Raw genomic sequence first — 519,726 nt, 5'->3', positions numbered from 1 at the left:
TTGTTGGGTGAGAAATGAACTATACAGGGAGTACAGGCTGCTGTGGGTGCACAGAGCAGGAACCACTCTCAGGGAGGGGAGGGTTCCCGGAACACACGAGGTCTGACCTAGACGAGAAATATGCCCTTCAAGGGGGACCTTTCGGTTTTGTCAGCCCAGCATCTCCCTAGAGGAATCCCCAACATCCTCCTCGAGGCGGTTGGGTGGGGCTTCCCCATCTCTGACCAGCACACGACCCAGGTCTGACCAATCAGAGCTCCCCAGCCCTCTGGCTGCAGTGATTGGCTCAGGCATAGGCACGTGGCCTATCCAGCCTAACAAGGCCTGTCCAGAAGTTTTTCTGGAACTCTCAGAAAAGAGAGTGTCTTTCTGAAGTCAGGAACTGAGGACTGGTAAAGCCTAGAGCCTCCAGGCCAGGTGCCCAGGGCTGGAAACTGAAGGAGGCGCTTGGCTCGGGCTCTCTGGCGCGCAGTGTGGGCCCTCCAGTGCGGGCCCTGCTTCGGGAAGCCCTCCGCACCCCGACAGTCTGTGGAGAAAGGAGGGTTGAGTTGAACTCTCCCGCTCCCCACGCCCCATAAGCCAGGTCTCAAATCCTGGCCTTTTAAATTGAGCAGTTTGAGTTTCTGTTACAACTCAATCCTGAATAATACAAATGATTAGGCATTAGCCTGGTGCAAAACAAGGAAGAAAATATGCGCGCAGAGGAAATAACACCTTTTTGTCTCCTGTGAAAGGCTTAAGAATAACGGCTAACATCTTCAGGGGGTAATGGTGCGCCTGGTTCTGCTCTCTGTTGGAATCGGAGGCTCTTGTAATCCGCCCAGTAATCCCATCAAGGGAACACGGTTATGACGGGCTCCTCCAGGCCTTGTAGGTAAGGAAACTGAGGCATCTGGCGGCGAAGTAGTCTGCGTGAAGCACAGCCCGCACACTCAGTGACAGAGCTCTGCTGCCAGCTGCCTCGCCGGGGACCTAGGAAGGCTGGGAGGCAAGGGGAGAGGATGTGCGCAGGACGCCTTGTCTGATTCTACACGGAGTGTTTATAATTTTTATCGCTATTTTTTTTAGTTTTAGTATTGTTAGATAGCTCGTTAGAAAATTCTGCTAGGCAAGGAATAGTTTCCCCAAGGCTGGAGCCAGGCAAAGGGCAGGGTGTGCCTGGGGCACGAGGCTGGCGGGAAAACAGCCCTGAAGCCAATCCTAGGAGGGTTCAAACCCCCAAAACACTTTTCAGAAACTGAGAGTTCGGCAGGAATTTTAGCCATCCCAGGAGTTCTTAACCTGCAATCTGTGGATAGAATTCAGGGAACTATGAACATGGCAGGGTAATTACAGCTTTATTTAAATGAACCTTTAACTGAATCTAGCATTTTCTTCAATTATGAATCTAGGCATTATTAGCAAGGGCTGTGACTCTGCCACCCATAGAAATCATAATACTGTCTCATCACACGCAGTTGTTGGAGACATCTCAGAACAGTGTGTACACTCATCTCGAAAATCACAGAAGATAGACCTGCCGCCAGCGTTTGTTACTTAATGTGTTAGTCACTCAACAAATAACTCAAAATGGATCGTAGACCTAACTGTAAGAGCTAGAACTGTAAGACTCTTGGAGAAAACAAAGGAGTAAATCTTCATGACCTTGAGTTAAGCAAAGATTTCTTAAATACAATTCCAAAGGCATAAGGAACAAAAGAGAAAAATAGATAAATTGGACTTCATCAAAATTAAAAACTTTTATGTTGAAAACAATACCATCAAGAAAGTGAAGAAAGACAGTCCACACTGTGGAAGACGATGTTTGCAAATCATGCCTGGTAAAACGCACTTTAGCTAAAATATATACAGAACTGTCACAACTCAACAATAAAAAATGAATAACCCAATTTTAAAATGAATAAAGTCTATGAATAAACATTTCTCCAAAGAAGATACACAAATGGCAGATAAGCGTGTGAAACAATGTTCAACATTAGCCTTCAGGGAAATGAAAATCAAAATTACAATGCGATGCCACTTCATGTACACTAGGATGGCTAGAATAAAAAAGAGATAGGGCCAGCCCGGTGGCCCAGCGGTTAAGTGCACACGCTCCGCTTCGGCAGCACGGGGTTCGCCGGTTCGGATCCCGGGTGCGGACATGGCACCGCTTGGCTAAGCCATGCTGTGGTAGGCATCCCACATATAGAGTAGAGGAAGATGGGCACGGATGTTAACTCCGGGGCAGCCTTCCTCAGCAAAAAGAGGAGAATTGGCAGCAGATGTTAGCTGAGGGCTGATCTTCTTAAAAAAAAAAAAAAAGAGAGATAATAACAAGCATTGATGAGGATGTGGAGAAATTGGAACCTCACACTGCTGGTGGGAATATGAAATGGTGCAGCTGCTTTGGAAAACAGTCTGGCAGTTCTTCAAAAAGTTAAACATACAGTTGCCATAAGACCCAGCAGTCCCACTCTTAGATATATAACCAAAATTATCGAAAATATATGTCCACACAAAAACTTGTACACAAATGTTCACAGCAGTATTATTCACAATAGCTAAAAAGAAACAACTTAAATGTTCATCAACTGATGAATGGATAAACAAGATATGGTCTATCCATACGATGGAATACTATTCAGTCAGGAAAAGAAATGAAGTAGGGGCCAGCCTGATGGCACAGCTGTTAAGTGCACACATTCCGCTTCAGCGGCCCAGGGTTTGCCAGTTCAGATCCCGGGTGTGGACATGGCACTGCTTGGCATGCCATGCTGTGGTAGGCATCCCATGTATAAAGTAGAGGAAGATGGGCACGGATGTTAGCTCAGGGCCAGTCTTCTTCAGCAAAAAGAGGAGGATTGGCAGCAGTTAGCTCAGGGCTAATCTTCCTCAAAAAAAAAAAAAAAAAGAAACAAAGTATTAATACAGGCTACAACATGGATGAACCTTGAAAACATAATGTTATGTGAAAGAGGCCAGTCACAAAAGACCACATATCATTCCATTTATATGAAATATCCAGAACAGGCAAATGTATAGAGACAGGAAGTAGATTGGTTGCCAGGGGCTGGGGGAAGGGAGGAGTAGGGAGTGACTGCTAATGGGTGTGGGGTTTCTTTCTGAGGTGATGAAATATTCTAAAATTGATCGTGGGGATGATTGCACAACTCTGTGACTATACTAAAAACCATTGAATTGTACACTTTAAGTGGGCAAATTAAATGATGTATGAATTCTATCCCAATAAAGCTGCTTGAAAAATAGAGATGATTAAATAGCAAAGAAGGAGGAGGGAGACACGCAGAAGACTACGTCACACATGAGCTTTGTATTTCTATAGGTTCCGGGTGTTCTGCATCACTCGTGCCCAACGTTGGGGGAGCCAGCCTCCCTGCCGTCTTTGAGATCTCCTGTCCGGCTCTCCACGCCAGCCTCTTTGAGCGCTGCTGCTGAAGTTCTCACTTCAATAGGATGCCAGGGCGAGCGCGGTGACCACACGAAGGCCACCATGAGGCTCCTTGTCCCACAGCTCCCTGTCTGGTCAAGTCTCCGTTGTGTAGTTGTGTCAGCCTCACCTTGAGTCTTGCAGCTGCGACCTTCACTATACAGATGAGAGACTGGAGGCTGAGCCCGAGCTGTCCTCGTGGGAGGACATGGGAGGGAGGTACGAGGCCAGGCCCTCTCCTGCCCAGTTCACCCCACTCGTTATTTAAATACCTTCTGGAATGTTTTACTTTCTTTAAGAAGCATCCTCAAGAGGACTTGGGAGATGTCTGCAGGCCTGGGGAAGTTTGGGGCCTCCTAGGGTGACTCCCTCAAGGGACCAACGGAGACAGATCCAGCCCCAGGCCCAAGGCCCAGGCTGAGGGAAGTCTCCACACTGGAGACCATGGTCCTCCAGCCCCAGGTCTGTCTCAAGATTCCCCAGTTCCAGGTGACCTCTCCCTTCCCAGGGGAAGCTGCTCTCACCAGGCCCCACGGCCCAAATTGTGCTCCCTCCCCATCTTTCATGTCACAGCTCACTGTCACCCCCTCCAGGGAGCCCTTCTTACCTCCCTGACCACCTGAGTCCCCTGTCCTAGCCCAGGTGCCCTTTCTGGCACCAGCCATGATTGTAACGCCCTATGTGTGCCACCGTCTGTCTTTCTCCTGCTGGAAAATAAGCTCCATGAGGCCGGGCCTGCTCCAGCGTGTCTGGGATCCCCGGCCAGCGCCGATCCTCAGACAGCACTGGCTCCTTAAATCCCACTGCTGACTTTGTCGTGGGGTCAAGCTGGGACATTTCAACAAGATCCGAGTCAGAGCGTAAACATATCGCCCAGAAATAAATGCTGAGCATCACTCTGGCTTCCCAGGTAGCCCCGTGGCTGGCAGATGCCATCTTTCAGGCTGCACCCAGACATTTAGACCCTCAGAGAGAGGAGTGCTCCTTTCCTCACAGAGAAACCGCCATCCAGCGTGTGGTTTCCTGTCTGATGACCCACCCGTTATCCACAGGCGTGACCGTGGGAGTGACAACCCCCCGCCTTTACCCCCACAGGACACTGGATCAGAAAAAGGCAGGCCAGCTGAACTCTCCCTGAGACAGACAGAGAGACAGAGACTGATGGCCCTCGAGGCTGGGGGTGAGAGTGCAGAGAGGTCTGTTAACATTCAGTCCTGGGGACAAGCCACCCCAACAGGTCAGGCCAGGCCCAGCTGGATGAGCTCACCCGAAGATGCCCAGGCTCAGGAGACCCACGAGGGGCCTTCCCCAGGGCAGCAGGGCAAGCACAGTGGATACCTGGGCTGTCCCCCAACCATCCCACTGTGGGTGTGGAGACACCCTCCCAAGGCTCTGTCCCCTCTCCACAGGATGGACGGAGATCAGGTCCTTCCCAGTTTTCAACTCCCCAGGGGCTTCCTGCTGCCCTGAGGATAAAATTCAAAGCCCCCCAAAGCTGGCTCTAGGCTTCCAACCCCGGGATGGGGCCCACCTCCCACCCTGACCTCCACTCCCTGCCTCTCCCTCAACTCCTGCCTCGGGGACTTTGCAGAGGCTGTTCCTTGGCTGGAACACCTTTCCCTGGATCTTCACAGGCTGCCTCCACCTTATTCAGATGTCACCTCCTCAGGGAGCTCTCTGACCACCCCACCTCCGGCAGCCCCCCGTGGCCTCCTCCCTGCTGTGCCCCATTCTCAGCCTTATCTCAATGACAGTTAGGGCATCCTACTGTTCTTGTCTGTTATCACTCCCTCACTAGCCTCCACCCTGGCACCAGGGCCTGTCTGTCTGTCTGTTCTGCTCACAGTGTGCTCCACCTTGAGCCAGTGCCTGGCCTGGAGGAGAGTACATCTCAGGTCCTCCTTGCAGTGCCCATGAGGGGGGCTGCTGGGGTGATGCAGGAGAAGGCTGCTGTGGCCACTTGTGCAAGAAGCACTGTCATGGCCCAAGCCGCAGCGCTCCCACCACCTCGCCGGCCTCCCTCCCTTACAGCCCTGGTATCTGACTTGCTGACGTCTGTTCCCCACTGGCCTAGCACACAGTGGGCCTTGGTAAAAGTTTGGGGTTCTCGATGGGTGGACCAGGAGGGAGGCACCCTTTTAGGTGCAAGGACAACACAAATAACATTGGAGCCCTTTTACCAAATGCCCAGCATTTTCAGAGCTGATGGAGGAGTCAGACAGACCCGGGCAGCCTGTGTCCTCTGCTGAGTGTGGCCCTCCACACGCTCAGGCCTCCCTGTCCCTCCCTGCTTCCCCTCTGAGGAGGGGGTAAAGCCTGTCCCAAAGGGCTGCTTCAGAAATCTCAGAAATTCTTAGAAGGAATGGAGGAAAGACAGCGGGTGGAGCCCATCCATTTACCTTTGGTCCTGCCCCAAGCCCTGCCAAAATGGAAACAGAGGGACTAAGACAACAGAAGGATGGACAACAGCAACAAAACCTTGGAAGTCATAAGTCAGATGGGTTAGTGGTCACCAACTTTGCCAACTGGTAGAGCTGGTTTCAAATCTGGCAGTGGGGAGAGCAGAGAAGCAATTCCTGACTGCCAGACCCCCAAAGTACCCAGCTCACTTCTTTTGATTACACAGTGGGTGCCAGCCCTGCCCCCTTGGCCCAGTGACACATGGACTCAGCACTTCCTGGTGTATTAGGCGTCCTCATGACAACCGGATGAAGTAGGGTAGGAGACTGTGTGACTCGAGGTCACAGAGCTGGCCGCAAATGGAGGGACGAAGCCATAGAAAGGAATGAACTATGTATGGACATACACTACAATGTGGATGAACTTTGAAAACATGATGCTGAGTGAAAGAAACCAGCCACAAAAGGTCACATAGTGTATGATTTCATTTATACGAAATGTCCAGAATAGGCAAATCCCTAGAGAAAGAAAGATTTGCAGTTGTCAGGTGCTGCTGGGGAGGGAGGAGGAGAGACTGTTTAATGGGTACGGGGTTTCCTGGTGAGGTAATGAAAAAGTTCTCCCGGGGCCGGCCCGGCGGCGCAGCAGTTAAGCGCGCATGTTCTGCTTCTCAGCGGCTTGGGGTTTGCCGGTTTGGATCCTGGGTGCGGACATGGCACTGTTTGGCAAGCTATGCTGTGGTAGGCGTCCCACATAGAAAGTAGAGGAAGATGGGCACAGATGTTAGCTCAGGGCTAATCTTCCTCGGAAAATAAAAAAAGAAAAAGTTCTGCAACTACATAGTCAGAAGGTTGCACAACATTGTGAATGTCCTTATTGCCACTGAATTGTACATTTCATTATGGTTAAAATAATAAATGTTATGTTATATTATTTCACCACACACACACACACACAAGAATTGAGGGGCCAAAGTTGGAGCCCAACCTTCAAATTCAAGGCCAGGGCTCACCTATAGGACCAGAGGGGACAGTGGGGCAGGTGATGGCTGTTTAGGGTGACCCTGCGTCTAGACAGAGCCTTACACCCTGTACTCTGTACTCTGTCCCAGCTCTTGTCTAATGGACAAGCCCAGGATTCCCGGGCTATGACCCAAGGTCCCAGAGGAGAAACTAGTCTGTGATGGAGAGGCCTGAGCGTCGGGCATGACAGTTATAATAATAGTGAAATAACCACCCACAGGTACCAGACCCTGCGCTCAGAGCATCACGGCTGCCCCGCGTGGGAGCTGCTGCTATTATTGTCTCAGCCCCGGGCCTCCTCTCTCGCTCACCCCTTGCTGAGCTCAGGCAGGCTCATGGCTTTAAATAACCTCTCTACTCCAATCACTCCCAAATCTGTGTCTCTAGCTGGGACTCGCCCCTCAGCTCCAGCCACCTGCTCCAGTCTGCCCAGCATTGTCCAATGGGCACCACACATGTCACAACACTGAGCCTCACCCCCGGCGCCCCTTCTCCCCTGTGCTTAAGTCAAAACTTTGGAGGCACCTTGCTCCCCTCCTCCTTAAACTCCATATCCAACATCTGGCGTGCCTCCAGATACATGCAGAATGCAGCCCTGGTGCGGCCCCATCACTCTTGCTTGGATTGTTGCAGCTGGCGTCTCTGCTTCTGCCATTGACCCATGGATACCAGAGGAATATAGTTAAGAGCCAGCCCTGATGGCCTAGTGGTTAAAGTTCGGTGCACTCCACTTCAGCAGCCCAGGTTTGATTCCCTGGTGTGGAACCACACCACTTGTCTGTCAGTAGTCATGCTGTGGCAGTGGCTCACACAGAAGAACTGGAAGGACTTACAACTGGAATACACAACTATGTACTGGGGCTTTGGGGGGCGGGGGAGGGAGAAAGATTGGCAACAGATGTTAGCATAGGGCAAATCTTCTCCTGCAAAAAAAAAAAGGAATATGGTTAAAACAGAAACCAGATCATGTCATTCCCCTGCTGTAAACCCTCCATTGGCTCCCACCTTACTCAGAATGAAAACAAAGGCTTTCCAGTGGTTTACAAGGTCCAACACAAGCAGGCCCCCCAGTGACCTCTTGGACCTTGTCTTGTCATCTTGCCTTCTTGCCTTCTCTGTGTCACCACCCGGCTCTAGCCCCATTGACCTTCCTGCTGATCTTCTAACAAACCTAGCACACCCAGACCTCAGGGCTTTTGCACCTGCTGTTCTCTGTGCCAAGAATGCTCTTTCCCAGAGATCCCCTTGGCTCACTCCTCACCTCCTTCAGTCCTGACTCAGCTCTCACCTTTTCAGTGAGCCATCCCTGACCACCCTCTTGAAAAAGGCCACCCACCCCATGCAACATGGTTTATCTCCTCCTTTGCCCATGTCACCAGCCTGCATTCCTGATTGATTTGTGCTGTCTGGTTCCCCTGTAGGATGGCAGCCCCTTGAGGGCGGGAATTCCTGCCTATCTTGTTCACTGTTGCTGCTCCAGAGCCTAGAGCCATGCATGGCACACAGTGGGCTTCCATAGGTACCTGAAAAATGAGTGGGCCATTTCAGGGTAGGACACCGAGGCCCCAGGAGCAGAGTGATGTGTCTGTGGCTGGCAGTACCAGGGTTTCCTCCAGGCCTGTCTCCCGAGCTCCCAGATCCTTCCAGCTCACAGTGCTTGTTATTTTTGTTAGTGTCCACCCGTATGGAAGACAGCATGTTCTCACAGCATCTTCTTGCTGAGAAGGCAAATATTCGAAAATACTTTGACAATGACATTCTCCAATTCCCCGAGGCTGTGTGAGATGCCAAGAATGACGTAACTAATTAGCAGCACCGACTCCCCACACAGCCTGGCATCTGTGTCTCCTGGGGAGAGGGCATGGCCAAGACTCTCCGGGCACTGCAGGGGGGTGTCCGGGTGGGACCCCCAGGGGTGAGGGCAGTGAAGCCTCAAGCCTGGGCCGCGACTGACTCCGCCTCTGGCTGCTGAGAGCCTGTCCCTGGACCTCTCTGGCCTCAGTTTCTCCATTTGTAAAATGAGAGGGCTTCCTCCTCACCTTCAGGTCCGGATGTTCTCTGCTGCAGGAAGCTTCGACGCCCAGGTCGTGGAGAGCAGGGCTGACGTGGCACGTGTACGTGCTGCTGTGGTTTGATGGGCTCTTTTGGAACAATCTGAGACCTGAGCCACTTTCATCCAGACCGCTCTCAGGCCTCCTGCATTCTTCACGTCAGCTCCACACAACTTGCGTGCCCACGTTGGGCCAGGCGCTGGGAACGCGGCCACAGGATTTCGCATCAAGGTCAGCTCCCTGCTAGTCACAGTCCCTTTGAGACCAGGCTGTATTTGACCCTCAGAGAAACCCAGGTGGCCCCCAGTGCATGGGGTTATTGCTCCCATTTGACAGATGTGGAAATTGAGGCCCTGAGAGGGGTAGTGACTTGTTCAAGACCCCACAGGAAGTTAGATGGGCAGAACCAGAACATGAACATGGACCTTCTGACTTCTGGTTCAGGGCTCATCTGGACCCCTCCGAGGAGCACCAGGATGGAACCTCGAAAGCTGGGAAGGGTCCTCTATTTTCAGTCACAGACAGGTGGACCCAAGCCCAATTCATAGACTCCACTAGGCTCAGGCTCAGTGGAGAATGGCCAGAAGGGCTGGACCTGGCCAGGACAGAGGTGGGAGCTAGGTCCCCCCAAGAGATCTCACTGCAAACATCAATCTCATTAAGCCGCTCCTCTGCTCAAGACCCCCCCATGGCTCGCTACTGCTGAACTACACCAAGTCTACCTTCACGAGCATCACCCTAAAACCTGTGTTCTCGTGTCACCCTCCAACCCAGCTGCAGCAGACTGCTTTCCAGCTCCCTCCAGCATTCCAAACTCATCTCCACCTCGGTACCATCCCCAAGGGGGGCAGTCCTGGTGAGGAGCACCCCTCCTACCTAGTCCCATTTCCTTCACTCTTCAGCAGCCTTCCTCCATGCCAGGTCTCCCTCCCTTCAGCCTGGAGATCAGAATTTGGGAGGACAAAGTCCCCACCCTCCAGAAGATCATGGCCTAGTTGGGGAAAAACAAATACATTGATAAAAAATCAGAATATGATGAATATAACGAAGCAAGGGCATCTTTGGAGTGAAGGAGCCAATAGTGATGGAAGCCTCTGATTCTACCCAGGTCAAGAGAGGCCTCAGTTTCCCAAACTGAGAAGAGCTGGAAGGACATTCTCAGCAGGAGGAACAGCCTGTGCAAAGGCCCTGGGAGTGAAAGAATGTGGTTTGTTCCTGGAAAACCATCCACCATGGCCCAAGCCCGGGCTCTGTGTGGGGTTATGGGGGTGGATGAAGCCCGGGAACATGAAGGAGCTTGAATGCCAGGCGAAGGTGTCAGGGCTTTACCCTACAGAAGAGGGGTAGGCAAACCACCATCCACCAGCCAAGTCTGGCCCAACACCAGTTTTTTTACAGCCCATGAGCTAAGAATGGTTTTACAGTTTTAAATGTTGAAAAAAAAATCAAAAGAAGAAGCCTATTTTGTGACACAGGAAAATTGCACGGAATTCAAGCTTCAGTGTCTACACAGAACACGGCCATGCCCGCTTGTTTACGTGTTACGTGCGGCTGCTTCGGCGCTACAGCAGCAGAGTCCAGCAGTTGGTTCTCATGGCTCACAAAGCCTGAAATATTTACTATCTGGCATTTTCCAAAAAGTTGGCCCCCCCCTGCTCTAGGAAGTGGCCACCAGCCAAGGTAGTGGTTCCCAAAGGGGACTCCAGGGAACACTCATTCCATGAGATGCTCTAGGAGAAAAGGATTCCTCAGTCGAGTAAGTCTGAGCTCCCGCATCCCACTCCCTTCAGAGAGGGACAGCGGACAATAGTGTAATAAACGCACTGAGAAGTCCTGCAGGGAAGAACCTTATTTAACTCCTGTGAGTCATTAGGAGTGTCATAAACAGTCAGATCCTCTCCTTCCAGGCACCTGGGAGAACTGCATATCTGCATATCTCCTTGGAGTTAGGCATGGCTGGGTGACTCACTTTGCCACCAAAATGTGAGTGCAAGTAACGTGTATCATCTCTGGTGGAAGTTTAAGAGCCAGTGGGTGACTTAACACTTCTTCCTCTTTCCCCACCATGGCCACCAGTGAGGTTCCATCAGCCCGGGTCCTGGAATGAGGACACTTGGAGCAGAGACCCTGCCAGCCCTTGATGGACATGAAGCAAGAGCAAGAAAATGTTGTGCCATTAAAAAAATGGACAGGAGGGCCAGACCGGTGGGGCAGCGGTTAAATTCGCACATTCCACTTCAGCAGCCCGGGGTTCACCAGTTTGGATCCTGGGTGCGGACATGGCACCGCTTGGCAAGCCATGCTGTGGTAGGTGTCCCACATAGAAAGTAGCGGAAGATGGGCACGGGTGTCAGCTCAGGGCCAGTCTTCCTCAGCAAAAAGAGGAGGATTGGCAGCAGATGTTAGCTCAAGACTAATCTTCCTCAAAAAAAAAGGGGGGGGACGAGGGTCAGGGTGGGGAGGATATAGGAAATCACTACCTGTCACTCAATTTTGTTGTAAATCTAAAAAATAAAGTCTATTTTTTAAAAAATGGGCAGAGGATCTGAATAGACATTTCTCCAAAGAAGATATGTAAATGGCCCATCAACACATCAAAAGATGCTCACCATCATTAGTCATGAGGGAAATGCAAAGCAAAACCACGGGGAGATACCACTTCACACCCCGTAGGATGGCTGTAATCAAAAAGACAGACAATAACAAGTGTTGGCAAGGATGCAGAGACACTGGAACACTCACACGCTGCTGGTGGGAATGCAAAATGTCGGCACCACTTTGAAAGGCATTCTGGCAATTCCTAAAAAGTTAAACATAGAGTTACCATAAAACCCAGAAATCCCACTTCTAGGTATACACCCAAGAGAAATGAAAACATGTGTCCAGACAAAAACTTGTAAACAAATGATCATAACGGCATTATTCATAATAGCTAAAAAGAAGAAACAACTTAATGCCCATCAAGTAATGAATGAATAAACCAAATGTGGTCTATCCATATGGTGGAATATTATTCAGCCGTAAAAAGGAATGGAGTATAACAAGGATGAACCCTGAAAACGTTATGCTCAGTAAGAGAAGTTAATCACAAAAGGCCACATGTTATGATTCCATTTATGTGAAATATCCAGAACAGACATATCTATAGAGACAGAAAATTAGTGTTTGCCAGGGGCTGACAGAAGTGGGGAGATAGTGATTTACAAAGGGTAAAAGGTTTCTTTTGGGGGTGATGAAAATGTCCTAAAATTGCGATGGTTGTACAACTCTGTGACTATACTAACAGCCACTGAACTGTACATTTTAAATGGGTGAATTTTATGGTATATGAATTATATTTCAATAAAGCAGTTATATATATATTAAAAAAAAAATCCTGAAGCAATAAAAAGAACAAGCTTCTGGGGTTGTTTGTTCTCGCACATATCCTAGCCCATCCTGTATGATATAACCCAGAAAGAGGAAGTGACTTGCCCAGACCTCACAGCCAGCGGCAGCAGGGCTGGCTGCCTGCACTGGCCTCAGTCCCCCACGCCGGGGTGTGGGGACTCGGCCCTTGGTGGGTCCCAGGCCCTGGGCCACCTGGTGGCCTGAGAGAGATCTTGAGTGAGTGCAGGTGCGGCTCCCTCTGCTGCACCGCCCCCTCCTCCCCCCTCCCCCCCCCTCACCCCACCCCGTCCCACACAGGAGGACACCTGAGGCTTCCCAGAGAGACTGCCCAGCCACTGCTGTGCAGGGGGCAGCTGAGTCCCCAAATACAATTGCAGCCACAACAGAACCTCGATGATTTTCCCAGTTCAGCCAAGGACACAGCGCCGCCCTGCTCTCAGGCTCGGCCTGGGGCTGAGGGAGTCACTGCTGTGTGCAGAGCCCTTCCAAGGCAGTTTCAGGACACGTGGGCCCACCTCTTGGGCGGCTCCACTCCCAAGCACACACCTCCTTCCTTCCTTCATTCATTAGTCAAGGGCCTGCGCCGTGCAGTCCTGAGCCAGGTGCTGGGGCCGGCACTGCATCAACCCAACACCCACCCTCGCCCTGGAGGCCACTGCACCACTCACTCACCTTCTGCCAGACCCTCCAGTGGAGCCCCCAAGTTATGTGACCACGGCCCATCCCAGCTCCAAGTCTTCAATGACTCCCAGCTGCTTCCAGCCAAAAGGCAAGCCCCTCAGCCTGGTATTGGAGGCCCTTTGTGGTTTCGTGCTGGCGGGCCACTCCCACCACGTGCGTGCCTAGGGCTCCTGAAAAAGGAACCTGACCCCAACTTGTTCCCAGAACGTCCCACGGGGTCGTTCCCCATCCCTCCCCATCCCTCCTCTGGTTCACTGCATTCCCTCACCAGGAATGCCTTCTCCAGCTTGTCTAGTTGGTCCCAGCCCCTGCAGCTGGACCACGGGCAGGAGGAGGCGACGGGGCAGAGGACCACGGGGCAGAGGACCCTGGCTCTACCTCTGGCTTAGGGAGGGTGTGAGGTCAAGGAGGTGGCAACCAAGGCTCTGCCAGCCAGAGTTAACCCAACTGAGCACTTGCAAGTGCTTCCATGGATTAACCCAATGACTCCCAGGGAGCCATCATCCTGTCATTGTCCCCTTCTTGCACAGAAGTAATCTGAAGCCCAGAGGGAGGAGTGACCTGCTCAGGGTCACAGGGCGAGAAAGTGGCAGAGAGGAACAAGAACCCAAGGAGCCAGACCCTAGAGCTGCCTTCTCAATCTCAGTGCCACTTTCCGCACCTGAGGGAGCCGCTCTGGCTGCAGGGCCAGCTCTGGCTCCACGGGCAGCCTGAGGCCCCATCATTTACCATTGCAGGGCCTCAGTTTCCCCATCTGCATGACGGGGATGATGAACCTAAGGTCCTTTCCTACTCAGAGGACACTGTATTAGATCATTCCACAAACACGCCAGGTCCGGCTCGCCCAGTGCCAGCCCAGCCTGAGTGTTGGGACCTAGAGGGACAGAGACATTGTCCCCACCTGAGGAGTGTCTTTCCCGGGCTGTTGGAGGACATGCACCAGTAAAGGGACAGTACCAGCAGGATGTGGTAAGGGTGCTGTCCGGGTCAGCACGGGGGCTGGAGGAGGGGACCTGTGAACAGAGAGGTGAAGAACAATGAGAGGTTTGTCGGCAGACAAAGGTGGGCAGGGCATTCCGGGCATCGGAAAGAGCATGTGCAAAGGCCGGGGAGGGCCCAGTGTGCGCACAGCCTCTGCCCTCCGGCACCCTGCAGTATGGAGATGCAAGCCCACTCCCACTCCTCCAGGGACCAACTCGGGGAGCAGGGGCGGGGGTGCGATGGGAGCCAGGGTGAGGCTCTACGACCGCTTTCTTGATGACCTGCCACTGGGGTCCTGAGCGCCTGAGACCCGGAACAGCAGAGGTGAGGTGGCCTTGGACCAGAGGCCCACAGAGGGCAGGACACCCCAGGATCACACAGCAGGCAGGGCTCCAAGGGTGCCTGCCCAGCTCACAGCTGTTTCTGGTCTGTTCCCAGAGGCCCTCCCAGGGAAAACATCTGCTGCCCGAGGTTTGGGGTATAAATTCATTGGAGAGCTTCTTTCTGGAAATAAGTTTGGGTCTCCTAACTGCCTGATATGCTCCCCTTGATCAAATCATGAAGTTCCTTTGGCCCATTCTCATTCCCTTTATGCCTTGCCTGCTAGGAAACTCATAGCTATGTTTGATGCCCAATTACCCATCATTAATGCCCTGGAATTGGGTAAATGCGTGTCTCCTCACATTCTTGATTGTTCAATGGTATCTATTCCTATTGTTGTGAGTTGATTGTTTCTGACTTTCTGTAGGCTGTTGCTAATTCTTTCTAGAAGACTGAGTGGTATGAATTACAAATTACACATAAGGAAAACCCAGCATATACATTTGACCCCTGTGAACCAAGTCTGGGACTGGTGGCTGAGGGGGCAGGAGGGGTTGCTAGAGAGGCCCCCACCATTCCCACCACTCTGCTGTTGGCTGGAGGTTGAGTCCTGCAGCCTCAGGCCTGGCTGTACCAACTAGATGGGCAGGCCCATCTCTCTGCTGCTGCCAACAGGTCAGGGCAGCTTTGCCCAGGCTGTACCGCTTGCCTGAATGCTCTTCCTGTTCCTTCTAATCTTTCTCAGTCTAGGATTCAGGCTCAGCTGGAAGGCCCTCTTGGACACAGAGCCCACCCTGACCACGCAGGCCTGGCTGACCCGGGCTGCTCTCTCCATTACAGTGTGAGTGGGGTGGGCAGGGCCATGTCGTGGGCATTTCCTGAGTCTCCATAGAAGTGATGCCACGGTGAGCTCTTCCTCTCTGCAGCTGGAACCAGAGCACTTAGAGATATTATACTCGGGGAGGCTGGCCTTACCGGTGGAGTGGAGAATGGGGGCCCAGGGCTGCCCTCAATGTGGGGAGAGGTTGGCTGGAGGACAGGGCAGGGCCCTCCCATCTCTGCATCTGTGTGGCCCTCCCTGCCTCCCCACATTCACCACATGTGCTGGCAGATGCTGCAGCTTGTTGATTGGCTGACTGATCCCTGGCAGGGCTGCCACCAAGGCCCCCCGCAAGACTCCTGTCCCTGGGCTGGGCAGGGACTGCTGGGCCCACAGGGGCCCCCATGATATCACAGGAAGCTCCTCAGCAGCTCCAAGCAGGGTTCAGGGGGCCAGGGAGTGAAGGAAAAATGGGATGGCAGGCCTGGGGACCAGGATCCTGGCGGCCTGAGGGCTGTTGGGGGTGAGGAGGACACTCACTGTCGGACACAATTTATCTACACCATGGGCTGCTACAGTCAGCCAGCTCCTGCTTCCTAGTGAGAGAACACAGGCAGGACTTGCCTCAGGTCACCAGCAGGGATGATGTCACACCTGGCAGAAGGTCCTGACGCCCTCAGTGGGCCCATCCATCCCCTGTGGATGGGCTGGACCACCAGGGCTGGCTGGGCCTCTTTGATGACCCCCCAGAGTGACCTGTCACTCTTCCTTGCCCCATTAGGAAGGCCCTTTCCATTCCATCCTCATCCCCACTGGTCAAAATCACCCCCGAGTGTCGGATGAGGAAATCGAGCCTGGAGCCCCACAGGTGCTGAGGAGCTCGGCGACTCCGAACCTTGCCTTCTCTGCCTGGTCCTGGGTCCATGGGCTCTGTGGGGCAGGGACCAGGCCCAGCCCTGACTAGCCTGGCCCCTGACTTAGAGCCTAGCACAAGGGGCTGGGATTGGAAGGAGACCACCTGCTACCTGCAGGTGCTCCCCAGGTGCCCAGGGTGGCATACACAGCCCAGAGTCTCAGACCAGCTGACAGCAACTGGAACAAGGCCTTGGAGATCCTAGACCTGTGAGAGGCTGGAGCCTAAACCTCCGCTCATCCCCTTTTACAGATGGGGAAACTGAGGCTGAGCTTGGGGCAAAGGAGATAACTAGCATCCCCCAGCATGACTGCAGCCTAGCAGGGCTCTTGGGAAGGAGCCCGGGGGCCTGGGAGGGCCTTGCCCACCCACCAGGAGGGCACAGTGTCCTGGAAGTGGAGTGACTGGGGCTTCTGCCACCAGGGCAATAGTGCCTCGTGCCATCAGGCCCCTTGGGTTGTGGCAGGTGCTGAGGAAGGGCCAGGCCAAGAGAGGTGGATCACGCGTTTCACTCCCCTGGGCACACACCCTGGCCCCAAGCTGGTAGGGGCAGCCCTGGGCCTCAACAGGTGCTGTGACCCTCCCCTCCCCACTGCCAGGCCTAGTCTCCCCCTCTTACGATGGAGGGCAGAGGCTGGGCCCCTCAGAACTCAGCACACACCCTCCCTAGGCCTCCCTTAGGAGGACCTTCCAGATTTATTCATTTTCGCCGAGAAGGAGCCGAAAGGAAAGAAAAGAATAGCCAAACTCAGCGGGAAGGTGGAGGAGCTGCTGGGACCCAGCCCCCGTTGTCCAGATAAGGAAACTGAGGCCCAGAGAGAGTGAGACAGGCCCAAGGCCACCCAAAGGCCAGGGCTCCAGGACCACGAGGCCTCCGTGGGGGGCTCCGCGAGGCTGCAGCTCCTCTCGCCGCCCCCATCGCCTGGCGCCGCCGGTTCTTTGTCTCCGCGGTCACCATGACTACGGTTCCCGGCTGTCCGGGCCGCGCCTCCTCCTCCGGCCGCCGGCGGGATTTCTCCGCCGCGTGGGCGGCGAGGCCCCGGCCGAGGCTGGGCAGCTGGTGGGAAGCGGCCCGGCGGTGGCCTCGGAGCCGCCATCGGAGCGCGGGACGGGTGAGCGGGGCGCCGCCCGGGCCAGGCTGCTCGGTCCCGTCCCGGAGGGCACCCGCGGCCCCCGGCGCTCCAGGGGCTCAGACTGGCCCAGTCACTGCAGGCCAGGCCTCAGTCTCCCCACTAGGCAAATGGGCGTATTGGAGAACAGCCCTGCCGGCGCGTCTGAAGCCTGAGACCCTGATTTTTCTCCTGGGGGCGGGGATGAGGGCAGGACCTGAAAGCCCCTCAGGTCCCCACCCTGTGCCCACGGCCCCTGCGGTCCCCGCGTGCCCGCTGGCTGTGTCCGTGGGCGGGTCCCTCGCCTTTCGGCGCCCCTTCCCGCTCATGTCACATGGGTGCCATTCCATGTGTTCGCGGAAAGGCCACAGGAGCCTTGGGACACAGCAGGTGCCGGCTACTTGGTGGCGATTGTCATTCTGAATCAAATGTGGTAATTTGGGTTGAGTTGACTCATTCATCTAAAGCCTTAGGAGCAGTGTATGGGCAGGCCCGGGCTGGTGCTGGCAGCGCAGGACAAGACCGAGTGGCCCCACCCAAGCTGAGCAGCCTACACTGACTACTCCATTCTGGATTAAGTAGCGCTGACCCGGGATCTGAAGATGTAGGAAACTCCTGGGAAGGGCATTTCATGCTGAGGGAACAGCATAGACAAAGTCCCAGAGGCCAGAAGTCTGGGGCCCTTCACCAAAGTGAAAGAAAGTCGGGTCACAGGAGGACCCTGGAAGAGCAGCCCCGGAGGGGGATGGGGCTAGGGCCTGGGGAAGGCCTGCCGCTTTGGCTGGGCCCTGGGACCCAAGGGGTCTTCCACCCAGAAGAGAACCACGTCTAGTTTAATGCTTTGCTGCTGTCATCTTAAAATGCTTAATTTTTGAACAAGGAGCCCCACAGTTTCATTTTACACTGGGCCCTGCAAATTATGTGGCTGGTCCTGCCGTGGGAGGAATGCAGAGCCAAGGGACCCTTTGTTGTTTATTTTTTTTAATTGTGGTAAAAATGATATGTAAAATTTACCATTTTAAAGTGTGCAGTTCAGTGGCATTAAATAATACACATTGTTGTGTAACCATCACCCCCACCCATACAGAACTCTTCTGTCCTGCAAAACTAAACTCTATACCCGTGAACAAAAATCCCCATTTCCCCTTCCTCAGCCCCTGGCACCCACCATTCTACTTTCTGTCTCCAAGAATTTAACTACTCTAGGTGCCTCACATGAGAAGGACCACAGAAGATTTGTCCTTTTGTGACTGGTTTCACGTAGCATGATGTTCTCAGGGTTCATCCATGCTGTAGCATCAGTCAGAATTCCCTTCCTTTTTAAGGCTGAGTATATTCCTTTGTATGAATATACCACATGTGTTTGTCCATTCATCTATCAATGGACATTTGGTTTTTGCCCACGTTTTTACTGTTGTGAATAATGCTGCTAGGAACACGAGTGTGCAAATACCTGTTTGTGCCCCTGCTTTCAGTTCTTTTGGGTGTATATCTAGAAGTGGAATTCCTGAATCATATGGTATTTCTAACCTAGGGAGGGTTTCCAGCAGAGACAGTTGTGGTCAGATGGGGCAGTCAGGACACTCATTGGCTGAGTGGCAGATCGATGGTAGGAGGCTGGTAGCCCAGTGGTTGGAGCAGGGACTGGGGACCGGAGTCTAGGTGTGACTCCAGCCCTGCCTCGTGGTGACACGTGACTGAGCAGTCCTCACTCCATACTCCGTGTCCTCGCGGGTAAACTGGGGTGACTGTACTAGAACCTGCTGTGTTAGAGGATTAAATGAGTTACTGTGCGCCCAGTCTTAGAGCAGTGCACAGCGCAGGTGCAATCGTCACTATTATTCCTGGAGAGGGGCCTTTGGGAGAGAGAAGCTGGAGCCTTGAGGAGCTGGAGGAAGAGGGAAAGCAGCGGCTGCTGGGTGCGTCCTCAGGAGGGGTCTGGGCACAGCCGCAGGTCTCCACACAGCGGGAGGGTCGAGGCCTCCCCCACCCCCAGGATCACCTGGCACAGTGCCGACTTGGAGGAGCTCTCTCTCTGACTTATGTGGGCGCCCAGTGTTCAAAACTGGGGATACCTGAGAGCAACTCCCACTCCGGGGCCAGAGTCGGGAGAGAAAAACTGCTGGAGATACGGCTAATGCAAAAGCAGGTGGCACAGCGCAGGTCCATCTTGCAGAACCAGAAAGCAAAGCTGTGGGCGCAGAGTAACAGGCGCTGGGGCGGGGGTGGGGGGGGGTGGGGGGGATGGAGGGGGTGGGCAGGAGGATGCCATGCTCAAAGCTGGGCTGGTGAGTTTTATTTTTTAAAATTTTTTTAAAGATTGGCACCTGAGCTAACAACTATTGCCAATCTTTTTTTTTTCTTTTTTCTGCTTTATCTCCCCAACCCCCCACCCCCACCCCCCGTACATAGTTGTATCTTAGTTGTGGGTCCTTCTAGTTGTGACATGTGGGACACCGCCTCAACGTGACCTGACCAGTGGTGCCATGTCCGCGACCAGGATCTGAACCCTGGGCCGCTGCAGCGGACTGCGCGAACATAACCACTCGGCCACGGGGCTGGCCCCTGGTGAGTTTTATTTGCTTCACTCTGCTGGCTGTATGTGGAGGACCTCACAGCGTTTTACAACGTCCACTCCACTTAAGGTGGGTAGCAGCAGGAGAAGGCAGCTGCAGAAGTGGAGGTTGGAGGAAACCCAGCTCTAGGGTGGGCGGGTCTTCACCGAATTAATCAGGAACCACATCTCAGCCAATCAGGGTAAGGCATTTCCGAGCACGTGATTGGATCAGGAGGAGCACGTGACTGCCCAGAGCTCCTCTAGAGCAGCTGGGGTCCTGCCAGGCTCGGGGAGGAGCGTGCCCAGCTCCCTGGGAATAACGCTAGTGTACTCCCAGTGGGCTTGAGCCTTTCAGAGTCTCGCCAGCCCAGCCCCAGCCTCACCTGACACTACCCTCCCTCATTCTCAGTATTCATTCTCTCATTCGTTCATTCAGTGAAAATCCACTACCTGTCAGGCACTTGGGGTACATCACAGGACACGATGGACAAAGACTCCACCTCCGGAGGCACTCAGGCCGCAAGGGTCCCCAGTTATCCCTGACTGCTGCATCACCCTCCCACCTCAGGGTCCTCCTGCACCTCCCCTGTCTGCACCCATCTCTCCCCTCACCTCTTTAGATTAACTTCTCATGCTCCCCTCAAACTTCCTTTCTGAAAGCAATCTCTCCACTTCGCCAGTGTGGTTGGGTCCCCTTCGTACACATCTGTGTTTTCCTGCCCCTCTGCTCCACAGGTGTCAGCACAGTCTGAATGGTGGGCCACTGATTCCTAAGTGGGTGCTGAAATCAACTTATAGAACAACCAGCATTTTCTTCCTTCTATACATAATTGTCGTACAGTGCAATGCACTCCTTTTTAGTATCTGGTTCTGTAAGTTTTGACCAATGTACACATCAGTCATGATATAGGACGTTTCCATCACTCCAAAATGTTCCGTACTGCCCTTTCCCCACCAATCTCCCCGCCCTGGGCCACCACTGATCCACCTCCTGTCACCATGGATTAACTTTGCCTGTTCTGGAACTTCCCATAAATGGAATCCTACAGTGTATACTTACTCATTGTACGAGGATTCTTTTACTCACTGTAATGTCTGTGAAATTCATCCACAGTGTCATGTGTGTTGGTAGCTTGTTCATTTTCACTGCAAAGCAGCATTCCTTTTTACAAATAGACCACATTTGTTTATCCATTCACCAGTCGATGGATAATTGGGTTGTTTCCCGTTTGGAACAATTATGAATAAAAAAACAAGCATTTTTTAAAAATGAACTAAGATAGATTAGACCATAGTATTTTGTAACGGTAAGCTCTGGTCCATAAGTTTTGTTTCAGTTCTGTAATTGAAGATTGCATACAGGGTGGTGGATAGAATATAATTCTTCCTGCAGCTGCAGTGGAGCAGCCAGCTCAGGGGTACGTGCTCTCGGAGGCCTGGAGCACTGGGTGTCCCTGGTCCAGGGCTGCTGGGGTCCACATTAGAACTCAGCAGGCCTTGCTCTGGGCAAGGCTAGGAGTAGGGAGGGTGGTCCGTGCCTAAAGAAAGAGACATCCACCTTGCTCTCGAGACCTGGGACCGGGAAAGTGGGACCCCCAAAGGTCCCTGGGGGGGTGCCTGTGCTGTCACTGCTCCCAGGCCCCCACATTCCCTCAGACCCCGCCCACCTTCTAGGACCAAGGAGAGTCTGGTGGTCAGCCTGGCCTTTGCTGTTCAGCAGCCCTTCCTCCAGGAACCGCGGCCCCTTTGGAAATACAGCTGTGCCAAAATCAGGCTCCCCAACAGAACAGCAAGTGGGACTCGGGCAGACCGTCCCCAGGAAGAGGAGAGGGCAGCTTGGCTTGGCCCATCCCAGAGCTGCAGGGGCTCCTCAGTGTGTGGGCTGGGAAAAGGTCAAGTTACTAGCTGACAACTGTGACCCTCCAAGGCAGGGGCTGCCATGCCCATTATTTGGTTGAGGAAGCTGAGGCTTGGAGGCCAGGTGTGCCGGCCCCGTCACAGGAGGGGCTGGAGCCACAGGGGCAGGCAGTTCAGACTAAGATTCTGACCCCCTTCCAGTTTGGTCCATGTGGACTTTCCTTCACAGCCCTCCCCTGCGAGGGCCCCCAACTCTTCTCTCTGCCCTCCCCAGCTGTCTCCTGCCTCCTCTCCTATGACAGGTGTGTTGTCGTCATCGCCATTTTACAGATGAGGCCCAGAGAGGTTAAGCAAATTGTCCAAGACCACTTTAAAGTACATGCAGGGAGTAAGTGGTGAAGCCAGAGTAGCTGTCAGACCACTCTGCTCCAGGCAGAGAGCGTCTCAGCCAGTGCCCAGACCCACGGTGGCAGCTGGGCAGCCCCAGATATGGCCCTGTGTCCTTAGTGGTTGCCAGGCACTGAGGCAGCCCCAGAAATCCCTTTCTCCCCCTGCCACTCACCACCATTCCTCTCCCGCCACCTCCTTTCCAACAAACCATCCTCACATGCCTGGGCCACACTGCTGCTGGGCCTGGGACTCCTGCCTGTGACAAGTGTTCCCGGACAGACCCAGACTCCAGGGCAGGTTTCTCCCTCAGGCGGGGTGGGGGAGGGAAGGCCTGGCAGGGTGTGCAGAGGTGTCCCATCTGCAGCTGAGTTAATAAGAGCAAAATCCTTCCTTCAACCTGAACACCCACCACTGGGGACTGGGTGCACAGGTGGGGGTCCCCAGCTCAGGGGCCTGGAAAAGGAGGAGGATGGCTCTCGCTGGGGGTCTGGATGCTGAAAGAGCGCCTAGACGGGCAGGTAAGTGAGTAGAGTCGAGTGTGGACCGTGGTGCGGGGTGAGAGAGACAACTGTGCTGGGGAGAGAGATTGACATCAGCAGGAACAGGAATGACATTTGGTACACCACACAGCCTAACAGTGGTTGCCACTGTCCGGCGGTGCTTTTCCAAGACGTCATGCGCCTTCCCAATGTTTTTACAAAAGCATTTATTACTTAGGTGAAAACAAATTATACAAAATCTCCTGAATTAAAGACAAAATAAAACCTCATGGGAACCTTCAGAATCTTCCCAAGAAATGTCTATGGAGAGGGGGCTCCCTGGGGGGGGGGGGTGCATCTGGAGCTGGGCCTGTGGCTCCTCACCCATCCTATGGGAGGGACCCTGTTTCTCCTACCCCCATCTTCCCAAATCCTCCCAGCCCCTCACTCCGGGCTTCCCAGTCCCCGTATTCTTCCTGTGGGAGCTCTGGTTACCATATTCCCTCGTGTAGGCGTCAGGCAAGTGTCCCCTGGGCACCACTCCTTTGGGCCTCTCCCCCCAGGGTAAGGAGACGCTGAGATTGTTCTGGATCCCTGGGGACTTCACTGTTTATTCCTGGGGATGTTTCTCCTCCCCTTATCTCTTTCTCTATTAATTAATGTGTATTTTTATCCAAGTACTACAACAGTCTAAAGTATACACACACAATATGCACAGCATTTAAAAAGATAAGTAGGCCTCTGATGAAAGGCAGCGGCCCCTCCCCAACAGCCCCACCCCCCCCCATCCTCCCCAGAAACAGCCACATTCAACTCTTTTGGCTTCTTCTTCTGGATTTTATCTCCATGTTTATAAATAACATGCTTGTGCTGCTATTACTTGATTTACCAATTGGAGCCATTATCTATTGACTTCCTGTCACGGAAAATGAGGGTTAGCTTTCTCACACCCCTCCCCACAGCACACCCACACAACATACTGTCCCTGTGTCACCTCTCATACCAAGAGGTAACAATTTTTGGTTAAACCAATATGCAGTTGTTTTGCCGTAATGATCCTATAAACATTGTTTGCTACTGAGCCAAGTAATGCACCATAGTTACATTTCCTTTCTGGTTTAATTTCTGGTTTTTCATGAAGTTAATAACTGGCTTTGTTTAGGCTGCTTCAAAAATAGTCCCCAAAGATCCCACCGCCTGGTGTTCATGCCCTTTGTATGCAGGCATGCATACTTGAGTGCAGGCATGACCAGCAACTCGCTCTAAGCAATAGAACGTGGCACAGGGTGTATGTGATTTGAGATATACGATTGCAGCGCCCATCTTGCTGGAGTCTCTTGCTCCCCTATTGGCTTGGAAGAAGCAAGCTGCCATGTTAATGGGTTTCCTCTGGTGGGAGGCCCACATGACAAGGAACTACATATAGCCTCTAGGAGCTGAGGGCAGCCACTGGTCAGCAGCCAGCAAGAAAACAAAGCCCTCGGTACTACGCAGCAAGGAACTGGATGCCAACAACAACTTCAACAAGCTTGGAGGTGCGTCCTTCCCCACTCGAGCCTCAGATGAGACTGCAGTCCCAGCAGGTACCTTGAGTGCAGCCTTGTGAGATCCAAAGCAGAGGACCCGGTGAAGTCAAGCCCAGACTCCTGACCCGTGGAGACTGTAAGACAAGCTTGTGGCAATTTGTTATGCAGCAAGAGACAACTTATAGCTTAGCTCTCTTTGTGTCCATCTCTAAATCTTCTCAAGGTTCCAGCAATCTCTTGATACTATTTCCTACTCATCCCAGAGTCTGTCCTCACCACTGCCCGGCAACTTCCCTCCCAGAAGCCCCGCCCTGCAACATTCCATGCTCCCTGGGCCGCCAGCACAGCTCTTGTTGTCCCGGTTTCCCCTTTGTCTCTCGCTTGTTGGATCCCTGTTTCCTGGATCCCATGTCTTTCTCTTTCTTGGTTTCCTCCCCAATTTTATTAGAAAACATCCTCCAGCAGCTTCCTGAGAAAAGATGCACGGGAGATAACAATAGTATAATCCTTGTACGTCTCATGCTCGATTATCGCTAGGTAGATATAGAATTTCAAGTTGAAAACCATTTCCACCAGCATTTCGAAGGCATCTCTCCACTGCCTTCCAGCTTCCAGTGCCACAGTGGAGAAGCCCACAGCCTTGCTGACCCTCATTCCGTACGTGAGACTTGCTTTTCCTCTCTGGACGTGTTTAGGATCTTGGATTCACCCCTGCAGCTCTGGAAAAGACTCCATCAGAACATAATGCTGTGCCTGGAGGGGGTCTTTCTGAGATTGCTGTGCTGGCACGGTGGGCCCCTGCACCCTGGGGACTCAGTCCTTCATGCCTCTCCTGAACTCTTAGACTTGGAGTTTAGCGCTCCTGGGCTCATCCTCTAATTTTGTCATTTTTTTCCTTTCCTATTTTCTATTTCTTTGTCGTTTAGGTCTATTATTTAGGAGATTTCCCTAACTTTTTCTCCCACCCTTTATTTTGACTATTATCTTTTAAATTTCCACAAGCTCTTTGCTCCATTAAAACAAATAACATCATTTTGGCTTAATATCCTCTCTGAGGAGTTAGGATTTATTGTGACATTTTCTTCTGCTCCCTGAATCATCTCTTTTCATCCCAGTTCGTTTTCTTCCTTTGTTTTAGTCTCTGTCCTTCCTATAGGAGGTTTTTCTCTAATGTCTGGCAATCCTTGGCTGCCACTCACACTACAGTGGAGCACAGACAAGTCAGTTGGAATCTCTGTGTGTGGAAGAATTCCCCATTGGGTACCAGGCATCAAGACAGCTAGTCTGTTGGGTGTATCAGTCAGCTTTGCTAGCTTATGCTGCAGTAACAAACAACCCCCAAATCTCAGGCATACAACAGCAAAGGTTTATTTCTTACTCACAGTGACTAGTTTCTGCAGGTCGCTGCAGCTCTGCTCCGTGTGTCCTTTCCATTCTGGGACCTAGGCTGAAGCAGCTGCCTCCATCTAAGGCATGCTCCTCTGTGTCAGAGGGAAGCGAGCAATGGTGGGACGATGGGATGACTCTCCAAGTCTTCACTCAGAAAGTGCAACATGTCACTTTCACTCTGTTTTCATTCACCAAAGCCATCACATGGCCTTTACAGCAAGGGGCAGTGAGTGATGGGGAATCTTCCAGTGGTGGTCCCCAGAGAAGACCCCTCCCTTCTTCTGCCCAGGGACACATGCTTGGTTCCAGGCATTCTAGGAGCAGGGCAGGAAAGGGCTGGGAAGCTTCAGTCACTCAAGCACCTTTTTCAGCCCCATACTCATCCCTGCCTCTGCCATGCCTGATGCCCGGGACTCTGGAGTCTCTCTAGAGATTGTGCATCTTGTCTCCTGCAGGGCAGTGGGTGGAAACAGGGAAGTGGATGAACCAGCTGTGGGAGGACTTGGGAGGGTATTACTTTTCTATGCTGTGTAGCAAATTGCCACAGACTTAACAGCTTAATACAACACACATTTATTATTTCACAGTTTCCAGGGCTTAGAAGTCTGGCTGAGCTGGTCCTCTGCTCAGGGTCTCGCACGGCTGCGGTCAAGGTGTCGCCTGCTGCATGCTCATCTGGAGCGTCATGTGGGGAAAATATCTGCCTCCGAGCTCGTTTGGTTGCTGGAGGATTTATGTCCTTGGCTGCTTGACCAAGGGCCTTGGCTTCTTGCTGGCTGTCGGCTGGTGCCCACATGGCCTCCCTTGTGTCCCTTACCGCATGGGCTTCCTCAACATAGCTGCTTACTTCATCCAGCCCCCAAGGAGAATCTCTGCCTCCAGTCTGCTTAGTTGGAGGCGTGATACCCCATCCCCTGTGCTGTATTCTATAGGACAGAAGCAAGTTACAGGTCCCACCTGCACTCAAGGATTAAGTAGAGCGCGAGCATCAGGGGCAGGAAATCATCAAGGTCACCTAGGGTCTGACCGCCACAGGGGCTGTCATCTGGCCCCACCCCTGCCTCCCACAGTTCCCCAGCCCCACCAGTTTCTGCTGGTAGATGGGTGTTTTTCTCAGGCACCCCAGGGAGGCACATCGGCAGCCGCTCCCTCTTCTCTGCTGAGTGCCGTCAGTTTCTATCTTTCCAAAATATGTTGGACCCCTCATCCACAGTCATCTCCTCTCTCATGTTTATGCCTTTTTTAATTCTTTGCTATTATTTTTATGAAGTTTCCAGAGGAAGCCCAGATAAGCACAAGGTTTATTCTCCATTTTTAACCTTTCTGCCTCTGTCCACCAGCAAACCCTCCCCCATCTGACCAGCCTTAGCTTTGATGTGGTCCTCCCTGCCCCCTCCCCTGCCCATCCTCCACCACTCACCTCCTGCAACCACCAAGCTCACCAAACACAGGGGCCTCTCTCTGCTCCTTGCCTGCACCTTAGCAGTCTCAGAGGAAGACACTGACAGATGGGCAGACAGACTCCAAATTCTACACTCAAATTCTGATTCAAGAGTTTCCTGGCTGCACTGTGTTCTTTGCTGCCTCTGTGCCTTTGCACATGCTCTTCCCTCTCTCTGGAATTCCTCCACCCACTCCCCCAACCCCCCCAACTCCTACCCCACCCCCACCTCCTGGCTTCTGTCCCTGTGATTCCTTATCATCTGCAGCCTGGGGGCCCTCGCCTGGGAAGCCTTCCCTAAATGGTACAGGCAGAATTGGTGCTCTTTGTCCCGTCCAGCCCATCACAGCCAGAATCCTACTGCAATCCATGAAGACCTGCAAAGCGGGCGTCGGTCACACCTGTCTCCTTTGTCCTCCCACAAAGCCACACCAGGGTGAGGGGGGGTCATTGAAGTGCTGCATGATGAAGCAAGGAATTCTTTTCTTTCCAAGCTGGCAAAGCCCAGGGAAGTCACTGAGGCCAGGGGAATTCATTAAAATCCTAATGGCCGCACTACGGCCCTGCTTAAAACCCATCCCTGGCTCCCCGGTGCTGCCTGGCTAAAATCCAACAGTGTGCGTGTGGCCCAAAATGCTCTGCAGGGCCCAGGTCTCTGCTCCCCCACGGTCACCTCCTTGTTCTTTCAAGGGAGCCCAGGGGTTCTTTCCAGTCTCAGGGCCGATTTCTTGGAGCACTTTCTTGCCCTCCACCTCCAGCCCCTTTCTAGTCATGTCCAAACTCACTCTGCAGGTCTCTCAGTGTCTCCTCCTCAGGGACCTCCAGGTCCCCACCCTGTGCTATCCCCCGTCCCCATAGTTCTGGGGCATAGGTCACCCTTGTAACACACTCACTTGGGTGTGTCCCCGGACAGTAAGCCCCCTGGGCAGGGCTGTGTCTGGGTCACTCAGGACACGCCCCCAGGCTAGCTCAGAGGGTATGTGCTGAGTGAATGAAGGGATGGAACACGAACAGCAATCCTCACTTTGTCCGCTTAGGGTAAACAGATAAACCCGGTCCAGAGGGTAGTCAGAGTGCGGGGGGGCCTTGAAGACTTGAAGCGAAAAGCCAACCAGCCCAGTGTGGACCCAGCCTCCAACCCTGCTGAGCCCAGGGCTCTGTGGCACAGGGACTGTGCTCTTTGCCTCTCCTCCCTGCCTTTCCTCCCCCTTGGATGAGTCCTCACCTGAGGTGGCCCTGGCAGCACCAGGTCACCAGCCCCCCACCCCACTTGCTAGGCTGAGTGCCCCTCTCCACACCAGTGGGGGAGTATGCTGATGGCCAGGCCCAGAGCTGGGAGGGTGGGGTTCTACCCATCAACCCACATGCCTGTAGGGTGGCTGGGTGGGGATCCCCCTGGAAAACCAGGGTGCTCTTATCTAGAGAAGGAGGCAGTGGAAGCTGGGCAGAGGACCCCTCAGGGCAAACCCAGAGGACTGGGAACGGCCCTCAGGCCCCAGGAGGTCCGGCTGGGGAGGGCTCTCAGGGGTCACTAAGCCCAGTGCCTTGTGTGCAGGCAGGGAAATTGAGGCAGCAGGATGGCCCTGCTCCAGGCCCCATAGTGGTCCAGCCCAGGCAGCAGGGCTGAGGAGTGGCAGAAAGAAGTAGTCACATGTGTGCCCTCCCCAGCCTGTGCCCAGTGCGCTGAACAAAGACCCACTCCCGGCTGGGTGGTGAGTCACTAAGTGGAGCGGAGGTTTCCGGGATACGGTGGGCCTCCGGGGCTGGGACTCCAAGGGAGGGGTGTCCACATACACAGGAAAGAGCACCGGAAGACTCAGGCACCTGGTCAAGGCACTGCCCGACCCCATTTGTCGCTTGTAAAATGGGTCAACAATCCCCCTCCCCACAAGACCATGGGGCGGTTGGAGGGAAGAGATGGAGACCTGCCCGAGGCGGGCGGGCGGGCAGCGCGGCTGCGGGGGCAGTTTGCAACGTGAAGCCAGGATTTGAAAAGCAATCGGATTAATTCTCCCGGATCAGGGCTCGGGGACGGAGTTCAAAGTTCCCACTTAATCTCCTCGGCTGGGAGGAGGAGGGGCGCACGCGCAATGGGCTGGGGGAGCAGCTACCCCGCCGGTCCCGCAGGCGCGGGGCCTCAGGTCCACAGCCTGGGCGCCCACACACGACACCCCCACCCACAAGCCCCGGGGGAGTAGAAACCGGCTGCTCGGTCCCCCGGCTGTGCTGCGGCGCGCGGTGTCGTTCCCCAGGCCGAGCTGGGGCAGGGGTCGCGGTGCTGGTGCGTCCGTAACGAGGAACAGGGCACGGCCTTTGATGGCGCCGGGGCTGAACGACCGTCAGGTCTGGGTTCAAATCTCGACTACTCTCCACCCTCTTGAGACCTTGGAGGCCACTGAGCCCCTCTGTGCCTCCCTTTCCTCACCTGAACGTGGGATAATATTGACATCTGCCTCCGAGGTCGCAGGCAGGATTCCACGCCCCGCGCCCAGCCCTGCGCTCCCCAGTAGGCTCCGGGGAGCTGCCAGGTCGTCTCTGGGATTGGAGTCCAGAAATCTGGGTGGGGTTTTTTTTTGTATTTTCTGAGTTTTGTCCAGTGACTGTGAGTTAGTCCTGGACAACAAAGCGTCCCCTCCGAGGCCCGCAGGAGCGGCACGGCTCGGAGGCAGCGCCCTCGCCCCGTTTTACAGACGCGGAAGCCGAGGCTCGGGCGGGGGGTGGGGCCGGGTCCTCCCCGGGACCAGACGTCGCGGGGCGGTGGACCCCTGGGCTGAGCGGTCAGCGACAGTCACCCTTGCCCAGCCCCGAGACAGGCTGTGCGCGCCTCTTCTCCGCCTGCCCGCTGCGGGGGGGGCGGGGGGGGGGGACCCGGCCCTCTCGGATTTCATCCCTCCCCCTGTTCCCAGCAGCGCCGCACAGATGTTCTCCCGCGGGGCCTCGCGGGCCGCGCGTTTCAGGGGCCCTCGGCTGGTTCCGAGGGAGGCGCCGTCAGCACCTGGCAAGGCTTAGCCAGCGCCTGGCCGGGATGAGGAGGAGCGGGCCTGGCGGATGGGCCCCAGGCAGGGCGGCCAGGCTCGGGGCCCCCGGTGTGGCCGGCGCCTTACGGGCCGAGCCTTCTTCCCTCCTCCCGTTACAGTCGGGGAAACTGAGGCCCAGAGAGATTAGGTCGCTTTTTCAAACTCAGTAAGCAGGCTTTGAGTTGAGCCTTGAAGGCTGGGAAAGATCTAGACATTTGGAGAAGGGAGGGTTGCATGTTAGGCAAGGGAACAGCTTGGGCAAAGGCGTGGAGGTGGGCCGGGAGGCAGGGGGCTACGAAGGGAAGTGGAGGCCAGCAGCGAGCAAGGGCGGGCCAGATGGCCGGGCCTCAGCACACTGGATTCCATCTGCCTGAGGGTCAGTGGAGGCTTAGCTGGCATCTGGGGAGCTGGGCGGTCAGATGGAATCAAAGCGAGCAGTGAGAGGTTGTCCAGTGTTTGCTTGGAGAGATTTTAAGGCTGGCCGGGAGGGCTGGGAGAGCCACTGGGCAGGACAGGCCTTGCAGGGTCTGTGGCACCTGGCGAGTGCTGGGAAGCTGGTTCTGCATTTATTGGGGCAGGGGGTTTGGAGTCTTGCAACCCACTGCACAGATCCTTCATCTGCACCCTCAAAAGATCTAGGAGTGGTTGGGAGGTGTGGTGGGTTCCCCGGAGGAGGAGGGGGGGCACCTGACAGCTTCGCAGCCTGGTCTGAGGGGGCGGGTTGTTCTGTGAAAGGCAGGAGCTCCCAGGGCAGCAGGGGCAGCAGAGGCTGAGGGCAGAGGACAGCCAGAAGGGGTTGGGCAAACGGGTTGGACCGGCTGGGGAGGGGGCACAGCCCCGGGGTGGGGCACCCGTGACACGCTCCTGGCTCGCGGCTTCGGGGTTGGCGACCTGGGAGGCCACATCCGGGGCGTCAGCCTGGGCGGGGTCTGGGCCAGTACGGCCCTGCTGAGAGCACAGAGGGTGTGGCCACAGTCAGGACCAGGGCCCCACCCCCCACCTCCACCCCAAACAGAAACCTTAACCCCCTCCTCAGCCCTTGTCCCCACACCCCCTCAACAACTGTCCTGTCCCCTGTGACTTTCCACAGCCAGGCTGCTCCTTAGAGGTGCCCCACCCCCACCCCACTGCAACCTCCCTTGGTGGCCTCCCGCGGCCTTCTGCCCCGCCCCCCCTTCCCCACTGTTCCTATGAGGCAAAGGCCACAGCGGCCGCTTCCTCAGCCTTCCTTGGCCGCCCTTGGATACAGAGCCCTCTTCTGTCCTGTCTGCACCCACTCTTCCTGGGGGTGAGCGCCCCTCCCTGGGATTCATCACCCCCCACCCCCGGCTAAGGGCGCCCACACTGCCAGTTCCGACCCCGCCTCTTCCTGAACTTCAGACCCAAATACCGGCTCCCCCGGGGGTGGGGAGCGGGGTGGGGGGTGGATAGGCCCCTGTCTTGCAGGCTCCGCAGAGCCCATGCCCAAACCAACTTCCTCCTTGGGTTCAAACTCGTGAGGAGTCGAATCCCAGTCGGCTCCACCCCTGAGTGGCTGTGGGATTTGCGAACAGGCAGAATGGGGATAATAACGCCGACCTCATAGAGTGCGAGCGAGGGTCAATGCAAAGTTCTTGGGACAGCGCCTGGCACAGAGAGGGTGTTCGGTTAGAAGTGTGTTTGATTCTAAGAGGATCCGCTCGGTCGGGAGTCGTGAGAGATCGAGGTGGGCTGCCTCCAGGAAGGCCCCCAGGAGGCGGTGTTCTGGCCGGCGTAATCCCCGCCCCTCGAGTGTGGAGGTGGGGGTGGGACGCAACGACTGCTCCTAGTGAATAGAAAGGAGCAGAAGTGATGGGACTGTCACTTCTGAGACTAGGTTATAAAGAGACGGACTTCTGTTTGGGGCTCGCTCTCCTTATCTTCCTCTCCGGCAGCTGCGGTGCCCCGAGCAGCTGGTGCCGAGGCCACGTGGCCAGGACCCGAGGCGCCGGCGCCAGGAGGGTGAGCTTGGAAGCAGACCCGTGCTCAGGATCTTCTAGGATCTTGCTCTGGTCTTTACAATTGTCTCGTCTATACCTGATTCAATAGCAGTTTTTAAAATTAAATTACTTTTGAGAAGTCTTTCCAAATCATCAACTTAGTGTTCATAGACACAGTGACTGTTTTTTGCACTTATATTTTGGTCGTTTGTGTACTAGCCGGTTAAAGAATTCACATTCCTGTTGGATGGGTATAAAGAGGTTGGAGAAGGAGGCTGTGACTCTCAGTGCGGGGGGTGGGAAGGTGGAGGGGTGGGGCGGGGGGTGGAGGGGGGTGGGGCAGAAGCTCGGGCCGGGGAGGAGCAGCCCCTCTCAGAGCTTCCTAACTTGGGCTGGGCGGGGAGGACGGGCTTGAAGGTCCCAGGAGCTCCTTGAAAGGTACCCATTTTCTTTCTTTTTTTTTTTTAATAAAGATTTTATTTTTTTCCTTTTTTTCTCCCCAAAGCCCCCCCCCCCCGGTGTATAGTTGTATAGTCTTCGTTGTGGGTCCTTCTAGTTGTGGCATGTGGGACGCTGCCTCAGCGTGGTTTGATGAGCAGTGCCATGTCCCCGCCCAGGACTCGAACCAATGAAACACTGGGCCGCCTGCAGCTGAGCGCGCGAACTTAACCACTAGGCCACGGGGCCAGCCTCGGTACCCATTTTCTTGGCGTGGGTTTTGGAAAGGGTCAGCGGAGGCGGTCAGCTTTTTGCCCATGTGCTCTACAGAGGGTGCCGAGTGACTCAATGCAGTGAGCCGGTTCAATGCAACTGGGTTAAGAAAGCTTCCGCTGCTGTTGTTTAATCACCTACAGGTGCTATGGTCTTCCCAGCTTCTGGGACCTCTAAAGGCTTAAATCTAGAGGCCATCTCTGTCAACCCCCCATTTACCTCCATATCCCATCAGTCACCACATCTCGGTAGTTGTGCCTCCCAGATACCTCCTGGGGCCCCATTTCTCCCTCCCAGTGACTCTCCCCCCTCCACCCTAGTTCATCTCCTTCCAGAAGGCCGCAGGGGGCTCTTCCCCCTCCCTTCTCTGCCTTCACCCTCCAGCCGCTCCTCTTCATCTGCCCCCTGCCCCTCCCCCACTGCTCCCCCCTGCCCTTTGAGCTCCAACCTTCCCTCCTGACCTGGGGCTTCGCTCTCCAGGCAGGTTCCCCAGACCTGCTCCCCTTGACTGCAGACAGAGGATGAGCAAAGAGCCCAGAGCTCTGGTCCTGCCAGCTGAGACCACTTACTGTCCTGCGTGTCCTAGTTGTCCCAGCGGTGAGATAGGGGTAACAATGGCTGCCCTTGCCCTTCCCTGGCTTGTTGGGGGGATCAGATAACAGAGGTGAAGGGGCTTGAAAAGTGTCAAGGGCTGTGTGAAGGGCTATCATTATTATTACCGTTGTTGTCGTAAGAATTCAGAGACAAGACTTCAAAGTTATAGGATGAGTACTAAGAAATGCCTAAAATCAGCAAAAATTCACCTGGCTCTTCAGAGTGGCAGGTGGGCTGGAGGGGGTGGGGTGCGGAAGACCGAGTTCAAGGTCAGTCAGTTGGCTTCCAAAGGGAGGAGCCTGCCCAGCAGATTCCCTCCTCAGATGCAGGGGACACGGTGCCTGGGGCCACCAGACTTTGAGGGACCCATGAAATGTTTCAGTTTTCTTTAAAATCAGAAAGAAAAAACTTTTAGGGGGCCGGCCAGTGGTGTAGAGGTTAGGTTTGCAGGCTCTGCTTCGGCGGTGGCCCAGGGCTCCCGGGTTCGGATCTGGAGCTTGTCAGGCCACGCTATGGTGACATCCCACATAAAACAGAGGAAGATTGGCACAGATCTTAGCTCAGCGACAATCTTCCTCCCCCTCCAAAAAAAAGAAACTTTTAGGGTGAAGAAAATGTTTTCATATATATTATGAGTATATTCGTCTTTATACCAATGCAGACATAAAACAGAACTTTCATATTATTTATGGAGGAAGAAGCCGGGAAGGCGAAGTGCCTTAGGTGCATGGAAGTCAAATGGGGGCCCTGGGGCGGTGTGCACCTCGTGAGCCTCAGTCTCCTTCCCCTCTGGAGTGGGTGTGACTGTGTGAGCCACTGAGAAGGAAGGAGCCATGCAGGCTGGGTGCTGGGCTCCTCAACCCCCGCCACCCATCCGTGGGGATCTCCGATTGCTGCTCTCACATTTGGGACACAGCTTCTGGGAGGCAGACAACATCCAGGCCAGGGCAGTTTGAAGGGATTCAGATTAAGACAGCACAAAAGGAAAGACAGGAACCGAGAACTGAATGAACCAGACACGAGGAGACCTTTGGAGAGGACAAAGCGTGGCTGAAGAAACCCTTCTCCTCCTCCAGATGGTAAAACAGAGGCACAGGGAGCTGGCGCCGTGGACAGAGCTCCACCGTCCCCTGCCGGGGAGGGCACCTGGCCAGGCAGGTGCTTGAGAGCTGGCGCCACGCCTCCCAAGGAAAGAGCAGAGCAGGGAGAGATGGGAGCCTCCCAAATCATAGCGACAGCTCCAGCATCCTGGGACCGGCTGGCACTGAATCCCTGTGCGGCTGGGGTGGAGCAGAGAACTCACCTGCCCTTCGGGTGAGGAAGCTGCCACTCAGAGAGGTTTTGCAGAGGACATGGGGCTCTGTCCAGGGAGCTGTTTTCCAGGCTCGGGCCCGGCCCCTCCATCTTAGGGAATGCGTTGCTCTACCCAGAGGATGCTCAAATGGAGAAATTTCAGACAAGCTAGTGGAGGGGCAGGGGGATGTTTGGGACAGGAAGTCTGCCCTGGATATCCCAATGATCAAGTGTGAGTGTGCGACAGAGATTATCACCTGGGGGAACATCTCCAGCCCACACCCATCCCCCACCCCATACACACAAATATGCCTCTATGCAGTTGTCACTCAACCCACATGGACTGTGCAGTGATACGCACACTCGACCCGTGGGTAAATCCATAGCAGGCGGGACAAAATGCTCCAGCCCTCTCATTTTTGGCCTCCTCCATTCTGAATGCAGACGCCGCCCTGCCGAGCACCCTGGGACAAAGCCGCAGGGGCAGTGCTCGCCCTTCCTGAGAGGCACCGCTTGGCTCCGCCCCAGCCCTGAGTTCCACTGTGACTCTCCTCTGTGCACCCTGGGAGTGTGTGGGCCCTGCGGCCCCGCTGGGCCCCAGGGCCCCTCCTAGCCTGCTGGGCAGCCTGCTGGGAGAATCCTGAGTGTGGAGGGGAGGCTGAGGAGTGGGGTGAGGGGGCATCAGGAGGGAGCACCAGAGGGGCCCTGGTCTCTCTCCCAGCCAGGCCTCCTGCCGGGACCCCTGCCAACTCCCCCTTTTGAAGCCCCGCCGCCTCCCCCCTGCCCCATGGCTCCAGGCCCGGGAGCCTCCCCTTCACCACTGTCATGGTTGAAAAGAAGTTGGGGAGGAGACCCCACTGAAGCACAGTCTTCAAAGTGTGTCTGGGAACTCCTGCGGGCCCTTGGGGCCTGGGGAGGCACCCTGAATCCCCCTGGGCCTCAGTTTCTCTCCAGAAGACAGGCCCAGAACCAAGAGGAACCTTTGAGGATGGGGGTGGGGTGAGGCATGTGCGGGCTCCCCCACCCTGCCTGGCAGGCCGTGGGCGTCCTTGGCAGGAGCCAACCAGTCCGGGCTCTGGAGGAGGAGACCGGATGGGGGTGGGAAGCAGCCAGCTCTGGGAGAAGGAGCAGAACAGCCTCTGGCTCCCTGGGAAGGGCCTCCATCCTCCCCACCCAGAGAGGCTGCACTCCGATGGGCAGTGGCCTCCTGTGAGGAGCCACACTCGCCTCTGATGGAGGAGGGGAGGAGGCTGTCTTGGGTCATGGGTGGTCGTCTCCCAAGCCCCCGGCCCACAGGCGCTCTGGTACAGATCCCTGGCGCTCTCCAAAGGCCTGGGCCTCAGTCCCCACGTCTGACAGCTGAGGGGCGTCTGGTTCCCACCTGCTGGCTGCCTGGGCAGGGTCGGGGCTCTGAGTGCTTGGGTTCACGGGGCTTCAGAGGCTGCCCTTGCCCCCCCAACTTTCACCTCCTTCCCAGGTGGCTAGAGGGGCTGTGGACCCCAGACACTGGAACCCAGGACCTCAAAACCCAGTTCCTGGCATCCCAGACTTCAGAACCCCAGAGCAGGGAACCCTGGACCCAGAACGTCCGCCAGAGCTGGGCCGCTGGGTGTCACGTGAGCTCTTTCACTGTCTGGCCCTCGGCTTGGATGCTTTCTTTCAGTCTCCCAGGACGTGGCCCAAGGAGCAAGGCCCGCTGGAATGGAGCACCTTCCCACAGAATCTTGGGCTTCTTCTCTGGAATCTCCCAGTCTCCACCTCTGGGTGAGTGAATCTGCCGCCTGTAGGGGCTGAACCCCATCCCAGAGGCTCGGTTCATTGCCCTGCAGGGTCACCGGGAGGGAGCAATGTCCTCACTTATGGATGAGGAAACTGGGGTCCCACGGAGCTCACCCACCCACCCACCCAGCCTTCTCAGAACAGGGCTGTGGTCTCCTCGAGGATGCCTTGCTGGCCCTGGCCCAAGCGTCTGCTCAGGGCCGAGGGCAGAGGGGACCCTGGCGCCCCAGTGCGGGGGAGGGGTGCCCTTCGAGCCACAAAGTGTCTGCTGTTCCCAAATTGCTCTCCTTCCCGGGGCTCTCGGCCTCAGTGGCTGCTGAGGGCTGACATAAGGAGACACAGCGCTGTGTGAGAAGCCAGGCCAGGGGTCCCGGACACCCCTGCTTGGGCAGCCAGGTTGCGGGCTGGCGTTTAAACATCTGGAACCTTGTACAAAACACAGGTCCACTGGAGGGGCGGGCGTTTGGGACCCAGCCCTCCCACCCCCAGTCTTGGAAGGCCGGGCGGGCACTGCCGGCCACTGGAGGGTGATGGTTGGATTCATGCAGATTCTGCCCGTGGCCAGTTTCTCTGTAGGTATCCCCGGGTGGTGCGGGGGCCAGGGGGCCTGGAGGTCTGCCTCAACCCCTGACCACCAAGCTGCCCTTCCCCACAGCTCCTCCTGCAGACGGCATCTCCCTCCCAGCCCAGGCCCCTCCTGTCTCCCCCACTGTCCTGCACACTGCCTGTCACCCTGACTCACACCTCATGCCTTTGTTTACGCTGTGCCCCCTACCAGCAAGGCTCTTCCTTCCTCCCCCATCTGTCCATCCTGCAGATATTTCTTCCCGTACCTCCTCTGTTAGAATTAACGTCCCCCCTCCCGTGTTGTCAAGCTCCTGGCATTTATATCAACTAGATCTGAGGGCCCTGACTGCCTGTTTACCTGCCGTCTCCCCCACTGAAGCAAGCACCTCCAAGCCAGGGCCCTGCATCTCCCTCTCTGGGGGCCAAGGACAGAGGGCTGAATGGACACAAACAAACAAATCAACACATGCCATTCACAGCCTCACAAGAATTTCACGTTATCTGCATTTTACTGATGAAATGGGCTCAGAGAGGTTAAGTGACTTGCCTGAAGCTACACAGCCTGGAAGTGGCAGAGCTGATTTGAAGCCAGGTCAGTGGGCCTTGAGCACTGGACCTTTCTCTGGGCCTCTTGGGACCCTGACAGGACGCAGGTGGAGATTGTGGCCCTCACAGCCAGGGTGACAGACACAGGAACAGAGAGACTCCAGGTCTTGCCCTGGGAGGGTGGGGAGCTGGTCCTGCGTCCTCACCTACCTGAGGAGGAAGGCTGTCCGCTTCAGGGACCCATGGAGAGAGGGGCTCAGCTACCGAGAGAGCAGGGTTGTCCTGAGCCTGGGGCTGCCAGGGCCATGGAGGCCCCCCGAGGGCTGTGGTCAGGGGGCCTGGCTGGGGCAGATGGGGTGGCTGGTCCCAGGCCTTGCAGCCCTCAGGGGAGGACTATGTTGGGATCCCTGATGCTCATGTCCAGCACGCTGAGGGGCCTGTTGTTTACTCCAGGCCTCCTGGGAGGTCACCTCTCCACAGCAGTTGAGCTTTAAGGGATCAGGGGACCCCAGAAACCCCCAGAGTTTCTGTGCAGAAATTGCCCAGGAGCTTGTTACAACGGACAGTGCAGGGGGCTCCGCTGGGCGTGGGCAGCAGGAAGCCAGCATCTGCCTGTAAGCGAGCCTCCCCTCCACGCGCTCGCTGTCTGCCCCTCCAGAGAAGCGGGTGGGCCGTCTGCGCTGGCCTGCGAGGCTGCGGTGTGGCTGGGGCCCTCAGCTCCTGTCGGGGCCGGGTCAGGGGCCATACGACAACATGGCGTGTCCCAACACTGTCGCTGATCATACTCAATACTGATCGTTCTAATAGCTTTTACTAAGCCCCTTCTTAGGCTGCTCCGAGGACTGTGATAGAGGATCTCACTTAACCTCACAACTCCTGATTTTGCAAATGAGGAAAGTGAGGCACAGAGAAGTTATGTAACTTGCCCAGGGTCACACAGCTGGTGTGTGTAGGACTCGGGATTTGAACCCAAGTAGTCTGGCCCAGAACCCTTGCTCTTAACCACCAAGATCACATGTCTTTTGCATTAAACAGCTTGAGCCCCCATCTTGAAACAGAGAGAATGTCCTTCTTGCCTCCCCAGGCCCCCTTGCCCCATCCCACAGTAAGTTCAGGCCCTTCTGGGGCTTGCCCAGGCCTAGAGGAAGCCTAGGAAATCTGCCGTGTCCCAGGCACACGGTTCCCTGCTGCCTGGCTACTGGGCCACCCCATGGAGGTGGGTGCCAAGGGGACAGGAAGGGAGGAGGGAGGCGCCGATCCAAGTGCCCGGCTGCCGGGTAAGGCCCTCTGGTTACACACACCTCGCACGCCACTACCCCAGGCCTGGCTCATAGCCAGACCCCCTACAGTTCCCGACAGCAGGCCCCTTCCTGCCAGCCCACCCCAGTGTCGCCTTCCAGCCCCTCAGAGGCGTGAGAACAGCAACAGGCGTCTCCGGGAGCCCGGCTCTGTTCCCTCCCCAGGGCAGCTTGGCTCCCTGATTCCGGCAGGCCAGACGACTTCTCACGACTCCAGGCTTTTAGAGCTCTTTAGTATCTGTAACCCATGGAACGGGGTTCGGACAAAAGAAAGCCGCAGAAGGGCTTGTGAGGGAAAGTCTCCCTGGCCCCGTCCCCAGAGAGCCCTCTGGGCTGCTGGTGGTGACCTCCTCTCCCTGCCCACTGTCCCTCTTCCCCAGGCCCCCACGTCCCTCCCTGGTGGCATCCATCCTGAGTTTGGGTCCTCTCTCCCCACCACCTCTGTGACCCTAAGAGAGATGCCCAGCCGTCATGTCTGTCTCCTCAGCTCCCTCCTGTCTCTGTAGGACCTGGGCTGCCTCCCAGGCCCCCTCCCACCCCATCCTCCTCCAGCCTTCACCCTCTGTCTGTCTCCAGAACTCGTTTTATTTTTGAGGAAGATTAGCCCTGAGCTAACATCTGCCACCAATTCTCCTCTTTTCCTGAGGAAGACTGGCCCTCAGCTAACATCCATGCCCATCTTCCTCTACTTTATATGTGGGATGCTGCCACAGCATGGCTTGCCAAGTGGTTGATGGGGTTCAGGGCAGGCTGCCCCAAGATGCACCACTCTGGTATGTGGACTATTTCGAGCTGAAGACAATAAAGGCTCAGACTCAGCAGGAACATTCGACCTTTCCCCCCAACTGCCTAAAAGAAATTTACAATAAAGGCCTGTCCCCAGGACAGGCCATCACCATAGATAACTGTGGGTTCTGGTAGACTGGGAGGATCCTTGCTAAGCCCACTCTTATCAAAGTTCTATGTACTAAACATTTGCTTTTCCATTTCCACGTGGGTTGCCTTCCTCCCCTTTGAAGCCCCAAACCACTGCCCCAATGTCCTCCTTGTCTGCAGCTGAAGATACTTAAACAGGCAGCCTCGGCCAGTTGGCTGAGTTGCTCAGGTTGCCTGAGCCTCTCTCATGTGTAGACGTTATAAAGCTTTGTTTAATCTTCTCCTGTTATTCTGGCTCATGTGAATTTAATTCGTCGTCTGGCCAGAAGGACCCAGAGCGGGTAGAGGAAGTGTCTTCCTCCCCTACACAGTGCATAGGTCCGCACCTGGGATCTGAACCGGCAAACCCCGGGCCACCAAAGTGGAGCGCATGAACTTAACCACTGTGCCACTGGGCCAGCCCTCCAGGACTGTTGCTCTTCCACATTGGGTAGGTCCCAGGCACATTGCAGCTCACCCCCCTATCAGTCTTCCAGGCTGCGTTAATCAGTTTGCAGGTTGAAAATAAATCATCAAGTTTTATGCTCTTGCGAATCTATAAACCTTGGAACAGGAAAGCTTTACACAGGAGCAGTTTCTGTCCTTGGTTTCACCTCCCTGGGCTCCCTGCTTCAGGGTCACGAAATGCCAGGGCAGGGAGGGGCCTTGGAGACAGTCTTCCCATACCTGCATTTCACAGACAGGAGCTCAGAGCGGTGAAGGGGCTTGCCCAAGGGCACACAGCTTGTCAGTGGTTAGAGCAGAGACCATCGGATCCTTCAGGTTCCCCACCCCCACCACCTCCAGCGATCCACAGGAGGAGAACCCCTGATAGTTTATTTGGGCATTTGCTGCCTGGAATTAAGACGCTTCTCAACCTCCTTTAAACGTAGGTGTGGCCATGCGACTGAGTTTGGGCCTAGATGTAAATAGAGTGTTTAATTTCAGGAAGAGTCCTTAAGGGGAAAGGCACACCCTCCTCCCCTTTCTCCTTCCTACTGCCTGAATGCAGATATAATGGCAGGAGCTTCAACAGCCATCTTGGGCCACCAGGTGATCTTGGAAATGAAAACTATGCATGGCAGAGCCACAGTATGGAAGGAACCCAGGTTCCTGACACTGTGACGCCACTTACCAAACAAGCCCCAGCCACCTCTAAACATCTCGAGTATGAGAGAAAACTCAATTTCCATCTTGTTGAAGCCACTGTTATTGTGGCTTTTCTGCTGGGTCTGTGTGACACGGTCCAGTCCTCTTCTCACTCTCCCACAGTGTCTTCTCTATGGAGGCCCAACCAGGAACAGCCAGGCCTTGTGCAGAGTAGGCCCTGGGGTTTGTGCCTGGATGCCTCAGGGCCTGCAGGGGCCCCAAATGTCGGTTAGTAGCTTGACCCCTCTGCACTGGGAATCTCGCTCAGAAGCCCAACAACAGCAGCAGTAACAAAATCCCTTCTCAAAGTGGAGAAGCTCCAGCAGAAAGGAAGTGGATGGGACCCCCACCCCCACCCCCCACTCAGCCTCCCCTCATGGGTCCCCAACCCCCTGAGTACACAGAGCCTCTCCAAGGGCTACATTCTCAGAAGCACCTTCCTTGCCCCCTTGTCCCAGGGTGGCTGGGCGCAGGCCCCTGGGTATCAGACAGACTGAAGGAAGGCCACAGTGACTCAGCCTGGGAGGCCCAAACAGCCATTACCTGCTGGGTCCAGGGCAGTGGCTCTGTCACCTCCTGGGTATCCCAGGGTCCAGGGTCTCAGGGTGGAGCTGCAGCCCTCTCCGAGCCCTCCTCACCCCGCAGGGACAGGTGAGGGAAGCAGCAGTCCCCACCTCTCTCCAAGACGCTGCCTGGCAGTGGCCAGGCAGCTGGAATCAGGATCAAGCCCAGAGGAGCACGAGGGGCTGGGGCCACGGCCCCCAGCCAGGCACCTCTCCGCCTCTTGGCCTCTTGGCCTTTCCTCCTGTGCTGTCTGGGCCCCTGGCCTCTCTGGGCTGCAGTTCTCTCCTCTGTCAATCGGGCACAGGGCGCCCTGCTCTGCCTGCCTCCCTCCCACACTGCTCTGTGATTCAGAAGTAACAGATGAGCAGGAGTCTGGAGCGAGGGGCTGGCATGCGGGCTGCCAGCCTGGGGGGCTGGGGGGCAGCCACAAACGACGTGCCTGCTGAGCCTTTCCAGGGGACCCATCCACCCTTGGGTGGGACATCACGAGGCAGATCATGAGACAGGGAGGTGCTTCCTCCCAAAGTGGCAGATGAAATGCAGCGTTCTTGAACTTATCCACCAATGGCTGCTTTTTTTTTTTTCAAGATTGGCACCTGAGCTAACATCTGTTGCCAGTCTTTTTTTTTCTTCTCCTCAAAGCCCCCCAGTACATAGTTGTATATTCTAGTTGTGGGTCCTTCTAGTTGTGGCATGTGGGATGCTGCCTCAGCATGGCCTGACCAGCGGTGCCATGTCCGTGCCCAGGATCCGAACCAGTGAAACCCTGGGCTGCTGAAGCGGAGTGCGAGAACTTAACCACTCGGCCACGGGGTGGCCCCCACTGTTTTCTTAATTGTGGAGGCCAGTGAACCGAGATGGTGGACCTGCCGCTAGCGCAAAATCCCTTGATTCATCAAAAACCCTTGTGGGTGTTGTGCTCTGCCCCTTTAATGTGAGAATGCTTGAGTAACCCAAAAGTTAGGTTTTACACAGCCACTCAATTCCCCATGTCCCACCCCAAGTGTCTGAGTAAACCTGATGCTCTGGAAGCTGATCTTGTCCATGCTGTGGCCCTCCCCAGCCCCCGCCCAGCATTCCCCCCTCCACCGCTCACACGAGGTACTCACGCTCCCAGTTGAGAAGCAAAGTTTAGGAGTGTGCAAGTTTTGCAGTCAGAGTGACTGGTTTCCCGCTGTGGCTCTGATGCTACCGGCCGTGTGACCCTGGCCTCTGAGCCTCCATTTCCTTTCTGCTTTCACTCTCCAGTGAGGCCAGTGTGGCATGGGGGCCAGGTGGCAGTCAGGACGCTGTTTTCCTCCCTGGCACAGAGCAGGCAGCCAAGAACTTTAAAGAGGACCTGTTGGCGGGCTCCACTCTGTGCGGGAGACCGTGTCCTTCAGGAGCTGTCTTGGGCAGACTTGGGAGACTGGAAAAGCAGTCACTGAGGCCAGCGTGAGCAGGGCCACCCTCCACCACTGCTTCCAGGAAGAGGAGCCTCAGTGAGGCCACTGGGAGGGTCTCCTGCCCTGCTGTGAGGCTTCTCTGCAGGCGGCCACGTGCAGCAGATCCAGCTGACCCCCGGAATATTCGGGTCCTTTCCCCACCACCTGTTGCTCTGACTTCCAGGCTCCTAAGGCCCTCTGCTTAGGACTGACGGGGCTGGCAGCAGAGCTGGCCTGCCACTCGGATCTCGAGTTTTCCCACTGACCACTGTGATGCCTCCTTGCAGATGAGCCAAGTGCCCAGGTTTCACGCAGCGTCTCAAGGCCTGGCTGGGTGAGGCATTCTGACTTGGTACCTCGGCCCTGGCCAGGTCCACGGCCAGCCTGGCAAGGAGGCAAAGGCTTCTGCTTGCACAGTGCAGAGGCCCTCCAGGCTGGCTCTGTGCGTGGACCGTGGATCTCAGGGCAGGGTGAGCTCTTGGGTGCGTGGAGGACTTTCATTTTGTAAAACTGTGGTCAAATACACATAATATATAATTTTCTATCTTAGCCTTTTTTTTTTTTTTTGGATGGCTAGCCCTGAGCTAACATCTGCCACCTATCCTCCTCTTTTTGTTGAAGAAGACTGGCCCTGAGCTAACATCCGTGCCCATCTTCCTCTATTTTATGTGGGTCGCCTGCCACAGCATGGCACGACAAGCGATGTGCAGGTCTGCGCCCAGGATCTGAACCGGCGAACCCCGGGCCACCAAAGCAGAACGTGTGAACTTAACCGTGCCACCGGGCCAGCCCGTCTTAGCCATTTTTAAGCGTACAATTCAGTGGTATTAAGTACATTCACATTGTTACGCAACCATCACCACCAACCGTCTCCAGAACGTTTTTCATTTTGCAAAACTGAAACTCTGTTCCCTTTAAACAACAGCTTCCCTCTCCCTCCCTCCAGCCTCTGGACCACCGTTCTACTCTCTGTCTCTGTGAATTTGGCTACACCAGGTCCCTAAAATAAGCGGAATCATGTATGTATTTGTCCTTTTGTGACTGGCTTATTTCACTTAGCATAATGTCCTCGAGGTTCCTCCATGATGCAGCATGTGACAGAATTTCCTTCCTTTTTAAGGCTGAATAATACTCCACTGTATGGATATACCACCTGTCATTTATCCTTTCACCCACCCGTGGACACTTGGGTTTTTTCACCCTTTGGCTGCTGTGAATAACGCTGCTGTGAACATAAGGCACAAACGAGGAAGCTTTTTTGATGGTAGGGAATTCACTTTAACCCACATCGGAGCAAACGAGTGCACCACACGCCCAGCACGAAGACCTGGAGCCGCCGAAGCTAGACGGGTGATATAACCACAAACTCTGGAGGCTGACGGTGGAGACGGTGTGCTATCAGGTGGAAGTCAGCCCCCGCTGCGGGCACGGCTTGGGTTTGAGAAAGTGTGAGCTGGTTAAGCGGAGGCGAGCCTGGGCCTCTCTTCCTGCCTCTCCCTCTCCCATGCCCTCAGCCTCCGGCCCTGCTTGCTCTCCTCTCTCTCCTCACCTTAACCCCGACTTAGTGCACCCGGATGCCACCCAAGGCCCCACATGTCCCTCTCCGACCGTTTTGGTGCCAGATCCCAGGGAGGCATCTGATTGGCTCTGCTCTCACCAGGCTACCCCTGATAGGTCACTGGCCAGCCTATGGATGGGCTCTCCTTGGTCAAGTGTCCATTCCTGGTCCAATCACCCGGGGAGAGCAGTCTCACATGTGTGGGGGGTGGGCTGCAGTTCTCCCAGTGGTCCGCTCTCAGATTCCCCGCTGCTGTGGCTGGCATAGGGGGTGGCGTGGGCAGGGCATGTTCAGGTTTAACAGCGCCCTTGGTAGTCTGAGGGGGGCTGCAAGGAGCGGATGTGGAGGACCCTAGGCAGGCCAGAGGGTCTGAGCTGACTGCCCTGTGAACCCCAAGCCTGACAATAACCAAGGGAGGGGGCGGAGCCGGGGAGCAGTCCTGCCCCTGGGCCGAGACTCGCCTGCGCCCCTTCTCTTAAGGAGGCACCTGGGTCTTGGTGTTTGGAGAGTTGGTTGGTGCAGGGTGTGTGTGTGGCGGGGGGAGCCAGTGCCCCTTTCTCACTCAGGGAGCCCCACAGTGCGGGCTTCAGCTCCTGAGCTTTTCCTGACCTTGTCTTAAGCCCCAGGGTGTCCTGTCTGGAGTCTGGGACCCTCTGCGCCGGTTCTTCAGCGAGTCTCTGAGCACGGGGGTCTGCAGGTACCTTTTGGGTTCAGGCTCAAGTCAGTGCAACCCTGTCCCCACAGGACGCGGGGGACAGGGGTTGGCGTGTGTGTGCTGCTCTCCCCGCCAGGCACACACTCGATCTACTTCTCCCAAGGGATCTTCCCTCCCAGAAACGTCTGCCAGGGGGCCAGGCCCCCCACCCCAACACAGCAGCGTCCCTAATTGCCCCGTATTAATTGCCCGCTTCACCCGTGCAGCTGGGCGGGGCCTCCCCTGGGCCCGGAGCGCGTTATTGGAAGGAAACTGATTTCCCCAGTTTGGGAGAATTCAGACTCGGGGGTTAACTTCTTGTGGTTTTCGAGCATTTATCATTCAAAACAGGTTTCATTCCCTCCCGGAGGGTTTTCTGTAAACAACTCAGAAGTCACCCCACAGCACCCGGGCTCCTGCCCAGCTGGGGTTCCTGACCTAGGGGACACCGCAGCACTACACAGGCCCCAAGGGTTCGGGGCCTGAAACCTGGAGGGCTCAGGCTGCCCCGCGCCGCGGCTCTCGCGGAGCGCAGCCCGTCCGAAGGCCTCGCCCTCGCTACTTTCCTTTTGTTTTTGAGTTTTATTGATGCATAATTTATATGCCGTAAAATTCCCCCAGTTGTAAGGACATAATGATTTTTTAGAAAATTTACAGAGCTGTGCAACCATCACCACAATCCAGTTTTAGGTCATTTTCATCGCCGCCTCCTCCCCGCCCCGCCCCGCCCCGGCCATGTTCCTGGTGCCTCTGTGCGGTCAGTGCCAGCTCCCACCCCAGCCCCAGGCAACCGCCGACCTGCTCTCTTCCTCGGAGACCTGCTCTCCTTATCTCTAGATCTGCCTTTTCTACACACGTCAGGTAAATGGAATCACACGATATGTAGTTTTCTGTTTATTTCTCTATTTTTATTTTTATTATTTTTTTTAAAGATTTTATTTTTCCTTTTTCTCCCCAAAGTCCCCCGGTACACAGTTGTATATCTTTTTTAGTTGTGGGTCCTTCCAGTCGTAGCACCCGGGACGCGGTCCCAGCACGGCCCGACGAGCGGCGCCACCTCTGCGCCCAGGACCCGAACCAGGGAAACCCTGGGCCGCCGAAGAGGAGCGTGCGAACCCAACCACTCCGCCACGGGGCCGGCCCTCTTTCTCTATTTTTAAGAGATCTAGCATTTTAACACAATTTTAAGTGTAAATACATTCTTGTTGATGACAGATGTTTGGTTTGTTTTACTTCGCATCATGTTTTTTAAGTTCCTCCTGTTGTAGCTTGTGTCAGTAGTCAATTCCTTTTTATTGCTGAATAATTTCCATTGCGTGGACATGCTACAATTTGGTGATCTATTCACCCGTTAAAGGGCCACGTGGACCTGTGTTTCCATTTTCTCACTATCATGAAGAACGCTGCTGTGAATGTTCAAGTCCAGATCTTTATGTGGATGTGTTTTCATTTCTCTTAGGCACATGCCTAGGCGTGCAACTGCTGGGTCATGCAGCAAGTGTAAGAAACTGCCCAACTGTTTTCCAAAGTGGCCACACCATTTTACGTTCTCACCCGCAATGTGCAAGAGTTCCAGATGCTCCACACGCTTGTCAACAGTTGGCATGGTCAGTCTTTTTAATTCTAGATATTCTAATAGGCGTGTAGTGGTATCTCATTGGGGCTTTAATTTGCATTTCCCTAATGACTAATGATGTTAAACGTCTTGTCATGTGCTTATCTGTATATCTTCTCCCGTGAAGGGTCTGTTCAAATCTTTTGCCTCTTTTAAAAACTGGGTTGTGTGTCTTATGATTAAGTTCTAAGAATTCTTGATATATATCGATATATTCTGGGTATATGATTTGAAAACATTTTATCTCAACCTGTGGCTTACTTTTCATTTTATTTGAAGTGAAAATGTTTTTAATTTTGACAAAATACAATTTATCAATTTTTTTCTTTTATAGAAAAAATATCTAAGACCTCTTTGTCTAACCCAACATCATGAAGATTACCTCCCATGCTGATTCTAGAATTCACCTTCTTTTGCTCACCCCCTATTTCCTATGCCTGACAGTCCCTCCTCCTCCATTCTTTCTCCTTCTATTCAGGCACCCCACTTTTGTCCCCTTTCAGCAGTGTTTTTTTTTTTCTTTTTGAATTCCCAAATCAGATCGCACTCCACGAGGGCAGGGCTGTTTCTGTGTTTGGTTCACTGATGAGTCCCAAGTGCCTGGAACACTGGCTGGCACGCAGTAGACGGTCAGTAGAAATAAGTGAGATTCCGTCATATTGTTCTTGGGTGGCACCGCATTGCACTTGGAGAAAAGTCCAACCTCATTGTCCAGGCCTATAAGATCCAGCCTGATCTGGCCCTGCCCAGCCTTCCCCCTTGCCTACTCCTCGCCTGCCACCCTTGTCTTCTCTCCAATCCACAAAACTGCCAAGCTCATTCCCATACGAGGGGCTTTGCTTTATCTGTTCCCACTGCCTGGAATTCACTTCCCCCAGCACTCCTCAAGCCTGACTCCTTCTGTTGGTCAGAGCTCAACCTAAACATCACCTCTTCTGAGAAGGCTTCCATGATTATCTCATCTCAAGCCGCCGCCCCATCCCGTATGTCCCAGCACACTGTCACATCACCCTATTTTCATTGTCCACAGAGCACTTAGCTCCAATCAGACGTTTTCACAGTTTATGTCTTCATTTAGTGGCTGGTTGCCTTCCTGCCTCCATGGGCCCCAGGACGGGAGCAGGGAGGAGAATGGAGCTGTTGGCCCTCTATGGCCAAGCCCGTCCTCCTTCAGGAGCTGTCCGTGGTTATTCTGGCCCCTGAGGGTCTACTGTCCCCTGTCCCCCTGCATTCTTTTCCCGCTGTGGTAACCTGTAACGTTGGTGGCCCCCAATAAACCATTTGCTTCCTGGTGTTCATGCCCTTGTGAGGTCTCAGTCCACAGTGACTCTGGGCTTGGCCACATCACTTGTTCTGGCCAATGAAATATTAGCAAGAGTGATGGAAATAGAGGTTTGATAAGCTCTTGCCCATTGGCCTAGCTGCCATGCTGTGAGGAAGCCCAAGTCAGACATGTGGAGAGGACAAGTAGAGGAGAACCAAAGTCCCTGGGATGACGGCCCAAGTTGGCAGCCCGCTGAGCCCCAGCTGCCAGCCAACAGGAACCACAGCCACATGGGGAAGCCGCCTTGGGGTTTCACCCCAGCTGAGCCTCCAGCCAACTGCAGCTGTATAATTGATGTCAGCTGACACAACACAGAGCACAAGAACTGTCCAGTCAATCCAGAGAGTTCTGAGAAATAAAAAATCATTGCCGTTCAAGCTATTGTTGCGGGTTGTTTGTTACACAGCAGTAGACAGCTGATACACAGGTGGAAGTCTCATTTCTCTCTCAGGGTTCATTGGCATAGTAACTGCACCCCATCCACCATTCCCCCCTCCCTCCCCCCTTCCTGTCCACTGCTCTCGGTGGCAGGCAGTTATCCCAATTGCCCCCCTCCTTGGGGCCAGGAAGCCCCTCTCAGCCCTTATTGATCTGTCTCCTCACCAATCCAGGCCTGTGCTGCCTCCACAGTGGGCATCCAGGAAAGCTTAGGACTTTAGTGACACCTGGCAGGGCCCTCCCTGCCCCTCCAGGACCTCAGCGCCCTATTGGACAAAGGGTGGCAGAAGAAGGGGTGGCTCCTGGGGATTCCTGATCCCCCATCTGGACAGCACTGGACCCTCAGTGGGCTCTGCCAGCAGTGTCCTGGGGGATCCCTGGAGTGAGAGCAGGGGACAGGCTTGCAGCCCAGTGACAGAGGGATGGGCCAGCAGCAGGTCACAATGGACGGCTAGGTTCCCACCCCATCACCTCCCAGCTGAGTGCCCTGTGTCTGGCTGTTCAGACCACTCTGGTCTCAGTATCTGCATCTGTGAAATGGGCTGGGGTACGTTGAACACTCGGCCGGGCAGGCGCTTGGGAGCCTCATCAACCTGCATCTGGGAAGGCTGAGGGAAGGGGCGGGTGAGAGCGGTCAAGGAAGCCTCTGGGGAGGGAGGTACAATTAGGCCACTTACACGAGCATGCTCAGCTGGGTGGACTGCATTCCAGGCGGAGGGAACAGCTAGTGAGAAGGTCTGTTCCCTGGGGGAGAGGTGGGGTTGGGCAGAGGGCTCTGGCAGTGCGAGTCACCAGGGATCCCTGCGGCCTGCAGGCCGAGTTAGGGGCCTTGGGGCTGTCTCTCGATGGGGGCAGAGGGGCAGCCATCGTCCCTACTTCGAAGACGGGGAAACTGAAGCGCCCCTCGCCTGCCTCTTCCGCGCCGGGAGAGCTGCCCTCCGCACCCTGCGATCTGTCCGGGTCCGAGGACTCTCGGCAGAGGGAGGCGCGGGGAGGGGAACCTCGGCGGGGCCCAACTGCCCGCTGCTCCTGCCCTCCCCGTCGGGCAATCGGTCCCTCCCCGCCACGCCCCAGGACTTCTGATTGGTCGATCGGGGCAGCGCTGGCCAGGTCCCCGCCCACGAGGAGAGAGAGGGGGTGCTAACCCCGGGGGCGGAGTGTGGGGGCAGAAAGCCGGCAGGAGGAGGCAGAGGGGGCGCCCGAGTGGCCCCAGGCGTGGTGTGGGCAGGATTGTGGCTATTTGACGGCGGAGATGAGACCCAGAGTGGGAAGGGCCTGGCTGCGGAGGCCATACGGCGGTGGCGAGCGTGCAGGATGTTCCGGGGTGGAGACCTAAGCCCGCGGACCCCGCCGCTGGGGCGAGGGCTCTCAAACGTCCCCTGGCCCCTGGCGACCTGGGCATCCTGGCTCCGCACCCTCGCTGGGCCCCGTGACCGGCCGCGGGCTGCGATGACGCGCTTGGCCGCCAGGGGGCGGTGTCGGCCCGCGCAGGGCGGTGGGGGTACCGGTCCGGGCCCGCCTCGACACCGCTTCCCGCTCTGGTCTCCTACGCCGATGGGGAAACTGAGGCCGGGCTCACAGTCGCCCCCTCCTCCCCATGGCCCTGCGGCGGGTCCGATAAGGGGACCCCCTCTCCAAGCCCTGAGCCCGGCAGGCCCAAGAAGTCGAGTCCACGTGCCTGCCCCTCCCTCCCCCTGTTCCGGGCCTTTGCCAAGTGGCTCCGGTTCCTCGAACCTCAGTTTCCCCTCGCGTCACCTAAAAGAAAGTGATTTTGAGGATGGAGGGATCCAGGCCCCTTGGGCACAGGGGTCTCCGGAAGGGGGAGTGTTCCTGCGTGCGGCTGACGCCCTGGGGCTGACGCCCTGGGGCCGCTGATGTCATTAGGGCTCCTCTGAGCTGTGTGACCTGGGCCAGGCCCAGCTCTCCGGGCTCAGTTTCCCTTTCTGACTCACTTCACTGCAAACCACAACCATTTACTGATGAGAGGGTGGGAAATAAGTGGGAGGCGCAGACGAAGTGGGGGCTGCCCTTGGCCCGCCCATCTGGGCTGTGCTGTCCCACGGCCCTGGGTGTTCCTCGTCCCGAGGCCTGAGCGCGGAGGGCCTGCACCTGGCGAGACCAGCACAGCCGGGCTCCAAAAGATGGCTCCTGGCCCTGAGAGGGCAGCACGCGCCCAAAGTCACAGAGCCACGCAGGAGTTCAGGCCTGAAGTGCTAGGAGGGTCAGGGAGAGCACGGGGCATCTTCCTCGCTCTGCTTCCTACTCCCGCCCACTTCCCGCCCCAGGTGGCCGGAGCTGGCCTCCGCCCAGAGGAGCCAGGCCTGTGTCCCGCAGACTCCTGCGCTGCTGCCGCCCGACCTGGGCTGCGCCTCGGCTGAGTCTCTGCCTGGTGCTCAGGGCTCCCTAGTGGCCGCGACTCTGGTGCAGCTGGGATGAATCATGTGCTTCCTGTTCCCAGCCCTCCCCAGCATCGGAACCGTCCCCACTCCCCATGGGCTGATCAGGCCTGCCTGGCTCCCATTGCTGCCTGCTCCCCGACCCCAGCACGCCCTGACTCCACCCGGCCAGCCTGATTAACTCCTTCTTCACTTAGTCATCAGCTTTTATGGGGCACTTACTAGGGTCCTGCAGGGACAGGAAGGCCCCGCCCTGTGAGCTGACAGAGGAGAAACCCCCAGAAGTGCAGGACACTGTGTTAGAAGGCTAGAGTGGCTAGGGGAGCTCCTTTAGCCAGGTGACACCTGAAATGAGGCCATGCAGACTTCTGGAGACTGGAGGTCCAGGCAGAGGGAATAGCATGTGCAAGGGCCCTGAGGCTCTGAGGGCTGAAGGCCTAGGTTTCCAGTGGAACGGAAGGAGTCTGGCCTTGAGGCAGAGCAGGGATTTTAGTCTGAGATGGGCAGCTAGGGAGAGCTCTGAGCAGAAGAGGGGCTGAGCTGACTTGGTTTTGACAGGATCCCTCAGGCTGCAGGAGGCTGGGGCTGAAGCTGGGTCTGGGAGAGTCCAGGCAGTCTGGAGCAGGGAGGCCTAAGTAGTGAGGAGGGGTGTTTGCACACAGCCCTCAGGACTTGATTGATGGTGTGGGTGGCAGGTGACTCCTTCTCCAGAAAGCCTCTCCTGCCCACTGGCCTTCAGAACAGGCTCCAAGGGCCTGTTAGTTGAATAAAGTGATGAGAGAAGCTGCTTAGAAGTGCTGGCTGATGACCTGAGCCCCCTGGCCAGGGGTGGAGGGGCCCCAGCCCACCCTCCCAGCTGCATCTGAGGCTCCTCCCCTCTTGTGAGTGGGAGAAACTTCCAGGGGGAGGGGCCACAGCTTCCATCAGCTTTCAGGAAGGAGTCTGACACGGCAAGGGGGTTAGGAACTCATGAAACCAAAGCCTTCCCTTCTGGGGACACGATGAAACTTAGACGCTCCCCCTCTGGGCAAGGCCCCGTGCCTCCTCTGAGCCTCAGACTCCCTGCGTGTAAAGGGGGCCAACAATCCGACCTAGCTCACTGCGCAAGTCAGCGACACAATGGCCATGAGATGGCATTTTGCCAGTGGGAACTGCCTCCTTAAAACTTGCCTTAATTACACAAACAATATTTGAATATGTACCCCTTGTGAATGACTCAAACCACACGGAAGGTACAGAGAATACACTGACAGGGTTCCCTCCACCTTGCTGGTTCTCTCCCCAGGGGGCACTGCTGTCAACAGATCCGTGTGCGGCTTCTAGTATTTTTAAAACAAAACATATGCTTTTTCTTTTAACATTTTATATCGAAATATTTAAAAATTAACCCTAGCAGCTCAGTTATCGAGGCTGGCCCCGTGCCAGGCACGGCTGCATCCTGTGTGGGGTCTCGTTCTCATCTCCACTCTCAGGTGAGGACGCTCAGGCACTTGGTCCCTGCCTGTGTGTGCACTGGTTATGGGACAGGCATATGAGTCACCTTCTACTCCAGACGCTAGTATAATTATGCTTCGATGACAGGGACTGTCCCAGACAAAATCACGCATTATGGTAACTTCAGGAAGGTCCCTGGGTGGTCACTGAGTTGTTTCTAGTTTTTCATTATTAAAACCGCAGCAGCAGGGACCGGCCCTGTGGCGCAGCGGTTAAGTTCCTGTGCTCCGCTTCTGCAGCCCCGGGTTTGCAGGTTTGGATCCTGGGTATGGACCTATGCACCCCTTGTCAAGCCATGCTGTGGCAGGTGTCCCACATATAAAGTAGAAGAAGATGGGCAGGGATGTTAGCTCAGGGCCAGTCTTCCTCAGCAAAAAAGAGGAGGATTGGCAGTGGTTGTTAGCTCAGGGCTAATCTTCCTCAAAAAAAACAAAACAAAAAACACAGCAGTGACCTGGCCTCCTGGGTACTTGGTAGTCACCTGTATTCTCTTCAAAGGTTTAACGATGAAATAGTTGGAAATAAAATATAAAATTAAGCCTGAATTCTTTTATAAAACTTTAAAGAATTAAACAAGTGAACAAATCCCACAGCAGTGGGCATTGTATGTGGGACTTGGCATGAGGGCAAGTATTTATCTGGGATAAGATGCCTACCTGGGAGAGTGCTGGACCCAAGGGCATGAGCGTTCTCCCTGCTAGAGGGGCCTGTCGAGGTGCCCTCCCCTCCTCTTTGGGAGAGCGACCTGACCTTGCTGTGCTGGCTGTTATGGGTCTCGTTGGTTTTTGCCAACAGGTAATACAAGAGAGTGTCCATTTGCTGATTTTGTACAAAGCCGAGTATCTTCATGTGTCTATTGGCCAACGTGTGACTTGCCTGTTCATGCCCCTTGCCCGTTTTCCTCCTGGATTAATCTTTCTAACTGGCTTGCAGGAGCTCTGTACACATTCTCTCTCTTTTTTTTAAAGATTTTATTTTTCCTTTTTCGCCCAAAATCCCCGGGTACATAGCTGTGTATTTTTAGTTGTGGGTCCTTCTAGTTGTGGCATGTGGGATGCTGCCTCAGCATGGCCTGATGTTCCATGTCCGCGCCCAGGATCCGAACTGGCGAAACCCTGGGCCGCCGCAGTGGAGTGCGCGAACTTAACCACTCGGCCACGGGGCCGGCCCTGTACACATTCTCAATGTCACTCCCTTGCCATGTATGTTGGACTCTGGCTCCCAGGACGTCACTTGTCTTCACCTCGTTTTACCTGTACTGGCATCTCGAGCTGAGCCTTGAAGGACTGGTTGGATGGGCTGGAGAGTTTGGTGGGGAAGCCTGAGCCTGAGGGCAGGTGGGGACAAGCCCAGCCCTCCAGGAGGAGAAGGCAGAGGAAGGGAGGAGCCAGCGCCCGTGGTGCGGACCCTTGAAGGCCAGGTGGGCTTGGCCTGGTCCAGCCAGGAGGTGGAAGGGCAGGAGCCAGGTGAGCTGGGGAGGGTGGTGGGATGTCCCCACCCTCTCTCCTGGTCCTGGCCATTTCCCATCCTGACTATGGCCAATCCTGGCCCTGAAACTCCTTCCTTTGAGATCTGAAGATCCACCTGACTCATTTCACAGTCAAGAGACTGGAGCTCAGGCAGGTGGAGTCAGCCGGAGTTCCACAGCTGTGAGTCGCTGATTAGGACCCAGCACGTCCGGCACCAGCCTCCTCTCAGAGGAAGCTCCCCCCCCACCACCTCGGAGGATGGGCTCTGCAGGCCGTGCTGGGGGCAGCTGGGGCCCAGGTCAGGGAGCATGTCCATGTGGTAAGTCAACACACAGTGCACAGACGCACACACACTCGCCTGTGCACACGTACACATGTGTTATTCCCACTCCTTCATTCTTTAACCCACCTGCCCTCCAGCTCCCCCTCTCCCCTGCTCTAGTCCCTGTCCCCACTCTCTCCAGATAGGCTGCTCCTGCCACTCCATGGCCTCTTGTAAAGGTTCCCTGACCCACAAGAAGCCATATCCTCTTGACCTGCTGGTGACACTTGTCCCAGCTGACCACTCCCTCCTCCTTGGGACACTTGAATTCCAGGAACCCTGTGTCTTTTTGACTTCCCAGGGCCTGTCGCCTCCTCCTGGCTCCGTCGTCCTCCTCTTCCTCACCCCTAGGAGCTGGCAGTCCTGGCTCTGGCCTCCGCACCCTCATTTCTCTCAAGTGTCTTCTTTCTACCATGCCCCCCAGTTGTTTATCACCAGCCGGAGCTTCCTCTCAACCTCCAGTTGCCAAGGACGCTCCACCATCGCTGACAGGCTTCATGAACGTCCACTCGCTGCGCCTCCCCATCCTTCCAGGGCTCAGCCTAACCTGGGAGGCATTTTGGACTGTTCTCTCCCTCTCACACCCACCCTAGTTGGTCAGAATCTAGACAGAATTCAACTGCTTCTCTCCAGTGAACTCCATGCCTCCCCTTGGCCCCACCACCCCTTCTCAGGCCAGCAGGCTACTGGTGGGCTTCCACCCTCTCCCCTTGCACTTCTCAGCAGCCAGAGGGAGGGAGAAAATCTACGGCAGCCCGGGCGGCTCCTCTGCGCAGAGTCCTCCCCATCTTGCTGACCTCGCTGACTACACCTCCCTGCCTGGGCACACACGATGCCTGCCCTGGTGGGACAAGCTCTCCCAGGAGGGGAGTACGTCTTCAGTCGGGTCCCAGAGGGAGCACGACAGGGTCAAAGGTCAAACCCATACCCATGGGTGAGCAGGCCCTGCCCATGTGGCATCAGGGCCTGGGCAGGGCAGTCCCCAGGCCTCCTTACTTTTTCTGGGACTTGAGCCATCCTCCCCATCCTCTGCCCACAGCCCTTCATGTCCCCCCAGGTCCATCCTCCCTCCCAAGGGAAGCTGTCCCTTCCCTCCCTGCTCACACTGTCCCCGGAGCAGCCTCAGAGGGCAGCACCCAGGCATATGAAGCCACAGTGGAGGGGCACGCCCCACGCCAGCACTGCCCCTCCTCCCCCTGCACAGAAGCCCGATGGCCCCCAAGGGGGCAGGGACGTTCACAGCAGCACTGGGAGACCACACACGCTGTGCCGGCCACCAGCAGAGACGACGCTGTGCCGGCCACCAGCAGAGACGACGCGTGACCCAGCACAGCACGTGCCCCAGGGGATGAGTCTAAAAGTGACCTTGGGAGAAAAAGGCAGGCCGCTGAGCGTGAGGGCCGACTGGTGCCATGATGGAGAGTGTTACAAGGTCAGCTGCCACCGTGGGAAAGGCCTAGGGCTGGTTAGGGGGCAGGACAGACACATAGGCCTTCAGATTTCTCCACGTATTATTTCTCCAACTGGATCGTGGGCTCCCAGGCATTCATGATTATTATAATTTTTTTGTATGCCTTAAATACAATAATTTACTAACTTCCAAACCTCCTCCACCTCTACCTCCAGGTCCTCAGGACAAACCCAAGGTCCTTACCTCAGCATTCAAGGCCCTGTGTGACCTGGCCCTCCCGGCTGGCCTCTGCACCTCCCTCTGCTACTTCCAGACCTTTGCTCCAGCTGTGCCCCAGCCAGGAATGCCTTTCTCCTGCCCCACCTGGTCTTTCTGGCTAAGTCCGTGTCCACAGGAAGCTTCCAAGCAGTGGAGAAACAGGGTTAGACTTGACTGTTAGAAAGAGGCCTTCGGGAAATCCAGCGAGGAGGGAGGAGGGCGTGGAGGGGTGGAGAGAGACCGCCAGCCCTGGCACCTACAGTCGATGCCCTTTCGCCCGCATTCCACTGGTAGCTACGGAGATGGTGTGAGGTCTCGACTCCAGCTCTTGAGCAGAAGGGGACAAGAGAACAGGGTGGCTAGAGCCTTGAGCCACAGTTGGTTCACCTGGGGCACTACCTTCCCAGGATGTCACCCAGGGTCTGGGGGCTCCCAAAGGCCAAATATCAACCCCAGGACCTACATTCACTTGGCCCCCCGTCATACTCAAAGACGTCCAGAACAGGAAAACTGGGAGAAACTGTGGGGAAACTGAGGCCTAGAGAGGGCAGGAGAAGAAAGCTGAGGTGGGCAGAGGTGGAGCCAGGATCCCAAGCCCAGCGTTCCCTGTACCCCCACCCAGGGTATCCACAGTGTGTAAATGTGCTGGTCTCCAGCAGCCCCCCTGAGGGGTGGTATGGGCCTGCAAGGCCACCCTGCCTGAGGTGGGGTCTCAGCGTAACCTCTGGAGCTTGCACGTGTGGCACCCCAAACTTTGCACCCCTTGTGGGGAGGCTGGGGACCAGTCCACCACAAATGCCTGAAGAAAAGCAGCGGAAGCACTTGCCTCCCTCCTGGCTGCTCCTCACTTGGAGGCCAGCTCCCTGCGAGCCCTGATTTCCCGGTCGGTGAATTGGGGGGGTCACAATTCCCACCACTTCGGGTTGAGAAGATGAAGTGAAATCAAGTATGTTTAGCACGGAGATTGGCACACAGTAGGCGCCCATAAACAGCTGTCTGCATCCGTTCATCTATTCCCCGGGAAAGGCAGCCTAGGGCACCCCGAACCCTGGCGGGGCAGAACGCTGCCGCGACCCGTACGGGTTCACAGCTCATACCCCATGACCCCTCCACGAACAGACGGGAAACCAGTCCCGGAGGTCTTCCCCAAGGTCACAGAGGGTCAGCGCAAAGGGGACCCGAAATATGACTCGTGGGGTGACGAGGAAAGTCCGCTCGGCGGAGCCCGGACTCCCACTGGCGGCGGCGCCGACCCCCTCCCGGCCCGGGCCCCCGCCGCCCGCCGCCCGCCGCCCGCCGCCTCGAGCCGCGAGCCATTCCCGGCCGGCGGCTCGGGTTTCCGGGAGCCCCGCCCCCCGCGCGCCCTCAAGTTTCTCCCAACTTTTCCGCGGGTCTGGCCGGGCGCCCCGCCCCCCGGCTGGTGACGTAACAATGGTGCAGCGCGACAGCCAATGGGCAGCGGCGGGGACCGGCAGCGCGGGCCAATGGCGGCGGCGGACGCTCCCGCTGTCCTGCCCGGCCTCGGCCGCACTGCGCCGCCCGCCGCCCGCCCGCCGGCCGCCGGCGCCGGCACCGCCGCCCAGCGATCGGGCCGCGGCGGCTCAGAGCGCGGCTGCGGCGGGCGCGGGCGGCAGCAACTCCCTCCCGTCCGTCCGCCTTGGGACCTTCGCCTGCGCGCCTACCCGCGGGGCACGGCGCGCGCTCCGGCCCGCAGCGGGGGCGGGGACACCAGGCCCGCGGCCGCGCCGCCCCCCACGGTGAGTCCTCCCGGCTCGGACCGCTCCGCGCAGGCCCCGCCCCGGGCGCTGCCCCCCCGGCCGCCGCCCCCCTCGGGCCCCCTGGGCGCCCGCACAGGCAGGTGCAGCCGTCGCTGCGCCGGCCACCGGCCGGCAGACACCCGGGCCTCGCCTCCCGTGACCCGCGGCCGCCCGAGGTCCCGCTGTGCCGCCGGGAGAGGAGCGGGGAGCTGGCGGGCGGCCCCGGGCGCGCGGCCCTGCCCTCGGTGGTCCAACCCCCATTCACTGAGTCGCGGCTGTGACTTGCTGCCCAGTGACGTGGGGCGTCCCAACTTTACGTAACCCGCCCGGTGCCCCACGGGTGTCCACACAGGGTACAGCTGGGGCGCGGAGGCCCAGGCGTGCGGGTTGGCTCCAGCCATGGTGCCCCGCAAAAGGGCGCTGTGGCTGCAGCCCACCCCCGCCGCACCCATCTCTCTAACTTAGTTACCAGCGTGTGTGGACGCAGCCTGTCCGCTGACCTAGGCCTCTTGTGACCAAGTGCTTACCCTTGAGAGAACGCTGTGGGGAGCTTGGGCCCGGGCCAGGGGTCAGAGGCCAGGGCTCAGGTAGGGGCTGGGGGCTCAGAGGGCAAGGTCAGGGCTCAGCTGGGCTCCCTGTGGGTTGGGGATCCACCCACATCTGGAACGAGCCCCAAACAGGAGGCAGGAGATCCGGGTCCTGGGCCTGGCCCTACCATGACTTGCTGACTGACCTTGGACAAGCTTGTCCCTTGCTGAAAAATGGGATGACCTGCTTCATCTAATAGTTGGGAAGATCAAGAGAGGGAGCAGACCTGAGGGGATCTGCAGAGTGTAAAGTGTTGTACACACCAGTCTCTAGGTTGACTCCTGCCTCCTCCCAGCTAGGGGTGCTGACTTCCAGCAAACGCCATGTATGGCTGGAAGGCTAGAGCCCCACTCCAAACTCGCCCTGCTGGGGCTCACAGCTTGCACCCCCTGCCTTCTCTTACAGATGAGGAAGCCCAGGCACAGAGAAGGAAAGTGATACACCCGTATCTGCAGAACCAGGTGATCGCGGTGCAGGAACCAGGTAGGTCTGAGTCTGGAGCTCTGCCCCTGCCCAGCCTGGGGGGAGGCTCTAGGGACCCCACCCGTGGTCGGGGGTCAGAGGACATGGTCAAGGTTAGGTGGCGCTGGGAACAGGGAGTTGGGCTACAGAGACGATTTGGCTTGGCTTGAGATGGGGGGTAGAGCTTTCCTACGTGCCTCCCTGGCCTCTTCTTTATTTGGGGTTCCATATACCTGCCTCATGTAGTCCCTCGGCTGGAGTGGGTGGGAGGTGGGGTTTCAGTGTGGCCTTGACGGTAGGTGGAGCTGTGAGGGCAGAGGTGTTAGAGAACAAGACAGTTTCAGGGAAGGAGATCAGGTGCAGCTAGATCAAGGATATGGGAGGTGTTTCAGGGCCTGGGAGAGAAGTGAGCTGTGAGCAGTGACTGGAAGGGCCACTGGGAGGCTGGAGGCTGGAGGCTGGAGGCTGGAGGTAGGTACGACCATCCCAGGCGGGTGGGGTTGGGTGGGGGTGACGGCAGTCCCCTCTCCGGGCCTCCGTTTCCCAGGTTGAGCCCGGCAAGGGGCGGGGCCGAGGCCTCACTGGGATCCCCTCCGCCCGCAGGTGGTCGGCCAGCATGCCGTGGGACGCGCGGCGGCCCGGGGGCGGCGCGGACGGCGGGTCCGAGGGCGCGGGCGCGGCGCGCTCGCGGGCGCAGAAGCAGTGCCGCAAGTCGTCGTTCGCCTTCTACCAGGCCGTGCGGGACCTGCTGCCCGTGTGGCTGCTCGAGGACATGCGCGCCAGCGAGGCCTTCCACTGGGACGAGCGCGGGCGCGCCGCCGCCTACTCGCCGTCCGAGGCGCTGCTCTACGCGCTCGTGCACGACCACCAGGCGTACGCGCACTACCTGCTGGCCACGTTCCCGCGGCGCGCGCTCGCGCCGCCCAGCGCCGGCTTCCGCTGCTGCGCGGCGCCGGGGCCGCACGTGGCGCTGGCCGTGCGCTACAACCGCGTGGGCATCCTGCGCCGCATCCTGCGCACCGTGCGCGACTTCCCGGCCGAGGAGCGCGCGCGCGTGCTGGACCGGCGCGGCTGCAGCCGCGTGGAGGGCGGCGGCACGTCGCTGCACGTGGCCTGCGAGCTGGCGCGCCCCGAGTGCCTCTTCCTGCTGCTCGGCCACGGCGCCTCGCCCGGCCTGCGCGACGGCGGCGGCCTCACGCCGCTCGAGCTGCTGCTGCGCCAGCTGGGCCGCGACGCCGGGGCCACCCCCGCCGCCGCCGGGGCGCCCTCGGAGCCGCGCCAGCGCCGCCTGCTGCTGCTCGACCTGCTGGCGCTGTACACGCCCGCGGGCGCCGCCGGCCCGGCCCGCCGCGAGCTGCTGGGCGACCGGCCGCGCTGGCAGCGGCTGCTGGGCGAGGACAAGTTCCAGTGGCTGGCGGGCCTGGCGCCACCCTCGCTCTTCGCGCGCGCCATGCAGGTGCTGGTCACCGCCATCTCTCCCGGCCGCTTCCCCGAGGCCCTGGACGAGCTGCCGCTGCCGCCCTTCCTGCAGCCGCTGGACCTCACGGGCAAGGGCTAGACCGCGGGGACACCCTGGGCGCTGGATTTTTGGAGAATACTATTTTTCAGAGCGTTGTACCCGGCACTTTACATATATTGATCTCTGCACGGCGGAATCTGCCTCGTCTGTCGCCTGCATTGGGGGCTGCGCCAGGGCGGGCAGGTGGGCCCCACGCTGCAGGTTTTCTGGGCCCGGCTGCGCTCAGCGCCCCACCTCCCTGCGCCGAGCGGGCTTGACAGTCATCCGACTCCTGAGAGCCAGGCCGTGCCCCCAGCTCGCTGCCCAGCCCTTGAGGGGAGTGACGACCGCCTCCCACCTTACTCTAAAGCTTCCGGGAAGGTGTCCCCGAGGAAGTGACAGCTAAGCAGAAGGAGTTGGGCCGCCACGGGGGTGTGGACTGTCGAGTTCAAGCAGAGGGACGGCATGTGCAAAGGCTTGGAGGCCAAGAGAACGCTCCCTGTGAGGTTCTAGGAGGATCCTGTGTGCAGTCAGCGTGTGGGGCCGTGTCAACTGCCCTGCTGGGTTTGGACTCGATCCTGAGGGCCTAGGAGAGCAGGAAGGCCTGCTGTGCTGGAGTGAGGTGGCCTGACCCAGGCTGTGCCTTCTCATCCGCCCCCAACCTCCCCCACTGCAAACTGGCCACCCACCCCTCCTTAGGTATCACTGTGACTCCCCCCACCAAAGCTAGTCTGCACTTGTATCTGTCGCCCCTTTTGCTCTTCCCTCTCGATTAGCAGGGTCTGGTCTGCGGCTCCTGTTCTCTCACCTGTGCCATTGCAGTTGCTGCTGCCTCAGGCCCCTGGTCCCCACCCCGACCCGCTCCTCAGGTGGGGATAGATGTACCTTCCTCCAGGCCTGCCCTCTGTCCAGCCCCAGGAGTGGGTTCCCACGTGTGCCCTGGCCCAGCCCCCGGTGGGTGTTAGGTGGTGCCTGTGGGTGATAGAGCAGCCGCATCACCCCATAGGCGAGCCCCTTGCCCCAGCCAGGAGAGCTGGTTTCAGCAGGAAGGTTCTGAAGACGGAGACTTGTTAATGATGCACCACGACCCTTCAAGACAAGGGAAGGCCGGCTGAAAAGCTGGGTCCCTGCCCTGAGGAGCCTTGGGAGGACTGCCAGGCTGCCCCGCCCCGGAATTCTGCAGGGCCGTGAAATTCAACCCTCGCAGGCACAGGGAGCAGGGCCACGATGTCCTGCCAGGAGCAGAGGGCTAAAGGTCTGCCTGATGAAGAGTGACTAGCTTGGCTGGGTGCACCTGCTGCCCACCTTGCCCCTAGTGTCTCTGAGGGGAGCATGCCTGGGGGCCAAAAAGGCTTTAGCCATAGTCCAGGGTGGTGGGCCATAGGAGGGAGGGGAGTGCAGGGGCTGGGCAGCAGGAGGGTCTTGCCTGGGGGGCCTGGTTCTGGCCTTCACCTGCTACCCACTTGTGGGGTGACCTTGGACTTCAGTGTTCCTGCCTGTTTTGAAGGGGTTTTGGACCATCTCTTAACTCCATACCTGCCCTGAAAAGGATGTGACCCCTGTTTCTGGGGAGTGTGAGGTGGGTGGGCACACAGCCCCGGTGGGGAGGAGGGGAGAAGAGGGGTGCCCAGTGACCAATTCTAGATTCCAGGCAGGAGTGAGGGCTCTGCTTTTCTCCTGTGTGTCCTGGGCCAATTAATAGCCTGTCTGAACCTTATCCACTTGGGGGCAGTGGATACTAACATCTCTCCTAGCTCAAAACCTGGGGCATCAGGAGCCCCCGGGTTCTCATACCAAGGATGCCATTGTGGGGAGAAGGTACATCTCCTTTGGAGGAGATGAAAAGTGGAAACTAGCGTGGTCCTGGGGGTTGGGCTGGGGGGGCGTTGGGGAACCCCTGGGGCCCAGATGCCCCAGCAGCTTCTGCCTGGAAAGCCTGGGCACCTAATGGGGGACCTGGGCATGTGGTTCCCCTCATGTCTCCCCTGCCCCAGCTCTGTCCTCCCTGTGGGGTCAGCCCTCCTGGCACCAGGGCCCCCTTCACTTCCCGTCTAGACCTACAGCTGCCCCACTGGTGACAGAAGCACCTTTGAGCCCCCTGGACTTGAGATGGGGTGATGCAGAGGTGGGGGAGCTGCCCTGCCTTGGGGCTCCCTGGGAGGCTCTGGAAGGGGGAGCCCAAATAACCTCTTGTCAGACAAGCAGGAGGAATTCTGGGCACCCCAGCAAGAGGGTCCAGCCTGAGCAAGAGTTCAGGGGAAGGGCCGGGGCCAAGTGGGTGGTTGGTTTCGGGGGTGACTAGGAAGCTGCTCTCAGTGGAACTGAGCTGAAGCTGTAGGGACTATTGCATCATTCACTGGGTGACTTTGGGGCCCATCTGGAGGCCCCCTTGGCCCCTGTGCCTTGGAGGGGTGGGAATGCAGGAGGGGGACAGCTGGGGCATTAGCCCCTGATGTCCTCGCTGTGGCTGGGTGGGACAGGGTGAGGGAGGGTAATGGAGTTCACAGTGTGGAGCTGCAGGGAAGGCTGAGGAAGCCGAGGCCAGCGTCAGCCCTATGGCAGCAGAGCAGGCCCTGATTCTTGGCACAACTCCCACTGAGTCTGAGGATGCCTGGCTGAGGGCTCCCCAAGATTCAGTGAGGCAGAGGAGACACACAACCCATGCAGGGTGGCTAAGCTGATCCTCTGTTATCTGGCAGCCGCTGCCAGCCAGAGGGAGGGTGGGCCCCCAAGTTTGTCTTATCATCCCCTGGGCCCTCCAGCCCCAGGAAGGGCAGTGAGGATGTGGGGCAGCCCCGTCACCATCGTCACCCTGGCAATGAGCATGGAGAACTGGGGAGGGCCAGAGCCAGCCACACCCAGCCTAGGCATCCCCATCCCTCTGCAGACAGCAAGCGACTCAACTCTGGGCTCTTGGCCAGTGGCCTCGATGGCTTCTCAAAGGCAGCCGTTCTGCCCAGAGGAAGGCCCACTTTTTTCCGGGGTGAAGTGTGTTGGTTCATTTGTTCAGTTCATTCATTCCACCAATCTGTTTCTAAGGAAAACCTGACTGTGGCCAGTGCTGCCCGCCCCCCCTGCCATGCCCACCCAGGGGCTCAGTGAACCCCAACCTGTTAGAGCTCCAGAGCCAGAATCTCTGTAGCCTTGATGCCTGTTGGGGACAGTCAGGGCTGGGCCACTCCTCCCCAGGGTATTGTGACCTAGTGCCTGGAGCCTGAGAGGGACACTATAGGACAGCACATGCCATCAGGGTGGCTTGGGGAAGTTGGCCCTGAGGGTAGGGGAGCAAGGCCCCCACTCTGCCCCTCTCTGGCTGTGGTGACATGACCCTGTGCCAGCCTCACTGGCCTCCTTGCGTGCTAACCTCATCCCAGTGGTACCTCGGTTTCCTTGCTGATTTTCCCTGTCCTCGCGATTTCTTTACCAACTTCAAAATACTGTACAGGGAGCAGTTTTCTAAGTAACCCCAAATCATGCTCAGAACAAGGATGCTTCCCGGAAGCGGGAAGCCTGTGCAATACTGAGCCTCTGCTCCGAGCGAGCACTTCCCATGGAGCCCTGCCCCAAGGGGGCTGGTTTGGGCCTGCGACATTTGAAAGTTGAGGCGTAACTGACATACAATAAATGCACAGGCTTTAACTGTGTAGTTTGAGGAGTTATGACAAATGTCTACACACATGTAACCACCACCTCAGTCAAGACAGAGCTGAAACAGATTTCTGTCTGCAATGATTTTTAAAAGAATTTCTGTCTACAGAATCCATGGTCATCGGAGAACCCTCAGACTGTGCAGGGAAAGCCAGGGCAGGTGGGCAGGCCCCCGCCACGGACACCCTGACCATCCTGCCCACCCCCACGTGTGGCTCCCAAATGAGGGGCCAGCTGCCTGCCGTCACCCTGCCACCCAGACAACCACTGCCAGCATTTTGCTGTGTTTTCCTCCTGTTTTTTCTCTGCACATACGTATATTAAAATTTTTTCCTATTCACATTTCTAACATACATGAAGTCAAATCACTTACACAATTTAGTATTTTTAAACTTACTGTAGTGTTAGCATTTTTCTACGTTGTAAAACACTTTGTAAATATGGTTTTTAAGAAGTCTTCGGTGTTTATTTTGATTTAGCTAGTGTTGATACCGTAAAGAATTAATATTAGGACTGAGTTTTTAAAATGTGAATTTTATTTATTTTTGGAATAAATAGTACATTTACATGGCTCAAAATTCAAAAGATACAAAAAGGTATGTACAACAGGCAACCACTGCGACCAGCTGCTTGTGTAGGGAACTGGTTCCTGCTCCTCCTGTGCCCCCTGGAATTAGGGAAAGTTTCAAACCCTCCAAAAGAGAGGAGTACAGTGACTATGTTTACATTGCCGTCCTCTCCCTTCTCTCTCATGTACATGTGTATATGTGATCTCACCAAACCACACCATCATTACCACACCCAGGAACTTCCCCACTGACACAATACGACGACGCAACGGACGGCCCACAGCGCGCTTCCTCGCAGGGCACACATGCTTTTTAACAGCTGCATACTGTTTCATCAGAGGAGTGTCCCCAGATGGCAGTTGTGTTTAGTGTTTCACAATTATAAACAAGGTTTCCCCCAGTTTAGGATTTGTTCTTGAGGACAGGCCTCCAGAAGTGGAGCTCATGGGTCTGAAGGCTTTAAGGCTGCTGATGGGCTGCCATTGGCTTTCCCAGAAGGGCTGTGCCAACGGGGCTCCCCCAACTTGCTGCGTCAGCACTCTGCCCTGGGTGCTGGGCATTCACTGCGGGGTGCCCTTTCATCTCCGCTGTCTATACATGTGTCTCAGGTGTCCCTCCTCCTGGTGTGCACATGTTCTAAGGTGTAGATTCACCATCAGTGTCGTATTTGTTGCAATTATTACCTCTTTTAATTTTACATGGGGTTTTTAATTGACAGTACTTTTACATTTTGGAGAAATCAAATCCATACACTTACTTTCCTCGGTGACTTTTCTTACCACTTTTGAGTTCAGCAAGCCCTTACCGTCCAGAAATCATACTGTTCTCCCCCAGGTTAAGATCTTTAATCCATTTAATATTGATTTTGCCCAAACAGCCAGGCAGTCCTCCACGTCAGTTGTGAAGTCACCCTCCCGTCCCCTCGTCTGCGATGCCGCCTTCATGCTGCCTCCCTGTGGGCCTTGTTGGGCTGGCTGATGTCACTGGCCCTTCTACCCATGCCACACTTCCTTTGCTGGCCTGCCATCACTCTTTGGCAGTTCTTACCTGTTTCTTCTTCCCAGGACAGTGAGGTGGCATCAAACAGCATAGGTCTGAAGCTCCAAAGAGCTGGGTTTCAATCCTGGTACTCCCTGTGCGACCTTGAGCAAGTTACTTAACTTCTCTGAGTCTCATTGGGGCTCAGGGTATTCACCGTGAGAGGCCCTAATGAGGAGGTGAAGCTCTTCATGTGAGACCCTGGGAGCACATCCGGCACAGTCAAGGGGGCGTTCATGGCATGGACATTATTTTGTGAATTCCTCCCTGCCTCCCCCCAACAAGAAATTCCCAGTGGGGATTTTGACAAACTGAGTTAAACCCATAAATTCCTTTAGAAGGGACGGGTGTCTATACCCTGTACTGAGCCTTCCATCAGGAATGTCGAACATGTGTTCCTTGACTCAACTTTCCTTTGATGTCTTCTCTAAAGCTGGGCCACTTCTTGACATGAGTCCGATGTCTCTTGTTCAGGTCGCTTAGTGGCACATGGCAGGTCCTGCTGCCGTGACAAACGCAGCCTCTTCCCGCGGGCTCAGCAGCACTCTTCTGGGCGTTGTTCTTGGATGGAGACGTGGACTCAGGCGCTGAGCCCTCCACAGCCTGCCCTCAGGGCCTCACGTTCCGTGTCCTTCCTTGGGCTACTGGGGGTCCGTCTACCTCTGAAGTGACCGTCATTCCCCCAGGACAGCCACCCTGGGCAAGCTGGTGCGTATTTGCACACCGAGCAGGTCATAAGTCATGGCCCCTGCTCTATCCTGGCGGTGGGCTGGGCTGGCAAACAGCGTCAGCAGTTTTTCCTGCCACCGGTGGGCACGTCAGCCTCCACCAGGGCCCCCCAAGGGCACCTTCTCACGGTCAAACATCAGACTCGACTAGGTTTGGAAAAGTCTAGTTTATTGCACTGTCTCAAAGCACAACTGAAAATTAAAACCAGAAAGAAAACTACAAAGCACTGAAGCTACAAGTCGTTGAAAAGTAGCAAACGAGACTTGGGTTGAATTGCACTGAAGTCCCATGGGATTAGGAGAGCGTTCCACCGAGAGGAGCTGGACAAGGCACACCAGACGCGGAAGAGGAGCTGCAGCCAGCCTGGGGCGGCCTCTGCTGCCACCAAACATTTAAAAAGAAGATTCTATAAAAGTGAAGTGTGAAGTAAGATCTGGGATTTCAGCATCTCGTCCTCATTTACACCCGGAAAACCTCCATCTTCATGGCTGGCTGGGTCCTGTCAGAGAACATATTTTATTGGTCTTCACCTGTGGCCCCAGGGCTCCCAGACACTCACTCAGTAGAAAAGAGGCCTCCAGGGATGACCCGGGGCCAAAGGAGGCTAAAAAAAGCCGCGGGGCTGCAGTCCCGCCTCCTGCTGCCTCCAGGAGGGTGGGGCGGGCTCAGGGCTGGATGCGGGCTGGGCTGCCCACTCCTATAGCTCAGATGCCAGCAAGGAGAGTGGGCACTGCAGGCTGACCCCAAGGACCGACGGCTGACGTGGCCACAGCAACTGACCACTGCAGGCACCAGGTTCAACCTTCTGGGGGTGTCAACCCAAACACCCTGCTGACAGTGCCGGGCTCCCACTTGGAGCCAGCCGCAGGTCTCATGACTGCCCTGCACGTCGAGGACACACAGGGGGCTGCCCACCCTTCCTGAAAAGCTGTAGCCGAAGACAGTGCAGGCTCAGGACGAACCATGGGAAGGAATGAAAGGCCTTCCACTGGTTTTGGAAAATACACTTCTCTTCTAAATTGGTAAGATTTGATTTCAAATGAGGTATCTTATGCAGGTTTGTATTACAACAAACAAAAAAGGCAATAATTAGTAGATTCATCCTCTGAGGATGCTTCTGGTTTTTCTGACGTCCGCCAGCAGCATTAGTTCAATATCACTCCCAAGACGCATCTCGGTTAGTTAGCTACTAGGGCTAAGCTCCCCCTGCCCACGTCCAACTGCCTCCCCGTGCCATCCCTGCCTTGGACATGCGTGTGCTTCCAGAGCCTTCCATTCACTGGCGTGTATTGTTTGGGCTGATGTGTGCAGCCAGCAGGCCCTGGCCTGTGAGTGGGCAGGGAGGGCGCGGCGTGGCCTGTGTGTCGTCTGCGTGTGTGTTCTCCGTCCTGGCACAGCCCAGCACCCCACCTCTCAAACAGCCTCGGTTTCTCATCTGGGGTGTCTAGCGTGGAATGTGTGCTGGAACTTGCGTCTCAGAGAGGAGGTGGAGGGACGTGTGATGGAGACAAAGCCGTCACAGGAACACCTTCAGTGGCTGGAGAGCAATGACCTCCGGCTCTGTTTAGCCCAGGGGCTACTAACAGGGCTGCCTGCAGGGGCTCACAGGCATGTCCCCGAGCTGGCTCTGATTCGTCCTGCCCACGGGAAGCTCCCGCGTCATCCCCCACAACAGGACCTGCAGGGGTCAGTGATGAGAACGTGAGCGCAGCACAGGGCTAACTGTAGTGCATGCAACTGGCAGCAGCCATGGCCCACTCGGAGATGACCTCACGAGAGTTCAGAGGCACTGCTGCTACAGCGACGGATCCCTCGGCTGAGGCTGTGGGTTCTGGAATGAGATGGAAACAAATATGGATGAAAGCAAGTGTGGGTGTCCGACCTGGCCAGACGTGTCTGGACAAGAGTTGATGAGGCGTGTCTAAGAATGAGTGACTCAGAAACCGACTGTGTCCACCACACGAGTCTCAGCTTCCTCCTTCCTGAGCGACTCGCCCTAAGAGCTCCTTCAGATGACCTCCCACTCGTCCTCCAGGTCCTCAGGGTGGGGGGAGGTGGCGTGGCCGCTCTGGGCACTGTGCGAGTGGCTGAAAGTCCTTGTCAGCCGCTGGAGGAGGTAGCCAGGGGGGCCCACTGCCCACAGCTCGTCTGACGAGGTCACTGTAGGGACAAGAGCCAGCCACACACTTGTGAATCACTCAGCCCAGGGAGGGGCACAGATGGAGTCAGGAGCCTGGGTCCACATCTAGACAAGGCACTTTCTAGCTGGGGGGCCCTGGACATACCACCCCCAATCTGTGCCTCAGCCTCTTCTGCTTTAAAGTGGGCTCCCCAGCGCCCTGTCTTCTTCCTGGGAGACCCTGGCCCCGTCCAGGTGCTGGGACCCCGCCCTCGGGTGTGACCCTGGGATGGCTCCTCCAGGGAGGGCCCTGCCCTCAGCTCTCATTTGGGCGAGGGGGCCCAGTGGGGACAGCCTCTTGTGACAGCCCCTTTACCTCACCCACAGGAGCCCTGAGAATCCCAAGGACAACCTGCAGCCTCAACCCCCTCAGAACCCTGGCACCTGCCTGTGACACACGTCACATGTCCGGGAATTTTCTTCCAGTAGTCTCCAGCAGGGTTTTTGTCAGTGACGCCATACCGTCGTGCGAGATCACCGTTGGGGCAGCGGGCCCACACAGTCCTGGTGCTCAGTGCCAGCTGGCAGGCCTGCAACCCTGCAGGCAAACAGGGCATCCATCTGTCCTCAAATCCCGGCTGCGGACAGGACAGACCACCCCTCCCCGCAAGCCTGCTCTCTACTGACAGTGTGTTGTCAACCAGAGCGCCCCGCGGGGACAGTGCCCTACTGTACTTGGAGTGGGAGCTGAGGGAAAAGATGCCCCATTGGCAGGCCCAGCCGAGAGCCCAAGGCCAAAGAACAGGAGGATCCAGGCAGTCTGGAAACGATCATCCCATAGACCCCGAGGACACAGGCTGGCTGAGCTCTACAGTCCAGGGTCCCTCAAACGAGGAACGCTTAGACACGCGCTTGTCAGCTGCCTAGGAGAGCAGCAGATACAAAGAGCCCCAGTGGGAAAGCCATGGCTGCCGCGTGGGGGACAGGCTGCTCGGCAGGCAGACAGGGTGCCCCTGTGATCACAGCGCCCAGCCAGGCCGTGCAGGGGGATGGCCACGATGTGCTGGCTCCTTTCTACCTGGCACATGCTCCCAGTCGGTCCCCACTGGCATCTCCTCGGTGATTCCAGTTCGGACGTGCACATTCCACCTGCTGTCGAGCGCCCATAGCATCTGGTCATTGGGGCTGGAATGGACGCTGACCAAGGTGACCCCGGCGGGCTGGAAGCAGAGAGGGACTTTGCTCAGGCAAGGTGGCAGGGGGTGGGCATTATTTTTGGAGAGAGAGGATGGGAGGCTTGGAGAACTGAGGTGTGGCAGGTGCAGGGACCCGGGGGAAGCTGTGGGAGTGCAGTCTCACAGGGAGAAAGACGCCGTCAGACCATCCCACAGCGGCAGGCAAACCCACACCGAGGGATCTCCCCGAAACGAGGAGCCTTGACTCTTCAGCAGCCACATGTCCTGGGGGACAGAGGCAGAGATGGGCCAGGTTACAGGAGAAGGGAGGGACTGGGGAGAAGTGTGGGCTGCTGTAAAGGGCATCGCCATCCATGTCCCGCTCACAGCAGCAGCTCAGGAAGGAAGGCCGGCTCTGGGGCAACAATGGCCGAAGGATCCAGGGCAGAGGGTCTGGCCTCCAAGGGTCTCACAGTATAAACGCAGGCAGGTGCTCACAATGCGCAAATCTAGGGGAAGGGTCTGTGGGAGTTTACTGAAAAATGCCTGCAAGTTTTTAAAGTTTTTTCAAATAAAAAGTTTAATTTTGACAATTACAAAAATAAAACCCACAAAAATTGCTGTTGCTATCGTGAGCGTTGTGACAGAGGGAGTGGGGGAGAAGGCACATGGACCTGCTGGGAGCTCAGTCAGAGGAGGGTGGGTGGCAAAGGCCCATCCAAAGGCCCAGGGAGGGAGCGAGGCGAGAGTGGTCACTCTGCTGCTCTAAAACGGGAGGATGACGCCCCCTCTCTGCGTCCCTCAGAGGTCACACTAGATCCTAGGGTCGATAGACGGACACAAGCCTGGCCCTAGGTGGCCGCATGACCAACATGAGCTACTGAGAATAAGGGCATCATTTAGCTCCTGTGATGTCCTCGTCCCTTGTAAGCCCCATGCTTGTGAAGGGAACATCCGGAGGCACCCACCTAGCCTGGCCCAGGCCCACCCCTGGGCCCTGACACCCAACAGGAGGACTCCTCCTGCTCAAGCTGTCCTCCTGTCTGTCCCCTTGTGCAGGTGATGTCCCCTGCTGAGTTGGTCTCCCATCCTTGTGTGGGGCTAACACTAGCTGCCTGGGCCGTGTGAGAGTCAAATGAGGAAAGCTAGGCCAAAGCCAGCCTTGCTGGGGTGGGCACAATGCTGGCTCGCCCTGCCCTACTCCTTGCTCAGCCCTTGTCCACACTCGACATCTCCTGGTCCCCGGGCCACTTTTCATAGGACAAGAGTAAGCCCCTTCAATGTCCTATTTGCCATCCACTGACCGGCTCTGGTTTGTTCCCAGGCTGCTGCCCCACAGCCAGACGAGGCCTCTGTGCCTGCAGGGCAGAGCTGTCGGGAGGGTCTGAGCCTCTGGTCACCGACGGTGCTGACGAGCAACCAAAACCCTAGGGTCTGGCTGGCTGCTCCCTACTGACCACTGCTACCCATTTTTCTGAACCTCATAGTGGCCCCTGTTACACTTCCTGGTCTCGGGGCCCTGCCTTCCTGGTCTGCCTCAACTGGACCCCAAGTCAGTTACCCAGTGGACACTGGTTGGCTCCCTCACAGCTGACATGCCTCTCCTGCTCTGTGTTTCCCTCTTCCTGGCTGTGGCGAACATGGTTACACTATAGCCTCATCCCCAAGCCTCATCCACGTGGTGAGCTTCCTGTTACGATGCTAACCTCACACACCTGTGGGGTCCAGCCACCAGCCACTTTCGGGGCACCTTGGGCAGAGGGGGCTCACCTTGCTCCCCCCGCCCCATCAGAGTGGTCAGGGGGCTCCAGGCCTCCCCCAGCACTCACCACCCTGCCCACACTTCTCATCCACCAGCTGCTCTGGGCAGGGGCTTGCTAACTGTTGGCTAAATTAATGGATGAAACACCCTCCTAGGAGGGAGGGGGCACCAAGGCCCTGGCACCGCAGCTCGAGGCTAATCAATCAGATGCTCTCAGCTGATGGGAGTGCAGGGAACACGGAGGATAGCAAGGAGCCAGGTGCAGCAGCCACTCTCGAGAGCGTGGTCACCAGCTGGTTATCACCACTGGGAGCCCCAGACCAGCGTCTGCCTCGTCTAAATAACATCCAATGCTTTCAGAGTTGGAGATATGTGACACTGCCGCTGACATGCTTCTACGGACGGGGAACTTACTGCCTCTCCTCCCAACCCGGGCCTGACTCTGGCTGCTAGAAAATTCTCTTACACTGAGCTCACAGTGCAGTTAGAGCAGCCACATGCTCTTGGCCTTGCAGCAGGAGCCCTCTGTCCATTTGTAATGTTTCAAGAGAGAGAAGAGGCGTCACTCAAAAGCCCCATTAGCAGTGAAGGGCTCTCTCCTCAGCCACATGTGAGGGAACCCTGGCTCCGCTCACCAGGCCTGCGGCCACCCAGCCACAGACACCAGGCACAGGGGAATCTCGGGGAGCAGGACAGGTGAGGCCTGACTCCTGCAGCATTGTTGTGGGGAGCTGGGCAGGAAATGCAAAGCTTTTGAAGGATAGTTTAGGATAATCACAGGTGCTATCAAGAAATAAGATGTGGGGCCGGCCCGGTGGCACAACGGTTAAGTTTGCACGTTCCACTTTGGTGGCCCGGGGTTCACCAGTTCGGGTCCCAGGTGCGGACATGGCACCACTTGGCAAGCCATGTTGCGGTAGGCGTCCCACATATAAAGTAGAGGAAGATGGGCACAGATGTTAGCTCAGGGCCAGTATTCCTCAGCAAAAAGAGGAGGATTGGTAGCAGATATTAGCTCAGGGCTAATCTTCCTCAAAAAAAGAAAAAAAAAAGAAAGAAGACGAATGTTCATTGCAGCACTATTCACAATAGCCAAGACTTGGAAGCAACCTAAGTGCCCATCGACTGATGACTGGATGAAGATGTGGTATATATACAATGGAATACTACTCAGCCATTAAAAAGGACAAAATCATGCCATTTGTGACAGCATGGATGGACCTGGACGGTATTATGTTAAGTGAAATAAGTCAGATGGAGAAAGATAATACTGTATGACTTCACTCATATGTAGAAGATAAACAAACAAATAAACACGGAAACGAGAAGAGACTGATGGTTACCAGAGGGGAAGGGCGTGGAGGGAGGGCAAAAGGGGTAAAGGGGCACATGTGTACGGTGACAGATGGCAACTAGACTTTTGGTGGTGAACATGATGCAGCCTATACAGAATTCAAAATATAATGATGTACACCTGAAATTCATAGAATGTTATAAACCAAATGTTATCTCAATAAAAAAATTATAAATATATATATTTAAAATAATAAACAAACAAGATGAGCAACCATGATAGGGGAGGTGGGTAGTGAGGTGTCTGAGTGACAGCAGACGGTCAGTTGAGGAGGTGGCACTAGGCTCAAGGCCTGAAGGACACCGGGCAGCTGAGGTGAGCGGCCTGCATGCATGAGGCTCAGCAGGAAGTGAGTGTGCTAGGGGTGGGGGTGGGTACATGGAAATCATTCTGCGAGTTCTTAGTGGCCATGTTGTCAAACCAGTCCCTGCAGAGGGTCAGGTACCCGAGATGCTGCTGAGGCTTGGCACAACCCCAGACAACGGTCACAGGCATAAATCAGAGCAGCATTTGAAACCCCAAGTTACCTCCAAGTGTCAACCCCCAGATGTGCAGGGGAGCTCACAGACAGCACCACAGCCCTGCCCATTCCACCATCGCCTGGGTGGCCAGTGGGTGGCAGCAGGGCTGTGGGTGGGCAGTGTACTCTGGAGGGCATGGCTGGCCAGGGGCCAAATCCCCAAGGACCACACACAGAGAGTACCCAGGCCCGCCCCCACTCCTGGCTCTGACGGTGCGGGATGTACTAGAATCCAACGTGTTTGGGCATTTATATTTACCCCATTCCCCTCTGGGCAGTAAACACACCTGTTTAATTTAATCTGTACTTACTTGGCACGGAACTCCCTTTTTATGTATTACAACTATTTCCATCCCATGGACCAGGGGTTCCGAGGTACACATTTTGGGAAGTGCTGCTCTAGGCCAAGTGGAGAGGACAGGACTGTGTCCTGAGAGCATTCGGAGAGGTACTGCATGTCCCCATGCACGCCTGGGCCCAACCGTGTGGGCACCATGCCTGGGCAGTGTGGTGTACGCTTGCGAGATGCAGTTAGAACTCAGGGGCTCTCAGAATGAAGGAGCATCCTAAATCCTTTCCAAGTAAGAACACAGATACTAAAAGCACCCTTGCTCTCAAAGGACTGGGGTGAATTCTTCGGCCCCTCTGAGACACGGGGTCTGTGGCCCTCCCCTGGAATCTGGCCTGCGACTTCTTTCACCAACAGAACGTGGCAGAAGCAAGTGGCTGGCAGGGCCGAGCCTGGTCTTCAGGAGTACCGGCTCATAGCCTGAGCTGTGTGAGAAGTCTGCAGGTGGGAGGCCACATGGAGTGGAGAGGTGTGCATGCGCCCGCTGAGGCCCCAGACGGGAGAGCAGAGAGGAGCCGTCCATGCTGGACTCTGCCCGCATTCCTGACCCAGAGTCCTGACATGTAACACTAATAAACTGCTGTTTGGAGCCACTAACTTTTGGGGCAGTGTGTTGTGGACAAGCAGAACAATGGAAAGATAAAGAATGTTGTAATGGGGCTGGAGGACAGGGAAGAAAGAAGTGGAGACCACGACAGGGAGAGAGCAAGAGACAGAGGGTGGAGGAACCTTGGGAGGAAGGGGCGGGCAGGGGAGGAGGGCGAGGAGGAAGAGAACAGCCCACGGCCAGGGCAGGAGGCGGGTACTGCGCCTTCTCTCTCCTCTCCATCCTTGGGCTTCCATGATCTCCTAGATGCCTCTGAACTTAGGACACTTTCGGCTCCCCTGCGCCACTGCCAGGTTTGGGCCTGTCCCAGCCTGCCGACAGCTTGCCCTCCACCAGTCTCTGCCCCTGTCATCAGCCTTTCTGAGGAGGAGGTGGGACCCACCTTCCTGCTTGCAAGGCTCTTACATCTCCCTATTGCCAAGGGAATATATGGAAATTCCTCAGTGTGGCCCCACTCAGCCCTGGGGTCCGTGTCTCCTCTGTTCCTTGGCCCACCATTCCCTTCCTGACATGCACCCCTTCTGCATGCCCTCGCTCACCTGGCAAGCTCTGACCCAGCCTGCATGACCCTACTCATGTCACCTCCCGACAAAGCTCCTGGCCAGCCGGGTGAGGGCCCCGGAGCCTGGGTGCACTTGCCTGGTCTGAGTTCCCTGAAGCCACGTCTGTTCATTTCTGGGGAAGTTGGGAAGCGCTGGGAGGATGAACACGCGGCTCCTGCTTCCTCTGACATGTTGCCCCAGCCCAGCTCTTCGCTTGCTCTCGTCCAATAAAAGGACAACTTTTTATTGAAGGATCACATACTTTCAAAATGGTTCCCAGACCCTAAGTGCACGGCTGGCTGGGTTCTCGTAATCTGCGCACACGTGTGACTGCACCCAGATCAGGAAGCAGAACACGGGCAGCAGCCCAGGCCCTCCTGTGCACCCCGTTATCAGCCATCCCTGCTCTCCAGACCCTACACTCGAGATGCAATGTCTGGACTTGAACGTCCCTCGGATGGAGAACGTGGCACAGAGGCTTCACTCTGAAAGAGGAAGTGGCACTCCCCACCTGGAGTGCTCCCCTGAGGCTGGAGGCCTGTCTGCAGGGCGGCCCAGGGAAGGCCAAGGGAAGAGGTGGACGAAAGCAAGCTCTCAAAAAACAGGAGATCAGAAGTGGTCAGAATAAAAGCACAAAGGGACATCAATAACTGCACATCCTTATGGACATATCTTACCAAGTATATCATCCTGCCGCATTTCCCAGACTGGGTTCCTCAGAACACTACGCCACCCCCACTGGCAGTGCTCTCGCCAAGCTCTCAGATCAGCTGCCTCCTGGACACCTCCATCTGGAGCCTTGAAATCATTTGTTCAACAAACACTGAGCACCTTCCATGTCCCAGGCCCTGTGCTGGGTGTGGGGGACTCCAACTGCACACAAACCACGCATCTCCCCTCAGGAGTGCCCATGCCACTGGGAAGGTGGGCCAGGCACACACACACCAATGTCGGATGCTGTAACAGGGAGAGGGGCCAGGGGAACACTGGGGCATGAGGGCCAGGGGGACGGGTGGGATCCCTGGCCCTGACACCCAGGGAAGGCATGCCAGGCAGGCCCAGCAAGTGCAGAGCCTGGAGGCTGGTGCAGGTTTGGGAGCAGCAGGAGGCGGGAGCCCAGTGAGCGGCTGGGTGAGGTCAGAGGGCCGCAGGGCCATGGCGCTGCTGCAGGCTAAGGTCAGAAGTGAGATTTCATGCGGAGTGAGGTGGGAAGCCACTAGAAAGTTTTGAAAACAGGAAGCTGGTGCAGTAATCCAGGGGAGACGGTGGGGTGGGGGACCTAAGAGGAGGCTTTGCACGGGAGCCCACGGGATCCGCTGGAGCATCGGCAGTCTGGCTGCGGCAGGGCTGCTCTGCTCGACTCTGGATCCCTTCAGTGAGGGCGCCAGGCCTTGGGAGTGTGCAGCACACTTTAGTTGATAAATGCAAACATGAGCACCAGGAGCAACTGAACCAGAGAGGGAAGCCAGGGATATGCCTCGGGTGAAAGAAACTGATGTTCTTTTTGAGAGAAAAACTAATGCTTGAAAAGCTGGTGAAATGGGGGTTTGCACAGCTAAGTGCCCTCTCAGCTGAGTGCGGGGCACAGAGAGGCCTGGTCTGCTCTGGCCCTGCCTGCGGGGTCTGGGCATGCCACGTGAGGCTCACGAGAGATGCCTGCAGACACGGACAGACCAGGCAGGGCTGGACATCCGCCAGTGATTATTTTTCATTAGGTCAGAAACAACAAAAATCATTGGAAATAAAAGCAAATGACTTCATCCTCTTTCTCTGGAGAAGGCGGCTTCTCACAGGTCTCGGTGACTCCCAGTAGGAAGGGGTACAGGATCCTGGGAGCAGGGAGTCCTGCTCTGCATGTTTACTTAAAAGGAGCACTAACAGGTCCTGCTGTGGCTGGCCCACTCCATCTTGTCGCCGTGACTCAGTCCATTAGCAGCCTCCCTGGACCTGCGCTGTATTTATTTTATGAACTGAGGCTTTTTTGTAACTGCCACCTTTGGATTTGCTCTTTTGTTCACTGACTACTGTTTACTTTTTTGCAAAGCACTGATGTAAGTACAGATGCCTCCGCTAGGACAGTTAGAGTACATTCTTCTCGCGCCTTCTTCTAAAGGCAAAGGAGAGCTTCTGACTGAGCCTGGGGCCCTGTGAGAGGCCGGTGCTCAGCTCCCGGGTGGCACCAGAAGCTGGGGGCTGACCATGCCCTCATTAAATGACAAAACCTGCACCCAGGGCTTTCAGACAGAGTGGGCATCGCATGGGTCCCAGCAACCTGCTGGTGACCTAACGAGCACCCCACCCAAACGCCCTGCCTTTCCACAGGCTCGCCCAGGAAACGCGAAACCCAAAAAGTATAAAGGAACGGTAAAAAGTAACTTTAAGGGCACTTACTGTTAATACTTTTATTTATTTCTGCCTTTCTTCCTATGTAAACTTCTTTATTTAAAAACATCTGGCTAATATCATTTTGTGCTCTGCCTTTGGCTCAGTTCACACCAGCCCATCACAGCTGTGATTCCCACACTGGCTGCTCGTGCCAATCACCCGGACGGCTTTGAAAAATAAAGATCCGGGGCGTGTCAGGTGTTCTCATGAGGGCCCAGGCTGCTGATGTACAGTCATGCATGGGGGGGGGGGTCTTTGAAAACATTTTTAACTGACCAGATAATAAGAGAGAGAAGTCGTGAGCAGGATGACTGGGCAGTGGTATCAAATGTTACTCAGAGGTCAGGAAGAACACAAAAGGAGGTCATTAGCACTCCCTGGAGACCTGGAGAGGGGAGGGGACAGTTGGGGCCATGGAAATCGGAGTGCAAAGGGCTAAGAGGTGAGAAGAGAACAAAGCTGCTGTGGGTCTACTTTGACAAGCGGGCTGGCTCCCAGAGAGGAACAGGATGACACAGGAGGAAGCAGAAGGCCAGGGCAAGGGTTATTACATCTCCAAGAGAGGAAGAGGGACAAGTGATATCCTGGTGCCACTGGGGAGAGGACAGGGAGGGGAGCGGAGGCCTCAAGGCCTGGGCCCAGTTCCACCTAAAAGAGTAGAAGCCTTCTCTCTTGTCACAGGAAGGGGAAGAGATAGCACAGAGGAGTTGTTAGGCACCCCCTCCCCACCAGCCCCACAGGCTCCCACCATCCTCTGGGACATTGGGATCATGGCCCTGACGATAGCACTGTGTCTCCTCCAGGTGTTTTAGTCACCCTTGTTTCCTGAAGGACAATCAAACAGGAGGCCCCAAGGAATGTTTGTTGGTTGAAGTGGAAAAGGAAGATCCAGAAACTCTCACTGATTGGTGCTTGCCAGCCTGCCAGCCAGCCACCTAGCAGCCTACCCATTCATTCATCCATCATTCACCTATCATCACTCATCCCAGCCACCCAGCATCTACTCATCACCCATCCACACATCATTCACCCACCCACCTACCCTCTCATGCCTCCACTATCCTTCTATCAACCACCGACCCACCATCCACCTACCCACTAATCCATCCAACAGATATTTACTTGAGCATCTACTATATGCCAGGTACTGTGTCAGGTGCTAGGAATCAATTTTGGTGACTCCTGGATTATAAAGTGGTGAGAGAGGGGCCGTCCCCATGGCCGAGTGGTTAAGTTCACCTGCTCTGCTGCAGCGGCCCAGGGAATCACTGGTTTAGATCCCGGGCACAGACATGGCACCATTTGTTGGGCCACGTTGAGGCGGTATCCCACACGCCACAACTATAAGGACCCACAACTAAAATATACAACAATGGGGGCCGGCCCCATCGCCAAGTGGTTAAGTTCACGCGCTCTGCTTTGGTGGCCCAGGGTTTCGCTGGTTTGGATCCTGGGTGCAGACATGGCACTGCTCATCAGGCCATGCTGAGGTGGCGTCCCACATGCCACAAGTGGAAGGACCCACAACTAAAAATACACAACCATGTACTGGGGGCTTCGGGAGAAAAAGGACAAATAAAATCTTAAAGTGGTGAGAGACAAGATGTTAATAAAATAGTCACACAAAGAAATAAAAGACTCAACAGGTAAGAGCTACAAAGGTGAAAAACGAGGTGCGCTGAGAGCACATAACTGGGAGATCAGACCAGAAGGTCAGGGAAGGCTGTCCTAGGAATTGACGGCTAAACAGAGACCAAAGAATACCCAGGAACGAACCAGGAGGAGATGGCAGGGAAGAGTGCGCCAGGTAGAGTAGCAGCACATGCAAAGGAGGGAGCGTGGTGGCATGAGGGGATGGCAGGAGGCCAAGTGGCTGGAGTGGGAAAGGCAGGGCCGTGCTACACAATGTTTGTCTCCTCAGCAGATCGCAGGAAGGTCTGCTGGGCTGCATGGCTCTGAGACGAAAGGTGTTCAGAGAGAGAATTTTGGAAAGGTACCCAAGGGCAGATGGTAAGAAACAAAATGCAATGTACAAAAGGCTTCCCAGCTGAACTGAGGACTCAGTGGAGGTCAGATGGGCACACCATCTGGCCTCTGGGAGAAAAGGGGTTAAGCAGGAGGCAGGAAAAGAGAGGCACCTGCGTAGGGTGATAAGGCAGCAAAGGGTTCCACAGATGTCACCCACCCTCTGCCACCCACCCTGAGAGCTCCTGAACATGGCCCAAGAAACACTGTGTCACAAATGTCAACTGGAACAAGTCCTGGTGACCTTACTGCCAGTGGTCAAGCAGGGCCATGATGCCAAGGGGGGCTAAACAGGAAGGGGTCCATGAAGATGCTCCGCACATGCATAGGCCATTTTCAAACTAGGAAACCTGCTCTTGCTGAACCAAGTCCTTCCAGAGGGAAGGTGAGTAAGACCAGGTCCCGTGGTTCTTAAACCTTAGACTCTGCAGGATTCATGATGTGGAGGACTTGCTAAAATAGCACATTCCTAGGCTTGGGGCCAGCCCTTCTGCATCAGACTTCCGGGCTGGGGCCCATAAATGACCTTCTAAACAAGCACCCCAGGTGATTCTGATTCAGGAGGTCTGTGGGCTGCCTTCTGAGAAACAATGCTCTACTCTTCTGCCAAGCAGCAGGCAAGGCAATACTACCCAAAGGAGTCCACAGATTTCAATGCAATCTCTATCAAAATCCCAGCTGGTATTTTTGCAGGGATGGAAAACCCAATCCTAAAATCCATACGGAATTGCAAGGGACCATGAATGGCCAAAACAATCTTGAGAAAGAACAGGTTTGGAAGACCCACACTTCCTGATTTCAAAATCATTATGAAGCTACAGTGTGATATTGGCATAAGGATAGACACATACATCAATGGAACAGAATTGAGAGTCCAGAAATAAATCCATACAGTCAAGTGATCTTCAACAAGGTTGCCAAGATCATTCAATGAGAAAAGAGCAGCCTTTCACTTTTCAACAAATGGTGCTGGAAAAACTGGATAGCACACATGCAAGAGAATGAGGTTGGCCCCTTACCTTACACCATATACAAAATTAACTCGAAATGGATTGAAAATAAATGCAAGAGCTAAATCTGGCAGTGGTTTCTTAGATATGACTCCAAAGGCACAAGCAACAAAAAGAGAAAAGATAAGCTGAATTTCAGTAAAATCAAAAACTTTTGTACATCAAAGGACACCATGAAGAAATTAAAAAAAACAACCCATGGGAGAAAATATTTGCAGATCACATATCTGATAAGGGTCTGGTATCTAGAATAAATAAAGAACTCTTACAACCCAATTAAAAAACAGGCAAAGGACTTGAATAGACATTTCTCCAAAGAAGATACACAAATGGCCAACAGGCACATGGAAAGATGCTCAACATTAATAGTTATTAGGGAAATGCAAATCAAAACTATAATGCAATACCACTTCACTAGGATGACTACAAAAAAGAAAATGGAAAACAACAAGTAATTGGAGAGGATGTAGAGAAACAGGAACTCTCACACACTGCTGAGGGGAATGTAAAATGGGGCAGCCATTGTGGAAAACAGTTTGGCAGTTCCCAAAAGGTGAGACACAGAATTACCATAGGACTCAGAAATCCTACTCCTAGATGTATACCAAAAGAACTGGAACAGGTTTTCAAACAAAACTACACGAATGTTCATAGCAACACTCTTCACAATTGCCAAAAGGTGGAAATAACCCAAATGTGCATCAACTGATGAAAGGATAAACAAAATGTGGTCTATTCATACAATGGAGTATCATTAAAACGGATAAAAAGGGGGCTGGCCCCCTGGCCAAGTGGTTAAGTTCACGTGCGCTTTGTTGGCTTGGGGTTTCACCGGTTCAAATCCCGGGCGCGGACATGGCACCACTCATGAGATCACATTGAGGCGGCATCCCACATGCCACAACTAGAAGGACACACAACTAAAATATACAACTACATACTGGGGGGATTTGGGGAGAAAAAGCAGAAAAAAAAGAAGATTGGCAACAGTTGTTAGTTCAGGTGCCAATCTTTAAAAAAAAAAAAAGGATAAAAAGGAAAGAAATACTGATACTGAAACAACATGGATGAACCTTGAAAACATGATGCTAAGTGAAAGAAGCCAGTCACAAAAGGCCACATATTGTATGATTCCATTTATATGAAATATCCAGAAGAGGACAATTCACACAGTGGTTGCCAGGGGCTGGGGGAAGGAGGAACGGAGAGTGACTGCTCCTGGGTACAGAGTTTCCTTAAAAACTGATGAAAATGTTCTGGAAGGAGACAGTGATGAAGGTTGCACAACCCTGTGAATGTACTAAATGCCACTAATGGTAAATTTTTTGTATATTTTACCGCAATTTTTTTTAAAAGAAAAAATTGACAAGCCTTGGTTGTGATAGTGCTCAGTTGTTTTGCAAGATGTTATCACTGGGGGAAACTCGGCAAAGGGTACACAGGATCTCTATTATTTCTTACAAATGCATATGAATCTGCAATTATCTCAATAAACATTTCAACTAAAAAAAGTAGACAGCCCAAAAATTTGGCTTATCCATACTTAAAACCATAAAAATGAAAAAAAAAAAGAAGTTTGCAACTGTAAAAGGGAATAAGTAAGGAATTTAGGATTTAAAAGTCATTTAGAAATGCTAAAAATTATGTATAGTCTTGGTGTGCCGCCAAAGATTGCGTGCGCGTGTGCACATGCACACCTGCTCCTGCTTATTTTATTTTTTTTTGAGGAAGTTTAGCTCTGAGCTAACTGCTGCCAATCCTCCTCTTTTTTCTGAGGAAGATTGGCCCTGAGCTGACATCCGTGCCCATCTTCCTCTACTTTCTATGTGGGACGCCTGCCACAGCATGGCCTGTCAAGCGGTGCCATGTCCACAACCGGGATCCAAACTGGCAAACCCCGGGCCACCGAAGTGGAAGGTGCGCACTTAACTGCTGAGCCACTGAGCGAGCCCCTCCTGCTTATTTTTAAGTGTCCTTTAAAGTTGAGTTACAAGGCAGGTGATGGGGAGGAAGCCACACCCTCTTTCTGGAAGTACCCAGTGATTTAATTACAGACATCACCATGCTTTGATATTTATAAATCAAAGGGGCTGCTCAGGGCTGTAAAGTTTTCCTTAAACAAGACCTCAAGGGAGGAAAATACCAAGCTGCTATCCCATGTTCTCAACAGACGAACACTCAGTACTAATTATTGTGAACAAGTAAGGCTGCATAAATAAATATTACAGAATAAACCATTACTCTTTCTCATCAATCAAGAGATTCTCCAGACAGAATTTATTTTATGCACTGAGATCTTGACTAGACATAACAAAGTTCAAGTTAAGGAGTGACATTTTCACGTGATGGACATTCCAAACTGCTACTGCAAAGGCCCTGCTGCTGGGCCGCCCCTGCCCACCCGGGGCCCACAGCGACGGTCCTCAGGTTAAGGGGTTCATCTGACTTGTCAGGCGTAGTAAAAAGGCTGTCTAGCTTAGATAACATGAGCCAGAAATGTGACAGGTTCTGGGTTTCCTGGAATCAAAACAAGCTTGTTTCTGAGTTATATACAATACTTGTTCACTCTGGCTTCAATTTTCTCATCTAGTGTATTTCCCCAAAAAGTTGGACTACAGCCACGAGGTAAGTTGTGCTAAGAACACACACTCCTAGGAGAAAGGATTCTGGTAACTACAGACAATGGAAAGCCTGCAGCTGATGGTTCCGGCTGCCTGTTACCCGCACCTCCACTGGTGGAAGCCACAGGCAGAGAAAGTGTGCAACCCAGAAGTTGTCCACCCCTCACCCAGCGATTTTCACCAGAGTCTGTTTCTGATTTGGCTTTACGAGACCGCATGCTCCACGAGGGCAGGACTGTGCCTGGGTTGTCCAATGCCTCACACAGTGCCTGGTGCACAGTACGCTCTTTGTGTCTCGTCGTTTAGTGTGCGAAGGCATGAATGTCAGAACTCAGCCACTTGTAGTGTGCTACCTAGATCACTTCAGGGGGCTCCTAACTGTCTCCCCACAGGCAAACCATCCTACCCGGGGCTGCAGAATAATCTGTGCCAGGCACGTGACTGCCTTGCACGGTCAGCCGCAGTCCTCCTTGTCTGCAGGGTAGCCCCCGCCCCTGTAGCACTCCACCCTCCACTAGCGGGCATTACCCTCTGTTTCTGGACTCATGGTTGGCTTGGTCCCACAGCACTGGGCTTGGGCTCTAAGCAAAGAGGGCTCTCACCTCACCTGCCCAGCTTATTTACACTCCTCTGCCTGGACTTCCCCCGGCGAGACTGCTGATAAAACCCTCCCTGTGCTGCAAAGCCCAGCACATGAACTGCTTTCTTCCTTAGCCTTCTGAAGGACCCCCTGGCCCCATACACCAGCCTGAAGGGGCCCCTATCCAGGACCATCCCAGTGCGCCCCCCACACCTCACTCCCTTCTAGCCTGGGCAGACTTGGAGGAAATTGGAAATGCTTTTCATTTTCACAAGCTGTAGAGCTCCAAGTGTGACAGGATTTCACAGAGCCCCTGCTCAAGAAATGTTCGTGAAATTGGCATTCCAGGGGACAGCAAGGCCCAGGTAACCCCAAACAATAATTTGGAGTGGGGGCAGCACAACTAACTCCAGGCGCAAGAGAAAATAATGCCTCCTATGAACAAAAACATGGCTTTTCTGTTTCAAAGGCTCTCCAAAAATGATTTTGGGCTGAAAGGGATCCTGGAGACCAGCTAAGCCCAATGCCCTTACCTTCTGGGTGAGCAAACCGACACTGAGAAGTGAGGGGACCTGCCCCTTGCAGAGCTGAAACTGAAACTGAGGTGTCCGGGAGCTCGACCAGACTTCTCCAAACTTATAGGAGGCCAAGCCTTTACACTAAGGAATAAACACACGCATACACACACGCACACATGCACACACCCACACACACTTCCCTAAGCCAGAATGTGAACAAATCCAGGCTAAAAGAAAAAAAAAAGAAAATTTCACAGCCAAAGGACATGTTTATCTAGACAGATCATTTTGGAATGGACCTTACGTGAACTTGGATAAAATTCAGCAGGAACATTGCAGCAGCACCGAGGTGGATTAATCAGAAAGGCTGCAAAGCAGCACAAACCACACTGGAAAGACGCCTTCTGGAAACAAGCCCTCACCCAGAGGCGCTGTGGCCATCAAAGTGGGCAGCCGCGCTTTCTAGATGCCTTTCCTCCCCTTCCAGGTTGTCTCCCTCCCCCAGCCCTGCAGTTTAATTAACCTTTAATCCACCCGACATCGTGAGACATCGTGAACTGCATTTGCTCTCGAGGATTCGGCGTGTGCACCGCGCCCCCGATGCTGCTCCAGCGACGCTCGCAGGGGCCATGAGGCAGCAGGTTGTTCGGTCCTTTGTCACACGGCCCCCGTGGCGGTACTTTCTGACTGGCGTTTGGTCTTTTCAGTTCTTCTGTATTTTCCCCTATAGCAGATCCCCTTCCTGCTTCTGGTCTACTCCTCCTAACTTCAGATAAGCTTGCAGACCAGACACCAGTGTTAACAGGCCTGTATGTAAAGCACCAGCAGGTTCTCAGGCGAGTGTGGGCCGAGGAGTCTGGAGGCCTGGACACTGCCATCTTTTGCCTCCAACTCAGCATGTGCCCTGGGGCAGATCCCCTCCCCCTGGGGCTCTGTGTCCTCAGCTGGAGGGTGAGCCAGATGACCTTGAGGCCCCTCTGACTGGGTTTGCACACTCTGACTGTGGGACACGGCAGGTTCTGGCGGCCCTGGGGCCGGCTGTGCCAAGTCCTGGGTCCTCACTGCCTGACAGACTAACAGTCATCTGAGGCCCGGGGAGCCCTGGCTCTGCAAGCTGCCCTGGGACTCCTGCGGAAGGCATCGGGCAGTTTCACAGGAGCAGCTCTACTGTTATCTGTCAAACACATTTGCCTTAAGTACAAGATTTTATTTGAAGAATGAGTAGTACTACTAAAAATGTTTGAAAACTGCTAACCTGGCTGAGTGAAGCCACCGAATCCTGGGTTCTGGACAAGAGGAAAGTTCCTCTGCTGCTTCCTTCTTCTAGTCAGTGACTGCAAAGCCAGAGGTCTTCTCCCCTAGTGAGTCCTGCACAGCTCCAGCAATTTCCTAGACCTCCACCTCTGGTATGAACTGTGACTTCAGAACCAGCAAGATACAGCATCGGCTAATTGCAGGGGGATGTTCTAAAGAAAAATGCTCAGAAACAGGTTTCCTGGGCAGCTGTCATGTTCTGTTCTTCCTAAGCAAGATGTGGCAAAGCCGAATGTGGCTACTCTTTCCGTCCACCACTCGAGACCCTGTCACTCATCAGCCTGGACGACTGTGCCCAGCTGTGGCCAGGGTTGCTGTGACACGGGAAGACTGCAGACACCTTATCCCAGCTGCACTGGCCCCTAGTGTCTCGGACAGCTCATCATACCCGGCAGCTGCTCAAACCGATGCCCCAGCGCTGGGCCCTGCTCACGGGCTGCTGCATAGGCGGTTTCTGGGACTGCCTCTGCGGAGGAGTGAAGCCCAGACAGTGAAAGTCCCCAAAGGTGACCTTTTGGCTTGTTCCTCCAAGATCACATGCAGACCCCTCCTGGTGCTCACAGTTCTTTTGGGACACATACACGTCAGCTGGGACAGGGTCCCTCGGTCTTTGTTTCGACAGGGTCATCCGGATGTTCGAGACTGACAAGGGGTTTGCTGCGGGCTTAGGTAGCCCACCTGTACCCTGGAGGGCCTTCACTGGGAATCACAGCATTCCAGAGCAAGAAGTTAGGGCCAAACATCCCAGAGAAGGGCTATATTTCTTAGGAACAGAGTTTGAGGAAAGAAAGCTCAAAAATAACAGGTGTTCAAATGGAGCTACAGGAAAAAAGGGAACATGGGAAAAAAAATCAAGGAAGTGGCAAAAAACCATTTAATTTTCCTCAAAATGGGCTGTTACATCCAACAAGAGCATTAGACACCATTTTTGGAGTCCCATCCTTTCACTTGTGGGCAGCACAGCCGTGTTCATCAAACACCTCAGTGTAACAGGGAGCCCAAGCAACACCTCCCCACCACTCAGAGATGTTCTTAAGAGTCAAGGGGAACGGCCAGGAGGAAGTGGACACCCTCTGAGGATTTGTAACACGAGAGGCGTGAGCTGGAAGGGATGACTGACACCACCCATGGTCCTCAGCATTAGGAGCGGCAGAACCACCCGCCGGGGCTCCGGAACCCCAGAGCCTCCTGAGCAACGACAACAGAAGGATCACACATGTCTACCTCTGCACTCCCTTCTGGGATGACACTACAGTGAGAGAGAGAGAGTTTAAAAAAAAGTTCAAATCTCACAAGGAAAGGGAGAGTGACAAGAGAAAACAGCCATACGCCTCTGGAAGCTGGAAAGTGGCGGGTGAGTGGTAAAGGACTTGGAGGGCCTGCAACGCTGAAAGCCAGTGACCGCAGGAACTCCCCAGCCAATAGCCACAGCCCAGCAGATCACCGTGCAGGAGCCGCAGTCGACAAGCTCCACGCATGCTCTCAGGGCTTCCAATCAGCCTTCTGTGCCCCACTCTTACTACCACGATCGTCAACATCTAAGGAAAGCCTCTACCATGGAGAAGACAAGAGAGAAAACAGACAACTCAGGGACGTGGAGACAGTGCAGGAGAAGAAACTTCAAACATCCTTGGGGACAAAAGATTTGACAACCGTGAAACAAGAGGAACTTCCAGAAATTAAACTGTGATCACAAAATAATCCAACAGAAAGTTTCTAGGATAATGCTGAGAACGTCTTCTAGATAGTAGGATAAAAGCTTAAAGAGATAGAAAACAGGAGAGAAAAGGTGAGAAAAGTGGAGGGCAGCTTAGGAAGTCCCTGGTAAGACCCCGAGAAGCAGAAAAGAGGGAAACAGGAGAGGAGAGGCAGGAGAGGATGGCCAGCAGGGTAACAGGACGCATCCCAGAACAAAGGCCATAGGCTCCAGGCTGAAAGGGATCGCTACACAAAGGACAAATAGGCCCTCCCCCAGGCACATCACTGTCTATCTGTTCTCAGGACACTGGGAACAAAGAGATCTTACAAACTTCCAGAGAGAAAACAGGTCAAATATCAAGGATCAGGCATCAGAAAGGCTTCAGACTTCTCAACAGCAATACTGATGCCAGGAGATGATGGAGGAAAACCTTCAAACTTCTAAAGGAAAATGATTTCCAACCTACACTGCTGGACCCAGCCAAGGTTCCAAGGATTAAGGTGGGCAAGACTTTTCAGACATGCAATGTCTCCAAGTTATCTACCATGAACCTTTCTCAGGAACTGGAGGATAAACTCCACCCAAAAGAAGAAAGAAGACCTGGGATCCAGGAGAGAGGGGATCTAACACGCTAGGGAGGCAAAGGGCGATCCCAGGTAGACAGGATGACCAGGCCTGACCGGAGGCAGCCAAAGCATCCGGGAGCAATGTCTCCAAGAGGATGAACTGGGTAGAAGCTGATGTGTCCAAGTGTATGGAGAGGAAATTGAAACAACTGGCAAATTTGGGGTTGAATGTGTAAAACCATATAGAAAATTAGATGGAAAAACAAGACAATTATCAAGTCCAGGGAAAACAGAGCTGTACAGATAAGAAAATGTAGCGTCGTGTACTCCCTGGTCCAGCTGTGAAGAGTATGTACCCCATCACAGTACTGCAAACGCTGAGCAGAGCTGTGGCTATGGGAGGATGGAGGCGCATGCTGGGGGGTCAAGGTGATGAAGGAGCTCCGCATCCTTCTCTTCTAGCAGGAAGTCAACTGAAAACACCTAGAGCTAGAAGAATCGAGAAATATCTCCTGTTAAAAAGAAACAACAGGCCCAAAATGGAGTCACTTGTGCTAAGTCTGCGTCAGCAAACCAAGACTTAATACCTAACCCTAACCGCAGTTTCAACCTCTCCCAGGAACGTGACCTTTAACCAGTCAATCAGGAATTACCTGATCAGCACTAGTAAGGTAACCTGCCTGACAGGCCTCTGCCCTTCCCCCAAAGGAAAGTGACCTTGCCTGAAATAATCCTTTCTTTTGTTTATGACTTCTTTGTCCCATCCCCTTTCTGCCTTTAAAAATCTTCCATTTTGTACAGTGCCTCAGAGCTCCTCTCTATTTGCTAAACGGATGCTGCCCAATTAATGAATCTTCTCCAATTAGATCTCCAAATTTACTCACATGAATTTTGTTTTTCAACACTCCCTAAGCACTTACTCAGGGATATGAAGCTAAAAGAGAGTAGTTCTCCGGAGAGGGGGAAATGGGTGGGGAGACTTGTTTCTTGTAGCACACCTTGTAGAACTAGCTGACATGTTAACCTAGGTACTTACATATGTGACCTTGATTAAAATAAAACCCAACCAACCAAGAGGTCCAAGCCCCACTCCAGACCTGCTGGCTTTATGTCCAGGGGAGGGACCAATGCCAGGACATGCCTCAGATGGTCCTCAGGTGGATCTGATCCTTCACTTTAATGGTCGGGAAATGAAGGGCCAGTGAGTCTGGGTAACTTTCCCAATGTCACTTGCTCTCATATGGAAAAAAAGAAGTATTAGTTCAGGTTCTTTTGACTTCAAGTGACAGATTCTGCCACTGGAGGGGATAGTCGTGGCTGGCAGGGCTCCAGCGTGCTGCTACCTCCCCGAGCACTGTACCCCACTGCGGAGAGGGGAGGCTCTCGCCGCTCCTGGGGGAATGCCAACAGGCCGCCTTCCCGCTGAGATTTCAGAGGGGGAAGAAACACGATCATGCTCCACCAAATCAGGTCCCATGAGTCCCCGATCTTGGAGGTAAGTTTTCCCTCCATTTCATATGGACAAAAAGTATTTCTGAAGGAGTATTTTAGCTTTTTTGCTATGCCGAATCTGTTGGAAAGTAGAGGAGGTGAATTAACGTTTACTACGAGTTTTCCTTGTGCCAGGTAGTTTATATACATTATTGAATTTCCCCCCAAATTTTATTATGAAGAATTTGAAACAGACCAAAAAGTTGGAAGAATTCTACAGAGAATACCCATACACCCACTACCAATAACATTTTACTATACTTGCTTTTTCATATATATCCATGTGACTGTCTATCTGCCCATCAATCCATCTTATTTTTGGATGCACCTCAAGTAAGTTGCAGACATCAGTACGGTTTCCCCTAAATACTTCAACATGCCCCACCACGGTGCAGGGCCTGGCGGTGCAGGGCAGTCCCATCCAGGGAACGCTCTTGACTACTACAGTGACACACACACAAACTGACTCTTAAAGCAGAAATTCCAGCCCTGTGCTTACAGAGCGGTGGGAGTAAGCTGGGGAGGGAAGTGTGGCCAGGGTCTCGACGTGGTCAGAAGGCTCTCACAGAGGCAGTATTGGTCAAGCATGGAAAGGCAAGCAGGAATGTGGCAGGCAGACAGGACGGAAGGGTGTCTCAAGCCAAGGGACTGTGACACAGGAGCAATGACCAGAGAGGCATCATTATGTCAGAGCAGAGGGTGGCTCACGGGCAGGCTGGGCCAGGGCAGCTTGTCCCCAGTGCAGGGCCACTGCAAAGCCTGAAGCCGGGCTGAGCGGCCTGGTCAGACTGTTTTAGGAACGAGCCTGCTTGGAGGATGTGACACAATCCCCTAATTATAAAAAAGACTTCCTATCCATTATAGGACAATACAAAAAATAGAGATAATATTATAATCACTTATAATCCCTTGATCAAAATAATAATCTTTGTTGCAGTTTCTTTGAGGTATTTAGTGGGATTTTATCATTTTTTGTTTTTGTTTTTTTTACAAATTTGGAACCACACCATATACAGCATTTCAGAGTACACTGGGAGCTCAATAAGAACCATTAACCGGGTGAGTGCAGGGGGCCCTGGGCGTTGCACACACGTGGTCCTTCATCCCGGCGGGAGCTGGGAGAGACAGATGGCCCTCAGGCCCCGCAGAGGAGGCCACGTAACATTTCCAGTAAGTGGCAAAGGCCAACTCCAAAGCCCTAAAGCCCCCATTCCACTTGGAACAACTCTCCTCATCAACGCTCGCCAGCACACGACTGTCAACGGCCTTTCAAAGCAGATCCTTAATTATTTACAGTAACTGTCACGGTAGTAACTGGCTAAGTGGACTCTCCACCACAAGGGCAGTGCCACATCTGCTTCATCCCCTCACACAACTTCACCACATGAAAGGAACACAGTCAAGTTTTCACTCTTATAAATGTACTGTGAGCATCTGCCCGGGGGAATAAGAACTCTTCTGGGAGGTAAGGTGTAAGAGTTGTAGCGGATTTCACTGTTTAAATACATCCTACTTTAACTCAGCCCCTTCACGACAAATCCTTGGTAACATCTCCCTTAAGGAGCAGAGACCTCCCGGACACTAACCATGTAACTAGCAATGTTTCTTTTTTCTCTTGTTAGAAAACAGGGACTCTTGAATGTGATTCTGTCTACTCTCTGGCACGCTGTGCTCTGTGCTCCCTGTCCCAGAAGACGGCCACTCCCACTGCTCAGGAAGGATGTGCTGTGCTGGGGACACCATCCAGAGAAGAGGGGACTTGCTGTGGAATGCCGTCCATTAGGATGAGGAGAAGGATTTAACTCTCGGTGTCCCAAATGAGGAAAGAGGGCTCTCCTTTAATATTCACAAGGATAACTGCATTTTTATTTCAGCAGGAATATGAATCATCAGAACACCCCAAAACTCTCAGAAGCAGGCACTCAGTTGTACCCACAGAGCTTGGCTTTGGGGTGTGAGTGCCCCCTTCCTGCTGCCATCTCAGTCTCCTGGTATGGGTGACCGATGCCAGATCAGTGGGTGACAGCAGAGGGTGGAAGGAGTAAAAGTGACATCGAAGGTTGCTTAGCTCTGCCTCAGGTCAGGAGTAAAGAGAACAAATAGTCCTCTCACTGCTCTGTCCTGGTGTCCTGAAATGAGGGCCATTTTCATGATTCAGTGGCGGGCCCAGTTCAGGCAGGGGTCTCCTCCATTACTAACACGTCTCTGACGAAAGCCTTCCTGTGGTTAGGCATGAACTTTTCTACAGATCTCGATGTGCAAGTTACAGCAAGTTCTGCTTCCATCGGCAGCACGTGGGAGCACGCATTCTCCCAGGTATCGTCTATTATCACATCACGTTTGTATATTTATTGTATGTTTGTTTTGTTCATATAACTAAAAATACCTAAAGCAGCTGAATTTCTTTATCTTCTTTTATTTTAACAGCTTTCTTGAGATTTAATTCAAATACCATACAACTCACTCATTTAAAGTGTACAATTCAATGGCTTTTAGCATATTCAGAGTAGCACAACCATTACCACAGTCTGTTTTAGAACATTTTCGTCACTCCATAAAGAAAGCAGTCACATCCCATTCCTCCCTCCCCTCAGCCCCCAGTAACCACTACTCTACTTTCTGTCTCTTTACATTCTATTCTGGACAGTTCACATAAATGGAATCAGACAATATGTGGCCCTTTGTGACCGGCTTCTTTCACTTAGCATGTTTCTAGGGTTCATCCAAGTTGGAGCATGTGTCAGTTCTTCGTACCTTTTAATTGCTGAGTAATATATCATTGTATGGATATACCATATTTTGTTTATCCATTCATTAGTTGATGGACATTTTGGTTGTTTTCACTTTTTGACTATTATGAATAATGCTGCTATGAACATTCGTGTACAAGTTTCTGTGTGGACATGTTTTCATTTCTTTGGGGTTATAACTAGGAGTGGAATTGCTGGGTCACATGGTAACTCTGTGCCTTCTGTGGTACTGCTTCACTGCTGTCCAAAGCAACTGTACCATTTTACATTCCCACTGGAAGCGCATGAGGGTTCCAACTTCTTCACATCCTTGCCAACACTTTGTATTAGTTGTCTTTTTTACTATATAAAGCAGCTGAATTTAATCTTTAAAATGTTAGTTTGGCCATTTGTCAGTCATATTAGTCTTGGTTTTCCAGGCAAAGCTGTAACCCAGGCAGAGTAAACGACGGAGAACGGATGCAGGCAGCCCACGTAAGAAGAGTTGGCTAGAGGAGCCGGCCCCGTGGCCAAGTGGTTAAGTTCACGTGCTCTGCTTCGGTGGCCCAGGGTTTTGACAGTTCGAATCCTAAGCGCAGACATGGCATCAGGCCATGCTGAGGCAGCGTCCCACATGCCACAACCAGAAGGACCCACAACTAAAAATACACAACTATGTACCGGGGGGCTTTGGGAGAAAAAGGAAAAATAAAAAAATTCTTAAAAAAAAAAAGAAGAGTGGGCTAGAGCCTCCCACCACGTGAGGTGAGGGCATGGGGTTTAGGAAAGAGCAGGGTCTGCTCAGGAGGCAGAGGGGAGTGTATGGGTGGCAGAGAAGATGGGTGTGAAAGAAGAGGTGGTGCCAAGCTGGGGTGGGGCGGCCACACCACCCTCTCCTTTCACTCACACATGGCGCCCACAGTGCCATGAAACAGCACATCATCAACCGTGCTTGCTTAGAGCCACCTCTCATCTGGACAAAAAATTCTCTAACTGAAGAAGCAAACTCCAAAAAACAGATGCTAAACACAACTATAAATATTTTCTCCAAATCCTTCCAAATGTTAGCAAGTCTGAAAAGTGAGTCATTTGTTTTGAGTACTTTGTTAAAACTTCACCTCAAAACTACTACAGGAGGGAGGTTTTACCAGAGAAGAGAACAGGAAACAGAAATAGAGAAACTCTTGCTAATTTTAAGCTTCTGTTGCTTCATTTCATTGTGCCCTTTAGCATCTATTACCTGCTTCCATTTGTTTCAACTGCAAACACATCCTATGTGCACACCAAGAAGCTCAAGTTGAAGAATAAATAAAAGGAAGTGGAAAGAAGTCGATTATGCTCAAAACATGTAAACCCCATTTACATTCTAAAACTTGGAACCAACCAAACCCTCCTGACTTTCTAAAACCTTTTAAGGAAGCTGCGTCTCCCCTCCCACTTCTGGACTCACCTTGTCAGGACTCTGCAATTCTAAGACACGGCTAGGCTTCGTCCTAAAACACCACGTGTGAGGTCACTGCGCCTGTGGCGGCTGCCATGACACAGTGCTCCGTCATGGCTCCTGCAGTCAGAGTCCTGGCCCAGGCCCTGGTCCTCAGCACCAGGGTTGGGGTGACACACACCTGGACTCCAGCTCTGACACCTGCTAGCTATGAGGCCTCTGGCAACTTCTTGATCCTCCCTGAGCTGGGGTTTTCTCAGATGGGGACAGGAATAATCACCTACTGGGATGTTGTGAGGGCTGGATGGAAAGACGAGCAAAAGCCCTTAGCCTGGCACAGGTGAGGGCCCAGCAACAGTACCCGTGGTCACTTCTGATCTCAGCAACTAAGTGATCAGTCCCAGCTGCCCAGGAAAACCAGACCCCACTGCAGACCAGGCTAAGATGGCGGGCCTGGGTCCCAGTCTAGGCTCTGTCACTCACTAGGGTTGTGGTGCCAGACAGTCTCTCAACTGTCCTGAGTAACGTGCTTCCTCTGTCAGCAGGGAGAACCACTCCTGATTCCTCCTTTGGGGTAAACTCAGGGTTGGGGAGAGCACAGTGCATGGAAAAGCATAGTATAAAAGGCCCGTGCAAGTGTAGAACCAGGTTTTTTTGTCACAGAAACCAATTTGAAAAGCATTCGTTATCTACAAATTCCACGGCAAAGTGCATTTCTTCCACAGCACGCTAAAGCTAACTGAATAAGAAAATGGGGTTCTATTCAGCGGAACTACTTGAAATGGTTAATGTTTAACAGCCCATTCAGCAATCACTACTTTATTCAGAGCACAGCTTTGAGGCTCTTTCATGTGAATTTGTTCTATTTTGGCCATTTTCCCGGGCAAAGCCGTTGATCACTATAGTCAATAGAGCACTCCAAGTAAAGCTTTCTTCCCCCAATTTTAGCTTTGCTTCCTAGAGGTTATTCTAGAATCTAAATGGAGAAAGGAAGAGGAATCTGCGGTTTCATGCAGTCCTCGATGTAACTCTGGCTGGGTCACAACTCAGCCAGGGGCCCAAGTGGCCCCACGGCTGCAGAGGCACAAGCAGAGGCAAGGCTGGCTGCCGCCCGGCCCACTCCTGCATACCTGGCCTCTGGCTCGGGAAAAGGCAGCTCCAACCCGCTCAGCAACCACCAGCCCGCAGACCTTCCACTTGGCAGCCCTTACCGAGTCGGGTGTGGCTCCGTGCTGGGACCCTGCAAACCTCTGCAGCCCGAGGTTCTTCTCGGCCTCCCACAGGTGCATGACAAACGTGACAAATACTGCAGGGAGCTTTCAGAGGAATATTACTAGCAAGCAAAGCAGTGTGCACAAGATGTGTGGCAGAATAAAGAATAGAGTGGAAACAGAATAACTAGAGAATAGAAAAATAGAGAAAAACCAACAAAACCAAAAGATAGTTTTTGAAAAACATCAACAAAATTGACAAGCCTTTAGCTAGATTAACTAAGAGAAAAAGAGAGAAGACTCAAATTACTAAAATCAGAATTGAAAGAGGGGACACAACCGCCACGCTTACAGAAGTGAAAAGGACTATAAAGGAGCACTAGCAACAACGGGATGCTGATAAAGTAGAAACAGATGAAATGAATAAACTCCTAGAAAGATATAAACCACTCATCAGTAACCAAACAACATCCCACGAAGAAAAATTCAGGCTACACAGAGGAATTCTAACAAATGCTTAAAGAACAATTAACACCGATCCCTCAGCAACTCTTCCAAAAAATATAAACGAAGAAAACACTTTGCAACCCATCTAAAAGGCCAGCATTACCCTGACACCAAAATAAACACACGGCAAGAAAATCAAAGACCAATCTCCCTCATGAATATGGACACAAAAATCCTCAACAAAATACTAGTAAACCAAACCCAGCAATATACACAAAGGATTACACATCATGACCACGTAGGATCTATCCCAGAAATAAAAGGTGGTTCCAACATACGAGTCAATCAATATAATACATATTAAGAAAGGAAAAAACCACATGATCATCTCAATAGAAGTAAAAAAAGCACTCGACAAAAGCCAACACCCTTTCACGATAAAAACACTCAACAAACTCGGACTAGAAGGGCACTTTCTCAGTCTGAACAAGGGCACCCACAAAAGGCACCACAGCTAACAGCAGTATTGAATGGGGAAAGACTGGATGCTTTCTCCTAAGGTGAGGAACGAGACAAGGACAGCCACTCTCGCTGCTCCTATTCCACACTGTACAGGAGGTTCAAGCCAAGGCAATTAGGCAAGACAACGAAACAAAAGACATCCAGACAGGAAAGGAAGAAGTAAAATTACATCTATTTGTAGATGATATGATCTTGTATAAATCCTACAGAATCTATAAAAAAAAGTTATTAGAACTAATAAACAGTTTAGCAAGGTTTCCAGATACAAGATCAATATACAAAAACTTACACTAGCAATGAACAATCTGAAAATAGAATTAAGAAAACAATTCCATTTATAATAGCATCAAGAAGAATAAAAGGCAGGAATAAATTTAACAAAAGTAGTATAAAACATATACTCTCAAAACTATAAAACTGTTTAAAGAAATTACAGAACATCTGAATCAATGCAAAGATATCCCACGTTCAAGAACTGGAAGATTGAATACTATTAAGATGGCAGCGTTTCCCCTAGTGACCTACAGATTCAACAGAATTCCCATCAGAATCCCAGCTGACATTTTTTGTAGAAATTGACAAATTGATCCTAAAATTCATATAAATATGTGAAGGGGACAGAGCAGCCAAAAACATCTTGAAAAAGAAAAACCATTTCCTGATTTCAAAATTTACAACAAAGCTACATAATCAGGACCGTCTAGAACTGGCCTAATGATAGACACACAGATCACTGGAACAGAGCTGAGAGTCCAGTAATAAATCCTTACACTCATGATCAATTGATTTTGACAAGGCTGTTAAAGACAATTTAATGGAGAAAGAATAGTCTTTCCAATAAACGGAGCTGGTATTACTGGACATCCACATATATAAAAGAATGAATTTAGACACCTTCCTCAGACCATACACAAAAATTAGCTCAAAATAAATCAAACACCTAAATGTAAGAATTAAAACTATAAAACTTCTAGAAGAAAACATAGGTATAAATCTTACTGACTTTAGATTAGGTAATGGTTCTTAGATAGGACACCAAAAGCACAAGTAACTAAAGAAAAACTTAGATAAACTAGACTTCATCAAAATAAAAAATTTTGTGCATCAAAAGACACCATAAAGAAAGCGAAAAGACAACCCAGAGAATGGGAGAAATATTTGTAAATCATATATCTGATAAGCGCCTAGTATCCAGAATACATAAAGAAGCTTCATAACTCAACAATACAAAGACAAATAACCCAATTAAAAAATGAACAGGGGCCGGCCCAGTGGCACAGTGGTTAAGTACACACATTCCGCTTTGGTGGCCCAGGGTTTGCCGGTTCGGATCCCGGATGCGGACATGGCACCGCCTGGCTAAGCCATGCTGTGGTAGGCGTTCCACATATAAAGTAGAGGAAGATGGGCATGGATGTTAGCACAGGGCCAGTCTTCCTCGGCAAAAAGAGGAGGATTGGCAGCAGTTAGCTCAAGGCTAATCTTCCTCAAAAAAAAAAAAAAAAAAACACGAACAAAGCATTCGAATATACAGTTCTCCAAAGAAGATATACAAATGACCAATAAGCACATGAAAAGATGCTCAACATCATTAGTCATTAGGGAAATGCAAATAAAAACCACAATGACATGAGGATGTAATATACAGCATGGTGATTATAATTAATAATACTATATTGCATATTTGAAAGTTGTCAAGAAGGTAGATCTTAAAAGTTCTCATCACAAGAAAAAAATTTGTAACTACGTATCATGACAGATGTTAACTAGATTTATTGTGGTGATCATTTCGCAACATATACAAATATCAAATCATTATGCTGTACACCTGAAACTAATATAATGTTATATGTCAATTATATCTCAATTCAAAAAAATTGAATTATAACAAAAAGTACCAATCTTGATCAGATCAGCTTTCCTTTATTTATAGAACTATTCTAGTATAAATTGGAACTTTCAGTAACCCACACAATATAAAGTAATCTTCTCTGTTTCAATAAACTTTTTACCCTGTAAGAAAAAAAACCTACAATGCCATACCACTTTACACTTATTAGGATGGCTAGAATAAAAAAATTGGTCAAGAAAAATTTTGGGGTGAGGATGTGGAGAAACTGGAAGCCTTATACATTGCTGGTGGGAATGTAAAACGATGCAGCCCCTGTGCAGAACAGTTTGGCAGTTGGTTAAAAAGTTAAACATACAATCATCATAAGATCTCGCAACTCCACTTAAAGTTATATACCCAATAGAACCGAAAACACATGGCCACACAAAGACTTGTCCACGAAGGTTCACAGAGGCATTATTCATAGCCAAAAGGTAGGAACAGCCCCAATGTCCACCAACTGATGAATGGACAAACAAAATGTGGTCTAGCCATACAATGGAATATTACAGTCACACAAAGAAATGAAGTGCTAATACAAGCTACAACCTGGACGAACTTTGAAAACACGATGCTAAGTGAAAGACGGCAGACAAAAAAGGCCACATATTGTATGATTCCATTGATATGAAATAGGCAAATGTATAGAAACAGAAAGTAGGTTAGTGGCTGCCAAGGGCTGAGGGGAGTGGAGGGTCCAGGAGAAAAGGGAGTGGCTACTAATGGGAACAGGCTTCTTTCTGCGGTCATGAAAAAGTTCCAGAATTGGAGAGTAATGACTGCTGCACAACTTTGTGAATACACTAAAAACCACCGAGCTGTATACTGTGAAAGGGTGAATTAGAACTCTTGAAAGAAACAATATAAAGCCGTTAGAAGTAAAAACAAAAAGACGGTGTTGACAACGATGCACCAAAGCGGCCAGGCCACAAGAAGCTGCCTGGTCTGAAGAGAATTAGGAATAGCAGTGAAACTAACCGCAAGGCAGCTTGCCTCTCACTGTCACTGTGCACCAGCAGCACTCGGCGATGCAGTGACGAAACAGTGCGTCTGCCGGGTGGACTGCTCCCACTGTGCTGCTGTCAGCCACCACCATGTGCAGAGGAAAAGTGAGCATGCGTTATCACTCATTACACGTGACCTCATGTTTGCACAGTGCTTTCTAATTCCAAAGTGTCGTCACAGACACCGTTCTACTCACTCTCCCCAAAACCTGTAACGGAGGAAGAGCCATACGGAGCCTCCCTAGGGCCATGACCACTAACCAGGGGCCCGAAAGAACCCTGGATCTGACTCCTGTTCGACTGTAGGGTCTCCCAGCACATGCCCCATGTCTGATGGGCAGGACTGTGGGTCTTCATGACCAGCCCTGCACCTTGCCCCTTCACCTCTGCCGCCCCATCCCTTGGGGGTCACGATACCCAAAATGTAGACAGTCATGAACACAGGCATGTACCCAACCCTTGGTTTCCTTCCTGTCTCCATGTAAGCATTTTTTCTTCAAGAACGATCCTATCCACTCCTGCCCTGCCGCTGCCTCTGCATGTGGCAACTTCATGTTTTTTCCAACAAAGTCACAAAATGGGGACTAGCAGGAGTTAGAGCAAATAACACTTACTGAATCACAGGCCCTGAATTATAAATTTTAACAGAAATATACTTAGCATAGCAACCAGGCCCATTAGATACTTCAGAGTAACTACACAGTGCACCAGACTCAGACTTCTGCTTTTGACTTGAGTGGTGGAACAGTCAAGAGAAAAAGAACACTCGGAATACACTGTAGGCTGAAATACGGCGGGCGCAGGGGAGGGGTGGGGCAGATGGGAAAGAGAATTTCTTCAACAAACAAGAAAAGGCACTCACAAAACGCTGATAACAGATTATCTCCACAAGATTTTGAGTAACTTTTACTTTCTTTTCTACACTTCTGGGTATGGTTTGATTTTTTTTTCTTTTAATAATGCTTATTTTGTAAAAAGTTAGAAACAAAATATTTTTATTTTGAGAAAAGAAAAAACTTCATCTTGGCTCAGATAGTCTTTAACAACTGTTCAGCTCTAAACCCCATAAATACCAAATTCCACAATTAGGATGCCAATGAATGAGTATGTGTTGATATGGGGGCACGCCCTGTTCCCTGGGCACACACCTCTGCCCCCACTTGCCAGGAGGCCTACATAAGCAGGCGTGGTCCTTTTCCCATCAACAGCATCCCGAGAGCTTCGTCTTGCTGAGGAGCAAGTTGGTATCAGTCAATTTTTGCTTACCTGCACAGGTGGCTCAATCATTATCCAGGCTGGAAGCATCAGACTGGGATTCAGAGGCTGGGTGCCTACACGGAAGTAAACTCCACCCCTGGAATCGCAGGCCCAAACGTGCTGATTTCCACACGCCAAGCTCGTCAGTTTTATAGCTCCTGTAGACAAATAAAGTCCGCACACTAATTACTTTTGTAAAATGACTAGTCTTTATTTAATCTATGAACTTTGATTTTATACTTCAAAGGAAGAGATAAGGCTGCACATGCAGTTGAACTCTGCTGCTTGAGGACAACACAGCACAGGAGAGTCGCTCAGGCCTCGGGCTGCCCTGCCGCCTGCGAGGCGCCACGCCACAGCCCTTCTATGCCACGGGTCAAGACGTGTCAGCGCTGGCCCTGAGTCACCAAGCACAAGGATTAAACCTCAACGTGGTCCCATCATTAGCTTCATCAGATACGTGACTTACCAGCAAATTCTGGATTTAGGGAGAGGGAACTTATCTTTACAGGTAACTTGATCTTAATTAGAATTAAGATTAACAAACTAAGTCTCCCAGAATCTTCACTGTTCTTTTTGCATTTCTCCTTGTTGATTAAACCGATTTTAAGAGGAAAGGAAATGGGAGGAGCCTTTAAAGAGAAATTACATTTGACTATTAGTCTATCTGGCAAAAAGAGCAACAGCCAATGGTTACTGAACAGCTGCTGCAGGACAGGCTCTCAGCTAAGTCTTTTAAATCCTCATTTTAAACCTCGCAACAATGAGGCTTGTTATTATTATCCCCATTCACACATGAGGCCATCAGGACTCAGGCATGAAGAGACTTGCCCAAGATCCCACGGTGAGAACGTGGTTAAGCCAGGAGGCAAAGGGTGGACTAAGGCTTGCACCCAGGCCAGCCTGACTCCTCCACATCAGCTACCTCTGACCTCTGAACGCCAGTCAGCACACAGATCTTACATGATTAGTTAATCAGTTTTGACAAAGAAATATACCCGGGTAACCCACCTCCTATTGAGTTATGGAACATTTTCATCACCCAAGAAAGTCCCCTCAGGCCCCTTTCCGGTCACTCCCCTCTGCCCCAAGGCAAGCACTCTTCTGATTTCTATCACCGTAGACAGTTCAGTGTGGTCTAGACTTCCGCAGAAACAGAATCACAGGTACGCACTCCCTGGGCTCTGGCTTCTTCAGTGTAACATACGTGAGATTCATCAGAGTGCCTCTTCTTTTCATCGCTGAGGATCAATACAAGGCATGCAAACGCCACAGTTAGTTTATCCATTCACCTGTTGAGGGACATGTGGGCCACTTCCACTTTGTGCTACTAGAGTAAAGCTGCTGTAACACTCTCATAGAAGACCCTTTTGTGAACGTGTCTTGTTTTTCTTGACTAATGCCTAGGCGTGGAACTGCGGGGCTACAGGGTAGATGTTCGTTTAACTTTGCAAGAAACTGCTAGTTTACCCCTTTTCCATTTTACACGCCCACCAGCAGTGTATGCTGGTTGCCCACACCCTGCCCAGCATTCAGTTCCGGCACCTTTTTCATGTCGACCATTCTAGTGGGTGTGACGTGGTATCTTGTCATGATTTCAATTTGCATTTTCCAGATAACTATTGATGTCGAGAATCTTTTAATGTGCTTACGGGGCATTTCTATATCCTCTTTGGTAAAGTGTCTGTTCCTTTTGCCCATTTTTCCAATTGAATGGTTTGTCTTCTGATGACTAAGTAAGAGGATGGGTCATTTTGACTTTAAAGCGGGGAAAAAGGGGATGCAGCTACATTCACTGGTGGTGCTGCTCTCGGCCACCTCACACAGTTGTCACTGGCATCAGATGACAGCTCATGTGTCTGCACCAAAACACACAGACACAGATCCTGCTGGGTGGCTATCTAGTCATGTGCCTTTAGTGTGACACCAAGTTAAACGCATTAACTCACCACTACACAAAAAACTCTCCGTATTCCTTTGTGCATTTCCTAAAGAGGTTGATTCCTCTTACACTGAAACTAACTGTATTTTCTCCTTCCTTAATCTTTTATAGAATGTCTTACCAGAGAGTTCAAACAGACTCTGTAGGGCTCTAACACTACATATTAAAAGATTTATACCAATCAAAATAAAGTACCTTCAACAGTAAATTCCAGAAACAGCTGAGAAACAGATGCTAATTTTAAAATATTAATTGAAAATTAATTTTACATTGGAGTCTTCAACCTGCCTTAATAGGAACTACAGGCAGTAGCCGATCATGAGAAGAGTCACATGGTGACAAAAACGCACTGGGCCAGCATCTCACAGTTAGCAGTGAATTAACAACACTGCCAATAGAACATGGAGTTCACATTACAAGGAGAACATTCTATTAGAACAAATATAAAAGGTGGCTAGACTATACACTTTAGTGTATAAACAACCTTATTCTGAATTGAAGAGACAGGTCCAAATGAAAACATTTAACCGAGGGCTTTTGTGCAGCTTCCTACCTCGCAGAAGGGTCTCCCAGGCCGCCTGAACGCAGCTTTATGAGTCTGCTCCACAGAGATGACAGTCAAGACAGGTGGCAGAGACAACTGCCCTCCCTAAACAGTCCACAGCTCCTCCCAGTCCCTCAGAGTTGGGGGGGCCTCGTCACCAGTGCTGCACAGTGGGCTGGGAGCAAAAGTGATCTGTCACTTCTGAACTGAAGCAAAAAAGAGCTGGCAGGGGACCTTTCAGCTGTCCCCGGCTGCAGTGACCAAGACAGTGGAGTCACAGAGCACTGCAGCAGGATCAGTAAGCTGCCACCCAGGGGACAACGACCCTGAAAGACTAACAGGTGGAGACCAACTTGGTGGGAGCAAGAAAGCAACACCCATGGCCTTAAGTCGCTGACATCTGGGGCCTGTTACGGCAGCGTCACCAGGATGACTGACACAGACAGTGCAATTCTCCGGCCTCTCCCCACTTTGCTTTTCCCTCCCATCTAAAAAAAAGTTTTACTTTATTCCACAGAACAGACATTTTCCCTTTAGGATTACTTTTAAAACATACATTTTAAAACAAAAAGTCACATTTATTTGGCGTTTTACTATTTAAAAAACACTCCTGCATAAATTACTGCATAATACAACCCTATTTGTTACCTGAAGGCATGAACTGACGCTGAATATTTCTTCATTAAATGCTGTGACCTGACGAATAATATTACAAATTGCATTAGTTTGCTAAATATTCCAGTGCCTGACATATGCATTTGTATGTGTACTGGGAAATAAAATGTTATGAGCATCTTAAATATCTGCTAAATGATGCAAATTTTCTTCCAAAAACTGGGATTGTAATAAATCACAAAATTCCATACTGTCTCTATAACTGGGTTCAGTAGCCAGACATTTAATTAAAGAACTCTCTCAATTTAATCTCAGAGCAGCAAATGATTTGGCAATTTGTATGGGGCAGAAAAGAGAGGGACGCTACATCTTAAAGAATAAATTAAAAGTAGAAATCATGTGCATGACTTGATACTTTGCAGAAGTCATCTTTGAAATTGAAATTTCTGTTTGCAATGTGAGAAAGACTGGTGACATTCCAGACTTTACAATGACCTGGTGCTGCCCAAGGTCAATGCTGGCACGAGGTAGCCCAGATCACGTCGTCAGCACTGGGAAGAAGGGCTTCCACTTTCTATGCTTTCAGCGTCGGAACACTCGTAAAGAAAAGGCTAGGGCTGAAGAGAAGAACTCAGGTAAACCCCATCTCTGAACAGCTTTTATAAAGCCAACACCTCCTGCCTCACGTCCTGGGCACGCTGATGGCAACTGGGAGCTGGGCGAATCAACTATGTGCGATGACATCTTCTGCCTCCACGTTAGGCAGTTTTATTTGTGATTATCAGGAACAAGGAATGAAAACTGCTATCTCAGAATTATCTAGAAATGGGGTTTCAAATAATAACAACTTTCCCTGACAGTTTAATTTCCTGCTGAGCATGGACATGGTCAAGCACGTGGTCCCTGTCCGCAAAGTCCCCTTACCCTCCGTGTGTAAATGCGTCATGAGTCAGACTGAAATGACTGTTGGGACAGAGCAAGAGCAGATGCTCAGGGAACACAGTGGGAAAAGTGTCCTGATGGAGATACTGACTGAAGAGAGCTGAGGGGATGGGACACTCTCAGCTGAGGTCTGAAGGAAGAAGAGCTGAAGGGAAAAGAAGGGAGGGCACTCCAGGCCATGGCAAGAGAAGTGAACACCAGGCATGGAAGGGGTGGGCATACTGGGGAAGGGCAGTGGGTGGTGGCTGAACCCCCACTGCAGGAGGCCCGTGAAAGGCAGGCCGGGTCAAGCTGTGAGGGCCCTGTGCCACCCTGAAGGCTGGAACTCGATTCTAGGGGCAACATGGAGCCATTTAACACTGAGGGCACGCCCCTGGAGCTGTGTTGTAGGAAGACAGCTCAGGAGCCCACGGGGCGGGGAGGCACAGCTGGCGCCGTGGGCAGTAGCGCAGGTGCATGGGAGACCTAACTCTGGCAGTGGCAGGAAGCAGAGGTAAGACAGCCAAGGAGGCCTTCTGGGTTAGACGGAAGAGACAGCACCAACCCCACTAGCCAGCAGAGAAGCACAAACAGCCAGAGAGGATTCTGCCCTTCCCAGAAGAAGTCAGCAGGAGCAGAGGAATGAAGTCAGGAAAAAGAGTACTTTTGGGAAAGAGAAGTTTGAAATTGAACAAAATCCTTACACGCAGAGTCACAGTCCTGACAGGCTGTGCTTCCTTTCCTTGCTGTGAGTGCCCGCCATGGCCAACTTTAAATGAAGAGTGAAGGATCCCCGTTAACCCAGGTAAGCAATGTAGGGCAGCATTAACGCCACCTAGAGCACCACACTTTCTATTCACTGCTATCCAGGGCACGCAGCCTGAGACAGCCTGCCATGGACACTCACACGTGGGGTTTCTGGGCAGGGAGCACACACCTGAACTCAAAATCTGCATCCCCTAATTTGAACAATAACTTAAAAAATCCCTTGATTCACCTGTTCGTCCCACAGGCCACACAGACCATAGTTGGAGAGAGGCCAATGACAGAACATCTGGTGGCCCTGGCCTGCCTTTCGCTGTCCCTCACCCTGGCACAGCAGAAGGCCAGCACCCCCTCACTGCACCATGCCCACTTCCCCTGCCCTAACACAAAACCTACCAGCTCTGGACTTGCTGCATTCTCCCAGGATGTTCAAAAAATGGCAAAAGGAGTCTCTATCCATTATTTCTCTATCAGCCAGCAACCCAAATAAATAAACAAAATCTAGAGCTCAGCACAGGATAAAGACTAAGAAAGGCAGTGCTTCCTGTAATGACCCCACACTGTGCACATCGTTAAACCCAAGTGAGCACTCCCCCACCAGCCTGAGGAGTCGAGCTAGTGATGGCTTGAGAGTGAACCCAAGCAGCATGTGCCACGCTTTTAGGATGCCACACCTGCCCGAGACAGTTTACATGTATACAGGATGCTTACTTGCATCATCTCTCTGGGGTGGGGACTGCTGTCCCCATTAGAAAGGTGATAAATTGAGGTTTAAAGGTAACCCAACACTCACCCAGGGTGCTACAGCCTGCTCAGGGCCCAGCTCACTCAATTCCACCAAAGCTGAGATCCTCCCCTGGAAAGAAGGGCCACCACCTCAGCAAAGGCCAAATGGGCATCACGGAGACCTCCAACACTAGCCAGCTAGCCAGTGCCAGGACTAGACTGAACTAGAAGGGAGGCATGAGCTGTGGGCTGGAGCCTGGAGGCCCTGGGCAGAGCTGGTTCCAGCAGTGTGGAGCCTGGCACAACACGCATTTGCTCTGCACCCACCGCAGTGCGATGGCCTCCTCTGAGGGACTGGGAGGGCGTGGTGCTAGGGAAACAGCTCTGCTTCGGCCCCAGATCAGCAAATGAGCACGGCCTCCCATAGTTCTCAAGATTCAGTAGTGGACAGGACACAAACCATGCCCTGGCCTTTTTACCTCTGGAAGGAACTAGCTACATCTCCCATGCTGGTGTGGCTGGGGGCTGTTGGAGAAAAGCTGAGGCCAGTAGGATCTCGGAATAAATCAAAGGCTTCCCGGGACAGGCAGGAGGGTCACCCAGCACCAGCATTCAGGGCCACTACCAGCCACAGCCTTGTCTGGTCAGTCACTGTCAGTAATGGTGGCTGGCAAATGCTCTCAAAAGCTGGAAGATGACCAGCTCTCGTGCTGGGATTAGGTTCAAAAGACAGGGTGTGATGGGGCTGACCCAGTGGCGCAGCAGTTAAGTGCGCACGCTCTGCTTTGGCAGCCCGGGGTTCGCCAGTTCAGATCCCGGGTGTGGACATGGCACTGCTTGGCAAGCCATGCTGTAGTAGGCATCCAACATATAAAGTGGAGGAAGATGGGCAAAGATGTTAGCCCAGGGCCAGTTTTCCTCAGCAAAAAAGAGGACTGGTAGCAGATGTTAGCTCAGGGCTACTCTTCCTTAAAAAAAAAAAGACAGGGGTGCAAGGTCAAAAGCATAAAGAATCAAAATGACCCTGGAAAACAGAGCTTGCTTCTTTAGTTGAGAACCGACCGGGTCTTAAGTTAAGCTGGATATGTTTGGGGCCTTGTTGGACAAACGAATGACAGTATCTCTACACAGCAGCTGGTAGGAGCCACACGGGCTGAGACCAGCTGTGTGGGATGGTGAGAGGCCCCCGTCAGCTGGAAATGCTGCCAAAGGCTGCTGGGGAGGGAGGCAGACAACGAGCCCTCCCTCTCTTTTTTCTTGCTTTCTTTCTCCTCCTTTTTTTTTCTTAAACGAGTACACGTGGTTGAAATGAGTACATGTACTCTCAAACATTAAATGCTTCCACAGCTCAGTTCTACCACCTAACAAACAATATACTGGCTGTCAGTTTACCAAAGTGGGAAACCGTACAGCAGGGAAGTATTCCTAAGGCTCACATGGACCCTCTGGAGGCACCTGGTGCAGCTTCTGCCTTCAGACAAGCTACATCTAAGCTGCTGGTTGATCAAGAATTTGCCAGGGGGGCCAGTAGGTTGGTGCAGCGGGTAAGTTCGCATGTTCTGCTTCCGCAGCCCAGGGTTCACTGGTTCGGATCGCGGGTGCGGACCTATGCACTGCTTGTCAAGCCATGCTGTGGAAGGCATCCCACATATAAAGTACAGGAAGATGGGCACGGATGTTAGCTCAGGGCCAGTCTTCCTCAGCAAAAAGAGGAGGATTGGTGGTGGATGTTAGCTCTGGTCTTATCTCCCTCAAAACAAAACAAAACAAAAAATTTGCCTGGAGAATAACCCAATGCTGTGGGCTCATTCTATTATTTCTTGGAATACGAATCTATTATTTACAAACGGCATCATGCTCCCCCGCCTGCTCTGGAACACCCCCGGGAGATTCAGAGAAGAGCAGCAGTTAGGAGACGTACATCCTCTCAGTCTGGTCAGCGATCGACACCTGCTGTTGAGCAGCTATTTGTTTTTTAAAGATTGGCACCTGAGCTGACATCTGCTGTCAATCTTCTTTTTCTTCTTCTTCTTCTCCCGAAAGCCCCCTGATGCATAGTTGTATACTCTAGTTGTGAGTGCCTCTGGTTGAGCCATGGGGGACGCCGCCTCAGCAAGGCTTGATGAGCGGTGCCATGTCCGCGCCCAGGATCGTAACTAGCGAAACCCTGGGCCACCAAAGCAGAGTGCGTGAACTTAACTGCTCGGCCATGGGGCCAGCCCCTAAGCAGCTCTTCTCTGTGGGGCACTCTAGCTGTGGGGTGACAGGTAAATGTGCTGCTGGTCCTGGAGTGGGGCGCTCTCATTCTTCCGGATTTAAAGGGCACAAAGCAATGTGCCATATCCAGGTAGACCGGCGGAAGCAGCTGCATCAACAGTATTATTTCGAACAGTTTTTAGTGGCAACTTTCTCTGACTGCATGCTCCTCCTGGGTTCTGAAAACCTCACCAACTGTAAGGGGCGGGGAGTAAAGCTCCTTACAAAATTAAGAGGGCCATTTACTCTGTAGGAGCAGCTAATCAATCTCCTGAAATCCAGCATCTTACAAAACGTCATAGAAAAATGCACCCAAGTTAAGCACAGGCCCCAGGAACTTGCGTCAGACGTCACATTCTGACGCGGCGGTAAGGCAGAGCCCTGGCGCCAGCGAGCACACTCCCGAGGAGGCAGTACCTAGCTGAGAGAGGTCCAGCCTGGTCCAGTGCATGCCTGCGGGGCAGCTCTTGGAGAGCGTCCTGATGAACACCTGGCCGAGGCTGTCCAGGGCCCACAGAGCGTCCTGGCAGGCGGCGTACGCCCTCATCTCGGCGTCGGGAGGCAGCTGCACTGTGGAGGGGCGCGACTGAGCATTCTGGGCACTCACGCTGCACAGGTCCTTGCTGCTCTGGCACAGCCACAAGGAGCTTCCTGTGGAAAAGGTTCACGTTTGCCACTGACAAAACGCACAAGGCAGCCTTTGCCTTCGGGCTGCCGGCACCTGACAGCTCCTGCTCCCACACTCCTTTCTCACTGCCGCACAGCAGGGGCACTCAGTGTGCTGGGAGTCAGAAGTCAGAGGGAAACACTGTGACCAGCCAGTGAATAAGAAATAAGCCCAAGATATTTTAAAGAAATCAAAGAAAGTAGCGCTCATGACATTTTATGAAGGCTACAGCGTTGGCTTAGCAGCTCTGAGTTTGGACATTTTGTAATGGGCTGTGGAGTCTTTAACTTGGTGTGTTTAATCAGTGCTCTGGAGGGAGTAAGGTCAGCAGATCCTCAGAAGCATGGCAGCAAGGTACTTCCCCTGTCCTTCTGGTGATGGGGCGAGGGGTGGGCTGGCAGGGTGGGGAGGCACTGGAGAAGGCGTGGAAAGCTGGAAAGCCACTTCTTCCCCTCCTCACCTCAAAATTAGATCTTTTCACTCCCTCGACCATTTTTAGTCCTTCAGGTTGAATAGATTCAGTTTAAAATGCAAATAACCCTCAGGGAAATTAAAACTTCAGTCACAATATATTATCTAAAGTATTATCTAAAACTTGTGGCCCAATACATTTTAGAGTTCAAAATTTTTTGGATTTTGAAAACCTAAAGTAACAGGTATGCCACATTTAAGTGATGCCCCGGGGAGCCAGGCAGCACCCCCAGTGAAGTGCAATAACGTTCCTGCAACGAAATGTGTGCACAGCCACAATCGACAGGATAAACAGAGACTGTAAGTAGCCTCAGCAGTTCAGGCCAGGTTCTGCTGCCAAATGAATTTGTGCCAAACTCAGTAAAAAACCTACAGTTGTCAGAGCTTACTGATTTCAGAATTGTATTCGGAGCAGTCTGGGGAGAAAGTGTTTTATTGTACCGACCAAGTAATCCACATCCTAGTGGGACTAACGGCTTGAACTAACCAACTGCTTCATCCGAACCATCAGCTTCACAGTGTCCTCTCATCTGACCCTCTGCCATCCTGGGAGGAGGCTTCGGCTGCTTCCCAGAGGGGCGCCTAACTGCCCAGGCTCCCAGTCACTGGCAGCTGCACCGCCTCTCCCGGCTCCACACCCTGTGCTCTGGGAAGGGCTGTCGTTCTGACTGGAGTCTGGAGGAGGCCTGCCCCTGCAGGGAAGGTCTGCCCTAACAGGCAGTGGGACTCGGCCAGGCAGAGGCTGCTAGCCAGACAGAAGGAGGCTGCTAGGAAGTGACAGCAGAATTCACAAGGGGAAATGGAAAGGCACCCAAAGAAGCCTAGAGCCTACTGGCCATTGCGCAACAGCCCCGTGACATGTTGCTGGAAGTCACTGGCCGCTGGCCACAGTATGTTCCCCTCCTTCAGAAGGACACTTTGCCTTTAGACTCACTCAGCTTCATGACGGTAGCCCCTTCTTTCTGGGGCCCAGCTTCAGGGCCCTCAGCTCAGCCAACATGGACTACTCGCCCGTGACACCACATTTCGTCTCTGAGGTCTACAGAGCCACACTCCCCTGCCAACTAGGCCACAGTCGAACTGCCAACCTGTGCACTGCATTTCTCAACCAACCTTCCTTTGTGGGAGCAGTGGAAGCCAACACAAAGGCCCATTTTGTTGCAGAAGCTGTCCCACGGGGAACAACATTATTCCAGTAAGTGCCTAGAAAGAATAAACAGGAAGAGTGTGTTAAACAAAGAAGACGATGAAAAAAACTTTAGAGCTTCAGTTCTAGACTACAACTCGTCTTCAAAACCTCTTACAGCTAATTCTAGAATGTCTTTAAATTAGGAGGTCCAAGCCAGCACTGCGAGAGCTAACCACTGGTTTCTCTCTGAACACCGAGAAGCAAAGCCATGATCTTCCCCAGGGTCAGGGGGAGGCCACGCAGGAGGAGGTAAGCTGGAGAAAATTCACCAAGCAGGAGTTCACTCACAGAAATGAAGACCCAGCTGGTACATGTGGATTTAAACCTACAGGTACAGCTCTGGCCAGAGCGTGGCATTTTCAACAGTGCAGTAAGTTTCCCACTAGGAAATGGACTATTCTCTCCTACTAGGCTCTTAGGTTTGGGTGGATTTTTTCATTTAATGTGAAATAATTGACATGAAAATGAGCTCCCAGTGGACACTGATCACACACCATCCAGACAGTGGTATCCAAGTTGTGGGAATGACAGATTAAAAAAAAAGAAGCTGATACAAAGCATAAAGAATGCCTCCATTAAAACACTTCATACCACTGGCACCGAATTATCTTCTCAAGTTGAGATCTTAAAGCTTGTCTCTAAATGCTGGCTTTAAAGTGAAGCTGCCTATCAAGCCAATGTGAAAATAAAGTAATACACCCACCGATGAGACTTCCTTTAGCGACATGGAATTCATTCTTGCCTGAGGATATCCAGATGCCACTGTTGTTGACCCCTAGAAGGCTCGGCTGGCACTGAAGCTGCTGAGACCAAAATGCCATGCGCAGTTTATCTGCCACCTTTTCGACGGGGACTTGAGCTGCTGTGGCCACTGAATGCGTGGCGTGGATGATGGTCTGGAATAAGCTGCACTGGTCGAACACCACATAGTCTGTGATGCTCACCTGGAGGGGGAGACGGGCAGATACCCTGCTCTCAGTGCAGTTACAAGTGCCTTCTGTATGGTCACTGCCTGAGAGGTAAGGTTCTGGCCCATGTCCATCAAACACCCAAACACACACGCACATGTGCATTTGCAGAAGGACCAAAAAAGAGTCGAGCAGGACATCACTACCAAACTGCCAACTATAATTATTTCTGGGGATTGAACTTGGAGGATGGAAGAAAATGTTCACCTTTCATTTTATACACTTTTATATGACAAGGATCTGTTACAGAAGCAGGTATTATTTTTGTGATCAAATATTACCCCCTCGCACCCCAGAACACTTTTATTCTAATCAGTGAGAAAGGATACTCTTGTTTTTAAATTTAGGTATTTCCAATGGACAACAGTGTCAGTATTTAGAATGATAACATGGGTTTAAAAGGTATTATAAGTAGGGCGATGAAGTAATTTATGATCTAAACTGGAACTGTTCATAATTATGCCAGGCCAACAGCAAACCCAGGACTGTCCTGGACATGCAGAGTGGGCCCTGGCTCGATGCACGACCGCTTCTCTAACGTCCTGAAAGAGACATTTCTCCAGGCCACCTCCCTCCGAGGAAGGCCTCTCGTTTCTTGGCCAGCTCCGGTTGTTAGGAAGTTCTCAGATAGGTCAGAATCTGATCCTGCATGACTCTCACGCATATTTCTGCTCTCTCGGGTCTGCTTATGGAGAATGCCACCGCCATACTCCTTAGGACAGCTCCCTGCAGGCCACATTCCCAGGCCACGCACAATGAAATGTTGAGTGAAAGTGACATCATTTATTATAGGCAGCTTAATTTATAGGAAACAATAAGAAAATTATGGTAAAAATCGGTACTTTATGACATGTAGAAACACTGCCTGTTCTCTGTGAAAGGACTCGCTTGCGCTGACCGTGAGCTGCTGCGCTAACTGTGGGGTAAGCGGGTAGCTTCCCCACTCAGGACCCTGCTGCCCTGCTGCAGAGCCCAGAGCCCCGTCTCTCAGCCCCAGGGAGTGCTCCACAGCCTGGCTGGGCACCTCCAATGGAGCCCACAGAGCGCCGGGCAATGAGCTCCTGGGACTCATGCGCGGGCTGCGGTGTGCACGCTCAGGGAGCTCTGCCCTTCCTTGCGGGGGCGTACAACACTAAGGCCATACAGAAAGCCTAAGACAGACTCAGCCCTAGCACCCAAAATCTGTGGATAAGCAGGACACAAATTAAAAAAACAAGAGAAAGGTTTAGCAATCAAACATAACTGGCTCTAGCACTACAAAGAAATCAATCCTGGGGCCGGCCCCTTGGCCGAGTGGTTAATTCACGTGGTCCACTTCGATGGCCCAGGGTTTCACCGGTTCAGATCCTGGGCGCGGACATGGCACCGCTCAAGCCATGTTGAGGCAGCATCCCACATGCCACAACTAGAAGGACCCACTACTGAAAATACACAACTATGTACTGGAGGGATTTTGGGGAGAAAAAAAAAAAAAAAGAAATCAATCTTATAATAATTAAAATAACTCTGCTTCCAAATACCTCAAAGATGATTCTGTCAAGTTTAAAAATTTCTCTAAAGATAATGTTCTGAATATTATGACAAAATGGTATCCAGTTTTCTCTAGGCTACTTAAAAACAGAATTTAGTACATATACACATGAGAGTGTGTACATGTGTATAAAACCATACAATATTGCTACGAGAACAGAGGTACTCTAAAATCATCAGTATAACCTTTCAAATAGTACCTGGCATATCAAATCAGAGACATACATACACACATATGTATTTATCAAAGAGTAAACACAACGTAGTTTCCACATTCTCATCTGAGAGACCTAAGAGTAGCCAATGGAAGACCTGCCTTCAACAAGCCACGTCTGAGGCAACAATGAGGCCTGAACCAACGGAGCCATGATCCTGAAGATGCTGTCCATCCACAGCCGCCAAGCATCGTACAGCCTCGCCACCACAAAGGGGGACTGTGGGAGCGACACGCACACTCAACAGTACCAACGAGGGCAGTAGATGCTCCTTTGAAAACATGTTCTAGTCCACACTGGGACCAAGTCACAAATAATTAGCTTGATCATACCCTCTTATTTCTTAAAGCGTTTCCTTTTCTGGGAGTATGTGGGAAAATCCTCCTTTCTTTGTTGAAATACCATTTACTTAGAGGCCTTTGGAACAAACAGAGATGGATGAATTTTAATTGTGGGTTCAGTTTTTCAAACCTATTGTCTAGTTTCTTTTCTGAGCACATTTGTTCAGAATTAAACATCATTAATTACCTAGATCCTCAAACGGATGTCACTGGTTTTACTTAGCATATAATGATAAATTTCCAAATAACACCAAAATAAAAAATAAATAAATAGAGCCTGCATATCTAAGGAAAGAGAGCTTTAAAGTTACCTCCTATGACGAAAAGTCCTTGATGTTTCTAATGTGCTCAAACACAGCAAAGTCTAACTCATCGAATAGTAAAAGTGAATACTGTTAACTTAATCCAACCTCCTCAATCTCTCTAAGGAAAAGAGAGGGGTTATAAAAACCCCAACTCAAGGAGACACCCTGGCACACAGCTCTGGAGCTGAACACCTACTTGCCACCAATGGTCATCATCTCCTTGGGGCTTCTTGGAAACGATGCCAGTTCTGAACCACAGGTTTCCTCGGATGTCCAGGGCCCACAAGGTCTGCTGGTCCCCGAGAGTTATACAGACAGGTTCTAGAGCTTGCCTTTCACTGAAAACAAGGAAGAATCATCAACGTGGGAGTGACCACTCATTCAATGCACCCAAGCGTGTCTACGATTGCCAGCATCAAGTGTCTCCTGTGTGGGTTTAGCCTGGGAGAAGAGACATGCCCCACCCACAAGTTCCAGGGAAGGAAGCTTGAGTTTTGAGTTGAATTACTGAGCAATATATATTGTTAAAATGTGTGGTAGCTTCTGAAACACATGCTGAAGACCCAGAATGGCAGGGAAAGAAAAAAGTGAGTAGGCACATATGGAATTCAAGGCCCTGAGTACCTACCTCCATCTCCCCACTCCCTCCTTCACTCATTGAGCAATGGAAATTCCTCCCCCATGTACCAGGCTGTGTTGCACAGCTGCAGCTGAGCAGACGCTGCCCTCTTTGTGGGCAATGCCCTTCCCCCTCCCGCCTGTCTGGCGGTCTTTCTCAACTTCAAGGCTTAGCTGCGGGTCCACTCTGCACAGTGCCTTCCCTACCTCTCCGGGTGGAACTCGGGCTCCCTCAGTGCTGCGGGCTCCCCTCTCTGATTTAGGATCATCTACACTAACTGGCCTCGGTCAGTTTACGCGGCTCTACCAGACTAGGAGCTCTGTGACGGCAAGGCTGTGGTTCAGTTATCTTTGCACACCCAACCCAGCACAGTTATAGCTCACAACAGGTACCTGCTCAAGTCTACTGGGTTGCTAAATTCAAACCAAGAATATCCTAATCTAATTTTTCCAAGGACTATTAATAATTTCACACTAGCAAAATGATTTGATGGCAATTCTGTATTCAAATTTTGAATAGTATAAAGTAACCAAATAAATTATAATTCAGAGATCAATTTCAATTGACTAGGATCATAATAAAGAAAAACATTTGGCCCTAAACCATCTGAAATTCTAAAGAGAAACCACCCGACACTGGACAGTCCTGAATAGAGGCTGTTAGGAGAGACTCATGACCACATGATGCTCAAGGTTACACAAGAGGGCAGCAGCATTTTTAGGAACTGAGCTCTGACCCAATGTCCAGTATGCTGGTCAGAGGTAGGCACAGGGCATCTCCAAGGTCAGGCTGCTGAAATTGGCTCTGACAATTCCAGAAGCACTATTGCCATGGAAACCTTCAGGGAACCAGCCTTGTTCAAGAAAGGCTCACAAACGTGCCTTAACAGGAGTCAAGCTGACACAGAAAGGAGGGTGGGACAAACAAGACACGGAAGATGTCTGCTCCACCCCACTGGTACCTGACGATGTCACATTTCCACTGCTCCCCTTCTGGACAGAAGCTGCTCACGCCCTCGCGGTACAAGAGGGCTCTCTGTTCTGTCAGCACCCACACCACGCTGTTTCGGGCTGTGACCTGGGACAGTGGGTAAGGACAGTCGACCTTCACGGCTCTAGCACAGGGACGATCCACGCTGAGACCTGCCAGGGAGATGGACAGGAAACCCCCGGAGACACATAATCAGGATTTCATACCTCATTTTTATTCTGTTGTTTGTTTACTTTTCTTTCTTGGTATTTCGCTATATTCTTTTGTAATAAGTGCTTTTTCTTTTTAAGGTCTAGTCAACACAAAATGGTTAAATTGTGCTTAAATATAATATCTATCTAAAGTGTTTTCAGACACTCCTTGAAAACTGAAGGAATAACAATTTAGAATCCTCTAGTATCCCAAAGTAGCTTGAGACGTTCTGAAAGCCCAGAGCAGGAGGGCAGCCGTACCTCGAGACAAGACAGCCCAGGGCGAGAGCAGCGTGCGTCAGAGATGACGTGCTGCCCTGGACACTGGACGGCTGGGCCCCTCGGGGCCTCCGCTGTGGGAGCCAGCAGGGACCCGAGGCCTCTGGCCATCCTCTGCAGAGGAGTTGCAACAAAGCAGCTCCTGTCTCCCTGCTTTTTCCGGGGGTGGGGGTGGGGGGAGGGGGTTCCGCCCTAAAATGAAAACCTCGAATCCCCTAGATGAAAAGCAAGGTCCATCACCCTGCAAAGCTGTTCCTGACTCCAGTCCAAGGCTTTCTCCCACCTCCTTGCAGGCTGTCTAATGAGCTTGAAGGCCACTCCCTGGGGCACTGGAAAAACAGCTGTTACCTAAAACCCCAGATTCAGCGGCCTCAGCCTACCATTAGGTCTCAGTACTCAGATGTGCTCCCCGACTAATCACAAAAGCACCTGATGGTACCACAGTCCATAGGTTATACTTGCTCGCACTCAACTGGGTGGGAACCACGCGCGTGACTTCTTATACAACAAGCCCTCGGGCCAACCGCAGACACCCCAACCCAGGAGGTCTGGGCGGGATCTGGCTTGTCTGAAACCACGGCCCTGGTGATTCCTAAGACATTACGGGTCAAGAGGTCACCCACTCCTCACCCCAGGGCAGGAGCACCCCATTTTCCCCCAGGAACAAAACTCCAATGCCCCTGGAAGACGGGTGTGCGCACGCCTTTCTGGGGCTGTTTTCACTTGAAAGGAGACAGAGGAACTGGGCTGGAGAGACCAGGGCTGGCACATGACCCAGAAGCTGGCACACTGCCCCCCAGGGCCCAGGCAGGAGCTTCCAGGACACACCAGCTCTCCCACATCTGAGAGGGAGCCAGATGTGCAAGGGTTTTCAATCTCAGTGAGACATCCCTAGCTGACAGTTCATAACAGAGATGAAAACATTCTCTCGGAATCAGCAATATTAAATGATTAGAAGATTGATCTTTACACAAATCCAATATGGCCTCTTGACAACCAAAAAAGAGTTCCTGCCCAATAATCCTTCCAGATACTGATAAATCACATTGCTTTTGGAAACTCATATCCTATTTTGCTGACAGTACATAAAGACTGACTCTCATTACAGTTTATTTTTAATAAGCAAGTCCCACTGTGTCTCTTCCAGCAGCTAAAGGTTCCCCTCAGGACAGTTTCCTAAGACAAGGTGAACTGCTATTTAGAGCAAAAATTACTTCCAGTTTTTTCCTGACCCATGCGTAACTAAGTGTATAGAGGCAGGCCTTTGATCTGGCTTAAAAAATCGAGCCATAAGCTACAGGAAAAAATGATTTTAATGCCATTTCTCAGTTATTCTTTCCTCTTGAGATCAGATATTGCAAAATAAGTGATGGGCAATGTTAGCCATAAGGAGAACAAGATCCTGTTTTTGTACCTCAATAAATAATCTTATTAATTCTTGCCCTAATTTTGTTTCGGGTTGACTTTGAGTCGGTAGCAGGAAACTGCTAATATATTCCAATGGCAAATACTCTTTCTACAAGTGTTTTAATTTAAATTGATTTTCAGCCTCTTAGTCATTATGATTGTTCTAAGTGTGTCACTAACAAAGCAAGGGACAGTGAGAAGCAGTTATACCAGAACCGAGGGCACCTGAGCACCACCTTCAGTTACCTGTCTGCAGGTACAGATCTCCATTTGTCCTGATGATCCAGGCTGTGTCATCGCTCAGGGCCACAAACACGGCCTGCGGCAGAGCTTCGTACCAGTGCCGCCTCCCCTTGATAGTCACTTTTCCACAAGCGAAAGCTCGGTTAGATTTCTGTTCAATCTTCCAGAGAAGGGCTCCTGTGGAAATGAACATTCTACTCACTGTCCAATAAATATTGAGAACTAGTTACACAAGAAAATTCATTCTGGGTGCTGTGGGGGAGAGAAATTTCTAAAACCCCCTCACCCTTTGCTTCTACCCCAACTGGGAAAGAGCCCACAGCAACAAGGTTTGAACCCTCGGCCACCACCCACCAGCTGTGTATCACTTCACGTCTCCAACCCTCATTTCCTCATCTGTGAACTGGGTACCATCTCTCCCCTACAGGGCTGCGAGCAAGAATGGACGTGAGGACGTATCAACGACACAGCACTCAGAGTTGGACATGTCACAGGCATTGTGGCAAGGAACAGGAGCAGTGCCGACACTGCTAGGTCTGCCGAGATGAGCACCCAAGTTAACATCACGAAGTCCAATTAGTGTCCTAAGAGAGGCCGAAAAGTCCCACCAGGACTCAAAGGGAGCGGGTCCCTCCTGGACCAGCAAAATGGATAAGATGCATGAAAAAGTAGCACTTGAGCTGGGCGGTCCTTTTTTCACTGAGAAAGGGATTCTGATAAAGAGAGATGAAGAAGGGGAGGGAAGGAGGAAGGGAGACAGGAAGGCACTCTGTGCAGATGGAGGGTGTGGCACAGGCCAGGTGGCCAAGTGTAAGAAACCACCAGAGTCACCAAGAGCACAGACAGCTGGACCAGGGGATCTGCATGAGGGGCTGAAGGAAGAGAGGAAAAGCAAAACAGACGGCCAAGCTGCTGCCCAACCCTGAATGCCCTGGGGCACAGGGGCTCAGGTGCCCACCGAACACATGGCCCTCAAGGCCATCTCAGCCGAGATCTCCAATCTGTGGTGACAGAGTTCAACCAGCACAACAAGGGACTGACTGGTTGGGAAACACAAAGCAATTAATATAATCAGGAAAGAACCAAAGTTTCTAAATGGCTGGGGAGATGAACCCAAAGGTAAATGGCAAAAAAGAATTAAAATGCACAATTATATAATGCCAGTTAAGTGGGGAAGTTACTATCTCAGTCAGCCGGTAGGGAAAAATAGTTTTCAAACAAACAAAGAGATAAAACAAAGCAACCCTGAACAAACCAGTATTTCAAAAAGTGACAGAGACTGGGAGAGCTGAGGGAAGCCATCTCAAAGCACAGCAGCCACAGGGGACCAGGCTGCGGCCACAGTCTCAGTTTTGTCTGACTTCTATTCCAGTGTCCTAACAACAAAACAGTTACTACAAGGCAAAAACACATAAATTCTTCTGTTCTACCTACCCACCCCTCCAAACAGGAAAAGCGGCCGACAGTATGACAAACAGACGAGCAAGTGACCCCATACAGACAAGGGAGGTATTGCAGCCTGGCAGAACCTCGTTCAGGAAATGTCTGCTACAATTCACTAAAAATGGCCTAACTGTGGCATGAAAGAATGAATATCCTCATGGGCCATCCAAATGGTCACAGACGAGGACCATTTTCTTTTTACAGTCAGGGAGTAGATTATTCACTCAAAGCAGACATATAGCTCATTAAAAAACAGTTTCTAAAAAGGAACCAAGTAATCTGAACATATCCAAAATATCCACGGGCCTATCTTTGTTAATTCAGTTGCCTTAAAGCAACATAAGAAATATAGAAACACATTTTAGTTTTATAAGGAGTTAGTACATTAATATCTCTCAAAAATAAAAACCCTCAAAATTCAAGCTATTTGTATAGCTTACAAAAATATGTTCACATGTTACCACTGCAATTAATAAAAAACCAACAACTCAAACTGAACATCCATTTACACAATTTGTTAACTGATGTCAACTGAAATAGTTCATGTTCTTTGCTTCTCCAACCTGCTGGAAAAGGCAAATCTGTTGAATGGATGGAGTTGCCACAGGGCTGCTGTGAGCCAAGATGTCTACACTGGGGTAGGAGGCAGGGAGTCGGGGAGGCGAACCTGAGGGTGAGACTGCCACCTGCTGGACGGCATCTTCAAACTTCTGCCAGCGCAGCCCAGCGCCAGGCAGCGCACTGCAGAACAGGCCACCTTTGTAGTCCAGGCACCAAATGTATTTCTCGGAGACCGCCAGGCTGAGTATGCCGTAGCCGGGACCAGAGTAGCCCATCCAGCTTTCTGCAAACTAACAAGGACAGAGCCTGGTGAGTTCTGTGGCAGGGGACACAGCTACATTTGTTGTACCGCTGTCAACAAGAAAGGCACGCAGGAGATCATGAACGTCATAGAGCTGAAAGGATCTTAGAGAAGCCATGCAGGGACCTGCCCCTGCTATCTCTGGACCACGCTCTAAGAAGCATTCTGAAATGGAAGCTGTTGTCCTCCCATAAAGACCCCAAAACACCCCCAGAAAACACTTGGTCATATTGTAACATCTTCCTAATGAAGTCCTTCCATTAAAAGGATCTAGTTTTATTCTAGAGGTATACCTCACTTTACACAAAGAGGAGTGTTCTTGAATACTTGCAGGCAAATCGATGTTGTGTACATCCAAGCATTAGAGATGCATTAGGAGAAGCAGCACTACCACTATCTTTATTTTTTCACTAGATTTTTTTCAAGCACTGTTCCAGTCATCGGACACGTGGCACACCATGTGGTGATGGAAATGTGTCCAAGACACTCTGCCTGCCTGAATTTTGTAGACTAAGGTTGAGTTGCCAGGATTCTTTAAAAAAATCAAAGCTAGGGACCAGCCCTGCGGCATAGTGGTTAAGTTCGGTGTGCTCCACTTCGGCAGCCTGGGTTCACAGGTTCGGATCCTCCCCAAACCCAGACTTCAAAACATATGGCCTATGGGTTTCGCATAGGAATAGAATTTCTTTCCATAAAAAGGCAAATAATCTGTTTGCCAGTGATTTCCTTCAAGAAAGACGCCCACATACCTGATCTGACTTCAGCAGCCCAGTGTCATCTGTGCCTGGCTGGTTTAGGTCCTGCAGGGAGCGACTACTTCTGAGCTCTGTCACACTTGTCTCCGAGCATGAAGAGGGCAGTCCGTGTGCGTAGATGTCCTCCTCGTCACTGGACGTCAACACCTGGTCCCGTGAAGGCTGCTCAAGGCGAGGCTCATGGACGCTGGCTGCCAAAGTAGAGACTGGGGGAGTGAGTCGTCCTCCTACCTCCCCCAAGTCACATTCAGAAGTGGCCATCACCCTCTGGCCTGTGTCATCAGCAATGACAGCATGCCAGGGATTTGAGCTGAGGTGGTCAGGGGCCTCTGCATGTGTTAGGAAGCCCTGCTCTTCGCTGAGCTCCTCAGGGCTGCCTTCGTCAGCTCTGGTCCCCAGCAGCCACTCCTCAGCACTAGGGGCCCAGCTGAGGCTGGAAGGCACTGGGGGTGAGGCCAGGATGGGGGCTTCAGAAAAAGTGCTTTGGGGGTCATCAGGCTCCATGTCTCCCACCTGCTGGGCCTCAGCAGAGCTGTACTGTTCTCGGCAGGGTAACTGTCTGCTACTCTGTCCATCGTGCCCAGGACAAGGCTCCTCTTCGAGTTCTGTGACATCACTTCCTTCCACATCTTCCCTGGGTTGCAACAGTGAACTCAACACTCCATTGTGCGGCTCCATCTCGCCTGCTTGGTTACATTGTGGGATTTCAGTTCTACTGTCATTTTCTTCCTTCAGTAAGTCAGGGACTGGTTCAGCCACCTCCAGGACACTAAATGCTTCAGGGTCATGATTTTCTTGCAGGACACCATTCACCTCTCCAATGAGGTTGCTCTCCTGGTCAGGAGACTCTGTGCTTAACCGATCCATGATGCTGCCCAAACTTGAGGTCATGGACAGCAGGTCTGCATTCAAGGACTGGGGACTGTCACCAGGAAACTCACAGCAGGGAGTCGATTCAAGGGAACTGTGGCAGGTGCTCCTGCTTCCGCCTTCTAATTTAAAATAAGAATGCTTAAGATGAGGTATGAGTCTATATAAAGAGGAAGACATTAATTACAAAGCAAAATTTTTGCTTAAGAAAAAATACATTTTAAATGAAGCATTTTTAATTGGTGAAGAATAAATAAATCTCTTAAGTACAAATCATCCCAATGCAGGGATGTTTTTAATGGATGCAAATATCATACACACCAATGGGCGCTGAGGCCTCACTCCAGAAATGTTAACTAAGAAAAACAAAGGAACAAATGGATCATAGACCAATTTTTAAAAAGTATTAAAAGGGGCCAGCACCATGGCCGAGTGGTTAAGTTTGCGTGCTCCACTTCGGCGGCCCAAGATTTCGCCAGTTCGAATCCTGGGTGCGGACATGGCCCCGCACATCAAGCCATGCTGAGGCAGCGTCCCACATGCCACAACTAGAAGGACCCACAACTGAAAATATACAACTATGTACCGGGGGGGCTTTGGGGAGAAAAACGAAAAGTAAAATCTTAAAAAAAAACAAATTATTAAAAAGCTTAGGACTCTGATAACATTGTCCTTTAATACTGTAGTGATCTTTAGTTAGAGAGGCTTAATAGGCATCAAGGAGTAAAAAGTTAAAAAAAATTCACTGTTAAATCTCATGATCCATCCAGATACCAGTGTAAACCTTCTACTTCTATGACTTCCCATCCAGATTCATAGAATCTCTGGTCTAATAAATGGTGTATGTGAATAAACCAACATTTCTATTTATAAATTGAAAAGTATAAAACCCAGACTCGTTAAGCAGGGCAGTAAGTACACAGGTGTATGTTATACTATTATTTAAACCTTACACAGATGTTTACATGTGCATGTATAAGGTATAAAATAGTTCACAGTAGAACTCCTCTGCGGGAGGAACACACGTGTTTTCTGAAGACCTCCTCTGCTTTTCAATGAATAGGCAAGTGCTCATTCAGTGAGAAGCAGCACTCCCAACAAGTTTGGTAAAACTGACCCCACGTGAGCAGAAGGAGTCGGTGGCACTTGCTGCAGACGGTACCTGTCGTCTTCTTCTTCCTCTTCTTCTTTTTCACTTTGAGAGGCTGCACAACAAGCTCCTGGTCAAAGTCTTCCGAGCTAATCACACTGAATCTCTGTGAGGTGGGCTGGCTGCCCTTGCCCAGCTCTGGGGCTGCCTGGAGCCCGGAGCCACTGTCAGTGGAGTTGAGTGAGCTGCTCCTGCTCCTCGGCTCGCTGGCCATGGAACTGGCCGCGGAAGAGCCTCTGAGCCTCGTCTCAGAAACTGCGGCTCCCGATGGTTTCTCCACACGCTGCACATGGACTTGCTCTGTACATCCTGATGTCTCCAGAGCGTCTCGCACTGAGAAAGAAGAACTCGGTTTTACTACTGATTATCCAAGAGAAAGTGGACATGCTCTTGTTCAGATGTGCTGGCCCTTAACTACCAGCCTGCTAAATTCAGAGAAACTGGCAGAACTAAGAGAATTACACAAAAGAGTTCAACAAATGGTTTTTTGTTCTCCAGGAAGCTCAGTAAAATAATTCACCACAGCTGTCTTTTCAAATAACTCAAGAGTAAGGGACTACCACTAAGCATAGAGTATTTCTCACTTCAGTTCACAAATAATTTATAAAGGAGAGATGCCTAATAAAAAAGGGCTTAGTGACATCTCCTATTTATCCTACACCTTGAATATATTTTAGTATTACTCAAAGGGCATTTGAAAAAGGTATGTGTTCCTGAGCCATAAAAAAGAAGAAAATCGTCCCATTTGCAACAACATGGATGGACCTTGAGGGAATTATGTTAAGTGAAATAAGCCAGATAGAGAAGGACAATCTCTGTATGACTCCACTCACGTGAGGAATTTAAACATGTGGACAAAGAGAACAGATTAGTGGCTACCAGGGGAAAGGTGGGGTGGGGGGTGGGCACAAAGGGTGAAGGGGTGCACCTACAACACGACTGACAGACAATAATGTACAACTGAAATTTCACAAGATTGTAACCTATCGTTAACTCAATAAAAAATAAAAAAGAAAGAAAGAAAAAAGAAAAATGTATGTGTTCCTATAATTAAATTTTTGAAATTCAAGGAAGGAAAGGTAATTTTTCACTAGAACAAACTCCAGACAGAGAAGCTCACTGAAGCAGTCAGCGCCCGATGCAAGCAGAAAGCAGACTGTGGACGGCGCAGGGGAATGCTGAGTCCCGCGCTCTGTCTCCATGGGCTCGTCTTTCTCTCAATATGACACCAGAAGGTCACCAGGGCCAGAATGGTTCCAGCCACAGTGCCCTCAACACAAGACTGTAGACCCTTTTGATCCATTCGGCCATCCTTTTGTTACTGGTACCTACTGTGTGCCAGACACCGTTCTAGGTGCTGAGAGACGGAAGGCGGGAATTCCTGCTCTCTCCTAGGGGTGGTCAGGGGCAGACTGTAGGCTCTGGAGCACACACAGGGACCCAGAAGAGCAGGACTCTGCTCTGAGTGAATCCCAGGGCAGAGAAGGGACTTGTCGAAGACTATACAAGCTAATGGCAGATCTCGGTCTAGAGGTGCGCTGTCCAATACTGTAGCCACTAACCATGTAGCTATTTAAATTCAGATGAATTACAATGAAACACAATTTAAAATTCAGTTCCTCAGTTGTACTCGCCACATTTCGAGCACTCAGCAGCCACCCGTGGACAGTGGCCACCTCCCGGACAGTGCAGATACAGAGCATTTTCATCACTGCAGAAAGTTCTACCAGACAGCCGTGGTCTGGAGCCGAGCCTTGTGGCTCCATGTCAGTTCTCTTCCGTAAGCTGCAGTGCCCCTTGATGACACTGGTAAGGCCCCCGCTCATAAACGCAAGAGTCAGAGCTTATTCCCTTTCTATAAAAATTACGATTTTGGAATGATATTCATCCCAACTTGCCCTCTGTGACTTAAGAGGTAATTCACTCCTTTTTCTCTCCATCTCTTAAGAGATTATAAATTTTGGATCAAGACAGCTCTTATTACATATTTATCATTTCAAGTGCTAAAAATCTGGCTAATATGAGTCTTTTTTATATTTTCCTGTTAGCTACACTTTGTATTCTAACATTACAAAAAGACAAAAAGCCATAGTGAGTCTCATGCAGCCGTGTCTGCGGATCAGCATGGGTGTCCAGCGGCTAGCGCTCTGCCCTGTGCTCAAGGGCAGGGTACTCCCCTTCTCTGCCTCAGTCCCAGCTCTCAGCGGGCCTGAGGTTTCCTGTCCAGGATCCCTGCTCCCTTTCCTGCAGTTACTCAGACACTAGCTAACGCTGATCAGAGTAGACATAGTGAAGATGCCCCCGTGGCCAGGAGACCCCAGGGAACTAGGAGTGTGCTAACAGCTATGGCAAAGGGTTCCCTTGTGACTAATTTACTGAGGCAGAAGTATCAGCTGGAGCAGAAATCTGAATGGTGATTTGGGGTGTGTCACTCACTACCCCATCCTCAGTTTCCCAATCTGTAAGACGAGGCTGCCAGTGATTAACAAACTCGTACTGAGGGTCTTCTACAGACCACACGCTGCTGGGGTCACACAGGTGAGTCACAAGATCCTTGAAACCAAAAAATGTATTCTTCTGTGAGGATAAGGTAAATGGTAAGAAAATGACTCTGCAGTCAAAATAGCAGTAGGAAAAAAGGCCCCCAGGAACTCAGTGAAGAGAAGGAGAGACTGACTTAACTAAGGGACTCGGGGAAAAGTATCAAAAATGCAGTGATACCTGAATTGGGTCTTGAATGATGAGTGGGAAGGGTTGCAAAGGAGGAGGGAGGCACGGGGGCAGTGGGCACCGCCCCGACAAAGGCAGGCCACGTGTGGGAGCAGCCACACGTGTGGTGTCTGGACACGTCTAGTGCACTGGGGCGAGTGGGTGAAATGAGAGCTGAGACAGGGCAGCTGGCAGCAGTGGACTGGAGGAGCCCTGCACAACGCCTCATAAATGGTGGCCACAGGAGCACAGTGAGCAAGGAAGGGACAAGGCCACTCCAACCCCAGGGAGGAAAGCAGCCTAGATGGGGAAAGGCGGTGGCAGGGAGACCCACAGGTCACGTTCATGTTTCCCATAGCTTTGTCACAAGAGTCAAACAGGACACCTGTGAAACTGCTCTGTGAACTTCAGAGGCCACACAAATGCAGGGGCTCTGGGGCCAGACAGAAGCATTGCAGCGGTTGTGTCTGTGGGCGAGTCACTGCACCATGCTAAGCCTGTTTCCTCATCTATAGGATCAGTACCTTCCATAAAGGGTTGTTCTAAAGATTTTATAAGATCATGTCTCTAGAACATAGTGAGCACAAAGTTAGTGACACGAGGAGGGGGAGAGGGATGCGGGGAGAGACAGTGTGGGAGGGGCCCACACAGCCGTTGTTGTCACCATCAGGAACAAGTTCACTCATGTGCCTCAAATATATAAAGTACTGTGGGTGTGTGCACGAGAATACATATGAAGATTCTTTGCTCATGAGAATTGGGGTTTACATAAATTACAAAACAATGTCAAAAGCACAGAGAATAATCAATACTACAAGGAAGAACTACGTTAAGGGTAAAAGATACATCACAGATGACAGATTTAAATGTTCCAAAATCTTACGCGAATCTATGTCTCTTGAGGCATTAATCCCCCACGCTGTCCCAGAGTGTCAGAGATCAGTCAAGAGGGTGCTGAGTCCTCCCTCCTACTCACCCAACCTCTGCACCCTCCAGACCCCGGAAGCAACTCTACCAATGTGAGACCCTGCCTGACGTAAGCCTTAAAGAAGGTAACCTTCAAGAAAATTATCGTAAACAACATTTTAAGAATCACAAGAAATTCTCCATATATCTTCTTGTTTAGATAAAGTTACAATCATTTAGCAAAATAATGATAAGTTTTATAAATTATAAATTGCAATTACATACATAGAGTACATTTTATAACAGATACAAACCTATTGACGCTAGTCCTTCAGGCCTGCTTGAAATTCTTATAATGTTCCTATCTCCCTTTAAGAAAAATATTTCATTTTCTGTGCAGGAAACAGACACGATATCACCGGATCCTTCCAAACCAGCAATTGTGGCCTGTCCAAAAAAAAACCCACAAAATGAGGCAACAGTAGTAAGTTAAACACATACACACATGTGCAGGAACCCAAAGGAGTCCAATGACAATTGCACTTTGTTTTGACAACTTTCTGAAACTTGTTAGAGTAAGTCAATCCAAAGTTAGGTAATATCTGACAGATATGTGACTTGGGAGTCCAACGATTTGCCAGTAAATTTACACGACTGAGCAAGCAGTTCCCCCCAACCCAGGCCACTCTCTGCACCATGGCCCCCCCTGCTCCCCACTCCCTGTGGATGGAGCTCATACTCCCTTGTAGGACCTGCCGGTTAGCCTCACACCACTGCCTTCCTCTGTGCTCCAGCTGCATCGAATGACCAGTCCAAACCCCAGCCCTGTTCCTCTGTGATGTCATGCCCGCTGCTTGAATTCTTTTCCTGTCCCTTGCTCGCTGGGAGACTTCCAAATTGATTTGGATGCCACCTCCTTGGGAAGTGTCCCCTGATGAGCTCGCCCTCCTTGGCGATGCCCAGGACTCCTCATAGCTCACAGCACTGTATACAAACCCCTGTTTGGCACGTCACCCCTAGGCTGGAATAACATGCCGACAGGTCTAGATCCCCCACTGTGTGTACTCCTGCGGGAGAGACTAGTGTGCACTGCAACTCCTGGTTTTGAAGGAGCAAATGAAGGGACTGAGGATTCCCTTAACGTCATCTGAAAGCAGACAGCAACCAAAACACAGGACATCCTAAGCCCACACTGATTTTTAAAAAATTCTTGCTTTTCAGTCAACAGTGCAAATAAGAGACCGGTTCACTATAGAAGAGAAGAAGGGACTAAGTTCTTTGTTAACTCTTAAACAATTCTGATGAACAGCCAGAAACATGACATTAGTTTGAAAGCTGCCAATTGTGTTGCCCTGTTCAGACTCTGACGGCGGCCTCAACGTCTGCTCATGGGCAGCCCCTCTGTCTCCATTTCTCCACCTATAAAATGAAGTTAATTATAACTACTGAAGAAAGCCCTGGGTAAGTGCTCAGAAGAGAGGGACTGATATACAATTACAAAGTAGCTTGACCCCACTAATTAATAAATGTGCATTAAGTTCAAAGAGTACCCAGAGAAAAAAGACAAGTTAAATTCTCTGTAATTGGGGAAGAATACAAAAACGTCTTTCAAAATGTTCCTTAAGAAACAGAGAGCTAAAAGGCACCTTGGTGACCACCCGACTCCACCCCATGTTCCAGGTGAGGAGGCCAGGGGGGGCAACGGGAGACTCTGGTGAGAGGCAGAAGCAGGTGAGAATCTTCCAGGAAGAAGAAGGTCTAGCCTGGCTCTGCCTTTTCGGGTCAGTTTTCTTTCTACGAAACCAGTATGACCAGGCACGGCTGATAATAATAGTTAAGAAGGCTTCAAAGAGGTGCAGATGAATCTCACTTTCTGGTGACACACACCAAATCAGAAAGCCCTTTAATGTCTGCAATGAAGCTCTGCTTAGGAAAGAAAAGGGTGTCTGTCAGAGGGCTGCTAGCCTCCAGAAGGGAGTGGGGGTGGGGATGGGAGGCGAGGAGGTTATGTACCAAAAAGCAAAGCTCACTCCCGAGACAGCGAGAAGCTGAAGCTGTACCAGACTCTCATGGTAGTCATCTGCTATCACTCTGATTATTAGAAGCAGAAGTTGTCTCCTACCATGATTTAATGATGCTGGAAAGCTGTCCAACATACATCATTGAGTGGAAGAAAAACAAATGGCAAAATAACGTGGCTCCATTTGGGTGGTGGAAACCAGGGAAAAAAACAGAGACCCCAGTGCCGCGCAGCGCCATCCTGGGTGGGCCTTGGGGAGCAACTCCCTGGGTCACGGTTTCCATCATGTTTGAGTTTTCATCTATTACGCTCACACTAATTTGGTCAGAAAAAACATGACCCAAACAGACTACAAAGAACAAGTTTAATTTTGTGCTTAAATACAAAAAAACCCCACATAATTTCCTGGCAGGGGAAAGGACTATGAAGATTTAAACCAAATATTTTTTCAAATCTACAAAAATAACCAAAGCTTCATTTGATTTCCTTGAGCAGCCCAATGGAGAAAGTGAAGCATCAGAATCAATACTGTTCCTTCGATCACCCCGAGAGAACTGAGCAGAAGAGTCCGTAAACATTCTCCTCACTGTAGAAACCAAAGATGTGGTACAACCACTTCACTCACCTGGTTGATGGTGTCTAGAAGGTAGATACTATATTCATTCCAGCTCAAGACCCAGCCTTCTTGAAAGAAACATGAAACAAGGCCCAGGTGTTTCTCGGGTAAGCTGCAACTGCCCCTGTCAGAGGACTCCAGACGCGGGTACAGTTCGAAAGGCTTGACTCCTCCAGTAAAGACATCCTTTAAGATAAATGTGGCTTGAACAGTCCCATGGATGTCAGCCTTCCATAGCCGGAGCCCAGGCCGTGATGCATATAGGGTTAGATCACTTTGCTTACAAAGTCCTGGTATAAAACAAGCCCCAAATTTGCCAGTGCTGAAATTAGAGGAAGAAAAGAAAGAAAAAGAAAAAACCAAGCACGGAATGACTTAACATGATATTGTTGTCAACTTCTGATATTAACTATAACAAAATTTTTTGGCTGAGCCTAAACAAGACTGATTTATTTTCAAACCCTCTTCTACAGCTTTTTTGTTGTTAATTGAACCACACTATCATCCCTGTGCCCACAGGGCACAAGGGCACTGTCAACACTTCCTACAACACCCTCAGAAGTGTGTAACCACCACACACATGTCATAATTAAAGTGGTGTTGGTGGTTAAAGTTCCGGGCTCTCTGCTTCAGTGGCTGAGGGTTCGCAGGTTCAGATCCCGGGTGTGGACCCACTCCACTCATCAGCCAAGCTGGGGAGACATCCTACATACAAAGTAGAGGAAGAGTGGTACAGATGTGGGCTTAGGGCTAATCTTTCTCCAAGCAAAGAAAAAGAGGAAGATTGGCAACAGATGTTAGCTTAGGGTGAATCTTCCTCCCTTAAAAAAAAAAAAAAAAAAAGATAAGCATATTTCAAAAGTGAAACTGTTAGATTGTTGGGTAATTGCTGGGTTGTTGAGTAAGAGCATATTCAAGTTTGGAAGACAATTTCAAACTTTTTTCAATGTCATTACACCAATTTCTACTGCCATCAGCAATTTATGCATACTCATGGTTCCACATCTTTGCCAATTCTCAGACTTCTACCCGAGTTCAAATTTTAAGAGTTTCAGTTCAACCCTAAGACCTGCTGATTCTCTCTCTAAAATGTTCCTCTAATTATGAACAGTGGAAAGAGTACCAGCTTCAGATGGAGACCTCAGCTGGATGTTCAGCTCTGCCATTGAATAGCCATGCGGTGCGTAACCTTTCCAAGACCTCAGTTTCCTAATTTGTAAACCAGGGGCAGCAATTCCCACCTCAAAGGCTGAAGTGAGGATTAAATAAGGTAATATGTGAAGGCACAAAAGGCAATAACTGTGACACTGAAAGTCCCCACAAATGCTTGACTGCCATGCACCAGGCTGCAGGTGCTCACAGCTGGGAGCTGCCTCGAATTCTGCCCGTGTCACCATCGCATGTTCTCAAGTGTGCTGTGCCTCCCTCCTCACCCTCACTGCACACACTTGACCCCCTGAGGGGCTGTCCCCACGGCTCATCCCACACAGTCACACAGATAAAGCTGTTTGGGCACCTCTCTGCACGTTGGTATCATACTGGGTCCCTCTGGCTCCTCAGTAACTAAATCCCTCTGCATAGGGTCCAAAGAGGATATCGTGTATCAAATTCAGCTTTGAAACAAAGATTGTTAGACTAACCAAGAATGTTCTGACACTGTGGATCCTTCATGGACAACTCTGTAATCAGCATGATGTTTAATTACTGCCTTTGGAGGATTTGTTCTGGAAAGGTTCTCTAAATAAAGCCAAAGGAACTCTAGCTGGGCAGCCCATAACCTCTTCCTCCTGCCTTTCCTGTCAGATCAATTTCTACGTGGTGACGCAATTTTTAAATTTGTTTTCCTTCTATTTATGGAGCCTCTTAAAAATCTCTTGTCACTTCCATTTTGATTTGCCCAGCTTAGGTAACTAAAGCAGTCATTGTAATGAACATTTTGGGAATTCCTACACTATGTAAGACACTGTCTGGTGCTGTGGCAACATAAAAGATAAACCCTGGCCCTGTCTTACAGCACACTGCAGCGGACATTGCATGGACAGTTACACAGCAGCTGGGAGGTGCTACATCTGAGGCTCACAGAGCTGCCTGAGGAGTACAGACCAAGGGCACATGCTTTGACTGGGCACAGAAGGCTAGAGCTTGGACACTGAGTGGACTATTACCAGGTTGAGAAAAGGCGTACGGGCATTCCGGGGAAAGGAAGGTGCAGAGCAGGGTCCTGGCAGGTGGTTCCAAGGAACTGCTGGAACCTGTAGCTCCTGGGTCAGGGGAAGGCTGTCACACCGGGAGAACCAGCTGGAGCCAGGTGCAAGTCATCCTAAACCCCCGACTCAGCCACAGACCTGAAATGCTGAGGGCTGACAGGGAGCCCAAACGGGACAATGGAAGTCTAATAAGCCAAAGCAGCCTTGACAAGAATCTCAACGGCCAAATGCCCACGGCCATCAAACAGGCGTGACGGTGACACAGGTCCAGAACTCGAGGCTGGCTCTGACTGGGTGCAGGCCCCACACCTCCACAGCCAGCACGGACTGCAACACGCAGGTGCTGCCGGCACAGGACGTCCTTGACGACTAGACTGCAGGAGATGTGGTGGGAGGTATGGAGAAGGTTCTGACACGTAAAATAATACAACATAAACACAGAGCAGAACGAAGCTGTAACATGCGTTTGGGGATGGCTGGGGTCTGAGATCTTCTGGGAGTATCATATATGTTTTGTCCACCTGAGGAGGTTCACAGACTTGATCAGAAGACGACCTCATCTTCTACTGCTGAGTCTCCCCACCTGTACCTGTGCTCGGCTTCCCATGGAGAGAACATCCCCAGCCCTCTTCAGCCCAACCTGGCCTCTGATGTCACCCACTAGAGGCCTCCATGCATGCAAAGACCTGCACCGCCATTTTGTCCTCTCTGCTGGCCCACGCCATCCACCCAAGGTGCTGCCACACTGTCCATCTTTAGAAAACTCGCACCAGACCACACATCCCCTCTAGGCAGCCCCTAGTCCCGTGTTCCCTTCTACAAAAAAGTCCTCCAAAAAGTTGTCTACACTCACTGTCCTCTCCCTTCTCTGCTTCACGATGACACCCAGGGGCCAGCCTCCATGCCCACTCCTGGCACTCCTGCAGTCACCTCCGCAGCGGCCCCCTCCTGCCCGTCTCCAATTAAGTCTCCACATGGAACCAGGGTGAGCTCTAAAACGTTGCTCAGATTGTTATTCTCCTGCCTAAAGCCCTTCCATGGCTCCCCTGGCACCTAGAATGGCTCGGGCCTTCCTTTCCAACCTCATTTCACACCAGTGCACCCAACCCACTTCTCCACAGCCACCTCGGCCCCCTTCCGGCTTCTTGAACTTTCCAAAGCCCAGCCAGATCTGGGGCCTTGGTGTTTGCTGTTCCCTGAGACCAAAATGCTCTTCCACCAGCTCTTCTCACGTGGAGGCCCTTCCTGACCTTCCATCTAAGAGAAGCATCGGCCCCTAGCCCAGCAACTCTCCAGTGCTTCACCTGATTGTTCCTCCCAGCATTTACTGCCGCCCACACACGGATCTCGCTTGAGGGCAGAGACCTGCCCCCTTGCTCGCTGTGTGCCGCTGTGTGCTGCCCCATCCAGCACTCACCAAATACTAGTTGAATGAAGCACCTCCTCCAGGGGTGGACACGGCTGGGGCCCTTTTCTAACTATAGTCTCAAACAGCACACAACAGACAGACAAGCCTTCAGGACACAGAAGGTTAACAACCTTTCCATTTATTCTGTTATCCCCCATTTCTCTAAGGCTCAATAAAATGCACCTCCCTTGGAAAAAGGGGAGACATTCACTTGTGTCTGCATCCTGGAACAGTGCCTGGTACAGACTACGCTTTTAATCAATGCTGCCAAAAATACTGACTACAGAAAATGCACCAGAAGAGGTTCACAGAAAGTTGCTGAGGTTTCCACAGAAGAGGTCAAAAGGCAAGGTTTTAAGAGAGAGACTGTAGGGTATGTGGTCCACGTGAAAAGTAATTGGTTTTTAAATCTCTTTCTTTACAGTCCACCTTCCTTCCAAAAAGACACCATGCCGTAAGACACTGACAACCACCCAGGACAAAAGGTCAGGGAGAAGAGTGGGATACTCCGGAGGGAAAGTCAAGACCAAGTTCTGCAGAGCCACTACGCCCAAGCTACAAATTCGCTGACTTTTCCAGGGGCCAAGAGGGAGACTACTGTTATAAAAAGGCCAAATTGTTGGTGGAATTAAGGGAGTATTCAGCATGGAAAATAGAAGCTGAAGGGGAGGCAGGGCAGTGTCTTCTACTAACTAAGGGCTGCCATGCAGAAAGAGAATAAACTTGCACTGTGTTGCTGCAAAGCACAGGACACAGAATAAGGGCCGCAGACAGGAGCAGAGGCTGGCTCCTCCCATCTGACCTCACCCGCCCCCCTCCCGTGACCCGGCACCACCAGCACCGCCAGCCTCAGCGGGCCCTCATCAAGGCCTGCCAACCCCACTGTGTTTCCAAGCCGGCCTGCTCTCCACTGTCCACAACGCCACCCAAACCCTCGCTGTGTTCCCCGAGCCCATCTGCCACCCTGCCCCTCTGGTGCTCTGTAGGAGCTGGGAACTCCTCCAACTCCTGTCGCCCAACCCACAACCTGCAGGCACTGATGCCCATCCTCTCTTCCTCCCCCTGTCTTGGCTCCCTGTTCCCCTCCTTCTCTTCTCAGGATAAGGAAGGGTTAACTCCCCCACTCCACCTCCCCCACCCCTCCTCACTTACTCCACCCCCACACAAATGGATGCAGAGTCCTTTCTACAAGCATGCTTTCCAGGCGGGGCAGGGACTATGAACTGTAGGTCACCCACCCGCTCCCCAAGGCTGGTAGGGGTGGACTTGGCCTACCCTTCACTGTTTTTCTTCCAGGTATCAGGTCAAAAGAGGGACCATGTCTCAGCCTGGAACCCTTCACCCTTACAGACCCTCCTCTTCACTACTTCCACCGCTCCCTCCAGCCCCAGCCCTTCAGGAAGTCTTTCCTCCCCCGCAGGCTGGGCTGGAAGCCTGTTTCAACTCGAGCAGCACCCTGCACAGTGCTCCGTAGCACGTAACACAGTGGTAACCACTTGTCTGCTGAGTTTATGAAGTTTCCACGACACAGGCTCACATCTGCCTTGTCTACTGGTTACCCCAAGCCTGCCACAGGCTGCACAGTGCACAGACGACAGAGGCGCTCGGCAAACGCTGGCTGATGGAGGCGAGAGCTCCACGTCCTTGACCCCTCACTAGAGCTGTGGTGGAGGGGTGGCCACACAAGGAGTGGACAGAGAACAGACCACCCCAGAGGCTTCTCCAGACCTCGACACTCGAGGCAGAGTGGCCTGCACATGCAGGAGGATGCACTCTTCCCCTGCCTGACGCAAGGACAAGGCGTCCTGGGCAGGCTGGGGACCCACCAGGAACCCCAGGCTTAGAGCTGCTGTGGGCTTGCATACGGAGAACAGGAAACCCAGGAAAACTAAAAGGCCCTTCTGTAACCAGCCAGCTGGAGCACTTGGGAAGCTTACCTTTTCCTTGGTTGTGTTCCAATTTGCTTGACAGACTTCTCTTCAGTGTAAAAAAGCAGACTTCTTTGTAAAGTAGAGACAAGCAGCACCTTCTGGCTATAGTCCAGCTGCACAATTGAAGACGGCTCTTCCAGCACCAAATGGGAGTTACAGATGCCCTGTCAGAGAGTCCAGTTACACCCAGCTCAACGTGGGCACACAGCACCCGACTTCCGCGATGACTGGGAAGCACCCTTCCTGTTATTTGTTAATTCCTGCTATTAGGTGTATTTATACCTTAAAATGTATGTGTTAATTCTTGTCAGATTCAGTATCAACCCAGTGCAGTGAAATTATTTGGAAAAATCCTTACTAATGAGAAAACAGTCAATGTTAACATCTATCTCAGGCGACATCGTTTGACAAGAAATATTTAAAAATTCCATATAATTTATTTTAAAATGTTCTCAGTAGATATTCAAAGAATCCATAAAAATCTAAGCAGAACTATGTTGCACAGTGCATATATTTATTCTAACACAACATAATGGGACTTTCTATAAAATTATTGTGATAACAAAGTTCATATTACACTCTTCTCCCACACAGAGCTCAAACCAATTTGGGGGACATTGTATCCTTGCCCACAGAAAGGGTCAGAGGAAACAGGTTAGAAAGAAATTAAAATGATATTAAATATATTAAAGAACAAAGTAAAATTCTAGAAGGCATTTTACTGCTAACACAAACTAAATTCCTTGGCGTCAAAAATCTGCTTCAGGGACTGGCCCTGTGGCCGAGTGGTTAAGTTCACGCGCTCCACTGCAGGCGGCCCAGTGTTTCGTTGGTTCAAATCCTGGGTGCGGACACGGCACTGCTCATCAGGCCATGCTGAGGCAGCGTCCCACATGCCACAACTAGAAGGACCCACATCGAAGAATATACAACTATGTACTGGGGGGCTTTGGGGAGAAAAAGGAAAAAATAAAATCTTAAAAAAAAAATTCTGCTTCACTCCAGGGGCCAGCAAAAAGAGGAGGACTGGCGTAGTTAGCTCAGGACTAATCTTCCTCAAAAAGACAAAAAACAAAAATCTGCTTCACTCCTCTCCTGTACTAGTGTCTTCAATTATTTAAGAAATGTTGGGCTGGCCCGGTGGCGCAGCAGTTAAGTTCACACGTTCTGCTTCTCAGCAGCCTGGGGTTCACCAGTTTAGATCCCAGGTGCAGGCATGGCATCCCTTGGCAGAAGCCATCCTGTGGTAGGCATCCCACGTATAAAATAGAGGAAGATGGGCATGGATGTTAGCTCAGGGCCAGTCTAACTCAGCAAAAAGAGGAAGATTGGCAGTAGTTAGCTCAGGGCTAATCTTCCTCAAAAAAAAAAAAAAAAGAAATGATGCAATATCATAGACTTTTTTTGGGGGGAAAGAGGGAACTGTGATCAGATTTATTGGTAAAATTTACATATAGTAAAATTCACCCTTTTTAGATATGCAATTCTATAAATTTTGACAAAAGTATACAGTCATGTAACCACCAACACAATCAAGACAGAGAAATTCCCATTACCCCAAAAACACTGAGCACTTTTAAGACAGATTTTCTTCCCACATTTGCAGTTATGCACACTGTAGCTTTTCAGTTTTTGACTTAGCTTGTAATTAAATTAAATTTTTTGTACTTTATTTCTGCAAAAATATGCAATCTCCCATGCCTTTTTTTGCAAATCTCACGAAATACTTGTGTCTTTTAAAAAAATTATCAGAGGGCCAGCCCTATGGCTGAGCGGTTAAGTTTAGTGTGTGCCACTTCGGCAGCCCAGGTTCAGTTCCTGGGCACAGACCTACACCACTCATCAGCAGCCAGGCTGTGGTGGCGACCCACATACAAACTAGAGGAAGACTGGCACAGATGTTAGCTCAGGGCAAACCTTCCTCAGGAAAAAAAAAAATTATTGGAGCCTCAATAAAGCTGGGGGAAAAAACGATCAGAGTGCTAACTAAGAACAATGTTTTTCTGCATGTGATTTTCTCTCCAGTTCCTAAGCTGGTGCATGAGGAGTGTTTTCTCTGTGCCTGGAGGAGTGGCAGCAGGAAAGTATAAATACAGTGGACCCTTAACAAACTTAACAGAACATTTCCTGCAGAGCAGCAAGCAGTCCTCAAAGCGTGGTCCATAGTCCCTGAGGGTCTCTAAGACCCTTTTCAAGGGGTCTGCAAGGTCAAAACCATTTTTATTATAATTCTAGGTCATCTGCAATTTTCACTGAGCTGACATTTGCACTGATGGTATAAAAGCCATGCTGGGTAGAGCTGCCGGAACCTTGAGTCACCTGAATGGAGCAGGGCACCAAACTCCACTAGTCATGCTATCACTCACCACCACACACTCGCAGGAAAAACAAGTTTCACTTCAGAATGTCTCTGATGCAGAAAAATTATAATTTCATTAAATCTTGACCCTGGGGTAGACACAGCTTTGCATTTGTGGGACCAAATGGCAGGGGCGGGAGGGGCACACACAGCCCTTCTGCCACACACTGAAGTACCTGAAGTACTCTGGTCCTCTCAAGGGAAAACACTTGTGCGACTGTCAGAGCTGTGAGCTGAGCCAGCTCCTTTTTTCATAGAACACCATTTTTACTTGAAATACTGTAATTATTCAAACTTGGGTATTTGGCAGACATTTTTCTCAAAAAGAACAAAGGAAGCCTGTCACTTCAAGGAAAACAAGTGATAGTATTTGTTGCTGATGATAACATTCAAGTCTCGAAGTGATGATTAGAATTGAAAACTTGTATCCGCCTTTGTGAACGTGACAGATTCCCAATAGCTAGACTTTTCTGATCAGAATGATGGTGATATTAACAAAGGTTCTTTGTTTGGTATTATAAGTAAACTTGTTAACATTTGGAAGATCTGCATTACTTAGTGGATCAATATTTTCCAAGTGACCAATGATGATGTTATAAAATCATGCAGGGAGGGGTCAAAGAGCCATTCAAAGTGCAAGAGAGACCGACGGGTTTCACTGTAACAAGGACGCACATTTTACTCATATGGTTTCAGATTCCATACTGTAACTAACCTTTAAAAAAACTACCATTAGTCGATTTGGGGATATGATTTAAAAAGAATGTCCAAAATTCTCTGAAAAGCCTGTTTTTAAACTCTTCCCATTTCTAACGACATGTCTGCGTGAGGCCAGATTTTCCTTCTATCCTCCAACCAAAACAATGTATTGCAGCAGACTGAGCGCAGAATCCAACCATCCTCGATCAAGCCAGACAGCAGAGATTTACAGAAACGTAAAGCAATGCTACACTTCTCACTTGCTTTGAAAATAGCTATTTTCACAAAAAATATGTTATTTATGTTAATGTATAATGGGCTTATTATTTTAAAATAAAATTTATAAATATTTTTAAATTTCTCAGTTTTAATTTCTAACACAGTGCACTCAGTAGATATAACCCATACAAACAAAAGCTCTTTGGGGTCCTCTTTTTAAGAGTGTAAAGGGGTCCTGAGACCAAAAAGGTTGAGAATTATTGATAGAGAATATTTGTAATAGACAGGTCAGTCTTGGATCAGAGGGACTAAAACTCACTCGGCTAGTAACTGCTGAACTCCTACTACATGCCAGGAATGAAAGCTACAAACAAGAAAACAAAAGGATTGTGCCACCAAGGAGTTCAGTCTGGCTGGGTAGATGAATGACAAAACAGATAAAGCTCAGGCAGGCACAGAGCCACATGGGCAGTAGAAAAGGTGCAGGCCTTGGAGTAAAAACCCCGGTTTAGAGCTGAGCTCTGCCAGATATTAGCCTGTGATCCTGGGCTAGGGACTGGATGTCTCGAAGCCTTGGTTTCCTCATCTATTGATTGGAAATGAGAACACATAGCTCCGACCACTGTTGTGAGGATTCCATAACATAATGAATGTGAGGGTGGGGCCTGGGCACCGTGCTGCCACCAAACCTCCTCCTCTGCCCTCTCCCACTCCTACATGAGGCCACCGCACACAGGCAAAGTTTGCCTAGGGGTAAGCTCTCCACCCACTGAAAGACTGACCTCTGTCCATAGTGAAGATTATGAGATGCTTCACATCAGCCCCACAAAGGAATCACCCTTCAAAGAATGAGGAAGGATAGTGGCTTCTTTTCCAAGTAGTAGCAATAGACAACAGTGGAACGAAATAAGTGAATGTTCCAGCAGAAACAAAGGTCAACTTTTCAGTCACAGAAGTAGAGGCTTATAAAACAGAAAAGTCTTTGACAGAAAATGTTACAAGTAACAACTGAGATTATAAAGGAACAATGATCGAGAATACAAGCTGACTAAAAATACAATTATGAATAAATTTCTCCAAATATAAGAAGGCCAACAAAATTTCTGGAAATCAGGGGCTGGCCCCGTGGCCGAGTGGTTAAGTTTGCGGGCTCCGCTGCAGGCGGCCCAGTGTTTCGTTGGTTTGAATCTTGGGCGTGGACATGGCACTGCTCATCAAACCACGCTGAGGCAGCGTCCCACATGCCACAACTAGAAGGACCCACAACGAAGAATATACAACTATGTACCAGGGGGCTTTGGGGAGAAAAAGGAAAAAAATAAAATCTTTAAAAAATAAAAATTTCTGGAAATCAGTTTACCTGGTCTAGATCCAGAGAAGAATATACAATTTTCCCTTTGTCATCTCCAGAGAACAATTTCATTCCATTGGGGCTCCAGGCCAGAGCTGTTATGCTATTTTTGTGAATACCGCTGACATCAAATCTCCGAAGCTATGAATAAACGATAAAAATACACACAAGAAAAAAGAAAGGAGAAGCACTGTGAGCTGGGCCATGTGGACAAGGTGTCACAAGCCCTCCTGTTTATGGAGGAACTGGTTTTCTCCACCTTGCTTTCCATGCAGAACCCTGCACAAGGTTCCATCCGTCTATTTACCTTCAGAACTGACAAAGAACAGCAGAGAATATTAAGGAAAATTTAAATTACCCATATGTGTTTTTTGCCAAGTGTCTTCCCAGTAAAAAAAAACGTTTTCTGATTATAAAGAACACAGCGTTCAGCTTTTCTGAGCATATATTTTCTAGGCAGATGAGGATTTCTCATTTTAAAATCCATGAGGAGGGGCCGGCCCCATGGCCAAATGGTTGGGTTCGAGCGCTCCATTTCAGTGGCCCAAGGTTTCACCAATTCGAATCCTGGGCGCGGACATGGCACCACTCATCAGGCCATACTGAGGCGGCATCCCACATGCCACAACTAGAAAGACCCACACCTAAAAATACACAACTATGTACTGGGGGGGGCGGGGCTTTGGGAGAAAAAGGAAAAATAAAATCTTAAAAACAAAAAATCCATGCGGAATTTGCCAAGAAGTTAAGAAATGCTGAAATGATTAGTACTTACCTGTTTATTTCTCCCTGGCAATGAAGACACAAGTTGAAAAACTGCAACTCTCCCAGAGGCTGTGCCAGCAGCCACGAGGTCATCGAAGCAGCTCAGGAGCTTCACCACCGTGATGGATTCCGTCTTCCCCTAAGAGGGAACATTCAAAACCAGACTGACCTGTAACCAGGCCAGCTTTTAACATGTAAAACAAAGACGACATTATCGATGGGGTAAAAAACTTCGACGAGCTGCATCCTACACATATTCCTGATTGGAAATGAATACAACTCGGAAAGATAACGAAATCTGTTAAAAAACCTCTTTTTCCTTTCTAGGTTTTTAATATTTGAAATGACAAAATAAAAAGACTTATTTCTGATGAAGGAAATGCTGACCAATCGAGTATGAGTATACTGAGCTCTTGTCAAAAGAGTACTAAGGAGATTGGAGAAGAGAGGTATTTACCCTAAAAATCAGGAGTCTGGAGCAAGGAGAGCTACTCCAGATCTAGGCTCTGCTTTTCTCTCTCAACGCGGACAAGTCATTCAACCACTGTCGTCCATGGTCTACCTGTCACACAGGCTTGCTGCGGGGATCAATGAGCCAACACACCTGGAAGTGCTTTATAAACTGATGGTTTGGTTCTTAGATCAATAATCATATTAAATAACATTAACTCGCGCTTAATACATTGGTTTATTAAAAAGACGTGTACAAGCACTGCATAAAGATACTCAGGCTTCCAGTGCATCTCAGTGACCATTCCGAAACCATTCATTCAGAAAAATAACACGACCGTTTTGACCTTGCTAAGACATGGCAAGATCTCCAATAAACCATTCTGATCCCTGATGTAGTAATTTAGATGGTAATCAATCTGTCAAACGTATACGAATGCCTTCCACATTCAGGGTACTGAGAGAGCTGCCATGGCAATATTAACTAAAGTAGGTCGCAGGCCCGCCCTCCTAAAGCTGAGCTGTAGCAATGAGACAGCACATGAAAGCCGCCCACAGCGAGTGGAGGTGGTATTGACGGAGCTCACTTTCATCTGGTACTTTACAACTTTCAGGGTATTCTCATGTAAATACATCTGGAGCCAGATCGTGATACAGAGTAAGGCATTTGGATTTTCAGCTATAAAAAAGAAAAGGGGAACCCTTGAAGATTCCTGATTTTGCCAGTGTATCAGTCCAAGCTGTTTCTGATAACCCCCGATTAGGAGCAGGACGGAAGGAGGGAGTGGGGCCAGGCAGGAAGACCAGCTGGGAGCCTTTTGCAATAGTTCAGGCCAGAGGTAGTATGGGCCTAGCGCAGAGAAGTGGCAAATAGAACAGGCATGAAGGCAGTAAACATCTGGTTACAACGATGACAGCAGCAATGAAAGCACAGCAACTCTCCTTTATTGAGCGTTTCCCTGCACCAGGCATCTTGTTAATCACTTTACGTGCACTGTCTCCTGGAATCCTCAGACAACAATGAAGGCAGGTGCGCGGTTACTCTCATTTTACAAAGGTTAAGTGATTTATCTAAGGACACGCAGCTACAGGGAATCAAGAGACAGGATTCACATTCAAGTGTGACTCTCTCCAGAGGCCCTGCTCTGCCTCGCTGCTCTGTGCTCTGCCTCGCTGCTCTGTGCATTCTCTTCTGAGTGAATCACAGGCGTGTAGATGGAAGGCTTGGTAGGCTTGTAGAGAGGAAGGAGAATAAAAGGACTTTATCGTCTGGAGTGTGGGTAACATGAAAGTGATGGTTTCATTAGCAGGATCCATGGGTGCTGCTTTGAGGGAAGAAAGTGACATCACATGTTTTAGATACGTATAGTCTTGAACTTGGGGGCAGGATGTTGAAAAGAGAACAGTTGGGGAAGGCCTGGTGACACAGCAGTTAAGTGCGCACGTTCCACTTCAGCGGCCCGGGGTTCGCCAGTTCAGATCCCAGGTGTGGACATGGCACTGCTTGGCAAGCCATGATGTGGTGGGCATCCCACATACAGGGTAGAAGAAGATGGGCACGGATGTTAGCTCAGGGCCAGTTTTCCTCAGGAAAAAGAGGAGGATTGACAGCAGTTAGCTCAGGGCTAATCTTCCTCAAAAAAAAAAAAAAAAACAGAGAACATTTTCCCTGGGAAACTGTAATATAAAAACCACCACCACATCAAGAATCAAAATCATTTCTGGGAGATCTTGCCATGTCATGGCATAAACTTAAAATGGCTGTGTAATTTTTCTGAACGAATGGTTGCAAGACAAAAATCACTCAGATGAGCTGTAAGTCTGAATATCTGTGTGGAGTGCTGGTACACACACTTTTTAATAAACCAATGTACTGGGCTTGAGTTACTGTTATTTCATATGATTATTAACAAATTTTATGGCTCTTGACTTAAGAACCAAAACATCCCAAGAACTGGATTATCAACACTTAACTAGACTTCAGATAGAAACAAAACATGAGGCTTCAGCTTCCAACAGTATGATAGTCTAGCCATTCTGAAAAACATTCCTCTCCAAACACCCAGAAATGCTGAGTAAGATACATTAAACATCCTTTTAAATGCACAGCTGATCTTTAGAAAGTAAAGAAAATCTACAGGAGCAAAAAAACAAAAAGAATGTTGCCAAACTGGAATAAAGCCAGCCCTGGAGCTACAGGCTACCTTGGGACTATGTGACCAACACCTGGAACCTTGGTTTATGAGCTGAGCAGAGTTAACGAGAACAAGACTCCAGGCCAGATGAGGTGGGAAGCTGGAGCTGATATCCCCTGCCAAAGTCAGAGCCCCTGAAGACCTAACCCTCAGTGCAAGTACAAACTAAGGAAAAATCGATCTACTGGCAAATGGAACTTTGTCTTATCTCACACACTGATTGGAGAGAATAAAAAGGAAGAATCTTTCCTAAGAAATTGTAATCACAAGCCTGCCCTCTTCAGCATGAGAGTGTGAATTTATTCTTCCCTTCCACTCAAAAGAAAGCTCCACGCCAGGCAGTTTATCTGAAGTGCTTCCATGTTAGCAGCACTCCAAGGTGCCTGGCAGACTGACCATAAACCCCATCTGTAGCACAGTCTCACCCAGGTCCCTTAGCATTCACATATATTAGGATCAGCCACATAGCTCATAATTAGAAATCGGATATTACAGGAAAATAAGTCCCATGAAAAAGAATCAACTAAAAAAAGCAATAATAGAATTGGACAACCCCTCACTCCCACCCAAGTATTTCATTTAGATTGAAGAGACCCAGAACGTAAAAGAAATATGCTTAAAATTTTTAAAGAAATATAAAAGGAAACAAACATAAGAGCAAGCTACTATCAGAAATGAAAAAGAATCAAAAGAATTTCAAATCTCAGTGGGTGGATTAAACAGGTTAGTCACAGCTGAAAGAAAATTATTGAACTAGATGACAGATCTGTGCAACAAAGAGAGATGAAAAGATAAAAAATATGAAAGAGAAGTTGAGTCATCGAAGTTAATAGAAAATGAAGGTCCAACCTACAACTAATTGGGATTCCAGAAGGAAAGAAGAGAGGATAAGGGACGGCAATATCTTCATAGGGTAGGGCTTAAAGTTATCCAAAACTGATGAAAGACCTGTATCCTCAGGAGCACAAGCTTTGCACAAGATTAATGAAAAGAGATACAACACACATACACCTTGTAGTGAAACAGTAAAACCTCAAAGACAATGAGAAGATATTAATATGTCAGAGAAAAAAGTCAAGTAACCAAATATGAACAACCTTTAAAAAACAGACTTTTCAACAGCAACCATGGAGTCCAGAAGACAGTGGAATATCATCTTCCAAGTGCTAAGAGAAAAACATTGTTAGCCCTGAATAGTATGCTTGTCCAAACAATTCAAAGACAGAGAGACAGTCAAACAAACAAAAAAGAGGGTACTTAACACCAAAAGACCTCAACACAAGTACTAAAGGATGTACTCCAGAAAGAAGTAAGATAGTGACAAAGGGAAGAACTGAGAAATGACAAGGAATAGTGGGTGAAGAAGTTGGTAAAAACGTGAGGAAATCTAAACAATGACTGTAAAATACCATAATAATAATGTCCAATTTGAGTAGTTAAAGAGAGAAGACTTCACTTGTGACACTCCTGAATGTGTGGGAGTTTTCCCCGAAGACACGCAAGTTTCTGACACAAGCTAGGTGTCCTACAATTTAACTCAATTCTGACACTATCTACCCGAAGACAACGTCAGATCCTACAGGTAAGGGCTCAGTCGCACAAGTCTGCCACCTACACCCCCACTTCAGACACCAGTTATCCCTGTGCTTCTGATCACCCAGCTATAGATCGGAAGTTCCAATGACCCCCTCCTTGGGTTCGATTAATTTGCTAGAGTAGCTCATAGAACTCAAGGAAACACTGACTTGCACTGACCAGTTTATTAAATGACAAAGGATACAGATGAACAGCCAGAAGAAGAGATGCATAGGGTGAGGTTTGGGAGGGTCTCGAGAGCAGGAGCTTCTGTCCTTATGGAGATGGGGTACATCACCCTCCCAGTGTGGATGTGTTCGCCAATCTGGAAGCTCCCCAAACCCTGTGCTACTGGGGTTTCATGGAAGCTTCCTCATGTAGGCATGATCAATTATTAACTCCATTTCCAGCCCCTCTCGCCTCTATGGAGAAGTTGGGAAGGTGGGGGTCTGAAAATTCCAAGCTTCTAATCATGGCTTGGTCTTTCTGGTAACCAACCCCCATCTATGAGCCCACTCAGAGTTGCCTCATTAGAACAAAAGATGCTCCTAGTGCTCTTATCACTTAGGAATTTACAAGGGTTTCAGGAGCCCTGTGTCAGGGATAGGTCAAAGACAAATATGAGAACAAGAGATGCTCCTGGTGTTATTACTTAGGAAATTATAAGAGTTTTAGGAGCTCCGTGCCGGGAACCGAGGGCAGAAATCAATATATATATTTCTTCTTATTATATTATTATTATTATTTTATATTATTATATTATTATTATTATCTCACAACTGAGATAAGTTAAAGGACACATATTGCAAACCCTAGAAAAACTACTAAAAAGATAAAACAGGTAGAGCCTAATAAGCCATAGTACACATAAAATAGAAATATGAAAAAATAATCTAAAAGGCAGTAGGAAAAGAAAAAAAACAAGGTATAAATAGATGGGATGAGTAAAAAACAGTCACCAAGACGGTAGGCTTAACCAATGGTTACTAACTGGGGGCAATTTTGCCCACCCCCTACAGTGGGACATTTGGCAACGTCTGGAGGTTGCTACAACTGGGGAAATACTACAAGCCAGGGATGCTGGTAAACATCCTACAATACACAGGACAGCACCCCAAGACCAAAATGTCAATAGTGTCAAGGTTGAGAAACCTTGACTTAAACCCAACCATATCAATAATTACATCAAATATAAATGGTCTAAATATGCCAATTAGAAGACAGAGATTGTCATACTGGCTAAAAAAGAACTCAACTCTCAAATTCAAGCTATCTATTTTATATATATAAAGAAATGTACTTTAGCTATAAAGGCACAGATAAACTAAAAGTAAGAATGGAGAAAGATATACCATGCAAATTCTAGTTATAAGAAAGCAGGAGTAGCTATATTAATACCACACAAAGGAATATTAACAGAGATAAAAGGACATTTTATAGCGATAAAAAGATCAATTCGGGAGCCGGCCCCATGGCATAGTGGTTAAGCCCGGCTCACTCCACTTCAGTGGCCTGGGTTTGGATCCTGAGCACAGACCTACACCACTCGTCAAGTCATGTTGTGGCAGTAACCCACATACAAAGTAGAGGAAGATTGGCACAGATGTTAGCTCAGGGATAATCTTCCTCAAGCAAAAAAAAATAGAGGAAGATTGGCAACAGATGTTAGCTCAGAGCAAATCTTCCTCACACACAAAAAAATCAGTTTAACAAGACGACATAACAATCCTAAATGTAAAGGTACCTACTAATAGAGCTTTAAATTGCAAGAAGCAACACAACAGCATGCATGTACGTAATGCCACTGAACTCTACACTTAAAAATGGTTAAAATGGTAAATTTTATGTTATGTATATTTCACCACAATAAAAAAAGAATACATGAAGCAAAAACTGACAGAATTGAAATGAGAAAAATAAATGAACGATTTCAACTGGAGATTTCAACACTCCTCACAGTAATTGACAAAACAAGTAGATAAAAATTCAGGAAGGCTATAGCAGTCTTGAAAGACTGAAGTATATTATTGCATTAGCTTGTGTCCACCGAAAAGCAGTCCCCAAAGATGGAATTAGACACGTGAGGCATTTATTTGGGGAAATACTTGTGAAGGAAAAGGGGAAGCAGGAGGAGGAGGCAGGAAGAATTGTCTGATCACAATGCAGGTCTGCAACCTGGGAAGGAGAGAGGGAAGGAAGGAGGGTTGGAGAGGTAAATCTCAGCCTGCAGTGCAGTTTAAGAAAGTTTTGGCCAAGCCAACAGGGACACGCCAAGGCAAAGTCACCTGTCAGAGGAGTCACCTATATCACAGGAATAAGCCTGCCTGAGCGTCCCACCTGCACACAGTCGCTGGCTGGGAGCAGCCAGTAGGAAGCATGGCCTTGGAAGGAGCACAGGGGTGGATTCAGAAGGCCCGTGACTACGCCCCCCACAGCAGGAGACAATCATTGAGATTAGGTTATTACTAACTGACATGCAGGGTAAGAAGACACTGACAAAAACTCCGTTTTATTTAAAAAGACAAAATATTTGAGGGTTATTTTTTATGACTGAATCAGGATACAGAAAACCTCTTTTAGGATACCCAAACACTCAAGGTTCAAATCCACTACTACTATCTTTGTTAGCAGTATTTCTTTGTCCTTTATTTTTTTTTTGCTTTTTCTCCCCAAATCCCCCAAGTACACAGTTGTATATTTTTTTTAGTTGTGGGTCCTTCTAGTTGTGGCATGTGGGACGCCGCCTCAGCATGGTTTGATGAGCGATGCCACGTCTGCAACCAGGATCCAAACCAGCAAAACCCTGGGCCCCCGAAGCGGAGCATGTGAACTTAACCACCTGGCCACAGGGCCAGCCCCCATGTAAGCAGTATTTCTATTTCATAAAACCAATTCTCCATTTAATATATTATTTAAAATGAGATCTTACTGCACCAACTTCATTAAAATACCAATCTAGTACCATTTTTCATATAAGTCTACAAATAGAGACAGACCTTAATAATATCAAATTGCCTATTTAAAAGAATTGTTAGTTTCATGGGGCCAGCCCGGTGGCACAGCACTTAAGTGCGCACGTTCCGCTTTGGCGGCCCAGGGTTTGCCGGTTCGGATCCCGGTGCAGACATGGCACCGCTTGGCAAGCCACGCTGTGGTAGGCATCCCACATATAAAACAGAGGAAGATGGGCACGGATGTTAGCTCAGGGCCAGTCTTCCTCGGCAAAAAGAGGAGGATTGGCAGCAGATGTTAGCTCAGGGCTAATCTTCCTCAAAAAAAAAAAAAAAAGAACGGCTAGTTTCAAATGAGATGGACACTGAAGTAGGGTTAAGCAGTTAAGTGTTTACTGACGGCTTCACTGTGCTTGTTGTGGGGGACACAAACAAAAGTGCCACTTTCAGGGGTCTCACGGTCTGGGAAAAGGAGCAAGACTCATCCACAAATTTAGAAACAAGCACTGTCAGCACTGCATACACGTACAGGTGGGTCACTGGAAGGACAGTCAGCTCTGACGGGTACACGAGAGGAGAGGGCAGGCCGGGCTGCCGCCTCAGGACGCCAGGTAGCTGTGTATCAAGTGCCACATTGCATATTCTGTGTTTTTCATGTTTTAAAATAACGAAATAAGATCATACATGCGTGATCATATCCCACCGCTTAAAGAGTTATTACAGGGATTAATTCTTCCCTTGCTTCTCACACAGCTTTACCACATGTACACGACCTTACACAATGAGACTACCCTGAAATTGGGATAGTCCCTTGTTTTATTCATAGCTTTACCACATGCACATGACTTTACACACGAAAGTGTGTAGTTGTGCCTAACACACAGATTCACACTGATGAATTAGGGTGTGGCCCTTAACCTTCCTGACCCAGATTCTCAAGCTTTTTAGTATCTTGTTGTCGATCAGCCCAGACAGGTTGTCTGATGATCATCTAATGCACAAGAAGTGGAAGTTTAATCCAAAAAGCCAATTTATTATTTTACAATGAATTAATGGTTATACAAACCAGAGTGCTCATGTAAATACGACCAGTATATTCTTCCTCCACTGGCCCATGTACATGGGCAGCATGTTTTAGTTCAAAAGCCGTCTGGCAAGCATGGAGCAATTTATGAGCAAACCACTGTGAGCACCAGAGCCAGCCAGACCAAGGGGATCGTAGTTCTCAAAGGGATTCTCCCGCAGCTGCACAGGTAATTCGGCCTGACTTTTCATTTTCACAAGTTACACAGCAGACTGTACATGCTCATCCTTCTGTTGCATTCTCTTTTCTTTTGATATGGGGACAGTTCAATCTTATTCTGGCCTGGGAGCCACTCTTCTGTCTCTTTAAGGAGATTCTGTCCATCTCAGACCTCATCTACTGTGTGTTTAACTCTTATACTTCCCTGATTTCCAACTTCCTGGGGGCACTTCTTGTTGCCTTGTTGAAGCAATGTGACTTCCTCAAATAGAAACCCAGCAATCAAAAAATTTAAAGACAAAAAGTTTTATTTGAAAGATGCTAGCAACAGCTTTCTGGACAAACACTTCACCATTAGGACAGCACCCAGCCAGCCTTCTGAGGCTCCGTGGCAGGCAGGTCTCCCTCAGACACAGACAAACCACACCAGGGGAAAAGCGCTCTTTGTGAGCAGGTTTGTGGGAACTGTGCAGTCTGACAAGGCGTTCCTTATGAGCTTTTGTTGATATGCCAAAGCTGAACCTTCAGTCGAAACTGCTAGCATATCAAATAACCAATAGATCTGAACTATTTAGAAATATTGGAGAAGACTCAATAAGATATGAATTCATTCAATTCTTAAGAATTGTTCCACTATTTTCCTTCTTTTACTAACAAAGAACCACCGTTTAAAGTTTGAATATTTATACAACTTTTTAAAGATCTAAAAGTTGCACAAAGGCATCTGCTTTTCTAGCATAATTTCTGTAACTCCATACAGCAAACTGAAGTAGGGGCCGTTCGCTGGACTTGAAGGAAGTCCCTAGGGCCTGGGACTCTGTCACTAGAGAAAATTGTAAAGAGAGAGACTAAGCAGATTACCTATAAAGGAAACAGTTAGACCGCCAGCAGAAGTCTCGGCAGTCAAGAGACATGGTAAAATACCTAGAAGGCGCTGAGACAAAATAACCTGAAGTGAGGGAGGGATCAAGTCTCATTTTGTCTCCATATGCATACCCAACTGTCTCACACCACTTATTGGAAAAGCTTTGTAGTGCCACCTTTGCAATAACTCAAGTGTTCATAAACTTGTGAGGTTTCTGATTTCTCTCTTCCGTTTCAATGATTTACTTATCTATTCTTGGGCTAATACCACACTGCCTTAATTACAGAAGCTTTATGATATCCTGTTACCCAGTAGAGCAGCTTCTCCCATCTTGTTCTTCTTTTTCCACTAGTATTTTGACTATTATTGACCCTTTACAATTTCATATACATTTTAAAATTGGCCTGTCAATTGCCATTAAAAAAAAAAAAACCTGTCAGAATTAAATTGAACGTAGGTCAATTTAGGGAGAATGAACATCTGGTAAGATATTTTTTCACTGTGAGTCTGTGTAACCAATATTTGAAAGCTAGATTCCCAGCAACTAATGAACTGAAGCGACCATGCTGAGTAGGACATCAGTGAAACCCTATATTGTAATGCTACTGACATACCAGAATCTAGATAACAGGATCCTAATCAATAGATCAAAGAGTTACTTCCATAGGGAAAGACAAGAAAAGGCATTAGGCAAACGCGCCTTTGGCTGATACAGTAAGAGAAAAACTCTCAGTTCTGCATCACTTTTAAAAATATACCAGGTAGAAGTCAATGAAACATTCACAACATTCTGAAGCAGGAGTTTCCTAACTGGAAAAGATCCCAGACGTGTCCCTGTGATCAGGTCTCTCCTCCCTTCCGCCTGGTGTACTCCACCTCAGCTATATCAGCATGGCGTGCTGTCCACTCTCTTTAGGTCCCTGTTCAACTGTCACCTGCTCAGTCAGACCTTCCCTGAACTTGCTATTTAAAAGCGCAACCATCCCTACTGGCGCTCCTCATCCCCATCTCTGGGTTACTTTCCCCTCAGAAACTTCTCCCCAATGGTTTATGCGTGCATGTCTCTTATCCATTTTCCTGGCTCTCCCCAGTAGACTCTAAGCTCCCTGAGGGCAGGGACTTTGCCTGCTGTGTTCTCTGCTACATCTTCAGGACCTAGAACGGGCCTTGAGAAACACTCACTGAATGAGCTCACTGGGAGAGAAAGTGTGGGAAAGTTGCAGAAATGAGAACTAGCATTGCCGCAGTCAGTGCAAAGACAAATCCATGATATTTCTTTCCGTTTTTTTGTTTTTGTGAGGAAGACTGTCCCTGAACTAACATCTGTCACCAGTCTTTCTCTTTTCGCCTTGAGAAAGATTGTCACTGAGCTAATATCTGTGCCAATCTTCCTCTATTTTATGTGGGATGCTGCCACAGCATGGCCCTACAAGCAGTGCCAGGTCCACACTAGGGATCCGAACCCGCAAACCCTAGGTCACAGAAGTGGAACATGAGAACTCAACCACTATGCCGCCGGGCTGGCCCCTAAATCCATGAAATTTCAACAACTTGCTGAATGCTAAGAGAGAGCTCTTACATTTAATTTCAAAACAAAATTAGGAACTCAGATCAAGTTATGTTTCTGGTCTATTCTTACATACGTCATATCCATATATTTAACAAGTTTGTAACATTTTTGTTCTTGTTATTAGCTCCTCACAACATTTTCTTAGTGCTTTTGGCACTAGCTAGGAAGAATTCCTTGTGTCTCCATCTGCCTTCTCCCACAAACTTGTATAGAAATGAAGCATTATTCTTGAAAACCCATGCCAGGCTATATTTACCACGTAAAAGGTCTGCTTTCTTCTTTAGGAACATAACTTCATTTGAAAACATGATCTTTCAGCCACGCCCTACATGGGCTTATTAGAGGGTAAACTAACTTTTATTTTTATTTACCTTCCCATAAAATCTTAGATTTTTCCCAAAATTAAACCAGTTGATGCATCTCTCAATTTTCACTGTGAAATTCCAAAGAGATCCTGGATCTGGTTTGTATTGTCCTCTAAATCCAGACTTTTGTGGAAGCTCTGCCTTTTATCGTAAAGAAATGAGCACGATGGTTAGACAACCAGCTAGGTCACCTACACTGGGAATCTTACTGTTTCTTATCTGTAAAACATGGGGACGTAGCAAACAATTCTAAGACCCAGCCAGCCCAAAAGATGAAAATGACAATGACGACATAAATATTCAATTCATCTCTAGGATCACAAAGCTAATGACTGACAGCCAAAGCTCAAAACAAATCTTTGTTTGTGTCGTTGTGTTTATATAAGTAATATATGAACACATTCTTTATTTCATTTTATTTTTTTTTGAGGAAGACTAGCCCTGAGCTAACATCTGCTGCCAATCCTCTTTTTTTTTTTTCCTGAGGAAGACTGGCCCCGAGCTAACATCCATGCCCATCTTCCTCCACTTTATACGTGGGACGCCTACCACAGTATGGCTTGCCAAGCGGTGCCATGTCCACACCCGGGATCCGAACTGGTGAACCCCGGGCCGCCAAAGCAGAATGTGCGAACGTAACCACTGCACCATCGGGCTGGCCCCTGAATACATTCGTATTACCAAAAAACTCTAATAATTCTACAGTATTTAAAGTTTTAAAAAGAAACCTTTTCCTCCTCAACAAGGTGGCTGAGTGGAAGCAGAGATGCAGATCTTTGTGAAGACCCTGACGGGCAAGACCATCACCTTCGAGGTCGAGGCCAGTGACACCACTGAGAACGTTAAAGCTAAAATCCAAGACAACGAGGGCATCTTGCCTGACCAGCAGCGTCTGGTTTGTGCGGGCAGATAGCTGGAGGATGACGGCGCTCCCTCAGACTACAATACCCAGGAAGGCTCCACCCTGTGCTTGGAGCTTCACCCACGGAGCGACATCACTGAGCCTTCCCTCCCGCCAGCTTGCCCAGGAACACAAGTGCCACAGGATGATCTGCCGCCAGAGCTGTGCTCATCTGCACCCGTGCTGCCAACTGCCGCAAGAAGTGCAGCCACTCCAACAACCTGTGCCCCAAGAAGAAGGTCGAACAAGGCCCCTCCTCTGGCTCCTCTTCTGCCCGAAGGGCAGACTCCTACCTGAGCCCCATGGCCCTGGGGCCTCAATAAAGTTTCTCTTCCAGTGACCGGAGCAGTAAAAACAACCTCCCCTTCACACCCACTCCCTCACCCCATCCCATTCTCAGTCCCACCTAGAGTTAGGTGACCATCAGGAATAGTTTGGGGGTATTCCTCCAGATCTTTCCTATGTGTTTTACAGACAGATATTTCAATTGTTTTCAAACCCTAATATTCTAAAGTGAAATTCTGTGTTCTTTCCAAACAGAATTTTTATTTTCTACTTCCTTTGTGATTCTCTACAATTACGTTTGTATTCCATACCGTATGGGTGCTCAAAAATGCTACTGACACTCAGGGCTGCCAAGTGGGGATTTGGGCCCCAGTAAAATCCATTTTTTTACAGTCCCTCCGTAAGGGAGAGCCAGTAACAGTATAGACATGGGTTTCGCGGAGTCCCCTTCTAGGCTGCTGAGGCCAGTCATTTGTCCTAGACCCCCCCAAGCTCTGGCTGTCCCTGTGGAGGCTGTCCTAGCACATCACATTTCTCCAAAGCCCACAGGCTCATCATATGATAAACAGAAAACCAATTCTAGGTAAAACTATAAAACTGGCAGTCAGCTGTAATTTGTAGTTTCATTCTGGGGAGCTCCAAACTCCGTTTCTTTAACTTAAGCTTTTTTGAGTTTGGTGGCTGAGATTTTAAAAACAGTTACACAGTTTTAAAGAAAAAGGACAATAAAATGGTGATCAATGAAATGCGTGTTTTATAAAAGAGAACTGGGTTGCAATTACAACCTGAGTAAAGGGTCCAAATTCCACTAATGCATACTAACCTTAATGCCAAAGGTTACCCAAGACAGAATTAAAACCCAAGGGGCCAGAAAAACTACTGCGTGGTGTTAGAAGTCAGAAGAGTAGGGACCGTGGGGAGGAGTGCTGACCGGGAGGGGGCACGAAGGAGTCTACTGCGCTGTTGGAAGTGCTCCATGTCTTGATCTGGGTGATTCCACGGATGTACACACACATATAAATTCATGAAATTGTACACTTGAGATCTGTACCCTTTATGTAAATCATACTCAATTAAAAAGTGAAAAAACAAAATGACATAAGACACAAGGGCCTGAAAAGCCTGGTCTAATTTAAATTTGCTGCAGTGTGTTTTATGAGCCAGAATATGGTCTATCTCAGTGAGTGTTCCATGTACACTCGTGAAGAATGTGTATTCAGCTGTTGTTGGGTAGAGTGTTCTGTCAACGTCGACTAGATTACATTGGCTGATAGTGTTTAACCCGTTCTTTCATATCCTTGTTGATTTTCTGTCTACTACTTCTATTACTGACACAGGGCTGTTGAAGTGTCCGTCTATAATTGTGGGTTTCTGTTTCTTCTTTCATTTATGTCAGTTTTTGCTTCACGTATTGTGAAGCTCTGTTGTTAATGTGCATACAAATTTAGGACTGCCATGTCTTCTTGGTGAACTGACCCTTTTATCATTATGTAATATCTGTATTTATCCCTGGTTATTCCTTTGTTCAGAAGACTACTTTGAAATTAATAACAGCCACTCCAACTTAATTTTGTTTAGCGTTTACACAGCATCTTTTTCTATCCTCTTACCTTTTACTTACTTATATCATTATACTTGAATTGAGTTTTTTATAGACAATACATAGTTGGTTCATTATTTTTTTCTCCATTTGGATCATTTCTGTCTTTTAATTGATATGTGTAGATCATTTCCATTTAATATAATTATTGGTATGTTTTGATTTAGGTCTATCATTTTATTGGTTTTCTGTCTGTTCCTTCTGGTTTTCCTTCTTCTGTTTCCACCTTCCTGCTTTCCTGTGAGTTGTCTGAACATTTTTAAAAATTGCATTTTGATTTGTCTACAGTGATTTTTCCTATACCACGTTTTACAGTTATTTTTAGTGGTTGCTCTTAACTTTTCAAAATCTATTCAGACTCCCTATTTTACCTCTTCAAGCAGAATGAGAACCATTACCACGATAGAGGTCCCTTACTCTCCCCTCTTACGTTAGAGTTGTCTTATGTATTACACCCTGAAAACTCAGTTATAATTTTTGCTGTCAAATATATTTTAAAGAATTCAAGAGGAGAATAATAGTCTAATGTATTTGCCCAGGTATTTATACCTATTCTTCCTTCATTCCTGATGTTCCAAGTTTCCCTCTGGTATCATTTCCTTTTTGTCTGAAGAACTTCCTGAAGCAATTATTTTAAAGCAGGTCTGGGGACAATGAATCCTCTTAGTTTTCCTTCATCTGAGAATTTTTTTTTTTTTTAGATTTTATTTTTCTTTTTTCTCCCCAAACCCCCCCAGTACATAGTTGTGTATTTTCAGCTGTGGGTCCTTCTAGTTGTGGCATGTGGGATGCTGCCTCAGCATGGCTTGATGAGCGGTGCCATGTTCACGCCCAGGATTCGAACTGGTGAAACCCTGGGCCACTGAAGTGGAGCTCGTGAACTTAACCATTTGGCCATGGGGCTGGCCCCTCATCTGACAATATTTTTATTTCACCTTCTTTCCTGATAGATATTTTCACTGAGCAAAGAATTCTGAGCTGACAAGTCTTTTCTTTCAGTACTTTAAAAATGTGGTACCACTGTCTTCTAGCCTCCATGGCTTCTGAGGAGAAATCTGCGGTCACGCAAATCATTGTTCCCTACAGGTAACGTGTAATTTTTCTCTGGCGACTTTTCTTTGTCTTTAGTTTTAGCAGTTGATTATGATGTGTCTGGCCATGGATTTCTTTGGTTTACCCTGTTAGAGGTTTGCTGTTAGAATCATGTCTTCCTTGTTAGGTATTTGAAGTATTTGAGAGATTTCAGATATATTAATTCATAATTATAGTTTCAAAGATTAACCGTGTAATAGTCTTAAATGTTTGGGGAATTTGATCAGTCAAACCCATGAGCTATTAATGAAAGAAAAGAAATAGCAATAATTCTAACTTTTATACAAAAATATTAATATAAACTCGAGAGCCAATCTGCCCAAGTTCAGACAATGGTGCCACCATTTACTAACTGCTTCACCTTGAACAAATCATGTAATCTCTTTGTGCCTCAGCTGTCTCCCTGGCAAAATGGGGATGATGATAATAACATCTCCCTCAGAGTTTCTGTGAGGATGAAACGAGATAATATATGTAAGGTTTAGAATAACGTCTGGTACATAGTAAGTGCTATATGCATGCTAACCATTTTTGTTATTTTAAACTGAGCACAGAGACTTAAGAAAAAGTAACTATTAAATTAAAACTTTAACGAGTTGAATACTCATTAAAATACAGATATTCATAAATATTTCTCTTAAACACAATAGCCTCGTCTTAGTCCGTAAAAGCCCACTAACCACAGACAGAGCAGAGCCCCACGAGGCCATGAGGTAGGAGCCATAACTCAGTCACCTTTGAGTCTCTCACAAAAGCCATGTACTCAATAAACCACAGACAGTGACTAAATGGGTTTCAAAGATCGTCCGTCAATACTTGGTGCCCACAAACATCTACAATACACAGACATGCCCAAGTGAACCAACACAGGACAGAGGTAGGTCAGGAATCCAATGGCAGTGTTCTCCAAAAGTGATTTTACTTAAGATGTACATGCTCTGGCAGCTAGCCAATAATGATATAATCTTTTTTTTAAATAACAATTTCAACAGAATAACTAGAGATTATTCAAGTAAGCTAGTCAAGGTACTTTGAGAAACAAGAAACTTAAAAAAAATACGTTACTTCCAAAGTTTTCTATCAAGCGTTAAACACTAAAGTGTTCTCTTTTAAAGAGATGCTAGGGCCGGCCCGGTGGCACAGCGGTTAAGTTCGCACGTTCCGCTTCTCGGTGGCCCTGAGTTCGCCAGTTCGGATCCCAGGTTCGGACATGGCACTGCTTGGCAAAAGCCATGCTGTGCTAGGCGTCCCACATATAAAGTAGAGGAAGATGGGCACAGATGTTAGCTCAGGGCCAGGCTTCCTCAGCAAAAAGAGGAGGATTGGCAGTAGTTAGCTCAGGGCTAATCTTCCTCAAAAAAAAAAAAAAAAAAGCGATGCTAGATTTCTGGAGCCAGGAAAAAAGTTAAAAACACCAACTTTTCTAGTTATACTCCACCCAATTAAAGATGGTTTTAAAATATTGTTTGGATGAGGTACTAGGGCCATATTCTAGCAAATCAGAGGTAAATTATCCCACCCTAGAAGTCACAACCATGTTAAAAGTGAGCCACGGCTCATGCATGCTAAGATGTAAAGAAGGTATAAAGACTCACCTCAAAGTTGTATTTTTTCATCTGGTTGAAGTGCCGGCAGTACAGATAGAGCATGCCGATGCTGCTGCCCACAGCAATGTAGTCCCCATTGGTGTCAAGGGCCGTAAGGTAGACCACAATAGAGCGGAAACCCTTCTGGATCTTTGTGGGAATGGCATTGAGGAGATAGTACAAAGGGCAGAACTCTCTGAAGGTAACAGGCTCTGATGTGGACGCCATGGCCAAGGTTTCCACAGATGACCTTCAGGCAGGAAAAGGAATGTTTATTGGCATCGAAGAAACCTGGGGGCTAGAAAAATGAAATAATTATAATTCTTTCAATGCCTAGTCAAAGACAAGTCATGTTTAATTGTGGGAACAAGGAACTTTCAGGTGAAAATTATAGCTGGAGCTTCATCAAACAGAGAAAGTAAACCAGTTATCATTAAGATCACTTTTGAGCATTTTAATTCAAAATGTACTTCAATATGCACTGGCCCCTGTAAGTTATATTGTGATAAATACTATGGAGGGGTGGAAAGAATATTAAAAACAGTTCTTACCCTCAAATAGCTTATGATCTAGCCAGGGAGGCAAAAGAAACAGTAAAGAGACACAAAACCACATATGATTAGGCGCGAATCAGTGGGTCTCAACGAGAAGAGGGAGAGAGTACTGTGGATTCGAGTGTGGAAAAGCCTTCACTGGAAACATCCTGAACTCTGAAGCCCATCAGAATGGACGGAATGTGGAAAAAAGAACCTAGTAAAGACAGTCTTTACTAGGAGAACACCAAACCAATCTCAGACACAGAAACACACTCACTGTGTTGAGACGGTGGAGAAACAGATACCCTGGCCAGGTGCCCCCAGCCTCCTCAGCACTCGGAGCCACAGACACACAGCGCCTCTCATCTGTTCCATACTGAGACCCACACCTGTCGGCACTTTGGAGTCAAAGCTTCCCTAGATAAAAATACTCAATCCTGGGGGCCGGCCTGGTGGTGCGGCTGTTAAGTTCACACGTTCTGCTTCTCGGCAGCCAGGGTTCGCCAGTTTGGATCCCGGGTGTGGACACGGGACCGCGTGGCAAAAGCCATGCTGTGGTAGGCGTCCCACGTATAAAGTGGAGGAAGATGGGCACGGATGTTAGCTCAGGGCCAGTCTTCCTCAGCAAAAAGAGGAGGATTGGCAGTAGTTAGCTCAGGGCTAATCTTCCTCAAAAAAAAAAAAAACAACTCAATCCTTACACAGCACATTATAATTTGTGAAGTGCTCACTCACTCATTTAAAGATAGGTGACACCATCCCCCACTTTTAGATGAAGGTACTGAGGGCCACAGGACCACACAGGTGAGACTTGACTCTGGGTTTTCTCCCACCAAGTCCTGGGCCCTTGCCAATATCATGGTTGCAGCTCTGACAGGCCATCGACAGGTGGCCTGCAGATGGATGCTCTGTACCTGATTAGACCTGGAGGGATAGTCTAGCCCATTAGGTCTATGGAGACTTTCAAGTCCCTAGAACAGAAACTCCTTGGGATGCTGGATTTACAGTCTGTTTGAACTGTGGGCTTCCTATTTCTGTAGAGCTGACTAGCCGACTTCCAAGCCCTCTTCCATTGAAATACACCCAACTCCTCTTCACCCAGAGGCCCTTCTGCCCGCAATGCTCATTCTCCAGATGTCACTCAGCCTTTGCTTCTTCTCAACATGCAGGTCTCTGCTAAAATGTCCCCTCCTCACAAGGCCTTACCTGCCCACCTCCCCAAAGTGGCCTCCTTGCCCCCACTGAGAACTCTGTCACATCCCCTCCCCTGCTTTACTCTCTCCACACATCCTCTTTCTTTGCTCTTGACTGGCCATCTCTGCCTGACCCCCTCCACCACCACTGGTCTGTAAGCCCCACCAGAGCAGAGCCCACATCTGCCTCACTTACTCCTCTAGCCCCCGGCACCCAGGAAAAGGTCAGGCACACTGGAGGCGCTCACTAAGTATTTACTGAATAAACGAATGAGTTATGAAAAAGAAAAATTTGCAAGGAAGGAATGAGTGACAAGAATGGAAGAGCAGCAAAATCCCATCTTTTCAATGTGGCCCCAAATCAACGCTGGAATAATAATCCCCTACGTCAGTACAACAGCTCCAGTTTCCCAAGCATCTTCAGATTCCTATGTCATTTGATAGTCACAGTAGCCAACACAGTGAAGTCAGTAGGGTAACTTACGAGAACTTCCCTAAGTTAAGCAAATAATAATAATCATATCCCTCTGTGATGGGTGAGAACACTGACTAATATACCCTCTTTTAGCAGAAGTTGAAGCTCTGGAAAGTCCAGAAATTTGCCCAAGGTCACACAGTTTTAAGTGCCTAGTGCAACCGAAATCTGGATGGTGAACACTGGCCCCATGCCTACAGTGGCACAGTTCATAAATTTACAACTTTTTAGGGGTGAGACTGCCTTGACTAAGAGAGATCCATGCTCCCCAATCCTTGGTTCGTGCAAGTGCTCCGGAAAGGTGGGCAAGACACATGAGAATCCAACGAGAATGAAATGGCTATGAGGCAAGCTCAAGAAAGAATGGCCGCTGGCAGACGCCTTGGGCAAGCATGTAGATCATTTTAAGGGCAAGGGACACTAAAGCCGAAATAACAACAACAAATAGCAATAACGGTAACAGCTAACACTATTACTTAATAGAAACTGTTCTTAGCACACTAACTCATTAAATCCTCACAAAAAAACTATGAGGTAGGCACCATTGTTCTCTCCACTTTACAGATGAGGAAAGCGTCCCCATTTCAACAATCTTCTTTCCAGCCTCAAGCATAATGGCAGCACAGGAGCAGTAAACGGTTTGTTTCTTTGATGTGTGTGTGCACATGAACAGACTGATGCTCCATAACTTATGTAATGTTTTTAAAATAAAATTTTCTTTTTATAACAGTTATAAATGTTCACTATCAAAAATTCTGAAATACAGAAAAGTACAACGAAATAAATAAAAGCCACTCACAATCCTATCATATAGGGATACACTGTATCTATAGATAGCTATAGATACATGTGTGTGGGCACACACAGTTTTTCACTTAATAAATAATGAGCATTTGCATGTCATTAATATTCCCTAGAACATCATTTTTAATGACTATATAGAAAAACTGCAGAGAACACACTGTATGCGTAAACCAAAATTTCCTTGGCCAAAATGTTTTAATTTCTGCTTTTGGCTGATGAGATCTCCTGGTAAGCTAGTAGAAGTATAAAACACTTCACGAATGACAGCTAGTGTTATTTCCTCCTTTGAAAAGATTTTTCCTCAAAGTAGATGTCAAAGTATGACATTAAGATTTCAAAAATTCATTCACTTGACGTGATCCTCTTCACCAACAGTGCCATGATCTCCACACAAGAGGGGCTTTGAGCCTGTAGTCTGGTTAGGAGAGGGCCAGAGGATGCGAAGAGCAGCCACACTGTTCTAACTCAGATTATATGTTTATTTGAGGTGGCTTAGGAGGTGCTCATTGATATTATGGATGGTCAGAGTCCCTGGAACTATCTCCTTGGCACAACTAATGCTAATACTACCAAAAGCAACTTCAAAATGTCTAAGGAGGGAGTGTAGGGCTCACTTCTCAGGCTCTAGCAGGGATTAAAAATTATCACAATTCTGTGGCAGGTAACAGACAGCATAATCAAATTTTGAATCAAAATTGTTTAAGCTGAAATCCTAGCATTCACCCCTTTTCTCTCCCTCTCCCTCACCCCTAACAACATCCCTCACCTTGTTCCATCAGCTCTATCTCCTCACCTGTCTCACACCCGACTCCTTCTCACCAACTCTGTGGCCATGCCTGGGATGAAGCCATCACACCTCTCACCTGGACCACTGCAATGTTCTAATGACTGCTCTCCTGCTTCCACACCTGCCCCCTAGAATCCATGCTCAGACACAGCAGTCAGAATGAGCTCTCGGACTTTATCGAAATTAAAAACTTTTGTGCTCCAAAGGACACCATCAAGAAAGTCAAAAGATAAGTCAAGGAGAAAATATTTGCTAATCATATATCTACTAAAGGACTTGTATCTAGAATATATAAAGAACTCTCAAAACTAAGTAATAAAAAGACAATTTTTAAATGGGCTAAGGATGTGAATAGACATTTTTCCAAAGAAGATATACAAATAGCCAATAAGCAGATGAAAAGATGCTCACCATCATTAATCATCAGGGAAATGCAAAATAAAACCACAATGATATCACCTCACACTCACTAGGATGGCTATAATCAAAAAGTCAGGTGTTAAGGAGGATATGGAGAAAGTGGAACTCTCATACATTCCTGGTAGAAAATAAAATGATATAGCCACTGTGGAAAAGTCTGGCAGTTCCTAAAAAGGTTAAACATAGAGTTAACATATCACCCAGCAATTCTACTCCTAGGTATATATCCAAGAGAAATGAAAACATATGTCTACACAAAAACTTGTACACAAATGTTCATATTACTGTTCATAACAGCCAAAAAGTAAAAACAACCAAACTGTTCATCAACTGATGAATGGCTAAACAAAATATGGTATACCCAAACAATGGAATATTATTCAGTAATAAAAAGGAATGAAGTACTGATATATGCTACAACATGATAAACCTTGAAAACATTATGCTAAGTGAAAGAAGCCAAACACAAAAGACCACATATTGAATAATCCCATTTACATGAAATGCACAGAATAAGTAAACATGAAGAGACAGAAACTAGATCAGTGATTTCCTAGGGCTAGGAGAAAGGAGTGGGAGTGGGGGTAGGGTGACTGCTAAAGGGTACAGAGTTTCTTTTTTAGGGTGATGAGAAAGTTCTAAAATCGATTGTAGTGATGGTTGCATAACTCTGTGAGAATACTAAAAAGCACTGAATTGTATACTACAAATGGGTAAATTATATGGTATGTGAATTATTATATCTCAAGAAAGCATTACCAATAAGGAGGAGGAGGAGGTGGAAGAAAAGAATCAGCTCTCTAACACCCATTTATGACCAAAAAAACTTCAGTAAACTAGGAATAGAGGGGAACTTCCTCAACTTGATAAGGAATATCCACCAAAAAACCCAACAGCTAACATCATACTTAATGGTGAAAAACTCAAAGCTTCTCCCACTAAGATCAGGTACAAGGCAACCCTCCTTTTCAACATCATACTGGAAGTTCTAGATAATACAATAAGACAAGAAAAAGGAAATAAAAGGTATAAAGTTTGGGAAGGAAGAAATAAAACAATCTTTGATTGCAGATGACATGATCATCTATGTAGAAAATCCAAAAGACTCAACAAAAAAATCCTGAAACTAATAAGCAATTATAGAAAGGTTGCAAGATACAAGATTAATATACAAAAGTCAACTACATTGCTATATGCCAGCTATGAACAAGTGGAATTTGAAATTAAAAACACAATACCATTTACATTAGCATCCCCCAAATGAAACAATTAGGTATAAATATAACAAAATACATACAAGATCTATATGAGGAAAACTACAAAACTCAAAGAACTAAAAAAAATCAAAACTAAATCAAAATCAAATCAAAAATCAAAGAACTAAATAAATGGAGAGATATCCCATGTTCATAGATAGGAAGATGCAATATTGTCAAATTGTCAATTCTTCCCAACTTGATCTACAGATACAACGGAATTCCAATCAAAATTCCAGCAAGTTATTTTGTGGATATCAACAAAATGATTCTAAAGTTTATATGGAGAGGCAAAAGACCCAGAATAGCCAACACAATATTGCAGGAAAAGAACAAAGTCAGAAGATTCATACTATCCGACTGCAAAACTTACTACAAAGCTACAGTAATCAAGACAGTGTGGCACTGGCAAAAGGCCAGACAAATATATCCATAGAAGAAAACAGAGAGTCCAGAAATAGACCCACATAAATACAGTCAACTGATCTTTGACAAAGGAGCAAAGGTAATACAATGGAGCAAAGACAGTCTTTTCAACAAATGGTGCTGGGACAACTGGACATCCACAGGTGGAAAAAAAAAAATGAATCTAGACACAGACTTCACACTCTTCACAAAAATAAATGCAAAATGGATCACAGACCTAAATGTAAAATGCAAAACTATAAAACTCCTAGAAGATAACATAGGAGAAAACCTAGATGATCTTCTAATGACATTTGAGATATGACACCAAAGGCATGATCCAGGAAAGAAAAATTGATAAGCTAGAGTTCACTAAAATTAAAAACTTCTGGGCCGGCCTGGTGGCGTAGTGGTTACGTTCGGTGCACTCCACCTGGACGGCCTGGGTTCGCGGGTTTGGATCCTGGGCGCAGACCTACACTTCTCATCAAGCCATGCTGTGGCGGCAACCCATATACAAAATGGAGGAAGATGGGCACAGATGTTAGCTCAGGGCCACTCTTCCTCAAGCAAAAAGAGGAAGATTGGCAATAGGTGTTAACTCAGGGCCAATCTTCCTCATCAAAAAGAAAAAAAATTAAAAACATCTGCTCTGCAAAAGACAATGTCAGGAAAGAAGACAAGCCATAGGTTGGGAGAAAATATTTTCAAAACACATATCTGATAAAAGGCTATTATCCAAAACGTACAAAGAACTCTTAAAACTGAACAATTAGAAAATAAACAATCCAATTAAAACATGGACCAAAGACCTTAATAGATGCCTCACCAAAGAAGACATACAGACAGCAGATAAGCATATGAAAAGATGCTCCACATCATCTGTCATCAGGCAAATGCAAATTAAAACAACGAGACAGCACTATACATCTATTAGAATGGTCAAAATCTGGAACACTGACACCAAATGTTGACGAGGACGTGGAGAAACAGGAACTCATTCATTGCTGGTGGGGATGCAAAATGGTACAACTACTTTGGAGACAATTTGATGGTTTCCTACAAAACTAAACATAATCTTACCATATGATCCACCAATTGCACTCCTCGGTTTTTACCTGAAAAAGTTGAAAACTTATGTCCAAACAAAAACCTTCACCTGGATGTTTACAGCAGCTTTATTCATAATTGCCAAAACTTGGAAGTAACTAAGGTGTCCTTTAGTAGGTAGAAACTGTAGTACATCCTGATGATGAAACATTATTCAGCACTAAAAAGAAATGGGCTGTTAAGACACGAAAAGACATGGAAGAACCTTAAATGCATATTACTAAGTCAAAGAAGTCACTCTGAAAAAATTGCATATTGTATAATTCCAACTATGTAACATTCTGGAAAAAGCAAAACCATGGAGATGGTAAAAAAGATCAGGGGTTGCCAGGGTTTGGGGATTTTTAGAGTAGTGAAAATAGTCTGATACCATAATGACAGGTACATGTCATTATACATTTGTCTAAACTCATAGAACATACAGCACCAAAAGGGAACCCCAAGGTAAGCTATGGACTCTGGGTAATCATGATGTGTCAGCATAGGTTCATCACTTGCAACAAATGTCCCACTCTAGTGGGGGATGTTGATGATGGGGGGGGGATATGTAGGCGTGCAGGTAGGGAAGACGTGGGAAATTTCTCCACCTTCCCCTCAATTTTGCTATGAACCTGAAAACTGCTCTGGAAAAAGTCTTAAAAAAAAAAGAGCTCTTTGAAAGAGAAATGGGTGGGTCTCATACAACCCACCCTATTCAAAATTCTTCAGTGGCTCCCCTGCACTCTGAGAATAACCAAATGCCTTTCTGTGGCCTAGGAGATCCCGTGTGGTCTGACCCCTTCCTGGCTGCCCCATCTGACTCCTTCCTGGCTCCATATCTCCCTCTCCACTTGTCCTCCAAGCTCTAGCTCCACTGACCCACTCTTTCCCTCCTCAGCCTTCATAACTGATACTCTCCCTACTCCAAGTAATCTTTCATCTCACTCCATTATACCTGGCTTCTTCTCAACTCCAGGATCTCAGCTTAAATACTACCACCATAGAAAGGCCTTCCCTGACCAGATCACTTACAGCATCCATCAGTCCTCCCTTCCCTCTATCATATCACCTTCATAATTCTCATCACAACCTTTAATTACTTTATTTGCTAAACAGTTTGATGATCATCTCTCACGAGAATGTAGGCAACACAAATTCTCTCTTGCTTACCAATGTGAACCCTAGTACCTGACAATATCTTTGACACAGAGTAGATGTTCATTAAAGATTTGTTGAATGAATATATAAAATGTGAACTTCAGGTCTTATTGAAAAAGAATATTCTCAATCCAGTCTTTAAAATCAATAATGCTTCCTTTAATTCTGTTAAAAATACAAAACACCACTCTGCAACATTCTTCAAGTCAGGATGCTTCCCTCCCCACTTAATACCACAACCCCATACATCTGGAAGGTGGCAGGGACCTTCATGCTGATTGATGGCACCCAAATGCCTACTGGGCAGTTTTTCCAAACTGGAGCTAGGACTAATAACATACAGTCTAAATCATCCACTTAGCAGTACAATGATCTTAAGTTGCCAGAGCACTCTGACAACTCTAATGGTTTAAGGATTCTCTCAAAAACCCCCAGGAAGCATCAGTTAGTAACCCTGCTGTACAATCTATTTTTAAAGTTTGGCTACAACATCTATTATTCTTGTAAGTGTTAAAATCTTATGGCTGAACATAATGAGACTGAGACTGTCATTTATCTTCCAGATGAAATTTTGTCACTCCCCTGATCCTATGCCTGCTGGCTAGCCAGTGCTCACAGGCTAAAGCCTGATGAAAGCATGCAAGCTGAACATTTCAACAAACCGGTCTGTGTCTAGCTTCATCTCAGGCCACTGTTCCCTCTTCACCCTCTCCACTGCAGCCACAGTGAGCCTTCCACCACAGTCCCTAACACACCACGATCTGTGTGTTTCTGCAACGCCCCTTTCCTCCCTTCCACATTCCCCCATACACACCTTGTCAGAACCAGGGCTCCACCAAGAAGCCTTCACAGACTCCCTCTGACACTTAGTTCTGCTATAACAGAACGCTCTGAGGGCAGTTATCACACAGCACCATCACTGTGTTTTCTATCTCCTTTAATGGATTCTTTCGATTCCTTCTAGTCTTTGCCTACATCCTTCCAGCCTACATACTTTGTGGTGCTTCAAAAGGCCAATAGAGAGTGTGGTACAATCAACACTTGACACACATTTGTTGAATTAGTCTCTCTCTCAAAACACTGTGCCAGGATGCCCCAAGTATGACAGCCCAAAATATAAGACCAGGCTACCTCAGTTACATCTGTCATTATGCAAAAATTCACTGGTTGGTCTCTTACGTCAGGTCCAAAGAATACATTCATTTAAAACTGAACACACACTCTGTACAATAGCTCACTTCTACCTCAGCAGTTCACAGAGCCATCAACTACCCCCTCCTGATTCTACCAAGCTCCTTGTGGTCCACTATATCTAGAAATCTCTCCATGCTTGACGCAAAGCTTGTTTTCATTATGTGTATAACTGTTTTCTGATCTGTTCTTCACTTTTCCAAGTTCAATCAACTGCTCTGCCTGATGCCTGTTCCCTTCCTTTTTTCCCCACTAAGTTCCAGTAGCCATTTTGTCCAAATTACACAAACACTAATATGAAATGAGATCTCCCTCAAATGTGAAGTGTAACTCCTCTAAGAGAAAAGAAAACAAATCCAGTAGCAGCCAATCTTCTATTGAAAAAGACAATGTAGCTACAAAATAACTTAAAGCTAACAAAAGCTACTTACTAGTCACTCCTTCAGAAGAGGACAATCCTTATGCCATGTTTCCCACCACCAGTCGTAAAGTCAGTCCTGAAAACTCAGGTAGAGAATCCCCCATACCTTACCTGCTGGCTCTCGGGTTAAAAAGCTCCCTGAGAGCAGGGACTGGGTCTGTCTGGCCCACCACAGCAACCCTAGAGCCTGGTATGGCACCTGGCATACAATGAACCCCAAATAACTTTCTGCTGAATCAACAAACATGGCATATAAGCTGGGTTACCCAAAAAAGCAAGGCCAGAGGCTTATCAAGGTGTACTGCAGCTGGGTGTGAGAAAGCACAAAAAGCCTTGCAGCTTAGGAGACCAGCAGTCACTGGTGACAAGGGGCCACAGTGGCCTTATTCCCAGATTCCGCCCATGCTAGGATCTGGATTACGGGATTTCCTACAACTCCCTTCCTTAAAGTTTACAAGACCTTGGCTACCAGGAGGAAGTCAACCCCAAATGCAACTGATCACTCTAGCAGATAAGGCAAGTGTGCGTCCAGGCTGGTACCCCACATTCTGCCAACAGATGGAACAGAAGCAACAGAACAGAATAAAATTCCTGAATCTCGGCGAGAAAGCGAGGAAGAACAAAGAGCAGGGAAGAGAGGCGGCAGTAGAGCATGTGGGTAACGACAGCAGGGGCTATCCTTTATGGAAATACACGGCGCTTAGCGCGTTGCATGCGTTGACCCATTTAACCCTCCCACCAGGACCATTATCATCTCCATTTTACAGATGATGAAACTGAAGCACAGTGAGATATCATTTGCCCAGAGCACACTGCTAAGAAGGGGCACCGCTGTGACTCGGGTTTGACTCCAGGGTACCCCATTCTTTAACCTGCACTAACTATCCTGCCTCCCAGGCCTTAAAACAGGACTGAGAGGAGTCGTTCATTTATCCATTTAAGGAACGCTTATTGAGCACCTACTGGGTACACGCCAAGGCCTGGTGCGAGGCACTGGTAGGCAGATGAAGGGACGAGGACCGAGAGGGTCGGGGGACAGAACAGAACGTCAATCATAAGACTACGGAGCTCGGAGCCACGGGGCCAGCGGCGGAAGGGATGCCAGGGTGCGGCAGAGGGAGGGAAGGAGCGGAACGGGAGGAGCGAGGGGTGCCGGGGTGCGGGACGGAGGGCCTGACGATGGTGCCGGCCGGACAGCGCAGCCCAGGCGGGGTGGGCGAGAACCGCTTCCCTCGGCGGACCGTCGGCTTCTGCCAGCCGACGAGCCCGGCGCTTCATGTGTGATGGCATTCAGCCTCGGCCACCCCGCGCGGGCGGGACGGGGGCCGGGAAAGGGGGCGAAGCGGGCAGGGCGACCCTGCGCGGCTGAAGCGAGGGAAAGGGGGCCCGGGGGAGGCGTGAGCGCCAGCTGGGAGGGGCGCGGGGCCGAGCGGCGGGGGCGGCGAGGCCTCCAGCAGCGTCGCCGGACTCACCTCCCGCAGCTGCCCCTCCGGACTCGTCGGCCCCGCCGGGCCGGGGGAGGCGGGGACGGACTCCGGGCCGCAGGGGCTGCCGGGAGCCCGTTCCCTGGGCAACCGGGCCGGCACCGCCGAGCGACGGCCGGCTCCGCCCGAGGATAGAGCGGCAGAGCCACAAGTGGCGGCGGGCGGGGCGGAAGTGACGTGCACGCTTCCGGCGGCTGTAGGCGGGGCTTCGGGACTCTTTCCCGGGATACCTGCGGACCGCATGGAAGGTGCGTGAGAAGGGCTAGTTTCCCCGGGCAGGGAGGGTGTGGATGTTACGGCTTGGACTGCAGGGTGGGCCAGAGACCCGGAGCTTTCGGGATCGAATGGGGTCCGTGCCTTAGCCCAGCCCAACCCGCTGGCCGCGCGCCGGCTCTGCGGTCGGCCCGGGTGTCAGTTTTGCGGAGCCTGTTTTTTCACGTGTACGAGATGTACGCAAAGGAGCGTCCGCAGATCCTGACGCTCAAATTGTAATTGTCTTGGAACACTTTCCCTGAACTCCCGTCAGTCAGTTACCGACCACAGAGCCTTCTGCTGGTACTGAAAGCTGTCATTCAGCCAGCGCTCACTATGTGCCAAGTCGTCTTCTAAGTACTCTACATAGATTAGCGCATTGGAGCCTCACAGCGACCCCGTGAAGTAATGTCAACAGAAGGGGACCCGAGGCTCAGAGGGATTAAGTAAAGTAGCCACTATCCTTTACCTCACTCTGCCCTTTCCTGTGACTGATTACTGGTCTGTCTTTCCCTACTGGCCTTGGAGTTTCTTGAAGTCAGAACTGTGTTTTTGGTTCCTAAATATGTGGTGGGAATGGGACAGACAGACGATGAATCAGATGTGGTCCTCGCCCTGAAGGAGCCCCTACTGGAGGAGAGAAAGCTTTGGAAGATTTTAGTACCAGTGGTAAGAGCTGTTTCTCCATTTAACACATTTTATTCAGCACCTGCTATGTTCCGAGGTTATGAGAGGAAACAAGACATAGTCCCTACTCTGGTGGAACTTGCAGTCTAGCAGGGAATATAGATGTTAAACAAGCGAATACACCACACTGGTGAGTGTCTTGATACCTGACGTATAGGGTATTCCAGATATGTAGTGCAGTGAGGCCTAACTCAACCTGGGGGATACGGGAAGACTTCTTTATGGAAGTGACTTTCTAAAAACCTAATCAGATCATCTCACTTCTTCCCTACTCAAAGCTCACTGATCACTTTCCATTGACTTGGAATAAATCCAAACTTCTTATCTTGGCCCATAAGGTTCTAGTTGCCTGCCTCCTCACCTACTACTCACCCTCTCTCCATTTTATTCTAGCCACACTGGCCTTTTTCTTTTTTTCAAAATCACCAAGCTCATTCTCACATTAGGGCCCATGCTGTTGAGGTCTCATCATTCAAGTCTCAGCCTAAATGACACCTTATCAGGGGTTCACTCTGTTAAAAAAAATTCAACTGAGTAAATTGGAAGACCTAATCAGCTTAATTAAATGGATAGCATCTCATCTGGCAAGCAGAGAGATACTCCAAGAGGGTTGCACAACATAAAAGGCTTTTATAGTCAGGAGGGTGAGACAAGGAAAAGAAGTCATCAGCAAGGAAAAAATGAAAGTTCATTGGAGGAAAGTAAAAGTTCAGGAGAGGAGGGCTTCTCGTTGTCTGAGCTGTAGCGTTTTCCACTGGCTGGGCTTGTTGCTGGGCAAGAAAGAAATCTTCCTTTCTCTTGCTGGAGTAGTAAAGTAGTTGCACTTCCTGTTTGGGAGTGCAAGGTATGACTCTTCCTGTTGGGGTCTTTAACTGTCCTAATTAACTGACTCTGTAATTGATTTCCTGTTTTGGGTAGTTGACAGGAGTGGTGGGGAGTGAGAGCTCCCTCTGCAGGCCTTCCTGACTCTGATTTTAGTTGAGGGTTTTTACAATTAATTTTCACAACTCTAACACAAGATCCTGTTTTATTTTCTATTTGGCACTTATCATAATCTGAACTGATCATGAATATCTAATTGTCTATTATACACCTTCTCTCCAGAAAGTAAATTCCATGGAAATGGTCCTGCTCTGTCTTGTTCAATCACTTAATCCCCCGTGCCTGGCATATGGTAGGCACTGAGCTAATATTGGTTAGTTGTATAAGTAAAGAATGAATGAAAAATCAAGATGATATTTAAAAACAGAGCCCTGAAAAGTTACTAGGAGTTACCCAGGTGAGTGGGGACACACACTGACAGGAAATGTATACCAGGTCAAAGGCAGAACTTGTACAGAGCCAGCACTGAGGCATAGAGAGCAAGTGGAGACATGATGGGCAGGACTTAGGTAACAGAAGCTGTGGTATTATGGTTTATAATAAGAAATAAATATTTGGTCTTCATCCCTGTTCCTGGCACATAGCTCCTAAATATGCTTGGGATTTCCTAAGCAAGGAGAGCAATCAAGGTCTTTTGTTATGTTAATGAGGTGATTTTTAGAAAGCCCCTAGGTAACCCAAGGATGGGGACTGGTCACCAGAGGAACCAACCTTGTGATTAGAGAGTTGAAACTTTGAGCCCCACCCACCCCTACCCCCACCTCCTGGAAGGGGAGAGGAGCTGGAGGTTGAATCAGTGGCCTATGATTTAGTCAATCATGCCTAAGTAGTGAAGCCTCCATAAAAAAACGAAAAAGCAAAAGGACAGGGTTCGGAGAGCTGCCAGGTGAACAGGTGGAGATCCCAGGAGAGTGGTGCGCTCAGAGGGCGTGGAAGTTCCGCGCCCTTTCCCCACGCCTTGCCCTATGCATCTCTTCATCTGGCTATTCCTGAGTTATATCCTTTTATAATAAACCAGTAATCTCGTAAGTAAAATGTTTCCTGAGTTCTGTGAGCTGTTCTAGCAAATTACTCAAACTCAACGGAGGAGGTCTTTGGAACCTCTGATCTATAGCCGGTCAGTCAGAAACACAGGTGACAACCTGGACTTGAGATTGGCATCTGAAGTGGGGGTGTGGGGGGGGGCACTCTTGTGGGACTGAGCCCTTAACCTGTGGGATCTGATGCTATCTCCAGGTACATAGTGTCAGAATTGAGTTTATTGCTTGATGGTGGTGGGAAAAACACACATTGGAGAAGCCCTTGTGATGACAGATACTATGTTGGATCTGTAGGGGAGGACAAACTATGCCTCTACCCTCTTGGTCCTTCTGGCTGGTCTGAGAATTAAAGTGACATGAGACAGAATAACAGGAGAAAACCAAACACATTTAATAACATGTGTACATGGGGAAAAAAACAGGAAAACTGAGTAACTCGCCAAAATGGCCAAAGCTACCACCTTAAATACCATCTTCAGCTAAAGATAAGGGAGGATGTTGGGGGTAGTGGTTTGGGACTTCAAAGGGGAGGAAGGCAATTCACATGGAGATGGAAAAGCAAATGTTTGGTAAACAAATGTTGACATGCTTTGCAAAGACAATGAGACATGGGGAAGACTTTGATTAAATGGGCTTTGCGAGGTTCCTCCCAGTCTACCATTGTGCTTATCCATGGTGATAGCTCCTTCCTGAAACAGGCCTTTTATCTTAAATTCTTTGAGGCAGTCACGGGGAATGTCAAATTTTTGTTTTCTGAGTCTTGTTTTTAAAAATAAGCCAGAGACGTATTTTGGGGTGGCCAATTCTGATCCCCCACAGATACTTGCAATGTGCCAGGCCCTCACAGCTTTACATACATTATCTAATCTCCACATCAACTCTATCAAGTAGATGTATTTTATCCCCATTTTACAGGTGAGAACATTGAGGCTCGGGGAGGTTAACTGATTTTCCCAAGATCCCACAGCTGGCAGTGGCAGAGCTGGGATTCAAACCCAGTCAGTACGGTCTTCAGAGTCTAAACTCTTAACGATACCACAATTGTGCCTCCTGGATTTCTTAAGGGGCCTCTCACAGAATTTGGACTTTATCCCATGAGCCATGAGAAACCTCTGAAAGTTCTAAGTAGAGAAGGAGAGAGGACACAGGAGGACTGGGGAGCCCAAACAGCCGAAATGGCTTTCAGTGTTCGGGAGCCAGCTTCCTACAGGAGCTGGGATCGGGTGGGTCTTGGAGCACAGGCAGCACTGGCGCAGGGCAGGAAAGAGCTTTCCTGCAGAGGCCTGCAAGGGACTCAACTTTTCAAGAGCTGCCAATAGATCATTTCAGCTGCAGATTGAGGGGGCTTCAGAGTGGGGGTGAGACAGTGTTGAGGCAGAGAGAGAGGGAGCCAGATCCTGTTGGAGTTTGGGCTTCCTCCTGCAGTTAAGCAGGGCCGTGGCAGTGTGGAGAACCACAAGGCTCTGAACAAATGTAAGGTATCGAAATGCCCGAGACTAGACAGTGGGGTATTACGGCATGGAAGTGGAGTGTTTTAGCAGAAAGTGACAGCTTTACCTTATTTCCAACCTTTGAATGTGATCATAGTGCTTAAGGTAAAAACTTTGTGGAGCCCTTAAGCTGGAAAAGGACTCAGCCATCTCTGGTGAGTCTTAAACTGTAAAAACAATTCTGTTATGTCTCATTCCAGGAACTTCCATCCAGACTGCTTAGTTTCCATGACATTTATTTGTCCAGTTGATGTAGTAACTGGGATGGTTCTATTATTGAAAGTTGTAAGATCATAAATTTTGTAATAATTATGTTTCTTTTACTCCCTATCAGCAAAGACTCTTGGAAGCATGATACCCAGAAAACCTGTCTTATCTGTGAGTGCAAGAAAAATTAAGGACAATGCAGCTGATTGGCATAATTTAATCCTGAAATGGGAAACCCTCAATGATGCAGGTTTTGCTACAGCAAATAATATTGCCAACCTGAAAATCAGTTTATTGTAAGTACATGTAGAGTTCCTCATGCTCTGAGCTCTTCGCCCTTAAGGGTCAGGCAGAAGTTTCCTGGGAGACTTGTAGGGTGGGAAGGGTCATCTCTATTTGTCAACATGGATAAATTAAATGAAAAAATATTAAGCAAAAAAGCAAGTGGTCAAATGATTTATACAAGTATGAACTGTACCTGTACATTTTAAATACAAAATTATTCTACATATTGTTCATGGTTACATCTGTATATAAAATTATAAAAATGAGGGCTGGCCCCGTGGCCTAGTGGTTAAGTTCAATGCGCTCTTCTCTGGAAGCCCAAGTTCGCAGGTTCGGATCCCGGGCACGGACCTACACCACTCATCAACTATGCTTGGGTGGCAACCCACGTATAAAATAGAGGAAGATTGGCACAGATGTTAGCTCAGGGCTAATCTTCCTCAGCAAAAAAAAAAAAAGAAGAAGAAGAAGTAATAGATTGGAAGGATATAGGCTCAATTCATGATACTGGTATCTTCTAAGAATGAGTATTGGGGTGGTCAGTGGGACTTCATCTTCTAAGGTTGCATTTTATTTCTGTGATATTGGGTTTTATAATAAGAAATATATATTTGGTCTTTGTCCCTGTTCCTGGCACACAGCTCTTAAAACCCTTATAATTTCCTGATCCATAAGAGCAATTGGAGAATCTTTTGTTATAATATTTGGTCTTTTGTCTGACAGTTCCTGAAATAGCTCCAGAGTGATAAAGGTGAAAGCCCCTTCCAACCACACCTGAGTTTACCTTAATGAGGTGACTTTTGGAAAACCCCTAAGGATGGAGGCTGGTTGCCAAGGGAACCAACCAGAAGATTAGGAGTTGGAACTCTCAGTGCCATGCCCTCACCCCCTTTACCTCTCAGGGAGGTGGGAGGGGCTGAAGGTTGAATTAATCCCCAGTGGCCAGTGATTTAATCAGTCATGCCCACATAATGAAGTCTCCATAAAAACCCAAAAGGATGGGGCTTGGAGAGCTTCCAGGTTGGTAAACAAGAGCACATCCCTGTGTCAGCAGGGTGCTGCACCCCGAGCTCACGGGGCCAGAAGCTCCTGTGTTTGGACCCCTCTGGATCTTGCCCTATGTACCTCTTCATCTGGCTGTTCTTCTCGATCCTTTATTGTAAACCTGTAGACTAATAAGTAAACCAAGTTCTTTGATACCTTCAATTTCCTGAGTTCTGTGAGCTGCTCTAGCAAATTAATTGATCCCCGGGAGGGCTTATGGGAACCTCTGATTTATAGCACAGGTGACATCCTGGACTTGTGACTGCACTATAAGTGGAGGGGAGGGCAAGCCTGTAGGACTGAGCTCTGAACCTGTGGGATCTGATGCTGTCACCAGGCAGATGGTGTCAGAATTGAGTTAAATTGTAGGATGCCCAGCTGGTATCTGGAGAACCAGAATTGTTTGATGTGGAGAAACCCAGTGCCCCCAAGTGTCAGAGTGAAGCCAAGTATTGAGAATAGAGAACTTTGTTTTTTCTTAGCAATTTGTTTGTTTGTTTTTTAAAGATTGGCACCTGAGCTAACAACTGTGGCCAATCGTTTTTTTCTTTTTTTTTTTCCTGCTTTATCTCCCCAAATCCCCCGGGTACATAGTTGTATATCTTAGTTGCAGGTCCCTCTAGTTGCGGCATATGGGACGCCGCCTCAACATGGCCTGACGAGCAGTGCCATGTCCACGTCCAGGATCCAAACCAGCGAAACCCTGGGCCGCTGCAGCGGAGCACGAAAACTTAACCACTCGGCCACAGGGCCGGGCCCCCATGCAATTTGTTTTTTAAAGACAAAGGAATTATGAAAAAAACTGTTATTTGCTGATTCCGATTAGAAGATTTATTTTATTATTCTGTGTACTTTCCTATATATATTACATGTTATATATATATATATGATTTTCATTTCTCCAAGTTATAATTATATATATGTGTATCTTTGTCTACAGTCCAGAGTCTAGAGTATTACCTTCCTGGCCTGTCCCCTGGCTCTGGCCAGCCCCCTGGCTCTGGCCAGCCTGCTTCCATGTGAAATTCCCTCACATACCTCAGGTGCTTTGGTCCTCCACTGCCTTTTCTGGTGGAATTCTGCCCAGCAACTTCCATCAAAAAGCTCTTATCCTTACTGCATAGTATGCTCACTGATCCTTCCTATTCTATTTTCATGTTTAATTTTTCTTTAAGTGTTGATTGTGACCCCACTAGATTTATTTCATGCCCCACAGGTTGCAGCCTGCAGTTTACAAAACACATTCCTATTCCTAGATTGTGAACTCTGGGAAACTGATCCATGTCTCGTTCATCTTTGTAAGCCCTGTGCTATACGCCAAGGATGCCACAGGGCTGAATTTATTCCAGTGCAAAATTGAGGAACTGAGGGACATATTCATTGTATGTGTAAATAATAAGTAAACATATGTTATAATGAGATAAAACAATGCCTCCACAAAATATCTGACATAATTATGTGGATAATGAGTTTTCTAGGGTTCATCGTCACGAAATGAGGTAAGCTTACAGAGTGTATTTTGTTCTCATTATTTTCCATTTCGTCCAGGAGTAAAGACAAGATAGAGTTAGAGAACAGCAGCCTGGCTTCCAATGACAATGCAGAAAAGATGCACCCGGAGTACAGTAAGGAGCTGGAGATGCTGTGTGAGGGGCTGCAGGCCAGCTTAGATGGTTTGGTAAGATCCACAGATCAGCCACCTGTGCTCACGGTCACTGAATCCCAGGGCTGTGTTTGGGCTTGCTTGGGCACGGCAGCATTCGACTCTAGGCAGTGCTCTCCTCCACACACGCTGGTTTTCCCTCCTCAGCCTCCCTGCTGGCCTCTCTTGCTCTTCCTGCCCCACAGGTCTAGGTGTTCTCCAAGATGCTGTCCTAGACCTTTGTTCTTTTTGTCCTGTGTGTTGTCCGGGGCAATTTCACCCACTTTCAGGGCTCCACAAAATAAATATTTTAGGCTTTGTGGGCCCTACAGACTCTCTTCTCACTGCTCAGCTCTGCTGGGGAGCCCTAAAGCAGCCAGAGACAGTACATTGGTGAATGGGCGTGGCTGTGTTCTAGTAAAACTTTATTTATGGACACTGAAATTTGAGTTACAAATGTGTCACAAAATATCCTTCTTTGTTTGATTTTTTTCCCAACCATTTGAAAATGTAAAACCCATTCTTAGCTCTCAGGCTGCACATAAATAGGCTAAGGGCCGATTTGGTCCGTGGGCCCTGATCTAGCGTGTAAGACACTCTTCTGAGACTATTGATTGCACTGAATTTCAGTATCCACCATACTGGCCACCAAATGTGCATATAACCCCTCATCTCTTTGCCAGGCACAGGAATAAGGTTTTGTACATATTTGAACTTGGATAACTAAAGCTTACCCACAAACATATAAAATCTTTCTATTTTAACCTTTTTTGATGAGAATGTTTCTAATGCTTTACATGCTTCCTTGCCTTTTTAAACAGAATATGTCAAATATAATTGTATTTCTTCAAGATACCACTTATTCAAATTTAGGATTCTACCTATTATAAGGCAGGCTATAGATGTTCAGGAAAGAAACACTCCTCTTTTAAATATCACATCAATTGTGAGATACGTAATGGTTTCAGAAGCATTGAAATGAGAAAATAAATGGTGCATTGAGGACATTGTGCTTTAGCCTTTTCTTTATGACTGAAATGTAGCACTGTCCTCTGGATATTGTGATGTTTATGAGACTTTGTCTCCTCTAAATAAACGATTGGGTTTTTGTAATTGGCCTGTCCATTTTGTGATTCTGCCTTCCCCTTTGTCTTGGGGTTCTGCTATGATAAGAAACACTTGCCCCGGGGGCTGGCCCCGTGGCCGAGTGGTTAAGTTCGCGCGCTCCGCTGCAGGCGGCCCAGTGTTTCGTTGGTTCGAATCCTGGGCGCGGACATGGCACTGCTCATCAGACCACGCTGAGGCAGCGTCCCACATGCCACAACTAGAAGGACCCACAACGAAGAATATACAACTATGTACCGGGGGGCTTTGGGGAGAAAAAGGAAAAAATTAAAAAAAAAAAAAAAGAAACACTTGCCCCACTGCCCAACTCTCTCCTCCTTGTACTCAAGCCGGTAACGAGGCGGGCGGGTGTCCAGTGACTTTGTCTTAAGCCTGCTCACAGGAAGCGGGAGGATAAAGCATGTGCACTTTGTGGTATCTATTTTCTTTGTTTTATGTTCATATTCATGGCTATGTCTCCAGTGGGTTCTGGACATAGGACTTCTGGACCAGTGCGGATTAACATAGGCAGAATAGTCGATTGAAATTTCCATAGTAATAAGCTATTGAAAACTGGCCACTTGTATTGGTTTTGTTTGTTTGTTCCCAAATTAAGCCATTTGATTATGGCAAGTATTTTTATTTGGACAAGAAAGCAGGTGCACGTATTGTTCCTGAAAGAGAAGAAACTGGGTGGCTAAGTTCCTGTATTGAAATAAGTTAAACAGCCACAAAACTAAAGCCACACAGCTTGGTGGTCAGTTACCCTCAACTGCTGATTGCCTCCTCGTTTGTTGTTTGATGTGTTACAGCTCCCACCAGAACCTCTTCATCCTTGACCTGCTGTGTTCCTTCCTGGTGAAAAACATTGCACAGAATCCCAAAATTGTATTCGAATGAGAAACACTTGACACATATTAATTTGACCTTTTAAAATGCAAAAAACCCTGGAAAGGATTTTGTTTTTAAACGCCACGTGGCTTTTTTTAGATCACACATTCTCATTTATAGCTCTGTACATACACATACCACATTAGGAAAGTGTTTAAATGGGGAGGCCGTGGGGGGGAGGAGGTGTGACTTCGATTTCAGGCATGTCAGCAGTGATCAGTCAGTTGGTTTTGCTTGTGTGCCCTTCATTCTCCCCATCCTTGAGTGGTCAGTCGTTGGTTTTCCTTGTGCGTCCTTCATTCTCCCCATCCTTGAGGAGCAGTCAGTGGTTTTGCTTGTGCATCCTTCATCCTCCCCATCCTTGAGTGATCAGTCAGTGGTTTTGCTTGTGCATCCTTCATTCTCCCCATCCTTGAGTGGTCAGTCAGTGGTTTTCCTTGTGCGTCCTTCATTCTCCCCATCCTTGAGGAGCAGTCAGTGGTTTTGCTTGTGCATCCTTCATCCTCCCCATCCTTGAGTAGCAGTCAGTGGTTTTGCTTGTGCATCCTTCATCCTCCCCATCCTTGAGTGGTCAGTCAGTGGTTTTCCTTGTGCGTCCTTCATTCTCCCCATCCTTGAGGAGCAGTCAGTGGTTTTGCTTGTGCATCCTTCATCCTCCCCATCCTTGAGTAGCAGTCAGTGGTTTTGCTTGTGCATCCTTCATCCTCCCCATCCTTGAGTGGTCAGTCAGTGGTTTTCCTTGTGTGTCCTTCATTCTCCCCATCCTTGAGGAGCAGTCAGTGGTTTTGCTTGTGCATCCTTCATCCTCCCCATCCTTGAGTGATCAGTCAGTGGTTTTGCTTGTGCATCCTTCATTCTCCCCATCCTTGAGTGGTCAGTCAGTGGTTTTCCTTGTGCGTCCTTCATTCTCCCCATCCTTGAGGAGCAGTCAGTGGTTTTGCTTGTGCATCCTTCATCCTCCCCATCCTTGAGTGATCAGTCAGTGGTTTTGCTTGTGCATCCTTCATCCTCCCCATCCTTGAGTGGTCAGTCAGTGGTTTTCCTTGTGTGTCCTTCATTCTCCCCATCCTTGAGGAGCAGTCAGTGGTTTTGCTTGTGCATCCTTCATCCTCCCCATCCTTGAGTGATCAGTCAGTGGTTTTGCTTGTGCATCCTTCATCCTCCCCATCCTTGAGTGATCAGTCAGTGGTTTTGCTTGTGCGTCCTTCATCCTCCCCATCCTTCAGTAGCAGTCAGTGGTTCTGCTTGTGCGCCCTTCATTCTCCCCATCCTTGAGTGGTCAGTCCTTGGTTCTGCTTGTGTGCCCTTCATTCTCCCCCTCCTTGAGTGGTCAGTCGTTGGTTCTGCTTGTGCGTCCTTCATTCTCCCCATCCTTGAGTGGTCAGTCGTTGGTTTTGCTCGTGCATCCTTCATTCTCCCCATCCTTGAGTGGTCAGTCGTTGGTTCTGCTTGTGCGCCCTTCATCCTCCCCATCCTTGAGTAGCAGTTGTTGGTTTTGCTTGTGTGCCCTTCATCCTCCCCATCCTTGAGTAGCAGTCGTTGGTTTTGCTTGTGCGCCCTTCATCCTCCCCATCCTTGAGTAGCAGTCAGTGGTTTTGCTTGTGCGCCCTTCATCCTCCCCATCCTTGAGTGGTCAGTCAGTGGTTCTGCTTGTGCGTCCTTCATTCTCCCCATCCTTGAGTAGCAGTCAGTGGTTCTGCTTGTGCGTCCTTCATCCTCCCCATCCTTGAGTAGCAGTTGTTGGTTTTGCTTGTGTGTCCTTCATCCTCCCCATCCTTGAGTAGCAGTCAGGGGTTTTGCTTGTGCGCCCTTCATTCTCCCCATCCTTGAGTAGCAGTCAGTGGTTTTGCTCGTGCGCCCTTCATTCTCCCCATCCTTGAGTAGCAGTCAGTGGTTTTGCTCGTGCGCCCTTCATTCTCCCCATCCTTGAGTAGCAGTCAGTGGTTTTGCTCGTGCGCCCTTCATTCTCCCCATCCTTGAGTAGCAGTCAGTGGTTTTGCTTGTGCGCCCTTCATTCTCCCCATCCTTGAGTGGTCAGTCAGTGGTTCTGCTTGTGCGCCCTTCATTCTCCCCATCCTTGAGTAGCAGTCAGTGGTTTTGCTCGTGCGCCCTTCATTCTCCCCATCCTTGAGTAGCAGTCAGTGGTTTTGCTCGTGTGTCCTTCATTCTCCCCATCCTTGAGTAGCAGTCAGTGGTTTTGCTCGTGCGCCCTTCATTCTCCCCATCCTTGAGTAGCAGTCAGTGGTTCTGCTTGTGCACCCTTCATTCTCCCCATCCTTGAGTAGCAGTCAGTGGTTCTGCTTGTGCGCCTTTCATCCTCCCCATCCTTGAGTAGCAGTCAGGTACCACAGGCCTCCTTCCTCAGCCCGCCTGACCCACGCTGAGAAGGGACAGCCTGGGAGGACATCAGGAGGTAGAGTCAAGGTCCAGAAAACCCAGCCAGCAGGCTCAATGGACTGAACAGTAGCGGATGAAACATGGGACACCTGCCCTTGGTCCCTGTAGCCCACAGCACAGGTCCAGGGGGAGGGGGGTGTGGCCTGGCAGGCCAGTTGAAAGTGGCCGCTGGGTTTTGGTGGCTGCACGCTCATCGGGAGCTGAGTTCCCAAGATCACAGCCTAGGCTGTGTCCTTGAGAGCCGAGGGAATGATGGGCCCACCCATCATCATGGACAGACAGTGTGGGCACATAAGAGGGGCTGAGGGAGGCAGGCCGTGTCAGAGAGAATTAGAGGAACTGGGGTTTTAGCCCGGATAAGGGGAACCAGTAGACGAAAAGCTGCCATCATGGCCAAAAGGCTGTCCTGAGAAAAGAAACCAGTATGCTGGTTTTATGAAGCCTCAGAGCGGAGAGGGGAGACCCCTGGAGCCCACAGAAGCTTTAGCTCCCACCTGAGAACTATGTGATAACAGAAGTCCTGTCCAGAGCTGGAATGGGCTGCCCAGGGGGTGGGGTGTCACATCGTTGGAAATGTGCCTCCAAAAGCCTGGATGATCACTTGGTGGATTTATTACAAAGATTGTTGAGGAATTAATTCCTGGGTGGAACTAGATGAGTGTTCAAACATTTCATCCACTCTCATACCTGCCTCACAATTTGTATCTTATCCTATACTCATTTGTTTACTCAAGATTTTTCTGTAGAATAATTAAAACCACACTATAAAAATGTTAGCTGAATACTGCTTCCCTGTGAAAGTCTCTGAGCCTGGGGTTTACTCCCTCTTTCCTAAAAAGGGAAGTATTATGTCTAAAAAAAGCAAGTATTATGAGATGGAGAGGCATACTGATAACCAGAAGAATTGGGAGATAACAAATGAGGCATGAAGCAGTGTGTCCCCCTGTGGTTCAAGGTTATTAATACCACGGCCCAGTGCCACCTAACCATCCTCCCAGTGCATCCCACACTTTGGGAAAGGGTGGGCCACATGGTCTCTATGGTCTCCCCAACTCATAGGTTCCTGCTCCAGTGAATTTATTCTACATGTTTTTTAAAATACCAATTTATTTTTTAGGACAGTTTTAGATGTACAGAAAGGTTAAGCAGATAGTACGGAGAGTCCCCATAACCCTTTCCCCGCCCCACACCGGGTTTCATCCATTAGTATGGCACCTGCTGTTACAATTGCTGGACCAATGCTGATACATAGTTTTTTAACTCCAGGCTGTAGTTTATTCAGATTTCTTTTCTTTTTCCCTAATGTCCTCTTTCTTTCCCAGGAGCCTATCAAGGACAGCACAGTAAATTTAGTGTCATGTCTTCTTAGGCTTTTCTTGGCTATGACAGTTTCTCAGACTTTCCTTGTTTTTCATAATGTTGAGTTTTGAGGAGGACTGGTCAGGTATTTTGTAATTGGATTCATTCAGCTGGGATTCATCTGATGTTTTTCTCATGATTTGACTCGGGTTGTGCATTTTTTGGAGGCAGACCACAGAGGTGAGGTGCTATTCTCATCACATCATACCGAGGGTGTCTACCATAAACATGTTGATCGCTGTGGATGTTGACCTTAATCTCCTGGCTGAGGTGTGTTTGTCAGGTTTCTCCACTGTAAAGTGACTCTTTTCCCTTCTTTCTACACTGTCTTCAGAAGGAAGTCACTGTGTGCAGCCCACACTTAAAGAGTAGGAAGTTATGCCCCACCTCCTTGAGGGCGGAGCATCTACATAAATTATTTGGAGTACCACATAGGAGACTTCTTTCTTCTCCCCCATCTATTAATTATTCAATCATTTATTTGTCTTTTCTCCCCTATTAACTATTCAGTCATTTATTTCTAGCAGTATGGACTCATGGTTATTTGTTTTGTATTTTGGGTTATAATCCAGTACTGCTTTATTTTGTCCCTCAAATTGTTCCTGCTTTGGCCATTAGGAGTTCAGTGGGCTTCCATGTCCTTTTGACATGTTCCCATCATTGTAAGTTTTAGGTTTTGGTTTTTTGAATACTTCCTAACTTTCTGGCATTATAAGATGTTCTAGGCTCATCTTGTGAATTTCCTGCCTCAGTGCTAGAATCAGCCATCTTTCCAGGGATCCCTGGCTCCTTTTACCAGAGAAGGGTATTAGAAACCAACATCTGAATGCTAGCTGTCAGGCACCAAAGTTCTATGCTCCAGTGAATTTATTCTATTTTAAAGTGGTTTTGAAATAAGTTCTCATTGTATGCTCAAAACCAAGAGTTAATGTTATAAGGATATTAATATGATTTTTCCTATGTTCCTCCAGCTTTTAGAGAGAATGGTTTCCCAGACTTTGCTTTAAATGTCTTGAATGAATTTGACCTTGGTGGAGGTTTAAGGCACCCCTTTCCCTAAGCAGTGTGGTCTATTAGCTGTGGGAACAGAAGTACCTGTGTGGAGCTGTGAGTGTGGGCCGCTGTTCATGCACTGTCCAGGGCTGCACACGTGAGCATAACTTTAGTCTCTTTATTGATGACCGAGCTCCAGAATTGAGTGAGGCACCTCTGGCCTAGCATTTTCTTGCTCTCCGGATCTTTACAAGCTTTTCTTAGAATTAGGTGGCCCCAGGGAGCTGCTGTGTGATGCAGAGGAGAGAGCATAGGACTGAGTGTCAAGAGACTTGGAGTCAGAATGCGTGGTCTCAAGTCCTGGCCTCATCTTCCCCTAGCTCAGTGACCTGGAGAATTCCCAGCTGTGATACAGAAGGAGTAATCCTACCTCTGGGGTTGGGCCAAGGGAAACATCGAACCTAGAAAGATTTGGAAAAGGAGTATAGTCCTTTACAAATTAATGTTAGCTAAATTTAGTGCATGCACTTCAAACATAATTGGAGGATGAAGGACCAAGTGCAAAGAATTAAGATTTTGACGATTTATCTGTCTTTTCTTATTTCTCCATGTACATAAAGTTAACTATACTTGGGAGTTAGAAATGTGGTCTTTGAAGACCTATGCTACTCAAATCTGAAATCTTAGTTACTTCACCCATTTATTTTATTTAACAAACCATTATATAGCTCCAACTAGGTGCTTCAAAAAAAACTCAGTCCTCCTAACCACCCTGTGAAAGTAGGCACTTTGTCAGCCCCGTCTGTGCTGGCCTGTCATGCAGTGGGGATGGTTTTAGTATCCACCGCAAAGGCCGTGCAGATGCTGCAGTTACCCAGCTTTGTATGGAGCTTGGAGGACTCTGAGGCCCTGTCGATGTCAAGGTCTCATCGTTTTCCTTCCTTTGTGAAGTGTGTAGGGCTCCCTTTCATTATTACCATTTCGTTATTACCAAAACAGGAACCAGAGCCTGAGAGGCTTCAGTAAACTCAAGGCAGTTAATAAAAGAGTCAGAAATGAGCTCATTTAATGCCCTTTCTCCTCTTGCATTCCATAAAAACAGGAGTCTATCTTGCGATTCTTCCAGGTCATTGGTGTTAAAAAATTCGTGCTCTTTGGAAATCATAGGGAACTGCGGCTCAGCAAGCCTTCTCTTCTCCAGGACTGGACATCTGGAGTCCATCACTGAAGTCATCCAAGTTAATGAAATCATAGCAACTGTCTGCCTCCAGCTCCCTGGAAGTTTACTGCACATGGAGTTAATAGTGTCAAGTTATTGGACTTTTCGTCTCGACAGACTCATACTTCTTAGCTCTGAAATCTTATAGTTGTTGAATCTGAGACTAGAGTAGATTTCAAATAATATGCTCATATTCCAAATTAATATCTTTTCAGACCAAAATACAGGGGAAAATGGAAAAGCTGTCTTCAACTACCAAGGGAATTTGTGAACTAGAAAATTACCATTATGGGGAGGAGACAAAACGGCCCCTCCTGTTTCACACATGGCCCACAGCCCATTTTTGTAAGTAGTTTTTTCTGCATTGATTTTCAAGGGTAGATTATGAGAGCACTTGAGATCATTTAGATCTGGTACTCTAAGAAGCTGACAGGCTTTGAAATTCAATTCAAGAGGATCCATTGGGAGGGAAGGAGATGGGGGCATCTTAAAATGAGCATTTCTTCTTGGCTTTAATCACCTAATAATCAGCAAGGAATATGAAATGTAATTAGAGACTCATGAAGCAAGTTGACATTATTAGCCCTTTAAAACCAATGGGTAGAATGAGTTCTACCTCCTGTGAAGGCAGAAACCTTTTTTTTTTTTTTGGAAGAAAGGTGGGGTTTTTGCTTTTTGTTTTGTTTTAATTTAAAAAAAAAACTGAGGTCACTTCAGCTTTAGCCAAGCCCATGGAAGAAGACTACCAGGAAAATGGAATCCATTACTTAAATAAGCTCTATGAGATAAGGGTTATTTTTAGTTTTATTAGTTCAAAAGAAGGGCTAAGCTATTTGATGTTGATTTATGACGTCACTTTTAAATAAGGGAGAAAAGGGTAAAATCACCTAATGAAATGTGTTTACTGAAATATTTCAGTTTGAGGTGAATCTACTATCTATAATCATTGCAGGTACTTAAGAGTTGAGTAGAAAAGATTATAGCTACTTTCTAATTTCGTGACACCATGTTATTTCATTCTACTAATCTCCACCAGCTCGAGTGATGAATACCCATGTGGCCTTTCTGCCTCAGTGCTGTTGCTAATTCTGGTTTTTAACAAGGACCTTTTCAAAGTGGCAGGTCACCCCCAGTCAAGAGTACTTCCTTGAATTACTGCTATTAGAGGAGACTTAAATTTATTTCAGATGAGGTTTCCCGCAAGCTCTCTGACATGTACTGGAAGGAACTCCTCCTGAAGCGCACCATCGTTGAAGAGCTGGCACACACTGTGGACCACGACCTCACCCTGAGCTACCTGTCAATGTGGCTGCACCAGCCCTACGTGGAGAGTGACAGCAAGCTGCTTCTGGAAAGCATGCTGCTCGAAACAGGGCACCGAGCACTGTGACTGCCCAACATGGCTTTGTGCATGAGCCTCCAGGCTCTGTACCACTGGCTTCTGTAGCTCCCAAGGTGGACAGTCTTTCAGGTAGGATCCAGTGCTGTACCCCAGGATTATACCCTGTGTTCTGGCGTGGCCACCCACTGACCTTCTTAGAGTCTTCCAGACTGGATCATTTCATCAGCTCCCTGCAGCCTCCCCAGACACATTACTGCTGTGTGCCATCCACCACTCAGCATCATTGGCACCTACTGTGAGTCTGTCCCCCATGAAGACTTCTGCTGGAAATAAATGAATTCATCAGAATGACTAAGTGATCTTGTTTCTGTAAATTAGGTATATTTTACACATATTACATTTGTGTAGAAAATCCCTGGTTTCATATTTTTACTTTATGTCTACCTGTATTCTTTTAATTATTATGAGACTATATTAGTTTTGTAATTACAGCTAATGTTTAAAATACCATAGAGTTAACTGAGTAAAGATTGGCATCATGGAAGTGAAAACTACCTACAGAAAAACTGCCTCTAGGGGCCAGTGCCGTGGCCGAGTGGTTAATTTCGTGTGCTCCGCTTCGGCAGCCCAGGGTTTCCCCAGTTCAGACCCTGGGCGTGGACATGGCACTGCTCATCAAGCCATGGTGAGGTGACATCCCACATGCCACAACTAGAAGGACCCACAACTAAAAACAATATACAACTATGTACTGGGGGGCTTTGGGGAGAAAAAGGAAAAATAAAATCTATAAAAAAAAAAAGAAAAAAATTGCTTCTGTTTGCATACTGAGGATGTGACAGGCCAAATGAAGTATCATCCCTGTCATTCTACTAGCGTAAATCCTATAGTTTGGCAATATTTGCAACCAAATATTGGGGAGATCAATTCTGCCCTTGCTCCCCAGAATCAAAATCTAAGAAACTGCATGCTCTGTGATACGGGATGCAGCCTCATGAAACTGAAGTTCCAGTGTCCCAGGAGCAAGTGCTTCCCAGGGAAAGAAAGAAACTATTCCCAAAATAAAAGACTTATACATGACAGGGATGTATTTTGAGAGAATGTTAGGATATTTCACTGTGCAAGTTGACACCAAAAGCATTTAAAAGCAACATTTCTTAGAATTTCTCTTTACTCTGCCCTTGCAGTTTTTATTAAAATCTAACCATCATAAAAGTAGCCCATCAAAACTAGGAGGCAGAGCAAAATGGCGGGGTGAGCTGACCCGGGACTCTCTCCTCTCCAAAGTACAACAAAGGACTGAAAAAAGAAAACAAAAAACCTGAATTTCAGCTAATGAACCTAATGCCAGGACTCAGAGACCTACAGTATCAAAAGACAGAAGACGGAGCCCCTACTGCCTGCCTCCGAGGAGCTGGAATGGCATAAGAGAGAACATCGCTCCATCCCTTAGAAACCGGGATCACCACGTGGGTCCAGCAAGGAGTAGGGGCCGCATGACCAGGGGATTGTCTAGGACTCCCGCTGCCGGTTCACTGGAAACCCGCTGACAGGGGAAAGCTTCCGTGCATGGGGACTCCATAAACGCAGGGCCCCGGGAGACCAGAGAAGAGAACTGATTGAATCCAGATCGGTGTGCAAAAGAAACCGCCACCACCTGCCCCGGCAAAGTACACTGGGTGCCGCCATCTTGCCCGAAGGCGGAGAGCTCAGAAATGCGTGGCTCTTGACCCTCATCTAGTGGCGACAGGCTGTAACTGCAACCAAATTCTACCACCATGCGAAAAAACCACTCCTCTACCATCCACAAATTAATAAAAACCCCAGACCAGAAGGAAAACAATAAAAACATAGAATTAAGTCCTGAGGACTTGGAATTAGGTAAACTAAATGAAAACTAGTTGAGCAGCTATAATCAAAAAACTCAATGAGGTAGAGAGAAAGATAGAGAAATAAGCCAAGTTCTGGAGTTACTTCACAAAAGAGACTGAAATTATAAAGAAGAATCAAACAGAATTACTAGAGATGAAAAACACAATGGACCAGATAAAACAGAATATAGATTCCCTGAATGCCCGGGTAGACTCCATAGAAGAGCAAATTAGCATAATTGAAGATAGACAGGCTGAATGGCTCCAGACAGAGGAAGAAAGAGAACTAAGGATTAAAAGGAATGCGGAGTGTATTAGAGAGACAGCAGATTCAATGAGGAGAAAGAATTTAAGGATCATAGGAATTCCTGAGAACATAGAAAAGGAAAATGGAGCAGAAAGTGTGCTTAATGAAATTATAGAAGAGAACTTCCCAAATCTAGGGATTGAGGGAGAAATGTGTGTAGAGGAAGCTTTCAGATCTCCTAGATTTGTCAATGTAAAAAGACCTACTGCAAGGCATATAGTAGTACAAATGGCAAAAAGGAATGACAAAGAAAGAATACTCAGGGCTGCACGACAAAAGAGAATTACCTACAAAGGAGCCCCTATCAGACTTTCAGTGGATTTCTCTACAGAAACCTTACAAGCTAGGAGAGAATGGAGAGACATATTCAAAGCTTTAAAAGATAAAAATCTTCACCCAAGAATACTCTATCCAGCAAGAATATCCTTCAGCTATGAGGGAGAAATTAAATCTTTTCCAGACAAACAAAAGTTAAGGGAATTTGTAACCAAAAGTCCTCCACTACAAGAAATCCTCAAGGCTCTCATACTTGAAAAAAGAAAAAAGGGAGAAAGGGGTCACAAACCACAGAGTAGGGAGACAGATAAATAGAACCAGAATAGGATAGCAAATATTCAACTATAGCATTAGGATAAAGGTAAGGAAACTACCAAAGCAAAGGCGATCTTATCACTCTAACTACAAACTCATAACACAAGTTGGAACAAGAAATGACAATAATAATTTAGGAGGGGAAGAGCAAAGGGACTAAATTAGTCTAGGCCAAGTAAGTAAGAGACCACCAGAGAATAGACTATATTATTCACAAGATTCTAAATACAAACTTCAGGGTAGACACTAAAGTAAACAACAGAACAGAGACACAAAACATAAATAAGCAAAAATCTAAGAAACCCAGCATAAGAAATTGCAGTATCAAATGGGTAGGATAAAGCACACAGGAAGAGAAAAGCAGGAAAGCCAGATAATGAGCAACAGATTGACAGCTTTAAGTCCACATGCATCAGTAATCACTCTCAGTGTAAACGGATTGAACTCTCCAATAAAAAGACACAGAGTGGCAAAATGGATTAAAGAACAAGATCCAACAATTTGTTGCCTCCAGGAAACACACCTCAGCCCCAAGGACAAACACAGGCTCAGAGTGAAGGGGTGGAGGACAATACTTCAAGCTAATAGCAAGGGAAAAAAAGCAGGTGTTGCAATTCTTATATCAGACAAAGTGGATTTCAAAATAAGACAGGTAAAGAAAGACACAGAGGGACAATATATAATGATCAAAGTGACACTTCATCAAGAAGAAATAATGCTTCTAAATATCTATGCACCCAACACAGGAGCACCAAGGTTCATAAAGCAACTATTAACAGACCTAAAGGAAGATGTTAAAAACAACACAATAATAGTAGGGGACCTCAACACCCCACTCACATCAATGGACAGATCATCCAGAAAAAAATAAAGAAATAGTGGAGCAAAACGAAAAACTAAAACAATTGGACTTAACAGACATATATAGATCACTTCATCCTAAAAAAGCAGAATACACATTCTTCTCAAGTGCACATGGAACATTCTCAAGGATAGACCATATGTTGGGAAACAAGGCAAGCCTCTACCAATTTAAAAAAATTGAAATAATAACAAGCATCTTCTCTGATCATAATGCTATAAGGCTAGAAATTACAAGAAAAAAGCTGAGAAAGGCACAAAGATGTAGAGACTAAACAATACACTACTGAACAAGCAATGGATCACTGAAGAAATTAAAGAAGAAATAAAAAAATACCTGGAAACTAATGAAATTGATAACATGCCATACCAACTCATATGGGATACAGCAAAAGCTGTATTAAGAGGAAAATTCATCGCAATACAGGCACATCTTAACAAACAAGAAAAATCCCAAATAAGGAATCTTAAACTACACCTAACTGAACTAGAGAAAGAAGAACAAATGAAGCCCAAAGTCAGCAGAAGGAGAGAAATAATAAAAATCAGAGCAGAAATAAATACTATTGAAACGAAAAAGGCAGTAGAAAGGATCAATGAGACAAAGAGCTGGTTCTTTGAGAAGATAAATAAAATTGACAAACCCCTAGCCAGACTTACAAAGAAAAAAAGGGAGAAAGCTCAAATAAACAAAATCAGAAATGAAAGAGGAGAAATAACAACAGACTCTGCAGAAATACAATGGATTATAGGAGAATACTACGAAAAACTCTATGCCAACAAAATGGATAACCTAGAGGAAATGGATAAATTCTTGGACTCCTAAAATCTCCCAAAGCTCACTCAAGAAGAAGCAGACAATTTGAACAGACCAATCACAAGGAAAGAGATTGAAACAGCAATCAAAAACATCCCAAAGAATAAAACCCCAGGACCAGATGGCTTCCCTGGGGAATTCTACCGAACTTTGAGAGAGGATTTAATACCTATCCTTTTCAAGCTATTCCAAAAAATTAGGGAAGGTGGAACACTTCCTAACACATTCTATGAGGCCAACATCACACTGATATCAAAGCCAGACAAGGATGCCACAAAAAAAGAGAACTACAGGCCAATATCACTGATGAACATAGATGCAAAAATTCTAAACAAAATTTTGGCCACCAGAATTCAGCAATTCATCAAAAGGATCATACATCATGATCAAGTGGGATTCATACCAGGGACACAGGGATGGTTCAACATCCGCAAATCAATCAACGTGATACACCACATCAACAAACTGAGGAATAAAAACCACATGCTCATCTCAATAGATGCAGAGAAAGCATTTGACAAGATCCAGCAGCGATTTATGATAAAAACTCTGAACAAAATGGGCATAGAAGGGAACTCCCTCAACATAATAAAGGCCATACACGACAAACCCATAGCCAACATCATACTCAATGGACAAAAACTGAGTGCCATCCCCCTGAAAACAGGAACGAGACAAGGATGCCCTCTATCACCACTCTTATTTAACATAGTACTGGAGGTCCTGGCCAGAGCAAACAGGCAAGATAAAGGAATAAAAGGAATCCAAATAGGGAGGGAAGAAGTGAAACTCTCGCTGTTTGCAGACGACATGATCTTATATATAGAAAACCCCAAAGAATCCATTGGAAAACTGTTAGAAGTAATCAAAAACTACAGCAAAGTTGCAGGGTATAAAATCAATTTGCATAAATCAGTAGCATTTCTATATTCTAACAATGAACCAACAGAAAAAGAACTCAAGAACACAATACCATTCACAATCGCAACAAAAAGAATAAAATACCTCGGGGTAAATTTAACTAAGGAAGTGAAGGACCTATATAATGAAAATTGCAAGGCCTTTCTGAAAGAATTGGATGACAACATAAGGAGATGGAAAGACATTCCATGTACATGGATTGGAAGAATAAACATAGTTAAAATGTCCGTTCTACCTAAAGCAATCTACAGATTCAACGCTATCCCAATCAGAATCCCAATGACATTCTTTACAGAATTAGAACAAAGAATTCTAAAATTCATATGGGGCAACAAAAGACCCCGAATTTCTAAAGCAATCCTGAGAAAAAAGAACAAAACGGGAGGCATCACAAGCCCTGACTTCAAAACTTACTACAAAGCTACAGTAATCAGAACAGCATGGTACTGGTATAAAAACAGGTGCACAGATCAATGGAACAGAATTGAAAGGCCAGAAATAAAACCACACTTCTATGGACGGCTTATCTTCGACAAAGGAGCTGAGTGCATACAATGGAGAAAAGAAAGTCTTTTCAACAAATGGTGCTGCGAAAACTGGAAAGCCATATGTAAAAGAATGAAAATTGACCATTCTTTTTCACCATTCACCAAAATAAACTCAAAATGGATCCAAGACCTAAAGGTGAGACTTGAAACCATAAGGCTTCTAGAAGAAAACATAGGCAGTACACTCTTTGACATCAGTATTAAAAGGACCTTTTCGGACACCATGTCTTCTCAGAGAAGGGAAACAATAGAAAGAATAAACAAATGGGACTTCATCAGACTAAAGAGCTTCTTCAAGGCAAATGAAAACAGGATTGAAACCAAACAACAACCCACTAACTGGGAAAAAATATTTGCAAGTCATATATCTGACAAAGGCTTAATATCCATAATATATAAAGAACTCTCACAACTCAACAACAAAAAATCAAACAACCTGATCCAAAAATGGGCTGGAGACATGAACAGACATTTCTCCAAAGAAGATATATGGATGCCCAATAGGCACATGAAAAGATGCTCAGCATCGCTGATCATCAGGGAAATGCAAATCAAAACTACACTAAGATATCACCTTACACCCATTAGAATGACAAAAATGTCTAAATCTAATAGTAACAAATGTTGGAGAGGTTGTGGAGAGAATGGAACCCTCATACACTGCTGGTGGGAATGCAAACTAGTGCAGCCATTATGGAAAACAGTATGGAGATTCCTCAAAAAATTAAAAATAGAACTACCATACGATCTAGCCATTCCACTACTGGGTATCTATCCAAAGAGCTTGAAGTCAGCAATTCCAAAAGTCCTATGCACCCCAATGTTCATTGCAGCATTATTTACAATAGCCAAGACATGGAACCAACCTAAGTGCCCATCAACAGATGAATGGATAAAGAAGTTGTGGTATATATATACAATGGAATACTACTCAGCTGCAAAACAGAACAAAATCATCCCTTTTGCAATAACATGGATGAACCTTGAGGGAATTATGTTAAGTGAAATAAGCCAGTTAGAGAAGGATAATCTCTGTATGACTCCACTCATATGAGGAATTTAAAAATGTGGACAAAGAGAACAGATTAGTGGCTACCAGGGGAAAGGTGGGGTGGGGGGTGGGCACAAAGGATGAAATGGTGCACCTACAACACGAATGACAAACATTAATGTACAGCTGAAATCACACAAGATTGTAACCTATCATTAACTCAATAAAAAAAAAAAAAAAAGTAGCCCATCAGATGTCTTGTAGTCTGGGAACTGCCTGGTTAGCACTTGGCAGAAATGGTGTCCTGCTACGTGCTCCCCTGCTCGTTTAGGAAGCAGACTGTTGCCATGAGCTGCAGATGGGCAGGACAGAGCCCCAGGGGCAGGAGGTCCATTGGCAGGCAATTTTGTGTTGGGGGGCGGGGGTACGAAAAGAATAAATGCTCTTCAGGGGAGACACTGAAGGATTTCTAGGCCTTTCCAGGATATTTCATGTGTGCTGGATGCCTCATCCCCTGGACACCCACGTTGCCCAGGAGAACTAATGGAAAGATCAATACTGCTAAGGACAAATGGAAGAAAAAGAGGTAAGTCATGAACAAGTTACCCAGTGGCACTAGCCCAGAGATCCCTCATAGAATGGAAGATGTATCAAATTAATGGAAGAGATCTCTTCCACTCTATCTGGAATTTAGGTATTTCTAAATTTCTACCTAGGAACAATGAAGCCATCAGAGAACCAATATCGGATTTCTAAACAGTCGACTGATCACACAATTATCTCCTCTGCCTCCAAAATTCTTGCCAAATAGAAAAGGAATATAAAAAGGTAGACATCCACAAAAACAAAGAGAAGGGGATTGGGGAACGGTTTTGCAATGAATGCACAATTGGTACATTTAATTAAAACTAAAATATCTTTCTGTAACTCCAGGAAACACTAAAGCTCATACAAAAGCACGAAAGTAATCACTACGCACCACACACAGCTCAGCTGGGAACGGTATTTGCTTGTCATAAAAAATGTGACCCGGCAGTTATCAGCCATTCATGCTGATCACCAAATATTGCTATACATCAAGAAATGACAGTGTAAGCTTGTTATTTAGTGATGTCGACTGAAACACCAAGAGAGACCGCTAAAAGACCTAAAGGTGGTTACGTCAAGAAGAGGATGGGGAGAAAAGAAATGGTAATTATGTGATGTGATGGAGGGTTAGCTAGTCACAGGGCAACTATAGTAAGTGTATCAAATCAGCACAAAAGACGAAGTGAGGGGCTGCTTTCTTTTTTAAACAATAAGTCTTAGAGAACTGGCATTTTACACGCACGTGTAATTCTGTTAAGAATAAAAACCAAATAGCAAAAAAAGAAAGAGAACTGCTAAGCAAATGAAAAAAACCAAGGCAGTTATCTCCAGGAAAAACAAAAGCTTACAAGAAAGAACATGTCATCACAGTACGCCACAAGGCTCAGCAATGACAATCTTTATGCTTTGGTGTAAGCACTGAGCACGGACTTAATACCAACTCCCGAGGGAAGGACACTAAAGTGGGGAGCCATGTCCCCATGTCGCACAATGGTTGGCCCATGGACAACATCTAATATGAAGAAGTCAAGAAAGTAGTGAGAGAGACATGATTCAGACACGTAGAGGTAAACAACTAAAAAGAAAGTAACCGCCTCAGCTGAGGGGAGCTGAGGGCTGGGGCTAGGCCTGCTATGGCTCATCAGAGGCCCTTCAGCAGCGTTAGACATTCTTAACTATGTGCATATTATTCCCTGGGTGAAAATAAAAATTTATCTTAAAATGTGGGCCTCAGAGGGCATTAAAGACCACCTCTCCCATGGCCTGTCTCTTCCCGTTCAGCTCTCCGCACTCCTGAGATCACTGGGGAGGCGGAAAAGGATGAAACTGGTGCCTCAGGAGCCTGACCAGGGATGCAGCTGTGGGGCCCCTTGTGCCTTCCAGGGAACACAGAAACAACGGAGTTTTCTTCCATCACATGTAGTAGTAATTAACGATGGTTGAACATGGACTAAGCACCAGGAATGGCAAAAAATGCTGCAAGCACATGTCCTCGTTGAAGGCCACAGTGGCCACCCCAAGGGAGTCACTCGGGTGGAAATTTGTCCCCGTGCCTGTGCTCTGATGCCTCTTTGCTCGTGCTCCTAATCTGAGTATCTCAAATTATAAATATTATGTAGACAAAAGAAAGTTCTTGATGAGAAAAGGAAATTTCCATTTGTTTTCTACGTAATAAGGTTATGCCTGTCAATGTATTGCTGTGATGTGGGAACTGTGCTATAAATCTGTCTCTATTTGGGGACCCTGCGAACACTGTCCTGGTAGATACAGCACAGGTTCCCCAAGCACAGGTCTGTCAGTCCTCATTGCTGCTGTCAATTCCGTGCCTGGCACCCAGCAGGCCCTCAACAAGCACATGTTGAGTTAATGAGTGTGCTAGCATCAGAGCCACCTGTGTTTTCAACTCTGTACAGTGGACGAGGATACTTTTTTATTCCATCAGTTAAATTCACTATTCATTTATAGTAGCACATACACAATGGTGAAATTAAGATATGTTGGGATATTCGATAGAGTCCTATAAACAGAAAATAAATGCATATTTGACAGGGACTCAGTCTAGACCATTGTCAGATTTGACCCAGCTTGTTGTGTTAGTTGCCCAGTGGGGGCTATGAACGATCCTCAGACAGGAGGCTCTGTCCACATTCCAGGATCCAAGGGTGGGACTCACTCCAAACTCCCAAGAAGTGCCCCCGAGTCCACAGGACGCACCACAGCCTGACCCTCAAGCCTGACTCTCCTAGGCAGAGTTCTTGTTCACTGCTGGCCATTCCATCCTGCCAGGACACCTGGCCTTCTGCTCCCATTGAGCCTGCTTTGAGCTCAAGTGAGAGGACAGGGAAATGCCCCCAGTCATCAAAAGGGCTATAGGAAATGCTGGCCCCCAGGAAGAAAGCCCGCCCCTCCACAGCAGGCCCCAGAAGGAGCACAGCACCAGGGTGGGGTGCAGCCCATGATCCCATCTCTGCCTGCTTGGGGTCTCTCCTGACAGTCTCTGCCAGCAGGGGGAGACGACAGCTGTGCCCTTCTGATGCTCTTGTCTGAGTATAGACAAATGATCCTTCCTTTCCCTCCCCGTAACACAGCCAAGGAAATCATTCAAAAGAGACCTTGATAAGTGACATTATAAGTGAGACATCAAAGGACTGGGGCTCTAACCTCACCTGGGACCTATCTTCATGCCTCACTTCTCTCATCCAAAAAATGCAAGTGGAAACAATTTTCTTTCCTACACCCCAATAAAATGTCCAGAATGGCTAGCATATCTATCTATTTTATTGAGCCCACATATGGTGAAAAAGCAGCATATCACCGAGGAGAGAAGGGCATAGTTTTGGGGAGAAGGAAGCAGGGCAGACAGTCAGGTAATGGTGTAGTGGTATTAACTGCGATGCTCAAAAGCTTCTAAGGGTTAGCTGTATCAGAGGAATTCAATATCCCAGGTAACCTATCTGCCATTATTACGGTGAGTAAGATATAGAAAAAGGTAGACGGTGACGTAGAAAGACATTATTCTTTATAAATAAAACATTCGTGTCAGTATTCACATTAGAAAAATATATTACTTGAAATAGACCTTCTTTGGATAAAATACATACAAATCTAGGACTGCGGTTCTGACTCCACTTCACTGTGATGGCTCTTCCTCCACGGTTTCTAGAGGAACCCCTTCTGGTGGGCCCGTCTGCAGGGCAGGCCCCTCTGCATCAGTCACTATGACAATGTCCTCCACCCCAGACACTATGGAACCTGGATGGGACAAGATAAGCCCGTCGGGAGTCTGAATAAATATCTGCTCCTGTCCCTGAGGCAACAACTCATGGCACCCGCTGGTAATTTCAAAAGCCATGGCTTCACCGACAGCAACAATGCTCTCCAGTTCTCTCTGGTCAGCATGCACCTCGGTCCCGCAAGGGAACTGATCCAAGTCCCCGGCATGGCTTCTGAGACCCCCTACAGTAGACAGCGATCCATCCTGGCTAGCCTGAGGCCCCGGCTCGGACACTACAGTACTGTAGGCACAGTCTATTGGAACAACGTCCATGGACAAAACTTTCTCCAGCGGAGTGGCTGCAACCTCCGTAAGCAGGACCTTGCCGGGACTGGACTGTTGACTATTCAGGTGGGAGTCAGGCATCTCACAGAGGCTTCCTGCCTCAACTCTTCCAGACCCACCAGGCATCACGGATTCCCCTCCTCCAGCAGATATCAAGGTACTACAGTGACCCTGGTTCCTCAGGCTGTCCCCAGCGTTCTGGTCTGAAGAGTGTTCCTGAGCATTCTCTTCGGGGAATGCTGCCACCTGTTCCTGGGTCAGTATCCCAGGCTCTCCTAACTGAGTGCAAAGACCCGGCCCACTCACACCCTGATACAAGAGAGCAGGGTCTGCAGGCCCACTCCTAGCTTCTAGGGCTTTCAGCTGCTGCCCTGCATGGGCTATGCTTCCATGGCTAGGAGAAACTGGCATCGCATGGTTGTCTTCAGAAAGGTGAGAGGCATTCCCATTTACTTGAGAGGCAAGACCTAAACAGTTTGGAAGAACAAGAGGTCACACGTGTGCTGTGTTATGGCCTACTCACCGTACTCACTATCCAAAACAAGCTGTCCAAATTAATTTTCTTCCAAAAAAAAATTTTAAAAACTCTCCTTGGTACTTGGGATTGGTACCTTCCAAGTAGGAATGAAGCTAAAAAAGGAAATATAGACTCGTTAGGCAAGGGGAGCTGTGTTCCAAACAGGTGTCAGGGAGTTTTCCTTGCTCTCATTGAATAAATTTGCCTTCCCCTACAGCAGAATTTAGTAGTATGTTCTAAAATGGAGAATGCCTCCTTAAATTGGAGGCCTTACGATCAGACTGGGTATCAAGCGGCCTTGATAAGATTTGAGAAAGTTGTGTAATTATTCTTAGCATGCCATACGTTCAGTGGCTAGGTGATAGGTTCCGGCTAGAGCCATAATAAAAGCCAGAATGTGTCTTGTTGTCAAATGTTAACTCGCAGCTGGCACTTAGAGCCAAGTCTCATGAAAACCAAGCCAGAGACATGGCGTGTTCTTGGGACCTGTCCCTGCTCTCAGGTCTGCTCAACTTCTCGGGACCCTCCTTGGAGCAATCCATTCACCAGCACGAGGTGGCTCTTCATTTCAATAAGGCACCTGAGAAAGCCTCAAAGACCTCAAGACTCATGGGGAATGAACATGGAATGATGGAACATTGGGAGGTTGGGACAAATCTCTTGAGAAACCAGAGGGCCCTCTTAAATGTGGCCCCAGGGACACCCAATCCTGAAGAGCAGGCCTCTGAGCCACAGGGCACACAGCACGAAGAGCGTTTTACCCTCACTGGCAGCTGGAGCACAAAAGGCCAGGTTCTGCTGGCCTCCACTGTCGGCAAAGGGCTCCACGGTGTCCTGGGGCGGAGTTTCTCTTCTGGTCCTTTTCACTGAGGCTGGCCCCTCTTCTGCAGTCTATGAAGAGAAGACCCCATCAGCTAAGACTAGGAAGAAATAGGCAAACTTGCACCTCTTCTCCCTGAAGGATAGTGTTGTGAATTGAAGTCAAACTGCAATAATTCAACATTGAACAGACAGTACCTGGCACCTCCTTCAAACCATGCCCACCTCACTTTCCCTCTTCTGTCGGCTAGCTTCCTCTAGCTCCTCCCCATCCGTCTCTTGGCTGGTGCACATGGCTGGAATGCAATCTGTGTGTATTTCCTTTTTCCTCAGGAATTCATCTGTAATTCCTAATGACTCAGCAACCTGAGAAGAAAGGGGCCAATAGACAAAAGCTTCACTCAAAACACACACGAGTTAGAAGCATGTCAACACATAAGAATTAAAGGACTGAGTGAATCTATGAAATCACTTTGTACCGTGATGGGCCATCTAAACAATAAGGAAAATGAAGATAAGTACTTGCATAAAGTTAGATGGAATAGCTGATAATAAAATAGATCATTATCAGAACCTGAAGGGTCTCTGTTAGCACAGTTTAGAAGAGGACACTAACAGTGTTTTTTAGGGAGCCAGCCCCATGGCCAAGTGGTTAAGTTCACGTGCTCTGCTTCAGTGGCCCTGGGTTTCACCAGTTCAAATCCTGGGCGAGAACATGGCACCGCTCATCAGGCTATGCTGAGGCAGCATCCCACATGCCACAACTAGAAGGACCTACAACTAAAAATATACAACTATGTGCCGGGGGGCTTTGGGAGAAAAAGGAAAAATAAAATCTTAAAAAAAAAGTTTTAAAAAAATCTGTAACACTCTTTAGTGCCAGCACACACTTAATAATGTTAGTCTGATATCAACGTAACTTTCTTGCCCATTGTTCCTCCTTTTTTGAATTTTCACTGGTACCTTCAGAAAAGTAACCCTGCCTATTCCAGAACCAGATCTCCTTTCCCAGTTGGTGGAAAGGGCAGGGGTGTGAGAGCCTGAGAGCCAGCTGGACCCCGGCTTCTCTGCTCACCACCTGGGTGACCTTGGCAGCCATCTATCTCCCGAGCCTCAGTTTCTTTCTCACATGAGGGAGACCACAGCCACCTTGAAGGGATTTTGTGAAGATGAGATTAGATTCCATGCGAAAGGCCTGTGTAGAGCAGCAGATGTAAAGGTCATAACTGATAGATATCGTCATTTATACAGGACATCATGAAGAGAACACACAGAGCATGGGGGTGGGGCAGGGAAGGAAGGGCAGCAGATCTGGGTTAGAGTACAGAATGGGGGTCAGCAAGTTTGGCGCCTACCAACCTGACAGTGTCCCTTGCAAACTGAGCCACTGTCCTTGCTCCTAAGAGGCTGTGGCACAGCCTGAGCTGCCTACAAAGACAGGTCCCGATGGGCATGCACAGTGTTCATACACATCCAGTCCACTTCATGACAGGATGATGCTCACACTTGTTTAACTTAAAGTTTAAAAAACATACCAGTGACTACTTCCAACTGGGGCATCTATATGAGGCTTAGCAAAAAACCCATTATATTTTTACAACAGGTAATTTAAGAAAATAAAATATAAAAGTTTATTAGGTTATATTAATTATTGAATTCAGATAAAACTAATGATGATGACCCAAAAAACCCCCCAAAAATCAAGAACAAAATATCCCATGTATTGGGGCTGGCCCTGTAGCCAAGTGGTTAAGTTTGCATGCTCTGCTACAGTGGCCAAGGGTTCCCCAGTTCAGATCCTGGGCACAGACCTACACACCACTCACTGAGCCATGCTGTGGCAGCATCCCACATAGAAGAACTAGAATGACGTACAACTAGGATATACAACTATGTACTGGGGCTTTGGAGAGACAAAAAAAATCCCATGTATTATATTATAGTGTGGATTAAGACTTCTTGCTACAGAAGTAACATACTCCGTAAAATGCTAATCTTTCTAATAACAGATAGCCAGATCCATCATCAGTTTAATAAAATGTTAAGAGCAGTTAAAGGCAACACGGTCCAAGTATATGTCTTTGTTGTACGAGTAATTTTTTTAATAAACAAGGTACTATTTAAAACCATGACACTGTGGGAGCCAGGGAGGACAATCCATTCAGTGCTCTCCTTTCACAGAGGAGGAGGCTGAGACCCAGGGGGCACAGGGACTTTACTGGAGTCAGTGAGATGCTCACTGGCCCGGGTGGTGGGGATGAGGACCAGAGTCTCCAGGCTGGGCACAGTGAGAGGCCCCTGAATGACCTGACCATGTGGTGCATGCCATGCCCAGCAAAGGGTTTTATCCAAAATAAGTAAAATCACATCAGTTCAAAACGTATTTTTACCAAGAACTCGATATACCTAAAGGCAATTTGATGATGATATTGAAATGAGAATTTTTTCAAAGCAACCACAAACAATAACTATTGATCCCTGTGTAACCTATCCCCAAAAACCTACGTAAAGAAGAAAACAACACACCCTCTTAACTGTGGTATTAACTGTGACCAACAGTGAGTGGGAGGATTTTGATGTTTCTAATTTTCGTTTGTCTTATCTGCATTTCTGAGTTTCCTAAACAAGCATTTATTGCTTTTATATTAAGAAAAAATTTTTTCACTTGATGAGAAAAAGAGGTAAAAAGAAGTTGACTATGAAGATATCATTACTAAAAAATCCTCCTTTTTAAATGAACAGCCTTCTTTTGGCTAACTCTAAGAGCAAAACTTTTCCCATGTGAGATTATTACCTTATCGTTTTTTATTTCCAGGGACTCCTGAGAACACGGACTAGAACTACGGAGGTAATCTTGACACATTTTCTTCACCATTCTATGTAACTCTTCAAATTCCTTATACACGGCTGGGAAAAAAGGCTTTGCTAGATGACCTGTTTCAACCTGAGTAAAGATAAAGATGACAAAAACGTCTGAACCTGGGGCAATGACAGGGGCACGGAAAGACACTTAAAGGAGAGAGGGATACAAGTTCCTCAAGTCTACAGTGGCCTGTCAAAGTGGCAGATGTTTCCTTCGCTCCCCAGTAAGAGCCTACACGTACACAGCGCTGTGCTCGGGGAGACACCAGAATGGGCCTGGGGAGAAGCAGAGCAGACAACAAACTGCCCCCAGGGTGAGAGCCACCAGAGGACCGTGGCTGGGGGAGCAGGTCAAGAAGGCAGAAAGGCCCTGAGGAAGGGCGTGCTCCCAGGGCCTACAGAAGGGAAGAGGGCCAGGCCTTCACTCTTCTGGGCAGCCGTGCTGGCGCCTGCTGGAAATGGGCACAGGTGGCCTAGGCTGTATGTCAGAACAAGCTCGTCAGGAAGCAGAGCCCAGAGTGGAAGAGGCCAGCGAGGACAGGTGGGCGCCAGGGAGAAAGGTGAAAAGGGCTGTGGGCTGACCGTGGTTTGCTGCTACCACTTTTGCACCTCCCATGCAAAGTTAAATTAAAACAGTGAAGGCAGTCCATGAGCAGCCTGCGTGAGAGCCCTGGCCGTGCAGGCACCGGCCCCTCTGCCAGGCACCCGGGCAGCAGCAGCAGACTCCCTGTCCTGGAGGAAGGAAACGATTCCAAACGACCTGACTCTAAATAGGTATGAAGGATGCCTTTCTAAACAACTTCAGGTCACCCTTCACTTGTTTAGACACACTAAGACTCACCTTCATCAGAAGAAATTCGTACACGGTCACAACCTGAGCCAGGTGAGGCAGAGCCAACTCCACTAGATCGTCCCGGTCACACTGGTGGAGAAACTACCAGAAGAAAGCGTATGACATCTTTGAAAGCCCCACAAGAACTTTCTAGTAGCCAACAAGTCCGTGCAACAAAGAACATAAAAGACAGAAAGTTCCCAAAAATCCCACTGATTAAGGAGCTCTAAACTATATACATTCTGCTTTATTAAATATTTCACTTGTTCACTCATTAGCAAAGTACTACGATCAATTCTGGATTTATAGTCTGACTCCCTGTGACAGCACTGTGTGCAGGGTGCCAGGCCCCGCGTAAGGACACAGCGATGGGGAAATGAGTTCCTTCCTCTCTACGTCTCCCCAACAGTGCCAGAGTCAGAACTGCAGACAAGCCCCGAGGCAGCCTATGGTCAGGAGACCACTGCTAAAGTACATGCAGGAGAAGACAGATGAGGACCCAAGTGACAACAGGGGTGGGTGGGTGTGTGGGGAAGGAGAGATGTAGGGAGGGCACAGTCCTCAGGACATGGGGAGGAGTGAGTAAAGGGGAAAGAGGAGTCATGGATACCTCTGGGCTCCCAGCTGAGCACCCAGGCAGACCCTTGATAAGGTAGGGGTGGTACAGGAAGCCAGCTTGTGGGCTCTGCTAGGACATGGAAGCTGATGGGTTTACAGGACACACAGGTGGGGATGTTTGAAATCAGAGCTCCGAACTCAGGAGAGGTCTGAACAGGAAGTAAAGCTGTGGGAGTCAGCACAGGGAAGATGGTTTGAGAAGCCAGAAGGATGGTTGAGGTCACCCAGGGAGGCAATTAACGTAGGGGGGAAAGCTGAGAAGTCTTAGAGACAGAAAGTCTTATGAGGCTCAGGGAGGTCACAAGCTTTAGGCTTTGGAAGATCAATCAATTAGGAGCTGCAAAGGACTGGAAGGGGGTTCAGAGGAGAGCCACAGACAGTCATAAAACAGTCAGAAAAGCCAAAGGAAAACCTTCTCATTTGGAAGAAAAAATGTTTAATTATGACTTTCAAAAGCCCTTAGAGAAAAATGACCAGCTCGTTTCCAGTACTCCAGGAGCTGTGGGAGGTTGGAATGTGGGATATTATCTCACATGACCTGGCCTAAGTTCTGCACAAGCGTCACGACAGCTGGCAGGGTGTTTCCTCAATTCTCAGCTTCACATTCATGTCCGCCTGGCAGTTCTTTTGCCAACTGGTTTGGCTGTCATCTTTCCCCAGAGCGGGGGCAATGTCTATCTTGTGCACACTGTCCCCTCCACACCCAGGACAGGGCCTGATACCTGATGGGCATCCAGTTAATGTGTAAATTAATGCCCATTTCTGGGGGGATTCTCATCTCTAATTGTTGACAGCAGTCCTCAATTCCCTGTGTGACGGACGTGGCATTGTAAATCAAGTTGATGGTATCATCACGTTAGAGTCGCAGGTGCAGAGAGCTGATGGCGCCTCACTGATCTCAGAAGCCCTATCACATGCTCCTACATAGTAGACAGCAAACATCCTGGATTCGAATTCTGGATCTGCCACCTCTCTGTGGTGGAGTGACCTTGTGCACGTTATATAGCCTCTCTGAGTTTCAGGTTCCTCATCTATTAAGTCGAGATAATCAAGGAATGAAGTGTAAGTGGAACTTAGCACAGAGGCACAGGGGTTAGTGTAGCTGAGTCACCATGCAGAAAGTACTCAATAGATGGTGGCTATTTTGAATGTTAATGAATGAATCAAATCAAGGACGACCTTACCTCCTACTCCTAAAAATCAGTCATCCAGGATTCATCAACAAGCCCCAACGGGAGTAAAGCTAATTCATATCAGGGTTTAAATTTCCTGCTAGAACACGTAACCTTATGAAGCATTCTAGGAAAACCACTTCCCCTCTGAAAACCACTCCTTCCCCTTGTGTGTAGGAGTTTGGAGGCCCTGAGCCCCCTGATGGCCACTCTTTTCAGGACCAGTTGTCTCACTTATCTTGTGCTCGCTCTTGCTATGTTTCACTTATTTTCGTTGTTATTCACCTGGCCATTACCAGGAAAATAAATACATCCTAGCCAAAGACAATTTGGATAAGTTTAGGGTTCCACTTTTCCAAGTCAATTCCATTAAATTCACTAAGCCTACTGTCAATGATTGGAATGGAGACTTCAGGGTTCAAAACCTGAAATGTGCTTTTGTACCTTGAAACTTTTTACCAAAAAAATAGAAAACCATTTCTGTTGTTTTCTAAACTGCTTCCATGAAAACACAGGTTATAATTATTCCAAAGCTTATAAAGGTGAGCAGCTCTGCTATACCTAAGGCCTTCTGGTCATTTCAAACAGGGAAACCTAGGAATTCTTTCAGATAATACTCTCCTTGAATTTATTATATACTTCATCCCATTATATTTCAGGTGAACTATTGAGTCAATCTGGGTATTTGGGTTCAGAAACTTAACAGTGAATTGCCACATATCATGCCAAAGAAACAGGTTTCAAGAACAGGGTTCTAAAAGTGACGCACCTCCTTGAGCCTGGCTCTCCTCCTCGCCGTGCTCTGCACACCTGCTGCACCAGTTCCCGTGCGTGGGTGAGCCGCTCTGCTCTGCTCGGCGACAGCAGTGCTGGACTCTGCAGGGGGGATGGAGTAGCCACTTTTTCTAGGTCCTGGATGTCTCTCTGATCCCACAAGGGCTGAATAATTTCCATTTTCTGGTTCAGACACCAAGGCCTCTTCAACTTCTACAGACTGACCATTCTAGACAGTGTTGCACACCCAAAACAAAAATAAAATAATTATGCTTTATATACCCTAATGAAAACCTTAAGGCAGGAAAATCTCAAGTCAAAAGCAAGGAACTTGCTAAATTATTCTTCTTTCCCTAATGAAGACACATTAACTATAATCAATGCACTTTAAACTTTCCCAACAAAGTACCCCTTTTTTTAATTTAATTTATTTATTTTTTTTTTTTGAGGAAGATTAGCCCTGAGCTAACTGCTGCCAATCCTCCTCGTTTTTGCTGAAGAAGGCTGGCCCTGAGCTAACATCTGTGCCCATCTTCCTCTACTTTATATGTGGGACGCCTACCACAGCATGGTGTGCCATGTGGTGCCATGTCCGCACCCAGGATCTGAACCGGTGAACCCCAGGCCGCCAAAGCGGAACACGTGAACTTACCGGCTGCGCCACCAGGCTGGCCCCAAAGTACCCCTTTAAAACACCAGATGGGGCTGGCCCCGTGGCCGAGTGGTTAAGTTCACGTGCTCTGCTGCAGGTGGCCCAGTGTTTCGTTGGTTCGAATCCTGGGTGTGGACATGGCACTGCTCATCAAACCACGCTGAGGCAGCATCCCACATGCCACAACTAGAAGGACCCACAACCAAGAATATAGAACTATGTACCAGGGGGCTTTGGGGAGAAAAAGGAAAAAATAAAATCTTTAAAAAAAAAAAAACACCACCAGATGAATAAGGCAAGTCAGTAAATCTGGGCTGACAAACCATAACCCTGGGGTGCTGCCCAAAATGAAACAAGAAATTTCTCTGACATCACTGTCATATTAAAAATTGACCTGGGAGTGACATCAGCATCATGGCAGAGTAAGCGCTCCCCTTAGTCTTTCCCCACTAAAACACAAGGAAAATGACATTCATAAACCAACAGAGGACATTCACACAACAGACATCTGAGAGATCCACACAGCCATACTTCTGAAAGTTTGGGTACTGGACCCCCCAAGAGAGAGTTGAAGGAGGTACGTGGATCTCCTCTCCCTCCACAGTGCAGGGATGTTTTTGCTCTGAGTTGCCTCCCAGCCCACAGGAACGCTCCACACTGAGGCAGCTAAGCAATGGCGGGGGCACCCTCACCAAGACGAGTAGCCCAGGCAGGCAGCCAGTGAGTGCAGAGTGCGAGGGCAGCCGGAAGGAAGGTGTCCCCTCGCCCCCATCAGCACAGCCATTCGGCCAGGGCAGGAGATGCCCGCCAGAGTGCCTGCGCCCATGTGTGTAAAGTAGCAGCAACCAGAAGCAGAGAGCCCTATCCGCACAGCTTCCAGGATGGGCACAACTGCCAGGGGGCGTGGGTGTGCTCAGAAAACAGAACTCCTGCCCCCCTCAGTGGTGGCTGGTGGAATTTGCGACCAGATACTACCACTACATAATCTTAAACTACACCTTACAGAACTAGAGAAAGAACAAAGCCCAAAGTCAGCAAAGAAGGGAAAAAATAAAACTTAGAGCAGAAATAACTGAACTAGAAACCAAAAAAACAGTAGAAAGGATCAGTGAAACTAAGAGCTGGTTCTTTCAGAAGATAAACAAAATTGACAGACCCTTAGGCAGACTCATTAAGAAAAAAAAAAGAGAGAAGGCGCAAATAAATAAAATTAGAAATGAAAGAGGAGAAATTACAATGGATACCACAGAAATACAAAAGATTATAAGAGAACACTATGAAAAACTATACGCCAACAAATTGGACAACCTAGAAGAAATGGCTAAGTTCTTAGACTCATACAACCTCCCAAAAATGAATCTAGAAGAAATAGAAAATCTGAATAGACCAATCACAAGTAGAGATTGAAACAGTAATTAAAGACCTCCCAAAATAAAAGTCCAGCACCAGATGGCTTCTTTGGAGAATTCTTTTTTTTTTTCCTATTGAATTAATGATAGGTTACAATCTTGTGAAATTTCAGTTGTACATTATTGTTTGTCAGTCGTGTTGTAGGTGCACCTCTTTGGAGAATTCTACCAAACATTCAAAGAAGATTTAATAACTATCCTTCTCAAACTATTCCAAAAATTGAAGACGATGGAACAATTCCTAACTCATTCTACGAGGCCAACATCACTCTGATACCAAAACCAGACAAGGACAACACAAAGAAGGAAAATTACAGGCCAGTACTGCTGATGAACATAAATGTAAAAATCCTCAACAAAATTTTGGCAAACTGGGGCCGGCCCGGTGATGCAGCAGTTAAGTGCATAAGTTCCACTTCAGCGCCCCAGGGTTTGCCAGTTCGGATCCCAGGTGCGGACATGGCACCACTGCTTGGCGCACCATCCTGTGGTAGGCGTCCCATGTATAAAGTAGAGGAAGATGGGCACGGATGTTAGCTCAGGGCCAGTCTTCCTCAGCGAAAAGAGGAGGATTGGCAGCAGTTAGCTCAGGGCTAATCTTCCTCAAAAAAAAAAAAAAAGAATTAAAAAAAAATTTTGGCAAACTGATACAATATTACATTAAAAGGATCATATACCACAATCAAGTGAGATTTACACCAGGGATGCAGGGATGGTTCAACATCTGCAAATCAATCAGTGTAATACACCACGTTAATAAAATGATAAATAAAAACCACGTGATCATCTCAATAGATGCAGAGAAAACATTTGACAAGATCCAGCATCCATTTATGATAAAAAAATCTCACAATGGGTATAGAAGGAAAGTATCTCAACATAATAAAGGCCATATATGATAAACACAAAGCCAACATCATACTCAGCGGGGAAAAACTGAAAGCCATCCCTCTGAGAACAGGAACAAGACAAGGGTGCTCACTCTCACCACTCTTATTCAACATAGTACTGGAGGTTTTGGCCAGAGCAATTAGGCAAGAAAAAGAAATAAAAGGTATCCAAATTGGCAAAGAAGAAGTGAAACTCATACTGTTTGCAGATGACATGATTTTCTATATAGAAAATCCTAAGGAATCCATTGGAAAACTATTAGAAATAATCAACAACTACCGCAAAGTTGCCAGGTACAAAATCAACTTACAAAAACCAGTTGCATTTCTATACTGTAATAATGAGCTAACAGAAAGAGAACTCAAGAATACAAAACCATTTACAATAGCAAGAAAAAGAATAAAATATCTAGGAATAAATTTAACCAAGGAGGTGAAAGACCTATACAATGAAACTATAAGACATTATTGAAAGAAATCAAGGATGACATAAAAATGGAAAGATATTCCATGTACACGGATTGGAAGAATAAACAGTTAAAATGTCCATATTACCTAAACAATCTACAGGTTCAATGCAATCCTAATCAGAATCCCAATGACATTCTTCATGGAAATAGAACAAAGAATCCTAAAATTCATATGAGGCAACAAAAGACCCCAAATAGCTAAAGCAATCCTGAGAAAAAACGAACAAAGCTGGAAGCATCACAATCCCTCTCTTCAAAATATACTACAAAGCTACAGTAATCAAAACCCCGTGGTCCTGGTACAAAAACAGATGCACAGATCAATAGAACAGAACTGAAAGCCCAGAAATAAAACCACACATCTACAGACTGCTAATCTTCAACAAAGAAGCCAAGAACATACAATGGAGAAAAGAAAATCTCTTCAGTAAATGGTGTTGGGAAAACTGGACAGCCACATGCAAAAGAATGAAAGTAGACCATTATCTTACACCATGCACAAAAATTAACTCAAAATGGATTAAAGACTTGCAGGTAAGATGTGAAGCCATAAAACTTCTGGAAGAAAATACAGGCAACACAATCTTTGACATTGGTCTTAGAGGGATCTTTTTGAATACCATGTCTACTCGGACATGAGAAACAAAAGAAAAAATAAACAAATGGGACTACATCAGACTAAAAAGCTTCTGCAAGGCAAAGGAAACCAGGAACAAAAGGAAAAGACAACCCAGCAATTGGGAGAAAATATTTGCAAATCATATATCCAACAAGGAGCTAATCTCCAAAATATATAAAGAATTCACACAACTCAAACAAAAAAGCAACCAACCCAATCAAATGAGCAGAGGATATGAACAGACATTTTTCCAAAGAAGATATACAGATGGCTAACAGGCACATGAAAAGATATTCAATATCACTAATCATTAGGGAAATGCAAATCAAAACTACAATGAGATATCACCTTACACTCGTTAGAATGGCTATAATTAACAAGACAAAAAAATAAATGTTGGAGAGGATGTGGAGAAAGGGGAACCATCATACACGGCTGGTGGGAATGCAAACTGGTGCAGCCACTGTGGAAAACAGCACGGAGATTTCTCAAAAAATTAAAAATACAAATGCTATATGATCCAGCTATCTCACTACTGCGTATTTATCCAAAGAACTTGAAATCAACAATTCAAAGAGACTCATGCACCCCCATGTTCATTGCAGCACTATTGATAACAGCCAAGATGTGGAAGCAACCCAAGTGCCCATCGACTGATGAATGGATAGAAAAGATGTGGTCTGTATATACAACAGAATACTACTCAGCCATAAAAAAAGACAAAATCGTCCCATTTGCAAAAAGATGGATGGACCTTGAGAGTATTATGTCAAGCAAAACAAGCCAGACAAAGAAAGACAAACACCACATGATTTTACTCATATGTAGAAGATAAACAAATACATGGACAAAGATAACAGATTAGTGGTTACCAGAGGGGGAGGGGGTTGGGGAGCGGGCATAAGGCGTAAAGGGGCACATATATGATGACTGACAAATAATAATGTACAACTTAAATTTCACAGTGTTATAAACCATTATGACCTCAATAAAATAATTAAATATATATATTTCTTAATAAAGATTTTTAAAAATTGACCTGAATTTTGTTAATTCATAACTTTCGAAAAGTTTTATTTTTATTGGATATATTTCAAATACCATAAAATTTACTCTTTGAAAATATACAATTCAGTAGATTTTAGTAGTATATCCAAAAGTTGCGTAACCATCACCACTATCTAATTCCAGAACATTTTCATCACCCCAAAAATAACCCCTGGACCCATTAGCATCACTCATTCCTCCCTCCCACCAGGCCCTAGAAGCCACTAACCTAATTTCTGTCTCCATAGATTTGCACGGCTTTTTGAAGAGAATTCTGAATCTGACATTGTCTAGTTATTTCCTTATTCCCTGCCAATTCTCTCATTTGAAAAGAGGAATAATAAGAAGAAAATAGGAATAAAAATAATAAAACAATAATATAACAATCTCCCAGGACTGTTGGAAGGTTAAATGAACTAATACAAGGAAAACGAGCACAAAACATGTCTTCTTAACTCTTAAAGAATCTTCCCTTCAAATCTTCATTACAATGGAAGCTTCAAGAGGAATGCCAGGTCTATCTGTGGCTTCATACCATGTGGCCCTCTACAGCATACTCAGGAAAGGAGGGGAGAGACACGGATCTGCATGTCCCTCTAACCCAGCGGTCGGAGGGAGCTAGCCCCAGGAACCCACAGCCTCACAGGCAATCTGGACAGCCACCATTCCCAAGGCCAGGTGCCTATAATCAGGAAGTCAAATATTTAGAAGTTGCTTTTGCTCTGGTGTAGGATTTCATTATTGAAAGAAATAGAAAGTGCCAGTTAGCCTGGTCATCCTGACACAGTCGCAAGTGTGCCTCCTGTCCCTTGGAATTACTAAAAATGCCCTTTCACTCTCAAAATGTCCTGGTTTAGACGATAAACTACCTGTCACCCTGGTCCTACTACAACTTAAGAAAAGTAGACAGGTTTCTCAAAAGTTAGGGTTTTACCAGCTGTGAGAGGCGCAGAACCTCCTCTAAGAGGCAGCCGGGTCTAGAGCATGGGCTTTGACATCAGAAGACCTGGGGCTAATTCCCAGCCTGGACGGAGTCCTAGATGTGCCTCAACAGGGATGCTCATCATCCCTTCTGAGCCCCAAGTGTCTCATCTCAAGCAGAAACTCTTGCACCTGCTTTTCAGGGCTCTCACAGGATTGAGGAAATGTATGCGAGGCTCCTGCCCAAAGCAGGCATGCAATAAACGGTGTTACTATTATTGAAGCTAAAGCTACAGAGCGAGATATCTTTGAACCCTCACACAGGGCTGTCCCATGGTTCTAGCACTTGACCTCAGTACAGATCTCCTGGGCCCAGACAGTGTCTGTTCGGGTCCCAAGGAGCTGATCTGTAAGCCAAAGCTGCTGCCAGCCTCACCCCTCCTTCAGGAAGCCCAGTCAGACGGCAGTGAACGAGGTGGCCAGAGCAGGTAGGCACTCGGTTTTCAACACCTTCCAAGTCACTAAAGTCAAAAACTCCCATCAAGTAGTCATATGGATTCCAATGCTGGCTTCTCTATTTAACATTTGAAAAACTACAAATTAACATAACTATAACTACCTAGTCGGAAGCACAGACACAAATAACAGCCAATGAAAGTCAAAGGAAAAGGAAGAAGGGAGGTTGAAGCAAAGTGTGATGAAGGCAACCACAGGGCCTGCCGTGGGTTAAAGTCATCCAGCTGATGTTCTTAAAATAAAATAATTGTACAGGGCACACAAATGCACACGACACATTCAGTAACTTAAAATTTCAGTCAATAAATCTTGACATGGTGATGCAAACTCAAACTGACTTATATCTGCTTTGTTTGATTGCAAGTTTTAGAAGAGGCAAGCGAGGAGGAAGACGCCAAGCAGTGTATTAAAGCTGACACTCCAGGGCCAGCCCTGTGGCTGAGTGGTTAAGTTCGCGCACTCCGTTTCAGTGGCCCAGGGTTTTGCTGGTTCAAATCCTGGGGGCAGACATGCCACTGCTCATCAAGCCATGCTGAGGTGGCATCCCACATGCCACAACTAGAAGGACCCACAACTAAAAATCTACAACTATGTACTGGGGGGCTTTGGGGAGAAAAAGGAAAAATAAGATCTTTAAAAAAAAAAAAATCTGACACTCCAGGAAGCAGCCTTGTGGACCGCTATCCCCCATTTGGACCTTTCCCAAGATCTGCTGCTACCGCAGAATCAACTGAGTGCTCTGCGATTAGTTCTACTGACCAAATCTAAAGAACTGGCAGCTGCCATTGAACACACTCAGTAAAGCATTGTACACCAGACAGAAAACACACATCTCCTCGCTTATCTGGCAGCAGTGCAGACAATGGCAGGGGAGCTTGGATCCCCCATTATAATGATTCTGGTTCTGCTTGAGCCTTTGCCTGAAGCCCCATCAGACACCATAAAGATTAATTTAAGGATGATGGGGCAGGAATAAGGACACTGTCACGAGACAGAAACATTACCTGCAGGCCACCCCGTGCTGACCGGGCCCCTTCCTCACTTAGAAGAGCTGACGTGGACAGCTCCAGGGACGCCAGGCTAGTGGTCCTGCTCTCCTCGCGGCCCTGGATCATGTTCCCATTGGCTTTCTCAGACAGCAACATCTCAGGTTCCAGCTGGCCATGGCCAGGATTGAGTTTAAAATGCCGGGCCAGTCCTCCCTTTCCTATGTATGATTTTTCACATGTCTGACACTTAAAAGTTTTGGGCCTCAGAGAGCAGCTCGACAAGTCAAAGAGCGCCTGCTTTTCCCTCTGGTCTTCATCTTCTTCCACACTCAGTTCTGAATAATCATCAGAATCTGATGGGTGACCGTCAGCCAAATCCTCTGTTTTTATGAATTTATAATCTTTAGCTTTATACTTGGGAGGTCGAGATATCCGTCCAGAACGTGTTTTCACTTTTAAAGATTTTTTTAGTTTCTCAGTGTGTTTTGTATGAAAGTTGGAAATAAATAAATTTGCTGAACTGGTGGAAACAGATGTTATTGCTGGTGGGTCAGAGGCTGAGGAAGGGGCCAACGTGGTGCCCTGTCCACTCAGAGCCTTGGGGGCCATGACTCTCCTCGTAGGGCCTGGCCGGAGGGCGGGGAGTGGTCTCTGTACAAACACCTGAACAGGAGGCTGAGGTGAGTGACTCAGGAAACATGGCTGTGGCCCGGTGCTCAGGAGGGGCTGTGATCTGAGCATCTGAGGACTGGCGATGCTGAGCCCCAAAACGCTGGAGTGCCTTCTGAGTGGCTGGCTCAGCCTGGCTGTCCTGGGCTGGATGGTGGCCAGTGGGGGCATCGGCCTTTCCTGACCTTTTGTTTCTCCAGATGTTACCTTGACACAAATGGCTTCTAATTGCTTAAACACAGAAAGAGAAAAGAAGTATTATGGTATTAACATTTCTGCAATTTTACTCTCATCTTAAATCCACTATCAACATTCTTTTTCTAAATTATAAAATACATCTTACGCACAAAAAAGTCTATACAATGTTCTGTACTGTTTACAGCAGTGTTTCTCAACCTTTCTGACCAGACCACAGTGATGTATTTTATATCACATCCATATGCGAGTGTGGAAACATTTGCATATATAAATAAAATTAAAAGTTCATGAAACTACTAAGCATTCCTACATAAATACCTTCTGGTAATATCTATTCTACATCGCTTTTTAAAAAATACTAGTCACAATCCACTAAATTGATCTCATGACCCATTAAGAAATATCCTTCTTTATAGTTTTACCATATGTATATTTGGAGTTCCCAGTACTCTAAATTGGATTCAATTCAATATGTGGGCCCATTTTTTAATGAAATTCTGGAAGCCAAAAAAGCCATAGAGAACAATGTAACCCAGGTCCCTACCACTCACCTTAAGACATCCACTACCAGGACGCGTGAACCCTCCGCTTTCTCCCAGTGTGCATGCACTTTTCTTTGCCCTATCCTGAATCTGCTGTTTATCGTTCTCACACGTTTTTTATATTACATATGTAGATATCTCTAAAAATATATAGTTCACTTTTGACATGTTCTTAACATTTCTATGAGTGAATATCATCTCCTGCAACTTAGTGGGGCTTTTTTGGGTTTCTTTACTTCCTATCTTGCTTGTGAAATAGATCCATTTTGAGATGTGTAGCTCTCGGGGGCTCATTTTCTCTGCGGTATGAGAACAACATTCTCCTGTTGATGGACAGGTGGTCTCCAAATCTATGCTCTTACGGTCTGCTCTGAACCTTCATGGATGTGTGTATACGTATGTTTCTCCAGGGCACATACCTAAGGGCTGCATATATTGAACAACATTTTTTTTTGACACCTAACCAAATTCTAAATGCATGTGCTTTTTGACCTAGCAATTCCACTTCTTGGAATCCATAAGAAATACAGGCATAGGCACAAAGATGTGTGTCTAGAAGGTTCAAAGCAGCACCATCTGTAACAACAAAGCACCCACCAAACAGGAGGGCTGCTGTCAACAACGTTCCACAAATAGCTACTGAGCAGTGACCATGTGCCAGAGACAATGTCAGAGGTGTTAGGGATACATACAGCTGTCATGGGCTCAGGGAACGGACAAGGTTCTTGCCTTCACAGAGCAGAAATAATGAGCATCTTTCTCCAAGGAAAAAAGAAAGACAAACTTCATTATCCAGAACAGGCTTTCTCAACCTCAGCACAACTGACATTTTGGATTAACAATACTTTATTGTGGCAGCTGTCCTGTGCACTGTAGGATGTTCAACAGCATTCCTGCCTCTACCTACTAGATGCCACTAGCGCCCCCCAAGTTGTGACAATCAAAAATGTCTCCAGACTGCCAAAATCGCTGCCAGCTGAGAACCCCTGATTTGGGGCCACCAACAGGCCCTCTTTAGACTCAACCCTCTACCAAGTGGAAGGCCAATAAAAACCTCCCCCAGGACAGAATGCAAACCCTCCCTGAAATCAAGCTGGAGTCTGTATGAATGTAAATGGAGTCTGCATGTGTGTTACACACCTACTACAAGTAGCAGAGACAATTCAACACATTGCTTTATGAGGAAGTGTACAGGACTGGTGCCAGCGTCCCATGAGTTGCCAATTCCTGGGCTACTTGTGAATCAAATGACAATTAAATTTACTTTGCACATCTTTTAAGAATTGTTTCTGTTTTAGGGGTCTGGCCCAAGGCTGAGTGGTTAAGTTCTTAAACTCCGCTTTGGTGGCCTAGGGTTTCATCGGTTCGGATCCTGGGCACAGAGCTAGCACCGCTCATCAGGCCATGCTGAGGCGGCATCCCACACAGCACAACTAGAAGGACCTGCAACTAGAATATACAACTATGTACTGGGGGGCTTTGGGGAGAAGGAAAAAAAAAAAAAGATTGGCAACAGATGTTAGCTCAGATGCCAATCTTTAAAAAAAAAAAAAGAATTGTATTGGTTTCATTTTACTACCAGTCACTTAGGATGTTTTTCTAAGCTCTTGGGATATTTCCAGATAATGCCATTACACACATGCACACCAAATCCTATTGTTTTAGGATTACCACAGTGGCAAAACTTGTCTAATTTTTTTTTTTTTAAAGATTTTATTTTTTCCTTTTTCTCCCCAAAGCCCCCTGGTACATAGTTGTGTATTCTTCGTTGTGGGTTCTTCTAGTTGTGGCATGTGGGACGCTGCCTCAGCGTGGTCTGATGAGCAGTGCCGTGTCCGCGCCCAGGATTCGAACTAACGAAACACTGCGCCGCCTGCAGCAGAGCGCGCGAACTTAACCACTCAGCCACGGGGCCAGCCCCAGAACTTGTCTAATTTTTTAATCTGCTATCCAGACTAGTTTACCATGCAAGTATTATACTTGATACTTTTTAATATTTATTTTCATTCAGCAAACTTCTACTAAGTATCTCTGTATTATGCTTGATACTTCCACATATGTTTATTTCACTCAGCAAACTTTTACTAAGCATCTCTGGGTGCCAATGTATAAAGGTAAGCCAAGTCCCAGCCTCAGCCTTCAGGAGGAGCGTGGTTTGCCCTGCCCTGCCTCAGTCACCTGCAGACCTGCTGAGTCAGGATCTCCTGCCCCCAAATCTGTACTTCCAAAAGCTCCGCTTGAAGATTCTGAAGGCAGACCAGGTTCCCTAAAGAACGCAGGCAGGAAAACAATGACACCACGGTACAACAGGTGCAATAAGAGAGGCAGGAGGTGTGAACAGCACAGGGATGCTAGGCTTCCCAGAAGAGGTGGTCTCTGTGGGGGGGCCTTGAAAGCTGAGTAGAACTTTTGCCAGGTGGAAAAAGTATTCTAGGTGTAAGGAAAAACATGTGTGAATGCACAGATGCATGAAAAAGGGCACGGTGTGAAGGAGGAGACTGGAAATGTTTCTGTGGGGCAGGAGCAAAGAGGATGTGGAGAGACAGGAGCCAAAATCTGACCGGTGGGAGAGAGTGTCCACTTGGTCTGTCTTCTGATCCACACCACTCTCCACAGAGAACAAGGCCTGGGTTCTCCAAATGCACACCCCACTCTACCCCCTTCTTCTGTATTTTCAACTCTGACCCACCTTTCCAAATCTAGTTCAGAAGCCACCTCTTTAACAAAGTTGTTTCAGATCCCCTCAGCCAGAAATAACCTCTCCCTTTCTCCAAATGCATTTAGCTCTTTATCCGTATCTCTAGTTTTCTGACCTTGACTAGAAGTTCTCTGAGTCATGTTTTGCCTCCTCGGTTAGATCATAACCTCCATAGGGGCAAGGTACCCATCAGGTTTACTTCTATGGCCTCCACGGCACAGCTGGGGCTCAAAGAGTATTAGCTGAATAGACCACAAAATTACATTCTTGTGACTGCAGGTAGAATTTATATCATCTGAAATAGATTAGCTACTGAGTACAATCATGCTGCCTAATTCTGATTAAGATTGCTTTCATTTTAGGGAAAATGTCATTTTTGGACTCTCCTAAGTTGCCACACTAAACCGAAGAAACTGTGGCCACATTCAACAGGCCCTGGAGTGCAGCCACACTTGGAGGACCCTGGTGAAGTGACTCAACCCTACCAAGCCTGTTCCTCATCTGTAAAATGCTGATACAAAGACTTTTGTGTGGCTGCTGGGAACTAAGCAGCCCAGCACACTGCTGGGCATGGAGTGGAGGCTCTGCAAACGGCAGTCACCCCCATCCTTCTGACTTCACAGACTTGAAGTGCACAGTTGTGCATCGCTTATGCAGGAGGCATTTGTTTCTTCAACAGATTATGAGCCAGAAAGTTCATCCAACAAGCCATTCCTCCTGCAAACAAGGAAACCAAAGCCCAAAGAGATTGAGTTACCCAAGGTCACGCCTCTAGGCAGTATGGTGTTTGGGCAGAATCATACTCGTCTTCTCAAACTTTAGTGAGATAACCAACTGGGTACAGCTCTAAGCAGCCAAAATCACTGAGTTAAAAAAACAAAAACAAACAGTGAAAATTGTTGATTCTATTATCTTTCTATTTCTTCTAATGGAAGAAGCATCTCTATGGCAATTTAGGAGAAGCATCATCTCATTTACAACCCAAGTGCTGAAAGAGGATGTGATTTTACAGGTGATGTGAAGGACCTCTGGCTTCAGGTGCTACACTGGACCCTCTGGGCTTGGACGACCATGTTCTAGTTCCAACTTCCCTAGCAGCCAAGAGCTGTGTGACCCGGGAGATAATGCCACCGAGAAAGGATGTTTTGTGGTACACAAAGTGCTTTCACATATTTCATTGATTAAGTGTGTGTCAGGCACTGGGCTGGGCACGGGGGTTACGAATCCACGCACCACCACTTAGGGTGGTAGTCCTGCATCAAACTACTATAATGTACTTAATTCTGTCCTCAGTCCGGGCCGTGGCACTTGCAGCACTTTCCACCTGAAAAGTTCTCTACGTTGGGTCCTTTTAATCCATTCAGGTCTCAGCTCTAGCGTCAGGCCTAAAGAGCACTCCTCTACAGCGGCCCCTTGTCACTGGCAGAACCTGCCTTATGTTCTTGTTCATTGACTGTGTTCAGGTTTGCACCACCTGCACCTAAGGCAGCGCCTGGAACACAGTACGTGCCCAATGAACGCGGGAGGAATGGACAAAAGCCCGTAAGGGGAGCTAGGCGGCACGGAGGAGCCCTGGGCAGGCCTGTGAAGGCAGACAAGGCATCGGGACGTCCGGGGCAGAGGGCCCAGCGTGGGCAACGATTCCTAGAGCGCGGCGAGTCGGAGGAGCTGAAAACGCCGGGGCGGTGACAGGTGGGGGTGCCCTGCCGTCCCTATGGAGCTGAGTGTGGGGACGCCCTGAGTTTCAACGCGGGCGGATCCTGGCCTCTCCCGCCAGGCAGCTCCAAGGCCGAAAAGCTGAAGCGGGGGTGCGGCTCCGGCCTGCCGCCGCGAGGCCTAGGCTCCCGCGGGGCCTCGGTTTCCCCACGCCCCTCCCGGCGCCTCACCTTGGGCGGCAGCAGGCGCTGCGGGCGCGGGGGCCCGGCGCTGGGGCCCCGTTGCAGGGCTGCCTGCTGGGCCGCGTCCCGCAGCCGCCGCGCCGCGTCCTGCAGCACGAAGGGCGGCGGCGGCTCGGCGGGCGGCTGCGCCTTCGTCACCTGCTCCAGCACCCGCCGCAGCTGCTCGGGGCCCAGCGGGGCCACGCGCGCGGCGCTGCCGATCTGGCCCGGGGGAGCCCGGCCGCCGCCGCCGCCCTCGCTGCCGTCCTCAGCCTCCGGCTCCGCGTCCGCCATGGCGGCCGAGACGGGGACTCGAACCCGGGGCGCCGAGCGACGGCGGCTCAAATGTGCGTCACCTGGGAAAGGGGCGGCTACGAGTGCCCCGCAGGCCAAGACACCTCGGAAGGCGACCGCACCTGACCAAGCAGGTCGATGGGCGGGGCCTGAGCTGGCTCCGCCCGTCGCCTCTTAGCCCACGACAGAATCCGCCAGGCGAGAGAATGGGCGTTATTTTCTTATTGCTTGCGGCGGACGCATTTAACTTCCAGATCTCACCTCCTCCAGGAGCTGTCCAGGATCTCCCAGGCGGAGGTCTTCTGGGTTCCAGAGCCCCTGGCCTGATATCATACTATCCAAATATTCTCAACGTCCTGTGCATCAGAATCCCCTGAGGATTCTTTCTGGACGTGTAGGTTCCTGGGCCCCACCTCCAGACCTTCCCGCTTAATAGATCTGGGAGTGGATTCAAAGTGTGCATTTATAACAAGTGTGCTCCCCAGCCCCCAAATTGCTCCCATGTCGACCCCCCACCCCCACCCACTCACCCAGACTAGTCGCACCTTGAGAGTCGAGACGATATTTTACTCATTCAGAGCTCAGCACAGGCCCCCCCCCCCCCCCCCCAGAGTGCACGCTAGGGGAATGAATGGATGGCTGCATATGAATGAATGAACGACCGAATGAGCGATGGAAGGAACCAACCTACCCCTCTTCACATTTCAGTCCCCAGCTCTGCCGCCCCCTCTTTTTCAGCACAACCTTTCCTAATCCCCCCGCCTCTATACTCCCCTCGCTCCGTGTGTCTTGTAGCTGCCGGTGTGTGCACCTGTCTCAGCTCCCCTCCCCAAGGAGGGCAGTAGGGCCACTGGTCAACAAAGACTTATTAAGCGCCTGTTGGGTGACAAGAGATGTCACATATTGAGGTGTATGGGGTACTATTCCGGTTCAAAACTGATTCAACTTGAACTAAAAAGCCTGACTTAAGGCCTATCAAAGATACATTGTACATCTGCTTAACCATCAAAGTAAAGAATGGGCTCTCTCAAAACAAGACTGCATACTTCCCCTCCTGTGCTGTCTTAGTAATGCCCTATTGGTAATACCCAGATTAGTCCCTTTCCTGACATCAGGATCATGTTGACCTGCTAATTTGCAACTGAACACCTCTTTGGAACTTTGATGAAAATGTATCCTGGAATGTTTAATGTGTGTTCTTTGTTCTAAAAAGATATAAGACTGTACTGAAAACCACGCTTCTCCAGAGGCTTTTTAAGGCCTTCCCGGGTTATAATCCTCACTCTGGCTCAAGCAAACTCACCTTATTTCTCTTATCTATAGGATGGTTATTTGCTATTTTGTGTTGACTTGGGTGAGTCACCAGCCCTGCCCTCAGGACTGTCCTGCCCTCGGTATACAGTTTAGGCCGGCAGAAGAAGAGAAACTGCCATTTGCAGTATAATACGATGATGCCATTTTCCCCATACAGGGGGAGGCTGGGGGCCAGGCTGGTGTGTGAGAAGGTTCTGAGGCTTTCTGAGCATTTTTCTCTCCACAGGACCACCGTCACCACCACCACCGCCACCACCACCACCACCACCACCACCATCACCACCATCACCATCATCAACATCATCAACAGTCAATACTCACTATGCTCCCTACAGTGTTCTGACCTAATTCACTAAGGATTGGCCAGAGGAGAGATCAGATTTGTGGAATTTGTTTCAATTGCTTAATCTTTTCCCTTTTTTTGTTAAACTTTTCCAAGAAAGCCCTTCTCATCCTCTCATTCTCAGATATCAGAAAGGTCTTCTCTGACCTCTGAGCTAAGAACTGCCCTCCTCATCTAGAACACCATTTTATCATCTTTTTTGAGCCTGTCAGGGAGGAAAAACTTTTCCTCCACCCTCTTGTCTTTAGCCTTTGGGGGCCTGCAAATTAAACTGACAAAAGACAGATAAACAAGAGAAAAGACAAAATTTAATCACGTATTTTTATTAGTGTACCTACAAGAGTTCACAGAAAAATGTGACTCAAAGAGGCAGTTAGAATGTGGGGCTTATATTCTACCTTAATAGGGGAAGGGAAGGAGAGAAGAGAGCACTTACCAGAAAACAAATGACTTTTAGGAAAGATAAATAGGCGCTTACCTATAGTGGATGGGAGATATGATGGTTTTTATGACAATGCCTGTTCAGGTGTGGTGCCAACTTCTCCTCTCCAATGACGAGTCAATCTTCCCTGATTGCTTCCAGGGAAGGGGTTTATGACGATTGAATTCTTTTGAGTCCTTTTGGAAGGCTCTGCTTTTAGGCAAATAAACCTTTTCAGGAACTCAAATGCCTTCAGCTCAAAATAATTTTTATGCTTTAGAGGCATATTCTGGACCCCTTCATCCCCTTGTTTAGGAAAGTGTGCACCCTGAGGGCAGCAATCTCAGCTGGGTCCTCCTCTGCTGGGTCCCTGCAGCTAACAAGGTGCCTGACACATACATCCAAGGTGTGACATGTGACAAGAGAGCTTCACATATTGGGGTATATAGGGTAGCTATTCCAGTTCAAAATGGATTAGGCTTGAACTAAAGAGGCCTGATTTATGGCCTATCAAACATACATTGTACATCTGCTTTAACCACTAAAATAAAGAATTCATTAAACATTATCTCAAAGTATACACTCTTAAGATAAGAATGCATACTTCCCCTCCTATGCCAGTTCTGTGCCTTAATTATTAGTCCCTTTCCTGACATCAGGGTCATATTGATCTGCTAATTTGTAATTGAATACCTTTTGAAACTTTGATGAATATGTATCCTGGGTGTGTTTAATGTATGTTCTTTGTTCTATAATGCTATAAGACTGTACTGAAAACCATGCTTCCGTGGATCAATTGCTTTCTTTGGGGAAACTGCCCTCCCAGGTTATAATCCTCACTCTGGCTCAAGTAAACTCACCTTCTCCCTCTTGTCTGCAGAATGGTTATTGGTTAGTTTGCAACACGTGTACCGGTGTCTATTCCAGGTGTCAGCAGCCCCAGGTTCTCCTTCCAGCTGACTGTTCATAGTAACAACGGTCCCATGGCCAGCATTTAGTAAGTACTTTTATTACATGCTGACACTTGCCAAGGGCTTTACCCCTGTGGTCTGTGGACTCCAAACGTAACTTATTTAAGTCAGAGCTTAACACATATTTGAGAAAAGAATGAATGATTTAGTAGATGTTCTCGCTGGAGATTTTTCAAACATGGCTGAAGCCCTTGCTGGACCCTGATATAAAATGTCATTGACCCTAGAAAGCTGGCTTTTGTTAAACTGAACACACCTGAGTACACCTGGAGACTTGAACTGTGAGTGAAAAATGCATCCAGTTGCTCTCTGGCTGCAAACTGCAGAGCCAAGAGGAAAAAATATGAAGCTTAAGATCCTTCTGAAAAGCAAAAAGAAGTAGCAATAGAAGCGTTCTAGAAGTTTCCACAACCAGACCACCTCACTGAAAAACAAGGCAGTCATTGGCTGGTCATTGTCTTCATGAGGGCTGGAATTTGTATCTCTCATTTACTGTTTTGCTCCCTGCCTGGACGGCGCCCGGGCATGCAGGAGGCTCTCCATAAGTACTGGCGGAATGAGTGAAATTCCAAGCCCGCATTTTCACCTCAAAGAACGCCGTGAAAACTGGGCTCTCCGCCGAGGGCCCTCAGAAGCTCTGCATTAGGAAGCAGCTGGAGGCGGCTTCTGAGAGGATCCGGAAAAAAGACCTTACGAGACGTTAAGGGCGTGCAGCGCCCGGGAATTTGGGATAAGGAGTCACGGCTCGCACGCGCGCAGGATCCTGCCCGCTCTCCCCACTGGAGCCTTCGACAGCTTCGGGGCCGAGTACCGAAAGATTCTGCGACTGTCTCTTCTCTGCTCGCGTTTGACGGACCTCGAAAGGCTAATTTTTCAAAATAGTTGTGAAAAGAATCAGGAACCACGGAAGGAAGAAAACCAACCCGCCGTGGCCCGTACGGGGATCGAACCCGCGACCTTGGCGTTATTAGCACCACGCTCTAACCAACTGAGCTAACCGGCCACTGCGTGTAACCACCCCGCGGCTGTGCTTACGAGGTTTCTACCCCTGTGCTGGGCCGCTCCAGGCTGAGTCCGTAGTTTTGGTTCCCACCCAGCTCCAACTGCGGCTGTCGTCATCCCCATCGGCCGATTGAAAAAAAATGAGACCCTGAGGCTTTCAAGAAGGGAGGTGGTTTCTCACAGCGAATGGGAGGCTTTCACAGGGAAAATGCAAATTGCACATTGGAAACTCAGCTCGGGAGAAAGCTTTTCAAATATTGCAACTCAATACTATTTTTATTTATCCCCAAGAATCCTTGCAGCGTGGAAACTTCGTGTATCAAGAGCTTTTGATAGGGCTAAATAAAGTTTAGAAAATACCGAACCACTGAATTCTCCACCGCCCCATAAAACGGCCGCTGGAGTCTTGACATAATTCTTGTCAATTTTTTTTTTAATGTACAGGTGTATTTAAAAATATATATTTGAGATTCAATGTAACCTGGTTAAAAAGAATATAATTTTTTATCTCGCTTTTTGTACTTAATATTCTATCATAAGCATATCCCTAAGTAATTGCAAATGCCATTTTAAATGGTTCTTCGGTGTTTCATTGAGTGGATAAGCCCGTTTTCTTCCCCCCCCCCCCCTTTTAAATGTCTGGAAAAAGTCTTCATTTTGCCCTCTATTGTTTTTCTTTTTTCTAAAGATTTTACTTTTTTCCTTTTTCTCCCCAAAGCCCCCCAGTACATAGTTGTATACTCTTCATTGTAGGTCCTTCTAGTTGTGGCATGTGGGACGTCACCTCAGCGTGGCTTGATGAGCAGTGCCATGTCCGCGCCCAGGATTCGAACCAACGAAACACTGGGCCGCCTGGAGCGGAGCGCGGGAACTTAACAACTTGGCCACGGAGCCAGGCCCAGCTCCCACCCTCTATTGTTAACTAACACACGAATGAATCATGAAATAACTGTTGGTGGACAATTGACAGTACCCGCTCCAAGACCCACTCCAAGGTCTGTATGTAAAAAAAGGAGGAAAAGTATGCTGGCAAGACAAAACTCAAACACGTTCATTCTCCTGTATGTCCCAGGGGCCTCTTGGTCTCTGAGTGGCCCTGACCACCTGCACTGCTGTGGCAGGTGCTCCAGGAGTAGGAGAAGGGAGCACCAGCTTTTCACACTGTCCACTCTCTTGGTCTGACTAGTCCAAAAAACTGTCCCCACAGCCGATGTAACATGAGAGTTCTCTGTTGAAACCAGCAAACAGCCATTGATGATTAAGTATGTAGGTACTAAAGTTTTTCCCTTTTTTCGATTACTGACTATAGCTTTTAGGTGTTTAACCCACCCATTGTTAACTGTGCTGCTTAGGCAATGTGCCCTCTGACTCCCACTAGGCTCCTATAGATAACGTCTTCCTGGAGCCTGGGTCACCATGGTAATGGGTGTGTGAGCTGTTTTTCAGGAATTAGAACTCCTTGCCCACTTCAGACCGGTTGAGACCACCAACCCATCAACTGGGCCTGTGTAGATGTCCGATAGGCAACCTTTTGAGGTCACGAAGCTAACAACTCCACCCTCAGATCATGCTAACGCCACCATTTCGTAAACACGGGTCCTCTGAAGAGGCATGGTCTGACGACGCTTGTGCAGATCATCAGTTCCTCACCCCTCCTCACCTCCAATCACCTCTCTCCACATTTCAGACCACCTTGCCTCCCTACTCCATAAATATCCCTGAGTCCCTATTTTCGGGAAAGCGAATTCGAGGCTCATGCTCTCACTTCCTCACATGGCTGCCTTGTGATTAAACTCTCTCTCTGCTGCAAATCTCATCGTCTTGGTGTTTGACTTTCAGGGCGGTAGGCAAAAACCGAACCTGGTTCAGTAACACTGTTGCAAGCAACAGAAGCCAGGTCTGGCTAACCTTACCAAAACAGATTTAATTGAAAGGATGTTAGGTAGCTCACCCCACCACCAGGAAGGCTGGAGAACCAGGTTTAGGCAAACTGCCACTCAGTCAAACATATCATTAATCAGGGAATCAGCTGTGAGGTCAAACAGATCTAATCTTGTCTTCATGGGGCTCACAGTTTCCCAAAGACAAGTGTTAGAGCAAGTGAGGGGGTCAGGTGTTGTGCTAAGTGTATCTAAACCATGCTGGTGCTGGAGGGTTGGGCAGGTTCTCGGAAACGGGGACGCTTGACTGTTCTGAAGGACAAGGGCAGATAAGTGTAGGCCAAAGGAGGCAGAGCCCTCGGGGCATCCTGTCTATTTCGCTTCCTGCTGAATGCCCAGAGCCTAGCACACTGAATAGTACATGTTTAGTAAATAGGAGTCAGATGGATGAATGACCTAATTCCAAAATCATCTTACATTTTAAAATAAAATCATTTCTCTGTTCAAACTCTCCCCTTCTGGCCCAGCCCTGATAGGGTTGCCAGATTTAGCAAATAATTTAGGACAAGTATGTCCCATGCAATATCTGAGACACACTTATACCAAACCAGTATTTGTTGTTTGTCTGAAATTCAGCTTTAACTGGGCGTCCTGTACTGTATCTGGCAACCCTACAACCAAAGTAACAGCCGTTTGAAAGACTATGCTGCTCCTCTCCCGCACTCTGCCTGCCACAGCCCCACCACCCTCCTTCCTGGTCCTTGCTCACCAGGCCATGCTCCTGCCTTGAGGCTTCTGTATTTCTGTTCCCTCTTCCTGGCCCCATTCCCCTAGACACTGCCAAGGCACCCTCCCTCATCTCCTCTCTGTCTTAAATTGCTTAATTGTCACTTATTCACTGCGGCTTCCTTGACCCTCCCATTTACAATCGCAACCCAGAATCCCTGCCTTTCCAGGCCTTATTTCCTCCCCACTTGCTTATATCGGTTGTCTGTCTCCCATCAGTAGAACGTGAACTCCAGGGGGGTAGTAATCTCTATTTTGCATCACCAGCACGTAGAACAGTGACCAACATATAGTTGGTGGTCAATCAAGGTTTGTGAAGGAAGCTAAGTTGACCGATCATCCCTTAGGAATCTAGCCCTGACACACTCCAGGCGTTCCAGCCGCGTTTCTTAAGTGGGCGCGCCAGAGCAAGGCTACCGGGAGGCGGGGACCAGCGCCGGGGGAGACGCAGTGACGAACATAGACGGCAGGGGGCATCCGAGACCCACGTATTCAGCTCCTCACCTGGCTGTGCAGGCTCTTCGGAGACCAGCGCTGATGAAGCACTGGGGTTTGCAGAGCATTATTCTCCTAATGCCTCTGAACTTCTCCCGCCAATTCTCACTCCATTTTACAGTGCTCCCGAGACAAATAAGTCCTAATTTTCATTCTTTGAGTTAAGAAAATGCAAACATACATGATCAGAATTAAATGGTGCAGAGTATTATTATTCGGGTTTTTAAATGTCTGAGGCGGGGTTTTATGCAAGCAGCTACCTTGGATTTTAAACAGTCCCATTAGCTTTAAACTCAACCTACAAAATTTGTCATTCTGTTTATTAATTGGAACGTTTGGTATGAAAATAAAAAGACATACTGTATTAGTTTTCTAGGGCTGCCACAATAAAGTACCACAAACTGGGTGACTTAAAAATTTATTCTCTCAGTTTTGCACCCCAGAAGTCCAAGATCAAGGTGTCCTCAGGGGTGGTTCCTTCTGAGAGTTCTGAAGGAGAATCTGTTCCATGCCTCTTTCCCAGCTTCTGTTGGTTCGCTGGCAATCTTGGTGTTCCTTCGCTTGTGAAAGCATCGCTCTGATCTCTGCCTCACATTCATGGATCCCAAGTTCCTAGAACAGGATAATCTCCTCCATATTCTCTTTTCGTTTTCTGGAACACCATTCTTCAGAGGTCAGGCCTACTGGGTTCTCTAATTTTCTTCTCTCTTCTATGGTCCAGGCCTCCGTCTTCTGTCTATCTCCTGGACAATTTCTTTCAACCTCCTTCCAATCTTCTTTTTACACTTTTTATTTTGACTCAGGGCCCTGGTGCATACAGACAAGAAGAGAGCAAAACACTTTCAGTACTAAAGCTGAATTCTTGCCAGTTGATGCTGGAAAAAAAACGAAAGGAAGCGAGGGAAAAAAACCCAGAAATGAAATGCTTCACTGTACAATAAGTACAATGTCAAAGCTGTTAGACAAAAGAAAAATAGACAGAAGGATATTTCAGATGTTTCTAATTTGCTATAACAAATCAGTAAATTCCAGGAAGTTTAAAAGAATGTCCTTCCTTAAAGCATGTATATTAATTGCAAAGCTTTTACAAAGATCTCTTTAGTAAGAGAGAGCGGTTGAAGGACAGGGAGCTGGAAGCTGCAGACTCTGGTCCCAGCCCAGGGTGGCCACCAGGGAGTGACAAAGCCTGTTGCCTCTCTGGGTCCCCAACAACAGGCCACATAACTTCTAAAACTTGTCAGTCTGCCTGTTTAATTCCTCCCTATCAAGGGTTAAAGTTTGTCCTGGATGCTCAGTGATTGTTGAAAATCAGGCTCGCCCCTTGTCAGAAAGGAATGACAGCAGGTGATAGCTGAAGATGCTTCTTGATTAGTCAACAGCATTTACGGGGCATCTGCTCTGTGACAGGCCTGTGTGTTAGACCGTGGGCGAAAATCTACCGGTATTTGTATAGTGCATCATGGACATCTCATTTAATCTTCACTGTGACACTTTAGGTACTTTTATCCCATTTTACAGAAATGAGAAAACAGTAAACAGTGGTCCTGTGACTGGGCTGGGGTCACCGGTGTCATTCTTTCTCCCTCACCACTTTAAGAGCTGAATTTTAATCTTTTCTATTCTCCTTTTAGGAAAACTTTTTTACACTTCTTAAAGCATCTATAATTCCGAGTGCCTTTTCCTGAGAGATGGGCATAGACTTCTCTCTAGCCTAAAGTTTACCTGTTATTGCATCCAGGCTAGACCATGATCTCATTTATGATGCTTGGTTAACTACCATTCTTCATGTTAATTTGAATGGCTAATCTTCTTGCTCCTCCTTATTTCATATCCCTGTTCAAGCTTAGTTTCCTCTGAGATATGTCTATTATTTTCTAAAATGAATCTAATTTCTAATATCTTTAGATAGATTTGCATTTTACCCACCTTACCAATGTTAGCATGTTTGAAATTTCTGTCATCCTTAACTTTTCTAACTTCTGCCTATTTTGTGGTTTGAGCACTAATTAAGATGCTCAGCAGAGGCCCAGCCCCATGGCTGAGGGTTTAAGTTCGTGTGCTCCTCTTTGGCAGGCCAGGGTTTCACTGGTTCATGATCCTGGGCGTGGACCTAGCACAGATCATCAAGCCATGCTGGGGTGGTGTCCCACATAGCAGAGCTAGAAGGACCTATAACTAGAATATACAACTATGTACTGGGGGGCTTTGGAGGGAAGAAAAAAAAAGAGGAAGATTGGCAAAAGATGTTAGCTCAGGGCCAATCTTTAAAAAAAAAAAAAAGATGCTCAGCAGAAGGAAACTGATTGTCTGCTAAACATAGCCTCATGGCTGAATCTCTTGACATCAGAAAATAGGGAAAAGCTAATACTAGGGTATGGGATGAACTGTCTGAGGAACGGTTTTGGAATGAGTCAAAAAGCTCAAGTAGCTATAATTAGGTAGTATTCATGCAGAGTTTTAAAAGTGGAGCTCTAAGATGCTCTAAGCTGGGTCTGTGTCACAATCATCCCTTGGGCATGTAATATACACCTGGCTACTGGCACTGAGTGTGAGGTGAGGCCCCTCCCTGGAGGAGTTCACAGCCTATTGTTTCTCATCTGTCAATTCTTCTTCTTGTCCTTTAGGGCATGAGTGGTCCAGGGAAGCAGGTGAGCAGGCCACATAACTAAAACTCAAGAAGGCTGACCCCTCTGTGTGGTGTTTGAGAGTGTTGACTGTAAGGAGAGACCTTCCCCAGCAATTGCTTTTTCTGTTTGAAGTAGCATTTCCTAGTCTATTTAGAATTAAAGAAAGAATAAGGAATTATCTAGGCCAGCGGCTCTCAAAACATGGTCACTGGTGCAGCAGCATCATCACCTGGGATCCTGTTACAGATGCAAAATCTCAACCTCCACCCCAGAATTACAGATTCAGAAACTTTGAGGGAGGGGCCCTGCCATCTGGGTTTAACAAGCCAGAATCACCTGAGGGTGGGTGACTTCTGTGCGTGATAATGTTCGAGGACCACTGCTCTAAGCAAAATCTCTCACAAATTCCCTTCTTGTCTTCCTTCTAAGGTGCCCTGTTAGCATGGTTTCATCTTCCATTCTGGAGGCCCTTCCCCTCCCGCTGTCCCAGGGCTTCCCATACAATGTGCTGGTTGCACACCAGGGTGCCAGGTCAGAAGGCAGGTGCTGGCTGAAGTCCAGTAGCCCCTGCTCACCTGGGTAAGCACAGCAAGGCTGTGTCTACCTCCAGGGGGCACCTTGCTCTAACTCCTCCACAGGATCAGGATCTACCTGGTCTCTACGATTTCACTACCAAGAACCATTTGTCCACTGAGAAGGTGAGCAGAAAATCCATCAGCCCATGGTGATCAGAAATAACGAGGCTGGGGCTCACGTGCTAAATGCATTCAGCTGTTCACCTTTTTAACAGGTACTCAATGACTATCTGGTAACACGCTCTGCCTGCAGGGAGATAAGAGACAGGTGGGCAGCCCACAGAGCTTAGAACCTACCTGATTAGAAGAAAGGGACGTGAAAGAGACAGTGAGAGAAAGATAAGTGTGACATGGAGACAGGTCCCCAAATAACAGGAAAGACCACAAGGAGATAAGAAGGGAGAGATCAAATCCCAGTGGTCTGGAGAGATTAAATGTGGCTTTTCAGAGCCAAGAAAGACAGCACCATCAACAATAATAATACCAGCAATAATCAAATTTTGTTTTTATCCAATTTATTTTGAGATAAAATTCACATACCTACCATTCTAACAATTTAATACATACACTTCAGTGGTTTTTAGTGGACTTATAAAGTTCGGCACCCATCACCACTGTCTAATTCAAAAATAATGTCAACACCCCCAAAAGAAGCCCCGTACCTGTTAGCAATCACCCCCATTCCTCCAGCCCCTGGCAACTAATCTTTCTGTCTCAATGGATTTGCCTATTCTGGACATTTCCTATAAATATAATCATAAAACATGTGGCCTTTAGTGTCTGGCTTCTTTCACTCAGCACCATGTTTTTGAGACTGCTTAATGGGTATGGGGTTTCCTTTTGGGGCGATGAAAATATTTTGGAACTAGACAGAGGTGATGGTTCCACAACATTGTGAATGTACTAAACGTCACACTTTAAAATGGTTAATTATATGTTATGTGAATTTTGACTCAATTTTTTAAAAAGAAGTAAAAAAATATCGAAGTAGATATTCTTTGACTCAGCAGCTCTACTATAGGAATTTCTCCTCTGGGTACATGTGAACATACAGGAAATGATGTATTTACAGGATTGGTCACTGTAGCAATGTTTGAAAGATCAGACTATTAGAAACAACCTAGATGTCAATCAGTAGGGGACTGGTTAAATAAGGGATGGTACAACCATGAAACAGAACAGCCATCAAATCAAATAAAGAGGTTCTTTGTGTACCAGTAGGGGAAAATCTGCAAGGTGAAGTGTTAAGTAAAAACTGAAAAATGCAGAACAGAGTCACACTATGCTACCATTTGTGTAAGAAAAAGAAAAAAATATATATATAACACATGTTGCCTACCCTCTGGGGAGAGGAACTGGGGGCAGAGGGGTGGTGGGAGGATTTTCGCTGAATTCTGCTTTTATTATTTTCGAATCATGCTAATGATATATATATATATATATATAACATTATTTGAGAAGGAAAAAATACCCTTCTAAACGAAAACCAGTTTGGGCACAAACGTATGAGAGGAGGAGAAGGCAGAAAGATGTGGTGGGTGAAGGGTTAGGTGCTGACGGTCTCAGGTGGAGGGAGATTGTATATGGGGTCAGAAATCTGGATTTCTCCTGTAAACGACAGGCACTTGGGGAGGCTTGGTCTCTGTGGGGCTAGAAGGAGAAGGCTGGGACCAGCGAGAGGTGAGGTGGGCAGAGAAAGGAGGAGGGGTGCGCAGGAAAGTGAGGGATGTTCCGAGGGGCAGGGTTGGGGAGGGGGGTGTGGCGAGGAGGAAGGAAGTGCCGGGGCTGGAATGCACCTGGGTGGATGGTTTCGCCTTTGGCTGGGATGGGATCTGTGGACGGTAGGTCTGGGTGAAAGATGGTCATGCCAGCTTTGGAAATGTTAAGGGCTCATTTGTAGGGGAGAGCTCTGTGCTGGGCTTAGAGAGGAGGAAGCTTCCTGCAAAAGGAGGAGTGATGAATCCCGTCCTGGAGGGAGCACAAGGGAGGGGGCTGAGAAACATAACGAAATAAAAAATTTCATGTTATGTTTCACTCTTTTCCTGAGTGGCTTCTTAATCTTAGGAGATAATATTCTGTGTCTGTGCAAGTGTGAGGAGAAGAGAATTCATGTATAGATCCCTGAATGTATTGGTACAGCGTTTTCGGAGAGTGATTTATTTTATTTTAGTTTTTTTAAAGATTGGCATCTAACAACCATTGCCAAAATTTTTTTTCCTGCTTTTTCTCCCCAAATCCTGCCAGTACACAGTTGTATATTTTAGTTGTGTGTCTTTCTAGTTGTGGCATGTGGGATCCCACCTCACTGTGGCCTGATGAGTGGTGCCATGTCTGCACCCAGGATCCGAACCAGGGAAACCCTGAGCCACCAAAGCGGAACACGTGAACTTAACCATTAGGCCATGAGTGATTTTTTTTTTTTTGAGGAAGATTAGCCCTGAGCTAACTGCTGCCAATCCTCCTCTTTTTGCTGAGGAAGACTGGCCCTGAGCTAACATCCATGCCCATTTTCCTCTACCACAGCATGGCCTGCCAAGTGGTACCATGTCTATACCCGGGATCCAAACCAGTGAACCCAGGCTGCTGAAGCGGAACGTGTGCACTTAACTGCTGTGCCACCAGGCCGGCCCCTGGAGAGTGATTTAATCTCAGTCCATATTTAAATTGTAGATGTCTTTTAACTCCTGAATTCCTACAGAAACAGTCTCATATGTGTTCAAAGATATACACAAAGATATTTTCTCAAGTATTGTTTGTAATTGCAAAAATAGGAATCATTAATAGGGAAATGGTTAAAAAAATGAGAGTATATCCATACCATGGAATATTATGCAGCAGTTAAAAAGCATAGGGTAGCTTTATATGTGCTAATATTAAAAGATGATCATGATTTATTAAATGAAAAAGAGCAAATTATAGGAAAATATCTGATTTTCAATTATGGGGAAAATCTGTCCAAATTCAAACACAGAAATTCAGAAAAGATGCCACCAAATTTTTGCCAGTGGTTAACTCTGGGGAGGGTGAGGAGTGAGAAGGATGGAAATGCTTTGAAGGGATCATTAAAAACTTTGCTTTATAACGTTCTATGCTTTGATTTTGTTTTTCTTTTTAGTGAGGAAGATTCATCGTGAAGTAACACCTGTGCCAGTCTTCCTCTGTTTTGTATGTGGGTCACAGCCCCACACCACTGATAGTGGTGTAAGGCCACGCACCTGGGAAGCAAACCAAACCAAGTGCACCAAACTTAACCCCTAGGCCACGGGCTGGGCCCTTGATTTTTTTTAAATAGACACATTTTCCTTCTTTATTTTCAAAAACCAATAGGAAAAAACAGGGATGCCTGACCTTATGGAGTCGTTGTGGGCATGAAATAAGCAAATCAATGACAATGAGCGTCATAAAATGCTACGCGTTGGTATGTTATTTTTATTGCGTTGACCGTTCCTTGAGGGCGAGGCTGCTTCTTTCTCAGCTGTCACATGTGCACATAGTTCATTCAGATATTCATTCCTTCAACGTTACGGTAGAATGTAAGTTTCGAGAAGTCAGGGACTCTGTCCGCACTGTTCTCCTCCAGCTCCTCAATGCCTGCAAAAGTGCCTGGCGCTCAATAAATGTTTGTTGAATTAAAAAGAAAAACTTACAAATAGATATGTACTAAAGTAGGTAGTAGACGCTCAATTGCAGGATGAGACTGCAAAGAACAGGTATCAATTGACAATTACTTAGTGCATCCTCAGCCTAGTTACAGCTCGAGGCTGTCGTCTGGGCTTTAGACCCTAAATCACTAAATTCGCAGGACGACTTGGAATAGCGATCCGGGCGAAGGTCGTCTACGCTCGAAGGCGGGGAATTGCTTACTTAAAGCGGCGAGGGAGATCGCTTAGCAACCAGACTGAGGAGGCGGGACACACTGCGCAACCGTGCACGTAAGGCTGGCGGACGCAGGCGGGGCGTTTTGCGCACGCGCAGATGGCGGCCTCGGGGCGTTGAGGACCTGACGGTTGCTAAGGTGACAGGGATACAACATGGCGGCCGGATCCTAACGCTCTCCGTCGTGGGACCACCGCGGAGGTCCTCGTTCGGGCCCCTGCCTCAGAGGAGTGGAAGCCAGGGGGTCACCCTTCCTGCCCCTTTCTTCTCCGTCCACTGTCCGCAAGGGGTTGTCGCCGGCTTCCGCATCCAGGATGAAGAGTGAGTGGGGTGGGGAGGGGCGGGGACGCGAGGGCGAGTGGCGCGGGCCGGAGGGGCTGAGGGTCGGGGGGTGGCGGAGGGGCCAGGAGGGCCTTGAAGGCTGGGCCTCGTCGCCCTTCTGCGGCCACTAGGCGGGCCTGGGGAGGGGCCCCGTGTGGAGACCCCGAACCTTCCTGGGCTGTCGGAAGCCGGCGCCCCCCGGGCAGCTCGAGGGGCTCAGGGCTGCTGTGGGGGCAGCGGGGTCTCAAAGCGGCGACCCGAGTCCCGCTGAGGCACATTTTAGTGCCGGGTTGGGTTAGAGTTTTGGGAGCTGAGTGAGATTTTCTTTTTGCATTGGAATGAACCTGAGATTCTTTTCTTGAACGTTCGGCAGTAATGTGAGCGATTACAGTGGAGCTTCCTGCCTTTTAGTGACATCGGTTTAGTGAAAAATTGAGAGGAAAGCTGGGCTGTGTATTTTATTTTATTTTATTTTTGGATCAAACGGTATTTATCGGAACTATTTGTGTAGGAATTTTGAAACAACCTTGTAGTGAATGAGAGTATTGCTCAGAAATGGGAAATGAGGTAGTCGCCCCAGAAAATGTAACGGGGAAAACATTTACCTGTGCTTGGATCTGTGGATTGTGGACAATCCAAGTGCAACCAACTAGAATGGGCTTTTTTTTTTTGCATTACTGTTACAGATGTAATTGTCATTAGTGGTTGTGAGCCAGAGGTGCAGAAAAATACCTACCTCCTTTGCTGTGAAAAGATTAAATTATGTTAGGTGTAGTTATAATTTTAAATTTGCATTGTATCCTAATTGCCACTTGGTAATTGTAAGTGGCATAAAGTGTGTACCAAAGATATTTAAAATAACTGATTCATCTCATTCACTCATTACAAGGCATTCTTATTTTCTTTTGTTGGATATTATTTACATGTCTATCTTTTAAATTAACGCACCCAAAGCTGTAGTTAGAATACAGGGTCTACAAAAGGCTTTACACTTTTACTTAGAATGTGGACTTATATACACATAGTTTTTACTATATGCTTTTTTTCCTTCCCAGCTATTTATTGTGAAAATTTTTGCATCTACAGAAAAGTTGCAAGAAGAGTTCATTGAATGTTTATAAACCCTTCACCTCGATGTATCATTATGCCTTTTGTTTGTGTGCTTGCTCGCTTGCGCTCTGGCATTTTCTCTCTCTCTAAATTATGTATTTATTTATTTTCCTTGAATCTTTTGAGAGGTAGTTGTAGACATCATGACATTTCACCACTAATAATTCAGCAATATCTACTAAGAACAAGGACATTCTCCTAAATAATCACAGTACAAATAGCATGTTGATACAATACTTTCATCCAACATGCAGTCTGTATTTCACACTTTCCCAGTTATCCCAATAATGTCCTTAGAAGTATTTTATTTTTTCCAGAATCTAGTCAAAAATCACAAGTTGCATTTTGTTGTCATATCTCTTTGGTCTCCTTTAATCTGGCACAGTGTTCTGCCTTTTGTGTCAACATTTTTCAAGAATCCAGACCACCTGTTTTGCAGAATGTCTCTCAATTTGGATTTGTCTGATTATTTCCTCAAGATGAGCTTTAACTTAAGTATTTTTTGTTAGGAGTACGTCAGAGGTGATGTTGTGTCCCGGTCAGTGCCTTCTGTCTAGAGTGCCGGGTGTCAGCATGTCTCAGTTTTGGTGAAGTTAGGTTTGATAGTTTGACGTTCCATTTATTCACCTTTGCCTCTTAGACCCTTCAAGCCCCTCCTCTAGAGGCAACTGCTCTTACCAGTTTCCTATGTTTCTCTGTATATGTATGTATATAGAAGCATGTATCTATACATTTTTTTTTAAAGATTGGCACCTGAGCTAACAACTGTAGCCAATCTTATCTTTTTTTTCCCCCTACTTTTTCTCCCCAAATCCACCCAGTACATAGTTGTGTATTTTTTTTAGTTGTGGGTCCTTCTAGTTGTGGCATGTGGGATGCCACCTCAACATGGCCTGATGAGCAGTGCCATGTACATGCCCAGGATCCGAACTGGTGAAACCCTGGGCCGCTGAAGCGGAGCACACGAACTTAACCACTCGGCCACACAGCTGGCCCCTATACATTTTTCTATATGCATATATAAATGTGTATCTATCCCCCTTTTTAAACACTAATGTTAGCATTATATCTGTAAACATTTATAAACACTCACATTTTATTATTTATATCTTTTAAACATTTTTTAATATAGTAGGTATTATTTGATATGTTGTTCTTTTTTTTGTGCTGAGGAAGATTTGCCCTGAGGTAACATCTGTGCTAATCTCCCTCTATTTTGGATGTGGGTTACTGCCACAGCATGGCTGATGAGTGGTGTAGGTCCGCCTCTGGGATGTGAACCAGGGCCACTGAAGCAGAGTGTGCCAAACTTAACCACTAGGCCATGGGGCCAGCCCCCTTGATATGTGCTTTTACTTGGCTGTTTTCTTCGTTTTCAATTACTTGGGTTAGTTGTACATCTTCATCCTTCCTACGCCTTAAAATCCAGTCTGAGAACTGGTGTAACCTATTGTTCCCCAGGTCTAAGTCCTGATCATTAATTAAATACTTAACAAATATTTAACATGGAGAGAATATTCCCGAAGAGGCAGTCACAAAGACAGAGTTGTGAAAGTGGAATGAACAGGAGAAGTGAGTAATGGTGAAATTGAACTCACGGCTTGGTGTCAAAGAATGGGGCTGGAATGCTAGATTATCATGTTGGTCTTTATTTTAGGGTTTTCTAGGTGTATTTTCTAATTTGTTTTCTAGGCAGTGCCCAAGTGTTTAGGGATGTATCGATCATTCTGTGGATGATTCCTGACCTTCTCCTTTTCGTTTTGCATCATTTGCAGTAGTGGGGAGCAAGGAGTAACACAATGTAGTTGTTAAGAGCATGAGCTTTGGAGCTGTGCAGACATGGCAGCCTGTGGCAGGTTACTGACCTTTCTCTTCTTCTTCTTTTTTTTTTTTTTTTTAAAGATTTTATTTGTTTCCTTTTTCTCCCCAAAGCCCCCCAGTACATAGTTGTATATTCTTCGTTGTGGGTCCTTCTAGTTGTGGCATGTGGGACGCTGCCTCAGCATGGCTTGATGAGCAGTGCCATGTCCGTGCCCAGGATTCGAACCGACGAAGCACTGGGCCACCTGGAGCGGAGCACGCGAACTTAACCACTCGGCCACGGGGCCAGCCCCCTTTCTCTTCTTATGCTGGTTTTCATCTGGTTTTCTATTACTGTGTAACAAATCACTCCAACTTACTGGCTTAAAATAACAGCAATCATTATTCATATTATTCATATTCTGTGGATTGCCTGGACTCAACAAGGTGGGTCTCACTTGGAGTCTCTTGTGCAGTTGCAGTCAGGTGGTGGCTGGAGCTGGAATCATCTCAGAAGTTTCTTCACTCACAGATCTGGCAATTGATGCTGGCTGTCCACAGGGATCGTAACTTGGGCTACCAGCCAGAACACTACGCACGGTTTCCACGTGGCTTGGGCTTCCTCACAACGTGGCAGTTGGGTTCTGAGGGTGAACATCCAAAGAGCAGGAGGCAGAAGCAGTGTTACCTTCCCTGATCGAGCCTCAGAAGTGTCATGATATCACTTCCACATCCCTCACATTTGAGGAGAGAGAAGATAGATCCCACTCGTTGATAGAGGAATGGCAAAGACACGTAGTAAGATGGGCATTGGAATCGGATATCTAGAGGCTACCATCTTTACAAAATAAAATCTTCCACACTCATCTTTAAACAGACATATAATACCTGTTTTATAGGATTGTTTCAAAGATTAGATGAGATAATCTATGTCAAGCTCGAGCATAGTCTGGTACATGGTAAATTGTGAATGAGTTGTTATTTGCTATCCCAGTGAATGGAAGGCAGGGATGTGAAAGAGGAAAGAATGACAAACATCAGTTAGATCCTTACTTTGAAAAATTTTACCCTTATCTAATCTAGTGGAAGTACCAATTTTTTCGTGTCTGAACTTTTTAGTGGATTATTCAAAACATACCTATGAAAAAAGGAAAAAAAATACGTATTCTGAAGGCAGTCACTGTTTGCTGTTATATCACAGGGAGTGGTTTTTTAACTTATCTGTTGTAATTGTGCTGGAGTTTAAGCTTTCTGTCCCTCATAAATGTGAGTGTTTCTATAGAATCAAAGTTGCAAGTTATCTCAAATAATCTTGTTCCTTCTCTCCTTCCTAGTGTGCATATCACCTTCTGTTTTTATAAATAGGTGCATCAACTAGCAACTTTGTCTCTTTAAATAAAATAAAATTAAGTAATACTGGCTTTGTGATAAATTCAAACAGTGAAGGTTTTAAGTTAGCCTCAGGACTCTTCGCCTGCTTGGCAGAGTCCATCCTGGTTAACATTTTCTTAAATGTGCTTCCATAAATTTTCTGAGCATATTTTCTGTGTGTGTACGTGTGTGTGTGTGTGTGTGTGTATATATGTGCATGAATATGTATTTGTCCCTTAAATAGATACTCAGAACTAAATGGGGTTATATTAAATATGTTGTACTGTATGTAACATGCTAGGGTGATGCTTCACTGAAGATGTTTGAACATAGATTTTTGAGTAATTCTTCATGTTTATGAGTGGCATACATTCCTAGCAGTGGAGTTACTGGGTTAAAGGGTGCAATTAAAAAATTTTTTGAGTTTATAAATTTGTGTACTTTTGTGTTTTCATTATGTTTTGGTAATTCAGGCCACAGTTTTCATCATTACACTAAATAATTAATCAGGTCCAGCCCTCTTCATTGAAGGTTCCTGACCTTGTTTTAGTAATTTGATTTGAATTTCTTAATCTCTTGAACAGAGTGGAAATTAGAAGCTGAATCCTCTTCTTTCCAACTCTAGTCCTTGAGCCTTGTACTGGGTAATTAACCTCTCCCAATTCTTTTCATCCCTCCGCTGGCTCAGCCCCGTATTACCTGCCTTGATTAAGATCTTTAGAAGCAATGCTTGAATACAAATGTTTGGATTTGGGCATGAAAGTTTCCCTTTTCACAAAAAGTGAATTTGACTTCCACTTCCACAAGTTAAATAAAGCTTAAATTCCACTTAAACAAACAAGCCTTGGTTTAGTAAAAGTCAATAGAATCTTAATATGAACAGTTTCATTTATCTTCCTTTATCCACCTTTTTCATACAGCTGCATTGTTTTAACTCCTCTTTGTCCTTGATTCTGGGTGGGTTTTGTTTTTTGTGACTGTTTATTGTTTCTATTCCCAATGATGTGGGGCAGGATTTCTATTTATTTATTTTTTGCTAGCACAGCTCTGTAGCCTTCATAGCTTTGTGTGCATTTTAATATTTCTCATCTATCCTTAAAGGCCTGTAAAAATATGCCAGATGCTGTTGGAGAGAATAGGAAGATGCTTTTCCTAGGTGTTTTTTCATAGGAGTGTTTTTCTTTTTCTCTCCTCTGCCTTTCATCCTTGTTTTATACCCAGCCCTTCTGTCTGTTGAAAGAGCCTTGGGGGAAACAAGTGACCCCTTATCCACCACAAACATCTCCAGGGCATCAGGTTCCATTTATTGCTTGCTGGTCACGATGGTCTGGAGCCAGCCTGAAATGTTGACATACACTTGGAGTTTGTACTTAAACCACTTAAAGTGCACAGTTGACTGTTTTTTGTTTTTTTTTCAAAGCAAGTCAGCTTAATTTATCTGTGATAAAACACAAATTGGAATTCGTTGTATAACATTTCCCCTTCCTTCCTTCTTAAATCTGAACTCTTTAGTCAACAGCCTGACTTTCAGTACCTGGCCTTCTTCCTTCCCATGAGCTTTATGGCTGTCTCCCTTTAGGCCGATACTGTAGTGTTGAGATGGTTCATTTTAAGCTGATGTTTCTGTTGGCACTTAGCCAAAAGGTTCACCAATTTCATGAAGTTCTTGAGAATACCCATACCCACACACATTTAAAGTAATATATATTCATTGTGAACATTGAAAAACATGGAACAGTATAATGAAGAAAATTAAAATCACTGTTAATCCCACCAGACATGGATACTTTTAAAAATTTTACATATTTACATCCAGTCTTTTTTTATGCATGTATATGTATTTGTATGATTGTTACCATACTTTTTTCACTTAGCATTAAATTATGACTGAACACTTTCCTATATCATTAAATATTTATTCTTTGAAAGCATCATTTTTAATGGGTACATAATATTTCAGCTTGTGGCTATTCCATAATTATTAGATTATTTTCTTGATGTTGGATACTTAAGTTTTTTGCATTCTTGCTGTTCTGGTACTGTGATGAACATCTTTGTCTATAAATGTTGTTTGTATCTATTGGTATCTTTGGGATAGAAACCTGGAAATGTAATTGCTGAACCAAAGGATATGGACTCTTTTCTTTCTAATATCTTTTTTCCTACTTAAACAAGTAATTGATGTTTATTGTAGAATACTCATACTCTACAGAAATAATTAAGCAGAAAGTGAGAGTCTACCATCCCTGCCTTTCCAAGAAGTGCGTTATTGCTGGGGAGGATAGTGGATGTTGTCGGTGGTCCTGCCGCACACCACCACGCTGGTTTCCCCATTGGTTATGCTGTGGCACATGGCCACTGCCTCACCTTGTTCCTGTGTTGAATACACTTGTTGCAAACCTTTGCCAATTTGATAGATGGAACAATTTCTTATTTTAAAAAAAGCAACTCTTTTAACTTTGTATTCTTTTGAGTATTAGTAGTTTGCTTATTGGTCATTTTTATCCCTTAAGTGAATTGTCTTGTGTCCTTTTGTCCATTTCTTCTTTGAAAGATACTAGTATTTATTTATGTGTAAGTTGTCTTTATAATTAAATATTTTAGCTGTTCTAATATGTGTAGCAAATATTTTCTCAGATTGTAGTTTACCTTTACATTTCTTTGGTGACGTTTTTATGTAACACATTAAAACGTGTGGCTAGGCTCCCCTCTGGATCTTCCTTCTTTGTGAGTTCATTGAGCTTCTGCGTTAAAAGGCCGTCCTCGTCTCTTGGGTTGGTAAATATATGAATGCATTTTCTTTTCGTTGGACTTTTACAGTCAGCCTTTTACCAGTATTTACTCATATCTAAGAGTATTGTGGAGTAAAGCTCTAACTTGAATTTTTTAATGTGAAATCTCCCAATTTTAACAGTTTTACTGAGGTATAATTTGCACTCAGTGACATTCACCTATTTTAAGTGTATAATTTGGTGAGTTTTGGCAGATATAGATAGTAGTGTCTCCACTTCCAGTCTAGATGTAGAACCCTTCTATCACTCCCCAGAAGTTCCCTTGTGCCCCTTCGCAATCGATCCCCCTTCCCCATTCCTGGCCGCAGGGATCGTTGATATGCTTTCTGTTGCTAAAATGTTGCCTTTTCTAGAATTTCATATAAATGAAATGTGGTAATGTATATATAAATGTGTGTGGTTTTGAATCTGGCTTCTTTCGTTTAGTGTGATGTTTTTGAGGTTCATGCATGTAGTGGCACGTGTCACTAGTTTGGTCCTTTCTATTGCTAAACGGTATTCCATTGTATGAATAAACCACAATTTGTGTATCCATTCACCAGTTAGTGAACATGCGGGTTGTTTCCATTTTTTGACTGTTGGGAATAATGCTGCTGTGAACATTCACGTACAAGTCTTTGTGTGGGCATTATGTTTTCACTTCTCTAGGGTAGAGTCCTAGGAGTGGAATTGCCGGATTGTATGATAAGTGTCTATTTAACTTTATAAGAAACTTGCCAGCTGTTTTCTAAAGTGGCTATACCGTTTGTCATTCCCATTATCCATGTATGAGGGGTCCATTTACTTCACATCTTGATATTTTCAACACTTGATATTTTCAATCTTTTTAACTTTGCCTTCTAGTGGATGTGCTTTCACTTGAGTTTTAAGAGTCAGTTGTTCCCACTTTTTTTTGTTAAACGACTGTCTAATGTTGCAAAAGGCACCAGGTTGCAGCTCAGCCTAGCCATGGTCAAGGAGTGTTGAGTGACCAGATTGCCTGATGGACTGACTGTATCAGAAGGTTTGAAAGTTACCATATAAGGAGAGACCAAGCAGGACTCTGGTGGTTACTCTTGAGGATTGTGCTGCTCACAACCAGAGTTCATGCTTTCACTGTTCCTCATACCAAAGAATGTGTCTCTATATCATTGGCAGTGCAGTTCCAAATTCTGCTTTTCTCATGGACCTTGTCAGCTGAGCCAGTTATTTTGAAAAGGATCTGTTGCCAAGGTCAGAGCTCTTATAAGTGTGTTTATGTGACTTCATCTGTTTTCCCTTGGTGGCGTTCTGCTCATAGCAGACAGCAGGGGCAGTGTGGTCAGGAAATGACTTCTGGAGTTAGACTCTCTGGGTTTAAAGCCCTGCCCTACCACTTACTGATGTGACCTTGGGCAGGCTACTTAATCTCTCTGTGCCTTAGTTCCTCATTTGTAAGATAGGGCTAATGGGATACCTATTGCATGGGTTTGTTGAGATGATTAAGTGAAAAATGATGCCTGACGCCTAGTGCTCAGATCTCAGTGTTTAATAAGTTCCATTCGCCAATAAAAGGAACCAGAGCTCCTTGGAGAAATGGCTCATCTTAGGATTCAGACAGGAAATACACAAGCTTTTGTAGTGCCAGAAAGAAAGTACTCAAAAAACAAACAAAACACTCATTGATGGGGACATGTCAAAAGGAGCCAACTGAAAGAGTTCCCAATGGTCAAAGCTGGAATAATTTGAGCCACAAAATAAAGTAGTATTGAATTATCCCCCAAAATAAAATAAATATCCATGAATCCATACTAATATGAATGATTGAATAAATAAATGGAGAGAATAGGCAAACTTCCCTCGTAGAAGAATTCCAAATTCTGCCCTCAAGGATGGGAACGTTATTCCCCTCTGTTTAAGTGTGGGCTATGCATAGCGACTTCTTCCAAAGTGTGCAGTATGGACAGCGGGGGAGGAAAGAGTCACTTTTGTACTGGAGAAACCTGACAAACACTACCTCAGCCTGGTGATCAAGGTCCATGTCAACAGTGACAAGTCATGTTAGTAGTATGTGTCCTTGAGATGATGTGATGAAAGGGCACTGTGGTCTTCTTCCTCAAAACCCATAACCTGAGTCTAATCATGAGGAAAACAGCAGACAAATTCTAGTAGAAGGACATCTTGCAAAATACCTGACCAGTACTCCTCAAAACTGTCAATGTTACCCAGACAAGGAAAGTCTGAGAAACTGTCACAGCCAAGAGGAGCCTAAGGAGATATGACGGCATGATGTTATATGGTGTCCTAGAAAAAGGATATTAAGTAAAAACTAAGGAAATCTGAACAAAGTGTGGACTTTAGTTAATAATAATGTACCAGTATTGGTTCATTAATTGTGACAAATATACAATACTATTTAAGATGTTAATAATAAGGGAGACTGGGTGTGGGGTATATGGGAATTCTCCATACTATCTTCACAGGTTTTCTGTAAATCTAAAACTATTCTAAAATTAAAAGTTTATTTAAAAAAATGGTGCCTGACATAGGGTAGGTGTCCAACAATGTTGGCTATGATCACCTAGCTTGGTTTTGTTTGTTTTGTAGGTTTACTGGGACCTGGTCATAGTTAAGGCTGAATTCACCTTGTGCATAGTTTCTTGGCATGTAATTAGGAAAAACATATTCTGAAAGATAGTTTGCTTGGAGGGATATGAAACTTTTAGAAGGTAATTAAGAAGCCTCCTTCTGGCCACTTTATCCTTCTTGTCCTTTTAATTCACTGTTGCATTTATATGGATGGTCTGACCTGGGAAAGGAGGTAACTTAAGGGGCAGGAGATCTCTCTTCATATGTTGGAAAAACCCAACATTTAAAGATGGAGATGAATAAAAAAGGGTTGGTTGCCAGTTAGTCAATATTAATAATTTTGTGATTCAGTTGTCAGCGAAGATCCCCCTGCAGTATGTGTCCAGGGGGCTATAGGAATATTAGATTACAAGGCATGTGACTTGGTATTTCCTCTTTGAATCATTTGTTGAGTATGTACAGGGGACAAAAGAGAACAATTTGGGCAGATTGTAGACCTGCCTTTAAGGAACTTAATGGCATTATGGGGAGAGGGTGTAAAGTAGCGTGCGCAGTTCTGTAACAGAGGACACAGGTGCATTCAGAAGGAGGAAAGACATCTGCTTTACGGCCTACCAGGTCGGTCCTGGGAGGTTAGAATCTAAAGCACCACGTACTTGATATGATACACCATGTACTCATTAATTTGACCTTTAATATTATCTAAACGCAAATGTGGCTCTCCTTCCCTCCCTCCGTCTCTTTCATAAGAAAAGGACCTAAAATTAGGGGCATGGGGACATACTCTAAGTCCTCAAGGCGAGGGATTATGTTTTATTGATCTTTGTATCTACAGTTCATGGCACAGTACCTGGTGCATAGCTGTGCTAATAAATCTTTATTGACATCCACAATGATTTAGTCATACTACCAGGGATGTTTAATTAATTTAGGCTGAAGTGTAGCATAAATTGCATTGGGAGGGGTCCCAAGACCACCCCTAGGTTCCATGATTCAAGTGGAGGACTCACAGGACTCAGGATATAGTTGTACTCATGGCTATGGTTTCCTACAGTGAGAGGATACGGAGAAAAATCAGCAAAGGAAAAAGGAACATGGGGCAAAGTCTAGAGGAAACAAGGTACAAGCTTCCAAGAGTCCTCTCCCAGTAGGGTCACACATGACTCACTTCATTCCTCCAGATTCCTCCACAATTCCACAAATTGTGACAACACGTGTGAAATGTTTTCTATCAGGGAAGCTCATTAGAGACTCAGTGCCCAGGGCTTTTCTTGGGAGCTGATAATATAGGCACCCTCTGCCCAGCACGTACAAAAATTCCAGACTCCCAGAAGGAAAGCAGATTCACCATAAACCACATTGCTCGCACGAACAGTTTAGGCACAATGAGCCACTCTTATCATTTAAGGAAGATGGGAGCTCTCCTGAAATTCCGGTTCCCAGATGGCAGCCAAGGGCCAGCCTTGCCAGCAGACCTTTCTAAGGAGAGCCATTGTAGACTTGCCGTGTGACCTCTTCTGTACAGTAATAGACTGTGTCTCCTTTTAGGGGAATTTCTGGGCGTTCCAGTGTAGCCCCTCCAACAGAAGGGAAAGATTTGGTGTTATGTTAGCAAGCAGCAGCTATTCCTTGACTAGTAAGAGTTAGGTTAGGTAGGTCAGGATGAGGTCTTCTAGAAGGCAGAAGGATGTATTGCTCAGTAAACATATCAGGCTGGTTGAATTTTCCCACAAAGCTTCAAGTTTGGAGGCTCCTAAAGAAATTTGTCAAAATTGTCTAAAAGGTTCCAAACTGGACAAATTATTGGTAAGTTGCTGGGCCTGTATTTTGGTCGGTTTGTTTGAAGAAGCTTCTCCGGAGATAGACTCAAGAATCTTTCTTGTCTCGTTCCAGGACTGAGTGGGTAGGTTCCCCGTTTTAGAGAGGCTCCGGGGTTTAACCTGTGGTTGTCAAACACGCTATGGCTTCCATTTTTGTCAGAAGGGATCTGACACCTCTATCCTGAAGACTCCATTGGGGCTGCCCCTGCCTTACTTTAGCCAGCTTCTCTTAAAGATTTTTTATTTTTTCCTTTTTCTCCCCAAAGCCCCCCGGTACATAGTTGTATATTCTTCGTTGTGGGTCCTTCTAGTTGTGGCATGTGGGACGCTGCCTCAGCGTGGTTTGATGAGCAGTGCCATGTCCGCGCCCAGGATTCGAACCAACGAAACACTGGGCCGCCTGCAGCGGAGCGTGCGAACTTAACCACTTGGCCACGGGGCCAGCCCCTAGCCAGCTTCTCTTAGAAGGCAAGTGGGAAGAACTGTAAAACTGGCAGAATAGTTTTGAAATCCTGCCTTGCTGGATGCTAGATCAGTTCTTTTTCTTCTTAAAGACTTTTTTTTTTTTCAAAGGTTGGCACCTGGGCTAACAACTATTGCCAATCTTTTTTTTTTTTTCTGCTTTATCTCCCCAACCCCCCCCCCCGCCCCCCTGTACACAGTTGTATATCGTAGTTGCAGGTCCTTCTAGTTGTGGGATGTGGGATGCCGCCTCAACCTAGCCTGACGAGCAGTGCCGTGTCCGCGCTCAGCATCTGAGCCCTGGGCCGCCGCAGCGGAGCACACGAATTTAACCACTTGGCCACGGAGCCGGCCCCTAGATTGGTTTTTTAAAATTATTTTTTATTCAGGGAAGACTGGAGTCAGAGGGATTCTAGTAGCTTAGTTTAAAGATCTTCACTTTGGGCATCCAGAGCAGCTCTGGGGACGTTAACTCGTCTACTTCAAAGACACGTCTGGTTATACACCGCACACCCCTCCCGTGTGCTCCTCTGTGCCCTGGAGACTCACCGCACATTTCGGGGAAAGGCACCGAGGAATTCTGCAGTCAGACGCGTTTCTCTATATTTAACCGTGCATTTCCCAAATTTATTTTCTCATGGAACCCTCTTTCATGGAATACCCATTAGGTTGGGGGGCTACCCAGTTCCAATGTTCTGTGGAACTCAATTTGGAAAATGCTGGTCTAGAGAGTCAGCACCCTCAGGTAGTTCTCCTTGCTGATGATCTGCAGAGAAGCCCTTCCTGGTATGATAGCCCACCTTTTCTCCCTCACAACACAGGCCAGTCATGAGACTTGGCTTCTGTCACAGTCTTTGCTGCAGACTGTGGCCTTTGGTGCACAGACTTCCTTATGTGTGAATGGAATGGTCTTAATACTGAAGTAATAGTATCCCACTGCCCCAAGCTTTCTTTGTTTTTGCTGTTGTTTTCCGTTGGTTTGTTTCTCTTTCCTGGTATAATGTATTTTATCTCCAACTCTTGTAAGTTGCCAAGACCAGGTAATGTTAGTGTTGGGGCTGGTAGTCCTTCTCAGAGCGTTTTCACCTGAGATAAAGGAGCTATCTGAAAAATAAGATGGAGACCTATTTCAGGGAACCAGAAGAGGCGCTTTGGAGCTAACCATGGGAAAAGACATCTAGTCTCCCTGTTAAGGGGACTTTTGAGGAATATAAGTGACCCCTAAACTTTGGTTCTCATTCAAGAGAATTGTCTTAGTCTGTTTCAGTTGTAAGGACCAGCAAGTCTCATTACACTTCACAAGTTGGAGGTGTATTATAACAATCAATTAAGGATGAGCTTAAGAACAGGAAAGTCTAGAACAGGAAGAACTGGGCCTTTTAGGAACTGGGACCATATATATATTTTTAATTTTAATTTTAATTTTAATTTTTTGAGTAAGATTAGCCTTGAGCTAACATCTACCACCAATCCTCCTCTTTTTCCTGAGGAAGATTGGCCCTGACCTAACATTCGTGCTGATCTTCCTCCATTTTTTTTATATGTGGGATGCTTGCCACAGCATGGCTTGATAAGTGGTGCGTAGGTCTGCACCTGGGATCCAAACTGGCGAACCCCAGGCCACCAAAGCAGAGTGTGTGAACTTAACCACTGCGCCACCAGGCCGGCCCCTGGAACCATTTTGAAAGCAGTTCTTTTGGACCTCAGTAGTTGGAATTTGTGGACATGACAGTTCTGCCATTAATATGATTTCTCAGTCTGTTTTTGTTTGTGCCTTTCCCTGAATATACAATTTACTGTATATCTTTTCTGTTCTTCATACTTTCTGCTTATTCTAACTATAGCTTGTTTTTTTCCCCCCAACTTTTAAAAATTGGAGTATAACATACATACAGAAATCTGCACAAATTATACATGTACAGGTTGGTGCAGTTTCATAAAGTGAACATGTCCTTGTAACCTGCTCCCAGATCAAGAAACAGCATTACCAGTATCCAAGAAGTCCTCTTTTGCCCATTCCAGTCACCCCACCACCCAAGGGTAACCACTGTTCTAACTTCTAACACCACAAATTTATTTGTTTTAATAGCTTTATTGAGGTACAATTTACTTACTGTAAAGTTCACGCATTTAAAATATACAGTTAAATGATTTCAGGTATTTTTACTGAGTTGTGCAGCCATCTTCATAAGCTGTTAAAACATTTTCGTCATCCCCAAAAGAAACCTGTACCATTAACAGTCATTCCCCATTTCACCCACACCTCACCAACCCTAGACAACCACTAATCTACGTTCTGTGTCTATGGATTTGCCTATTTTGGATGTTTCATATAAATGGCCTTTTGTGCCTGGCTCCTTTTACTTAGCATAATGTTTTCAAGGTTCATCATGTTGTAGCATGTGTCAGAATGTCATTCCTTTCTGTGGCTGAATAATATTCCATTGTATGGATATATCCTATTTTATTTATCCATTCATTAGCTGATGGACATTTGGGTTGTTTCCACCTTTCGCTATTATAAATAATGCTTCTGTGAACATTTGCCTACAGGTTTTTTTGTTTGGACATATGTTTTTATTTGTCTTGGGTATACACCTAGGAGTGGAATTGCTGGGTAATAAGTTAATTCTGTTTAACATACTGAAAAGCTGCCAAACTGTTCTCCACAGTGGCTGCACCACTTTACATTTCTGCCAGCGATGTATGAGGGTTCCAGTTTCTCCACATCCTCACTAACACTTGTTGTTATCTATCTTTTTGATTCTAGTCATTCTAGTAGGTGTTAAGTGGTATCTTATATTTTTGTTATTTTTAATTTTCTTGCAAATTGTTTTTATTTCATAGATTGCCATTTGCTTTAAGATGAAATTTATATAAAAATAAATGCTTAGTTTTTAATTTAGTAATCTATTTTCCTTAAAAGACCCATGAGGAAAATATCCCTCACTCCTTAAATTGTTTTTAATTAGTTACTTTAAAAAAATAAATAATACAGAGAGTGCTGTCAGCATCAGCATCATGGTGGAGTGAACTCTTCCCTCAGACTCTTACCCCAAGATACAATGAGAAGAACATTCATAAACCAACAGTGGACATTCACACAACACAATAGACATCTGAGAGATCCACACAGCCGTACGTCTGAAAGTGGAGGTGCTGGACCCCCTGGGAGGAAGTGGAAGGAGGTAAGGGGATCTCCTCTCCCTCCCTAGAAGTAGTCTAGGATGTGGGACTGCACACAGCTCTGAGAAAAGAGGGGAGAGGAGCAGCTCTCCGTGAAAATGCCTTCACTCTCCAAGTTCCCTCACAGCCCATGAAGAAGCTCCATACAGAGGAGGATAAGCTGTTGCAGGGGTGTCTTCATCAACCCAGCACCCCAGGAGGGCAGATAGTGAGGGCAGAGCTAGAACACCCCCAGGAACCCACACTCTAAAGAAATTGTCCATCCTCCCTCTCTCTCCCAGCCTGATGCTCCAGCTCGGCCAGTCGCCCAGAGCACCTGCACATACCTTAGAAAAGCAGCAGCTGCAAGTTGGCAATCGCAGATGAGCCCTGTCAGGATAGATTCCAAAGGACAGGCACAGACGCCAGGGATCACAGCAGGCTCAGAATACACAGCTCCTGACCCTCCCCAGTGGCAGCAGGTGGAATCTTCGACCAGATACTATCACTATGCAAGGGCACAAATCCACCCCATCAAATAGTATGAAGAAATATGTTAATACTCCAGACCAGAAGGAAATGACAAGCACTGAGAAATCAATCCTGAAGGCACAGAAATTTACAATCTAAATGACAAAGAATTCAAAATAGCTATCAGAAAAAAACCTCAATGAGTTACAAGAAAATTCAGATAGACAGTTTCATGAAATCAGGAAGAAAATGAATGAACAGAGGCAATTCTTCACAAGAGATTGAAATTACAAAGAAAAGTCAATCAGAAATGTTGGAGATGAAAAACATGATGAATGAGATAAAGAAAAATCTGGAGTCCTTGAATAACAGTGCTGATATAATGGAGGACAGAATTAGCAATATGGAGGACAGAAATATCTAAAAGCTTCAGTGGGAGAGAGAGAACTAAGACTAAAAAGAAAAAAAGAAATTCTCTGATAAATATCTGATTCAATTAGGAAATGCACCATAAGGATTATAGATAGTCCAGAGGGAGAATGGGGCAGAAAGCTTGTTCAAAGAAATAATAGCTGAGAACTTCCCAAACCTGGGGAAGGAGCTGGAAATACAAGTAAAAGAAGCTAATAGAATTCTTAATTATGTCTATGTAAAAAGACATTCTCCAAGGCATATAGTAGTAAAACTGGCAGAAGTCAATGACAAAGAAAAAATATTAAGGGCAGCAAGGCAAAAGAAAATAACTTAGAAAGGAACCCCTATCAGGCTTTCATCAGATTTCTCAGCAGAAACCTTTTAGGCTAGGAGAGAGTGGAATGATATAGTCAAAATTCTTAAAGACAAAAACTTTCAGCCAAGAACACTCTGTCAGGCAAAAATATCCTTCAGATATGATGGAGAAATAAAGACTTTCCACCTAAACAAAAGCTGAGGGAGTTCATCACCACAAGACCCCCCTGCCTCCTACAAGAAATGATCAAGAAGGCCTTCATAGGGGCCAGCCTGGTGGCATCGTGGTTGAATTCACATGCTCTGCTTCAGTGCCCCAGGGTTTGTGGGTTTGGATCCTGGGCACAGACCTACACACCGCTCATCAAGCCACACTGTGGCAGCATCTCACATACAAAAAATAGAGGAAGATTGGCACAGCTGTTAGCTCAGGGCCAATCTTCCTCCTCCAATAAAATAAAACAAAAAAGAAGGCCCTCATACCTGAAAAAAAAAAAAAAAAAGAGGGTTTACAGAGTCCTGAGCAAGGAGATAAATAGGCAGACAAAATCAGAAAATTGCAGCTCTCTATCAGAACAGGTTTGCAAACACTTAATTGTAACATTAAAGATAAAGGGCAGGCATACATCAAAAATAAGTGTAATCTCGTCATTTTAAGTATAAACTCACAAGATGGAATAATTTGTGACAACAATAACTTAGAAGGAGAAGAGGAAAGTGATAGAATCATCGCTTAGACTGAGGAAATAAGAGGCTATCAGAAAATGGACTATCTCATCTATGAGATTTTTTATACAAACCTCATGGTAACCACTAAACAAATAATCAGAGACACAAATGATAAATAAGGAGAAAACTGAGAAAAACATGATAGACAACTACCAAACTGAATTGGCAGTCCAAAATACATGGGATGAGAAACAGGGGAATACAGAACAACCAGAAAACAAGTGATAGAATGGCAACAGTAGGCCCTGATACATCAGTAATCATTCTGAATGTAAATGGATTGAATTCTCCAATCCAGAGACATAGAATGGCGAGATGGATTAAAAAACAAGACCCAACAACTTGGTGCTCCAGGAAACACATCTGAGCTCTAAAGACAAACACAGGCTCAGAGTGAAGACTTGGAAGATGATACTCCAAGCTAATGGCAAACAAAAGAAAGCAGGTGTTGCCATACTTATATCAGACAAAGTAGACTTCAGGATAAAACAGGCAATGAGAGACAAAGAGGGGCAGTAGATAATGATAAAAGGGACACTCCACCAAAAGGACATAACACTTATAAATATTTATGCAACCAACACAGGAGCATCTAAGTACATAAAGCAACTATTAACAGACCTAAAAGATATTCACAACACCACAATAATGGTAGGGGACCTTAACACACCACTTACATCAATGGATCATCTAGACAGAAAGTCAACAAGGAAACCATGGAATTAAATGAAAAACTAGACCAGATGGACTTAATAGATATATATAGAACATTCTATCCAAAAACATCAGAATACACATTCTTCTCAAGTGCATATGGGACATTCTCAAGGACAGACCATATTGAAACAAGGCAAGCCTCAATAAGTTTAAGAGGATTGAAATCATCTCAAGCATCTTATGGAACCATACCGCTATGAAACTAGAAATCAACTACAAGAAAAAAGCTGGGAAAGTGACAAATATGTGGAGACTAAACAGCACACTACTGAACAACCAATGGATCATTAAAGAAATTAAAGGAGAAGTCAAAAAATATCTGGAGACAAGTGAAAATGAAAATAGACCATACCAACTCATATGGGATGCAGCATAAGCAGTCCTAAGAGGGAAATTCATAGCAATACAGGCCTACCTTAGTAAACAAGAAAAATCTCAAATAAGCAATCTTAAATTACACCTGACAGAATTAGAAAAAGAAGAACAAACAAAGCCCAAAATCAGCATAAGGAGAGAAATAATAAAAATTAGAGCAGAAATAAATGAAATTGAAACATCAACAACAACAAAAAAACAGTAGAAAGGATCCGTGAAACTAAGAGCTAGTTCTTTGAGAAGATAAAGTTGACAAACCCTTAGCCAGACTCACTAAGAAAAAAAGAGAGAAGGCTCAAATAAATAAAATTAGAAATGAAAGAGGAAGGGCTGGCCCCGTGGCTGAGTGGTTACGTTTGCGTGCTGTGCTTCAGTGGCCAAGGATTTCACTGGTTTGGATCCTGGGTGCATACATGGCACTGCTCATCAGGCCATGCTGAGGCGGCATCCCATGTGCCACAAGTAGAAGGACCCACAACTAGAATATACAACTATGTACTGGGGGATTTGGGGAGAAAAAGCAGAAAAAAAAAAAAGATTGGTAACAGTTGTTAGCTCAGGTGCCAATCTTTAAAAAAAAAAGAAAAAGAGAAATGAAAGAAGAGAAATCACAACGGATACCACAGAAGTACAAAGGATTATCAGAGAATACTATGAAAAACTATATGCTGACAAATTGGACAATCAAGAAAAAATGGATAAATTCTTAGACTCGTACAACCTCCCAAAATTGAATCAAGAAGAAATAGAGAATCTGAATAGACCGATCACAAGTAAAGAGATTGAAACAGTAATTAAAGACGTCTCCAAAAATAAAGTCCAGCACCAGATGGCTTCTCTGGAGAATTCTACCAAACATTCAAAGAAAATTTAATACCGATCCTTCTCAACCTATTCCAAAAAGTTGAAGAAGATGAAACACTTCCTAATACATTTTACAAGGCCAATATCACTCTGACCCCAAAGCCAGACAAGGACAACACAAAGAAGGAAAATTACAGGCCAATATTGCTGATGAACATAGATGCAAAAATCCTCAACAAAATATCGGCAAACCAAATACAGCATTACATTAAAAGGATCATATACCATGATCAAGTGAGATTTATACCAGGGTCTCCCGCAGGGGTGGTTCAACATCTGCAAATCAGTCAGTGTGATACACCACATTAACAAAATGATGAATAAAAACCACATGATCATCTCAATAGATGCAGAGAAAGCATTTGACAAGATCCAACATCCATTTATTTTCATTTATTTATTTTTTTTTTTAAGATTTTATTTTTTCCTTTTTCTCCCCAAAGCCCCCCAGTACATAGTTGTATATTCTTCGTTGTGGGTCCTTCTAGTTGTGGCATGTGAGACGCTGCCTCAGCTTGGTCTGATGAGCAGTGCCATGTCCGCGCCCAGGATTCGAACCAACGAAACACTGGGCCGCCTGCAGCAGAGCGCGCGAACTTAACCACTCAGCCACGGGGCCAGCCCCAGATCCAACATCCATTTATGATAAAAAAAACTCTCAATAAAATGGGTATAGAAGGAAATTGCCTCAACGTAATAAAGGCTGTATATGACAAACCCACAGCCAACATCATACTCAACAGGGAAAAACTGAAAGCCTTCCCTCTGAGAACAGGGACAAGACAAAGGTGTCCACTCTCACCACTCTTTTTTTTTTTTTCGAGGAAGATCGACCCTGAGCCAACTGCTGCCAATCCTCCTCTTTTTGCTGAGGAAGACTGGCTCTGAGCTAACATCCATGCCCATCCTTCTCTGCTTTACATGTGGATACCTAACACAGCATGACGTGCCAAGCGGTGCCATGTCCATACCTGGGATCCGAACCGGGCAACCCCGGGCCACCAAAGCGGAATGTGTGCACTTAACCACTGCGCCACCAGGCCGGTCCACCCGTATTGTCACCACTGTTATTCAACATAGTACTGGAGGTTTTGGCCAGAGCAATTAGGCAAGAAAAAAGAAATAAAAGGTATCCAAATTGGCAAGAAAGAAGTGAAACTCTCGCTGTTTGCAGATGACATAATTTTATTAATAGAAAGCCCTAAAGAATCCATTGGAAAACTATTAGAAATAATCAACAACTACAGCAAAGTTGCCAAGTATGAAATCAACTTACAAAAATCAGTTGCATTTCTATACTCTAATAATGAACTAACAGAAAGAGAACTCAAGAATACAAAACCATTTACAATCACAAGAAAAAGAATAAAATATCTGGGAATAAATTTAACCAAGGAGGTGAAAGACCTATACAATGAAACTATAAGACATTATTGAAAGAAATGATGATGACCTAAGGAAATGGAAAGATATTCCATGCACATGGATTGGAAGAATAAATGTAGTTAAAATGTCCATACTACCTAAGGCAATCTACAGATTCAGTGTAATCCCAATCAGAATCCCAGTGCCATTCTTCATGGAAATAGAACAAAGAATCCTAAAATTCATATGGGGCGACCAAAGACCCCGAATAGCTAAAGCAATCCTGAAAAAAAAAGAAGAAAGCTGGAGGCATCACAATCCCTGACTTCAAATTATACTGCAAAGCTGTAGTAATCAAACAGCATAGTACTGGTACAAAAACAGACACACATATCAATGGAACAGAGTTGAAAGCCCAGAAATAAAACCACACATCTACAGACAGCTAATCTTCGACATAGGAGCTAAGAACATACAAGGGAGAAAGGAAAGTCTCTTCAACAAACGGTATTGGAAAAACTAGACAGCCACATGTGAAAGAATGAAAGTAGACCATTATCTTACACCATACACAAAAATTAACTCAAATGGATTAACGACTTAAAGGTAAGACGTGAAACCATAAAACTCCCAGAAGAAAATATACGAAGTATATTTTTGACGTTGATCGTAGCAGCATATTTTCAAGTACCATGTCTGACAAGGCAAGAGAAACAATAGAAAAAATAAACAGATGGGACTATATCAAACTAGAAAGCTTCTGCACAGCAAAGGAAACCATCAAGACAAAAAGACAACCTAACAATTGGGAGAAGATATTTGCAATCCATGTATCTGATAAGGAGTTAATATCCAAAATATACAAAGCACTCATACATCTCAACAACAAAAAACCTAACAACCCAATTGAAAAATGGGCAAAAGATCTAAACAGACATTTCTTCACAGAAGATACACAGATGGCCAACAGGCACATGAAAAGATGTTCAACATCATTCGCTATCAGGGAAATGCAAATCAAAACTACAATGAGATATCACCTCACTCCCGTTAGAGTGGCTATAATTAACAAGACAGGAAACAGTAAGTGTTGGAGAGGATGTAGAGAGAAGGGAGCCCTCATACACTGCTGGTGGGAGTGCAAACTGGCACAGCCACTATGGAAAACAGTATGGAGATTCCTCAAAAAATTAAGAATAGATCTACCATATGATCCACCTGTTCTGCTGGTTTTTTTCCCAAAGAAAATGAAAACACGAATGCATAAAGATATGTACACCCCTATGTTCATCACAGCATTATTCACAATAGCCAAGAATTAGAAGCAACCTAGGTACCCATCAAGGGAGGAATGGATAAAGAAGATGTGGTATATATACACAATGGAATACTACTCAGCCATAAGAAACGATGAAATCTGACCATTAATGACAACACGGATGGACTTTGAGGGTATTATGCTAAGTGAAATAAGTCAGAGGGAGAAAGTCAGATTCTGCATGATCTCACTCATAAATAGAAGATAAAAACAATGACAAACAAACGCATAGAAACAGATTGGATTGATGGTTACCAGAAGGGAATGGGGGAGGAGGGAGGGCAAAAGGGGTGATTAGGCTCGTGTGTGAGGTGATGGATGGTAAGTAGTCTTTAGGTGGTGAACATGATGTAATCTACATAGAAATCAAAATATATAATGATCGATGTATACCTGAAATTCATATAGTGTTATAAACCAATGTTACCACAATGAAAAAAAAATTCCGTGAAACTTGCTCACCCCTATGTTCACTGCAGCATTATTCACAATAGCCAAGACATGGAAGCAACCCAAGTGCCCATCAGCTGATGAATGGATAAAGAAGATGTGGTGTATATATACAGTGGAATACTACTCAGCCATAAAAAAGACAAAATCCTCTTATTTGCTACAACATGGATGAACCTTGAGGGTATTGTGTTAAGCGAAATAAACCAGACAAAGACAAATACCATATGATTTTACTCACATGTGGGAGATAAACAAACACATGGACAAAGCAAACGGTTTAGTGTTTACCAGAGGGGAAGGGGGTTGTGGGGTGGGTATAAGGGGTAAAGGGACACATTTATATGGTCACTGAAAAATAATAATATGTAACTGAAATTTCACAATGTTATAAACTATTATGACCTCAATGAAATAAATAATATATATATACACAAAGCGTAACACAAAAAAAAGCACAGATGGAATATAGTAAAAAGTGAGTCTCCCTTCTATCCTGTCCCTCAGCCATCTAGATCTCCTCTCCTAAAGTCACCACTGTTGGCACTTTCTTGTGTTTCTTCTACTTCCTTCTTTGTATATATGAGCTAAAATGTGTGAATGTGTGTGTTAGTTTTCATTACTGCTGTAATACAATTGTCGCAAACTCAGTGACATAAAAGAACACAAATTTATTATCTTACAGTTTGGAGGTCAGACGTCCAAAGTGAGTCTCACTGGGCTAAAGTTTAGTTGCTGTCAGGGCCGCATTCCTTCTGGACAGTCTAGGGGAGAATTTGTTTCTGTGCCTTTTCCAGCTTCTAGAGGCCGCCTGCATTTCTTGACTTGTAGCCTCTTCTTCCATCTTGAAAGCCAGCAGTGTCATCTTCAGTCTCCCTCTGACTCTTGTCTTCTCTGCTTCCCTCTGCCACTTACAAGGACCCTGTGACTGCATTGGCCCCATCTGATAAGTCCAGGATCGTCTCCTTATTTTAAGGTCGGCTTATTAGTAGGCTTAGAAATTCCCTCTGCAGCCTAACATGTTCACAGGTTCCAGGGGTTAGGACATGGATGTTGTTGGGGACACACATTATTCTGTCTGACACCATGTGTGTACTTTTTTTTCTACAAATGTTATTTGCGTAGTTTACACACTGTTCTTTAATTTGTCTTTTTCATTTAATAATATATCTTGAAAAGTTATTCCCTGTCAGAATATTGATCTCCCTTATTCTTTTTTATCTGCTATATTATATTCCTTTGTATGGCTTTTTCATCATTTATTTAACCATTTCTTAGAGTATTTCTTATGCTAGAATTTTAAATTTTTATGTAGTCGAATATATCTATCTTTTCTGAGTGACTTCTTACACTGTTATGCTTAGGAAGTCTTTCTCCTTTAATTAAAAAATTAATGTTTTGCTTAGATTAAAAAAAAATCAGTTACGTTAAATGTTAGTTTCCTAGGGCTGCCGCAGCCAATTACCACAAATTTGGTGGCATAATACGGCAGAAGTATGTTCTCTCACAGTTCTGGAGGCTGGAAGCCTGAAATCAAGGCGTCGGCGGGGCTGTGCTTCCTCTCAAGGCTGGAGGGGAAGCTCCCTCTTGCCTCTTGCAGCTTCTAGAGGCCCAGGCGTCCTTGACATATGGCTGCATCCCTCCAGTCTCTGCCTGTCTTCACACAGCCTCCTCTTCTCTATCTGTGTCTGTCTGTGGTAAAAACATATGACATGAGCTCCACCCTGTTTTTAAAATTTTAAGTGTACATTATATATATGTAAATATGTGAAATGTAAAAATTTATATAATTTTATGTTAAATGTAAATATATTAAATATATAAATATTAATATATAAATGTACAGTATTGTTAACTGTATATGCATTGTTTTACAGTAGATTTCTAGAACTCTTTCATCTTGTATGACTGAAACGCTGTACCTGTTGAATAACAACTCCCCATTTCCCCTTCTCTCCAGCCTCTAGCTGCCACTGTTCTCCTTTCTCTGTGTGTCTCTTATAAGGACACTTGTCATTGGCTTTAGGGCCCACCGGGGTAGTCGAGGATGTTCTCATTTCACGATCCTTAATTATACTTGCAAAGACCTTATTTCCAAACAAGGTCACATTCACAGGTTCTAGGGGTTAGGATGAGGACATAGCTTTTTGGGAGCCACCATTCATTCCACTGCATGTTCTCAGTGCTTTTTATCTTCCTTCCCAGAAATCATCTTTGGAAATTAATTTTTGTGAGAAGTTTTAACAATTCTTTCTTTCTTTCATTGTCTTCAGGAGTTGTTGCGCATCTACATTATGCACGGCAGTTATAGGTTCCTGTTTCCTTCTGTGGCAATGACTAGAGTATGGTAGTGGTATATGGTATTTGGAATGGTGATAGCGTGGTTAAATGCTGTTTGGGGGGAAAAGTGTTTTTTCCAATTTCTACAAATATGTAATTCAAATAGGATTTTCTCATTTTGCATGCCTGAAGTTAAGATCCTTGAAAATGTATGCTGAAATTGACTATTTTGAGTAAGATTGAAAAGTGGCATTAAAATCTATATTACCTATATGTGAATATTTATGGGTGAGGATAATACCATACCACATACCCTGTCTTAGTAAAGCTGGTTAATATGTGTATTAACACTATAATGAACTGTTGGGAGAGGCAGTTTGCTGTGGGCCCTGAGTTTCCCTGTGTGTTCCTGCTGAGTGTGCCAGATTCAAGGCTTTATCCATCTTGTTGGCTGCTTCTTCAAAAAGCGCTAGGCCATTGGCCCTGGGTTCTGCTCTTGCAGAGCAATCCATTGCATGTGCTGGTGTCATCTGGGTCCACCCTGTGACCCTCACGGGACTTTGGGGCAAGGGGAACAAAGGCATACATGCAGATGTCATACACCTTGCTGTGCCATGAGTAATAAAGTTCTTTATCTTTGACCCAAGAGGCTGTCTTCTGCCAGTGTCCGTGAAACAGTAGCAGGCTAATTTAGTAACTTACAAGTAGGATAAAATCTCAAATATAAATATATGGGGAAACATTGTGTGTAAATTGAATTTTGGTAACTAAAGTTCCTGAATGTTTATTGAATAGCTGATTTTTAATGTGCAGTCTTACAAATATAAATTCTCAAAAGTCTATTGTTCTATTTGTTTTATAGATTATGATATTTATATTATCAGGTATAGTAGTGAGGGTAATGCTTACTAGGTGCTGTAATGTATAAACCCCCACATCTCAGGGGCTTTACACAAGAAAAGTATTTTTCTTGTTCATGTAAAGTCCTATGTGAGCGTTCCTGGTTGGGAATCTTTCAGGGTGGCTTTTTCACCATCTTTGTCTCATGGTTCCCAAGGTCTAGGGAGTCATTTCTGTTCTGGCTATTCTTAAGGAGGGTATGAATATGGAGGATCACACATAGGAGGTTTTGTTGTTGTTTTTTTTTTGCTGGGAAAGATTCACCCTGAGCTAACATCTATTGCCAATTTTCCTATTTTTTTTCCCTCCCCAAAGCCCCAATAGGTGGTTGTGTATCCTAGTTATATGTCATTCTAGTTCTTCCGTGTGAGCCGCAGCCACAGCATGGCAACTGACAGATGGGTGGTGTGGTTCCGTGCCCGGGAAGCAAACCCTGGCTGCCGAAGCAGTGAGAGCACTGAACTTTAACCACTAGGCAATCAGGGCTAGCTCTTGTTTTTGCTTCTTTTATTTTAACTTCTGATTATAGAAAATTTCAAGCATACCAGAAGTAGAGAAAATAATATAGTGAACCCTCATGCATCCATCACCTAGTTTCAACAGTGATAAATGTTTTGCTGTTTTTCCCCCACCACTTTTTTTTCCTGGAGTCTTTACCTTTTATTATTGCTTTTTAATAAAATAATACTCTCATTATGGAAAATATTTAACTTAGAAAAAGAGACACCTGTAACCTTACCCCTCAGAGAAAGCCACTAACTGGGTGTGTGGTATTGTCTTTAATGACATTATTTTTGAGGATCTATCCATCTGTGTCTTTCTTTTAAATATATTCAATATATCCCATTATATGAATAAACCATACTTAATTTATCCAGTTCCCTGTTGGGGGGCATTTAGGTTATTAGTTTTTCTCTATTAAATAATGTTGTACTAGCATTCTCATATCATATATACTTGAGCAAGTATTTTTTACAGGATAATTTCTAGGATTGGAATTGCTGGGTCAAGGTGAATGTATGTCTTAAAGATTTAGTAGGTGTAGTGTCAAATTGCCCTCCAAAATGACTATACCAATTTATACTTTCAGCAGTAGTGAATGAGAATTATAGGAGTATTTTAAAATAAATCCCAAACATTGTATCATTTCATCTGGAAATACTTCAGTATTTCTTGCTCATAGATAAGGACTTTTTTCATTTTTAAACTTATCGTTTCTGGGGCTGGCCCCATGGCAGAGTGGTTAAGTTTATGTGCTCCACTTCAGCGGCCTGGAGTTCACCAGTTTGGATCCTGGGTGTGGACCTATGCACTGCTCACCAAGCCATGCTGTGGCAGCATCCCACATAGAAGAAATAGAATGACCTGCAACTAGGATATACAACTATGTCCTGGGGCTTTGGGGAGGAAAAAAAAAAGAGGAAGATTGGCAACAGACGTTAGCTCAGGGCCAATCTTCCTCACCAAAAAGCATACCTTAAAAAAAATAATAAATAAACTTATCATTTCTAAAAAGCATTGTCACTTCTAGAAAAAAATAGTGCCTTTTTAACTATTTAGCTTTTTAGCTTAATACCTGCCTTCCTGTAATCTTGGTGCCAGGCTGAGCCATTCATTTAACTCAGAAGTCTCACAGACTGCTTTCTGTAGAGATTTTGTTAGTCTGGTTCTCCTCTTATTTGGGCTGCAGAAGCTTTTCCAACCCAGTGAGACTTTTGCTTTCTAGACTTTTCTCATTCCTTCCATTTCTGCTTGAAAAGTAGCAGTTCTCTCCTGAGCTCAGTTTTGTCTTGAAATATCTTGCTAAGGCAGTCAGTAGTCGTCAGCACTCTCCGTTATTCTGACTCTTCCAACCCCCTTCCCCAGGCCAGCAGGCTCAGCAGACACTTGGTCTGTGAAAGGCAGCAGTTACTGCAGGCAGCCTTTTATGGTTGGCCATCTGTTGTCAGGATACACCAGGCTCTCCAGCCTGCTCTCTGCCGCCTGACTGCACTTTTTAGGTTTTTGTTACCCACAGCACCCGCTTCAAGATACTCGTGTCTGTATCTGTCATGGTTTGGTCAGGAAAACAGAAACTACTCTAGGTATTTCGAGCAGGAAGGGATTTAACATAGTGAATTAGAGGCTTATGAAACCATTGTCTGTGCTGGGGTCATGGTGGTGGCAGCAAAGGCAAGGAAAGCTGCTGTTAGCCTTCAGGTAACCAGGAAATGCAAGAACTGCAGGTGACTGCTGTAGATCAGCTGGGCCCTCTGTAGGACCACAGAGGGTGATTTTCAGGAGGAAGTTCTGAGGCTGCTGGCACATCAGATCTGTCGGTGTGACCTGGGGCCAAAGCCCATACTAGGGCTGCTCCTGCTAGAGCAATCCCAGCTGGCCTCCGTTGCTCTTCTGCTTTCCAAATCTCGTAGGGTAGCTGAGCCTCTCATCCCGGCCAAGATTCTGGTCATGCGGTTCTCTGCTTTATGAAGATGAGCATAGACTGGGAGGAAATGATGCTCGTTGCCAACACACAACCCCACTTCTCTTAAAATGAGGGGAGCATTGAACCTTAGAAAGAAAAGAGAAACACTTCTCAATATATTGCTGTTGGATTATCTTACAAATAAAAATGTTTGCTGTCTGGAAATGAGTACAAAATATATACATAAATAAAATTTTATTTTTATAATTGTTTTTGTTTATAGACTATAAAGCAGTTGGCAAAATAGGAGAGGGAACGTTTTCTGAAGTTATGAAGATGCAGAGCCTGAGAGATGGAAACTACTATGCGTGTAAACAAATGAAACAGCACTTTGAAAGGTAGGCACTCAGAGACGTGTTTAAGAGTAAATAAAGTACAGGTTTAAATCAATAAGGGCAACTTAACCTTAGTGGGAAAATTGTATTCATGTAATAATATGTGAGATTTTTTTGGGCAGTGAGGATTATGGGCCAATTTTATGTTTATCATGCTGGATTTTATTCATGTCCAAGTTTACTGTCATACCAATGATTAATGGTTACAAAGTTAAATTATAAAAGTATACCTCACTTTAAATAGTCTATATGTTCCTAAAAGTTGTGTGTATGTTGGGCTTTTATAAATGAAACCTTATTTTAAATATATTAGAGGTCCTTGTGATTTAATTAATTGTGAATCAATTAATGTATTTAAAAATAATTTCCAAATACGGTTGCAGAAATTTATCCCCTGGGAGTGATGAGTTGCCGTATGTGGAGAGGGGAACTAGAGAGTTCTGGATTAGTCCCTTTGAGGACTGCTGTGGCTTTTTCCCTCAGAGCAGCCTCTGAGTCTTCGAGTTTGCAGGTTCTTAACATATATCACACTAAAGAGTCAAAAACCAGATGTGATTAGGAAACTCTATCAGAATAATGAAGTAAATGCTGGTTTTATTACAACTGTTAAACTTTTCAATTAAGAGATTTGAAGCTCAGCTATTTTTTTAATATCAAAGGAATTGAAGTCTATAAATATCTAAAGCAAATTTTTGAGAAATGAGATCACCCTCCCCACCCACACATTGATGCAGAACCTTCTGAAATGTTTTGGGATATAAACCTTGATTTCAAACTCAATATGAAAGAATTGTTTCTCACGTCAGAAAGGAGTATAGGACAGTTAATGGTGTCAAAGAGTATGGAGAAAAGTAATTTCATCCTCATGACATCCCCACAGGACAGTTGTAATCGTTTCTCTTTTGCACATGAGGACAGGTGCTTAGAGATGTGAAATAACTTGGTAATTCTCATTCTAGGCCACTAGGTGGGCAGAGCCACATTTGAATCCAGATTTCACTGAGCCAGAATCCTTGTTCTTCATCACCCAAAGCATGCGGTCATTTACGTGTCACTGCCAGTAACTCTGAAGTTACTGGGTCTTCTGCTTTTCCTCTATTCTGTCCCTTCTTCCTCTGTATTCTGCATTCTCTGTGTTTCTTTATCTCCCCCCCCACTCCATCTTTACCTTTAAACTGCTCAATGATAGAGAATTTGATGCACAGTGTACTGATTATCCCATATCTAAAGAGCAGACTTCCTTAAACAGCCACCTTTGAGAAACCCACCACAAACTCAGAGTAGCTAAGAAAGGCCTTTGAGCAGCAGGATGTGATGCGTTTGCACCTTAACACAGGACTGGAATCCCTATTGGGTCCCACACTCAAATTCAGGGGTAGATGTACTTACAGACACCAGGACTTGCCAGCTGTTATTTTGGGAAAGAGCTGAACATAAAAAGTGGACTAAGGGCTGGCCCAGTGGAGCAGCAGTTAAGGGCGCACGTTCAGCTTCAGTGACCTGGGGTTCGCCATTTCAGATCCCGAGTGTGGACATGGCACTGCTTGGCAAGCCATGCTGTGGTAGGCGTCCCACATATAAAGTAGAAGAAGATGGGCACAGATGTTAGCTCAGGGCTAACCTTCCTCAAAAAAAAGAGCAAGAAAGAAAAGGTGGACTAGATGAATAGCCTTCAGACTTCAACTTCGGAGATCGTTGCTATGTCAGAATTAATGCACAGGCATGTTCACTCTCTTGAGCCAGCCATCAAGGATGGATCACACTTAGTCACAGATGTGCGTTCAAGAAGGTAGAGATAACTGTACCACATTTTAGAAACATTTCCCTCAAAGAAGATTAGAATGTTTTTTTTTTTTAATTTTTTTTTTTTTTAAAGATTTTATTTTTTCCTTTTTCTCCCCAAAGCCCCCCGGTACATAGTTGTGTATTCTTCATTGTGGGTTCTTCTAGTTGTGGCATGTGGGACGCTGCCTCAGCGTGGTCTGACGAGCAGTGCCATGTCCGCGCCCAGGATTCGAACTAACGAAACACTGGGCCGCCTGCAGCGGAGCGCGCGAACTTAACCGCTCGGCCACGGGGCCAGCCCCAGAAGATTAGAATGTTTTAAGGGGCAATCATTTGAGGGTCAAGGAACACTCAATTTATCTGGAGAAGTACCTTATGTAACCTCAGTCCCTCAGGAGAATGTAGTGTTATCTAAGGGACGTGGTTTCCTAGTGGCGATGTGCATCCTGAACCACCACTACCAGGTCCCAACACACCAAAAGTGCACAGCTTGTGCATCCAAGCTTTGGCTTCCTGGTCATGAGGTGCTTGAGGTCTGACTGAGGAGATGAATATAAGGTAGCTAGCAAGGAGGGGTGCACGGTAAACGTTCAATAGATGGTAGCCTTTGTTAATGTACGTGTAATCATTTGTTGTATTTCAGAAACAATTCATGCTGTTTGCCTTAACTTCAAAAATGATTAATTTGAACACATATTTTTCTTTTAAAAATTCACAGTAAGTAAAAATTTTTAAGAAAATACCACTGGATCAGTATTATTACTTTACCTTTTTTTAAAGTTTGTGCGTGGGATGATCAGCGGGCTTTAGTCTCTGTTGTATAAATCACAATTTCACATATTGGCCTTACTTAAAAGGAAGTCTGCTTACTCTGGTATTTTGTGACTGTTTGATGTACGGAGTCACTGATAGAGTCTTGAGCTTAGTTTTGACATGTATCTGCTAGGCTGTGTAATCCAAACCCAAGGGGAATTGGACTTTGGGTTTCTTCTTATGAGTTCTTATTGCTCTTGATATGTATGTTCAAAACTATAGGAGACTGTAATCCCATACTGTCATTAATTATTTAATAATTAGTCCAACTCTGGCCCTGGGAGCTCTTTCAGGTTGGCTCTGTGTTTTTTTGTTTTTTTTTTTAAATTCTTTTCTTCTTTTTCTCCCCAAAGCCCCCCGGTACATAGTTGTATATTCTTCATTGTGGGTCCTTCTAGTTGTGGCATGTGGGACGCTGCCTCAGCGTGGTTTGATGAGCAGTGCCGTGTCCGCACCCAGGATTCGAACCAACGAAACACTGGGCCGCCTGCAGCGGAGCGCGCAAACTTAACCACTCGGCCACGGGGCCAGCCCCTGGCTCTGTGTTTTTTTGACATGCCCCATTCTTTTTCTTTTCTTAACAGTTCTTTACTTGTTGGCACTACAAGAATCTCTAGGTCTATCTTGTATTCTCCCTGCCCCTAGAATCTTCCATTTCTCTAAGGAGTGGTTCCTTTTATTGGAGAAATGTATTTAGAAAACAAGATCTTGGCACCAGGTGTGCTCATTGCTTCTAGAATGTCACTCCCTCTAGGCCCTCTTAGCAGACAGAGCTCATGTGTATGGACACTTAACCTGTATATACTACACATCTCTCTCTCTCTCTGGCTCTCTTCAAATAATGAGTGCATTATTTGGTTATCTGTCTCTATTGAAATGATGAGTGCATCCTGATACAAATAAATGACTGAATGAATAAATAAATTTGGATGAGGGGACAGTTCTTCCTTATAGAAGAATTCCGATTAATCAATATAGAAGGAATGAGAGAAATAGGAAATCATCATTAGAATACCATAGTAATTTCTGCAGGCAAGATAAACTGATGAATGCTAAAATTAGTAGGTGAAACTTTAAAGAGAACCGGATTTCTGCACAGCCTCAAATGATCTCCCCCCAAATATTTATTAATTACTGTGATGTTTTTAACTTATGTCCACAAATTGATATTCCTTCCTCCAGTAGGTAGGGTTTAATTTCCTTCCCTTTGAGTGTGGGCTGGACTTAGTGACTTGCTTCTAAATGATAGAAAATAGAAAGGGAAAGGTAGTAACTTTACAGTGAGAAACCTGGAAGATACCACCTTAACTAAATGATTAAGATTATCACCATCAGTAATAAGACATATTCATATCACGTACCCTCTAATAGAATGGGATGGGAAGGGCATATCACCTCCATGGTATTTTTCCCCAGAGATCGATAATCTCGGTTTAATTATGAGAATACATCAGACAAGCCCAAATTGAGGGGCATTCTACAAAATCCCTGGCCAATACTTCTCAAAACGGTCAAGGTAATGAAAAACAAAGACAGACTACGGAACTGTCACAGAGTGGGGGTGACTAAGGGGACGTGACAACTTAATTACCATGTGGATTTTGATCCTGGAAAAGAAAAAGACAGAAATGGAAAGACTGCAGAAATCCAGGTAGTGTGTAGTTTAGTTAATAGAGTTGTACCAGTGTTAACTTCCAGTTTTGATCAATGTTGCATGAGATGTTAACATTAGGGGCAGCTGAGTGAAGGGAACTTTCTGTGCTATTCTTGAAAGTCTTCTCTTAGTTTAAAATAGTTTCAAAATAAAAAGTAGAAAACAAATCAAAACAAAAAATAACCATAGGAGATATGGAATGACTCATATTGCTCATAAGCTTCTTCCGATAAAGGTATTGCTATTATTTCTGATTTATAGGAAGAAATGACTTTATGGTTTCTTCTAGAAAGCAAGCTGGTTTTGGTGTCACCTCTAGGGGTGAGGTTGCTAATTTGTTGGATGTTTATTCACTGTAACTTGATCCACAACTTTAATGCTGTTCTTTGTTTTTGTTTTTGTTTTTTAACTGTGAAAATATTTCTAGCTTTTAGAGTTCTGGAGTATCATCATTTTTAAACAATTTATTTAATCTTACTCACTTGAAGAATAATTTTAGGTTCCTTTAAAAATCCATTTCTGCTCTACCGATCATTGTCTGAGTGAATCCTCAAAGTCACCTTGCAGAGTTGTGTGGGTGCCGTGAGAAACAAGAAGCGGGCAGAGAGGAGTCACACTGAGTCAGGCAGGCAGGAAGAGATTGGTGTTTGCAGCCTCTGACCCCACACCTCCTCAAGTTTTATTTCCACTCCTTTCCTTCTGCTCTTACTGAAATAGAACTTGATAGCTTTTGCAATGATCTTTGCCACCATGAAGTCTAGGTAAGGTAAAATAAACCAATTCATTGTGTCAGGAAGGGTACTTTCAGCTCCTGAGTCGCTCAAACCCTTAGTTTGGGGATAATGAAGTTAGTTACTTGCCCAAGGCTGCAACATGGCCAAGTCCTTTGGATATCTTTTTTGGTATATCTTCAAATGTCCTCCCACCTATACTCACCAGAAGTATACATTTAATAAGAGGCTCTTTTTTTGCTATGATAGTATTCTGTATTTTTATAGAAATGATTATAAAGAAATGGAATGAGCCTCTTTAAAAAAAAAATCCCTATTCTTAATATTTGTAGAATCTCTCTGTGCCCTGAAGCAATAAGGTTAACACGTGTGCTAATCTTAGCATGTGGTTGCTAGCTGGACTCTGAATGTAGAACTAACAACTCTTCCACTTTAGTTCTATGACCTTGGACAATTCCTTAATCTCTTGTGCCTCAGTTTCTTTATTTATACAATGGGGATAACCACAGTATCTACCTCATATGATTGTTATGAGGGTTAAATTAGATAATTCGGGTAAAAGCACTTAGCCCAGTGCTGGCTCACAGTAATATATGAACTTGCCAATAACAAATTGTGCAAGGTATTAGGGTTTGAACACTATTTTCAAAATGAAAGTGAGATAATAGCAACAATAATAATGAAGATTACAGTAGTTGTTCAGTAGGCGTCTGGTGCTGTGCCCACTGTAGATGAATTATGTACGTGTATCGTTTAATCCTCACTGCAGCCCCAGGAGCAAGATGCTGTAGTTGCCTTCTTTCGGTGTAGGGAACCGCAGTTTAGAAAAATGACTTCCCTAACCTGCCCAGTATCACCTGGCTGGCAAGCGTGGGACCCAAGTCTGTAAAGGTCCAGAGCCTGTGTTCTTTCCAGCGTTCTTCACTGCTGCAGAATGTAATGCAGCCATCTTGACTTGGTAGACAATTTTTCTCAAGTCACATCACTAAATGATCCTCAAATTACTTTGCAAAAGTAAGGTCTTCTTTGTAAAGTTATAAATAAAAGCAAAGGCAAGAAATTCATGAGTCACTCTAAAAGCGCTTTTCTTAAAAAGAATATAATTATAGAAATTTCAAACATGTACAAAGTAAACAGAATGGTATAATGAGCCCCAGGTACCCAGCAGCCACAATCAACAACCTTGTGATTTTTATTTAAGCTATGGCTCCACCCAGTCTCCTTCCCCACTTGGTTGTTTTTATACAATTCTTTCTTTTTAAGGCACAATTTGCATACATTGAAATGCACATTCCTTAACTCTGTAATTTTGGCAAACAGATATTTCCATGTAATCAAGATATAGAACATTTCTGTCACCCTGGAAAGTTCCTTCATGTCCCTTTTCAGTCAATTCTCCACCCCCATCCCAGGCAGCCAATATTCTGGGGTTTTTTTCCTTTATCCTCTTGCAGACATTCGTAAATGGAATCTCACGGTATGTGCTCTTATGTCCAGCCCCTTTAGCTCAGCATAAAGTCTTTGAGATTCATCCACACTGTTAGACCAGTAGTTTATACCTTTTTACTACTGAGTAGTGTTCATTCTAGTCTATGACTACAACACAATCTGTTTATCCCTTCTTCTGTTGATGTACTTTGGGGTTGTTTCCCATTTGGGGCTGCTAAGAATAAAGCTGCTATAAAACCCTTGTACAAGACTTCTTGTGGATATATGCTTTCATTTTTCTTAGGTGATTACCTAGAAATAGAATCATTAGGTCAAGGGTAGGTGTATGTTTAACTTTATAAGAAACTGCCAAGCTTTTTTCCAAAACGATTGTACCTTTTTGTATTCCCACCAGCAAAGAATGAGAGTTCCACTTGCTCCATATCCTCACCAGTGTTTGGTGATGTTAGTCTTAAATTATAGCCATTCTGGTGAGTGTGTAGTATTATCTCATTGTGGTTTCAGTTGCCACTTGCCTGATGACTGATGATGATGGATACTCATTCATGTGCTATTGGCCATTCATGTATCTTCTTTTGTGAAATGTGTAAGAATATTTCTTTCTTAAATGTTTGAAATAATTTACCGATGAAATCATCTGGGCCTAGAAATTTTCTTTGTGGAGAGGGTTCACCCCCCGCCCCCCGTGAGGTTTATTTCAACATCATTCACACTGGTAAAAAACTGGAAACAAAACAAAGTGGTGGGATGGGTGATAACATCACGGTACATCCATACCATGGAATATTAAACAAATAGAATTATGCCAAATAATTTGGATTTCTATAAGATTTTTTAAAGCTTTGTTGAGATATAATTTACACGTCATAAAAATCCACCCATTTTAGGTGAGTTTTAGGAGATTTTTACAGTTGTACAACTATGACCATAACCTCGTTTTAGAACATTTCCATCACCTATGAAGACGCTTTTGATAACAAATTCAGTTTCTTTGATAAACATAGGGCTATTTTTTTCTCAGCTGAATTTTTTTTTTAGTTCATAAAATTTACATTGTTGTGAAATCTCAGTTGTACGTTATTTCATGTCTGTCACCACATGAGTGCTGCCCTTCCCCTGGTAACCACTGAACTGTTTTCTTTGTCCATGTGTTTGTTTATATTCCACATGTGAGTGGAATCATATCGTGTTTATCTTTCTCAGTCTGGCTTATTTCGCTTAGCATAATTCCCTTCAGGTCCATCCATGTTGTTTGCAAATGGGGTGATTTTGTCTTTTTTTATGGCTGAGTGGTATTCCATTGTATATATACCACATCTTCTTTATCCAGTCGTCTGCCGATGCTGGGCAGTTGGATTGTTTCCATGTCTCGGCTATTGTGAATAGTGGTGCGATGAACATAGGTGTGCATATGTCACTTTGGATTGTTGATTTCAAGTTGTTTGGGTAGATACCCAGTATTGGGATAGCTGGGTCATATAGTGTTTCTATTTTTAGTTTTTTGAGGAATCTCCATACTGTATTCCATTGTGGCTGCACCAGTTTGCACTCCCACCAGCAGTGTATGAGGGTTCCCTTCTCTCCACACCCTCTCCAACATTTGTTATTTTTAGTCTTAGTGATTATAGCCATTTAACAGGCGTAAAGTGGTATCTTAGTGTAGTTTTGATTTACATTTCCCTGCTGATTAGTGATGTTGTACATCTTCTCATGTGTTTATCGGCCATCTGTATATCTTCTTTGGAAAAATGTCTGTTCATCTCCTCTGCCCATTTTTTGATTGGGCTGTATTTTTTGTTGTTTCAGTTGTGTGAGTTCCTTATATATTATATAGATTAACCCTAAACGTAGGGCTATTTTTAGTTTCATTTTATTTTGTGTTAGATTTGGTAATTATCTTTTCCAAGGAATTTGTCCGTTTAATCTAAATTGTCATATTTGTTGGCATGCAGTTGTTCGTAATACTCCTGTGTTATCTTTTTAATATCGACCTGTAAAGATAGCTGTTCTTTCGTTCCTGATGTTGGCTGGTGGTGGTAGAGTTTTGTGTCTTTTTTTCCTCCGTTGGTCTTACTAGGGTTTTGTTAGTTTTATTAATCTTTTCAAAGAACGAACTTTGGGCTTTGTTAATTTTCTCTATTGTTTGTTTTCTATTTCATTGATTTCTGCTCTTTGTTACTGCTTTTTTCCTACTTTCTTTGGATTTAATTTACTACTTCTTATTCTACCATCTTAAGGTGAAAACGTAGACAATTGATTTTAACCATTTCTTTGGTTAGAAGATTAAATATTCTTTGAAGCACTATTTTACCTGCATCCTATAAATTTTGATATGTTGTGCTTTCTTTATTACTTGATTTGAAATGTTTTCTAATTTCCTTTGTGATTTTTTATTTACCCATGGGTTATTTTCAGATGTGTTGTTTACTCTGCAAATATTTGGGGGCTTTTCTAGATAGCTTTCTGTTTAGTGATTCCTAATTTAAGTCCATTGTGGTCAGAGAACATGTTCTGTAAGTCTTCAGTACTTTGAAATTTATTGAGACTTTTTTTAAAGAGTCAGCTAACCTCAGCTAACATCTGTTGCCAATCTTCTTTTTTCCTTTTTCCTTCTTCTTCTCCCCAAAGCCCCCCAGTACATAGTTGTATATTCTAGTTGTAGATCCTTCTGGTTGTGCTGTGTGGGACACCGCCTTAGCGTGGCTTGATGAGCAGTGCCATGTCTGTGCCCAGGATCCAAACTGGCGAAACCCTGGGCCGCCAAAGTGGAGCCCACGAACTTAACCACTCGGCCACGGGGCTGGCCCTTATTGAGACTTATCTTTGGGTCCAGCATATTGTTCATCTGAGTGAATGTTCCCCATATACTTGAAAAGCATATTTTTCTGTAGGTGATGAATACACTGTATATAAATGTCGATTAGGTCAAGGTGGTTAATAACACTATTAGGATCTTCTGTATCTTTACTGATTTTTTGGATGATTGTTCTATCAGTTATGGAGAAAGGGTGTTGACATTTCCAACTCTTTCCTCCTTAAGTTCTGCCAGTTTTTACTTCATGTGTATGGAAGCTCTGTTATTTAGCACATCCATATTTATGATTGTCCTGTCTTCTTGATGTCTTGACCCTTTTTATCATCATGAAATCATAAATAATAAAAATCCTTGTTTTGAAATCTATTTTATCTAATATTAATGTAACCACTTCTTTTTCCCTTTCACGTTAAGGACTTTCTTCCTACAGATTGGATTGGTTAGATAAACTTACTTTCCATAAAATCCTTCCAATAAAATCAAATGCAGGGGCTGGCCCCGTGGCCGAGTGGTTAAGTTCGCTCACTCTGCTGCAGGCGGCCCAGTGTTTCGTTAGTTCGAATCCTGGGTGCGGACATGGCACTGCTCATCAAACCACGCTGAGGCAGCGTCCCACATGCCACAACTAGAAGGACCCACAATGAAGAATATACAACTATGTACTGGGGGGCTTTGGGGAGAAAAAGGAAAAAAAAAATCTTAAAAAAAAGATTAAAAGAATCAAATGCAGAAATTTCATAATTAATCTTGTAGTTATTTTTTTAAAGACTTAATCCTGGTAATTGTAATTTTTTCCAATTGTAGAGAAAATCCATTTATGGTAGATATCATCTAGTTCTTTTTGAAGGAGAGGCTGCCTACATTCCTCTATGTTCAATTCCATGATATTTTTTGTTTCCTGCAGAACAGTAAAAAAAAATTAACTAAATGTCACCTGACCACAAAATTCAAAGCAACTCCAAGGCAAAGAAAAGTGGTTACTTCCAGATTTTTAGATTTTTTTTCCCCATGATATTTAAAAGAAGGAACAGAGTTGATTAGAATTTTATTAAGTACTGTTATTTGAACAAAGGCTAGCAATACCCAGAAAAATATGCCTTTCTAATGTTTTTATTAGTTCGTTATTTCAGAGTGAATGCCTGTGGAGGCATAAAATAATTCTGTCTGTAATAAACAAAATATGTTTCAGGGTATGTAACTGGTTTTCATATTAAAAATGAGAAGAGTTGGGCCGGCCTCGTGCCGAGTGGTTAAGTTTGCGTGCTCTGCTTCGGCGGCCCAGGGTTTCACTGGTTTGGATCCTGGGCACGGACATGGCACCACTCGTTAAGCCATGCTGAGGTGGCATCCCACATGCCACAACTAGAAGGACCCACAACTGAAAATGCACAACTATGTACTTGGGGGCTTTGGGGAGAAAAAGGAAAATAAAATCTTAAAAAAAAAAAAGAGAATAGTGACTATTTGTTTGTCTAAATGACATGGCTTTTTGACTACCTAGTTCTAGAAACTAATTTTTTTCAAATAGGGTGTTCACAAATTAGAATTGCTACCTCCAATTGGTTTCTTGCTCTTTCCACCTAAAGCAGGATTTCTTAACCTTGGCACTATTGACATTTGGGCCTGGATTATTCTTTTTTCGTGTGTATGAGGAAGATTGGCAACAGATGTTAGCTCAGGGCCAATCTTCCTCTTTTTGCTTGAGGAAGATTGTTGCTGAGCTAACATCTGTGCCAGTCTTCCTCCATTTTGTATGTAGGATGCCGCCGCAGTGTGGCTTGACAAACGGTGCTAGGTCTATGCCTGGGATCTGAACCTGCGAACCCCAGGCCGCTGAAGTAGAGGGGGCAAACTTAACCACTACACCACTGGGGAGCCTAGATTATTCTTTGTTGTGGGGCCTGTCCTGTGCATTATAGGATATTTAAAACATCATCCCTGGCTGCTACCACTGAATGCCAGGATCACTCCCTCCTCAACTAGTGACAACTAAAAATGTCTCCAGACATTGTCAAATGTCCCATGGGGAGCAAAGTTCCCTGGTTGAGAACTGCTACCTGTGGCATGCCACGGGCAGAGGCATGACAGGCACCAGGTGGAGGTGAGGGTTCTTCATCAGCCTGGTCCTGAGTCAGGGACCTCTCGTGGTGTGGGACCATGAAGAAGAGTCTTGGTGGCCTCTTCCAATGCAGACCCCGGGAAAGGGGATTGAATGATGTTCTATAATCGGTTATGTAAATGCCCCCAAAAGAATGTTTTACTTGGTCTTTTTTTCTTCTTTTTGCCTTATTGCTGTCTTTATTCATCTTCACTCTCCTAAGAAAAAAAGCTATTTCTATCATGTCGCTCAAAGGGTAGTCTGGAGTGCTGTATTCTCTGGAGACCTAGTTTTGAGGAATGGGAACTCAGTAGTAAGTAAGAAAGGATCCTGGTACCAAAAATTCTGGGAATTTTTGGGTTAAATAAAAGTAAACTGTTTTCTTTGTTTAGTAGGGTTTTTGAAATCTTTTAATATCAGCTGTAAATTGTGGCTCTCCAAAAGGAAATAGAGTGGGCCTCTCTCAAGCTTTTTGAACATGAAATTTCTTCACAAAGCATTTTCCAGAGAACTAATGTTCTGTGGCACATATTTTGGGGAGCACTGTTCCAGAGGCATGTAGGTGAGGCCCTGGTTCTGTGGTCCAGGGTGCTGATGAGGAGCAGGTGTTGGGGTGGGTACTAAGCTGATGTAATGAATAGACGGTGTCATGATATGGTCCCTGTAAACATCAGTATGGCCATCCATGATGGTTATTACAATAGTGAAAGACTCGTGTTCTGGGTGGTGGCTAACTGCTAACCTGAGCCTCTTGAGTGCTGCCCCCAACCTGCCACTCTGCACCTGGCCCACTGCTCAGCGCTCCTCCGACCTCCCCTCTCAGTGCCTGGTTCAACGCCTTTAGGACTCTGCTCCAGCATTGTGGGCTTTGTCTTTCTAGTTGCTTGTTGACCATGGCACACAAGCTGCTAACATTTTGAATATCATCCTGGGTGTGAGGGAGGAAATAGGGGATAGTAATGAAGAAGGGATCTAAAACTTTTAGTCAGAAATATTCTTACACTCAGATTATTCAGACTCTTCTTATATATCAGGCTCCCGTTTGTTGGCTAGTATGAGAGAGACTTAAAATACTTGGCCACATTGATTTAAAACAATAATAATATATTATTGGATATAACTACTCTTTTAATGACCAAACAAGATGCTGAGCTTTACACTATATGTTAAAAATTGGTAGAACAGAGTTTTGCCAAAGAAAGAAGAATATTCCCACAATTAGTTCCTTTCAGAACCTCCAAGATGGAAGTCTCTGGTGGATCGGGTCATTTGTTTGGGTATGACTCCATGGGCCCATCCATGGGGAGGTGTGTCTCTTGTACCGATCTGTCCAGAGGCCAGTGACAGCCTCAGGCCGTTGACCTCTATTAAACTTGTGCTGGTGTGATTTTGGATGTGAGCGCGGTGTGAGACAGGGCACTCTTCATAAAGAAAAGCCTGCAGTAAGACACACCTACTGAGAGAACACCTGTCACCAGGTGCGTGAAATTGAAAAAATGTCAACCTTCATTAGAGATAAGAAGGAAGGACGGGTCTGTTCATGGAAATTTAAAATACTTATTTTTAGAGGGTATTTACGTTGCCCTGTTGGTTAGTTGCCAGAAACTGATTAATAGGAAATTTTAATATCTGTTTCTATGTTTGTTAATTGTAAAGGAAACTACCAAAGTATTCTTTTAGGAGCTTAGATGGGAAAATTTTGAATATATGTCCAAAGCTATAAAACCTTGATTTTTATGAAATAATGCAGAAACGAGATATGCGTAACTTCAACTGCTAATGGCAGAAATAAAACCTGATTAACTTACTTGACATATTTTTGAGTTTTGCAGTTGTGATCATGGATAATAAATAATAATTTAATAACCCTAATTTTAAATTTGACCTAAATTATAAATTAGTTATTCATTTTTACTTACACAATAGTATTGAGCAAGTGAATAATCTACGAGAGATACAAGCACTGAGGCGCCTGAATCCACACCCAAACATTCTTACGTTGCATGAAGTGGTTTTGTAAGTATTTTGGGGGCTTTAAAAATTATCTAAATTTGATGATAATGATTAAATCTCTTTTTTTTTTTTTTTTATTAATGTTATGATGGATTACAAGCTTGTGAAATTTCAGTTGTACTAAATCTCTTTTTAAGAAAGAAAATCATAGTAGACGTTTTAAGTATTTGCTTTGTGGCTCAGAGAGTAATCATATTTATTTTATCTTAAGCCACGTTTATTTGGACAAATGTGCATCTGATTCCTGATGTGGAAATGCCTTCATTTAAGTGACTCCATATCATAAAAGCATACATAATTCAAATGTCTCCTCCTCTTTAGCTCAGTTAGCTTCTGTGTGGACGATAGTGGCTCTGGGCATCTGAGGCCTCAAGTGTGAATTATGACATGCTAGGAAAGCACTGCTGTCCTATTTCAGGGATTGTGTTTACTCTGTCCCTGCCAGTGGCCATCTCTGCACAGTCTTGTGTAGCCTTTCTTACTGTAATTGATAGAATTTCAGGGGATTTTTTATTTCTTTTCTAATTGTAGAATAGTTTCCTTAAGGTTTACCTTCTGATCAAGAAGGCAGAGCACACCTTGTCCCCAGGTGCTGGCAGCTCTGTACTATATTTCTGGACCCCGAGCCAGGAACTTGGGCCATGAGACTCCAGGAGCTGCCTTTCTGTGGGCTGGAGCGGCGCTGAGCTCTGAGCAGGTGCACAGCAGAGTGAGGCCTCGCTGCAGTGCTCCAGGGAACCTGGCCTTTACAACCAGCCAGGAGACAACAGTCTCTGACAGTTAAAGTGCGGTGGCCTTTCGTTAGAGGATTGAACAGCTTTAAACTCAGATGAAATGTCGAGCCATCAGTTTGGGCCAGGGCTAGAGACTGCATCTGCATGTGATCGTCACAGCACTGCCCGTGCAAGGGTGCTTGGCCTGCACTTTCCAGAGCACTTCGCCCAGAATTGCACATGGGCCTCCTCACAGCCCTGAGAGACAGTGAGGACCCCTTCCAGTCCCACCAGAGGCACCCCAAGCAGGACCTGGGCGTGACATGGGCTCCCCTGCCTGGGGCTCAGGGATCCCTTTAAGAGCTGTTTGAACTCAGGAGAAGCTGGTGGCTCGGCCAGAGTCCTCTGTCCGCACTCTGTGCAAGGCCTGGACATGGCATGGGTGTGGTGTGACTCATCTTTCTCCCTCTGTGCCCTGACTGGTTTTGGGATTCTGCTCCCACGTTGTATTGTATCCCAGTTACATGGAAGTAATTTAGGTAAATTAAAACTAAACGTGCAGTCACAGAGCATGAATTAAATTATTCTTTCTTTGATTGTTTTGCTTAGCCAACTCCCAACTTCATTTCTTCTTTCTGCTGATAGTTAATTTTATATTTTCAAGACACATGTCTTTAAAATATGGCAGGGGAGGGCTTTAAAATTTTTTTCTTCAAGTAGAATTTAACTATTATTTTAAATTAATTTTACCTGAAATATTGATTTAAAATCAAAACTTCTACTGTTTTAATCATTGCACTTCAGTCTTCATTTGATGTGGTAGTGCTTTATGTTTACCAGAAATGTTTACAAATGAATTAAGTATTTGATTATGTTTTCTGATTAAGAAAAGAAAAAGCATTTTAAAAACCTGCTTTCTTCTTCAGTGACAGAAAATCTGGTTCTCTTGCACTAATATGTGAACTTATGGACATGAATATTTATGAGCTAATCCGAGGTACGTAGACTAATTTGACAACTAATCTAAGGTCTTTTAAAGCTTGTAGCTCACATATGCTCTGTTTTAGTTCTCAAAATCCTTAGTCACCATAGTGCAGTAGTTGTATATAAATGCGCGGTACTGGACTACTTCACTCTGCGGAGGTGTTTTTCTGGCAGTCTCATCTACTCAGAACATGCTGCACGTGAGAAGCACAACCACAAGGCCTTCAGGCTGGCCAGGTCATGTGGGTGAGGCTGGTGCAGAGGACAGCAGGGCTGCTTAGGCCTCCGTGACTGTGGGTCCCTGCAGGGGGGCTGTGCACCCAGGCCTGTCCCCCTCTGAAGGTCCCCTCTTCTCCTGGGACCTGCTGTTGCTCAACATTCTATTCTGTGCCTTGAAATGAAGCAGGGCTTTCCCCACAAATAACCCCTCAGATGAGAGGGAGCCTCCTTATGTTTGGATCCTTACAGGGTCTCCTGTGTTGCAGGGTGCTCACTCATGTACTTTCTCTTGAACAGTAAAGCACTGTTTAGGAAAGCACATTCGCCTGGGCCGACCTCAGTCAGGCTGGTTTTGGAGGCTTACGCAGGTCACCTGAGGGAAACAGAGAAAAGGAGGCAGATGGTTGACCCACATTTAGCAAATATCCCTGGGGATCTGACCTCGCTGTTGTGGTAGATGTCAGGACAAATGAGCCTTGTAAATATAGCTGAAAAAGTAGCTCAGAAAGTGCTATATTTCACAGATCACATTATGCCTATTGGACAAATGGAAAAAAAATCAACCTCCTTAATGTCATGTGAGTGACTGCTTATGGCTTGGAATAGAATTTTGGTTTCAGCGTTATAGATGATTTAAAAACTGTTGTATTATCTCAAACAATTTAGGCCACACTGAACGTGATGTGCTATGGAAAACTTTTAGATCAAGAAGCTGTTCTTGCAATGATAAGACACTGATGTTGAAGATGCTTGTGAAGAGTTCAGAGAAAAGTGTTTCTATGAAGTGGGAGAGTGGACAAGAGCATTATATCAGATTACTATATTTTATATGTGATTTAAAATATGTATATTTTAGTAAATTACTAATAAATAGAATAAGTAGACACATTTTTCTGAATCCATAAAAGTTGACGTGAAACTTTTGGATCCAAAAACCTTTGGATCTTTTTGGGAAAATAGGGGATTGCCTTATATCTGGGAATATATAATATTTCTTATAAGTTACGATTTTATTCATAGGTAAGCCCTTCACTCAGGTATCTGTTTAATCTTGTTTTACGTACAATTCTAACAAACTTAGTTATCTGATTTCTTGGTCTGAAATCTATTCAAAATAGAGCAGTTAGAAGGAGCTTCTAGAACCTGGCACACCAGCAGTAACGGAAGTGATAGGTGACAGTCTCATAATGGAGGAGACTGAAAGTGTAAAACACGGACATGAGAACAGTGAAGAACCAAATGAGAGCAGTCCGGGCAAAAGTCACGAGTCTCCAGATTCCCCAAGGGAGGTTAGAGAAAGCACAAGCACGTGGTGGACTGTGGTACCGTACCACCTCAGTGAACACTGGTGGGAGGAGAGGAAAGTGAGTAAAAGGTTTTTAAAAGATTCCTGTTTAAAGTGATTACAGTAGGGAAGAGTTTTATGTTCCACGAGTAAACCTTATTTATCTGGAAATTTCACTTATTAAGCATCAGCCTAGATAAATGAGGTGTTTCTCTGATTACGTTTTCAAATACTATCTGACATAGATTCTTCACTTTGATCCTCTCTGTGTATATGTATCTAACATATCAGGATAAAGTAGCAAAAACAACCAGGAGAAACAACCACTAAATTTTATTAGTTCATTTACAGTAATCTTTTTATCAGTAAGCTAACATTTTGCTTTTTAATGAACCTACATAATTACTTCCTTTGTTTAGTAACAATTCTTTTGGTGTAAGATATATATCTTATATTAGAATTCTGATTGTTGTTTCCTAGAGTGTGATGTTTTAAAACTCAAAGGGAGGGGATAATTTCTGGGAAGTTTCTATGTGCTTAGACATTTGAGAAAGCTTTGTTTAGAAGTAAATATCTTTCTAGTTTCCAGTGGTAGGGGAATTGTACTATTGGAGAAAATGAAATCATTTCTTTCAGTATCTGTCTATAGAGAGAGGTTATAGAAAAGACTGTTATGTTATAGATCAACAGACATTCATTCATTACAGAAATATTGAATGTCTTCCGTAGGCTGGGCTGGGGCTCTGCTCAGTGTCCTGGATCTAAGATGCTATCCGTGGTAAGGGGCATCTAGTCTCAGAGATATTAGAAGATGGGGGAAATGGCTGACAGTGATTGTAAGATACTAAATAGTGGAATATGCATCCTGATTTCAGAGTTGTTAACATATAAGGGGAGAAAAGTCTGCCTTAGAATTGATGAAATACAGTGATAATGATGATAGCTAACAGGTCATGAGTGCTAACCACATGCCAGGCACTGTTCTTACCACTTTATAAGAATTAATTGTTTGTACCCTCACAACAGCTGTAGCAGGCAGATATTGTTATTATCCCCATTTTAAAGATGAAGAAATCAAGGCATGGAGAGCGAGATATAACTTATCCGAGGCTGTGTACCTAGTAAGTGGCAGAACTAGAGTTTGAACTTAGCCTGGTTCCAGCGTGCGTGTTCTTAATCACCACACGTACTGCCTCTGGACAGCCCTATGTGGTTGGCACTATTATCTCCATTTTACAGATGAGGAAATTGAGGCTTGAAGGGTTAAGTAATAACTCAAAGGGTAACTTGTTAATAAGTAGTAGAGCCAGAACTTAAACTCAGGTCTGGCTCTGAAACCTTAGCTCCTACGCTCTTTAGCTTCCCTGGCTCTCTCTTCCTGGCCCTGGCTGGCTACTTTCAAATGAATAGGCATTTTCTAATTATTTGCTCTTGTTGACAATGATGCTGACTTACTGAAAACCAAATCAATCACTAAAGCTTCTGCTACTAGAATAACAAATCATTTGACTTAAATTACTACTCTCTTGGATTATTAGAATATTAAGTAGCACTATTAAATACCAAGGAATAAGATAATGAAGTGAGAGAATGATCACACAAGCTTTATTGAGTTGTTTACTTATATGCCCGGCATGTACAAGGTCTGGTGAAGGTAAAGAGATGCGTTTTCTGATATTCAAAGAATATATAGTCTATTGTAGAGAGAATCTGTATGAAAGTGAAATCATTTGAGAAAGTGAATTGCTTGAGCTAATTTTCTCTTTGTCCAGTAAGTGTCAGATGAGGCAGAGATGACTTGGCTAGGGAAGGACAGGCTCACCTGGAAGAGTGGTGGAGTTAGACAATGCAGGAGAGGCTGTCTCACTCCCCATTACATGCCATGGGCTGTTCCTGAGGTGGGGACACAATGGGACACAATAGACACAGTTCCCACCCATGTGGAGCTCACACTCTGATGAGGAGATGGAGAGAAAGTAAAAACAAGTAAAGAAATGATTAAGAGTTCTACACAGGGGTAAGTGTTATGAGTGACTGAAACAGGCCGCTGTGTTAGATAGTGATGGGGACAGTGTTCCAAACAAAGGGACAGCTAGTGCAGAGGGCTCGAGGCCACCATGGAGTAGGAGGCCTGTGTGGCTGGAGCACGAGGAGGAGAGTTCTAGGCAATAGGGTAGGCGAGGCCAGTGGGGCTGGTTGGGCCAGGATAAGAACCGGTTATTCTCAGTCAGTGGGAAGCCAGTAGTGGCTTTGAAAGCAGGGGAGAAGTGGCTTTTGATTAGTGTTTAGACCAGTGTTTCTAAAACTGTCTGTAGTAGGAGACCAGTTTTTTCCCCCTGATCTGTTGTAGAACACAACTTTTATAAAATACAATAAAAATTAATTACTGGAAAAATGGTCATGTGCTTGGATGTCACAGCAATATTGAATTGCTGTAAAAGCTTCCAAACAGTTACTCTTAATTTCTGTCATCTCCTCTTAGACTAGTAAGAAACAGTCCCTGGACCAGCAATTTTATAAGAAAAAACTAGTTAAGATTATAACCTAACTATAGAGGCATCTACTATTCCTATGTTGTATCTGATTCTGTTCCCTTTTTTATTTTATTTTTATTTATTTTTTATTTTATTTTTTAAGATTTTATTTTACATAAAATACATAGTTTTTAAAATACATAGTTGTGTATTTTAGTTCTGGGTCCTTCTAGTTGCGGCATGTGGGATGCCGCCTCAGCATGGCTTGATGAGCAGTGCCATGTCCGTGCCCAGGATCTGAACCTGCAAAACCCTGGGCCCCTGAAGCAGAGCGCGCGAACTTAACCACTTGGCCACGGGGCCGGCCCCCTGCTCCCTTTTTTAATTGTTTCAAGTTAAATTAATTTGCTTTTGTGAAGGGCTAGTTTGTTGTGCCCTCACCCTCACCAGTGCTCACTTCAACACCTGGGAGCAGTCGCTCATTCACCTCACATTCCTGTTGTCTGGTGCATCTCCCTCTTGTCACTTTCTTTCTTTCTTTTTCTTTTTTTTGGTGAGGAAGATTGGCCCTGAGCTAACATCTCTGCCAGCTTTCCTCTGTTTTGTATGTGGAATGCTACCACAGCGTGGCCTGGGATCTGAACCCATGAACCCCGGGCTGCTGAAGCAGAGAGCACAAACTTAACCACTACACCACTGGGCCAGTCCTCCCTCTTGTCCCCTCTGTGGTAGAGGTGTTGTCCACCTGGATGATGTTTATAGATATTGAACATCGTAGTTAGACTGTTTTCATTGCACAGAGCACATGCTGTTCAACTGGTTTACATACAAAGGAAGGAGTTTATTGGAAAGCCACAGATCTCTTGCTGAAAGCTCAGTCAGGCCTCCCGGGAGTGGAACCAGGAAAGTTCTGGTTGCCAAGGCCACCACTGACCACCTCAGAGCCACACAGTCTTCTGCCTTGGCTCCACTGCCTGCCCCCCTACTCCTCTCTTGGCAGACTTGGCCGCCCAGACCCTGAGACCCTCTGCTGGCAGCAGATGGGTCAGGCCCAGAAATCCCGGTCACTGGCTGCCTTCTAGAGCATGGGCTGTTCCAGGTCCAGTGGGCTGGCCTTGTCACCTTTTAGTTTTTACCTTTTAGAGGCTGTGGTTGAGGCAGGCACCATGAAGTAAATCCATGATATTGGAGAATAAACCAAGTAGGAAAGAGCAAAACAAGCTTGATTTGACTGTAAATGTAGCATTACAATTTTTTTCCATGAATAGCTTAGGAGGTGCCTTATTACCATGCAACGTGATAACTGTTTTGCGTAACATTACTGTGTCAGACTGATTCAGATATTTCATCAGCTCTGACCCACTGATTGTGTGATGCACCATTTTTTATGTCCCAACAAAAAAGAAGAAAACATTGCCAATTCAGCTCTGACACATAGCTTTCTTATCAGTTAGCAATTTTAGTTCTATCCTTATTAAAAGAACTCTTTTAAATCTATTTAGACAGTTTCCCCAGTTATCACTCTGTGCAGATATAAAAAGGAAAGTAGAAGTGAAATAAACCTGTTTCGGCATTCCTAGTACTTCCTTGAAACATTTTGACGCAGAATGGTCAATGTCTTTGCTTTACTTACACTGTTGGTCTCTGCGCCTTCAGAGTGTGAGTGATGCACCATTTTTGTCATTGGAATTTTTCTTTCAAGCTGATGACATCATCCTAGTTTTAATGCTAGCGCTTCTGGGAAGCACGGTTCCAGTTTGGCTGTGTTGACGCAGCATGCATCTCCCATATCTCAGAACAACGTGTTGGCTCAGAGCATGCACGGTGCTGTGCCTATTTGATGATGGGAGGTCCTGGTTAGGCTCTCTGAGCTTTAGTCCTTGTCTCTAAAATGGGGATAATCATAGTGTCTAACTCTCAGAGTTGTTGTGAGGATAGAGCAGTGCCTGGCTTGCATAGTCATCAATAAGCACTAATTGCTATCATCATTATTATTATTACTTTACAATTTGTAGTATGCTTGCTCTGTATTACTGCATTTGATCTTCCCAATCCTGTGTGCTCAACTCCATTTTAGAGGTGAGGAAATTGAATTTCAGAAAGGTTATCGCACTTGCCTGAGATGAACCAGCTTCAAAGAGCAGAACTGGGAGGACCCCGTCCTTGAGTTTTGCTGTGCTTGATGAAAGAGGGGTGCCGGTGATGGCCCAGGCTCCACACGGAGTCTGACGTCCCACCTGCTACCCTCTGCAGGTCAAGATCTCTAACCTCTCAGAACAGTGCACCATAATGCAGGGCCCTCCTTTGCAAAATACCGACAGCATGTGTATGCATGCGTGGTACTGCAGGGCCCATTCTCTGGGCCAAAGTGTATATGATGGGCCGTTTGGCTGTGCCATGGTGGACCCCAGTGTGCACCTCCAAGCCTGACCAGGAAAGTCAGACACAGGCCTGGGGACAGGGGTCCCTTGTGGGAAGCGGGTGTGTGAAATAGTCTGTTAACAACGTGGGCTACACTGGTAGCTATATTCCTTCAGCTAGTACTGACAACCAGTGCCATAGTTATTACTGTGTTCACTTAAAATTTTTTTACATCACTAGTATTATCTGTGACATTCTTTAGAATCTTCTTAATGAGACTGTTTGGCAAAAATTAACTTGGAAAAATTAACTTGGTCAGCATAACTAACACCGACAAGAGAAATACTGTTCACGGTTGGCTGGCGTTTAGTAGGGTCAAACGACGAACTTACAAGTGGTTTATTAAGTGTACTGTATTTATTTATTGTAAAATGTTTGGAAATAAGAATCTGGTTGGAACCAGATACAGTCTCAGGCCTGGACAGTTTGTTTTAGAAAAACTGTTGTGGAGAGTGTGTAGTCAGCCCCCTCCTTGTCAAGGATGTGGACTCCGATTGTTCAGACCAGTGGTCCCACACGGTTCACGCGGGCACCTCACTTCACCAGTAGCCCCCTCATGCAGGCAGGGATTCTCACAGAGGGAGAGGGGAGAGAGCCATGTCCTTACCCCAGGGCCACGAACGGCTGAGAGGACCAAGGAAGAAAGGAAGGGTAGGCACCCAAAAGGGCTCTTACGTTGGGGACTGAAGGCAGCAGAGCACTGCATCAGCATCAACTGCCAAATGATTGCTTCCTTTTGTCAAAGAAGAGAGCATGGGCTGTGAAATTCAAAGCAATCATTGGCCTCCTTGAATTAAAAAAGGTACTTCTGTTGAACTCTGATATATCCCCCTTTAAAATGGAAGTCTCCATCTAGACAGAAAGCCTAGGAAAACACTGGATTTACAAGTGACTCCTGACACAACAGTTTGAGGGACAGCATCCTGGAAGGCCACCCTGAGGCTCATATTAGGTATAAGTGACCAGGCTGCTCTTGTGATTATTACTCAACACTGTTCTCACTGTGATCGCTGTGATCAGAGCACATGCGCTGTGTGGAATCATGCCAGTATGTAGGATTTTAAACAGTATGTTTTGTAGGTATACGCCATATTTCCTAAAGCTACTTCAGATTATTTTTCACAGAAGAAGTTAGATTTTCATATATCAAATAAAAATGGATTCTATTTCTAATTTCAAAAAAGGGGATATGTACCATTGGTAACCATGTTTGGCTGTTTCCTTGATTGCACAGGGAGAAGACACCCATTATCAGAAAAAAAAATTATGCGCTATATGTACCAGTTATGTGCATCCCTTGACCACATGCACAGGTACGCATTCGGAGACTTGACAGTGCTCAGATTAATAAAATGTGCTAACATTCATTAAAAATACAATGTAAAAGAATTTGAATGAATGAAGTACGATTAATTTGATCTTTCCTTTTATATTAAATGCAGAAATGGAATATTTCACAGAGATGTAAAACCAGAAAATATATTAATAAAGGTAAGAACTTTTATATGAAAAATTGATATCAGAATAAAGGTTGAATATAAAAACTTTTCTTGGGGCTGGCTCCGTGGCCGAGTGGTTAAGTTCACGCGCTCCGCTGCGGCAGCCCAGGGTTCAGATCCTGGGCGTGGACATGGCACTGCTAGTCAGGCCACATTGAGGTGGCGTCCCATGAACCACGACTAGAAGGACCTGCAACTAAGATATACAACTCTGTACGGGGGGCGGGGGGGAGGGGAGTTGGGGAGATAAAGCAGAAAAAGAAAAAAAAAAGAAGATTGGCAACAGTTGTTAGCTCAGGTGCCAATCTTTTAAAAAAAAACAAACTTTTCTTTGGGTATGCTTTCGGTCCCATATAACTGGATACCATGTTTGCTATAATTTTTTTTCTTCCAATTTGGAAAAAATGATTTATTTAACAAATGCTATCAACGTAACTATACATCTGGAAGAAAATAATGTTAGGCACCCTTCTCATACTATGTACAAAAATAAACTCCAATCACATTATCATTCTGAATACTCTAAATATGAAAGTGGAAGAGGCAGGATTTGAGCTCAGGTCTGTCTCCATCCAAAGCCACGTAAGTGTACATATTTCAAGTGTTCAGCGTGGTAAGTTCTGGTGCATGTGTACACCCACGAAGCCATCACCACAGTCAAGTTAACGAACAAATCTGTCACCCCCCAAAAGTGTCCTCATGCTCTTTGGTAAGCCCTCTCTCTCCATCCCTTGTGCCCAGGCAAAGACTGATTTTTGTCATTATAAATTAGTTTTCATTTTCTAGAATTTTCTATAAATAGAATTATATAGTATGTACTCTCTTTTGCTCTGGCTTCTTCGCTCAGCATCGTTATTTTGTGATTTGTCCATGGTGTAGTAGGCGCACCTTTTGAAATTGTCCCACAGTTCTTGAACGTTCTGTTCTGGTTTTACCATTCTTTTTTCTCTTTGCATTTCAGTAGGGGAAGTTTCTGGTGGCACCTCTTCCGGCTCATTGATTCTTTCCTTGGCTGTGTTTAGTCTGTTGATGAGCCTATCAAAGTCATTTTTTATTTCTTTTAAAGTGTTTTTATTTCTAGTGTTTCCTTTTGATTCTTTGTTAGAATTTTCATCTTTCTGCTTTCATTTCCCATCTGAACTTGGATGTTGTTTATTTTTTCCATTGGAACCATTAACAAATTAATCATATTTATTTTAAATTCCCTAAGTCTAAAATTCTAAAGTCTGTGCCATATCTGAGTCTGGTTCTGATGCTTGCTTTGTCTCTTCAGACTGTGTTTTTTCTTGCCTTTTAACGTGCCTTATAATTTTTGTTGAAAGCCCCACATGATGTATTGGGTAATGGGAACAGAGGTAAAAGGCCATTAGAATGAGGTTTCTTGATAATCTGGCTAAGACATGTGCTATGTTTAATGATCCTGTAGCTGTAGGTGCCCAAGCTCCAAATTCATTAACAGCCTGTATTTTATTACCTGAATGTGAGGGGTAAAGAAAATGGAAGAAATATCTCAAAACCTGTTTCCCTGGTATGTCTGACTTGCTCCAAAGAGCCATGTGACGTGAGCCAGCCCTGAGCTGCCCCTGAGCAGAGGACGAAGCTGCCGGCAGAGCTGGACGGTGCTGGAAGTGCAAGGCCTAACAGCGCTATGGCTGCAGTGTATAATTACGTTCTAGACTCACACTGTGACAGGAGATCCCAAGCCTGTGACATTTGGGAATGCTTGTAAAACCTAGCCAGAACGTTTGTAAACATGCTCCACGAGCACAAACACCACTTCTGCGTCTGTTAGAGGCACTTTCAGGTGCTTATAAAGCCAGTAATTTGTGTTTTATAAGCTAGTGTAGATGCTAGTAATTTTCTTGTTAGTATATAAGTAAATATTTGAAATAATTTGTATTACAAGAGCTGCTTTATATGACATTATTTGTCACTGCTTTTCTGCCCCCTTGCAGCAGGATGTCCTGAAATTAGGGGACTTTGGGTCCTGCCGGAGTGTCTATTCCAAGCAGCCGTACACAGAATATATCTCTACCCGCTGGTACCGGGCCCCAGAGTGTCTCCTCACCGATGGGTTCTACACCTACAAAATGGACCTGTGGAGTGCTGGCTGTGTGTTCTACGAGATCACCAGGTAGCCCTGAGGCTGCCTCAGGGCTGAGAACCCCCTGGGGCAGATGGACCTCTCTGTGTCAGTGTCCTAAGGCAGGTCACAAGGCTCAGCCGACTGAGTGGCTTCATGCCAGGCCCCTTCCTTTACAATACAGATTTTATAGTCATTCTGTTGTTTGTTTTTTAACTTCACAGAAAATTTACTAGGCTTTCATTTTACTTTTTGTCACATACTTTTCCTTGAGAACAGAATACCATCAGTTACCTCTTTCCACCGGCACATCCGGGCCCTGGGTCGATGGGCCTCTTTATTTGGCATCATCAGTGAAATGATTGATTACCCAGTTCAGGAACAGAGTGGAAACGTCTTTACTGCCACCTCCATGGGGAGGTGTGAGCAGGTGGTCCCCTAGGGCCTACCCTAAGAGGTCCAGTCATATCAAAGAGGGTCCTCTGGCCCCAGGTGTGAGGATGAGTCACCTTCTGGCACAGCTGGACTCTAGAAAGCCCCAATCCTAACCGTCCTCCCTGGCCTCCACACCCCCCAGCCTTTGGGCTTTACACTGGACGGAGCAGTGGCCCGGGAAGAAGGGAGGAGGGCTTGTCCCACTCAGAGGTGAGCAGGGGGTCATGCTGAAGAAGCCCAAGGAGGGATTGGGGCAGCCCCTTCCTGCTCATAGTGGATCATTAAGGACGGGCAGGTGAATTGAACATCCGAGTGACGTGTATCAGAACAGTAGACCCAGCATAGGCAGGGCCCCAGGTCTCCTCTGCCTCCTTGACTCACAACGTCATAACTACAGACATACGTGCACTTCAGGACTCACTTTGTTTTGATTCTAGATCATTCGTATTGATAATTGACTTTATTTTTTAAAAATTTTTATTAAGTTCATAATAGTTTGCATCAATGTGAGATTTCAGTTGTACATTATTTCTTGTGTGTCACCACGCAAGTGCTCCCCTTCATCCCCTGTGCTCCCCCCCAAACCCCCTTTCCCTGGTAACCACTGAACTGTTTTCTTTGTCCATGTGTTTGGTCATATTCCACATGTGGCTGAAATCATCTGATGTTTGTCTTTCTCAGTCTGGCTTATTTCACTTAGCATAATTCCCTCCAGGTCCATCCACGTTGTTGCAAATGGGAGGATTTTGTCTTTTCTATGGCTGAGCGGTATTCCATTGTATATATACCACATCTTCTTTATCCAGTCATCAGTCGATGGGCACTTGGGTTGTTTCCATGTCTTGGCTATTGTCAGTAGTACTGCAATGAACACAGGGGGGCATATATCACTTTGGATTGTTGATTTCAAGTTGTTTGGGTAGATACCCAGTAGTGGGATAGCTGGGTCATAGGATATTTCTATTTTTAGTGTTTTGAGGCATCTCCATACAGTTTTCCATAGTGGCTGCACCAGTTTGCACTCCCAACAGCAGTGTATGAGGGTTCCCTTCTCCACACCGTCTCCAACATTTGTTAGTTTTAGTTTTAGTTTTAGTGATTATAGCCATTTTAACAGGTGTAAGGTGGTATCTTAGTGTAGTTTTGATTTGCATTTCCCTGCTTATAAGTGATGTTGAACATCTTTTCATGTGTTTATCAGCCGTCTGTATATCTTCTTTGGAAAAACATCTGTTCATCTCCTCTGCCCATTTTTTGATTGGGCTGTTTGTTTTTTGAGTGTTCAGTTGTGTGAGTTCCTTATGTATTATGGAGATTAACCTCTTGTTGGATATATGATTTGCAAATATTTTCTCCCAGTTGGTGGGTTGTCTTTTTGTTTTAATCTAATTTCTTTTGCCTTGCAGAAGCTCTTTAGTCTGATGAAGTCCCACTTGTTTATTTTTTCTTTTGTTTCCCTTGTCTGAGAAAAGATCCTTTTAAGTTCATTGTCAAAGAGTGTATTACCTATATTATCTTCCAGGAGTTTTATGGTTTCAGAACTTATCTTCAAGTCTTCAATCCATTTTGAGTTTGTTTTTGTGTATGGCATGAGATAGTGGTCTACTTTCATTCTTTTGCATGTGGCTGTCCAGTTTTCCCAACACCATTTATTGAAGACACTGTCTTTTCTTCATTGCATGTTCTTGGCACCTTTGTCGAAGATTAGCTGTCCGTAGATGTGTGGTTTTATTTCTGGGCTTTCAGTTCTGTTCCATTGATCTGTGTGCCTGTTTTTGTACCAGTACCATGCTGTTTTGGTCACTATGGCTTTGTAGTACATTTTGAAGTCAGGGATTGTGATGCCTCCAGCTTTGTTCTTATTTCTCAAGATTGCTTTAGCTATTCGGGGTCTTTGGTTACCCCGTATGAATTGTAGGATACTTTATTCTGTTTCCATGAAGAATGTCATTGGGATTCTGATTGGGATTGCATTGAATCTGTAGATTGCTTTGGGTAGTATGGATATTTTAACTATGTTTATTCTTCCAATCCATGCGCATGGAATCTCTTTCCATCTCTTTATGTCATTATCAATTTCTTTCAGTAATACCTCATAGCTTTCATTGTATAAGTCCTTCACCTCTTTGGTTAAATTTATTCCTAGGTACTTGATTCTTTTAGTTGCGATTGTAAATGGAGTTGTATTCTTGAGTTCTCTTCTGTAAGTTTGTTATTAGAGTATAGAAAACCAACTGATTTTTGTAAGTTAATTTTGTACCCTGCTACTTTACTGTACTTGATAATTATTTCTAATAGTTTTCTGATGGGTTCTTTAGCATTTTCTATATAAAAGATCATGTCGTCTGCAAACAGCAAGGATATCACTTCTTCACTCCCTAATTGGATTCCTTTTATTTCTTTCTCTTGCCTAATTGCTCTGGCCAAAACCTCCAGTACTATGTTAAATAAGAGTGGTGATAGTGGGCATCCTTCTCTTGTTCCTGTTCTCAGGGGGATGGTGCTCAGTCCTTGCCCATTGAGTATGATGTTGGCTGTGGGTTTGTCATATATGGCCTTTATGATGTTGAGGTAATTTCCTTCTATCCCCATTTTGTTAAGAGTTTTATTATAAATGGCTGTTGGATCTTGTCAAATGCTTTCTCTGCATCTATTGAGATGATCATGTAGTTTTTATTCCTCATTTTGTTAATGTGGTGTATCACGTTGATTGATTTGCAGATGTTGGACCATCCCAGTGTCCCTGGTGTGAATCCACTTGATCATGATGTATGATCCTTTTGATGTAATGCTGAATTTGGGTTGCCAAGATTTTGTAGAGGATTTTTGCATCTATGTTCATCAGCAATATTGGTCTGTAGTTTTCCTTTTGTGTGTTGTCTTTGTCAGGCTTTTGTATCAGAGTGATGTTGGCCTTGTAGAATGTGTTAGGAAGTGTTCTATCTTCCCTAATTTTTTGGAATAGCTTGAGAAGGATGGGTATTAAATCCTCTCTCAAAGTTCGGTAGAATTCCCCAGGGAAGCCATCTGGTCCTGGGCTTTTATTCTTTGGGATGCTTTTGATTACTGATTCAATCTCTTTCCTTGTGATTGGTCTACTCAGATTATCTGTTTCTTCTTGAATCAGCTTTGGGAGGTTGTAAGAATCTAGGAATTTATCCATTTCCTCTAGATTATCCATTTTGTTGGCATAGAGTTTTTCATCATATTCTCTTATAATCTGTTGTATTTCTGTGGTGTCCATTGTTATTTCTCCTCTTTCATTTCTAATTTTGTTTTTCTGAGCTTTCTCTCTTTTTTTCTTTGTGAGTCTGGCTAGGGGTTTGTCAATTTTATTTATCTTCTCAAAGAACCAGCTCTTTGTTTCATTGATCCTTTCTACAGCCTTTTTTGTTTCAATGGCATTTATTTCTGCTCTAATTTTATTATTTCTCTCCTTCTGCTGACTTTGGGCTTTGTTTGTTCTTTTTCTAATTCAGTTAGATCTAATTTGAAATTGCTTATTTGGGATTTTTTTTTGTTAAGGTGTGCCTGTATTGTGAAGAATTTCCCTCTTCATACGGCTTTTGCTGTATCCCATATGAGTTGGTATGGAATGTTGTCATTTTCATTTGTTTCCAGATATTTTTTGATTTCTCCTTAGTTTCTTCAGTGATCCATTGCTTGTTCAATAGCATGTTGTTTAGTCTCCACATCCTTGTGCCTTTCTCAGCTTTTTTCTTGTAATTTTAATTTCTAGCTTTATAGCATTGTGATCAGAAAAGACGCTTGTTATTACTTCAATTTTCTTAAATTTATTGAGGCTTGCCTTGTTTCCCAACATATGGTCTTTCCTTGAGAATGTTCCATGCGCACTTGAGAAGAATGTGTATTCTGCTGTTTTTGGATGGAGTGTTCTATATATGTCTATTAAGTCCAACTGGCTTAGCTTTTCATTGAATTCCACTGTTTCCTTGTTGATTTTCTGTCTGGATGATCTGTTCATTGATGTGAGTGGAGTGTTGAGGTCTCCTACTATTATTGTGTTATTATTATCTTCTTTTAGGCTTGTTAATAGTTGCTTTATGAACTTGGGTGCTCCTGTGTTTGGTGCATAGATATTTATAAGTGTTATGTCTTCTTGATGGAGTGTCCCTTTGATCGTTATCTACTGCCCCTCTTTGTCTCTCTTTACCTGTCTTATCTTGAAGTCTACTTTGTCTGATATAAGTATTGCAACACCTGCTTTCTTTTGTTTGCCATTAGCTTGGAGTATCGTCTTCCATCCCTTCACTCTGAGCCTGTGTTTGTCATGGGAGCTGAGATGTGTTTCCTGGAGGCAGCATATTCTTGGGTCTTATTCTTTAATCCATCTCGCCACTCTGTGACTTTTTATTGGAGAATTCAATCCATTTACGTTTAGTGTGATTATCGATATACAAGGGCTTAATGCTGTTATTTTATCACTCATGCATTTCCTTTGTTTCTTGTCCTGTGTGTTTTGGTCTATCCATTGAGTTATGTAGTTTTTTATGATGTGTTTGTTTTCACCTTATTTATTATTTGTGTTTCTGTTCTGCTTTTTTGTTTAATGGTTACCATGAAGTTTGTATTCAGAATCTTGTGTATAAAGATAGTCCATTTTCTGATGGCCTCTTATTTCCTTAGTCTGAACTCATTCAGTCCCTTTCCTCCTCCCCTCCTAAGCTGTTTTTCTCACATCTTATTCCATTTTGTGTTATGAGTTTGTGGTTAAAATGACAAGATTATCTTTGGTTTTGGTGTTTTCCTTCCCTTTATCTTTAATGCTATACTTGAGTATTTGCTATCCTATTCTGATTCTGTCTATGTATTTATCTCCTTACTCCATGCTTTGTAACCCCTTTCTCCACTTTTTTTTTTTTCCAGATATGAAGGCTTTCTTGAGCATTTCTTGTAGGGAAGGTCTTGTGGCTATGAACTCCCTTAGCTTTTGTTTGTCTGGGAAAGTTTTTATTTCTCTATCATATCTGAAGGATATTTTTGCTGGATAGAGTATTCTTGGCTGAAAGTTTTTGTCTTTCAAAGATTTGAATATGTCATTCTATTCTCTCCTAGCTTGTAAGGTTTCTGCAGAGAAATCCACTGAAAGCCTGATAGCGGTTCCTTTGTAGGTTATTTTCTTCTGCCTTGCTGCCCCTAGTATTCTTTCTTTGTCATTCATTTTTGCCAGTTTTACTACTATATGCCTTGCAGTAGGTCTTTGACATATCTAGGAGATCTGGAAGCCTCTTCTACACGGATTTCCATCTCTTTCCCTAGGTTTGGGAAGTTCTCTGCTATTATTTCTTTGAACACGCTTTCTGCTCCATTCTCCTCTTTTCTTTCTGGAATACCCGTAATTCTTATGTTGCATTTCCTAATTGAGTTGGGTATTTCTTGGAGATTTTCTTCATTTCTTTTTAGTCTTAGTTTTCTCTCCTCCTCTGTCTGGAGCATTTCAACATGTCTGTCTTCGATTTTGCTGATACACTCCTCTATTATGTCCACTTGAGTGTTCAGGGAATCTGTATTTTGTTTTATCTCTTCCACTGTGTCATCTCTAATATTTCTGATTGATTCTTCTTTATAGTTTCAATCTCTCTTGTGAAGTAGCTCCTGAACTCGTTGAATTGTTTCTCTATGTTCTTTTACCTTGTTGAGTTTTTTGATGATAGCTATTTTGAATTCATTGTCATTTAGATTACATATTTCTGTGTCCTCAGGACTGAATTCTGGGTACTTGTCGTTTTCTCTCTGGTCTGGAGATTTGATATAATGTTTGGTATTCCTACACGGGGTGGCTCTGGTCTTAGGCATTCTGATATTATTTGATTGCAGTTAATGCCTATCGTCACTGGGTGGGGGTCAAGAGCCATGTATGCTGAGTGCTCTGCCTTAAGCCAAGATCCCAGGCAGTGGAGTGGGCGCAGGGTGGGTACTTTCTCCTGCGTGCTCTTGGGGCTTTCTCACTCTGCTCTTGCTATCTGCTCTCCTGGGGTGTTGGCTTGATGAGGTCACCCCTTGCAAAAGCCCTTGCCCCAGTAGAGGCCTTCCCTCTGGGCTGCGAGGGCCCTACAGAGTCCTTGATGTTCCCAGGAGCGAATGTCCCCTCCCCCATTCCTTCCCTCTTGGAGGCCTCCTGCAGTCACAGATTGCAGTCTATTAGGGGAGGGAGCAAACTCTTCTCTTACCCCGTTCCAGCTCTTCTGAGGGGTCTCCAGCCTCTCCGCCCTCCATCATGTGGCCACATGTGTCTCTCTGACGTGTTTGTGTTGTGTTAGGATGTCCTCTGTTGGAATATGGATGTCCCTTTTCCTTGTGTGTTGGAAGGGAGAGAATCCTGGGCAAGTTCATTCTGCCATGTTGCTGACGTCACTCCTTGACTTTGTTATTTTTGATTTCTTCTTTAATTTTTTCAATGATCCATTGACTTGTTATTTTTGGAAAGCTGAGTGGCGATTTCACTGAAGCTAAAAGTGCCAACAGAAAATCCTTTCTCATGTGCCAAAATCCTTTTAACTAATTTGGAACAGTGTTGAAGGACTTAAATGTTAAGAACATGATGGCTGTTGGCATCTAGTCAGCACAGCATCCTGCTGTGACTCTGTCATTAAATTGTGCTGTCTTTGTCATGCTTCCTCCACGTCAGAGCTGTTTCCTGCTCCCCTGCCTTTTCTTCTTCTCTCCTGTAGCCGTAAGGTGTTGCTATCTTCCTGAATAGAAGCTAGTCTTACTATCAGAGCTATATTTTTCAAACTCTTCTTCGTGGCTTGTAATATGAATTCAATTTATTCATATAGATCTAAAATCTTTTATCCAAAATCCGTAAAAGCTCCAAAAATGAGCTTTCTTGGAACTCATTTGTTGATAAAACCTGACCTTCCCCGCCCTGGATTTTTGTCAGCAAACTTACCTCGGCCATCAGGAGGCTTGGCATGGAGATTATGGATTGCAGTCAGTGTGAGTGTTCACATTTCACTGCAGAGACTCCATGGTGTCACACACACAGGAGTGTGGCTCTGTCTCTTAGAAGGACACGTAGGGCCTGCTGATGAAGTAGAAGCAGAAAGGCCTAAGTAGAAGGGGGATGGAAATCTGTTGGCTTCGAGGATTACCATCTAGTGGGAGGATTGTTTCCTCGAGTTTCCCTGTGAGTGAGCCATCCGGTGCAGGGAGACTAGCCAGGATGAACAGGGCCACGGCCTGTCCTAACCAAAGCCCCTTGTCATGCCCTTCCAGTCTGCAGCCCCTCTTCCCTGGAGCCAATGAGCTGGACCAGATCTCAAAAATCCATGAGGTCATTGGCACGCCTGCTGAGAAGACCCTCACCAAGTTCAAACAGTAAGTGTGGTGTGCCCCCAAGAGTCCCACGTGGAGTCGCCCCCTGCCAGGGCTAGTGGTGCGAGCAAGTTGAGGGTGGGGCCAGGCTGTGCCTCTGTTGCCCTTGCAGCCCCTCAGTCCACTTGGGTCCCCGTTGCCACTGAAGTGCTCCACTTACCTTGAGGCACTAGCATAGTGGCTGCTCAGACAGAGCTGTCACCCCTGGGGCCCCCCAAGGTGCACTCTCCCTCAAGCATCACGGAAGGATTCTCACAGTCTTGGTGAGGGTCTGTGCCCTGAATATTTACACGGGACTTAGAGGCTGGTGGGTGAAAAAGGGACCCAAGCACCAGCTCTGCAGCGAGGACTTCATGCAACCGTCACCCAGCGTTACTGTCCACGCTGGCACCCAGACCAGCAGTCGTTAGGGTTTTGTTTTTGTCAAAGATGAAGCTGAGGCTGGGGAGTGGGGAGGGAGGGCCCCTGGGCTGAGGTGGGCAGGCAGAACCTAGCACCTCCCAGACCCTAGGAAGGTAAGGAGATGACAATTATTTTAGGATTCTTTCTTTTTCTTTTTTTAAACTTTATTTCATTCCTCTCAGGTGGAAATGTGATATTAGTCTTTTCGAGAAAAAGTATTCTTCTTTTTTAAAAAATGGACCATTTTTTAGAGTAGGTTCAGGTTCATAGCAAAACTGAGTGGAGAGTGCAGAGGTTTCCTGTGTGCTGCCTGGCCCCATACTTGCACAGCCTCCCCCACCGTCAGCATCGGCACTAGAGTGGCCCACCTGTTAGAGTTGATGAGCCAACACTGACATGTCGTTATCACAGTGTCCAGGAGGGCCCACTCTTGTGTTGTACGTTCTATGGGTTTGGACAACTGTAGAGTCATGACTGTGGACCAGCCAAGTGCTCTATATAATGGCATGATTGTTTATTATCATTGGGCTTTTAATACAGGTCGAGAGCTATGAGTTTTGATTTTCCTTTTAAAAAGGGATCAGGAATACCTCTACTGACAGCCACCGTGTCCCCACAGTGCCTCTCCCTCCTGCACGCAATGGTGGCCTATGATCCCGATGAGAGAATCACTGCCCACCAGGCCCTGCAGCATCCCTACTTCCACGAGCAGAGGTAGGCTCGCTGGCGGGTTTCTGCGCGGCCGCAGGAGCTGGCTGGTGAGAGCCGTGGGGCACATGCTGGGGCACGTGGTTCCTGGGAGCAGCTCCCTCTGTGCTGAACAGTGTCAGCGCTTCTAGGAACCCACGCCTTGCTCTTTTCTGGTATATCCTCCCAAAAGGAGGCAGTTAGTGGCTCCACAACAGGGTGTAAGGAGGGCTTTGTAGCTGCTTTGTGATTGATGCCAAGGCTCCAGTTGTTAAGACCCGGGGAGGAGCCCACACACATCCCTGTAAAACAGGTCAACCCGCTGTAAGGTTTGAGAGTGTGTCGAATGGCAGCTGCCCTGAGGGCATCTAACTCCACACCTCTGTCCACTCCCGCCTGTGTGACCATGGAGGTGACGTCTGACCCAAACCTCGAGTCACTGGGCGGGGCTGTGAGCCTGTGGCAGGGCAGTGCCCATGGTTCACAGAGGCCTCTCTGCTCCTGGCCCACAGACTGTCAGGCTGAGACAGAAAAGGAAAAACGCTCCTCAGGATAGTTCACGTGGAAAAGAAGTAGTGACAATGCACACAATAGACAAATCTGGAGCCAGAGCGGGCGACCAAGCAGTTGTGCTGTGCGGGCTCTCAGGGGAGGCGTTCCCTCCTCTCTTCTTCCCTGTAGGGCAACTGAGAAGCAGTCTCTGACAAGCCACAGAAAGGCCTTCCTTCCAGAGCGCCCCGTGGCACCTCAACTACTCAGTAACAACTGGCAAATTTCAAAGGAGGGCAGAAAGCAGGTACTGGATGAAATCAGTGAGCTGGAAATGGGCCTGGCACCATGGCAGTGGATGTCTCCATGTGTTAGGACGTAGGGAGCCCGGCTCTGCTTGCTCCTGCCCTTTCTGCCACAGTAGCCAAGGGTCAACCACAGTGTCCCTGTGAGCAGGCCCAAACAAGGGAGGTAGGGTTCTTACGTGCGTATGTGCCAGGTTCTATGCCAAAGCACCTCACAGACGTCACCTTGTTGTGCCCTCAGACTGACCCTAGCAGGGGGCACAGAGAAGCTATAAACACTGGCCCAGGACACTTAGCCAGCCCTGGGCAGCCCATGACTTCTCCACTCGGCCACCAGCCCCCCGAGCACAGCAGGTCCCAGATGACTATCTCTGTCTAGTCACAGAGACTGTTTCACACACTTTTTGGTTTAGAAACAATAGCTTCACTTTGCCACATCTTCACCTTTCCTTTCACGTACCTTGTGGCCCCTGTTTGCTCAGTCCCACCAGGTTCACAGTTATGGGCTGGCCCCGACTCTGGGTGATAGTGCACCCTTCCATCATTTATTTCGCATTCATCCCAGCCTTTGAGTGTCACCCCGTGCTCGGAGCTGTGGATGCAACAAGGCAGCTTTGCAGAAATCTGTACTCCTGTGTCCACCACCTGCTTGATGGCTCCACTTGGATCTTTAAAAGGCAAAATGTTTGAACCCCATCTCCTGATCTTTCCCCCCAGACTTGCTTTTCTCCCCGCACCTTCCCTCCCAGATGGAGGCAGCTCCCCTCCAGCTGCTCAGGCCCTAAACCGTGGGCATCCTGCTCCTTTGGCCTTAGCCTCCCTCGTTTTGCCCCCTAATTGCCGTCCCTGCTCGGCCTTCCCGCCCTCCGCATCAGATGCTTGTCTGACCAGCTCACTTCTGCTGGCACCCCACCAAAGGCCCCCCGCCATCAGGGCCGAGGCCCACGCTGTCTGTAACCAGTTAGGCTTTGTGGTACAGAAAGTCTGTCACAAGCCACTCTTTTAACTGTGGTGCCGTGGACGATACATAAACCAATGGTGGGGCTGTGTTTCAGTAAAACTCTGGACACTCAAGTTAAATTTAATATAATTTTCACAGGCCATGAAGTTTTTTCCGACTATTAAAAAATGCAAAAACCATTCTTAGCTCACTAGCCACACAAAAGCAGGCAGTGGGCAGATTTGGCCTGAAGGTGTAGTTTGTCAATGGACTCCCCAGGGAGTTAGAGCAGAGGCGTCCTTGGCCTTGGCCGTTGGAGAGCTGCCCTCGCCATGACAGCGTCACAGTGTGGCCTCCCCAGATGTCAGGCCACGTCAGGCCGCAGCGGCTGCACCGAGGGGCGGGGCTCAGCATGAGCACTGATGTGTGGAGGCTTTGCCTCCACTGTGGGGCTCTATGAGCCAGTGTCCACCTCCCTTTTGGGTGGCTGGGACACAGTGTCTGTTGTCTAGTCACCGAATGGTCACACCTCACAGTCAAATTGTGTTAGGCAAAAGTATTGCAAAAGAACCTCTTTTGTTTTTCCTAATTTCCATAAAGGGGACATCATCATATGTTCAACTGACCTGTGTTTTATTTCAAGAAACAGTCCATAAAGCAAGAGGAGGACCATCCCAAGAGACAAGGACCAGCCTGCCTGATGGAACTGCCCAAACTGAAGCTTTCAGGAGTGACCAAACTCTCCTCGTACTCCAGCCCTGCGCTGCAGTCAGCGTTCGGGCCCGGAGCCAGCGGGACAGTCCCGGTGCTGAGACCCCTGAAGTGTGTTGGCACAAACCCGAAGGTAGCCTCTCTCCCTAGCACCCCTCAGCGCGCCGCGCGCACCCAGCCTGGCCGCCACTGAATGTGTGTCATTTTCTTTAACAGACAGATACGCAGAAGGACATTAAGCCCAACCTGAGACAGTGTCGCCTGCCCACAATAGGAAGGAAAGCTGGAGGGTACTGAGCAGCTCCAGCCAGCTCGCCTACTCTGCAGCCTGAAAGCAGGCGCAGCCGCCCAGCGGGCCGACGGCCTCTGAGCCGATGGAGGGCTCCAGGAGAGGCCTGGCCTCCCCGGTGAGGGCTGCCCCGCAGACAGCGGCACCACCCGGCCTGGAGCCCGCCGGCCCACGGGTACTCACATCCCGGAAGCAGCTGTCCTGGATGTTCCAGTCTAATACATTTGTAAAACCACCTCATTCTAGGGTTTGATTTTATTTTCATCACCTAAGAATTTGGAGCAGGGAATATTTTGTAATTTTTTATGTGAATCAAAACAGAGAAATTATAATTTATATGATGTATTATTTAGGCTTGGTTTCAGCACGGGCCCTGCGTGTTGTGCCTTCTTGAGTCCATCACTGGTAGTGTGGTAGCATGTTACAGCTGCCAGGTCACACTATTGGAGACCCCGGATTTTTATTAAAAAATAAGCTATCATTACAATATTTTGTTTTAATATTTTCTGAGTTAAACATGTGTACCGACTATACATTCCTGTATTTTAGCTTTTGCTATTAGGGGCTTATTAGGGGAATTGATTTTGTTAGGAAGACTCTGGTTCGGCTTAATTTTGTTTCACTTGAAAAACCACTAAGGGGTAAGCGCAGGCTTGGGCTCGGTGCCCCGGTGCCCCCAGGGAGCCGTAGCTGCGCCAGGCAGGCCGAGCACGAGGGCAGGTCGGAGCGCCAGGCTTCGCAGGGGCTGCCTCGTTCCGGCTCCTGTGAGTAGACAGCACTGCTTCCTGACGGCCTGGGGGTGCCCTGAGCTTTGTCTCCGGGGCCCCCACGGTAGCTTGGGCACAGAGAGAAGCCTCTTTCCTTGTGGGGGTGGCATGGGAACGCTGGAGGCAGCAGTGGTGCTGGAGAGAGCAGGGCAGGCAGTGGCCAGGCTGCCAGGCCGAGGAAAGAAACCCTCTGAAGCCCCTTTTTGTCTTGGAATGTAACCTGATAACTGAGTGTTCCTGCTTTTTCTCATCTTCTCAAACTTACAGTGTTTAAAAAAAAGCACTTTCGCAGGTTAGTTCTTAGTCTTCTTGTTCCTTCTTTTAAGACAGATATGTGACACCCTTCCACATGCTCTCCAGTGGCCATCACCTCCAGCCCACCCAGCAAGGGGTGAAGCAGAACCAGGAGTGACAGGACAGCTGGGCTGTGGTGGGGTGGATGTGGCAGCCACAGGAGGGGCAGGCTGGAGCCAGTATTTTACAGGCCGGGGTAGAGAGAGGGGCTGTGAGCACGGAGGTCGCGTCGGGTGGAGACCCTGTGGGTATGGGCCATGAGGGAGCAAGGAGCCCAGGAAGGGCAAGTTCCAGACCAGAAATGAAGCTTAGGTGGCATTCAGAGCTGCGTGCACATGGGGAGGGGTTGGAAGGAGCTTTCTCTCTAACCCGTTTGAGGGCCTTCAGGGACGCCCCATTGTGGCAGTGGTGTTGGGGGGCAGGAAGGGTGCTGTTCTGCCTCTGCAGAGGACCTGAGAGTTCTCAGCCACATGGAAGCTGAAAGTTTTACCAACACAGCTGGTGCTGCGGCCCAGCAGCAGGAGGGACCGGCGAGACAGATGGCCAGAGGAGACGGGTGCAGAGAGGGACCCGCAAGGCGGTGAGCGCACACTCTGAGCCCGGCGGGGGAGGCTGCTGGAGAAGCCAGCCCCACGGAGGCGGCGGCTCAGAGGGCACGCTGCTGTCCTCGAGGACTGGCTCTGAGTTAGGGCACCTCTAAGGACTGACAAGTGTTTGTGTCTTTAGGAAAACTGTTGCTCCCTTTATAAAATTTGAAGGGAACATCTTTAAAGTTCTTTGCATACCTTTTTGAGAAAGCAAACTTGTCCCTTCCTGTGGCAAGGCAGCAAGTGGGGGCTCTCTGGGGCAGGCCAGGCCCTTGAGGGACACGACCTGTCCAGAAAATGAGGCCCTTTTTGTTTTGACTTGGTCTCTGGAATCAAGTTCTCTGAAGCAGCGTCGGGTCTGGCACATCAGGCACAGCCAGAGTGGGGCCTCCCGGCTGGGCAGACAAGCAGGAGACCACAGCCCAGCTCCAGCGAGCCCCGCAGCAGGCGGAGCTGGCCCGGGTCACTGCACACCTGCCTCCATGGCGGAGCCCCCAGCGGGGCTCCACATCAGCTTCACGAGGGCAAACCCACTTTCCTGCAGATCGGGAGCAGGAACAGCCATTGGCCACCCTGGGGCTTCCTGCATTGCTAGGAGCTTGCTACCGGCCCCCCCCGCCCCCCGCCCCCTCCCCGTCCAGCTCCCAGCAGGGGAGCCAGTCACTGGGGCAGCCAAAATCACTCCTGGCTCTCTCTCTACCCTGTCTGTGGGCCCAGCAACGGGCAGGTGCTGGCCAGGGCTTAGAGGGCACAGGAGGCCACCCTGGCCTGCTGCCAGAGCCCTGGCAGGGTCTCTGCCCCTTCCAGATTGGAAAGATTGTGAAGAAAGGCAGCAAGGCCATTTCAGCCTTTCCGGGCGACACTAGTAAATGGCTTCTGAAGCACCTGAGTTTTGGCCACAGAACTCCAGAGGGAAGTGGGGCTGGAGTCTCCCACCTCCTCCACTGCCACCCAGATTCACTCATTCCACATTGCTGAGCACCTGCCGAGTGCCTGGTGCCCACCCTTCTGCACTGAGCCCTCCTATCACAGCCCAGGAGGACGTCTGGGGCGGATGCGCTGGGCCGACTGTCCCCACGCTGAGATGGGGTCTGGGGGTGGTGTGGGCAGAGGCAGTGGGCGGACCTCTCGGTCCAAGGCTTCCAACTCTGATGGCACGTTAACTTTGGAAACCTGCTCACAGAGTAGAAAAGCGGAGGCAATGCCTCCCAAGTGACCTGGGCCCTGCCATCCCCTGGTAGTGAGGGCACCCCTGGGCGCGCTGCCTGTTTCCTTTGGCCAGGCTACAGCACCAGCCAGCAAGCTCGCCACAGGGGCCCAGAGCTGAGCGCGACTCCACTCCCTGGATTGCCTGCCTCCTCTCGGCTTCCCTCAGACCCGTCCCCACGCAGCAGCACGCACTCGCCAACTCCAAACATGTAAGAAAGCTCACAGCAGGAAGTAAAAGCAAAGGAAAATTGTACCAGGGGAGCTGAGCCGACTTCCGCCTCCTTCTGTGGCTTCTGAGTGAGGGCATGGAGGCCGGCCTGGCTGCTGAGTGCTGCGCGTCCGTGCTGGTGGCAGGGATGGGGAGCAGCACAAGGCACTTTGGTTTTGGAAGCTATCTTGGACCACTGGGCCAGGGACCAATCTTAGGAATCGAGCCATAAAAGTACAGATTCGTTCCTAGGACTGACGCATCGACAGCAGACTGGGACGCGTGTGACAGCTTCTGTACAGCGATGATCGACTGCAAGCTGCATTCCAGAGCCCAAGAGCCATCTGACTGACCGTGCTTGAATTTTAACACACATAATTGATATCCTGCTGCCAAGCAGATTCACCTGCTGTTTCCTACAAATACACAAGAAGTACACAGAAAAAGACGAACCAGAAGGATCACAAAATCAAGAATTCTAGACTTGATGTTCAAGGGCAGCCCTTTCTGATCTCCAGAAATATTCGTGGCTTCCTTGTAGGTCTTTTGAACCTATGAGTTGGTTTCCTGTGTAACTGACGGCACCTAGAAACCAGTGCTTTGACTAAGATGACGGAAAGACCAAATATCCAACTATCTAAAACATAGTAATACTTTAATATGAAGGACTTTTTCTTGAGGAAGATTAGCCCTGAGCTAACATCTGTCGCCAATCCTCCTCTTTTTGCTGAGGAAGACTGGCCCTGAGCTAACATCTGTGCCCATCTTCCTCTACTTTACATGTGGGACGCCTACCACAGCATGGCGTGCCAAGCAGTACCATGTCCGTGCCCGGGGTCCAAACTGGCAAACCCCGGGCCACTGAAGCGGAATGCACAAACTTAACTGCTGCGCCACCGGGCTGGACCCAATATGGTCATTTGGAAAGTATATGATACATAAATTCTGATATATCACTTTGACTTAAAATGCCCAGGTGTCTTAGTATTGTGTAGTATTCACCTCTCCAGAAGGCGCCCACTGTAGCGCACATCCCTGTGACGGGCTCCACAAGCATCTGGCACTTCCGAGTGGAAAGGTGTGTACTCATCTTTTCTAGCTTAAGATCAGTTAGACATGCCCCAAATTCAACGTGATCAGAGAAATGTGTTTCCGACAGTTCATAGTTTGAAGCTCACCAAATAAAAGCACCTTCAAACGGTCCACCTGTGGAGGATTGCCATTGTTATGATTCTGGTAACCTGAGGGCCTACAAGCAGGTGTGGAAGTGACCTGCGTCCCAAGTTGCTCGTGAACTGGTTTCAACCAAGTAAAACCCCCGTCATCATTTCATTAGCCATTTCATGTCACTGTGTCATTAACAAAGCACGTTCATACTCACCTTGGAGACCGGGTTGTGCGTGGTCACAGGCTTTCAATGGCAAGAGAGGCGCTGGTGGACTTGAAGCTGTACGGAAAACACTCGCTGCAGGCGCCGGCTGTGCGCAGCTGCCTGTGAGGGTGGCCACGGTGGGGGAGACCGTGAGCGATGGCCACGGTCAGGGAGACTGTGCAGGGCCAAAGAACTCTCCAGATGAGCCACGGTTTGAATAGTCTGTCTTAAAATGGACCGTGACTGATGGAGAGGGCTTCGAGGAACGTGGTGTAAAAAGGATGAAAAAATTCCATACTAAACATTTAATTCAACAAAAAATTACATTACAAATTGAGCCAGTTTGGGCCGGCCTGGTTGCGCAGTGGTTAAGTTCGCACGTTCCGCTTCTCGGCAGCCCGGGATTCGCCGGTTCCGATCCCGGGTGCGGACATGGCACCGCTTGGCACGCCATTGCTGTGGTATAAAGCACATATAAAGTAGAGGAAGATGGGCACGATGTTAGCTCAGGGCCAGGCTTCCTCAGCAAAAAGAGGAGGACTGGCAGTAGTTAGCTCAGGGCTAATCTTCCTCAAAAAAAAAAAAAAAAGCCAGTTTAACAGAAGATAAGCAAACGATATATTCAAGATAGTTTTAATATTTTCTTTGTGAATTAGAAATATCACTCTTAATTGATGAAAATTACTAGTGAAGTAACCATTTCCCCCAATAGCAGAATTACATTATTTATACATATAATACAGAGTTGACTGCATTGGAAACAACAGTATTAAAATAAATGTTAACAGATTAAAAAGGGCATCTTCACTCCACACCTTGGAGGGCCATTATACCCATAGTCAAAGTAATTTTCTAACAGCATTAAACTATTTTAAGTGCAAACAACTTTTAAAAATCTATGATTGCAGCATCTGTCTTTCTGAATTACATGTTTAGGTCAGAAAGTAACAACTTTCTTTATGAGTGCATTCTAGGTGGTCTTCTGACCTAAGGTATAAAAAACCAGTGCAAAAACAGACAGAGTGAAGTACTATTTATAACAGTTGAATTTAAGGGAATTTCTTGTCCAAGAAATATTTTATTTTACACTATATATGTTTTTTACACACACACATTTACATATCTATCTATCTATCTATATATATATGAGATTTTAATTACATTAAGTCGTAGAGTAAAAAGCAAGAAAAATCTCATTTCTTATTTTTTACTGCAGCCCCAAAAGAATGATTTAAAAATGGAGACAACTTCTTTGGGTGAGCGGAGGACGCCGTGCCGAGCGAGCCCCCGCGCCGCGGTGCTCATGCGCACACGGCTCCGGCTGACACCTGCCTCCCGCGAGTGTCTGACGCTCGTGGCTGAAGCGCAGCTCATGGCTCCGTTGTCGTCACTCCCTCAAGACCGTGTCGGGGTGAGAATTTTCGAGCAGTAGAGGGGTCGCTACACTACAGTTCCACCTGGAGAATTGGCCTGGTTTTGGGATGACAATAAACCCTGCAAACAAAGCAGTTTACATTAATCCAGCAAAACACTGGGCAGCGAGAAAGTCACAGTCACTCATCCTTTCCCAGCCGTTTCACAGGATCCAAATTAGACTGCTGTCGGTTTGGAAGCCAGTGTTTTACCAGATCCTCCATTTTCATCTATTTGAATCCTATCCAGATCATTGCATGACATTCCTAACTCACTGAATCCACTGAACTCGGCCCCTGCTCGGGTGTAAGACTGCGGGTGGGGTGGGCCTGGGGGAGACAGTGGTCTCTCAGGGCCCGGGTTCTTTGGGACGCCCTCGGCCCAAAGCGGGGGCACCGCCCAGGGGGCCGTTCATGCCTCCCCCACAGGCTGCAGGTGAGGCCCGTAGTGCCCTCACACGCACTTCAGCGCCAGCGTACAGGGCCCAGCAGATAGAAAAAAGAAGGATCCAGGCCATGCCCTCGGGTGCGACGGACTTGGGACCGGGTGTTGGAGCTGATCCGCTCCCTGCACCAGTAGGAGGTGGTATCTGTCCCTTCCGGGTGCTCCTGAGCGGCGCGGGGACCCCACTGATTTCTGCAATACACGGTGAGCTCAGGTGGACCTGAGAGGGTTTAAGAGCTCTTACATTTCTTTGCATTTATTATTGGGATGCATGTTCTTACATGATAGTTTGGCATTCATCTATTAAGAATAATTTTAAGGTTACAATAGTGCAACATTAAAGCTATGAATTTTCAGTTCTCTGAACACAAGCTTATTCTTAGGCTGTCCTGAAAAATGCTTCAGTTGGTTAGTACTGTTTACACACAAGCCTTTAAGCAAACTGCTGCATTTTCACATATTGGACTTGTGTGGACACAAATGAGGGGTGACAATCTGAAATTGACCTTCAGCTCTGCCTACACCCTGTTGGAGGGAAGCTGGGAAGCGTGCTGCCCCACTCTGTCACTTTATCTCCAGTTTCTTACCTTAAAACTGAAATCTGTTAGTCTAGACAAGAACAGGAAGCAAAGAGCAAATGGAACGTAGCCACTGACCCCTGCTGAGTCTATAGGAGCTCTTTTCCCCGGATCCAGGAGTTACTCCTGCAAAGGAACACAACCCTGTTCTGATCGCTCTGCCCAAGAGCACGCTCCACACTCCTCACACAGACCCCCAGACCTCAGGATGAAGTCTAGACAGCAGGAGGCGACGGCTCTGGCCGCCCAGCTGCGCGGGGGAGAGGAGAGCTCTGTGGAGCGCGGCGCCCGCTCGGCCGGCCCACAGAGGGAGGACAGCTGTTTCCTGCCTCGGGGATTAGGTGGCGAGTGCGGGCCAGCGGAGACCGGCGAACCCTTCTCCCAGCAGCGCCCTCTGCTGAGCCTCGGCCGGGCCCACGAGGCCCGCGCACGTCTGGAGTGGAGAACCTTGAACGTGAGAATGTCTACCTTCACCGTCAGACAGGCCCCAAGAGGGTTTACGGTGACTCCGAGGAAAGAAGTGGTTTCCTTGAGCTATGGGATGTCCAGGAACAGTGTCAAATCTACAAAATGAAGAGGTCCCCCTTCTCAAACAAGAGAACAGGACTCTGCTCCTCCCTGCAAAGGGAAAACCGTGATCCAGCCTGGGGACAGAGACGCAGAGGAACCCCCTCACAAGGCCTCCCTCTCAACCCACAGGGTCTGCCTCCCCTGCCTTTGCAGCACTTCAGAGAGCCAGAGCGCTGGCCGCAGCTGCATGAACACTAAGGATGCTCTTTCTAAGAAAGGCGCTCCCCTCCCCCGATCAGGGAAGGTGGGATCCAGACCAGTGGTGCCCAACACAAGGATAAGGCAAGCCCCCTGTGAAACTTAAAATTCTAGTAGCACATGTAACAATTTAAAGCCAGGTGAAATTTATTTTAATATGTACCCCAATATATTCCATATTAGCATTTCACCATGTGATCAATGTAAGAATTATTGACATATTTTTCATTCTTTTGTGTGTGAAGCCTCTGAGGCACGCTGTATAGCACAGCTTGATTTGGACCGGCCTCATTTCTAGCGTTCAGTGGCCACAGGTGGCTCGTGGCTGCCATGGACAGCTCAGGTCTGGCCATGCCACCTCAACCCCTCCCCTGCCTTAGACTTTCTTCTGTTCTGTGACACCCCTGGAGGACTCAAGCCCCTTTTCTTCCAGTCCCGTGGGAGGGCAGGGGCTAAGGCACAGAGGTGGCATGGGAACTGGCTTCCTGGGTCCTGATGTCAGTGGGGACATTCAGCCTCTGCTGGCTGACCATCTCCCCAGGCCTGAAAAGCCAGCCATTCCTCAGGGGCTGCAGGAGGACCCCAACTCTCTCTCTCTCTCTTTTGTTTTCTGCTGAAGAAGATTCCCCCTGAGCTAAATCTGTGCCAGTCGTCCTATATTTTCTATGTGGGCCGCCATAGCGTGGCCGCCGATGGGTGGTATAGTCCACGTCCAGAAACTGAACCTGGGCCGCCAAAGCAGAGCACGCTGAACTTAGCCACTGGGCCACAGGGCCGGCCCCCCAACCCTGCATCTTCACAAAATTAATGCACTCATTCTCCAGTTTCTGTTGGCTAAAGCCCTAATCCCAGTTGTGACAGCAGCAGGGAGCCAAGTAGAACTCCCCCTGCTGTCCCACTGTCCATGAGGCCCAGGTTCAAAAGAGATCTTGAAGGTCATCTAACAAGTAACCCTCCTCCTTTCAGCTACCACAGTCCATACTCACATGAACCCTCAATTACCACGTCCTGGGAACCGGGGGTTCTACTTAACAGGGTTTTGATGCCAACCCTGGTGAATGATTACTTTAGAATGGACGTTGTGCAGTAATATGCCCCTGGGCTCCACACCCAGGGTCCTGATCCTTGGGCACTGAGCCGGGAGGCAGCCTGGGATGTTAGGTAGGCCTGGCCATGGGTGAAAAGCCCAAGAGGAGCCCGGGGCGCTCGGTCGAGGAGCCCCTCTACTAAAGCAGAGAGAAGCGGATGGGACAGTGCAACAAGGCCCGGGGGGCTCGACCTCCAGTTCTCCAGCACTGACCCAGCACACCCGCTGAGGGCCCGTGGGCCCGCGCTCCAGAGCGCAGGTGTTTCCTCGCGTTTGCAGGTGTGGTTTGTGGGTTTGGGACCTTCCTGGGGCGGAGTCTGAAACAAGCAGACTTGGTGAGGCCTTCAGAGGTCGGCAGCGGGTGGGGAAAGCGCAGCCCAAGACTAGCGCTCCCTGGGAAAGCAGGGAAGGGGCCTCAGGTCAGGGGCAGCTCGGCACTCTTCCAGCACCCAGCACGCAGGCCAGGACCCCGTCGGGCCTTGTTATGGTCAGTGGTGTGTAGACCCGACACGTGCTCACTTCTTGGAGACGGAATCACTTTGCTATTATGGACAATGGAGGCATGGGGAAAACACCGCCACTCAAAAGAAAATTAAATGTGAAACGTCACCTTATTTCTATAAGCCTGCGCTTCAGTTTAAAGGTTATTGCGTGATGAAAGAGAAAGATGGAGAAGACACACTTACAGGCCTCCATCAAAGACGCCAGGCTACTCTGAAGAGGACGCCCAGCTGGACATCTTAACGTAAGGACAGTGTGGGGCACACTTTTCAGCGTGGAGGACCTGCCCCCCTACCTGCCAGCCGCGTCAAGCCCACAGGCCGCGCTGCCCCAGCCGGCCGGCCGGCCCCTGAGGGCGGGCACGCTGTTTTACGGCATCCTCCTTGCTCACTCTTCCCGGTCCATGGAGAAGGCCCGACGAGACGACCTTGCTGTTCTGCAGTTGCGCCCAGCAGCGCGGGAACTGCTGCTCTGTCCCCCAGACAGCGGGCAGCTGGCGACTAGAGCTTTCCAAGTATCTATCAAGCAAAAGACGTCTTCAGCCGAGAATCTGCATAATGTCTTATTAGCCCCCCAGGGAGGAAGCCCATTACAGGAACAGTGACAATTCTTGAATCTAATATCTAATAAGCCGTTCTGTTCCCACCAGAGTTGCCATTTCATTCCTGCTGGAAATTTCATTTGAAAATTAAGTGATGAAATACTCCAGCTCTTAGTTTGGGTTTGATTATAATACTAAGCTAATAGAATTAAGGCTTGTTTCACAAGAATGTACCGGCAAAATAATTTTGGTTAAAAAACAATTTACAACAAAGGAACATGTCTGTGCTGGTGGCTGCTACTGAGATCACAGCTTCTGACAGCAAGAAAAGACACGGGGGGAGGGGTGGTCACAGAGCCCCACTTCCAAGAAAGGCCTGTCCTGAAGTCCTGGCGGGCCCACTGCCAGCCTCCCCATCTGACCCCAGCCACCTCTGACTGGCCCGTAAATGCTGGAGACCTCAGGACCTCCAGGGGGTAGTTGTAGGATGAGGTCAGCAAGTTTGGGCTGCATGTGAATTCACAGAGTCATCCCCCTGGCGTTATTTAAAGCCTGGTCATTTGACTCTCTCAATGTCACCCTCCCCACCCCAAACAAAAATGACAAGCACACCACCCCGGGACAGGTTTTACTGCAGACGACCACAGCTTCTCTCTCGAGGTCATGCAGAAAAGTGCCCTGAGAGGAGCTCAGCGCTGGCTGCGAGGGGTGAGGGCTGCAGAGGTCCCCTGGATCGGCCTCCCATGGAAGGTGGGCCTCTGGGGCCCAGCACCTTCCCCAGCACAGTTACCCTGAGGCTCTAGTCCGAGGCTCCACGCCAGGTGCTCCCAGCACTCTCTATCCCAGTCTGAAATGAAGAGGTAAATATTTTTTGTAAAGTGATGCCCTTTTAGAGATGCTACGAAAACGATGAGAAGTACCACCAGGGTAACTTGCTCCAGGAACACTGCTCGCTCTGGATACACTTCCATCCATGAGAATCCCATTACTCGCACTACCCAGAGCACTGCACAGAGAACCAAAGAAACCCCGGCCAGAGCAGCCACCATTTCACTCTAAGGCACGTGACGCCCAAGTCCCCAGATGAAATGAGGTTTACAAAGTGGGTGGATCACAGCCTCGGTCCCTAAATGTGGGCTTGGAGGGGAGAGTGCCCACTCCACGGGAGCTTCCCTGGGGCCATTCCCTGAGCATCTGCACCCCTCCCTGCCCCAGGTCCTGGACCTAGGACCGTGGCTCCTGCTGGGCAGCTGACCATGTCCCTTTGCCAGCCTCGACCTGCCCAATGACAGGTCACACTGAAGGTGGCTCACTTCCCCAATGAGGCCACTCAACCTGGTCTCTAAAGAGAAAAGCCACCCAGAGAAAACCATCATGCTCTTTTCAGGTATCTGGGAACAAGACTTCTTAGGGCACAACCAGGTGAGGGCTCCTCTGAGAACCGTGCACGGAAAGAAGCGCCCGCCCCGCACCTTCAGGCCCTCTCACTTCCGGGTGACCGACTGCGGCTCTGAGATCTGCCCCCTGCTCTGTGCGACAGGAGGAGGGGACCCCTCTTTCCAGCTTGAGCCACTGGCGGAGGATTTTACCCACATTAGCCCCACTCAAAACAAAAGGCTCATTTAGAGACCACCAACACTCAAGGTGGGGGCCGAGTGTCCCTAAACGTTCTGTCCCTTTCAAGAGACCCACTGGTCCAAAAGCGACTGTTTCTTTCCACAGACAGCCACACGTGGAAGACTGAACTATTTTCCAAGAGTGACTAGCTATTTTTAAAAGAGGAAAATATTGTGTTTTTTTTAAACCTGCTGTCAACCTGGGGTGGGGCTTAAAATCTACTCAATACTGAGGAAAAAGCATGTACTGCTCCTGAGGCAGCAGGTCACTGAGGGCAGAACATCTGACTGTCTTTTCCGCTTTGGCAGCTCCGAGCCGAAAGCAAGATCGCACCCGCCTCAGCCCCGGAGGATCAGGACAGCACGGTCGGGGCGGGGGGGGGGGGGGGGTCTGGAGACCACCCTCCGGAGATGGTTGTGTGGCAGGCCGACCACCAAGGAGAGACAGCCAGGAGGGAGCTTCCAGAGGCCTTGCTAGCCCCAGGCTCCAGGCCCACATGTCTCACAAAACAGCACGGAGATGACAGTTAACTGGGGGCAGCAGGGCCTGAGAAGGGGCTCTCCCTGGGCCAGCTCACATGTTTACCCTCACGTGAGGCCTCTGCGGGGTCTGAGGTCTAGGCCCGGAATTCTTGCCTTGAAGCACTCCGGGATGCAGCTGTAGGACAATATAAATCACTAACTCTTCCCACCCTAAACGGACTGTCTCCCACTGACCTTTCTGCCCTGGAGCCCGAGGGCCTGGTGTCTAAGGCAGGACAACCTCAAGAGCAATTGCAAAGCCTCAAGCAAACTGTTTAAGATTATGACTAGGAAAACAATGAATCTCCCCAGGAAAAGAGCTCCTATAGCAGCCTGCCAGCTTCTCCTCCACTCTCCCAGCTGCTGGCTGGTGGCTGGACAGGATGCTGGATGCCCAGCAGCCAGGATACTGAGTCTGTGCTCACCAAAGCCAGCACCCAGCCCAGGACAACTTCAGAATGTCAGCATTCTCATTAAACAGAACCTTTACACAGCTCGGCTGCACTGTCAGTCAGCAGCCCTTCTCCACACTGGATTCAGAGTGGATGAGGGTCACCGAAAACAATTAATACCTTTGATACTCAGAACAAACATCACATTTAGTAGATTTCTAATTAGGAGAAACTCAGAATCGGTAATAAGAGGTAGCAATTCCTGTGGCTATTTGTTCTATAAACAATAACGAGGCCCTTAATTGTACAGCATTTAAAAGCTTTTCTTTTTTAGTTCACTGAGATTTTTTAAAGCTGAGATTGAAAATTATCTACATTTACAATTCATTCACACATGTTTATTTAATGTCAGTATACAGAGGACAACCCCAAAGTACTTCAATATCAGGTGTGTAGTAAGTCTCTGGCTGTGACAGTGACGAGGGAACAACTAAAAACCAAGGCAGTGAAACAGAAATATGATTTTCTTAAAATTATAAAGTAACAATCCTGCTATTAAAGCTCCCAAAATTATTGCAACAGTTAAGAACTTAATTTACCAACATTTCATGTTAGGAAGGCTCTTTTGAAATTTATTCAAGTTATCAAGAAATTAGCTGAAAATGTAAAAAAGGAAATACATATGAATTTTACTTTTGATTTTCACTAAAGGTAAATATTCATACAATTTTATACAGTGTCACCTAATATAGCAACCTTTAATAAACTTAGGAATACAGAAATTAAAAACGCAGAAAATTTTTGTTATACTTTTGAGACAGCAATTTAACTATGACACGAAGTTCATGTAACAGATGCAGCAATGAATAAAGAGTCACCACCAGTGGGACAGTTCCCTCCCCTGGAGGGGCATTTCATACAGCTTTGAACTTGCGCTTTGGGTTTCAAGGGTAACAGCTCAATACAAGTGCTTTTCCACTGTGAGCCCTGGGCTTCACTTTCCCCAGACTGCTGTCTGCTCCTGTTGGCCATCACTGGGGTCGTGGAGCTGAGCCCCCGGTGACCTGAACAGAGGACAGTCCCGAGCAGCCCCATGTGACGGGCAGGCTCCGGACAAGGAGAGGGTCTTGCCGATTGCTCCCCACCGTGCTCCCAGGACGGGAGCATCTCCGGGTTCCTTTTCAGGCCTACAACGCATGCAGAAGCTCCCTGCTGCAGAAGGAAAGCCATCAGTGGACACGCCCAGAACAACGGACAACGGGACAGTTGATCAGAGGCCAGACGCTTCTCCTCGCGCACCCACACGGGCGGCGGGTGCCCTGCGCCAGGCCCTCACGCACCAGATGGGATGTTGCGCTCTGCGCATCTGCCCTGCAAAAGCCACAGTCGGACTCCGCTTCTAGTTCTTCCTCAGACGGGCAGACACACCAAACGTGGCGCTGGGGTTTCCAAAGGATTCTCCCTCCAGCCCCCCTGCCCCACCGCCGCCCCTCTGGCTTTTCCCCCTCACACTTTGAGCTTCCTCAACAAAGAAATCAAACATCTCCTTCCCGGGCAAGAGGTGGCGAGAACCTTGTACACAGGTGCAGACATCAGGTAAAACAGCTTCACCAATGTCAGCACAAATTCAATACTTGACCATATCTTAAAAATTCAAGATGCACCACAGGAAGTGGAGGAATCGAGAAGTGGCTGCCTGGCTATTGGCCAGCCAGGATGTGGGTGTTAAGGCAAACAGTGGAGCAGAATATTGAGTCCCACCTGGGACATGTGTACACACCCATAAAAACTGGTAAAGTTTCACCACATTTTGTTCTTCATAGTTTCTGAATGTCTGAGACAATAATTTTTGTTATAGCTTATTTCTGTTTATCCTCCACTCCTCCATTTCTCTATCATAAGGCATTTATCCCTAGTCCCAAGCCAATGGCTCAGAGAACACTTCAAAAATGCTGGAAGGTTCAATCAGCACAAAAACCAAAATTAAGATTCTTTACCACTGTTTAAGTAAATTTAGAACCCAAAGTTACTGGTTATTTTTAAAGAGTCTGCCTACTCCCTCTTACACATTTGCTTTTGCAAAGGCAAGGTTTTCCAAAGGCTTCTTCTCCAGCCCTCTGGGGGACTGTTAATTCCCCTGCCCAAGTAAGAAGAAGGCTGAGTAGGACTGGAGCGGGGCAGCGCGCCGAGAAGCTGCTCACCAACGTCGCAGCACAATCCCGGCTTCCGGACTTCCCGGAAGGTTTAAGAGAGGCAAGCCAGAGCAGGGCAGGCAGAGAGGACCGTCAGTGCTTGGCTGTGCCTTCTGAGGGCGTCCGTCGCTGCACGCAGGCCACAGGCCAAGGTGCTCTCGCTGGGAGGGAGTGGGACTTGAGTGCCACCACGTATGTACTTTATTTCTGTCTGTGCTTTTCATCAATGCACTTCAGTGCATGACAGAAAAGTTGTGCTGACCGAGTAGTAACAGCCTCCTCCTGCCAACAGCTGTTTTATTCCAGAAGTTAGGTTAGAAAAGATATTCTTGCTCAGGATAATGTTTAAGCTGAAAAACTTCAAAAAATTTCAATGAGGAAGCTCAAAGTTTGGTGAGAAAACTATAAAAACGCTCCCCTGATGTCCCTCGGTGGCACCGTGCCTCACACAGCTGAATTCAGGGCCCCCTGAGGCTCCCCACCTCCCCCCCATCCCAGGTCTGCAGGAGCCATTGGTCAGAAGCCAATCGGCGGGAGGAGGCGAAGAGCCCGCCCGCCCCTCTCCAGTGCCCTCTTCTCAAGCTGCCGGCAACTTTAGTCCTGGTCTTGGAGAACACCTTGCATTCTGTCCTCCTGACTGCAGGAGAAGTGCTCTGCTGGCTGTCAAAGAAAGGGGGCAGGCGTCAGAGGGCACAGCGGACGGGAGCAGCCTGGGCCGAGCCAGGGGCCGGGCCATGCTGCCCCTCCCCAGCACCTGACCCCAGCAAGGGGACCCCAGACAGGGTACTAGACAGACATTAAGGATACACTCACCAGTAGATACTGGAAGAACAAGATGGTGACCAAGCCCCAAATCCTAAACTGTGACATGACTATGGTTTTTAAAACGGGAGGTGGGGGCGGGGATAGGGGTGGTAGAGGAGAGACACCACAGGCTTCTATTAGCACATTCCAGAACTTGCTTTTTAAGGAAACAATTAATATCCTCCTTCTGCCTCTCCACCCCCACCTTCCCATCAACAGGCTGCCTCCTAGGTAAGTCACCCTGTGAGTGCACCAGAGCAATCCCTCCTTTATCACAGCCAGCGCAGCTGAGGATGCTAAAGGGTGGAAGGAACCAGGAAGCGCCCAGTTGCTCAAGTGCCAGCCCCACAGGAGCGAGTCCACGGCAATGCAATGAGCAATGCACTCAGAACTGAAAGGTCAGGTAAGCTTCCCCACAAAGGTTACTTACCTGGAATTAGCCACTCTTGGCTTAAGCCAAACACAAAATCCTGAATTTTGAAACTGCATACTCACTGCCTCAGAAGCATTTGAAACGGAATTGCTAAAACTATGCAGGGACATCAAAATGCACATGGAGTGTTGGTTACTAATCTCTCCATCTGACAGCCCAATTTAGCCTCCAAACTTGAAACAGTCCACAAGGATGGCTGTGTTGGCTACCTTAGATCAGTTAACATTTAGGAACAAAGGATCATATCTTAAAGGTAAACAGGACATTAACATTCCCATGGACCACAATGCCGGGGTAGGGGGGTGGGAGGTGCACCTGGAAGGCCGCCTGGTTCTCACATTGTAGAACACTGCCACTGCTATCACAGCTAACAGAAACTGCTCGCATTACGGAGCACGGTGGGTACGGAGTGAAGGGATCCAGCCATGACACGTGCAGAAGTGGGAAGCAGGCCTGGGATGTGGCCTGGCCTTCCTAGGAGGGCTGCATTAAGAGCACCCAGAGCTGGTGCTCCATCAACCAATCTTACCCTGCAGAGAAGTGAAAGGCTCCAGGTCTTCACTTTGCTGAATCACATTCACTACTCAAACCAGTGTAAATGATAAGTACGTCTATATTTAATTACAAAGGTGTGCAAAACAGAAAAACAAATCTAAATGACCAAAATAAGTTAACAAATAAGATAATCATTATCTTGACATAAAATGTACAGCTCAAGGAACCATCTCATGCATTGTGAAAACTGGAATTTGAAACTTCTCCCACAGCTGGTAAGGATCATGAGGAATCAGAATCAAACACCACAGTTTCCCACGGCAGCAGCCGGTGTCCCCGCGCAGAGGGAGTTCCCACAGCACCTCTCCTTGGGCAGCCACAGGCCACCAGAGCCCCAGGCTGAGGTGCTCTGAGTGGGAGCCACTGAGGACAGAGCCCAAGGGCTAGGCCAGCATCCCTGGCCCAAGAATGATCCCGGAATCATGACTGTGACCCAATGGTGAGAAAGGGGGCCACCTGCACCTGTGCTCCCCTTCTGGGCGGGAAATCAAAACCCAAACAAGAGAAGGTCAGGAGGCACTCTGAACCCTGAGGAGTCCATCAATCCTTACAAAACAAAGCAGAGGAGTCCACCCAGGGCCTACAGTCATGTGCTTTTATGACCAAAAAACCCAAGAAACAAAAAACAAAAGAAAACCAAACCTCCTTTCCCTTGTTGGAAAAAAACATAAGCAAAGCGCATCGGACATAAAAGATCTTGGCTTATGTGGCAAGAGGCACTTCTGACAACTGCTGTCGGCGTCCTCAGCCCGCAGTTCACGTTAACTGTCCAGGCTCTGAGTAACACAGATAGTTCATTTAGTGCAGAGAATCTCAATCAAAGTGCTACAAACTGCTTCTTTGAAAAAAGATGTTTATTAAACAATTTTAATTGTCATAAAATGACTAAAATGGGTTTTAAAAATTAAGGCTCTTCTCTTTCTGTGGATTGCCAGAACAATGTAAAAATAATATCAATCAACCCTGCTGAATGCTTTGTTCCTAAAGTTAAATTTCATAGATTCCTAAACATTTTATGATTAAGATAAAAAATTGGACTATAAATGACAATTAATGGCTGTCCATACTGAACACACACTCAGATCAGGTGTACAATATTCTAATTGAGTAGTTAAGCAAAAATATTCCAGTTAAAGCAGAAATTTTAATTTTAGCATTTTAAAGTCATTGTTTCCCCACTGTCATGATTTTCCTAAAATCGAAATAGTCTAATACAGGAACACTAACCTTGGGACTCTATATACTCCCAGGAGGGTGACTGACTTGGCTGGCAATTAGTTTGATTATATTTTTTTAAACGTTCTAAGGTGAATTATCAAATGATTCAGAATTACATGGCATGCAGTATCCAAAATTATGGCTCTGATGCATTTCAATTTACATTAAGAATAAGAAGTGTCATTCACATTCATTGTACACCCCACCCCTCCCGCAAGAAAAAAAATCTCTACCTATTCAAGTTCTAGATCTGGTGCAGCATTAAGGGTTAAAACTTACCACTTTACCAGGCCTTCCCCATGTGCAAATAAATCCCTCCTGACAAGCAGTGACTATACAGTCTTCAAGAAAAATTAACACAGTCAGCCGTTCATGTGCTATCTTTTTACAGATGAGCGGTTCTAACAAGGGGACGTCTTCCATTCGAGGACACAGGGGTGTCCCCAAAGTTTTAGCTGGGTCCGTTTTGGTTTTAGTAACTAGGTTCAGTTTGTCGCTGCTCTTGCTAGAAATGTGTCCCATGCTATGGTTTCGCTTGTGGTCTTTCTCATGGTGCCTGTCCTTCCGGTCATGTAGTGAGAGTGTTGCGAATTTGCTGACCCCAGAAGCAATGGCCCCATCCGCGACGCTGCTTTTGCTGCCGGCATTTGAGACGGCGGAATGTGGGAGGCTGTTGGACCGTGGCAGAGGAGGGGGCGCAGAGTTGCCGGGCGTTGTGACACTGTTCCCAGTGCTTCCGGCCGGAGGACTCGTGGCGTTCATGACATTTGTGTGTGTCCTTGCTCTCGAGAGGGGTTGGTGAGGGAAGAGGATGTCTTCTGTAAGGTCCCATAAGCAGAGCTGCGTGTCCTGACCCACCGAGCCAAACCGATATGTAACACTGACAGGGCGGCTCTCTGTAGAGTTCCGTTTGGACAGCCTGGACTGTGTACTGTTCGCTCGATCTCTGCCAAAGTGAAGAAGGTCTTGGAAGTCCTCGTCACTGCCGCTAAACTCCATAGGGTCGCTTTCTTCTACACTAGTGGTATAGGGATCAAACGCCACAACACTGACCCAGGATTTGTGCCCATGGCCTCTAGCTATCACTCGGCAGTCTACAAAGGACCAGACTGTTACCAGGTCGTCCTCTCCACCTGTCACAATGTACTTGCCGTCCGGGCTCCAGCACACACACAGCAAGCCTCCAAAGTAGCTTTTCATCGTGCCATGCAGCTCCACCGAGTCAAAGTTGAACACCCGCAGAAACCCGTCCTGGCTCACGCACGCCAAGAACTTGCCATCTGGGGAGAAAGCAAACTCGTTGAGGGCCCCCTCGCCCACCGTCCACTTAAGGAGAGGGTTCCTCGTGGATTTGCTCTTGCAAGTGTGCACGGCAAAGCTCTCTCCCTGCTTCAGAAGCTGGTAGTGGGGGGCTGTGGTGCCACAAGTGTGCTCCACATTATACAAGTACATGTTCCCACTTGAATGGGCTACTAGAAAAAGGCTTTCCGAACCGGGGACCCATTTGACACAGGTTACTCGTGACTTGTCTATTAGTCTCTGTGAAGACAAAGGAGAACAAGTTATCACAATGGAGAAGTTTTAGAGGTCTACGTTTCCAGTAAGAAAACTTGTCTGCTTCTCGGTGAGAAGGGAAGAGTCCATCCAGGCACTCCACGTCCTAGCCCGTGGTCAGACAAGCCAGCGAAGAGCATTCTGGCCCCTTGTAGAATTACTTTCTAGAATGGCATCTGGGTGTCAGGCCACTGGCTTTCACTGAGGGAGTCAGTCATTCAACAGACACTGCTGAGAGCTCACTGTGTGCCTGACACTGTGCCAGGTACTGGGACACAGCGGTGAGAGCGGCAGCCCTTGGGCACCTTCATTTCTCACGCTAGGAGTGTCTGAATCTGTGATTCACTGCCCTCCCCACAGAACCCTCTCTGTGAGCACCCCAGGAAAATCTCGCAGTCCTCACAGCCAGGAGCACTGCGCCTCCCAGATTATCTGCATTTCATCGTCACCGTAAGTCACGTGCCAACTACACCTGCCCCTCTGCTTTGGCTGCTCCATGGTCAGGACTCAACGTGCAGCCACTGGCCGCAGCACACAGGACGTCACCGCGTACTTCCCCGGCTCTACCTCAGCCCTGGATTCACTGAAACTTCCTCACTCACATTCGCTGTCCTGTGTGTATCTTTAGAAGCAATTCTTCCAAATCTTCTTTGGAACAATGTGGTGTTTAAAGAAATAAACAGGTGATTAACTTGGGAGCATGTGCCTAATCACCATCACTCTACTCCATGCTAATTTTTGCTTCACTGACCAACTGTTTCTTTAACAGGCACAGATTAGGAGTCTTGCCGTTAAAATGAAAAGAACCAAAGGCCACCCAAAAGCACAACAAGCACGCTTCCCTGCTTGCAGACTTCGCCGCGGGCTCACTGGCGCAGTGGCTTCCACAAGGGTGCCCCTCTCCCAGCTGCCTGCTCCTAAAATCACATCACCAGAAACCATCCAGAAGTTCCCAAGACTCCCAAGTTCTTCTTAGAAACTTCTACTGCCCAACAGCCCCCGCTAGCATCCCCTGAGTAAGCGGGTGCCTCAGGAGCCCGGCAGACTAACACCTCACTTAACTGGCTGGGACTCCCTGACGAGAGCCTCAGAGGAGCACGGGGCACACTGATGAGGACCTCGCCGAGAACCAGGCTGCCTTCTGCCTAGTCAGCTTTGCGCTGCTGAGTCTCCGCTGTGCACAGTGTGTCTTCACAGAAAATCACAGAAAATGAGAAAACTTGGTTTTTCAAAGAAGAGATTAATGAACCATGCAAGCTGTTGCAGAAAATTAAGACCCCAGAAGGCAGGTGGCTAAGAAATGACTTCAATTGGGGAGGAGAGAGGAAGCCTGATCCTGCACAGCATGCAGGGCCCAGGGCTCCAGACGGTGGGCTGGGCAAAGGTTACTCAGCAGCAGGTGTCACTGCTCATTGCTCCACAATTTCACAGCCACAGGATGGCATAGCTAGCCCTCTTAAATTAACAGAGATGCGGCAAGCTGGCCTTGGGGACACAGCCAATGGTTTCTTTCCCTGACTCTTTCTCTTCCTGGCTGGTGACCTACCTTTGAAAGGGACCTGATCTATGCCAACGCCAACAACCTAAGAGCCCAGTGCTACTCAGGCAGGGTTTCCATCAGACCTTCAACCATTTCTTCTGCAAGAGGTTACACAGATAACTTGCAAGGCCAGATCAGGACTTCTGTTTTTGGGGGCCCACCCCCAACCATCAGACCTTGCTGCACCCACTGGGCCCAGGCTGTTCCCGCATTCCCGATCCCACCTACGTGACTGGCCTGCTGGCCCAGTGTCTAGGAGTCACCCTGGCTCACCCACCATTGGTGGCCTTGTCAGGCGGCTGCAAAAGCTAACTGAGGCCAGCAGCCAGGGTCTGCACTTCTCCTGGCACTGGACTCTCCACTCCTGCACCTCACACCTCACCACAACCAAACCAAGCTCAGTTCCTCCAAGGTCACTCCACTGTTATTCTATCACACGTGGAAAACTTTAAGGACAGACATAAAAACTTCCAGCACTACTGTTAGGAGAAATTTTATTTTTGGCTTAAAAAGATACAACAAAAATAATTCCATTAGGACTCAAAATTTTAATACTGTCAAATAAAAATAGTATTGCTCTGCAACTGTAAGGTATGAAGACAAATAATTATAGCACCATTATTAAAATAAATGTTACTGGGATGACAAAACACACTTAAAGACCATTCCTAAAAAGGTGCACTGAGACTACTGTAGGTAGACACGTGGATGTAACTTACGGACAAAAACCCGAACCCATCCTCTGTGCCCCTTCCAGGCACCTAAGCAGACACCACAGTCACACTCCAGCACCTGTGAATTGGGCACACCAGTTTAAGTAACTGCAAACTGAAAGAATAAAAGGACCAGGGATCCAACTCGAATGTGGAAAGGCTCTCTCACTTGTTCTGCACCATCAGTTTCCCCACCAGGTCCCGTGCTCACGTGCAAGGAAAATATACGCTGCACCTGGGGGCACCTGGGCCTCAGCTGGGTCTGGGGTGTGTGGCAGGCACATGATGACAGCAGTACTAACTTCCAGTCTGAGGATCTCCTCTGTGTGCCAGACACTGGGCAAGATGGTCTGCACACACACTCTAATCCTCAAAATAACCCTGCAAGGTAAGCCTTTACTTCTTTGAATAGGTAATACATTCGTATCTCATATAAAAGTCGAGAGGCCCACTCATAGCCCTTTCCTCCATCCCAGATCCCTTGAGATCCGCAGAGCCCTATTATTAGCCTCCCGTTTATCTCCCCAGGGTGTCTTCGTGCATGGACAAGGCAAATACGGATACAAATCGATCCACCCTCCTGTCTTCATACCAAAGAGCACACCAGGCACTGTTTGCACCTCTGCTCTCTCATTTGGTAACACATCTTGTACATCTGTCTGTACTGGTACAAAGACAAATTCCTCACTCTGTTCAAAAGCTGCAGAGTATTTAATTATATGGATATACTGTAGTTTATTTTAAAAGTGCCCCAGAGATGGACATTTCTATAGCTATGAATAACCCTGCAGCACATGTAGCAGTTTTCACATGTCTGAATACACTCGCAGGATGGGTTCCCAGTGGAATAGCTGGGTCAGAAGTATACACATTTATAATCTTGATAGATATTGCCATGTTACCTCTCATGAAGGAGACAGCACTTTATATTCCCATCAGCAACCTAAGAGTGCCCAAGTCCCCATAGGAAGGGAAGTATTATTGCCACATTACGCACTAGGAAACAGAGGCTCAGAGAGGTCAAGAAACTTGCCTGAACTCCCATTCACTCACTCACTCTCCACTCATTCTTTATTGAATGCACACCACATGCTAGGCACTGACATAGATAGCACTGATTAAAACAGACAGACATCCCTTCTTGTAGGGAATTTACATTCAAGCAGGATGAGAAGATAGTGAAATTTAGGAGATCTGATGGTAATGAATCCTCTGGAGAAAAACAAACCAGGGAGAGAAGACCAAGTGCTGCAAGGGAGGGCAACATGGCCATTTCAATCTCAAACAGGAGGGCCTGGAAAGGCCTCCTTCTCAGGCAGCGAGAGCTAGCTGAGCAAAGACTGAAAGGGCAGCAGACAGCAGGCCAAGAGGATGTGGGGAGAGCGTCCTTGCAGAGGGAACAAGCAAGGACACTGAGGCAGGAGCAAAGCAAGCCTTAGACAACCCAGAGAAACATCAGGGGGCTAGCGCTCATGGAACAGATGGGGCAAGATGAAATGCCCACGGAGGCCCATGGGACCCCAAAGCCAGCCTGCCGTCTTCTGGGCCACCGACAAATGACGTCAATGAGGCCCAGGGCCACTCACACAGGCTCCCAGGAATGGCATCAGCCAACCTCAGACCTCAAGGCCAGGGTGGGAGGCACACTCGAGGCGTAGTAAGGAGAGTATCATTGAATTTAAATTTCTCTAGGTTATTAGCTGGTTCGGGTCTACCAATAAGGAAGAGGACAGAAAGCATTTTACTCCTGTCTTTCAAATTAAATCAAATACCTGCAACATTGTAGTCAATAAAAACAAAGAATGCAGCCTAGATTACGTACTATAAGGGCACATTTTTGTTCCAGAAAATGTCTAGTAAAAACAGTACACAGTCTTACTCAGTGCTCAATGTTAAGTAATGGGATTTCCCTGTTGGGCTCAACTCTAATATCAAATGGGGCCTTGATCTGGCTGAGTATGTTGAAAAAACCCCCGTGGTAAAACCCTCGTTGCTGTGAGGAGCTCCTGGGCAGAGCTGGGGCAAGGAAGTTGAGAGAGAGGCAGGGGCATAAAGGGACCTATGCTGGGGGCGGGGAGGCAGCCAAACCAGGGCTCAGGACAGAAGAGTCAGGGCAGATCTGAGGACGTGCGCAGCACCTGAGTAGCGGCAGGGAATTAGGTCTGGAATCGTGAGCTGGGACTCAGAGCCCTGAAGTCTCAGGTTAAGAGCCCTGAAGTCCCAGGTTAATGGGACTGGGACCCTGAAGCCGGGCACTGCCCAATCCCATATAGCCCCCTTGAACTGTGACTGGTCTGAAGTGAGATGTGCTCTGGGCGTAAAATACACACTGGATTTTTTTTTCCTTAAAGACTGGCACCTGACCTAACATCTGTTGCCAATCATCTTTTTTTTTTTCTTCTTCTCCCCAAAGCCCCCCAGTACATAGTTGTATATTCCAGTTGTAGGTCCTTTTGGCTCTGCTATGTGGGACACTGCTTCAGTGTGGCTTGATGAGCGGTGCCATGTCCACGCCCAGGATCTGAACTGGCAAAAGCCCGGGCCACTGAAGCGAAGTGTGTGAACTTAACCACTTGGCCATGGGGCTGGCCCCCACACTGGATTCCGAAGACTTGAAAAATCATGGAAACTATCTCATTCATAATTTTTATACTGATTATATGTTGAAACAATATTTTGGATATATTACATAAAATATCTTAATTTCACCTATTTTTTGCTTATTTAATGTGGCTATTGCTATAGAAAATTTAAAATTGCCTATGTAGCTCACACTATATTTCTACTGGCAGTGCTGCTGCAGACAGCGGGGGCACCGAAGGTTTCTGAAAAGGGAAGTGACAGAATACTGTGAAATCCCCCGGCAGTAGGTACAGAATAGAAGATGGGGTTGAGGTGGGGAGGAAGCAGTTAGGAGGCTATGGCAGTTGTCTGTGGACAAAAATGTCTTAATTTTGACCAGCGGCACATGGCAGGATGGACTGCTTAACAACGGATTGGGCTGGGTGGAGTAGGAGGGGTGCTGAAGGGGGTGTGTGAAGACTCTTAGGTTTTGAGCCTGAGTGATGGGGAAAGCGGTGATAGAAAAGAGTAGGGGGTGACTGTGCTGGGGAGAAATCCAAGCATCCTCATCTAGCAGGTGGCTAACGGAAATGACCAGAGAAGATAAGGAAGTCAGCTGTGAACAGTGAGAGGCAGATCTGTGACATCCTAAGACCTCCAAGGACAAAGGTACAGCAAGGAAGAGGAGGAGAGTGTGAAACTCTGGAAAAAGCCTACTTATTAGGGAGCAAGACAAAAATCAGGAAAGCAGAAGGAAAAGCAGAGAGAAGGATCAAGAAATCCCATGAGGAAAGGGAGGAACTGATGCTGAGTGAGTGATCACAACAGGCCAGGAGCTCTGCTCTTGGCCTCATAATTTCCCTCCATCATGCGACTGGGTCTTTGAGGTCAGCAACGTCCTACAGACCAGGAAATGCGGCTTGGAAGGAGTGTGGCTTCCAGCAGGGCGCAGGGCAGGTGGAGCGGGCGCAGGTGGGCTTCCTTGGGAAGACACAGGGAAGCAAGTTTGGGGGATCAGGGAGAGGCATGCAGAGGGACCAAGGAGAAGAAAGCCCCTGCTCCAGGGCTGGAGAGGAGAAGCTGAGGGGAAACACCACTAGGCAGAGGTGAGGACGCTCTGGTGGGCAGGAGTTGAACAGAGTGTGAATCCCACTACCAGCAAACCTGCAGAGCGAGGAGAGCAGGACAGGTGCTCAGGGAGGGAGGGGGAGAGAGGGCAGCGAAGCCGTGGGTGAGATTCAGCAGCTAAGACAGACCCTATCAGGTCAGCTGGCACAGCCACTGAGCTTTTCCCTAAAGAGAGTCAAAACGCTCCAAGCCCTATTTTTATCACTTTCGTAAAAACCAAAAACAACATCTGGATTTCGATATATCACTTCTGTATGTCAAGACACCCACCCTACAAGTGGGATCCCACACCCATGCCTCTCCGCAGTATTCAACTGTGGCCTCCCACATTCCCCATTCCGAATGCCCAAGAAACTGTCCCATTTGAGATACTAATTCAGGGAAAATCAAACACACACCAAAACTACCATCATTAATGACATTAACAGACAAGGTTTTCTAACTATACTAAACCAGTTAAAAGGAAGCAAGAATAAAATAAATCCGTAACCACATTAAAGCGTCATTGCTAAAATGAAGCTTTCGAAAGCACTTAGTTTTTTTAATTTTCTTTTTTTCACTGCTATCAACATGACAAGCAGGAAAAAATTATTTTGGGGGGAGTGGATATGCATTTAACAATACAGATATTAATTTATAACAAAAATGCTAAACCAAACAATTCAAAAACCACAGCAGCTGCTGGAAAAACCATAATGTAGCCACAGGCAAAAACGGCAACTAAGGGCTTTGATTATATAAACGCATTAAAGAGAGCTGCTTCCTTCAGGAGGTATTAGGAAAGGGTATTTCAAAGCCACGTAAAAGAGGATCAGATGTCATTTTTATCAATGTTAAAACTTTAAGGAGTAGATTATGTGCTCATTTCCTTCCTTTGATTAAAAAAAGCAACAATGAAAAAACAAAACTAACAAAATGCACAGAACCACTCTTTTGTTAAAGAACTAGACAGAACATTGCGAAGTTGGACCTCACTCTCAGTCCCCACTCCTGGGGGCAGTGGGCACAGGAGGAGCCTGCAGCTGGTGGGATGAAAGAGAAGACAAAGCCTTGGGCTAGCAACAGGGTCCAAGAGCCAGGCCCATTCCTCTGATGTGACCTGCAGTCAGACTTGATCTAAAGACCAAAAGGAGACTAGACCTACCCAGCGTGCTAGCCCTGGCCTCCAACTCTGTGAGAGAGGAGAAAGTCAAGAACATGTCAATGAGAGAAGCCAAGATGACAAGTTCTTTTTAGATTTTACATCTTACCCAATAATCAAAACATACTTGAAAACCCTGTTCTGTGGATACAACCCACAGTTGTAAATAAACCTAAATTTTTACAAAGACATGAACAAGGCTGAGTTCATCATCATATAGATATATAGATCCCTTTGCAGTTCCTCCTCCCCAGTACGTCATAACCACTAGTAATAAGAATGGAACTCCGCATCCCTTCAGGGTGCTTCCCACAGGCTGACTGCTGACAGGGGCGACTCCCCTTTCCAAGTAGCTCTTATTATGGAAGTAGGTTCCATGGTCCACAGATTACTGGATGTGCCAAAATACTCTCAACAGAGGCCTGTTAGACACTTTCAACGGCATAATATATACAGGATGCCACAAACAGAAAGTTAAAATCTATTCTACAAGACTAGAGAAAGCAGAGACGTGGGGGAATCTGACGATATCACTCCCAAGGGGGGCTAGAAAGGACGAGGTATTTTCCTTCCTCCTGGGCTGGCACAGGTACAGCAGCCAGGGTCTCCGACTGGGATGGCCCGGGGAGCAGGGCTCGCCTCTGCTAAGTGAACTCAACAGATTAGGGCCAAACTGGGAGGTGAAGGTTGCCGGCATCTCTAATGGAAGGTGTGAATCTGATAACCTTGCCTCATTTAAAAATTAAAAATTACAAGTAAAGTTAACAGTGAGCACTGGGATTTATGGGTGATATTTTGCCACCTTCTTTGTACTTCTCTATGTCCCAATTTTCCTACAAACAAGCATTTTAAACTTTTTTCTTTTTAATTAATAGGAAAAAATCACCTTTTAAGATATACTCGATTCCTAGATAGCAATTTTCCTCTATCTTTAAATCTCAGGTGGATTTCTGGAATTCATAATTCCATTCTATCTGTATACCCATCCATCCAAACATTTTACTCTATTTTCACGTACCAGGCATCTCTAGAAAGGAGGCAAAGGTCACAGAAATAGATAGTGGGGCTGGGGTGTGTGCACATACGACGGCATGGAACGGTGGCAGGTGAGCATCACAGGGGGGCAGGTGAGCATCACAGCTATGATAAGCAGCCATACCCTCGGCCTCACACAGGTTGATCCCCTGCCTGAGTTGGCCTGCTCTCACTCTCTTGTCCTGGACAAATATTGCTGTTTTTCCTTCAAAACTGCTAGGATCTCACCTCCCAATGAACCCTTTCCTTCCAATCCCCAGTGAAGAACCCTCTGGGTTTCCCCGCTCCCTGCAACTTGACTGAGCATTCACCAGGGCTCACTCTCCAGGCCTTTGCTAAACATCTCATCCTCAGAAGACTTTCAGGTGGGTCTTGTTCTCACCCATTTCCCAGCTGACGAGGAGGGAAGTCACAGACCCACATCCCATAAGTGGCAGAGCTGTGTCTGAACGCTCGGTGTTTGGGCTCAGGGGTCGGCTCTCCGCCATTGGGCTGTGAGTCTACAAACTCCACAGCAATAAACTGACTACTGTAAGGGCTCCTTTGGAGGCAATGTGACAAGACGGCCAGAATCTCGGAGTACAATCAGGGCTTAGTCCTAGGCACTCTTCTTCGCTCTTAAACTTTCTCCACAGACCTATCATGTAATCTCAGGGATGTGATTACTATTTATATGCAGACAACTCCCAAATTTTTACCTCTAGTTTTGAGCTCCAGATCCTGTATCCAACCACATACCTGGCCCCTCAAGCTTAACAAGTACAGAATAGAACTCTGATCTTTCCCTCCATTTCCCAACACCTGCTCCTTACCAGGCTTAGTATAGTAAATGACAGCCAGAAACCCAAGATTTATTCATACTTCTTTGCAATTCAGTCTCCAAGAAGCAGTCAGGTAATTTTCAAAAACACCAATCTGACCACCCCACGCTCTTGCTCCCTTCTATGGGATCCCACATCTCAGGCAAAGAAGCAAACCATGGCTAGACCCTGAGTGGCACGGCCCTCCAACTGCATGCCCTCACTTCACACCACCCTCCCCAGGTACACCGTCCTCTCTCAGCTCTCTTGGTCCCAAGTTTTTTCCTACCCTGGGGCCTTCACCCACTCTCCCTTCTGCAGGAACGCTCTGTCTCCAGTTCCTTCCCTGGTCAGCCTCCTTCTCATGCAAGGCTCAGCTTAAAGCACACCACTTCCTCTGAGAGACATTCTCCACCTCCTCCTTTAACCTCTGTGTTTCTCTCTCTCTCTCTCTCTGAGGCCTGCTGTCTCCTCTTACACCATAAGTGTGTGTGGGGGGTGCTACTGTTTACACCTCTCTCCCCTTTGAATGAGAGGAGTAACAGCAGGGCAAGTGCTATCTGCCACCGCAGACCCAGTGCCAGGCACGTGGTAGGTAATCAACGTCTGTCAAATGAATGGAAAAATGGCCACAACTCTAGTTTAAGCCCTCAGCTCTCACCTGGACAGTTACCAGAGCCTTCTCACTGGTCTTGCTACCTTCATTCTCTCTTCATTCCAATCCACCTTCCACAAGTGCTGACAAGAGGTCTAGAAAAACACATTTGATCCTGTCACTCCCTTGATTAAAAGCCCAAAGGTTCCTCCACAGCCTCCAACGTCAGATCTAAATTTCTTTGCACGTCACGAAAGGGCTTTTATATCTGGTTCCGATTTATCTGTCTGCTTTTACTCCTGCCCCGAGGCCCACACGCTATAATTTGGCCTCACTTGCTTACTTGATGTTCCTCCAAATGCCAAGTTGTTTTCTCTAGCTTTGAAGGCCTTTCTCACCCTCCTCCAACTCCTATGCATCTTTCAAGACCCAGATCAAATGTTACTTTTTGGAAGCCTTCTCCAACTCACCCCCACTGAACTGAACTTCTGTTTTTATTTATTTTATGACATTTGATACACACTGAAGAATACAGTTAACACAGTTAACACACATCCCTTGGTACTTTATTCAAAACACTGTGATAACACATGCCCCAGTACCCTCTCTGCCCATCTTCCTAAACGATGAGCTCCTGGGAAGACAAGGGCCCACCCATCCGGCAACCACACATGGTGGGGCTTACAGTCTATGATCAATAAGAGCTTGTAGAATTAATTTCTAGCTTCAACTCTATTATCAATTTGCTGCCTAATCTGGACAATTCACTTACCTTCTCTGTTTCCTCATCTGTAAAATGGGACAGCTGCTTACTGTCCCATGCAGAGGAAATATATAAAACATCTTGAAACCTCTAAATCTCACATCAAAGCAGAGCATGGCATGACTACTGTTTCAACCACCATTCCTGGCGCTCGCTGAGAAACAAACTTCTAACGAGCCTTGCTCTTAGACATCCTGACCAAACTCTGATGAAAATGCCATCCATACAGCCAAAGAATTTCCTTACTGTGAAGGGCAATCAATTTCAGCCACAAGCTAGAAATGCCAAGTTGGCATTAAACCATACACAGTCCTAGCGTTCTGAACAGCCATTTTTCAAATAGAACGTAAAAAGAGTCTAAGATAACTCATGCTTAAATCATGAAGAGTGAGGAGTTGCTTTCTAGCCTGTAATTCCTACTTATCCAGAGTAAGGGATAGGTCTGGCTGATGTATCCGAGGTGCTCTCAGGGTCCTGACACTCTAGGGACCTGTGGTCTCTGACTCCCGCCCTCCCGCAGTGACCACACACAAAGCCTTCTTGTTCTCTAAGTGGCATTCTGTGCCAGCCTCAGCCAGAGCAGCTTCCCCATCTTGTTTACCAACACATGATTCCAATCCCTTCCCCCTCAAAGACATGCCCCCTACCTACACACAAACAAAACCCAACAATGACTCCAAATTCACAATTTCTATTAACAGGGCAGAGAGGCTGGTTTTGTGCCCCCACATTCCCTCACAAAAAAAGAAATCATACAGCTACTTAGAAATCACTTCCTCAGATGACAGTAATAAAACATCTAGGTAAACAGCATAATTTTCTGCTTAAGTTTTTTTAAACAGAAAATGGGATTAAATACTTTTCCTCTACAGTTTGTCAATCCAAAGGACAAACTGTTGTTTTTTATTTTCTAGTCAACACAGATGAAACTAGAAGAGCAGATGACATGGTCCAAAAGATTTCACCAAATCCACTGGCAAAATCAAACAAGAGCACCGTGCGTGGGTACTGGATATGCATGGACAGCATATACCATAACAACTGCAATCAGAATTTTAACTGCAATTCGTCAAGTTGAATATTGTTCTCCAAATAAAACTATTTCTTAAAAACCAGAATCTAATGCACTTCTGTTCAAAGTTAATGATGTTGAAACCACGCAACAATGCAAAACCACTTGTCCTTCCTGAGAGGGATCCCACGTGACCAGACCCTTGGCACATCAGGGTTGAGGGCACAAGTAGAGACTGGAACCCAGGGCTTCTAACTCAGCAAGCCTACCTCATCTCTTCCACTTGCTGGAAAGTCATACTGAAACAGAGGAGGGAGAGTATCAGACACGTAATGGCAATACTTGGGGCTGAAAAGCCATTCCGAATAGCTTTAACAAATACAATCTATTTGGCAACTTCTATCTGCCACGTTTAACAGTTCTGACACATTCCTAAACAGATAGCTCAGATATCTCAGACTCCTTCCAGAATGAAACTGAAGATACTAGAAAACCCCAGTACATACTACAATATTGGCAAAAGCCATGTCATGTGATCCAATTTTAAGTGCCAGGATTTCTAACTATGTCAAAGGTGATTTTACAGCAAATATTTTCAAGTGCAAGAGAACAAACGCCTGTCAAATAGATACATATAAGCTTTAATTACAATTTAAGCAGCCTAAGGAAATATTATCAAGTTCTTTGATTTACATGACATTTTCTGGTGATGTGAACAAAGTCTGTAATTCTATATTTTCTTATTTAAATTATAAATAACAAGTTAGAGTCTTGTCCCTATTTCCATTATAAAAAACTTTTCAAGTACCTGCTATAGACACCTGAGCATGATCCATAAAAAATGCACAAAACAGTTACCCCAAGGAAGAACAGGTAAAAGTCAACAAGTTAATTCACCACATTTAAATTTGGGTATTACTAGGTAGAACAGCTGAGAGAATGAAAAATGGGCTTAGTTCGAAGTGTAAACTGAGGCCCGCTACCCTTAGTAAGAACGTATAAATTCTTAAAGGGATTCTTAACAGCTAAGACAGGGTGCTACTTACTTCCTCATTAAATAGTTTGCTAGTTTCTTTTTTGATTGGGTCTATAAGCTGGACTTGGCCTGCGGAAAAGCCCACTAGGAGAGAGACACTTTCTGCTGTGGCTGTTAGGTGGTTGAAGTCATGACAAGTAGGCTGTGTTCCTTTGTATATCCTTTTATCTATTGGTTTACTCAAGTCAGCAGCCTGGAGGAGAAAGAGAAAAATACATACGGTAAACAGCATATTGAGATGAGAAATCTAAGTTAGACTATTTTATACTCCATTATGATGTTCAATCTTAAAAACAAAGGTATTTAAAATATTTTTTTCAATTTATCAGCATTTTTATAAAAGCACTTTCACATATCTTAGCCAATTTTATATTGTTAGACTATCCATAAAATGTTTATAACTGTTACTTTCACAAATTATTCTTCTTCAATTATATTTACCAAAGACTCCTGGACTTTAGGAGGAAAAACTCTTGAGACACTAAATTCAGTATTTGCAAAATGCATTCCAAGCATTTTCAAACAGAGTAACTAACTACGTAAAAGCTCAGCTTTCAAACATATCTACAGCACCTAAATGCTCATTGGTGAGTTACCTGAAGCCCAGTGGTTCTCAAAATGTGGTCCCCAGACCAGCAGTGGCAGCAGCAGCATCACCTGGAAACTCAGAAATGCAAATTCTCAAGCCTCACCTCAGACCAAAAACAGGAAACTCCAGGGGTAGGCCCAGCAAGCTGTAGTTTACAAAGTCTTCCAGGCGATCCTGACGCCCACTCAGGTTTGAGAAGCACTGTGAGAGCCAATCATAAGCAGGCAATCCCTTACTGGGTCAGTCCCTCTTCTGCATTAGCTTTCAGGTAACTTTCACTTATCGAGCCCAGACTCAAAGTGTGGTACACACATCATCTTTAATCCTTATAACGATCCTTCAAAGTAGCTAATACTTCTTTCATTTTACAGATGAGAAAACAAGTTTAGGGAAGTTAAATAACTCAGCCAAGGTCATCATACCTACCTACTAAGTGGCAGGGCTAGATTTGGAACCCAAGTCTATTTGATCACAAATGGGACAGGGAGAAAACACACACCCACACACCTCAAAGTCAAAAAGCAAATGACTTCTGACTCGGGCTAAAAGTGATTCTTCAATGTACCTCCCCCTTCTCCCTTTTAAGGCAGGATTCTTTTCTTCATGAGAAATGTTCTGTGCAATCCAATACGCTAGGCTGTTACTGCTGAAATAAAGGAAACCCACCCACTCCCACAAGTATTTGAAAATCACAGTAGAGACCACTACTCTTGTTGAGCATGTCCCTTAAACATCCACTTCAGCCCTACGCGCCATCCTGGGGCCCACAGCTCTAGTTCTACTGACCACCCCTTGCACTAGGTTCTGAAGACTTCTTTCTTCCAAAGAGGCCTGTGACACTATAGCACATATTCTAATGTTTGATTTTTTTAATAACAAATATAAAAACTGAGTAGAAAAGAGAACCTCAAAATTACAGGCATCTTTGAGCAAACTCAAAATCTCAGTATTGGAAGTCTGGATCTGAGTGGTACAAATAATTCTGGGAGCCCCAGGACAAAGGAATGAAGGTGTCTGCCATGCAGACACACTCTCCCAGCCTCACCTCAGTTAAAACAGAGATGAGAATCTCCATTCTATCAACCTCATGGGATTGTCTGGAGGATGAAATAAGAGAATATATATATATGAAAGAGTCTTGAAAAATGTAATATAAAGTATGATACACAACAAAAGCAAGTCCTGACTTCAGAGCAGGGAGAAAAGCGGCCAGCAGGGAGAGGAGTAAGCGCTGTGCAATGAGGCAGGCTAAAGGCGAGCTCAGCAGAGGTTGGAGAGAGCTGTGGAAGGCAGAGAAAGGAGCAGGAAGCACCGATGGGACCCCAGGCCACCTGAGAGAAGCAGCTCCTGGGTTGGGCCCTAAAGGCAGGGAAAGAGAATTCTAGGCTAAGGGAACAACGTAGTAAATCAGGGCAAGTAAGATATCAGCAAAGTAAAAAATAGCTCAAAATACAAAATACACTGGTAGCTAGAGAAAAAAATCAAATTTGAAATCTAAACAAAGTATTATATGACCTCTCTATCAGCATATATAACTCCTGAGACTTAAAAAAAGTTTGCTTAGGGAATGTCCCCCTAAAAGAGTGTACTTAGGGCCAGCCCAGTGGCACAGCAGTTAAGTGCGCACATTCTGCTTCAGCAGCCTGGGGTTGTCGGATCCCGGGTGCGGATCTGGCACCACTCAGCAAGCCATGCTGTGGTAGGCGTCCCAAACATAAAGTAGAGGAAGATGGGCATGGAGGTTAGCTCAGGGCCAGTCTTCCTCAGCAAAAAGAGGAGGATTGGCCGCAGATGTTAGCTCAGAGCCAATCTTCTTCCAAAAAAAAAAAAAAGAGTATACTTAAAATTATGCACCGAAATATAAAAATTAATTCAAATGCGATATAAATCAAACGAGCAAAAGAATATACAATGGTTCTCAGAAACAACAGAGGAAGTAAAAGCGCCTATTTTTCCAAGTATTGCTACTAGTTTAAACTTACAGTTCCCTTACAATAATTTCATTAGCCTTGGTTCTTGGTATATTTATTTTACATCCCTACCCCCCAATATGGAACTTTACTGAGAAGATGTCATCTGTAATCAGATCATACATGAACAAACATCTAAAGTATTTTAAATGCTAACTGAAAGACTTTTTTTACTCAATCATGTAAATATTGCAAAAACATCCTGTTTACTAATTTGCTTAATAAACTCTCTTCCTAGATCACTGCTCTCAAACTGTACCAGTCCATGAATAGTTTTCTAGTCCGCAGTCAAAATTAAGTACAGAAATTGAGAATAAGCATTTAGAAATTTTCATGGCAAGTTTACAAAGTACTTTTAGATCTGTCAAATCTAATGATAAAAAATGAGTTTGCATTCTGTATGACTTTTTCAGTTTCTTTTTCTAGTAATTCTTTTTTTATTTTACAAAATTATCAGTCCAGATAAACTGGAAATTTAAAAAATAAGTCCTTTAGCACTGGTGGTAGAGGCACTGTCCTTGAGGGCACAAAAGTAGACCTAAGCCAAGGAACACTGGATTCTCTCTTACCTAAGGTTGTCCATCGTCATCCCCCCGCCCCGCCTTCAACAGCACTGATCCGACTAGAACAGCAGAAGTTCACCCAGGCAGCATGACCTACACTAGTCAAGAATTACTATGAAGCCCGTAGTGACCACTAGGTGTGTGTCCATAAGAAATTATACTTCTGAGAAACCCATGGACTCTAGCTTGGTGCCAGAACTTTTTGGAGACCACCCCTCGATGGAGGAGTCAGGCCTACCAGTGCCTGCCTTCATTTCAAACAGCATTCTCATCTCGTCCTCTTTCCTCCTCAGCCAATCACCAAGTTTTCTCTTTCCAATGATACGTTGCTATCCTATTTCCTCCTCCTCCTCTTTTTTTGGGGGGTAGGGGGGTGGGGAGCAACATGTACTCTGAACTCACGTACCTTTTTAGTAGCAGTAATAACTACCAGAGCCAGCTACTCATCTTTTCCATGGGGTCATCAGCCCCTGACAGATGGCTTCCCAGGTAGAGGCAGTCTGGTAGAAGGAGAAAGAGCCCAGACAGTGGAGCCAGGCAGGCCTAGGTTCAAACCTAGCCTTCCCTCTTGATAGCTAGATGGCCTCGGGCAAGGTGCTTGTCTTCTCTCTCTCAGCCTCAGAGAACAAAGCCCCCCTAGGTCCCCCACAGAGGGGTGATGAGGCCCACAGATAACGGATATAAAACATAGAGCACACAGAGCACTCAAATGATATCTACCATTATTAATTAATTCCCGTCACATCCTACCCATGGTCAAAAGCGTCAGTGGCTTCCTAATTTCCATCACATCAGAGCAGGACACGTACCCAGCAGTCCTGCCCTCTGTGGTTTGGCCTCATCCATTCTCCCTAATAGCAACATCAACTTGCATCTATTGAACACTTTCTACGCACCAGGAACTTTACATCATCTCATTTAATTTCACAGTCACCCCTGAAAGTCGGCACTAATACTATTCACATTTTATAGCCCAGGAGCCTGGGAAGGAAATGAGGAGTCAAGGGCCTGTGCTCAATCACTCTACACTGTCTTGCTGCTCCACCCTTCACTTGCCCTCTACACCAGATGTCCTCAGTTTGGTGCAAGCAGACAGCCCCTCTTTCCCGGCTTCACTAGGTCACCCTCTTGGTTGGGATAGTCTCCTTTGCCCCTGTTCCCAGGAATTTTATCCATCAGGTCAAGTCCCATCAACTCCAGTAAGCAGTTCCCCAACCAGGTGTCTTTGGGCCGGATCCTTTATCTCAATTCTCAAGTACTTATTAATTCATTCCACAAAATTTAGTATTTAATCACTTATATTATTACAGTATTGCTTTAGGTCTGTTATCAATTACAATAAAAACTCCTTTAGGGAGCAGAACTTCTTTATTAAACAGTTACCATTGCATTGTTCCACAAAACTAGCTTTTGTTTTTCAGCTTTCTGGTGGCCTCTGCATAGATGGCTTACAGACACTTTGGGATTTTTTAATGCTTCTGCATCCTAATTATTGCCAATTACCTGAATTCTTAAACATGAATTTATAGCAGAACCAATTTATTTAAAAGTCTTACCAGTTTTAAGAATTAGATCATATTTGGTTATTCAGCCCCAGTAGAGTATCCAGTACATTACAAATGCTCAATATCTGCTGAATGAATGTAAATGCAATTGTTCCAAATTTTTCCAATGGTAAGATTACGTTTCACCATTATGCTCACTGGTTTCTGCATAAGGAATTACTGGTTACAAATAATTTGTCAGGGTCTCATTCTCAACAGAAAAATTTTAAACGATGGTTTAAATATTCCTACTACAGAAACAGAGCTGGTTACCAAAATCCTTGATCAGTATGCACAAACTTGAAAATATCATGTTTCACTTTCCATCATCACAAAAGAAAAGAAATTCTCCTGTTCCAGCTCACAAACTCATCCCAGGTCCCCACCTGGCCTCCAGGAAGGTGGAGGAGGGGCCTCAACCTGGCAGGGTCTAGCCCACCATAGGGAAAGGACTCCTGGGCTCAGTGGGCCTGCTCACACTCTAGGGCCCTGGTGCCCTGTTACAGCCATTACAGGAGCTTAGAGAAGGCCTGTGCTGAGCCCCCTTCATGGGAGCTTGCTACCTGATACTCCTGAGTGCCTAGAAGTATTTGACATGATATGGAAAATATCTCAGAAAGACCTTTTGAAAAATGCATGTCAGATTATGATATATGGAGGGCACGATGGGTAATAATAGTGGGCTTTATTTTCCCTAAATTTCACATTTTTCCTCCTCATCTGAGAATCACCTCAGAGAGAAACACTCCCACAAAACTTGCCAGAAAAAGAGTCCTTTTTCAGGCATAACTAACAGCTGCCAAACACCCAACACAGACCAGAAGCTCACCCCATCTACACTAGAAATCACTCTCTTTCCTTCTAAGGCCACTCCTCCCATACTTAAGCCCTTTCCCAAGCTTTAAGCCTGCTGCCTCAGTGAGGTCACCTGCACGGCACCCCCTACCCAATGACAACTTCAGAGCCTTCATCTGGCCTGTCCTTCCCCAGCCCCCCACCCACCCTAGGTCAGCCTCCTTGGCTTGGCACCAGGCTCCTTCTACCCATTTCCACCCACATCCAATTCATCACACACACTTTGCTAGAATAATCTTCACGAAGCCTTAGGTCACTCTCCCACTCAACTCTCCTCGGCTCTGCGCCCAGGATAACGACAACCCCTTAGCTTCGCATTCCTAACACGGGCCTTGTCACCCCGTTCCCCTTCACACACATTACCCCAAAGGCACTTGTTCACACGCTGCCTGTGCTCTTTACACCTTCTTGCCTTTCCTCACATTCATTCTTTCACTTAAAATACGTTCCCTAACCCCAATATACATACAAATTCTGCTCACCGGCAGCACAAATATCTTTCTCCTGACCTCACTCCTGGGAGGCATTCTTTCGCCTGACCTTCACGAAGTACCTAGCACTATGTGCCACATTTATTAGCTGTAATATATTAACTGTATTCCATACTTTGTGAAAGGCCAGCTCCTTTTAAAAACACCAAAAAAGTCACGAGGCTGCTGAGTCACTGATAGCCTGAATGGATTAATTAAAAATAGCTGGAGCAGACCCAGTGGCATCAAAAGTCTCCATTATGCCATTTGAAAATCAGAAGAGAATTAAGGTAGTGCTTTCTATTATCAGTCCTTTTGACCACATCTCAGACAACCAAAATAGGAGCCAAAAACGAACAGGGCTTACTTCTCAGGGCCACAAAGGATCATCTACTTGGAAATAAGAGGAACAACTGGAGTCCTATCTTAAGACTTGGGATCCAAAATAAACCACATTACAAAGACTCTTCCACAGTTTTTCTTGGGGGAGACTTTTAACCTAGTGAGGCTTGGGGTTTCCAGCGCCTGCGAGGGATTACACAGTCTGGGGCTGGACCACACCTAGCTGGTCATCCTGGCTGAAACCTGGGGAAACGCTGAAGCCTTCCAAGTACAGGCATGAATGAAATGAGACTGACCACTGAGAGCTGAGATATATTCACTTTGTAACAAAGTTCAATGTACTAGTTAACCAAAATTTCCTTCAACATAGTGGAAAATAACCTGGCTCTAAAGACAAAAATACCAAACAGTAATTTGCAAACATCTGCACTGCCCACACTTCAGTGCAGGTAACAATCAGCTGTGAGGCACTGTACAGATGCCAATTCTACAGTCCAACTCACCTGCCCCTGAAGCAGAAACAAAAACAGGCTACTCTTGTGAAACGAGCACACAGGCCATCTTTCTCAGTTTCTTCAGTTCAATAGCTACATCCAAAATATCTGCACAATTGGCATCAATGGTATTTAGAGTCTAACACTTATTTTAAAAAAGGTATCAGGGGTATTAAAAAGTCAGGTTTGGGATCACTTATCCTAGTAGAAAAGAATGTCAATCAATTGTTCAGTTTCAGTGGTTCAAAAACAACAGACTTATCTGTCTTACTCTCCAACACCTAATAGAGGGCCTGGCATATAGAAGGGATCATTAAATTTCTATTGTAGAAATGAAACAATCCTGAAAATGGAGGGGAAGGAAAGTAGAGCGATGGGAACCCAGAAAAGACCCACAGCCAGACAAATATAAAAGCAAATACATAATCCTTTTGCTTACCAAAATCCTAATTAATAACTAATGCCTTCTGCCCACCTATGAAAGAAAACAACCTCCATAGCAAATATTTGTAAGTGACTTTACCATTGACTAAACACCTTGGTGCATCAGTTCTTTTAACCCTCGACAGAAATCTGTGCCGTAAGTACTACTGCCACTCCTATCTTATAAACACAGAAACAGAATCAGCTGTCAAAAGGAAGCAAGTGGTGGAGTCCAGGCTGTCTATATTCCAGCCCCTATGCTCCTTCTACAGCACCATGTTGCTACGATGGTAGCTGACAAGATAACATCTGAGGTAGCACCTAGTTCTAAAATTCTATCACTGTGTGATTCCAGGTTCCTTTGCTTGCTGAAGTGGGAATCAAATATTCCAGTTTTGCTCAGTTTGGCCCAGATTCCGTAGATCTACCTTCTCAATGCATTTATCTCTCAGGGCTGTTTTATTAAATGGAGTAATATACTAAAGTCCCAAGCATAATGCCTGGCACTTAAAAGGTATTTAAAAAATGTTAGCACCCCTCTCTTAAACTCATATTTCTCCTTCTGAACACATAAGGACCTGTTGCTTGTCATACAGGCTCATCATTCATTTATACCTTCAAAGAAATACAAATAAGGAAAAAGAGGGTTATTTCTTTCCACCCTAAATCTCCTGGGGAAAGACAAAAGCAGAAGCCAAGTTTAGGGCGTGCTTTTCCTTCCAATATAATTTTCCAAAACAAGACAGCACCTTCCCTTTCTTAGTTTCCATTCCTCCTTCATTCTCAGACATACTAGCACAGACCCACACTTGCACTGGCACACTAGACCCATTCCCTTTACTAAAACCAAACCGTTGGCGTGTCGCCTGCTCACATGCTTCTAATGGGCTCTGACCCTGAAAGGAGCACCCACCACTCACATTCCAGAGCTCCTCTCATGTGCAAGGCAGGAGCAAGGCCTTAAGAAGCAAGGCAGGGAACTCATGGACAGAGAGAGAATGGAAGGACAATGAGCCAGACACCCTCAGGATACAGGCAAATAATGAGATGTAAAATGCAAAGTGCAACACCTTTATGTCACTCCAAAATGGGAAGAGATGCATGGTCACAAAATGCGTAAAATGTGTTCAGTGAAATTTTCACAGCAGCAATCTGTGGAATTGCTTGTTGTTCACCAAAGAAAGACTTCTCACAGGAGTCAGGGAAGGCTCTGCCTTTGGAGATCTGCTTTGGACAGGGTGGGGGTGGCCGCCCAGAGGAAGCAGGGCTGAGATTATGTGAAGCATCTTCTCCCCTAGCCCAGCACCGTCAGTCAAGTATCTGCTGAAATAAAAGCTTCTGCTGTTATCACGTGTCCTTTTTTCCCAAGGCAGCCTGTCACTCAAAAACTGTTAGCTATGTAAAATCTACTTCTCTTCCTTCAGAGAAGTTTTTTAAAAATGAACTTAATAAGCTGCCAAATTGCAACATCTTCACCATCTCTTCATTCTCTTTTGTTGCACTCCATGTTTAGGTTAAGTCTCATCACAATTCGAAATGCTACAAATGGCTGTCACGGTGCTTCGCTTAAGCTAATGAAATACTGATTTCTTCATTAAAGAAAACCTATGAATAAACATTAGATAAATTCAATTTGCACACATTCTAACACCAGATCTCATCACATTAAAATGCTGACATATTCAAACCATTTTTGTTAAATATGCACAGAAATATGTGTTCCTATTCCTAAGGGAATACTAGTATCTCAAATGGAAGAAAAGGAAACATGCTTTCATTCTCCAAAGATACTCATTCAAATTCCTAGAAAATAATTTTTTTTAAAGTTCCCCCTGAAAGGGGTGGGGGAGTGAATTCTACAACCTTCTAAAAGTGTTGCGACAACATAGGTAAATTAAAGACCATTTCAAGGCAGTGAGGAGTTCCTAGATGCTGTTTCAACACTATACTATTGTTTACCTGACACTTAGACGATCCCTGAGCTTATTATGTTTGGCACAGCACACAGATGATTTTTAAACTTTCCGATTCAAGTTGCTGAGTAACATAAGCAGTGTTCTGCAGAGGAGTTCCCGTTCTAAGAGAGAAATGCCCTAAATCCCATTGTGGAGAGGCATGCCAATTTTCCAGCCTTCATTTCCTCATCCTACAGAGAAACTGAGGCCCAGGGAGGGGTAGCAATCTGCCCAAGCTTTCATAGAGCTTAGAACTGTGCTTTTAACCACATCAAGCTATGATTATCTTTCTAGTCACCCAACTTTGGGCGGAACAATGATCTACTGAATCTGTCAAATACAAAATTTAAAAACATGTCACTGATGTGTACCAGTAATTTTACATCAAATTACAGCATTTCCGAGCCAGTATATTGCTATGTTTTCAAACGGGAAGCAAGAGAGCTAGAGAGAACATTAAACATGTCTTACACAATGAAGGAAGATCAACCACTACAACCGGTGGCCAGAACAGGCTTGGCCTCTGTGATTCAAACAGTCTCTGACCAGCCAAGCCTAAGCTGAAGAAGGAGGCGCAAATCAATGAGAGAAACAGAGAGGTGACCCTCTGAATACCACCACGAGCAAAGGCTTTTCTCTCTCCTTCATCTAAAGTTTTACAGCATCACTGGAACTACTCACTCGGCACTCGTGCTGTTAGTCATCTGCCACATATATCTCACCTCCCCAAGTAATCCAAAACTTTTTAGGGCATAATTGTCTTATAGGCCACCTCAGTAACAGCCACTCAAACATTTCTCATGTTTTTTTCCCTACCAGGTTAAAAAAGTGTTTTTAGGTACCTGAAACATACCAGGCACTGGTATAGCTCTCATAACGCAATAGGGACCAGTTTCAAAATGTGGACCATAAGATTGGCACCTAGAGGAACGCAGAGGTAGGTCTCACCTAACTACCACAGGAGTATAAACAGGAGTATAATACGGAGTATAAACTGGCACAGCCCTTATGCAGGGCAATTTGGCAACACGTAGCAAAAGCCTCCTTTTCTTTAAAAACAAATTCAACTCCTAGCAATTTATCTTTAGAAAATATTTTTCAAGTGTGTAAACTATTTATAATAGCCAAAAACTGGCCCAACACAAAAGTCCACCTACAGCAGGCTAGATAAATAACGGGCTGTACACGGGTACTACTCATGGAACACATGCATGGAGAATAAACACGGATGAATTTCAAAAAATAATCTTGAGTAAAAGACGCCAGGTATAAAAGAAGCATATATTAAATAATTCTATTTATATAAAGTTTAAAAATAAGCAAAACTAGGGGCTGGCCCCGTGGCCGAGTGGTTAAGTCTGTGCGCTCTGCTGCAGGCGGCCCAGTGTTTCGTTGGTTCGAATCCTGGGCACCGACATGGCACTGCTCATCAAACCACGCTGAGGCAGCGTCCCACATGCTACAACTAGAAGGACCCACAACGAAGAATATACAACTATGTACTGGGGGGCTTTGGGGAGAAAAAGGAAAAAATAAAATCTTTAAAAAAAAAAAAAAAATAAGCAAAACTAATCTGTGATGTTGGTCATGAAGACAGTGATTACCTGTGAGGAGTGTGGGGAAGGGGCAGCAAGGAGAGGTTCTCGGTGGCCAGGAATGCTGTTTCTTAATCTGGGGTTGATTCTATTTCGTAAAAAACTACTAATAGAGTTTTACACTTATATACATTCCTTTTTGTATACTATCCTTAAATTTCAAAAATTTTTAATAAGCAGGGGCTGGTCCAGTGGTGCAGTGGTTAAGTTCTCGCACTCCACTTCAGGGGCCCGGGGTTCACCGGTTCAGATCCCGGCTGTGGACCTACGCACCACTTGTCAGGCCATGCTGTGAAAGGCGTCCCACATATAAAATGCAGGAAGATGGGCATGGATGTTAGCTCAGAGCCAGTCTTCCTCAACAAAAAGAGGAGGATTGGTGGTGGACGTTAGCTCAGAGCTAATTTTCTTCAAAAGAAAAAAGAAAAAAATTTTTAACAAGCAAGCACACGTACAAAGACAGTCAACTCAGCTTTGTTTATAACAAAACATTAACTTCCTACGTGTTCCAAAAAGGAAATGGGGAACTATATCATGTAGCCATTTAAAATGAGGCTATTTACTTAGTAGCAAAGAAGGATGTTATATGCTATATCATTAGGTGAGAAATGCAACAATTAAAAAAACAGGATTCTAAAGACAAAAACAACTACAAAGAAATTTTAAAACTGTATTCATAATGTAATCAGATTGTTAGTAATAACAGTATATTGTTATTTTGAATGTCTTACAGAATAAAGCAAGAAAGTTAATAAAAAGGTCCTTATATGGGGCCAGCTCTGTAGTGTAATGGTTAAGTTTGGCATGCTCCACTCCAGAGCCCCGAGTTTGCAGGTTCAAATCCCAGACCCAGACCTACATCACTCATCAGCCATGCTGTGGCAGCAACTCACACACAAAAATAGAGGAAGAATGGCACAGATGTTAGCTCAGGGCTAATCTTCCTCAGCAAAAAAAGAAGAAGATCCTTATAAATCTGTCAAAGAACAGACAGTGTTCAAATGTAAATTTTTTATGTGTGAAAATGTGGTTTTATTTCCCCAAACAGTTCATGTATCACAGAAAAAATACAGAAGAAAAGATATAATGTTTGGGATTTGCTTTAAAATAATGCAGGAAGGGTGAAATAATAGGTGAAATGAAACTAGCCATATGTTGACAACTGATGAAGCTGGGGGACAGGTATCTGGAAGTTCACTATACCATTCTCTCTACTTTTGTGTAAGTTTGAAATTTTCCATAACTAAAAAAAAGTATAGGGGCCAGCCCCGTGGCCAAGTGGTTAAGTTCGCGTGCTCTGCTTCAGTGGCCCGGGATTTTGCTGGTTCGGATCCTGGGCATGGACATGGCACTGCTCATCTGGCCACACTGAGGCGGCATCCCGCATGCCACAGTTAGAAGGACCCACAACTAAAATATACAACTATGTACTGGGGAGATTTGGGGAGAAAAAGCAGGAAAAAAAAAGTATGATTCTGTTTGGGCCATATATTTATTTTTATGTATATATTTGCAAAGAAAACAATTTGAAAAGACATTCACCAAAATATTAAAAGTGGTTATTAAAGGGGGGGTGGTAGTATTTAGGTGACAATTTTTTGCCTATCTTAATTTATAACTTTTTGTGAATAATTATATATATTACTTGTGTAATTTTTTAAATAGGAAAAGAAAAAAAAATAGGGCAAAAAAACTACTGAATCTGTTTCAAAATTATTCTTGTCATCTAAAAGCGTGCCACAGCCTAGCACAGGGTCATGGAAAAATATGTCCCGTGTGAACAGTAAAATTTACCATAAAAGGAAGCTTACTGTTATATCAAGTGAATGCATGAGCAGAATGATATATCACCAACAGGTGATACTATATTTTTAACTGGCCAAATTATAAGTTTCACACCAATTAGGACTGCTGGAGTCTGTTATTAATGTTTCTGTGGCACCAGTGATGTCACTCAATGAGATGAGAAAGGCCAAGAAAATTCTTTAAAGAAGCCAACCATTCAGGGGACAGATAAGGAGGCCATGGCCGATTCTACTGCGTCACTCTTCAAATAGTTCTACAGTGTTAGAAGGGTTCACTGTGTGCTCCTAATTTGCTACAGTGGCAAACAGAGATAACTCCCCCCCGCCCCCAGTCCTCTTTGGGAAATCCAATCTGTTCCAAGTTTACCTCCCAATTTTCCTCTAATGTAGATCTAAAATTGAATCTCCATCTTTCTCACAAGAACTGAACTGAGAATTTATCACCAATCACATGCTTTTCTAGAAATTCTAGGAAAACTCAATCCTAAATTATCCTCAATACAGAAGAAATAGCTAAAAGGGTTACACAATGGAATTTGTTTTTCTATATTCAGTAATATTTTAGCATTTAAAAGTTAAAATCTTGAGGCCTGAAATAAAAATATTAGGCTCAAGAGAGACAGTATTGTATTCATAGTTTCAGTGGGAACAGAACTGTATTTTAAATGTAGGTTAGCAGGCCAACCAGCTTGGAACTGAATAAGAAGCTCCACACTGAAGGCTGAAATCAACCATAATCTGAAAGTTAACAACTGGCAACAACTGCACATTTGCTTCACTCTACGCATTTACCATTCGTTACCTTATGTAATAAAACATACACAATTAAAAACTTGGGACTACTAGCTTAAAAAGCTAAATATAAAGCTATTCACAAAGAAGTGGATTGAAGAAGCAACTCACTTCCCAGTGTGAATAATTCTATAATAAATATCTATATACAATGGTCCTATATGAACGCAGGCAACATAAATCTTATATTCATATAATCAGAAGACGGAGTTGGAGAGGAGCTTTAAAAAAAGTCACATTTGCTTTCAAGATGCTACAACTCAAGACCAAAGAAGTAAACTGCCTAAAATCATACAATCAATTGACACTGCAGCTAAACTTGGAACTCTGGTCTTATTCCCTCTAAGTGCACTATACCCAGTAAACTCAGGAAATGCACTAGAGTAACCTGACCTAAAGCCCTCACTTCTCAGTCTCCATTCCATTAATCTGTGGTCTTCTTGCTTCTCCATCAGACAATAACTAGTTGTCAGAACTTGAAATTATATTATTTATAACACAGAGTAAAGAAATACAGAAGACTTTGCAAAACTCATTAAGCTTAGCATAAACCAAATGACACTCATTTAGTTGGCACGAAGTTCGCAGGTACATTCCAACTGCTGCCAGCCTTCTCCAGGCTAAGAAGGGAGTAGGAAGAACTGCGTAGGGGGAAGGAAGTTGCTTGCTTCTTGATACTTCAAATTTCTCAAGCCGGCTGTGTCCTGAGCAACTAAGGCCAAAGCCCGCTCCCACAGCTCCTTCCAAAGCTCCTGATTCCCTTCTGGAAAATCTTCCCTCTGCAGCAGAGCCAAATGCCCACTAATAAAATTCTGACCAACAGAAATGTTTGCAAATTTTGTATGCAAATATAAGAAGGACAGCAGAAACAGGCAGCAATTTTAAGCAAGGGTGCAATGATACGTAAAGCTAAGAAACGCAGGCCAGCAGCTCAGCTTGGAGGTACATATGGTTACGACAAAAGCTGAAGCTCCAAATACCAGCAGGTCCCATAAGCAGCATTGGCTACAAACCAAAGTGCAGTCTTTAGGGTGATACAGAAAGATCTCTCCTTCATGTAGAGTACTGTAAGTAGATTTGTCATTAAATTTGAAGAGACACTCAATAATACAATCTCCCCAAATTTTCTTGTCCACAGAAAGTCCGAGTACTCGTGCTGTTCTCACAAAGTTCTTGCACCTCAAGCCACATGCATGCACACTGGACAGCAAGAAACCATGGCACATTCAAGGACCCAAAGGAGGAAGAGCATGGCAAAGCCCAGAGAACCAGCCAGGACTGTCTGGGTGCAAGATGATGCTGAGAAAGGCACTGTGAGGCTGGTATTCAAGCCCAGCACTGTCCCATTCCAGAAGGCCACCTGCCTTCATCACAGGATATGCTTCTTCTGCCTGAGTCCCTGGCAAACAACTCAATTATTTAACATTCTTAAAGGACCTGAATCATTTCTCTGTGTGAACTCACATGTCAATCCCACCCTCCACACAGGTCCAACCCAGGAAAACAAAAACAGTGAATAGTGTACCACTTCAAACTGGTAAAGTGACATGTTACAAAGAAAGCTCCGATTGAAAATCTACTTTTCACTTTGAGGAGTGGTTAGAGCACAGACCATGGGGCCAGGACGCCTGGCTCTCATTTGGGTTCTACAGTACCTAGCCCTGGGCGTCTGGACAAGTTGCCTTTCCACAAAATGGGCAAATGAGGATAATAAAATAGTTCCTAGCATATACAGTGCTTGAAGATTAAGAGTTAAAATATGTAAAATGATTCGAATACTGCCAGCACAAAGCACTATGCATTAGCTATTATCATTAAGTAAATAAAATCAATTTACATTTATTAAATGTATTCAAACCAAGAACTACAGTGAGTTAGCATGGAAACAAGCATTTGATTCCTCATAGGCATTTTAAAAATAAAATAATTTTTCTATTTAGTTACCTGTCCAAAAATGTATGTGTATATAAATATGTGTGGGAGGGGTGGCTTAAAAGTGAGAAGGGGGAAGGTCAAAGAGGTAAGAGGATGTCCATAGAGCCTAAATGAGAAGCCCTTTCCCGTCACCGGAGATGACAACTGTCCCCTAGGTCAAAGCAGTGCTCGGTCTGCAGATACGTGTTCACTTCACTTTTATAACACAGCTGGACTAAAAAGCAAAGCCAGCAAAATTACTTTTTCCGGCCACTTAAGATTTTACTAAATTCAGTGTAGCACAACTTTTCAAAGTTGTGAAAATACTGTCAGTTCAGAGGCCAGAGCTGTCTAGTATACCAATTTATAGCTCAATGAAAGTGCAAGTTAATTTCTGAGACAAAAATACTGAGCAGCACATATAATGTGATGGCTTGTATGTAAAAATTTGGACTACTCTTTTACATTCCACTTCTCTGACATACTGTAAATAAATGAATATTAAGAAAAAGAAATAAAATAGCCTACGTTTCTGTTTTTAAAAAAGCTGAAATGTTGCTGCTTAGTAGGTGGGGTTAAGAACACAATGGGGGAAATCCAGCGATATGGATATTACAACCATTTGTTACACGACCACACGACAGCCACATGTACTCTTTGGGAACAAGGATTTATATGAAAGGCAGTGTGTACCCTAGAAAGGACAAGGGCTTTGAGTCTGACAGACCTCGATAAAATCTCACACTGCCACTTACCAGGGTAGCTTTGGCAAGTCACTCCATTCCTCACAGCCTCCCCCTGCTCATCTACACATGAAGTGGGAAACACCACACCCTATTTTGCAAAGTGTTTGTGAGGATGAGACCATGAGGGGAAAGCACCTAGCTTAGGGCCCTGCATAGAGTAGGCGTTGAATAAAAGATAGCTGTGATGATATACAAATTAATCAATGGCTATTAATAAAATCTACAAATTAAATAGCCAATAAGCTTTTACTGAGTGTTTACTGTGAGGAGAGCCCTGAATTAGATCCTATAAGGTAGTGGTTCTCAAAGTTTAGCACGTCAAAATCACGTGCCCAGCTAATTGAATGCAGATTGCTGGGCCCCACCCCCAGAGTTTATGATTCAGCTGGTCAAGAGTGGGGCCCCCAGAATCTGCTTTCCACAAGTTCTGAGGAGATGCTGATGCTGCTGGCTGAGGATCACACATAAGAGAACCACTGCTACAAGGAAAGAGAGGAAGGAAGAGGAGCCTGACGGTTTTTGTACATGTAAGTCAAATATTTAGACAATGGTATAGGCAAGCATGTGGGATGGCACTTAAGAAACTGAGAAAAACAGTCAGACAAAACAAGCGTGCAGGCCACTCACCAAGCCATGCTGTGGTGGCATCCCACATACAAAAGAAGAAGAAGAAGAAGACTGGCATAGATGTTAGCTTAGGGCCAATCTTCCTCATCAAAAAAACCCACAAGTGTGCAGGGACAACAAGGTGTTAGCTTGGCCAGTTAAGTATCTGTGTGGGAAAACCTCATCATGAAAAATGGTGAGAGATTTTGAAGAGGCCACTGGAAAGCTAACTTGCTTACTAAGCTCAGCTTGGATTTGACGGGTTCCATAAAGTGAGCGATTACATATCTTGGGAAAGTCAGCCACACGGTGAAAACGGCAACTGCAGGCAGAGATGGGACAATAAGTAAGGCCAGGCTAGTGGCATGAAAATAGGAAGAAAAGAGCAAAAGCAGTGAGGGACCATCAGGTGACCCCAAAACACCCTCTATCAGTATAGCCAAGAACTTCAGCACTTTCATTCTGCAAGATCATGGCCCACAAAGGGAGTCTCCTAGATATAAGAAATATGGCTCATGAGACTCAAGCCCAACTAAACTCTACTATTTATTAATTTGGCATTACAAAGCATTAATTAAGGGAGCTACAAGACCTCAAACACGTCACTCAAATGAGAGAGGAAAACTTCTTACTTCTTTAGTTTCGTATAATGTACTAAACATGTTCTTTAAGTGTAGTACACAATGTTAATTAGCTACCACTGCACTTTTTATTACTAATCTTAATTTTTTTTTTCCCTGAGGAAGATTAGCCCTGAGCTAACTACTGCCAATCCTCCTCTTTTTGCTGAGGAAGACTGGCCCTGAGCTAACATCCATGCCCATCTTCCTCTACTTTATACGGGGGACGACTACCACAGCATGGCGTGCCAAGTGGTGCCATGTCCACACCCGGTATCCGACCCGGCGAACTCCGGGCCGCCAAGAAACGGAACATGCAAACTTAACTGCTGCACCACCAGCCAGCCCCACTAATCTTAATCTTTATTTACCTACTGAAAATTCTACCAAATTTGTTTCAAAACAATGCTCACCAATAGGTCGTATTTCGATCATTTTTTTTAGGTCAGCATTGGTAAGACAAAGATAACCATGACTTGTACTGAAAAATACACAGGACATGGCCCAGTGGTCTCACCACTAAGAGTTCAGTAGAAAACACTGCTGACAGATTACTTTTCACATAAGACATAAAAGATCAAGAAATCCTGATTGTTCCTCCTCCCAAAAAAGAGAGGGGATTGAAACTCCATCTCACATCTCATACCAGAATAAATCTCAGCCATATCAAAGAGATATCAAATGTAAATGACAAAATCTCAGCAGTACAAGAAGAAACCAAGAGGATTTTAAAAAATAAAGTTAGGAGGGTTAAGTATGACCCAAAACCTATAGCCATAAAAGACTAATACGTTTGACTGTAAAAATAAAAATTAAATTAAATTCCTACCTAGAGGGGCTGGCCCCGTGGCCGAGTGGTTAAGTTCGCGCGCTCCGCTGCAGGCGGCCCAGTGTTTCGTCGGTTCGAATCCTGGGCGCAGACATGGCACTGCTCATCAGACCACGCTGAGGCAGCGTCCCACATGCCACAACTAGAGGAACCCACAATGAAGAATACACAACTATGTACCGGGGGGCTTTGGGGAGAAAAAGGAAAAAATAAAATCTTTAAAAAAAAAAAAAATTCCTACCTAGAAAAAAACCACCACGAGCAAAATCTGAAGTCAAGTGACAAATGGAACCAAATGTCCGCAACTCAGCTCACAGATTAAGGGCTAACTCACACAAAAGAGAGCTCCTACCAAGTCAATAGAAAACTTTTTTTTTTTTTAATTTTTAAAAAGACCAAAATCCTTGGGGGCTGGCCCCATGGCCGAGTGGTTAAGTTCATGCGCTCCGCTGCAGGCGGCCCAGTGTTTCGTTGGTTCGAATCCTGGGCACGGACATGGCACTGCTCATCAAGCCACGCTGAGGCGACGTCCCACATGCCACAACTAGAAGGACCCACAACGGAGAATATACAACTATGTACTGGGGAGCTTTGGGGAGAAAAAGGAAAAAAATAAAATCTTTAAAAAAAAAAAAAAAGACCAAAATCCTAGTAGAAAAATGAGTACAGGACATGAACACTCACAGAAAGTACAAGTGACTCTTAAATGTATGAAATGATGCTTAACTCATAATACTGTAGTTTTATGTTTCTCGTACTATACCATTTTTTATCTGTCAAATTGGCAACGATCAAATAATAGTATGCTGTGCCAGAAGTAACACTGGTACAACCTGTGGAAGGCAATTTGACTATGTCTATCAGTATTACAAATGCACATGTCCCTTGACCCAGCAATTCCACCCATAAGAATTTATTCCTCAGACATACTAGCAACATGGCAAAATGATACATATACACAGTTATTTACTGCATTACAGTTTCTAATAGCTAAAGACTGGACTGGACACAACTTCAAAGTCCATCAAAGGGGGAACTATGGTACAGTCATACAATGGGATGTTGTGCAGCTGTTAACAAAATAAAGAAGCTCTTTACACACTGACAACAAATAATCGCCAAAATAAATTTTGTAAAACAAAAACAAGGTGCAAAACACTGCAGATGCTAAAATTTGTGGGGTTTTTTTTTTTTTGAGGAAGATTAGCCCTGAGGTAACTACTGCCAATCCTCCTCTTTTTGCTGAGGAAGACTGGCCCTGAGCTAACATCCGTGCCCATCTTCCTCTACTTTCTATGTGGGACGCCTACCACAGCATGGCTTTGCCAAGCGGTGCCATTCCGCACCCAGGATCCGAACCGGCGAACCCCAAGCCACTAAGAAGCGGAACATGTGAACTTAACCGCTGTGCCACCAGGCCGGCCCCTAAAATTTCTATTTTTTTAAAGGAGAGAGGAATCCATCTATGATTTTGTACGTAGAACCATAGGCCACCTCTGGAAACGTACACAAGAACTTAGCACTGATTGCTTCTGGGGAGGGAAGAGAATGACTAGGGGGACAGGGTGGCTACGGAAGAAGGTCTGAGAGACTTTTCACTGCGTGCCCTTTGAGTTTTGAACGATGTGAATTTATTGCCTATTTAAAAAATAAAATATGCCTATGAGAAATCATAATATCTATGTCCTAAATGAAGAGTTTCTCACTAAGTTACTTGCGATAAGGAACTCCTCTCAGTATCCAGTCAACCAATATTCACTGAGTTTTACTGTATGTGCTACATGCTGTTTTAGGCACTGGAGTCTCCGCAGTGAAGACAGAGAAATCCCTCCTCTTGCGGACTTCAGGAGGGATACAGCCAGCAAACGAGGAATCAACAAGTATCAGAGTGGTCAGCACTAGGAAGAAAAATCAGTTCGGAAAACAGAGTCGAGGGACTGAGGTGGAAGGGTGATTGTAGTACTTTTCTGAGTAGGAGTAATAGAAAATTTCTTTGACAGGATCACATTTGAGCAGACATATGAAGACGTGAGGAAGCCAATCCTGTGGCAACCCCAGGAAAGGATTCTCATCAGAGGGACCAGCACGTGCACTGGCTCTGAGGGTGGAATGTGCTTGGTGGGCTCCTCTTCAAGGAACAGAATGGACGGAGTAGGAGGGAGTGAGGAAGCAAATCACACTGGGGGTTTGGGGAAAGGGAAAGCACCAGATCATAATAAGGAATACAGACCTTATTCTAAATGATATGGAAAAGCATTAGAAAGTTTTAAGCAGTGGAGAAATATGATCTCACCTATCTTGTTGAAAAGATCACTCTGGTTGCCATCAGAAGAGACTGTAAGACGCAAGGGTAGAGGGAGGGAGCCCACTTGGAGGCCACTGTAATAATCCAAGTGAGAGATGATGCTCCCTTCAACTAGGCGAGTAGTGGTAGAGGTAGGAAGTGATCAGATTCTGGATATTATTTTAAGGCAGAGCCAACAGCCTTTACTGAAGGATAGGAAGTAGACTGAGAAAAAGAAAGAAGCCACGGGTGACTCCAAAGTATTGAGCCAAGCAACTTTTACAAGCAAAGTAGCAGGGTATAAAATTAACGTGCATAAATCAGTAGCATTTCTATACACTAACAATAAACTAACAGAAAAAGAACTCAAGAACTCTATCCCATTCACAATCGAAACGAAAAGAATAAAATACCTTGGGATAAACTTAACCAAGGAAGTGAAGGATCTATACAATGAAAACTACAAGACTTTCTTGAAAGAAATTGACGATGACATAAAGAGATGGAAAGACATTCCTTGCACATGGATTGGAAGAATAAACATAGTTAAAATGTCCATACTACCTAAAGCAATATACAGATTCAATGCTATCCCAATCAGAATCCCAAGAGCATTCTTCACAGAAATTGAACAAACAATCCTAAAATTCATATGGGGCAACAAAAGACCGCGAATTGCTAAAGCAATCCTGAGCAAGAAAAACAAAGCCGGCGGAATCACAATCCCAGATTTCAAAACATACTACAAAGCTACAGTGATCAAAACAGCATGGTACTGGTACAAAAACAGGTCCACAGATCAATGGAACAGAATTGAAAGCCCAGAGATAAAACCACACATCTATGGACAGCTAATCTTCGACAAAGGAGCAGAGGGCCTACAATGGAGAAAAGAAAGTCTCTTCAACAAATGGTGCTGGGAAAACTGGTCAGCCACATGCAAAAGATTGAAAATCGACCATTCTTTTTCACCACACACCAAAATAAACTCAAAATGGATCAAAGACCTAAAGATTAGGCCTGAGACAATAAGTCTTTTGGAAGAGAATATAGGCAGTACACTCTTTGACATCAGTTTCAAAAGAATCTTTTCGGACACTGTAACTCCTCAGTTGAGGGAAACAATAGAAAGAATAAACAAATGGGACTTCATCAGACTAAAGAGCTTCTTCAAGGCAAGGGAAAACAGAATTGAAACAAAAAAACAGCTCACTAATTGGGAAAAAATATTTACAAGCCACTTATCCGACAAAGGGTTAATCTCCATAATATACAAAGAACTCACACTGCTTAACAACAAAAAAACAAACAACCCGATCAAAAAATGAGCAGAGGACATGAACAGACATTTCTCAAAAGAAGATATGAATATGGCCAATAGACACATGAAAAGATGTTCATCATCGCTAATCATCAGGGAAATGCAAATCAAAACTACACTAAGATATCACCTTACCCCCGTTAGATTGGCAAAAACATCCAAAACCAAGAACGACAAATGTTGGAGAGGTTGTGGAGAAAGAGGAACCCTCATACACTGTTGGTGGGAATGCAAACTGGTACAGCCACTATGGAAAACAGTATGGAGATTTCTCAAAAAGTTAAAAATAGAAATACCCTATGACCCAGCCATCCCATTACTGGGTATCTATCCTAAGAACCTGATATCAGATATCTCAAGAGTCCGTTGCACCCCTATGTTCATCGCAGCATTATTTACAATAGCCAAGACGTGGAACCAGCCTACATGCCCAGAAACTGATGATTGGATAAAGAAGATGTGGTATATATACACAATGGAATACTACTCAGCCATAAAAAAAGACGAAATTGGCCCATTTACAACAACGTGGATGGACCTCGAGGGCATTATGTTAAGCGAAATAAGTCAGTCAGAGAAAGACGAACTCTATATGACTCCACTCATAGGTGGAAATTAGTATATTGAGAAGGAGATCTGATCGGTGGTTACCAGGGAAAAGGGGGGGTGGGGGGAGGGTACGGAGGGGGAAGTGGTGTACCCACAATATGACTAACAAAAATGTACAACTGAAATTTCAAAAGGTTGTAATCTATCATAACATTAATAAAAAAAAAAAAATCACACTTGCATATAAAGCTCCACTACTCTAAAACAGGTTATGAACACCACCAACAAAAAGCAATGCTTATCTATACACAAAATTAGGAAGCTGCAGAAGATTTTACGGTGGAAAAGAACACAGACCTGAGTTCATTCTCTAAATACTTAATGAGCATCTACACTGCACCAGGCACAATATTAGGTATTAGCGACCTAAAGTATGCCTAAAATATATAACTGAGCACCAAAAAAGGACTGGCAGGAAAAATATCAAAATATTAACAGTGTGGGATATGGGATTTTTTTTGTCCTTGAATTTTCCAAATTTTCTACCATGAACATACCCTACTTTTAACCTTAAGGAGGAAAAATGTTTCTCTTTTACTATTGCCAATGAAGGACAAGTTCCCACAGGGCAAACTTATTTTAGTGATCTGAATGGTTAGCAGACTTCCTCTCTAAGAAAACCTTTTAACCTGAACAGATTTCTCAGCTTTCTTTCAAGCCTCCACCTGTTGCCGGTGCTAAGGTAAGAAGTACGTATGAGAGAAGGGGGAAGAGAGGATTAAGGTGGAGAGAAATGGGGTACACATAACAGCTTGCTCTTCTTTAAATACATTATCTCATAAAACACAAATGACAAAGATCAGAGAGATTAATTCATTTAAAATATTTAATCAAATACCAACTGCATACAAGATAATATGCTTACTACAGTAATCTATCCATTGTCAATAAACAGACAACAGCCACATAATTTATTCATTCACTCAAATATTTATAGAGTGCCTATAATGCATCAAAGGCACTGAGCCAGACAAAGGGAATTCAGCAATGAATTAGATAAAACCAGCCCTCCTGAGTGCACTCTAGTTTAGGGGGCAGGGAGAAGAGGGACATTATCATCATGACCTGTGCTAGAGGGATGACCTGGCAGAGGGTAAGAGGAGACTCGACCTAGTCTAGGAGTCAGGGTAAGAGGCTTGGACAAAAATGACATATGTTAAGATTTGAAGGAAAAGGAATTAAAGAGGTGAAAGGTTGCGGAGTGGAAGTACATTCCAGGCAACGGAAACAGCATCTAAGAAGAATCTGTGGCAATAAGGGTAAGGCTTGCTAGAAAAATTAAAAGGAAGCCAGTGAGTCAGAAAGATATAGTAAAAGGGAGAGAGGATAATAAGGTGAGCAAAGGGCCAGCTCATGCAGGGCCTAGTAGGCCATGTCAATAATCTTGTTGTTAATGCTAAAAACAAGAACCACTGAAAGATTTTAAGCCTGGGAGTGACAATCAGATTCACATCTCTAAAGATCACTCTGGCTATTGTATAGAAAATAAATTAGATAGGAGCAAGAGCAAAGCAGAAAGAAATCAGAAGGCATTGGTGAGATGAGTGAGGGCAATGAAAACAAACGTAAATGTATTCAAGATTTCCTTTGGAGATAAAATCAAGAGGAATTCCTAATAGAAGGAAAGTAGGTGGGGGAGGGAGGGAGGTAAGGAGAATAAGTGTCCAGGACACCAATGAAAGAGAAAACATTCCAGAGGACCAAAAAGACACATCAAAAACAAAACTTCATAAATAAGTTGAAAATAGGGAAGAGAAAGACATCCCATGCAAATTCTAACAAAAATAAATTGATTTTCCAATCCTCAAAAGAGACTTTAGGGCAAAAAATAGAGCTAAGGAAGAGCACACTATCCCAATACAAAGAACAATCCACAAAGATGAACAACTCTGAGTGGAACACAAAGCAAAAAGTGACAAAGAGAAACTGACGAGTCCAGCATCACAGTGAGATATTTAATATATCTATCAGAAATTGACAAATAAGGCAGTCATAAAACTTGTAAAGAAAAGGACAATGTGAGCAGCATTAAAAACTTGATCGAACACACAGAGATATGTCACTCTGAGCCTGACAAACAGAGGATATACATTCTTTTAAAAATACATGGGACATTTTAATTAGATCACAAAGAAACAGGCTCATCAACATTTCGAATAACTGATATCAAAAAACACTCTATCACCATACAATGCCAATAAGTTAATCAATAACAAAATTAAACACCGTGAATAGAAACTAAAAAATGCCTTAGAAATACAAAGGTTAAAGAGGGAATAAAAATGGAAATAACAAAATATTTACATCTTAATGACACTGATATTACCATATATCCAATATATAGGAGACTGTTAAAGCAATACTTGGAGAGAACTCCACAGCCTTGAGCACATCATTAAAAAGTAAGAGGCTGGCCTGGTGGTGTAGTGATTAAGTTGACATGCTCTGCTCTGGTGGCCCAGGGTTCGCGGGTTTGGATCCCAGGCACAGACCCACACTCCACTCATCAAGCCATGCTGTGGCGGTGCCCCACATACAAAATAGAGAAAGTTTGGCACAGATGTTAGTTCAGAGCCAATGTTCCTCACCAAGAAAAAAAAAAGTAAGAAATGCTGACAAATCTGTTTTCAACTGAGAAAGCTAGAAAAAGAATATACTAAACCTAAAGAAAACAGAAGGGAAATAAAGATGACAACAGATATTACCAAAACAGAAAACAAAGAAACAGAAGTTAATTCTTTGAAATAAAATTTTAATTGACAAATTCTTCTAAGCCTATTCAAGAAAAAAAGTAAAATATGAATGAGGGGATGAAGCTCAAATTGGTGACTTAGCCCAGCAGCTGCTTGAGAGCAGCAGAAACCTGAGCCCCAGCACTCTGCAGCAGGTCACAGCTCTGCAGAAGAGGGGAGCCACAGTTCCAACCAGGAGATGGCTACAGCCATGACAGCAGACAGATGGTCCAGAAAGCAAAAGACAACAGGAGCAGGAGAAGGAAATGGCAAAAGTCACTATCAAGAAGGAAGATGCAGAGTTGACAGTGACAGAGATAGAACTCTGCTGGAGCACACGTAATATAATTTTAATTGCCCTAACAAAGGGATTGTGCTTTCAAGGGAATATCCACCGGATTAATTTGTTGCAATAATTACTTTTTCCTTTTGAGGGGGGAGAAAAGGCATAAACAAATAATTTTAGGAACAAAAGATACAGATACAGTAAGAGACCTATAATGGGAGTGAGAAAAGAAAAGGGAATAGGATTGAGTCAAAAGCAAATCCAGTTAAAGACTAGGTAGAGTAGAAGGACCTGGCAAAGGAGGTGAGGTAGTGAGAAAGATGTGGGCCAGAAAGGGAGAAAGTAAGTCAAGATTAAAGTGTCATGACAGGGGCTGGCCCAGTGGCATAGGGGTTAAGAGCGCATGTTCCACTTTGGCAGTCCAGAGTTCCCCGGTTCGGATCCCGGGTGCAGACATGGCACCGCTTGGCAAGCCATGCTGTGGTAGGCATCCTACATATAAAGTAGAGGAAGATGGGCATGGACGTTAGCTCAGGACCAGGCTTCCTCAGCAAAAAGAGAAGGACTGGTGGCAGATATCAGCTCAGGGCTAATCTTCCTCAAAAAAAAAAAAAAAAAGTTTCATGACAAAGAGTGTTTCAATAAAGAGAAGATAATCAACTGTGTCAAATGCTGCTGACAGGTCAAGGAAGTTGTGTGCTGCACGATGTCCAATGGATGTGGCACAAAGAAGTGGAGTAACCAGTATCCTGGAGAAAATAGACCAGTGGGAGCCAAGGTCACATTGGAGCAGAAGGATAACTGTTTCTATCTGAATTAGTAATTTTGGAGCTGAAGCTGTTACAGCTGATGACAAGACCCAGAGTGTCACTACGGAGAGCATGCCAGAGGTGGACCAAAGAAGGTCACTGGGGGTGAACATGGAAGCTTAGAAACCAAGGAGCCAAGGTGCCTGATGGGTCATGTGGTGGACATGCAACTACCCAAGATGATGGCAGGAACTGGAGGGGAAAGGAAGGCTGTGAGGCCAGTGCCAAAGTCTTCAATGGGCAGAGGCAGCCAGGAAGTCATAATATGGCCGTGAGAAAGAAAGAGAAAGACAGCATGAGTCTAAGGACAAACGCTCCAAAGGAGGAGTGGCAAATGGACCTATGCCTAGTCTAGTGCTGTACTTTGCAGAGTAGCAGTCAGGACACTGCAAAGCCTTTCCAGCTCCACCTGCACCCCTCTCTCTGAGCTCCCTGCGAAACGCAAACTGCTGCCGCATCACAGAAAGCCCTGAGCATAACACCCACCATTTTTAATTAGCTGAGCTAATATTACCCCCAGTCTTGCTAGCTACATGTACACCTATTCCAAAATCCAGAGGGGAAAATAGACCAATGTAAGGACCTGTGCAATGCCTAGAATAAGCAAAAAGAAGGACGAAGGGATGGGAAGGGAAGAGCGTGAGCACTTTTTTCCAAGACACCAGAATAAGGAAAATGTAGCTTCCAAACAAAGCTCACTCTAGGCAATCAAGACACTAGACAGCCTCCTGCTGGGTTAGTCCCGAAGAACTCTAACAGCACAAGATTCGAGGTTGTGACTAATTTCTAGGAGCCTCTCAATCAATGCAAAAGGGGCTGGCAAGCCTACCTCTGTAAGCTTTGCTAAGTAACACTCACCATATTTGGCTTGTGACAGGGATTCTGAAAGATTATCTAATTTACTCAAGTAAATCCTTAGAGGACTATAAACTCAACCAATTCATTTATTTGCAATTGAACACAATGTGCCTACTACGTACAGGCACCGTGATAGATATGGATGAGTAAGATGGTTTCTGCCCCCAAGATTCATAGCCTAGTGGAGGAGCTGGAGATTCAAACAAAAAATTTCAACGTTGTGTGAAAAGGCGGGAGGACATTCATAGTAGACAAAGAGCAAGAGCAAAGGAAAGAGGGGTTTTTAAACCACGCAGGAATGCAATGCCGCCCAAGCCATGCTCAATGTGCCCACTACAGTGTATTGCATGCTTTACTGATCCATCTCACCGTGAGTTCTTCTCCAGAGCGCAAAACTGTGTCTATTAAGTCTGGGTCCCCAATACCTAACCCAGTCTAAGACTCTCAGTGTAGTGTGCATGTCTCGATTGCCTAGTGTCTATCTATATCTATTCTCCTGTTTGGAATCTACTCACACTGCAGCTCCAGACTGGGCTCCAGAGCAATAAGGGTATTGGATAATCCAATTCCCTTGCTAAAGGTGTGGGTTAGCCAAAACTCAGGTCAACCAGTGTATAATATTTCCTTGGCCACAGGAATAGGCTGGTAATCCAATTTGGGGCAATGAAAGAAGGTTTCCTGGGGGATTCTGTGAAACAATCTTCCTTATTCTTCTGAGAAAATAACTAGAAGAGTTGTTCATTATTATCCTGGATACTGACTCTCATTCTGGTCCCTGTGCTACAGAAATGTGAAGCCTAGAACCTTTATCACCATTTTGCCACCTATGCCAGACTGACAAAGATGGAAAGCAGAACCAAGAGAATCTTGGCAAAACAGAGCTCGCACCCTGATCAAACCATGACTGAAGCCCACATTACTGCTGGAATTTTCAATGACATAACTCAATGCATCCCCTTTTAAACTAGTTTGAGTTGGGGGGTTCCTGTTAGCTGCAAAACAAAACATCCCTAATATTATAATATATTCAAGTTATGCTAAATCCTAAAAACCACTAGTGAATCACTGTCCACTAGCTCCTTTTACACACATTCCAATGTTTATCTCTTGCTTAACTTTGTTAAACTTGTTTTAAAGGTTTAAAACTTTGTTTTTAAACTTTGTTAAACTTAATTCTCAAATATTAAGACATAAATCTTTTAGTTCTTATTTAAGCCTTGGAGAATGGCAACTCGTTAACACACAATAAAACTGGGGCTCAAAATTACCTATAAAAATGTATAAAAGAAAATTTACAAATTTTATAAATTTAACTACAAAAAATATGAACATTCTTCAGGGCAAAAACAAACACACATACTCCTAAGCAAACTTACAAGACAGATGACAACCTGGCAAGAAAAAAAATCTGTAATTCATATCACAGACAGAGGGCTAATCTCCCTATTACATAAAGAGCTCCTTTTTTAAAAAAAAATCAACATGTCCAACAACCCAAAAGAAAAATGGGCAGGGGATATGAAACAGACAGTTCACAGAAAAAGAAAGACATTTTGCTCTTAATATAGAGAAAGATGTTCAACCTCACTTGTCACAAGGGAAAAACAATAAAAAAATTACACTAATTTCTCACCTATCAGAGCAAATGCAAAAGTGTGACGACACACTCTACTGGTGAGGCTGTGGTGAAACAGGCGCTCTCAAGTGGGAATACAAAACAGTACAACTCTCCCTATGGAGGGCAACTTGATTAATATCTATCAAAAATGTACATGAATTTACCATATGACCCAGTAGCACCTCCTATGGAAATAGTTCTAGATAAACCTCCCTATGTGCAAATTAATATACATGCAAAGTTATTCACTGCACCATTATTTGTAATTCAAAAAACAAAACAGAATGATCAAGTCATCTGGTTAAATAAATTATGGTAGGGGCTGGCCTGGTGGTGCAGCGGTTAAGTCCGCACGTTCCGCTTCAGTGGCCCGGGGTTTGCAGGTTCGGATCTCGGGTGTGGACATGGTACCACTTGTCAAGCCATGCTGTGGTAGGCGTCTCACATGTAAAGTAGAGGAAGATGGGCACAGATGTTAGCTCAGGGCCAGTCTTCCTCAGCAAAAAAGAGGAGGATTGGCGGCAGATGTTAGCTCAGGGCTAATCTTCCTCAAAAAAATAAAAATAAATAAATTATGGTACATCCACAGCATAGAGTATAAAGCAATTGTAAGAAAAAATGAAGATGCTCTCTATTTACTAATATGGAAAGATCTCCAATATATTTCATTAAACAGAAAAAAACAAAATGCAAAATACCATACATAGTAAACTCCCTCAATTCCTTCAAATCTCTGCTCCAATGTCATCTTATTCTCATAACAACAAAAGGATGAGTCAAACACAAATAAAATGATTATAGAGAGGAAGCGAACTGAGGGGGGAGGACAGAAATGGAAGCTAGACCTCTCGGAATATAAACCCTATTTTATAGTTCTGATGTTGGAACCGCATAAATGTTTTACATAATTAAACATTTACATAATTAAACACAAAATTAAATTTTGAAGTATAAAAGAACTCCACATATTAAATGTGTACAATTTGATGATGTGGACACATGCAAACATCCATGATACCATCACCACAATCAAGGTAACAGACAGATCCATCACCTCCCAGAGCTTCCGTGTATCCCTTTGTTTTGTTTTTTTGTGGTAAGAACACTTCACATGAGATCTTTCCTCTTAACAAATTTTGAGGTGCACAATACTGTATTGTTAACTATAGGCACTATGTCATACAGCAGATCTCTAGATTTATTCATCTAGCATAACTGAAACTTACACAAACTTAAATTTAAAAACAATCCCTCATGTTCTAAAACTGGATTATGGTAATAGTTGTGCAACTTGGTAAATTTACTAAAAATCATTGAATTGTACACTTAAAATAGATGGCAAGAAAGTACAATAATTTGACTGGAGTAAGTCTGAAGAGGCAGTGAAAGAATCAGAGAAAGCTGGCGAAGTCCAATGCTTCTCCAACATTCGTAAGCATGTGAATCACCAGGGACCCTCTTAGAATGTAGATTCTGATTCTGTAAGTGTGGAGTGGGGCTCAATTCTGCACTTCCAACAAGCTCCCGGATGACTACACTGATGGTGCTGGTCTGCAGACCACACTTTGAGGGTCCAGACATCTTAGACAACTAGAGGAGCTTTGCTCTAAGGAGTAGCTGAGAAATAGGGCAGTAGCTGCCCCAGGCAAAAGACCCACAGGGAGTGGGTGGGAGCCAGAAAGGATTTTTTCCCTCCTTTTTTTAAAACAGAAAATAACACATTTGCTGTAGGATGCAATTTAGCCCGAGTTAGAACTGAGAGCGTGTGCCGGGGGTTATGCTGATTAACCACAGCATTTAAGACAAGGGTATGCTGAAGAGAGTGGCAGTGTGGCAGGAGCTAAATCACTGAGAAACGGAGGTGACGAGGGCCCAAAGAGGGGTGCTTTTGATTCAATCTGATGACTGAGTCCTGAAAGAGGGTAATACACTAAGAGTCCCAAAGGAGGATAAAGTACTAATGCAGTACATTACCTCAGAAGTAGCACCAAAAGAAAGAAAATGCCTTAAAAAAAAAATCTTTTTAAAAATCACACTAAGAGTTCTGGAAGCTAGGATATAACCAACATTTAAATGATCACCACTAAGGAAGATAACCCTATCCTCCCAAACCTCGCAGAAGCTTCAACCCTCACAATGCAGCTCATGAGTCCAGAAGCAGCCATCAAATGCCATATCCTTAGGCCTTGGGTTCTGCTTCTCTTGTTTAGAATCCCCTCCCGCTTCAGCCCACTCACTCATCAGGGTTCAGTTCAAATGCGACCTTGTGAAAGCCTCCCTAAGTTCTCACTGCAATCGAGACAAACGTTCCATCGCAGTCATCTACTATCCGGACTTAATGGGCAAAGAATCTTGCAGAGTAGTTCTAGCATCCCTCCCTCTATCGGGGAGCAAGGGCAAAACAATGATCGGGAAGAAAAGGAAAAGAAGCACACGGCATGGCCAACTTAGAATTCTAGGTAATTAACTGCTGAGTAAAAAACCACCACAAGTACCAGAGACCTCTTCAAGAAACTAAAAGTTTCCCTTAACAGGACAGAAGAAACCAGTTACCTTCCTTACATTCAGCCACACATATGACACTAAAGAAGGCAAGCCAAGACTTAGTTAAATCAGGGCACTTATACTTTCTGTGCCATGGACTCCTTCTCACAATATTTTTAAATACAAAAGATTACAAAAGAGATCAGTTATATTAAAATAGTTGTACTAAAACAAATTCAGGATTTTTAAAAGTTTATCTCACATTGAATAACAAGCTCTAATAGCAGATCCACTAACTACTGTAACCTCAAAGTAGTGATGAGTGTAAATGATATCTGATATGGCTGCAACAACCATAACATGACAGGCAAACATCTGTGATTTTCACTGGTAAAGTCACAGGTCTGTTACTACTGTGATTTGTTGCCAATATTCATCAATAAAGGACACGTTAAAATTCAGTTAGAGGTTGTAAAAATAAAGATGTAAACTACTTTTCCCCATCTAGGTTGACATACCCCCTAAATTCTATTCAGATTAAGAAGCCCTAATGAGCGAATACTGTCTAAAACAGCAGACACTGTCTGTACATCTCACCACTATTTACTCGTCCATCTCATTGCTAGAGTATAGGCACTTTAGCCAGGGACTATATCTTATTTCTCTTTGGGTCTACAGGTCCAATAAAAGTTAACTGGATGAATAAGCCATTTATGATTCCACTGGACTGTGAACTCCTTGATGGTAGAGATTCTGTCTCAACAACAACATAGAGCAGGCCCTCAATAAATCTTGATAGAATGAATGAGTGTGTGAATATCTTGCCTCCATGGTTAGATGATAATCCTCTCAAGGTCAGGGATCATATCTCATACTTTTTGATTTCCCATAGTCTAGTACACTGCTTTTCACACAAAACCACTCAAATATTTATTAAATGAAACATTAAGATAAGACAGAGCCTCTGAAAATAAGATCAAAGTAAAGAACGAGCACCTGTATCGGTTATGCTGTAGCAGGAAAAAAAAGCACAGCACAGCAGTGAGCTGGTTGTGAACCAACCAAAGGAGAAAGAGCTTCAGGTCACAGGGATAATCTACAGTGTGGTCACTTGAGAATATGTTAAAGTATTCCTATTCTTACTTTTAAAATATAAAAACCTTATAAATTCCTTCCTCATGAATGATTCTTGCTTCTTTCATATAACATCTATAGTTTCAAGTACATTTTCCAACTGCTACAAAATAAGATAAAGTGTAGTACAGATTGACTTGGCTGCTTTTAGTACAATATACCCTACTTTTTAAAAATCCATATTACAGAATAGAACTAACAATGCAAAACATTATTCAACTTACAAATTACCAATTGCCAGAGAAGCTGTGAAGTTGAGAAAAATGCTAAAAGAGCAAATGCCAAATAAAGCTCAATCAGAAATGAAGATAAAGCATTTCTGAAATTAGAAATATAAGGCTACATGTTTTAAAATTTATAAAACTGTGATTTGTACATATTTTGGGTCAAATCATCTATTTGAAATCCAACTCAATATTCTTTTCCTACTAGGCAGAGAAATAATCCTCTATTCACCTTCACTCCTTAATTCCACTTGATACTTGTATAGTTTAATGCTGTGTGCAGAGCACACAGCTTCTGCTTTCTATTACAATTATCAGAACAAAAATACAGCTCCTTACAACCAGGAAGCGTCCTAATGCACCTTCCCATCACCCACAATAGACAGCAAAGCCTTGCACAGAACAGTTCTGCAATAAACACTTGATGAATGAAGATTATTTTTTTTAAAGTAAGACATACCTCATATTCTATTATAAAAAATAGATGCCAAATGTTCAGAGAATAAGATAACTTGTCACTGATATTCTCAGATAATTTTAAATGTCCTGAAAATGAAAAGTGAGAATGTCTACCAATTAGATTTCTATTTTTGATGTCTACTCCTAAATAACCAAGGAAAACCACATTTCATATTTCTGCACAAATAAGCCTCACTGAAATATAAATAAAATTGTTCTCTAAGACATCAAATACCAGACTAGAAAAATCTTCACATTTATTTTTAAAACAAGGTTCTTTAGGCATATAGCCAAACTAGTTAGTGACAAAATCCACTATGTTTTGATTATTGCTCAAGTTTTCTACCAAAGCACAATAAATACTTAAATAAATTAAGTCATCAGAATAACTCAATGATGATAAATATAGGTGATAAGTTTCTTGAAGGCAGACACTCTGTCTGCACTAAGCATCTAGAACAGTACCTCATATCTGGCAGGTATGTCCCATAAATACTTGCTGAAAGAATGACATTCATGACTATCTCATGGATTTCACTGACATATTCTGGGAGTTTCTTACCATTGCTCATATCCACTGGCAGAGCCTTTGAAAATCTCATCACCATTCTCCTCTTCAAGGTCAAGAGAACAAAGGTGTTATATGAAAGTTTCTCGGGCCTGCTTTAAGTGATAAATTAAGATGCTTTCCCCTCAGTATATAAGATTCTATAGTTAAATAAATAAATCTTTATCAATATTTCCTAAGCCATTAGGTATCCCTCAATGGAAAAAAAATACAGGTTTCCACTCAATTCCACATGTGCCCTACTAAATTAAGTACAAAAGTTCTCAAAGTAAATTTGATATAAAAACTTCTAGACTTCCAAGCCTCTTTCTAAACTATAAATGGGAAGCAAAGAGGTGTGAAAATCACAAATGGGGAGAAGGGTGTAAACATGACCTTCTCTGGAGAAGTCCAGTATCTAAAACTAGTCTGAAGGAAAAAATCATTAAAGAGCATCTCGCTCCCCTCTCCACACAAAGCATGAGTCCCTCAGTCACCAACAGGTAGGCCGACAGTCTGACAAAGAGACAGAACATTTGCCGTCCAGCATGCTCATCCTCTCCCGAGTCAATCCACTACTTTCCCAGATAACTCTGGCTCTAAAAATATTTTAGCTGTTACTAACTGACTCTTCTTCTGGCCCCAGCTTCATCTCAACATGGTGAGTACAAAGCTTTGTCTAGCATAAAGACCTAGAATCACAATCTTTTCAGCTTGCTTTCACAACACACCCCACTCTTCCCAATTGCCACTCAAGAAGCAGGAAGTAAGTCCAGGACAAGAATACATCTTCCCAATAGAAAGATACATTTATTTTCATTAAAAAATTATCGAGAGCCAGCCCTGATGGCCTAGTGGTTAAAGTTTAGCACACTCCACTTTGGTGGCCCGCGTTTGATTCCTGGACGCAGAACTATACCACTTGTCTGTCACAGCCATGCTGTGGCAGTGGCTCACATAGAAGAACCAGAAGAACTTACAACTATACACAGCTTTGTACTGGGGCTTTGGGGGGGCGGGGGGAGAAGAAAAAAGGAGGAAGTTTGGCAATTTTAGCTTAGGGTGAATCTTCCCCTGCAAAAAAGAAAAAAAAAACCCTCTCAAAATAGTTAATTTAAAAAAACTGTTATTGACACACAATCACATAACCTTGAAAAGGCCTTGGAAGCCATCTACATCTACTTCCCACCTATTGTATGAATTACTTCGATAACATCTCTGGGCAGTATATTTATGACCTGGAATCTTAAGATGGGGGGCGGAGAGTTCTTTAGCTTGAATGTTAGGTAACTCTGAGCACAGTTTTAAAAAGCTGTTCGTTAGTACATAGGTCCGGGAGGTAACATTGGTTAAGAGAAGCAGATCAAAAGTAAACTGCACCATTTGGTTACTTTCCATTACCTCATTGTCTCTTGCTACACAATTTCCCAATTGTTAGAACGCTAACTTTGGTACCTTCTAAAAATAATTTTAAATGCCTTTAAAAAGATGTGAGCTACTAAAAGTACCGGTTACTTTTGGGCCCAAAATTGAGTATGTTTTTCAGCTTCTAAAGATCTTTTAAAGTATGACATAGAGGGACGTGGACGCTTTATTTGGTCATTTACACAACAAATAAACAGTAAGGGCCTACTCCATGCTGGACACTGTGCTGGACACTAGGAAGACAGAGAAAGCAGAAAAGAAAAGTTCCTATCCTAAGGGAGTTTTCTTTATAGAAGAGACAGATTATCACCCAGAGAATTACAAATTGAGAAAAGTGCTAGAAAGGCAAAGTACAGGATGCTATGAGAACGTGTAATGGGGAAAACTGATCTAGCCTGGGGATTCAAAGAAGGATTTGCTGAGGAAGTAACGTTTAAGCTGAGACATGAATGGTGGCAATTCACATTTACATAAAAACAGATTTCCATAAAATGGAAGGGTTGATCCAATAAGCCCAGTTAGCTTTAGAATCTTTATCCTAAAATAGCCTCTTGTTTAAAAAGAGGGAAACACAGCATGCTAAAAGGAGGTTTGAGAACTTGCAGTTCCAGGTTCTTTGGGGGGGGACAGGGTCTCACTCATCTTTGGACAGTGCACATCGCCTTGCCCAGCATAATTATCACCACGGCAGTCACTCCAATCTTTGTTGAAATGATTGGTGTCAGCATTAAATCAAAGTTCATATTATCTTTAGTTAAGCAAAATAAATTCACAAAACTATGTCTCCTCACACAAGAAACCCCATTCTGAACTTCAATTATGAAAAGATGCTTTCATCTACTTCACAGGATTGTTATCAAGATTCAATGAGATAATATATTACTAAAGGCCGGGGTAAATTCAGAAGTGCTTGCAAGTACATGGTATCAGTGTGACCAAAAAGCTTGATCAGCCTCTTCTCACTAAGACAGCTACTTTAGATTCAGCTGTGTTTCATTTTCCTTACCACAAGAAAAACACTGTAACAGAGGTTTGCACAGCCTCTCCAGCTTGGTTTTCTCCTAGGGAGGGAAACTGCATAAACTCTAAGGTCCCTTCCAGCTCTAGAAACTGACCTGTAAATGCTATAAAAGGGCCAAGACTACACTCCTCAGCTTAGATTTTAGACTACCTCCTCATCCGCTCCATTTCCTCAGGACTTCTTTCAGGAATGGCAGCACACAGTTCATGATTTAAATTTTTTAACAGACCTATTTTCCGCTCAATTTACACGCAGATTTAAGTTGAATGTATTCATCCAAATTAGACCTTCTAAATGATCCGAATAATTGTAAAACTTTATATGTCCCAAAGAAAAAATGGAAAGAAAAAAAACAGTCAAAATGACCAACAATCAAAAACAGATTTATAATTCCTAATCCCTTTCAGATTCCTAATCCTTTTCAGATTAAGAAAAATTATTTGCTGTATTTTAAAATCAGTAAATAGAGTCACAAAAACAATCACCATTACTCAGAAATAACAATAAATAAATGCAAACTCATTCATGTAAAAGAAAATTTTTTAAAAATTACATTGGCTAGAAGAGTTGAAATGTCCACCATATGATGCAAATGTATTTACAAGATATTACCACATGAAAATGAAATTTTACCAAAAAAGTTAGTGTTCAAATAAACGATGCAGCTAAAGGCAAATTTACATGTTTAATTTGTCTTGTTTAAAATAATTTTTTTAGTGCAGTTCTGAAAAGCTCTCCTAGTTTTACCCTTCACTGAATAGTAGCCTACTAAAAGAGAACACTATTATGATACTTCCAGGCAAGAGACAGGTTTTTAGGATACATACCAGGGCTACCAGATCCACATAAGGTTTGCCACTAGAATGCTTCAAAGTAATATGCTTTCAAGGAGCCCTTTTTAAAAAAAAGGTAATGCCTATGCTAGTAATTGCTAATAAATTTGGTTTTTAAGCACTTTTCAAATTTTTATATAAATAAATTTTAATAGCTTAAAATTCTAAACTTATTTCCAGAGAAAAAGCTAATCCTTTCAGTCCTAGTATGAATGTCAAGATAGCAGCTTCCTGTTTGACACTTATTCTTAGTGCTTATTTTAACTACATTTTACATCTACTGAGTGTTTCAGGACGTTAAAGTCCATTACGGTCATTATACCATAAATTACAAAGTGTACACTGCAATAGTCTCTTTTTAAAGAGGTGCAGGGGCCTGCCCGGTGGCTCAGTGGTTAAGTTCACACATTCCACTTCAGCGGGCCCGCCCGGTTCGCCCACCGGGATCCCAGGTGCGGACCTACACACCGCTTACCAAGCCATGCTGAGGCAGGCGTCCCACATATAAAAACAGGGGAAGATGGGCACGGATGCTAGCGCAGGGCCAATCTTCCTCAGTAAAAAGAGGAGTATTAGAATTTGTTAGCTTAGGGCTAATCTTCTTCAAAAAATAAATAAAAAGAAAAAATCATGGGCAGAGGAAAAAATAAATACATAAAAATAAAGAGGTGCAGATGGAAGTTAAATAATCCGTCCAAGGTCACCCAACAAGTCAGTGACAAAGTGGGAGTAGTCTAAAACTTCAGCTCCTAGACTACTAACCACTTCACACTTTCCCAATTCCGAAGGAAAAAAAATAAAGTCAAGCGATTTACTTTCAGTAAGAGCACACCTCAAACACAGTAGCACACTTAGCATAAACACTAACAAAAAACATTCACCTTGAACAAATGAGACAACTTGCTACATTTAGATACCACTGCCACACCCTTAGTTCTTGTAACCAAGCAACTCTACTGGAACTGGATATATGAAATCCTAGAGAATGTTCACTCTTCACTACATACAACTATTTTCACACTAATGAGACATTTATAAGTTAATTTGTTACCGCCTCTTCCCATGCCCAGGTGCTGTGGGGTGCATTAATTTCCTGACTCTTCCAACAGTCAAGTCAAGGACCACTTATCTCAAAAGTAAGCAGTTCTCAATGAGAACTAAGTTACGTAGCCAACGAAAGAAAACTCTAACAAATTGCTGCTTTTAAAGAGATATTTTTAAAGGATGATTACATGCTTCACAGAATTGCTGTTAAGTCGCCCGCAAAGAAGGATGGTTCTTGTAAAGCAGCTTTTAAGGCATATCCCTCCCTGTTCGGGACACAGTCAGACTTGTTGGACAAGACTGACCTGGGCACGCTCACAGAAAACCCCTCTCTGAAACCAGCTTAGTTCACTGAAAGCATCATTTCGACCTCCCAACTGTAGCACACAGCCCTTCCCATACTATAAGGGACAAGATGACCCTCTTTAACAATCTCTCAGGAGAAGGTTCCCTCGGCGGAAACAGTGACAGCCATCCTCCCTCGGATGTTTTTGCAAATAGAAAGTGTTAACACCAGAGGAGAGGCTCCTAGAAGTGTCAGTGCGGCAGCAGGTGGAGTAGCCCTTGGTGCCGACCAGGTCCTTTCTGACCTAGTCTCAGGTCCTCCGCTTCCCAGCCCCGGTTCCGCCTTATAGACCTTCCCAAGCCGCCCCGCGCCCCTGTTCTCCAACCCAGAGCGAGACTCTCAACCCTCCCGTGAGGCGAGGCTGTCTCCGCAGACAAGACGGCCACCCCACCTCTTCCGGGGACTCGCAGGCCCGCTCCCTGGCCGTGTCAGAGCCTGACGGACCCTGCCGGAGACGAGGCAGCCAGCTCCTGCCAGGGCCTCCCAGCCGGAACCCCGCACTCCACGGTCCCTTCCCACCGCCCCCACCCCTTCGAAACACCACCGCCACCACCCTCCTCACTCCTGAATCCCCCTTCCTCAGGAGCACCCCAGTGGAGTTACCGGCCCACTCAAAAGTAAGAGCGACGGCCACCCCCATCGGTCACCCTGGCCCCCGCTGTCACCGCCCTGCTCCCGGCCTCTGCCAGCGCCGCTGGCGGGCCCCGGTGACGCCCGGGTCGGTACCTTGCGGACCCCCTTGTAGATATAGAAGTAGAGCTCCCGGCCCACATTGAAGCAGAGGCGGTCGCCGTTGCCAGACTGGTCGTTGAGGTTTACGAAGGAGACGCGGACAGGGTTGGATCCCTGCGAGTTGAAGGGCACCCGGTTGGGCCGGCTGTACTCTGAGTGCGGCAGCAGCTTGTACAGACCTTCCCGGGTGGTGAATTGGGTCTTAATCTCGTTCATCTCCTTCCCTCCTCCCTCCGTCGCCATCTTGGAAAGCAGCGTTCATCCTGCCCTAAGTGCCCGGATCACGCCCACCGCGCAGGCGCTGTCCCGGGCTCTCGCTCTCCCCCCCCGCCTCTTCTTCCTGGCCCCTCCCACCCGCGAGCCGGCCCGGCGGGGGCCGGCCGAGGGGACGGGGCGGGCTTGTTTACGGCCCGACTGCGCACGCGTGCTCACCTGGCGCGCTCCGCGTGGAGGGGAGTCCGCAGGCTCCTCCCCCGGGCGAGGCCTGGGGCGGCCCCGCTGCGGCGCCAGTGATCCACGCCCGGCCTGAAGGTGGGCTACCAGGGCCGAGAGGGAAAGGGGACGCCGCGGCGGGGCTGCGGTGCGGAGCGCCGAGGTGAGTTCGGGGCGGCCTCCTCAGCTGCCTCTGGCTCTGCCCTGAGGGACCCCGGGACACTAAGGAGCGGAGAGAGGGAGCCGCCGTGGCCGCCACCCCATTCGGGCCAGCACGTCGGGTACTGCGAGTGGAGCGCCGGAGCCCCAGGGTTCTGCCTTCGGGAGAGGGCGGTTCCCCGCCCCCGGGACCTCCCCTCGGCCTCCCTGCACCACCGTCCGGATGCCCGGGTCGGGAAGCCCCTCTGCGTCCCCCGAGTCGGTTTCTGAGACGGTACCGAAGAACCCCAATTTTCCGCCTCACCGTCGATTTTTTAGGCGGGGTGTGGAAGAGGGGTGTGTAGAGATACACAGCAGATGTATTTGCGAGTCGCGTATCTGACTGAATACCTGTCTATAGTGAGCGTTGGCTAATTTTAAGGAAAGCAGGTTTGTTGGCACTTCTGTTTCTTGTTTGTCTTTACCAGGTGTTTAGAGAAAAGGGGAGGGGCGGGGCAGGGAATGGCTTTGGGAACCGGAGAGTGAATCTCAGCAGGATTCACTTGTCTTGCTCAATAGTTTGAGCTCTTGACAAAGTTAGAGGCCATTGATTAAAAAAAAAAAAAAAAAAGGCTCAAGTGAAATCTGCGAAATTGTTTACCAGGCATAGTTGTGTGCATATACTGTACTAGGTCTGGATGTGTAAGGACCGGCCCGCGTGTTGAAGTAAGGTTAAACCATCACCATTTTATACCTGGGTTTCTTGGCATGGTGCACTAGAATAAGAAGGTGTCTAAAGTGACAGAAACATTGTGATAGAATTCCAGGAGGGGAAAGCCAACATTTGTTACACCAAGAATGAGCTATTCCTTTAAGTTCTGATCATAGCTGGAGGCTCACAAAAGAAGTGGATGGAGGTACGCTCTAAAGTAAGAGGAGTCTGAATCATAAGTGTCTATGTATTAGAAAGAAGTAGATGCCAGTGGAAACTGTGCCAGTGATGTAATAATGCATTTGACACTAACATCCTGTATGTTTTATACATGTTGGCAGAAAACCACTGGAGGAGAATCCTACTTAATTCATAGATCCTTAAAATAATTAAAGTTTTTTGTTACAGTTGTCTTGATGTTATCTGCCTATCCCTAAAAGGCAAATAGATATCAGAAGTCGTTTAAAATACCAGGATGTGTTATATGGTCACCATGGATTTACCCCAATTTCCTATAACTGTTATTTTACATTGAAAATATGTATTTATAATGATCAGCTTGAAGGATAGTGACATCCTGAATCACCTAAAAATAATTCAGCTGTGTTTCCTAGTTGTCAGCGGGGAAGAAAGCATAATAATACTTTCTGGAGAAAAAAAACTCAGCAAGCAAAAATTAAAACAAAAATATTTTATTAGCCCTCAATTAACCACAACTTTAAATTACCCATAATACCTGTATGCCTCGGGCATTCTATTAAGGTTTATTCTGTATAAATTCAGCATATTTTATTGTGATCACAATAATGATAGGCTGTTTACTTTGTCCCATCCAAAGCCTTTAAATAATCTCTATTCTTAATACTTTTTCTCTTGTAGTTTTTTTCCCTCCACACTCAAGGATTCAATAAATAACACCCAAATTTATATAACTGAGCCTGACCTAAAGTTCATTTCTGATTTTCAGTTTCAAACCAGGCATTTCTAAATGTATTCAAAGGGACTGGCCCCATGGCGTAGTGGTTAACTTTAGTGTGCTCCACTTCAGCAGCCCGGGTTTGCAGCTTTGGATCCCAGGTACGTACCTACACCACCTGTCAGCCATGCTGTGGCAGCAACCCACATATAAAATAGAGGAAGATTGGCAACAGATGTTAGCTCAGAGGCAATCTTCCTCAGCAAAAAAACAAAAAAAAAGGCTGTGGGACAGTTCAAGATGGCTAATAAAGGGGTAACTGGAGGCCCTGAAAGGAGAGAGAGTGTGGGAGAACTATTTGAAGAAATAATGGCCAAAAACATTCCAGATTTGAGGAAGACTGTAAACTCAAAGATTCAAGAAGCTCAACAAACCTCAAGGACAAGAAACATGAAAAGTACACCAAGGGACATCATAATCAGATTTCTCAAAATCAGTAATAAAAAGAAAATCTTAAAAGCAGCCAGAGAAAAAAGACATGTTACATACAGAGAAACAAAGATGACCTCAGACTTCTGATTGAAAACAATGGAACATGGGCCGGCCCCATGGCCAAGTGGTTAAGTTCATGCGCTCTGCTTCAGCAGCCCAGGGTTTGGATCCTGGGCGAGGACATGACACCGCTCATTAGGCCATGTTGAAGTGGCGTCCCACATGCCACAACTAGAAGGACCCACAACTAAAATATACAACTATGTACTGGGGGGGATTTGGGGAGGAAAAAAAAAAAGCAGAAAGAAAAAGCTTGGCAACAGTTGTTAGCTCAGGTGCCAATCTTTTAAAAAAAAGAAAACAATAGAACAACTTATTTAGAAGAAGTGAAAGAAAAAACTGTTGACCTAGAATTCTATAACAGCAAAAAGTATGAATTCAGACAAACAAAAGCTGAAAGAATTCATCACCAGCAGATCTGCATTACAAAAACAAAAATAGATTCATACCTCAAATTCATCAGTCTCTAAACCTTATCAGTTCCCTTCCCGTTTCTTCAGACTTGAAGCACTATATAATGGCTTCATGAATGATTTTATTAATTTCACTTTTTTCTCAACTTTCTTCCTGTAAACAACTACCGGATTAATTTTCTTGAAACAGTGCTTTGGATCTGACATTCTCTCGCCCAGACACTTTCAATGACTTGCAGTATCCATATTAAGTTATACACCAGGCAGTCCTCAGCCTGTTCTTACGTATTGCACAAATCCTCCGTAACAGTCAAACTGTTCTCCCTTCACCCTTAGCTCTTCCTCTTGCTTGAAAAGACCTTCCTCCTCTTTCTCCTTCGAAGCCTGTTCTTCAAGAACTAGTTTAAGCCCCATCTTCACCAAGCCTTTCCCACGCCGTGGGTGATAAAACCATACTTGAAACCAAGGGTTCTCAAATTCAGGTTCATGGCTGACTTCAGGGAGTGTTGGAACTCCTTGTAATTGTGTTCAAAATTTTGTGTACATGTTCACTATATCGTCCAAGTCTATACCTTTCATCAGATATTCAAAGAGGTGTGACTACCTTCCCCCAAAATGGAAAAATTACTTCTCCAAACTTCTGTGGCACTTCCCTGAGCTTTTATTTGACATGTGTAATATTCTAAAAAGCATTATCTTCTTTTGGTATTTTTCAGCAAATGCTAATTATCTTGTATTGATATTTACCTTTTAGTATGTACATGCTCCCTTTCAACCAGATTGCATGCATACTCAAGGATATGAGGGACCTTATTAGAATTCTTTGTATCCTCCAACATTTATTTGAATACCCACATGTGCCACTCTGTTCTAGCTTTTAGGATGCATCAGTAAACAAAAATCCCTCACTTGCGGAGTTGATATTCTTGCAAGGAGAAGACAGGATAAACAATAAACACAAACAGGTAAATTGTGTACTGTAGTGATTGTGCTAGGAAAAAGCAGCAGAGCGAGATAAGGGGGATTGGGGCCCAGCCCCGTGGCTGAGTGGTTAAGTTCGCACACTCCGCTGCGGCGGCCCAGGGTTTTGCCAGTTCAGATCCTGGACGCAGACGTGGCACTGCTTGTCAGGCCACGCTGAGGTGGCATCCCACATGCCACAACTAGAAGGACCCACAACTAAAATATAGAACTATGTGCTAGGGGGATTTGGGGAGAAAAAGCAGGAGAAAAAAAAAAAAGATTGGCAACAGTTGTTAGCTCAGGTGCCAATCTTTAAAAAAGAAAATAAGGGGGATTGGGTGTCTGTTGGGTAATTTGCAGTTTAAAATATGGCAGTCAAGGTAGGCCTCATTGAGAAGGTGACACTTCAGCAAAGACTTGAAAGAGGTGAGGGAGTGGGCCATGGGAAGATCTGGGGAAAGAGCTGACCAAGCAGAGGAAAAAGTCATGGCGGAGCCCCCAAGGCAGGAGTGTGCCTAGCATGTTCAAGAAATAGCAAAATGGCCTGGCTGGCTGGGGCAGAGTGAGCAGAGAAGCCATTGCAGAGCCCATTTGTTTGCTGGTTTGAGAGTAGACTAAGGGAAGCCAGAGTGGCAGAGGCAGGCCACTTTGGAGGCTAACTGGTAATCCAGGCCAGAGGCAGTGGAGGCTGGGACCAGGGATGGTCGTGGTTGATATTGAGAGGGGTGAGAGAACCCTAGATATATTCAGAAGGCCAAGCCAATAGGATTTCCCAGTGGATCAGATGTGACTTGTGGGAGAAGTGGAGGAGTCAAGAAAGCCTAAAGTAGGCATAAGCAATTGGAGGATGGAAATGCTGTTACCTGAGATGAGAAAGCTGGGGAGGAGCAGATTTTGAAAGGAAGATCAGCAGTTCAGTTTTGAACATGTTGGGTGTGAGATGTCTATTAGGCATTTAGATGAAATGTCCAGGAAGCACGTTGAATAATCAAATCAGGAGAGAGATGTGAGCTGCCCACAAGTATTTGGCAGTCATTAGCTGATAGGTGGTATTTAAAGCCTGGGTACCTGACCAAGGGAGTGAGTGTGAACAGTGGGACAATCCAGGAAGTTGGAGAGGAGAAGAGGAATATTTGTGGGTGACTTAGAGCATACCTTCGTTTTGCAACTTAATTCATCTAGAGTATTCACTGTAGGCCAAACATTGTTTTCCATATTCGAAGATTAATCCATTAAGATGCTGAAAAGCATGTTTTTAAAAAAAAATTTGAGGAGAGTGAGTGTTTGCCGCAGTGACCTCATAAAGAGAAATAGGCATAGACGGGTGTCTTTAGGAACCACATTTGAAATCTTTACTGACTGTGTAAAGTAACCAATCTCTCAGATTTATCTTGTTGGATGAGCTTATTCTATTACATCGTGACTCGGTCCTTCCTTTTAAGACCGTTATGGGATATGAAAACATCATATGACATGGTGTCCATAATACAGCACTCCTGCTTTCTGCCTCAAATTTGCAGAATGGTAAAACTGATACACCACCAGGATTGCTAAATTAGGGTGTTTTTAGATAGAAATTTATCTTATACAAAACATCTTATTCTTTCTTAAATAGCCATTATTAAATGGATGCGATACTTAATATTTCACACATACCCTGAAATGTAAGTGGTTGTTAAAGTGTGTTTTTTTGTTTTTTGGGAGGTTTTTTTTGTTGAGGAAGATTCACCCTGAGCTAACATCCATGCCAATCTTGTTCTATTTTTTAGTCTGTGGGCTGCCAGCACAGCATGGCCACTAACAGAGCAGTGTAGCTCCGAGCCCAGGAACCGAACCTGGGCTGCCAACGCAGAGCACACAAACTTGAACACTATGCCACAGGGCCAGCCCCTGTACTCATTTTTAAAATATACATTACTAAAAGGGGAAGAATAGCAATTCAAGTGAAGAAAACATGTATTTTTTTAAAATTTAAAGGGTTGCTTTTTTTTTTAAGATTTTATTTTTCCTTTTTCTCCCCAAAGCCCCCCAGTACATAGTTGTGTATTTTCAGTTGTGGATCCTTCCAATTGTGGCATGTGGGATGCCGCCACAGTGTGGCTTGATGAGCAGTGCCATGTCCGTGCCCAGGATTCGAACCGGCGAAACCCTGGGCCGCTGAAGCAGAGTTCGAGAACTTAACCATTCAGCCACAGGGCCAGCCCCCAAAGGTGTTTTTAAAATTCAAAACTAGAAAAGACAACCCACAGAATGGGAGAAAATATTTGTAAATCATATATCTGATAAGGTACTTGGATGTAGAATATGTAAAGAACTCCTACAACTCAAGAAAGAAATAACCTAATTGTAAAATGGGCAAAGGATCTGAATAGACATTTCTCCAAAAAAGATATGCAAATAGCTAATAAGCCCATGAAAAGATGTTTACCGTCAATGTCATCAAAGAAATGCAAATCAAAGCCACAATGAGATGCTACTTCACACTCACTAGGATGGCTATAATCAAAAAGACATAATAGGGGCCAGCCTGGTTGCATAGCAGTTAAGTTGACGCAGCCTGCTTCAGCAGCCCGGGGTTCATGGGTTCGGATCCCTGGGTGCAGACCTAAATACTGTTCATCAAGTCATGCTCTAGCAGCATCCCACATACAAAATAGAGGAAGATTGGCACAGATGTTAGCTCAGTGCAAATCTTCAACCCAAAAGAGGAAGATTGGCAATAGATATTAGCTCAGGGCCAATATTCCTCACACACACAAAAAGAGATAGATGATAACGAGTAGTGTCTATGTGGAGAAATTCAAACCCTCATATATTGCTGGTAGGAATGTAAAATAGTGTAGCCACTTTGGAAAATAGTCTGGCATTCCTCAAAAGTTTAAACAGTTGCCATATGACTCAGCAGTTCCACTCTTAGTTACATACCCAAGAGAAGTGAATATATGTCCGCTCAAAAACTTGGAGACAAATGTTCGTAGCAGCATTAGTCATAATAGCCAAAAAGTAGAAACAACCCAGATGTCCCTTAACTGATGAATGGATAAAGTAAATGTGGTATAGCCACACGATCAAATATTATTCAATCATTAAAAAAAAGAATGACGTACTGTTGCATTCTACAACGTGAATAAACCTTGAAAATGTTATCCCAAGTGAAAGAAGGCAAATAAAAAAGGCCACATATTGTATGATTCCATTTACATTCAAGTGCCAAATAACAACACTTTGGTCAACAACAGGCCCCATATTTGACAGTGGTCCCGTAAGATTAGTTCCATATAGCCTAGGTGTGTAGTAGGCTATACCGTGTAGGGTTGTGTAAGTTCACTCTTAAGGCATTCACACGGCAAACTTGCCTAATGATGCGTTTCTCAGAATGTAAGCGGTGCATGATTGTATGTGAAATGTCAAGAACAGGCCGATCTATAGAGACAGAAAATACGTTAGTGGTTGGCTACTAGAGACGGGAGAGGAGTGACTGCTAATAGGTATGGGGTTTCTTGTTGGGGTGATGAAAATGTTCTAATATTGATTGTGGTGATAGTTGCACAGTTCTGCATATACTAAAAATTACTGAATTATACGCTTTAAATGGATGAATTGTATGTGCTGTTAAAACCAGAGCAGACTCTGTACAGTGCCCAATTTATTTTTCAAACAGCTGCTAAATTATTAGGAACAGATAGTTATTAGGTTGTTTCGACTTACTACTGAGACGCTAAGGGCTCTAAGAACCAAGGAAGTTTGGGAATCTCTGCCGTTAGGCATGAACCTCCCTCAATTTCCAAATTATACCTGCATTTTTATCTCTGTCTGAAGCCGTTATTACTCTTTTCTTCTAGAATCAAAGGAACAGTATCTCTTCTTTTCAAAACTAATTTCTGTCCCATGCTCTTGCAGTCAGTCCCTCCTGTCTCCTCTGGGACCCCATGCTCCAGCAGCGATTTACCCTGTCTCCTGGGCACGCTCCCACACCGCACAGCCTCTATGGCCTCCTTCCACGCAGCTGACATGCTGAGCAAGGAATGGTAGCAGCCAAGAAGAAACGGTGGTCGGTTCTGCCTGAGTTTGGCAGTGGGCTGGTGGTATCGAGAGACTTGCTCTCTTTTTCCACTTAAAAATAAATACCTCTGCCTATTGCCCAATCCCTCCGGCCCCACCTTTAAAAGACTCACAGCTGTCTCCCACCTCCTCATATAAACACACTCATGTGTGCTGTTTTAATTGTCTAAGACTCTATGTGGGTTCCAAACCATAGTAATAAGGGAAAAAATCTAGGGAGAAATGAGAGAATCCGTTATCACAAGGCTGTGATGCTCTGTCACTCATAGACACAGAGCCAGCTGGATTATTACTTAGAGTATTCTTAGAACTGCACCCAAATTAGGACATCACTTTTCGTAGCCAGGACTTGTGCCAGCTTTGTTTTTCATTGTTCAGCTCCTCCAGTTAGAGATTCAGTCACTGCCGGTCCAAGCAGCCCAGTAAGCCTCGTGGGTTTGACTCTTTAGAGATTAGAGCAAGGGCAGTCCAACTTAATAGCCTCAGGAACAGTTTCAGCTTTTCCATCTGAGAACCTGAAACAGGAAAGAGAGAAAAGGAAATTGAAAAAAAGAGTTGGTATGCTGTATGTAAAGAAAAAATTAATGTGCTGCTTATGCATAAGGAAAAATACTTCTCATTACCTTCTGGAGAGCCTCATCAACATTATTGGGCTGTTGAGAAGCAGCCAGTAAAGTTGAGTGATTTCTAGCCCGAGGCTTCTGTCAAGTAGTGGTTGGAGGCCTGTGACAGGAAGTAAGATGCATTTGTTAATTTAAAAGTCCATTATAAGAGTTACTGTCTGGGAAAGTAAAAATACGGGTTGTGATATTAAGATCTAGTCTAGGACAGGGTCAGGAGGATTCTCCGAAAGAAGATCTTAAAAGGAGAATGTTTCTGTTATCAATCCAGTCAGACTCTGAGTTTACTGAGGAGGAACCATCCTTTTTACTCTTTAGAATTAGAAGAATCCTCAGTATATCAGGAAGCATGTAGTGAACGCTCAACACGTACCGAATTTCTCGTTCTCTCCTTTTCCGCCTTCCTCATATCTGTGTCGTTTTTTCTTTTTCTCCCTGGTGTTCCCGTTTCTGCTCCCTTACGGTGCTCCAGTTCCTCACACCTGTCACCCCGTGCTTCCGTGCCTTTGCATGAGCCGGATTCTCTGTCCCCCGTGTTCATCAGAGGGGAGAGAATGCTGCCTTGTCCTATAATCCAAAACTGAAAGTCGCCTCTGCCTGGTATGCCCCTTACTCTGCCTCTTCCTCCCTCAGGTTCCATCAGAAAGGCTGCTTCCTCAGAGAGCCTTTCCCGGACACCCCACATCTGAGTTATGTCACCTCATTATTTTCTCAGTGTTGGTATTTCCTTCATAGCACTTGTCACAATTTCTAATAGCATATACACACACGTATTTATGTTCACGTGACTAACATCCGCCTCCCCCAGTGGACGGGAAGCTGTTTGAGAACAGGGACCCTGTCTTTATTCAGCATTTGTATCTAGATTGGGGCCTGACATGCAGTAGGCGCGCAAATATATTTGCCAAATGAATGAGTCACCTCTTTTGAGAAACATTCTCTCACTTTTAGTACTTTGTGTTAATACTTAACTTTATTATGACATTTATTACATTGCTGTCTCATCTCACTAGATTGTAGCTACACATGACTGCAGTTCACATGCTTGAAAACATGCTCATTCCTGCTTTCTTTTCTCATACCTCACCCCTGAGGTTAAACTCTGCTGTAGGTCACATCACTTGCGCTGTCACATAGCTCTGCTTCTAGCTGTTTTCGGAGGGGGAGCGGGGGTGAGGGCAGGGAGTGGTGTTCAGCCCCTTGTTTATTTTATATATTTGGCTTTCAGGTAAATATCTATTAAGCGTACCCGTTGTCCATTCACTGCCTTCGCCCCAGCTCGGTCCACTCCCCTCTCCCCAAGAAAACAAAAACCCTCCTGTCCTTGGAGAATAATCTTTCTTTAGGGTCACATTTCGATATAGTAGGATAGAATACTGAATTTCCTGGAGAGGTTTTAAGAGCATAAGAATTATCAGCTGAATATTTATTGTGGTTCTAGATCTGTTTTTTGACTGAGAAAAGATTATAAACTTGGGCATTGAACTATTTATTTTTCTTGTTACCATGTCTTTCTCATATAGAAGAATGCTTTATAGGTAATTGGTGCTCAGTAACTGTTTAGTGGATTGAATATTTACCTAAAAAAGAGCATCGGACTTAAAGTCAAAAGATGTGACATGAGTTCTACTCATGATCTCGTTGTTTAATGTTCTGTTGGAAGTGCTAGCCGGTGCAGTAGGTAAATGTTCAAAATAAATTACCATTATTTATCTGTGACTATAAGTTGGAAAAACTAAGAGGATCAACTGAAAAACTCTTAAGAAACAATAAGAGAGTATAATAGGGTAGCAGGTTATAAAATTAATATTCAAGCATCAGTAACTTTCTCATGTCAACATAGTAACTAATTTAAATATAACAAAAGAAAATATCACAGTCACAATAACCAAATTAAATATCGGAACAAACTCGTGGTTGCTAGTACCCATCACACAGAGAAGTAGGGGCCCTTAATTTGACTGACCACAGTGTAAATGGTGCCCCTTGGGGTTGAGCTGCACAATGTCTCTGAATATACTTAGAAAGTTTTCAGGGGCCGGCCCCGTGGCCAAGTGGTTAAGTTCAAGCGCTCCGCTGTAGGCGGCCCAGTGTTTCGTCGGTTTGAATCCTGGGCGCAGACAGGGCACCACTCATCGAGCCATGCTGAGGCGGTGTCCCACATGCCACAACTAGAAGGACCCACAACTAAGAATATACAACTATGTACCGGGGGACCTTGGGGAAAAAAAGGAAAAAAATAAAATCTTTAAAAAAAACAAAAAGAAGAAAGTTTTCAGAAACTACTTCAAGAATACTATAAAACTCTATGAAGAAACTAAATAAAGTAATTAAAACACCTTGTTCTTGGGTAAGAAGACTCAACATTGTAAAAATACCAGTTCTTTCTGAATCAATGTGTAAATTGAATGCAATCCAAATCAACAGAATTTTCTGTAGAACTTGTCGAAATTATTCTAAATTTCATTTGGAAGAATATATTTAAGAATCACTATGGATGTGGCCGGCCTGGTGGCGCAGCAGTTAAGTTCACACATTCTGCTTCGGCAGCCTGGGGTTGGTGGGTTCAGATCCTGGGTGCGGAGCTATGCACCATTTATCAAGCCATGCTGTGGCGGGCGTCCCACATATAAAGTAGAGGAAGATGGGCACAGCTGTTAGCTCAGGGTCAGTCTTCCTCAGTAAAACGGGGAGGATTGGTGGCAGATGTTACTCAGGGCTAATCTTCCTCCTCAAAAAAAAAAAGCACTATGGAAAATTATGAAAAGCAGAATAATGTAGGGGGAAGATGTGCCTCCCAAATATTAATATGTATTATAAAACTTCTTTAATTAAAACATCAGTAGAATACAGTAGAATACAGAATTAGACCCCAATAAAAATGGGCATATGATAAAGATGGCAGGGTTAATTGAATAATAGGTATTAGAACAACCAACTAGCCATTTATAATAAATATGAAGTCCTACTTCCTTCTGCATTCCAAAATAAACTCCAGATGGATCAATTTAAATATAAAAATTAACTGTAAGAGTCCAAAAAGAAACTGCTTGAATAAATATATTTGTAACCTTGAAATGGGGAAGGCTTTTCTAAACATAGCCCAAAACAAAGAAGCCACAGGATATTTTTATTCTATATCTTGCGTGGCACAAAAGACCATTTAAAAAGACAACAGGGGGACAGCCCGGTGGCGCGGTGATTAAGTTTGCACACTCCACTTCGGTGGCCCAGGGATTGGCGGTTCAGATCCCAGTTGCGGACCTATACATTGCTTGTCAAGCCATGCTGTGGCAGGCATCCCACATAAGTAGAGGAAGATGGGCATGGATGTTAGCTCAGGGCCAGTCTTCTTCAGCAAAAAAAAGGAAGCTTGGCAGCAGATGTTAGCTCAGGGCTAGTGTACTTGGAAAAAGAAAGAAGAAAAAGAAAAAGACAACAAACTTGGAAAAAATATTTGTAACACATATGGTAAGGGGATAACATCTCTAAAAATAAAAACACTTCTTTAAATCAATTAGAAAGGAAAAGAAACCCAGTAGAAAAAAAGACAACATAAGCAAGCAATTCACAAAAGCTACATTCATCAGACTTTTTGTTTGTAACTTCTGAGTTTCCTGTTGTGTCTAGAAAGAACTTCCCTACTCCAAGATGCTCAGCTCTTCTAATAATGAAAGAAATGCAGATTAAAACAAAATTTTTTTGCTATTGCATTGGAAAATACCAATTACCAATATAAAATTGATAATAGTGTTGCCATAGATTTTTGTGTTGGCAAAACTATTAAGAAACAGGCGCTTCCCCCCCATTGGTAGCAGTGTAAATTGCTATTATTTAGAGGGCAATTTGTTAATCACTGTCAAAATATTTATTGTAGCTATGTGATTTGACTCAATAACTCCAGTTCTAGGAGTTTACCCTCACAAATGTACAAAGTTTATTCACATAAGGATTTTCACTGAAGTGTTGTTCTTAATAGTGAAAAACTGGAAGTTACGTACATACCCATCAGTAAGGAATTAGATAAATAGATTAAGGAAATGCCATATGTTACAGCTGTTTAAGAAATAAATACATAAACCCATAAGTACTAACATGGAAAGATGTCCAAAATATATTAAGTGAAAAACAATGAGTTGCAGGTGAGTATGTGTAATATCCCATTTCTGAAAGGGTAAACTTATATTTACATAGAGGGTTTTTTTAATCCCTGAGTCTGAGAACTGACTTCATTACTTACTTTTTCACTTAGAGAGTAACCTCTCTCAATCTATTTTCTTGTGCCTAAAATTTGTTATATACTTCTTATGTATGTGAAAAGCCTTGAAAGACAAAATGTATATAAAAGCTCTTTGTAAATGGTAATACACTATATAAATATATGGTAACCAAACAAAAGTCATTAATGTAGATGATTTTCATTATCATCTATAGTCTAATAAAGCTAATAGACTTATAATTATTCTTTTTGAACTTGATTTAATAATGCTTATTATCTTTTTGATCTGCATAAGCAAGGTGTAAGTTTTTAAGAGCTAAAAGACCCCTCTGAAGACCTCGTGAAAGCTCTGAATCCTATTCCCCGACCTAATGCATACACATACCAAATTTTATGTATAACTTTAAATGTTTCATAGATACTTCCTCAAAACAGAAAAATAATTCCACAGATTCCTGCTGTAAATTCTAGTCTTCAAGATGCATAAAGAAGAGGAAAACATTTCATTGCTGCTGTGGATTGACTTGTGTCCCACCCCCCCCCCCCCAAAGATATGTTAAAGTTCTAACCCCCACTACCTGTGAATGTAATCTTGTTTGGAAATATGGTCTTTGCAAATGTACTCAAATTAAGATGACATCATTGGGGTAGGCCCTAATTCAGTGTGACTGATGTCCTTATAAGCAGAAAGAGACACACACAGACTCCTGAGGAGAGAACACCATAGGAGGTAGAGGCAGTGATTGAAGAGCTGAGGAGCACTCAGACTGCCAGCCAGCACCCCACCAGAAGCTAGGAAGAGGCAAGGAAGGATTCTCCCCAAGAAGATTCAGAGAACGTGGGCTTGCCTTCACCACGATTTCAGACTTCTGGCTTCTAGAACTGTGAGACAGTAAATATCTGTTTAAGATGCCCAATTTGTGGTACTTGCTACATTTTGTACAAGTTGGTACATTTTGTAGCAGCCCTACAAAATGAATACAGATGCTATGGGTAATTAGGATATCTTAAGAAAAGTGAATTTTAGATATGAAAATCATGTAGATTGGGGGGAAAGGTAAAATTTTCATTATTTACAAATGATACCGTTTGCTTGGAAAATGCAACAGAATGAACGGAGAAACTTACAATAAGAGAACTCAGAAAGGTGGCTACTGCAAAATTACTGTGCAGAAATCAAAATATATAGACAAGCTACAACTAGTTAGCAGATATATGGAAGGCTCCACTTATAATAGCTGTGAATAAGCTAGAAGACCTAGGAATATACTTAATAAGAACTGCAAGATCTCTGTGGTAAAAACTGTCAAATGCTACAGGGCTTAGAGGAACAGCTACACAAGTGGAAAAAAGCACCATGTTTTTGAATAGAAAGACTCGACATCATAAAGGTATTAGTTCTTCCTAAATTAACCTATAAACTTAATGATTCCATTCAATTCCAAACTGTGTTTGGAAGATAGACAAGATGATTTCCAACTTTAAATGGAAAAAGCAAAAAGAGCCATGATAAATCCAAAAAGAAGAATAAATGGGTAATTGGCTCTATCAAATATTAAAAGATATGACAAAACTATGATAAATAAAACAGTGTAGCACAGGCACATGAGTAGACTGATCAACAGACTAGAACAAGAATTCCAGGGGCCGGCCCCGTGGCCGAGTGGTTAAGTTCACGCGCTCCGCTGCAGGCGGCCCAGTGTTTCGTTGGTTCAAATCCTGGGCGCGGACATGGCACTGCTCATCAAACCACGCTGAGGCAGCGTCCCACATGCCACAACTAGAAGGACCCACAACGAAGAATATACAACTATGTACTGGGGGGCTTTGGGGAGAAAAAGGAAACAAATAAAAAATCTTTAAAAAGAAAAAAAATCTTTAAAAAGGAGAAAAAAAGAATTCCAGAAATAAACCCAAATACACATAAGAATTTTGTATATGCTTTTTAAAATGTTATTTAAAATCTGTAAGTAAAAGATGAATCTTTAGTAAATAGGATCAGGACACCTGGGTAGCTATCTGGGGAAAAAAAATTCCAAATGGATGAAAGATTAAAATATAAAAAAGAAAAAATATTGGGGCCAGCCTAGTGGCGCAGCAGTTAAGTGCACATGTTCCACTTTGGCAGCCCGGGGTTCACTGGTTCCGATCCCAGGTGCAGACATGGCACCGCTTGGCAAGCCATGCTGTGGCAGGTGTCCCACATATAAAGTAGAGGAAGATGGGCATGGATGTTAGCTCAGGGCCAGTCTTCCTCAGCAAAAAGAGGAGGATTGGCAGCAGTTAGCTAAGGGCTAATCTCCCTCAAAAAAAAAAAATAATAGAAGCAATGAGAGGAGACATTTTTAATAACCTCAGAATGTAGAAGGTCTTCCTCAATATGACACAAGACTCAGAAGCCATAGAAGAAATTTGACCATGTTAAAAAGTGTGTTCCCCCAGCTATCCCACAACTGGATATCTATCCAAAGAACTTGAAATCAACAATTCAAAGTGACTTATGCACCCCTATGTTCATTGCAGCATTATTCCTAATAGCCAAGACGTGGAAGTAACCCAAGTGCCCAACGACTGATGAACAGATAAAGAAGATGTGGTATATATACACAATGGAATACTACTCAGCCATAAAAAAGACAAAATCGTCCCATTTGCAACAACACGGGTGGACCTTGAGAGTATTATGTTAAGCAAAATAAGCCAGACAGAGAAAGAGAAACACCATGTGATTTCACTCATATATGGAAGATAAATAAATACACGGACAAAGGGAACAGTTAAAACGGTTACCAGGGGAAGGAGGCTGGAGTGGGCACAAAGGGTGAAGGGGAGCATTTATATGGTGACGGACAAATAATGTACAACTGAAATTTCACAATGTTGTAAACTATTATGATATCAATAAAAAAAGAGTTTTCTCCCCAGTACCTGTAGCTGCTATAGTCCCAACTACTATGATGTCATCGTGGTCCCTCCCCAGCCTGAGAAGGGGCCTTGCAGGGACTGCTCCCTCCAAAACAAAACAAAAGAAAAAACACAGAAATGTAATTTCAGCATCAGCAGTCTTCTACTAGTCTGCCTCCCGTCTTTAACACCCCCAAACTCAGATGCAGCGGAGCTCAGGCTAGGCGCAAGTTTCCACTAAGCACCTGGGGCCGGGGACAGGCACACTGGAGGCTGGGGTTGCCTCCTTCGTTCTCCCTCCTGAGCAGTCAGCCATGTCCGGTCAGGGAAGGAAGGCCCAGCAGGCTGCCTGTGGAGTGGGAGGCCCTAGCTCACTCCCACAGCTGTTGCCCAAGCCTCACTGAAAGCTCCCTGCCCAGCTGCCCTGCTCCTGCCTTTGTAGAAATCTCTGAAACACCTTTGCAGCATAGAAAATAAAAATGTTTGCTTTGTTCAAAAAAAAATCCCACAACTTTCCTTTCTCATAAACCACTCACTGTAAGCAAAATCAACAAAGAAGAAACTGGAGGGGCTAGCCCCATGGCCAAGTGGTTAAGTTCACGCTGTCTACTTCAGTGGGCCAGGGTTTCACCAGTTCAAATCCTGGGCGCGGACATGGCACCGCTCATCAGGCCATGCTGAGGCAGCATCCCACATGGCACAACTAGAAGGACCCACAACTTAAAATACACAACTATGTACCAGGGGGCTTTGGGGAGAAAAGGGAAAAACAAAATCTTAAAAAAAAAAAAAGAAACTGGCAAAAGTAAAGAGCTCCTAGAAATCAATAATAATAAAAAAGACTAACAACCCAGTGGGTCAAGGATGTGAGCAAACACTTAAGAGGGAAAAAATGGAAACATGTCTCTCAACCATGAAAAGTTGAGAAACTTCAGAAAAATGTAAATTAAAATAGCATAAAGTATTTTCCACCTTTTTTTCCAAAGTCAGAAAGTTTGCTGACTTTACAAGATAGGAAGAAACAGACACTCTCATATATTGCTGGTGGTGGTATAAATTGGTACAAGCTCAATGGAGAATAATTTGGCAATAACTAATACAAATCTAAAACTCTTCTATCCAGCAATCCCACTTCTTGGAGTTTATCCTACATATATCCTTGCAAATCCAGATGCCCCATCCTAGCAGAAGTCTGAAGGTTTTTTCTCTGGAAAAGGCAAAACAGTTTCTGTACAGGGGATACAAAACCAAATTAACGTCACACGTAGTATCTTGAAAATGGGGATTAAGTGAGCATGTGATTCCTGAACACTGGGATCCTCATCCTTTTCTCCCCACTGGGCCCCCAGAACACTGACAACCAACTTTTCCATGCAGAAATTTTAGAAGATTCTTTTCTGGGAAATCTGACAATTCCCAAAATATAGGCATAAAAGTTTCCCCAACAAATGGCCCATGCACATTACCCTACAGTGAACCCCAAAGTCTGAAAATCCTGAAAGCCATATGCTCAGATCTTCCAAACAGCTTTTTAGTCCCTGGCTTTTAATCATAAGCAGATAACCAAGGCTTATCCATACATCTGCGAAAAGCTTCTAAATGTGAGTTTTAGAGATCAAAACAAATGAACAGAAAAAAAGCAATGTTGGAGAAAACAGGCTATGCAGAGAGATGAAAATTTCAAAACAAATGCCAATATTCTCAGGTAAGTGGATAGTGCATCCATGAAACAAAAACAGGATGACATTTTTGTAAGAAATAAAGATCTCTTGGATATTAAAAACATGATAGCAGGAATAAAAACCCTAGAACTTGGAAAAGAAAGTTGAGAAAATCTCCCAGAAAGAGCAACAAGACAAAGAGGAATCGTGGAAGAAAAAGAGAAGTGCTGTAACAAAGATATTTGATTTCACATGAAGAAATGAAGACTTTTTCCCAGTCTGAATGAACAGTCCGTGTTGGTGGGGCAGCTCTTGCTCTGTGTGGTCCTTCAGGGATCCTGATTCTGTACATCTTTGTTTTCCACGGTCGCTAGGACATTTCACTATCTGTGTGGTTGAAGCTCTGTCACTGGCACTTCTGGACGCCAGCCAGCAGGGATGGGAAAGAAATGATGGGGAAGGCACCCTGCAGTCTGAGACCCAGACCCAGGAGCAGCACATCACTTGTCCTTAGGCTCCAAAGGCGAGACCACAGTCACATGGCCATACTTAACCTCCGGGGAGGGTGAGAAACACAGTCCATCTGGATAGTCATGTGCCCCATTACAGCCCTGTTACCGTGGGAGAAGGGGAGAATGGGTTTTGGTAGACAAAATCCACCACACGTTCCCTCACTTTCCTTTGTGGTTTTACCACCTTGGTGTGCACCTCTCAACAGTATCTTTCAGTAAATAAAACAAAAACTAAATGGCAAGCAAATACTTAGCTGTGTAAGGAAAGGGCACTATTACCACTATCTGATTGAAGGTTTCCAGGAAAACAAACTAAATAGAGGTTCTACATCATAGTCTGGCTTCAGCTTCCTCAGTTGTTTACAGGAGCCCCTTCTGGTAAGATCAGTGGGCAACTGCAAAAAAGAGTTCACAAGCAGGCCCAAGACTGCTCTCCTTAGAAAGGTCTGCTTGCAAGGTTGGACCTTGGCTGCCATCTGGGAACCTGGATTTCAAGAGGGCTCCTGCTGTTCTCTAAATGATAAGAGTGACGCTTTGTGCATAAACTGTGCAGACAATATGGTTAATGTTGAGACCGGCTTTCCTTCTGGGACTCTGGAAGTTTGGTACATGCTAAGCAGTGGGTACCTATGTGACGAGCCTCCAGTAAAAACCCTGGGTGCTAAGTCTCTAAGGAGCTTCCCTGGTTGACACACTTCACATGCTTTGTCATGAATTCAATGCTGGAGGAATTAAGCATGTCCTGTGTGACTCCAATGGGACAGGACTCCTGGCTCACACCTGGTTTCCTCTAGATTTTGCCCATCACCTTTTTCCTTTGCTGATTTTGCTTTGTGGTCTTTTGCTGTAATAAAGCAAAGCTGTGAGTACAACTACATGCTGAGTTCGGTGAGTCCTCCCAGCGGGTCACCGAACCTGGGAGTGGCCTTGGGCAACCTTACACAGCAAGTTCATGAAAGTATGCTGGGCAACATATGAGTCAGTACAGGTGGAGCACCTGGCTGGACTACAGTGTGGGTCAGGTTCAGCATGTCTCTCAGGAATAGTGTCAAGATGAGGGGGAGTTCCTGTATTTTCTGCTGCTTAGTTCAGGAGTAGGGCAGAGCACAATATTTCTATGGAATGAAATGAATGCTCTCAGTTAATTCAGGTGGCAGGGGCTAGAAGGGAGGGCAAGAAATTCATTACATACAAAATGATAACACAAAGGACAGGGTGGTAGCTACCTCAGGGAGAGGAACACAGGGAACTTCTAAGATCTGGTAACGTTCTGTTTCCTAACCTGAGTGATGAGTCCACTGGTAGTGATTTTATTCTTATTCTTTTAATCGTACGTATATATTTTACATATACTCTTTTATATGTAAATATGTGTGTATTAATCATTTTTTTAAAAGTGAAAAATACAGTAATAATGAAATAGTATTTGACCCTTGCCATATTGGCAAACATTAAAAAGTTTGATAATATCCAACACTGGAGAGTGCGTGGCAAAACTAGCATCTTCATAAGTTTCGATAGGAATGTAAGTTGATGTAAACTTGCTGGAGTATAATTTTACCTTATCTATGGAAAATGTACATGCACAGAGCAAATCAACAAGAAAAAGACAACCCAGTTTCTAAAATGGGCAAAAGACTGGAACAGACACTTCACAAAAGAGAACATTCAAATGGCCGATAATCATATGGAAAGGTGCTCAATGTCATCACTCATCAGAGAAACACAAAATTAAAGCACAATAGTACTCTTGCACTCCCACCAGAATGGCTAAAATTAAAAGTACTGAAAAACCAGTGTTGGTGAGGAAATGGAGAGCTGAAAATGTAAACTGGTACAGCCACTTTGGAAAATGGTTTTGCAGGATCCAAAACTAAGCACAAATACAAGCTAAAACACATATACCCTATGACCCAGCAATTCCACTCTTGGGTCTATATCTAACTGAAATACATACTATGTTCATCAAAAAATATATACAAAAATGTTCCTAATAGCTTTACTTGTAATAGCCAAAAACTGGAAACAACCCAAATGTCTATCAGCAGTAGAATGGTTAAATAGATTGTGGTATATTCATACATTTCTGTGGAACACTACATAGCAATGAAAAATAACTACTGCTACACACAACAACATGGATGAATCCCACAGGCATAATGTTGAATGGAAGTAGCCAGACACAAGAGTACCTAATGTGTAATTCCATTTATATGAAGTTCGAAAACAGACAGAACTAATCAGCGGCATCAGACTAGTGGCTATCTTTGAAGGAGATAATGATTGAGAGAGGACGTACGGAGTCTTCTCGGGTGCTGGAAATTCTATATTTTTATCTGTGTGTGTACATATATAAAATTGTATCAAGCTCTACACTCAGGATTTTCATACTTTATATAAGTTACACCTCAATAAAAAAGTAAAAAATCCAATTACCTAATAAAAATTAAATGAAGTGTGATGCCCATAGCCCTACTAAAGTCAAGACAAGAATGGCCATTGTCTCTGCTACCGTTTAACATAGTACTGAAGGTATTAACTAAAGCAATCAGATAAGAGGAAGAAATTAGATGTATAAATATTAGAAAAGAGGAAGTAAAACTCTTCCTACTTGTTGATGATATGATCAAACACTTAGAAAACCCGAGAGAATCAACCTAAAAAAACTGCTGTTAGGAGAATTCAGTGAAGCAATAGGGTCTAACGTTATCTACAGAAATCAGAAGCCTTCATGCACACGAATGCACAGACAGCATTACAGTGAACGTCCTCATGTGTGCGTCTTACGGATCCACGTGAGCCTTTCCCTTCGGTGTGTGCTCAGGAGCAGCCTTGCTGGGTCAGAGGGCTCACGTGTTCTTCATTTGACTGAAACCGCCAGATGCCTCTCCAGAGCAGCTGCACCAGTAGACACACCCACCTTTGCCAGTATTTGCCATGTCCCCCCTAGAGAATGTGCGTCTCAAAACTAGGGCTAAACCAAGAAGGAGACAGACCTGGGATCTAGAAAATAAGGATTCTAGTTGAGGAAAGTCAGTGAAAGGAATCCCCAGGATGTGCGGCAGGCCTAGGCTGGAGCAGAAGGATGAAGGGCTGCGGAAGGGAGGATTCCAGGAAGTGAACGGGTGATGCGCTGCATTTAAGTGTTTTGAAAATATTATCTTGATAGGTGTTTGAAGGATCTGTTGGAGACTTTAAGAAAATTTTTTTTTCTTTTTTTTTATTGAGGAAGATTAGGCCTGAGCTAACATCTGCTGCCAATCCTCCTCTTTTTGCTGAGGAAGACTGGCCCTGAGCTAACATCCATGCCCATCTTCCTCTACTTTATTTGTGGGACGCCTACCACAGCCTGGCTTAACAAATGGTACATGGGTCCGCACTGGGGATCCGAACTGGCAAACCCTGGGCTGTCCAAGCGGGATGTGCAAACTTAACTGCTGCGCCACCGGGCCAGCCCCAGGAAAATTTTTTATAAAACAAAAACAGTGCAGGGGCCGGCCGAGTGGCCAAGTGGTTAAGTTCGCATGCTCCACTTCAGCAGCCCAGGGTTTCACTTGTTCGGATCCTGGGCGCGGACCTTGTACCGCTCACCAGGCCATGCTGAGATGGCATCCCACGTAGCAGACCCAAAAAGACCTACAACTAGAATATACAACTATGTACTTGGGGGGGCTTTGGGGAGAAGAAAAGGGAAAAAAACAAGATTGGCAACAGATGTTAGCTCAGGTGCCAATCTTTAAAAAAAAAACAATTCAAATATAAATACAAGGCAATTATTAACAGAATAACAAAGTTTTCCAAAAAGGGGGGAGCATGTAGTGGTTCTTGGCTGATCATTGAACAATTCTTACGTATCCTTAATAAAGCAAACACTGATGATTGATTTAAGCAAACTTCATCGTACACTCTAGTGATGAGGTGGGGAGGCGGAGCCAGGGTCGGTGGGGAAAGAGCTAAGTCTCCACCGTAACAGGAAGGCAGTAGTGTCTACTGGTAATTTGTAATGTTTAAAATAGCTGTATAGGCCTGTTATTTGGAAACTGCTAAGAGTTGAAAGTGGTTGCCTGTGTGTAGCAGGGTAGAGGAAAGGGGAGTCGTGGGGCAGGAGACTGCTTTTTTTCATTATAAGCTTTTTAGACCAATTTTGTCTTTAAACTATGTATATATTACTTTGAAAAAATTAATTTAAAAATAATTTTAGGTTTATGAAGCCAATAACAAGTTCTGAAATTCTGTTATGTACTAATAACCCTAATCTATAAATTTGGAGAACAAGGATTCAAGAAAGGAGTTTGTGATCCATGCAGTAGATCAGATCCAGGAACATTAGAAGATGGGAGCTTAAAGGTCTTCCTTTTTCACAGTGACAATAGATTAAGCCTACCATTAGAAAAATGTGCATCAGGATCCTGAAACAAACTCATCAGGTTGTGTACATGAAATAAGTGCAGCGTTCTGTTATGTCAAACACGCCTCAATAAAGTGACTTAAATATATATATTCTGAAGCAGCTACTTACCAGCAATACAGATTCACAGTATATATTCCACCAAAAATGTCAGTCAGATTTCAGTGAACTAGGCAGCATTCTCAGTCTTTGTATGACATTGATAATAGAGGAGCATTAGATTTTTGCCTTTGCACATGCAGAAAACATTTTAATCTGAGTAATCTTCAGGACTCCCCCAGAAATCTTCAGTTATCCAGATCTCCCTATATATGCCGTAAACCCTGAGAAAACCCTACAAGTAAGCATTAACAGTCTTACACAATGGATATGTAACCTGAAAGTATGAGCTGACTATGTATGGTTATGTCAAGTCTCATACCAACTTGATATAACCATTACTGGCAGTAGGTGAATTATTGGTCCCTGTTGTACTCGTATACGTCCAAACCTTCTGCAATGGCCTCAAGATGGCCAAGTTCTTCTTTACCCCTTCATTTCAGATTGGGCCAGGTGACTTGCTTTGGTCAATGCTAGTGAACGTGTTGTGAGCAGAGGCTCGAAATGTGCTTGTGCATGGGCATTTGGGCTTGCTCTCTTACACTCCAGTACTCTGCCATGGAAAGAGCTTCCCTGTGATAACTTCAGCCCAGGTCCCAGAGTGAGACATGTGGAACACAGCTGTCTCCATAGACCTGCAGCCTGAAGCAGAGCTGCCCCCGCTAACTCATATGCCTGGGCAAGAAATAAATGCTTATTGTTGTATCCTTCTGAGCTTCTGTGATTGTTTGTTACCCAGCATGATCATGTCAATAACTGACTAATGTATACTCCAAGTTAATCTTTCCTTTGGTCTTACTAACACATGGCACAGAGCTAAAAACTGAGATTGTGTTTTGGTCTTTTATAGATAGTGTCACAGATTCGGTTCTCCAGGAAGCAGATACTGAGATGGAGTAATGAGTACAAAAGGTTTATTGAAGAATAACACCTGTGAAGGAAAGAGGGCATCATCAGAAGACAGTGCAGACCTGGCAAAGTCTCTGCCAGCCCAACAGGGAGCTCCAGAGCCAAGACTGCTTGATAGAGGAGTCCTGCATCGGGGGAGATGGCTAGACCCTTGTGCTGCTGCCAGCTCGGTCAATGACTAGGGACCGCCTGGAAAACAGTGCTCTTAGCCACCATGCCCTGTCAGTCAATGGCTGAGAGATGCCCCTGAAAGAGCATGACCTCAGTTTGAAAGCTGAGATGGACCCTGAAGGAGATAACAGCTGGAGCCTGCCAGCTCACTACACTTCCTTTTTTTTTTTAATTTATTTTTTGTATTGCTTTTTCTCCCCAAATCCCCCCAGTACATAGTTGTATATTTTAGTTGTGGATCCTTCTAGTTGTGGCATGTGGGATGCTGCCTCAACATGGCCTGATGAGTGGTGCCATGTCTGTGCCCAGGATCTGAACCAGCAAAACCCTGGACCCCACAAAGCGGAACGCATGAACTTAACCACTTGGCCCTGGGGCCGGCCCCTCACTACACTTCTTGCATCTGGGCAGCTAGTCCTTTCTTGAAGGGGGTGTAAGCAGCACAGGTCACGTCTTCCAGAGATAGCTTTAAGACAGTAGAAGTATAAAAGGTATTGAAAGGCATAGAAAGATAGCGCACTGTTTGACGACCTAGGAGTGTATAAATGATGTACAATTCAATTATGCTACCAGTTCCTTTTCCAGGTGTAAAACAACACAGAACGCTTGATTTATACTCCTAAATTTTTTCTTCCCCATCCTTTGCATCTCCATAAATGACAGCACCATCACCCACGTAATCGCTTAGGTCAAAAACCTAGGTATAAGGAAGAGCTTTTGGAAATTAAAAGGTATAACTGCCAAATTTAAAAATATGATTGCTCATTGTAACAGGCTGTAATGAAACATTATGATATTTATTGAAGTCAACAAATTCATCAAAAGGTAGCTCCTGCTGACCTTTGTGTATATCTGTTGAACATACAGACTTTTTCTTTCTTATATCATCTTCCTTCTGCTTCTGGTTTCCTGTCTGGGGGTGTTCCTGAGTCTCACAATCTTCTTTATCTGCTGTGCTAAGTTTCATTATCTGTTTTTCTTGGCTATTATCATTCTTTTTCTTCATGATTTTGACAGTAAGAATTTTCAGTGTCCATTATGATATAGAGATAATTTTTAATGTTTTAAACTTTCTGTCCATCTTCTTTCTCTCACTTTTATGTGTTTTGCTTCCACTGTTACCTCCTCATCATACGTGAATTTTGGTGTGATCAATAATTCGGAATGAATATACAAAAAACTAATCTGACATGGACACAAAAATAACAATTCAAATGTGTTTGAACAACAAGCTGTATGTTGTGTTGCGCCACATTATTGTAATCAAATTGTTCTTATGCTTCATACGTTGACTCACTGATGAAAATGCGTGGGAGCTTTGTCACAGGAACACTTGTTTCTGAGGCTGTTTCGCTGCTTCTGGGACAGTGTTGCATGCTAGACTTCATCAGGATAAGATGCATCAGATACGCAAATTTGTACTCCCGTAGACTGGGATATAGAAAACACATGACTTCACGAAACACAGATATATTTGGCCATTTGCAGTATTGCTACTGGTTCTTGCAAAGGACACAGGAATCCGATCAAGTCTATTTCATGTAATTCCTAGGAAAAAAGAAAAAGATGCGAGATGTGTTTGTTCACTGCATTATTGAGTATATTCCTACCAGAAGAGATCTCTGTTTTGATTAGGCATTGATGAGAACTGAATCCTCCACTTACTTCTCACACCTCTGGTAACTGGAAGAATTTTCCACCAGCTGACTCCTGGCTTTGTGTATTTCAAACCTTGCTTCTCCCCCACTTCTCACATGCTTCTGTCTGCAGTCACAGCAGGACACATTCACATCTCCTTGAAACCTCTGGCCCTGCACCTTTGACTCGCTGGGCAAGCTAGCGACACCTTGACTACACAGAGAAGCGACTGAACCACATCAACACAGCCCACTAAACCCAAGCCAAATGTAGCCATCTGACAGGAAGAGAAGGGTGGCCGTGGAAATGGAGCAGAAAGAGACAGTGGTCTTTTAACTATTTGTTAAGTGGTGAAATAGCTTAATGTTTCAAAATTTACAAAAACATGAGCACACTGCTTCATGCAGAAGGACCTTCTAAGGGGCCTGTGCAAGTGAGGGACCCTTCATGGTAGATCCACGTCTGCTTAATTTCTCCCCCCATGAATGGCAGCTGCCCTCCAAAACATACCAACCCCCTACTCAACTCCCAACCAAGAACGCACATCCAGGTGTAGCCCACAGGACCTCTCTTTCAACCAGCTCCCCTTCTTTCTGTGCTATTCTTCCCCACAAGTACCTCTAGGTCCCTCCCCATGCAGCCCTTGCTTGCCCAAGCCATGCCTCTCCATTGCCTTGATCCAGCCTGCAGGATCCAAGCTGGCAACATGGCAGCAATGGTGAAGGCTCTGAACCCTTAGCCATTAATAATTTGTGTTCCCATTACATTATTTTGGGTCAAATATTGCCTCTTTTTAACTTATGCTCATTGTCCTATCCTCCCTGTTTCAGATGAGAGCCCTTCAAATATTTTCCACCTGTCTTATTAGTCCGTCTGGGTTCAACCATCCAGGTTTGTCACCAGTTACTTATGTCAGTGTTGCTCAAAGCGCCGGTCTGCAAGGAGGTGAGCTTGCAACAGAGTGCAAGTCATCGCCATCACTGCGCATACTGTTGAGTTCAGCTGACTTATTTTTTTGTACCAAGCTTTATGTTGATTATATCCTGAGGCAAGCAGTCAGGAAAGAGTTTGTGAATTGGTGGCCAGTCCACAGATCATAGTTGGAGCAGCACTGTCTTTTATGAGATGATTTTGGGGTCTTAGGAAGTTTGTAAATATCCTCTCTCTTCCCTGCCTGAGTTCAGAACTACTTGAGAGACATAAGACGTGGACAGGTGGAGATTAAGCTATTAGCTTTCTTACTGAAAAGCTGATTAGAAAGAAGGGTTATACATATGTGGCCAAAGGGACTCCCCTTTTAATTCAGATTCTGAGTTCATTTCACCCACCCTGTCTGGTGGGACAATGGCGGCCCCTCCTTAGGGCAGAGGATAGCCCAGAATGCATGCTGTCTGCACGTAGGCGATCAGAATAAGATTGATTTGAGGGTGCTCAGTCCTCCTCCCAAACATTACCAATCATTTCTTCTAAGAGAGGAGGGAAAGGTGCAAGGTGGGATGAGGGACCACAAGTGTTAGGCCAGCAGTCATAGGTCCTTAACCTTCGCTCCAGGGCTTCTGAGGATCTGTGAAGTCCCTGAAATTGAATGTGATGTGTGTGTGTGTGTGATTTCTCTAGAAAGTCTGCTGTAGCTATTGTGAGTCACCCCCTCAGGGCTGCTGTGTGTGTTGGCTGATAACTAACAGCTGCCCCCTTCTTGGATGAATTTTCCTTGGCCAAAAGGAAGCCCCTAGCAGAGAGGCTATACCTGCCCCCCACCGGGGGACATTGACTGACTTGGGGGTACAAAGGCTGCCCTCCTGCCTCGAGGTGGGAGCAACTCTCTAGTGCAATTCATGCTCCAGGCATCTCATGAGATCAAGCTAAGCTCATCTCCTGATGAGACCACTTCTTGCTTAGCTTTTCTCCCCTGCCCCAGCCTGCTTCCCTCACTCCCTTTCTCCCTAGAACACTTCCTCCATAAATCACTTGTACAAGAACCCCTGTCTCAGACTCTGCTTCCAGGAACTTGACCCAATTCATGGTTCATTAGCTCTCATCAGATTCTCCAAGTGGTTTATGATCCTGTAATGGATTGGTGACCCTCCAAAAATATGCCCACAGCCTAATCCCTGAAACCTGTGAATGTGACCTTATTTGGAAAAAGGATCTTTGCAGATGTAATTAAGGATCTCAAGATGAGATCATCCTGGATTAGCCAGGTGGACCCTAAATCCAATGACAAGTGTCCTTAAAGAGACACACAGAGGAGAGACACGCAGACAGAGGAGGAGGCCATGTAGAGGAGGCAGATATTGGGGTAATTCCTCCACAAGCCAGGGAACACCTGTAGCCACCGGAAGCTGGAAGAGGCCAGGAAGGATCCTCCCCGAGAGTCTTTGGAGGGAGCCAGGTCCTGCCAACACCTTGATCTTGGACTCCTGGCTTCCAGAACTGGGAGAGAATAAGTTTCTATTGTTTTAAGCCCCTCAGTTTGTGATCACTTGTTACAGCAGCCACAGGAAGCTGATACTGCCAAAAGGTTGAGAATTCCTTGTGGTTCTTGAAGCTGAAGTCCTTCCACGTGGAAATATGAGAGTGTACCATGACTGATTCTTCCCCTGCCCCCATCTGCATCACTGTAGTTTCCAGAGTCCCCGTCCCAGGTCCTCCTAGGGGCTGAGCTTATCAGGAGCAATGGCCTGTACTGTGCTAAAACCACGGTGTGTGGCAGCAGCTCTTCTGTCTCTGAAGGTATTTCTGCCTTCTCTCAGTATCACTCTACTTTGTACTGTCCCCTGAGCAGTGGATCTATCCCTTCTTTGTTCTTGCTCCAAGAATGACTTTAAAGACCTTTTTATCGTTTTCCTTAGGATTTCTGGCCAACCACAGCACGGTCTTCCTGACATTGGTTTTCAGGATTGTGTCATTTTCCAGGAGCCCTCTCTGATTATGCTTTCCTCCATCTGTTTTGTCCAGGCTCTCAAAAAATTAGCTCAACAGGGAACTCGGCTTAGCACGCTGGTCTCCACTACTGCTTCTCTCTTTTCATCTTCATCATGATTATTCATGATTGTATAATCAGGGTTTCTTTTTAAAGAAGCTCCCTACTTGATATTAGCTGACAGAACAAAAGGTTCTTGCTTAAACGGTGCCTCTTTTCTGCTCACCGAAAGTCAAAAGCTAATGAAACACTTTGATTAGCATTAATTTTGATATCCATTGCTATGAAAATAGCAAAAAACTTCCAGGAGCAAGTGAATAGTCATGTGAGCAGATGCTTTGAGAGGTCAAGAATCATTGATCGGGAGGTCTGTTTCTGAACGGGGACCTGGAGAAGCCAGACTAGGCTCTCACCAGCGCGCATGTGATGTAAGTGACTCACACGCCCGGCACCTCTTCACCAAACTCTCCCCTTCTCCACCTAGACCCTGCAGCAGCTTTCCAATTGTCTCCCTGTGCCCAGGCTGTGACTGTCAAATGCCAATTCCACCAAGCCACCAAGATCTCCCTGGGACACGGATCTCTGAATGGCCTTCCCTGCTCCGTGCTCTCTGCTGTGGGATAGAGACCATCCTCCCACGTGCAGTCCCAAGCCTTCTAGATGCAGCCCTGCCTCTTCCATAGGCCCTCTGCCTGCACAGCTCCACGCCGTGTTCTTGCCACACTGCCTCTCACCTTTTACACCTTTGCACTTGCAGTCCCCTCCATCCCACATGACCTCCCTCCACCCTGACCCAACTCTTCCTTAGACTCAGCTCAGGTGTCATTTGCCATCGGAAGCCTTCTCTGGCCCATCACTGTGCTCCCATAACACCCGGAGCCTATTTTTATCATTACACTTATGTCAGGGTATACAGTTATCTATTCTTGTCTGTCTCCCCAGTGGTGAGCTCCCGAGACCAGGAACTGGGTCTTGTGGATCCTTGAATCTCCAGACCTAGATCAGTGTGTGTTGAATGAAATCTCTTTCCTCTTAGAAGGAACCTCAGGCCTTTAGCGATGACTATTCTCTATTCTTTCATCTACCTTATAAATTATTTTGGAATGTTTGAAATACTTTCTTTATTTTAATCCAGAAAGGAAAGAAAGACATTTTTATGATAAAAAACCCATTTTTAACTTTTTCATTATTTTATATCTCCGCCAACTTCCAAAAATTCTTTAAGGCCACTTAAAAGAAAAAATACCAAATCATGAAACCACACCCCTCCATCCCCACTCCCACCACTAACAGACGTCTGCTTATGTCTTACTGGCCAGGAGTGGGTCACGTGCCCCTTTGACTTCTTAGAGGCTGGAAAGCAAGTACAGTGTTGGTTCAGCTTTCCAGGCTTCATAGTGGGAGAGGCTGTTGGAAATGACTGAACAGACAACCAAGAGTGTCCGCCACTGAATGTAAATAGCATTAATTAGGTCCTTTTCTAATATGACCCAGGAGTCCTGCCTCACTAGCAAATAAGGTTCCATCTCTTCAATTTGTAAGACACTCTGAACTCTACCTAAGAAAGGAAATTCATTCTTCTTTGAGGTCTTCCCCCACCTACTCAACAACAAATTCCTAGGAATGCCGAAGGATGCTTACCTGGTGTGGGAGTCAGAACTCCTTTGGTTCTAAGTAGTAGGAACCCAAGTCTCAGTAGCCTAAATGAAAAAAGGATTATTGGCCCCCGCAGCTAAACCATGGGAGGTGTAGGGGAAGGAGCTTGGCTTCCATGCCTGGATTTTGAAAGCTTCTCATAGTCCATCTCTCATCTCTGATTCTCCCTGGTGGCTTCATTCCCTGTGACACCAGGCTTATGGCCTCGATAGCTCCAGGCTCACATCCTCATAACCTTGAGTCTAGAAAGGAAAGTAAACTATTTCCCACCAACTCTTAAGTTAGAAAAATCCCAGGGAAGGAGTCTGATTGGTCCAATTTCAGTCTGATCCTATCCTGAACCAATCACCCCAGCCAGAGTCACAGGTTAGGATGGGTAAGGAGCATGCTCTAAAGGAACAAAGGTACTGACACCAGGAGGAAAGGGGGAGGAAGGAATGCTGGGCAGACAGAAACAGCAGCATCCACACGCTGGTAGGTGGCCGTCCTCCAGGCTGCTGTCCTGCCAGTCTCATTTCCTCCGCTGCCTCACCACTGTCACTGAAACCCTCACAGCCTGTGGATGGCGGGAGGACCCATTTGCCAAAGCTATTGCACAAGTGGGACACAGCGTGCTGCAGACTTTAGAACTGTTCAGGGCTGCTAAGTGAGGCTCTGTCGTCACAGCTCTCTCTGAGCAGTGATTCCTCAGGATGTGGCAAAGGCACCACTCCAGCAGGCCACACTCCACCAGGCTTTGCTCAGCCTGGGGCCCACTCACACCCCACACAATCTCCCTGGGACCCCGACAGTTCTTTTGGCCCATGCACATGCCATCCTTTCCCCTAAGGCCAAGAGCCAGCCCTTGCCCAGAATTCCCTCCTCGGATCCCCAGAGCAGTAAGCCATACCTTCCTTTCCTAGTCCCGAGCTCAGCTCCATTTCCTAATCCAGGTGGCTTTTCACTCCCTTTGGGAAAACCCCACCTTGTTACAGAGGCTTGTTCACAGGAACAACTTCCTTCATGATGAGAAACAATAGCCCCTCCTAAGAGGTTGTTTGTAATTGGGTTGCTTCTGAAACTAGGATGAACCTCAGACCAAACCAAGGCTGGCACATTAACAATTCAAAATCAACTCCCACTTCTTGAGTTCTTATTATGTACAGGGTTTTTCTCATACCTCATCTAATTTAATCCCCAAAATAATTGCAGGAAGTAGGTATCATTATTCCCATTTGACTGATGAGGAGAAATTCTCACAAGACAACTATGTGACAGAGCCTCAATGTGAGCCCAGGTTTTTTGGTACCAGGGTCCATCAACAGAGTAGAGAAGTTTGTCATTTACGGTGGACTCGAGGCATTGATGCATGTCATGTACTGAAGTCCACACATGCACACACAGCCGTCTAACTATGCAGGAATTGTGCCCACTGCTATGCCCATATGCCCTGGTCCTCATCAGCCATGCCCTCATGTGATTCCAATGAGCAAACAGCCTTGTTTTTCATACAACTTGGCCCCTAAAATCAAGTTACCCACCCAATCCGGTGCTGAGAGAAGAACCAACACCAGTTCCAGGCTGGAGGGAAATCCATTTCACACAAAGAGCGACCTGTCATGCCCCAGTGAGACGCCTTCTGAAGGGGCTTTCCAGGGTGCTTACCCCCGAGCCACTTCCTTTGGAACCCAACCAGAACTTTAGACCCTTCAGATCATCTCACCCGCATCATTGGAAGAGAGTTCTGCACAGAGCCTGGCAGAATAAGCACTAACTTCTGGTTTTTGCTGTGGGCCCTCCAGCCCAGTCCAGGAGAAAGCACCCCACTGACTGCAGAAGCGCCGCCTTCCTCAGTCACGGAGGAGTCGGGGATGAGCCACGTCCTTGAAGTCACCCGGCTGCCTTTGACTCTGACTCTGTCCACCTTTCAGATCCTCATTCAGAGCCCCAAGGTGGCTCTCCAAGCAGGAAGGGAAGATGGCATGTGTTTTAATCTGCTTGACAGTTACAAGGAAAGTCTAAGGAAGCCGGGCATGTCCTGCTGGGGTGGGTCGACTTCATCCTGTGCCACCACAGGGTCTGGCACATGGCAGGTGCTCAGTACATGTATGTTAAATGTGTTTCTGCCTGATGCAGGAGGGTTCCCTCCCACAAAGCTTCTTGCAGCCCTTCCTTCAAGCCAGTATCGTTCCTTCTACCGCCAGCTTGTGTCTGGGTGATTGCTGGCCACGATCCCAAGGTAGGCTTCCGGTTGTTGTTACCATTGTTTGGGCTCGAACACTTTTCTTACTAATGCCTGAAGTCCTGGCAGCACCCTCACTGGGATCTGCCCCACCTTTGCCAACATGATTTCATGGCTCTGTTGTGTTTGGTGTGGAAGTCCGGAAGACTGTGTGTGTGTTGCCAGCAGGGCACTTGTTCACTCGTACCCAAAAAAGGGTGTGCCCCAAGTGTCAAATGTATGTGTCTGGACCCACCGCTTCAGTCTGTCTCTGGAAACAGTCCTGCAGGTCTCCGCATTCTGCGTCACTGTGTCATTGGGCTTCAGCCGGAGCTGAGGCGCAGGGAAGAGCTCTACGAGCATCAGCAACCATCTGTATTATTTATAGTGTTTATATTGCTATTGGTAAGCAGACTGAGGTTTAAAATTAGTATCCTAAATGTTTCTAGTTAAGGTTAACCTGCGATCCAGCCCAGCCTCGGTGAGGGTCACAGGATGGCAAACAACATCGTTACCTTACTGCTCACTCCCTTGTCTGCCCATTCTTCCTTCATCACACAAGCATCTCCTCAGGGCCCACTGCAGGCCCCAGCAAGGTCAAGAGGGTACCAGGTCCCTGCAAGGAGTGCACCTGGCCCATAGTCAAGATACAGGGCTCTAATGCAGGCATGAAAAACTGCTGTGGGAGAAAAGAGGAGAAAGACATCAATTCCCAGGGCCCCCAAAGAGGTAGCTCCCAAGCTGCACCTTGAGCACGTGCTTGTGGAGGAAAATGTAAGCAAAAGCGTGAAAGAACACAGGTGGGAGGGGGCAGGAGGAGTTTGGAGTGACCGGATCGTGGGAGAGTGTTGGTGGCAGGAGATGAGCGGGGAAATGTAAGCAGGGCCCAGGCAGGCTGTGCTGCAGGGTTTGGACGTAACCCTAAGGTCAAAATGAACCACAGAAAGGGTTGAGCTGTGGAGGGACAGTCACACTTGGTGCCTTGGGAGTGTCCCTCTGGCCTCTGATTAGACACGGTGGGTGGGTTAGACATTTGCATTCACCTCTACTCCTTCCGGGTCCCACATACAGCAGTAAAGATTGGACACGTGTATCTCATGCAGCCACAGAACAAAAGAATGAGGGAGGAGAAAGCAGCAGGAGAGAGGAGTGGACCTCACTGTGGATGCTGGGAAGAGGACAGACAGGCAGTGGCTGCCTCTCCTTGATCATCTCTGTATGCACGGCCCCCAGCCGGTGCAGGGCCTGGCATGTGGTAGTTTGAACAAGAAAGGGAGGTGCTAAAATACTGATGGAACTTTTGTGATTTGTAGGTAAGGACCCAACAGTTTCTTGGAGGACCCCTCTATCCAAATGTTAAAGTCTATAGGTCTTTGAAGCTGGTCAGTTTCTCTAGAGAGGAACTTTATAGGTGAGGAAACTGAGGCACACACAAGTTACATCTCCCCCAGGTCACAGAGCCTAAGGATGGAGCAGGGATTCAAACCCATGACCAGCAAAGACATGAAAAGATATGATTACTAATCAAGGAGATGCACATTAAAATCACAATGAGATACTATTGCACACCCACCAGATTGGAAAAAAATTTTAATATGTCATACCGAATGTTAGTGACAACATGAAGCAAGAGGGACTCATTCTCTGCAGGGAGTACCAATTGGTAACACCGTTTTAAAAATAATTTGGCAGGGCCAGCCTGGTGGCACAGCGGTTAAGTTCACACGTTCTGCTTCAGTGGCCCAGGGTTCAGATCCCAGGCAAGGACCTATGCACCGCTTGTCAGGCCATGCTGTGGCAGGCGTCCCACATGTAAAGTAGAGGAAGATGGGCACGATGTTAGCTCAGGGCCAGTCTTCCTCAGCAAAAAGAGGAGGATTGGCAGCAGATGTTAGCTCAGGGCTAATCTTCCTCAAAAACAAATAAAAACAATTTGGCTGTATCTGCTAAAATTGAAGAGTTTAATACCCAGTGAAACTAGGAAACATTACTAGAATATCCACAGCAAAGTTCAAACACATCCATCATTTAAGGACACACCAGAGCGCTTGCACATTACTGGTAATATTAAGAACATTAAGCAGGGTGGCCAGTACACGGCTGCAAACATTATCCCCACACTTTTTGGTTGAAATACACAATAGATCTGAATCCCGAGAGAATCCACTGTGAGCCTGACCCCCTGCTTGCTGCTGCCCTCCTTCAAAAAGGAAGCAAGTTGGGAGGCTCGCCAACTCTTCTGTTTTAAGGGGGGAATTTTAAAATGATCATTTCATTTATAGATTTAAAAAAATAGATATTAGAAGAGATACCATTCACAACAGGAACACCAAGGTCCCTGTGAGAATTGAAGCACAGGCCGGGGATCCACGGCTGGGTGGCGGGCACAGCAGTCACTGTGAAGAGCCCAGCCCCTCACCCATCAGGGTAACCCCGAGATTCGCACAGCACGTTATTCCTCACCAGCCCCTTCATGCACTTGCTGGGTTTAATTCCCTAGTTGTTTTAATCTGGATAACAAGATTGAATGTTGACTGAAATGCAGTGTTGGATGGAGTTACTTATCCTGTATTTTTTAATGAAATGTGAAGTTGTTGAAAGGTTTCTGAATTTGCAGGCGGCCTGTTGTCTGGGGCTGTAGTGCTGCTCCGAATACTGCATTGTGAAGGAGCTGAGAAATTAAAATTGGTTCTTCTATATCCATTAGCAAGTTGAACTATGAACTTGCCATTCTGATTTGCCACAACATATTCACTGGTACACAGTCATTAAAGTAAAACATTTACACAGTGCTTGCCTGCCCTAACTTCAGAGAAGGGCCAGGGTGTTTGCAAAGTGTGGAGGTTTCCAGTAGCTCACTCATGGCTCAGTTCTATTTCATAATGCACTTCTACCCTAGTTGATTTGTCCTCAAGTAAAAGAATTTAGAACCACATCAAGACAGATGGAACCTTGTCCAACTATCCCTACCCCCATTTCCAAATGAGGAAACCGAGGCTTAAAGAGACAAGCCTTGCCCCAAAGTCAACAGAGGAACAACGAAAGAGGGACGAAGATGCAGACACCACCTCTCCCTGGGATGGCAGGGAGCGGGTAATGTTGATCTGGCTCTTAAAGGAGGAGTGGGCATTTTCCAGGCAGGACTAGAAAGGAAAGGCAGGAGCAATCTCATGTGCACAAAGGCGAGAACTGGCAGGATTTACTGCAGGGTTTGGAGGTGAGGTGGAGAGGGCTGAGGACCTGGGAGGCCCAGCTGAAAAGCTGATAATGGAGTCAGCGCCAAAATGACAACTCCATTCGTGGCAGGGTGGCCAGACCAAGGTGTCCATCACATGGTCAACTGGCCACACGGGCAGAGTCCTAACTGACAGCTGATCCCTGGTTCAGGGCAGATGGGAAGGAACTGTTAGCTCCTGGGCCAGCCAGGGACACCACACCTGCTCATCACCCCCGCCCTATCAGTTTCAGTTTCTGACCCACCTCACCCCATCTCCAGGGTATCTGAGCACCGAAGCTCCTCTGGGCACCTGTCGGGGCCAGCTGGGCCTGTTCTTCCACTGGCTGAACAAGAGGCTGCATTTGGGTGGGTCTCGGCCTAGAGGCCTCTTGCTTATGTGGGCAGAGCTGGCTCCACCGGCCCCCAGCTTCATGGCCACCACCCTGAGATCCCAAGAGACCCTAGCAAAGTTTAGGAGAAGAACAGGAAGGGCTGGATACACCCCTAACCCTCTATCTTAACAGTGAGACAATTTGAATTTCGCTTTTTTTATCCTCCAGTTTTTCCTCATGCGTGTGGGGTTTTAGTAGTGAAATACATATATATATTATACATATATATGATATGTTTATTATATATAATTTTATATATTATATACATTATATAATTTTATACATTATATAAGTAATATATATGTGTGTGTATATATAATTTTTCTTAATTTCAAAAAATCGTCTCCCGTTCTCCTAGTTTCATTCTGACTCAGTGCAAGGCTGGAAGCTTTGCCAGGAACTTTTCAGGGTGAGACATTATAATAGTGATCTAGACTGGATCTCACATAATTCTCTCTTTCCTAATTCTCCAGTTCATTAGAAATAAGGAAAACATGAAATTCCTAAACATCAAAGCTATTGCCTTGGGGCCGGCCCTGTGGCTGAGTGATTAAGAGGGCTCCGCTTCAGCGGCCTAGGGTTTCACGGGTTCGAATCCTGGGCACGGACGTGGCACCGCTCATCAAGCCACACTGAGGCAGCATCCCACATGCCACAATTGGAAGGACCCACAACAAAAAATACACAACTATGGGGCCAGCCCGGTGGCGCAGCGGTTAAGTGCCCACGTTCCGCTTCAGTGACTTGGAGTTCGCCAGTTCAGATCTCGGGTACGGACATGGCACCACTTGGCAAGCCATGCTGTGGTAGACGTCCCACATATAAAGTAGAGGAAGATGGGCCTGGATGTGAGCTCAGGGCCAATCTTCCTCAGCAAAAAGAGGAAGATTGGCAGCAGTTGTTAGCTCAGGGCTAATCTTCCTTAAAAAAAAAAATACACAACTATGTACTAGGGGGCTTTGAGGAGAAAAAGGAAAAATAAAATCTTTAAAAAAATAAATAAATAAAAGCTATTGCCAGTTGGAGGCCCCACACACAACCAACCCACTGGCCAGTAGATGGTGCCAAAGGTTAACCACTGCCTTTGGGCAGAAGGTCCAGTCTGGCGCCTTCAAACACTACTCAGGTCTTCATTCTGCTCCTAGATGGCTGCCTGCCATGTGCCGGGTCTTGAGCCGGGTTTGAGGGATATAGATGAGAAAGACAAAGTCTGATATCAATTCAGCCCATGGGCTAATTGCTGTGAAGGAGGCACATAGAGAGAATTTGGCCAGACGTGATTTCCGAGCTGAGCTGAGCCTGGTAGACAAGGTCGGCCTGGAGAAGAGGAGAAGAATGCTCCAGGAGGAGGAACTGCCCTGAGGTTCTAGGTGCGTTTGGGGAACAACTGAGAGTGGACAGAGAAGGCAGAGAAAATCAGGGCCAGACGGTAAAGTTCTTGGGTTGCTGCAATAATCTTTGGTCAGTGCATGAATGAAAGGGTGTCGTGAAAAAGTTTCATCTGAGGGTGATCGGCCCTGATGTGCACGTAGTGGGATCAGTCCCACTGCCCGTGGAGGCTGGGAGGGGGCTGAGAGAGGGGAGGAGGGAGGCTAGATCAAAACCCGAACACAGTGCGCCCACCCCCCGCCCCCACTACACTTTCATGATTGGTTCTTCCTCCCTCTATATGCATTTCTCAGCTATATTCCAGGTCATTTGGTTAGGGCCGACACTGGTGCCTCCTCCTCAAACAGTCAGTGTGCTTGTGGGCAGGGCCAGCAGGGCCTGGGTGACATGTGGGTGTCCCCAGCCTGAGTTCCAGGTCTGAGAGGTCAGGCGTGGAGATGGGGAGAATGTGGGTTGCCGTCACAGAGTGAGTGGTCAGAGGAGCAGGAGCAAGGGGCCCAGAGGTGGAGTGAGCTGGTCAGCTGGGCCCTGGGGTTTGAATGCCTAGAGAGGGACTGCTGGCCTGCTCCCAGGAGCCCTGGGGCACTTCTGCACTGGGAGGTGGGCAGATGAAAACAGGTATGCAGAACAGATAAATCCAGCAAGAGCCAGCTGAAAGTGGCCAAGACGTGGGGGCCGAGGGCCTGGATTGGGGTGGGACCCTGAGCATGGAGAGAAAGGACATTTTAAAGGAAAAATTTACCAGACTTGCAGCTGTCAGAACGTGGGGGCTGAGGGATGAGTCAAAGATGACTCAGAAGGTTTGAAGGTGAGTTCAAGGGAAATGACAGTGACCGCCAACTCAGAGCAGGTGCAGAAAACACAGATGGGGGCTTCTGCAAGAGAGAGACTAGAGGGGGCTGGAAGGGGCAGTGGGAGAGTCCCCCACCCCCTCTCCCACGGCACACTGGACACCCCTGGCAGGCACAGCCTCCTGTCCCCAGTTCCGTCTCAGTTCCCAGCTCTTGGGCTGTACTGAGACTGCCATTGTCCTCAGGACGTCCTGTGCCTAAGTGCGTCCAGTTCCCTTCCTTGCCATCCATCCCTCCATCGTGTCCTTGCTCACATCCCCAGCACCCGTTTACTGGACGCCCAACCACTTGGATGCCCCACAGACATTTAGACCCAACACGGGTGACACTGAACCGGTCACCTGCTGCCCCATGGTGACCGCAGCCCCACCCACACAGGATCTGCAGGGCTCCTTCACCTCACCCAGCCTGTTCTCTCGCTCTCCTTGGTCTCTCCCAAGCCTGCCCCCTCTCCACCCGCCAGCTCTGCAGCTATGGGCCCTCCTTGGGTCTCACTAGTCTCCACCTTCATCCGCTCCACGGCCAGAGTGGACACAGGTCTGACTGGGGCTCCTGGGAAGGCCTCCGATGCCTCCTAGGATCCTCGGGCCACATTTCGAGTCCCCTGGACCAGTGCACTGCACCATCTGGCACCTACCTGCTGCTTGCTTCAGCTCTGCTGCCTACCCACTGCCCCATGCAGGCTCTGTGTTCCCCAGCCCCCATCACACCAAAGGCATCTTCCAGCCTCTATTTCCTTTCTGCATCACCTTCTCACTCTTCCCAACTGACTCCTAGTATTCCTTCTAGATTTTCCCTTTGCAAACACTGTTCCTTGTCCCAGATGCCCTTCCCTACACACACCCCACCCGGCACGGCACCAATGGCTAACACCGACCCTCCTCAGCTCTCAGAGGAGCTTCCAGGTGACCCAACTGGAGTAGTGCCCCACGCCCTCCCAGCAGTCCTCAGTTTATAAGTCCATGTATTTGTGTGGTGTTGGCTTCACATCTGTCTCCACCATGAGGGCAGTGGCCTGATTTCATGCCCTTGTGTCCTGGGGCCTGGACACTGGCTTTCAGTCAACAGGCATTACATGAATGGTGCTCATTAAACAATGAGACCATTTCCCTTATCAAAATGGCCAAACTTTTTTTCAGCCATACTCAGTGCTGACAACAGTGGGAGAGAAGAGGGGGAGTGCTCACTGTACTCCCTTCTGGTGACAGCGTGTGGCAAGCTGATGAGGAAGTGACCACCCCATCCTCGACTTCCAGGAGCGGCCGCCCAAGCTGAGACTCAAAGGATGGGTTAAAACTTGCCACATGAAGAACAATTTTGGTACTTAAGTATCCCCAGTTTTACAGTTAGTCAGTGGGAAAACTGGTTTGCTCTGTGGAAATCCACTTTTGGAGCAACTCTAAAACACATATGGCCAGAAATAGGGGCCTGGCCACGTCACTCCACTTTCCCTCGCGCAGAGTCCATCATTTCCTTTGGGGCCCGGCTCTTCGCCCTCTGCCTTCCCCTCAGGCAGGGAGCCCAAAAACAGCAGATGGACACGAGTACAGGATGGCATCATGGTGGTTCGATGGCTGCCAGCACAAGTCACCCTATTTCCTATTCTCTGTCAGGAGAACAACGGCGAGTCCATCCTCTGAGCGCTCACTGTGTGCCAGGCACTAAGAGCTTCACTGGGATTAGTTCATGGCATCCTCCCACCGCCTTCCTCTTATCATCCCTACTGTGAAGATGAGAAGGCCGAACCACAGAGAGGCGGAGTAGCTTGCTCAGTCACAACCCAGCTGCACACCATCCTCCTTGGAGTCAACTGTGCCTCTTTCCAAAGTATGCACCACTTGCTATATAGTTATAATTTGATTCTGAATATTTCTCCAAGCTCTTTGCTAAACATCGATGTTTTAATTTTTTTTTTAATTTTATTTTTTGAGGAAGATTAGCCCTGAGCTAACATCTGCTGCCAATCTTCCTCTTTTTGCTGAGGAAGACTGGCCCTGAGTGAACATCTGTGCCCATCTTCCTCTACTTTATATGTGGGACGCCTGCCACAGCATGGCGTGCCAAGTGGTGCGTAGGTCCGCACCCAGGATCCGAACTGGCAAACCCCAGGCCGCCAAAGTAGAGCGTGAAACTTAACCTCTGTGCCACCAGGCTGGCCCCTAAACATCACCGCTTTTAAAAACAGCTTATGAGGTATAACTGACATGCAATGAGCTGCACACGTTTAAAGTACAACTTGGTATGTTTCGACACACGCTTATACCTGTGAGACCATCACTGCCCTCGAGACAGTGAACAGACTCGTCGCCCAAAGTTTCCACGTGCCCCTCTGCACCCCTCCCTCCTGCTCCCGTCGGCCCCACCCCCCACAGGCAACCACCAATCCACCTCTGTCACTATAAATTCATTTGCACTTTCTAAGATTTTATATAAGTAACTGGCACCTTTCCCTCAGTGTAATTATTTTGCATATAGAACATTTACCATGATAGATTATATTCGGGGCAATAAAACAAGTCTCGATAAATTTGAAAGGATTTCAAATTTCAAATCATGCAAAGTATGTTTTCTAACCACGATGGAATTAAATATTAGAAATCTATAACAAAAAGATATCTGGAAAGCCTCCACATATTTGGAAACTAACACACCAATAAATTATCTGTGGGTCAAAGAAGAAATCAAAAGGGAAATCAGAAAGTTATTTATTTACTTTAATAAACATGTTCATAGCAGTTACTGTGTGCCAGGCCCTGTCCTGGGAAAGTTCCAAAACCAGAATGAGCTCATTTAAGCCTCATAACAACCGTATAAGGAAGACATTATCATACCCATTTTACAGATGCTGAACCGGTGGCACAGAGAGAGGAATTGACTTGCTGGGTCACAAAGGCAGGCAGTGGCAGAGCTGGGATTTGAATCCAGGCCCTGGACCCAGAGTCCATGCCTTGCATCCCAGCTTAATAGGAGGACACTGAAAGGTTTCAGATGGAGGAGGAAAATGGTCAGATTCCCCTGACAGCAAGATCACTTTGGGACGAGTTCAACAAATACTTAGGAGCTAAATCTGCAGAACTTGGAGATATATTAGAAGTACAGAGTTGAGGAAGCAGGAGGAGGCTAAGTAGAAAAGGAGGAGAGGCGGGAGTGGGAGAGCAGGGTTTGCAGGGCTCAATGCCACGGATGAGCATGTGTGGCTCACGTCCGGAGGGAGAGGCGCCCGCATTCTGAGAGCCTGTTTATATCCGGGGATCCACTTGGGCCCGGTGGGAAGACGTCCCTGAGGAAATTTGTGAGCTGAAGCTCCACTAGGACATGAATTAGAGAAAAAGAGTGTCCCAGGCCGAAGGAACAGCATTTGCACAGCCCTGTAGCAGTAAATCATGGTGTGCGATTTAAAGAGGAGAGTGTTGGGCCTGCCCTGTGGCCAAGTGGTTAAGTCCCACTTCGGTGGCCCAGGGTTTCACCAGTTCAGACCCTAGGCAGGGCCATGGCACCGCTTGTCAGGCCATGCTGAGGCAGCATCCCACATGCCACAACTAGAAGGACCCACAACTAAAATATACAACTATGTACTGGGGGTATTTGGGGAAAAAAGCAGGAAAAAAAAAAAGAAGATTGGCAACAGTTGTTAGCTCAGGTGCCAATCTTTAAAAAAAATAAAAAATAAAAAAAAAATAGGAGAGTGACAGGGAGCACGGTGGGAACCGAGGGGAAAGGGCAGGTACGGGCACCCTGCAGGGCCTGGCAGGCCTGGTTAAGGAATCGCCTTTCTCCTAGGAGTGATGGGGTGTTAGCAAGGATTTGAGGAGTGTGTGGACGAGGGGACTGACAGGGTAAGCTCTGTGTTCTCAAAGCTCACCTTGGCTACAGGGGGAGGCAGACCCGAGCAGAATCGGAAAGCAGTCAGGTGCTATGGAGGTCTTGCAGGTGAGCTGATGGGTGTGTGGGCAGCTTCGAGGGACTGGGGGGGGGGGGGGGTGCAGGATGAGGACTGAGAAGTGGATGGATTCAAGAAGTCTTTACCAGGCAGAAGCAGCAAGGCTCATGCCAGATCCCCTGTGGGGATGCTGGGGGGCAGGGGGGCTCTAGAAGGTGGTGGGATAGTCACAATGGGGGGACCAGACGGGGGTGGGGGGGTGGGGGGGTGCGGGGGTGTGATCTCAGCCACCAGGTCTGGAGCTACGCGTCCTGGCTGGGGCTTTGCTGTGAATCATCTGCACATAGGTACTCTTCCAGGAGCTCCAGCAACAGACCAGGGAGAGAGCACGAGCCAGTAGAGGAGACAGAGAAGCAGCAGCCAGGGCCCCGAGGGAAACCACAGCACGCTGATGGTCTCCAGGAGAGCAGTGGTGGTTAGTGGGGAATGTTACCCAGAGGTCAAGGGGGACAGGACCAAACACCTCCTTGTATTTAGTAACTGAAGCAGGCAGGCAGGGGAGAGCTGGAGGACAGGAGGATTTGAAATAACGGAGGGCTATTATAGGTAGAGCTTCCCCAAAAAACAAAGGTTCCAGGAGTGGCCTTGGGGCAAGTTCTCGGGGGGGAACAGGGGAGGTGAAGGCCCTAGAAACTGAGAATTTCACAGCTGGGGCTTTGAATAGCTCATCTACAAGGAATCTTAAACCTCCTGGGCAACGGCAAAAGTGGGTAGAAAGGAAGAAGTGGGCCAGGCCTCCAAGTCAGGAAAACGGGAGGGTGGCTGGTGGGCTACAAGTGGAGGAGGCGCTCGCAGCGGTGGAGACCTGACAGCGATGGTGGGGAAAAGGAACCAGAGCATTACTGCCCCTCCCCTTCCTCCGCCAGCCCCCACCCTCCACCCCCAGCCCAGCCCAGGCTGCAGGGAAAACCCGGGCCCAGGCGTGCAGACACAGCTGGGGTCAGAAGAACAGTGTACAACGTGCCCCAACAGATGCATAAGAACCCCCATCTACCCTTACCGCATGGCTTCTAGTTCCCATTCAATTTTCCCTATTTTAACGCTAGTCAGGACGCCCTGCGTTATTTGACACAGTCCCAATGGGTCTCAAGCCCCAGTTCGAAAACCTCCTTCCTGGAAAAGCTGGGTTTCCCTGGAGACAAGGAAGTGGAGGGAGCGTTCAGTCAAGCTTGTTTACACCGTAAGGAGCTTCCAGATTGCTCCCGAGGGCCCAGAGTGAAGGGAGGAGAGGGGAGGGGCAATGGCGGGAGGAGCTAGAGACAAAGGAGCCGAGAAGAGGTGGCCGGTTTCCGAGGGCGAGGCCGTGGGCGGGGCAGGGGTTCTCTACGCACTGGGCCTCAGTTTCCTCAAACGTGAAATACCCTGGCTGTGGAGCTGGGCGATGTCTAAGGACCTGTATCCCTTCAAGAGTTTTACAACTTGATCTGGAATTGTTGGAAACGCTTTTAGAATTCTCATTTAGAAGTTGGCTTTGGGGGAAAGTTAATCACCCAACCCATGAATTAGCTACTTCATATAGAGCCCTCATGTTATGTAAAAGAGTAAGTACAAAAGATGGACTTTACAAAATCATGATGGTTGTACCTGGGTGAACACGCATTTGTTCACCAAATCTCAGAACTCCAGACTAAGGGCCCCTCAGTGTGAAGGATGCAGTTTTACGTAAACCAAAGGTAAACAGAAATCCCCAAGGGATTGCACATAGGTTTGGAGAATTCGAGACTGTGTAAGTGTCCATTTCAGCATTTCCTTCTGCGTACGGTGGGCCATAAGCACAGGACCAGCCCTGAAGTGTAGGCAGTGGCCAGCGTTCGGGGTGGCGGAGGTTGCGGGCAGGCCCTTGGAAGTACCTGCTGGCGCTGCTCACTGTCTGCCCCACCTTGGCCTGAGAACCAGCCCCCTGGAGCCCCATGAGGGCCTGGGGGCTCCCCTTCGCCAAACACGACCCCTACCTCCCAGGGAGGTCGCCCTTCTCACGAAGGCAGAAACCAGGGGTCGGCCTCGCCTCCCCATCCACATGCCCCAGTCACACGTCGCTTACACCCCGACGTGGCCGGGCACGTCTGCACCTGCTAACTGGGCCACGTGCCCTGGGCCTCTGCGTAACAAGGCTCTGGCCGGGACCTGTTGCCCAAATTCCAGGGCTCTGAAGCCATAACCGCTGTCCCAGGGGAACAGATGCCCCTCCCCGTACCCCTAAACCCGGCCCTGAGCCTCTGGGGCTCCGTGTGAATGGAGCACCAGACCCCTCAACACGGCCTCACAGCTCTAACCCCGGCCCTGGCCCGGCTCGCTGGCCCTGGTTCCTAGCACTACTCCCGCGGGCCCTGGTGCTGGGGGACCCAAGCTTACACAACACGGGCACCCTCCAAAAATTAGAAGTTGGGGGGCAGCCCTGTGGCCGACGGGTTAAGCTCGCGCACCCCACTTCCACGGCCCAGGGTCTGGGCCAGTTCAAATCGTGGGCGCGGACACGGCACCGCCCATCAGGCCACGCTGAGGCGACGTCCCACATGCCACAACTGGAAGGACCCACAACTGAGAATACTTAACTCTGTACCCCGGGGACTTTGGGGAAAAAAAGTAAAAATAAAATCTTTAAAAAAAAGATTTGCTTTAGAAGAAGTTGACTTTTGCGGATTTCATAAAAACACGAGCAGGGGCACTCAGCCCGCGGTCGCACTCCCCAGGCCTGCACGGCGACGGGCCGCCAGGAGCGCCATTCAGCCGGTCCGCGCCGGCGGGGCTGGCAACTCGGACAGCCGGGGCGGGGAGGAGGCTGGACGCCACAAATACGTAAGACTTTCCCGAGAATTCCGGGCCGCGCAGGCGCGGAGAGGCGGGCGCGGCGGCGCGCGCGGCGGCCGTTGGGGGAGGGGCGCTCGGGCCGTTCCTGCGCGGGGTCCGCGCGCGCCCGCGGGAGGGGCGGGCGGCGGCCAGGGCGCAGGCGCAGGCGCGCGGCCGCGGCGGCGGTTGGGGAGGGTGCTTCCGGAAGGTTCGGGAGGCTTCTGGAAAAGGCGCCGCGCGCTGGGCGGGCCCGCCTCTATATAAGGGAGGCGCGGGGGCGGCGCGCCAGTTGCTCCTGCGTCCTGGTGCTGCGTCGTCGCGGAGCCCGTGCGGTCCCTTAGCCGAGGTGAGGGGGCGGTGGGGGGCCCTTGGGGGGGAAGTGGGGTTCAGGGGGCGGCCCGGGATAGTCCGTGGGTGGCTAGGGTCCGGGCTAGCCCTCGGAGACCCCGGCCCGCAGCGTGGGGGCAGCCATGGTCGTCCTCCTCCCCCCCCACCCCCGGCAGGCCTCGGGCCTGCTGCGGCCCCGACCCTCCCTCCCCGGGAGCGGGCGTCCCGGATGCGCCGGAGGGGCGCAGGGGCCGGGGGCGGCGCGGGGGCCCGCCCGGGGCGGCGGAGCGTCCCGGCCGCCGGGAAGGCGTCTCGCCCAGGCCGCCTGCGGCCGGCCCGCGGGGCGGGGGCGTCGGCGTCATGGCGGAGCGGCCGGTCCCCGGGGCGGCGGGGCGGCCGGGTCGCCGGCCTGAGGCGGCCTCGAGGCGCGCGCACGCTCCTCGGATGATCGCGGCGCGAAATGAGGTCATCCCTTTGTCAGCCGGCCTGCTGCTTTCGGTTTTCTTAAATTCCGCTCTAAAAATACTTGCGGGACGCAGTTGGGTCGTGTCGTGCCGCTGTCGCCGTCCTGCGGTCACTAACGTGGCGCGGTGTCCTTTCCAGATGCCCGAGGAAACCCATACCCAAGACCAGCCGATGGAGGAGGAGGAGGTGGAGACGTTCGCCTTTCAGGCGGAGATCGCCCAGTTGATGTCATTGATCATCAACACTTTCTACTCGAATAAAGAGATTTTTCTGAGGGAGCTTATTTCGAATTCGTCAGATGTAAGTCTGTCGTTAATGTAGGTTTGGGTTTTGGTTTCGGTATTGATTTACCGCCGAGGGGCTCTGCTTAACAATGTGCGTTTCGTAATAGGCTTTGGACAAAATCAGATATGAGAGCTTGACGGATCCCAGCAAACTAGACTCTGGGAAGGAGCTGCACATCAACCTCATTCCCAACAAGCAAGACCGAACGCTCACCATCGTGGACACCGGCATCGGAATGACCAAGGCCGATTTGATCAATAACCTTGGTACTATCGCCAAGTCTGGGACCAAAGCGTTCATGGAAGCTTTGCAGGCTGGTGCAGATATCTCCATGATCGGCCAGTTTGGTGTCGGGTTTTATTCTGCTTATCTGGTTGCTGAGAAGGTGACGGTGATCACCAAACATAACGACGATGAGCAGTATGCCTGGGAGTCCTCCGCGGGCGGATCCTTCACCGTTAGGACTGACACGGGTAGGCACCTGATCGCAGAATTTCCTGGGCCGCTCACTCACGTGGAGGGTGGGGTGCTGTAGGCGCTGGACCCCTGAAGATGCTGTGAAACTTGCGGAAACTTGTGTTTGCCCGACATGTTAGGGAGCAAGCTAGTGCGCACGTGGTAGAGTAACAGCATGACCTTGTGGTGATCGATCTTGGGCGGAGCAGTTAGCTACTCTGGGAGTCTTCCCCTCTGTAGTAATGGTCGACCGTGCTTCCTAGACTTGGTCAGAAACAGTTAGGTGTGGTGTGGAGAGCTGAATTGATTATACTTTTTTCCCCTTGGTTTGGACATTGAGATTGGATTTGAGTCAATTTCCCTACTTCCTTTTCAGGTGAACCTATGGGTCGTGGAACAAAGGTTATCCTGCATCTGAAAGAAGACCAAACCGAGTACTTGGAGGAAAGAAGAATAAAAGAGATTGTGAAGAAGCACTCTCAGTTTATTGGCTATCCCATTACTCTTTTTGTGAGTTTCTAAGTATCCTATATGTAGAAAACTGTTCAGTGACTTAACTGAAATCCTTAGTCTTTGGATTTGTTGATGAGGAGAAGACACAAGTGTGTATTTATCGGAGTAGTCTAAATTTTTAGTCTCTCAGGGTACCCAAAGCTGGTTTACTTAGGTCCATCCAATGTTGATGAGAAGCTTCCTGGCTAATTAATGTCTCTTAGCTTGGCTGACTTAATTTAGGCTTTAGTGTAAGTGTGCCCACTCCACTGAGCTTTTTTTAGTTCTAGAATGCAGAGGTGATGTGATTTCATGTCTTTTGAAGGTGGAGAAGGAACGTGATAAAGAAGTCAGTGATGATGAGGCTGAAGAAAAGGAAGACAAAGAGGAGGAAAAAGAAAAAGAAGAAAAGGAGTCCGACGACAAGCCTGAAATAGAAGATGTTGGCTCTGATGAAGAAGAAGAAGAAAAGAAAGATGGTGACAAGAAGAAGAAGAAAAAAATCAAGGAGAAGTACATTGATCAGGAAGAACTGAACAAAACAAAGCCTATTTGGACCAGAAATCCTGATGATATTACTAACGAAGAATATGGCGAATTCTACAAGAGCTTGACCAATGACTGGGAAGATCACTTGGCAGTGAAGGTGAGCGACTGCTGAGTGCCTGAAGGCTAGTCTGCCTCTGCAGGTTGTGTATCTCAAGTTGCTAAATGTGAGGGGTGTCGCTGGCAGCTTTTTCATCCGGCTGCTCTTCCTTCTCCCAGAGTGTGCTGTATAATTACGAGTGCTGATGTGTCAGGTTAAGCAGCTTTCAGTGAAAGGTGCTTGCAGTCTGGTGATTATGACTTAGCGTGTGTGTGTTTTATTGCAGCACTTTTCAGTTGAAGGACAATTGGAATTCAGAGCCCTTCTTTTTGTCCCAAGACGTGCTCCCTTTGATCTATTTGAGAACAGAAAGAAAAAGAACAACATTAAGTTGTACGTTCGCAGAGTTTTCATCATGGACAACTGCGAGGAGCTAATTCCTGAATACCTGAGTGAGTACTGCTGGGTGTAAAAGTGGGCACTGGCCCTGGCTAAAGAAATTGATTCTGTCAACTCCAGATTCTTATTTGAAGCATATTGGGGGGGAATCATCTGTCTTCGATTTGGGGGGTTTACCTGTTTGTCGATTTTTGTGTTTAGAAGGACTTTGAGTGCATTTTGTCTTTGTTTTTTCAGATTTCATTAGAGGTGTGGTGGACTCTGAGGATCTTCCTCTAAATATTTCCCGTGAGATGTTGCAACAAAGCAAGATTTTGAAAGTTATCAGAAAGAACTTGGTCAAAAAATGCTTAGAACTCTTCACCGAACTGGCAGAAGATAAAGAGAACTACAAAAAGTTTTATGAGCAGTTTTCTAAAAACATTAAGGTTGGTATAGACACATTTGACCATTAGTAGGGGTAGTCAGATAGGCTTCTCAATTTCAAATGATTTTTAATGCAGAAGTAGTCTTCCTAAAAGTCATGTTATCTTTCAGCTTGGAATCCATGAAGACTCTCAAAACCGGAAGAAGCTTTCAGAGCTGTTAAGATACTACACATCTGCTTCTGGTGACGAGATGGTTTCTCTTAAGGACTATTGCACAAGAATGAAGGAAAACCAGAAACACATCTATTATATCACAGGTAACGGACAGTACATGTTACAATCACATTGCCTTCTTATAACCTTATAGGAACTGTGGGTGTGTTTTCTGGCTATATAAGTTAAGTGTTGGTGTAGGCAAGGTAGTTAACGAGAGCTAGCCTGTATCTGGTTAGATCTGACTCGACAGGAAAAGTTGAAGTGAAAGCAGTTCCTGTCAAAGGTCCGACAGTAACTTTGCACTGTCTCAGGTGAGACCAAGGACCAGGTGGCTAACTCGGCGTTCGTGGAGCGCCTCCGGAAGCACGGCCTAGAGGTGATCTACATGATCGAGCCGATCGACGAGTACTGCGTGCAACAGCTGAAGGAATTCGAGGGGAAGACTTTAGTGTCAGTCACCAAGGAGGGCTTGGAACTTCCAGAAGATGAAGAAGAGAAAAAGAAACAGGAGGAGAAAAAAACAAAATTTGAAAACCTCTGCAAGATCATGAAGGACATCTTGGAGAAAAAAGTAGAAAAGGTATGTAAACAGTGTTTTCACCTCCATTTCCTAGTTAACTCTTTTAGCAGCTCTGTTAGGTGTTTCTCCAGACTTGACATGTACAGTCCCTTTCTCCTCATAGCGTCTCAAATGGAAAACTTCAGCCTTTCAGTTTTGTGGTGCACACAAAGCTCCTGAGATCGTCACAGATCTGGAAAGTGTTTGCATACTTAAATTCGGAAGTAGTATCTCTGATCCCTGAGGACTTGGGTTCTTTCGATTTCAGTTCATAGTAAACCTGATTCGGGTGGTGCTGAAAAGTCTTAAAATAGTAGAAACTTTCTAGGCCTAGTCATCACTTAATGATTTGATCATAGGTGGTTGTGTCAAACCGATTGGTGACATCCCCATGCTGCATTGTCACAAGTACATATGGCTGGACAGCAAACATGGAAAGAATCATGAAGGCTCAAGCCCTAAGAGACAACTCAACAATGGGTTACATGGCTGCAAAGAAACACCTGGAGATTAACCCTGACCATTCCATCATCGAGACTTTACGGCAGAAGGCAGAGGCTGACAAGAATGACAAGTCTGTGAAGGATCTGGTCATCCTGCTCTACGAAACTGCACTCCTGTCTTCCGGCTTCAGTCTGGAAGATCCCCAGACACATGCTAACAGGATCTACAGGATGATCAAACTTGGTCTTGGTAAGCCTTGTACAGTACCATACCATGTTACCAGGAAAAGAACCTTAAACATGTGACTGTTGAAAGGGGTGCTCAGCTCTTTGAACAAGATTGGGTTATGTCCCTCAGAAACATTCAAGTCATGTGTCAAAGCCTTCTGATCATAAGGGCTAAAAATTTGAGATCCACATACCCTGGGATTGGCTCAGCTTTGAAAGTGGCTGTAAACCAGCAATGTTAGGGTAATTAGCTGCCCCTCAAGAAATCTAATACAAAGGTTTTATTTCTTAAAAGGTATTGATGAAGATGACCCCACTGCTGACGACAGCAGTGCTGCTGTAACTGAGGAGATGCCGCCCCTTGAAGGAGATGACGACACGTCACGCATGGAGGAAGTGGATTAAGCTCTGCCTGATGAATTCCTTGTACGCGTGTTCAGTACTCTCTCTCCATTCCCTCTGATAATATATTTTCAAGGATTCTGTTCTTTATTTTTGTTAAGATTTTAAAAATCTGTATGGCATGGCAATAACTACATAAGGGGATAAGATTTCTTTGTGCTTCTCAGTGTGAAACTGTGATTCTTTAGGCACTAAAGCAGAGCTAGTTTTTCTTTTCTAGTTTGATGTTGGCTTATTTTAACAGATAAGGTAACGTTTGTTGTAAGATGTGTGTAACCTGATGTTAACTTGGTGGTCTGAAATGTTGAGCTTAATCAGGCAGATTCCTTAGTACACCAAATCTTTTGTCATTTAGGTGTTCTGAGATAGACTGATGTTTAAAAGAAAAATATTTGTTAAAACAATTTCGTCTTCTAGAATCTACTTTTTAAACTTTCCATCCCCGGTAGTTACCAATTGCATGTGCAAGGCCTCTAGAAATTAGTATGTTAAGCTGAACCAACTTGATGTGAGTTAACTACCCATAGGGCTTGTTTTCCAAAGAAGAGTACTGTGTAGAGTAGTAGCACAAGTGTGAGCTGCCCTGGGCTTGTGGTGAAGCTGTCGGAAAGTGACTCGGCAAGTTTTGTGAATGGCAGTGTGGTGCCCAAGTCACATCCTGCTTTAAAAGATTGTAACAAATACAGACGAAATAAAAAGAAAATGTGGAAATGTTGTCTTTGGGGGAAGGGGTTACAGATGACAGGGTGGCCCCAGAATGTAAAAATGTTAGGCATACACATGTTGCCTAGTATGAGGTTCAGGGACGGAGGTGGTTAACTTTGACTGCCCTAAGTCTCAATGTGCCCTTCCCAGGGTGCGCGCAGGTGGGGTGGTGATGAGCAGGTTCTAGAAGATGATGAGAATGGGTGTGTCAGACAACGTGCGTTCCCTATATCCACGTTACATGTACTAGTAGACAACCGTCCATCGTCCCCGTAGGATTTTCGTGTCAAGCTGCTTTTGGATGGTTTTGGAAAGCATGCGTTATGCTCTAAGTAGAATTCTGTGATATCTTGGCATTCCACCTTGCAGTTCGATACCATATCTACTTAGTGCTATCCCACGTGGAATCATCTTTCCTTGTTTCTGCTCAGGCAAGGCGATGTGGAGGTGGTTGCTGTGAGCAGTAGGTAACAGCTGATGGGGGAGGGTGAGCCTAGGCCTTACAAGATAAACAGCTGAATAGGCAAGGACCCTGCCAGGCGCAGTGAGGGCTAAATCAGCCTTCCAATCCTAAAATTGTGGTTTTGTGTGTGAGGAAGATTGGCCCTCAGCTGCCACCTGTGCCTGTCTCTGTTTTATGTGGGACGCCACCACAGCGTGGCCTGACGGCAGTGCTGGATCCACACCCAGGATCTGAATCTGCAAACCCTGGGCTGCTAAAGCACAGTTCACAGAACTTAACCACTACACCACCAGGCGCCAGCCCCAGGTGATTTTTAAAGTGGATGATATGTCCATACAGGGTCTGGATCCTGAGCCTGACAGCTTAATGGGAGGGCAGGGAGAGGACTTGGGATCCTGTGTACCGTAAAGGGTGAGTACCCTGGTGCTCAGTAGGTGCTGAGTGCCTCGTAAATGCCGGACACATTTAATCCCAAAAATCCTCTGAGGCAGAGTTGTTAGTCCCCTTAAACAAGTGAGAGGAATTAAATTGAGGTGTCAACATTTGAATCCAGGTTTCACTGCGAAGCCCGTTGTCTTTCTCCTCTTGTGCTGCTTTCTGAAAGACATTCCCCACTGGGAGGAAGTGTGCTGTTTGCCTGGTAGAACTAGGGATTGAATGGCAAGAAGACAAAAGGGGATTTTCTTTCATGTTTCCAGTGTCTAGTAAGGACATTGAAGATTCTATTCCAATCAAGAACAGGCGTTTGAGGGACCAACAAACTGACGACCTCCCTATGAACCATCTCCTGACTGAACACGGCCCGCCCGCGTAGCTGGGAAAGCATTTATGGCAAACAGAAGGGTCCTTACTGTGTATCTGCAACTGTCACCCAGTAACCCCTAGGCTAGAGATGACCACCAAGAAGAGGGATGCCCAGTGGCTGAGAAGGTGGGCTGGAACACGCGTGAACACCGTGCTCGGGGTGTCCTCCCACGGCTCCGGGAGTCCCTGGCCTACTGAGAGGCCAGTGCTGCTTCACACCTTCGGTAGTCTAGTCCTGTCCTGCCGAGGAGGGTGGGAGATAGTGAACTTGAGATCAGTGTAGAAAACCAATAGGGTTTGTGTTAGCAACAGACAATCGTGAATGAAATCTGTAGAAATTCATTCACCATCACACTAAATAAAAGTGAGTCTGACTAAAGGTTTTGCAAGCCCTGTACACTGAGAACTAGAAAACGTTGCTGACAAATTAGAGACCTAGCTAGATAAAGGGGAGACGCAAGGTTCACTGTTGGAAGACAGCTCATCCAATGTGTGGATTCTCCTCAGAAGCTTCGTGTTAGGAAGCCAGACACAAGGCTATGTGCTGTGTGATTTCCTCGTCGTAAAACTAGAACAGGCAAGACTCTCAGAAGGTGGATCAGTGGGTGGCCTGGGGCCGCGAGTCCTGGTGGGAGTTGGTGGACCTCCTGCACCTCGTTGCTGCATTTGTAAATTAGAGATGGTAATGTGTTAAATTGCAGGTCTGACGTTTTCTAGGTGGTGGGCTTAGCAGGTACCTGGCATTTAACAAGTGCTCACCAATCGATAGCATCTACTCCAAAGGACTCTGATGTCTGCTCCGAGAGACCTTTCTTCCCTGTCCTGTGAACTTCCCTTACAGAGTCACTTCCACCACATATGTTCTTCTGCAGTGTGATCCCCTGAAGCCCTAGCCTAAGCCTCGCCTCCTCCAGGAAGCTTTCCTAGACCACTGCCCTCACTGTCTCTTGGTCCTCTGAACTTGTAATTCCTACCAGGCATATAGTCATCACGTTTTTATTGCACACCTACTAAGAGGCAGCCCAGTACAGTTCAGTGGGGCCACACTGATGAAATCGGCCTCATTTGGGGAAGGTTGGCAGAGCAAAATGAAGCAACAGTAGCTGCAGTGAAGGCTGTGGAGGGGCTGCTGCTGGCGGGCAGGGTTTGGGGAAGCTTGGCTGCTGACCTGAGTCCACCAAAGAGGAAAGTGGGGAGGCTTCCCAGGACGAGGGAGAGGGCGTTGCCAGCCTGGACGTGCTGGGTCTTGGGAAGGGACACGTGGGCAGTGTGAGTGACAACGGAGAAAGCTGGAGGGTGGAAATTGTTAACTCCGTGTGCCTGGGGCCAGCCCGGTGGCGCAGCGGTTAAGTGCGCATGTTCCACTTCGGTGGCCCAGGGTTCGCCAGTTCGGATCCCGGGTGTGCACATGGCCCCGCTTGGCAAGCCGTGCTGTGGTAGGCGTCCCACATAGAAAGTAGAGGAAGATGGGCATGGGTGTTAGCTCAAGGCCAGTCTTCCTCAGCAAAAAGAGGAAGATTGGCAGTAGTTAGCTCAGGGCTAGTCTTCCTCAAAAAAAAAAAAAAACTCCATGTGCCTTGAGTGTTAGCCACAGCCTCTGAGCTGGATTGGGCCTCTGCTCTGCAAACTTACCTGGTGGGGAGGCAGTAGCCCATGGTCTGCTGTGGGTGGCCTCTTCAAAATAGTGGAGCCTGTGCCCACCCCTTGAGAAATGTCCTTAGTATCAGGAATACTGAGGCAATTTCTAAGTCAGTTCCACCATCTTGTTCCATGAAATTGTCTCATCTTCATGCCAGGTGCCCCCTTATTCCATTGTGGCCCACGCCATCTCATCTTAGAGATGGGAAAAGCAAGCCCCAGGGGGGTGGACGGGGGGCCATCTGGACTGAGGGAGGCCAGTACGAGGACATGTGCACATCAGCTTCCGCAGGCCATCTCCCCTGCACCCCCGGGCTGGGGTCTAAGGACGGATGTCCGCCCTCCCCTCGGCTCTGCTTGCAAAGACAGTTTAGGAGGAGCCGGGATGACCAGTCCTGAGTGTTGAGAATAGAGATGTTTGTTCACCAAACGTTTGTAACAGTGTCTGGCACGTGGCAGGTACTCAAATGTTTGTTAGTAAGTTCGACTAAGTACTTGACGGTTTACAAACACTGTAGCTTACAGTTTGTCATTTCTTCTTTTATTTTTTTAACATTTATTTTGGAGATTTCCAAAACACATGCAAAAGTAGAGGGAGACAAATAATAAGTGTTGATGAGGATGTGGAGAAATTGGAACCTTCAGACACTGTTGGTGGGAATGTGAAATGGTGCCACTGTGGAAAATAGTCTGGCAGTTCCTCAAGAAGTTGAACGGAGTTACCCTAGGATCCAGCGATTCCACTCTAGGTACCTACTCAAGACAAACGACACACATGTCCCCAAAAAGGTGTACAGACATTTTCATAGCAGCAGCATTCATAAAAGCCAAAAGGTGGAAACAACCCAAATGTCCATCAACAGATGAACAGATAAACACAACGTGGCAATCCACACCATGGGATAGTATTTGGAATATTGTATTATTGCCAGAGAAAGGAATGAAGTACCGGGGCTGGCCTGGTGGCACAGCGGTTAAGTTCGCGTGTTCTGCTTCGGCAGCCCGGGGTTCACCGGTTCAGATCCCAGGTGCAGACATGGCACCGCTTGGCAAGCCATGCTGTGGCAGGCGTCCCACATAAAGTAGAGGAAGATGGGCATGGATGTTAGCTCAGGACCAGTCTTCCTCAGCAAAAAGAGGAGGATTGGCAGCAGATGTTAGCTTGGGACTAATCTTCCTCAAAAAAAAAGAGGAATGAAGTACTGATTCATACTCCAATATGGACAAACCTTGAAAACATTATGCCAAGTGAAAGAAGCCAGTCACAAAAGGCCACATATTTACTGTATGATCCCATTTATATGAAATGTCCAGAATAGGCAAATAGATAGAGACAGAAAGTAGATGTGTGGTTGCCATTGGCTACGGGGACAGGGGATGGGCATTGACCACTTAATCACGAGAATAGAGTTTCTTTTTGAGGTGATCACAGTGCTCTAAAATTGGTTGTGGTGATGGTTGAGTAACTGTGGTTACACTAAAAATCACTGACCTGTATTCATTTATTTACTTGTTTACTTACTTTTTGGTGAGGAAGATTGGCCCTGAGCTAACATCTGTGCCAGTCTTCCTCTATTTTGTATGTGGGACGCCACCACAGCCTGGCTTGATGAGTGGTGTGTAAGTCCACACCCAGGATCTGAACCTGTGAACCTGGGCTGCTGAAGCAGAACATGCGAACTTAACCACTACACCACGGGGCTGGCCCCGACCTGTACTCTTTAAATGGATGAATTGTATAGCATATGATTCATATCTCAATAAAGCTGTTATTTAAAAATTGCAGAAGGATTATAGTGGTCCCTCAAAAAATTAAACAGAATCACCACATGATCCAGCAATCCCACTTGTGTATATTTACTCAGAAGAAGTGAAACCATGGACTTGAAAGATGTCTGTGTCCCCATGTTCATAGCAGCATTATTTACAACAGCCAGAAGGTAGAGATAACCCAAGTTTTCACTGACAAATGAAAGGATAGACTACATGTGGTATATTCACACGATGGAATCTTATTCAGTATTAGGAAGGAAGGAAGTTCTGACACGCTCAACATGGATGAAGCTTGAAGACGTTATGCTGAGTAAAATAAGTCACAGAAGGACAAATGATTCCACTTATATGAGGTCCCTAGAGTGGCCAACTCCACAGAGACAGAAAGAGTGGCAGGGGCCAGGGCTGCAGGGAGGGACAATGGGGAGTTACTGTTCAACGAAGACAGAGTTTTCTTTTGGGAAGATGAAAAAGTTCTGGAGACAGATGGTGGTGATGGCTGCCCAACAATGTAAATGTAGTTAACGCCACTCAGCTGAACACTGAAAAGTGGTTTAAATGATAAATTTTGTGTTATGGATCTTTTAACACACACACAAAGAAGGGAATTGTTTTATGAGCCACATACACATCAGTCAGCTTCAACGGTGATCATTATGGGATCTCATTTTAGTTTGGCATCTTCTGAGAAAGGTCACATTATCAATCCCTTTTGACAGAGGAGGAAACTGAAGCTCAGAGCGGTCACATGGCAAGAGGTGAAACCATGAACGGAAGCTATCTTCCAGTCCCCAGATTGAATGTCCATGGACCCTGGCTTCTCCCACCAGCTTCCCCATTCAAAGCGTGTGACTGGCTGAATCTATGTCATACAGCTGTGTCCCAGCTGCAAGGAAGGCTGGGAAACCAACTCTCCAGTCCTTTCATTCCTTTTGCCTCCCATCTGGCCTCCTGAGGTAGGGGTGACCTTAGAACACAGGTTGGCAACTCAGAACTGACAGATGCCCCTCACAAGGCCTCCTCGCGCCAGAGCACCTCTGCCTGGGATGGTCTCTCTCTTTGTTTTTTAATCATGGTAAAATATACATAACATCCAATTTACCTTTTTTTTTTTTTGAGGAATATTAGCCCTGAGCTAACATCTGCCGCCAATTCTCCTCTTTTTGCTGAGGAAGACTGGCCCTGAGCGAACATCTGTGCCCATCTTCCTCTGCTTTATACGTGGGACACCTGCCACAGCATGGCGTGCCAAGCGGTGCCGTGTCCACACCCCGGATCCAAACCAGTGAACCCCGGGCTGCCGAAGCGGAACGTGTGCACTTAACCACTGCGCCACCAGGCCCCAAATTTACCATTTTAAGTGTACAGTTTAGTGGCATGAACCACATTCAAAATGTTGTGCAGGGCTGGCCCAGTGGTGCAGCGGTTAAGTGTGCACGTTCGGCTTTGGCGGCCCGGGGTTCGCTGGTTCAGATCCCGGGTGCGGACATGGCACCACTTGGCAGGCCATACTGTGGTAGGTGTCCCACGTATAAAGTAGAGGAAGATGGGCACGAATGTTCGCTCAGGGCCAGTCTTCCTCAGCAAAAAGAGGGAGATTGACAGCAGTTAGCTCAGGGCTAAACTTCCTCAAAAAAACAAAACAAAACAAAAAACAAAAAGATGCAACCATCACCACTATCTAGTTCCAAAACTCTTTTTATATCCCAAACAGAAACCCGGTACCCATTAGGCAGTAACTTGCCTGGGATGGTCTTCATGCCCTCTGCACCAGGCCAAATCCTCTCACTGTCTGGCCTCAGTTTACATGTTGCTTTCTTCAGAAAAGCCCAGGCTACACTCCCTGTGTCCTCTCCCTTTCTGCATGACGTTTCTCACCATTGTCCAGCAGTGACAAGTTTATGGTCCATCTTCCTGCCTCTCTGCTGCCTCTCCCCCTGAAGGAAGGCGTGTGTCTGGTTTGCTCGCTGCCAGCCCGGTGCACCTGATACATATTTGTGGATTGAATGAGTACCTGGTACATACAACTGATATTTTTCCCCTTCCTGTGGGGATGGCAATTTGTTTAAATAATTTCGTATTGAGCCGGCCCAGTTGCTTAGTGGTTAAGTTTGTGCACTCCACTTCAGCAGCCTGGGGTTCGCCCGTTCGGATCCCAGGTGGGGACCTACGCACCACTTATCAAGCCATGCTGTGGCAGAAGTCGCACATATAAAATAGAAGAAGATGGATGTGGATGTTAGCTAAGGGCCAATCTTCCTCAGCAAAAAAGAGGAGGATTGGCAGCGGATGTTAGCTCAGGGCTAAACTTCCTCAATAACAATAATAATAATAATAATAATAATAATTTTGCATCATTTAGGAAGCTTTTGTTCCCTTTTCTAAGCCTTCAAGATCTGCTCAAACATTTGAAAGTGTGATTACAGATTATTCTTCCATAGGAAGGAACATCGTTTCACCTCCCTGGGAAGAACATTCCAGGAAGCAGGGCTTTTCATGAGTCATGGTATATTAATAGCACCATCAAAATCTGAACAAAGATTCCACGATGAAATTGCAGAGCCAATGAGCTGAGCACATTGTCTGCCAAGTGTATCTGTCTGCTTGGAACAGACGTCATCTTCTTATGACAGCATCTTAGGGCCTCAACACTTGACCAGCGAAAGTTCTAGAGCTAGAAATGTGGTCCAAAAAGAAGCACTGTGGTTGTTTTTTTAAATTCCAGATTTAAAAAAAACTCTAACAAATCAGAAAGAAAAAAATGATAAATCAGCTACCCACTTTTTTTGAGGAGGTGGTGGGATGAGGAAGATTGGCCCTGAGCTAAATCTGTTGCCAGTCTTCCTCTTTTTGCTGAGGAAAATTGTCCCTGAACTAACATCTGTGCCAGTCTTCCTCTATTTTTTGAATGTGGGACGCCACCACAGCATGGCCTGATGGGCTGTGTGTAGGTCCACGCCTGGAATTGAAACCTGCAAAACCCAGGCTGCCAAAGCACAGCGTGCAAACTTAACCACTACACCACCGGGCTGGCCTCTACCACCCACTTTTTAGATAGTTGAATGGATGAAACCAATAAAAAATTTCACACTTGAATACCATTTACTGTGGATGTAGAAAATTATGCTATTTTGCACTTCCCCTTTTGATAAAACTGATTTGTACCACCTGTAAGCAGTCCCTGAAGCCTATGGCCTGAAAGTGAGCAGACCTTTGAGAAGATGCCCAGCCTCACTGGTGCTCATGAAAGAGAAACCAAGCACAAGGAGATACATTTACACCTATCAGAAGGGCAGAAATCTAAGTCTGACAATACAAATTTTGGCTAGAGTCTGGCAAACGGGAACTCTTGCGTCCCCCTGGCGGGATGTGAGTTGATACACTTCCTCTGGGGGGCAGTTTGACACATCTCATGAAGGACTTCCCCTTCCTGGCGCAGACTAGAGAAAGTCTTGCCCACTTGCCGGAGGAGAATGTGCAACAATGTTCTCTGCAAGACTGTAGAACGGAAAATTTGAAAATAGCCCAGGTGTCCCCAAACAGGAGAATATCCTGGTAATTCTAGTGCATAGGAAATACAAGGGAAGGGGATAGAGGGACAAGCTAAACAAGCTTGAGGAAGCAGCTGGACAAATCCAGAAGATTCTGCAGGATATTTGGCTTGGCCTCTTCCCCAAATCAGTGCAATTAAAATAAAACAAGGCAGTTGTAGGTGAAAAGAGACGTAAGGGACAAAACAATGTCTTAGCCTAAAGCATGGGGCATCATGGGGCATCACGGGGCATCATGGGGCATTATGGGACGGGGGGGCGTGGCTGGGTCTGGGAAAGGCGTTCCACCCGGTTGGTAGCAGGCACTCCAGCATTCTTGTCTGGGGCTCCAATTCCTCAATGGACCTTTCATTTCCCTCAATATCCTACCTTTTATTTCCTTAGCTCTTTCTTTTTGGCTCTCCATTTTCCTTATTTTACTTTTTCATTTTCTATTATGCGAATTTCAAAGGTACACAAAAGCAGAAAGAATAGTATAGAACCCCGTGTGCCCATCATTGTCCCCAGCCAACCGGTCATGGCCTGTCGGGACATCCACACCCCATGTAATGCCCGCCCTTCCCCCGGGCTTTCTGAAGCAATTCCTGGATTTTATCATATCAGTTCATCTGTACGTATTTCATCTTTTCCTTTCCAAATATACTCAAGGTACTTGGTACAACAATTAAATGCGCAATTAAAGCCAAGACAGGATGTTCATTCTTGTCACTTCTATTCAACACTGTCCAGGAGGTTCGAGCCAGGGCAGTTAGTCAAGATGAAGAAAAAAAGCCATCCTGATTAGACAGGAAGGAGTAAAAATTATCTCTATTTGTACATGACATGATAGAAAACCGCAAGGAGTCCACACACACATCTATTAAAACAACTTCAACAAGGCTTCAGGATACGAGATTAATACACAAAAATTAATTGTATTTCTACACTAACAATGAACAATCCAAAAATGAAATTAGGAAAACAGGGGCCAGCCAGGTGGCGTACTGGTTAAGTTCCTATGCTCCACTTTGGCGGCCCAGGGTTTGCGGGTTCGGATCCTGGGTGCAGACATACACACCGCTCATCAAGCCATGCTGAGGCAGCGTCCCACAGAGAAGAACTAGAATGACTTACAACTGGGATATACAATTATGTACTGGGGCTTTGGGGAGGAAAAAATAAAATTAAGAAAGTTCTATTTACAATAGCATCAAAAAAATAAAATACTTAAAATAAATTTAACAAAAGAAATGCAAGACTTACACACTGAGAACTACCAAACACTGTTGAAAGAAATTCAAGAAGACCTAATAAACGAAAAGGCATCCTATGCTCATGGATCGAAGACTTCATCTCGCTAAGATGGCAAAACCACCCAAATTGATCTGCAGGTTAAACGCAGTCCCCGTGGAAATCCCAGCTGGCATTTTTGCAGAAATTGACAAGTCAAACGTAAAATTCACATGGAAAATGCAAGGGACCCAGAAGCCAAACGATCTTGAAAAAGAAGAACAAATTTGGACCATACCCACTTCGGAACTTCAAAATTACTAAAAAAATTAGTTACTGAGCAGCTAACATGATTTGTGGCATATTTGGTTTGCCAATTCCTTTCATCATTCATTGAAAATGTATCTTTGAGCAGTTACCGTGCTGTGCACGGTCGGGGAGCTTAGGATTGAGAGACCCCAGGCTCAGGGGATGACAGTCTAGTGAGCCACGTGGAAATCAACGGACCACTTCTGCACAGGCTGGTCTGGCCTGCTGTGGGAGCGCAGAGGAGCGGCGCCGAACCAAGACTTCCCAGGTTAAGGAAGGCTTCCTGGAGGAGGTGCCAAACTAAGAACGCAAAGGTTAAGAAAGCTGGGGTAAGGGTGAGGGGAGGGGAGCAGAAGTCAGAGCTACAAGGGGTTGGAAGGGGAGGGGCTTGCAATTAAGAAGGAGAGGTGGGAGTGGCTGCGGCGGTGGGGCAGGAGCAGTTCTCAGGTAGGGAGGGTAAGGATGCTGCTGGAGCGGAGCGCGGGGTGGGCCTATTAAACGGTTTGAACATCATCCCAGGGCACAGGGGAGTCACTCAAGATTTTGTGTCAAAATCATTTCCTTAAACAGGCCTCTCTGGCCGCGAGTGGAGCCCCCGTGGGGGGGGCCTAGCGCGGGCGGAAGGACCACAGGAGCTTTGCGAAGGGGCAGCGGAAGCCGACGGGCCTGGGTGGTGGGCCTGGGCGGGCAGGGAGCCTCCGGCTTCGTTGCCATGGAGATGCCTGTGACGTCACACAGGTCTGGACTTCAGCACCTTCCTTCTCGACTCAGTGGTGATCACTCTGGGAGCAAAATGGACATGACATTCAGGAGGTGAGTGTGCAGCGACAGTCCTGTGCCCTGCGCACCCCACCCTGGCACTCCGGCCCCAGGTGCTCTGCATCAGCATCACCGCGGGGCCAACCTCACGGGGCCCGGACTCCTGGTGACCCCAACTTAACAAGTTCTACTCGAGTCACCCTCAGCAACCAGTTCCTTGCCACATCAGGAGGCTGAATGGGGGGCTGCTTTTCTGGGAGCCGGCGAAACTGCGGCCCAGCCCCAGCCTCCTGTAGGTGGGGCGGAGTTGCCAGGCCAGGCCCCCGCGAGGTGCTGCCACCTGCGCGCCTTTCCCGGCAGCTGCCCGGGCCGCGTGGGTGGGGATAGGACAGGATGTGCCTCCCCCAGCAAGAGGAGGCCCCAGCCCACCAGGAGGGGCCCGAGGTAGCTGAGCCCAGATCCTGCATGGGGGGGGGTCTCTGCCTCGTGGGAGTGAGGACGGCGCCCCCCAAGAGGGTGAGGAGTCCATGCCGCATGGGAGTGAAGAGCCCCCACGGTGCGGTTGGGTGGGTCCCTGCCCTAAGGGAGCGAGGACATCACCCCACCCCCTTGGTGGGGGTCCCTGCCCTGCGTACTGAAGAGTGAGGATGGTGCCCTAGCCCCTGGGGCTGGGGTCCTGCCTTGGAGACCCCTCTTTCTTTCCTCCAAATGGAGGAATATCCCTATCCCAAGAGTCAGGCTGTGGGGTGGGGAGACCCTTGTGTGAGGTGGGGGCTGATTTGAGGGTTACTCCATTTCCTCCAAGTTCGTACCTGGGGGAATTGAGAAGGGGCATCCCCAGCAGGCTTCCACTGTGGGGTGGCCTAGGCCAGCTCTGCCCAGGGTGAGGGTGGGAGGGTGCCCCTGGGGCTGACCCTGTTTTGCGCTCTGTCAGCAACCAGCCTGTGCTTGGGAAGTGTGGACACTTCCCCCCTCCCTGCCAGCCCACAGGAGAATTCTAGGACACCTGGGAATTAACTTGGGGTTAATTAGCGTCTGCATGCAAAGCTACACAGTATTTCCCCAAAATAAAATGTGATTTTAACCTGTAATTTCCTCTAGAGCAAACATTTAAAATAAGAAATAACATCCCGGGGCTGGCCCCTGTGGCAGAGTGGTTAAGTTCACATATTCGCTTTGGCGGCCCAGCGTTTCACCGGTTCGGATCCCTGGCTCGGACGTGGCACCGCTCATCTGGTCATGCTGAGGCGGCGTCCCACATAGCAGAACCAGAAGGACCTACAGCTAGAATATACAACTACGTACTGGGGGGCTTTGGGGAGGAGAAGAGGAGGATAAGGGGAAGGGAAGATTGGCAACAGGTGTTAGCTCAGGTGCCAATCTTTAAGAAAAAGAAGGAAAATCCTGATGGTCCTGTGCTCTGGCTTTCCTGGATTCAGGCAGCCTGAACCACTCTTCTTTCCTGGTTGTAGGACTTTGTCATCTGATGGATTCTGACACCAGCCCAGGCGCTCTGGAGGGGCTGACCCACAAACGCCAGGTAAAATGACAGCGCTGCCTCTCAAGAGCTTTCTCCCTCTGAAGCTTCGTCCACATGGTCTTGAACAGGAGTTTCGAGCTTAAACCTTTTTCCAGGTGGCAAAAGGGACAGGAGATTGCAAAATGGAAAAACACTGTCATTCCTTTTTAGTTTATTATGTCTCACAATAATCGTACAAAAAAGTGTCTGGTCAAAATAATACCAAGTACGGTATGAAAGCATCTGTGTTAAAAAATTAACGCTGGGGGGAAGAAAAGAAAAAAAAGAAAAAATACAGACCTTAATGTCCCCCCGAAGAACCTTCCTCTATCAGGGGTGGGACATATTTATTTGGAGCGTCCGTTCTCTTTCTCCCTGCAGCTGGGACAGGAAGGGTTTCCAGTCTCCTAACTTCCCGTAGACTGCTGCACTTGAGTGAATTTCCCGGGCCCCTGCCCAGGCCCAGGGACTCGGTTATGGGGATGCCTAAGGGGAACCTCTTCCCCCATTTCTGAAGGTGCTCAGGGCCAGGATCGTTTCTTGTTAGACGTGTGTCTAAAGGAGGCAGAGTGTGTGTACGTGTGTCGGGCGGGGGTAGCGTTCATCCTCGGAAATGCGACCCTGAAAGGCTTTCTCCTCTCTTGGGTTCCTGGTCCAGGAAAGGTGCTCAGATATGTGAAACCTGAACTAGACTTTAGTTTCGAGAAGGTGGAAGAATAAAGATAGAGCATCCTGTAAAACGCCTGTCGACACGCAAATAAAGCTGATCCTCTTAGAAGCCACTTTTCGGAAAATCTTTCGGAACAAATTTTATTTCAAGGAAAGAATGTCTATTTTTAAACTAGAACTGTTGGTTAATTGTTGAGTATTGTTAAGAGAGAACTTTTTAAACCTGCTTTTTCCTGTAAAGCAGAAATGCAAAATTGTGTTAAGCCAACAACACCTTAGGGGTAACCTCTTCTGGATTCTGATGTCCCCACAATGCCTCTTCCCTTGGGGGCGGGAGCTGGACAGTCTTCCCTCTGACTGTGTGGAGGGTGGGGGCGAGGCGGCTCACGATATTTTTTCTCCCTTTTTCCAGATCTTGAGAGTAGATTTGCTAAGCTGCTCTTTGTCAAAAGACCATTTTGCATCTGCTCTCTTTCCTCTCCAAACCAGCATCTCTCTCTCCCAGCTCCTTTCCTCTCCGAAGCTGGCCCTCGAGACTTCACCTCCACCTGCCATTTGCAGCCTCTCCTCCTGGATGCTCCTGGACTCCAGGTGGGAACCTTCAGTGGTGGCTCTGGTTCGGGAGCTGACTTGTCCCCCCAGGGCCCCTCCTCCTGGGCATGGCCTCAGGGGTGGAGGAAGGAGCTACGGAGACTTAGCAGACTCTCGGGCCCCAGTCCCTGGGGCTTTGGACTGTTGAGGGAAGGTCCTGGCCCATCATCTTTTTCCTCTTCCTGGCTTGTTGGCAGGCATTTAATTTTTTATTATTTAAAAAAAATTTTTGCTATTATCCAGTGTTTTACTAATGCATTAAAACATTCTATTTACAAAGTGAATTTTTAAAAACTGCATTAGGAAAATTTGCCAAGTGTTCAACTTGTAACAAATGTTAAATTACAACGTTGACCTTTTGTCATCTTGCGTTGGTGTGGGTAACCTGCAGAAGATGCCAGAAGACGCTGGGTGAGAGATGCTCTTGCTTGTCTTCCATTTCTGTTTTGCTGCTGGGCTTTTCATCCTCCAGCTTAATATCCACAACTATGTGAAGCTGAGGGCCATGAAAGGCAAGGGGGCGGAGCCAGGATGGGCAAGGGGGTGGAGCCAGGATGGGAAATGGGTGGGGCCAAGGACCGGCTAGAAGTTGGTTTGCTGCTCCCCAACTTTTCCCTTTTAAAACCTCAGGTTACCAGCTTATGACTTCTTGACACCTGTGAGGTCAGTCTATGAAAATGACTTTTTTCCAGATGGGCCCTGGAGTTCCTGGAATTGTTTCTGCTTTTTTTTTTTTTTTTTTTTGGTGAGGAAGATTGTCCCTGAGCTAACTGTGCTAATCTTCCTCTATTTTGTATGTGGGACGCCAGCACAGCATGGCTTTTTGAGTGGCGTGTAGGTCTGCACCCAGGATCTGAGCCCATGAACCCAAGGCCTCAGAAGCAGAGTGCATGAACTTAACCACTACACCACTGGGCTGGTCCCTGTTTCTGCTTTTTTAGTATACCGATACACTCCACATATATTTTGTTTTTGGAGTCTTTCATAATGCATTTTAAAGCTCAAATGTAGCATTGAAGGATGATACCTCTGAAAAATGGACCCATACTTCCACCCAAACAATTTCTTTCCTTTTCTCTGTGCTCCCCACCATTCAGGGTATTTCTTCCCACGTATTGGAAATAATGTCACTTTAACTGATGGAAGTTCTGGTGACCAGAATTGAATTTGGGATGATTTCATGTCTAGCCTGGCCTTTTGCCATCCTTGGTGCTTAAATGTTTGACTGCAGACGTCTGCAGCCTAGACTGGCGTGTGTCCCGTTCCCACACAGGAAACAGCACCATGATCTGCTCTAGTTTTCCTCAAGTTCAAATGAAAAGAACAGAATTCTTTAAGATCGTGTCGTTTTTCTCAGAGTACCAGTCTTATACAGCACTCCCCCCTTGTCTGTGGTCTCCCTTTCTGTAGTTTCAGTTATGTAAGGTCAACTGCAATCCGAGAATATTAAATGGAAAATTCCAGAAGTAAACAATTCATAGGTTTTAAATTCTGTGCCATTCTGAGTAGGGTGATGAAATCTTGGGCCGTCCTGCTCCATCCTGCCCAGGACGTGAGTCCTCCTTTTGTCCAGCATATGCATACTGTATACGTTCCCTCCCCGTTAGTCACTTAGTAGCCGGCTCAGTTGTCAGATCAACGGTCTCGGTATCGCAGTGCTTGTGTTCAAGGAACCCTTATTTTAGTGGTGATGCTGGCAAGTTGAATATGCCAAAGAGAAGCTGTAAAGTGCTTCCTTTAGGTGAAAAGTTGGGAGTTCTTGACTTAAGGAAAGAAGAAAAGTCTTTGCTGAGCTTGCTAGGATCTACAGTAAGAACAAATCTTCTATCTGTGAAATTGTGAAAAAGGAAACAGAAATTTGTGCTAGTTTTGCTGTCACACCTCAAATATGTATGTACTGGAGGAAAAAACGTAGTGTATACGGGTTCAGAACTATCCACAGTTTCAGGCATACGTGTCCCCTGCAGCTAATGGGGGACGATTGTCCTTAGCAGGGCCTGTTCCTTTCCTGCGGCCGCTGTAACAAATGGGCACCACCTGGGCGGCTTGAAACGGCATAGGTTTGTTCTCCCTCAATTCTGGAGGCCGGAAGTCTGCGATCCACGGGCGCGCTGGTCCCTCCGGAGGCTCTGAGGGAGTGTCTGCTCCCGCCTCTCGCCAGCGTCTGGCGGTTGCCCGCAGTCCTTGGCCTTCCTTGGCTTGTGGTCACATCGCTCCAGTCTCTGCCTCCTTTTCACATCACCTTCTCATTTCCTCCTTTCTCCTCTAAGGACGCCTGTCGCTCATTGATTTAGGGCTCACCCTAAATCCAGGATGATCTCGTCCTGAGATCCTTAACTTAATTACATCTGCAAAGACTCTTTCCAAATAAGGTCACTGTCGCAGGTTCCAGGGGTAAGGATGTGGACAAATATTTTTTTGGGGGGGGGCCTCCATTCAAACCACTACACATGGCCTCCTGAGAGAATTTTGGACAAGACCCTCCCATCAAATAAGAAGCACTCTGTACCACATGCAGACTTCCAGCACCCCGTGGACAGGCGACACTCGGGTTTACACTGTTCCTTTCCAATGGAAGGGCGCCTTTGAGCCTTTTGATTCGCTTGGGTGGTGATTTGCACAGAGTAGGGTGTTTAAGTGACATGTTTGTCTGGGAGCAGCCAATGACTTCATAAACCAGCACAGAGCACAGCATGCTGACCCCTCTTCACACATCACGTCACGGACGCCTCACCTATTCGCCCATTTTACCGATGGGGAAACTGAGGCCAGGAGAAGCTACTTTAGACATCTGGAGTCATGCAGCCAGGTTGGTAGCAGACCTGGGTTTTGGACCCGTCGGCTGTTCAGCCTCCAGTGGAATCTCTGCCGTTTCTGGCTCCAGGGTCTTAGTGGCTGGTGGAGGCTGCAAAAGGAGGGGCTCATCCAGGGGAAATGCCCTGGGCTTGGGGCAGGGTAGGTGCGGGTCTCTGTGGAACGTGCATGCGCTCATCCAGGAAATGTCTTGAGCACTGAATGTATGCTCAGCGCCGTGCCAGGCTTTGGGGACACAGCTGGGGACAAAGAAGCAAAACGCCCAGGTGATGGAGTGTGAGTCCCTTGAAGGGGCTGGTGATCCCGAGAGAGGAGGAAGAGGACACGGAGCATATGAGCGAGTGGTGAGGACGCGGGAGCAAAGGGCAGCAGGGTGTTCGCGTGCATGTGTGAAACATCAGTGTGAGGGTGGGGAGGCTGAAAAGTGAGATAAGGGGTCTCTGGGAAGGCCTCGTGCTCCCACCTTAGAGGCCTTAGAGTAAAGACAGGATGGAGGTGAAGGGACAGCCAGGTAGAGGTCAAGCAGGGCTCAGCACTTGGGGTGGGAGTCCCCCACCCCGTGCTCCGTGGCTGGGGCTGCAAGGCTGCAGGGCACGGAGGAGGCAGGGCTGCAGGGGGCTTGTCCCGTGAGGTGGCTGGCCAGGCGAGTGAGGCCAGGGCCTGGGCTTTCTCTGTGGGCCATGGCGTGATTCCGGCTCAGCTGCCGCTGAGGACAAGGGCAGGGGGAGAAGTGCTGAACTCTGCCCTCATTGAGGAAGCAGAGTCCACACTGACTGGTCAACTGGCTGTGTGGTTGGGAGTGAAGGTGATAGGCAGGTTTTTTAGCCTGAGCAACAAGACACGGGGAGTTGCGAGTTGCCGTCCCCTGAGCCAGGAGGGAGGATGAAAAGAGAGTTCGTTTTCGGAAGATCAGCAGTTTGATCTTGGAGAAGTCAAGTTGGAAGAATGTATTAGACCCCGAGGAGGCTGGGCCGTGGGGTCTGCTGTGTGGAGCTGGGAGGTGGAGCCGGGGGCCACCAGAGGTGGTGGGTGGAGCCTTGGGGCCAGATGACATGTGGGTGTGGAGTGTGTGTACGTGCATGTGTGTGCACGCATGTGCCTGGACAGACGCAGGGTGGGCGGGTGCTCAGGGTTCAAGCTTATTGGATGGGACTTGCCGGAAGGTAGAGGTTGGCGGCTCTCAGGGCGGAGATGGTGACCTCTAAACTCATCAGGAAACATTCAAACATATAAGAGAAGGAGAAGAGAATCTCCTAACATTCTCCCAGATTCACGGATTGACAATAGCGGCGCATCCTGTTTCCTCCCCCGCCCCCGTGTGCCCCCTAGAAGGAAAGGCTCTTTTAGACAGAAACACAGCACTGTGATCACACCTTAAGTGCTCACCTGGCATTGTCCCCGGTTAGGCTGTGGGCCTGGCCGTGGGCCCGGAGCTGGGGAGGGGGGACAGCAGCTGCAGCTCCAGCTCTTCCGGCGAAGGACCTTCAGCTGGAGCGGGAGGGAGTGGAGGGTGGTTATAAAAAGGCAGATGAGATAAGTGCAAGGTGAATTGATCACGTAAAGTGACTGAGCCAAGAGGGGCAGAGAGCCAGCTCCCAGGGGTGGGGGAGAGGGCAGAAGTGGGATGAGAAAGGTTGGGGGGGCCTCCTCACGGCCCACTTTGACCTTGGCTGGGAAGAAAGGTTGGGAGGCGTGGCCAGGAGGTTTGTGAAACAAGGTGACTTCAGTAATAATAGGCTTGATTTCAAAGAATTCTCTAGTAAGTCTGAATGACAAGGACTTTTGTATGTAACCTTTGAGGATGGAGAGGGAGGGGCCTGGGGGGCAGGGAGGCAGAGGGAGGAGGGAGAGTCCTGGGTAGTTGACGTTTGTCTCTTTGCTCTGCTCTAGAAGCTGCCCTGCAAGGGGAGGTGGAGACGCTGGGGCCTTGGGGCCCAGGACGTCCCTGGGGTCGCAGTGTGTGTGTCTCATGCGTGTGTGCGCGCGCATGTGTGCATGTGTGTGTGTGTGTGTGTGTGTGTGTAGGGGGAGTGGAGCCCAGCCACGTGTCAGGGATTAGAACCGGCGTCTGGCCTTGGCTCTGTGCCTCTGGGCAAATCCGATGTCCTTAACCTCAGGTTCCCCAGCTGTAAGCGGCTGACACCTTCAGGCCGTCTGCAGGCTTCCGTCTTTTCCTTGAACTCCTACTGGCATCAAAAGCGAGTTTTGTTGAACTCCCCAAACCACAGGACTGGTGAGGTTGCTGGTTTGACACCGACGTCCAGAGTGAATTCAAAGCAAGGCCGCTTGAGGTGGGCAAGTGCCCTTCAGGTCTTATATCCTGTATGGAAACACTTTACAAAAGAGATTTCTGTCTCTGGCTATAAATGGCTGTGGGTGAGGGATTATAAAGGAGCCTGTGTGGGAATTTGCACAGCAAACTCCTGGGGGACACACAGGGGAGTCCACAGTGGGGGCTGGGGGACGTCGTGTACTTATCGTACAGCATTTGATAGATCTTTTTAACCATGTGTGTGAAATGCCTTTGCATTAAAAAGTATATGAGAAGTCCTTTAACCTGGTGCCAACCAGCTGGTCTAGAAAACACATCAGTACTGACCCTGGTCCGCAGCTCCAGCAGGAAAGTGAGGAGAAAAGGGGGGTTGGGTTCCTTTACTCATTATAATTTCACTTTTTTGGTACTTTTCTAAACATTTGAGGTCACATTGGTTTATAACATTGTATAAATTTCAGGTGGACATTATAGTTCCCCTTCTGTCTAGACTGCATCGCATTCACCACCAAAAGTCTAATTTCCATCCATCACCATACACGTGTGCCCCTTTCACCCCCTACCCCCACACCCCCACCGGTAACCACCAAGTTGGCCTCTGGATCTATGTGTGTGTTTGTTTATCTTCCACATATGAGTGAAGTCATATGGTGTTTGTCTTTCTCCATCTGACTTATTTCACTTGCTTTTTTGGTACTTTTATTTAAACTGTTGATGCAAATAACCAATAACCATTCTATCGATAAGAAACATCAAGTGAGTTTTATTTGAACCAAGCTGAGTACTAGCCCGGGAGCGCACTCTCCACCAAGGAAGAAAGCATTCCAGAGAAACATGGTTTTCAGTACAGTTTTATACCTCTTTAGAACAAACAACATACACCAAACACATCAAACATATTTCTCAAAGTTTCAATTAGCAGCTCAACATGACCCTGATGCCTAGGAAGGGAAACATCCTCAAAGAAGTACTGAGACTGGCATTGTGGGAACTATGTTACGCATCCCCCTCCTGAAAGAGTGCCCTCGTCACTTTGGGATAACGTTTAATGCATCCTTCAATGGTGTAAGCAGATGCACAATGTGTGTCTGACAGGCTGTGAGTCAGAGTTCTTCAGTTCACGTATGGTTCAGGCCAAATCAGGTTTAAACCAGAATAGCTTCCCCGTGTACCTCAATATGTGGAAATTTCTTCAAACTCAGCCCAGAGAGAGTGCTAAGTACTTCACAGGACGTGTTCCTTTGGAGACCATCGATTAAGTCAGTTTGGGACATGAGATACAAAGGGATGTGGTAGCCGGCCACACAAGTTCCAGCCAAAGCTGGAGAGAAATAAATAATGTAGTATTTATTATAACCCAAGTATGCAATGAATGTGAGTCCGTGCTGAGGAGCGTGAATGATTGAATCGATCGATCATGGGGAGAAGACCCACCCACGTCGAGGAATTTGGGTAGCTGCTGCAGGAGGTCCGCCCAGCTCCCTGCTCCTTGAGTGTGGGCTGCGCAGAGGACTTCTCCCCAGAGGCCAGGATGGAATGGGGCCTGACAGGCATGCCTCAGCCAGGTGGTCACAGTGACATGCTCCTGACCCCTGGTGATGAGAAGGGCGCTCTAACTCAGTGGTTGTCCTCCCCAAATCCATAATCGTAAGAAAAACGTCAGATGAATTCCGACTGAGGGACAGCTTACAAAATGTTCCTCAAAACTGTCAAGGTTGGGGCCGGCCAGGTGGCACAGTGGTTAAGTTTGCATGTCCCACTTCGGTGGCCCGGGGTTTGCCGGTTCGGATCCCGGTTGTGGACATGGCACCACTTGGGAAAGCCATGCTGTGGTAGGCGTCCCACATATAAAGTAGAGGAAGATGGGCACGGATGTTAGCTCAGGGCCAGTCTTCCTCAGCAAAAAGAGGAGGATTGGCAGCAGTTAGCTCAGAGCTAATCTTCCTCAAACCCCCCCCCCCAAAAAAAACAACCAAAAAAACCCAACAAAAAAACCTGTCAAGGTCATCAAAAACAAGGAAAGTCTGAGAAACTGTCACAGCCAGGAGGAGCCTAAGGAGACATGACAGTAAACGTAATGTAGTGTCCTGGATGGGGTCCTGGGACAGAAAAAGGACATTAAGTAAAAACTAATGAAATCTGAATAAAATATAGACTTTAGTTAATACTGAAAAAAAGAATGGAGGTTTTTTTTTGCTGGGAACCTTTCTAGCCTTTAAAATGCTAATGTGGATTGTGCACAACAGTGAGGGTGCTTTAGGGTCTGGTTTGTAGCATTTCCTGTTTCTCTGAACTTTGCTTTACTGGCCTGAGAACTGGTGTTCCAAGAAGCCCAGTTTGGGAAAGCCTGAGTTTATCGTGACAAGCATGTCGCACGGCGGTACGTGTTTGTAACTGATGCACTTTCCAACAGGGTCTAGCGGGTGCTTCCCACGAGGGTTCTTGAGGAAAGTGAGTGACATGAAACTCCAAGGAGGTTTGTAGTCTCTTATTCTTAGTAAGTTTGTTTTTCTTTCTTAGAGTGTCTGTTCTGTCTCTGTTCTTCTTTGGGTGTGGGGTTTAAAAAAATTTTTTTAACAATCTCATACTTCTTAGGAAAAGCTGAGTTTATGTCGCCTTGGATGTGTCAGTCTGGGATTAAATTTCTTCATCTGTTAAAAAATGAAACAGAGGGGAAGACATTTGAACCCTCCACTCTAATGTTCTAGAACTTTCAGTGTCAGTGAATGTGTGATGTTTCCTGAAGGGCTTTTATGAGAAGACCGAGGTCTTGGTGCAAAGGGGCTTTCCCCAAACTGAGGTACTGAGCTGGGCTGTCCTCCCACACCACCCGCTGACTGTGGGGTTTCTTTTAACTAAAAATTTTTTGAAAACTCCTCAGATTTGGCTTACTGAGGTCTAACTTATTTATAGTAAAGTTCACCCCTTTGGGTGCACAGCTCTGACTTTTACAAATGCCTCCTGTGGAGCAACCACCACAATAATCAAGGCAGAACAGTTCCAGAGCTCCGGAAAGTTCCCTCCTGCTCTTTTGTGGTCAACCCCTCCCCCACCCCTTGAAACCACTGACCCATGGACTTGATCTTTTTCAGTGAAGTGAGAAGTCCACAGGGACCCCTAGCCATGGCCGGCCTGCGGTACGGCCGCCCCAACTGCATCAGGGCAGCGTTTGGTGCCCTCAGCGCCAGGGCCGGCTTCCGGAAGAGGCAGAGAAACATGCTCCATCGCCTCAAGGTGCGCCTCTTAGTCGGGGTGGGAGGGTGGGCTGGAGGGGTCGGCGGCCCAGAGCAGACCCTGGGCCTGAGACAGGAGCCCTTGCCCTGGGCTCAGACCCCTCCTTGGAGATAGTATTCTCAGTGGTCCTTGGCATCATCTTTACAGGTCTTTTTAATTTTCCCAGAATTTAGAGGTGTTCAAATTCCTGTCCTGTTGATTAATAATTCCTGTCTTTTGATTAAGAAAAAAACAAAAGAGTTGCTTTTCCCAGAAGCCTGGGTGTAGTGGGGAGGCTTCAGGAATAGCTGACACCAGCCCTGGGTTCTTCCCAGGGACCCTGAGCAAGCGGGCCTGGGCCTCAGCTTCTGCATCTGTGAAGGAAGGGGTTGGGATGGGTGATCTAGTATCTTCCACGGACTTTTCTGGCTTTGGGTCCAGAACAAGGGCCTGGCTGCCATGTAGGTTTTGTTTTTTTTTTTTTAAGAGAGTTTATTTTTAATTTTTCCTTCTTCTCCCCAAAGCCCCCCAGTACATAGTTGTATATTTTAGTTGATTCCTTCTAGTTGTGTTATGTGGGATGCCACGTCAGCATGGCCTGATGAGTGGCGCTAGGCCCCCGCCCAGGAGTCGAACCGGTGAAACCCTGGGCCACCGAAGCAGAGAGCATGAACTTAACCTCTCGGCCATGGGGTCAGCCCCTGCCACATAGGTTTGATGAGTCATTTTTTGTCTCTTCCTGACGCCATGGAGACTAGAATCTAGCTGCTGAGTCTGTCTCCTGGCCGCATTCCGGGCTCTATTTTCCCCGGTCACAGTGGCCCAAGTTTAACATTGTAGTCCCTCAAAGCACACCCCTCAAGGGGTCCTCCACTGCTGCGCAGGCTCCTGGGAGATGCTTTTCCTTGTGATGCCTACTGCCTCGGGCTGCCATCCGCCCAGCGTCTGGGGTGGCAGGGACCGCGGGTGTGGGCAGTGGGTCCCTCCGTCCTTTGCCTTCGGACATGAACCTCTGGTCTGCTTGCCTTCATAGACAGGCTTAGGTTGTGCGGTTCCCCCCCCCCAGGCCAATCACAAAAAGAATCACATGGACTTTGTTGAAGGCATCTGGAGAGAGGTATGTTCTAGAATGAGCTGTCAGCTGCCCTTGTCATTTAGGGGATGGCGGGAACCCTCTGGAAATATGAGTTCCTGGATGGCGGCCCAGGGCCAGCCTTGCAGGAAGACCTTTCTGAGGAGAGCCGTCCCAGGCCTGCTGTGTGAGCTCTTGTCTGCCCGGCAGTGGGACTGCATTTGAGAAAAAAACTGCACTTTGATATTTAAATGTTTTCCTTTTTCAAATTTTTTTAAAATAAGAAAAAAAAAGACTCAGAGTAGTTTGCCTGGAAGATTGATAAGACCCTAGGTTTGCAATTAGTCTCAAAATTAATCTCAATCAAAATCAACCTCAGTAATTAACTCAGGTGTAGTTGATGCCCAGTCTTGCCTGTTCTAAGGCGCCATGTAACATTGCAGAGCAGCTGTGGGCGCTGTGAAGCCACGCCACCCAACCCGGGGTGCGCGTCCCCGCCTGGCATCTCTCTGTTTGTAAGAACTAATATGGCTGGTTTATCGGCCGTGTGAGACTGTTACCCCCACAACACACGTATGCACGTGCACACACCCACACTCACCCCGGTCTGAGCCCTGGGGTCTTGCAGGGAGGCTGGCTGCTCTGTGGTGGGGGCACAGCAGGGGTGCCGGCTTTGTGAATTCTGACACTTTGGACCAGTTTCTGAAGCTGAAATGATCACAGTTGCCCAGAGATTGCGTTAATCTTCATTTTTACCTTTTTTGGAATAAATAAGTGTCAACTGTGCAGGGAGGAAATGAGCTCTCTTGGGAGGTTTTCACTACCCAAGTGAAAGGACCCCACAATGGGGGGGGGGGGGTGTGTGTGCATGCGTGTATGTGAGGAGTGGAATACTTGTGTGTGTGAGGAGTGGAATGTGTGCACGTGTATGTGTGAGGCGTGGAATGCGTGTGTGTGAGGTGTGGAATGCGTGTGTGAGGAGTGGAATGCATGTGGGGGTGTGTGTGTGAGGAGTGGAATGCGTGTGTGAGGCGTGGAATGCGTGTGTGAGGCGTGGAATGCGTGTGTGAGGAGTGGAATGCGTGTGTGCACATGTGTGTGAGGTGTGGAATGCGTGTGGGGGTGTGTGTGTGAGGAGTGGAATGCGTGTGAGGCGTGGAATGCGTGTGTGAGGAGTGGAATGCGTGTGAGGCGTGGAATGCGTGTGTGAGGCGTGGAATGCGTGTGTGAGGAGTGGAATGCGTGTGTGCACATGTGTGTGAGGTGTGGAATGCGTGTGGGGGTGTGTGTGTGAGGAGTGGAATGCGTGTGAGGCGTGGAATGCGTGTGTGAGGGGTGGAATGCGTGTGAGGCGTGGAATGCGTGTGTGAGGAGTGGAATGCGTGTGAGGCGTGGAATGCGTGTGTGAGGAGTGGAATGCATGTGTGCATGTGTGTGAGGTGTGGAATGCGTGTGTGGGTGTGTGTGAGGAGTGGAATGCGTGTGAGGCGTGGAATGTGTGTGTGAGGAGTGGAATGCATGTGGGGGTGTGTGTGTGAGGAGTGGAATGCGTGTGAGGCGTGGAATGCGTGTGTGAGGAGTGGAATGCGTGTGTGCACATGTGTGTGAGGTGTGGAATGCGTGTGGGGGTGTGTGTGTGAGGAGTGGAATGCGTGTGAGGCGTGGAATGCGTGTGTGAGGAGTGGAATGTGTGTGAAGCGTGGAATGCGTGTGTGGGTGTGTGTGTGAGGAGTGGAATGCCTGGAGCCGCACTGACACCCAGTCGTATCGGTCGCCTGATTGTTTACCAGCGTCATGGTCCTCTCATGTCTGGAAGGCCTCAGTCGAGCAGGGCGCTGGCAGTCACTGAAAGGACAGCTCTCAGCTAGTGCCAGAAGGGACATGCCTGTCGCAGGGACTTGGACTTTCTCTGGAGCCCCTAACTGCGGGTGCTCCGTCAAGAGCAGTGGCGAGGAAGGCGGCGGGAAGAGGAAGACAGGAAATTCGGGTGCAAAGGTCAGGGCTGAGGAGGGTGTCCAGAAAGCTCCGCAAACGCCCCTCAGAGAGGTCGGAGGCGTTTGGCTGCCCTGGGGGCTGCACATACCACTGGCACCTTTGAAAACAGTGAGCGGTTGGACTGACTCACTTGGGCTGCTTCCCGCCTCCTTCGACGGCCCTCTGCGCAGGGCAGCAGGGCCACGTTTGCGCTCTCCTGGGCAGGGAGCTGGGCTGGCCGGAGTTTGTCCTGCACCAGGGACACGCACCGTGCTCTCTGGAGGGGACGTTGGGAGGAAATGAGCTCAGACGCCCCAGTGCCCAGCGCTGGGATGAGGGCTTTAAATGACAGGGCTCAGGCTGAGTTCCCAGTGATGGTGGACCCCTTAGGCCTTTTGGACGCTACAGGATATTTGTCTCATGCATTTTTAAAGATTTATCTGCAAGGCAGATCATGCAAAATTTGCCAACAGTGATGGAAGAAATGGTTTATGCTGGAAATTGCTAACAGGCTCAAATACTTGTCATCAGTTTTTAGATCCTTATGGTGACTCAGAAGACACCCCCGGTCACTCCTCCTATAGCTTCAAAGACTGTTTTCTGGGCAGTGTGCACTGTAACGTGCCTTCGCATACACCGAAGTCCAGGAGTCCAGAAGAAGTGAACTTAGAAGACCCTCCCTCCTTGAAAATTCCAGACCTCGTCAAGAAAGCTGCCGGCTGGGCCCCCGCATCCCTGGGGGCCAACGATGTGGACATGCAGCCTGTGGAGGCCAGCGGTGCTGAGGCGCGAGGGTGGGCAGCCAGGCTTCCCGGGGCTCCAGAGGACACGAGAATGACCGGGGAAGTCGGGGGGTCCAAGGCAGCCAGCCCCCTGCTCCCTGCCGCGGGGGCCCCCCAGACGGGCAGACACACTCAGGGCAGAGCCAGAGTGTCACAGCAGGTGCCCAGGCCGCCACCCAGACTGGGGAGTGAGAGGGACAAGGGGCCCCGGCTCTCACTGTCCAAGAGGAAACTGGAACTGTTACTGCCAGAGCCTGAGAAAAGCAAGAGGAAGAGGCAGTATGTGGCCTAGGCCCAGGAAGGGGTGCTGGCCTGCGACAGGCCCGCGGGTCAGGGTGGGCGTTGACGAACATGGAAAGTTTCAACGAAACACTTGGCCCTTTTTTTTTTTTTCCTTTTTCTCCCCAAAGCCCCCCGGTACATACTTGTGTATATTTTAGTTGTGGGTCCTTCTAGTTGTGGCATGTGGGACGCCACCTCAGCGTGGCCTGATGAGCGGTGCCATGTCTGCACTCAGGATCTGAACTGGCGAAACCCTGGGCCACGGAAGCAGAGCGTGCGAACTTAACGGCTCAGCCATGGGGCCGGCCCCCTTGGCCCTTTTTCTATGTCTCAAATAATAACACCCGGGTACCCACCGCTTGCTGAAAGTGGAGTCCGATTTAGGAAGGGCCCCTGTGGCCCTCAGGAGCCCACCCCACTGAATCCCAGAGGATTTCTTCCCCTTTTGCTTCACAGTCAAGTCCTAGGACTGCCGAGCGGACCAAATCCTTTGCTGTGGTTCTCGTCCTGCCCTCACTCCCCCAACAGGTGTTCACCACAGCTGCCTCTGGGGGGCCCAGCTCTTGGAGTTGATGGTCAAACCACGAATAAAAATATTTAGGGGGCCTGCCCGGTGGCACCAGCCGTTAAGTGCCCACGTTCCGCTTTGGTGGCACGGGGTTTGCCGGTTCTAATTCCAGGTGCAGACATGGCACCGCTTGGCACACCATGCTGTGGTAGGCATCCCACATATAGAGGAAGATGGGCACGGATGTTAGCTCAGGGCCAGTCTTCCTCAGCAAAAAGAGGATTGGCAGCAGATATTAGCTCAGGGCTAATCTTCCTCAAAAAAAAAAAAGTTTTAAATGAAACAAACGGGCCCAAATTAGTGTGGAGATGGAGGTGAAGGCGCAGGAGGGCGGCTGGGGGCAGAGGGCAGCTGGGCAGCTGAGTCTCCTGGAGCTACGCTGGGCTCTAGGCGCGGCACCCTCTGCTCTGTCCTTGTTCTCCTCAGCCAGGCTGTTGAAGAAGTTGGAGTTGTGAGCAGTTCCGTGGCTCAGTCTTCACGTGGTAAAACCTACAAAGAACAGGTGGGGTGGCTCTTGTGCCCTTTCCCTGGTTTTACTGAGCGTTTCTCTTCCTCCCACGTCTGGAGTCCGTGGCAGCGCATGGCCGCCATCTGTAGGCCCAGACCTGCAATGTCCCAATGAGAGGGGGTCCAGTAAGAGGGGAGTCCGCCCAGAGGGGGCTGATCCTTCCTCCTCCAGGAGGCCCTGGATGGGGTGGGTGGAGGAGCTGCCCCGGGCGGGTCTCTGTTGAACACCCCTCCTCCCTGCCCGCCCCCCCCCACCCCTGGTCCCCCCAGGCCCCCTTTCTGACAGCTCTGTCCTGAGGACAAATTGGGCTGGGGGCCAGTGTCCAGCCTGACACTCCAACTGCAGGGTGAGTGGGTGGTCCCAGAGGTAGGGGTCTCCTCAGGCCCCATGGACTGAGCTCAGGGTAGGGGTGGGATGGGGGTGACTTGAGGGGGCCCTGCACCAGGCACTGCCCATGGGTGTCCGGTGGGAGGCAGTAAGTCTGACCCATGGGCTCCACTCGGAAGCCTTCGACCAGGGGAGTGTGGTCCTAGCCCCTGTCCCCTAGGCGGAAGGCGGGTGGAGTGTCTCAGTGGTGTCTGTAGCTGGGTCCTTCCCTTCGGCCTGGAGGCAGCTCCCCTGACGTTTCCGGAGCTTGCTGTGTCCCCTCCACTGGGCCATCAGGGTTTACAGATGGTGGCCCTTCTCTTGGGCTCCGGAATCCTCACCTGGTGCCCCCTTAGCCTCTGTGCTCAGGAACCTCACCTGTAAACAGGGTGGGCGAGCAAGGGTTAGCACGTGGCCTTTCACGGACTCTCCTCGTCACCAGGGCCTGGCGCCAGCTCTTCTCAGGGGAGAGTCTGCAGTGCTGTTCAGCACTCCCACCACAGAAATGCCCAGAATCCTTTACTGGTTCAGAGAACATTTAAAACAGGCCCCCAGTGTCAGCTGAATATAGCCTTGCACTGCAATCAAGCCACCTAGGGATCTGTGATGGAGTATTCCAGAACTGGGTAGGGAGGCGGCTCTGACTCTCCTCTCAGGCCCTGGGGGGGTGGGGGGTGGACCTTGAGCATCCATCCAGTCCCACTCACAGCACTGCTCCGCTGGTGGGCAGGTCATGGGTGGCCCAGCAGCAGGACAAACAGGTTTCCGTCACAGGGCCCGTGCTGGTCACTGCAAGGCAGGCCAGAAACCTGTTTCCACAGGGACACGCCCATCACCACGGTGTGCAGCAAGCAGTCAGCCGAGCCAGCCGCCAGCCTAGGACTGTGGGAACGACTGTGCCAGGAGGGATCGGGCTGGGTGGCAGAGCCACATGAGGGCATCAACCTGTGCCCCAGGCTCCACCCTGAGGGTTGTAGGCCGAGCCCAGGCACCAAGAGCGCAGCTGTGCAGTCAGGCCGCAGCGGGTGCTGATATGACCCAGGATGGGCCAGAGCTTTTCTAGGCAGGCTGGCTGGCGGTGTGTCCACGAAGGGGTCGCCAGATTCGTAATTCAAGAGCTGTGGCTGCATTGGGTGGGTGCGGCGCGCAGTGGTGGGCACTCACGACGCGCTCAGCACCCGTGACTAGAGCCAAGACAGAAGAGGCGGGAGCCAGACCGTGCTTAGTGTTTTATTTCATAAAACAAGCCATGCAGTCGACCCTCTAACACGTACGAGCATCCTTCCCGTTCCCACCGCTCCCGTCAGCCTTCAGCCTGCCTTCAGTGTCCTCCAACCTCCAACCCTCGACTTCCCTTGACAAGTCCATACCTTCCAAACATCCTAATAATGAATAAATGTTAAATATTGAATTTTACTATTACAGAAAGGGGGGCTAGAAAAGTGTTGTTTCACTCGGTGCAGAGGACTGCCACGCCGCGCTCGTAGAAGCTGCGAGGGTCTTCCTTGGTGGCAATTTCAAAGTCCACTGTGAAGATGAGGTCTGCGCGGGTGAAGTTCAGGTAGACGGGTAAGGTCACCTGCGAGGAGGAGACGGGCGCACGGTCGACGTTGGGCCGAGCGGCGGCCCGGGGGGCGTGGTGATGGAGGGCTTTATGCCGAGCTCCCTGACCACGAAGGACGGGACGGAGCCACTTACCACATTAGCCTTCTTCTCCGCATTGGTCTGCTTGACCCAGCGCAGCTGTGTTAGAGGAAGGACCGTGGAGATGGCATTGGAGAGCGACAGCTTGTTGTTATTGCACGTGGCCCCCTGGAGCTTCAAACCTGGGAGTAGGAAGCCAAAACCCATCGGCCAGGGAAACAACAGCTAGGCCAACCCCCCCGGTCCCGGGGCTCTCAGGGCGGACCAAGTGCCCAGCTCTGACTAGCATGTGAGGACCGCCAGCCACCTGTGAGAACGTGTGCTGGCCCAGTGGGGCCGGGAGCAGGGAAGGGGAACTTCAGGGAAGCCCAGCCAGAGGCGCTGAGTCTGCATGTTCTCTGATCCCAACGCACCTGTGACTCCAAAGCTGCAGGCGTCGAGGGTGGCACTCTGGGAGGTGGTGACGTTGACTTCCAGGCAGAGCTCCTCCAGGGACCAGCTGTTGGCCTGGGCCACGTACTGCCTGGTGGCGGTGATGTACGCCTCAGGTACAAACAGGCCGCCCAGGCACACGTGGATGTTCTGTGGGAGGAAGCAGCCCCAGGTGAGGAGTGAGCCCCACGCGTTCTCTCGGATCCGACCTGGCCTGTGCTCATCCCCCGAGCTGCCTGGGTGCTGCTGCTCCCAAGCCCAGGATAGCCACCAACCCTCCCCCAGACTTCTCAGAGCGCCTTCCCCACCTTTAGCTCCTTGGCACCGCCAGAGGCAGCCGCCAGGGAGATGTTCTGCAGCTGTTTGATCCTCTCGCTGAAGTCGGACACCCACTGGATGACGGTCATGCCGGCAGGCACTGTGTAGTGAGACCAGCTCCGGGGCAGGATTCCTGCAAGCCAGGCGGGCCCGGTGCGTCAGTCCCCACCGTCCCCCACAGATGGGCTGAGGCTGCTGGGGCTCACCTGCATCTCCAGCTGTGCTCACACATGCAAGCCCTTCCCCCCTCCCCGGCTGCATGTCCCGGATGGACTGCCATCACCTCTGCATCTGTTCTTTGCTCAGTTCCGTGTAACTGACGGCTGCGTCTGGGGCGCCAATGACTCCCAAGGAACACCAAAGCCACAAACTCCCGTCACACAAGTGGCTCAGTGTCACTAGCAATTCCTGCTCTTGGAGCCGATGGGAGACACCTGGGGGCTCCTTGCGCCTTTGGACTCGAGCCCCCTACCCCTCCACTTTTCTTCAGTCCTGGCTCCCCCCCTAAAAACTGTAGAAGTTGTGTAAAAATTTTAGTAAACGTCAGTGACCAGCATATAATAAAAACAAGTCCTTGGGCATTTCTAAGCCTGCCCCCAGGTAAGGGCACCGAGCTGCTCTCAGAGGGAATCTGTTTGGAAGGAAATGCCTGGCCTGGGACCTGTCAACACTATGAAGAATTGCGGCCGCCGGCCCCCAGCAATCCTGCTCTCAGTGCAGTGAGGGGGACTGCCGAGGGCGGGTGAGGCCGGGGCCGGGCCCCCGGGGCTGAGCCCCCAGGCACACGGGAGGACCAACACCTCATTCAGTCCCAATCAAAGTGCACCTTTCACCAGCTCGTTGATAAGTGTACGCAGGTAGTTGGTCTGTTTCTTCTTCCCTTCACACACTTGAACGACGTCAGCAAGATCCTGGCGGACGTCCTGAAGTAACTTTGCTCCCATCTTCACCTCTCTCTCGAAGAATCGGAACAAAGGATCCTAAAATTGTTCAAAGAGAAGGGAAGGCCAGGGTGAAGGGAAGAGCGGTTAGAAAGAGGTCCCTTCTGCAGAAGAAAGAATCAGGCAAACAGAAGTAATTCAAGCTCAGGAGCCCCAGGATCCACAACCCGGTCCAGATCACGCCCAGCTGCACCAGACTACTGTCTTGGACTTGATCTCGTAAGAAGCCGGCCAGAACCCTGTGTAGCCCCTGCCTGACCCACAGCAGCTCTGGACACTTCTCTAAAGAGGAAGCATGGCTGCCGCCACATCCTTTTGGAGAGTTGTTTACCTAGCTCCTGGAAGGCAGACAACCTTCGAGAGCATTTCTGGCCAGTTTAACAAGTGTCAATCACTCTTGCCTGAGTCTGGGCTCTGAGACAACACTAAGTACAGCTTGACTGCCCAGTCGAACTTCTGCGCATGGACCCCTAGGGTGGCCCTGCCCGCTCCCTGCCCGGCTACCTTGATGTTCTCCACTGTCCGTTTGAGATGGCTCAGCGTCGGGGGGATCAGGTGCAGCCAGTTGGAAGCAGTGGTGTGCAGCGTCCTCATCCAGGCGGGGCGCCCATCAGACGTGGAGTCTGTCCTCGTCTTCTTCTCAGCCTCCGCGTAGGCCAGGTCGTCCTCATCCTCCAGCATCTGCATCTTCAGCATTTTACTGATCATGTCCACACCTGGGCCACGATCCCACCAGCAGCAGATGAACGGAGGGGATGGGGAGGAGAGCAGAGGGAAAAAGGACTTGAATGTAAAGGCCACATAATGAGCTTACCCACAGGCACCAAGGGGGTTCACCTTTCTGAAGCACAGAAAACGGTCTGGCCAGAAAAATGAAGTGGCAAACACAGAAAAATTGCTACCAGGTCAAGTCATGACCGTTGGGCCTGGAGCAGCAGCCTGAGAGTGCAGATGGGAGTGGGGCTGCCTCAAGACTCTCGTGTTCACGTGGAGCTGGAGCAGCCCAGAGGGCATCAGGAAGGAGGGCTCGGGGCGCACCAGGCTCCAGGCAGGGGCCCTGTGCATGTTAATGTGTGACCACTTCCACTGGGACTGCGCTCAACCACATGGCAGCCTCCCGTGTGCTCCAGACTCCGCCCACAACCACCTGCCCCCTCAAACACCTGTCCCCACTCTGTTTAACCCTTGGTGTGTCTAATCTCACCCTGTCTTTGTCCCTTACCCACTACAGGAGTGCTGAAAGTCCAGTTCCAGAGCAGCGCTGCCACTTGGCGGCTGGCCTGGAGAGGTGACGGCTCAGCTCTCCCGCAGACGGGACCCCGTGGACTCAAGACCTCAGGCCCCACATGGGGCACGTGAGCTCGGGCAACTGGTTAGCCCTGGCCCCAGGTGCCGCTCATATAACAGCCACTGCAGTATCAGGGCACATGCATAGGGACCCAGCTGCTATTAGAGGGCAGTGAGTGACAAACCTGCAAACACTCCCTTCTCATGGGGGCCAGGTCAGGTCACAGCAGGTGACACCCTAGGTTGATCAATACTCTAAATGGTCTCAGTACATGCTCTTATACAAGAGAATGCTCCTACACTGAAGCCTGCCTCGCATCTAGTCCTCAAACTCTCAACTGCTGACCAGCCCGACGTTCATTCTGGTCACCTATGGGGCCACTGCCACTTCACAGTGGGAGGCACGATCCGGCAGCATCCAAGGTCGTCCTCAGTCAGAAAACAAGTCCCATAGGGAGGAGTCCTCATTACAGAGCTGAAGAGGCAGCCTGCAATGAATGGTTTGCTTCTGTTTTATCAGCTAGCTGCGAGAGTTTGGGCAAACTACCAATCCTTTCTGGGCCTGCACCCGCAAAGGAGAAGCCTGGGTTAGACCAGCAATTCTCACTCTTGCATGTGTATCAGCCACAGGGAGGGCCCCAGCACCCCTGGTTCTGACCCAGGAGGGCTGGGCGGGGCCTGAGAATCTGCATTTCTAAGAAGGTCCAGGTGAGGCTGACGTAGTCTGGAGATTAGATGATTTCTTGAATAGTCTTGAAGAAAAAAATATCGTGTGTGTAAAAGGAAAATTCTAAAAAACTGTACTCCAAAAAAAAGACGTTTTAAAAACATCACTTAATACCAACTGCTTTTCAACTCTTTAAAAAATAAAAAATGAAATTATTTCTGAATGTAAGAGAAAAGCCTAAATGCAACTTCCAGACCTCGTTTACCTATCAAGCATCTTGCCCAGAATGGAGCCTATATTGAGAGAAGACCCTGCTGGAGCCAATTGTTTCCTGTGCCTCCCCTCGGAGCGAGTCAGGAGCAGGTGGTAATGGGAATGGTGGGCTGGGGGTTTGATGGAGGAGAAAGTTGAGGCCCAACTAAGCCACAAAGGGCAGAGGAAACTGGCCCCAGCAAACGCTGAGGCGAAGGGCGGGCTTGTGGAGGACCGGAGGGATGGGGTACCCACCCTGGGTGGTGAGGAGGACTCTCTCGGCGTTGTTGGGCAGGCCCAGCCAGGAGGGCGTCTGGGTGTCGGGGAGCAGCTCCACCCACTGCACAAACTCCTCTCGCCTGGAAAACCAGCACATGTGGAAATGCTGTTACGTGCGATGCCAGAAACTGCCTAGTGTGTTGACTGTCTTCGTCACAAGAGGCAGGCCCGTACCTGATGCCGTCCGGCATCTGAATGTCTTTGTGCCCATCAACCTTGCAAGCCAGCTTAAATTCACTATCGAAACTCTTTGTCGTGAACAGACGCTCCAGGAAAGTGTTGAGCAGACGCTGGTCAAACTCATTGTCCACGCGCCCGCCATAGATGGACTGGGCCATCAAGGTCTTCAGTGCTGACCACGGGATCTTATCTGGCGAGATGTTCTGCCTCCCCTGGGTAAGGAAAGGCTGGTTACGTGTGTGTAGGTCGGAGGGGGCATCAGCACACCTGGCTCTCCCTCTTTTGGGGTTTCCTTCCTTATAATCAAACAGTTGACTCCCCACTGTCTGCTGTGGTTGCAAAGCTGAGCACATTAACTTGTAGCATAATTGGGAACGTTTCTAGGTGTTTCCCCTCTCTCGGGCACGGCACAGCCCAGCCCACACTTGCCTTTGCTGTGTCATCCAGCCACGTGTCCACTGTGTCGCAGGCCGACCGCAGGTCAGACTCCCCAAACTCATACTTCTTTGACCACCCCAGGGGTGCATATCGTAAGCGTTCTTGGATGATGGCGTGGAACCAGGCCAGCAGGAAGTATAAGCGAGCACGCTCGTTGGGAGACTAGAGGAGGAAAATTACCAAGGACAGAATCATCAGAAAGCAGCGCCTCTTTGTAGCTGAGAACACAGTGATCCTCCGTCAGAACCAAAGCTTTAAAAAGAGCTTTCCACATACCAACCCTGGAACACCCTGACCGTACTAAGACCAGCGCCTACTATGCAGGAAATTAATATAAATACTGTTGCTAGGAGGAAAGTATGCCAAATGTCTATTAATAAAGTCGTGATCCAATGACACTGTTGAGAAAAACTATTCAGGAGAAGATGTTTTCTAAAAATGTCAGAAAAGGTGGATTATGGCACAAAATAAGAATCACCCTGCTCCTCCCACAAGCTTGGTCTGTGCTTGGTGCCCTGAGGGCCCTGCTCAGCCTCGGGTGGCCCGAGCTCGGGAGGGGAGGGTTCCCAGATGCCTACTCTGGGGTCCACGTCCCGGTTCTGGCCAGAGCTTCACCACGGGCTGTCTGCTCACCTGGGAGCCGAGCGTCACAGCCCTGCAAACAAACCCGGGGCACAGTACCTCTCGACCTGTTCACAGCGGGAGACTGGCCCTGTCGCTGAGAGTCCTGTCACCTGCACCATCAGCCATTCTGATGCCGCCAGGAAGCAGGGAGACCTGCTCCTGCACCCAGCGATGGGCCTGTCTCTCGGGCCTCTACCCAGACTGCCATCTTTACCTTGCATATCCGCGAGACAGGGATGCTGCTGAATGTCCTCAGCATGTTGGCCTTCACTCCCGGTGGCGGCTCAAACACGAAGATGCGGCCCGCGCGGAGCAGGTTCACGGGCACCTGAGGAAGACATGGCTCCCCTCACCACTGGTTCCACGTGCGCCTTAGCTCTACCACACATGCCCTCTGAACAGAAAGATGTCAAACCAGCATTCAAAGCCAATGCCTCACACCTTCGAACCACCCACCTTGGGGTTGATCTCCATGGTAAGAAAGAGTCTGAAGCAAGCGTGTGGCTGCAGGGAATGCAGCTTCTTCTCCAGCTGCATCAGCCACCCGGGAGCCAGGTGGACGTTCTTCAGCATCACCCACCTGCACAGGCGGAGAGAAAACCACGCCGACGCCTCATGTCTCCTGTCTCAATTTTGGGGACCAAGGCATTCTGAGACAAAACAAAACAGGCCTACCTGCCTGACTTCACGGCTGTGTTTATTGCCTTATCTGCTTGGTTGAAGCCTTCTGCCGAGCCTGGTGCCAGAAAGCTTAGTGTCAGCACGGCAGAGTTGGACTTCAACGCCCACCATGAACTCTATGGGGCTTCTGCCCGTGAAAGTGATCGAGCACGCTTACCGATCGCAATCGAAGTGATCTGCGTGTTCTGTTCAGCTGCAAGGTCTTCAACATGCCCACTGGCATCATAACCGGGCACAGAGCACATCAGGACAGGCGTGTTTGGCTTTACCTGCAGAAGAGGAAGTGGAGTGAACTTAGGATCCCACCAGACTGTGTGCTTGTTGAGAGAGGAGAGCCCCGTGGGTGGGGCTTGTGAAGATGGGCGGGTTTAAAGTCTCCAGCGGGGACTTGGCCTTGGGACACTGTGGCTAGGACGCGGGGCGGAGGAGACGTACTTGAGCCTGCAGGGGGCCAGAGCGGTACCTCTGTGTCCACAATGTGAGTCAGGTCGAGCGGCTGCTCCATGATGGACATGAAGGACTCCCCGAGGTTTGTCGAAACAAACATGTGGGCCATGGCCAGCAGGCGGTCAGGGCGGAAAGCCTGAATCAAGAGCAGGCGGTGGATGGCTTGCCCGATAGGTGCTGCAATGAGGCCGAGTGAAAGGGTGGGGGCTTGGTGAGAGCACAAACTTTGAGATGTCCCCCTGCCGGATGTTCTTGCTATAGCCCACGCTCAGCAAACAGTGTCTAAGACTCGGCTCAAACGTATGACACCTCAGAAATCAGAAATCACACCACCTCCTCTGGTCCTCTGCCCCCAGGAGAACTGCCACCCCCACCTGTGTCTCCATGAACCCTCTGGACACACCTGTGACAACACCTACTGCTTAGGTCTCCACGGGTACTGTGGCAGTTACTGATTTTAAATGATTCCACTGACACCTGTTCATTGCAGGTACAACACCTGAAGATTCTCAGAAACGTCTGAAGAAGATCCTCGTAAGTGCAGCCCCACTGTGGACCGGGAGCTGGAGACCACCCTCTTCTCCCTCCTCTAGGGGTCTGGCTGGCCAGTGACTCATGGAACACAGTGAAAACCAGCCATTTTCCCCCTAAGGTTGGGCAAGGCCTTCCCATCTATTTCCCTTGGTCTTTAAGCATGAGTTGGAATAGGAATTAGGAATTCTTTGCTTTCCCACTTCTAAGCCAACTTCTGAAGTTTTAACACTGAAATACTTATCTCAGGAATCTGTGACTTTTTATTTTTGGGAAGCACCCCTTCATTCAAACAGCAAAACCCAACTTTACATCTGGGTTCAGAATGAAAACATCAGGAGCCTTGACGTGGCTTACTTGCAGGAATGTCTTCACTCCAGAGGTAGGGCACCGTCTGCTCTGGGGAGCTGCTGTCCAACCAGATGCCAAATTGCTGTGGAGACAACAGGGCAAGCATGACCACAGAGCAGGGCCCATCCTCGTGGGCAGACAGGCTGAGACTGACTTATCAGATGTCCGATGCGAGAGTGCACAAACACAACTTTGTGGGTTTCACATAACACATGATCCCTTATTGCCAACTTTCTGGCAGAAGGCAACCGCTGTTCTTTTCCCGTGGGATTGTTCAGAAGAACACTTACCTCATCGGCCTGAACCTTCGCAATCAGATCTTTAAATGCAGGCAGACAGCTCAGCCTCACAACCGCTTCGGCCTGCTCCACAGTCAAGCCCTGGATCTTGGGTGTCGAGCCAGCACTCAGGACGATCTCCTTCCCTCTCAAGAAGTGCTGGAATTCGGCATCATAGGTAGGCTCTCTGGGAAGGGGGCAACAGATTAGCTGGGGTCTCTTAGATTCATTACTACCATCACAAAAAGAGCAGTACCGGCTCAAAGAAGGAAAAAGAGTTTATCCTATCATAAAATGCTAGCAGGCAGCCTACGAGTGCGGTGCTCTAGGACGGGCAGGCGGGGCAGGCGGCCTTACCCAACAGTGCCCTTCAGCTTGATCCTCGCCAGCAGCATGGCGAAGGTGATGTGGTCTTGATGCAGCATGCCTCTAGCCACCCGGTTAAACGCCACCTGGACCAAAGCAGGAAACACTGCTGTTGCCGAAGAACTCCCTCTGAGTCTCCCCTCCCCGGGAAGAGCCGGGTGCCAAGCCCGGTACCTGGAAGAGATCCTTGGTTATGATGGAGAGGCGCTGCGTGTGGTCGGTGATGCCCTTCAGGTTCGGATTCTCGTATAACACGTTGTGATAAATGTCCAGGAAAAACTGGAGGGAGTACTGGTACAAGAAGTGGATCTGAAAGTGAGCACCGGAGGACAACCATTAGACACTCTCGTGGCACAAGGTGCAGCGCGCCCCGGCCCGGCTGCACAGCCCCGCGGTCACCTGTTTCAGAGACTCCATGGTGAAGTAAATGCTGCTGCAGGCGGTGGACAGCGGCAGGTACTGCTGGGACACGGTCTCCACCTCCTGCATCACGATGTCAGTCTCTTCTACTTTTCTCGTCACCTCAGCGGCCTCTCTCTTGAGGTTCTCCAGAGTTGTTATGATTGTGTCATCATCCAAAATGCGTCCTTTCACTTCATTCAAGGCTTGTAGCAGAGATTTTTCTAGCTGACGTAAACGGAGCTGAAATTCCCCTTAAATGATCAAACATCCAGAGTTTGCTACAGTACTCACATTCTTTCAAAAGGAAAACTCTCTGAAGTGCTTGACGTAAACCTGAAACATTCTAGTCCCTTAAAAGTTCAGTCTCCTAACCTGCACCAAGAATCTAAAAGTTATAGATCCAGAAACATACCTTGAAGTTTAAGAAGATCGGAGCGTTTTTCATCCACATCAGGTCTTTCTGCTTTAAGCACTTCATTTAGACACTGGCTCTGTAAGCTGCTTCGTGTGACTGTGAAGTTGACAAAAGTAACCCGGGAACAGAGATCTGGTGGGAACTCAACCTGTCAAAAGGAGAACAGAACCGTCTGTTTTGTCACTTCAGCCGCAACCCCAACAGCGCCACATTTTCATACATCAAGTGCCTCATTCCTTACAGTTGGATCTCGGGTGGACAGGAAGATGACAAACGATGGCGACAGGTCTATATCCTGGTCACCGAGGGTAATCAGTACTCTCCCCCCTGTTCGCCGAACTTCACGGTTCAGTACTGGATTCAAAACTGGATCATAGCTTTCCACATCCTATATACGTGTATACATAGAAGAATTTTCATGGTTAGAGTTTTACAAATATTTATTTTCATCCAAATAATGATGTATTGACATTGACTTCCTACTCAAGATAAATACACCTTCCCAGAAGCCACTTAATCATTTAGACCTGCACTGTCCAATGTGGTAGCCGCTAGCCACATGTGGCTACTTAAGTGAATTAAAATTGAAATTTCAGTTCCTTCATCACACCAGCCACATGAAGTGCTCAACAGCCACAGCTGAGGTCACCATACTGGACAGCACAGGTACAGATGTTCCCATCACTGAAAGTTCCAGTGGACAGGGCTGATCCAGACATTGTAAGTGGAATTTTAAGTGCAAACACTGCTTTTGTTTGGTTTACTTTTTATAGAACAATCTCAAAGCTTTATCAATGCTTTGATGTCAAATGAAGGCTTAAAGTTAAATAACTATCACTGTATTATGTAGTTTTATTTCATGTCAACTGTCTTTGATAAAAACTCAGTGCAGCCCTAAAAGGAATTCCGTGTCAGAAGCAGGATCTGAAGGACTCAGATATACACACACCTGGACCAGAAGGGGGTTCCCAAATCTCAGTGCACTCTCCAAGTTCTTTCTGAAGGCGTCATCCAAGAAGCTGGTCCTGGTGATCTTACGGTCCTTGTATTCATTCATAATGAATTCTGTGGCCTGTCCAGAGGGGTCAATGATCAGTGGATACCTGAGGACGAGGTAACAGAAGAGCAGGTTACAGAAACCAATGGAAAGCACAACAGTGTGCTGGGCAGAGCCCCCAGTGATGACAGAAAGCTTGTCCCCATCACTCAAGTGTGGTTTCTAGATTTACTAACAGAAACAAAAGTGACAAATGCTTAATGCTAAAATCAGATCACCTTTTCGAAGAACTACTGTAATGAGCAGTAACTATGTCCCAGACTCTGTTAAGCAGGCCCATAGTTAAAACTTCTCTGTGGGCCACATGTTCTTCTCTCTCAGCATGCTCAAGTGCTCTTCCCCGAATGCCGAGCGCACAACGCTAGAGTTACTGTTCTGTGTAGTATTTACTGCCTTTTAGACAGTGACCTCCTAGAAAGTAGGGATTAACACGGATGCTGCAGCAGCACCAAGAGCTAACAGTCATAAAGGGTTTAAATCGCCACAACCCTGGCAAATTACAGATACCACTGCATTTAATGCTCACAATAACCCTATGAGAGGGATTGTTATGTCCGTTTTCTAAATGAGGACATAGAGGCACGAAGAAGCTCAAGTGATTTTGGGGGGGGGGGGTCACATGCCAATTAAACAAATTTTAAAAACAGGTAATACACACACATTTTTACCAACTTCAGAAGCGATGAAAGGGCATATGGTGAGAAGAACCCCCCCATTCTTTGTTCACCAAATTCCGCCCCCAGGTGACTACTGTCACCAGCTTCTCTACAGAGGAGGTTTAGGTGTTTACAGACGTGCGCGCATGCGCCCGTGTGTGTGTTTGTGTGTGGACGAGTGTCCACCGGGAGCACACCACCCTGGCCTGGCACCTGCTCGCTCTCCTCGCTCACTGTCTGTCTGCTGGAGCTGCCTTTGCACACGGGCTCCATATGAATGGCCTGGCCTGTCAGGATGCCCGTTTCCCACTGTGGAGATGCACGGTAATCAAGGGCATGTGAGGTACCACCCGTCATTGCACACACTCCATTCTCATGAATATTTTTAGACTTGTCATTCTTCACGTGTGCCAGGCTATTGCTGAATACACACCCAGGAGTGGGTATACTTTTCATTCAGTCAAATCCAGCATGGCATACAGACTGTACTGAAGGGTCAATACTCTTGTCAGCACCACCTGGTGAGACACCTCGTGGGACCTGAGGGCTGCTCATAAAATCAAAGGACATCTGGAGGAAGCTTCATCATCTTTGCGTCCCTGGGGACAGTGGCATACAGCAAGGGCTCAACAGTTTCAAGATGTTTAGATGAGGTTAAAAAGAAATCTGGGAATAAGTTTTTTAAAGAGAAAATGACGAAGGGTGTCTGGGTTTAAGGCTGCCACAGAGAGGGGTCAAGACTTAGGGTGACTTTCACGTGCCGGTGCTGAGGACTCCCCCGAATCGCAGCGCGCAGCCTGCCTTCACAGCAGCCACACTCCACCTCTTATTCTGGTCTTCTTAAACTGAAAAACTGGTAGCAATTTCCCTTTTTCCTCTAATTCTAGCTCAATATTTTCAGTTCTTACAGCATTTTAAGAGACAATCTGTTTTAACGTCCATCCCAACACACAACCTTGTCTATCAATTTTAAAAGGTTACACAAAAAACATTCACTGCAGAACAATTCAGTCAAGATGCAAGACTAAAAGAATTGTGCACACCCCACCATCAGAGGTGAGCACTCAGCCTGTCAGCATTGCACGTCTGCTCCCAATTTTCTACTCATTGCATCAAACAAAAGGTGTTTCGAAAAAAAAATTTAACTGAGATCCCCGCAGACAGAAACTTCTCAGCCGCCCCCTTTTTGCGTAGAAGCACATACCTGTTGAACCGTTTCAGCATGATCGCGTTTTCCGTGCATAAGTCGTCTGCAGGTAAGGAGCTGGCTTGCCAGCGGAGGCGCTCATCAGCGTTGGAAAGATACTCTGTCCGTGCAATATCTGTGCGGAACTGAAAGGTGAGGGTGGTTATCTTCCTTGCTTCAAGACTACAGATGGGTACAGTTTTCAAGTGAAGATTAGAAAAGCTTACTGACCATCAATTTGACTCACACCTTTGACACATCTTTTTGAAATTCCCTAGACTGTTACCTGGATGTTGGCTTGCTGTAAGTGATGGGACCAAGTGGTGAACAAGTTCTGACGCATCTGCTGGTCAAAATAACCTGCGTAAGCAATGAAGGCAGCTGACAGGAGACAGTCCCCTGCGATGGTGGACATCTGGTTTTTGAAAGTTTCACTTGTCTTTTCCCATCGTTCACGTTCAGCAGACAAACTCTTTAGAAGAGCGGTGCTCCGGTTCACCTAAAAGGAAAATAAAACAACATTTTACTGAAAAGTGCGAATCTGTTCCTTCACATCGTGTGCAGGGTTTGGGGTGAGCTAGAAATAGGAACACGTTTAGGTTGTTCAGACTCAAAGGAGATGGGACCCAGAACACACACAACTGATGACGACACACACACGTCTTAGAATCTAATTGGGGCTAATCAGTGGGATGAGTGTTGACTTAAGTGTCAGCCTCGAGACTTGTGCATAGCAAGAAGGGACCTCCGGGGTGGAAGGAACAGCCAGGTGAGGGTTGGCCTGGAGAGAAAAGACACTGGTGGCAGGAGATAAGAGAGTATTTTGAGGATCCAAGAGGGGTGCGGGTGTGAGAGATGGAGAGAGCAGTGGACAGGAGACCGTGACAGGCAGGCCCTCAGAGACGCCTCTCGTGAAGTCAAAGCGGGGGAGCACACAGGTTTGGAGCTGGCTGCAGAGGCTGGCGGCTCACTGGCTTTAGACTGCTAGCTGGTTCCTCTCTACCCTAACCAGAGGCACATGCAGCACGTTGACGTGTGTGCATCTCAGCTTCCACCAAGTGAGGCCAGCGCCTTCTAGTACACACTGAAGGACAGAATTCCAGGGGAGTAGGCAGAAAGACTGCAGGTTCCTGATGACAATCTTACTTTTGCTTCGACAGCAGCCAGGTCTGCTTTGATGGCCTGGGCCTCTGAGATCAGGACTGCGTATTCCTCCTTGTAGCGGGCGATGCTGGCTTCCAGATCCCGGATCATCTGCTCCACCTCGTTGGCCTTCTGCTGGTTGTCCTTGGCGTCATCCTCCAGCTTCTGCAGCTCATTGCGCAGGGGCTCCACTCGCTTTAACATGTCTGCATAGTTAAGCTGAGGAGGGCAAACCGGTAGCTGTTGTTTAAATGGACTGGACAAGAGGTCACCTCTCAGTGGGAGCTCCCGGCCGGCTAATTACCTGTGCGATTGCCCATTTGACCATAGGGCCGCAGGCCAGGGAAGCCCTGTTTACAATTTCATAATTGTAGCTTGGATTGGACATGTAGTTTTTCTTCATCTTCTCCCTTATGGCATCACTGCAAAAGAGAAATCGCATCTCTCAGCACGTGTAGGGCAAAGTAAAGAAGAGCGTTAGAAAATCGACATGTAAAGGCAGTCCCACCTGGTGTCCCAGTACCAGTGAGGACAAGCCAGATTCCAGAACACCTCGTTCTAAGTGACAGTGGACACTGATGCTGAGAAGGACTCTGAGCTTCCCCGCCCCTTGCCCATTCCCAAGAGGAGACAGACTCCATCGCCGGCTCTGCCGCAGCAAGCGGCTGCGTCCTCACAGCTGTTTGTGGGGATGGAACAGGATTTGGCGTGCAGGGGTTAAGGGATCAGAAAACTACTGCCAGGAATGTGGGGAAGAAATCTACTTCTTTGAGTGGAAATGACCTAGAGGTGTTTGTGTGACTAACTGACACTGCCTTCTGGCATATGACACGTCAGAGACGACAAGGCCACAAGCAAACCTCTCAATACCCCAACTACCTCCGTTCCTTCTCAGCAACGCCCACCTGATCTCCTCTGCAGAGAAGTTCACAATGGTGGGGATGAAGTTCTCCCGCATGATGATGGAGCGGATCTGCTTCCAGTCCGTCGTGCTCTCCCCAAGCAGCAGACAGATGGACTCGAGCGCCAGCTTCACGGCGGCAGGAGGGTTGGCCATGGACCGCACCTCCACCAGATGCTGCTTCTTTATGGACTTCACAGCTGAGCACAGCAGGAGCAGAGGAGGTTGGGGGGTGGGAGGAAGACAGCAAGCACGGTGAGCAGGGACCCAAACCACAGACACCGACTCCAATCAGAAAAGGGACAGCTGCTCAGAAGACCGAAGCAAATGAAGGATTTTCTGTCTTAAAACCCTCCAGAAGAGCTCTCAAACAATTATAAAGCTCGTATTGTACTCAGCCCAAACTGCAGCATCCCACAAAAAGCATGCTATTACCTTTAAAAAGGCCTCAGGAATCCTCACTAATTCCTTTACCTCCATAAGGATTAAAAATTTTAAAAACATTTAATTGTGCATTTCTTTTATACGATTTAAACCAAGGCATTTTCTATCTGTCACAATTGAGAAGCTGTCAGGCTGCCTGTAGAAGATGTGGAATTAACAGTTCTACACAAAGTGGCCAATGCCTTCCACAAGCTGAAATGCAGTTTTCCAGCCTGAACTTTTATTAAAACACTTAAGTAATTACTCAGCAAGTGAGAGCTAAATTAAACTCTGATCTAAATCCTACTCTAATGAAACTCTATAGCTCGGATGGTGCATTTCATTCATCCCGTGGTGCCACGTGAAAGCTACACACAATCAGGTTGTCAGAGCAAGCCAGGTGCTGACGGGCAGGAACGGAGCACAGGGTCAGGGCTGCTCTTAATTACGTGAAAGACGCCAACTGAAATAGAGTAGACTTAGCATAATGCTTAAGGGCCCGAAGATTCTCGGAATGGTAAATGAGCACTGGCTGCAACTTAAAGTCACCAGCTGCGTTAGCCCCTGACGAGAGTCAGCCCATCCTTTGAAGCTTTGAAACCAGGGACTGACTTCTCTCTAGCTATGAAAGTCCTAGATGAAATCTTCTTCCACATAAGGCTGTTTTATCTACACTGAAAATCTGTTATTTAGTGTAGCCCATGTTCATTAATTATCTCAGCTAGATCTTCTGGATAACGTGCTGCAGCTTCTCCATCAGCCCTTGCTGCTTCACCTTGCACTCATGTTCTGGGGACCTTCACAGAATTGAGGAGGGTTAGAGCCTTGCTCGGGCTTAGGCTTAAGGGAATGTTGTGGTGGTCTGATCTTCTATCTAGACCACTAAAACTTTCTCCATATCAGCAATAAGGCTCTTTCTTATCAGTCATGTGTTCATGGGAGTATCACTTTTAACTTTCTTCAAGACCTTTTCCTTTGCATTCACAACTTGGCTGACTGTTTGGCACAAGAGGCCTCGTTTTGGGCCTATCCTGGCTTTTGACATGCCTTCCTCACTAAGCCTAATCACTTCTACCTTTTGATTTAAAGTGAGAGACTCTTTAGAGTGTGATTCTTCCTTTCACTTGAACCCTTAGAGGCCACTGTAGGGTTACCGATTGGCCTAATTTCAACACTGTTGTGTCTCAGGGAATAGGGAAGCCCAAGGAACGGGAGAGAGATGGGAGAATGGCTGGTTGGTGGAGCAGTCAGAGCACAACATTTATCAATTAAATTCATTGTCTTATATGAGCCTAGTTTGTGGCACCCCAAAACAATTACAACAGTAACATCAAAGATCACTGATCACAGATCACCATAACAAATATAATAATGAAAAACTGAAATATTATGTCATTGAAAATGTGACACAGAGAATTGAAGTGAGCAAATGTTACTGGAAAATTGGCTCCAATAGACTTGCTTGATGCAGGGTCGCCACAAACCTTCAATGTATGAAAAATGCAATACAGTCATGGGCCACATAACGACGTTTCGGTTAACAATGGACAGCACATCTGATAGTGGTCTTACAAGGCACACAGCCTAGGTGTAGGCTGTACCATGTAGGTTTGTGTAAGCTCACACACTGATGATATGAACGAATGACGCATTTCTCAGAACGTATCCCCTGTTCTTAAGCAACACATGACTACATCTGTGAAGCGGAATAAATGAGGTATGCCTGTCATGCTTTTGGACATGTATACAACTGGAACCTTCGAGGGAAGCCCAGGTTCAGTGCCTAAACTCCACAGTAATATGGAGGGAGAGCATCCTTTCTAGAAAGCCGGACCTCTGACAGTATTTCCATACCATTCTGGGCCTCAATGACAGCAGGCTCCACCTTGTCAAGATCTTCTTTGACGCTCATTTGTTTGTCTGCAATTACTTCCTGCTGCTTATGCAGCTGCTCCTGAATTTCTTGGCTCATGACCTAGAGAGGAAGGATGGCTTAGCTATGGGTTAAGCATTGGTTAATTTGCTGACCGAATCCTCAAACAACAGCCCCCACCCTAGCCCAAACACACACACTCACACCTCACCACTAACATGTTAAACCCTAAAACCCATCTCAGGCTAAACTTCCTGCTCTCCTCGTTAGACTGAAAATGCCCAGCCCACACAGCCCACAGCTCCAGAAATAAAAAGTAGTACCTTTTTCTTTTCGGCCTCCTGTTGGTCTTTCACCATCTTTTTCAGCTTGTCATTGGCTGCTGCATTTTTTACCTCCAGCTCTTGGCTCTTTATCCTCAAGTCACGTCGCAGCTCTTCCACCTAAAGAAGAAAAACAACGTTAGGAAAATAGAAACATGTAGAAATTATCTACGAGGGGTCCTCACTCCATCCACTTCCAGAAACAAAGCTTACGCCTGTGATGTACCTGGTCGACTGTTTCTTTGATTTTTCTGAGTCCGACGTTCAAATGCATCTGCTGCTCCTCCAGCTCGCTCCGCTTCTCGTGGAACAGGTTGGCGTAATGATTGATGAAGTCCAGGTAGTGGCGAGGTGTGATGGCCATCGTCCTGCCTCCTCGCTTTGCTAGCCGAGCGTTAGCCTTTTAGAAACCAAAGTTACATCCTCTCACTCTTCAGGACGCTCTCTGTGATTTAACCTCAAAAAACCCTCTAACTCTGCTGCCTGTTGGACTGCAGTGTGACATGCTGGCGGAGACCCACCCCTCAGGAGTCACAACACTTGAGTTGGGGTCTTCGTTTAGCCTCTAACGAGATCTCAGGAAGCTCCTTAAACCTCTAAACTTTCTCCTCAAACTTCTGTAAGATGAGGAAGGTGACTATGGGAACCTCAGAGGCGCACACCAGGAAAAGGCTCCACGGACTGGAGATTCCTGAGAAATGTTAGTTATGCCTCCTCTACACGCTTCCGCTTATTTTCAATGGATACCAAAGTTAGAGATGGCACCAGCGAGAGGGGCGAGGCAGCAAGCTGCTCTGGTCCCTTCAGGCTAAAGGGAGATGGCTAAAGCAGCAGAGGAAGCCAGAGTTGGGTCACACCGTGGAGGCCACGGCAGTGGCCTACAGTGTGGTGGGGTGGAAGGGCACCCACAAGACAGAACGCCTGCGAGCTCAGGGTGGTTCTTACACAGCTTTTCAGATGGGAGCTGATTGGACTCTTCTATTAGAGTCTGAAGCAAGGGTCAGCAAACTGGGGCCAGCAGGTCAAATCCTTCCACTGCATGTGTCCGAGAGTGAAGCTTTAGTGGTACAGAGCCACACTCACTCATTTATGTATTGACTACGGAGGCTTCTGTGCTGCAAGAGCAGAGCTGACTAGTTGTGCCAGAGACCCGTCTGGCCCACAAAGCCTGAAACATTTACTAGCTGGCCCTTTACAGAAAAAGTGTGCTAGGCCCTGGCCTAGAGAAGAGAATAAGGGCCTGGACACACAATGGCAGTGAGAAGAGAAAAGCAAAGAACACTTCACAGAGGTGGGATCATGGGGCAGTAAAAGGGTTAGATGACTCCAGAAGGCGTAGCCCATGACAAGAAGGATGAGGTGTCATAAGAGGTCAGAAAACAGGTGAGAACCAGCGATCTCTTCTGCAGGCGATGGTTTAGTGTTAAGTATGAAGTACCTGAGAGTCTGTCGTTACATCAGTTTAGTTTTGCATTAGGATGACAGTTAGTTTTGCTTTTTCTATGATCTCAAACTGAACCCACCTGGTGAAGAGTCTGATGAACAAACACACAGCTATTCACAATAGCTTCCCGATGTGATGGGGGCTGCGGCAGTTTGTCATACACAACGGGCATATAATCAGGCACAATGTAATTCGGCTTCTCCAGGTCCATTTTACTTGTGAATTCTTTGCCAACTTGATACAGTGCTTCAGTGGACCAGTCCCCAAACCAATTCAACACACACCTGGGAAAGATGCCCATAAATCACAACAGCTACCAAGAGCTGGGTTTGCCGTTTAGAAGCAAACCGAGCGTTCTCACCCAGCGCTGAGCAATCACCAGTGTACCTGTTGAAAAGTGCTGGGGAAGTGGCTGCCCGGTCCTTAAGTCCCTCTGAGGATGGGTTCATGGTGAAGACCACGTGGAGGTTGCGGATGACCTGGCTGGTGAACCATTTGTACAGCTCCTCATGTGAGTCCAGCATCAAGCCCTCCTTCTGGGCCCCCTCTTTACACTGGGTCATCAAGGTGGCATACTCATCTCCTTCGAAGAGACCTGGAACCTAGGAAATAAAACAGCACTATCACTGATTGGTCCTCGTAACACAACACCAAGTAACACGCAACACAACACGATGGGTCACTTAATTACCTCTCCATTGGCCAGAAGGGTATTCATTCGCTCTAGGAAGCCAGAATCTAACACATTGGACTCATCCATTATAAAGGCTATCTTTTCGTTTTTACAGCCAGAACGTCTCAAGACTGTCCGCAGATCTTCATCAAAGTCTTCCCCTGTGTACTTTCTATGGACCTAGAGAAGCAGTTGGCAGGTTAGGCCCATTCTCTTTCAAGGAGCTATGTGCGTGAATCAAGACTCCGCAGCCGGGATGAAGAGGCTACGAGCAGACCCACCTTAATCTGGTACACACTCAAACCGTTCATCCAGGCCACAAAGCGGGACAGGGTGGTTTTCCCCGCTCCACTGACACCAATCAGAAGCAGGTGGCCTTGAGGCTGACGGAATATTCTGAAACATTAACATAAAGGATAAATTTTAAGACTTTTATGCTCCATTCCCCTTTTGAAGCTCACGTCCTAAAGTTTTTTAGGATTTTATCTAAACATTTTGAATGTGTTTTAACTTGAATTTGTACAATAAACATCTGTTGAGCAATTGTTATTTGCCAGGTCCAGCGGTGATGCAAAGATCAGTAAGACATGGTCCTGTCCTCCAGACACTCAGATGACATGAGGGAGACAGACCCAATTCCAGAAGGAGGTTGAAAGGGCTGTAACCATGGCAGGAGTAAAGTGCTAGGAGGAGCAGAATGAAGTTCTACGTAGAGGACAGTTTAGGACAGTGAAGCTGGACTGAGAGAGAAGAGGAGGGGAGTTGTTTGGCAGAGAAGGCTGAGGAGGTGGGGGAGGTCAGTCAAGGGAACAGCACGAGGCCTGGCATGATGCCCCCTGACATTAAATCAAGTGCGGCTTAGGCGAGTGGTGAGGCTGTAGCAACAGAAAGCCCACCGGTCAATCCTGAGCACGTGGTCTAACACTTCATTAAACAGGACCAGAGGAACATCAAGTTCTTCTTCGTAGAAGACTTTCAGCCTAGCTTTGACGTAATCTCTTAACTCTTCTTGGTCTACTGGGATGTAATCCTGTAGAAAAAGGTAAGACCCAAATTACTAAGAAGAAATCATCTTAGTTACTACACCAAAGTCAATTATATTTCCATATACTAAGAAACTGTTAAAAAAATGCAGTAAAAGAAGATATCATTTACAACACAGCAACAAAAATATAAGTTAACTAGGACTGGACCTAAAGACATGGGAAATCTTTAAAGAGAAAATTGAACTTCACTGAAAGACATCACAGAAGACCTAAATAAATGAAGACATATCCCAGAATCATGGAGAGAAAAACACGCTACTGTCAAAATGCCAGTTTCATCCAAATTGACATCTAGAGTCAATGTGATCCCAGTCACTATCTCAGTGGTGGATGGTGGTGGTTGGTTGGTGCGAGTTGACATGCCAATTCTAAATTTCATTTGGAAGATGCAAGGGCCAAGAATGGTGAAGAGCCGCCCTAAGGAAGAACCAGGTGTGAGGGCCTACGTGTCAGATAGACCTATTACTGTAATCAGGACCATGTGGTTTTAGCGCAGGAAGCAACAAACAGATCAATGGAACAGGAGAGAGCTCCAAGATAGACCCTTGTATGCAGGATGACACTGCAGAGTAAAGGGCTAGCCAATAAACAGTGCCGAGAGAATGGACGTCCACAGGAAAAAAAACCTAAAAATGGACCCGTAGCTCACTCCATATATACATTTAATTACAGATGGATTAAGGGTTTAAATGATACATTGTTAAGAACGTTCATTCTTTAAATTATAGAGAGTTAAAAACACAAGTCACTGGGAGAAGATATTCCTTACAAATGAAAAAGGACTGGTATCTAGAGTCTAGGAATAAATAGAAAATTCTAGCAACACTGAACAAACCTACTTTGCTATTTCTGGCCTCTGTCAGGCCCTCTGCCCGGCACGGCCTTCTGAAATGCCTTCCTGACGAAAGCCTACACACCACTGTGAGGCCCAATGCAAGGGTCAGCCGCACCGCAGACCTCTCCCCGATGGGCCACTCCCCTCGGCCTTCCTCCCACTGAACCGAGCTCCTGCATCAGAAGCGCGTAACTGAACGAAATGCACAGTGAGACGGTAACTTACCAAAATGTCCTACTCTGTTTTTCCAAGAAAAGAACAACTCACAGCTACTCTGGAAATGTCAACTTTGTTTAGTATTTTAGTAAATGAAGCATTTTCACACAAATTGTTCACAACTGCCCTGTTTTTAGTGAGGAAAGGAAAGCAAAAATGAAGGAAAGACATCTTTCACTGCAAACACTGAAGCCACATGTTCTGCTGGTTGGAAATCCATTGCTCTCATAGGAACCATTTTATGGGAGAAAGAAACACACAGGTGACACCCACACTCCTGGGATTTTCCACCCTAAATTATCAATGGCTGCAAATATGTAGGGCATCATGCCTATAACCATAGCTTCATTTACAGTGCACTTCAAGACAAAGATATTTTCAATTTGAAGATAATTCTAACTAAAAGGACAAAAAAAGGGAAGCATTTCTACAACGAGATAAATTCGTTACCTTCGACAACCAGTTGCTATACAGGATGGGCCGGCTCATCGCCTTCTCTTTGTCTATGTTAGGGAAGTGCTTCAAAGCAACCATGTCGATGTTTTCATCAGTCCAGCGCCTCTCCTCATCTTCCACAAGCCTGTTGGAAAAAGAGCATGTATGTATCGGAGTTTACACAGAGGCTGTGGCGAGAAAACACCAGGTTCCGTGGATGTTGTGGGCTACTCCAAGGGCTGGAGTTAGTCTTTATCAGAAATTTTCATTTTCTACAAACAGAAGAACCTAAGAATCTGACCTCGAGATGGCTTAAGCAATCTGAAATTTTGATATTAAACATAAAAACCCTCAGAACTATGGCACCACTAAATTTAAAAAAATTCCTCTGAAAACTAATTACTTTGATTTAAAAAATGAAAATTTGACTCTAGTGTCTAAGCTTGCTTAGTAGAAATGTTCCCAATATCATGGCGGCATTAAGGGAACAGAAATAAGGACCCGCACTGTGCGGCTCTGGAGTCACAGGGCTCAGGAAGAAAACTGCAAAGCAAGCAGGAGAGACGGCAACCGTCCTTCCAGCTGTGGGGGCCTCGGAGATGCTGAATGGATGGATACTTCGTAGGAGACCAGGTGAGGGCGAGTGAAGGCATGCCACGAAGTTATGGCAGTCAGTCAGAATTTAAAAGCACAACTGCTACTGCTACATGTGAACCTAAACAAAATTTTATCTCTGGTATTTTGGGAAATCTGTGAAAACTACATTGTAGCTCAATTTTTTTTTAAATTAAAAAAGGGAGAGTGAAGGTAGCTCACATAACAAAAAGACTACAATTTTAAGGTGGCAGAACCACAATACAAGAGAGAGAAAGAGTGCTGCCAGGGCTAACATGGTCCTCACTCTGCCCCGGTCAGCTCACCTCCTTCCCTGGCCCTTCGTCAGGCGGCTCTGTGGAACCCCTGAACTCCAAGGAGCCCGGTTTGAAACGCAGTGAGCTACCATGATGCAATGTTCCCCGACTCCCTGAGAGCATAGACAGAAAAGCTTCCTGGGGGCAGGAATAACTGGTCCAGAGGTAGAACTGCCAAACGCTTTAAGGACTTCTTGGTCTGGAGGAACTCCAGTAGGCTCCGTGGTAGGGAGTTCTTCATAGTCTTTTAGACTGAGGTTGGTGAGAAAAAGTTGAATTTGTGTTGCTTTAACTCTAAACTTCTAATAAACAATGAATCTTAATTGATTTACCATATACTTCAGCACCACAATTTCCTGTTGCAAAATATTTGGGGAAATGTCCTGCCCGTGAACCTGGTTACTCAGAGAGAGCAAGAGGGGCCCCAGAGCAGGACTCTGCTGGCAGGGTGGTCCTGTACCCCCCCCCCCCCCCACCCGGTGCCTATCTCCAGAGGACACGGTCCCAGTAGGACCAGCCCCTCTGGCCGCTCGTAGGCTCCGTGGTAGGGAGTTGGTAGCAGGCAGTTAGTCGTTACTCGCCTGGGAGAACCCAAGGCAGATGGTTCCCTCCAGACCAAGAAGTCCTTAAAGCGTTTGGCAGTTCTACCTCTGGACCAGTTATTCCTGCCCCCAGGAAGCTTTTCTGTCTATGCTCTCAGGGAGTCGGGGAACATTGCATCATGGTAGCTCACTGCGTTTCAAACCGGGCTCCTTGGAGTTCAGGGGTTCCACAGAGCCGCCTGACGAAGGGCCAGGGAAGGAGGTGAGCTGACCGGGGCAGAGTGAGGACCATGTTAGCCCTGGCAGCACTCTTTCTCTCTCTTGTATTGTGGTTCTGCCACCTTAAAATTGTAGTCTTTTTGTTATGTGAGCTACCTTCACTCTCCCTTTTTTAATTTAAAAAAAAATTGAGCTACAATGTAGTTTTCACAGATTTCCCAAAATACCAGAGATAAAATTTTGTTTAGGTTCACATGTAGCAGTAGCAGTTGTGCTTTTAAAGTGTGGTGTTAAAATGCATAAAATTAAAAATATAAGAGAAAGAAAAAATGACAGGGGAGGGGCTAGGAATACTATGAATTTACTACAAAATAAAGATTATACTGAACTATAAAGAATGCAAGAAAAGGGTCAATAATCTTCAAGATTCTCTGAAACATAAAGAGTCAACTTTTTATTGTGAGACTCACTGTCACTCAAACCAAATCTTCAGCAATCAATGCTGATCTCTACAGCCGTTAGTAATTCTTTCCCTTAAGTCCTGGTTACTTAACTAGAAAAACTCAAAACTTACAAGGTAAGACTTGATACCAGTGGCCAACAGGTAAAACAGACAACCAAAGTCCCAGAGATACAACTGCAAATAATGTGAGGAGAATGAAGACTGAGGGTTAGGAAGAGGACCGCTGGTTATGGTAAGCACACATGAGGGAGGTATTAGAAGGCATTTTAGTTCACCAGTGAACTACGTGCGCAGGCAAGGTTATCAACCTCGCGTGGTGCCCACTCCACAGTTAAAGAGGCTAACTAAAGCACTTGCCACGGTCACAAAGAACCAGTGGTGGGCGGTCACAGCACACTGAGACCCCATCGTATTAGGGGGTGGCTGTGATCAATTCCCAGATGCAAGGCTGCCCTCACTGCCTCTGGTCCCTTCCATCACCAGCACAGCCTGGCTCAAACCTGGGGGGGCCAGCCTCGCACAGACTATAAGTGGGAGAGTTGTAAGAATTCAAAAGTCGGGGAGCACGAAGCTAACTGGATCCTTGGGTTTACCTGTCTTGGAAGAGACGGAGGGCTTCATGTGCCCAAATCCGAATGAGGCCTTCCACAGGCAGAGTCTCCAGAGGTCTCAGCGCCTCAAAGATGCCCCGCACCCACCTAGTCATTTCACGGGGTGAGTAAATATAGTGGGGTTGTGTGTCCTGAGTGAATCTCTCCTGTGGGATTCAGAAAAATGCAAGTTACATGTAAATAATCTTAAGACATGAAAAGTGGTTAAAAGGTCAAATGCTGTAGAGTGTTTTTATATTAAAAATGAAAAATCCAGACGCTGGACTATTTAAGGATGAATTAGTAAACAACGCTGGAAAAACTGGACAACTGTCCAGAACAAACATCCAAGTTGCTGGCTTTATGTTGAAATTAATTATATTTAAAGATTTAAATGTGAAAAAACAATGAAACTACAAAAAATTATTTTGAAAATACCTTAAAAAATCTAATTCCTAAGTTGAGGGGAAAGCCTTCCTAAACATGATTTCAAAACCAGAAGCAATTAAAGAAAAAGATTTACATTTGATGACACGAAAAATTCTGTAGAAAAAAATGCAATTAGACAAAGTTAAAAGGAAATTAAATGCCAGGAAAGATATTTGCAACGTGTAACAGGTAAGCCTTCATAAGGCACTATGAGTAAGACATTTATCAATGGAAACTTGGCAATTCCCTCACATCACATCTTGTTAAAGGGGTAACAAGGGAAGGCTTCCCAGAGATGCAAATCAAAACCATGAGAACCACTTCCGTTCATCCAGTGGGCAAAGATCCTTTAAAAAAATATTTACAAATGCTCATGAGGGGATGGGGAAAGAGCCACTGCTGGTGGGAGTGTCACTGGTCTAGCCCCCGAGAGCAGTTTGGCAACACACAGTCACTACAAATGCTGGAGAAGAAGAATTACACACACACACGTCCGTATTGTTAAAAGTGTACATCTCCTTTTGGAAACTGCGCAGCACAGTCCCAATTTCATAAAGGAAGTTAACATATGTAATGTGTACAGACAGGACAGGAAGACCAACATGAAAATTGTCACAGTCGCAGCACCCAGGTAGAATGACAATTTGATGACAGACTTTGGGAAGAGTCTCCTAGCTCAACAAGATCTCTGAATAAAGCCCAATCTTTTCCTTTTTTTCCGTTTTCTTCTTCTCCCCAAAACCCCCAGTACATAGCTGTATATTCTAGTTGTGAGTGCCTCTGACTGTGCTTTGTGGGACGCCACCTCAGCATGGCCTGATGACCGATGCCATGTCCACAGCTAGGATCCGAACCAGCAGAACCCTGGGCTGCTGAAGTGGAATGTACAAACTTACCCACTCGGCCACAGGGCCGGCCCCTAAAGCTCAATCTTTTAACAGAGTTCTTCAATTACCAGAGGAGCAGAGAGACCCCACATACCTGAGACATGGTATAGAACTCCACCATGGCAGCAGTGAGCGGCTCTGCGTATGTGCGCAGCGATGGAATGAGCCTCAGCATGGCCCGATTGAAGGTGCCGTAAATCTGCGTCAGGGAGGCGGGTCCTGGGTAATCCACATACACGACTGGCACGTGACGCAAGAACCTGGGCAAAGACAGCCCAGCTCAGCGGCTCCAGGTTAGGAGCAGTGTGCCGAGTGGCGAGCCACCCTGTCCTGGGCTCAGACCCAAGGTTGCTTCCTAATCCACCCACACAGTCTTCACACTTCAGTTAACTGAGATCACACACCAACTGCTCAGGCTTGAGTCAGACAGGTAACAGCAGATGTAAAAAACTTGAGATAGGATCAAGCAAAAGTGGGAAAACAATTCAGGATTATTTCAGCTTCATCTTGCCCCTACAGACAGGGGCAGTTCACTAACACCCAACAAGTCAATGCTTTTACAACCACTTTTTAAAGTTTATTTTTAATTTATTACTTTTTTTGCTAAGGCAGATTCGCCCTGAGCTAACATATGTGTCAATCTTCCTCTATTTTGTATGTGGGTCACTGCCACAGCACAGCCACCAGCAAGTGGTATAGTTCCCTGTCCAGGAATTGAACCTGGGCTGCTAACATGGAGTGTGTTGAACTTAATCACCAAGCCAGGGGGCCGGCCCTCAATGCTTTGATTTTTAAGTGTGTTTCCTAGTATTACAGCACAGTCCAAGGAACCTAGGAGAAACCCTATGATAAACAGTATTTTGTTAACCCTTTAAAATTAAAATCAGATTTTGTTGTGCTATGTTTAAAGCGATTCTGGCACTGGTGAGTGAGGCCCGTAAAGTCTACACAGCTGGTGTTACCTGTGAGAGAGGGGCTTTCTTCCAGGGTCAGTGGGTGGATTACAAGCCCCGACAAACTGGATTCTCTCCAGCTTCACCCAGGTCTGATCTGAGGTACGGTAAAAACCTCCATGCTCCACCATCTGAGGGAAAGCAGGAGCATAAAATGTCAGGAGCAAAATGAGAACAAGAAATGCTAAGGGGTGAGGGGGGGCTTGTGGCTATAAACAAACCTGTCTGATGAAGGATATGACCCTCTGTGTCCCATATTTATCCATGTCTGGCAAGTTGATTTCATCACAGAACAATACCAGCCACTTTCCAAGTTGAACAGGAGCCAAAACAACCCCATTGGGTGTGCGTCTGTACTCGCAATAGTGATCAAAAGTCTTCAGCAGGAGCTCCGGGGTGGTAGCACTCGAGAAGTTAAGACCCACAACCTTTAGAGAAGAAACAAATGAAGTATGGTAGGACCAATCCCGTCTTCGAACACCCAAAGGCCTGCAGCCCACTGCCCGGCCTCTTTACCTCCATGTCAGGCAAGGCCCGGAGGGCGCTGAAGAGTGTCATGGTCTTGCCGGACCCGGGAGGGCCACACAAGACCAGTGGCTTGTGCTCAGCCAGCCAGGTGTACAAGAGGGCTTCATGCCGGACCGTGTCCAGAGTTGGCACGACGACGTCAGGGGCGGCCACCTTGTGTGTCTCCACTTCAATCTGAGGCACCTTGGCCTGCCAAGGTGACCACTCTCCACTGATGGACACCTACACATGGAGATGGGGCACAAGTCATGCTGGGACCCATATGTGTCCCCACTGAGATACAAATCAGAGCTTTCAGGTTAATCTGCATTCCTTATCCTGTATAAAACTAAAAGGACAAAATCCTTCTATGAAATGGAAAGATTAAGTGACAGTCTCTGGTGAGGTTGTAGCAGGATGACCTGAACCAACATGGCAAGAATCAAGGAGGGAGGCTGCGACCTCTGTGCACTTACCTCATAGTCAATAATAGGTATGTTGGGTGCAGCAGGCAATGGCACTGTCGTGATTCTTCTGATGTATTCACCCAGCTCTGCTCTCATTTTCAGCCGACTGTCTCCAGACAAGGACCAGAGAATGGCATAAACCAGATACCGCTATCAAAAGGAAATAAAATCTTTTTTATAAAATTTCAACAATAAAACAAAGACATTTACAGCATCAATAATCTTAAAGAAAGTGGTTCCTATCATTGTTGGATCACAGATGCTGTATGCACCTTTCCCAGCCCCTCAAGAACAGCTGACACTCTTCCCAGGGAAGAGCACACACCCAAGTGGGCATATCATTTCGGGAGGTTCATGGACCCCAAGGCTATCCATGGACCGGCCCCTCATTAAGCTCCACTTCCCTGCTATGCAGGTGCTTCCTGACCTGAATGTAGCGCTCCAGCTGCTCGATCTGCATGGGGAAGTCGGGGTGGTTGGCGTTGTACTGGGCCACGTTCCGGCAGGCCTGGTGCAGCATGGAGAAGAGCGAGCCCAGGCAGCGGAGACGGGTCAGGTCCATGATGTGCTCCAGCTTGAAGGCGTGCTCCAGGGCCTTGGTGACCAGGCCGTTGGACGTGAAGTACGGCTGCATGATTGTTGCTGCATCCCTTTGGATCTACAAGAGGGAGTCAAGGATGCTTAATTATCATTTCAAAAAGCCCAGAAGTTTTCATCTATGCTAATCTAGGCCCAGGAGAGGGTCACACGACCGCCGAGAAATAATTCTGTGGACTGAAAAAATGAAGGGTGAAAGCTTCAATGACTAATTCTTTTTCTCCATCCTGGTGGTTCTCAAAAATCACGCTTCCTGGGATCACTGGTTTTCACCAGTGAAATGGAGGGCAGTCTTTCATCAATTTGCAGAGAAAGGCAAGATAACCGAAAGAATTCTTTAAATTTTACCATGCAGGCCTTAACTTTGGCAGCTGCAAGTGCCCAGCTTCCTTAGAAGCTGGTCTAAGACAACAGCGATTACGCAAACCTCTAGCGAGTGCACGACTGGAGAGATGAGGAGTGACTGTCTGTGAACACGGCTTCCAGACACTCACTGCGTGTGAACGCCCCAGTATCCTCTGATGCTGATCTGCGGCCCCACTCGATGGAGTGGCCATGGCCTTCGTACCTGCAGCATTGGGGAAGCAGCTTCTTCCCCCTCGTCCTCTTTGCCCTTGCGCCGACGCTGGGCCTCGTCCTCCCCCTCGTCCAGGGGGATGCTGCGCAGCCTGGCCAGGAAGTTGTTGAAGATCATGTCTGTGCTCAGCACATCCTCACTAAACCAGACCATGCCACAGCGCGACACCGTGGCCAGGGTAGCATATTTCAAGTCTTGCACTTCAAACATTATTCGCACCTTAAAAGAAAACATCAAGCAGATTTAATGAAGTAGGTTTGGCAGAAACCTGGATATTAACATTCTTCTACTTATACCTGTATAAACATTGAAAGGACTATTTAAACCTAACTTTTCTGCACTTATTTTAAAAGTAAAAATATCTTCAGTTTGCATCACTCTGCAACACCCACCAATCTCTCTCTACAAGAATTTTGGCAGGAAAAATGGATGTGGTGGGGAGAGGAGCAGGTGAGACTACGAGAACAGCTCTCGGTGGAACGGAAGCAACAGCTCAGTTGAAGGGGATGTCAGCAGTGAACACGCACCTGGCGCTTATCCTGGCCCAGGTGCTGGGGCTGTGCTCTCATGCTTGAACCCACTCAATCCTCACACCACCCCTAGAGGCAGGCATGCAGTGTCTGCATTTTACAGACGGGGTTGGGTACCTTGCCCAGGTTCCAGTGCCATTTAGTAAATGGTCGGGCTGAGATTTCAAGCAGATGGACTGATTCCAGGGCCTTAACCTCGGTGCTAACATGCCTCACAAGATCAACCTCTTTCTGACAAGCTAGAATCTAATGGACATGAGCTACAAGGAAGAACCTCACAAGTCGAATCAAGACACAAGTCTGAGTGAGCACAAATTTTCAGACGGGCACTAAGTGCCATGGCTGGTTTCTGAAGTGATGATGACCACCAATGCTGACCCTCTGTGATTTGGCCAGCTGCTCAAGCCAAAAGCCTTGGAGGCATACTCGACTCCTCCTTTCTCTCATACCCATCTCTAGTCCATTAGCACAAGCTTTACATTACACTACAACTCAGCTACTTCTCAGTGGCTCCACTGCCACCAACTCGTCCAACCCGTGCCCAAGGCTGGGGTGCCACAGCGCACAAACGGTCCCCTTATTCCCACCTGCCCTCTTCAACGACCCTCCAAACAGCAGCCAGAGGGATCTTTGTAAACAAACAGGTTATGTCACCCTTGATCCAGACTCTCCCATGGCTCCCAACTTGCCCAGGGTCTAGCTCCAGGCCTCACAACGAGCCCCAGGCCTGCCCTGATTTGGAACCCCATTTCCTCCCTAGTCTCACCCTGACTTTTCTCTCCTAGTTCTCTCCACGTCTGCCAAATGCTCCCTGCTCTTCTCGCACACACCAGGTGCACTCAGACTGCTCCTCCTGCTATCTGACCCTCTGCCTAGAATGCTCTGAGGCCCAGAGGACTTGTTCCCCCTCACCCGCCCCCGCCCAATCTCTACTAAAACCACCACCTTCTCAATGAAGCCTCATGGCACCCTTTGACAGTGCAACCTCCACCTCTCACCAACATCGACCGCTCTCTTCCAGCTCATTTTCCCCTTAGCACTATCACCATTTATCTTGTGTCTGTCTTTCACATCAGACTGTAAGCCCCAGGAGGGCAAGGGTTTTGTCTACTCTGTTCACTGCTGTGTCTTCAGCATCTAGAACAGGGTCCGGCACATGATGGCACTCCAAAAATGCTGGGTCAAAGTATGAATGCAAATCCATGCCAGGCCTGCCCACACATCCTGATCTGTCAGGTGGTGTGTGCAGGACCTGTACCAAATGCTCATTTCCAAGGGGACAGCCTTGAAACTTCCATATCTAAATTCCTCATCCTGCCACTTCCCAGATGTATAATAACTGCAGAAATCCTAACTACAATCCTACCTTACGGGGTTGTGGGAGGGTGGAGAATTATGGAGTGTGCTTACTATCTAATACATAGTGGAAAGTTATTAATAAGTCCCGTGAAAATATTTCTCACTAACCATGGGAATGGAAAAAATCTAGTACATAGAGACTGTAACTTTGAAAATTATTTACACAACTGATTGCTGCTCTTTGGAACCTGGAACCTCATCTCCAGAGCTGTACTTCACTAGCACACAAATTTCAGTTAGAATAGAATACTAATCCACGACACAGAAAAAAGGCTACTTACATTGGGGGGAAGGCTGAGACGCTCTCCGTTTGGCAGAGTTAGGAGCTTGTTGTCATCCAGCACCGAGTTCAAGTTCTCAACCCACTCGGGATCCACATCGCCGTCAAAGACAATCCACTGGCGCTTTTGCAGCTCGCCTCTCACGTTGTCTATGATCCTGGTTTGGAAGGATTTTGAAACAGCTGTTGACTAACTCAAGATTTTCAGATTAAAAATGCTTACCCTACAACGGTTTCTCAAGTGACTTTTAAATTTCTTCAGACTTCAGTCACAAAAATAACATATACTGTTGTTCCAAGGACAGAGTAGCTAGGTCCCATGTTCACTGGAGCATAAACACTGACCAAAGTGAACTTACTTTCTCAGAACATGTGTGAACAGCCCATCTGTCCATTCCCTGGTGTTGGGGTCCAGGGTTCCGTAGAGATGGTCTTTGCTGATGGCCTTGGGGTCAATGATATGGGCCACACCTTCCACACCCTCGAGTCTCTCCAAAGCCTTGAGAAGAACACGCCAGGCCATGCTCTTCCCACTTCCCGAGGGCCCCACCATCATCAAGCCGTGGTTGATCTGGGTGATCTGATAGAGCTGGAGAACCTGCAGGGCCAAAAAGACGACATCATAACCACTGAGAGAAGGATCGGGGAAGGCTCTCCAACCACTTCTCACGTCAACAAGCAAAAATCGTGTCCGAGGAACTGTTAAAGGCAAGTGCTGGAATTTTTTAACCAGAGAGACAGTACATGGCCCATATCTACAATAATATTTCAAGAAAGGTTTTAACTGAACTGTGAAGTGTTCTGGTAATTCTGGAAGGCTGGGAGCCAGAGGAACAGGAGGTGCTTACCAAGCTGCCTCAAGTAAGACACGTAAGATCCCCTCCAAGGAGAGAAGCGACCAAATGGAAGAGCCATTTGTTTAATCCAGTTACAGCACCTCAGGCTCAGGACACACCGCTCACATAAATCATAACTTTTACTTAAACGAATCTCACAGACAAAGGAAAAAAAAGAAGCCAGTATAGAACTTAAATCTTGTACCAATTAGCAGATTTATGTTGTTAATCTATGGTACTAGACAAGTTTTGTAAATAGAACTTTTACTGGCATAAACATTTTCCATTATAATCCTGCCTTTAGTTAGCATTTTCAGAGAATGAACTATACCACATCAGTGAAATGTTCAGGTAAGTTTTGCTATTTCTACATTTAAGTTAAGAAAAAATCCAAATAGGCCTTGGGGCAAAACACAAACCAGATGATGGGCCCCCCTGGCCTTCATGGAAAGACTTCTATCAAACGTGGTTCACCAGGTGGCCCACCGCCATTATTACTGCGCACTGTAGCCAGTGGAGTCTGTGAGGGTGCCAGGCTACAGAACAATCCAAGGTACCTTTTCAACCCATGTTCCACCAACTTCTTCTCCATCTCCATATGTCAGATACATTTCCTGGCACACTTTCTTCAGCTCTTCTCGAAGAGCTGTCATTTCACCCCGGTGATACTGGACTCCAGGGAACACATCTGACAAGAGACTGAAGAGCAGCGGGATGTCTTCTGCCACCAGCTTTGGCACCATTGTCTCACAGACGCTCTGTATCAGAATCTACATGGGGAAAAAAGGACTGAGCGCCGAGGTACAGGGAGCCCAGCTCGCACATTTACTGCTGTATGTGATCTGTGACTATTAAGTGAACAAACAGCGTAATTCACACTTTCCAACATTCACTCACTCAATTTACTATGTAAATATAGCCTCTTCTACTCATCCCAGTACATGTGAATCGCAATGAACTCCCAAGTCGTGACTTATATGTCAAAAAGGTAAATTTAAATAGTGTTTAAGGTTTGACTGAGTTAAAAACATCTATACAAACCTCTTGTTCAGGTAGATTTTCTGCAATTTCTCCTTCATCAACTGCTTCACCTCGTTCTTCTTTCTCCCTCTTTATCTTCTGAATTCTCTCCCTCTTCACATTACCTGCGCTTACCAATACACTCTTCAGAGCTCGAAGACCAAAGTCATAATGGCTTTGAGAAGAGAGCTGCTCATCACATAATCTAGAAAAGAAAAAGTTTTTTTTAAAAAAACAGTATACTTTAAACAACAGCATGTGTCAAGAAATCAGAGATGGACACTTGGAAAGCTGTGCCGTGATTGCAGATAAACTTTAAACGGCACATTTAACATATGCTAGAAACATGATTATGAATAACACTAATTACTCACTTAAAGAATGGGACAATTTTGTTGGCAAGAACTTCGGCAGTGCGGAAGCCCTGTGAGTACAGCATGACCTGTGCAATCAGCTGCCGGTCGGGCTTGGTCATAGCCAAGCTCCGGAACAGCTTCTTCAAGTTGTCTGGAAGGTTCGACCTGCCTGCGTAGCCAGGGTTCATGGTGATGAAGATGGCCATGTCTGGGCTCACCTTGACTTGCTTGTTTAGCAGCTCACAAGTAATGGGGGCAGAGGCTGAAAACCGGATGACGGTGTTAAGACTCATCATGCTCAAAAACCATTCTAAAATCTCTCTAAAATTACAAAGCACCCATTTCCCCACCAATCTTGTAAGCCCACGACCTGAGGGGAGCCGCTCTCTGGCCTTTCTGCAGGCACTCACCACGCACGTGTCCCCATCTGCCTGGGGAGGCCCATTTTCACACACCTCACCTACATGAAAGCCATCTGAACATGAAACAGACCACGTCACCAGGGGCAGGAAGCCCACTGTTCTATTGTGCAATACTGTGTGTCACAGGCTCAGTGCGAGAAAAGAAATGCAGTCCCACAAGAGCTGCATAAATAAAAATGAGTGTTGTGACACAACTGATTGGCTTAGATCATGAGAATTACCCTTTCCTAGGACCACCCCAAAACAAACCCCCCTGCAACTCTGAACCACTTAGGGAGAAAGTGTGTTCACTCCATAAGACAACATCGAGCACACAGGTATTGCTTTCTCTGAGGCTCCTTTTGTTCTACTTAGGAGGTCTGGCAGATTGTTTGGTGAGACAAGTTACTATTACTATGGCATAAAAACAAACATTATGAATTAAACCACACATAAACTATCCAATATGGATGTGTTTACTTCCCCCAGCACCCCACCCTGCCTCCACCTCACACGCCTGGGCTTTGTGTGGAGAAGGCAGGTGAAGCAGCCCTCGGAACCTCTCAGAACAGGTACCGCTGTCATGACAGAGGGCTCATTCCCAAAGCTCCATGGAAGAATACTCTACTCTGGCCAAACAAGGGGCTAGGAAGGCTGGCTCTTTTAAAGAAAAAGACAAGTCTTACTCTTATCATAGTTGGGGTTGGAATGCTCTCGTAGCGCTTCCTGAATGCACTGCACCTGCTGCGACACAGCTGAGAGCATCCGCTCCTCCAGGCGGTTGAACTCGTCAAAGCAGCCCCACGCACCCACTTGGCAAAGCCCCACGAAGATTCGCCCCATAGCCTGAAACGAAAGAAAGAAAGAAGCTAAAGACTACCTGCCTCAGTGTTCGCTTGACAGGGCTCAAGTGCCGGCTCAGGCGATAGGTCTGACCTCGGGCAAATCACATCTTGAAACCCACGTCGCTTTATCTTTGAAGTGGGAATGATACCATCTCTCTCCCAAGGTGGTTATGAAGGTGAAATGAGATTCACACGTGACATGAGGGGCCTAGTGCCTACACGCAAATGATGTCATAAGCAATAGTGATTACCAGTGTACAGATGCATCATACTTTTCCTTCCTGTGCCAATGAAATCCTAATGACAAAGCTGTCATTTTTATTCTATTACTTTTTGTTGATTAAAAAACTTTTTCTATAACATTTATTTATTCCCAGACACAGGAACTAACCATTTCAAGATATTACTCTCTAAAAAAAATGATGTTACGCTCAAGTGTTAACTTTGAAAACATGAAGCTCAAGTCAACGTCAAAGCACCTATGCTGGAAACCTCAAACAGTTTAAAATAACACCCGTCCCTGAGGGTCTCAGAAGGCCACAGGAACCCCACTGAGCGAGCAGGCGAACAGCTTTGAGAGAGGTGCAAGCATGGTCTTCCCCACCTGACCCTCTCAGACCATTAGATTTTAGGTGGATCCTGCAAAGCTTCTCACCTGGAAGTCAAATGTCTCATCACAGTTGAAAACTAAAACAAAGCGTCCAAGCTGATGGCCAAGAGCTTTGACAGACTCGGTCTTCCCAGTCCCAGCAGGCCCTAGGATTTGAAGAAAAGTAACCGAGTACTTGAGTCACTACTCGATTAGAAACACATCTTTAGCTTTAAGAGAAAGGCAAAAAGCATTTCATCTAAAAAAATCAAAGCAGATGTAATAAATGCAAACAATTTTAAAGTTTCTAGAATGTAGTAGCCATGTAATTAAGAAATATATTTAAATCATTCACTTAATTTTTTTTCCCTTCTCCCCACAGCCCCCCAGTACATAGTTGTATATTCTAGCTGTAGGTGCTCTGGCTCTGCTATGCAGGATGCCGCCTCAGCATGGCTTGAGTGGCGCTAGGTCCATGCCCAGGATCTGAACCGGCAAAACCCTGGGCCACCAAAGCAGAGCGCTTGAACTTAACCACTTGGCCATGGGGCCAGCCCCGCCACTTAGTTTTTCAAACTTTGTTTACTCTCTGACTCCATCTGTCCAGGTTTGTAGAGTGACTTACCAAATGGGGACCCCCCCAGTCTAGCCTCCAAGGCTTGAGTCATCGTCAAGTAACAGCGGTCGGTGAGAGGGGTCTGGACCAGCTTATCCTGAACACCCAGGTACTCAAAGCCATAGTTAAATTTGGCATTTGCCATTTGAATTGACAACTGCTGTAACACATCAGTTTGCTTAGGGTCAAAGTAAAATCGCATCTGGCTGAGCCATTCGAAAGATTTGGCGTTGTCGATCTTGCTTTTGATCAAGGACCTGGTAACATCTCTCTGGTGAACTAACTCTGTAATCTGAAAAAAGAGTCACTTTAAGAGTTTATCCTCAACTCAAATAATACAGTGCATTCTCTAGGTGTGGGGGTTATCTGGTAGACTTAAACTGAGGTTCTAGATCCAGTTACAGTGGCTTTTAGAAAGCACTCCAAAAGGCAAATTTCAAAAAACTTTTAGGAATGTTATTCATCTAACACAATTAAACAGAATCAAGAGCTGCAGCAAAAGCAGAAGAAATAACAAACAAAAGTAAAAACTTTCACTTTAAGTAAACTGCAACTGGCACAAAACGTGATGGGAGAAGAGTTGTCTCCATCCTAACAGTCCATCTCCCACACACCAGGGCGCAAAGCCCAGGAACAAGTGACACTGCCTCAGAGCCATGTGGAGCACAGCCAGGCCTCCCTACACCACCTTAGCTGCCTCTTTGGGAAGAAGATGATAAGAAAGAGTGAAAGAGCCCGATGCAGGCTTAGCATTTCATTTTTACCAGGATGATGTATATGTAACTCCTGTGTTCCACCAAGACTATCTTTCAACAGCGACAGAGAGCCAATACCCACCCCAGAGTAAATCAATCTGCCATCTTCTTTTCCCCCTAACACCAATTAGAATATTTTTGAGGCATGATTTAACTGCTTGAGGTGAAGGCAGAAGAGCCTAACTAGTGAAGAATGAGTGGAACACGGGACTAACCAAGTGTTCCAGCTTCCGTCGTCGCAGCGGGGGCTGCTCCATGAGGACCGAGTCAGCCAAAACATTGAGCGTGACCTCCACATTGCTCAGCACAGAGTGCAAGGGCGCAGCGTCACCGCTTCCACCGATGCTGCTCAGAGCTGTCTCCACATTTTCAGACCAGGCTATCTGGGCTGACAAAACCACAAGCTGGGCCTGAAAGACATAAGACACAGGATCCAAAAGGATCATTGTAGAGATCAGCCTGTGCATTCATTTTTAGACTGTCTCGTTTCTACTCTACATTACCTGATATTTATCAATCCAAGTGATGTAGGTATTTGGGTCAATTGAAGTTGCTTTACCAAAAATCTCCACTTCTGTAACAGACTCAGCAAGAAGTTTAGCCAGCGTGACTCTCATCTCCTTTTCTACCAGTGTGAGCCACTCATTGATTTTGGGATGTTCAGTAATTGACACAGGAGTTTTAAACATAACCTGAAATAAATAAAATTTAAGAATTAAGATGTGCAAAAAGGGGAGAGAAGTTTTCTAAGTGACAAACGTAAATTCAACTACCTCTTCTCCTTCACGGGATGAAATGCCCAAGACAACAGAGTTATCCTCATTTAGGATGATGCTTGAAACTCCAGCAAACATTTTCTTGAAATGTTTCTGTAACTTAGCTACATTCTTGCTGTTTCCAATGATTTCAAGCAAATCTTCATCACCAACAAAATAGAACCTAAAATTAAAGTAGCACTCAAGTTGCTAAAATGTTCTATGCACACAAATAAGGTGAATCAATGCAAAACCTCAAATTGTAGAAGGGAAAATGGATGCACAAGGTGGTGGAAATCTCCAGCCTGAACACAGCTTATATTCACATTTCTTTCAGCCCTCAGCAAAAGATACACACCTATCTAACAAGACACTGAAGAGGAATTCAATGAATTTCACATCATTGACCTTACTTCATGAATTCCTTTTTTAAAAAACCTGTTTGAGTCACACTAAGCAAATCATTCAGAAAAGAAGAGATGCCACTTAGAAAATAATCAGAGCTAAATATTTAAGAGATGCAAACTGCCTGGGAGGGTGGATGATAATTTAAATGAGGTTTAATAAAGTCATTTACAGTAAAAAATTAAGGATTGTTTGCTATAATTAAGAATTAATGCATGAAAGGGAAACAGTGTTCATTAAATGGACTATTGGTAACAAAACCTTTGATGTCACAAGTGACCAACACACAGCCCAGAAGGGGAGAGGAGGACTGGAGGACAGCACAGCTGAGACCGAACTCCACTGCAGCGCAAATCAGCTATCTCACAACTCCCTCACCTGGGGAAGGATGACCGCTCTCTCTCCAGGTATTCTCCCAGTGCTTTTTGGATCTTTCCTAGCAGGTCTGCCAGTCTCTCCAGAGACCTCTGCACACCCTGGATGTTCAGAACATCCATAACAAGGGGAGACTTGGATACTTTCTTCATTAGAGCCAGAAACTCCGTGCTGATACTACAATCAAGTGAAGACAAATGTTAGCGTTTGTGTAAAGAGTGCTTACTGACCACATCTAATCTTCAGCTCTTTAGCTCCCTGGCTAGAGGTCATACCTCTGGAACCGCTGGGTTTCCACTGGCAGCAGGTGCTTGATATCCGCACTGCCCGTAAAGATGCCTTCCAAGTAGACCCACCGCCTCTGCACATCGATCCACACGTCAAAGAGAGCCATGATCCGATTCAGTTTGTCTTCCCAGCTCAGGGCATCCTCCTCAAACACCTAATGAGTAGATTGAAGAAAGAGCCCAACTGCTGAACTTTTCACTCACAGATATGCCAAAACTCAATAAAAATGCAAATTAAGATCCCATCAAGTTATTTAACTCAGATTTTAAAAAACAGGCACCTGGGTAACTATTAGTGAAAAGGTATTCTTACAGCGAAGGTGCAGGAGAACGCTCTGGTCAGGGAGGGAGGGTCCCCAGCAACAGTACCTTGTAGTATGGAGAGAGCTTCATGGCGGAGACGCTGTTGATGTGCTCTTTGACCTTGTTGAAGAGGTCATCCCAGCCACGGATCAAGCGACACTTGTTCTGATAGTTAACCAAGTCTAGCTCATAAGTATTCCATACTTCTCTTATCTGAATTGAAACCAGAAAGAGACATGTTATCAATATGTGCGCATTCACCAGCTGTACAAGTGACTAAGTGTTATGGGGACAAAAAGGACCACAGATGAGGCTGTGTTTTCACACGGTCAGATGTGTCATAGCCTGAAACATGACATAAAGGTGGTTGTCAGTCCGATTAGTTACCTGCTTCAAAAATTCTTCCAAAGCCATCTCCCCTTGTGCCACAAGCAGCACATCCTTGACAATAGCTTCATTTTTCTGCAAGTCAACGTCCCAGATTTGGCCAAGGGTTAGCTCAGAAACAACCCAATTGACATGAAGCCTTTTCATCAGCTGTTTCCAGTGGCGATCTTTAAGTGCTTCGGATTTCAACTCGATCACCAGCATGTTGATCTGTGGAGAGAAGCAAAGTCACCCTGTGCAGCTGTGTCTCGAACGGCCTTCCCCGACTGCAGACCGAGTCACCCACCTTCAGGTAGCCTTTCAGCAGCCTCTGCACAAACTCGTAGGATGCATACTGCCGTAATCGAGCAGGAAAGTTTTTCAGCTGGTTCAAGAGGCCATCTAAATTTTGTCGAAGCTGTCAAGAGAAACACAAGATGATACTGTTTGCCAACATTCCCTTAAATGGCAAAATATTTTTAGAAACGGTTTTAGAGGAAATTTTACATTAGTCTGGATGAATAATGTAAAATGACATGCAGGACATTAGGTGACATTTTGTGAACTCACAATAAACTTTTTTCCTTATTTGCCAAGTTTCTAAGTCTATAACCCTTAATACATGAAGATACACAGAAACATATATTTTAACTAGACATACCTTCCGAGGCTGTACTGAAACCCATGGTTGCTCCTTCATCTGATCAATTTGCTCCCAGACCTTAGAAAGTTCTGACCAAACGCCTTTGAGGTCCTGTAATTCTTCTAAAGCCACCTGTGATTAAGAGTAGCAAAGTAGTTAAACTTTGGAAATAGAAATCATCTCCATCTGGCAGGGTCCTTGAGATGGCCCAGGTCAAAGGCAGAGTCAGGACGAGGAGCTGCATCCCTACCCCCTCAGCTTGAGCAGTGCATACCTGGACCCGCTCTTCACTGCCGCTCAGAAGGCCCGTGTCTGTCAATTCCAGCGCCTCCTTGGCCTTGGCACACTTCTCCCGGTCATCCTTCAGCCTGCCAAACTTCCCTTCATATATGGTGAGGGCCTGAAGCGCCTCCTCTGGGCGAAGGTTGCCCTGAAAGCAGGCAAAGTACAGAGAGTTGCAGTGTCAGGTCTCGGGAGAGATGAGCACTTTGGCTCTAAAATGGGGGAGGAAGCCTGCCAGGCTTCTGCAAATGTGTGATTCCTCAAACACGTCAACATTCGTAAACATCTAACAAGATGTAAATATATATGTTACTGAACAGAACTTTTACTTCCACATTTTGACATGATAAAAAATATATGTAAGAAAGATGGAGCACCCTTTGATTCAGTATTGTCTCACTAAATGCCTTGGGAGATGGGAAGAGAAGAGTCAGGACGGACCTAGGCCTGGAGTGGGACACTCCTGATCTGAGCAGACAAGGCTCTGAGGGCTGCCAGCCACGCCCTCCCTAATGTACACAGTTGTTACATCAGTTACTGAGAGAAGAATAAGAAATGAAGCACAATTTTCACTGGAAGTGGCCTCTGTGTCAGCATTAACACTACTGTTTACATACTTCCTTTCCATTTTAATAACTTCAGATAATGACTACACAAAATCTCACAGTTTTCTACAAAAGCAAAATAGCAATTAAAATTTTAACTAGAACACATTAATAGCAAGGCGAGGCAATGAGAGATATTCAAATTTTGGTAATCAGAGTCCTGCTTATTAATCAGTACCCACACCCCTGCTAGAGCTAGCATTCTGCATAACCCACGGTACAGGCATTAGTCAAAGCGAGACCTTCTTACAACAGGGGCCTAAAACCAAAATCAAACACAAAGTAAAACCTTTGGGTTCCGTAGCACAGACAGTGCTGAGGGCATGACGGAGCCCTGATCATTCGATCGTGGGAGGCTAAATCTGCAACAGGGCCTGGTGTGGAAAACCTACACCCCTAAATAGGAAACCAGATTAACATTCAGACTATTTTAACATCCTTCCCCTTTTTCTTTTGTCTATGTTTATATGTCTCAATATATAAGATTTGAATTCCATGCACTAAACCAAGTATGCTGTTAGCAACTTGCTTGAGCCTTGCACTCACTATCCCCTCTGCTTGAACACTCCCTCTCGCCACCTGCATGACCCGCCAGCCCCCTCCTTCAGGTCTCCACTTCAACGTCACCTTCCCTGTAAGGCTTTCCCTGACACAGCCATATACCATTAACACTCCTCTTCCATCTGGCCCTCCTGACTCTTCTCCATGGCATATATCACATCTGATTCAAAATACACATTTTCCTTGTTCATCTTTTATTATGGAGTGTAACTCCACGAGGGTAGGGGGTCCTGTCCTCTCTGTTCACTGCTGTATCTCGCTGCCTAGAATACACTCAGTGCTTGATAAATACTTGGATGAACCAAAAGGACTGGCTGTGGCAGGTCCTGGGCACAGCAAGGCTTAGTAACTGTAGTGATGATGGCAGAGCCTGCCTCCCCACAGCACAGAGCAGCAGGCACAGTGTGAGGCTTCCTGCGTCCATGAGAAATTAAGCTCTGATTTTTGACTACATTTATGAAAGGGGATAACTTAGGAGAAAAACTTTGTTTTTGCGTGTGTGTGTATGAGGAAGATTTGGTCCTGAGCTAACACCTGTTGCCAATCCTCCTCTTTCCGCTTGAGGAAGACCGGCCCTGAGCTTAACATCTGTGCCAATCTTGCTCTATTTTATATGTGGGACGCTGCCACAGCACAGCTTGATGAGCAGTGCAGGCCCGTGCCCGGGATCCAAATCTGCAAACATGGGCCGCCAAAGCAGAGCACACTGACCTTAACCACTATGCCACTGGGCTGCACCGAGAAAAACTAATTTTTAAAACCATCTCCTGACTAAATTTTGATTGTCATAAGGGGTTCTGGGTAAAAGGTCCAAGTTAGCTTTCAAGGTTTTAAATACACTATCTGAAATACTGCTGTTTTAATCACAAGGAAAAGTCTTCTTTCTTGGAAAGTTAAGCCATAGCAGGGCCTTTTACATCTGAAAGACAAGACACCAAATTACACCGTTGGTTTAGAAGAAACTTCTGGCACACAGTGGGGTGACTCACCGTGACAGGCTTGGTTTTCTCCCAGTCTGTCAGCAGGTCAGTGGTGCGGCTTTCCACAGCCCGGTCCTCCTGCACGATCTTCATTTGCAGGTTTGCTACCTGCTGCTGAATGGCTGAGTCCTTCCGCCGCATGATGTCATTGAAGGCCCCCCATTCTCCCTCGATGTTGTCAATATAAAGCCAGGAAGGCGGGAACTGGAACCTCTGCTTTTCCAGCAAGCGCTGACCATTGCGGTAGAGCTTTGAGAGTTAAAAAATAAATTGACTTTATTCTTCTATAACAGTAATAGAAACGATTGACAGATTCCCACAAAAGAGAAGACACTCTGTGGCTACAGAACAATATCAATACATTTGCTCTTCTCCAGAAACTTTCCATCCTGAGAGACCATGGTCAGAGGGCAGCACGTCCAAGAGCACGCCACGGCTAGTCCACTTACTGTGCTTGGCTACATCCAGATGGCCCTGAACAGGGTCTATGCACCCTGGAGTTGTGCTTCACACCCTCATTCCAAATTATAGAAGGGAAATTCAGGTTTATGACTTGAAGCTCAACAACTAAAGTAAAAATTCTAAAGGACAAAAAGCAGTGGTTCTCAAACCTTGATGTGCCTAAGAATCACCTGCAGAGCCTTTTAAAATGCAGATTCCCAGGATGCACTTTAACGAGCGCAGCACGTGGGTACGATTAGATGATCTATGGCCTGTACCTGAGATACAGTGCCGACAGGGTTGACGGTGGAATTTTACCTATTCACAGAGCTCACCTCAACTTGTTTTTCAAACTGCTTGATCTTCCGTTTCAGGGACTGCACATACGTGATGAAGGTCACCGCATCGGAGGTGCTGGCCGTGTCCACTGAGTGCTGCTCCAACTCCTGCCGAGACTGTTGAGAGAGAGCACAGAATTTTAACACAGAGCCAAGGTTTAGCAGTAGACTGGTTATGCTGGCAGAATCCTGCCTCCTCACCTTTGAGATCTGGGAATGGAATTCTGTCATGTTGGATCCGAGCATTTGCCCAAATTTGCTGAGAACCTCCTTATGCCAGGAGTCATACTTCAAGTTCACCTTAGATTGTACCTGCAGATGAACGAGCATGACAGATCATCAGTCCTTGCATGCTGGAGTGTCTACGCTTCAACTTCACGTTAGTCAAACAGAGACGCTGCCTTTACTGTCACCTTGACGCCTTTCAATAAGACAGCAGAACTCACCTTGCCATAATCTATAACCACTGGTCCAAACTCTTTCTTGGTTTCCGCATTGTCAAAAGTCCCCCTGGCCTTCCTTATCTGAACCAAGAGAGCTTGCCATTTGTTGAGATCTTCCCCAAGTCTGTTGTAGATGTTTTCAGCTTGCATATCCCATAAGCACTGATACTGAAGCCAAACCTGCATACAAAAAAAACGGAGTTAAATAATACAGTTTGGTCTTTTGTAGAAAATTAATACATATTTTCATATTCTCTTAAAAAGGTTCATGTTCTCTCATCACCATTAGAAAAATTCTCACTTCAAATTCTCAGAATTTTCATATCAAAAAAGAATAAAATGTACTGTTCTCTAAAATGATAGTTAATATCCCAGATGATCTGTCCTACTATTCACTCTTCGCTTTAAAATAAACAAATGTTACCTAGTGAATCGTATTACATATAGTCAAGAGCTTTTAGCTCCATAGTCACCATATCTCATACTCATAAGTGTCTCAACTAGACCACCTGACAGATTTGAATGAAATCAGGAGCTTCTCACCTTGACATACTGCTCGACTTCAGTGACAATGCCCATGACTGCAGAATAGGACTCCTCCAGGGCAACAGGGCCATCTGGCATCCGCGTTAGAGCATTCCGATAGAACTTCTCCTCTTCAGTCAACTCGTAATGTACGCCCACCTATCAAACGAAGCCGGAAGGGAATCCAAGTAGTGTGGACAAAAATGTTAACCTCAGAGTCACCTTTCCCTGAATTAAATGAACTGAAAGAAGAGCGCACGATAAAAATGGCATTTAAGGGATAACATCCACTTACCCCGGCCACAAGTAACCAGAAGCCTACTTCTGTTTAACTCATCAAACCAATAAAAGGAATATCAGATCAATCACAAGCTGCAAAGTGTGGTGTCACTAATGGCACAATGCAAAAACAGTCAAAGAGTGCATGGAGCCCAAGGAGTAGAGGGCACGATGCTGCAGAGCGGAGCCCTCAGAGATCTGAGTCTCCTCTAGAGGGGAAGACTGAAGGCCATGTCTAACAGGACGTGAGAGCACCACGACCAAGTATTTACACCAATGTGGATGATGGAACCGATGACACAGTCATTCATTCGTCTCAACGATTTGAGTGCCTACTGTGCGCCAGGCACCTTTGTAGGTACCAAACAGACAAAAAATCTGCTCATACAGACTTACATTCTATGGGAGGAGAGAGACAATTAAGGAAAATGCTAAATATACAGAATGTACGATGATAAAAAGTAGTATGGAGAAAACTCCTATGGAATACTAGGGAGGAGTGGGTGGGAGGAGGCTGCATTTTAAATGGGGAGGTCAGGGAAAGCCTCACTGAGGAGGTGACATTTGAGCAGAGACCAGAAGAAGGGGAAAGAGGGAGCCATGTGAATATCAGCTATCAGGGATTCCAAGAACAGAGATCCGTAGCACAAAGGCCCAGAGGCAAGAGTATGCCGGGCATGTTTGAGGAGAGCAAGAATCCAGTGTGGCCAGAGCAGAGGCAGTGAGGGGAGAAGCAGGAGCTGAAGTCAGAGGGGCCACAAGCAGCATATCCCGTGGGGCCCAGCAAGCCACTGTGGGATGTGGGCTTTCATGCTGAGTGAGATGGGAAACCATTAAGGGGCTCTAAAAAGAGCAGTGTCAGGATCAACATACAGTTTAAGACATACTCTGGCTGCGGTGTTGAAAACAGATCTTAAGGAACAAAGGCAGACGCAGAGAGACCAGTGAGGAGAAAATTTTAACAATCAAAGTGAGAGATGATGGTACCTTTGGACAAGGGTGGTAGTGATCAACGTAGTAAGAAACAGATTGGATTAATTTTAAAGATAAAAACAACGGAGTCAAGGATAATGCCATGATTTTTGGCCTGAGTGGGCTGAAGGACAGGACAGGAAAGACGGGGGAAGGAGCAAATCTGAGGGAGGGAGATTGGCGCGACACGTTCAGTTTGACACGTGTATCAGACAGTCACGTGGAGATGCCAATGAGGGAGTTGGATAGAGAGGTCGGGAGTTCATGATAAAGGCCAGGCTGGAGATACGAACAGAGAGTTGTCAGCAAATAGCTGGTATTTAAAGGTGACAGACTGGACAAGACATTGAGAGAGTGCATGGCTGAGTAAACACCAAACATTTAGAGGTTGGGGAGAGGGAGCACAAAAGAGGAACCGACAAAGGAGACTGACCAGTGAGGGGCAGGAAAACCAGGAGAGCCAAGCAAAAGAAGTATATCCAGGAGGCAGGAGTGCACACCCCTCTCAAATCCTGCAGCGAACATTCTCAAGGGCTGAGAGCCCACAACAGCAGGGGGAAGCCCCGATGACGGTGGGCAGACAACGCGGCTAGAGTGGTGGGCACATGCCTGGCGGGGAGGGGCCCTGGAGCAGCCGTGCAGACAACTCCTCCAGGTTTGCACCAAGAGGAGCAGAAAAATAAGATGGCTGGAGGGGGACAGGAGTCAAATTTACTTTCCGACAGGAATACTCAGAAGAGAGGGGAGAATTACTGAACAACAAAATAAGAGGGCACGGGATGCTGTGCACAAGAGGGGCTGGCCTTTAGTTTTTCAAATTTGGAGATGAACAAGAGAACAAGGCAAACAGAAACACAGCTGGTTAAAAGCAGGAGAGATAGGATAAGAAACATCCTAAAGACTGCACACAGACTCCCTGAGGGGCAGGAACCAGTATGCACAGATCGGTTCTGATTAGTTGGACGTTGCCAAGTTTTTGGCTAAGCAAGTCTATGGGCAGCAGCTACCTCGAAAAAATCTGAAAAGAACTGAGTTTATGTTCCGAGTTAAGAAAACAGAGATACTTCCTAACAGGACCACTACTTTCTAGAAGAGCCTGTTATAAAAGAGTTTGCAGAAATGTTTACTTGAAAACCACTGGCCCTGTTTGGCAGTAATACTGCGTAGTGGCCAGGGACTAAATGGTCCACAGAAGCACATTAATAAAAGTACATTATATCTGAGATTTGCTTTAAAATAATCTGGTGGTGGAGGCGGGGAAGGGAACAGAAATTGAACAAAATTGGCCGCATGTTGACAAATAAAGTTGAATGCTGTGAGCTCATGAGACTCTCTCTACTGTTGTGTGTGTTTGCAAATTTTCATAATAAAAAGCGAGGGGAAAAAAGCGACAGGAATTAAAATTCCCGAAGAAGTTCACAGAGGGAATTTCTAAGAGACTACTGTGACCAAAGCTGCAAACACAACTATTTGGAAAACCAACTCTTGGAAACAAATGTGAGGTCACCCAAGCTTCCTCTAGCTTTCTGTGAGAATGCTGAGCCTGCAGCCTGGAGTTTGAAAAGACTCGTCGCAAGCTTGTTTAAAGAGACACGGTGGAGAGGTGGGGTCCCACAGCCTAGGGCAGCCCTGGTCAGAAGGCCATGCTGCAAGTCCCGGGAAGGCTCACCTGGTACCTCTGACTCTGGATTCTGGGGAGAGACAGCACAACCATCTTCCAGGCAAACATCTCCTGATACAGCTTGTACCTGCACTCTTCAATTGGTGGATTCAGATAGATGACCTGATTGGTTATTCTTAGCTCATGAACGACATTCTGCATAAGAGAGATTTCATCTATTACTCAGCAATCTATTTCCAACAAATAGCTTGGATATATGACACTTTTCTAAATTACTAAACTAATTCAGTCTGAACCACAAGGTCGGTGACTTTATTTCTAGACCTGCTCTTCTGCTCATTCATGTTGGTGGTCTATGGCCCTCCCCAAAGGACTGTAAGAAGTCAGGGGGCACACATTGCCCAGGTTCCTCCTGGGTCCCCTGCACCTGCGTGTGAAACATACAACAGGTGTGCAGCGAAGCCCCAGTGATTTGATGTGCACGATGATCTCTTGATGTGATGACCTTGAGGCCTGAGAGACCAGTGACACAAGGCTGGCGGTGGCTGGCAGACATAAGCCACACTAATGTAGGTTTACAAGCTGAGCGAAGTCTGTGCCACCTGCCGGTGCTTAAAGCTACCCAGGATCTCCAACTCAGTCTCCACCACAGAACTGTGTCAACACAGACCACTCACTCACTTTTCTGCATCTCAGTCTCTAAAAAGTTTGCTCTGGGGATAAATATCTGAAATACTCAAAAGTGAAAACATTTTTCAAGCTTTAAGAGAAAAAAATGAAAAGATAAAGTCTGGGTGGAAACAGAAAAAGCCAGTTGTTTCTCCTAGCACAAAGTTTTCACTTGCACAGTTCCCTCAGGCTTCTGTTTTGTGAGACTTTTTTATCGATAAATATCACACAAGTACTGTGAACTACATAAGACATATGCACAGCTTAATGATACTGTAAGGTGGACACCTTGACAATCACCGCCCATGTCAGGACACAGGACCTATTTGCAGAGTTTGAATGAACAGAATTACCGAGTCTTCTAGAAAGCCTGTTAGGCTCCAGTTCACCCCTCCTTCACACAGATGGGAAATAGGTGGCTTGGAGACAAAGACTGCTGTCCAATGTATTGCCCACTGTACTACTGCAGTCTTCCATGAGACTTCCATTTAGATTTTTACAAAAATAGTCACATCTTAGTGTAACAGTCCTAACTTTTACTTCTAGATTATATTCGGTGCTTGAGATCATTTCTTACACATTTGTTCAGTAAGCAGAGACTTGTTTTTCCAGTGTAGGTTTTTTCCTAAAATTTATCTTTCATTTTTAAAAAGCTCCTGTTTTTGAAATTATTTTAGATTTATAGGAGAATTACAAATAAAGTATGCAAAGTTTCCATATACACTTCACCAGCTTCCTCTAACATTAACATCTAACATGGTGCAATTATCAAAACAAAAAAATTAACACTGGGACAATGCTATTAACTAAATACAGACATTAGATTTCCCAGGATCTAATCCAGGACATCAATTGCCACATCTCCTTAATCCCTTCCAATCAGTAACATTTTCTCAGTTTTTCTTTGTCTTTCTCTCATGAGCTTGACACTTCAGAAGAGTACTGGTTCTGTGTTTTGTAGAATGACTGTCAATTTGGGTTTGTCTGTTTCTCATGATTACAATGAGGGTGGCAGAGGTGGGGGAAAGACCAGAGAGGTGAAGTGTGCTTCTCATCACATCATACACATACCATCACTGATGATGCTGACCTTGATCACCTCGGTAAGGTGGTGTCTGTCACTTTCTCTACCGTGAAGTGGCTTTGTTGTTGGCACTTTTTAAGGGGAGAATTACTTTTACTTGCCAGCCTAGGAAATACTCACTTTGATCTTTGGCTCTCCACCAGGTTTGTGACTGACTTGTGGCGCATCCGTGTCCATGTCAACTTCTGCTTTATCTTCAGCTTGTCCAAGAAGTACCTGGGTCCAAGCTCTCAGGCCAGCTTGGAGGCGAACGCCCAATATTCTTTCAATCTAGAGTGAAAGCAGTGGCGAAGACTAGTGTTCCAAAAGTTAGCTCACAGAGACGTTAAACAGAAAATAGATGTTTCAGGTCAAAAATAGAGTCACTAACTATAACCCTGCATCTCACTCTATTCTCAGTTTCACTCCTGTCACTTTCTCATAGCCTCAGATAACTTGAATTCGTTAGGCTGTGTTCTCCAGCTGTGGGCTAACTGAATCACCAACCTCCTCACTTATGATAAGAAAATTAACACAAATGCAGCAGACGCACTAAAGGTCTTGATATTGTTCAATATAATAGAAAACTTACAAACAAAAGCATTTTCCTGGCAGCCTCAAAGATAAAACTAGAAAACTATTATTTGGAGATTAAACCATTTTAAGAACAAGTAAAGAAGAAAGTCTTTTCTCTGATCTAGAAAGAGACAAGTAAATTTCCTACAAATAGAACCTCTGTACATCTTTGTGAAGAGTCTGCCTTGGGCCACACAACCACCCTAGGGACGCTGTAAGGGCAGGTGTGAGAAAAACTTGGGATTTTCAGTGGATTCCAGAGAGTGGAATTTGTCGACTTTCTGTTAAGTGTCCCATTGTGTGGATACACTGCAACTTATTTATCCATTTTAAAAGAGAAAGGAAGAGAAAACCTGTGACCCACAAACAGCTTTGGAATTGACCAACTACCAGCCATCCACTGTGTGACCTCTGTCACAAAATATCCTCCTCCCTGAGCCTCTTCACGGATGTACTCTCTGATGTCCACAAATGAGAAAGCCATATCGAGTGCTAAGTATGCTTCAAACACACACGTACACACTTGCCCCGCCCCCCCAACACACACCTCTACAGGAGTGAGCCAAAGGCCTCTACACCAGAAAGAAGGGGTATTGTGTTGCTGGGTATTTCTTTTTAAATTGGGTGGTGGAGAGGGGCAGGGTGGTCAGAGAAGGATGCCTGGAGAGGAGGGCTAGGAACGACAACCTATATTAGAAGAGCAGGGAAGAGCAAGCAGGTTGTCAAATATTCAGAAAATAGAGAGCTCTTTCTCCTCCCTTGTAGCTTCCTGCCTCCAACTTGGAGCGAACACGAGCACTGCTAATATCACAGTTCAGCTCCACGGTTAGTTAAACGAAATTTCTGGAGGGGGAAACCGGACTATCACTGATAACTTCTATGGAAAAATGCTTTTCCGTGACAAACTAATACAGGCATACCTTGTTGTACTGTGCTTCACAGCTATTGACTTTTTTTTTTTTTTTAACAAATTGAAGGTTTGTAGTGACCTTGCATTGAGCAAGTCTACTGGCACCATTTTTCCAACAGCATTTGCTCACTTAGTTTTTTAATTAAGCCATGTACGTTGTCTTTTTTAGACATAGTGCTATTGTATACTTAATAGACTACAGTATAGTATAAATGCAACTTTCATATGCACTGGAAAACCAAAAAATTTGTATGACTTGCTTTATTGAGACATTGGCTTTATTGCAATATTCACTTTAGCTGGTGGTCTGGAACAGAACCTGCAATATCTTTGAGGCATGCCTGTAAACTTACGAAACAGAGTCCACCCCTATGTCCAGAGCAGAAAAATGAAAAGCACCGTAACCAACCCCATCCCGTACCTCCATGTCAAGCTTGTGGACCCAGATGGGCAAATTGGAGTAGGAGTGCAGATTTAAGTCATCCACGGCTTTCTGCACTCTGTTCAGGATCTCTGAGAAAGTCTTATGGTCATACATACAAGTTTCTAAGGAACGGACTTCCAGGTCTATTTTTTCTTCAATAATCAGCAGATCATCCACCTAAAGGAAGGTATATTTAATATTTAAAACACCTATTAATTGATTATCAAATGTTCAAGGCAGAGCAGTTCTTTCATAAATAGCTAATCTTATTTGTTGGGGTTAGAAGACTTATCGCCACTCCCATGTCTTCACAGAGGGAAGGGAAATGCATGGAAACTGTCAGTTTCTCCCCTTTACCCCCTCCTGCTCACGGGAAGGGCGACCTCTGATTCTAAGTTTGGGAGCAGGAAATAAACACGCTCCGCTCAGTGCCTTCTCCGTCCTCAGGAGCCAGCTGGAGCACAGACGCACACACTCTGGTCTGCTCACAGGCCAGGAGGCCTACAACTGTGCAGCGGCACCACAGCCTGGGAAGGAAGTCTAGGTCTGGGGTGGATCGACATCAAACATCACGGCTGCAGACCTAGAGGCCCGTTCTCCACGCAGCTTTCTCAGTAACAAAGCTCTCCTTTCTCGTCAGACCCTGTGTCCTTCTTCTTCTCCACTGGTTTCTGAACTCGGGATGTTATTTAACAGCCTTCCTAAAGCCCTAACATCATCAAACAGCCCACTGAGGAAAATGGCCCCTTCTCTCTCAGCTCACACGGCCTCATGCTGCGTCAATCACACACACCGTCTACGGGAGAATTAACTGAGTTGGCTATTACTGTATTTAGTTTACTCCTGGAATGCTGGAGGATTAAATTATAAGCACACCTTTTCTTGGAAGTTGAAGACAGTCTCTGCTAAGCGTTGTACATAGGGATCGAGTTTGTAGGATTCCCACACCAATGCAATGCCCTCTGCGATCAGGGCCTGCACTTCCTTTTTCAAGCCAGCTACCAGAAGAGAAATGGTATTCCGCTCCTCCACTTTTTCACAGGTTCGTTCGTAAGTCCGGACACTTTCAATCAGGGAGATGGCAAATGGGTAGAGCTGGTTTGCTTGATGAGCCTTGTTCACAATTGCCAGTGGGACTCGGAAACCAAGCCACTTGAGGTTTCGAACTTCTTTTGAAAGCGTGATAATCTCAGGAAGGAAGTTAACTTTTAGCTTAAGGACATTTCCACTTCGGCCCCGAACCCGAGTACTTTCAATGGTGAAAATGCGCCCCGAGACGCCGAGGTTCCGCTGCTGCACCTTCCTTGCCCAGTCATCAAATATTTCTTGAGTGTTGAGTTTCATGCGGAAACTGTCTCCATCCTGCTTCAGCTTCTGCCCTTCCACGTGGTTCTCCCACCCCTTGCCCAGGACGTCCTCCACACGCTTCATGTAGGCGGTCAGCTGTCTGTCAATCTGTTTCGCCCAGATGATAGATCCTGACACAGGTGGCAGATCACGCACATGGCTCATCTTACATGCCTGACTTTGTGGGTACTGGACCTTGAACTTGTCGTGAAGAGACTCGATGTCATCCTTCACACGCTGGATTAGCTGGGTCTGGTATTCGCGGATGGCCCCACGGATGTGAGGCCTGACAAATAGTGCATTGAACCTGGAGAAAATCCTAAACATCTCGTTAGCATTCTTGGCTGTGCCCAGCTGATCTCGAAGGCGAGCAGTGATCCGGGTCTCCACCCTGTCAATCCTTTCGTCGTACCTCTTCATCGCAGCCTCCCAAGCTTCTGTGCCTTCCTTGGAAACATCTAGCCCATCCACTTCCTTAACATTCTCATAAGCAAGGTTTACTTCCTCAATAGCATTTGCATCAGCAGCATCAAAGAGAACCTCAGCTACTTTCATATCTTGGGGTTCAGGAACCTCTCCTTGATTCTGTTGTGCAACTGCTGTGACCTGAAAGAGAAGGATTTGAAACAAAAAAGGTTTACCAAGTGAAGATTTTTCTTCCGTTGTACACCAGTACCACAGACCACACAAACTTACCAGTCAGCTATATAGGTCTTTAAGTTTTAGTCAAACATTTTATAACCATAACTCAACAAAGCCACGTAAAATACTTTAGAGGATATTTTAACTCTGCACTGTAAAGATCTTCTGACAATGTAGGTTCAGTACTTAAGAAGCTAAAATAATGTGTTAAAACCTGGGTTTTAGGTACTTCTCTTTTCAATGTTTAGTCTATGATTAAAATTGTATTGGAAAGCTCAGTAATCCACAGGAGTGCTATGTGTAAGCTCAGTATACAAACTCAGAGTCTTCCTGTTTCATTTTTAAAACCTTAAATTATAAGCCATGGGTAAGTACCTCAGCAGAGGGAGAGAGAAAGCGCTACAGCAGCAGAGAAGAAACCCCACTCAGTCGCCTGTGTGCTCCTGGACAGGGAGTGGAGCAAACACAAGATCTTCACCTCCAGAGGCATCAGGCCCACACCCCACAGGACTAGAGAGCCAGGCAGGGGCTTCATCTGGGCTGCACAAACACCTTGGATGAAACTCAGGCAGTCGGTGAATTTGACGGGGGAAATGATAAATCCCTAACTAAAATCCAGCATTTCCTACCATTATGAATGCAAGCAAGAGTCACAGTTGTCGCCAGTACGTCCTTCCTATCACATTACAGTTGTATGTATCCTGAGATCCCGTTTATGTTCATCACTGTTCAAAATCATGGTATTTGGCCTGTCACCAAACCTTGGTATTTCGTGTGTTCATGGAGAAGCACACAGATTACCAGATGACAGTTTCAAAACTGTTGATAACTGCTTCTTTGTAAACCTGTGTATTTTATTTTATGCATTTAAAACCATTCTCAGGACTCCTGGTAATGGTAGTGAGAGGGCAAAAACTGGACAAAATTATTAATAACCACTATTTCAGGACAATGGAAAACAATCAAACACAGTCCACAACTTCAGTGTTTACTCATGACAAAGTGCTACATCAGGTAACAACACTGAGTTGATGGCCTTCTTGCCTGGAGGTGCTCCCATGCCCCAGCTCAGGCAGTAAAAATTTGCAGCTTTGCTGGTAGGAGCAGAACAGCAATAAGTTTAAAAGCCAGATTCTGGAAATGAGAAAGCCTGAGAAAGGCCAAGACGACAAATTACATACATACACAGGAGACCCCAGGGAGCCCACAAGAATGGAAGTCTCGGGAGATTCACAAACCACTGCGCCTCTGAGTGAGGTCCTCAGCCTGCACACAGCTCAGGCAGCACAGGTGGAAGCCTTCCTGGCTCGAGGCGGCCACCAGTGCCCTTTGCCCAAACCACAGGCTCACTGTGGCTGAGGGGCGGCCCCTGGGGAGACAGGCTTAACAGACTACACCAGCAAGAAGGGATGGCAACGGCTATACACCAAGAAGGAGACAGACTTCACCTTTTCAGTATGAGCCCAGGTGAGCTGGCTGCTCACTGAAACAAAAAGCAACACTCACAAGAATAAGGCAGGATTCAGTACTGTTTCCACATATTATCTACAATGTCTAGTTTTCAATAAAATTACTAAATACGCAAAGGAACAAAAAAAGTACAAGACATGCAAATGCGACCCATACTCGGGGAAAAAATGCAGTCAACAGAAAGTGACTCCACTGGGGCCTAGATGACGGATTTAGCAAAAAGGATTTTAAAGCTGCTGTTATAAATACATTCAAACAATTTTTTTAAATGTTCAAATAAGACATACAAAAAGTAAGTGAATATACAGGTAATCTCAGAGAAATGGAAACAAAAAAGAAACTACTAGTAATTCTAAAGCTGAAAAGTACAGAGGTTTAATTAAAAAAAATTCACTAGATGGTCTCAAAAAACAAAAGATTGAAAAGGAATTAAAACCTGTCAATCAAGAATTCTATATCCAGTGAAACTATCTTTCAAATATTAAAGTGAAATATTTTTCCTGACAACCAAAAAATGAGGGAATCTGTTGTCACAGATCTGTGGAGCAAGAAATACTACAGGAATTTCTTTTGGCTAAAGAGAAAATGACACTAGACAGTAACTTAGATCCATAGGAAGGAATGAAGAGAACTGGAAATATGTAGACAAATGTAAAAGATTATTACTTTTCTTCTAATTTTTCTACAATGTACATGACTGTTTAAAACAAAACTTATAAGACTATATTGTTGGGTTTATAACATATATAGCTGTAATGTTTATGACAAGGATAGGAGCACTTTTCCCTGTTGTATATATGATGACGAGGAGGAAACAGAGCCGTACCGACATGAGGTTCTGACATTTTACTGGAAGTCAACATTAAATATATTATGATAAATTAAGTATGAAAATGATATACTAAAAATAACAAAAAAGAAGGGTAGGAAAGGAACAGAGGAACAGTAAAAATGAGACAAGTGAAAACATATAGCAAATGGCAAATCTGAATCCAAGTATATCAATAATTATATTAAATGTTAATACACTAAACACGACAATAAAAACATTCTGAGAATGCATGCATGCATATATAAATTTACCATAAATTTTACTCATATAAAGGATTTGTACCACGTGATTTACAATATATAATGTTCTTATAAAAAATGATATCTGAAAAGTAGTATATGGCAAAAAAGGGTTAAGAAAACCTAGGCTAATAAAAAAATGACAAAATCGTTGCATTCACAACATGGATGGACCTTGAGAGTATTATGTTAGGTGAAATAAGCCAGACAGAGAAAAACAAACTCTGTATGATTCCACTCATACATGGAAGATAAACACATGGACAAAGAGAACAGATTACTGGTTACCAGGGGGATGGGGGTGGGGCATGGGCACAAAGGGTGAAGGGGAGCACGTATAAGATGACTGACAAACAATAATGTACTACTGAAATTTCGCAATGCTGTAAACTATCATAACCTCAATAAGAAAAGAAAAGAAAGGAAAGCAAGCCTAGGCTAGAAGGAATCAGCACTAGTCTCAGATCTCTCATGTATAAAGTAAAGGTTTAACACTTAAAACCAACAAATACACATGTAGGTACACATAAATCATTACTGCACTAAATAAAACGATGCTGAGGAGGGGCTGGCCTTGTGGCATGGTGGTTAAGTTTGGTGTGCTCCACTTTGGTGGCCTGGGTTCACGAATTTGGATCCTGGGCATGGACCTACACCACTCATCAGGCATGCTGTGGCGGCAACCCCCATATAAAGTGGGGAAGACTGGCACAGATGTTAGCTCAGGGCTAATCTTCCTCAAGCAAAAAAAAGGAAGATTGGCAATGGATGTTAGCTCAGGGCTAATCTTCCTCAGCAAGGAAAAAGAAAAAAAAAAAAAAAGACGACGCAAGGATTCATTGTCAACAATTTACTCAACCCCAAATAGTAGGCACTCCTAACAAGCAAATGAAGCTTCCTAGGTGGCATGATTTCTAGACCGGATCCCTACCCTCCAACATTTTATTACAAAATTTTCAAACTACAGGAGAGCTGAAAGAATTATAGACTGAACATTCATATATTGCCACCTGGAGTCTATAATTAACATGCAGCCAATTAACATTTCGATATATATTGGCTTATTATATATATATATCTGTCTATTTATCAATTCCTCTATGTGTATCAATCCACCCTATATTTCTAGACTGGATTTTTTTTTTTTTTTGAAGAACATTAGCCCTGAGCTAACTACTGCCAACCCTCCACCTTTTGCTGAAGAAGACTGGCCCTGAGCTAACATCCGTGGCCATCTTCCTCTACTTTATATGTGGGACGCCTACCACAGCATGGCTTTTGCCAAGCAGTGCCATGTCCACACCCAGGATCCGAACTGGCGAACCCTGGGCCGCCGAAAAGCAGAATGTACGAACTTAACTGCTGTGCCACAGGGCAGGCCCCAACACTGGGTTTTTTAACGGAGGAAAAGCATTGGTGAAGAAAAGAGAAAGGTGAATTGAGAAGAGAAAAAAAGTAGGTATAAAGAAAAGCAGTCATTTCCTTTAATAAATCTCAGGCATATACGATTATCAGTCACATTTTACAGATGAGGAACCTGGGAAAATGTTAAATCACACAGCCAGTTAAATGGTGGAATTAGGATTTAAAACCCAGGAAGTCTGTTTCTAGGGTCCACGTAATTTGGGGGTAAGGATGAAAGGATGGAGAACATTCAAGATTTGGATTGAAACAATGTAATACGGAATCACTAGATCGTAAAGATGACAGTGACAAGATGAAAACGGAGCTAAAGTAGAACTTAGTGCAAAATAGAAACATGTAGTTAATTCTAATTCTGAAAAAAAAGAGGGGGTCATTAAAACAATGCATATGCAAATTTCCAGAATGAGCATCCTACCTGTGGCCTCAGGACCCTGACAATGACAGCTCTCAGCTGTTCGTGTTGGCGTCTAAATTTTCTCATCTGGTCAAGGCGAGCCTGAAGCTTCCTGTGAGCAGGGTTGATTCGCCACACCATCTTCAGATTTTCCTCCCTCTTCCTCTTGACAATGTCTCTCAACAACACCTGAAGTTTCTCATATTCATCATCCCAAGTCTGGAAAACTTCAAAGCATGCTACCATAACCTAGAATATAATTTAAGGAAAAAAGCTTACTATTAAGCATATTTTCATCTTAAGGCCCTGAGGTCGGTTTTCTGATACATCGAACTTACTTTTTCAAATTCTTCATAAGCAACATGCATTAATTTTCTAGTGCCCAATACTTTGAGTAACTGAGAACTCAAGTCTCTTGAAATTGCCTCCACCAAACGCAGCGCCCTCTGAATGGGATATTTTGTGTTTCGGATCTTTCTCAAATGGGTGAAAATGGCAACAAGTGCCTGCCTTATTTTGTCCAGCTCAGTGGCAGACAGCAAATCATTCAGAGGAAAATCTTTCATCAGAGGATTGTAGTCATTCACAGTTTCCAAAGCCTGTTTTAGACCTAGATTAACAGAGAAACAGTTAACGGTTTTCATGGAAAGTAACACAATTAGAAGGATACTCCTTACAAGCTTAATACTGGGGCAGTAAACTAAAACTCATCCTCACAATACAATATTTGACGTTGTAAAAGATTTAGTGACATACAAGCTATTTATGATATTTGAAAAAAAGAACATGTTATTAACAGGATGATCCTGGTGTGGTCTAATTTTTACTTTTTTAAGAAAATCAGTCAATTCATACACACTCTAAAGGCTGTGGGTGGTAGCATCATGGATTTCACCTTTTTTTGCTTTCTACAATTATCTAAATGTTCTATAACAACAATTAAGTTTAGAAAATCTAGAATTTTAGGATTCTTAAGAAGACCAAAATTTAAATTTTATAACCATGGCTCAAGTTAGGCGAGTGTGTTATGGATATGGAATCATAGAAGCACCTTCGTCCTAGTTTACTTTTTGACTTCCTCTGCCATAAGATTAAAAAAAAAAGCAAGCATTAGGAAAGAAAGAAAGGTCTCAGAGGTATTGAAAAAAAATTCAAGGTATACAACATTAGTGAATGCCTAGTGTGCAGTATGATCAAAGTAACTGGAAGATTTCTGCCTGGAACTTCCTCGAGCATGTAGAATGTGGGCACCACAGCTTTTGTGACGGGAAGGAAAAGAACATGACAACCACTGCAGTCCTAACTACTTGTTCTAACACGTCTGGGGGCGTAGAGCTGTACAGAAACGCCTAACCAGGCCTGGTCATTCAAAGACTGCATGCCTAGTGTGTGCCAGGGCAACATCACTCACACTGCTGCCCATTTAGAAAACAATTTATCTTCACCACTTTCAGAACAGGGAGGAGGGTGGAGAACAGGGGAAAGGGGCAGGTAAAAAGAGGAAGAGAGAGCACTGACTAGGTCTCCTTCCATAGCCCTGCGGGCAAGTAACTTCTGCTTAACTTAAACCATGCTCCTGGATTGTCAAAAGCACACCTGACTTTACAGTAAAACACTACAGCCTACTCAAGGAACCAAGGAACTAACAGGTGGGAAACTCCCAGCGCTCTCTGCTCAGGCCCAGAAACTGGCTATCTTCTCAAAATGCCTGAGGGGAAAGGGAAGCACATGGGAAAATCATTTTCATTACCAAGAACTGGGGGAAAGATGAGACAAGATTCAAGAGAGGAAACAGTCAGGAAGTATGATGCATCTATTAATTTTCCTCTAAATTATCTATAAGATCTCACAAAATCCAGATCAACAACTTATTGATCATATTATTAGCTCCAGCTTTTACCTGTGTCAGTGTCAAAACTGACGGTGGCATGGAAACGCTTGCCGTGTTTCAAGATATCCAGAGTCAGGAGAACTTCTGGGCTCTCTCGTTTCTCCTGGATGCGGTATAATGCACGTTCCAAGTTTAGCCAAAAACTAATTTCCTGTAAGGCAGTTCCTGAGGCAGGATCTCGATCGAGTTTGGTCACCTTAAAAAGATAAAATAACATTCAAGAATATTCACTATTTAAACAAAGGTAGAAAAAGTATGATTAACTAAACACATGTAGTACAATTTTTTTATTTCAAGTAGATTTCCTTTCTGTAAGTTATAAGTGCTTTAATTTGAAATCAAGGGTATGAGACAGCTGAGATTAACACTCCTGCCTGGCTGATATTTAAATAATCTCACACTGCACTCAGATCATCCCACCCTGGCCAGCGTTTGTCTTCTGTGGAGCATTCCCAGGACCAAGGGCAGGTACCACAACAGTCATCACAGAATTTGCTTCATGGACAAAAACTCAGACCAGCTTTCTCAGAGATATGAGAGAGTCAAGTGTTTTACATGATATTTTCAATACTGTGCTCTTACTTTTTGAATTTCTCGGATCCAGCGGTTAACTCCAGATTGTAACTGATTGAGAAAAGTTGGGTCTTCAACCTTATCTCCAAAGTCTGTAACTTTTGGCTTTTCTCCACGTTCATAACACTGTTTTGCAACATTTGTAATAATCGGATGAATTGGCAGGCTGATCTCTGGAATTTCAATATTTTGCTGCAAGTGAAGGAGTCCCATTTCAAGTTCTGCAATCTTTTTTTCAACTGAAGGAGCCATTTTATCACCATCCCTAAAAAGACAAGAAGTACCTTAAATTTTAGCGCACTATTGGTCTCCAGAGAGATTCAATATTGACACTTCATCCTCCTGATTCCTGAATTTTACATCATCTTCCACAGTGTCTGTGAACACTAAGCGAAATATGACACTCAAATCAACGAAGGAAAATGGTTTTACCTGTCTGCCTTGCCTGACTCTCTGATATAGGACTTGAAAAAAGGAGCCACCGCGTTGCTAATGAAGGAATGCAAGGTTTCATATGGTGAGTCTTCACTGAGCGTGAGGACTCGGAGCTGAGAAGACACTGGTTTGTCTGCATCAATTACTGGAGTACGTTTAATGAATGCCAAGCTAAAAGAAAGGCAAAGAAGAAATTAAAACCAAGAGTTTCATTCCTAGTAAGTCTTAATAACTCTAACCTTCATGTTGCATACAAATTAAAAATTCATGTGAACGTTTTAATTTAAAAATCGTATTAATAGACTAAATTGCTTATTTTCTAACAAGGAAATATATTGCTTACTTTCTTTACTCACTTATGTGAGAAGTTTCTAATTAAGGTTAAAATTACAGCATGCGACCACGAAACTAGGCAAAGGTAATCTGTCTCATAAATGGGTTGAGTCCATGATACTGGCCTCACCAAAACTAACCTACACAGGCAACTACAAGTTACAAGCCATGAGGTACTTAAAAATCTGATCCTATGCTAACTTGTACCGTTCATTTATTGTGCTAAGTCACACATAGGTTTGAATAAACAAGTTACCCACAGGCTAAAGTGACCAGAGGACATTCCAGGCTCCCCACGGCCCGGCCTAAACAAACTCTTCCAGTTTCTTCTTCTCCTCCCCACCGCAAGACACCACTTAAGCTAGATGTCCCATTCTCTGAACATCGTGTGCTTTTGAGTCTTTGCTTAAGAAACCCACATTCACCTGCTGAAATTCCAAGTAATCCCCAAAACCCAGTTCCAGCATTATTTCTTCCCTGGTGCCTTTCCTAATCAGAAGAAATCTCTCCAATCTCCGTGTTTCCTGCACCTCTAAAATTCTGCCAAGTATTACAGTTAGTTGTGTATCTGCCAATCTTCCTCCCAAAGGACCACAAGTTTCTTGGGAACAGAAACTAGGTTTTATTTCTTTGTATACCTCCTGCCATATCTTACACATAACAGGTGCTCAAAGGTGGGTCAATTAATAGCTTCAAGAAAATTAACAATATTTTAATTTTCCAGCTCCCAGGCCAGTATTTTATACATATTTCATATTATCCTAAAAAGTCAATGAAGCTTCCTGATGTGACACACTGTGAAGGAACAAAGTCACAACAGTATTCCTGCCAAAAATGTACAACTTGAATCTCTTCATGGAGAAACATCAGACAAACCTAACTGAAGGATGCTCTATAAAACCACTGGTCTGTACTTATCAAAAGTGTCAATTTCGTGAAAGACACAGAAAGGCTGACACAGAAAGAAAGACAAAGAACTGGATTCTGGATCAGGGGAGAATTACTGTAAGGGCATTAATGAGACAATCTGAATATGTACCTAGAGAGTAATACTGTACCAATATATCCTGAATTTGAAAACTGCACTGAGCCTATGAACAAAAATGTCCTTGTTCTTAGGAAATAACTGAAGTATTTAGGGATAAAGGGGCAGGCTGTCTACAACCAACTCAAGTGGCTCAGGAAAAAAATGATAATTTGCCAACATGGCAAATGTTAACTGATATCCAGGAATTCTATATCCTATTCATGTAACTCCTTTGTAAGCTTGAAGTTATTCAAAATAAAAAGTTTTAAAAACCCAGTGCAGAATCAATTATAACATTTATATACTTAAATTTGAATACGTCTATTGGAGGGACATTGGCATCACCTTCTGGAAGGTGGGGAATTCGGTCAGATGCATTAAAAACTTTAATAATGCATTGCATCTGAATCAGTAATGCTATCTTTAGGGATTTATCCTAAAAAGAATCAGACCTACACTTAAGAATGTTTAGTAGTTATTTACTAGTTATTTATGATAACGAAAACTCAGATATAATTTGAGAGCATTATTAGATATGTTAAGTACATTATGGATTAAACCTAAAATGGATGCTATGACATGGCATTTAAAGTAAAAGTATTTTAGAATTTACATTGACTTGGAAATCCTCTAATTTGAATACACGAAATCCGAGACAAGATACCGAATTTAAAGAGCAGAAATCTTTTGAGTGTTTTATTAACGTCTTTGCCTGAGTCAATTAAGATTTATATTTAATTCTCCCAAGTTTATAATCCAAGATAACAGTATATTCACGCTACTCACCTATTGGACTTAACTCCATAATGAATGTCTATGTTGATGTTATAAGAAATGAATTCTTTTTCTTCTTCTCCTTCATCACCAACATCCTCTACAAATCATAATAAATATTATATCAAATTCATGTCAACACTTCCAACTTTCAATTTATCAACTGCTTAGAGAATAACGAGCCTCACCCCATCCCACCCTGACAGACCTCTATGTGACTTGGTTCCACCTACTCTTCCATTTCAACCCATTTTTTCCTGACTTTTTATCTAGTCACTTATTTGCTGTGTGATCTTGGGCAAGATGGTTAACTTCTCCGCACCTGTTTCCTTTGTAAATCAGGGCAGCACTGGCATACCCAGGTTGCTGGAAGGACTAACCGAGTTGAAGCCCATGAAGTGCCAGAGCTGGGCCTGGCCCTGGGGCAGTGCTCGGTGGTGTCTGCCACAGCCAGTTGTCACCACCCATCCCAGCAGCCCAGGCCCTGTGCTCCACACACAGAGGTCACTTTCCCTCCCTTCCCCACCCCAGTGTATTCTGCTCAGTTGTTCACTCAAGACTTACCACGTGACAGGCATTCTGGTAAGTACTTTAGGTATTCATACATTTAACCCTCAAGGCAACCCTATGAGGGTTGGCATGACTACTCTGATCCTTGCTTTTCAGGTTAAGGCTCGTATAAATAAACAGTTCTCACACACAAGGCTGGAAAGTCTGTGATTCCCAGAGCCGAGCTCCCCACCAGTACAGCCCCATTTCCATCCCTCATCCATTGCCCCACCTCGCAGGGCAAACTCCCATCAAGAAAACTGCTATGAAGAAACATCCCCAGGTCACCCAGAGGCATTCACCCAGCCTGCCCCTCTGCTCTTAGAGCACTTCTCAGAGCCTGCTCGGGGTCAACTCATGAATGCATCTTCCTCAAAAACTGTGAGCTCTTCGAGGGCAGGGATCATGCTGGATTCCACACAGCAAACACTGTGCATAGGAGTCATTTTTAAAAGCTCACTGGAATTTAATAGTAAAATAGCTCAAGAGGCATGTGAACAAAACTTCTAAGTGCAGACATGCCCCATATAACGACCTTTTGGTCAATGATGGAGCACACACACACAATGCTCCCATAAGATTAGTCATGCCATACGGCTTAGGTGTGTAGCAGGCTGCATTATCTAGATTTGTGTAAGTATACTCTATGATGTTCACACAATGATGAAATTGCCTAATGATGCATTTCTCAGAATATAATCCTGTCATTAAATGATGCATGACTATAGTTAAAAATCAAAATTGAGAGCCAGCCCTGATGGCCTAGTGGTTAAAGTTCAGTGTGCTCTGCTTCAGTAGCCAGGATTCAGTTCCCGGGCACAGAACCACACCACTTGTTTGTCGTAGCCATGTTGTGGCAGCAGCTCACACAGAAGAACTAGAACTTACAACTATACACAACTATGTACTGGGGCTTTGTGGGGGAAAGAAGGAAGAAAAGGAGGAAGACAGGCAACAGATGGTAACTTAGGGCAAATCTCCCCCCGCCCCAAAAAACAAATAAACAAAAATTGAAAAATTAGAATAAAAAATGTGTAAGAATGCAAAATAATACAAACCTCTAGATCTCGTACTAATCTATTAGATGCCGAGATGTTCTAGCCAAGTTGTCTTTGCCGTGACACACTGCATGGAATACCTGCATTAGCAAAGATTACTATCCAAGGACTGAGTTAACGTGCTGTGTGTGGTCTGTCTACACTTTTAACTTGTGATGCAACAGCAAAGGCAGCAGACTTAGCTAAGTGACTCTGGGAAAGTCATTTTTCTTCCTCTAGGTTTCAAATTCGTGAAATGTAACATGGGCAGCAGATGAGGGGGTGGGATATCAAATTAGATGGTCTGTAAGGTTTCTTTAAGCACTAAAAACTGTAAAATCTGGGTGAATAGGGTCTGAGCAAAAGCTATTAGCTTCATTAGCTTTAAGATGAGACAAACACAAAATCACAGTAAAAGAATATAAAATATTAGTATCTCTATCAAGAAGACAGTAATTCAAAATATTGTTTTTAGTATAATTTTAGGAAAGGAAGGAGTTGTTGGTGGCAGAATATTCTAGTATGCCAGGTACTTCCTAGCTGTTTTTAAAAAATGACTACCTGGGGCCAGCCCTGTGGTGTAGTGGTTAAGTTTGGCACACTCAGCTCTGGTGGCCTGGATTCACAGGTTCAGATCCCAGGCTCAGAGCTACACCACTTGTCAGCCATGCTGTGGCAGTGACCTGCATATAAAGTGGAGGAAGACTGGCATGAATGTTAGCTCAGGGCTAATCTTCCTCAGCAAAAAAACAAAAAGACCTACCTTAAAAAACCCCAAAACAACCAACTAAACAAATCAATCAATCCAGTTTTCTAACTACTGAAATGTGGATATACCACAAGATAAGATAAATCATACTGCCTGAAACCAACCACATATGTGACTGCAATCTGTAAAAAGCAAGCACATGGACACAGAGCATAAGGAGACACCCCAAAGTGAAACAGTTGTCTATGGAGAGGGATTATGAAATATTTTCTCCCTCAATTTTCTGAACTTTCCGTCATGCTGTTCCATGATTTATATAAAACATACATCACCAACATAACATCCAAACAGTATATAGAAAATAAAAGCAATATTCTATCATCACCAAAGGAAATTACTGATATAACTAAAAATATGATAGGTTAACTTTGAATCATTTCTTCCTCCCAGATAAAGACCCATCATCTGTACAAGTAAAATCAGGTAGAGAACATGCCGCCTGGATGCAGCAACTGAGCACGCTGCCTGCACTTCCTAACGCAGACAGGGTTAAAGGAACTGGGCACCTTGCCACGCGATGAGTCACGGCTCTGTCTCAGTCCTGTCGTGAGCGCCCAGCCCCACACGAGGAATACCGCAATGCAGCAGAACACTGCTTCAGCTCGGAAGGCACACCCAATGACATAATCCTCAGACAAGAATTGCAGCTAGGTATCCTCTACTGCTTTGCAAAATTCTAACTTCTCTTGATGACAATAATTTATGGAAGTCACTATTAATCAGTCACAGAACACATTTCAGATTAGTTTTTGAATACTTATTCCTTATAAATATAGAGATCAAATGAAGTCTGAGTATGTCTGACTCCCACTATAAAGAACCTATGACACTGTTTTATAAACTGCCATCAAATAATTTAACCTTTTGCTTCTCTGTAGATTATTACATCTCACAAATAAGAATAATTTGACATTCTACCTCCACAGAAACATTTTAAAAAATTTGTTCAGAGGAAGACAGACATTTGATAGTTAATTCTTAGTAACAAAGGCTATTAATCCTGCTATATTTAGAAGCTTACATATAAACACAACCTGCATATTTTATCAGGTAATATCACTTTCAGTAAAGTTTGAAGCCGTTTCCTGATGTGCTAAAGTTACGGGTTAATACATGATGGACCAATACTATACTGCCTGTGAACACGTTCAAGGAATCAAAGGACCAGCACAGAAAGCGCTGGGGCCACCGCATGAACTCCTTCGCTGCAAGCCACACCGATAGACATGACAGTGAGCTGTGGACATTTCTTCAGCAGGCTTCTGAGAGTTCGTCCAATTTCTAGAGATGTTCAAAATGTCATTTAGCATTAATCTGTGGATACTTCTATTGAAAGACTAATTTAATATATTTCAAACTATAAGTGATTTATATCATTACATTGTGAATTAGGTGAGCATTATGCTTCATTTAATGAAATACAGAAAGATGCACATTCAATACTACCTCTCCTAGGTAGACCGGGATGTTTTCACAAAGCCTGATGAATGGGCAATTGGGAAAGGGACAAAGCAAACTGGAAAGGAGCGGGGAGGCCTCCAGGTTCTTCCCTCATGCAGCTTCCCTCCAACAGTCTCCCAGCCCCAGGGCAAGCCCCTTCTCTATCTAGCAGACAAAGCCAGCCATCTCCCTTGGCCCCCACACACCACCAAACTACTTCTTACATGTTCCCGGTCCTCGTCATCTTTTCTTTTTAAAATCTAAAACATCTAACAGCACATTATTCTGGTCAGTCACCATCACATCCGTCATGTCCTTCCCTCTTTTGTTCCTGTGGTTGTTTTAGTTTTCTCCCTTTCTCCTATCACATTTACACCCAACCCCCTTTCATCCTCCTTCTGAGAGGCTGTGACTTCTTTGCCACAACCACTCCCTGCCCTGGCATAAGGCTAAGAGTGTGGTGACAAAGTCTGAGTTTTCTCTTCAACCTGAAGACTTTCATTTCTTACAGTATAAGGAATATAAAAAGATGGTTAAACCCCACACAGTTCTTGTATATAATGTAAAACTAGGGTTCACTTTGGTATTTCCAGAAAAAAAGAGAAATAAGGAACTGAAATAATAAGTTACTAATGCCTAAGGGACTTAAGACTTAATACTTTTTAAGGCTAATACTAAGTCCAAAAAAATAACTGACGAAATAAACGAAAACAAACACCCCTATTTCCACAGATACCAAGGAACTGAACAGAGAAATTAGTTTCTGGGTTTCAGAATCCTCTTAAAACATCTTTTTCCCAACTGCGTCTTAAAGTCCCGGGGTTTCGGTTTCCTCACTCATGAGCTGGACCAAATCTCTCCCGCTGCTCCCAGCCTGACGCTCTCCAAGGCTGATGATGCACGCCCATCCATCTGCACTTTGTAAAAGGCAGGGATGACCATGTTCCTTTTGCCGTGCATCAATCTCATTCACTCTGAGATACCGCGCATTCCAACTTCTCTTGCCGCAGACTGCTTTGTCCTATAAAGGTGTAGGGCCCCGCCCGCAGTGTGGCAGCACAGGGCAGTAAGAACCCAGTTTGACAGACTCTCGGCCTAGTGCTCCAGGACAGTATGGTGTCACAGAAAATTCTTCCTGTTAATTTATTAACCATTTTATTAACCATTTTGGGGGCTAAGCAAAGGTCAGAAATCAATACATTTTTAGTCATCAATCTACTACATTTCTTTATTCTTTAGGGAAATTAAGTCTTCAGAAAAACAGTTTTTAAAACTCCACCGAAACATTCCCCATAAAACTTTCCACACTGCTAGGAAGCTGAGTATTGTAAAAAGCACTAGCTTTCCCTCACACTCCAGTCCGTCGCCAACTCTGCACCACTGAAGGGGAGGTGGGGTCCCCTAAATGAAGAAGCTTAGGAAAAGCCAGAATTCCAAAGGGAGCCACTATTTCCAGTCTCAAAGACAGAACTCAGGGCTAAGACACCTGAGTGTAAAAAAACAAAAACACACCCGCTATCACCTGATCCTGGCCTGGTCACCAAGAAGCCTGAGCGCAGACAAGTTCTGGAACCGCCAGTTCCACCAGCTGCCAATGGAGCATCTTCCCTGTTCTCACCTCTGCCACTCAACCTCTCAAGGGATGAAACCACCAAAAATGCACGTCACGTACAAAGTGCTACAAAAACGGCATCAGCTCTGTAAAATGCCTGTTAAGTAGTGAGATCATCATTTTATCTGGTCATAATTATAGAAGTACACTATAAAGAAAACAATTTTCTACCGGCCAGGAATTCCAGAAAAGAGATTTCTCTTTTTAAAACGAGGAGCTATAATTTAACATTCTCTTTCCCACCAACTCTCCAATTCTTCACTATCAAAACAAACTGCTAAGTTTTATTTATTCTACACTTTAAGGAATGCTGTACCTTAACAAAAAAAGTTTACAGCTAGCTGGGGTAGTTAAAAAAATAGATAGATCTTCACATAAAAAATGCTTCTACATTCAGTAACAAGCGTTTGGAAAATTCTTTCCAAAAAGGGGGTGGGGTGAGGATAGAATAAAAGCAACTTGACCCGTTCATTAAATAAGTTACAGGGCTGCACTGCTGCTGGCGGTCTACATCCAGTTTAAACAACTCAGATTTGTTTTCCATATCATAAGGCAAAGCCCACCTTTCATTGTAATTAACTACTGGATGCTCGTATTTGATTACATGTACAAATGCCAATGCCAACTTATAAAAACCACCCAGAAGAAAGCCCTCCTGCCAAGTGACCTTCATCTAAATTATGCTAGTACGGCCAGGATGCTAACAAGACTGATGGGAGCATACAGTCTTTCCTCAGATTTCTGTAAGTGAGAGGTAAATTAGAGACAGGCTGAATTACTAGAAATACTTCATGGATTTTTACAAATATGGGAATGAGGTAGGATTTCAATTTTAGACAGTCTCATTCCTCAGTCAACATTCAAAAGTGCAAGTCATTATGGAGCCAAGATTTGGATGCCTGGATATTCGCTTTGCTGAAAGAAGAAAACGTACCCATCATGCAAACAGAGAGGATTTGCACTAGAGGGTATACTACAGAAACAGGGTAATAATTTTAATATTTTGCTAAATATGTTTTATTTACCAATAATTTTAGAAAATTCTAAGATGTTTAAGAAAATATTACTGACGAGCACCCTACAAGCAAAGAACAAAACTCACAAATTTTTTCCATAAAAAGAAATTGAGACCCAAGGTAGAAATCACCGGTTTCAATACATAAACTGTTCAACATGATCAATAATTAACCAAGGTCAAACTACGCAAAACACAATAACTTAATGCAGATTAAAATATATTTTAATAAAATAATGTATATTCACAGAAAGACACCAAAATGCTGACTGTGGTTATACCTGGGTCGAAGGATTCCAGGTGATTTTTATTTACCAGTATACTTCAAATTTTCTACCACGACTACACATTCTTTTTGAAAAAGAGTAGATGAGTTAAAGGTGTTTTTTTCTTTTAAACAATAGTGGTTTCCATGAGGGAAAACACAACTTCAAACATAACAGAAAAACCCTAAACAACATTAATACTCTAAATATGCCCAAATTTCTTATTTGCTCTGAACATTCCATGTAGACCTAAGAAAAATATTCTTTCCCTCCGACCCTCCAGCAGAAAGAGATGCTACAGAGAAGCATCTCCTGAGTAAGAACAGCCCTTGAAAGAAACTATCAGAAAGGAACATAAGTGTGAGCTGGGGGGTGAGACAGCACAGGTCCTCTTACTCAGAACCATACCGTTTTTTGAGATTATAAGGTTGTTGGCAAACATTTTCAGACAGCGTCCAATCCCTTGGCACTAAGTTAAAATCTGCTGGGACATCATCCCTGGGTTCCCAGCACAAGGTGCCACACCCATGCGCGTGCCGTCAACCGTGCGGGCCATTACTACCAAGTGGTCTTAAAGAGTCAAGGGGAAGCCCTCCCCGAAGGCAAGGCCGACTCTCAAGGTGAATCCAGCCTTGCCCTTGGGAGGTCACTATTTGAGGAGACTGCTTGAATATGCAAATCTTTTGTCCCCTTCCCCCACTGGGTGCCTAAACTGAGTCTCTCTTTTTTAAATCTGTAAAACAGACTCCAGTATCACAGGTCACCATTAGGATCATCCAAGCACTACACCAATGTAAGCTGTGACTCATGGAAGAAGCAGCGGACTGGAACCTGAGATGTGCAGTCTAGTCTCGGGTGACCTTGGGCTAGTCACTTCACCTGAACCTCAGTTTCCTGCGTGTGAAGTGGGGACATACACCCATTCAGCACAGGCGCTGCTGGGAGGACCAAGAGGGCGGCCCGCGTGCGCGCATCCACCCAGGACAGTGATGCTCCGCTCGTAGCCGGGGCTGCCCTGTCATTCCCGGGCCTCGGCATCGGGGCCCGCACCAGGCAGGGGCCGGAATGCCAGCCGGCCAGGGCTGCCCCAGCTCCGACCCGCCAGGATCTCCCCCTCCAGCCAGACGACGGAAGGGCCAGAATCCAGGCTGCCCCCGGCCCCGCGGGTCTGCCCCTGACACATCCCTCCCGAGGCCCGCCTGGCCGGGACACAAAACGAAACCGAAAAGCTCATGTGACATTGGAGGCCGGGATGCGGCCTCCGCCCGCGCTCAGCCGGGGAGACGCTGTCTCCACCCAACTCGGCCATCTTGAGGCCCGAGCAGACAAAGCGATCCCATTGTTTTGGGTGACGGCAAGACAGGGGCACCCTCACCCTTCCCCGCGGCCCGGAAGGGGGCACCCCTGGGGCTCCGGCCTGGCGGGGGTGTGGCGGGAGCGAGGCCGGGCGCGGCGCCGCCCACCCCGCGGGGCGTCTGCAGCCCGAGGTCCCCCAGCTCGACCCTGGCCCCGGCCCCGGGCCCCGCCCGCACCTTTGAGCGTGGAGCGCTCCACCAGGACCGTGTGGACCTGCGGGTCCGACAGGAACTTGCGCATCTGCTCCAGGGCGCTCTTCTCCTCCAGCGCCGCCTCCAGCGCGGCCGGCGCCTCGCCGCCATCCTCCAGCAGCAGCGGCACCAGCTTGCGCAGGTGCTTCTGCAGCACCGACACGTCGGCCACGTTCTGCACGGCCGACACCTCCAGGCCGGCCGAGCCGTCCTCGCCGCCGCCGCTCCCGGGCTCCGACATGGCGCCGCGCTCGGGACTGCGGGCAGCGCTGAGAGGGCGGCCGCGACTCGGCGCGAGAGCTGGCGGGCGGGCGAACCACAGAAACGGGCGCCGGAAGCAGGACGGTCAGCTAGCCCGCGGCCGACTGAGGGGAGCGGACGCCGGCTCCGCCCTAAAGGCCGCCGCCTGCCGGCCCCGCCCCACTCCGCCCGCCGCAGCCAGTGGCGCCGGCTCGCGGTCTCGGAGTCACGACGTCGCGCATGCGCGTAGGCGGGCCTCCGGCCATGCCGCCGCACAACCTTCTGGGACTTGTAGTCCCAGTGCTGGGCGGGGCCCTTCTGTCTTCTCATGACAAGCCCTAAAGATGGGAACTTGGCACGCTGATCGGTGAGGGGTGGTCAGGGACTACATCTGTCTTGTTCCCTGCTGTGGCCGAAGCGAACAACACAGAGCCTGAGACGCTACCTAAATATTGAATGAATGAATGGTGTTAATGTCGAGAGCTAATATAGTCATGACATGTGTTATTAGATATATATTTAGGGAGAGTGAGGACATTTTTCACAGCGGGAAGAGGGTCACGTAGGCTGAAAAGATGGAGTTTGGGCGGGGGGACATTCCCAGCAGAGGAACTAGCCTCTACAAAGGCAGAGGGGCCTGACTGCAGGGGCAGCGTAAGGTAAAGCCAGGAGATGACACCTGGACTGTGGAGTAAAGCCAAGCTGTCGTGGGTCTTGGCTGCTAATGACAAAATAATTCCCCCCAGGATGCTGTGAGGACCAAGAGGGAGACCTACCTGAGAGCATCCACCTAGAACCGTGATGCTCCAGTAGCAGCTGGGGCTACCAATGTCATTCTGTGAGCCTCACTGTCTGGGTCCGTACAAGGCAGGGGCTGAGATGCCTGCCGGCTTAGGCTCCCCCCAGCTCCCATCGGCCTGGACCCCTTCCCTTACACGAAGATGGCATAAGGGCCAGAAACCAGGCTGCCCACATTCTTGGTCTAGAGATGACAGTGTCTTTTAAGGATGTTAATTGGCCTTTGAAAGTTCAAACTCGTAACTTGCTTCTTAAATTGGGTAGAGGAAGGGAAGCCAAAGGTGTTATTTTTATATCAAAGTGCATAGTCAGAGAGCTGAGTCCTGATTGGTGGAATAATGATGGGATGATCTGATTTCCCCAAATCATCTTTGGAAAACTGCGAAACATACAGTATGCTTATCTTTGCTCAATTACCTGGTGCCAAGCCCCAGGGACTGCTGGAACATGGAGATTAATCAAATGGTTCTTGTCTTTAAGGAGCTCATGAAAGAGGGGACAGATTAATATCCCATTCTCCTGACCTCCATCAGTCCACTCTTGTGTGCTATGACCATGCAGATCTAAATAACCTCCCAGGAAAAATATAAAGCCACTGCAATGACTTTGTGCTATGACCATCATGGTAATGAATAATAATAACACCACCAACAGCTAATACTGAATGCTCACTCAATGCTAGGCATTCTGCTAATGGCTGTCCCCTACCCCCATGTCCTTTGGAGTAGGAACAGGACAAAGAGGAAAATCTATTAGGTGCAGGTTAGTGAACTCTGGATTGACCACACATGATCTGAGACTCAGAAACCCAGCAGTGACCTGGCAGATGGAGAGAGGCTGCCTGCAGCCTGCACTGTGAGTCAGCACCGCCCAGGAGATGCAGCCACTGGGGCATCCAAACGACTCACACGTCTGCAACCTGGCGCTGAGCCAGGGCAACAGAGCTGCAGGCTCTGGATTTGCAGCCCTGTGTGATATTCTCAAAATTAAAAAAGCGTTTGCTATTTCTAAGAGGATGGAAACTGAAGGAAGCTGAACAATCTACAAGGATTCCTACATGGACCAAAAGTGTTTGCATTTCTGTTTTCTAGAGATGTTTGCTGTATTTCATGCATAAGAAGAAGAATGGTCAATGTTGATTGAATGCTTGCTGTACACAGAGTGCTAAGCACTCTAAATTCCTTATCCCAGTGGCTGGCTAGACCACCCCAGAGCTGAAAGGGACAGGATCTTCTTGTGAGATGCACCGTTGGCCTCCTAGCACAGGACTCTCCCCCTCATCATGCCCCAGTCTGACCCCGGGTAGAGGTGGGGGGCCCTGCACCCAAACCTGGCCTCTCCAACCACTTGCTGCCTTCGGCATCTTGGCTTTCTCCTGTCCATAGTAGAATGTGCTTTCAGTTGGCAGTGGTGCTGGGGAGAGAATTTGTTCTAAGTGATGCGGGATGATAGTGGCTGCCAGGCCACTTGTATTTTATCAGAAGTTGGTGATGAACTGTCTATAGGAGGAGCTCATGTCCATTCCCCACCCCTCTCTTTAAAGTACTGCCTGGCGTGGCTCCTTAAGTCCAAGTTGGGGGGGCTCAGTCTCATTCTCATCCTCCCTCTCCCTCCCCCACTCCCAACCCTGGGGCGGCAGGCAGCCCCTCAGCGGACGCCCGGCTGGCCCCGCACCTTCAAGCTCTGGCCTGGAATCCCCCCCTTCTCCCTCTAAACTCCACATGGGGCTTCACCGTTCATTCATTCATTCATTCCATGGGCTCATTCCCAGCACCAGCAGGGCCTGGCCCAACGCTTGCTTAATGACTGTGAAACCAGTGCTTCACACCAAGGGAAGGAGGTGCAGGTGGTGGCAGCAGCGGCTGTTCCCCAGGGCACCTTTGGGATTTTGACCTTCCCGGGTGCTTTAAGCCCGGCCGCCTCATTGAGCTGCCAGCGCGCCGCTGGCGGGCTGAGCTGGGACCACCCATCTATCGCTCACGGGGGGCTACAAGACGCTTTCGGATGAAGTTCGTGCCAGGACCCACCCCTTTCTGTCTCAGTTCCTTTTCAAGTGAGCCTCACGGGGAGGCTGGGATCAAATCGGGCCCCTGGAAGCTTTGGGCGCAGCTGGGTGCGGTTGTGAGGTCAGAGGGGAAAGCGCCCCAAGGAGCAGAGCGGTCTCCTGGCGCCCTCTAGTGGTGCCGGGGAGGACGCACACACAGGGGCCTTCCCCCGAGGCAGTGAGGCGGGCTCCCCAGCCCGCTGCCCCATTGCTCTTGGTGGTGCCACAAGGTTCACCTTCCCAAGCTCATCTGGGCCACTTCTCCAGGGTCACAGAGCTAGTAATGGCAGTGAACAGAAGAGGAATGCCAGCCCGTGGCCCAGCCTGCATCCCACCGCCCATCGATCGGAAGGTTAAAGAAGTTTGTCATTCTCCTGCCCGCAGACCCTCTGAGACCCCTGAATTTGGCCCTGGCAGCTCCTCTCCGGAGGGACCCCGCCCCCTCTCATACCCAAGAACTGCCTGTGTCCCCAGCGTGCACAGCCACCCCGGGTGCGCTGGACCTCATCCCGGCTCGCAGTCATCCCTCTGAAATTGTTCCTTCTTCGGGAATGTTCCTTCTCTCCCTCCTGGATTCTTCCCAGCTGTGCCCAACCTGTTTGAATGCATCCCTTCTTTAAAAAGAAAGAAAAGAAAACCCTGCCACACCTTCCTGCCAGTACCTCTCCATCTCTGCTTCCCCTTTCAGCAAAATTCCTTGAAAATGAATGGACCTGGGGACTGCCTCTCACTGTCTTGAACATACTGACTGGGGGCTCCCAGCCCACCCTCACATGCCTGGGCAAGTGCTCTGTGACCCTGGATAAGTGACCCAGGGGACGGCCTCCAGGTGGTCACATCCAGGGACCAGTCCTCAGTCCTCCTCTGCTTGACTGTTGGACCCAGCTGACACAGCACAGCACTCCCCCCTCTCAACACTTCACCCGCCCTCCTCAGTGCTGGCTTCTCCATCTCCTTTGCTGGATCCTTCTCCTCTTCCCAGCCCCTAAAGGGTGGTGTGGCCCACGCTCAGCCCTCAGACTGCTTTTGTGTTCTATCAACAGCTGCTCCCCAGGCCACCTCCCCAGTCCCATGACATTCAACACACCCACACACTGATGGCTCCCAGCCTTAGGAGGCGGGTTCCACCATTGTTGGGTGGAGCATTGTCAGAAAGCCAGTTGGGCCAAGTTGGCTGAAAGTGTTGTTCAAGCCTTCTCTATCCTTCCTGATTTTCTATCTGTTTTTTCCGTCAATTATGGAGAGAGGTGTTGAACTTTCGGATTATAACTGTGCATTTGTCTCTTTCTCCTTGCAGTTCAATCATTTTTGCTTCCTGTGTTTTGAAGCTCTGTTATTAGATGTATGAACACGTAGCATTGTAGTGTCCTTTCCCTGAATTGACCCCTTTATCCTTTTGAAATGTCCCTCTTTACTCCTAGGAGTATTATTTCCTCTAAAATTACTTTGATTTCAGCCGAGCCCTCGGCTTTCTTTTGATTGGCGTTAGTGTGGTGCATCTTTTCCATCCTTTACTTTCAGCCTGTTGTCGCCTTTATGTTTAAAGTGGGTTTCTTATCCGCAGCATGGTGTTGGCTCCTACTTTTTAAAGCTCCCGTCTGACAATCTCTGCCTTTCATTGGGGGAATTATTGGTCTGGCTGGGGTAAGTCACTATCTGCCTATTTGTTTTCCATTTGTCCCACCTGTTCTTTGTCCGGAACTGAACTCTTGATTCCTCCCAAACCCCTTCCTCCCCTGAGCTCCCATCTCAGTAAACACCGCCACCACTCACCTGGCGCTCAGGGTGTCCCTTGGTGCCTCGCAATCCCTCACATCTCAATCTGGCCCGACAGTGCACCCTGCCGTCGTCCCCAGCTATCTCCAAACTCAAAACCGTCATACCCCTTTGGCCCCTGCCTGAGCTGCTGCGAGAGCTGCTCCAGGCTGTTCTCCAGGTGTGGAGGACACAGTCTTTATCAACAGAGTGGCCAGTTCTCTGCCAAACCTCCTGTGGCTTCTCACCCACTTAGCGGGAAAAACATCCTTGGCTTGCTCACGTAGACTCTGAATGTTCTGGTCCTGGCCTCTCCTCCTGTCTTTGTCCTCCTCGGCCTGCCGGGCCTCCTGTCATCCCTGATGACATGAGGCACGCCCCAGCCTGAGGGTCTTTCCCTCTTTCTGGAATGCTCTTCCTGCAGGGTCTCGTCATCAGACCTCTGCTGAAGTGTGACCCTTTAGGGGGGACCTCTTTGATCGCCTTCTCCAAGATAACACCCCCACCACTTGTCCCTTTACTTATCGCTTTATTTTTCTTCAGAGCGTGTTCCTCTGCACAACACATATTTGTGCTTCTTGTTTATGGTCTGCGCCCCGAATAGAATGTGATTCCACGTGGTCAAGGACTTTCTCCGGTTAACACCAAATCTTAGTGTGTGCCAGTGGTTGGAACCGCATCTTGCTCACTGTGGGTGTGGAATAAATCTCTGGGGCAGGAGTGAATAACCTGAGTACTTCTGTTCCGGGTGAGTTACAGAGTGATTCTTTTTTTTTTAAAGATTGGCACCTGAGCTAACAACTGTTGCCAATCTTCTTCTTTATTTTTTCTGCCCAAATTCCTCCAGTACATAGTTGTATATTTTAGTTGTGGGTCCTTCTAGTCGTGGCATGTGGGACGCCACCTCAACGTGGCCTAATGAGCGGTGCCATGTCCGTGCCCAGGATCCGAACCGGCAAAACCCTGGGCTGCCAAAGCAGAGCGTGCAAACTTAACCACTGGGCCACGGGGCCGGCCCTGAGTTACAGAGTGATTCTAAGAGAAGAGAAGTTAGAAA

The 519,726-nt window shown here is 46.7% G+C and overlaps 8 protein-coding genes, 4 long non-coding RNA genes, 1 other non-coding gene and 1 pseudogene across 37 annotated transcripts; 8 read left to right on the top strand and 6 right to left on the bottom strand.

Annotated features, from left to right (window-relative positions):
- The first annotated feature begins 30,951 nt into the window (after window positions 1–30,951).
- Window positions 30,952–48,140, top strand: LOC106839631 (uncharacterized). Of its 5 annotated transcripts, XR_011504813.1 has the most exons (5): window positions 30,991–31,062; window positions 34,114–34,351; window positions 35,994–36,094; window positions 46,284–46,431; window positions 46,774–48,140. It is a non-coding gene; the product is annotated as an uncharacterized lncRNA (long non-coding RNA). The 5 variants fall into 5 exon arrangements; XR_006530438.2 differs by lacking the exon at window positions 34,114–34,351 and having other exon boundaries at window positions 30,952–31,062; XR_011504812.1 differs by lacking the exon at window positions 30,991–31,062 and having other exon boundaries at window positions 32,889–34,351.
- Window positions 48,141–57,092: 8,952 nt separating this feature from the next.
- On the top strand, window positions 57,093–60,598 carry ANKRD9 (ankyrin repeat domain 9). 2 transcript variants are annotated; one of them, XM_044774356.2, is made up of 3 exons: window positions 57,093–57,308; window positions 58,302–58,379; window positions 58,962–60,598. In XM_044774356.2, the coding sequence occupies exon 3, from the start codon at window positions 58,975–58,977 to the stop codon at window positions 59,914–59,916; it is 942 nt and encodes a 313-aa protein (XP_044630291.2). In that variant the 5' UTR covers window positions 57,093–57,308; window positions 58,302–58,379; window positions 58,962–58,974; the 3' UTR covers window positions 59,917–60,598. The 2 variants fall into 2 exon arrangements, with proteins under 2 accessions (XP_044630291.2, XP_070370451.1); XM_070514350.1 differs by lacking the exon at window positions 57,093–57,308 and adding an exon at window positions 57,655–57,895.
- Window positions 60,599–64,759: 4,161 nt separating this feature from the next.
- On the bottom strand, window positions 64,760–166,459 carry TECPR2 (tectonin beta-propeller repeat containing 2). 9 transcript variants are annotated; one of them, XR_011504809.1, is made up of 22 exons: window positions 166,319–166,459; window positions 155,121–155,409; window positions 138,444–138,572; window positions 137,678–137,809; window positions 133,047–133,204; window positions 127,504–127,816; window positions 125,173–125,305; window positions 121,211–121,576; window positions 119,218–120,215; window positions 118,274–118,457; window positions 116,167–116,340; window positions 114,015–114,195; window positions 112,631–112,772; window positions 109,779–110,019; window positions 109,000–109,089; window positions 107,166–107,399; window positions 99,991–100,220; window positions 98,989–99,137; window positions 69,038–69,179; window positions 68,408–68,557; window positions 67,723–68,000; window positions 65,988–66,339 (listed from the first exon to the last, which is right to left on the bottom strand). XR_011504809.1 is itself a non-coding variant. In XM_070514342.1 (20 exons), exons 2-20 carry the CDS (start codon window positions 155,337–155,339, stop codon window positions 67,849–67,851), a joined length of 4,287 nt encoding a protein of 1,428 aa, XP_070370443.1. In that variant the 5' UTR covers window positions 155,340–155,409; window positions 166,319–166,459; the 3' UTR covers window positions 64,760–67,848. The 9 variants fall into 9 exon arrangements, 6 of the variants coding, with proteins under 6 accessions (XP_070370443.1, XP_070370445.1, XP_070370448.1 ...); XR_011504807.1 differs by lacking the exon at window positions 99,991–100,220 and having other exon boundaries at window positions 64,760–66,339; XR_011504808.1 differs by lacking the exon at window positions 99,991–100,220 and having other exon boundaries at window positions 64,760–66,339; window positions 121,256–121,576.
- LOC139045741 (ubiquitin-ribosomal protein eL40 fusion protein-like) lies at window positions 150,282–150,978 on the top strand (annotated as a pseudogene).
- CINP (cyclin dependent kinase 2 interacting protein) lies at window positions 166,459–183,512 on the top strand. Its single transcript, XM_014854524.3, has 5 exons — window positions 166,459–166,578; window positions 171,016–171,184; window positions 173,766–173,895; window positions 182,038–182,167; window positions 183,010–183,512. The coding sequence occupies exons 1-5, from the start codon at window positions 166,572–166,574 to the stop codon at window positions 183,210–183,212; spliced, it is 639 nt and encodes a 212-aa protein (XP_014710010.1). The 5' UTR covers window positions 166,459–166,571; the 3' UTR covers window positions 183,213–183,512.
- A 10,149-nt stretch (window positions 183,513–193,661) lies between these two features.
- Window positions 193,662–215,686, bottom strand: ZNF839 (zinc finger protein 839). 3 transcript variants are annotated; one of them, XM_044774354.2, is made up of 8 exons: window positions 215,319–215,677; window positions 209,341–210,225; window positions 201,808–202,041; window positions 199,258–199,350; window positions 198,349–198,498; window positions 195,780–195,920; window positions 195,497–195,626; window positions 193,662–194,685 (listed from the first exon to the last, which is right to left on the bottom strand). In XM_044774354.2, exons 1-8 carry the CDS (start codon window positions 215,601–215,603, stop codon window positions 193,790–193,792), a joined length of 2,814 nt encoding a protein of 937 aa, XP_044630289.1. In that variant the 5' UTR covers window positions 215,604–215,677; the 3' UTR covers window positions 193,662–193,789. The 3 variants fall into 3 exon arrangements, with proteins under 3 accessions (XP_044630289.1, XP_070370450.1, XP_044630290.1); XM_044774355.2 differs by having other exon boundaries at window positions 194,581–194,848; window positions 215,319–215,686; XM_070514349.1 differs by lacking the exon at window positions 209,341–210,225 and having other exon boundaries at window positions 215,319–215,676.
- A 3,895-nt stretch (window positions 215,687–219,581) lies between these two features.
- On the bottom strand, window positions 219,582–219,655 carry TRNAI-AAU (transfer RNA isoleucine (anticodon AAU)). The gene has a single exon. It is a non-coding gene; the product is annotated as a tRNA-Ile (tRNA).
- Window positions 219,656–229,943: 10,288 nt separating this feature from the next.
- MOK (MOK protein kinase) lies at window positions 229,944–301,568 on the top strand. 9 transcript variants are annotated; one of them, XM_070514373.1, is made up of 12 exons: window positions 229,981–230,214; window positions 258,167–258,281; window positions 271,550–271,639; window positions 273,276–273,346; window positions 280,967–281,045; window positions 281,175–281,223; window positions 283,187–283,365; window positions 290,989–291,090; window positions 292,030–292,203; window positions 292,858–292,972; window positions 294,554–294,754; window positions 300,564–300,841. In XM_070514373.1, the coding sequence occupies exons 1-12, from the start codon at window positions 230,208–230,210 to the stop codon at window positions 300,777–300,779; spliced, it is 1,398 nt and encodes a 465-aa protein (XP_070370474.1). In that variant the 5' UTR covers window positions 229,981–230,207; the 3' UTR covers window positions 300,780–300,841. The 9 variants fall into 9 exon arrangements, with proteins under 9 accessions (XP_070370475.1, XP_070370474.1, XP_014710011.1 ...); XM_014854525.3 differs by lacking the exon at window positions 300,564–300,841 and adding an exon at window positions 294,838–295,395; XM_070514374.1 differs by lacking the exon at window positions 271,550–271,639 and having other exon boundaries at window positions 229,944–230,214; window positions 300,564–301,568.
- A 6,020-nt stretch (window positions 301,569–307,588) lies between these two features.
- WDR20 (WD repeat domain 20) lies at window positions 307,589–365,455 on the bottom strand. Its single transcript, XM_044774350.2, is given in 6 exon segments — window positions 307,589–310,061; window positions 312,691–313,950; window positions 323,546–323,592; window positions 323,595–323,634; window positions 326,301–326,483; window positions 365,163–365,455. Coding segments are annotated over 6 exon segments (1,845 nt in total). The 5' UTR covers window positions 365,412–365,455; the 3' UTR covers window positions 307,589–309,995.
- A 61-nt stretch (window positions 365,456–365,516) lies between these two features.
- Window positions 365,517–390,143, top strand: LOC139045742 (uncharacterized). Its single transcript, XR_011504821.1, has 2 exons — window positions 365,517–365,763; window positions 388,630–390,143. It is a non-coding gene; the product is annotated as an uncharacterized lncRNA (long non-coding RNA).
- Window positions 366,121–370,958, top strand: LOC139045744 (uncharacterized). The gene is made up of 3 exons (XR_011504824.1): window positions 366,121–366,188; window positions 369,206–369,296; window positions 370,910–370,958. It is a non-coding gene; the product is annotated as an uncharacterized lncRNA (long non-coding RNA).
- On the bottom strand, window positions 373,737–386,087 carry LOC139045743 (uncharacterized). 2 transcript variants are annotated; one of them, XR_011504823.1, is made up of 3 exons: window positions 385,978–386,087; window positions 373,980–374,079; window positions 373,737–373,871 (listed from the first exon to the last, which is right to left on the bottom strand). It is a non-coding gene; the product is annotated as an uncharacterized lncRNA (long non-coding RNA). The 2 variants fall into 2 exon arrangements; XR_011504822.1 differs by lacking the exon at window positions 385,978–386,087 and adding an exon at window positions 374,350–374,477.
- A 19,827-nt stretch (window positions 390,144–409,970) lies between the features above and the next one.
- HSP90AA1 (heat shock protein 90 alpha family class A member 1) lies at window positions 409,971–415,781 on the top strand. The gene is made up of 11 exons (XM_044774349.2): window positions 409,971–410,198; window positions 410,783–410,944; window positions 411,036–411,402; window positions 411,762–411,895; window positions 412,203–412,523; window positions 412,750–412,915; window positions 413,100–413,290; window positions 413,400–413,547; window positions 413,758–414,026; window positions 414,365–414,698; window positions 414,972–415,781. Exons 2-11 carry the CDS (start codon window positions 410,783–410,785, stop codon window positions 415,079–415,081), a joined length of 2,202 nt encoding a protein of 733 aa, XP_044630284.1. The 5' UTR covers window positions 409,971–410,198; the 3' UTR covers window positions 415,082–415,781.
- A 28,354-nt stretch (window positions 415,782–444,135) lies between these two features.
- On the bottom strand, window positions 444,136–514,272 carry DYNC1H1 (dynein cytoplasmic 1 heavy chain 1). Its single transcript, XM_070514341.1, has 78 exons — window positions 513,818–514,272; window positions 505,610–505,697; window positions 503,461–503,634; window positions 503,038–503,293; window positions 502,465–502,651; window positions 500,903–501,174; window positions 500,586–500,813; window positions 495,092–496,168; window positions 494,213–494,392; window positions 492,447–492,596; window positions 490,622–490,768; window positions 487,720–487,860; window positions 487,180–487,356; window positions 486,935–487,045; window positions 486,731–486,850; window positions 485,964–486,203; window positions 483,801–483,956; window positions 483,545–483,658; window positions 483,191–483,301; window positions 482,905–483,114; window positions 482,584–482,730; window positions 482,203–482,369; window positions 481,931–482,104; window positions 481,166–481,331; window positions 480,896–481,084; window positions 480,608–480,802; window positions 479,647–479,929; window positions 479,088–479,188; window positions 478,274–478,433; window positions 477,205–477,448; window positions 476,852–477,035; window positions 476,368–476,580; window positions 475,334–475,572; window positions 474,976–475,132; window positions 472,797–473,024; window positions 472,059–472,289; window positions 471,641–471,781; window positions 471,174–471,407; window positions 470,879–471,085; window positions 470,667–470,788; window positions 469,799–469,964; window positions 468,392–468,555; window positions 465,679–465,808; window positions 464,028–464,161; window positions 463,413–463,527; window positions 463,150–463,311; window positions 462,846–463,060; window positions 462,538–462,742; window positions 461,241–461,414; window positions 461,015–461,134; window positions 460,673–460,793; window positions 458,400–458,595; window positions 457,799–457,916; window positions 457,498–457,713; window positions 456,638–456,850; window positions 456,370–456,497; window positions 454,402–454,555; window positions 453,694–453,840; window positions 453,450–453,600; window positions 453,035–453,288; window positions 452,810–452,944; window positions 452,627–452,721; window positions 452,282–452,456; window positions 451,998–452,073; window positions 451,126–451,286; window positions 450,820–450,931; window positions 450,657–450,717; window positions 450,438–450,561; window positions 450,196–450,309; window positions 449,349–449,519; window positions 448,914–449,131; window positions 448,716–448,819; window positions 446,759–446,970; window positions 446,140–446,293; window positions 445,304–445,446; window positions 444,977–445,145; window positions 444,618–444,745; window positions 444,136–444,498 (listed from the first exon to the last, which is right to left on the bottom strand). The coding sequence occupies exons 1-78, from the start codon at window positions 514,071–514,073 to the stop codon at window positions 444,370–444,372; spliced, it is 13,941 nt and encodes a 4,646-aa protein (XP_070370442.1). The 5' UTR covers window positions 514,074–514,272; the 3' UTR covers window positions 444,136–444,369.
- Window positions 514,273–519,726: the final 5,454 nt, after the last annotated feature.

Source organism: Equus asinus, chromosome 7 (genome assembly GCF_041296235.1).
Source record: "Equus asinus isolate D_3611 breed Donkey chromosome 7, EquAss-T2T_v2, whole genome shotgun sequence".
Lineage (NCBI taxonomy): Eukaryota > Metazoa > Chordata > Mammalia > Perissodactyla > Equidae > Equus > Equus asinus.
Note: the sequence above shows the minus strand (reverse complement) of the source record. Positions and strands in the feature narration are given on the sequence as shown.

Excerpts from the sequence above, each read along its gene's own strand:
- ANKRD9 (XM_044774356.2), top strand. The coding sequence starts at position 58,975 with ATGCCGTGGGACGCGCGGCGGCCCGGGGGCGGCGCGGACGGCGGGTCC.
- TECPR2 (XM_070514342.1), bottom strand. The coding sequence starts at position 155,339 with ATGGCGTCCACATCAGAGCCTGTTACCTTCAGAGAGTTCTGCCCTTTG. Across the intron at positions 138,573-155,120 it reads TGAAAAAATACAACTTTGAG|GGGAAGACGGAATCCATCAC; the intron begins GTGAGTCTTTAT and ends GTTCCCTCTTAG. Across the intron at positions 68,001-68,407 it reads ACATGTGACGTGTGTCACAG|TGACCTCGTCAGACGAGCTG; the intron begins GCAGGTGCCAGG and ends TTGTCCCTACAG.
- CINP (XM_014854524.3), top strand. Across the intron at positions 171,185-173,765 it reads AACCTGAAAATCAGTTTATT|GAGTAAAGACAAGATAGAGT; the intron begins GTAAGTACATGT and ends CATTTCGTCCAG. Across the intron at positions 182,168-183,009 it reads ATGGCCCACAGCCCATTTTT|ATGAGGTTTCCCGCAAGCTC; the intron begins GTAAGTAGTTTT and ends AATTTATTTCAG.
- ZNF839 (XM_044774354.2), bottom strand. The coding sequence starts at position 215,603 with ATGGCGGACGCGGAGCCGGAGGCTGAGGACGGCAGCGAGGGCGGCGGC. Across the intron at positions 195,627-195,779 it reads GACAGAAGAGGGAAAGTGAG|ACTGCAGAAGAGGGGCCAGC; the intron begins GTGGGCATGGTT and ends TTCTCTTCATAG. Across the intron at positions 194,686-195,496 it reads TGCTCCAGCTGCCAGTGAGG|GTCTTGCCTCTCAAGTAAAT; the intron begins GTAAAACGCTCT and ends CAAACTGTTTAG.
- MOK (XM_070514373.1), top strand. Across the intron at positions 258,282-271,549 it reads ATGAAACAGCACTTTGAAAG|TATTGAGCAAGTGAATAATC; the intron begins GTAGGCACTCAG and ends CTTACACAATAG. Across the intron at positions 292,973-294,553 it reads CAAAGGAGGGCAGAAAGCAG|AAACAGTCCATAAAGCAAGA; the intron begins GTACTGGATGAA and ends TTTTATTTCAAG.
- HSP90AA1 (XM_044774349.2), top strand. The coding sequence starts at position 410,783 with ATGCCCGAGGAAACCCATACCCAAGACCAGCCGATGGAGGAGGAGGAG. Across the intron at positions 410,945-411,035 it reads TTATTTCGAATTCGTCAGAT|GCTTTGGACAAAATCAGATA; the intron begins GTAAGTCTGTCG and ends GTTTCGTAATAG. Across the intron at positions 412,524-412,749 it reads AAGATCACTTGGCAGTGAAG|CACTTTTCAGTTGAAGGACA; the intron begins GTGAGCGACTGC and ends GTTTTATTGCAG.
- DYNC1H1 (XM_070514341.1), bottom strand. The coding sequence starts at position 514,073 with ATGTCGGAGCCCGGGAGCGGCGGCGGCGAGGACGGCTCGGCCGGCCTG. Across the intron at positions 496,169-500,585 it reads TCAGGGTCCTGAGGCCACAG|GTCACAGCAGTTGCACAACA; the intron begins GTAGGATGCTCA and ends CTTCTCTTTCAG. Across the intron at positions 451,287-451,997 it reads GAGTGAAGACATTCCTGCAA|CACCTATCGGGCAAGCCATC; the intron begins GTAAGCCACGTC and ends GCCTCATTGCAG.